This window comes from Pinus tabuliformis, chromosome 9, assembly GCF_031772625.1.
Source record: "Pinus tabuliformis cultivar Carrire ecotype Pingquan chromosome 9, CPIR1, whole genome shotgun sequence".
In the NCBI taxonomy this organism is placed as follows: Eukaryota; Viridiplantae; Streptophyta; class Pinopsida; order Pinales; family Pinaceae; genus Pinus; species Pinus tabuliformis.
In genome coordinates, this window is record NC_142307.1 from 29,538,390 (window position 1) to 30,115,105 (window position 576,716).

The 576,716-nt window shown below is 39.2% G+C and overlaps 1 protein-coding gene across 4 annotated transcripts; it reads right to left on the reverse strand.

Moving 5' to 3' along the window:
- Window positions 1-59,091: 59,091 nt before the first annotated feature.
- MSH3 (homolog of DNA mismatch repair protein MSH3) lies at window positions 59,092-473,451 on the reverse strand. Of its 4 annotated transcripts, none has more exons than XM_089445843.1 (12): window positions 472,088-473,448; window positions 399,787-399,963; window positions 265,801-265,965; window positions 218,650-218,748; window positions 218,152-218,430; window positions 217,692-217,958; window positions 217,477-217,608; window positions 144,723-144,983; window positions 144,502-144,573; window positions 144,235-144,384; window positions 60,072-60,617; window positions 59,092-59,986 (listed from the first exon to the last, which is right to left on the reverse strand). In XM_089445843.1, the coding sequence occupies exons 1-12, from the start codon at window positions 473,276-473,278 to the stop codon at window positions 59,609-59,611; spliced, it is 3,717 nt and encodes a 1,238-aa protein (XP_089301969.1). In that variant the 5' UTR covers window positions 473,279-473,448; the 3' UTR covers window positions 59,092-59,608. The 4 variants fall into 4 exon arrangements, 2 of the variants coding, with proteins under 2 accessions (XP_089301969.1, XP_089301970.1); XR_016263714.1 differs by lacking the exon at window positions 59,092-59,986 and adding an exon at window positions 61,368-61,492 and having other exon boundaries at window positions 60,428-60,595; window positions 472,088-473,451; XR_016263713.1 differs by lacking the exon at window positions 59,092-59,986 and adding an exon at window positions 61,368-61,492 and having other exon boundaries at window positions 60,428-60,617; window positions 472,088-473,451.
- Window positions 473,452-576,716: the final 103,265 nt, after the last annotated feature.

A 576,716-nucleotide genomic window follows, 5' to 3' on the forward strand; every position in this document is an offset into this window, starting at 1 on the left:
CCCATTCTTTCCTCTAGCTTCTAGATGCGTAGCTTGAACAGATACCTCATCTATACTAGTGGGATTAAACATGAGGATAGTGTGCCTCATGTAGTTTTGTATACCACCGATGTACTTCAACAGAGTCTCAGGTAAGTCTAATGAGATTACTAGAATCAAGCTCTCTTCCTAAATTCTTGGGTGTAACCTTGTACACTTTGCCCTTTTATTGTCGAAGAGTTTGCCAGCTCATCATGGCTTGTTGCATGTAGGCTAGTGGATAGAACTGCTTTTTGATTGCAGAAACAAATTCACTCCAGATAGAAAGAGTCTTATGATGTCTCTTCATGCCAGCTTGGGTCCTGCCTTCCCACCAAACCAAGGCAGTGCCTCCAAGGCGTAGGCTGGCCAACTGAATCTTTCTCTTGTCTGAATCGATACTATGCACTCTGCAATAAACATCAATTTGTCTGATCCAATTGTCCAGCTTTTCTGCATTCAACTTTCCATCATATATTGGTAAATCAAATTTAACATCTAGTTTAATCAAAGATGTCTTCTTTTTATGTTCAGGGCTATTAGGAGGTGTGAGAAAATTTTCTTTTTTCCCTTTGCCTTTTGAGTGGTCATGGAGGAGAGACTCTTCTTCTCCTTTATCTTGTTTGGAGCCTGATGAATCTTCATCTTTATGTTTTCTAAAGTCCTTATACATTTCCTCTACCATGGACCTTATGGTCAGGTAACTATCTATAAATTGAGGGTCTGGCCCCACAAAACCTTCCTTTGACATTGTCTTCTGAGGATAGACTCTTCCAATTTCAGGATTAGTTTTGACCAACTCTCCTTCTCCTAATTTGAGCTTTGATCTAGTTAGCATTCAACAGCTAAATCCAGCATAAGCTTGTCTAACCTTAACAACCTATAGCACTGATACCACTTGATCTGAAATCACCCCTAAGTGACCTCAGAAAATTAATGAAGGTTTTACAAAATCATGTGTTGGTGTGTGTGTCTATGTTATCTTGTGCAATGGATCAATAAGATTGCGAAATACACAGACACTTGAAACAGTAAGAGATCACAATAAGCAAAACATAAACACAACAAAATTTAATAAGGAGTTCACCCAATCCTCCTAGGCTACGTCTCCTGGTCCAGCTTTCAGTGGTGGCATTTTTATTATGTTTTTAAAGTAGAGTTTTGCAATAAGGAGCTCAATCTAAGTCTCACTTGACAGAGGATGATCAGTAGAATGGAATTTGGAATTCCCAATTCCTTAGAGTTCACAGAATCCCCTTACTGAATTTCGACCTCAATTGGTCTCTGTCTGCTCGATGCTGCCCTTACTCTAATGGTCAGCTGGGCTTCTCTATTCTCTGCAATTTTGCCTTTATTTCTGTGTCTCTCAGCCTTCGGCTTCTTCACTGCTTCTCTGCTTCACTATCTCTCTTTGTCTTGTCTCTGTCAGCTCGTGGCTTTAAAGCCAGTTCATTTCTTCGACTGTTCACTTCGTCTTCCTGACTCTCTGGATTGCCTTCCTCTGTCTGCTGGGACTCCTCTGCCCTGCATCATCGTTGTTGCGTAACGCTTCTGTCACACGGAATGAGTCGTTCTTGCAGACAAGACCGACCTCCCTAGTATCTAATGATATCTAGTGACAAGCAAGCCAATCAAATTCTATCTTTCTATAAATATGCAATTTATAAATAAAGGAAAACAAGTGTTTTAGGCCTACCTTGGGTCCAATGCAAGTTTGTGGAAGCCTCGCTCCTTTGATCCAAATGAGCTCCCTTGTAGTGAATTTGCAAACACAAACAAGCACACAAATTAAATAACACCTGAAAAGCCAATATAATAAAGCATACTTATCATGATGATCAAGGAATTCATGAAACAAATCACATAAGACAATTTGTTGAGAAAAATGAATCTGATTGTATTAATTCAAATCAAAGAAGAACTTTACAACCTGTGCCTTGATGCTGTACAAGCTCCTCCCAGGGTCCAACAAGAAGTCTCCTCTACTTTGACAAGTTTTACTCTCTTCCCAATGAAGCCAAAAGGTATGTGATCTCTCCTCTCAAGCTTAACTAGGAAGTCTCAATTCCACCAGCATTTACCCTAAAAAATGTTTAGCTTCTAACCCCTCTAGCAACCAGCCCAATGCCTTAATTTATAGTGCAATGGAGGGAAGTTACTAGGTCCACCTTCAAAGGGATAAAGCCCTCCTTCAAAGGGATAGCTCCTCTCATCAAGGGATTAGCTCCTTTACTTTTGGGATGCATGAACCACTTAGGAGCGAACCATCCACGTCAAAATTCCTTCTAGAATCATCTAGAATTAACCCAAAGTGACTTTCACAAGGGTCCGCACCCACTCCTTTAGAGACAGAGCGGGCAGGTCCGCAGGTAACATGAACAGGGGGTGCGGGACCGCAGGCAATAGTGAGAGAAAGTGCGAAACCAAAGTTTTATTGATTTTTAAGGTCTTTCTCTCATTTTCAAAGCTTGACATGAAGAGCTGAGGTTTGAGACTTGCTTAGGAGGACAGTATGAATGATGATAGGCCCATACTGACTGCAAATAGTCATGGTGACAATATTTTGTATAACAGATTGCCCCCTAAAGTGCGAAGTCTGTAGTAGATGAGTATTTCATTTATCATCTAGGAAGAGTGAAGTACTTTATCATTTCGAGGATCATCTTGTGGAGAGCCCGGTTGGAACCTGTAAAAACATTCAATGCAAAATATATATATGAGATCATATCATCGCTGAGGTAGGCATTCCCATACTTAGATCAAAACTAACTAGAAAACTAACTACTGCTCTGATATAGGAATGATCTTGTAATACATCACAAGTATAGACACATGTAGACACAGTATGGACGCATCCATCTGTTTATGAATAGTCCACAGTATAATGAATACAAAATTCCTCGCAGCCTGGATGGTGGAAACTAGATCCAGGGTCTTTATTTCTACTTCCAGAAACAGTACGATTCTATCCATGCGAATGAATGTGTCGAAGTCGAACATGGTAGAAACCACTTGATTACCAGTCAATGATGTAAACTGTTAACAAGTGTGAGAGAAACCACCCGTAATGTCAATGGCTCTCAAAGTACTCAGTACAATCCATGAGATGTGAATAGATGTGTTGATGTCGAACATGTCACGGAATCCTTTGATTGAAGGTCAATGATGCAACCTATCGTCGAAGGCAAGAAACCTGCCATTGAGGCATGCAGATCCCAAGGTACTAATGATTTCTAGATCATCTTTCTAGATAATGAGCTGAAGTCGATAGAAAGCGATCCGTCGTAGGCAAGCCCACAACACGAAATCATAGATCAAGTTTGAAGAAATTTAGTTGCAAGGACTAACTCAGGGATGGTCAAAATGGATGACAGATATTTTGCAGATGAATGGCTTAGTTGCACTGACCTCTTGAACACATAATGTCACAGCAGATGGTTTGATGACAATTGACCCAAAGTTAATACCCAGAAACCGACTGAAGACTTTCAATATGGTTTGATCAACTGTTAGGCCAAGGATTTCCCAACCCAGGTGAATAAAAGTGTCGTGTTCAAGAGTGGTTACAAAGTATGAAAAACATGCTCATTTCTCTCTCTTTTCCCCCACCATTTCTGGCAAGTACCTCTTTATTTTTGACAAGCTTGAGGAGGATAACATTTGCTTGATTATAAGCTCATCCTTCGGATGAGTCCAACTTAGTTTAAATTCGAACCCTAAGAAGGAGTGGTCCATTCCTGTTTGTAATTGAACAAGTCCTTTACTGTTAAATTTTAACGAGTCTAGTATAGGAGAAACTCGGTGTTTTTCAATTTTAGAGAGTCTGAAAAAACTTAAGAAGACTCCATGGTTGTCCTTTTTCGTAAATTTGTGTCTCCCAAGCCCGAAAAAGTATAAAATAATACTTGAGAGAACCACTTGATCATTACGACCAAGGAGTACTTTTCGTAATTAGTGCCTCTGATCTGAAAAAGTAAAAAAACAATCAATGACACGTCGTTTTATAACCAATATTGAATTTGAAACGACAAAAATCCGGTAATATTTTCATGTTTTTACGGTCAGAAAAGAGCTGTAAGTGGACCGTCTTTTTAGTTCCGTTTTAACGAGCTTAAAAAGAAAAACTCGGCAATCTTTTCATGTTTTAGGAGTCAGAAAAGAGCTTAAAGGTGACTCTAATGTTTTTCATCGAAAATGACTGATTTCGCCTGAAAAATCCGTTATCCTGAACAAAAACTCAAACATTACTCATACTTGTTTGAAATGGATAAAAATGCTTCAAAACTTACCTCTTTAAAGTGAAATATAAACAAATTAAAAACTCATTTATTCAAAAAACTTATAAAAAGGGCTTTTGTAAATTCATTTTTACTGTTTGAGTTATGGGTGAGAAACTAGAGCTTTTGGTCAGAAACTTCCCGTGAAGATTGCGGAAAATCCGTCCGTTGGAATCGAATGCCATCTCCTCCAGGTAATCTACATCATCCTACTCTTTAATTTCATCCGTTTCAATTTTTTTTTAGGCTTTAATTTCATTTTTTAAGGGATTCTTAGGTTAGAAACCCGCACGCGGGGGCCCGCAGGCACAACACAGGTAACCTGCGGACCCCGAATTTTTCGTAATGGGAAAAAAGTCAGGGGTTCGCACCTTCCGTGAAGGCAAGGTGTGGACCCATGCACTGTCTCTAATAGAGAGGGTGCGGTCCCCGCAGAAAGGGTTTTTAAACCTAAATTTCTCAAAATTCACCCAAAAACTTTGCTTTTAGACATTCTAATTCGCCTTTTTGTTGAATGTAGAGTATACATCATGCTTGATTGGCGAGAATGGGAGCATGAGGATGTAGATCTCGCCGCGATAAATCATCAACCTTCGATTGATGCATTGAAGGCATGTGGCTTATACAAATTCTGGGCCATACCTGGCATGAGGGCCTAGGTGGACTTTTTGCAGTGGCTGGTAGACAGGTGGAGCATACAGGACCAGTGCTTCTTCATTGGTGGTCACCAGCTCGAAATGGAGCCGGAAGACATTTACTTTTTTACTAGTTTGCCTAAGAGAAGTGAACACTTGACCCTATTCGGGACTAGGCCAGGTGGCCAGTCTGTCGATAGCCTCCGGCTAGAGTTCTGTAACAACCAGACTAGAGACAAAGGGATAGATATCAAAACCATATCCCTTCCTGAACTCAAGGTAATTGCGTTTACTGTTACCAGGCTCTGCGGGAGCGCAACACTACATGTAGCCACTGGATCCCAGATGCGGATGGCAGTAGACTGCTTTCGAGGCACCATCTTCAACTGGTGCGATGCTGTGTTGGCTAATATAAAAGGCCAACTGACTAGAGCAAAGAACGGACAACTGAAGACCTTTGGATATGGTGCTTTAGTTGTGAGCTTTGGTCTGGAGAGGGTTCCAATGTTGGTCCCACAACACCTCACTGTTGGAGCTGGACTTCCTCGAGAGCCCAAACTGATGCGATGGGTTGCAGTTATGGCCCGTCATCTTGAGGAGGGGACAGAGGTCATTCGATTCACTCCTGAGTATTTCCATTGGTTGGAGAACCAGGTTTTTGCTATTCAGGACTTTCCTTACGCTAGGGTAGATTTTCGTGGTGACCCAGACATGGCTCTTCCACCAGGAGAGCAATGGGATGACTCAGGTAAAATCATTTTCAACATTTTGTAAATTTTTTTTTTATTTTTTTTTTTTATTTTTTTTGATCTCATCCCAAAATTGATAGTAAAAGTTTCAAATGCAGATGTAGGTCCATGGAAACCAGCCGCTCTCCGGCCCTATGAGAGGAAACAACCAGCTGCAACGGTACCAGCCCCACAGGACGAATCAATAGAGACCTTGGCCGAATTGGAGAGCCATCTAGAGCGTTTGACAGGAGACATTCCAGAGACCGGCATAGATGACATTCCTCCTAGACTACAACGCTATGTGATTGGGGTCCCAAGATCTTTCAGGAGGTTCCTTTTTAAGGTGGCCCGTACAGTGGTTTCTTATCGAGATCATCACCAGTGATAGGATGATCCCCTGTTGTAGACACATATGACATTTTTGCTTTTTGTACTATCATTTTTTCCGATCATAAGGTGTTTTTCAACCTATGATCGAAGATGATGTATATTTGTCACACTCCTATGTTATACTATATCACTATTATAGGCTTATCTTGTAAAACATGTTATGGAATGTTTTTAGATTTACTTGTATGATTATTGCAAATGTCTATTTAACATTCAAGAAGAAATTGCATCTGCTAATGTATTTAAATATCTTGGAATATGTTGATATTCAATATAGTCAAATTCACGTTCCAAGAGATGAAATCTCAAAAATAATCTTAATAACACTGGATTTCTAATGGCATATACTCTATTAAGTTGTAATATAACGAGTTCAGAATCTAACCTCACTATCAAACTCCGAATCCCAAATGAAATAGATTCAGATAATAACTCAATCACTGCACTATACTATGCAATGTTGTTTATTGTTTGACCGAGGCTTACCCCATGCATAGATACCAACTTGTCAGAGGGCGAATAGACAACCCAAGCTGTAGAAGAAATGTTCTGTGTATTACGACAAGAACCATCAGCAAAACCAATGTATGTTTGGAGAGGCATCGACATCTGCAATATCAAGAGTAAAACCAAGATAAGCAGGAATAATGACGAAAAACACTCTCTAAGCTAAGCACACTTTTTAAACTAAAACACACCAGCTAGAAAGAAAACTAACCCTAACTAAAAATCTCCACACCCAGATTTTAAGCATAATGCCTCTTCAGGTAAAGACCATTTTTGGGTTTACCTAAAGAGACCCCGTCAAAGTCCACCAATTCATAGGCCCCTTTTGCTAGCTTTCGCTTAACAACATAAGGACCATGCCACATAGGGACGAATTTCCCAGCGCCTAATTTATCATTTGCTTGATCATACAATAAGACTAGGTCTCCTTCCGAAAAATTTCGAGGGGTAACATTTCGATCATACTGAGCTTTAATAAATTTGGCATGAGTTTCGATCGCTAATGCAGCATCACGTTGGTTCTCATCTAGCTGAGCCAAGTATAACAAATATTTTTCCTCTTCGGAAGTGGCTGGAAGTAATTCGATGGCCATTTGCAATGACGGGATTTCGCATTCAATGGGTAACACAACTTCCATACCATAAACTAGTTGGAAAGGAGTGAACGCGGTTGACGTTTTTACTGAGGTTCGATATGCCCAAAGCGCTGAAAATAGCATGTTATGCCAATTCGACCTATGAATCCCAATGATTCGTCGGATCATGATGACTAGAATTTTGTTGATGGCTTCAACCAGACCATTAGCCTGTGGATAATATGGAGTTGAACTGTCATGACGCAAGCCAAGTTGGTCTGTAAGTTCAGTCATCATAATGTTTCAAAAATGATGCCCATGATCAGTGATAATTGCTTGTGGAACACCGAACCTAGCAATTATATGATTGAACACGAAAATCGCAGCAGTTTTTCCATCTGCCTCAAATGTAGGCATCGCCTCGGCCCACTTGGTAAAATAATCTACCGCAAGGATGATATACACATGCACCCTAGCCGAGTGAGGGTTACATGTAATAAAATCGATACCCCATTTTGCAAACGGACCGACGGCAATTATAGGGTGGAGAGGAGCAGGTGGAGCGCACATCTTTCGATCAAAAATTTAGTAGTTGTGGCATTTTCGAACCGCGTTAATACAATATTTAAACAAAGATGGCCAGAAATAGCCAACGCGCAATATCTTTTGGGCTGTGGCAAACCCAGACATATGACCGCCACACGCTCCAGAGTGACAGTCATTCAAAACCATTTCAGCTTCCTCATGAGTTAAACAACGTCGAAAAACAGAGTTCGCCCCACGGCGATAAAAAGTATCTCCAATAATTTTGAATTGTTGGGACTGGAATCGTATTTTTCGACGTTCTGACCTTTGAAATTTCTAGCCGAAAGGATTGGGTCTGGAGATAAACTATGATATCCCCATACCATGGATCTAAAGTGCTGATTAGAAACAAGGATTCATCCGCAATGGGCTCCTCTGCCACAATTTCCGTGTCAGCACGCAGGAAGTAACACATTAACTCCGTAAAAACTAAAGATTTCTTCGACTTAGACTTTTCAAATTCCAAGTCGAACTCCTGCAGGATCACAATCCATTTGGAGTACTTGCCCCCTAGCAATTGTTTGGTCAAAATATAGATCATAGGGTTGCAATCGTAAATTACTGTAGTTTTACGTAGTAAAATGTAATGATGAAAACGTTGGACAACTCAAACAGCTGCTAATGCCAAGCTCAGTTGGATTTAAAGTTCGACTAAGATAATATATCACATGTTCAGTACCGAATTCATCTTCCTGAACTAACACCATTTCGATGGTGGAATGGGAGGCGGCGATATACAAGAAGTAGTCCTGGTTGTAGTTGGGAGGATGCAATAACGGTGCATGGGTCAACGCGTGTTTTAGTGCATCAAAAGATTTATTAGCTATCTCATCCCAAAAGAATGGAGTATTCTGTTTCAACAACCGGGTAAAACCTTTTGTGATCTCGGCGTAGTTAGGAATGAATCGACGTAAAAAGTTTTCTTTCCCTTGCAAACTTTGGAGTTGGTGAAGATTCGAAGGAGGAGGCAATTTGACAATAGCTTCAACCTTCGAGGGATCGACGCGAATGTCGGTTTTCGAAACAACAAACCCCAATAACCGACCCGTTTCTATACAGAAAACACACTTGTGTGGATTCAACCTAATTCGATAATGCCTACACCTCATAAAGATTGCTCGTAAATGGATGAGATGATCAGCTCGATGTAATGATTGAGCAGGTAAATCATCGAGATAGGGTTGCACAATGTGCTTGATGTCATGAAACGTGTAAGACATGGCTCTTTGAAAAGTTGCCCCGAAGTTCTTGAGCCCAAAAGGTAATTTGCAATAAGCAAATGTCCCCCATGGACAAATGAAAGCCGTTTTTGGTTGATTAGCAGGTAGAATATTGATTTGATTGTATCCGGAAAAACCATCCATGAAGGAGAATATTTCACTGCCGGCACAATCATCAATGATTTGATCGATATAGGGAGTTGGGTAATTGTCTTTTGGACAGGCTCGATTAATGTCCCTATAATCGATACATATTCTTATTGTCCCTTGCTTTTTTTTAACAGGAACAATATTCAATACCCAATCCATTAACGGAATCAGATAAATGAAACCTGCTTTGAGTAATTTTTCAACTTCTGCCTTAATAGCAGCAGCTTTTCGTGGGTGGATTTGACGCAAACGTTGCCGAACGGGTTTAGCATCCGAGTAAGTTTTGATTTCATGGACAACAATTGTTGGGCCAATTCCTGGCATTTCCTCATATGACCAGGCAAACACATCGCGGAATTCTTGAAATAGGGCCTTATAGGTTTGAATTTCATCTTCTGTTCAAGAGGCACCTATATGAATGTTTTCAACAATTCCAGGCTTAACCGAAATATCAATAGGAATAGTTCGAGAAATGTTTCCCAAATTTAACTCTGAATCAGGATTTTTCATTGGATTCTGAGGTTCCTTGACATATTCAGTCGTAAAAATAGATGAAAAATCATTTTCAAAACGATCAATCTCAGGTAAAAACGAAGATCTATGATGAAGATCTTCCCATGGTAAATCATTGACACATAGGATTTCACGAATTTGCTCATCAGTGTGAACAAGTTCGGAAAACGTTGTTGAATCCAAGTTTGATGTTGAAAGTGATTCCTCATGGACCACATTCATTAAGTCAATTTTGGTTGAAGATGGGTCGGAAAATGACTGCACGGCCTGATACGCAATTTCATATGGACTCAAAGGCATAACATCACCAAATGAGTCTATCTCAGATTCGGAAGGTACGATCCAAGGATCATCATAAACAATAGTGTCTGACGAAATCATATGAATGGTTGCAGTAGAAGATGATGCGTTGATAGGAGGAAAAGGAAAAGTTCCTAGTAAACCAGAATCTTTAACTAGTCCTACTCCAACATCCTTATACGGGATAGTTGTTTTGCCGACATGCTGAATACTTTCAGAAGAGGCTGGGTCGGATGAAAAGTAAGTCAGCTGGTCTATAGTTACGATATTTCCATTATGAGGGAACTTTATAAGCTGAAAGACCGATGAAACGACAGCTGTCATAGCATAAGACCAACTACGACCCAAGAGAAGGTTGTAATCTAGAGGGGCATCAACCACCTCCACATCTAGATTAACAATTTTGCCTTCAACCCCTATAGGTAAATCCTGTAGAATGCCAAAAGGATGAAACCCATGGCCATCAAAGGCCTTTAGAATCGTCGGGGATTGATTTAGTGTAGGAGAACCAAGTGATCTCCAACACTGTATCGACATAATACACGTTGAGGCTCCCTCATCAATCATAGTCCTATAACAAGGTCTGTTTTTTACTAACACTGGGATTTGGAAAGCCATTTGATGAGGTAAGTGTGGTGTACTATTTTCTAGATCAAAAATTATAAGGTTCGAGTCTTGAACGTCAACAGCTCCTATAGTCGACAATAGTAATTTACGCTGTGCTGTACATGATTGCAGCACTTCCAAATCCGACATTGCTGAAGGTGAAACAGCCAAATCTTCAACAATGTTATAGTTCTGAGCCGCTCTCGCATGTGGATTGAAAGATGACTTTCGAAGTATACCCTTGGTGGGCGGTTTGATTACTAAGTCTGGGTTAGGTTTCTCGATCTGTAGTGGATTGGAACCGGGAGTTGAAGTTGATGGGTTCGAATGAGATGATTCTGCTTCTTTACCATCAACAGGACTTTTACTTCCATAATCATGTGATCGAGTCACAATCCTAACATGGGACATCATCATTATGGGTTCTTCGGAGGCATTTGAGGAAGAACCTATCATCTTACTATCTTGACTTGGAAAAGGATCCTTCAAAACAGCAGGCGTTTGGGAACCTTTGACAATTTTCACAACCTCTGCACGATGAGGGCAGTCTCTTGTAAAATGATTTTCATCACAAATGAGACAAGGATAATGAGGTTTGCGTTTCTCATCAGTTGATTCCGCTTTTTCTGGTTTCTCTTTCGAATTTTTATCTGTTTTATTTTTCTTCTTCCCTTTCTTCTTACCGCCGGATTTTGATTTTGCCATAGAAGACTCTACAACATGAATATCGGCGGAAATTTCCGCGGAAGAATCTCTTGTCGAGGAATCTGGTAAAGTTATGATAGGAGAAGAATACTTAGAAGATTTCTTCTTACTTTTGGTATTAACCATACCAATCATACCATCAGCGGCATGAGACCCTGAAGGAGCTGCAGTGATTTGATTTTGTTTAGGAAGATCGGGGATTTTCTTGTGTAACGTACCTAACTGCGTATAAACTAAGTCAAGGTACTAAGCTTGAGCAATTACTTTCTCTTCAGTAACAACTCCGGCCTTAGCTACATCCTCAGTGATCTTTGGTAATAAAGATTTTACAAACCATTCAGCTAAGATCTGATCTGGAATAAAAACTTTCACTAAACGCTATTGACGTCTCCATTCATGAATGTGATCTGAAATGTAAGTGGACGTTGACTGCTTTAATGAAGTTAGTAATTCCTTGCCATTGTCATATCTGACTGGCAACTGAAAATGAGTTAAAAACGAAGTAGCTAACTGACTAAAGTTATAAAAAGTGGCTCGCGGTAACTCAATGTACCACTTGGCCGTAAGACCAATTAAAGTGCACTGGAAAAGCCTTAAATGGATTGAATCATCTGAAATGGAATTAGACACACACCGGAGGTGATAAGTCATCACATGGTTTGACAGGTCCTCTCCTGATTTTCCTTCAAACTTAGGAATATCACTAGGCAACTTATTCGGCATTGGCGGCCAAAACGGAAGATAGTTAATTGGATCATTTGTAAGGTGCGACAAGTCAGGCAAGTCCAAAGTTGCAATAAACGGTAACTGACGATTAGGGTCCCTGAAACCCTGGGTCATGCGACCAGCCCCAGGAGGAGGATATCCAGGATAACTAGGAATTGGAATTGCAGTTGGGATATTATATCCTCCCGGAAAACCAGGATTAACCGGACCGTACTAGGGTTGTTGAGGTTGTTGATATGTATACCCAGGTGTTATAGACATTTTTGGGCACTGGAACCCCAAGCATGAAATGTCCATAAACCAAGGGCTTCTAAGTCCCTAAAAGTGTTGTTCTAACCCCTAAAGGAACAAGGTAAACTGATTACAGCTTCTCCCAGAAGTTCTCCATGAAAAACTGCTCAAAACTGGTCAAAACAGGATCATTTCAGCTGCTCCATAGACAAAGTGCGTTGCATCTCACCTAATTACACTCTGTGGGTGCGTTGCATTTCAAAAAGCCCTTCTATGGGGTGCGATGGGCAAGAAGTGACAAATGGCAGTGTCAATCCGCGAGGTGGAGAGGCATGGAATCTTCTAGAAACTTCTCCTGTGACACTTGCCTCTCTGAATTCGACCAAGGATGAGTAAGAGATCATCAATCTCCAAGTGGAAGCAAGAACTATAAGAGGGAAGACACTAATCAAATCACAAGCTGACTCATCTCCCTTACAGATATCTATATATGGATCCCTCATCCCAAAGATCCAGAGGCTGGAATTTTGCATCTTGTAAGGAATTGCTGTTGGTTTCTTGAGACAACATCATAGTGTTAGGTGATCTAAGCTTTGTATGAGGTGAAGAAGGGCTTACTTGCTGAGAGGATGATGCTGGGTCAGAACAACTGGTTGTAACTCCCTTGGCTCTTTCTTGATTATCAATAGAAGCTATTCAAGTTTTCCTCCATACTCTTGTGTCATTTATGTTTTATGAATTTGTATGGTCAATTTACATCTGATCCTAGATTGTTTATGATTATAGATCCATGTTCTTGTATAGTGTTATGCTACTGTGATCCTACAGGTACTCTGTGAAGCTGGGTGTACAAGGGAGCAAGTAGCGAAAGACTATCAAGAGAGAGAGGAATCCAACTAGGAGATAAGCGCAAGACAGAGGTTGGTCTCCTTTGTTCTTCTCTCATCTATATTTCATAAAGGAAAAATGAAAGTAGCTTTACTTTGTTTGTTTCTAAGGTAGCTACCACACCTTAGTGGGATAAGCAGTTCTGTGTAGACACTTTTCCCTGTAACACCAGGGTACGGTTGATACTGATAGACTGGCTGCTGCACAGCAGGACCGAATTGGTACTGTCCCTGGTACGGTTGATAAGTAAATTGAGGTTGACTTGTGACAACCGTACTTGGACCAGGTTTTCCTACAGGCATTTGAACCGAAGTCTGAATTGTGGATCCAGACTGAGGTAAAGATGTCTGAGGAGTTGATACAAGAACAGTAGAAACCGAAGCTGTCGATACTCCAGAAGCAGGTGGGGTAGATTGAACAGATCTTGCAGCAGTTGTAGCAGTCGTTTGAGGCGGAGTACGAGGCGTACTAGGCCCATACTGAGAAACTACAGAAGGTGCAGAAGTTTGAATAGTAGACTGGACAGGTTGCTGGGGTGAACCAGAAACCAAGGGTTGTCCAGTTTGAGATGACAACTGTACATTCGGTTGCAAGACCTATTGAGATTGAGATGGATCCCACACTAAGTTCATTCCGGGGTACGGACCCATAACAGGTTGAGAATATTGAGGACCATAACCGGGTTGAGGGTGGGGTTGATAATTCAAAGGTACATTTCCAGCTCCTTGGACGAATGATTTGCTGGAAGGTGGTTGGAAACCTTGGGTTGGGTACTGACCTTGAGGTTGATAACCTTGAGGCACGTACTGATACTGGGGTTGACCTTGAGGTACATATTGATACTGGGTTTGACCTTGAGGTACATATTGATACTAGGGTTGACCTTGAGGTACATATTAAGTCTGTGGTTGACCTTGAGGAACGTACTGTCCCGTAGGTATGTACTGTCCTTGAGGTTGCCCCCCAGGCGGAAATTGTGTACCTTGAGGTTGCCCCCCAGGCGATAATTGAGGACTTTGAGGCTGCCCCCCAGGCGGTAACTGGCCACCTTGAGGTTGAGGATTAGGAATAGTACCTGACATCATAAGAATATCTTCTACACTCAATGTCTTAGTTCCATTATTTCCAGTTAATAACCCTTGTTCAATAGGTTGAGGAGATTCTCCCGAAAAAGTACCAGTAAGTGACTGAGACCCAGAGGGAATGGAAGGACCGTCATATAAAAAGGTTTCTAGAGATTGAGAAAACATGGACGATTGTCTTGACATTTTTAATGGAGGATAGTAACCCCTGGGTGTTGGGTGAAAAGGAATGCGAGGTGGTGAAAAACTTAGTCCTAGGTTTTCCAAAAAATTGGTCAATGAAAGATACCAAGCGTTTCTCCTAGGTGGACTGTAAAAAATTGATTCACGCTCCCTAAGTTCTATAACTGGTTGATTTTCAGGGATAGGGATACCTTCTTCTTCCGGAGTAGCAAGTTCTTCAATAGCTATAAGTCCAGAAGGATGATTTTGGGTAATTATTCTTTCTACCCTGGGTGAAACAGGACCACTAGAAGTTGGAGAGGCAAATCCTGATGTTGGTGTAGCAGCGAATTCAGTTTCAGGTTCAGATATATCAGGTTCCTCACCTAAATCACTAGTAGATGAAAAACTACCAGTAATTTCGGAAACAAAAACTGATTGTGGATTATAATCTGCTACTAGAGCTTGATAATCAGGATGTACCACTAAAGAAGATTCTCCTTCTTCAGGTGGCCCAACTCTACTGTCTCTAGGAGTTACAAGGGCTCGTAACCCTTCAGGCTGGCTCGGTGAAAACTCAGGAGGTTGGCCCCGAAGTCTACGGGACTTCCTCGGTAATTCAGCCACGATTAAATATTTTAACTACTTCACACGCAAACAAAGAAAAATCTCAATGAAAACCACCTAAAGCCTCTAAAGAACCAAACAATTTTGAATCACATGCCTAAAGAATCTAGGAGATCAAACCACACACAAACAGTAACTTTCCGTACTGAAAACACTAGTTGGTGATGAAATCCAACGTCGCAGAGTTCAATACAGAAATGGCGGTTGGAACAGTTACCCCAGCAACCTGCTTAATGAATAGACTGGCACAAGTTTCTCCACTAAACCGTCTCGAGTGAAGAAAACCCCCCAAAAAATCCAAGTGAGTCTAGCCAACGTCTGCTCCAGGTACAGTGGGATCTTCCCTCCACCGTCACCTTAGGAAAGAATCCTATAGAATATGGTCACTATGGTTACCAACAGAAAAAAATATACCTGGGGGAACAGTCTACGATCCGATACGCACGCAAGGGCAGAGTAACAAGCTCAATCCCCTTGAAGGCTCCTTGACATAATCCAAGTTTTACCAACAAGTGACCCCAGGCTCCTCGACAATGGTTAATCTGGGGTTTACCGTTTTTAATACGTGAATATCTTCTATCGTTCCCAATGAGGAAGGATTGATTCCCACACTGGTTCAGATATGATCTCGTGCTTCTCCTTTAAGAGGAGCTTTCCCAGAGCATAGATGTAACAATTGGATTTTATCTCCTACCGCAAGATACAACTACTTGTTCGTTTTATTATCCTGGAGAGTTAATTACTCCCTACTCCAAGATACTAGCCTAAGCTATGTTGGTGTAATAGAGCCCTAGAAATAAAAATATTACTAGATAGATTTTACTTTAAGCATTATTTTTATTGGTTTTTATTTAAGTCAAGAGATGCGGAGATGAAACTTATGGTGTGAAGACTCGACTCGAAATCACTGAAAAATGAACTTAAGATGATAAGCAATCTTTTCCCTTCAATGAATTTCTAGCTAGGAAAGAGTTGAGAATGCAAATGCTTGTAAAAACAAATATTTTCCTTAACAAACAAGTCAAAAGAAGAGCTTTTTGTCTTTTCCAATGCACTAAAAAACGAGACAACTAGTTATGCTCACAGAAATTTCCCTTTTCTTTCAAACACTCAAATACTACAAAAACAAACTTTTTCCAAAATAGATTTTTTATTTTTTATAAAACACTCAAAACTATGGAAAAATCTAATCTTGAGATCTATAAATTCTAATAACTATTTGAAGTAAAATCTTACAAGATTTCTTTTCAAGGATGTTTTGCTTAGCTATAAGCAAACTAAGGACTAATTTGCTCAGAATCACAAATCAGTAAAAAAACAACCAATTTTTGTTTTCTTTTCTAAAAATGAAATCCAAAACTTTTAACACAAGTCTTTCCGAAGTTTCACAAAGAGAAATACAAGATGGATTCCTCAACAAAGGAAGATTTTGCAAATGGTCAGACTCATAAGAAGGCCAGTAAAAACCAAGGTGATCTAAGGCTTCTAAGGCTTCTAAGCTCTGAGCTACTACAAGATCAAAATGAAAATCAATCTCGGCAACCAAAACTTCTAGGAATTTCACCTAAAATCCTAATACCAATGGAATTAACCTAAGAAAAGTTCCTGACAAGTCACATGCAGGTCTGGGCAGGGGATATAAACACCTAAACAAATCCTAAGCTGACTGAAAGAGAAAATCTTAAGTTTTTCAAAATTTTGACAGGGTCCGCAGGCCCGCAGTCCACACAGGTGCGGTACCGCTCTGTGTGTAAAGCAAAAGTGCGGACAGGTCCGCACTGTGTTACAAGCAGAGGGTGTGGTCCTCTCCCAAAAGTATGAAAAACAAAAAATAATCCAAGATCTACTAAATCTACCCAATTCCACACACAACAAGCCAAAAACAGAAACAAAAACACAGTTTCTCAAGTCAAAGTAAAGCAAATCAAACAATCAAGTCCCCGGCGGAGTCGCCATTTTGTCACATGGAATGAGTCTTTCTTGCGGACAAGACCGACCTCCCTAGTATCTAATGATATCTAGTGACAAGCAAGCCAATCAAATTCTATCTTTCTCTAAATATGCAATTTATAAACAAAGGCAAACAAGTGTTTTAGGCCTACCTTGGGTCCAATGCAATTTTGTGGAAGCCTCGCTCCTTTGATCCAAATGAGCTCCCTTGTAGCGAATTTGCAAACACAAACAAGCACACAAATTAAATAGCACCTGAAAGGCCAATATAATAAAGCATACTTATCATGATGATCAAGGAATTCATGAAACAAATCACATAAGACAATTTGTTGAGAAAAATGAATCTGATTGTATTAATTCAAATCAAAGAAGAACATTACAACCCGTGCCTTGATGCTGTACAAGCTCCTCCCAGGGTCCAACAAGAAGTCTCCTTTACTTTGACAAGTTTCACTCTCTTCCCAATGAAGCCAAAAGGTATGTGATCTCTCCTCTCAAGCTTAACTAGGAAGTCTCAATTCCACCAGCATTTACCCTCAAAAATGTTCAGCTTCTAACCCCTCTAGCAACCAGCCCAATGCCTTAATTTATAGTGCAATGGAGGGAAGTTAATAGGTCCACCTTCAAAGGGATAAAGCCCTCCTTTAAAGGGATAGCTCCTCTCATCAAGGGATTAGCTCCTTTACTTTTGGGATGCATGAACCACCTAGGAGCGAACCATCCACGTCAAAATTCCTTCTAGAATCATCTAGAATTAACCCAAAGTGACTTTCACAGGGGTCCGCACCCACTCCTTTAGAGACAGAGCAGGCAGGTCCGCAGGTAACATGAACAGGGGGTGCGGGACAGCAAGCAATAGTGAGAGAAAGTGCAGAACCAGAGTTTTATTGATTTTTAAGGTCTTTCTCTCATTTTCAAAGCTTGACATGAAGAGCTGAGGTTTGAGACTTGCTTAGGAGGACAGTATGAATGATGATAGACCCATACTGACTGCAAATAGTCATGGTGACAATATTTTGTATAACAACTTCGCAGAGAGGTGGCCACCTGTCCCCTTGCGAACTGAGTGTCAGTTCTTCCTGAACAGTCGTTTTTCCGTTATTTCCCAGATGCCTGCGAAATGAATCCTTCTGTCGACTCATCGGTCAAATCAGACTTCAAATATTTATGCGCCATAGCTTATTTCTCCCTCGGGTCTGGTCATCCATCAGGTTGAACCTCCGCCATTTGATCTGGAGCCCCCAGATCCTACGGTCTTCACTTATATCACGCGATTGAGTTGCTCGACCGTTAGTCCGCAATGTAAGCGGTTTTTCTCTCTCCCCATCGGACACACATCACTCTGTGTATGGAATTGCTGGGTCTTCGGCCAAATCCACTTACCGCCCGAAATGCCTCCGATATTCCGCCAATTTTGAGAGCGGGACCCGCTTTTCGGCTTTAGTGCTTTCCCATAGTTTTCTGGTTTCCCTTGTAACCGAGTGCTCGGGGCTTTTCCTTCTCGAGGGGTTTTTCCCAACGATACGTGATTAACACTTACAACCTCTGTTTCTGGGTTTGAGCTTCCCAACTTCCATTTTTGCGCCACGCACAGTCTCCGTGGGCCAACGGTTAGCGTGCTTTGACCGAAGGTCCTCGTTGCTCCGTGCTGGCTGCAAATTACCATTATTCAAAGGTTATTTCTGATAGCTATAAGATTTCTTGAAGTCTGTCATTCATTCTTAACAATCATGGAATTGTTTGAGGATCCAATTAGAATCATTGAAGCTTCCCTACAATTCATCACATCTATAAATACCACTGCCATGCATTCTGTCACATCTGATATCTCTTCTGTAGATTCATCTAGTTACCATATATAAGTGAGTGGTTCTGCTACAAGTGGGTTTCCATCAAGTACAAAACATGCATCGGAATGCCAACATGATTTGTTGTTGATCTGCTGGATTTATCTGCTCTCTTTGCTTAATTTGAATATGCTTCCCTCTGAAATTAGGATTTCTAATTTGGGGACCTCCCTGTGGTTCTCTTGCAGCAGTTTTGTCTCCCAGAGTCATTCTCTCCATCATATTCTCCATGGTCTTCACCAAAGTGTCAAACTTAGCATTTGATGATGTAGAAGTTCCCTCCTTGATAGTTACCCTCTTTTCAGTCTTCATCTTGGATTTACTGGCCAACAAGTTAGCTTCTACACTGACAACATTATTCTGCATGTCTTCCAAGGTAGTTGGGTTTCTCTCCCTTAGTTGGTAGGCCATCTCAGCATCAAATCCATCTGGATAGTGAAGTAGGGCTAATCCTAGGGGAGGATTTATGTCTGCAGGGATGGAATTGTAAACCTTATTGAATCTAGTTGAGAAATCTTGGACTGTTTCTCCCAGAGCTCTCTTCAAGTTTTCATACTTAACTAGTATTTGAAGAGGGTTCTTTTTTACTTCCAACCTGGCCAGAAAACTTCTTTCAAGCTGTTGGAAACTAGTAATACTTGCAGCTGGAAAACCTCTAAACCACTTCTTGACTTCTCTGGAAAAAATCTGAGCTAACAGTCACATTTTAACATCATCATGGTCAACCTCTTCTAGATCTATAAAATCACTCATCTTATCAAGATGTTGTTGTGCTATCAAATCCCCTGTACTATCAAACAAAGGCAACCGTTGGGCATAGTTTTGTGGCATATCATGTAGTTGGCCTTGTAAATCCAATGGGGCATAGCGAGAAGCCATGACTGTAGTCTGAGATGTAGTTGTACTAGTTATTGTACTTGATGATGAAGATGAAAGAGGTGGTGGAACTGTGATCTGTTGGGTTGTTGTGATGGGAGGAGTATAGAAAACAAATACAATTGGAGCAGAACAATATCGAGGGATCAAATGAAAGGTAAATGAAGGAGCAGAAGATGTTGGGACAATTTGCTGAAATATAGGTGATTTCTTAGCAGCCTCATGCAGATGATTAACAAAGTGTTCAAGCCTATAAAATTGTTGCAAAATGCCTCTATCAGAATTTGAAACACCAATTTTCTAAGATGGGATATATGATTTTATTTTAGACTCATCAATGATTGTCTCAAACACAAAAGATTCAAATTTGGATCTGAAAAGACTTCGATCAAATGGCAGGTTGTAATCAATGTCTTCAACTGTTACAATACTCTCAAGAAGGGTGTAAGATCTCTCTAGAGGGTTGTTACTTGCTTCACCTTCTTCAAACCTCCTTTTTCTAAGAAATTTCTCAGGGTCACTTACAACTTCAGGGGATTAGGATCTGGATGTGATCTTGTATGGATCTTTCTAGAAGCCATATTTTCCAGCAACCTAATAAAAAATAGGTCTAAACACAACTTTTTAGTGAAGATTCAGCTTGATTGATACCTAACTCATTGTCACCCACAACAGCTATAATTAAGCTTTCAAAACAAAAGTTTATCCAGGGAAAATTTTGCCGTTCGTTTCCCCGACAATGATGTCATTATGTTAGCTCTCTGTAATTTTCCCTAGGCTGAGGAGAGAAATTCCAGAGGTAACCAAAAAACCACTTGTAAGCTAGAATCTAGCCCTTCTAGGTTTAGATAGGGCTCTCTCTATAGAGAAGTTCAATTTCTCAAATATTAGGCTAGGTATAGTTCTTAGTAGGGTATGATTTTCAAAGATTTTATAGTAGGATAGAAGAAAAATCCATTGGGCATGGAGTCATGTCAAGTTGATTGTTTTTCCCAATGATAGGATGCAGTGAGAAGGATTCTTCTACAGGGGAAATGTAGGCAGTCTTGGTGGTGAAATAAGATCAATTATATGTAAGAGGGTGAGTATAAGAAAAGTGGAGACAACACATAGAGCATCAAAATTGTAGATGAATTCTAAATGTTGTTTCAAGAAGAAAACATGGAGTGTTTGGCAAACTATATCAAAGAATTATTAAAATGAATTCTAAGAAAATATTTATTTAAGCCAAACCTGAAGACATACATTCAAGATGTGGAAATAACATAATATAAAACTACAATATGAGAGAAGCACAACACCATCAAGAGCTGACACAGGAATCCCTGTAAATCACACCTTTGTATTCATTCACTGGAAAATATTCAGAGAAATACAATGCACAAAAGTATTTTCTTCTCAACCTATCCAACCATTTTATCCTTTACAATCATATCATAAATAGGAAAAAATGAGTCATTTTCCATGCCTAGGGGTCGAATTCCTCATTAAGATTTCAGTTTCTAACTTCTGCAATGAAAATAGAACTGACTGCTAAAGACTAGGGACTGCATAACTAAATATTTTCTAAGAATTTCTCATTAATTTTTCAGCCCCAAAATGATCTTGTGAGCTACTAACTACTTTATTACAACTACTACAAGCATAAAAACAAATTAGACCAAGTTAACTCACCCAAAAGAAACTCTGTCTGGATAATTCTCCAGAAATGCAAAGTGAGGAAACACTATGCTCCATGGTTATAATATCTATGGTTTACTTTTGAGCTGCTTGATGAGTCCAACACGTGTAAACTAGTATGAACATGGATATTTCCCCTTTAGCACACAATGCCTCAAAATTAGACAAATCCTTCTGGAGTAAAAAATGCAACGACAATTTCAAAAGTGCAGCACCATCCTTTTTTATGATTTCATAGACAAGGATGTTTCTGGGAAAACTACACGCGTTGATGATGATGCTGATAATGAAATAATCATGCCATATGATTCTTTCAAGCCTTCCTTCACCAACAATGCAAAATGTTCATATCCACACCAAAAACCCTAACCCTAAGGCTAGATATGGTACAAAAATTGTGAAAACTACTTCTTCCCAACATGAATTCATAATCATGACTAGATATGGTTGCGAGATGGAATGTGAGAAAAAATATTACCACTTGAAATGTCAAGCCCGTAACCAAGCATACTTGAGGCAAAGTCAAAAATCAAAACTATGTTATCTCCTCTTCAAACATTCAAATTTTTGCTGCGTCAGCCAATAGGTCCAATTTGCCTCTATCTTTCTCTTGAAACTCCTTTAACCGTTGTTTGGTGTCTCTTAGTTCTTTCCTCATAGATATATTATGGTTGCATACATTTTCATTTATCTTTGTAGTGGAATGGATCTGCACAACTGCTACATGTCAATTTGTCGCCATGACACTTGATCAATTTATGGATATTTTTAGCATCCATGAACATGTTGAAACCAACTCCCTTAGAAGTCAAACAACTCAAAATATGTTAAGTACATGAGAAATTTGGGTCAAATAGCCCTTACACCTTGTTAAGTTCCACCTGCGTCGATTTCTCTAGTGTTTCCCACGCATACACTAAAATTGACTCCGAGAACAACGTAGAGATGCGCTATGTCTATAACTTTAAACCCGTGTAGGTAAATTCTTGAAAGTAAAAATAAAAATTACATTCTAGAAACATAGTTGGTCAAATATTTCCCAACTAAAAGCTTCCAGGTAATGACTATTCGAACTATAACCCTCAGAAGATGCATATCCATCCATTTTCTCATGGTAACCTAATCCTTCATTAGAGGAGGTTCATCCTCTTCTTAGGGATCTGAAACTTCCCCCTCTTTGATCTATAAACAGACTAGAGGGTTGAGGGATGAAGGAGGTCAGAATTCAGAGAATACAAACTTATGCTGTTAGTTTGAGATTGGAGAGCTTGTCATCTGAGGAGGAGATTGAAGCCATTTGGAAGGGACCTCATGACATCAAGGCGAAGGTTGTAAGGCTCCTCTTATCTTTTGATTAATACAAATGAGCACTTTCTCCCATTAATTTTGTCTTTTGTGAATGATGAATAGTTTACAATTGTTTATTATGTTCGTTAAGGAAAATTTAATCCCTAATTTCCTTGATCATTAGGATAAGTTGTTTGAATTATTATATCACATGTGATTTTGATCCTTTTATGGTTTATGTTTGCAGGTCCTATCAAGAATTGAAGAGATGCATCAAGTCACAATAAGGGATCTTCATCAGGCATTTCATGAAACCTGTAAGAGGTCTATCCATTAGCTAGACTCATTATAATTCGAACAATTTCAACTTAGGGAAAGAGTCAATTCATTTGTCATGATTGTTTCTAGTTTCCGTTTAGGATCTAGGGAGATCACTTTTGTCTGCAAGAGGGATTGTCCAGTGTAACAAATTGGTGACCATACCAGGGAACGTATCTGTTCTCATCTTTTTCCTTAGCCTTTCTTTCTGATTTTTTTGATTTATCCAGACCCGAGTCTTCATAAATTAATGGCCTTTTAGATTTGATTGGTTGATTCTCGAATTTTTTATTTTTTCTTTAGGTTTTACACCTTGCATTGTTTTTGTTTGTACACAGAGCGCAACTCCGCGTTCCTTTTTCTATAGCAATTGAGCACATGCGCTCTGCTTTCTACTGGAAAACTGCACAGGCCTTGAAATGTTTTGAAATTTTCGTGCTAGCTTCAACCCAGACCTGAATTTGTCTTTCTGAAAGTGTCATTCTATTTGTTTGGACTGTGTGTTGTCTTTTCTGAACTCAATTGATTGCTTTGTTGATGATTTTTTGAAGATTAGGTCTTCTTGAAAGAATACCTTAGGGTTTTTCCTGGTTGATTTGTTGATTGATCAAAACAAGTTTGAATGTATTTTTGTAAGTGATATTCTTATTTTGTTCTGTCAAATATGCTGGTTAAACCTTAATATTGCTTGTTTGTAGTCAAAATCACTTTGAATTGGAAATTAGTGTTTCTGAAGAACTTGTGCTTTTGTGAAAGAATCGTGGTTATTTTTGCTTGATAAAAGAAGTTGCTACTTTCATCCTGGGAAAATTTTCGCGATTGCACTGTTATTGTCATTGAATCAAAGCATTCAAAGAAGAATATGTCTTTTCTCCAACCTTCTTGATTGATTTCTGTATGCTTGAAAGTTTTGAGTGATTAGAAGAAAAGAGTGTTTTAGTTTATTTTAATAATTAGGGAAATCTGGAAATTAGTTTCTTGACTGCGTTTTTCATTACAAAATAGTGAAATTGGTTGCTTTGAGAAAATTGGAAAAGTTGTGATTTTTTGCATTTTATTTCTCAAAATCAAAGAAAACTCTTTATTTTATCTAAATAGAATTTCATCGAAATTGAAAGTTGCTTTTGCATTTTAGAGTGCATTAAGGTTTCGAGTCGTGTCACAATATCATAAGTTTCACCTTCATCACCCATTAAGTAAAAGAACAGCGTAATAATACAACGTTAATTAAAATTCACCTAGAGTTTTCTATTTTTTAGGGCTCTTTTCACCTACAGTAGCTTAAATGTAGGGCTTTGGAATAGGGAGGGAAGTAAACTTTCCAACAAACAAACAATAGAATATTGAGTTAGGGAGAGAAAATCCAATTATTTTTGTTTTTCTCTGGGAAGCTCTTCTTAGACATGAGTTAAGCACGAGGTCGTGTCGAATCTGGTGAAGTGATCCGACCCACTTCATTGGCCTAGATACAATGCTTTACATGTATTACAACGGCACCGAAAGGTACTTGGGGTCACTTGAAAGTAAACCTACAATTGATCATGTGGAGGAGCCTTCAAGGGGATTGAGCTTGTTACTCTACCCTTGTGTGTACGTCTGATCTACGACTATCCCCCCAGGTAAAATTGTTGTATTTGGTAAACTTAGTGACTATAATCCTAGGGCTCTACCTAAGGTGACGACAGAGGGAAGGTCCTGTTGTACCTGGAACAGACGTTGGCTAGACTCACTTGGACTCTCTGGAGGGTAATATTTGCTCGAGATGGTTTATAGCAGAGTTACTTGCACCAGACCATTTCATTAAGCAGGTTGTCAGGGTAACTAGTTCCAAATACTCATTTTCTATGAAATGTTTCACCTTGATCTCTTCGATGTTGGATTTCATCACCAACAAGTAAATATTGATCTTTGTGAAGAGTGCGTTTGTATGGTTTCAACTCCTAGATTTTTTAGCACGTGTTACTTTCTGTGTTGTTTTTGTTTACTTTTTAGAGACTTTAGGTGTATTTTAAATATTGTGTGATTAATCAATTGAAAATTTTTCATTGTGGTGGAACTACCAAGACAATTACGTAGGATAATCGGGGATCCCCCTGAGTATACATCGAGTCAATTAGAAAAGATCAAAGTAGAAAAATCTAAATCACATGAAACTAGAACTGCAGCAAAAACTGAAACCTCTACTATTATAGATTCTGATGTAAGAGGAACTGAAGTTAATCAACCTATAACATCTACTATTTTAGGCCTTGAAGTAACAACAACTGAATTTGATCAAACTCAGAATTTAACATCACACTCAACAACAACTGATTTACAAATACTAAACTAGTTTAAACTGAATCATATATGGGAGAATCTTTCGATAGAAACCTCATTTACGAACCAAATATTGACGAACCTGAGTCTGATATTTTTGAGCCTGAAATTCATACACCTGCTACAACACATATTCCGGATCCTCCACTTTCACCATGTGTGAAACTTATCATTACTGATAGTCTCCCTCCTGGTCTCATTACCATTGAATAAATTGTTTTGGACGAAGAGGAAGAAGCTATAGCTTCTACCAATGAACCTATAGATATCTCAGAACTTTTGTTTCGATCTCTTCACCCTGACCCTTGGTATTTTACACCCTTGAACTTTTTAGGGCAAGGGATTGCACGTTACATGACTCCTTATTCTACTGTACCCGGTTTTGACTGGTCCATGATGATTCCTAGAAGTGTTGTGTCAAATACATCTATGTTTTCCACTTCTTCGAAGTCCACATTGTATGGTGGTTTTTTACCACCTGAATATCACTCTCTCGCATGAGCTTATTCAAGAGCGTCTTCCTCGAACTCATCTTTAAACATGTCAACTGGTGTAACTAACCCTACCCATGAAGGTTTGGCATCTGAGCATGTCATTAATATGATTTCTAGTAATGTTGGTAATCCACGAGCTAACTCAACAGGTTGTTATTATCTGCCTGGGGGACAACCATCATATCCTCCACCTGAAGGGCAGCCTTTTGGTGTACCTTACCCTACAGCTGGGGAGAAACCCCCCATCGGAAACTACTTTAATTATGTTCAAATGCCTCAAACTGGTTTTGGTCAGCTTTTTATGCCTCAACCCACTGTTGGAATGCCTTACCCTGGATTAAATACAATCTAGAATGCTTCTCAACAGTGAATTCCTATTGCTTCTTAGGTGCCTTTGTATAAAACTGGCCAACCTCTTGGACAACCTATGCAACAACTTCCTTTTCAAGGTATGTCTTCTCAAGTCCAACTAACTGTCCAGGCTAACCCATCGACACTTGCCCAACAATCGCTTCACTAGTCTGTCCCAAGTGCCCATCAAGTCGTAGGGAATTTCTGCCATGCCAACAGTTGTTCAGAACTTAGGTTCAGGATCGCCTCAAACTCCCATTCCAGGAGTATCATAGTTAACTGTGACACTTACATCACAGGTCACTATGCAACCCCTTGTTCAGTCTTTACCTCAGGCATCTGGTGTTCAATCCATTCCTACAATTCCTTTCGCACCTCAAATATCTGTTGTTCAGCCTAGCGTCCCATATATGCAAGTACCTTTTCAAGGGATACCTTTCCAAGGTTTACCCCAGAGTCAGTTTGTTCAAGGTACACCTTTTCAAACTCAATTTATCCAAGGTCAACCCTTGCAAAGTCGCCCCTTTCAAGGAAAATTTGTTCAAGGTCAAATGGGTCAGAGTCTCCCCTTCCAGAATCAACTGTACCCAGGTCATACGTCTCAACAACCTATTGCAATACGATATGGCTTATCTTGGATACCCAGGAGGTATGCAGATTCCAACTGCTCAGGCTATCCCAGGATATCCTGGATATCCTCCTCCCAGTACGAGACTCATCCCTCAAGGTTATCAATATCCATCACAGGACCCTAATCGCTAGTTTCCCTTCATTGCAACTTTGGATTTTCCTGACCTTTCTTGGTTAACTAATGACCCACTTCTTTATTTCCCCTATTGGTCGAACATTCCTACTAAGTTTCCCAATGATATTCCTAAATTCGAAGGTAAGTTGGGTGAAAATCCGTCCAACCATGTCATGACCTACCATCTTTGGTGCACGTCCAACTCATTAAGTGACAATTCTATTTGATTACGAATTTTTTATTGAACCTTGATTGGTTCAACAACCAAATGGTATGTAGAATTGCTGCACACTTCCGTCAACACATTTAACACCCTTGCTACAACCTTTTTGACCCATTTTTAGTTACCCATTCGGTATGACAATGGAGCTTAACTTTTGACTTATTTGAAGCAGTCAACGTCAACCCATATCTCAGATCAAATTCAGGAACGGAGGCGAAGACGTTGCCTAGTTAAATTTTACATTCTAGACCAGACTTTGGCCGAATGGTTCATAAAATATCTTTTACCAGTAATAACTGAAGATGTGGCCAAAGGGGGTGTTGTAACTGAAGAGCAGATAATTTCCTGCTCTCAATATCTCGATCTTGTTTATACTCAGTCTGGTACTTTGTATGAAAATATCCCAGATTTACCCTGATCTACTCCAAATAATCCACCTCTTCCAGGATCACATGCCGCAGATGGCATGATTGGTTCTATGAGCCAGAAATCTAATAACAAAAAGAAAAATTCTAAGAATGTTCAGGTTTCAGCTCTAGTTGATTCACTTGATAGAGATCCTTCTCCTGAAATTACTTCTGAAATCAACGCCGTAGATTCATCTACTGACAAGGGTAAGTCATCTAGAAATAGAAAAAGGGAAAAGGAAAAACTAAATAAGACAACCGCTCTAAGGATAAATCAACCAAGAATGAACAATCTGACGAAAAGAGGACACCTTGCTACCCTTGCTTGATTTGTGAGGAAGATCATTACACTAAGGAGTGCCCTCATCAGGCCGAAGTTTCCAAATTCGTCAAAATTTCACCCACACCTATTGTTTTGAAGGATCCTTTTCCTCCACAAGATAGTAAAATGGTCTCTCATGACCAATCCTCCTCATCCCCATCGGCATATATCATGATGATGTCTTCCAAAGTTATGGTAGCAACGAGATCCAAAGATTACACGTCAAAGAGTCCTGTTGAAAATGGAGATGACTCCAGTTCACTTGGTCAAACTTCCGCGTCTACTCCTCCTTCTTCTGAACCATTACATATTGAAAAACCAAATCTTGATATGATAATTCGTCCACCTCCTAAGGGTATGCTTCGTAAGTCAGCCTTTAATCCTCATGCGAGGGCTGCCCAAAATTATAACATCGTCAAAGATCTGGCTATGTCACCTTCGACCATGTCTGCCCTTGAAGTGTTGCAAACTTGTCCAGCACAAAGGAAGTTATTATTATCAGTCATAGGAGCTGTAGATCCTCAAGACTCACATTCGATTGTTTTCGATCTCGAAAATCACGTCTCGCATCTCCCACACCAACTGGCTTTTCAGATATCAGTTCATGTCAAAACTTGACGAGTTTTTCAAACAATGATTGACAAAGGAGCGTCAACATGTATTATGTCCATTGCATGTTTGAAAGCCTTGGGTTCTCCAACAATCAATCAATCTCCCACGACTTTGAAAGCCTTCGATGGAAGAGGTTTTCATCTGTATGGACTTTTAAATGATTTTCCAATCGAGTTAGAGGGAAAAATAGTTGCAATAGACATTGAGGTTGTTGATGCTCAACTTGACTATAACCTTTTTCTTGGTCGGAGCTAGACTTATGCCATGGCGGCAGTAGTCTCGTCATATTTTAGGATGATTATGTTTCTTCACAAAGGAAGAATTGTGAAAGTAGATCAATTGTCCTACTATACCTCTGACCCTAATTCTATCGGCAGTATCCCATTTGTTGGAAACTCTGATTTCTCCATATGAGGAAGTTGGTGTTGGTTTTCTCAAAGACCCATCTTTGATGGGAAATTTCGCGTTCCCTCCACCCATTCTTCTTCATAATGAAGCACAAATTAACATGATTACATCAAGTACTTTCGAAATGGGAGATCCATGGAAAGTACCGTCAGAATCAGAAATGATCTTATATGGCGATGAAATGCCTCATAGTCCTTTCGAGTTATCCTATGAGACCATTCAGCCTTTTTCCAACCCATCAACCTCTGATGATGATAAATGAATATGATCATTGATAAATATTCTCATTTGTCACACTTGGGACCAATCTCTACGCCTAATCATTTTAACAAAGATTTTTAACTGATGAAGGGATCATGGAATTTATGACCTTGGATGAAATGTCGTGGAACGATACTCATCATTGTTCAACTTTCTTACCATCCTTTGATAAAATTGAGAATAATTTCTCATCATTATTTTCATCCGAGACCCTTAGCGATCCTCAAAATCCAATATCCACCCTTTCTTCCAGTTATGAACATAATTTAGGGAACACATCGGCAACGGTACCTATTGATATCTCAGTGAAACCCGAAATAATTGAAAATATTAATATAGGAGCATCTTGTTCGTTAGAAGAGATTTCAACGTACAAAGCCCTATTTCAGGAATTCTGCGACATTTTTTCCCTATTTCAGGAATTCCGTGACATTTTTGCCTGGTCCTACGAAGAGATTCCAGGAATTGACCCTAGCATTGTTGTACATGAAATAAAAACTTATCTGGATGCTAATCCAATTCGACAACAATTACATCCAATACATCCACGCAAAGCCGCTGCTATTCAAACTGAGGTTAAGAAATTGCTGAAAGCATGATTCATTTACCCTATTCCTTTAACTGATTGGGTATCAAATATTGTGCTCGTTAATAAAAAGCAAGTAACTATTTGAGTCTGTGTTGATTACTGAGATATCAACAAATCTTGTCCTAAGGAAAATTAGCAAACTCCGTATATCGACCAAATTGTTGATGACTGTGCCGGGAATGAAATTTTTTCCTTCATGGATGGATTTTCTAGCTACAATCAGATAAACATACACCCTGCTGATCAGTATAAAACCGAATTTATATGCCCATGGGGAACTTTTTCTTATCGTAAACTCCCATTTGGCCTAAAAATTCTGGCGCAACTTTTCAATGAGCAATGTCTTATGCATTCCATGATATCAAGCATATTGTTCAGCCTTATTTATATGACCGACCGGCTCATTTCATGAAACGACAAGATCAACCAAGTCACTTAAAAGCAATTTTTATTAGGTGTAGGCATTACAATATTCGCTTGAATCTGGACAAATGTGTTTTTTGTGTGCAATTCGGTCGGCTTCTAGGTTTCATCATTTCAAGGGAAGGCGTTCGTGTCGATCCCCTCAAGGTAGAGGCAATTTTGAATTTTCCTGCTCCTTCTAACCTTACTCAACTCCAAAGTTTGCAAGGGAAGGAAAACTTTTTGCGTAGATTCATCCACAATTATGCTCAACTAACACAGGGTTTTACTGGACTATTGAAAAAGGGCATTCCATTTTTTGGGATGAGCTTGCTGATAAAGCTTTTGATGCATTAAATCATGCATTGACTAATGCACCTTTACTGCATCCACCTGATTATCATCGAGACTACTTTCTGTACTTAGCTGCATCTGATGCCACCATTGGCATGGTGTTAGTCCAAGAGGATGATTCTAGCAATGAACATGTGATTTACTATTTGAGTAGGAGTCTCACTAAAATTGAGATTAAATATGCACATGTGGAGAAGCTAGCCTTGGCAACTGTACAAGTTGTTCAACGATTCCATCACTATATACTTCTTCAAAAAACCACTGTTATTTCAGATTGCAACCCCATGATGTACATTCTCACGAAACAACTTCTAGGGGGAAATACTCGAAGTGGATAGTCATTCTACAAGAGTTTGATCTGGAATTTGAAAAATCCAAATCAAAGAAATCCTTGGTTTTCGTCGAACTATTGTGTGACTTCCCCCACACTGATATATAAATTGTAGCAAAAGATTCTTTTGCTGACGAATCTCTCTTTCTTATTAGTACATTAGATCCGTGGTATGGATACATCATTATATATCTCCAAACACAAAATTTTAGGCCCGAGTTATCCAAAACTGATCGTCAGTGAATCCGATACCAATCCCAACAATACAACATTATTGGTGACACTCTTTATCATCGTGGTGTCAATTATGTATTCCGATGTTGTTTAACTTTTCAAGAAGCCGAAAAAATTTAAATGACTGTCACTCTGGAGCATGTGGCAGTCACATGTCTGGGTATGATATTGCCCAAAAGATATTATGTGATGGCTATTTTTGGCCGTCAATGTTTAAAGACTGCATCACTACAGTCCGCAAATGCCATAATTTCCAAATTTATGATCGCAAAATGCGAGCACCTCCCGCTCCTCTTCACCCAATCGTAGTTGTTGGTCCTTTTTCCAAATGGGGCATCAACTTCATCACTTGTAACCCTCACTCGGCCGAGGGGCATGGATATATCATCCTTGCAGTCGATTACTTTACAAAATGGGCCGAGGTGATGCCTACATATAGAGATGACGATGAAACTACAACTATTTTCATTTTCAATCATGTGATTGCTCAGTTTGGCGTTCCACAAGCTATTGTTACAGACCACGGTAGTCATTTTCATAACTTTATGATGGTCAAACTATCCACACAACTCAGCCTCTGCCATGATAGCTCTACTTTGTATTATCCACAAGCTAATGGTCAGGTTGAAGCTTTCAATAAAAATTTAACCAATATGATTAAACAAATAGTTGGTATGCATAAAGGAAACTGACACTCTATGCTTTTTTCAGCATTGTGGGCTTACCATACTATTGTAAAAAACATCGATTGGTTTTACCCCTTTTCAACTTGTTTATGGTTTGGACGATGTATTACCTATTAAATGTGAAATTCCATCTCTTAAATTAGCTATCGAATTATTACCTGCTACCTCTGCAGACGAAGAATGCTTTGTACATTTATCCCATCTAGATGAAAATCGTTGTAATGCTGTATTGGTTAGCGAAGCTCACCAAAAATGTGTCAAAGCCCAATACGATCAAAACGTTAATCCTTGTACATATTCAGAAGGTGACCTAGTCTTGGTATATGATCAAGCTCATGACAAGCTAGGTGCAGGGAAATTTGAGCCCATGTGGAATGGCCCTTACATCATAAAACATATATTAGCTAAAGGTGCCTATGAGCTAGTTGATTATGATGGTGTTCCTTTGGGAAAGCCCAGAAATGGTCTTTACCTAAAGAAATATTTTGTATAAAATTTTGGTGAAGATTTGTACATTATTTACCATTTTAAAGTATGTGTGATAAATTAGTGTTTTCTACTCCTTCTCTTGCTTATCTCGTTTTTACACTCGATTTGCAGATGTCGATGTTTTCTCTGACTTACATTGGCTTTGCTGATGGCGCTAGTCGTAGTACTCAGAATTTATCTTCCGCAACCTAGGTTATCTATTCACCCAGTGATGAGCTAGTCTCTATTCACGGAATATGTCTCGATCAAACAATGAACAATATAGCAGAATATAGCGTAGTCATTGAGCTATTAACTTATGCCATTGAAATTGGTATTCGACGTTTGATCGTTAGGTTATATTCACAGCTCGTTGTATTACATTTAAATAGTGTGTATTCAGTAAGGAGTCCAACCATGTTAAGGGTGTTCTTACAAGTCCGTCTCTTGGAAAGGCAATTTGATTATATCAAATATCGACACATTCCAAGATATTTAAACACATTGAAAAATGAATTGGAGAATCATGTGTTAAATAGACATTTGAAACATTTATAAATTAAAAACAATATTCATTCATACATTGATCGAGATAAACATAGACAAAAGTAGTAGGTTTTTTCATTAAAATAGAGTTTGGGTGTGTCTACAAAATATGTCATCTGAGGACATAAGGCCCTGTGGCCTTTTATTTTCTGAATATGCTAACACCAAAAAGTCAAAAATGGTCCTAGAAACTAGAACAACTAAGCTAGATGATGCTCATGATAACACACGATAGCACAAGCAACTCGACACAGCAAACGTCTGAGGCCTTCGAACCCTAACTACGTGCCTCTAATAGGCATGTGGAATGTCATCGACTCCAGTCTCTGGGATGTTGGCAGTCAACCTCTCAAGGTTGTGCTCCAACTTTGTCAGGATGTCATCTACCTCTGGGTTCACTGCCGCAACTACCATAGGCTACTCGCCTCGTCTATTGTACCATCTCATCCCGACTGGTTAGGTTGGACCCACATCTACACATGCATTTAAGATAATTAGCCTCTGAAGACAAAAACACTTGAAAATTTGAAAAATTTGAAAAAATGTCAAAATGAGAAATTCTTACCTAGATCACCCCATTGAGCTCCAGCTGGAAGTGGGATATCAGGATCACCTCTGTAATCCATGCTGACATACAGAAATTCCTCGATCGAAACAATGTGTTGGCTTAGCCAGTCATATAACTCTGTCGTATACCTCACTACAAGCCCATCACTGCTATGGCGTGCCATCAGTGTAACCCACCTCACCAAGCGTGGATCCCTAGAACCCCCCTCATCTACCTGAATTTGTTGTGGCCAAAGAATAGGAACCCTCTCTAGGGCAAAAGCAACTAGAATGGCACCATAATCGAATTTTTTTAGTTTACCATTCCTGCACCTAGTCAACTGGCCCTTCATATTTATCACTACTGCCTCACACCAGTTGTATATCATGGACTCCTAGCATTCCACGACCATTTGCATTTGTGCCCGTGTGGCTAGATGAAGGGCAGCACTGCCACACAGTTTGTAAACAATGAAAACAATGGTCCTCAAGGGTAAAAGTTCGATGGACTGAATGTCAATCCGTCCAACTTTGGGTGGTGCATCCCTACAAAAACACCATAGCTATCCATCAATAGTATCTCCCCCTCCTCTCGATCAAAATAGTGAAAGATCGGCTCCCTGATGAGACAACCCAGTCATGAAATAGATGTCATCGGCATCAATGGTGAGGCGATGATCAACAATCACAAAACACTGTTCCTGGACATTCCAAGTCCTCACCAACCATGTCATCAGATCTACCTGGGCTTTCATCCCAGGGATTAGGCAGTATTTCAGGAGGCCACAAGTCCTGAGAGCTTGCAAAGTGGCCAGATCCGCCAAAGCAGCCAAATCATTGGCTTCATGCTCTCTTTCCCTCCACTCCATTTTTGGGCAATCAAATGACCTGACATGACCATTTTAAAGAAGTTAGAAGCATTTTTGAAACTCATTTCATGTTTTTTGGGCTTCAAATTTGTTTTAAAAACAACCCACGGCACCTGCGCGACCATCCTTTTATGGACAGGGCGCAGCTGCACGAAAATTTCCAACAGAATTTCGCGCAGGCCAAGAATTTCCGTATGGAAAATTTTATTGGCCTGCGCGAGCCCAATTAAACGAAACCCACGTAGGGTCGAGGGCACATTTTTGGACAAATATTTGTCCCAAAAAACCAAATGAAAGCTTAAAATGAAAAAATAAACAGATAGAAAGCTAAGTTATGGAGAGATCTTCTACCTGGAGGAAACGATGCGTGATTTCGTCCACCAATTGGCTCGGAATTAGTCCTGGAAGTTTCACGGTAAAAACCCCTCTCTCTGCTCTGAACTGGTGAAAATGCAAATGGTAAAAATAAATTACTTTTTCCCACTTTTATAAGTTTTTAGCTTAAAAAATATTATTTTTTATATTTTGAATATTTTTGAGAGGGAAAACACCTTTTGGAGTAGTTATGACAGGTTATTGAGTTTAAATGTGCATGATCATTTACAGAGTCAAGATAAATCATTTTTGACATTTTAGCAGACTTTTATCGCTTTTTATGCTCTTTAAAAATTACGAAAATCGAAAATCATGGAGTCTTATTTTAAGCCCTTTTTAGACTTTTTCAAAAAACAAAAATATTGCCGAGTACTTGCTTGTTTGAAATCGTAAGAGTAAATGAACAACTGTCCACTCAATATAAGTTTATCCCTTTTACGGACTGAGCCAGGACTATTTACGAAAAAGGTATACATTGATCAAACATGGTCAATAGATTTCTCTCTTGTATTATTTTATCCCTTTTAAGACTTGAGAGACTAAACTGACAAAAAAGAACCTAATGGAGTCTACTTATGTTTTTCTTCTGAGTCTCTAAAAAGGAAAAACGTCGAGCTTTATTTTCTCCGGGCTCGTTAAAATTTTATAGTTAAAGAGTTGAATGTGTTTTCTTTTTGTGTATTTTTCAAACTCCTAAAAGAAAACAACATCGAGTTACCCCTTTATTGGACTCGTAAAACATTAAACAATATAGGACTCGTTAAGCATGATGAGACCGAACCATTCCTTCTTAGGGTTCGTTAAAAATATTTTGATGGAATCATCCAAAGGATAAGCTTACAGTCCAAGCATATGTTATCCTCCTCAAGATTGTAAAAAATAAAGAGGTACTTGCTAGTAATGGTGGGTGGAAATTGGGGAAAGTATCCATTCTACATCATCAATTAAAAGGTAGCATGTCGCTCTTGAACACGACGCTCCGTCACATTCATGTCCAGGTTGGGAAATCCATTTGCCTTACAGTTAATCAAACCTCATTGAAAGTCTTCATGGTTTTGGGTATTATCATTAATTCAAATGTTGCCAAATCATTATAGTCCTGTTATGTGTTCAAGAGAAGTTCAACCTTGGTTCAAATGCTTTGAAAAATCTTTACCTTCATGTTGGGTGCAGGAATTACGCTTAAGCATACTCCTCAACACTTAATTGTCAACCCAGGGGTTTCGTAAACTTAGAGACGAAGCACAATCAATGCCAGAATTGGTATGAAATTTTCATATTATTAATCCTAATTCTTAAAGGAAATATTTGCAGAATCAGATAGAAAACAATCTTTAAAGGCAATTGACACCAAAGCAACTCTAGTGCTGGAATATAAAAGAACAATTTGCAAGTAAATCAAGTAAAGGAGCTTTCACACAACTGAAGCAATCTTAAATGCTGGAAGGAAATGCTATGTTTATCTTCAGATAGATGGCTAACAGTATGACAAGTGGGCCCTTGCAGAGATCTGTTTTCCTCTTGATCTTCCTTCTACACAAACAACCTGTTCTTGTACTATTGCAATGTGCTTGCACTAGTGCAGGTACAGTGCCTCTGTGTAAAAGTATATTTTACCTCCCTTACTGAAGATTTATGTCTTTGTGGAGGTGCTCTAAGCCTTAGGGCTTAGAGCACTCTGTTTCTGTGACAAGAGACCAGCGCTTGCACCGAGGCAGAGTTTCCTTCACCAAGTTTCTAATTTACTTTCGAAAAGATTGAAATACGCGCTGAAAAAGAATTGCAATTGCAAACGAAATTCCGAGATAAATTATCTATGGAAAAGAAATGCTTTAATTAATTAAATCTTGCAAAGGAAGTGAACTTGATGAAATGAAAGCAACTCGAAGTAATAAAAGCAGTAGTCTAAGTGATTTTACATGTATCATCTAACTTTGGCAATCCACTTAAAGTATTTATGTTCCTTGGTCGTAAAGAACAAAATGCAAGTATAACGATTCTATGATAAATTCATGCAATTGTTCTCAGATCCTTTAGAAATATACTTTTAATGCTGAAGACAATTACTGAAATTAGCAACCCATTTGCTTGCAAGAATAACTGAAATGATAATCAGGGAAAGAAATGCAATGTTTGCTGTAAAATAAATGGTTGAATCAAAGTGCAGGAAATCACATGCACTGGTACAGGAAAAGGGCTTCTTGCACAATCCAAGTGGAAGCAAATCGAGACAAGAACTGCAAGTAAATAAATGCGAGAAAGAAATTACAGAAAGGAAATAACTCAATTAACTCCCAAGCCATGGATCCGTTTCACACTTAACTCCAAAATAGATTTAAATCAGAACTTCAGAAATAAACATAAAACTGCTCACACCATACAACTACAAAGGGAAATATCCACACAGTCTTTCCGAATAACAAAAGCACAAGGGTAAACGAGCTGGGTTGGCTGGGCCCTAGCCAACCAGCTCGTTTCCCTTTTAAGAAATGAACAGATTCAACACTCAAGTATGCATCAAAGATAAATTAAACACAGTGCATGAATAACATGGCAGATTCCTTGTATTACTTGATCAACAAATGTACATAGTAGTGCAAGTCCAGCCCAACGCCGAGGGCGATACCAGATTACATAGAAAATGAAATTATATCTTAAGGATCGCTAACTAGTTCTACCTACAATCTATATTTTATACATCCTTTCAGCCTTAGCCATATTCCACTAATTACAGTCATTTTCTTATTCAGGCCTTTCGGCCAAATATACTAACAACTGAACATTACAAAATCAACTAACAGTTATAATAGAACGTGTAGTTCGCTGGCCATAAACCATCCTTGGAAAAAATCCCTGATTGTGTGCCACCGATATCCATCCTCAGTTAATAAACAACTGAACTTGAAGTCATGGATCAAACATGCACGTGGAAAGATCAGCTCACGGAAATCTCAGACCAATCATCGCGGTAGTGCAGGAATCTGCGTGCACTGATCATACTAACTCATAATTAATACTAAGTTCCTCAATTACTTCTAGGAAATTATCATAAGTTACAAGAGGTACTTAATAGGCATGAAATCTATGTGAAAATGATTAATAAAGCGCTTTAATAAGTCTTAATGTAAAATACAAAGCATATGTAGGAATAGGTAGTTATCTTGGACTAGTGCAGGAAGAGAGGTTTAAGTTGAGATAAAACAGAGGTTAATGTTTATAAAAATGGGGTAAAAATAGGTCAATTTGGGACACCAACACCTCATTCGCATTGTCCATCCTTGAGTCACTCATTGCAATTATTTTCAAAACCTGATATCATGTTTTGTGTCGTAAGCTTTACTACGACGAATCGCTTCCTATCGACTTCAGCTCATTATCTAGGAAGTTGATTTAGAAACCTTTAGTACCTTGAAGCCTGCATGCCTTAATGGCAAGTTTTTCGCTTTCGACGATAGGTTCTCATCATTGGCCTTCGATTGAACGATTCTATGAGTGTTCGACTTCAAATCACATATTCACACTTCATAGATTGTATTGGGAGTACCTTGAGAACCACTGTCATTATTGGTGGTTTCTGTTGTAGCTCTGATACCACTTGTTATGCTCTTAACCTGCAAAATGATACCCAAATACAAAATATGCGAAGAAAAGATACCCAGAAAACAGAATAGCAATGATTTTATTATCCAGAGAGTAATGTTCACTTGCCTCTTCGAGGGGGCAACCTCCAATAGAGCAGAGCTCAACTACAAAATAAGACACAATGCTCCTCGCAGGGAGTCTCTATCCTTTATATATGACTCATACATGTAATACCACAGGCCAATACCCTGGGTTTTATTAATACCATCTATCTAATACTACGGCCCATTTGCAACTAACTGTGGTCCCGTCATTAATTGCGGGTTAACCACTTACAAATATTAATATGGGTTTTATTGACTTTTGACTATGACGTGATCCCATGACATAAATAAGGGGGTTAGGGTGGGACCCTAACATGCCCTCCCCCTTAAGACGAGCCTTGTCCTCAAGGCTGAAGCTGCGGAAACTGCTGAAGAATAGTGGCTGGTTCCCAAGTTGCATCTTCCGGAGAGGTGTCTTTCCATTTGACGAGGACTTCCTTAATCATGCAGCCGCGCAGGTGCTTGTCTCGTGTGTCTAGAACCTGTTCGGGTTGAAGCCAGATTGACCCTTCTTCGTCCAATTCAGGTAGACTGGTTTGAACTCGGCAATTGTTCCCAATCACTTTCTTGAGGCACGATACATGGAAAACTGGATGGATTTTTGCGGTAGGTGGCAAAGCCAACTTGTAGGCCACTTCTCCAATGCGCTGAAGTACTTGGTATGGTCCGTAGAATTTTGGAGAGAGATTTTGACAACCCTTGTCTTTGAGTGATGTTTGCTTATATGGTTGTAGCCTCAAAAAGACCTGATCCCCTTCTTGAAATTGGCGCTCTGAGCGATGCTGGTCTACCTGTTGCTTCATGCGGTTCTGAGCTTGATGAAGATTCTCTCTAAGATGGGCGAGCGTGGTTGCGCGATGTTGTAGGAGTTGATCCACTGCTTGTACTTTGGAGCACCCCTTGAGATAAGAAGTAGGGGAAGGCAGAAGTTGACCGTATACTGCTTCATAGGGAGTCATTTTGGTGGTGGCATGATAGTTGGTGTTATACCACCATTCAGCCAGAGGTAACCACTGTACCCAAAGGTGTTGCTTTTCTGAAGTGAAACACCTAAGGTAGGTTTCTAGACATTTGTTGACTGCTTCGGTTTGACCATCTGTTTGCGGATGATATGAAGTACTGAGTTTGAGTTGAGTGCCTTGTATTATGAAGAGTTCCTGCCAAAAATTACTGGTGAAGATCAGGTCACGGTCGGACACAATAGAAGTGGGCATGCCATGCAATTTGAAGATCTGATCCATGAAAGATTGAGCACCCAAAGTTGGTGTAAACAGGTGGGGTAGGGTGCAGAAATGAGCATTCTTCGACAGTCGGTCCACCACCACCATGATGACTGACTTGTTCCCTGACTTTGGAAGACCTGTAATGAAATCCATAGAAACCTCCGTCCAAATTGATGCTGGAATGGGCAATGGTTGTAATGTGCCTGGTGTGTTGACGGTTTCCCCTTTGTGGCGTTGACAGACATCACATTCTGCTACGAAGGTGAGGATGTCCTTTTTCATGCCTGTCCAAAAAAATGATCTTCTGGTGCGAGCATACGTCTTCTGAAAGCCCGAATGTCCTGCAATGGGAGATGAGTGCAATTATGCCAAAATGCGACTTTTGAGGGTGGATGTTGGGGAGATTACGACTCTGTCCTTGTAGCAAAGAATATCATTCTGCCACGAGTAGCCCTTGGTGGAATTAGGATCTACCTGCAATTGAGAAATGAGTTGGGAGAGCCCGGGGTGTGACAACCATTCCCTGCGAGCCTCTTCAATCCAGTCTGGAATGGGGAGGGAAATTGCGAGCAGAGTACTTTCCTCCTCAAATTGGAGAGATAATGCATCTGCTACACTATTATCTTTCCCTTTCTTGTAAATGATCTCATAATCATATCCCAGCATTTTGGCTAACCATTTATTTTGTTGTGGGGAGGATAGGCGTTGCTCCAAAAAATATTTAAGACTGTGATGATCTGTGCAGATTTGGAAACGTCGCCCCAATAAGTAAGGTCGCCAGGTCTCGACTGCATGTAAGATGGCCATCATTTCCTTCTTGTAGGTAGATTGGCCCAGATTCCTCCCACTGAGTTGTTGGCTTGTGAAGGCCAACGGTCGCCCTTCCTGCATTAAGACCGCCCCAATACCTGTACCCGAAGCATCACATTCAATGACAAAGGATTTGGTGAAGTCGGGTAGTGCTAAGACTGGAGTGGAACACATGGCGTTTTTGAGAGCGGTAAATGCCTGTTGTGCTTCCTCGTTCCAAAAGAAGGAATTTTTCTTTAGGAGTTGAGTGAGGGGTTTCGCGATGCAGCCATAGTTGCGGACAAATTTACGATAATAGCCTGTGAGACCCAAAAATCCTCTCAAGCTCTTCAGGGACTTAGGTTGAGGCCATTCTTGCATTGCCTGGATCTTTTTGGGGTCCACCTTGACACCTTCACGCCCCACAATGTGGTCCAGATACTCAACTTCTTCCATGCCAAACACACACTTGGACATCTTGACAAATAATTGATGCTTGCGGAGCAGTTGCAAGAGTAGATCTACATGTTGAAGATGTGCAGCCCAAGTGCCACTATAGATGAGGATGTCATCGAAGAAGACAAGGACAAATTTTCTGAGATATGGTTTGAGAATGTGATTCATAAGGCTCTGAAAAGTAGAGGGGGCATTACAAAGACCAAATGGCATGACCAGGAACTCATAATGGCCTTCATGAGTTCTGAAAGCCGTCTTGGGAATGTCGACTTCCTTCATGCAAATTTGGTGGTAGCCTGAGCGAAGATCCAACTTAGTGAAGAATTGAGCCCCATTGAGTTCGTCCAGCAAATCGTCAACCACCGGGATGGGAAATTTATCTTTGACTGTCAACTTATTGAGGGCCCTGAAGTCGGGACACATCCGCCACTCCCCATCTTTTTTGAGCACCATGACCACTGGGGATGAATAAGGACTAATGCTGGGACGAATGACACCTGCTTCCAACAGTTCCTTGATGATTTTTTCTATTTCATTCTTTTGGGTGAACGGATATCTGTATGGCCGCACATTTGGGGGTTGGGCCCCTGGAACCAAGGTGATGCTATGATCATGTTCCCCTCGCGAGGGTGGAAGCTTATTAGGCTTGTCAAAGACCATCCGATGGTTATTTAAAATCTGTTGCATCTCATGATGAATTGGCAGAGACATGGTTTCTACTACCTGGATGGCATTAAATTGAGCTACTAATCCATGATGGCCCTTTTTTAACAATTTTTGCATCCTATGCGAGCTGATGATAGAGGGGGATCCCGCCTAGAGTCCATGGAGGGTATGTGTGGAGTTGTTCTGCTTAAAACTCATATATAACTCTTGGAAATCCATTGTGATTGGCCCAAGAGTGTGGAGCCATTCAACGCCGAGGACAATGTCGCAACCCCCCATGTGTATGGCAAACATGTGGGTTTTCAACTAATAATCCCCCATTTGAATTTTGACATTTTCACAGCGGCCTTCACATTTCATTGTGCCCCCATCCGCAATTTGGACTTGGAAGTTAGAAACTGCTCGTACAAAACAATGCGCTGCTTCTGCGATTTTTTGATGGATGAAATTATGGGTACTTCCACTATCAATCAAGACTACGACTGGCCGATGTTTAAGAAAACGCCGGATTTTGAGAGTTTGAGGGGAAGAAATCCCTGCCAACGCATGCAGCGAAATAACTGGTTCGTCAGAGACATTCTCCGTTGGGTTGTCTTCTTCTAGCGCCTCATGTTCCTCAAGTGATGGATCTTCCTCTGTTGAGCTGTAGTCAGTGGCATCTATTTGAAAAAATTTGGGCTCCTTGCATTTATGACCGGGGAAGTATTTTTCATCACAGTAGTAACATAGTCCTTGCTTCCTTCTTTCGGCCATTTCTGCAGGGGACACCTTTTGGACCTTAAGTGTTTGAGTCGTGTGGTGAGCTTGTGGGGGACGACCTTTAGCGGGGAAATTTGGGCGACTGTATTGGGCTGCTAATGCACGTTCCACCTTACGAGCTACCTGGCAAGCCTCCGTCCACGTGGGAGGGTGGTGAAGTAGAACTTGAGCTTTGATGGCTTCTTTAAGACCGCTGATAAAACATTCCGTGTAGAACTCATCTGTCAGACCCCTAGTGCGGAAATCTAAGGCTTCAAAAGCGGTAATATATTCATCCACTGTACCAGTCTGTCGGAGCTTAGTGAGACGACCCAAAAAAGAGTCTTCCTGTTCAAAGCGATCTCGAAGAGCTTTGGTAAATTGGGTCCAGGTCTTAAAAGGTCCATTGCAACGCTGATGCCATTTCCACCATTGCCACCTTTCATTGTCTAAGTACATGCTCCCCAACATAAGCTTATTCGCATCATCTGGGATATGATTCAATTTGAAATACTGCTCCATTTGTGCTAGCCATGCGGACGTGTGAGAACCGTCAAATTTATGCACATCCAACTTGGGAGGTCGTTGACTGGGTGGTGGATGGGTGTGCCAGACATGAGGAGAGTGGCTAGACTCACCCTCATTGTATTCATGGCCAATATACGCCTCCTCGTGGGCTGGTTCCTTGCCCTTCGGAAGGAATTGCTGTATCTGGAGACTTAGTCCGTGAATCTCATTTTCGATGGAGTTCATCGCAGTTTGGATGGAGGTCACATTGTCTTCAAGTTTTTCCATCCTTTCATTGGCCATCGCTTGAGCTCTAGTTTCTACCATACACCAACCTGATGAAAAATTGGGACCGCCTAAAATTTTTTTTACTAATAAATTGAATGGTACCACCTTGCTCAGCTCATCGTCCTGATTCTGATGGGCTAGATCACCAATAAGCACCCCGTTTTTTTTTTTTTTTGGAAAACTCCTAACGGAGTTTTACTACTCCTTGATCAATACTGCAGTCGCCAAATCCTCAAAATGTCAATGCTGCCAAAAGTCCTGCGAAAAGTATACCCCGGTATAGGAACCCTTCCAACAACTCCGATCTGGTGGGTCTGAGAGATCTGAATGGCGGAACAACTGTTGCGGCGGATCTGATGGATCTGCGGGATTGATGTCTGCTGCTGCTGCACCTCTTTGCACACGCGGATCGGGAATAGATGATGTGTGATACCCCGATAGAAAAGGAAACTATGGTCGTGAGGAGTGTCAGGTGCTACAGATCGCAATATACATAAGGGTCTGGCAGTAGTACTCGGCCCAATGTTTCAGGGCTCTAACTAAGGAGGATCGACCGTACCCTTAGCCGTACCACCCAACTTCCCTATCGTACGGGCGAGTAATCTCTTCGAGTGCTGTTCTCGGTGTACTGTAGCCACAAGACGGCCGACGGTTTATCTATGGCGAGGTTTCAAGGGAGCCTAGGGGGCTTCCGATATACCCAGAGGGTACGTGGAAGACAGTCCGTGCGCGGTTCTGTCTAATGCGCTACTACTCGAAGGGGTACCCACAGGGGTTACAAGGGAGTCCAACAGATGTGACCACCTCTTGTATTTCCTGCGTGCATGCCTCCCCAAATTCGCAGGTTTATGCACTTAACGACAGATCCCGTGGTTTAAAGACGCCGGAACACGTCTCTAGCCGAATTTTTTTTTTGCTAATAATTGGAGATCCCATCGGCCCTGGAAAGCGCTCTGATACCACTTGTTGTAGCTCTGATACCACTTGTTATGCTCTTAACCTGCAAAATGATACCCAAATATAGAATATGCAAAGAAAAGATACCCAGAACACAGAATAGCAATGATTTTATTATCCAGAGAGTAATGTTCACTTGCCTCTTCGAGGGGGCAACCTCCAATAGAGCAGAGCTCGACTACAAAATAAGACACAATGCTCCTCGCAGGGAGTCTCTATCCTTTATATATGACTCATACATGTAATACCACGGGCCAATACCGTGGGTTTTATTAATACCATCTATCTAATACTACGGCCCATTTGCAACTAACTGTGGTCCCGTCATTAATTGCGGGTTAACCACTTACAAATATTAATATGGGCTTTATTGACTTTTGACTATGACGTGATCCCATGACATAAATAAGGGGGTTAGGGTGGGACCCTAACAGTTTCTCTCGCACTTGTTAACGGTACACACCATTGACCGGTAATCAAGTGGTTTCTGCCATGTTTGACTTCCAGACATTCACTCGCATGGTTAGAATTGTACTGTGGATCGAGAGATGGAGATCAAGACCCTGGATCTAGTTTCATCAATCCAGGTTGCGAGGAGATTTTATATTCATGATTAGGTAGATAGATGGTTGTGTCCATGTTATGTCTACCATCTATATGATCTTAGTTTTTCCATGCTTATTCATTGAGTTCACTTTACTCTGAGTATGGGAATGCCTACCTCAAAGATGATATGTGATATATATTTTGCATTGTGTTCCCTTGAATGTTCTTTGCAGGTTTCCGACCATTGCCTCTAATATGATCCTTGGAATGATAAAGCGCTTCAATCTTTAAACTTATTTTTTAGAGTTCACACTTTAGGGGGCAATCTGTTACACGTCAATTTGTCGCCATGACACTTGATCAGTTTATGGATATTTTTACCATCTGTGAACATGTTCAAACCAACTCCCTTAGAAGTCAAACAACTCAAAATATGTTAAAGTACATGAGAAATTTGGGTCAAATAGCCCTTACACCTTGTTAAGTTCCACTTGCATCAATTTCTCTAGCGTTTCCCACGCATGGGATGAAATTGACTCTAAGAACAGTGCAAAGTTTCGCTCTGTCTGTAACTATAAACCTGCATAGGTGAATTCTAGAAAGTAAAAATAAAATTACATTCTAGAAACATAATTGGTCAAATATTTCCCAAGTAAAAGCTTCCCGGTGATGACTATTTGAACTATAACCCTCATAAGATGCATCTCCATCCCTTTTCTGATGCTAAACTAATCCTTCATTAAAGGAGTTTCATCCTCTTCTTGGGGATCTGAAACTTCCCCCTCTTTGATCTATAAAAGGACTCGATGGTTGAGGGATGAAGGGGGTCAAAATTCAGAGTATACAAACTTATGTTGTTAGTTTAAGATGGGAGAGCTTGTCATCTGAGGAGGAGATTGAAGGCATTTGGGAGGGACCTCACGACATCATGGCGATGGTTATAAGACTCCTCTTATCTTCTTATTAATACAAATGAGCACTTTCTCCCATTGATTTTGTCTTTTGTGAATGATGAATAGTTTACAATTGTTTATTATGTTCATTAAGGAAAATTCAATCCCTAATTTCCTTGATCATTAGGCTAAGTTGTTTGAATTATTATATCACATGTGCTTTTGATCCTTTTATGGTTTATGTTTGCAGGTCCTATCAAGCATTTAAGAGCTGCATCAAGTCACAATAAGGGATCTTCATCAGGCATTTCGTGAAACCGGTAAGAGGTCTATCCATTAACTAGACTGGTTATAATTCGAACAAGTTCAACTTAGGGAAAGAGTCTATTCATTTGTCATGATTTTTTCTAGTTTCCATTTAGGATCTAGGGAGATCGCTCTTGTCTACAAGAGGGATTGTCTAGTGTAACAACAACGGGTATTTAACATTGTCCATAGCTAGGTGATAGATGTCTAGAAGGTCACTCATTTGTTTCATGGCCATTTCATCATGTTGCTTGATCTTAGAAATTTCCCTATGAGCTTCCTTCAGTTGCCTTCTCAACCTATTAAAAGTGTGCTTCCCATCATCTACCTTTATCTCCTCCTCTTGCATCGTCTTCTCTTCTTAGATTTGTAGCTTCCTAGATGAGGTTCTGGTAATCCTAATCCTAGTTGTTGAAGTTTTTTTCCTTCTTAACATCTTCTTTGATTACTTTTTCTTTTCCCTTGGATTTGGCAACAACTGGTGTAGCTTTAACCATTGGCACATCTTCACTAGGTTGAGTTGTCCTTTCTAGAATAGCCTTCTTTAGTTGCCTATTTTCCTGCTGCAACTGTGAAATCATCAAATGGGCCTTCTTCAATTATTCTTGCAATTATTCAACCTCCTTGAATTTATCATCAACAACTTCATCTTCTGGTATGGTCTCCATGGTCTCAAATGTCTGCTCCAAGGGCATATTTTTTGCAGCAGACCTAGTGAGGGGTTTCTTAGGGACATCCACCACTTCTGGAGAAAACTGTAGCTTCTTGCATTTCTTCTTTCTTGTAGACTGCACTGTAGTTGAGGGCCTCTTCACTGAGCTTCCAGTTGGTGATTGAATGTCCTTTACCACTACTGAGGGTGTTTCCTTCTTGCTCAAGGGACTAGTTGGCACATCATCCACCAGCTTTGAAGAATCAACAAATGATTGCCATGATTGCTTTCTTTTATTCAGCTCCTCCAATACCAACAACTTAGTTAAGGAAAAGTGGAAAAGGCTTGGTTCCACTTGACTTTGTTTTCCCTGCACTTTGTCAACCATCTTACTGAGACTCCTAAATAGATAGAAAGGCAAATTCAAGGGACTCTTCCTAGTAAAATGCATCAAGAGTCTGAAATGGTATTGGTAAATCCTTCCAAACCTCCCCTCACATGTGAAATACCTCTGAATAGCTTGCAAAAGCTTGCTGTGATGTTCAAGTAGATACTCTTTAGGAACAATGGCCCCATACTCCTTGTCTCTATACTCAGGCTTCAAAAAATCTTTATAATGTGCAATATCAAGGGGCATACCCTTGAACCATTGTTCTCCCTGAAGGGGAATCTCTGTTGCAGCTGCTATTGTGGCCTTTGTAACTGGAAAGGTGAGTGATCCAAACTTGGCCTCCAACCCATCAAAGGTCATGGAAAACTCCTTAGTAAGTTGTGTATTATACCCTTGAATATTTTCACAAAACCTAATACATCCCACCTGCTCAAAAGCAACTCTGATAGCTGGGTTTGCATTGATGAATGTGAGGTCTTGTGGTTCAAATATGACAATAGCACCTCCCTTGTGCTTTCTTCCCTCTGGAGTTGACATGGTTTCTTGTTTGCAGCAGAGGATATTGCTTTAATGGAAACTTAATTTGTGTAACAAGTAATAGCAATAATGGAAAGAGACCCCAAATTTTATCTTTGATAGCAAACTGAGAAGGAAACCCTATGTATTAGAGATCAATCAACAAAAATAGTTGTTTGGAACCTCAAGACAATTATTACATTTTTAATTCTGGTGGCAAGAAAATTCAAAGGACATGCACATCGCCAGAAGCACATCGCATGTGGAGATATGCTTTCAAAAACTTTTAAAGCATAATCAGTGACTGTAGGAGCTTTAAATTGGGTTCAAATGCATGACACACCATGCATATGGAGGCTCCACAAAGGAAAAATGCAGACTTGGCAAAGAGAAAAACAAAAAACACGGAAATGATGAAAGCACAATGATTAGGAGAAAATACAATGGATGGAAAAAGCGCAGCGATTGCAAAAACACAATGATGGTGAAAATTAGGTGACTTGCAAGTTTCTATGCTATTGTCTTAGCTCATACATGTAATTGGGCAACCATACAAGACTAAGGAACTAAAAGGAACTTAAGTTTGCACCCAAGGGAGAGATTTAATTGTCGGATGGAGAGAAACACAACACTGGGTGGAAACGCAACGCCCTTGTCTCCTTTGCGCAGCAACCAAGCACGACCACCAACGAACTTGCAATGGGAATAATTGAGATCTGGTAAAACTTGTATGAAGACAATCATGCAGATAACCTCCAAAAGTGGTTGAGAGTGGATTTTGATGATGATAATTATGATTTGACATTTAAAGACCAAAGCGCAACACTAGGCTAAAGCACAACAACTGTCCTTTTGACCATTATACCCTTGTTGATGTCATGATCAATCATGATTTGATATCTAAACTGACTCAAAACACCTATTATTCTATGCCCATGATGACAACGCACGACAGTACAATATTTCTCATGATCACTTGATGTAATTTAACCTCTAGACCTAACTAACTTGACCCCTTGGGATAAAAGATCATCTTTGTAACTCTTGACAAACTTTGACATATTCACTGTCAGGCCAGGCAGTAACTCCATAAGGCAAAAATGGTTCGTGTGTATTATTCCACAAGGTAGGTCTTCATTATATACATGAGGGAGAGACTGTTCAGTTCATCTCCCTATGACTGTTCATATTTCTAATTTATTTATTTACATAAATTCACCCAATCACAAGGATTAGGTGTCAACATTCCCCTCCTTAATCTGAAGGGATGTTGGTGAGTCTAAGCATCATTATGAATCGTTCAAGCTTTTCTCTTCCAAGCGCTTTGGTGAAGATGTTTGCAATTTTCTCATTTGTGGAACAATGACAGAGATGGATTGTTTTGGCCTCAACATGATGTCGAATCATATGATATTTAGTATTGATGTGCTTCGTTTGATCATGGAATTTTGGGTTCTTGGCCAAATTTATTGTAGAGGTATTGTCAATCATGAGTGGAGTTGATTGTACTTGTTTTACCTGCAAATCTTCAAGAATTTTCCTGAGCCACACAATTTCTTTTGTTGCTTCAGCTACTTCCACGTATTTTGCTTCTATTCTGGAATCTGCTAGAACTGATTTTTTGCGTCATCTCTAGGAGACAGCTCCTGATCCAAGACTCATAGCATATCCTGAAGTTGATACCCCGGTTTCTTTGTCTCCATCGAAGTCTGAATCAGAGTAGCCAATCAAGCTAAAGTCGTCCACCTGTGTATACTTGATTCCAAAGTCTTGAGTTCCCTTCAAGTACCTTAGAACTCTTTTTGCAGCAAACCAATGTCCCTCACAAGGCTTTTGCATAAACCTGGAGAGGATTCCAACAACAAACAAAATGTCTGGTCTGGTAGTAGTTAGGTAGTTGAGACTTCCTACAAGCTGTCTATACTTTGTTGCATCCTCAAATTCTTTTTCTTCAATAGATGTGAGCTTTAAGTTTTGTTCTACTAGAGTAGTAAGAGGATTGCACTCTGTTATGCCAAACCTGTTCAACAGATCTCCAATGTATTTCTTTTGAGAAAGAAATATGGACTTTGGATGTTGGGTTACTTCAATGCCCAGATAGTAATGAACATAGCCCAAATCAGTGATTTCAAAACTTTTCCCCAATTCCTTCTTTATGGATGCAATGTAGCTTTCATTGTTCCCTATCATCAAAAGATCATCTACATATACCACAAGATATACAACTGTTTTGCCAACTTTATTGACAAATAAAGTTGCATCATCAAGATCAAAATGTTTGAAATTGAGTTTCAGAAGATGCTCAGTTAGTTTTTCATACCAGGCTCGCGGTGCTTGTTTGAGGCCATACAAGGACTTCACAAGTTTGCATACTTTATGTTCATGTCCTTTCACATCAAATCCTTCAAGCTGGGACATAAAAACATTCTCTTTTAGATCTCCATTCAAGAAAGCATTTTTTACATCCATTTGATGGACTTTCCAACCGTTCTGAGCTACTAGTGCAAAGAGTGTCCGAATGGTAGCCCATTTTGCTATGGGGGCAAAAGTCTCCTCATAATCGACCCCTTCCTTTTGTGCAAAACCTTTTGCCACAAGCCTAGCTTTGTGCTTGTCAAGTGAGCCATCAAATTTATACTTGTTCTTGTAGACCCACTTGCAGCCAATTGGTTTGGTTCCTAATGGAGGATCAACCAGCTTCCAAGTGTCGTTCTTTATGACGGCTTCATACTCCTTTTGCATCACTTCTTTCCATTCATCATGAGAAGCAGCTTCTTTGAAGGAAGTTGGTTCAAAATCTGTAGACAAGTTCAATTCACAATCATAAGAAACATCCATATCAACAGGTGAATTAGAGTCATCTACATCACCTCCATTTTGCTGGTTTGAATTTCTGGTTCTTGTCTTTCCAACTTCATCAGGATGTACACTTTCAAGTGTCTTTGTCAGCCACTTTGGGGGACTTTCCCAGATGGTCCAGGCTGCTCCGTTGATTTAGTTGGGACTGAATCAAGATTGAGTCTCCCAATTCTATCAATTACATCACTTAAAGCATCATCTGTTCTTGGAGTTTCATGTGGTGGAGAGTGTTCTTCAGAAGAAGATTCCACATGTTGATCTAGTATAGGAATCTCCCCTTCAAGATGTGGAATCTGATTATCAAATTTTTGAAATGATTTTGCTTTTGTGAATCTATCCAAGCGATCAAGTTGCTGCTCAACAACATTGTCAGTTTTGAATGATTCAAGAAAAAATGCATCTTTAAATAGAACAAACTTTTTATTTACTTCATCATAGAGACGATATGCTTTGGAGGTGTTTGAATATCCCAGAAGATACACTTACGACTTCTAGCACCAAGTTTGTTTCTATGTACCTTTAGTATCAAGGCATAACAGGTGGAACCAAAGACCTTGAGATGCTTTACCGAAGGAACATGTCCATACCACATTTCATATGGAGTCTTGTTTCTTATAGCATTAGATGGACATCTATTCTTTATATATGCAGCACATAGAACAACATCAGCCCAAAACATTATCTGTACACTTTTGAAGAAGAGCATGGATCGTACCATATTTAAGATTGTCCTATTCATTCTTTCAGCTACACCATTCTGTTAGGGATTATAAGGCACAGTGGTTTGAAATTTGATCCCATGTTAGCGAAGATAGTTTTCAAATTCATTTGATGTGTATTCTTTTCCATTATCAGTGCGAATAGACCCAATATGAGATTGTGCATCATTTTCAATCCATTTATGAAAATTCTTGAATGTTCGAAAAACATCAGATTTGTTCTTTAGTACATAAGCCCAACACATTATGGTGTAGTCATCAATAAATGTCATGATATATTTATTTCCATTTGCAGAAGGAACAGGCATTGGACCACATAAATCTGAATGAATGAGTTCAAGTTTTCTATGTGCTCTTGAATGTGAATCATGAAAACACTGTTTGCTATGCTTTCTTAGAATGCAAGCATCACATTGCTTAAGTTTCCTAGGAATTGTAGGCAAACCAGCAACACCATTTTTCTTCAATAAGCGGAGACTATCATAGTTCAAATGTCCAAATCTAGCATGCCATAATAAACTTGATGGAAGTGTACCTTCTTCATGATGAGAATTGTATGAGAAATGTTGTGCACGAGCAGAGGTTCCTTGCAGCTTGAGAAGCCTTTCTTCTTCTATTCCCCTCATGACCAGTGAGTGGTCAGATGCTTTTCTTACCTCAAGCTTGCCATCAAACATATGAATGCAATGACCTTGCTGGCGGATGTGGACCAAGGACATCAAACTTCTCTTGAGCTGTGGGAGATATAGAACATGATGCAGAAGAAAGTCTGGAAGACCAAGCAGTTTAAGCCTGATTGTGCCAAGCCCTAATGGCTTGATTTTTGATTGGTCTGCAAACTATACTGCTCCATCAACATTGTCAGTGAAATCTTCAAAAAAATCTTTTCTATGAGTCATGTGGCAGGTTGCTCCTAAATCAAGCAACCAATCATTTTTCCAAGAAGCAAGTGAAGCATTAAATAAATCTTCATTTACTCCAATGTTACATTGTGCCACAACATAGTGAGCGGATTCACGTGCTTTACCTTTGTCTGTATCATCAATTTTACCTTTCTGTTGGTTTCTTTTCTGTTCAATTTTGTTCCATGGTAGCTTGCATGTAGAGGCATCATGTGATCCATTTCTTTTGCAGCGTATGCAGTGCAAATCTGCCTTTTCCCCTTAAGAATCTATGCCCCCCCTGCCTCTGAAATATCTTCCTCTTCCTCTTCAACCACCTCTTCCTCTTGTAGAATCTTGAGCAGGATGCTTTTCTTTATGAGTAAGGCACACAACCTCTTCAGAAGATTCAGGGCCTGTCTTCTTTCCAAAAGCTTTCTCTCTTTCAACAAACTTTTTCACAAGAGAGTCAAAGGTTATATCTTTGAGATTTCCATTTGCTTGCAATGACTCAAGATAATTGGAGTAAGTAGGATAAAGTGCCTTGAGAAAAGCAATAAGAGGAATATCCAATTCAACCTTAGTGGATTTGATATCATGCATTATATAATTTACTTCAGATGCAAGAGTAAGAGGATCATTATTTTGCAGTTCAAGAGTGAAGAGTTTAATCATGAGTTGAACAACTTCAAGTGCAGAATGTGAGTCATAGAGTTCTTTCAGCTTTTGTAAGGCTTCAAAGGTAGTTGAATATGATGAAATATGGCAACTCACCTCTTCATTTACATATGTTGCGATTAATGCATAAGCTTTGTTGTTCTTGTTTTCCCAAATGACGAGCTCTTTGTCTGAGGTAGGTTGTATTGATTCATTGTCTCCGTCTCCGACACACGCTCCTTTCCACAACTCATTGAAAATGAGGGTGTGTTTTATCATCCGAGACCATTCAGGATAGTTCTCCTTGCCAGTGAGAACTATTCCCACCATGGATATGATTGAATGCATTCTGTAACAAACACTTCTGCTGCAAAATTTTACTCCTAATAGGAAAAAATATACATCTGATATGATGGGACAGAAAATTCAAATATCAATTTGCATTCATCTGCACAATGTTAAAGTATAGAATATGGCAGTATACTAAGTCCAAAAAATACCCTCAACAGCATAAAGCACTGCGTCCACTAAAAGGCCGAAGAACGTAGTCCAGACGTATTTGGACTCTCAATATCACAAGTTAACATATATGAACAAACGGCCTACCGCCTTTTCTTGCTGAATTTAGAATTACTAGGTTTGGATGGGATACCAATAAGTATATAAACCCCACAACGATTGTGAGGAAGGAAGCTTAAATATTTGTACGCCCACATTTCCTCATGAAGAATTTAGAATTGCCAACTTTAAACTCAGGCGCATTACTTAATACAGAACCAGAGTGAACAGAGTTAAAAAGTACGAAGTCTTCATGTGAACAAAAGAGAATTCTAATCTGTAGACAAGTTCAATACCATATAGACTATCAACGCACGTGATTCATATGGCATTCAATATGGGTATTCAGTATGCTATGTCAAACCAACACAGATACCATATAAAACTTGAACGCAAGAGAACACACCATATATGCACATACCAGTGCTCAAATTAACCATAGTAGATACGCCACCATACATGGTCGCAACACTCAAACCAACTGCAACGCACACCATATGACTCTCTGTAATCGACCATTCAATGCACCGCCATTAAAAAAAGGAACTTGGAACATTTACAACCATACACACAACTTGTAGGCCTTTCCACACAAAGCACTTAAACAATGCTCAACAAAGGTTCCAGCGTATGCAGGACTACCAATAATAATTATTTTGTAATTCTTTCAAGAATCGAAACCAACATAGCTTCATACACAAAGGACCAACGTTTGTGACAGTGGAATTTCGGCATGGTCTGTAGCTCCGGCCCTTCAAAAAATTTTAACGCACATGGACAGTATGGACAGCATGGACAACGCTAGACAGTGGGGCAGTATGGACAGTGCCTTTTTTTAATGAAACGTTTAAAGCAGCGTTTAGACCTGGCAGCGACAATGCTAAATACATGGAATATGGTAGACAGAAGGCACAGGCAGTGTCAGGCAGCAGCGTTCAGGTGACAGCGTGGAGCAGGCTACCAACATTTATGAACAGGCAATATTTTTTGAATGGAGAGCAAAGGAGCAGTGGAGCAGAATAGGGAGTTACAAAGGGTATAAAAGCTAAAAAAAGGAGCTGGCTCTGATACCATGTCAGGACAGGCAATAACTCCATAAGGAAAAAATGATTCGTGTGTATTATTCCACAAAGTAGGTCTTCATTATTTACATGAGGGAGAGACTGTTCAGTTCATCTCCCAATGACTGTTCATATTTCTAATTTATTTATTTACATAAATTCACCCAATCACAAGGATTAGGTGTCAACATTCACAATGGATAATAAAAATTTTATTCCCACCTAAGACCTAAAACTTGATCTTCCATAAGATCATAACCATAATTTATGCTTTTGACAAAAATTAAAAGACAAAATTCATTTTTTTCACTACTATGACAATAGGATACTAGCAAATCCAACTCTTCTTATCATAATATTTCAATTTGAGTATCCTTGTATTTTGTTGTGGAATTATGAATACCTCCATAGTTAAGAGAGCGTTGAAAAATGTAACTAGGTTCGGTCTTCATAATTATCTTTGTATTTGTATCAATGTATATTTATGAAAAAAAAAAAAAAAAAAAAAATCATTATTATTATTATTCTAGTCAAGCATGTTCTTCATGCTTCTAGGGTTTATTTGAGTCAAGAAGAAATTTTTTCATGTTTCAAAGTCCCATTTGGGCATTTGGTATCAAAAGAAAATTATTTTTTATTTAAAAGAGTCATTTTGACCCCCAAGACCAAGACGACCTTGCCATGGGAAGTCAGCTTAGAAGAGGTCCAATTTGACCACATGCATGGCTATAAAAGAAAGAGACTCCATCCTTATTTGCACACTCACTCACACAAGTTCGATATTTGAGCAAGGAAGAAAAGAAGTGCAAAGGCTAAGGAAGAGAGAAATCCAAGGAAGAAAGGAAACTTTGAATTTTTTATTTGTATTTTCCCACACGTGTGAGAGTTTTGGGCTTATTATGTGCACTGCAAGGCCGAAGTTGCAAGTCTGAACTGTAGATATGAAGTTGCAGGACCGAAATTCTGAGTTGGACCAAATTTGGTGAAGTTTGACCAGCGTTGACTTTGTGAACTTTAACTTGTTTGAGGAAGGCTCTGAAGGAGGGCTGACTTGGGGTTTTGTTATGAATAAAATTTATATAAAAATAATAAAAATAATGTAAATAATAATAATAATAATAAAATTAATAATTAACTAACTAATAGTTAGTATTGAAGAGACATGTTTTAAGGACATGTCCGTTAATGAAGGGCACCTGCCTAGGGTATATAAGTAGGCCCTCACCCTCATTGTAATCATCTCACTTATATTCAAATATTCAATATACAATTACTTGTCTTGTAATGGATGTCTTTGTCTTCAAAGTATTTTGAAGATTATTGCTACATATACGAACTTTGTTCATTACATTGGTATCAGATCCACATTCTGTGATCCCGACCATTGACAATTAAACCTATTATCAATGTTGTTGTCGTTTCTATTAAAGCGTTTCGCTACATATTTTGGGAGATTCTCCATTTATTATTAAGCCTTTAGCCATAAAAAAAAATTAACACACACATATAAAAAAAGAAAAATAAAAAGAGAAATATAAAGTGAAAAATAAAATATTAAAAAAAAAGACTAGAATGAAAAAAATAAAAAATAAAAAATAAAATAAATAAATTATATATATTAAAAAAAGATGTATATCATTCAATTTTAAAAAAAAAAACCATAACTTAAAAAATAATTACTATGTAGCCCCAACAGACTCCTGCGACTCCACCACAGACCTTTACCCCCATCGTTAAACCTGTGCGTCACAACCAACAAGTCGCCATTGCCTTCACTGCTGTCGTTGATCATTTGCGTTCTCCACCAGTTTCACAATCTGTTCCTCCTATTGACTCTGCATCCGCTGGTTTCACATTGCGTTTCTTCCGCTCGTTAGCCGCCATATTGCATGCAAGTCTTTTGCCAGACTCCAACTCCTACGTCCATCCTGCCATTCGTTGCTCCAACCATCGAGCTACTACCCATGACAAAGTCACCATTACTCAATGATCAACGTACTCCACCACCGTAGTTACTACCCATCACTGCAACCTTTCGACACTACTATTGCTTCCCCTATCGCCGTCCACGCTAACCAACTGCACTCCATAGCGACATCTACCGCTGCCATCCGTCGACAACCGCATCCCCGCCATCACTGCTAGTCCATCGACAACCTTGTCCCTGCACACCAGTTCTCCAGTCATTGTGTCAAGATCAACAATTACGTTCGCTTACTTGTGTTTGCTTCGGAGCCATCCACTGCCGCCAGCTTGTTCAACTGTGTCGTTGCTTCCATTCATAGACTTCTTGTATTGACAACCAGTTCTTGAGCCACCACAAATCCTTGTTCGCCTCATTGGCTACGGCTAGACATTGTCGGTCGCTAATTTTTCATGGTTTACTTCTCATACCTTCTTTATCACTATACCACACCTGTATCACCACGCTAATTACACGGATTAGTATAGTAGCATCTTTTCATACCCCGCATGTCACCCATCCAGACAGACGTATGCCTTCATTTGCCACTGTCACCGACACATACAGTCTATCCTTCAACATAATTGTCGCTAAGATTTTAGTAAAATGTATTGAAATATTTTGTTATATATATATATATATAAAGTTTCAAGTTCCAATTAAGGAAGTCATATAGTTTCATAAAGATTTCAGGGTCCAATTAAAGAAAGACATAAAAGTTTATTTCTTTTTAAAAGGTATTATATGACTAAAAGAGAAAAGGATTTAGATAAGTGTTAAAAACTGAAGAACTAAAATATTTAACGAATATTAAAGGGAAGAAGAAAAGGTAAAAAGTACTTTTTAAACCTAAAGTCGAGGAAAATGAAGTCTAATCTGGGAACTAAAGAAATATGATTTTTCTATAAAGGTATTTTAATCACATCACGGGTTAATTAAAGTAAAAGAGACCATCCAAACGAAAAAATTTATCATGGCTATTAGTACAAGAAACAATGAAAATTACATAGATATTAATCTGGCGAATCAAATGTTAATTTCAGATGTCAATGTAGATGAAACAACAGTTTTTTTTGGAAAAAAATATGAAATTAATGATTTACAAATAACAGTAGTTCAGTGCATATCTCAATTTTGTGTTGTAAAAATGTATGACATAGAGGTTGACATAATTCTTGGTCAACTTTGGTTTAGAGATTTGGGTGCATTCAAGTTAAACATAGAAATTGTTTTTTATGTTTTCTTATAAGGGAAAGATGATCACATTTGGAGACATAACAATGAAATCAAAATCGATAATGTCCTTATTAAAAGACTTTAAAGATGTTACGAAATTGATACCTCAAATGAATCAAAACTCAATATCGGAAAAGCAAAAAGAGCTTGTGGAGGCCATATCTAATAAAAACAAAGAAAATTCTCGTTTAAAACATCATATCTAGAAACTACTTACACAAATCAAAAAGTGTAAAATTAAGAAGCACAAGTTAAAACAAAAGAAAGAAAGTTTTGACAAAAAAATCAACAAAAGTCTGTCAGAGAAAGAAGCGGAAACATTACACTTAAAAGACATTAACAAAAAATTATTAGAACAAATCAAATGTTTAAAAGATAAGAAGCTTGAATTCCAAAATAAAGTTGACTCAGAAATGAGGAACTCTTACGCCTCAAAAATCATAATCAAAATCTACTCACTCAAATTAAAAAACTTAAAAATGATAAGAAATCATTGAACAACAAATAAGAAGAATTTATCATGAAATAAATGTTGAAGTCTTCAGTCCAAGTTGAAGAAAAATCATAATCAGAATCTACTCACTCAAATTAAGAAACTTAAAAATGATAAGAAATCATTGAACAACAAATAAGAAGAATTTATCATGAAAAAATGTTGAAGTCTTCACTCCAAGTTGAAGAAAAAGATATGAAGTCCGATCCAGTAAATATCACAACACAAGAAAATGAGAAACCAATAGAAGTTAAAACATATTCAGGTGTTGCAGTTCAAACAATGGAAATTCCAAGTGATGATTCAATAGTCAACTCAACAACAATAGTACCTAAAGTAAATTACGAAAATACCACACACAAGATAAGGGAAAGTCTAAACATAAGAATTAATTATCGACATCTGAATCACAAAGGCAGACAACTAAGCCAACCTACATATTTGAACCATTCAGAATGGAAACAACAGATTTATGTTCCAAGGAATACTAAAGTTTGTAAAACCCAGTCCTATGATAACAATTCGTTACAAAATTTCCAATTACCGAAAGATTAATTTAAGAAGATCAGATCCATTCTTAGTCCGACAATTTTATTTATCACTCAAAAGATCATAGCGTCTTGTATCAACGAATATGAAGGTATTCGAAAAAAGAAAAGAAATCAAGCCCTTCATCAGTGAGTTTTGATGACAGTTTTTTAAAGAGGAAGGAAATGTTATGAATAAAATTTATATAAAAATAAATAAAAATAATGTAAATAATAATAATCATAATTAATAATTAACTAACTAATAGTTAAATTAGTCCAGGACAAAGCATAGTAGGAAAGGAACCTTGTCATATAACATGAGACTACATCAACCTCTCCAGTGAACCAACACGCCACCGGCTTTGGTTTAAAATGCTTTCCTACATATTCCTAAGATAGGTAAATTGCAACAAGTCTTTCTTTCACTTGCAGCTTGATACTACATCAACGTCTCTAGTGAACCAATGCTCCACTGGCTTTGTTTTAAAATACTTGTCTACATATTGCTAAGATAGGTAAATTGGAGAAAGTATTTATTTCACTTACTTTCTTTTTCATTTTGGTAATCAGGCAGGGACACAAGTGCATGAAGTAGCTTTCTTTTCCATTTTGGTAACCAGACAGGGAGATAAGTCCATAAACTCACTTCATTCATCGATCTACACTGCTGTAGTCCCCAATATAGTAGATTGGGCAACTACAATCCTCGATCTCCCTATAGGCAACCGAGTAACTAAAAAATTCTGGATCATATATTCTTCACATGCAATCCCAAAACCCATAACTCAGATTTATTGTACTGCTTTTACAAAGTGACAAATGTGAACAAACTTTTTAGAAACTGCATCCATATGACATGTGAATATGAACATCTGATGGAAATGATTGTTTAATTGCCACCATTAAATAAGATCAAAAGTGCATTTGTTATTGGTTTGATTCAAAAACAGTACCCACTGAATATGAGATGATGAATTCAACAATTTTTATCTGATATGACATAATTGTCTATCTTTTCTTCATCGAGATTAGAATTCCTTTACTAACTTGCAGCACATTTCTACATTTGGATAGTTGACTAGACAACAGTTTAACAAATGGTCAATGATATTCATTGGCAATGGTCTAAATTATTTGCGTTGAAAAGCTCTTATCACAAAATCCTGTATCTTAACGAAGTATTTTTTGTTCTACTTTTGACCTTGTTGCACTTCATCAACTATCCTATATAAATAAATCACCTGACAGGTTCCACCGAATGCCTGGGATGAATATTACATTCATTAATGCAGGCTACGTTATTGGAAAGTGAACAAAATTACAGAAACACTTAGGTTGTAAATCACTTGAAATAACCAGATTTCTAGCTCTAGAGTCCTAAATTGGTCAGCACAATATCGGTATTCAATGCTGAAGAACATGGCTTTTGGCTGCCAGTTCCAGAAATATCTTTCAACTACTATACAAAATTCCTTCCATGCACCTATAACAGGATTTTTTTTAATTTGGCAGGATAGCTTGCATCCAGAGTTCGATACGGGGTTTAATTTCCAAGGATTGGGTGCATATTCAGGATGTGCAAGTGGCTTCAAAAATGCATAATTTACTACAAATTCCCTGATGTCAAGATTTGTACAGCATGTTCCTGTGCCTTTTTCACAGCACATAAACCATCAACAGGGCTAATCGCTTTCAAGGCAGACTGAACAGAACATAAGAGCTTTGATACGTGGAAACTATCGGGCATCTGCTGAGTTTCTGATATAACCATCTCTTCCTGTGCTGAGAAGAATCTTTCACCCAATTCTACAGATGCTTTATTTGAATTCCCTTCATTCAACAGCTTATCAATTTGAGACTGGTCTTCAGTTGTCCCCATATGTAAATAAGACCTTGCTCCTGATCCAGCTAGCACACGTGCACATACTTCTTTCTCAAACTTAGCAGCCATTATAGCAGCTTGCATGATACAGGAATCAGGTAGCTGCACAAAATGTTATGTTAACTAGTCATTCTGAGCAATTACATACCAGAAAGTTCTCAATAGGGTTTTGAGAAAGAATAAATACCTGTGCAAGGCGTGCAACATGAAGGCCAAAGCTTCTACTAGCAACCCCGGCAACAAGCTTATAAAGGAATGTAATACTTTGAGAAACCTCATTGACTGTGCTTTGATCCACATCAGGTTCTTTCACTAGAGCATTTTGGAATGTTGAATCATGCAAGATCTCACCAGCCAGTCTTGTGTCTGCTGAACACTCATCTGTCAAATATGAAACATAGTATGGATTCACTTCCCCTGGGAATTCATCTTTTAGCTCCACAATCTTTGGATAGTGAGTGACAAACAAAGTTAAACATCTTCTCTCTTTTAGAAGAAAATGTAGCGCTGCATATGCAATAGCAACACCATCATGGGTGCTAGTTCCTCGCCCCAATTCATCGATTATTACAAGTGAGCGAGGTGTAGATTTCTGCAGGATGGATGAGGTTTCACTTAACTCCTCAAAGAAAGTACTTGAACCGTGCTGGATACTATCAGATGCTCCCATTCTGGTAAAAACTGCATCAAAAGCATGTAGCTTGGCGAATTCTGCAGGTACAAATGAACCAACCTGCCAATTTAGTGCACACACAATCCATTATATATAGAATAGCCTCCATTCAAATAAAAATGGATTGACTGTAAATTCCACAACGTTTTTTCTTCAATCAAATGTCATCAATCAAGTCCACTCATGTCTTACTAGTGGGCTCCTCCACATCTATTTCTACTGCTTACTATTTTGCATCTATCAAACATATTTAGGATGGACATTAGTTACGTAAGTAGTGTTACCACCCCTTCTATCACATGATATTGAGACTTAACAAGTGCTTGAAGTTTTATTATAATGAACCACATACACATAAAATAAGAGAATACAATCTAAAGAACTGTATACCAGAGTACTTTTTCAAGTTTTTTCTCAAACAATAACAAACACAGTAACCAGATAGCAACTAAGTTGTCAGGATGAATAATGACTATGTCTCCCATGCCAACTTGAAAGCAGATGTACAAGGTTTTATCTTTAAGCCTCAAAGGTATTGCAACTCATGAAAAGAGACGCTTCAAATGGAGAAAAAAATGATTGTAACAACAAAAAATTCATATGGGCCCAGAGGGAAACTTGTACCCTAGAAATGATTAAAACAATGAATCAAGGAAATAAACTTACAAACCCATAATTCCCTGTCAAGAAAACAAAATATTATCCAGCATCTTGCATAATCATACATGGCAAATAGTATAAGCACAGTACAACTTAACATACTCATTCCTAGTATAACCACGAGCCTTCATTATTTTATAGCCAATATACCTAGTAGATCCTGAAATATTTCTGTCCAGCCCACTGAGTGTGTCCACCAATTGGGATTCCATCCTAGGCTATCATGTAACATTTTGCTCATTTCTAGGCTGGCATCTCTAATGGTTGGTTGTGATCTGTAACAGAAATATTACATATTAAATATTTTTAAGGAATCTATGCAAATCACGTTATGAATGAAGTACCTGTTGCAAATAACATAATAAATATTGCATTTTCAATATGTTCAATATTTAACATTTTGATTAACCAATTAGGTCTAGCAGAAATCCCTTCTATTTATGAACTTTGGGAAATGATCCAACAGTTAGACCTCATGCAAGTTCTCAGCTCAAGAGAAGATCATATCAGGCTTTACAGGTTCTAAAGCCTGATATGGTCACTGCTTTGTAGCACACCACAGAAGCATGCAGCCATTTTTTCCATGATATACTCTAAATGTCTGTCAGCCCTGCTCCCCACCAAAAGTGGGTAACCAATAGGAGAAAAAATTTATCCTCATTTGATAGCCAGCTGGCCAGCAGCCCTATGATGATCTTCAGATAGCTTGATGCCAGAGTTCTCCACCTACTGCTCTGCTCAGTGTTCTCTCCCATCTAGCAATCTTATTGAAGGAAGGTGGGTCATCTATCAGCAGGACTCTAACCATTCTAGCAATCATGTGCTTTCATTTAATGTTATGGGCATGGATGATTGATTTCTCTTTATTGTATCGTTGTTCCCACACTTCACCTGGGAAGTTAGTCTTTGACTCTAGCCCAATGGGACCTCCTATGAGGCCTTATTATTAAGGGCGGGCACTATTGGGGAGGCAGTGATTGATATAGAGTGTCTGGGGTAATCCAGATTCCATACCACTTTCCATCTAAGTTGCATGAAACAGGGAAACGGGTACGAGTTTCCGAAACAGGAAGTGATACGAAACGCGACCTCCCCAAATTTCGGAAACAGGGAAATGCAAATATATATATATATATATATATATATATATATATTGAAAATATTTAAATATATATATATGTGTGCAATCATAAAGCATAAATGATACATTATAATTTATTACACTTAAACATTAAGATTTAATTTACATCACATTTACTCATGAATGATCACATAATGAAAATAAAAATATCGGAATATCCAAAAGCAACCTTTATTATATATCCAAATCTCAAAATCAGCCTTTATTTATATTAATATATGAGGTTGCAAGTACAATAAAGACTATAAGGCTGCAAGAGAGATCCAAATCAGGATTTTCTGCATCCACATCCCATTCTTTAGAAGGACCACTGTTGTATTGGGAGTCTCCTCCTACATAGTTGAACGACCTTAGTGCTCTTGATTAAATACAAGTTTCATACCCTAGTACCCTACATGATCTTGATTATTGGGAGTTTCCCCTGCATAGAGGGCTTGGTTCTCTTGATTAAATACAAGTTCCATACCCTAGTACAGGATAAAATCCAATGGAAACATTGCAATCCCCCCAATCCTGAAATCCTGAAAAACAGATAAGTTTGCTGGATTTTGAGTGAGATCTAAAATTCTACTTTCTCCATATGAAATCCAATAAGGACGAAACCACTCTCAAACATCCTGAGTCATTTCATGGTAATGTTAAAAATTTAAGTAAAAGTGATATTCTCCTTTATTTTTCATTTTCATTCCTTTATTTTTCATTTTCATCCTTTATTTTTCATTTTCATCCTTTTACTTTAAGAATTTAACATTACCATGAACTGCATATGCCTCAAACTTCCTGTTGAACTGCATATCAACACTAGGGCAAAAGTTCACTTTTATAACTTTAGACACGCATCTAGAAACAACTAGAAGTCACTAACATACCCTAAAAATAAATTAAAAAAAAACACAAGTTAATGAGGAAACGTGGGTCGTACGGCCGTGAAACGCGTTTCCGGCCATACTAGCCACGTTTCCGTTTCGGGAAACATGGCAGTACGGCCAGAAACGAGTTTCACGGCCGTACCAAACGCGTTTCCGCATTTCGTACCAGTTTCCGTATGAAAACGGACCTCTGTACCACGTTTCCTGCAACATAGCTTTCCATCCTTCCTGATTGTCCATCTCCAATCTTAGGGTTGATTGTCATTCATCATTGGGATTGGCACCCTATATCCACATCCTTGAGTTAGGGCCCAGAAACTTAGCCCTAAAGGTTAATGCAACTGAAAGAACAATAAAAACATATAAATCCACAATAAAAAGAAAATGTGAAATGCAAAAACATGGCCAGGAGTTATTTAGCACATGGGAAAAAACCTAGCATGAGCTCTACCACCCTCATTGGCATCACCTAGTTCTTCAAGCATTCAATACTTCACCTAAAACAAAGTAACTCTTGAATGTCCCAACCCCGATGAGCGAGAAATTGCTACATCTTTAAAGGGTATTGGAAAAGCACCAAGCAAGCTTGGGATCCTAAAGTATGCACCAAAGAAAGATAAATCATTAAAGTGTTGGAATTTCTAAGTCTGACTGTTAGAAACCCTTCATGCACTTTACTGATTTATTCCTACCTACTTGTTCTGTTAGTTAACAAGTTATTTACCATGTAAATATTGGAAAGAAATGCAAGTACATGCTCAACACATTACAAATCATCAACTGAAGGAAATAGAAACAAGCACACAAGTGACACCGTTATTTTTGGACTAATGTCCCCGGAAAAACCCAATGCAGGAAAATCGATGCAACTATCTGAGGGTTTGATTGTTAAGCAGTTTCAAAATACAATCTGGGTGCCAAATTCGGCTCACCTAATGGAGAAAAATCTCGGCAGTATTACCTCTCTACTCGGAATCAGATATTTCGGTTGAAACCCCGGATAAACACTCCAGCAACGCCACAGCTCTAATCTGCCCCACGAAACCCCAACATCAGCCTCTAGGGACTGCGTCAGCCTCTCTCTGGCCCAGCGTTAGCCCAACGTCACTCTGGCTTGGCCTGCGTCAGCCTCTGGAGACACTGCGTCAGCCCTCTGGCCCTCTGTGTCACCCACGTTGGCCCTCTGAGGCACTGTGCAGCTCTTGGCTGCCTCTGCATGAGCCCTCGCTGCTTCTGCGTCCCTCTCTCTGGCTACTGCGCTGATCCTCCCGGTGCTATCTCTGCCTCTTTGCTTCTGTATTCACTGCCCCTCAGCTGCAACTCTGATCACTCTCTCAACTTTCTCAGCAAACCCAGCCCCAAAAAGTTGAAATCTTGATCTCTTGGTGTGTTCTCCAAGTGACCCTCAAGCCTCCTCTTATACTTTTCTCATTGACAAATCAATGGCCGAGATTAAGTCCCTAATCAACAGCTAAGATTAGATCTGGCTTGATCCATGACTTTTGGACCATTCTAACACAATTTTATATTAATTCACATTAATATTTTATTTTCCCTAAGTTTAGACTTAGGGACTCCATTAAAAATATTAATTATTTTAATATCTCCCAAACTGTTTAGAATCTGCCCAAACCCTTTCTGGGTATTGGAGATCTCATGTGCCTTAGCCTCTCCACCAATTTTCGTGGCTAGAGCACATCTGATGCTACCCCAAATCAACATAATGTGAAAGGCACACTGGAGGGGTGGAAAAAGTAGGCCAAGGAAAGGGGTAACTCATGCCACCACTGGTCTCATGGATATGGTTTCTTCCTTCAAGTCTTTCCTGTGAAATTTCCACGAACTGCAACAACTAGAAATTTATCTCCTAACTTATGTACTTTATTTTTCTTCAGTTAATTATTAACAACAAATATCGATAAACTCACACTGTAATTCTTCAAAAATAAAATACACTTAAGAAAATAAAATTATTGGAACTGAGAAAATAATGCACACACAATAATTTTGACACCATTATTTTTCAACAATTGTCCTTAGAAAACCCCCAAAGGGAAAACCAGTGCAGAAGATGAGGATTTTATTATTATTCAACAATTTGCAAAATTACAATTGCTTTCCTTTTAGGCAAAGCTCCGACAATTGATAATCTCCACTGACAAAAATAACTGGAGATTCACTGCCTCCCTCTGCAACTGAATTTGGACTCTTCCTGTTGAAGAATGTAACTAGTGTCGGTCTTTATAATTCTGTTTGAGTCATAATGTAATATATTTGTCAAAAGAAAGAAAAAAAAAATCTTATTGTAAAAGAAATTGACTTATTAAAGCATGGGTTTCATACTTGGGTCAATGAGTAATAGGTCAAAGCCTCCATTGTAGGCTTCTAGGGTTTATGTCAAGAGTCCTTGTCCATGTCATCATGTAATAGACCCTTCTTGGGCTTCGTTTACCAATAGAAAAAAATATTTTTATGTAAAATAAGTCATTTAGGCCGCCTCCACCAAGTCAGCCTCAACCTAGATAAGTCAACCTCATTGGAAGGCAGAATCCACTATATAAAGGTAGCAACTTGACCTCATTTGGAGCACATTCACAACAAGTTCGATTTGTAGTTGTTGGAGAAGAAAAGAGAGTGTGAAATTCTTGGAAGGAGCAAAAACCTAACGAAGGAGAAGAAACCCTAGCGAAGAAGTTTGGAGACCATTTTCTCTCCTTTGACTCACACATGCGAAATTCGAAAGTTGCTGGAAGGCTGAAGTTGCAAGGTTGTAGTGGGGCTAAAATTCTGACTTGAAGTTGGATTGAAGCAGTTTGACAAAAGTTGACTTTTGGTGTTTAGTTCATCATCTTGGAAGGTTGACTTGGTGGAGGAGGAAGGTCTTTTGGTCTGGTCTAAGGTCTTGGATTGTCTCAAGTTTGATTTGAATCTACTCGCACTGCTACATCGACCACCTTCTCTGTAGACTAAATCGATCTCCTTCTTGCCTCTAGAAACTGGAAATCATTGTGAAGAAAATTTCCTCCCAAATCTCTACTGAAACCCCTGCTTCCGGTGCCTCCCTAGCTTCAACTACACCCTTGTTGAATACTACAACTGGGTAAGTTGAACTGCTCAAATGATACTCGATGTCTTCTCCAAACCCTTCAACCTGCTCTTACAATCTCTCGTTGGACTCTCAACGACCACGCTCACATCTCAACCGATGGCTAAGATTATCTTAACTCCGTCAATTTACTTTTCCAGAAGTCTCTAGAGCAAAATCGACATCCCTCAAGTAATCTAATATAATGAACCACTTTTCCTAAGATAGACTTAGGAAATATTTACTTATTGGCTAATTAATCTAATTGAGGTGTTTCTAAGGCTTTTCTTGCAAAACCTTTTCTGAGTTTTGGAGATCTCGTGTTCCTTAGCCTCTTAGACACCATAAAGATTAGAACACATGTTCGCTGCTACCAAAAACTAACACTCCCTCTTAGCAATGAAGATGTTCTCCACTACTCCCATCTTATCCTTAAAGAAGACAAACTTTGCCTTGCCCAAGGCCTTTGTGTGTGTATCTACAACCTACTGATCTGTGGGAACATGATGTATCCAAACTGATCCACGTTGCTAATGTCTAACATCTGTGATACAATTGATTCCCAAAACTTAGCAATCCTCCGATAAATTTATTTCTTCACTTATGCTAGTTGATCTGACCTCCTGGAAGTTGCTCAACCCCTCTAAATCAATTTAGACTCCTTTGAGACCCTGAATCGACCTTTGCAGTTGCGTATCGACAATTCACTCCGCTCCTCTGGCAAACTCACATCCCTGGAAACAACCATAACCCCCACTAGAAAGTCAAACCATCAACCTGCGAACTCCTCCTCTGCAAATCGACCTGACTGGAAACTCCCTCCGCCTCAGTCAATTCACACTACTTAAGAGATTGCATTCTCCCCCAGCAAATAAGATGGATCTCCCTTTGCCACTGAGAAACTGGAAATATTTGTGAAGAGAATCCTTCGGCAATCACTGTCCACCATGCTATCATTGCAATACTCTGATCTCACATTATTCATGCCCTTGTGTTGCCTCTGTGCTATTGCTATCATTGCAAACCTATGTTTGACCTTACTCTGCTACTATGATACTTTGGCTCCCATAGCAAAGGTAATGGTCCACCAACTGAGGAATCCCATGCACAACAACTGGATCTAATCTACTGATCAAACCCTCCTTGGCTATGATCTAGATCTTCTTGCTTCTCCTTCCTCTAACCTTGCTCGTGTTAGAAAATCAGAAAGGTAAAAATATTTTCTTGTCTTGACAATTAATTGTGATATTCTAGTATTCTTATTAACTTCCTTTATGTTCTTCTTTTATCTTCTTTTCATCAAGCATTTATCAAATCAGAAGCAAAAATATCAATGACACCATATATAAGCACTCAACAAGGGCAAAACCCCTATGAAGGGGAAAACCGAGTCAAACTCTTCCTTTGGTAGATTCAAATCAAGATGAGGCAACCCAAGACCCTTTTGACCTAGACAAAAACCTCCTCCAATCACCAAGCCAACCCTTCCTTCAAGTAGACAAACTCTGCCAAAGTCACCAAGTGTTAACTCCTCAACTATTGCTTCAATCCAAAATTTTGGCCCCCCAACAACAAATTTCCTAAGTTACCAGGATTCGGATCCGATCCGCTAGTTTTTTGAAAATCCAAGATCCGGATACGGCAAGGATACGTCAAGTATAAAAAAAATATAATAATATTTTTTAAATTAAAGAAAAAAAAAAAACACTTTAAAGTTTAGAGTTCAAAAATCAAATAATCCCTGAAACCATCAAACACTTTTAGCACTGAAACCATTAAATATATTATAAATATGAAGACTGAAACACTGAAATGATGCATACTCCCTCAATAAAATTATGTATTGTTTAATTATTACATGTTTTAAAAATTTGGTTAGAATTAGATAAAATATTTTTTGGTTAAGAGGTATATTTTGGTTTAAAATGCTTTTCTAAATGTCTAAATAAGTTCAATCCCATAAAATGTATGAAACACTAGTGACAAATCAAATTAACAATTCCAACAGAATTTTATCAAAGTTTAAATAAATTTAAACAAAAAAAATCACCAAAATATATTGAAAAAATAAAACAATTAAACAATGAGACTATTACATAAAACTAAAACTGAGTAATTTAAATAAAAATTAAAAATTTCCAATAAAAACCCACATTTAACTATTTTCTAAGTAATCCATAAAGTAAGATATATCTACTAAGATATTTCAATTTTTGGGTATTTATCCCAAAAAATAATTAAAATAATTAATTTGATATATGTGTAAAAAAATATTTTATAAACATAATATATATTTTCATTGTAATCAAATATTTATAATTACTGTATTTTATATATAAACATAATGCTGTAATAATATTGTAAATTTATTTTTATCGTATTGACTATTGACATAAAGATTGTCTTATTACCTATTGGTTTACACCACATGTTAAGCTAACGGATTTGATTTTCTTTATATTTTGGGCAAGTCTTCGTGCATTCCAACAAAATTTCACTGTTTTATTATTTTTTTGAAAATTTGGTTTAAAATTGAAAACAACGCCATAGCAACCCGTCAAAATTCGTATCAATGGTTAAAAAAATCGATTAAATCAAAATTAAAATGGCTCATGGGAGGACTCGTAATTGTTTCTGCCAGCATGACGTATGGACCCGTAGCTGTTTCTGCCGGCATCTCGAATGATCAAGAGCACTGGGTTTTTTTGTGCAACAAGAAAACATGTCCAGCTACCATACAACTGCTACAGAATTTCGATTTAACTCCAAACACCCGTTTCAGGGCCCATAATTGTTTTTGCCGGCATGACGTATGCACCCGTAGTTGTTTCCGCCAGCATGACGAATGGTCGAGAAAGCATAGAGCACTGGATTTTTTCGTGCAACATGTCCAGCTACCATACAACCACTACAGAATTTCGATTTAACTCCAAACATCCATTTCAAGGCTTGTGATCCGTTTCAGTTGATAGGGATTCGTTTCCTAATTTCGCTGATCCGCCTGCATGCCGTATTTAGGTGGATCCGGATCCGGATACGGTAACTTAGCAAATTTCGGACCTACAGTAACTGCAGAAATTTCGACCCTTGCAACTTGCCTAGAAACCCTAAAAATCTCACACGTGAGAGAGAGAGAGAGAGATGCTCCAAACTTCGATTTTGCTTTCTTTTTGGATAAGGTCTTCTTCTTTTCTCTTTCCCTTGCAGATCGAACTTGTGTGGGTGCTCCTTCAAATGAGTCAAACTGTCTCTATTTATACTGCTTCCACATGGTCGAATTGCCTTCAACTAAGCCAACTTCTCCAGGACAGGGCTAACTTAGTGAGGGGTAAAGAATGTTTTTGACTCAAAATAAATTTCTTTACATGATACAAAAGCCCAAGAAGGGTCTAATAAATGTGACAACGACTTTTATGACTCAATACAAAACCTAGAATCCTTCAATGGAGGCTATGACCTAGAAAATAAATAAAAGAGCATGAAACCTATGCTTCCAACTGTTTTTTTTCTTTTACAATAAAAATTATTTTTCTTTCTTTTAACAAGTACATTACATTATGACTCAAATACAATTATGAATACTGACACTAGTTACATTTTTCAACAACCCAATCTAACATACTAGAGCATCATACTCCTCCTCCCCCTGGAGGTACTGCTACTATCAGTGCAAATTCATCCTCCAACCTAGCAGACAAATCCTCAATCTCTATTGAAGTAATTGTCTACTTGCCCTTTGTGTCCTTCTTCCTCTTAGAACACTGGCTGACATAGTGACCAAGTTCAACACAACTAAAACACTTGACCTTCAACATGTCCTTCTTCTTTTCTTCTTTCGAGTTCTGCCCCTGGCTGGGACCCTTCTCCGCTTTGCCTTTTCCTGCAAGAGCGACACTCTCTTGCTCCTCCTTCACTTTCGTTGCCTTGCCACTGTTGCTGGTAGTTCCCTCGACTAAGTTGAGCCTCAACTCCTCTTGAGTGAAATCACTCCATAGGCGCTCCCATCTTGAAAGTGTGTCACACCCAGAAACCACCTGGACGAATGTACACCACTACTTGGTAAACCCATTGTGTGCTATACGCACTAGCTCGTCATTTGTTGGCTTCTCTCCTACTACAACGAGTTAATCTTGACAAACTGAATCCTGGTGAGATAGGAAGTCACATCCTCACCTTTGTTCATCTTGCTCGTCCTTAGCTTCTCTTTGAGGATCATCTTCTCGTTCTCTAACGGATCATGGCACAACGTGATGATGGCATCCCACATCTCCTTTGCTATTCCCTTCTCAACAATATGCAGAACTATGTGATTCATGACTCCATCAAGGATCATTCTCTTGGCTTTGGTGTTATCCCTCCTATATTCATGAAACTGGATGGGATCTATCGACACAACTATAACTGCTATAGCAAACTCCTTCAGAATGTGCTCATCCAATAGAAACAACATCCTAGCCTTCCAAATACCAAAGTTGGAGGTGTATTCAACCTGTCTTGATCTCTCAATCCTGCTATGGCCATCTCTCGAAAATCTGCAAAGTCAAATAACTGGAGAAATTAATAAACTAGGTTTTGAAACCCTCATATGCTTTCTCTTCCAGGCCCTGTGTCGATCTGCTACTGCAAAAACCTTAAGTTGCAAACCCTTTGCACTATATATGTTCTGCAAAGTTCGATCTGCCTCCAGAAATCCTTTCCGATACCCTCATTGCCTGCTACTGCTCACTAAGACAACTTGCACTTCCTCTGGATCACCTCCCTAGACTGGAAATCAAACTATTGTCTTTGCTATACACACTGGTTGACTGGCCAATGCAGATCTAATCTTCAGTGCTTTAGATCTCCCTCTTATCTGTACCAATCTTGCTCTAGAGCTTCTCTGATCTAATTTGCTCTGATACTATGTCAAATTTGCACAAACTGCAACAATTGGAAATTTATCTCCTAACTTATGCAGTTTACTGTCTTCTATTCATTATTAACTACCTATGAAACCGGATTCGTTGTATTTTCCTCAAGTGTCCGAATCCTATGAATCAGACACGATTCGCCCTAATTCGAATCCTAAATTCGGGAAACATCGTATCCTAACGGGACACGCTCGAATCCAGGTCGTGTCCCGTTAGGACACAACGTGTCCCGAAAACCGGATTCAAATCCGGTGAAAAGGAACCCGCAAGCCTTTAAAAACAACGCATTCCTATTTTTCTTTACCAATTTCTCTCATTCCTTTTGCAAACAGTGAGCTGTGGGTTTGTTGTTAGAAGTTTGGAGCAAGGAGCCAAGGGCTTGGAGCATTTTCAAGGAGATTCAAGCACCAGGTAAGTGCATTTCATCTCTATTTTTTTGTATTTGTATTACAACAGTTTGTAGATACATTTCTTTTACAAATTTGTGCATGTCTTGTTTATTTTTTTTATAGTATTCATGGCTCAATCAAGGGCAGCAGGTAGGGGGAAAAAGAAGGGGAAGAATGTCCCCATTGGAGATGCCCCTCCTCCCCCAATATCATCAGAGTCTGCTGCAAGTAATGTTGAGGGAAGACTTCCTCCTAAAGTTAACATTGAGAAATATCCCTTGTGGAAATATGTCACAAGAGAGGATGGGCCAAGCACCAAGGGGAAGGGAGGAGGCAATGTGCATTGGAGATGCAACTTTTGCCACAATACTTTCACAAGTACATATTTTCGTGTGAAAGACCATTTGTTGGCTTTACCAGGTTGTGGAGTTGGAGCTTGTACAATTGTTCCTTTACAAAAGAGGAAAGAAACAGAAAAAGAGTTCACTGTTGGTATGGCAAATGTGGCTGCAAAATCAGGAAAAACCAAGAATGATGACCCCATTCCATTTTTGAGGAAAGGCACCACCAAATTTCCATTTGAGAGTTCTATTGGGGGACAAGCAGTAAAAAGAAAGGCAATTTCACTTGGTCCAATGGGCAAGATTTTTCAAAAAGAGAAAAGAGAAGAGCTTGATCTCACCGTTGCCTTCTTTTTCTATCAAAACTTCATATCCTTTAATGTTGCACGCTCACCTCTATTTATTGAGATGTGCTGAGCTCTAACTCACGGGTCTCCATCATGGTATGTGCCTCCTGGTTCAGAGAAGCTTAGAACCACATTGTTGACGAAGGCAAAAAAAGAGGTGCAAAAAATGCTTGAGCCTATTAAAGCATCATGGCCAACATCTGGGGTTAGCATTGTTTATGATGGATAGATAGATCGAGCACGACACCCACTCATCAACTTCATGGTGTCTTCCTTGAATGGTCCAGTTTTCTTGAAAGCAGTGGATACACTTGGAGAATACAAGGATGCACAATTTATGGGTAAGTTGTTTATTAAAGTTATTGAAGATGTAGGTGTTGATTCTTGTGTGCAAATCATTACAGATAATGCCACTGTTTGCAAGCTTGTTGGCATGATTGTGGAAGCTAAATATCCACAAGTGTTTTGGATACCTTGCATTGTCCATTCATTGAACTTAGCACTGAAATCCATTGCTTCTGATGTGCTTTGGATTGGTAACATTATTGAGGATGCACGACATATCCGTAACTTTGTGCAAAATCATACAAATGCCCTCACTATCTACAAGGAGTACAACAATCTATCATTGTTGAAGATTGCTAATACACGGTTTGCCTCTTCATTCATCATGTTGAAGAGGTTGAGGGACGTCAAGACTGCTCTTGGGGCCATGGTTATTTCTGAGTTTTGGTCTTTTTGGAGAAAGACAGATCAAGTAGCCTCTAAAAGAGTGAAGGAAACAATGCTAGATGATGTTTGGTGGGAGAGGGTAGATCTAATTATTCAGATCATGGACCCTATCATTTCTTTGCTTCGATTTGCAGATATAGAAAAACCCATCCTAGGAGAGTTTTATGGGGGATGGGATTCCATGATCGAGTCTATAAGGAGCATTATTCTACAGAGTGAGTGCCCCGAGTATGAGACATCACCAGAGGCCTTCTGTGGTACTATACAAGATATTCTTGTCAATAGATGGGACAAGAATTGCACACCTTTACATTGTTTGGCTCACTCATTGAACCCAAAATACTACAACCATGCATGGTTGAATGGTGGATGTTCCCGCAGATTCCCTCCTCACATGGATGGTGAAATCTCACAAGGGAGGAAAGATGCATTCAGGCGGGTTTTTCAGGATAGAGCATTGCTTGATGAGGTGGAGGATGCCTTTGCAGAGTTTTCCACTGGCACTCTTTGATTTGCAGGATATGATGTGATTAGAGAGAGGGGGACTAAGAAGCCTTATTCTTGGTGGGCAAATCATGGGGCAACAAGCCCTCCTCTTCAGCAGTTAGCCATGAGGCTCCTCTCTTAGGTGACTTCATCCTCTTGTTACGAGAGGAATTGGAGCATATATGGGAATTTGTATAGTGTGAAGAAGAGCAAGCTTGAGCAGTCCAGGGCAGAGACAATGGTCTATGTGCACACCAACCTTCGTCTTATTTACAAGCAGAGGGAAGAGTGGCTGAAAGGAAAGATAAAAATGTGGAATGTCTTTCCTGATGATATGGGTCTGGACAACAGTGTTGAGTTGGCATTGGCCAACATGGATCTCAATGATCCAGTGTTAGAGCCTATTAGATTTGATGACGGTGATATTGTAGAGGGGTCATCCTCCACACCAACAGATGCAGAGGCGAATATGGATACAGGGGAGGAGGAGGATGCAGTGGACAACAGTGGTGACCATGATGATGAGGACACTGATGCTGATTCTGATGATGACTATGAGGATTGATGACCCATGAGTCATGGGCTACCTACTGCCTTGAGGCTTGTATACCTGTAGTTGTTTTATATTTTCTATTTCTATTTGCCATTGGCATTGCACTACCCATGTAACACATTTTGATTTGACAACTTAATGAGAAATATAGCTGTCAGTGTCTTTATCTTACTATCTTGTCTTTCTCCTATTGGATCACTGATGAATTGAATATGTATTATGATTTATCATTTATGAATTTAGAATTTATGATTCATTGATTTATCATTTATGATTTATGTGACATGTGTTTGAATTTTGTATGTACTATGCATGCTATAATGTTACTAACTTACTTTGTAAATAGTAAAACTAACATCTAGATGAATATCTATCTATGTTTGAAATCAATGAATTTGTATCATTAATGAGAATTTGTGTAAGAAATATCTAATTATATATATAACGAATCCTACGTGTCCTGTTCCAGGGGGTCAACGTGTCTAAATACGACACTCGAATCCCCGTATCCTATGAATCCCGAATTCCCGTGTCAGGTTACTTAGTTAACTACAAATATCGATAAACTCACACTGCAATTCTTCACAAATGAAATACGTTGCCGAAAATAAAATTACTGGTACTGAGAAAATAATGCACACATAATAATTTTGACACCGTTATATTTAGATAATTGTTCGTGGAAAAACCCTGAAGGGAAAACTATTGTAGCACATGAGGGTTTTATTTTTATTCAACAATTTGAGAAATTACAACTACTTGCCTTTTTGGCAAAGTTTCGGCAATTGATACTCTCCACTAACAAAAATTATTGGAGACTCACTGCCTCCCTCTATAGCTAAATCCAAACTCTTCCAACCAATTCGCACTGCTTGGCTGGAATACACACTATTTCTCTCGAGAAATTCATACAGCCCCAGGGAAATCGCCCCTGCAAGTAAAACTGCCTCCAACAGCTACTAGACCCACTCACTCTGCCTCTGACAAATAGTTTCAGCAACTGGCAACTAAAACATGGACTATCCTGCAACTCGCACTGGATAAATTGGCCAACTCGCATTGCTACATCGACCTCCTCCTTTGCAGACTAAATCGATCTCCTTCCTGCCTCTGGAAACTGTAAATCACTATGGAAATTTTCTCTAGAAAATTGCCTCCCAAATCTTTGTTGAAACCCTTACTTCCAGGCCTCCTTAGCTTCAACTACGCCCCCTACTAAATACCGCAACTGGGTAAGTTGAACTGCTCAAATGATCCTTGGTCTTCTCCAAACCCTTCGACTTGCTCTTATAATCTCTCGTTGGACTCTCAACAGCCATAATCACATCTCAACCGATGGCTAAAGATCATCTTGACTCCATCAATTTACTTTTCCGGAAGTCTCTAGAGCAAAATCAACATCCCTCAATTAATATGATTAAATTAACCACTTTTCCTAAGTCAAACTTAAGGAATATTTAATAATTGGTTAATTAATCAAATTGAAGTGTTTCTAATGCTTTTCTCGTGAAACCTTTTTTTCGCTTTGGAGATCTCGTGTTCCTTAGCTTCTTAGACACCATAGAGACTAGAACACCTATCTGCTACTACCAACAACTAACATTTCCTACTCCATGGCCACCTTATCACACACACCTATGGAATGATGGGTCCACCTAGGACATGTCACTCCCCTTGGGGGATAGAAACACCTAATAAGGTTGTTGACCTAATCATACATAATATAAGTAAGGTAACTTGTTAACAGGTCTTGAGCTAGTAAAACATTGGAAGTTGAGTTTTCTGTGAAGTATTATTGTATACTTAGCATTGGATATGGTCCATTATGATGCTTTAATGGTTTTATGTCCATAATGATGCTGATCTAACTTGATCTTGAGAGGTTTTGCTCAAGCGGCATCACATGTAGTAGAGGTCTTGTTAACCACTAAAGTTGCACTTGAAGAGATGTCAGAGACTCCATGATTAAAGCACACTTCAGAGCATTTCAGCATCATCATATCATGTCAGAGTTTTGAAATTCATTTGCTTCTTCTCTTCAGTCTATTATACCAATTTTGCAGCCCTACTGGGGTATTGTAAAACTAATTCTAGTATGATGAAAAAGAGTCATGTAAAAGGCCTAGGAAGCTTAGGACTTTACTAACAAGTGAGTTCACTTTAATGAGCTTTTTTCCATAGCTCATTATTTGTGTTTTTCAACACTTATACTCAGTTAAGTTTTTCTCCCAAATATACCCCAAAGCTAGAGTGCAACTTGATGGTAGAGTCTTATGTGAGTCCTAGTGTCTAGAGTCAATGTATATTACCATACTAGATCATCACTAAAGTTTCACGGAATTTGGTTAAGTCCAAGTGTCAATTTTTAATTGTTAAAAATTCCCCACTAGATAGGAATTTTCTATGTAAATTTGATATATAAAGTAATAAGTGGTCTATAGAAAATTCCCCACTAGATAGGAATTTTCTATGTAAATTTGATATATAAAGTAATAAGTGGTCTATAGAAGTTGTAGGGGGTATGAGTACTCAAAATTAGACCTCTACACTTCAACTTTCTATTTAGACACACATCGAGCGTAAAAAAAAATGTGTATTTACGCCTCAAAACCCATTTTTTCCAATTTTTGGTAAAAACTGGCAAATAATTAGCTGAAAAATAAAATTAGAGGAAAACCAAAAAAATCTCTCAAGCGAAAAATGATAAAAAAATGAAGTGGACTTTCCCAAGAAATAAAGTCAAGTCAAAAAGTGATGGAATCTCCACAAATCAAGCAAGAAAATCACCATGGAAAAAGAGGTTAATGGTTGCCTCCCTTTCCTAGATATTCTTTTATCTCGGAATAAGGATGGCTTTCTCTCCCACTCTGTGTTCCGTAAGAAAATGCATACTGAGCAGTATCTTCATGCCGATTCCCATCATTTCCTTGCTCAAAAGTTGGGTGTTTTTAACACCCTCGCTACTCGTGCCCTTAGGATCTTCGATGGTGAGAGCTTTGATAAGGAGAGATCCCATCTCCTTAATGTCTTTGTGGAGAATGGATATAGTAGACGACTGGGTCAGAAGGCTTTCCAGAAAGCCTCAAAAAATGCATTAATTAAGAAAGAGCCAAAAGAGCGTCGTCCAGGTGTCCACCTTCCCTATGTTCAAGGAACCACAGACAAGATTGCTCGGATCCTTAAAAGGTATGATATTCCCTCAACCTTTAGGCCCCTCAAAACCATTCGCAATTCCCTCCGATCTGTGAAAGATCCCGTTAACCCTAAGGACATGAAGGGTGTCTACTTGATCCCTTGTTCTTGTGGGACCCCCTATATTGGGGAAACAGGTCGCTCCATCCATCAAAGGATCTGCGAACATGCAGCTGACCTAAGACATGGGAGATCCAAGTCTTCAGCGTTAGCTGAGCATGTGGAAAAGACCAAGCATCAGGTGTGTATTGAGGAGGCCAAGGTGGTTGCCAAAGTTGCTCAGTTCCACCATCGTAAATTGAGGGAAGCTATTGAGATTGAGAAGAGGCCGAGCAATCTCAATAGAGATGATGGTTGGAAAATCAGTAGATGCTGGATTCCGGCACTCTCTTCTTAGTCGATTTTTCTGCCCTTTTTTTTGTATTTTTTTATTAATTAATTAATCAATTAATTAATTTTTTATTTTTTATTTTTAGTAAACATCATAATATTATAATATATAATATTAGCAATATTTAATTTTATTAAATAAATAAATTACCTTTTTAAACTAGCCTTACATATTTTTTTTTAAATAAATTATTAATTACTTTTTTAAATTATATATATATTCGATTATTAATTAAAAAAAATAAATAAAATAATAATAATAATAATAATTAATTAATATCTTTCTCTACCTATGATATATATATATATATATATATTTATATATATATATTTTAATAATAATTAATTAAATTAAATAAATAAATAAATTGTCTTTTTAATCTAACCATTAAAATTATTTTACTTATTATCCTAAATTTTACCTTAATAACCTAATTATATAATATATATATATATAATTGTTAATAAATAACTTAAATAAATAAATAATTACATCTTTAACCTTAAAATTATTTTATTTTTATTTTAATTAATTTCCATAAAAATAAACTAACCATTAAATTATTATTGAATAAAAATACTCGTCAACCTAATATTATGGTTTTATATATATATATATATATATATATAATACCAATATTAATTATTAAATAATTTGAATAAATAAATAAATTTTCTTTTCAAACCAATCATTGAAATTATTAACCCTAACTTTTAATATTATATATATATATATATATATATATATATATTAATTTTTATAAATAAATTCCTTTTTAAAACCAACCTTTTTACCTAATTTAACTTATTTCCATAGAAAAATAATAATAAAAATAAAAATAATATTAAATTAATAAATAATAATTTGACCTGGCTCCTAAGGTCAAAATTAGCCGTTAGTCAATCTAGCCGTTGGAGACTCTGCTCAGACTATTTATCATGCTAAGTTGGATCTGTTTCTTCAACTTGTCCTGACGATGAACCACACCAGTTGGTTCGAAACGCGTCGACAAATGTTTGTCTACATGTGATTTACGCCGAAGTTATTCTTGCAAACATTAGATGGTCTAAGAGAAACGCTAATGTTCCAGCACATCAAATTTTTTAAAGGAGGTGGTCCAAGTTTGTTGGATTGAATGAAATTTTTTCAAGGACAAATATGGATTGAATCTCTGCTCCACCCAGCCACTCCTCCAAGGAAAATGGCTAGCCTTACTCAAATATTTGTGCAAGGGTAATCAAGGGTTTCGATTTTCTTGCTTGGATATAACTGTTTCCTCAAGGGACCAAGATATTTTCACTTGGAGAGGGATCCTATCCCATATTTTTTTATATAAATTGGGCCTTAAAGCTCCTCATTTTATCATTGAAAAATCGAGCTATTGGCTAGCGAAGTTGTAATATTATATCTAGAAAATTTACAGTGAAATACCAAAACATGCATTAGCTACAACATAAGCATAACCATGAAAATTCTGAAACAATGCATGCAAATACAAATTAGAACTCCATAGGGCAACAACAATAATCTTGAGCCATTTTATTAATAATCATGGAATCTCAGTACAAATGGAGATGGAAAGTGTGCACCTGGGCTTGCTATAGTAAGCAAGCAAATACCCTCGTGAGAATAGCAGAAACTCTCCACTCAAAATGGCTCCTCCAAGCTATGAGTTCAACCCAAAAAATAATGCAACTGCTGTTGTAGGTGAACTGAGCTTTTAGGGCCTGAAACCCCTCCAAAAATTTTGCAAAATCAGAAGCAAGCCCCTTGATGTCAGTCCAACAAAACCCAAAAATGTTATGGGCTAATTCTGACCTCCCAGAATCACCCAAATTTGGTGCTACGCCCTACTTCACTGGCTCTACGTCCCCCAAAATCCACTACTATTGATTTAGCCTCAAATGCCTCCTCAATTGGATGTAGGATTGCCCTGCAATTCTCCTCCGGAAGGTATGAGTGAAATTCCTCCACAAACCCAACACAAACAAGCTAAATCCTGCCCCACGAATTCTTCCCAGTAACACCCCTGCGCAGATCCCAAAATGGTGAATTTGGCTCTCATAGAAGCAACAAACTCCAACCCTGAAATTCTCCAAAAACTCTGGTCTACCCTCAACGAAATTTCTCCTAAATTTGTTGGCCAAAATTCCCCTTGAAGACCCCTAAACTCAATGGAACTAATTTTGTCACTGCATCTTGCTGGAAGTTCGAACTAGCTGAAATAATAACTGATAGGATCCACAAACTCCAACAATCTCTTCCCACAAAGCTCTGAAAATTCTCTCCTAGGGTGGCACTCTAAGTCCACCGAAAGAGAGTCAGGAATTTCCCCTTGGAAACCCCTGTGCTCAATGCACTAGTTGACTTGGCTAAACAGCGCAAGCAAACTCTCAATTTAGATGCACAAACAAAGAACCCCAAAAATGAGTTTGATTTTGCCTTTTGTAGTTGCTCTCCTCTCGCACCCTTGTGGTCCCCACCAATTCGAACCCCTTGTGCATTTTCCCTCCTAGGTCGAATGCCTCCTAAGGGTTCGATTTCTATTTTGAATGTGAAGCAACAAAACTTATGGCTTGTTGACTTTTAATGTAAAAATACACAAAAGGTATTTGTAATAATAATTTATTATATATAAAAATGTACAAGTGATCTTGAATGTTACAATGAGGACCCGCATATATACTAGGCAGGTGTGCTTTCACGATTGGGCATGTCTTTTAGACATGTCTTTTCACTTAACTTAATGATTGTTTTAACATAATCATTATTTTTATTTTTATTAGTTACATTATTTTTATTTTTTATTTGTTATGAATTATATTCATAACATTGCCTCCTCCTTCAAAAAGCTTTGTCCTTAAAGCTTAATTGATGACAATCTCTTCCTTGTTGCCTACTCTTTTGAGCATGTGTAAGCAGTACCATTGAGCTTAATCCATTTTCCTCTCGCCCCATATATATATATATATATATATATATATATAATGATTTATTTATTTATTTAAACATATAAATTTTTTAAATAATTAAATTAATTAAATTTGTTTGTATTATAATTATAATGGAGGGTAATTATAATCGTTTGATATTAAAATTATAATACAATTGGTGTATTAATGTTGTATGACGTAATTCTTCTTTGTCGACTCGATTACCATAGACTGAGCCACTAAAAGACACATTCGATGACCCTAACCAATATCTGTTGACCAAAATGACACACCCCTCGTCACACCCCGCCGGCAAAGAATTTACCGCAAAAGAATGTCAACAAGAGTGTTGTGCTGGTGTGGACATAGTCGTACTCAAGTTGCATCAATTGGACGAGAGTAAAAAAAAATGGTAGTCGAAATTAGACGGAACTATCGATTTGTCAGGTGAAGAGAGAGAGCACGAAAGGGGTGAGCAACTCGGACATGGAACAAGATCACAGTGGAAATTAAACAGTGGCACGATGGGTCGATTTGTAATAAAAGATACAAACAACGACCATAGATTCATATCTAAACTCATTGAATGAGAACTAGGAAACTCTTTCCTACATTCAACTGTGTTATTATTTTCTGGTGCATCCTCTTGTTCAAAATCTACAACAATTGTGCTCTCCGCTTTGAAATCTGCAGTGATTAGTGATGTGTTCTTATTGTGTTCAGATTCTTGCTTGCTCTCTTGCAGTGAATCCTCCTTAAATGCTACCATACTCATATCTAAACTCGGGGAATGAGAATTTTGAAATTTTTTCCTTCTTCCAACAATATTATTCGTTTCTGAGTCATCCTCTGTTTCAAAATCTACAACAATTGTTGACATACATCGGAGCACAACGTTGTAATTTTCCCAACGCTTCTTAAATTTTCTTAAAATGAACTGACCATGTTGTTTTCTTAAAGCTGGTAAAACGTCCAAATGTATGTATTCCTCAAAGGAACTCCTGTACATTTCATAGAGTTGTTGTTGGTAGTCATGAGGGGGTCTTTGACAACACATTTCGGAGATCGTTGAATAAACTTTCATGAAGTCCTCAGAAGAGAATTCAACGTCCAAGTCTTCTTCTACTCTGTTTCTCAAATTTCGAATCCCTTGTGGAGATTAAAGGTCATCCTTCCTCGAGCGTTATACTATTGCCTTGGCTATTGCTTTTGTTCTTCACTTCAGTATTATATTTTCTCTTACTCTTTGCCATGTTTCGCAGTGCTACGACCTTGTCTTTGTTATTGTTGATCTTATGAACTGCCACTAACCCCTCAAATGGATTTCTCTCATACTCTACTAATTCACTTTTGAAGTTTTCAGTGTGTTCATTGCCAACATTTATTTTCTTTCCCATAACAACACCAGCTTCCATAACTGAATGCTTATGTAAGAAAGCATTGCTCCACTTGGACTGCAAGTCACCTGAGTCAGTTTCCTTCTCTTGTAGCAAACCTTCTTTATGATTTTTATATGCTTTTGAACTATCATTTGATCGATTTTCCCTAAACTTCATGAATTCATTAAGAGAAACAATGGCAAGGAGTGTTATTTTATCATCCATTGATTCCATTTTGAAAACTTGAGTTGTACCTAACTTTGTTTCTATCACCTCTAAACTTTGATCGAAGAAAGAGTTTGAACTAATATAATTAGAGCAACCTGTAACAACATGCTTATCCATAATCCTCACTAAGCCAACAACTTGACTTAAGTTGGTAACTTCATTTACATCTTGCTTAACTTCAGATCCAAAGACTGGTTGACCTCCAGTAATTACAACTTCTAAAGGTGAATCATCTTTTTGAACATCTCCCTGGAATTCATTTTTGTTAGTCCTTTTAGCCATTGCTTTATCAGTATCTGGGTTAGGTATAACAAACTTCTCTGTCAACTCTTCATCTTTAGTAACTTTCAACCTTGACGATTGACAAGATGATAATTGCTCTGCAATAGTCTTTGCTTGATCAGAAATTTGAATGATTTGTTTCTTCACTTCTACGTCACTTTCTTCTTTCTCTATTTTTATTCTTTTGTGCAGATATTCTTCTGGGATGTCATGACATGGTGTTTTTGAGCAACATCCCATTTGAGTATCACTTGCTTCCTTTTCCAATTTAGGTTTCAGCATGAAATCCTTACTTTGCCTCAAAGCATTAGACGACTGTTCTCCATTATAATCTTCATCTGTTGCAAATTCCAAATTAACATCAACAGTTTCCACAGTGGGGAGTTCTGAATCCAAACATTGTTCAGTGATTCCCGCTTCAAGTTGACTTCTGGTATCTACATAAACTTCTTCTTTTGCTTCACCTTGTTTCGATTCTTCACTGTCACTATCATCTTCCTTATTATCGATTCCCTTTAGATGTGTTTTAACTTTTGCATATGATTTTTCCCATTGCTGAAGCTTTTCTTGAATTTTACTAAACTGCTCAATGAATTCAGGACATAAATGTAATGGCATATTGTGCAGCGAACAATGTTCAAAGACTCGCATGGTTATATTGTGCAGCAGATAACTTTCAAGGTCTTGCATGGCTCTGATACCACTAAAACAACAAAACTTATGGCTTTTTGACTTTTAATGTAAAAATACAAAAAAGGTATTTGTAATAATAATTTATTATATATAAAAATGTACAAGTGATGTTGAATGTTACAATGAGGACCCACATATATACTAGGCCGATGTCCTTTCACGATTGGGCATGTCTTTTAGACATGGCTTTTCACTTAACTTAATGACTATTTTAACATAATCAGTATTTTGTTTTTTATTATTGACATTATTTATATTTATTTTATTTGTTATGAATTATATTCATAACATAGTGTGGCCCCCACAACCCACCACTTTAACTTTTATCGATTGTTGGAAATACTGAGGGGCATGAATCAATGTTTCTTAGTAATTAGCACTTTTTAATCCTTTTCAGAGCATTAGTTATTTTTCAGTTATTATTAATTTTCTTCTTCAACAATTATAACAATAATCAACAATAGACAACACCATACAACAATGCAGGAAGTTAAAACAATAGACACAGAGATTTTTAGGTGGAAAACCCCTTTCGGTTCAAAAACCATTGAACGCTTCTCTATATTAGAATATATCTCTATATCTCTATTTAGTAATGCTCAGTCTTTTTAGATGTTTCTATTCTTATTCTTTTAGCAGTTTCTTAGATGAAACTGTTTGTTCGATATTCTACATAGAAACCTGATGTTTCTATTCTTGTAAATATCTTTGTATTATCATTGAGCTGTTTGCTCCATGTGAATTAATTCATTGAACATTCTTTTATGGTATCAGAGCAAGGTTAAGAGATTCTTCTTGAAACAGTAATTCTATCTGCATCGTAATCTCTTGAGTCCTTTCTAAGGTCGAGCCCTCTGTAAGCCAGGCAGCCTTCACTGAGTCTTAGCCTCGGCTTTGCTCGCTGTGATAAAAGCTTACAGTCGTCCATCTCGATACAGAAATGGATTCTTCCCTTGCATGATCTTTTTATTAAGAAAATAACTTTGGGGCGGTGACTGTTTTCATGGGAGCGGAATTTTTTTTGGCTGACCAGTTTTGCTTAGAATTGTGAATCCGGCTATCTTCGTCTTCGTCTGGCGGCTACTCGACCACAACGTGGAATTCCTCAGCAATCGTGATCCAGGTGTTTTCCCTCAAAACTCATTCTTGAAAGTCAGAGTCGTGGTTTGAAAATTCGATCTGCAGGCAAAATCGTGGTTTCAAAATCGTGTTTTTTATTTCAACTCTGTCAAAATCCCGTAGATGGAAATGCACCCTATTTTTTTTATCCGCTATGCTATGAGATAAGAGGAGGATATCACTACAGGCGTCTTGATATTTGAAACCCGTGGCTAATATATATTTTTTTTGAAACCCGTGGATATATTCTGCCGACCCGTGAATATATATTTGCAAACTGTGGTTCATTCCGTGGATACATTTGAAACCCGTGGTCATGATATTTCAATCCCGTGGATAGATATTTGAAACCCGTGGTTAATATATATTTCTTTTGAAACCCGTGGATATATTCTGCCGACCCGTGACATTTGAAACCTGTTATATATATATTTCAAAAATCCGTGGATACAAAATCTCGCAGGTGGTTAATATATACTGCAGACCCGTGGATACTTGAAAACCGTGGTTCATTCCTGAGACGTATATACCTGAGACGTGAGACGTATATACCTGAGACGTGACACGTATTTCAAACTCGTATATACCTGAGACGTGACGTGAAGCTCACGTGGGCCAATACATCTGTGGTGTTTGCCGGAAGCATAGATCGTATTTGTTTCAGATCTGCGTATTTGTTTTGTGGGCCAATATATCCGTGGTATTTACCAGCAGTGTAAACGTGAAACTGAGACAGCATATGTGGGTCCGTATTTCAAATTTTGTATTTGCTGTATGTATGGTTCTGATTGCCGGCAGTGGGTTACCAATCAGCGGAAATTTTTTCTTGTGATCCTGACAGTCTTCATTACAAACTCAGACCTGTGACATCTGTTTATTGCATCAGTATACTCTTATGGTAGACCGGCATTTTCTTGTGGCAAACTGTATTCTCAGAACTGTATTAGCAGTACTACTATTGTTTTAGACAGCTGAAAGTCCGTTCTTTAAATTTTCACCAGCATAAGCAGTCAGCTACATTGTTCTTGTGTGTCATACTTTTGTATTCTCTTTGTGAAAATGGCCACACTTACCAATCTGATGTTAGAAGGAAATCAACGGTTTAATGGCAGCAACTATAACATTTGGAAACAAAGACTGCTGACCATTTTTTAGTACAGGCGTCTTGATCAACTCATTTTGGGCAAAGAGCTTCGTCCAGGTACAGCCGGGACCGATCAAGATAAATTTGATGATCGCAATCGAGAGGCTGTTATGCTTCTCAAGCTCTCTGTAGCTGATGATCAGTTACCACAGATCCCTTCTGGCAAGACAGCTGCTGAAATCTGGGAACAGTTGAAAGAATTGCATGAGACATCTGATAAAAGCAGAGCTTTTTTTCTAAAAAATCAGTTGTTCTCCATCATGATGGATGAACATATGTCTTTACAGGAACATCTCAACAAAATTAAAGACATTCGAGATCAGCTCGACGCCATTGGTCGGACCATGGAGGAAGAAGATATGGTAGTCATTACCCTGAAGAGTCTACCAAAATCTTATGAACACTTCATTGAAACACTCAACATTACAACCACAAATGTTGATCTGAAGTTTTCAGATTTATGTACCAAACTTCTGCAGCAAGATAGGTGGAAACAGCAGTTTGGTAGTGGTACTTCATCAGTGCCCTTGGAAAATGCATTTGCTACAAAATATCAGTCCTCTCAGTCTTTTCAGCAGAGAGGATCATCTCAGTCTTTTGATCCTAACAGGAAGAAAAGTGTACAGTGTAATTACTGTCACAAGTTCGGTCACATGAAGAAAGACTGCAGGCAGAGGATTGCTGCTGAACAAAAGAAACAGGGAGGGTCACATCAGACAGCGAATGTTGCAGAACATTCCGAGCAGACAGATTCTGCCTTTTACGCCTTTATGGCTAAAAGGTCTTCAGAACATGTACCTTCCTCTGCATGGTACATTGATTCTGGTGCATCACGCCACTTCTCTCACAGGCGTGACTGGTTTATTGACTTTTCACCTTTCAGTGATTCAGTTGTATTTGGTGGAGGTGAAAAGTACACTGTTGCTGGCAGGGGTACAGTTCAAATTCAGTCTGGTGGACGCACGCTCATATTTCTAAATGTATACTATGTTCCTGGTATGGAGATTAATCTGCTCTCTGTCAGTCAGATTATGAGGAATTCTCCTCAGCTTGATGTTATGTTCAGTGCACACAAGTGCTCCATCATTGACAGGGAGACCAGTCTGACAGTTGCTACTGGCCTCGAGGACCATGGTCTATACAGGCTACTTGACACCGGTGACTTTCCAGAAGTGGCACTAGCAGCTCGTGTCTCTCCCATCAGTACTCTATGGCATCAGCGATATGGGCATCTCAATATGCAGTATCTCTCTCAGCTCTCTCGGGAGGGACTTGTGTCAGGATTACCTGATATTCAGACTCAGCAATTGGGGGTATGCAGCGCCTGTCAAGCGGGAAAGCAACATCGGTCATCATTCAAAAATGGAGAATCTTGGCGCATATCCCAGGTACTTCAGTTACTTCATGCTGATATTTGTGGTCCTATGAATACAGCTTCTATAACTGCTTGCAAATACTTTTTACTTATTGTAGATGACTTCAGTCGAAAGATGTGGGTGTATTTTTTAAAAAATAAATCTGATGCTCTTAGTACCTTTCAGAAGTTTAAAACTTTAGTTGAAAACGAATCTGGTTGTAATATCATGACCCTTAGGACCGACAATGGGGGGGAATTTTGTTCCTCAGCTTTTGCCAACTTCTGTGATATTCATGGCATCAAACGTCAATTCACCACACCTTACACTCCCCAGCAGAACAGTGTTGTCGAGCGTCGCAATCGCACGGTTGTTGAAATGGCTCGTTCCATGTTACAACACCGGAGTGTTCCAAACAAATTCTGGGCTGAAGCAGTATTTACTGCTGTTTACCTTCTTAACCGATCCCCTACTCAGGCTGTTAAAGGGAAGACTCCTGAAGAAGTGTGGTCTGGTCGTAAGCCTAAGATCAGTCATCTCAAAGTTTTTGGCTCAGTTGCATATGTTTGGATTCCATCTGCTAAACGATCTAAGTTGGATTCCAAAAGTCAGAAACTCATGATGACAGGATACAGTGATCATCACAAGGCTTATAGGCTGATAGATATAGCCACTGGTCGACTTAGCTTCAGTCGAGATGTAGTATTTGATGAAGACAGAGGATTCTTTCAGTCTTCTTCTTCTGAGCAGCGTTCTGAGGATCCGCCTCACAGTGTTCTTCTTCCAGTCAGTCCATCTGATGGGAGGGATGATGTAGCATCAAGATTTGATACTACTCTATCTGAGCTTCCTCCAGAAGCTAATCCCCCTCTTGCTATCCCTATTGCTCTTGAGCCTGCTTCTCTTCCTCCTGATATTGGTCCCTCTAATCCTGATATTGGTTCTTCTTCTCTTCGGCCAAAATGGTGGGCTAAAACCATAGGTGATCTCCGGGATGATGAGCTCCTTGAAGGTAGAACTTCTAGGCATAAGAACAGACAACAGTCTACAGTCAATTTTGCTCTTATGGCTAACCTTCACAGTACTTTTGAGCCTCAAACATATTCAGAAGCTAAGGGTATATCTGAGTGGGAACAGGCTATGGAAGCAGAATTTCAGAGTCTTCAGAAGAATCACACATGGGCTCTTTCTGATCTTCCCGCAGACAAAAAACCCATAGGCTGCAAATGGGTGTATAAAGTCAAATACAAAGTTGATGGAACCTTAGACAAGTATAAAGCTCGGCTTGTGGCTCGAGGATTTTCACAGCAGGAAGGCATCGACTATGAGGAGACTTTTGCTCCTACAGCCAAGATGAGTACTATCAGGCTTGTGCTTGCCCTAGCAGCTCAGTTCAATTGGAAAGTTCATCAGATGGATGTAAAAAGTGCTTTCCTAAATGGTGATCTCCAAGAAGAAGTCTACATGACGCAGCCTCCAGGATTCAAGGTTGCTGGTCAAGAACAGAAAGTGTGTCGGTTAGTTAAAGCCATCTATGGATTGAAACAAGCTCCTCGGGCTTGGTACATAAAAATTGATCAGTATCTGACAAATCAAGGTTTTCAGAGGAGTCCATCTGATGCAAACCTGTATATCAAGCATACTGATGATGATATCTTGTTTGTAGTTGTCTATGTGGATGATCTTATCATTACTGGCAGCTCTGCACATTTGATCCATGGGATCAAACAAGATCTATGCAGAACTTTTGAGATGACAGACTTGGGACTTCTTCATTACTGTCTGGGGGTTGAAGTATGGCAGACTGAAAATCAGATCTTTCTTTCTCAGTCCAAGTATGCCAAAAATCTTGTGGAAAGGTTCAGAATGCAGGATTGCAAACCGGCCACGACTCCTATGGAACCAGGGCTCAAACTTTCAGCACAGTCATCCTCTCCTCTTGTGGATGAAACTTTATTCAGGCAATTAGTGGGCAGTCTCATCTATCTTACTGCTACCAGACCTGACATCAGTTTTGCAGTAAGCTACATTTCTCGCTTTATGTCAGCTCCTAAAGCTGATCATTGGATAGCAGCAAAGCGGGTGCTACGATATGTGCGTGGTACTTCTGATTATGGCCTCTTATATACTCACAGCTCCACTTCTACTCTCAGTGGCTACACTGACTCTGACTGGGCCGGTTCGGTTGATGACCGTAAATCTACAGCTGGGTATGTGTTTAGTCTAGGATCTGGAGCTGTTACTTGGACTAGTAAGAAGCAACAAGTTGTGGCTCTCTCCTCAACAGAAGCAGAGTATCGGGGAGCAGTTAAGGCAGCCTGTGAGGCAGTTTGGCTTCGTCGTATGCTTGCAGATATGCATGTTTTTCAGACAGGGCCTACTTCTTTGTTTTGTGATAATCAGGGAGTGCTCAAACTTGCCAAGAATCCTGTCTTTCATGAACGAACAAAGCATGTGGAAACTCACTGCCACTACATTCGACAGTTGGTTGAAGACGGCTCAGTTCAGTTGCACTATGTTCCCACCACAGAGCAGCCCGCCGATATCTTTACCAAGCCTCTTGGTCCTGATAAATTTGTAAAATTTCGCGGGTCTATTGGTGTTGTAAATAGATTGAGCATTAAGGGAGGGTATTAGAATATATCTCTATATCTCTATTTAGTAATGCTCAGTCTTTTTAGATGTTTCTATTCTTATTCTTTTAGCAGTTTCTTAGATGAAACTGTTTGTTCGATATTCTACATAGAAACCTGATGTTTCTATTCTTGTAAATATCTTTGTATTATCATTGAGCTGTTTGCTCCATGTGAATTAATTCATTGAACATTCTTTTACTCTAATAATTGTCTTCTTCTCTCTTTAAAAGAAATATTAATTACATCAAGATTTCAGCTACAACTGAGGGATGTGTCAACCCCCTAATTCACAGGCCACAACCTATAGGACACTACTAAACCCTAATATCCTGCTGCAACAAGACGAATGCCCCAATGCCCCGTAGATCAGGCCACAACCTTATGAGTGCTTCAACACTTTGTTCACCAGCTGCTATCGGAAAGGATGCTTCAATGCCCTATTAGTTTATCAGCCACAATTGAATGGATGCCACAACGCCCTGTGCAAGACACAACTTGCCCTAGCACCACCATGCTGCCCTGAAGTGTTCTCGGGCCACAACTTGAAGGTGACTCTAATCACATGCCTTGCACCACCCTGCCACCCTGAGGAGCCAGAAGACCATGTTTCACAATTTTTAGACTGGATCCCCTGTACTCTGAATCATTGTAGAATAGTTGTAAGGAAAATGTTGAATAGATATCAAATCCTAGTAGTCGTTGATCACTGTGCCCACAAACTTGTTGCTGCACGATGCTACACATCAAGCTATCACTGTCACTGCACACTGGATATCACTGTCACTGCACAACTATCATTATTGTTACTACAAATCACTGTCACTGCAAATCATTGCATAAATGTCGGCTACCACTGAATGCCACTTCATGAATGAATAGTCATCAATGCTCAACCATTGTCATCATCAAGCTGCACACAATGTTGCAACCATCTGGCACTGTTATCAAATGATGGCATAACCCAAGGTGTCTCAGGTCATCCCGATGCCCTGCAATCAGTGTTCTCAAGTTTTGTCCATAGAGAGCTACCAACATATATGTCAACACACTATTTGACTGGTGAAGCCTTGCTATTCATCTTCACGTCAACAAATTGTACAACAAGATGATATTGTCCTTCAAGGACCTGCTACCCTATAAGATCACAATTATGTTACCAATACAGTACACCTTTTAGGTCATTATCATAAGGCATCTAGAAAGAAATGCCTAGGTTATCATTGTCATAAGCTTATGTCAAGTCAAGTCACTAAAGTCAAAGTGTCAACTTCACTATGTCATGCTCTAGGTATCAAGACAAGGTGTCATAATAGGCAATTGAGCAATTCAATTCACTGTTGAGGAATCCCTCACCCATTAACTAAAGTCACTATCAAGTTAGAGTACTATAGTTCTTCTAAGACTCGTTTATCACTATCATATAGTGTCACATGTCAAAAATCATCTGTTTGTCAAATTAAGGTCAATATATCAACTCGATTAGCATGTCTAGGTGTCAGTATGTCAAGTCATTACTACTGCTATCATATGTCAAGTCTATACCACTATCATATGTTAAATCACCACAGTCAAATATGTCAAGTTACAAGAGATCGTTGGCTTTAATTGAAAGACATCAATAGGTCGGCTTGATTGCCTTCAATAGTCACACAAACAAGTATATGTATTGAGGATACCCTGACCAGAAACACGTTGGAGACGATTTTAAGAGCCTAATCATTTTATTAATGTTAATTATTTTAATAATAACAATTGTTATAGTATCTTAAGCCTTAAGTGAGGAGACTATTTGACTTTATGGTGGAAATTTAGACCTTACATATGTCCTATGAGGTGAGACACTTGTGACAGACTTTCTTAAAGTGACGACTCCACAAAATATGACAAGGAATCCTCATGCTCAATTTTGGATGCCCACAATGAATGAAAAATGCCAAAAGTTGCATAACAAAGGTCAACAACAAAGAAACTGCTCAACAATGATTAATGACAATCTTTAAACAATGCACGGTCTTCATCAAGAGGAGAGTAAATCCTTCACTTGGTCTGTAATAAATTTGTATGCATTGGACTTGTAGCTTTAGGAAGACCGAAACACTCCACAAAATAGACTATACATTGTTCTTTGATCCAAACATTTCTTTAGATCATTTTGCAGCTTACCTTAATAAGGATCGAGACCATAGAAGATTTTTAACACAACCTTTGATCTCTGCTTGCAATCAGTCACCCCAACGAATCCCCCAAGGCCAAAAGAAAAATAACTAAATAAAAACAAAACCAAGGAATTAAATCACCTGTCAAAACAGGCCTGCGGCCTAGCCTTAGTGGAGAGCCAAGGGTCTGAACTATTTATTTATTTGTTGTAGTATGAGGCCCTAGAACAAGAATTGCTAGAAAAATCTTGAACTTGGAGGCTGAATAGAAGAAAAGGGTTGGATTATCTTTGTAACCGCGGGGATGAATAAGCCCAACCATATTCAAACAAGACACAAAAAACTCCTCAATAATATGACTTACCTTGGAGGCCGAGTGAATGAAGAGTATTAGAGTTTTTCTTATACCTCAGATGTCCTTAACAGGCTGAAAATCACAGAACTACTCTACTGAAATTTCAGAGCAAAGATGTGAGATCATGTGTTGAGATTTAATGTGTTATGGGAGTGCATTAGGTCCCCTTATATAGTGTTTGATTAGGCTTAGTAAGGGGCTTTTAAATTAGGCATTGGAGGTCTTTAGATTCTTTTTAAATATTTTAAAATGATAATAGTTTATTAATTTTCTTAGGCCCTAAGCAAAGGAAAACTGCCCTTATGGTGAAGAATTGGACTTTTTAAATAAGAAGTTTTTGTTATTTTAAAACACTAAGGGACACTCCCTAAATTAATACACTTCCTAAATTAATGTTATGTCAAAAATCAATAAGAAACCTTTAATGATTAATAAATAATGGTAACTAACCCTTAAGAGCCCTATTTAAAGTTTGAAATCAATGATTGGCTTAGTGCATATGGTCCTACCTAGATTGTGAAGTTAGTTATTGGTTTATTGCCTTTGGTTCTTCGAGTTATGTAACTTATACATGATGAGATTACGGTGATAAACAATGTCATATATTGACAATCATAGGAGGAGGTGTCATGTCACTGCCCCTTGGGGTTTTGGCCCAGAACCTGGGGTCGCCAACTTCAATTGTGAATATCTCTCAAACCATGAGGCCTCTTGGGGCATACCACATAACAACAGAAACATCTCTTCGAGGAGAATCTAATGACCTAGATCTCCAACACAAAACCAATGGTTTGACCCTTCAAAAACCCTTAACAAGGTCAGAGTACATCCTCAGTCCAGGGAACCCGAACCCTAGGACTTGGGTTTTCAACCATCCAACAATATAGCTGCCATCTTGATGTAATCCGACAATTATTAGGAAGTGTTCATTAACCATTTGACATCAGTGGCTGGTGTTTTTAGTCAAATTCAAACCCAGACAACTCCATGGGTTGACATCAATGACAACACCATCCAACATCGACTTCTCCTATGTTACCTTCTTTTCCCTTTTGCAAAAATTAATTCCAAGTATTGTAACCCATTCTCCTAAGTCTAGACACCAAAATATTTATTAGGAAGCAAAGCTGCAAAATTGGGAATTCTCCTTAGTCAAATTTAATTATTGGGGACATGACAGTCCTCCCCTCCCAAATGTTGCTTGTCCTCCCCATGTGGCATCCTCCTCGAGTAAATCTTTCCATCTCACAAGGTACTCCATTGTTGGAAATACTAAGAAGGGGTTGAATCAGTATTTCTTAGCAATTAGCACTTTTTAATATTTTTCAGAGCATTAGTTAATCTTCAATTATTATTATTGTTCTTCTTCAGATGATCATAAACAATAATCAATAGTAGACAACACCATACAACAATGCAGAAAGATAAAACAAAGGACACAGATTTTTAGGTGGAAAACCCCCTCCAAGTCAAAAACCAACGAATGCTTCTTTAGTAATTGTCTTCTCCCTATTAAAAGAAAATTGATTACATCAAGATTTCAGCTACAACTGAGGGAGGTGTCAACCTCCTAATTCACAGGCTACAACCTATAGGACGGTACTAGACCCTAATATCCTGTTGTAACCAGAAAGACACCCCAACGCCCTATAGATCACACTACAACCTGATGAGTGCACCAACACTCTGTTTACTAGCTGTTGTTGGAAAGGATGCTTCGCTGCCCTATTAGTTTATCAGCCACAACTGAATGCACATAACGCCCTGTGCAAGTCACAACTTGCCCTAGCACCACCCAGTCGCCCTGAAGTGTTCTCAGGCCACAACCTGAAGGTGACTCCAATCACCTACCTTGCACCACCCTGCCACCCTAACAAGCCAGAAGACCACGTTTCACAATTTTTAGACTGGATCCCCTGTACTCTAAATCAATGTAGAATAGTTGTAAGAAAGATGTAAAATAAATGTTGAATCCTGGTAGCCACAAATCACAGTCCCCACAAACTAATCACTACACAAAGCTCCACATTAAGCTGTCACTGTTCCACTGCACATCATTGTCACTGAACACTGCAAAACCACTGGCTACCACAGAATGTCATTGCTCATGAATGAATAGTCATCAATGCACAACCATTGCTATTATTAGGCTGCACACAATGCTGCGACTATTTGGCACTGGTATCAAATGATGGCACAAACCAAGGTGCCTCAGGCCATCCCTATGACTTGCAACCAATGCTCTCAAGATTTGTCCTCAGAGAGCTACCAGCATACGTGTAAACATTGGTGTTCAACTCGTCAAACCTTGCTATCCATCTTTACGTCAATATGCTTGTACAACTGGATGATAATGCCTTCAATACCTGCTGCCCTGCAAAGTTACAGTTGTGTCACTTGTACACTCTCTCTAGGTCATCATTACAAGACAAATCCCTAGGTCATCACTGTCATAGGTGTAAGTACCTCAATCTACAGGTCAAGTCAAAGTCAAGGTGTCAACTCAATAGTAATGCAACATTGTCATATAACGTCTTAGTCAAGTATAGTCAAAGACATTTGTCAACTAAATGCAAACTCACTGTTCCAAACCATGTGTCATAGTTGAGTCTTATTCAAAAGAATTAAGTCGGAGGTTAAGGTCTCAAGCAACAGTCAAAGTCAAGATGTGTCACATGCTGCAGATCACCTTATCACTGGATAATGTCAACTGTCATGTTGCCAGTCAAGTTCATTAGGTACTTGGCTGTTGCATTCAATATTCTAGTTCACATCAATGCATGCTGGCATAAGTTAATGGACCAATGCCAATAAAACTCTAACTGTACATTAGTCAAGGTCATTGTACAAAACTGTCAAGTAGATAGTCATGTCAAAATTATGTAATAGTTTCATTGATGTGTCAAGTCATGGTCTAGATAATATATCAACATCAATATGTCACTTGCTGTAGATTACCTTCTCACTGTATAAGAGATTATAATCTCACTATTGAGACAATCATAAGAATTGTTCACAACTACCTTGCTGTCCGTGTATTGCTGTCACTGCTAAAGTTAAGTCAAGGCAATTGCAATGCATTGTTGTCATATATAATGGTCACTATATTAAGCTAGCAGTTGTCTTCAAGTCAGAGTTTCTTATGTCAAGTTCAAGATGTATGTTGCTCTCATAACTTGTTAAAACAGTCAAGGTGTCAGGTCAATGATTTGGATCGGTTTCATTCCCATAATTACATCATTTTTCAATTCTGTAGCAGTCAAAGTCAAACTAGTTTGTCATGGCAAGGCATCAATTCATACATCCATATCTTAGGTCCAACAATCATATTTGCATAGCTCAATATCCTATACTGCAATATAGTCCAAAGGGGATGTTGCTTCATGCATTATAGTTGTCGCATTAACACAAAACCATGTCAAGGTACGGTACTACTAGCAATGACCCAAATACAAGGTCATTATGCTAATAGACCTATAAAGTGCTCAATAAAAGATTGTGTCTATACAGGCCTGTGGCCTTTCCCTACACCTGTACTCAACGAAAGACTCCAAAAAATCATCAAACAGTCAATGGAAACACATACCTTGAAAGCTGAGTAGAGGAGAGATACTTGGAGTCCAATCAGAAAATTAACCAAACTTTCGCTGCCCTAGATCCTTCGCTGTCCTATTACAGGGAGGCCGAAAATTTCTTCCTTTTAGATGCACAAAAATTTCAGAGATAAGAATGTTGAGATGTTATGTGATCTATGATGATTAAGGTCTACCTTTTTTATAGTGTTTTAGTGGGGCTTCTAATGTAGTCGTTGGAGGATACTTAGGCACAAAACATTAAACATTAGAGGGTTTTAAGATAGACGTTAGAGGGCTTTAGTTATTAAAAAATGATTTTGTAAGCCTTGTAACTTAATCGAGAGAGCCACTGCCATTAAAAAAAAAATAGATTAGACTTATAAATCAAGAAAGGGACACTCCTTGTGAGTGAAGGTAGTTTGATGCCATTTCTTAATATAATTGTTATTTTCAAATCTTAAGTTAAATGTCTAATAAATTTAATTTAATTTAGTAATTCTTAATAACTTGTTTATTAAACTCAAGTAATTGTACGCTAAGTTCTAACCCTCTTTAGTGTATTTTGTAGGTGACGCATGAGTGTATTAAGTCGATGATTGATTTATTGTCTTTGGTTTTTGAAGTCATGTAACTTATACGGGGTGAGATTACAATGATAAACAATGTCATATGTTGACAACCATAGGAGGAGGTGTCATGTCACTACCCCTTGGGGTTTTAAACTGGTGTCACTAACTTTGATTGTGAATATCTCTCAAACCAGGAGGCCTCTCGAGGCGTACCACATATCAACAAAAACATCTTTTCGAGGAGAATCTAATGACATAGATCTCCAACCCAAACTCAATGATTTGTCCTACCAAAAACCCTCGACAAAGTCGGGGCGCACCCCAGTCCAAGGAACCTAAACCCTAGGACTTGGGTTTTTAACCATCCAACAATATATCTGCCATCTTAATGTAATCCGACAGTTACTAAGAAGCGTTTATTATTTGACATCAATGATCGGTGTTTTTGGTCAAAGTCAAACCTAGTCAACTCCATGGGTTGACATCAATGACAACACCATCCAACACTCTGTGATAATTCTGCTCTTGAGCCTCCTTTCCCTCTCATGCAAGATGGCCTCCAGTCAAAACCAAATGCCCCTTAACATCCAGAGGTGTTAGCTCTGTCATGATTGTTACCTGTTGTCCCAAAGCCTTCTTTAGGAAAGAGACATGAAAGACGTTGTGCACTTTGCTTCCTGGTGGAAGCTCCAGCTGATACGCTACCTCACCTACCCTCCTGATCACCCTGTATGGCCCGTAGAAACGGGGCTTGAGCTTTTCTGCTCCCTTTTGCTTTAGTGTGAACTACTTATATGGCTGTAATCTCAAGAATACCAAGTCGCCCACCTCAAACTGTGTCTCTACTCTACCCCTGTCTGCATACAACTTTTGCTGGTTTTGGGCAGTCTGCAAATTATCCTTAAGAGCTCTAAGGATATCATGACTCTCTTGTATCCAATCCTTTGCCCCTAGGGCCCTGTTGTCTCCAAAGATCACAATAGCAAACTTTAGTGCATCATAACCATAAAGAGCATGAAAGGGCGTCATACATATGGACATATGGTACATGGTGTTGTAGTAGTACTCCCCAAGGTACAACCACTTCACCCATGCTCTTTGTTGCTCGGTCACATAGTTGCGCAGGTATCCCTCCAACCACTTGTCCACGATCTCTGTCTGGTCGTCTGCTTGAGGATGGTAACTCATACTGGGTGTAAGCTCAGTGTCCACTAGGCGAAACAACTCCCGCTAGAAAGCACTCATAAACTTGCTAACCCTATTGATGACGATAGTCTTAGGTAGCCCATGCTGCCTAAACACCTCCCTAAAGAATAACTCGACCACCTGAGAAGTTGAGAACTTGGCCGAGATGGCAAAGAAATGAGCAAACTTCGTCAGCCTGTCCACCACCACATGAATGCAATCTCGTCCCTGAACTATCGGCAGTCCTATGATAAAATCCACAATATGCTCTCCCACTTCCGCTGAAGAATAGGAAGAGGTTGTAGAAGTCCTGCTGGATGAGTGTTTTCTCCTTTGCTCCTCTGGCAAGCATCGCACTCTTGCACATGCCTCAAGATGTCCTCCTTGAGTCCCCTCCAAGTGAAGCGCTCTCTAATAGTCCTCTATGTCTTGAGGAAACCCTAGTGCTCTGCCAAAGGCGAATCATGTGCAGCTCGTAGGATCTTCTCCCTCAACTGCAACCCTGGCACTAAATAGTTCATGTCCTTGTAGTATATGACCTCATCCATCACCCTGTATCTGTCATCCCCATGAGTACCATACAAGATCTCGCATGCATGCTGATTCTTGGAGTACTCCACTAGCAACTGTGCCCTCCAGTCCTGTGTGATGTCCATCAGAGAGAGTGTCGCGGGCCTTCGGCAAAGTGCATTAGCCACTACATTCTGTTTGCCCTTGACATACTCGATCTCAAAGTCGTATGCCTAGATCTTTCTCACCCATTTTTGTTGCCTCTCCTGCAAGGTCTACTGCTCTAGGAAGAACCAAAGACTGTTGTGGTCAGTGTTCACCTTGAACCGGTTGCCCACTAGGCAATGCCTAAACTTAGCTAACGCATGCATTGTTGTTTTTCCACGACCTTGGTGTCTGGGATACAATCTTAAATCCCTGACGCTACCAAACCAAGAATCGCAACAAAGCTACTTTGCATAGCGGAATATAAACAACAATAAATCACACGTGCACAAAATATAGACAACTTTTTACAATTTTCAACCCAACTTCATTATATTAATCAACATATAATACAACAATCTGGGGCTCCCGTACCAGGGATAATGGGCCTCATACATCCACTAGTACAAGATACAAAATTGGGGCTTGGTGTCGGTCCATCAACAACCAATCTACCCTTAATAAGATACTCTGACCATCTAGTTGTCGCATTCTCTCTCAGCTCCTCTCAGTCGTACCCTATACCTGCCTGGTCCTTCAGCCCCTGATCTGCAGCACTGCCTCTATCAACGATCCAAGTCCATCTGGCCACTGAACCTCAACTATCAAATCTGCTCACTAGTTGTGCCTTAGTCCATCAAGGGCACAACACATCGAGACTCTTGTCGAGTTGTTCACAACTTCGTTTGTGAACAACTCTCAATCTACCCATTGTTTCTCCTCAGCTACTCAGGGACTTCAGCCCACTATAGTCTTCCTACGCTGCTCTAATGAAGACCATCATAGAGAATGGAGGGATGCCACTTGTCACTGCAAGATTTCCATCTCCCACAATGAGCATGTGTTAGGAGGACTGCCTATCTTTTGTTGTAGATGTCCTTCTCCACACAACAAGTGTAGGGCTACTCAAACTACTCTTGGTTGATCAAACCCTTGAGCTCAACTACTGCCACTCTAGCAACCACCTAAGTCCATGAAGATGATGCACACGAGGCTCCAACTTGAGTACTATCACATTGTCCTCCAGTAGACCATAAATGCCCAATCCACGTCCACACTTGGTCCACTCTCACGCTGCCCTCCAACAAACCACGAGTGACCAATCCTCGTTGTAGCATCTTCGCCTAGTTAGGGCATCCAACACCTACGAAACCATTCCTATTGGCTTCTAACAGACTCCATCAATCAGTCCTCCTCTAGGACACCATCAAGAGAACATCTGCAACATGTTGTTGTTGATCTCTTGTCAAGGGATGCAAGCACACTGTTGTCCTCCAAGATCTATGCTGCTTGTCCAACAAGTGTCCAATACACCAACCATCTAAACTGGTCCAAAACACGACCCAACACAAAGAAAAATTGGAGAAATAACATACCTTTCAACTGTTGTCCATGGACTGAAATGTAATCATTGGTTAGGGCATCCTTGCAGCTCACAACAACCTACCATATGTGATCAAAATCTCCACAAAATACCACGGCCTCGTTGAATCTACAAGCCTCTGCGACTCGATCTCTTGATAAGCACCTACAACACCCTGATTAGGCCTGTTTATCCCTCCAAACAACCACCATAGGTCTGTGGCTTAGTCTCCACAGGTCCGTGATCTCCTCGGCCTCTTATACTAAGAAAGACCACTCCAAAATATGCTCGGAACAACTCCCTTCTCTCCGGCCTACCTACAGATTGCCACGTTCTTCAAACAATCACAAGAGAGCCCTAAACGACTCCTCTCTTCTTCGTTGAAGATGCCTCTACTTGTGGCCCAAACAATGATGTATTTCTCCTAGAGCAACACCCTTACTCACTCCTTCCCTTGCCCATAATTGCTCTTCATGATCTCGACCTCCTACCTATAGGTTCTCGACTCCCAAACAGTCTAGGAGGCATAAACTATGTTTTCCTTCACCTTCGCTAGGCTCCTCTCTTCTGCGGCCAAAACAGAGCTATTCTCTTAGATGTGTTGCCCCATGGATGTGTAAAATAGCCTCACATCTGACCTATATTTATACATGTGTTATGCGCAACGTCTAACCCACTCTATGATCTCCAACAACTAGATCGACTTGTATTATGGTGCACAAACCCACACATAAACTTCAAAAATTCATATCTCTTCAACCACAACTCGAAATCGGATGATTTTTTATGTGTCGAATTTGTCTCGACGTGCACTATCATCCTCATCCATCACATGCTGAAATATCTCCATGGTTTTGTCTCCAATATCGATGGGTGCAAAACCCCAAGCTTGGGTTTCAAGCCCACAAGGCCAATTGTGGAGCTCCTTCCTCCAAACCTTCGATCCTCCAAGCTTGGAGTACCTCCCAAGCAATCAAAAATCAACACTCCCTCTTAGTGAGGGAGGTACTTCCAAGACTATGAAGTAACCATCATCACCTTCAACGACACTAGCCCATCTGGCATCCATCACTGCAGCATACCTTGTAGAATGAACCTGGTAATCTCGGTTGTGCCTCTACCTCATCACATCTGAACCTGAAGATCCCAAACCTCCATAGGGTTGCTCCCTTTGAGGCTAGACTCCCCTTGAGTCTACACGATCTCCACTAGCTCAGTCCTGCAAGCACTCATCCTCCTGGATCAAATACCACTCGCGCAAATCCCTCCAATCTCAGATATGCAACATCACGATCCGATGAATATTCTAGCATACCAACCTGTAGTCCAACACATGAAGCAATCTCAATCAACTGATCTCGTCCACGCCAAAGTAATCCTCAAGTTGTCCTAACCATCCAAGGAAAATCAACATAACTCCATGATCAACAATCTTCCCTACAACAAACTATTGTTCTCCAGGTTCTCCACCAATCCACCAAAACTTCCAGTCAATCTCGTTGTCAAGCCAGTCAAGACCACATCTCCATGTCTTCAATTAAACACTCTGCTCCATGATCTAGACACCCACAACTCCCTTGGAGTTGCTTCGTTGTGCACACTCTGATTCATTGTCCCTCAAAGTAGCTCAGATATGCTCTGATACCATGTTATTTTTCCACAACCTTGGTGTCTAGGATAGAATATTAAATCTTTGACGCTACCAAACCAAGAATCACAACGAAGCTACTTTGCACAGCGGAATATAAACAAGAGTAAATCACACATGCACAAAATATAGACAACTTTTACAATTTTCAACCAAACTTCGTTATATTAATCAACATATAATACAACAGTCTAGGGCTCGCGTACCAAGGATAATGGCTTTCATACATCCACTAGTACAAGATACAAAACTAGGGCTTGGTGTCAGTCCATCGAAAACCAATCTACCCTCAACAAGATACTCTGACCATCTGGTTGTTGCATGCTCTCTCAGCTCCTCTCGGTCGTACCCTATACTTGCCCGGTCCTTTGGCCCCAATCTGTAGCACTACCTCTATCAACAATCCAAGTCCATCTAGCCACTGAACCTCGACTATCAAATCTGCTCACTAGTTGTGCCTTAGTCCATCAAGGCACAACACATCAAGACTCCTGTCGATTTGTTCACAACTCTCAATCTTCCCACTGTTGCTCCTCAGTTACTCAGGGACTTCAACCCACTATAGTCTTCCAACGCTGCTCCAATGAAGACTAACATAGGGCACGGAGGGCTGCCACCTATCATTGCAAGATGTCCATCTCCCACAATGAACATGAGATAGGATGACTGCCCATCTTCTGCTGTAGATGTCCTTCTCCACATGACAGGTCTAGGGCTACTCAAACTGCTTCTGGTTGATCAAACCCTTGAGCTCAGTTACTTCCACTCGAGCAACCACCTAAGTCCATGAAGATGGTGCACACCGAGCTCCAACTTGGGGACTATCACACTGTCCTCCAGTAGACCATAAATGCCCAATCCACATCCACACTTGGTCTAGTCTCACACTGCCCCCCAACAGACCACGAGTTACCAATCCTCGTTGTAGCATCTGCTCCTAGTTAGGGCACCCAACACCTAGGAAACCCTTTCTTTTGGCTGCTAATAGACTCCATCAATTAGTCCTCTCCTAGGACGCCATCAAGAGAACATCTACAACACGCTGCTACTAATCTCTTGCCAAGGGATGCAAGCACACTATTGTAGTCTTCTCCAAAACTCCTACAACAGTCCTCCAAGTTTTGTGCTCCCTATCGAACAAGTGTCGAATACACCAACCATCCAAACTAGTCTAAAACTCGACCCAACACAAGGCAAAACTGGAGAAATAAAATACCTTTCAACTGTTGTCCATGGACTGAAATCTAGTCACTAGTTAGGGCATCCTTGCAGCCTACAACAACCTACCATCTCTGATCAAAACCTCCACAAAACACTGCGACCTCCTTGAATCTACAAGCCTCTGCCACTCGCTCTCTTGACAAGCACCTACAACACCCCGATTAGGCTTGTTTAACCCTCCAAAAAGCCACCACAGGTCTGCAGCCTAGTCTCCACAGGTCTGTGATCTCCTCGACCTGTTATACTAAGAAAGACCACTCCAAAATATGCCCAAACTAGCTCCCTTCTCTTTGGCCTCCCTGCAGATTGCCACGTTCTTCAAACAATCACAACAAAGCCCTAAACGGCTCCTCTCTTCTTCGTTGAAGATGCCTCTACCTGCGGCCCAAACAATGATGTATTTCTCCTAGAGCGAGACCCTTACTCACTCCTTTTCTTGCCCAAAATTGCTCTTCATGATCTCGGTTCTCGGCTCCCAAACAGTCTAGAAGGAAGCATAAGCTATCCCTTCCTTCACCTTCGCTAGGCTCCTCCCTTCTGCTGCCAAAACAAATCTATTCTCTTATCTGTGTTGCCCCATGGATGTGTAAAATAACCTCACATATGACCTATATTTATTATTATTATTATCCAATTTTAAGGTCGCGGCCAACCCATATAGGTGTATGAGACCCCCTTGTTTGTGGGACAAGAGACCCACCTCCGCACAGTGATTTGACTACTAAGTCTACGAAGGCATACATACTCTACCGCCCTCAGGTTTTGAACCTGTGACCTTTAAGGAGGAAACACATGCTCTTAACCATTAGACCCACTCAAGTTGTATTATGTGCAACTTCTAGCCCACACTTGGGCTCTCCAACAACAAGGCCGACTTGTATTATGGCGCACAAACCCACACGTAAAATTCAAAAATTCATATCTCTTCAACCACAACTCGTAATCGGATGATTTTTGATGTGTCGGATTCGTTTGGACGTGCACTATCATCCTCATCCATCACATGTTGAAATATCTCCATGGTTTTGTCCCCAACATCGATGGGTGGAAAACCCCAAGCTTGGGTTTCAAGCCGACAATGCCACTTGTGGAGCTCCTTCCTCCAAAACTTCGATCCTTTAGGCTTGGAGTACCTTCCAAGCTACCAAAAATTAACATGAATCATTGCCAACATCTCCTTATCATAAATAGAGTATAACCACTCATGCGGTAGCAGTTTCCTACTCTCGAATGCTATGGGGTGGCTTCCCTGCGTCAATACAACCCCAACCCCTTCATTAGAGGCATCACACTCCAGCACAAAAGGCCGTGTGAAGTCTAGCAAGGCCAAAACGGGGCAACTGCTCATCACCTTCTTGAAGCCTTCAAATGCCTGTTGTGCCACCTGTGTCCACTCAAAGGCCCCTTTCTTCATCAAGTTCGTGATGGGTGTTGCCAGTTGTGAGAACCCCTTCACGAACCTCCTGTAGTATGTGAAAATGCCTAAAATCCCTTCAACTTCGTCACATTCTTGGGCGTAGGCCAATCCAGGATGGCCCTGATCTTCTCCTGGTGTACCTTCACTCTATCCTCCCCGATCACATGCCCAAGTTACAACATCTCAATCAGTCCAAATTCACATTTGGCCATCTTCGCATACAAATGTTGCTCCTCTAGTATGTGCAACACCTACTCCAGATGTTGGAGGCGTTCCTCCCAAGTCCGGCTATATATCAGAATGTCATCGAAGAAGACAAGGACATATCGTCACAACTACTTGCGGAACACATGGTTAGCCCAAACGACATCACCAAAAGCTCAAACTGTCCATAATGTCAGCGGAAAGCAATCTTGGGAATATCTTGCTCCCTCACTGGGATTTGGTGATATCCCAAGCACAAGTCTATCTTAGAGAAGTATTTAGCTCCTTTAAGCTCATCCATCAACTCATCAATGCGCAGGATGGGGTACTTGTTCTTCAGCGTCTTCTTTTTGAGGGCCCTGTCGTCTATACACATGCGGAGGGTCTCGTCCTTCTTCTTCACCAGCACCACTGAAGAAGTGAAGGGACTCGAGCTAGGTTTGATGTGCCCCAACCTCAACAGCTCCTATATCGCCCTCTCAATCTCATCCGATATGCCTTGGGATGCCTGTAGGGAGTGGTAATGACTACATGTACTCCCTCCTCCAGCTCAATGGTGTGCTCGAACCCTCTGTCCGGTGGTCTACCTAGTGGAATCTCTCCAAACATTGCCTGGTGCCTCTCTAGGAGTATCAGGATGTTTGGATGTGTTTGTTACTCCTTCCTCTTTGACTCTGAAATCCTCATCTCGACTGCCCAAGCAATGTCCCCGTGTCTCAAGTTTGACTCCATCTTATGAGCTAACATTGTCTAGGGTGATATGAGTGCATACCTCTCAAAACCACTAACTTCCCATCCAGGCCAGTGAACTCCATCTCCAACTTCCTCCAGATTGTGGTGACTCATCCCAAGGAATACAACCACCGAATCCCCTTCACTACATTGGTGTCCGGAATGCCCACCACGAAGAAATGATTTGTCATCGAGTAGTTCCCCATAGTCACGGCCCTGCTAGGAAAGTACCTCGTGCACTGCATAGTCCTATCACTAGGCACCAAAACTGAGAACCCCTCAAAAGTCTCTATATGAATGCCTCGCCTCTCCACCAACTGTGCATCAATGAAATTGTGGGTAGCCCCACTATCCACCAACACTGACACTCTCTTCCCCTGTACAGTGCCACGAATCCTCAAGGTCAAATACTTCAGAACTCCCCAAAATGAAGCAATAACCCCTCCTGTGGGTAAAAACACCCCTCCAGTAGGCGGGGGTTGTGGGTCACCTCTACTCGACACTTCAGGTCCACTAACTCCCGTGTCTGGTGTTAGTTTTTGTAGCATCGAATGTGTTCTAGCAACGAAATTTGGTGAAGAGGCTATAATGCATGAGATCTCCAAAACCCAAAAATCGTTTTTGGAAATTCCACCTAGAGATGACTCAACTAGATTATTAACCTATTATAATGCATGAGATCTCCAAAACCCAGAAATCATTTTTGGAAATTCCACCTAGAGATGACTTAACTAGATTGTTAACCTATTTTTTAATGTTTCCTAAGTTTAAACTTAGGAAAACTGGTTAATTAATCACAATTAATTAAGTCAAGGTGAAAATAGTCTAGAAACCCACATGGATCGACTTCAAGATGATCCTAGCCCTTGATTAAGTTTTAATCTTGGTCGTTGGTGCTCCAACAGAGAATTGTAAGAAGTCTATGGGCACTTCGAGAATACACTTGAGAAGTTCAACTTCCTTGGCAGATCGATTTCCAGAGAGCAGCAATTGTTGTTGGAGAACCAGAGCTCAAAGCAGAGACAGTGGGGGGGAAGGACAGTGATCTGGAGGAAGTTTTCCAGACCCGGAGAGGCTGCAGCAAGAGGCTAAGTTATTCCCAGTGGGGCAATGTAGAGGACTGCACAATTGCTTCAGAAGAGCAACTCGATTTAGCTAGGGGAAAAATCGTTTTCAATTCTAGAAGTTGGGTAGAGGTTCTAGAGTGTCAGAGAAACGATTTCTTCAGGAGAGATAGGTAGAACGACTTCATCAGAGGCAGTTTCGAGCTAGACATCATAGAGCCTGCGCAAGCACTGCGTAGAGGCCAGCGTAAAGGGTTCCAGGAGGACGAGTTTCTTAAGGAAAGTTGTGTCGAGGTTGCTTACGGAAGAAGGGTAATTCCCTTAGATAATTTTGGCCAAATTTCTTTGCTGTTTGGATTTCTATTTGGGCATCCATAGGTTGTACTCAAAATTTCACTGTTGCATAATAATAAAACCCTCAGTTGATTCACCGATTTTCTCAAGTTGGGATTTTCTGGTGACATTTGTCCAAAAATAACGGTGACATATTTTTATGTGTGCTAGATTTTCTTAGATTCCAACGTTATTTTTCTTTTGAAATATTTGTTTGTGAAAATCACAGTGTGAATTATTTGGTATTTGTCGTAGCAACCTACAAATAAATTGTTAAATAAATTAACAATTAGGAAAACAATTTCCAGTTGCTGTGATAGATTGAAAATTTTCACATGGTATCAAAGAGTGAGTGATCAGCCGGGAAGTTTAGAAGCGGAGAAGAGAATTTTGTTGTTCAATGGGAACAGCAGGCCGGAATTCCCAGAGGTTGCGCAGTTCATTTACAGGCAGGCCGAATTGTTGGGCAGAGATTCGATTTTCAGTTGTAGGTTGGCGGAAAAGTCGAGTTGCCCAAGATAGTGATTTCAACAGTCAAAGGGAGCAGCAACAGCTCAGTTTTTCGCTAAGCAAATTCTTGGTTGGACGCAGAGGGTTTTGCAGCAGCAAAATCAGCGTTGGGTGGACGAAAACGTCCAAGATCATCTTGCAGTTGTTGGGGCTATGCCTCAACCAATAGAGCTAGTGCGGTTGGCACTGAACAATGTCTCAAAGGATTGGCAGGTCTTCGTCCAAAGCATACTGGGCTGAAACGAGCTACCAGAATGGGACAGGATGTGGTCCAACTTGCAGCAAGAGGAGTTGAGGCGAGTTCTTCTAAAGAGCTCCAACAGTGGTAGCACTGAAAGTGGATCGGAGAGTGTGAAGGAGGAGGAGAATGTGGCCCTCGTCCTAGTAAGGGGCAGGGGGAGCAAAAGAAGAAGAAGGACCTGTCAAAGGTCAAGTGCTTCAGGTGTGGTGAGTTTGGTCACTACAGCACGCAATGTCCTCTCAGGGAGATAGACAAGTAGGAGAAGCAGGATCAACAGGTAGCATCCACAAAAATATATAAGCTTTCCTCTAGGCTAGAGGAAGAGTTTGCTATGTTCGCAAATATACCTCCAGGAGTGAGGTGGGGTGATTTGGTGTTGTATCCCTAGAGAGCTACAAAGATTGGGCAGGGTCCTTGAAAAGTCCACCTCCTGGATCATTACCTGGCTACGGGGGCCCACAGTATTCGGTAGCAGGATGGATCAGTGGCAGTTGATGCAGTTAATACCAAAGTTATAGTTGCAGACTAGTAGCAGTGAGATGTTGAGGAGCACAGTGCAGTGTTGACAACAGAGCAGGTGGCTTAGTGCAAAGGCTAGTAGAAGTCAGGACACAGGGGACAGATGCATCATACGGAACATAGGTGATTCAGTGTTTTGGATGCTTCTCAATTGAAATTGTTGCAGTTGCAGCAACAACAGATGAGAGGGAGTTACAGTGCAAATGTAGTGTTGGCAACAGTAAGGCAGTGTCAGCAACAACATAGATGCAGCATCAGAGTTGTGCAATGGTTGGTGGGGAGTACAGCCAGACATCAGCAATGTGACAAAGGATGATACAGAGATAGTGTTGTAGTAGGGTGTGCTGCACTGGAACACAGTGCTCACTAAGCGGGAGTGTTAGTTTTTGTAGCATCGGATGCATTCTAGCCACGAAATTTGGTGGAGAAGCTAGAATGCATGAGATCTCAAAAACCTAGAAATTGTTTCTGGAACTTCCACCAAGATGACTTAATCAGATTATTAACCTATTTTTGAATGTTTCCTAAGTTGAAACTTAGGAAAATTGGTTAATTAATCAAAATTAATTAAGTCAAGGTGAGAATAGTCTAGAAACTCACACAGATCGACTTCAAGATGATCCTAACACTTGATTAAGTATTAATCTTGGTCATTGGTGCTCCAACAAAAGATTATAAGAAGAAGTCGATGGGCACTTGGAGAATACAATTGAGGCACTCTAGAAGTTTGATTTCCTTGGCAGATCAATTTCCAGAGAGCAACAACAATTGTCGGAGAGCCAAAGATCGAAGCAGAGACAGTGAGCAGTAGGGAAAGTGTTGATTTGGGGTAGCATCGGATGTGCTCTAGCCACGAAATTTGGTGGGGAGGTTGGGGCACATGAGATCTCCAATACCCAGAAAGTGTTTGGGCAGATTCTAAACAAATAAGGAGATATTAAAATAATTAATATTTTTTATGGAGTGCCTAAGTCTAAACTTAGGGAAAATAATATATTAATGTGTATTAATATGAATCTATGTTAGAATGGTCCAGAAGACATGGATCAAGCCAGATCTAATCTTAGCCGTTGATTAGGGATTTAATCTCGACCGTTGAGATGTCAACAAGAAAGGAGGCTTGAGGGTCACTTGGAGAGTATACCAGAGTGATCAGTGATTCTATTCTCTAGAGCGGAGTTTGCTAAGAGAGACAGAATCAATGATCGGGAGAGCAGCTGAGGGGCATTGAGTATAGAGAAATAGAGAAGGCAAAAATTGTGCCGAGAGAGCAGCGCAACAGCCAAGGAGAGTGACGCAAAGCCAGTAAGGGCTCACGTAGAGGCAGCCAAGTGTTGCACAGAGCACCAGAGAGGCTAGCGTGTCTGATGCAGAGGCCCAGAAAGCTGACGCAGGGACTCTTGAGGCTGACGCAGGCCAAGAAACGCTGACGCAGGGCCAGCGTGAGACAGAGAGAAGCTAACGGAGTCCAGATTGGGCAGACGCTAGGGTTGCAGAGCAGTTTTGTGCTGAGGAGCTGCCGAAAGGATTTTATGGGGTTTCAGCCAAGAAATTTCTCTCAAACTGTGAGGTATAGCTGCTAAGGAAATTCTCTATTGGGTAGGCTAGTTACGACACCCAGATTGTACTCTGATATTGCTTAATAAGAAAACCCTTAGATCGTTGCACCAGTTTTCCCACATTGGGTTTTTCCAGGGACATTGGTCCAAAAATAATGGTGTCATGTGGTGTGTTTGTTCTTGTTTCTTTTAGTTCTTGATATGTAATATGTTGAGCATGCACTGGTGTTTATTTTCAGTATTTACTTTGTAAATAACTTGTTAAAGAAAAATAACAAGTAGGTAGGAATAAATCAGAAAAAGTGCATGAAGGGTTTCTAAACTAAGTAAATTTAGAAACTTCAATAGAAAGTGATCCAGAGTAAGTTTTCCAGATCCGGAGAGGCTGCAGCAAGAGGTCGACTTATTCCCAATGGGGCAGCGCAGAGGACTGCGTAGTTGCTTCAGAAGAGCAACTCAATTTAGTTGGAGAAAAATTCGTTTTCAGTTCCAAAGGCTAGGCAAAGGTTCTAGAATGCCAGAGAAGTGATTTCCACAGCAGAGAAAGGCAGGACAACTTCATCAAAGGTAGTCCCTGGCGAGACATCATAGGGCCTACGTAAGAACTGCGCAGAGGCCAGCTTAAGGGTTCCAGGAGGACGAGTTTCTAAAGGAAAGTTGTGTCGAGGTTGCTTGCCGAAGAAGGGTAATTCCCTTAGATAATTTTGGCCAGATTATTTTGCTATTTGGATTGCCAACTGGGCATCCATAAATTGTACTCAAAATTTCACTGCTACATAATAATAAAACCCTCAGTTGCTGCACCAGTTTTCCCAAGTTGGGTTTTTCTGTGGACATTTGTTCAAAAATAACGATGTCATATTTTTATCTGTGCTAGATTTTCTCCAATTCCAACGTTATTTTTCTTTCGCAGTATTTGTTTGTGAAAATCACAATATGAATTATTTGGTACTTATCGTAGAAAACTGCAAATAAATTGTTAAATAAATTAAAAATTAGGAAATTAATTTCTAGTTGTTGTGAAAGCTTGAATATTTTCACATCTGGATCTTGCTCTATTTCCTCATCAGCCCCATTGTCAGAAAAAAACCTTGATGTAATGGGCCTTGACCTTGCCACACCGATGCCCTGGAGTCAAAATTTCAATGGCTCTTGACATGTAAAACATAACTTCGTCCTCCTAAGATCTCTCCTAGTCTCATCATCCAGTTGTGGTCTCCTTGTCCACTCCTTCTGTTGGGGCCTGGTGTCTTTCCCATTCTGCGGGAAAGTGGGTTTAATGGGCACAAGTGCTCTTGACTTCAGAGTTGCCTCTAGCATGTCCGGGCTCTGCTGATGGCATCCTACAATGAAACTAGCCGATATGCACGCACCCATCCCCTCAGTGGCTCATCTAACCCCTCTATGAATAGCATGATCAACCGTGCCTCCGATATGGCAGAGACCATCATTGCAAGCCTCTGAAACTCAGCTATAAAGGCCTCTATGTTGCCAATCTGCTTCAAGTTCGCCAACTCCCTGAAGTGTAGTTCTGGATCCTTTCGGTCAAATCTCTCCACCGGTCAGCTAGTGAACTCAGTGTAAGAAGTGATGGAAGCATGCCCAAGCATGATCAACCCGTGGTACCACAACTCTTGTGCATCCCCCTCCATATGGAGTGTGGCAAATCTGATGGCGTCTGCCTCCCTTATTAGGTTCAGGGTTAAATATGTGTCTAGATTCTCAACCCAAGCCCTCGCTAAACTCCTAGATGACATATCAGAGCTAGGTAAGGTCACCTTCCTAGCCACTCTCTAGTTGTCCCAATTTTGATTTTGTTGCCATCCCCGGGGTGAAGGCAAAATTCCTTTATATTTCTCCTTCAGATGGCAATAATCTCCAAAGGAGAGAGTCCTCCTGATCCTGGGGTCCAAGGTCTCATACTCGTTAATCCCATCAGTGAATGAGCTAATCAGCTCTGTGAAAGCATCAACCCCTCTCTCATGAACTTGCTCCTTTTTTAAGCGTGACACAGTGGGCCTGGGTGTTTGGCCATACGTGTGGGTGGTGCGAGGATGTGCTTGGCTACCCTCTCCTGTGCATGAGCCCCCTTCGCCATCATTGTTTCCTCCCCCTCCACCTTAAGGTCCTCCCAACATGTTCTGCAATTGCAACGCCATCATTTGCCTCATCATCTCCATCATCTGTTCGTTCGTTCTGGCCAATTCCTCAGTAATGGGTCATGCCCACCATGCCTAGGCTAATCATCACCATTGTACCCCATGTAGTCCCAGGCGTTCTCAAACTCTGTATCTGAGAGGTGCTCTATCTCACCCTCTCTACCACGGCCTCTTCCTCTATCTCTGCCTCTAGGACGGTAAACTTCTCCCCCAAATGATCCAGTCATGACATGCTCTTGAGCCCACAGCTAGGCAAGAACATGCTCTGATACCACTATAATATTCTATCTAGAAAATTTACATTGAAATAACAAAACATGCACTAGCTACAACATAAGCATAAGCATGAAAATTCCGAAAACAATGCATGCAGAGACAAATTAGAACTCCATAACGGTAGCAACAATAATCTTGAGCCATTTTATTAATAATCATGGAATCTTAGTACAAATGGAGATAGAAAATGTGCACCTGGGCTTGCTACAGTAAGCAAGCAAAAACCCAGGAGAGAATATCTAAAACTCTCCACTCAAAATGGCTCCTCCAAGCTATGCGTTCAACCCAAAAATTTCTACAACTGTTGTTGTAAGTGAACTGAGGTTTGAGGGCCTGAAACTCCTCCAAAATTTTTTCAGAATTAGGAGTAGGCTCCTTGATGCTAGCCCAACAAAACCTAGAAATGTTTTGGGCTAATTCCGACCTCCCAGAATTACACAAATTTGGTGCTACGCCCTCCTTGACTGGTTCTGCGTCCCCCACAATCCACTAGTGCTGATTTAGCCTCAAATCCCTCCTCAATTGGCTGTAGGATTTCCCTGCAATTCTCTTTGGAAGATATGAGTGAAATTCCTCCACAAACCCAACACAAACAAGCTAAATCCTGCCCCACGAATTCTACTCAGTAATGCCCCTGCGCATGCCCTAAAATGGTGAATTTGGCTCTCACAGAAGTAACAACCTCCAACCCTGAAATTCTCCACAAACTCTGGTCCACCCTCAAGGAAATTTATCCTAAATTCGTTGGCCGGAATTCCCCTTGAAGACCCCTCAACTCAGTGGAATGAATTTTGTCACTACGTCCTCCTAGAAGTTCGAACTTGCTGAAGCAATAACTGATAGGACCCACGAACTCCAACAATCTCTTCCCACAAAGATCTGAAAATTCTCTCCTAGGGTGGCACTCTAAGTCCACCGAAAGAGAGTCGGGCATTTCCCCTTGGAAAACCTCTGTGCTCAATGCACCAGTTGACTCGGCTAAACAGCGCAAGCAAACTCTCAAGTTAGATGCACAGACAAAGAACCCAAAAAATGAGTTTGCTTTTGCCTTTTGTAGCTGCTCTCCTCTCTCACCCTTGTGGTCCCCACCAATTCAAACCCCTTGCTTGGTTTCCCTCCTTCTGGGTTGAATTCCTCCTAAGGATTCGATTTCCATTTTCAGTGTCGCCTCCACAACTCACCACTTCAATTTTTATTCACTTCTCCTAAGTTTCCTTCTTTTCCCTTTTGCAAAAATTAATCCCAAGTCTTCTAACCCATTCTCCTAAAAGTCCAAACGCTAAAATATTGATTAGGAAATAAAACTGCAGAATTGGGAATTCTCCTTAGTCAAATTTGATTATTGGGGACATGACAGAAGGTCTACAAGACTTTGTATTGGAATTTTTTTTATCTAATAAAGAAAAACTCTAGGGCACATGCTTTGTGGTGTTATTCTTCCTCTTTTGTGGTAACATTTTTCTGTGCTTAATGCTCTAACATGAATTGATCTATAATTTGTAAGTTTCATATGCCATTTTTGGATTCATTTATACAAGGTATCTTGTGTAATTTTATGGGTAGGAGGACCACCCTAGATCTAGAAGCACTAGTGGGTTTTTGGTTGAACCCCTAGTCTTCTTTTTCATTGTGTAGTCCAATCCCTTGTGGATCTAACAAAATATTTTGATGTGTGTAAAGATATGTAATTTTCTGAAACAAATCTTGAGTGTTTGGGGAAGCTTTTGGTTGAACCAACCAACTCTCAAGCAAGTAGAAGTGGAAGAACCCACATTGACTTTCTCTCAAGGGCTTATCAAATTATTTCTTTTGAAGAGGGAGTTTCTCTGCCATAGCTTGGAAATACTATTGATTTTAACTTCAAATCTATTTATTCTATGTGCTTTTACTAGTTCGATCTAGCTATTTAGAGCTTAATTAAAGGGTTTTCCCTTTCTATCTTTCCCAAGAGCGGAGGTGTCGTCATACTGTTGTGGTTAGCCCTTGTATTTTTATGTATATATTTTCATTATCTTCTGATCTATATTTTTATGCTTCAGATCTGAGTGTCTCTCTCTTTACTTGTGCAGATCTGCCTCTCTGAAGGCTTGAAGAGGCTTTTAAAATTGATTTTGAAAAGATCTTCAAGGAGGCTTGATAAATTAAAAAGATTGTGTTTTTTGAGCCTTCTTCTCTTGTAGCCGCAAGCAAAAAGAGAGCCTCACCCTCTCTTATGCGCATAATTTCCTCTTGAAGCTTAGGCATTAATGTTTCTTGAGTGAAATTCATTTGAAAGAAAAAGGAGTTCCTCCTTGAGGGAATTTTCATTCTCTCAAGGGCTTATCAAATTATTTCTTTTGAAGAGGGAGTTTCTCTGCCATAGCTTGGAAATACTATTGATTTTGACTTCAAATCTATTTATTCTATGTGCTTTTACTAGTTCGATCTAGCAATTTAGACCTTATTTAAAGGGTTTTTCCTTTCTCTCTTTCCCAAGAGCGGAGGTGTCCTCATACTCTGGTTAGCCCTTGTATTTTTATGTATATATTCTCATTATCTTTTGATGTATATATTTATGCTTCAGATCTGAGTGTCTCTATCTTTACTTGCGCAGATCTTCCTCTTTGAAGGCTTGAAGAGGCTTTTAAAATTGATTTTGAAAAGATCTTCAAGGAGGCTTGATAAATTAAAAAGATTGCATTTTTTGAGCCTTCCTCTCTTGTAGCCGCAAGCAAAAAGAGAGCCTCACCCTCTCTTATGCGCATAATTTCCTCTTGAAGCTTAGGCGTTAATGTTTCTTGAGCGAAATTCATTTGAAAGAAAAATGAGTTCTGCCTTGAGGGAATTTTCATTGTAATCTTGTAAATAAATCCTTGTAAATAATTTTCTCATTTTTGGGGAGAGGGTATTTTGGCTCCTTGAAGCTCCATCTTGTAAACCCTCCTCTAGATCTAAAAAACCCTCACTTCTCTATAAGAGTGTTTCACTTGTAATTATAATAAAAGAAATCTTGTTCTTGAGGGAGCTTTGGGGTTTTCCCCTTGGTATCCCATCTCCTCATTTGGAAGAAGGATCTCTTGGATGGTGATGACTAACTTGTTCACTTTGCATTTGTTAAATTAGCTTATTTTTCTTGCTCATTGTGAAAATTTCTAAACATAAATCCTACTGCAGTAATTAATATTATTTCTTCTACTTATTATCTCATAAATAAGTTATCCACAGTATTCTTACGGCAAATATCGAAATATATTCTACTGCAGTCTTCACAATTAAAACATTGTAGAAAGTAAATGTAAGGAAAAATACTGGCACAAATACAATCACAATGACAGTTATTTTGGGACAATCGTCCCCGGAAAAAACCCAATGTGGGAAAATTGTTCAACAGATGAGGGTTTTATTATTCTTCAACAAATTCTCATGTACAAATTACAGCCAACAAAATAGGAGTGAGAAATTTTGCAAACACTTTTTGACCAAGTTCCACCCGAGGTAAAGCACTTCTTCTTCCCCGGAATCCTTCTAATCCTCTCTGCGTCAAACTTCTCTCCCTGGCTCAGTGTCAACCTGCCCACGCAGGCTCTGCATCAAACTGCCTCTGCGTTGCCTCTTTCTGCATCACCCTGTTCCTGCTCTGCATCTTGCTGCCTTGCACTCTCTGAATATGTTGATGCCCTCTCTCTCTTTCTCACCTGCAACTCTTCCTCTGATTCGATTTTCTCTTACCGAACTTCGACCAGTGAGAAAATCAGTCTTACTTGGGTAACTGAGTATCTACCTCTGGTGTATTCTCCAAGTGCCCATCAAGTCTCTTCTTATAATCCTCTCGTTGATCAATCAACAACCCAGATTAGATTCTAATCAACAAATAGGATCATTTGACTTGATCTCTACCTTCTCCTAGAAGTTCCACCCACAGGTTAGATTAATACCCATTAATTATTTTAATTTCCTAAGTTTAGACTCAGGGTCCCATTAAAAATAATTAATTATTTTAGTAAAACTGTTTTCGGGTGAAATTTCAAAAAACGATTTCTGGGTATTGGAGAATGTATGTGTCTAAGTCTTCCTGCAAATTTTGAGGCCTAAAGCACATCCAATGCTACCCTAAATCAACACTCCCTCTTAGCGAGGAATTTGCTCTAGCAATATACTGCTACTGCATACTGCTCTGACTCTGAAGCATCGTCCTCTGTGTTGCTGATGTATAACATGTTGTCCACCAACTAATGCGTTCCTACTGCAATTGTACTGTTGCCATTGACACTGCCACTGCCAATGCTACATTTGTACTACAACTCCCTTTGAATGTCTGCATCTATGTTGTTGCTGCCACTGCCACTGCCAACTGTCCCTGCACTGCAAACTGTTGCTGGCATGCTGCTACTGAAACAAATTTTCAACCATACCCATCCGCTCTCTGAACCGAGTGAACTTAGCTCTTCCGAGAGCCTTTGTGAGTATATCGGCCACCTACAATCCTGTGGGGACATACTGTAGCCGTATTGGCCCACGCTGAACACAATCTCTGATAAAGTGACAACGGATATCTATATGTTTCGACCAATCATGAAATATTGGATTCTCAGAGAGTTTGATACATCTCTGATTATCGTAGTAAACCTTGGTCGCTTCCATCCTTTTTCTGAATAAGCTCACAAGCAATTTTCTGAGCCATATGGCTTCGCACGTAGCTCTGTTGGCTGTCATATATTCTGCTTTTGTTGAGCTCAGTGCTACCAATTTCTGCTTCCTGCTGCACCAAGATATCATCCCTGATCCAAAACTGAAGCAGTACCCTCAGGTACTTTTCTGGTCTACTGAGTAACCTGCCCAATCTGCATTAATGAACCCATTCAAACTGATGTCCTCCCCTCGGGAGTACTTCAACCCATATTTCACTGTTCCATGTACATACCTAAGAATGTGCCTTCTTGTTGCCCAATGCACTCTTTTTGGTTCCACCATGAACTGACTAAGAGTGTTGACAGCAAAACAAATGTCTAGCCTAGTGTTGACTAGATACATAAGCGATCCAATGAGCTACCTGTACGAGGTGGGATCTACTTCCTTGTCTTCTGATGCATCTATTTTCTTCCAGTTGGTGATCATGGGAGTAGCCATGGGTCGACAATCCTGCATTCTAAATCTCTTCAGAATTTCTGTAGCGTACCTTCCTTGTCCAAGGAAGATCTCCCCATTCTTCTGCCAAACTTCCAACCCTAGAAAATAATGCATCAATCCCAAGTCCTTCATGTCGAATTCAGCTTCAAGATTCTTCTTGCAATCCTAGATGAGCCTGGATGACCCAATTAGGAATAGGTCATCTACATACAATACCATAATAAGTGGTTCATTCTCTACTAACAAATAGTAGAGATTGGGATCAGCATCAGGCTTGACAAATCCCAACCGCTGCAAGTAACTATCAATCTGACCATACCATGGTCTGGGTGCCTGCTTGAGCCCGTACAGGGCTTTCTTTAACCTGCAAACATGAGTTTTCTTCTCATGAGTTTCGAAGCCTTCGGGCTATTCTATATACACCTCCTCTTCTATCACTCCATTCAAGAATGTTGTCTTGACATCCATCTGGTGAATCTCTCATCCAATTTGAGCTGCTAGGGATATAATAGATCTGATAGAGGTGTATCGAGCAATTGGGGCAAAGATCTCTTCATAGTCTATTCCTTTTTTCTGAGCATACCCCTTCGCCACGAACCCTGCCTTGTACTTCTCTATATTGTTGTCTGTAGCATACTTGAACTTGTAGATCCATCGTGATCCTACCACTGATTTGTCTTCTAGTCTAGGTACTACTTCCGAGACATCATTCGTCATGATGGAGTTGTATTCTTCCACCATGGCATCCATCTATGCTTGGTGTTGAACAGCTTCCTGAAAGCTAGAGGGTTCTTCAAACTAAGCTACCAATTCCTGGTATCTATCTGGTTGTCTACGCTGCCTCTTCTCGGCTCTAGGAGCTCCAACAAACTCGTTTGCATCCCTCAGTGTTTGTCGTACTTCTCTGTTGGTTCTACCACTGGTGGTGGGAGGCTCAACCAACTCTCTCTCCTGATCCTTCCGTTGTTGAGAATCATTTGCATTTCATCCTTCTGAGGAGATATTGGTGCTGGTCACTGTACTCGATTTAGGTGTATGTCTTCCTGCCTGTCCTCCTTGCTGCCCCTGTTGCTTTTGGACTAACGAAACATCTTTGACTGATCTTTTGCAGGCATCTTACGAGATTTCCCGAAAGCTCTGTCCTCCATGAAATTTGCATCCCGTCTTACTACAATCTTCTGACTGCCAGTAATGTAGATTCTATATGCCTTTGACGTCTCGTTGTATCCTACGAGATACCCCTTTTCTATAGTCTAATCCAATTTACCAAGCTTCTCGTTTGGAATGTGACAATAAGCCACGCTTTTGAATATCCTGAGACGAATGACTTCCGGCGTCTTCCCTATGAAAACTCCTTTGGGTGTTCTCTTTCCCAATGCTCTATGAGGAGTTCTATTCTAGATATATACTGCTGTGTTGCAAGCTTTTGCCCATGGATACCTAGGTAGATCCTGATCATACAACATAGCTTTGGCTGCCCAAACAATAGTTTTGTTTTTCCATTCTGCTACTCCGTTCTATTTTTAAGAAATAGATTCAGGTTTTTCTGGAATGATCATCGATAAAGGTGACGAAGTATTCGCAACCACTAGAAGCCTTTGTGGACATAGGACCGCAAATATCTGAGTGTATTAATCCTAATACACATTTTGCTCTATTGTTACTTATGGCAAAAGTTGTTTTAGCATACTTCCCTAGCACACATCCTTTGCATAAGTCATCATGTTCACTACTAAGGACTAGTATCCCTGTAACAGTCTCTCTGAGTATCCTCAGTGCTCCATGGTGTAAGTGTCCCATTCGCCTGCGCCATAATTCATTTCACTCCTTCTCACCATTACAATTGCTGCCTATCAATGCCATTGGTGATTTGAGCTGCAACCTATACAACTTGTTGCTTCGAACCCCAATTTTCTTTTTCTTCTTCCATCTTGGATGCTTGACATATACTTTCTTTCCCATGAATTATACATCATATCCCTTGTCCTGTAACTAGGACACTGAAATCAAGTTCATTCCTAATCTTGGCACATGCAGAACATTGGTGGCTAGAATGTTGGTCACTGCTTTCATCTGAAATTCTATGGTGCCTCTCCCTACTAGAGTACATTTCGTTATGCTTCCCATAGTTATTTGGAAGTCCATTTGTTCTTCTTGATAGCTCGAGAAATGTTCTCGTACTCTAGTCATATGAGCTGAAGCCCCGCTATCAATGTACCAAACATCCGCTGACGCTGAATTTGCTAGGCATGCGAATTCTTCATCTAATCTGGTAGATAAATCTGAGACACTTTGAGTATCCATTTTCTACCAATTTCTGACGTTAACCTGTCCCAACAACTACTGCAGGAAAAATTGAGTACCACCTAAGACAACCTTCCTTGTTGAATCTTTTGTTGCGTTGTTCCTTCTACCACTGACAAATTTCGATTGGAAAGACTTACCTCTCTGTCGACTCACTCAGAGAGAATTTTCCCACGAAATCCAATCTCCTTGGCTTGAACTGCGCAATCCTTTGGGAGATTCGAATTTCTACCCCTGCAGGGATTTCGAATTCCCTTCTCCTTTCAAAGCTGGGTCCTCCAGTTTCTTTCTTCTGCTTCCCTTTAGCTCTAATACCATGTGAAAATTTCTAAACAGAAATCCTACTGTAGTAATTAATATTATTTCTTCTACTTGTTAACTCAGAAATGAGTTATCCACAATATTCTTACAGCAAATATCGAAATATATTCTACTGCAGTCTTCACAATTAAAACATTGCAGAAAGTAAATGTAAGGAAAAATACTGTCACAAATATAATTACAATGACACAATTATTTTTGGACAACTGTCCTCGAAAAAAACCCAATGTGGGAAAACCGATGCAGCAAATGAGGGTTTTATTATTCTTCAACAAATTCTCATATACAAATTATAGCCAGCAAAATAGGAATCAGAAATTTTGCAAACACTTCTTGACCAAGTTCTACCCCAGGTGAAGCTTCTTCCTCGGAATCCTTTTGATCCTCTCTGTGTTAAACTGCTCTCCCTGGCTCAGCGTTAAGCTGCCCACGCAAGCTCTGCATCACACTGCCTCTGTGCTGCCTCTTTTTGCATCACCATGTTGCTGCTCTGTGTCTTGTTGCCTTGCACTATCTAAATATGCAGATGCCCTCTCTCTCTTTCTCACCTGCAACTCTCCCTCTGATTCGATTTTCTCTTGCCGAACTTACTCGGGTAACTGAGTATATGCCTCTAGTGTATTATGCAATCGCCCATCAAGTCTCGTCTTATAATCCTCTCGTTGATCAATCAACGGCCCAGATTAGATTCTAATCAATGGTTAGGATCATTTGACTTGATCTCTTCTTTGTTCTAAAAGTTCCACCAACAATTTAGATTAATACCCATTAATTATTTTAATTTCCTAAGTTTAGACTTAGGGTCCCATTAAAAATAATTAATCATTTTAATAAAACTGTTTCCAGGTGGAATTTCCCAAAACAATTTTTGGGTGTTGGAGAATGTATGTGTCTAAGCCTTCCTGCAAATTTTGAGGCCTAGAGCACATCCAATGCTACCCTAAATCAACACTCATTGCATCATCTAATTTCTAGATCTAATTTTGTGTTCATTCTACAAGTAGTCTTAATCACTCATCATTCACTTGGACTAACTCGCTTTTGTTTCATTAGCTACTTGATTCATTTTCCATTTTTCATTGAAGTAGTTTCATTAGCTTCTTGATCTAATTCGCATTTTCTTCATTGATCAATGACAAACTCTAAATGCAGTTCATTAATTAATTAATTTGATCACTTAAAATGAAATGATATTTTTGTTGTTGACATATCTATAACATTTGACACTTGGAACATTTATTTAATTTGTCAAAATCTAGCTCTCATTTAGAGCACTTGTATTAATCTAGTGTCTAATTTGCATTTTAAATTCTCTGAAATTTACCTAAAGTTCCCTAACTATCATTCAATCTCCCTAAATTTGAGTTTGGAGCAAAGGTTAAAACACATGACCTCGCAGTTCTCTTGTGTCGCTAGGCCCCTTGTAGGAACGAAGGCATGCGGATTGTCTTGAAGTCCTAGGTGGATATCATTAATGAAGCCATTTGATTCCTCATCCTAGTCTTCTTGCAACCACCTCAATTGTTACTAAGTTGAAGGAATTGGGGCATAGTCACACCTTAGAATATGCATTTAATTAAAATTTACCAAGACCACATCACACAGTCACATATAACCTTGTTTCATCTTGCACATAATTGGTTATTGTATGGTTTAGATTATGAGCTTATCATTTACTTGCAAGCATCTCACTTAATACTCTTGTAATTTGTCTATTTCAATTACTTGCTCATTTTGAGTTTCCCTTGATTTCATTATATCATACTTGAGCATTTCATTTTCAAGTACAAGTCTCTTTTACTTGCAAATGTTATTTCAATCTTGTCACTCATATTTCAAATTTGTATATAATCTATTGTGGTTTTGATTCACTAACCCTTGTTTTGCAACTTTCCATTTTGCAACTTGGTGTAATTTGAAAAGATCATTTCTCGTTGCAAGTATCGTGATTTCTTTTTGAGCATATATTTCTTACAAGTAAATTTGGCACTGATCTAATCATAACTTGTCTTGCAGGATATCTTGCCAAATATAATTGATTTATCTATTTTGTTGATTTTATATGCTCATAAAGATTTATACTTGCTAACCAATTTCTTTACTTTTCAAGTTATATTCCAAGTCTACCTAATTAATTCACTAATTATCTCCTAGACCATGTTACCTTTAACAAGTTTTCCTTAGGGACCACGCACTTCACTTAACTAGGAGGGAGTCTAAATGGAGAGAGTTGGGATCAGGTGGCAACCCCTTCTCTGAACGTTGCCACAAAGCACACACCTAGTGGGGTTGAGGATTTTTCCCACATTTTTGGGTGTGCAAGTTTGTGGACAACGGGTCCCTTGAGTGATAGCTTGAATTCTCTCCAACAACTTCTAGGGAGTACTTTGCTCCATTCTGGGAGCATATACGACCTTGTGGCCCGAATGTTTCCCCTCCAGAGATGATTGTTCGGCCTTGAGCAACTTCTACATGATTCTATGCCTCTTGATGTGCCTCCAGATACTAAAACATTGAGCTTGAGAGCTTGGGCATTGGACTATTTGATGATGTGCCTAAATGGACTCAAGATGCCCCCAAGCTAGCCTTGACCCTATTTGATAAACAACGCCTTGTTTCGAAGCCTAGATGAGGATGGTTATCACTAAGATGAATTGGAATGGCTAGCACATTATTTCTTGAAGCTAACTTGCATCAATTTTGCCACGTCACTCCTACTTGCCTTGGAAGGGCAACATAAGTCTCTTTTTGGATGTGGTCATGGTGGAGATGGTGCCTATTGGAGATGTACACATGCAGTTTGAAGATTTCTTGGAGTGAGGATCACTCTTGGACCATTGCCTCACTTGATGCATTATTGACCATTCTTGGAGGATGATGTCATGGTGGAGATTATTTATTCCCACATTTGTGGGTTATTTTTGGCATATCATTATGTTTTAGAGTTATCTCAAGGTCGGCTTGTGACCTTTGACCTAGTTGAACACCCAAGTAAACTTGTTTTAGGACCTTTCCTTATAAAATTAGTGAAATGAGACTTGGTTACCCTCATATAAATAGAGGGGAGTCTCACTCATTTATCATAACCTTTCGTCACACTTCTCTCTCTTCTAATTAGCTGCAATGTAATTTTATGGATCAAAATGTGTCTTCAGGAGGAATTTCGCATGAGGAAACTTCTTTGGGATTGATTAAAGAGATTCTTGAGGAATATTGTAAGTTTAATGTTGATCTTCTTCTATTTTTGCATGCTATAATATGTGAATTAGGGTTTCTATGTGTGCCATGTCAAAATTGCAATATTTTTCTTGAAATCTTGATTCTTCATGCTATGTGAAATTGTTTTCCTTGAATCCTTCAACAAAACGTTGATATATGCATCGCATGAACTTAAAATCTCCCATGTAAGGAAGTCGCTAGGGTTTCTAAGTAAAGACTTTCACTCTCTCACCCTCTTCATCAAAGCCATCTTTATAGGCATTGCCCTCAAAGACTCCACTACCTAATTAGATCAAGCCACTAGTCTAGCAGGTGTTGATCAACCCCTTCTTTGAACATATTTTCTCTCTTTTCTCTCTAATTTCTATGTATCTAGGGTTAGGGTTAGGACTTTTCTTGAATTTTTTTAATAGCAATTTATTTGGATGTGTTAATTCCCTAATGGAGATTGTATTTAACTTGAAAAAGACAAAAAATAGTATTAATTGCATCTTAAAACCCTATAATTAGGGATGACGTTGTCTTCTTTATTGTTGTTTTATGCATGTTTCAGCGATAAAAACCCACTTGCCTACCATAAAACTTGCTCACCTAATTGATAGCCTTAATCCTTTATTGTTTTATGCTTAAAGCAATATTTCTTCTAGTTGTTATATGACATTACATGTCATATCATTGAATATTTCTAAAACCCCAACTTATGATACCATGCTAATCTATCTCAGAGGTCTTAAGAAAGTGTGCTTGGACTTTGGTAAAGCCTACCTTAGCATTTTAGTCTCTACTAGTACCTTTCCCAAATCATTTGACCTTCTATCACACCAAATCCTCTTATTGAATATGCTTAGGTGATCTTTATAGGTAAGCCCAGTTGAGAAATCTAAGGCATCAAGAAAAGGTGATTTCCCTATTAAGATAACTACTTGTGAATGATTTTTACTTCAATCGATTAGGATCTTCCTTTAGTTCAATTATTATAGTGTTCTTCTTCATCAAACAACTACCAAAGCATAAACAATGAAGAGACAAGAGACACAAAAAGTAGGCCATTAGCCAAGGCCAAAACCTCTCCCTCTTGAGAGGAAAACCCAAACGAATTCTTCTTCTTATAGAGACTTCAATTCATGAACACCAAGACCATGAATCTTGACCTATTTGCCTCTCCAAGACCAAGTCCCGAAGCTTCCTTGACAAGCTCCTTCGAGTTAACGATAGTCAACCTTCTTATTTCTTCCTCCTTCTCAGCTACCTTTCAAAATTTCAACCCCTTGATTTAGGGCTGCAACTTTCGCCCTAATTCAAAAGCCCTAGTTGCATTTTCTTGGAAAGTGTCACCTTCTAGATAATGTCCTTGATTCCTTCACTTAGGATAGAGTCTCCTTCTAGCTTAACTTGGCTTCTCTTTTGACTTGTCCTTCTCCAAATTCAGTTACCCAAGAGGACTGCAATTCTTCTCGGCTTCTTCTGCAGCAAATGATCCCTCTCTTCTTCGCACGTGTGATATCAAAGTGGCCCTAAACAGATCCAAAATCGATGCTAAAGACTTCACTCTTCCTTTTTCTCTCTTCGTGATGGGTCTCCTTCCCAAGTGATCTTCGCACTTCTTGTTGCAAACTTGTTCTTGACCAAATTGATTGTCTCCAAATGAGAGTCGAGTTGCCTATTTATAGTGATTTTCCCATGTACATAAGTCGACTTGACAAAGATGTATGCCGACATGCCCTTAGGTGAGGTTCCATTACTCCTTGAAGCCAACTTGTCGGAGGTGCTTTTGATTGGTCGTGGAGGGCCTCTTTGACTCTTTTATTGACTCATACAAATATGTAACATGCCCAAGAAGGGTCCTTCATACATGGCATTGACTCAATTTGACTTTAAGACCAATCCTAAGGGCTCACAATGGGAGCCTTACCTAAAAATAAAATTCCTTGCTCATGAAACCCATGAAACAAACATTACAATAATAATTTTATTTTTCTTCTTTGCATCAATTACATAAAATCATAATTACACATGTCAATATGAAGACCAAACCTAGTTACACTTTTCAACACTCCCTCTTAACTACGGAGGTATTCATAATGGTTCTTGGTCATTCTCAATCTAAAGAATTATCATAAGAAAAGTTGGCTTGGTAACCCATCTGTATAGCATCATATCAACCAGCGTTGTCACATAGCAAGGCCTTGGCTAACAACTCTATCTCTCCACAAGATCTGAGCTCAATGCTGGCGAGACAAATGATGTATAGACACCCTCATCATTGTCTCTCTTGGAACATACCCCACCCGGGTTCTCAGGGTGTGTTCCACTAGGACTATTCTTATCTTGGATTCCCAGTCCTCAAAGAACATCGGTCCTCTATGACTACTCTTATCTTGGATGCCCTAACTCATCCTCAAAGAGTATCGAATGTGTTGGAAATACTGAGAGGGGGGGTGAATCAATATTTCTTTTACAATTGTTATTTTACCACTTTTAAGATCACTTATAACCAGAACACAAAATGAACAATATAGAATAAATGATTTTATTAATCAGAAATATGGAGGACTTCAATACTCTTCTTTACAATAAATCAGGTACAATAATGCTTAAGGCTCCAACCGTAGATGAAGACACTGATCTCCAATCTACCAGGCTCCAACCTGTACTTCGCCAAACACTGACTTGGACTTCATGAGGCTCCAACCCTATCTTTCACAAGGCTCCAACCTTGTCTCTATGAGGGACCAACCTCTGGGGCTCCAACCCTCTCACTGGTACAAGCTCTAACTTGATCTTCTTGAGGACTCCGATCCTCTAGGGCTCCAACCCTATGCTTCAATTCTTTAGGATAAGTTCAATGGTTCTTCAAGGCTTCCTCAATGCCTTCTGCAACAATCCCTGACAATATCTTTACCTTCAACAATGCCCTCAATCGATATCCAAAGCACTTAGCTCATCAATGACAACTTTATCTTCTTAGAAGGTGTCTCCACAACTCTTCATGTTACCCAAACAAAATTCTTCAAGGTCACATTATGAGGGCTTCATCATGATCTCCAAGAATCTTCAATAAGTTACTCAAGGTCTACACCAAACAATTCTTCAAGTGCTTCACAATGTTTTCAACCAAGGAGGTCTGCAATGGTTCTCCAAAGAATGGCTCCAAGTTCCCCATTGTTCAAGCCACAAGTTTGTCTATCCCTCCCAAATTTCTACTGTCCAAAACTCCAAATACTTCAATGTTCAAAGCTCCAAATGATGTCAATGGGCTGCTACAAAAATGTCATCAGACAGCTCTAAAAGATGATTATGGAACTACCTCAAAATATGTTACTGGGCTGGTTCAAGAGGTCTTCTTCAATAGGCCAAAGGTCTGATTGTTAACCCACAAATCTGATCTTCAAAGTCTAAGTCTTTTATGCCACAGTTCCGAGATAGAAATGCTAACAACATTTCTATCAAGTCCAAGCCTTATACTAGTCTTTGCTACAGGTCTGAGCCTTCAAAGGCTAACCCCTCCACAAGTTCAGATCCGAGCCTTCTTTCCTCAATTCCGAAATATCACAGGTCTGAGATATAGCACTGAGGCTCCACAGGTGATTGTAGCTCCGAGTTAACACAGTTCTGAGCTCCTATAGGTCACTGATCACAGTTCCAAGCCCTCTACTAGTTACTGAACACAAGTCCGAGGTATTGTAGCCACAGGTCCGAAGTTAGATATAAATTTGAGCCTTCACACAAGTCCGAGCCACCACAGATGTACACTTCCAATTCTCCACAGGTTAACAAACTTCAAGTTCGAGCCTCTTGTATTAGTAACTATCCATTGTTCCAAGCCTCTTCACAGGTATGTCTGAATCACTGAACCACCTCTGCAATACTTGCACAGGTCTGAGCCAAATCAGATGATTGTTCTTTACTGGTTCAAGCTTCAACGAGCCTCCAATAGGTCTGTCTGATCCTAAAACTGAGCTTTCGAGCCTCTGCAATGGTAGCTGTCTGAATCTACAGAGTCGAGCTCTTGCAAGTCCGAGCTCTCCAACAAATCCGAGCCTTCACAAGATGACTATCACAGGTCGAAATTTGTAGTTTGTAATACGTATGTTCAGGTTCTGAAAAGGAGGTCTGAGCTTCCACAGATAAGCTTCAAGTGTGTGAACTGCTCCTCTGCCTATTTTTTGCCTCTATGCTTCTTATCTGAGATTCTTCACCGAGTTGATGATCAGAATGACGAATTCCAACTTATATTTATACATGTTTTAGTCTTATAATGAAGAGACGTGCCTGTTGGGTGAAGAAGCCGACATGAGAGCCGACATGAGGATGAAGAAGTCGACCTGCATTAAATATTTATAGTTCTTTCTTTTGACTAGTAATTGACCTTTTTAATTATATATGCCCAATCTTACGTGGTCTTGTGTATAGAGGCCTTCCATAATTGTTCCTTAAATGCTCATCATTTGCAAGGTTAGCTAGGCATTATATATCATGAAGGTTAGCTAGGAATGATGAAGGTTAGCATCATTCATGTGTGAAGGCTTCATATGCATTTAGTATTTTTCATGCATGTGGCATATGCATTTAGTATATTTCATGCATGTGGCATATGTATCTAAAGTTTCATATATGCATTTAGGGTATCTTTAAAATCTTTTCCATTTATAGGTCATCATGTAGTCAAATATCTAGGGTATGGGCATTAGGGTTTCATCATGCATGTAGTGTGCATGAGGTCATGCTCCAAAAATCTAGTGAATCACTTTTAGGACTTCTTGTAGGCTATTCCAATGACTAGAGTTTGACATAAATGCACAACATCTAAGATTAGGGTTTCATCAAGGTTTAGCATTTTAGGGTTTACATCATCTATTAGGGTTTCCATTATCTTCAACTATATTAATTGCCCTAGGGTTGACTTCATTAATGGCTTGACATCATATTGACTTAAGTGATTCTAGGGTTAGGGTATCATGGACATATGCACATAGGAATTTCTTCTAGGATTTTCCAACCTTCTAGGGTTTCATGAAGAATTAGGGTTTTAGGCTCGACTTAGGGTATTATTAGGTTTTATCCATAATGCCATCAATGACAAATTTGACCAACAGGATGCCAGATGTTTACCCAATCCTCCATTCTATCTTCCCAAGTGAAGACAAGAATGATGTGTCTATCTCTCCCTCAACTTAGGGAGGACATACCCATTCCACTAAAGGAATGTACCCAAGCTCCCTCTTAACTAGGGACTTGACCAAGCTCCTTCTTGACCAGGGACTTGACCAAGCTCCCTCTTTAGGTGGATATCATGGGACAACCAGCTACTCGTAGAACTCCTTTCTTTGATGTCATGAATTTCTCCTTTGTTATATAGTCTACATCTTTTCGGGACTTCTTTGTAGGGCACGGACCATCCATCACTTTCATCCATGAGTCAGTCATGTCGTTATTCCTTCCATCAGAAAGTGATCCAACAATTCATATATGGCCTTCCTTCATGCCATGCTGCCTTCTTCATGCCATGTTTCCTTAAGGATCTTTCATCCTACTACATGGACATCAATGGTGGAAGTTATCCATAAATATTTCCTTGGAAGCCCTGGATAAGCCCATCCAGATATCATTCAGAAATAAGGAAGGAACATTAAATCAAAATTATCTTTGTGATGGTCTTTCATAATGACATCTTTCGGCTTGCATCAGCAACTTGCATAGATATTGAAACATCTCCAAAAGATATACTATCAAGGGTCTCTTTTATTTTCCAAACTTCATCAAAGTCTTCATATCTTTCATGGAGATATCATAGTCAAACCTTTCAGTCCTTGGATGTTGATTTCCTTCTCCATAGTTGCATATTTCATGATCTCTTCCTTTCTTTCTTTCTTCACACATTTCCTTTCAAGAACTTCCGATCATAGTTCCTCCAATTAATGTCAACCACCTCATATTTCATATGAGGACATATTATGTTGATTTCATCTAGTCAATGTGTGACCCATGCCTTCCTGCATCTTTTCAATGGAGGAGATCCTTTCCTTTTGATCATGCTCTCGAAGTAGAGCATTTATCCATGTTATCCACAACCATATGACATGACTCCAAATTATCAAATAAAAGCATACATACCTCATTCTTCTTTTAGGTCATCTTCCTTCAGCAGCTTCCTTGATTGAAAACTTCAATCCCTTGACCTGCTTATTGACATCATATCATTCTTTCATGAATTCCTCCAAGTTGAAATTCTTGATGAAACACTTGCTCCCTTTTGTTTGGTGAATCTTCTGATGAAGATTCCAATAGAGGATCCTAAGTATCCTCATTCAGTAGATGTTTCTTCTTAACTGATGTATGATGAGCTTTGTACCAGATGACTTCCCTTTTCTTTTTCCCATAAGTGCTTCGAATGAGGTTACCAAGAGCTATATTCTTTCATAGACCTACTTCAACTATCATTCATGCTTCCCTATGATGATGTCACGAGCTCTTGCTTCTAATGCTTCTTATGATGCCATTTCCTAACATGATGCATCCTATCATGCTTCTAATGGTTCCTAATAGTTATACTTTACAACAAAAACTTGAAAATAGAACTTGAAAAGAGCTAGGTGAGGAAGACTATCTCAATCATAATAGAGATCTTTCAGTTCCTCTTTCTCGGATTTCTTCTTTTCAACTTCCTCCACTTCTTCGATGATATGCGCTTCTTCTTTTCCTCTTTTTTTATTATCAGAACATGAAATTCCACCGTATGAATGGCTCCAAAATTGGAGGACCTATCGAAGACTCACCAGTGCAACTCTTAACCAAATTTCATCGATTTTGGATGGCTGCAATCAAATTCGTATGATGCCCTAGGGAGCCTACTAGGGTTTAGGCTTTATTTAGAAGAAAAGAAGAAAGGACAAGATCATGTTGATCACCAAAGGAATTTGAGAATCAGTGCCTTGTCTTTTGGGGTTAAGAGAGTCATGATACACCAAGATTTTGAATTTTGATATGCTAAGGAGCACTAGATGACTTTTGCTAGCTTTCCCAAGTGCAGCAACTAGGTCATAGGGATTTACACTTCAATTTGCAAGATAGATGAAGTTTCAAGGTTTGTTAAGCTCTTAGGCCACCTCTAGGAACATTCACTCTCCCTCCCAATGAGTAACACATGCAATATATCGATTATTCAAGACTAATAAAAACTTTGCATCATTTAGGGCATGTACAAGAACAATGACAAACATTCCATGTGTTAGCCAAGCAATAAGACAAATAGCATTAAAGTTCACTTACAAGAGAGACAAGAGTATATCCATTCATCATGCTCGCAAAAATAGAAGCTCCAAAGACAATAGCGAAAATCCAAACATCATAGTGCATCAAGATACTCCAATTTCATCCAAGAAGAGCAAGTGCGAAAATCTTTTAGAGATACTACTCCAATTTCATCCAAGAAGAGCAAGTGCGAAAATCTTTTAGAGATACTAATGAAATGATCATCACATCAATATATATCTTCATCTAAGGGGTTCGATTTGCCTAATTAGGCCTTGTTACCCACCATTATGTGGGTGACATCCCTAGGAGAAATTTTTTTCTCCAAGATTGTCCTCAATCGGCAGTCATCAGCCCCTTGCAGCCACCAGCTAACTCATTGTGCCATTTCTCCGTCATCTAAGCCAGCCATGTGGTCCCTCGCCCATCTGCCATGATCATATGTTTTAAGGTGGGCTTCCTGAACCTAAAGGTATACCTTGTCATTTGGTAATTGAGTATTGTAGTTTGCTTATCATGGACACTTCTGGGCATGGATTAATGGGGGGATTCGGCGGAAAAAATGGGTTAGGTTTGTGCCCTTGTCCCCTAGACCCCTTTTGGATATTAACCTTGCATTCTAGTCTCATGGGATCTCTTTTACTGACCATTTGCGTCTAGGGATGGTATTTCATGGAAAACCCTGATTTTGGTGGCGTGGTCCTGCTCCCTTATCCGCTTATATTACCCTCTTTCCACTCATTATTACCCCATTCATCATTTCTCCCACTTGGGTCCACATTCCTCCACTAGGTCCACATAGGGTCAGCTTGCCCCTTCCCCTTGCCCACACCTTGGGTCATGACCTGGAATGAAGTCCAGAGGTTGATGCAGCTAAAAAGAAAGATAAAAGCATATTTGACCACATTCAACAGGAAAATGTACCACAAAATGCAAAAGATGGTCGAGACAAACACATTTAGCACATGGGCAAAACCCAATACATGAGCTCTACCCCATCATCATGGCCATCACCCTGGTTCCTACAAGTTCTATGAACCTCCTTCATCATATAGGAACCCATAATTGTCCCAACCCCTGGTGGGCATTGAACCGCCCTACCTTTAAACGAGGTATGCACTGCTATATCTTATACATCTTATATATCTTATACAGCATGCTCTTACCCTTTGAGCCCCAAGCAGTTAATCAAAGAAAATCATAAAAATACAAAAGGCATATAAAGAACGGTGGAAAAATCAAGGCCAAGGCACCTCATGTACCACGATTGCTCCCTCCTATACATTATAAAGCCAAGTGTGGGCTTCCCTCTTATTAGCTACCCTTGTACCCCAGCATGTGACCCAGGGTTGCCCCTTCTCATCCCCTACTGCATTCACCTATTTGTCACATGCCACCACCTTTTGAAGGATGTCCCTTGAATATATTATCCCTTTTAGAAGTAGAAATCACCTAATAGGATTCTTGGTTAACCCCATTTGGAGTTTAGGAGACACATCTCGAAGCCCATTATGGAAGGGAAGGCCATTATATAGTCCCCACTTGTGGTCCATGATTGGTAATCTCATTTACTCAATTTTTCTAATGACTTGTTGTACTGGAAGGCTAGGGGATGCATTGGATCTTATGCAAATGGTCTCTATTTTAGGTTTAGTCTCCCTATACGAAACCCTAATCCAGGGCTTCATTGGCACATGTAGGGTGTGCGTTGAGAGACATGGGCCTCCAGAGCAGCAAACAACACTCCATAGATTCCCACAGCCATTCAAAGATTGCTTGTGGTTCACTTATTGGATGACGAAGGTGCACCTAGCCCCAGATTTGCACCATACACTTGGCAGATGATCCAAGACTTGCACGATGATGTGGCATCACCTACACCATCATCCTAGCCCTTGCAGACGATCTACAGGCATCTTCAATTTGTTTGGAGATCCATGAGGACACTTGTGTGCCCCCACAAGTCATTTGGGGCACCACAGGTTATTACAAGGGGCCAAGCCCTTGTCCACTGCTTTTGAGGGTCCTATTCTTCATTATGCTACCCATGGACCTCGTTAGGCCTCTTAGAGGACCCTACGACATGCAAAGATTATTATTTGACCTCTTGAGAGGCTTACTCTTTCATTTATGAGCTAGTTTGGTGGGCTTGTCACCAAAAGTTGAATTATTAGAAAATTATTTTATTTTTGGGACTTATGTACGCTAAGGAGGCTAATTCGAACTTCTAATTTGTGTATAAATACAAGTGAAATGAGTTCATTCGCTCATGATCACTTTGGATTGGATCTTTTCTCTCTCTTGAGAATTTCGCACTTTTTCTAGAGGATGAATTGGAGCTTTATGGATGAATTTTGATGTGTGGATATTGGTTTATCTTGTCTTGGAGCTTCTCTTTTGTCAATAGTGGATGGTCAGATATATTCTGTTACATGTAAGTACATGCTTTTAATGTTATTCTAGTTCTACTTTGTCATATACATTGGACTGAGATTTTCACTGTTTTTAGGGCTAATTGTTGCATGCATTTACTGCTTTAAATTGTGGAATTTTGTCTCTATTATAGCATCTCTTAATGTATGGGCCATGTAATGTGAACGAAATCTCCTAGGGGCAATTCTGACAATGAATTGACCTTGAGAAGTGTTAAAATTGGCAGCTAGGGCCAAACTCCATGTGGGTCATCTTATTAATGGAAGCTGATATTTTTCTTGGATCCCTCTCATTGAAAGGTGTAGGATTGATCTAAAGATCATCTGATTCCGATAAGTATTCATGGAGATATGAACTTATTTGTGTTATGGGACAATTCGTCAAGGTCGGCCAGCAACCAAATAAACCCCTCATGTGTTCAACGTTTTAGTATAAATAGAGATGCCTTGAAAGTCATTTCGACACACACTTTGGATCTCTTCCTCTGTACTTTATTAGAATAATTCTATCTAGTGTTTAATGCTCATTCTGATTAGCTGTTGCTATTTCTATCTTTTTAGCAGTTTCTTAGATGAAACTGGATTTTTCTATTACTGTAAATTCCGAATAGAAACTTGATGTTTCTATTCTGTAAATATCTCTGTATCATTATTTGAGCTTCATTTTGCTCATCAATTAATTATTCAATTTTGGAAATCCATATGCGTATTTCGCACTGTTTTATGGTATCAGAGCCAAGTGTTGCTCTCTGGAAGTCTGAAATCTGTATTTTTTTTTGGGCGCAGCATTATCTGACAGCGTTAACAGACTTTGGTGTTGGAATCGATCTAGTCTTTGCATGTCGTTTTCTCGAGGATTTTTTTTTTTGCAGATTCTTTCCTATTGATCGAGCATTTTTTTTTCCCGTCCTCACGCGATTTGCAACTCAATCGAACAGTTTTACTCGAGGCTTCTGGAGGATCAGTTTTTTTTTTTGAGAAAAGGCGAGTATCTACTATTGACAAGCAGCACTGTAATCTACGTTGAATCCCGCTGATATAGTTTTGCGGCTATACGAGTGCCGAACTCGCGTGGCGTTTAAATCTGACTGAATAGACACGCAAAGGTAGAAGTTTGGTCGATTTTCAGTGGTCCTCGTCTCGTCGGGCAAAGTCATTTGCAGTTTGCATCATTTGGTTCGCCTGGACTCTGAAGATTTCCCGACGTCATCAACCAACGACCTGTGTGGAGCCCGCTTTTGACTGTTCATCGCTGAAGGATCTGCCAGTTTCCGGATTGACTTTTGGACGATTGCTCTGCCGACGCACGGGGAAAGATTTTTTTTTACGGAGGATAGATTCATTACAGCACACGCTCTCCTCATGCTGTAACTCTGCAATTTTTTTAAACACGCTCTCCTCCCAGCACACGCAACCTTCTGGTGAACCCGACGTGAAACGACGACGCATCCTTCTCAGTGCTCAGCGTCCAGCAGTCGACTATCGTGGCAGCATTCTCAAGAGATCCTGGTGGGCCATGTATTTTTGGGGGACAGTCCTGGTATGGTATATATAACTTGTTTTTTGCATAGCAAAGTCGTTGTGGAGACCATGAATTGCTGGTAAATTGGCTGTATCAATTCATCAGTACATATATTTTCTTTTAATTCTTCAAAAAACACAGATTTTTTTTCTGGTTCTGGGCATACAAATATTCTCCAAGTTTCATCCTGCCTAAGTCTCTCAGAGCGATTTCTGCATTAAAATTTTAGCAGATCTGTATTCATGCCGGATTTCTTCGGTGTTTTGTGTCTTGGGAAACGTGCAAATGGCTACGCTAACCAATCTGATGCTCGAAGGTAGTCAACGCTTTAATGGAACCAACTATAACATTTGGAAACAAAGAATGTTGACCATTTTTGAATATAGGCGTCTTGACCAGCTTATTTTGACCAAAGAAATCCGTCCTGGTACTGCTGGTACCGATCAAGATAAGTTTGATGATCGAAATCGAGAGGCGGTTATGCTTCTCAAACTCTCTGTCACTGATGATCAGTTACCGCAGATTCCTTCAGGCAAAACCGCTGCTGAAATTTGGCAACATCTGAAGGAATTGCACGAGACATCCGACAAGAGCAGAGCATTCTTTCTCAAAAATCAGTTGTTCTCCATCATGATGGACGAACATATGTCTTTACAGGAACATCTTAACAGGATTAAAGACATTCGAGATCAGCTCGAAGCCATTGGTCGGACCATGGAGGAAGAAGATATGGTAGTCATAACTCTGAAAAGTCTACCGAAATCTTATGAACACTTCATAGAAACACTCAATATTACCACCACAAATGTTGACCTGAAGTTTCCAGATTTATGCACCAAACTCCTGCAGCAGGATCGTTGTAAACAACAGTTTGGTAGTGGTGCTTCATCAGTGTCCTCGGAAAATGCTTTTGCTGCCAAATATCAGTCCTCTCAGTCCTTTCAGCAGAAAGGTTCTTCTCAGCCTTTTGATCCTGCTAGGAAGAAGAGTGTGCAGTGTAATTATTGTCACAAGTTCGGGCACATGAAGAAAGATTGCCGACAAAGGATTGCTTCTGAACAGAAGAAACAGGGAGGGCCCCATCAGACAGCGAATGTTGCAGAACATTCCGAGCAGACAGAATCTGCCTTTTACGCCTTTATGGCTAAAAGGTCGTAAGATCATGTCCCGTCTTCTGCCTGGTACATTGATTCTGGTGCATCACGCCATTTCTCTCACAAGTGTGACTGGTTTATTGACTTCTCACCTTTCAATGATTCTGTGGTATTTGGCGGAGGTGAAAAGTACACAGTGGTTGGCAGAGGTACAGTTCAAATCCAGTCTAGTGGGCGCACACTCATCTTCCTGAATGTGTACTATGTTCCTCGTATGGAAATTAATATGTTGTCTGTCAGCCAAATTATGAGGAACTCTCCTCAGCTTGATGTAGTGTTCAGTACACACAAGTGCTCTATTATCGACAAGGAGACTAGTCGTACGGTCGCTGTTGGCCTAGAGGATCATGGTCTATATAGACTTCTTGACACTGGTGATTCTCCAGAAGTGGCTCTAGCAGCTCGTGTTTCTCCCATCAGCGCTCTGTGGCATCAGCGATATGGGCATCTAAATATGCAGTATCTCTCTCAGCTCTCTCGGGAGGGACTTCTGTCAGGCTTACCTGATATTCAAACTCAGCAGTTGGGAGTATGCAGTGCCTGTCAAGCTAGCAAGCAACATCGGTCTCCATTCAAGGATGGAGAATCTTGGCTCGCATCTAAGGTACTCCAGTTACTTCATGCTGATATTTGTGGTCCTATGAATACATCTTCTATCACTGCTTGCAAATATTTTTTGCTTATTGTAGATGATTTCAGTAGAAAGATGTGGGTGTATTTTCTAAAATATAAATCTGATGCATTTAGTACCTTTCAGAAGTTTAAAATTTTAGTTGAAAAAGAGTCTGGCTGTAATATCATGACTCTTAGGACAGACAATGGGGGGGGAATTTTGTTCTTCTGCTTTTTCCAACTTTTGTGATACTCATGGCATCAAACGCCAATTAACTACACCCTACACTCCTCAGCAAAACAGTGTTGTCGAACGCCGCAACCGCACGGTTGTTGAAATGGCTCGTTCCATGTTACAACACAGAAGTGTTCCCAACAAATTCAGGGTTGAAGCTATTTATCTTCTTAACCAATCACCCACTCAGGCTGTTAAGGGGAAGACTCCCGAAGAGGTTTGGTCTGGACGTAAGCCTAAGATCAGTCACCTCAAAGTATTTGGCTCAGTTGAATATGTTTGGATTCCAGCTGCTAAGCGCTCTAAGTTGGATTCCAAAAGCCAGAAACTCATGATGACAGGATACAGTGATCATCACAAGGTCTATAGGCTGATAGATATAGCCACTGGTCGTCTTAGCTTCAGTCGGGATGTAGTATTTGATGAAGACAAAGGATTCTTTCAGTCTTCTCCTTCTGAGCAGTGTTCTGAGGATCAGCCTCACAGCGTTCTTCTTCCGGTAGGTCCACCTGATGGGAGGGATGATGCAGCATCAGTGTTTGATAATACACTACCTGAGCTTCCTCCGGAAAGTAACCCTCCTCTTGCTGCCCCTATTGTTCTTGAGCCTTCTCCACCTCCTCCTAATATTGGTTCCTCAACTCTTCGGCCTAAATGGTGGGCTAAAACCATTGGTGATATCCGGGATGATGAGCTCCTTGAAGGTAGAACTTCTAGACATAAGAGCAAACAACAATCTACAATAAATTTTGCTCTTATGGCTAACCTGCATAGTATTTTTGAGCCTCAAACCTATTCAGAGGTTAAGGGTACATCTGAGTGGGAACAGGCTATGGAAGCTGAATTCCAGAGTCTTCAGAAGAATCACACGTGGACCCTTTCTGATCTTCCTGCAGACAAAAAGCCCATCAGCTGCAAATGGGTGTATAAAGTGAAATACAAAGCTGACGGAACCCTAGACAAGTATAAAGCTCGTCTTGTGGCTCGAGGGTTCTCACAGAAGGAAGGCATCGACTATGAGGAGACTTTTGCTCCTATAGCCAAAATGAGTACCATACGACTTGTCCTTGCCCCAGCAGCTCAGTTCAATTGGAAAGTTCATCAGATGGATGTAAAGAGTGCTTTCCTAAATGGTGACTTACAGGAAGAAGTCTACATGACGCAGCCTCCAGGATTCAAGGTTGCCGGTCAAGAACAAAAAGTGTGTAGATTAGCTAAAGCACTCTATGGATTGAAACAAGCTCCTCGAGCTTGGTACATGAAAATTGATCAGTATTTGATAGATCGTGGCTTTCAGCAGAGCCCATCTGATGCAAACCTGTATATCAAGCATACTGGTGATGATATTTTGTTTGTAGTTGTCTATGTGGATGACCTTATCATTACTGGCAGCTCTGCACATTTGATCCATGGGATCAAACAAGACTTATGCAGCACCTTTGATATGACAGACTTGGGACTTCTTCATTACTGTCTGGGGGTTGAAGTCTGGCAGACTGAGAACAAAATCTCTCTCTCAGTCCAAGTATGCCAAAAATCTTGTGGACAGGTTCAGAATACAGGATTGCAAGCCGGCCACGACTCCTATGGAACCAAGGCTCAAACTTTCAGCTCACTCATCTTCCCCCCTTGTGGATGAAACTTTATTCAGGCAATTAGTGGGCAGCGTCATCTACCTTACTGCCACTAGACCTGACATCAGTTTTGCAGTGAGCTACATTTCCCGCTTCATGTCAGCTCCTAAGGCTGATCATTGGATAGCAGCGAAACGAGTGCTACGATATGTGCATGGCACTCCTGATTATGGACTCCTATACACGAAGTTCCGATCCTATACTCAGTGGTTACATAGATTCTGACTGGGCCGGTTTGGCTGATGACCGTAAATCTACAGCTGGATATGTGTTTAGTCTAGGATCCGGTGCTGTCACTTGGACTAGTAAGAAGCAGCAGGCAGTGGCTCTCTCCTCAACAGAAGCAGAGTATCGGGGAGCAGTTAAGGCATCCTGTGAGGCAGTTTGGCTTCGACGTATGCTTGCGGATATGCAGGTTCCCCAGACAGGTCCTACTCCCTTGTTTTGTGATAATCAGGGAGTGCTCAAACTTACCAAGAATCCAGTCTTTCATGAACGAACAAAGCATGTGGAAACCCATTGCCACTACATTCGCAAGCTTGTTGAAGATGGATCTGTTCAGTTGCGATATGTTTCCACAATGGAGCAGCCTGCAGACATCTTCACCAAGCCTCTTGGTCCTGATAAGTTTTTAAAATTCAGAGGGTCTATTGGTGTTGTAAATAGATTGAGCATTAAGGGAGGGTATTAGAATAATGCTATCTAGTGTTTAATGCTCATTCTAATTAGCTGTTGCTATTTCTATCTTTTTAGCAGTTTCTTAGATGAAACTGGATGTTTCTATTACTGTAAATTTCGAATAGAAACTTGATGTTTCTATTCTGTAAATATCTCTGTATCATTATTTGAGCTTCATTTTACTCATCAATTAATTATTCAATTTTGGAAATCCATATGCGTGTTTCGCATTGTTTTATACTTGTCTTTGGGTTTTAGTGGGAGGAGAGATCCTAAGGAATTACACTGCCCTAATGGAGAAGCCCTAAATCAACCTCTATGCAGTCCTAGGAGGAGACACCTCTACGCATTCAAGAAGGGTTCTATATGTTGTCTTAATGGAGATGAAATGCCCTAGCCGCAATCCAATCTAGGAGCTCAAGTTGTTGTCCAAGCATGCCCTAATCAGTTGTCAAGGAAGGGCTAATGCTGCCCTATACTCAGTCCTAATGGGAAGTTCAATACTGCCCTAGCCGCAATCAATACTGCCCTGGCCGCAATCCTAAAGAGGGTGGTTTAAGTCGCAGTCCAAGAGAGGAGAAACATGCCCTATACGTTGCCCTAACCTGCTCCTATACGCAGCCCTAGACCGCCCTAACTCGTTGTCTAAAAGAATACCCTAACAACAGTCTACAAAGGCACTTAGCCACAGCAAGAAGGGAGTTGTTTAGAGGATCATCTATACGCAACAAGGTAAGACCTTAACACTATTTTTGGAAGGGCTTAGGACAACCCTTAAACGCAGCAACTAGGAGACTTAGCCGTAGTCTATACATAGCCAAACGCAATCCAAAGATGATCACTGGATGCCCTAGCCACAGCAAGAAGAGACAGCAAGGTAACGTCACTTCAGGACAGCATGGAGAGCTTAGTTCAGAGGACAAGTTGTTGTGGAAGTGCGGATTAGTTTGAGGGTTGTTTGAGGGTGCAAACAGGTCCTGAACAGGGTTGTCCCAAGGAACAAGGAGTTGTGTGTAGGGCTGTTAAGACCAAGCCAAAATCAAGATAGTTTGGACTGCAATCAAGGGGTTTTGAAGTGAGTTGTAGATGACAACTATACTGTGATAAGCAGCAGGCCTTATCACCTCAAACAAGAGACAACACGGATAGGCTTGGGGCAGATCTGTGCACAGTATATACAGTAGCATAATGATGTGATAAGTGGCAACATGATGAAGGCATATGGTGTTGTATGGTGCAGCCATGGGACAACAATGAAGCTTGATGGAGCAAGCAAACGGGACAGCAGTATGGCAACCATGGAATGGCCATATCACTAACAGTGGGAAAACAGTACGGTACATGGGACAGCAGTGGCAGCATGAGGTCCAGCAATGTGATGATGAGTGCAGCATGGTGCAGCACGGTGAGGTGCAACATGATGACAAGATGCAACACTATGATAGGTGAAGGAGTCACCTTGGAGAATCAGTTGAAGCAGCATGTCTTCAACTTATCTCATGTAGAGATGATCTATTCTCTTATCTTGAAATTCTAAGCGTTGACTTCTGTTGTAAATGTACTCTCTCTCTCTCTCTCTCTCTCTCTCTCTCTCTCTCTCTTGAACTATTGAAGACATATAAGAAGAATTGATCAAGGGTTTCCCCATATTGAGGTTTGTCCCTGGCTAGCGCCACATCTTGTGTCCTCTTGTCTTGGCTTGTCTTCTGTGATTTATGTTTATGTTCTATCTGCAGTTTACTTTAACGCTGATGTGATTGCTAATATGGAAAAGATATTGAGCTAACTGTGAAAATTGAAATAAATTGCTCTAAGCATAGATACCTAAAATTAACAATAAGCCATCTCCTTTGTACATCAAAGTATAAAAGTTGCAAGATTGCTTCTCTTTGACCTAGAAGGCTAGCGAATTAGTCTGGAGGCCTCCTTGAGCAAGAACCAAAGGTCCTCACTCATATTCATCATAGACTTCATTCTCCCAAGACTAAGTCACTAATCTACCAAGAGGTGGTCACCTAAAATCATATATTTTCACCTTTTCCCAGGTCTAGCCAAGTTGGGTCACCTAGAGCATCACTTTCCCGGCAAACTACCCATCCAAAAAGTTTGATCTCTTAGGGTATCTTGCGTCGGTGTTTCCTCAAGACCTCCTCCAAATTTGTGGCCATTCTGACCGTGGAGTTGTGAGAAAAGCCAAGCCCTAGCTTCGGGATCAAAATTTGCCCTAGCATCCCCAAAGGCTAGTACGTTATTGGATCAATTCAAAACTTTAAGTAGATATTCTTTCTTTGACCCATTTCCATACCTTGTCCAGGTTAGAGATAATCATTGGTTGCCATACTCTTCTCCCCTACCCTAGATTGGGTCCACTTGGTCCCATGTGGTCTCGTTCCGTTGAAAAGACAATTCTTCAAGAACCATGTGGGATACCAATTTCAATAAGGATTTTAGGGATTGGGAAATTCCTTCATTAGTCATATCCCATAAACCTAACCCTCAAATCATCCCTTCCTTTCCCTAGAAGATATTGTACCTTGCTTAGAAAGCAAGTAAGCTCTATCTTTCTAACTACTCAGGGAAAGGGATTATTTGGGTCACACCACATCCTTTCATTGACTTATCCTTCATCGGTGACTCAATAATATAACGGGGCTCCTCCCATCGGTGAAAGTCTGTAAATAGAAGGGAGCCTTAGCTGAGGTGACAATGGGCTAAGTCTCCATTTGTTGCCCTTGGCCTAGCATTTGCCCTTTAGGGATCCCCCTTAGGTCCCCTTCTAGTTTGAACAGTAACAGGCCTAATGATGCCCCAACTAATAAAATAATGTGCAAAAATAACATTACTTGGTGACAAGCCCACAAAGATAGCTCCATAATACAAAAATGAGTCTCTCAAGAGGGAAAAATGATAGATACAATAGGTCGAAGGGCCATTCAAGAGGCCTAGTGGAGTCCAATATGTGCCAAAATGAATGGATGGGCTCTAAACATAGTGATAAAGGGGTTGGCCCTCTTGATATCCAAGCAAATGACTTGTGGTGCCTCCAAGTGGCTGTGGGGACACAAAATATCCTCATGGGTTTCCAAATGGACCAAACATGCCTATATCCCATCTGTAAGGACTAGAATAATGATGCAAGTCCTCCCTTTGTCTCCCATGGTGAGACACATCCTCAACTAGGCCCTAGATCAGCTGCCAAGTGTGTGGTGCAAGAGAGTAGCCGACTGGGTAAGGTGGTCCAAGTGCATCATCATCATCAAATAAATGGGACACGAGCAAGCAATGAGTAGAGTTGAAGGATCCCCCACTGTGGCAATTTGCTCTCTGCTATGGTGGAGGCCCATAGATCTCAACGCTCACCCTACAAATGCCAATATGACCCTCTGGAGGACCTAAACCCCATATAGGGAGACCAAACCCATGATGAAGACCCACATGCAATCCTGTATAAGATCCAACGCGTCCCCTCACCTTCCAATACAACAAAGCATTAGTGCAATCGAATAAATAAGCTTACAAATCATGGAACCAAGTGGACACTTCATAGTGGCATGCCCTTCCATAATGGGCTTTAGAACGTATAAGTGTCTCCAAGTCCAAGAAGAAGGTTAGCCAAGGACCCTATTAGGTGGATTATGTCTTTAAGGGGGTGACATGTCCATGGTACATCCATCAAATGGTAGGTGGCATGTGATATAATGATGGAACGAAGTGGGGCATCAAGGGAAGACTCCAAGCCACATGCCACAGTACAAGGGTAGCTATAATGAGGGAAGCCCATTCTTGGGTGTATGAATGTAGAAGGGAGCAATCATGGTACACGAGTTACTCCAACCTTTGTTTTTCCACCCTTCTTCATATGCCTTTTGCCTTGTATTGATTTTTCTTTTGTGACTGCTCGGGGCTCTAGGGGATGAGAGCATGAAGTGCATGATATAGCAATGAATACCCCTTTAGGTTTGGGCAGTTCATTTCCCACCTGGGGTTGGGACAATCATGGATTCCTTAGTGATGTAGGGGGCTCATATAGGGGCCACAAGAACCAGGGTGATGGCCATAATGATAAGGGGTATAGCTCATGTTGGCTTTTTCCCACGCACTAAATCTGTATGTCTCGGACATCTTTTGCATTTTATGGTGCTTTTCCTATTGATAGTGGCCAAATTATGCTTTTAGCTTTCTTTCAGTTGCATCAACCTTCGGGGCATCGTTCCAAGCCCGACCCAAAGTGTGGACAAGGGGAGGGGAGGCTAACTCCTTGTGGACCCAATGGACAAATGTGGACCCGAATGGGAAATATGGTGAAAGGGGTGATAACAAGTGGAAGGGAGTGATGTATATGGTGTCGAGAAGCGGGACCACGTAACCAAAATCAAGATTTCCCATGTAGTGCCACCTGTAAAGCTAGTAGCCACTAAAGGACATCCCACGAGACTAAGATACAAGGTTAACCATCAAATTGGACAAAGGAGACAAGAGTACAAACCAAACCCATTGCTTCAGCTGAATAACCCCACTAATCCATGTCCAAGAGTGTCCATGATAAGTAAGCAAAGATACCCAACTACATAATGAAAAGCCATATCTTCGGGGTTGGAAGGTCCACCTTCAAACATACGATCATAACAGATGGACAAGGAATCATAATGGTTGGCTCAGGTGGTGGAGATGGTGGCACATCGAGCTATCTAATGGCCGCAACGGGGTTGTTGGCTCTCGGTTGAGGACCATCTAGTAGAAAAAATTCTCTTATGGGCGTCACCCACGGGTAGTGGGTAACAGGGCCGACTTGAGTTTAGGTAGGCCTACTTGAAGAGAAACCAAGAACATGATTCTCTAACTTATCAATTCAATATCTCTTCAACAAGGAATTAGGAGGCAAGTAAATACTCATTGGAAAGGGCTAGAAGTCTTCTACAAGCCTATGTGCTTTTTATCTCCATTAACACACCCTTTGACATCAATAACAAATTCTTTCTTCAACAGGTTTAAGTCCCAATGCCTTAATGACATGGTCTATGTCTACTACAATCTCTAATTATGGGTGAAGCAATATCAGATTACACCAAACATGGAAGCCATCTCATTGGATGGCACTGACACCATTGTTGCATGGAAGGTTGAGGCCCAGAGGCCTAGCAAAGAATCAACCCCTGATTGGTTAAATGAGGAGGCAATGGAGGAGGTAGCAGCTGCAGAGGTGAGAGAGAAAGAGGAGGATGAGGAGGTAGCAGAGGAACAAGAGAAGAAGCGGGAGGAGGCACTAGAGGAAGGAGAAGCTATAGGGGAGAGAGAGGTAGCGGAGGCAGATGAGATGGAATAGGAGGAAGAGGAGGTGACACCACCCAGCATGGTCACTAGTAGAGGATGTCAAAGTGTACCTCCTATTTCTTCTTCTAGAGGATATCAAAGTTGAATGCCAGCCCCAAGGCCTTCTTCCTCTAGAGGAAAATCCATTACCTTTGTCAGTAAAAGGGGCTAAGGAAATCACTACTTAATAGTTTATGTATCTAATTTTATGTAGATAACTCCTGACGATGAAATAAAGTTCTTAAATTTTTTGTCGATATTTTGAGGTTGAGTCAAGACTCAGGATTAGGACATGATTCATTGATGTGCGATGTAGCACTAGACATTTTATACAACTTCTATATTAGTTGTCTTTTCATATTTATGAGGCAATGCATTAAGTTGATGTTGTGGATGCAATAGATACTAAAAATTTGAAAAAAAAATGTATTTTTTAATTGTGTTGATATTTGTCAAATTTCTATGACTTTTTGTTTTCTAAACCCTCCCCAATTTTATCCCAATTCTGATTTTAGAAACATTGGTATGCAGGTGTATGTGCAAACATTGTTATAATACTTAATCACATAGGGAATCCTCATGGTCCAACATGTCATAAAAGTAGAAATTTTGCTCATGCGCTCAGAAACAACGGATTGATTATGATGTCGCAGAAAATTTATTTAGTTATATATACACCTAAATCTACAACCTTTCGGACATAAACAAATATAAAAAGAAAAAAAAACACCTTGTTCAGTTTAGTTTGGTAGTTGATTACATTGTAAGTTAACCAGCCTAGATCCATCTTAACTCCAGATCTACCAAGTGCCAAGAGGGATCAAATCTCTTTTCACTCTAAAAGAGGTTTGCATCTCAAGGGATTTGATCCCTTTCAGCACTTGGTAGATCCGAAGTTAAGATGGATCTAGGCTGGTTTAATTATTAGTTATAATTATTAGTTTTATGTTTTATGTTTTTTATTTTATTTTATTTTTTTATGTAATTTGACCGAGTCAAAATGTTTTATTGATAATTACAATTGCTATTTTTTTAATTTAATTTATTTTATTTTTACTTCATTGTAATTTGAATAAGTCAAAATGTTAAGCAGGATATTACATTACAACATCTCTACCATACTGGGCTGGAGAGCGCCTCAGTGCAATCACAACAACCATATCTATCCCAACCCATCATGTGCAATGCAAAATTCATGCTTCCTGTTAAAAGGACATAAATTTAAACAATATACCTGGGCCATAATTACAATCAAAGCTACTTGACGTATATAGCAACTTTTACCACCCATGTTTGGTCCAGTTATAACTTGACAGCGCTCACCACTGCCATGCAAAAAGGTATCATTTGGTACAAAGCTCCCCTGTAGAGTTGACTCTAAAACCTGTGAAAGGATTAACTCTCTATCAGGCCAGTAAGACTTATCTCCTCTGAATCAGTGATCATAATGTAATATTTCCCCTCCTGCTACATTAACGAAGCATATGAAAGGAGAACATACGGGATGTCGACCAGCTTGAATAGACAATTGAGGTGCCTCACTCTCATCCACAAATACTGGTTGTACATAGCCCTACAAACAGTGGAAAGTTTGAGAGTTAAATAGTGAGTACAATTTTCTGTAACACAAATGCAGTATGGGGCAGAGTACAACTTCAAGAATATTTAGTGTCTCCTTAGTTAATCATCTAGGTTGATGACATAAACCACGTAAGCAGCTACCTGTTTACGTGATAGGATAGCAAGCGAATGAAGACAGTCTAGTGCAGCCAAAGCTTGCACAGCAGCTCGAAAATCTGTATAGTGAACAGCAAACTCTGCAAGAAAAGCATCCCAGGCCTTCATACATGCAACAGTCAATTCCTCTTTAGCAATAGCTAGCTTATCTAGAGCTGCTAGAACTTCTGGAGGATGATATCGAATTGTTTTTTTGGTGGTGTTGACTTTCATCCAATTTGACGGTACTCTTGTAGCAGATGGCACCTGCAAAAATTACTTTATATTAAACTCATCTTGACAAAGCATGCTAGCAAGAACTCACATTATATAATACAGAACCCACTCAAACATGAAAGCAGGTAAGCTAAATTGGTTAGACGAAATGCTGCACAGGATCACTACAGATTCGAATCCAAAATGTGGCTTCACACAGATACCGGCTCCTCTATTATGCCATATGACCTACCTTGTAAATAGATAGATTCATCATACTAATACATGATATGTAAGTCAGACCTGCAGCATGTATGTGTAGTAGTGGATAATTTGTGAATTAATTGCACTACCAAACAAAATGAAAAATCACCAAATATTATGTCCATGATATGTCAGTTCTTTTTAGTATCAGTATGACCGACAACCTTTTTTGTTTTAAATGTCTTATATTTCCAAAAACTTTTTTGCAAACAGAAACAAAACGTGGAAGAACATATACAAAGGGCATCATAACCTCTTCTGTACTGTAAAGCAGAATAAAATCAGAATGAACTGTGGGATACTTATATACATAAATAATAATAAGCCACAGATAATAGAATACTAGTGAATATATAATAAAATAAAGATAAGTAATAGATATATCATAAAAAGACACACAGCCCCCCTCCAAGTCATCGTTATATACAAAGCCATATTCATTCATTCATTTACATCATTTATTTATACAATATTGGTTATAGCCTATTATAAATTATTCTATAAAGTAAGTCCAGCACAATTCATATCAGAGCCAGCCATCAACTCTCAACTCTCTCAGTCACCACCATACAGCCACACCAGACACTAACGTACAGCCAGAACAACTGCCATATGCCATACTAGCCACCAATCAACTTCTGCCATACATTGATGCTGCCAGCATACACCCACGCCACCGCCATACCAAACGATTATACCGTATACGTCTCTGAATACAGTGTCTTCCACCCATACAATTCTGCGGATCATCCATACAGTTCTTCTAAATTTTCCATGCAATCATAGCTGTGCAATTCCACAAGTGTGTGCCAATAATTATTAAAGAAAAATCACATGGACTTGAGAAGGAAAAATGTGGCAGCCAAAGAAAGAATTACAGAGCCAAAGAGAACATATAATGTTGATTTCTGATAGCATCGGATGTGCTCTAATCCTCAACATTTGCAGGGAGGCTAGAACACATATATTCCAAAATACCCAGAAATCATTTTGGGAAATTCCACCCGGAGACGGTTTTATTAAAATAATTAATTATTTTTAATAGATGCCTAAGTCTAAACTTTGGAAATTAAAATAATTAAAAGGTACTAATTAAACTGGGAGTGAAACTTCTAGAAGAAGACGAGGATCAAGCCAAAATGATATGAGCCATTGATTAGAATATAATTTGGGCAAGAGGATTATAAGAAGAGGCTTGATGGGAATTTGGAAAATACATCGAGTGAGAGATCAGAGATTGATTTTCTCAAGAGAGCAACGCAGCAGTTGCCAGAGAGGTCATCGAGGAGATTTCCCGTAGTGAGGGGCAGAGATAGTTTTCCGGTTGGAGAGTTTCCTAATCCGGGGATACATTGCAGAGGAGGCAGAGAGAGATCCAGAAGAGGCAGCACAGAGCCATGATGGGCAGCGTAGAGCCACGCTGAGGCAGCGCAGAGCCACGCTGAGGCAGCGCAGAACCTGAGAGGAGATTCGAAATTTGTTGGAGAGTTGTGTTTTAGAGCCAGAAGCCGAGGTGTGAGACCGGAAGGGCAGAAGAGCCGAAGTTCTAGAGGCAAATCGACCAGCAAGAAGGGTGACGCAGAGCCTAGTAGCTATGACATTGGACTGCGTAGGCTGACGTAGAGGCAGCGCAGAGGCAGTGTGGGGCTTGCCATCCAGAGCCTGGATCAGTATCGAATTTCCAGTGGTAGTGTGAGGTATTTTTCACTAATTATCTGCCAATTAGATTCTTTGTATCAGATAGCCAGTAAAGCATCCAAAGATTGTATTCAGAAACTATTGCATAATAATACAAACCCTCAGTTGTTGCACCGGTTTTCCCGCATTGGGTTTTTCCAGGGACATTTGTCCAAAAACAACGGTGTCACTTCTGTGTGTTATTTCTTCTTGCTCAGTTCTTGTTTCCGCATATTATTTATGTTGTGAAGGTTGCAGCTGTATTTATTTCAATGTTTACTGTATAAATACTGCAAATAACTTGTAAGAGAATTAGCAAGTAGGAGAAATAACATCAGATTGCTGCAGTAGGGATTTGGGTCATCAGATTCTCACATGGTATCAAAGCACAGGTGAAGCAAGAGAGCAGACCAAAAGAAGCCTAGTGTTGAAGAGGAGGGAGATCGAACTTCTGTGTAGGCAACAAATCGAATCCCCAGATGGATTGCGCAATCCAAGCCAGGAGGGCAAGATTCTCGAGGAAAATATCTCTCTGAGTGAGTTGACAGAGAGGTAAGATTTTTGATTCGTGATTTGTCAATAGCAGAGGGAGCAACGCAGCAGCAGATCCAGCGCTGAGCAATCTTCAGGTGAGACGCAGTTTTCTATAACAGTTGCTGGGTCACAAAAACGTCAAAAGAAGGAAGAAGACACCTTTTGAGGGAATTTCTTCCTCAGTAAATTCCGAGCCAAGGAATTATATTTCTTAGTTGCCGAGTAGCACTAGCGAGGAGCAGATCTAATAACTCAAGCAGGGAGTGCGTAAGCCAACCTAGCCTCTGCGTAGAGAGAGGGAGAAGTTCGACTTTTTGTTGGTAGAGATCGCATCTAATGGGCTAAGAGATCAAGATCAATTGGATGGAGCATCCAACTATGTGATCTGGAAGGCTAGGATCTCCTGCATTCTAGATGAGCATGATCTCAAAACCTATGCCGATAATGTGGTAGTTGAATCTGTCGATGTAGATCCACTCAAGAAGTACAAGGCTGAGATGGCAAAGGCCAAGCAGTTGATCCTCGACGGAGTGAGGGATCACGTTGTATGTCACATTATTGGTAAAAGGACGGCCAAAGAGATGTGGGATGCCTTGGCTGCGTGGTATCAAGGATCTTCCGAGCAACGAAAGATGTACTTGGAGGAGAAAATGAGATTTGCGACCATGCAGAAGAGGGAACGCATGGATCTATTCCTATCGAAGCTTCAGGAAGTCCGAGATCAGTTGGCAACTGTAGGCTCATCACCTCGGCCTACAAAGATGGTGAGGTTGGTCCTGAATTCAGCCTTAGAAGAATGGCAAGTATTTGTCCAGAGTATCCTGGGTAGAGAGAAACTGTCAGATTGGGAAGGGATGTGGGCCACTCTTCAACAGGAAGAGATGAGGCGAGACTTAGTCAAGTGCAACCTTGATGGCAGTAGCAGCAGTGGAACAAAGCCCAAGGAGGAGTAGGAGAATGTAGCCCTTGCATAAAAGGGGCAGCAGGAGCAACGGAGGCGGAAGAAGGACGTTTCAAAGATCAAATGTTTCAGGTGTGGTGAATTTGGTCACTACGCTACACAGTGTCCTCTCAAGAAGGACAAGGATGAGAAACATATAAAATCTCTAAACTTTTGTCTGGACAGACATAACAAGCAGCAGGGAGAATTAAGGAAAATATTGACCAACCATGGAACAGAACATAAAAATACCTTAGAGCGCTTAGACAACACAATACAAAATATAATTACAAAAAGACAATGAGGGAAGAATGATGGAGAGAAATTAAAAAGTGGCAATACTACCATGTTTAGAACAATAATGGAAAGACTAGACAAAATCTCACCTTCACCTTTACCAATTTCAAGTGAAGAAAGACAATGGCAATCTCTCAGGAAATACAGCTAAGTCAGGATTTCAAGATAAAGATTACCACAACATAAAAAAATGTTGAGAAATCAAAACATAAATCATTATAGAGATTTCTCTTTACTTGATAACAGCTTGTGATGTCTTTTTACTTATTAGCTTTGTTTCTTATTATTATATGTGTGAATCATCAAACAACTATCAAAACAAGAAGAATAAGAACACAGAATATAGGCTGCAAGCTAGGGCCAAAACCTCTCCACTTGAGAGGAAAACCCGCAAATCCCTTCTCTTCCTTATAGATACTTCAATTGACGAATTCCAAGACCTTAAGACTAACTTAAGAAACGTCCAAGACCAAGACCAACCTCTCCGAATGATGTGCTAACGTTGATCCTGTCAAACCCAGTGAAATCTCTTCTAGTAGCACTTCTTCGACCTCCAGCTGCAGAAATTTCAGGCCCCCCCAGCAATTGCTGCTACCACATGTGTGGGCTTCGATCTACCTTCTGAGCCCTCCTTTGACCTTAAATTGACTTTCCCTCACATGAAGATTACCCTTGGTAACCTTCACTTGACCTACTTGTCTCCTTTTCTCCAAGATCGAACTTGAAGATAGAAACCCTAGGTCTCGTTGTAGAAACCCTAGTTCTCCTTAGCACGTGTGAGAGAGAGATAACCCAAACAAAGATCTTCTTCGTCCATTCCTTCTTCATTGCCTTCTTCTTGCATCTTCTTAACTAGAACGAGAGATAAGTGAATGTGTCTCAAGGAGGACGAGTTCCCTCCTATATATATGCTCTTTTATTGAGAAAGCTAGGGCATTAGCATTAGGTGATTTCTCTTACATTAGCAACTGCTTGTGAATGTTTTTTACTTCATTAGGTTAGAATCTTCTTCGTCTTAGATTATTAGTGTTCTTCTTCATCAAACAGTAACCAATGCATGAACATAAATAGACAAGAGACGCGGAATGTAGGCTATGAGCCAAGGCAAAAACCTCTCACTCTTTGAGAGGAAAACCCGCACGAATTCTTCTTATAGAGATTCCAAATGATGAAGACCAAGACCAAGACCCTTGACCTATTAGCCACTCCAAGACCAAGACACAAGTCCTCTTGACAATCACTCTTCTTGACTCCTCTTCCACTTCGTCCTTTAAGCATCGAGATGCTGTCATCACTAAGATCTTATCACTGTCTTAACACTGAGATCTCCTTCATGTAATAGCACTGAAACAGTGTTTTGAACTCTGTTATGGTACCGAATTCTTCTCTTCTCTGAGATCTGAACGAGTCACTGCATTTGTGATTTGAATTCCTGAAGTAGACAAAACTCGTTTTCACCGAATTATAAAAGCAGTTTTTTCACCAAACTGTAGACTTGTCACTGTGAAATACAAGAGTAGACTTCTCACCGAACTGTGTTACTCTGTCTAGGGCACCGAAATAGTCATTCGAATTTCAGACTTCTCACTGGCACTGTCCACAGAGAAACATCCAAATTTGTCTTCTGCCACTATTCACCAAAATCAGAGAGGCATCAAAGTTTATCTCTGTCCCATCCACCCGAAATCTCAAAGAGAGATACATCCGTACTTCATTCTGCTGCTACCCATATGAGACCACAGAGAGATCTACGAAATTCTCACTGTCCTAATGTGAGGACCCTTCACACCTATTTATAGTTGTTGGTTTATATAAATAAGCCAACATATCATTTCGAATAGGTGTGTCTCCATAGGGTGAGCCGACATGAGTTCTTTCATTCATTTGGATGTCGACTTGAAGAGGAGGATTGTGCTTGTCTTTGGAGGGCTTCTAGACACTTTAATAAACTCATATACATTTGACACATGCTCAAGAAGAGTTCTTCATACATGACATTAATTATTTTGACTTTAATGACAAAACCTAAGGCTCTCAATGGGAGCCATCTAAATAAAATCCCTTGCTCATGGAACCCATGAAGCAAGTCTTACAATAATTTCTCTTCTTTTCATCATTTACAAAGATCATAATTACATGTCATTATGAAGACCAAACCTAGTTACACTTTTCAACACTCCCTCTTAAATAGAGAGGTGTTCATAATGGTACTTGGTCATTCTCAATCTAAAGAATTTCTCATAAGAAGAATTGGATTGGTAACCTACTAACCCATCTGTCTAGCATCATATCAACCAGCATTTTCACATAGCAAGGCCTTGACTAACAACTCTATCCACAAGATCAGAGCACAATGTTGGTGAGACCAATGATTCATAAACACCATAATCATTGCCTCTCAAGGTACATACGCCACTCGGGTGTTCACAGAGTATGACCTACTTTGGACTATTCTTATCTTGGATAGCCAGTCCTCAAAGAATATTGGTCCACGACTACTCTTATCTTGGATGCCCTATCTCATCCTCAAAGAGTATCGAATGTCAGGTCATTACCCAATCCTCCATTCTGTCTTCCCAGGTGAAGACCAGAATGATGTGTCTATCTCTCCCTCTCAATTAGGGAGGACATATCAATTCCTATAATGGACTATACTCATTCCTACGGAAGGAATGTACCTAAGCTCCCTCTTGGCTTAGGAACTTCCAAGTTTCTTCCAAGTAAGAAACTTGTTTTCAGACTCCCTCTTAATTAAGGACCTATCGCAACTCCCCAACCGGCTGCTTGAAGAGCTCCTTCCTTTGATGTCATGAATTTTTTTGTCAAGGAGTCTTCATATTTTGTGGCTTTTTCATAGGGCACAAAGCATCCATCACTTTCATCCATGGGTCAGTCATGTCATTATTCCTTTCATCAAAAAGTGATCCATTAGTCTTCATCTGGCCTTGCTTCATGTCATGTTTCCTTCTTCATGCCATATTTTCCAGAAGGATCTTACATCCTTCTATATCATCTTCTTGGAAGTCATCCACAGTTCTTCCCTTTCGCAGTCCTACATAAGCCCATCCAAATATTTGTTCAAAAATAAGAAATGAATACTTAAATCAAAATTACCTTTGTGATAGTCTTTCATCATGGCATCTTCCAGTTTGCATCAGCAACTTACATACATGTTGACATATCTCCCAAAGATATCCATTGTCAAGGGTCTCCATCTTTTTCAGACTTCCATCAGAGTCTTCATATCTTTCCGGGAGATTTCTTAGTCAAATCTTCTTGGTCTTTCGGATGTTGATTGCCTTTACCATGGTTGCATATCTCACAATCTCTTCCTTCCTTTCTTCACACATTTCATTCCCAGGAGCTTCCATTCAGAGTTCCTCAATTGTAGTCAACCACCTCATACTCCATATGAGGACATATTATGTTGATTTCATCTAGTGTGACCCATGCCTTCTGGCAGCCTTTCATAGGAAGAGATTTATTTTTCTTTGGTCATGCTTCTCAAGATCGAGCAATGACCCATGTTACCTGCAACCATACAACATGACTTTCTAATATTGAATACAAGCATACATACCTCATTTACCTTTAGGTCATCTAGGCTACTTCTAGCAGCTTCCTTGATTGAAAGGAACTTCAACCCCTCTGCTTCATCTCTTATGCCATCATACCATCATCCCACGAATTCCACAAGTTGGAGTTCCTAATGAAACACTTGCTTCCACTCTAGATTGGTGAACCTTCCGATGAAGATTCCATCAATGAGTCTTGAGGATCTTGCATATCCTTATCCAGTAGATGTTACCTTTTGATGTATGATGAGCCTTGTCCTGGATGACTTCTTCCTTTCCTTTAGTTTCCAATGAGGTTCTCAAGAGCTATATCCTTCATAGTTGACTATCAGACATCCTTCATGTTTCCTATGGTGATGTCATGAGCTCTTACTTCTAATGCTTTTCCTCTTCCTTGGACTTCCTTCTTTCAGCTTTCTCCACTTCTTCGGTGAAATGGACTTCTTTTCTATCTTCCTTGTTATTGCCCTACTTGAGCTTAGGACAATCTTTCCTGTAATGCTCATAGCATTGAATCTTAGCTATGTTCTTATTTTCCTTTTGACAAATGTCTAAATACTTTTTGCCCTCAACCTGTCTTCTTCTATCTTGCATAGAAACCACAAGTTATTGAATGGGATAGCCTTCTTATCCTCATAGACATTTGTTACCTTGTTCTTCAATTACTACAATTAGAACAATGATGATTATCTCCTTATCATCTCTCCCAGGTCTTGCAGTTGAGATCTTATGAAGATATCCCTTCAACCTTTGATGCCTTCAATTTTGTGTAGATCAGATCTAAGTGATATGACCTTTCTTTATTGCATCTTCAGAGAATAGTTCTACTATTTTATCATATATCTCTTTGATGTCTCCAATCCTGCTATATAGGGATGAGGGGAACTTGACTAATTTCATAAGAATCCCTTGAGTCCTTTGATCACTTTGATGGTAGTTGATGAAGATGTATTAGTGCTTCTTTTAGATGATCTTCTTCCAAATGAAATCCCTTCTTCAATATAAGGAGATTTCCCCTTTTATGATGACAGCACTTTTGATCTAGCTCTCCTTGGTTGATGTTGATTTGATGAGGATCTCTTGATGCTTCCTCGGATGATCTTCTTCAAGGATAAGGAGGGGATCCTCACTACAATGATAGGGAACTTGCCTTATAGCTTTTGAAGATGATGATAATGCCTTCTCGCCTTCAAGATACTTCGACTTCTTTGGTATTGAATGAGTGTAGATCAGAAATGTTTCTAGGGTTTCAACTTTCTCCAAGATGACGTGATCTTTGTCCTTGAAGTCCTTCTTTTGGATGTCTACACATTGGGCTACCTTGCTTTCTAGATCTCTTCAACTTAATGAGGGTCTTTGTGGTCTTTTGATGATTACTATAGGATCCAATACTTATGCTATTGTAGACTTCTAGTTGCCTTGATTTGTAGATCTATTCGCCTTTAGTAGAAATAAGGCTTTGGCCTTCATTATTTGATTCATGGTCCCAAGACTTCTTTTGAAGTAAACTTTCTTCTTTGATCTAGGGTTTGACTCTTCAATGTAGATCTTTCAACTTTCGCTTTGATATCCTTCGACTTGCTTTGATGCCATTCTTGAGATTCAATCCTTAAGTGTCCCTCGATGAGATGCCCTTTCTTGACTTTGACACCTTAGCTCTGATACCATGTTGAGAAACCTTGGGCATTAGCATTAGGTGATTTTTCTTACATTAGTGACTGCTTGTAAATGCTTTTTACTTCATTAGGTTAGAATCTTCTTTGTCTTAGATTATTAGTGTTCTTCTTCATCAAACAGTAACTAATGCATGAACATAAATAGACAAGAGACACAGAATGTAGGCTATGAGCCAAGGCCAAAACTTCTCACTCTTTGAGAGGAAAACCCACACAAATTCTTCTTATAGAGATTCCAAATGGCGAATACCAAGACCAAGACCCTTGACCTATTAGCCACTCCAAGACCAAGACACAAGTCCTCTTGACAATCACTCTTCTTGACTCCTCTTCCACTTCATCCTTTTAGCATCGAGATGTTGTCATCACTGAGATCTTATCATTGTTTTAACATTGAGATCTCCTTCAGGTAATAGCACTAAAACAATTGTCCAAACTCTATTATGGTACCAAATTCTTCTCTTCTCTGAGATCTGAACAAGTCACTGCATTTGTGATCCAAATTCCTGAAGTAGACCAAACTCCTTTTCACCGAATTACAAAAGCAGACTTTTCACCGAACTATAGACTTGTCACTGTGAAATACAGGAGTAGAATTCTCACCGAACTGTGTTACTCTGTCTAGGGCACCAAAACAGTGATCCATATTTCAGACTTCTCATGGCCACTGTCCACAGAGAAACATCCGAATTTGTCTTCTGCCACTGTTCACTGAAACCAGAGAGGCATCTGAATGTATCTTTGTTCCATCCACCCGGAATCTCAAAGAGACATACATCCGAACTTCATTCTGCTGCTACCCATTCAAGACCACAAAGAGATCTTCAAAATTCTCATTGTCCTAATGCAAGGACCTTTCACACCTATTTATTGTTGTTGGTTCATATAAATAAGCCGACATATCATTTCGAACAGGTATGTCTCCATAGGGTGAGCTGACATGAGTTCTTTCATTCATTGGATGTCGACTTGAAGAGGAGGACTACGCTTGTCTTTGGAGGGCTTCTAGACACTTTAATAAATTCATAATACATATACATTTGACACGTGCTCAAAAGGAGCTCTTCATACATGACATTAATTCTTTTGACTTTAATGACAAAACCTAAGGCTTTCAATGGGAGCCATCTAAATAAAATCCCTTGCTCATGAAACCCATGAAGCAAGTCTTACAATAATAATTTTATTCTCTTATTTTCATCATTTACAGATATCATAATTACATGTCATTATGAAGACCGAACCTAGTTACACTTTTCAACATCTTCAAGGTGGACGTGGATCTTCCTTTTAGGCCAACTTGCCAGCTTCCAGGCTGACTTAGTCTTGGATGGTATCTAGACACTTTTTAAGACAAATAATTTTCTTTACAAGTTATAACATGCCCGATTGGGGTCTTCAACTTATGGCAATGACTCTTTTGACTACTTGACCTAGGACAAACCCTAGAAGCACTCAATGGGTGCTTGACCTATAAATTAAAAGACCTTGAGCATGAAACCCATGCTCCAAAAATAATAATAATAATTTTTTCCTTCATTTTACACTACCTTTCATCTATATGGAGACCAAACCTAGTTATACATTTTTCAATAAAAAAGAGCTACCAAAACATGTTGGAAAATACCATAAAGGAGCTATCATCTAGGTCAACAAAATGGAGGGCCAATTACTAAACAAAACAAAAATGTGGTTCAGACATCTGCTACTTTGTATGGTCTCTATGGCCTGTTACTGCAAAATCTAGCAACTCGGTGCAGAGCGTCTAGATTGAAAGCAACAATGGGATTAGTTACCATAGGCACCTTAGCAACTACTCCCGTGCTATTATGTGATTGGATACAATCACAAGGGAGGCTTCCCCAGAAGATCCTAATTGTGTTCCACTTTGTTGTTGGCGCAAATGTTTCTTCATAGTCAATCCCTTCTTTTTTAGCAAAGCCTCTAGCCACTAGTATTGCTTTGTACTTATCCATGTCATTTGTTTTATACTTGATTTGGTAAACCTATTTGCATCAGATGGGTTTCACATTTGTTGGAAAATCAATAAGTTTCCATGTTCCATTTGAAATTAATGAATCGTATTCATCCACCATGGTTTGTTGCATTCTTTATGCTTCATTTCTTCTACAAAAGTTATTGGTTCACTGGAATTGTTACCACAAAATCTAACACCCTAGTCCTAGGTTCCCCGACGACAATAGGATCCACCACCATTGTCACCTTAGAAGCAAAATCCCCTGTTGTTTTGTGCACGGATGTTATCCCCACATGGGAGACTTCCCTAACAAGATTTAGAGGTTACATGACAAAAGGGATCTAAGCCAAATAGGAGCTTGCAAATTTTACTACCTGTTACCCACCACTAGTGGGTGACTCCATAGGGGAAAAAACTCCTAGATTTCTCTTCAGTCAGTAACCAACAGCGCCTGACATCCACCAATGTAGCCAATTTGTGCCAGTTGATCTATGCTCCCTAAACCATTCATATGTCCCCTCACCGATCTGTCGAGAGTGTATGTTTGGAGGTGGGCCATCTAATCCTAAAAGTATGTCTTTAATTGTGAAATCATGTGCTTATGCTTGTTTTTCTTTGGGCACACTTGGGTATGGATTATTGGGTGACATGGAAGGAGAAAGAGTTTTGACTATAGACTTGTTCCCTCACTTTAAATGGGAGGGGGCGTAATCTTCAATCCTAGTCTCGTGGGATCTCCCCTACTGGCTTATAGCTTCAGGATGTGCACTTCTTGGGAAACCATGATTTTGGTAATGCGGTCCCATTTTCCCATTCCATATTTTTCACTCCCCTCCGCACATTACATGCCCTATTTCATCATATTGCCCCTTTGGGTCCACATGACCACTTGGTCCACAAGGCTCTAGTACTCCCCATCTCCTTGTCCACATGTCTAGGTCGGCCCTAGAACGATGTCCCAGAGGTTGATGCAGCTAAAAAAAAAGATAAAAGCATATCATGGCCACATACAAAAGGAAATAATACCATAAAATGCAAAATATGGTTGGGACAATAAAAATAACACATGGGCAAAAGACAAACATGAGCTCTACCCCTTATCATTATGGCCATCACCTTGGTTCCTAAGGCCCCTATGAGAGCTCCCTGCATCATTAAGGATGCCATGCATGTCCCAACCCCTGGTAGGGCAATGAACTACCCCACCATAAGGGGGTAATCACTGCTTATATCATACACAACATGCTCTCATCCGTTGGAGCCCCAAGCAATAAAAGAAAAAGAAAAATAAATAAAAGGCGAAAGGAAATGAAGAAGGGTGGAAAAAAAAGGTCGGGGTAACTCATGTACTACGATTGCTCCTTCCTACATTCATACACCCAAATATGTGGGCAGCCCTCATCATTATTACCCTTTAACCCATGGCATTTGGCATGGTTGACCACTCTTTGTCAACTACCCTACAGCAGCATACATTTTTTCAAAGCATTCCATCATGTTCGAGCAATCAAGTAGCCAGGGATCATCATTATTCTTCAGCATTTTTGTCAAAGTTGTAAATCGAAATTCTACAAACCTATGTGGCCATTGTAAAAATGATTCTAGTATGTTTATAAAGCTATGTAAAACACCTAGGTAAGCTTTAAATTTTCAGCAAAGAGTTTCACTCTAAGGAGTTTTTTACCTTCTGCTAGTTATTAGTGTTTTATAAACCCTTATAATTCAAAGAGTTTTTCTCCCAAATATACCCCAAAGCTAAAGTGGGGCTCGATGGTGAAGTCTTAGGTGAGTACTAGTGTATAGAGTAGATGTAAATTATCATACTAGAACATGTTTAAATTCATGCAGAATTTGGTTAAGTCTAAGTGTCTAATTATTAAAATTTCCCAAAGGTCAGGATTTTTAATAATTATTTTCATGTAAATTGTAAAATGTAATGTTCATAGAAGTTGTGGGGGTAGAGTACTCATAATTAAAACCTCTACACCTCAACTCTCTATTTAAACAAGTTTTTGAGGGTTGAAATCATGTCTATCCCCTCAAATTATTTTTATTTTCTTTTTCCCGGAAAAAATTAGCCGGAAAAATGGTCAAAAAAATAAAATGAGATAAAATAAAAAATTTCTCCAAGTGGAAAAACGGATTTTTGGAGAAAGTTGACTTTCCCGAGGAAGATTAAATTTGAGGGACTCATTTCTAAGGCCGAAAAATCCCACAAAAATTCCCTTGGACCAAAAAAAATAATTTCTCAATGAAAATCGATTTTATGGTCTAGGTAGTTAAATTAAATGAGGGAATTTTGAAGAAAGAAAATGGAAAATATTTTTGAGACCCTCTACCAAAGGAAAATTTTGATTTTTTGAGAAAAATTAAACTTTTGGACCATCGGGGTGTTGAAGAATGTAACTAGTGTGAGTCTTCATAATTGTATTTGAGTCATAATGAAATATATTTGTTAAAAGAAAGAAAAAGAAATTTTATTATTAAAGAAATTGACTTATTAAAGCATGGGTTTCATGATTGGGTCAATTGCTTTAAGGTCAAGGCCTCCATTGAAGGCTTCTAGGGTTCATGTCAAGTATCCTTGTCGATGTCATAATGTAAAAGGCCCTTCTTAGTCTTTATTTGTAAAAAAACAAATTTATTTTATTGTAAAATAGGTCAATTAGGCCCAGTGTTGTTAAAATCGCGATATTATCGTATAACCGCAATAATTTCAATGAAAAGAGAAAATCGCGCTTCGTAATCAGAATTTTTTCTTTTTGCCCAATTTTTTTTCGAAAAAATCGTGGGGAAAAAAATTATTATATATATATATATATATATATATTGCCTGAGGAGGAGGAGGTGACCCAAGCTACCCCTGTCACAAGTAGAGAACGTGGTCTACCTCCTGTAGCTCCTAGTTTTTCAGCTTCTAGAGCACAGCAGACTCCATAGTCTACTGCGGCCTGCCAACTCCACCGACATCTACATCTAGAGGGGCAAAGGAAATCAGTAGTATTAGACTTTAGTTATTTGGTTCATTTCATTGTATATGACATCATGACTCATGATATGAGATACATTATTATATTTTTTGTTGATATTTTGAGGTTAAGTTGGGACTCACTATTCAGGACATGATTCACTATTAGCACTAGAAATGATATTAAACATCTTATATATTAGTTCTTTTATAATATTTATGTGTCAATGTATTTATTTTATGTTGTAGATGGTTTAGATATTAAAAAAATTGAAAAAAAACTGAATATTTTTGTACCAAACGATTTTTTCCCAATTATTACCGGTTTTTTCCAGATTATTACGATTTTTTCCGATTTTTTCCTCGCACCGATATTATCCCAATAATGATTAGTGCAACATTGATTAGGCCTCCTCCACCAAGTTGGCCTCAAACTAGACAAGCCGGCCTAAACAGAGGGGCAAAAACTCTTGTATAAAGACAGTAACTCAACCTCATTTGTCACTCACACTCACAAGTTCGATCTGCAACTTTTGGGGCCAGAAAAAGTGTGAATTTCTAAGGAAGAATAGGAAAGGGCTAGCGAAGAAGGACCTTTCCAAGCAAGAGAAGTCGATTTTTTCTCTCTCCTTTCCCACACGTGTGAAATTTTCGAGAATTATAGGAGGCCAAAATTCTACAATAGCTTGGGAGGCCGAAATTTTGAAGCTGGGATCGAAATTTTGTAGCTGGGAAGTCAAAGTTCCAGATTGTTGTTGGGCTTAAGCTATTAGATAAGAAGAGACTACTAAATCATCTTGGAAGGTTGACTTGGTGGAGGAGGAAGATTTTTTGGTCTAAGGTCTTGGTCTATCTCATTTTGAATCTACTGAAGGAAGAGTTCTTTGACTGGGTTTTCCCCTATATAAGGGTTTTAGCCCTAGCTGAGTGCCTACATCTAGTGTCCATGATCTTCATGTTTTTGTTTTGATAATTGCTTGATGAGAAGAAGATAAAGGAAGAACACAAATAAGTTAATAGGAACATAATAATATAGCAAGTAGTTATCAATATAAGAAAAAATTTCTACCTTTCCAATTTTCTGACATGGTATCAGGCCTAGGGTGAAAGAAGGAAGAAAACGCAGCTTGAAGATCTCCTGAAAGGAGAAAAAGGAGTTTCAAGGTTAGGTCACAAGGAGTCGAATAAGGAGTTTCAAGGTTAGGTCACAATGAGTCAAATAAGGAGTTTCAATTTTAGGTCACAAGGAGTAGAAGACATCAATATGACAAACTCAATGAAGACAGAAAACAAACTAGAAGGAGCCTCCAACTATAGGGCATGGAAAAAGAGGATAGATCTTATCCTCGAAAAGCACAAGGTATTGAATATTGTTCAAGGGAAGATTAAGAAACCAATAGATGAAGCAAAGAGAGAACAATTTAGAGAATGCGAAATTGTAACCACAAACCTAATAGTGGATGGGGTAAAGGGCCACTTAATTCCATACATTTCCAACATAGATTCCGCTCAAGAAATGTATGAGGCTCTCTCCAAATTATTCACAATCAAGAACATTGGTCAAATAGCAAGCCTCAAGAATGAACTAAGAATTGTTAAGATGACAAATGATGATACTATTTCATCATATTTTATAAGGATATCTAGAATCGGAGATGAACTCCAAGCAATAAATGAAGTTGTACCAGAAAAAGAGCTCATAATTACTGCGCTTCTAGGACTACTGAAAACATGGAGTGCTTTTGCATCAAGAATCAACAGTTAGAAGGATACACCAACATTTGAGCAAATGTGGAATGCATGCAGTCAAGAAGAAGCTCAAATATCATTAGTAAACAACAAGAAGGAAGATGAAGAAGAAAAAACCTCTAATGCCTATTTTGCTCATCACATGAAGGGAACCTTCATGAAGTTCAAGGACCAAAGAAGAAAGTTGACCTATCAAAGATTGAATGCTATAATTGCCATAAGATGGGTCATTTAAAAGCCATTGTCCTGAGAATTCAAGGAATAAGAAGAGAGATAAGGATCAAGCAAATATTGCCAATGAAGCACCACCGAAGAAGAATAACACTAAGGAATCGGAAGTCAAGGACTTATACTACTAAGTCCTATCCTACATATCCTTCTTAGTCTTGTATTGTTTTCCTTTATGTTTTGATTTCTAGGGTTTGTAGGACTAACATGTCTTGTTCAAACATTTTTTGAATTATTTTGATAGGTTGTAGGTATCCCTCAAAAGGATTGGGTTAAGAGGGAGCCTCTACCATTTCACCAAAACGATAAGTATTTTGTTCTTTGTTTCATCTTTTCATGTTTGGTTTCCGCCTCATGTTAAAACTTGTTCATATTGTATGCTAATAACCTTTTTTCTATATTTTCCTTGGTTAGGAAAGACTGCAGAATACACAAAGGTTATGGAGGAGACCTCAAAGGATAAACTTGAAGCATGGAAGAAGTACTGTTCCAAAGAAAAGCTCTTCAAGAATTGATGTCCTACAAGGTTTGTTAAGGAAAAACTCAAAGGTATGCCTTAGACTATAAGATTTGTTATAAAGTTCTCTTCATATAAAAGGTATGATCATTCTTCTTTTGAAATTTGCTTAACATTACTAACATTGTTATGTCTAGGGTTTTGAAATACAAAGATTCTTATTAGGGTGATCAATCATTAGATTGAATCTAGCCTCATGATATTATTTGATCATTCTTGTGTAACCCTAGCCTCTTGTTGCTAAGAGTATGTCAATATTGATTAAGAAACCCCGGTCTACAGAGGGTTGTTGATGAAATCTTGAATTCCTATTCTTTTGATATTTACGGTTTTGATATTATAGAAACCCTAGCCCTTTAGGGTTTGTTTTTATTGTCTAAATTATATATTGAAACCCTAAATCTTTAGGGTTTGATAAATTTGGGTTTATGAGCAAAACCCATGTAATGACTATAGTAAGATCCTAGGAATAAAGCCCTAGGTGTATGTTCATATGTTCGATCAAAACCCTAGCCCGGCGAAAATTTTGGTATATATAACTTTGATGTATCAATGTGTGTCCTAGGTTTACCTAGTACATATGAATATTGATATAAAATGCTAGTATCTGAAATCCTATATATATATATATATATATATATGCGTTGATGCTCGTGTTTTAGTTTATGAATTCTAGGGTGAAAGCTTAAGTCCATCTTAGTCCCACCCGAATAGAACACTGGTCACCTGGGTGCAGGTGATATAGACAAACGCCAAATCCTGATATAATTTCCTCTAATTCTGGTGGAGTTCCTTCTGCTTCCTACACTGGAGTATCAGTCATCTATTTCTAGACAGACTATTCATAGAAACTCTCCTTTTTTTTCAACATCACAACTCTTTTCCCTTTAATCACCCCAACCCTTGTTATCAGGGACAAATTATACCATAGGGCTTTTTTCCTCTATCGAAACTATAATTCCATAGGAATTATAAATTACACTATCGGAAGGGATTTTGAATGGATTTAACACTATTGTGTGTAAAATACACTATCGGCGCTTTTAACACTACCATAGTGCATTTACCCGTGGAAATACGCTATCGTAAGATCCTAGGAATAAAGCCCTAGGTGTATGTTCATATGTTCGATCAAAACCCTAGCCCGGCGAAAATTTTGGTACATATAACTTTGATGTATCAATGTTTGTGTCCTAGGTTTACCTAGTACATATGAATATTGATATAAAATGCTAGTATGTGAAATCCTAGATATATATATATATATATATATATATATATATATATATATATGCGTTGATGCTCGTGTTTTAGTTTATGAATTCTAGGGTGAAAGCTTAAGTCCATCTTAGTCCCACCCGAATAGAACACTGGTCACCTGGGTGCAGGTGATATAGACAAACGCCAAATCCTGATATAATTTCCTCTAATTCTGGTGGAGTTCCTTCTACTTCCTACACTAGAGTATCAGTCATCTATTTCTAGACAGACTATTCATAGAAACTCTCCTTTTTTTTCAACATCACAACTCTTTTCCCTTTAATCACCCCAACCCTTGTTATCAGGGACAAATTATACCATAGGGCTTTTTTCCTCTATCGAAACTATAATTCCATAGGAATTATAAATTACACTATCGGAAGGTATTTTGAATGGATTTAACACTATTGTGTGTAAAATACACTATCGGCGCTTTTAACACTACCATAGTGCATTTACCCGTGGAAATACACTATCGGCGGTTATAAACGGTCATAGTGCTATTTCCCAAGAATTACACTATCAGCGGGTTTTACAAAGGGAAATACTAATACCCAGAGATACACTATCAGCGCAAGTTTTCAAAGAAATGTGCTATACGCAAATAACACTATCGGCGGGGTTAACTATCGGCCCTTCCAATGCTCCTTTCCCTGATGCGATAACACGTAGTGTTATCAGAAATCGCAATCGGCGATTCCAAAGCCTCCTTGCCAAACTCTTTCCGCCTGGGTCTTGCGATCCGATAAGCCACGGACCCAATATATTATAGAACCACCCTTATAAGGTTTCGGATCCAGAAGTCGGACTTCGGCACTTTTAAAGGGTTAGTTCCTCCCCACTATAGTTCTGCGATGCGATATTGGTTCGGACCCGATATGGGTATGAGCCAAATATAATAAGATTTCAGGTCCGGAACTCCATTCCAGCTAAGTCTTTTCACGGTTTTCCTGTGTAAAACAGAGTTTTGCCTGCGGAACTCTATAATGCAAATAAAGAAGCTAGGGCTCGCCGATACAAAGGAAACACAGTCCAAAGGCTTCAACCAAAGAGTTAATTGGAAAATAAGGTCAAATCACCGATATTAAGACTCAGAAGAAAAGCAACGAAGTCAAATACATATACAAATACCAGTTAACAGGTAACCACAATTCTGATGCACAGAAGGCTTTCAGAGGTAACCACGCCTCCGGGATCGACCAATACACAGAGAAAAACACCCCTCCTCCTTTGGAAAATACGCGATAAAGGCATGCGGTCAAAATCCCATTACAACAGTATTCAAATTACACTTATATTGGTTTGTGTTAACAACCAGGTCCTAAAACAAAGCTTAATTTAATACAATTACCAGTTCTACAAGACATGCTCCTTGAGAACCTCCACTTATGCCAACTAATCCTATCTGTTCAGCGAGGTATTCTCCTCGAGAACCTCCACTATGGCTTAACTATTAACCATTTATTACAACATGATTTATTCCTAGATTCTATCCCTATGCTAACTAGAAAAACATGGAAATTCATGGCTAAAGGATCCCACTCCTTTGCTTGTAGATTTTTTTGTATTTTTCGAATAAATTTGAAGATTTTCCCTCCAAGTCTCATGCTCCTACATCAAATACCCTGGTCATGTATCTAGTCCGCGGCACTGATTTTGCTAGAACTCTTCGTACTTCATTCTGAGATCTTCCATGTACCTTTATATATATGTAATTATGAATACCTCCCTAATTAAGAGGTAGTGTTGAAGAATGTAACTAGTGTCGGTCTTCATAATTGTATTTAAGTCATAATGAAATAAATTTGTCAAAAGAAAGAAAAAAGAAATTTTATTATTAAATAAATTGACTTATTAAAGCATGGGTTTCATGCTTGGGTCAATTGCTTTTAGGTCAAAGCCTCTATTGAAAGATTCTAGGGTTTATGTCAAGTGTCCTTGTCCATGTCATACTGTAAAAGAACCTTCTTGGTCTCTATTTGTCAAAGAAGAAATTTATTTTATTGTAAAATAGGTCAATTAGCCCTCCTCCACCCAGTCAGCCTCAAACTGGACAAGTCAGCCTAAACAAAGGGGCAGAAACTCTAATATAAAGGCAGCAACTCGACCTCATTTGTCACTCACACTCACAAGTTCGATATGCAACTTCTGGGACCAGAAAAAGTGTGAATTTCTACGGAAGAAGAGGAAAGTGCTGGCGAAGAAGAAGGAGGACCTTTCCAAGCAAGAGAAGTCGGGTTTTCTCTCTCCTCTCCCATACGTGGGAAGTTTTGGAGTACTATAGGAGGCCGAAATTCTACAATAGCTGGGGAGGTTGAAATTTTGAAGCTGGGGTTGAAATTTAGTAGCTAGGAAGTTGAAGTTCTAGATTGTTGTTGGGCTTAAGTTTTTGGATAAGAAGAGACTACTAAATCATCTTAGAAGGTTGACCTGGTGGGGGAGGAAGGTCTGTTGGTCTAAGGTCTTAGTCTATCTCATTTTGAATCTACTGAAGGAAGAGTTCTTTCACTAGTTTTTCCCCTATATACGGGTTTTAGCCCTGGCTGAGTGCCTACATCTGGTGACCATGATCTTCATGTTTTTGCTTTGATAATTGCTTGATGAGAAGAAGATAATGGAAGAACACAAAGAAGTTAGTAAGAACATAATGATATCACAAGTAATTATCAATATAAGAAAAAAAATTCTTCCTTTCCGATTTTCTAACAGGTGGTTAATTGAAGGAGGACTTTTCAAGGAGAAAAATTTGAAAAAAAATATTTTTTGGACTAGGATCAAAGCCTTCAACAACAAATTCGAATTTCTTCTTCCAAATCAAGGGACAGGATCAAATTTTGGCATGGATCAAGCATCAACTAGCTATTATTCTCAGGGATTAAGTCAAATTTGTGCACTTCCTTGGACCTAGTTGTTTTCCACTTGGAGGGGGCCATAGATCTCTCATTTTTCATAAATTGGGCCTAAGGCTCCTCATTGAAAACATCTTTGTATGGTGTAATTGGCTCTGGAAGCTTCGCAATTTTCTCTAATTAATGAAAATCAAAAGTCTTTGGGAGCAAAATTTTGGTGTATTTCTTAAGTCTCATGCTATAATCTTTCTGATCCTGTGCTAATGCTCTATTGAATTAAATTTCTGAATTATTATTTCACTTGCCAGTGGTTGGATTTTCTATTTGCACAGGTACCTTGCATTAGAATTTGGGTTTATAATAACATTTTGAGATAATCAGTCAAGCAGATATGTCTAGATCTTTGATTTTCATTATGCGATATAAACTCGTTGTGGACAAATGATTTCATCTTAAGTGTGTAGAAAAAATTTTGTTGATCAGATCTTGAGTACTTGGGGAATCTTTAGCTAAACCACCCAACTACTTGAGGTGTGAAGGCTAAAGAACCCATAGTAGGACTTCTCGAGGGCTTATCATCAGATCACATTGAAGGGAGTTCCTTGCCTTTTATTCTACCAAGATCATCTATTTATATAAAAAAATCCCATCTATTCTCAAGTACTTTCATTGATCTATCTGCTAATTTTAGAGCTATATTTTCTTATCTATGGTCAGAGGTGTCCTCATACCCATAGATTAGACTTATAAATTATTTATAAATCATTATAAATTTTGTAAATATTTTTCACCCTTACATATATTTTCTATTTGTATATATTTTGCGTAGTTTTCTTATTTTCTTGGCAGATCTAAATAAGGGCATCGATCCCGGGTGGATCTATTGAATATATTTGTTTGCGGGCTTGATCCCGCTAGGGGTTTGAAGAGATCAATTTCCTCAAGATGTATTCAACCTTCAGGCCTAGACTGCTAGGACTTGGAAGGCTTGCGAAGAGACTTTTGAAGGTCCTCTAGGGTTTTAAGGGTTTATCCTTTTCAAAATCAGATTTTTTTCAAAGGGTTTGGCCTCATTTAAATTTTGAGAAGTTTACTTAGGGTTTTGTTGCGGTTTTGGCTTTAGATTTCACCCTTCTAGGCTAGTCACTAGCCTTGGAGACTTTCTTTTGGCATCTGCAAGGGTTTTGGCCTTCTCCTGAACTTAAATTCGAATTTTTAACAAGGGTTTTGATCTTAAAATTTTGTAAATTATTTTTTAAGTTATTTCTAACTTCTTTCCATTGAAAATCTTCTTGGCTCTTGGTTATGCAGAGAATAGTAATTTTTTGTCGCTCAAGTTTTGGTTGTAAACATTGTTTTGGCTAGCTGCTAGCCTTATCATCCTTTTCCAGCCTAAACGCTGCCTTTTGGAGCTTGTTTAGCTTAGTCGCAGACCTCCTAGGGTTTATACGTTTTGACTATGATTTTTAAGGACAAACCTTAGTGTTTTGCAGGCCTATATTCACATTTTCAAGGGATTTTATCACTAATCTTTGTCTTGTGACTAGCCCCTTTGAAATTGATTGTTGGAGACCACCTTTGGAGGCTTGTCGCAAGGTTTTTAAGGCTTCTCTTGGCCTAGCCACAAGGCCTTCAAGATTTGTTCCTTGCCTATATGATTTGAGGACTAACACTTGTTTCTTGCAAGGACTTTATTCCATTTTTGAAGGGATTTTTATTCATCTTTGCGGCTAGAGCCTTGCCCTCTGAGGGTTCACATTAACAAATAACTTTTGGAAGTAATCCATAGGCATTGAGGACTTTCTTCCTGCTAGCTATAACCTTTCAAGGAGGCTAAATACCTTTCAAATCTAAAGTCTAGTTATTTGTGAGGGTTTTCATTAATTTTGAAGTGTTTAAGACTTGAAATCACATATAATTTATCATATAAAATTTATAAAATTTTCAAGTCATTCTCCTCTGATCGAGAGCATTCATTATCACTATTGTAAGGTGTCATTTTTGGAGGCTAATCTTGTATTTTACAAGCTAATCTTCTTAAGGTTTCTAACTTGTGTGTTTGCAGTATAAGGTGATATTAGCCCTAGCAACTTTCAGATCACAGGGTCGAGAGCTCTTTAACTGTTGTTCATCTTTGGGAAGCAATGATCTTGAGGGGTTCAAATCCATTTCGATAAGAAATGTTTTTAATCGGATTGTAAAAGGAGCAACCTTGCAAGCTTGAGAAAGAGTTGTTACTGAATTCTATCATCATTATATTTGTCCTTGAGTTCGTAAATCCCTTCCTTCTTGTCTTGAAGGGTTTCTTTCTCTTGTAATCACAATAATAAAAACTAATCCTTTCTCTTTTGGGAGCTTGGGACTTAGATCCCTTGGCATCCTATATCTCCTTATTTAAAAGGGAGAACAATGGTCCGTGTCCCATTGTTGCCACTTGATCTAGTAGTGGTCCCTTTGGAAACCCTCCTAGGACTCCTACTAAATTGAGCGATAACAGGTCTCTAAGTGATAAAATCTCTATATTTACTCCAACGTTGAGCACATTGAAGATGGTGCTAGCCCCCATGCCTCAAGGCATGAGACAAACCTCATCTAGGCCTTGGATCAACTGCCACACCATATATATATATATATGGTCCAGTTTGCCCGTAGTCGGCTTACCATATATATATATATATATATATAAGCTGACTCCGGGCAAACTGGTCCAAGAGCATCATCCCATGAATATAAGGCGAAGTGGAGAAGTTGTGGGTGTTGAAGGTGCCCATAGCTATGAATGATGCTCTACATTTGTCCCAAGTCCCATGGCTCTAAATGCATCACTTGTGGGTGTCAATATGTTCCTCTAGAATACCTAGACCCCAGTTACATAGCCCAAACCTATAGATGGAACCACCTTCCAATTACACACAATATCCAGTGTTGCAACTTCATCATCAAGTACATTAATCATTAGTTCATGTAAGTGAACCAAGCTTGAAAGAAATGGGCATAATAAAACTTTATATGTGGCTTCTCTTCTAAAATTGGAGCCTTAGTCATGTAATGGTGTTACCTCCCTATGTAGGAGTGGCTAATAAACGACCCTATTAGGTGTTCCTGACCACCAAAGGGAAGTGACATGTCCTCAAGTTCAACCCTCAATCGATAGCTTCCATGTGAATAATGATGGAACGGAGGGGGAAAAATCTCCATGGCCAAGTGCCACGGTCAAAGGAACAAGCTATGATGGAATACCTCATCATGGGTGTATAGATGTGAGGAGGGAACAATCATGGATGTATGAGTTACCTCAACCTTTGTCTTTCCACCCTTCTATATTGCCATTTATATTTTCTTTTTTTTCCTTGTATCACTGCTCATAGCTCAAGGAATTAGAGCTTGCTTTTGTATGATGTATAGCAATTATTACCCCCTTTAGGATGGGGTAGTTCAACACCCATCAAGGGTCGGGACATGCAAGGGTTCCTTGTCTTCTATGAGATAGGGCGACATTGGCCCAAGAACCGGGTGATGGCCATATGATAGAGGTAGAGCTCAAGCTAAGATTTTCCCCAAGTGCTAATTTATTACGTCCTAGGCATCTTTTGCATTTTGATTTTCTTATGGCCATCATATGGTTTTTTCCCCTTTTTAGCTGCATCAACCTCCCAGGGCGCATTTCAAAGCCCTACCCAAGGTATGAGGATGTGTGGAGGCCAAATCCCAATGAACCAATGGTCAGTTGACCCGAAGAAGGGAGGTAGAATGGGGGCTCATAATTTAAGATTGAAAGTGGCAAGTATGGAATAGGGATAGATGGTGCAAGTTATCTCAAGCATGGCTTCCCACGTAGTGCCCCTTCCTAAAGCCATGGGCCATTAGGGGCGGTCATGTTGGAAAATCAAGAGACTTAGGGTTTATATAGATTTTCCTTAACTTGATAATTACTTGTGATGTGTGTTGGCCTTTTATTACTTTATTAGATCTTGATCATCAAGCAATTACCAAAACAATGAAGCTCACAACAAGGAAAAGTACATAAGATATAGGCTCCAAGCCAGGGCAAAACCCCTCGAGGGGAAAACCCAGAAATGTGTTTCTCTTCTTATAGAATTTTCTTTACACAAGAGATTTCCAAGACGCAAAGACCAAAGCCTAAAGTTCTCCCAAGGACCAAGTCAGCCCCTCTGCAAAGTTTTCTTCAAGGCAACTTCCAAACCTCGATCTACTGCAACTTCATCCCAGAATTTCAGCCTTATAACTTCTCCTCAAAATTTTGGCCCTGCAACTTCGACGTACTACAACCGCAGTTTCACAAAAACCCTAACTTTGCATGTGCGAATAGAGATAGAGAGAGATTTAGCCCATGAAACTTTGATTCTTCCTTCCTTTCCTCGTCCTTCTAGCTCTTCCTCTCCTTCGCTATTGCAAATCAAACTTGTCTTAGATGTGTCACAAATGAGGTTGAGCTCCTTGTATTTATAGCCTCCTTGAGGAGTCGAATAACACTCCCTTTTGGCCAACTTGTCCTTAACTTGGGGCCGACTTGGTCTCGAAGAAATACATGGCTTTTTCTTGATAAAATAAATATTTTCCTTTGTTACAATCAGTCCAAATGGGACTATAATACATGACATATTTTCTTCTTTATCCTAGAAAGACCTAGAAGCACGAAGAACATGCTTTGACCTAGACCTGAGTATGAAACCCATGCTCCAAAAATAAAACATAATTTATTTTTCTTTCTTTTTCTTTCTTTATAAAGAATACACAATGTCATGATTACAAAATAGGTCATCATGAAGACCGAAGCTAGTTACAATTTCTAATAGGTCCCACTGTACTAGGATAGAAAACTAACCCACCATTTACGGTGAGGGAACCAGACTAAGACTAAGACCCTTCTTCATTCAAAGTCACCCCATAATCCATGTCAAAATGCCCAAATACAAACAATCATAAGCAACTGATTACATGATGAATAAAGTACATTTTGATGAGAAGCCCAGCTTCCAACATGTGCTCTTGACAAATGGGCGAGGAAGCATATGACTGATATAGATGACAGAGATATGAATGGCACATCGCATTGGCTACAAAGTGGCTCTTAGGGATTGTCGGTTGTCGATCAGAAGATATGAATAGGATGAAAGCTTCTCCTAGGGTCACCCACTTTTGGTGGGTAACAAGTTTAATGAAGATTATAAAAAAGGCCTAGCGAAGAGGTGAAGACACATAGAACTCAAGTGAGCGAGCCATCATGGAGAGAGAACGATTTTCTCTAGTGTGGGTGGCTCGGTGGGCTGGAGTGCAGAGAAGGAGAAGGAGAAGTGTGAGTAAATTGAGGGTGAACGAAAAGGTTGAGTGGAGGAGATTGCAAGGTCGAGTTGTTGGAGGGAGACAAATTTGATCTGGAGGAAGCAGAATTATTGGAGGGTCGAATTTCCCTAACGCGCAACAATGGCACACAAGGAGGGCACAGAGTGATTTTGTTGGCTGATTATTTGGGTCAATTTCTCCAAGACAATTTCTTCCGAAGGGTGATTTCCTAGAGGTTGAATTCCTTGGGCCAAATTCATTATGTGGGAACTGTTCAAAAATGTAATTAGTATTGGTCTTCATAATTGTATTTGAGTCATGATGTAATGTATTTGTCAAAAGAAAGAAAAAGAAAAATTATTTGTAGAGGAAAAATTATTTATTAGCATGGGTTTCATTCCTTATTTATTTTATTTCTAGGTCAAAAGCACTTATTGAGTGCTTCTAGGGTTTATGTCATGAGTCATAGCCCTTGTCATTATGTAATAGACCCTTCTTGGGCTTTGTGTGTCAAGAAAGAAAATTATTTTGATGTAAATTGGTCATATAAAACCTCATCCACCAAGTCGGCCTGCCCTTCTTCAAGTCGGCCTCAAAAGGGTTGATTTTTTAGTAGCTTGGGACGTACTCCAAGCCCTAGGGTTTGGGGTTTGGAGGGTGGAGCACCACAAGAGTCACTTGTGGGCTTGGAACCCAAGATTGGGATTTTGCACCCATCGTTGTTTGGGCCAAAACCATGGAGCATTTTGGACATGTGATGGGATGAGATGATAGAGGGTAGAAAGGAGAATCCAACGCTTCGAGAATCGTCGAATTTCGTGTTGTCCTTAGTGAGATATGAATTTTTGAATGAAATTGTGGGTTAATGTGGCACCAAATGGAGGTCGGCTTAACAATTTCAAGTGCCACAAGTTGTGTTTTAACACGACATAGAATTGTATATATATGCGTGACATTGGAGGTCATTTCATATCCATCCAAAGGGCATCAAATATCATCATACATCTCTGAAATAAGGTCGAGCTCAAGAAGAGGACAGAACGTGGGAATAAAGGATTGTTTTGGACATAAATTGCATCCACAACAAGGTTGAGGTGCTACAGCAAGACAGTCGCAAGTCTGGAGGTAATTTATGGGTTGTTTGTGTGAGAATGTTGATTGCAGGTCCGAATTGAGAGCTGAAGAGAGTCGCTTGGAGAGAGGGTGTTCTAGCTTGTTTGAAGGATGGTTTTGTGTGGCTATTACCTCTGTTCATGAGGCCGCAGAAGACTAGAGTAGGCCGCAGGACCGATTGTCCCTAGAACAGGGATTTGTGAGGGCAATAAGGGCTGAAAAGAAGTCTTAAGGAGCAGCATAATAGAGGAGGAAGCTCAGGAAACAAAGCCACAATAGTTAGGGAGATTTTGGTGGAGAAAAAAGGAGTTGTAGAAGTAACCTATCAGCCCTAACCAGAACCAAAAATCTACTATAGTCCATCAGACCTAAGAACAAGGTATGTATTAGTGAATTTTCAGTTGATTTGATGCAAGGGATGGTGTCCTAGCGTGGACAGGATTTGTAGATGCCTGTGGGAGCCATTTGGAGGACTTATCATGATGGTTGAAAGTCCCTCCTAGGAGGAGACCTTGCAGTGATTGGATTGGGTGCCATTGGACTGGTGGGGGGCAAGGTGTTGGCTACCCAAAGTAGCCATTGACAAGCCATAATAAAGTGACGTTGACAGTTGAAGCTTCGGTGAAGATTGGAACCTAATGTGCAGCACTTTGATAGACAAAAGTGACTGCTAGATTGGCGGATTGGAGCTCAGGTATTGGCAGGCCTAGAAGAGCAGATTGGATCAGCCCTTGTTCATTGGAGCAGAAATGACTTGCAGTAGTGATAGGTGGTAGCCCTCCTGGAGTCTCTATCTGTTGTTTCTTGATGGACTAAGGGGAAACTAGAGAGCAGAACGGAAGCAAAGGACCGGCAGGATGAGATACGACATAGATGCTGAGATTGTAGCGAGATTTTCATTGTATCTTGTATTCCATAGACTGTTGTATTATTCAAATTGGTTTAATGTAATGAAGATTGGGTTGTACATATTTGTACAATATTTTGTAAAAAGTTGTTTATACTTGTGCATGTGTGATTTACTGCTTTATATTTTCCGTTGTGCAAAGTAGTTCTGTTGAGATTCAAAGATCGTGGAAATTCAACATGGTATTAGAGCATGTCTAAGCTACTTTGAGAGACAGTGAATCAGAGTGTGCACAAGCGAAGTACAACTTAAGAGGGAGTAGGTCACATTGTCGATGAAGAGCTCACTACAATGTCGAAGATGCAGACTGGTCTCTAGTATGAGCACAGGTTCGACGGGTTGTCCAACTATAGTCCATTGAAGGAAAGGATCAAGTTGGTCTTCCAAGTCAACAAGATATGGGAGTTCGTCAAAAAAGCTATCAAGAAGCCAACTAACCCAAAGGAGTTGGAAGTGTACGAGAATTTGGATACGAGGGCAAGATTGATCATCCTTGATGGTGTGAAGGATCCCCTAATACCTCATTTGTCCAGGAAGAACACTGCATATGAGATGTGGATTGCTCTTCAGAATTTGTTCCAGAATAAAAAGGAGAATTGTTGTAAAATGTAACTAGGTTTGGTCTTCATAATGACACGTAATTATGATCTTTGTAAATGATGAAAAAAAGAGAATAAAATTATTTGTAATGCCTTGCTTCATGGGTTTCATGAGGCAGAGTTTTTATCTAGTTGGCTCCAATTGAGAGCCTTAGGATTTATCATTAGAGTCAAAGAGTCGATGTCATGTATGAAGAGCCCTCTTAGGCATGTTTTAATCGTATATAAGTCTATATAGCCCTCCAACGACAAGCACGTAGTCCTCTCTTCATGTCGGCGTCAAGATAAGGTAATGAACTCATGTCGTCTCACCCTATGAAGACACACCTATTCGATTTTAAAGGTCAGCTTAATATGACGGACAAACCACTATAAATAGGTATGTGGGCTCTTCGCATTTACACAGTCAGAATTCGGACATTTATCTCTGAAATTTTCAAATGGGTAAAACAGAGAAAGGCTCGGATCTCTAATACAGTGAAGACAGTTCGGATGAGGCAGCAAAGGGACAACAAAGAGTAATGAAGGGCCATTTTCATCTAGGAATGCACAGTTCGGATCGCTCTGAAGCTCAGTTCACAGTGGCAACAAGACAAACTCAGATATGGTCATAGTTAAGAAGTTCGAATGAATTTCTAAAGGGAGATGAAGGGACAACGAGATGCTACATTACAGTGAAGAGTCTCACTGTCTAAGTATCACAGAAAGTGCCAAAAAGCAATATTAGTGACATAACAGTTTGTTGGTGATACTATTGTGATGAGGGTTCATCTCAGTGGTATGGGCTCGGTAAAGGAAACAGTGATGTCAAGGCAGTGATGAAGATCTCAGTATCAAGGCAATGATGAAGATCTCGGTGGAAGAGGAGTCAAGAAGAGGATTAACTAGAGAATGTGTGTCTTGGTCTTGGAGTGGCTAATAGGTCAAGGGTCTTGGTCTTGGTCTTGGTATTCGTCAACTGAAATCTCTATAAGAAGAATTTGTTCAGGTTTTCCTCTCAAAGAGTGAAAGGTTTTGGCCCTGGCTGATAGCCTACATTCTGTGTCTCTTGTCTATTTATGTTCATGCATTGGTTATTGTTTGATGAAGAAGAACGCTAATTAAATAAGAAGAAGAAGTTCCTAATCTAAAGAAGTAAAAAGCATTCACAAGAAGTCATTAATAGAAGAGAAATCACCTAACTAATGATGCCCTAGAATTCACAACATGGTATCAAAGCGAAGGTGACAATCAAGGAAGGGCATCTAATCAAAGAGACACTCAAGGATCGAGTTTCTAGGAAGCCATCAAAGAAAAGCGAAGGATCTACATTAAAGAATCAAACCCTTGATTAGAGGAAGTCTCCTTCAAAAGAAGTCTTGGGATCATCAAATAATCGAGGCCAATGCCTTATTTCTACTCAAAATCTACAAATCAAGGCAACTAGAAGTCTACACCAGCAAGAGTGTTGGATCCTATAATCTTTAGCAAAAGACCACAAAGACCCTCATCAAGATGAAGAGATCTACAAAGCAAGGTAGCCCAAAGTATAGAGAAGCATTTCTAGGACTAAGATCACATCATCTTGGAGATCCTAGAAGCATTTATGATCTGCATTCATTCACTACCAAAGAAGTCGAAGTATCTTGAAGGCGAGAAGGCATTATCATCTTCAAAAGCTATAAGGCAAGCTCCCTATCATTGCAGCAAGGATCCCCTCCTTATCCTTGAAGAAGATCATCCAAGGAAGCATCAAAAATCCTCATCAATCACCATCAACAAAGGAAGCTAGATCTAAAGGCAATCTAGATAAAACGAGCAATCTCCTTTATTGAAGAAGGGTTTTTCATTTGGAAGAAGATCATCCAAAAGGGGCATTAATACATCTTCTTCAACCACCATCAAACTGATCAAGTTGAAGATTTCATCTTCACTTCTCAAGTAACTATCCTTCATTCTATAATCAAATTTGGTAAAATGACTTCGTTTTGCAAGGAGATCTATAAGCTGGTTGGGTCATCGAAATTCCTTGCATGGAAAATGTTGAAGAAAGTGTAACTAGGTTCACTCTTCATAAATGTAATTTTGATCTTTGTACTTGTAAAAGAAAAGAAATATTATTTGTGTACATTATAGAAATGAGTTTCTTGCTCATTGCATAGGTATAGCACATGTCAAAGTGCTATAGGGTAGTCAAAGAGTCAAAATAAATATTGAAGACCCTTAACGGCATACTACACCATGTATATTTATGTATTAGAGTCCAAGAAATACCTCCAAGCAAAGTCCCAAGCCTCCTCCATATGTCGGCATCATAAAGGGAAGCAATTCGAATTATAGAGATCAAGTTGGCCTCAAGTTATCAAGTCAGCCTAATAGGAGGAGCTGACTCCTATATAAAGGGCAATTCGACCTCTTCAATACGAAGAAATTCATCTCTGAAATCAGCAAAGAAGGAGGACGAATAAAGGGTTCAAGAAGGACGAAGAAAGGTGTCTCTATTGCAATGAAGGAGGAGGAATTGAAGACCAAGTTTTCAAGGCTTGTCTTAAGGCCTATTACAGTCACACGTGCGAAGGAAGGGAGGCTCTCACTGTCATAACAGCCCTCCTATTGCAGTCATACAAAGAGAATTGGTTGGGCTAGGAAAGAGTGCCTATTAGGCCTCTTACTCAAGCGAAGAAGGAGACAACTCAAGCAAAGTAAAGAGGAGTCAAACACCATTTTGGGAAGAAATCCTCTCGCACGTGCGAATAATTAGGGCCACACTGTTGCCACATCAGATCTGCAACTATATCAAAAGAAAGAGCTCAATTGGATAAAGGATAAGGTCCTCTTCCTAAGTGAGAAAGTCTACAATGCAACAAAGAGAAATATCTCTTCCAAGGCAAGCATAACTAGGGCTGCTATCAGTTGCACGAAGAAGAACATAGTGAGAGGACGAAGTGTTGGAAGGAGGACAAAGTGCTGCAAAAGGAAGTGATCTCGCAACAAAGGAAAAAGGCTTCACTTCTGCTTGGAGGATCTTCTTGTCAAGGGTCTAGGGTTTGGCATTTGTCAACTAAAGCTTCAATAAGAGAAATTTTAAGAAGGGTTTTCCTCTCTAGGAGAGAGAGGTATGCCCTAACTAAGAGCCAACATCTTGTGTTCTTGTCTCTTGTGTTTTGGTAACTGTTTGATGAAGTAAGGGAACATACAATAATAATAAGAAGAAGAAGATCGTGATAATAAGAAAAATAAAAGTACTTCACAAATTGTTATCATCGTCAAAAAAATCTCACTATAACATAGATGCCCTAGATTCTTCAACATGGTATTAGAGCTAAGGTGACACATCAAGGAAGGGCATCTCAAGAACACATTCAAAAGTGAAGCATCAGATCTACATGCTAGGGTTTCAAATCCATCAAGATAAGGAGGTCTGTCATCTCCTCTTCTAGATCCATCAAGAAGAGCTACAAAGAAAGAAGAAGAGCCTTTCATATAAAGGCACCTACAAGAAGATCCATTCAAAGAAGAGTTTACATCAAGATTCATCATCTGCAAAAGGGAAAAGCACTTCAAATCAAGCCTCATCATTGAAGATCTTTAGATTCACACACTAAGAAGTCTTCACCACCAAGTAGATCTCTCTCGAAGCATCTTGAAAAAAAACTCTAAGAATCAAGAAGACAAATCATCAAATCTTCAAGAAGCAGCAAGATCTCTTTATCATCAACACTTTCAAGTAAGTATCTTTATGTCCTCTTCTGATCATATCAAAATGTCTTTTTGCAAGGAAATCAACAAATTGGTTGGGACTGCTAATTTCCTTGCATGGAAAAAGAGGATTGATCTACTTCTCAAAGAGAATGAACTTCTGGACTATGTCAAAGGAAATGTCATTGTTCCTGCTAAAGAACAAACTCAAGCCCTTGCAAAGCACAGTAAGGATGAAACAAAGGCTCAAAGGGTTCTGATAGAATCCATCAAGGACTCTCTCATTCCTTATGTTTCCAAACTTGAAACATTGAAGGAAATTTGTGATAAATTGGTGGAGTTATTCTCAGTTATCATAGCTGGAGAAGTGATATCATTACGGAATGAATTGTATAAGATGAAGATATCCAAGGAAGAGGGAATAGCTCCCTACTTTATGAAGATCTTTGAGATGAGAGATCAACTACAAGAACTAGGAGAAGTTATGTCAGACAAATAAATGACATCTATGGTACTCAATGCACTACCTGAGGAATGGGGCAACTTCACATCAAGCATATATGCCAAGAAGGAAGCAACCTTGTTGAATGAACTTTGGTCTCTACGCAAAAATGAGGAGACTAGACTCAAAGCCAAGGATGATGTAGGATCAAAAGAACAAGCATTTGCTGCCCTGGCCAAGAGAAAAGGGAAATTTGGCAAGTTTGGTCCACAAAGAAGAGGAAAAGGGGATATGTCCAAAGTCCAATGCTTTGACTGTCAAGAGTATGGCCACTATAAGAGGGATTGTCCCAAATTCAAGAAGGACAACAATAAGAGGAAGCGAGAAGAAACCAATATTGCCGAAGAAGTGAAAGAAGAAGAGAAGAAGCAGAAAAAGGAGGACCCTCCATATCTCTACTATGATTAAAAAGGACTTCTTCACATAAGTCTTCTTTAAAGGTTTTGGGTATCATAGGAACATGTAAAAGTAGGATAGAATACATGGTTTATGAAAAATGGCATCTTCGGGAATACAGGAGCATTATGTAGAAATAGCTCAGATAAAGATATTCATGTAGGAAGGATGTAGCTATTAAACGACCTCATTAATGTAGAAAGGAATGATCATGATCAAATCTTAGAAGGCCACTATTATTAACAACAAAGAGCATTTGCAGGATGAGGACTACTAGGATCCTCCGGTGGAATCTTCAATAGAAGGTTCATGACTTTCAGGAAAAGCAGATGTCTCGATAGGAATTCCACTTATGGGATTCAAGAAAGGATGATATGCAGGCAAGGAAATATGTAGCAAAACAAAGAGAATTGAGGCAATCTCAATCCTGGAAGCTGTCAAAGGAAGCTGAGATGATCAAGGAAAGAACTAAGATGAGGTATGTATGCATCTTTGTTTTCAGTTTAAAAGACATGTCATCATATGTATTAATGAGCATGGGGAATAGCTCTAAAAGGCATGGTCAAGAATAAGGAAGATCTCTTTCATTAATAATATGCTCGAAGGCATGATTCACACACCAATAAAGGTCAACATGAGAAATGTCCTCATAAGGAGTATGAGGTGGCTGACTAAGCAACCTATGAAGAAGCATATGGGAAAAGAGATCAAAGATGAAAGGACACCATGGTCACTAGGAATCATCATCCGACAGATTTGTTGAAGGCATCTCCCGAAAGAAGGCACAAGAACTCTGACAAAGGAAGAAAAAGATCAAAGGACCCTTGACACTTGGAAAGACCTTGGAGATGTAAAAATGTAGGATGTTGATAATTCAAGCCAACAAGATGTCATGATGGAAAGCCATCTCATAAGGTACTATTTGATTTAATTTTTGAATTCTTGAGTAATATCTGGATGAAGTCATGCAAGGCTACTAGAACAAGAATTGTAAGTGCAAGTACAACTAGCATTCATGTGGTGGATGAAAATTTTGGAAAGAAGCATGATAAGAAAGAAGTAGCTATATGACGAAAGTTCCAAACATGTATCAAGAAGACCACTTTCTATGAAAAAAGGATGGCATGACAAAAGGAAAGTGATCGATGGCTGATGTCCTACAAGGAAGAAGCTCAACTGAATTTCAAGACATCAAGGAAAGAAAGTGATCAAGCAACTGAAGGACCCACGAAGAAGAAGTTATTGATGAAAAGGAGAATCCCTAGTTAAAAGGGAGCTCTAACAAGTTCCTAATTAAGAGGGAGCTTGGGCAAGTTCCTGGTGAGAGGGAACTTGGGTACATTCCTTTACAGAAATGGGTATATCTTCCCTAGTTAAGAGGAAGAGATAGACACAACATTCTTGTCTTCACTTGGGAAGAAAGAATGGAAGGATTGGGTAATCATCTGGCATTCGATACTATTTGAGGATGTGTAGGGCATCCAAGATAAGTGTAGGCAAGAGGACTGATATTCTTTGAGGGTTGGGAACCCAAGATAAGAATAGTCCTAGAAGTTCATACTCAGTGAACACCCGAGTGGGTATGTACTTTGAGAGACAATTATGAAGGTGTCTATAGTCATTGGTCTCGCCAACATTGTGCTCTGATCCTGAGAGATAGAGCTACTAGTCAAGGCCTTGTTGTGGAAACAGTGTTGGTTACTATGATGCTATAACACATGGATTGCCAATCCGATTTCTCTTATATGAATTCTTCAGATTGAAAATGGCCAAACACCTTGTAATAATTTATGAATACCTCCCTACTTAAGAGGGAGCGTTGAAGAGAGTGTAACTAGGTTCGGTCTTCATAAATGTAATTTGATCTTTGTACTTGTAAAAGAAAAGAGATATTATTTTTGTAAATTATAGAAATGAGTTTCTTGCTCATTGCATAGGTCTAGCACATGTCAAAGTGTTATAGGGTAGTCAAAGAGTCAAAATAAATATTGAAGACCCTTAAGGGCATGCTACACCATGTATATTTGTGTATTAGAGTCCAAGAAATACCTCCAAGCAAAGTCCCAAGCCTCCTCCATATGTTGGCATCATAAAGGGAAGCAACTCAAATTATAGAGATCAAGTCAGCCTCAATGCAGCCTAATAGGAGGGGCAGACTCCTATATAAAGGGCCATTCAACCTCTCCAATACGAAGAAATTCATCTCTGAAATCAGCGGAGAAGGAGTACAAGTAAAGGGTTCAAGAAGGATGAAGAAAGGTGTCTCTATTGCAGTGAAGAAGGAGAAATCGAAGACCGAGTTTTCAAGGCTTGTCTTAAGGCCTATTCCAGTCACACGTGTGAAAGAAGGGAGGCTCTCTTTGCTATCATAACAGCCCTCCTATTGTAGTCATACAAAGAGAATTGGTTGGGCTAGGAAAGAGTGCCTATTAGGCCTCTTACTCAAGCGAAGAAGGAGACTACTCAAGCGAAGGAAAGAGAAGGAGTCGAGCACCATTTCGTGAAGAAATCCTCTCACACGTGCAAAGAATTAGGGCCACACTACTGCCACATCAGATCTGTAACTATATCAAAAGAAAGAGCTCAATTGGATAAAGTATAAGGTTCTCTTCCTAAGTGAGAAAGTCTACAAAGGAACAAAGAAAAATAGCTCTTCTAAGGCAAGCATAACCAGGGTTGCTATCAATTGCAGGAAGAAGAACATAGTGAGAGGATAAAATGTCGAAAGAAGGAGGACAAAGTGCTGCAAAAGGAAGTGATCTCGCATCAAAGGAAAAAGGCTTTAAATGTGCTTGGAGGATCTTCTTGTCAAGGGTCTAGGGTTTAGCATTTGTCAATTGAAGCTTCAACAAGAGAAATTTAAAGAAGGGTTTTCCTCTCTAGGATAGAGAGGTTTTGCCTTGACTGAGAGCCAACATCTTTTGTTCTTGTCTCTTGTGTTTTGGTAACTGTTTGATGAAGTAAGAGAACATACAATAATAATAAGAAGAAGAAGATCGTGATAATAAGAAAAATAAAAGTACTTCACAAATTGTTATCATCGTCGAAAGAATCTCACTATAACATAGATGTCATAGATTCTTCAACAAAAAACGAGGATAGGCATAGTCCTCGAAGAAAATGAAGTCATTGAACATATCAATAGAAAGGTCTCCTCTAAATATATGGAAAGGGATCAAAGGGCTCAAGGGATTCTTATGAAATCAGTCAAAGATCCCCATACCTATATAGCACGAGTGGAGACATCAAAGAGATATATATGATAAGTTGGTAGAACTATTCTCTGAAGATGAGATGAAGAAGGTCACATCACTTAGATCTTATCTACACAAATTGAAGGTATTAAAGGATAAAGGGTTATCTTCAAAAGATCTCAATTGCAAGATCTAGGAGAGATAATCCTCATTGTTCTAAATGCACTAACTAATGAACAAGGTAACAAATGTGTATGAGGATAAGAAGGCTATCCCATTCAACAACTTGTGGGTTCTATGCAAGATAGAAGACGACAGAGTGGGGACAAAAAGAATTCAGACATTTTCTGAAAGGAAAGAAGAACATAGCTAAGAATCAACGATGTTCATGACAGATTGTCCTAAGCTTAAGAAGGACAATAAAGAAGAAGTCCATTTCACCGAAGAAGTGGAGGAAGCTGAAAGAAGGAAGTCCAAGGAAGAGGAAAAGCATTAGAAGTAAGATCTTGTGACATCACCATAGGAAACATGTAAGATGTCTGATAGTCAACTATGAAGGATATCGCTCTTGGGAACCTCATTGGAAACTGAAGGAAAGGAAGAAGTCATCTAGGACAAGGCTCATCATACATCAAAGGGTAACATCTACTGGATAGGGATATGCAAGATCCTCAAGATTCTCTAATGGAATCCTCATCGGAGGGTTCACCGATCTAGAGATAAAGCAAGTGTTTCATTAGGAACTCCAACTTGTGGAATTCATGGAATGATGGTATGATGACATAAGAGGGGAAGTAGATCAAGGGGTTGAAGCTCTTTTCAATAAACGAAGCAACTAAAAGAAGTCTAGATGGCAAAAAGGTAAATGAGGTATGTATGCTTGTATTCAATATTATAAAGTCATGTTGTATGGTTGCAGGTAACATGGATCACTGCTCGATCTTGAGAAGCATGATCAAAGGAAAGCAATTTCCTTCTATGGAAGGTTGTCGAAAGGCATGGGTCACACTAGATGAAATCAACATAATATGTCATATTTAGTATGAGATGGTTGACTACAATTGAGGAACTCTGATTAGAAGATCCTGGAAATAAAATGAAATGTGTGAAGAAAGGAAGGAAGAGATCGTGAGATAATGCAACCATGGTAAAAGCAACCAACATCTGGAAGACCAAGAAGATTTGACTAGGAAATCTCCCGAAAAGAGATGAAGACTCTGATGGAAGGCCGAAAGAGATAAAGACCCTCGACAATGGATATCTTTAGGAGATGTGTCAACATGTATGCAGGATGTTGATGCACACTAGAAGATGTCATGATGAAGGACCATCACAAAGGTAATTTTGATTTAAGTGTTCATTTCTTATTTTTGAACAAATATCTAGATGGGCTCATGCAGAACTGTTAGAGGGAAGAACTGTGGATGACTTCCAAGAGGACCATATAGAAGGATGTAAGATCCTTCCGGAAAATATGGCATGAAGAAGGCAACATGACATGAAGCAAGACCAGATGAAGACTAATGGATCACTTTCTGATGAAAGGAATAATGACATGACTGACCCATGGATGAAAGTGATGGATGGTTTGTGCCCTATGAAGAAGCCACAAAAGATGAAGACTCCTTGACAAAGAAATTCATGACATCGAAGGAAGGAGTTCTTCAAGCAATTGGTTGAGGAGTTGTTGTAGGTCCCTAATTAAGAGGGAGCCTGAAAACAAGTTTCTTACTTGGAAGAAACTTGGAAATTCCTAAGCCAAGAGGGAGCTTAGGTACATTCCTTTCGTAGGAATGAGTACATTCCATTATTGGAATTGATATGTCCTCCCTAATTGAGAGGGAGAGATAGACACATCATTCTGGTCTTCACCTGGGAAGACAGAATGGAGGATTGGGTAATCATCTGGCATCCGATACTCTTTGAGGATGAGATAGGGCATCCAAGATAAGAGTAGTCATGGACTGATATTCTTTGAGGATTGGCTATCCAAGATAAGAATAGTCCAAAGTAGGTCATAGTTTGTGAACACCCAGATGGAGTATGTACCTTGAGAGAAAATGATTATGGTCTCTATGAATCATTGGTCTAGCCAGCATTGTGCTCTAATCATGTGGATACAGTTGTTAGTCAAGGCCTTGCTACGTAACAATGTTGGTTGATGTGAAGCTAGACAAATGGCTTACCAATCCGATTCTTCTTATGAGAAATTCTTCAAATTGAGAATGACCAAGTACCATTATGAATACCTCCCTAGTTAAGAGGGAGTGTTGTAAAATGTAACTAGGTTCGGTCTTCATAATGACATGTAATTATGATCTTTGTAAATGATGAAAAGAAGAAAATAAAATTATTTTTGTAATGCCTTGCTTCATGGGTTTCATGAGCAAGAGTTTTTATCTAGTTGGCTCCCATTGAGAGCCTTAGGATTTATCATTAGAGTCAAAGAGTCAATGTCATGTATGAAGAGCCCTTCTTGGGCATGTGTCAATTGTATATAAGTCTATATAGCCCTCCAACGACAAGCACACAATCCTCTCTTCATGTGGGCTTCAAGATAAGGTAACAAACTCATGTCGGCTCACCCTGTGAAGACACACATATTCGATTTTATCAGTCGACTTAATATGACGGACAAACCACTATAAATAGGCATGTGGGCTCTTCACATTTGCCCAGTCAGAATTTAGACATATATCTCCGAAATTTTTGGATGGGTAAAACAGATAAAGGCTCGGATCTCTAATACATTGAAGACAGTTCGGATGAGGCAGCAAAGGGACAGCAAGGAGTAATGAAGGGCCAGCGAAATTTATCTAGGAATGTACAGTTCGGATATCTCTGAAGGAAGATGAAGGGACAGTTAAGAAGTTCGAATGAATTTCTGAAGGAAGATGAAGGGACAACGAGATGCTACCTTACAATGAAGAATCTCACTGTCTAGGTATCACATCAAGGGCAAAAAAGCAGTATTGGTGACATAACAGTTTGTTGGAACCACAGTTCGTTGGTGATACTATTGTGATGAGGGATCATCTCAGTGATATGGGCTTGGTAAAGGAAACAGTGATGTCAAGGCAGTGATGAAGACCTCGGTATCAAGACAATGATGAAGATCTCGATGGAAGAGGAGTCAATAAGAAGATTAATTAGAGAACGTGTGTCTTGGTCTTGGAGTGGCTAATAGGTCAAGGGTCCCGGTCTTGGTATTAGTCAATTTGAATCTCTATAAGAAGAATTTGTGTGGGTTTTCCTCTCAAAGAGTGAGAGGTTTTGGCCTTGGCTGATAGCCTAAACTTTGTGTCTCTTGTCTATTTATGTTCATGCATTGGTCATTGTTTGATGAAGAAGAACACTAATTAACTAAGACGAAGAAGATTCTAATCTAAAGAACTAAAAAGCATTCACAAGCAGTCACTAATAGAAGAGAAATCACCTAACTAATGATGCCCTAGATTTCTCAACAAGAATTGGGTACTAGTATCGGAGGATAAGTTGAAGTCCACCAAGATGATACAGGGTGAAGGAGTGACTTCCTATCTGACGAGATTGTCTCAGGTCAAAGATGAGCTTGCTATTGTCGGTGTGACTATTTTAGATTACGATATGGTGAGGATTTCTTTGAAAGGGTTCATCGAGGAATGGAAACCCTTCATCAAGGGGATCATTGCCAGAGAGAAGTTGCCAGACTAGAATATGTTGTGGGACGACTTCATTCCGGAAGAATTGCGAGACAAGGATCTTCATCCGAAGAAGAGCGCTTCTGATGATGACATGGCACTTGCAGCACGAATGAAGGGTAAGCAGAAGAAGGACTTGAGTAAAGTCAAGTGTTTCAACTGTGGTGAGATGGGTCATTTTTTTCGAGATGTGCAATGAAGAAGAAAAGAGAAGACGAAAAGAAGAAAGGGAAACAGGTCGTCAGTGTTGCTACTTCTGCTAAAATAGATACTCTCACTAGGAGATTGGAGGAGTAGGACTTTGCTATGATCTCTCATTTCTCGCAAGGTACTATCGATGAGGATGGATAGTACATGGGTAGTGGTGTGACGAAACATATGACAGGGTCACAAGAGGTTTTCGAGACTCTAGCTGAATGGGACTCAAAGTTGCACATGGTGTTGGGTGACAAGAGTCAGAAGGAGATCTAAGGATCAGAAGTTGTGCCATTTAGAATGGAGACAGGACGAGTGATGCGGGTCCAGGATGAACTGTTTGTATCAAGACTTAGATATAGAGTGATATTTGTCTCGATGATCGAGAAGAAGGGGTTTGATGTCTTGTTCCAGGATGGGAAGGCAAGACCCAAACCTAGAGGCTCTAGCTCCGACGGTATTGAGCTTGGAGTTAGAGAGCATGGTCTATACAGGCTGACAGGCAAGCCTATGGATCATGCGAAGAAGAAGCAGGTGGAGCAGGTGCAGGTGTAGGCTTCAGAGGGGTAGGTTCCCGAGAAGAAGGTCCAGGTTCCAAAAGCTCAAAGGGAGTCGAGTTCTAGCATGAGCTTGTAGATTCAGAGGGACACTTTGCAGCCCAAGAAGAGCATGTGGTCAATGGGGAGCAAGGGTGCTTCCACAACTACCAAGAAGGAATCATGGAGAGATTGGAAAGTGATCAAGGAGAAGAAGAAGAATCAGGATGCTTCCAGTAACAGTGACACTTCCGAGAGGTGTAGTTCATGCTACAGGGATTGTTGCAGTGGTGAGCACCAAGATTTGGGCGAGTATTGCAAGTAGTGATGATGATGATGACCAGGAAGTACCTCCATCACTAAGAGAAAGTCTTTATTTTTTAGTAGGTTGGGAGGTACTCCAAGCCCTATGGTTCGAGGTTTGGAGGGTGGAGAACCACAACAGTCACTTGTGGGCTTGGAACCCAAGGTTGGGGTTTTTCACCCATTGTTGTTTGGGCCAAAACCATGGAGCATTTTGGACATGTGATGGGATGAGATGATAGAGGGCGGAAAGGAGAATCCAACGCTTCAAGAATCGTCAAATTCTGAGTTGTCCTTAGTGAGATATGAATTTTTGAATGAAATTGTGGGTTAATGTGGCACCAAATGGAGGTCAACTTGACTATTTGAAGTGCCACAAGTTGTGTTTTAACATCACATAGAATTGTATATATATGAGTGACGTTCGAGGTCACTTCATATCCATCCAAAGGGCATCAAATATCATCATACATCTCTGAAATAAGGTTGAGCTCAAGAAGAGGACAGAATGTGGGAATAAAGGATTGTTTTGGAGATAAATTGTATCCACAACAACGTTGAGGTGCTACAACAAGACAGCCACAAGTCTGGAGGTAATTTATGGGTTGTTTGTGTGAGATTAAGTGTTAATTGCAGGTCCGAATTGAGAGTTGAAGAAAGTCGCTTGGAGAGAGGGTGTTTTGGCATGTTTAAAGGATGGTTTTGTGTGGGTGTTACCTCTGTTCATGAGGTTGCAGAAGACTGGAGTAGGCCGCAGGCCCTACTGTCCTTAGAACAGGGATCCGCGAGGGGATTAAGCGCTGAAAAGAAGTCTCAAGGAGCAGAGTAATAGAGGAGGAAGATCAGGAAACAAAGCCGCAGCAGTTAGGGAGATTTTGGTGGAGAAAGAGGAGTTGGAGCAGTAAATTATCATCCCTAACCAGAACCAAAATCTACTGCAATCAAACAGACCTAAGAACAAGGTATGTATTGGTAAAGTTTTGGTTGATTTGATGCAAGGGAGAAGGAAGGAGGCACTAGAGCCTATCCCCCCTTAGTGACAACTTCCTGAACTCCAACCATAAATCGAAGTTTAGTGAACTTCGCCTCTGTGAGAGCCTTTGTAAAGATGTCTGCAACTTGATCATCTGTTGAACAATATTGTACTTCAAGAACATGGCCGTGAATGAGCTTTCTGATGAAGTGCGTGTGCATTTCAATGTGTTTGCTGCACTGATGTTGGACTGGATCTTTGCATAGCTGAATGGCACTTTGATTATCACACCAAAGTGTAGTCGGATGCTGCTGCTGAAAGCCAAACTCTGACAGGATCTGACGAAGCCACAAGGCTTCCTTACTAGCTTCTACGGCACCACGATACTCTGCTTCTGCTGAAGAAAGAGAAATGGCACCTTGTTTCTAGCAAGCCCATGTAATAGGTCCTCAACCAAGAGTGAACACATAACCTGCAGTAGACTTCTGATCATCAAGGTCACCAGCCCAATCGGAATCAGTGAAACCAACCAATCGAGGAGCTGCTTCGACACTGTAATGAATCCCAAACTGAACTGTACCTCGAACATAACGAAGTATTATTTTAGCTGCTTTCCAATGACTTTCATGTGGGTTTTGCATAAACCAAGCAACAAGGCCAACGGCAAAGGAAAGGTCAGGACGAGTATGGGTTAGATACAAAAGTTTTCCTACAAGTTGACGGTATAAGGTAGCATCAACTTCAGGAGAAGTACAAGTGACTGAAAGTTTGACTCCAGACTGAAAGGGAGAAGGGGCTGGCTTACAGTCTTACATGTGAAAATGGCATAGAATATCACAGGCATACTTGGACTGAGAAATGGAAATACCTTCCTTGGATTGCAAGACTTGAAGACCGAGAAAATAATGTAAGTGTCCTAAGTCTGTCATTTCAAACTTCCTTTTAAGACTAGACTTCACATGGTTTATAAGGTTGGAATCACTACCAGTCAGGATAAGATCATCAACATAAAGAACAAGAATGATAAGAGACTTGCCCACTTTCTTGGTGTAGACAGTATTGTCAGAATGACACCTAGAAAAGCCATTTTCTAAAAGAAAGTTATCCATTTTGGCATACCAAGCGCGAGGAGCTTGCTTGAGACCATAAAAGGATTTCTTAAGCCAACATACAAGGTTGGAGTCTGTTTGTATAAAGCCAATAGGTTGTTCCATATAGATTTCTTCATGCAAGTCCACATGCAAGAAGGCGGATTTAACATCCATCTGATGGACTTCCCATTTGAAAGAAGCAGCAAGGGAAGGAACAAGGCGGATAGAGTTCATTTTGGCAACAGGGGAGAAGGTTTCAGTGTAGTCAATGCCTTCAACTTGTGAAAAACCCTTAGCAACAAGACGAGCTTTATGTTTATCAACTTTCCCATCTCGTCCATACTTGGTTCTGTAAACCCATTTGCATCTAACAAGTTTTCGTCCCTTTGGTAGAGGAACAAGATCCCATGTATCATTTGCCAATAATGAATGATATTCTTCATTCATAGCTGCTTCCCAATCTGGATGGCCTGAAGCTTCTGCAAAGGTGTCAGGATCATAATTCACTGAAGCTTGAGCCAGTAAAGAAGAGGCTCTCTCGAACTGAGAACGTGTACGTCGCTGATCTGTAGGATCACCGGCAAGATCACCTGCTGCATCCCGAGTAGCACGGACCCATTTTGGAAGCTGAGGAGCTGAAGGAGGATCCTGAGAAGGTGGGGGAGGATTTTCATCCTCGCTTTCATCATCTGAAGAAGAAATATTTTCAAAAGTAGAAGAGATAGGGAGAGGTGGCACATCCGCCGGACTAGGCTCGCAGGCCGATATATTTTCAGCAAACTCTACATCTCTTCTAATGATAACATTTTTGGACTTAAGTGGAATAAGTTTATATCCTTTGACATCTTCAGAATATCCAACAAAAATACATTTTTCACTCTTAGGATCTAAAGCTTTATGTTTCTCATCTAGAATATGGGCCCTTGCTTCACTTCCAAAAACAAGAAAGTGACTTACATCTGGTTTAATTGAGCTCCATGCTTCTTCTGGAGTGATATTCTTTAAAACCTTAGTAGGAGTGCGATTTATTATGTAATTTGTACAGTTAATTGCTTCTGCCCAATAATTAAGACTAAGTCCTTTAGATTGAAGCATACAATTAGCCATTTCCTTTAAGGTGCGATTCTTCCTTTCAGCTACACCATTTTGTTGTGGAGTATATGGAACAGTATGTATCCATTCTCAGTGCAAAAGTTGATGAATGTGTTTTTAACATATTCTCCGCCATTATCAAATCTTAGCTTAAGAATTTGATGTCCAGATTGTTTTTCAACAAAGGCCTTAAAGGCCAAGAACATGTTAAATACTTCACTCTTGAGTTTTAAGAAGTATACCCAAGTGCGTCTGGAGAAATCATCAATGAAAGTTAAGAAATACTTGTAGCCAGAGAATGAAGCAACTAGAAGTGGACCACATAAATCACTATGCACGAGCTGTAAAGGGGCTGAGGCGTGCCAAGAGGCACGTTTTTCAAAACTGTCCCGATGATGTTTTCCAAGTACACATCCGGAACAAACACCATCTCTGCAAGATACCATTGGAAGACCTGTCACCATATTTTCTTTAGATAGATTCTGAAGAGAGCGATAGTTTAAGTGACCAAATCGCTCATGCCAAAGTTGCTCACTTCATCATTATGAGCAACAAATACTGAGGGAAGATTTGATGACCCAAAGTTGTGAAACTTATACAACCTTGTAGAATCATCAGCAATGCAGTAGCTAAAATCTGTCTAGGATCTCTTAGGTCCTTAATTACAACATCGTGAGGTGAAAATTCAACGATTTTACCTTCACCTGAATGGGTTATCTGATATACAGATAGAAGGTTGCAGGATAAGGTTGGAACACATAAAACATCATTAAACTGACCATTGTCTAGATGAACAGTTCTAGTCCCTACAACACTGAGAGATCTATCATCACCAACATATATATTTTTGGTGTTACAATCATTTAAAGAAGAAAACATGGCTTTGTTTTTGGCCATGTGATAAGAAGCTCCAGAATCAATGAGCCACTCATGAGAATGAGAAGAAGAAGATACATTTAGTGCATAGCCAGACCGAGATGCTTGACAACCACATGCAGAAAGTGCCATTCCTGAAGATGAAGTTGAAGTTGAAGAGTGCTCCAAATGGATGTTATGCTTCTTCATTGCTGCTTCCAAGGCTTCCATCTTCTTAAAGCATTTGGATTCTAAGTGGCCATCTCGATTACAAAAGTTGCAATGTCTATCAGTCTTCTTCCCTTTGTTTTTATTTGTCTTATCATTTTGTTGAAATGATTTTTCATTTTGAAGCTGAAATTGCTTAGGACCCTTGTTTGGTTTAGGACCATTCTTTTTAGGATACAACTTCTTAGGATTCTTTGGATTTGGTTGCTGCTGGGCGGCTAACGCTTTCTTGGAAGAGTTTCCAAGATGAAGAAGACCAACGTGTAAGAGTTTTTCTTGTTCTCTTATTAAAGAATCACAAAAGGAATCAAAGGAAGGGGACTTGTAGGTTTGTCCTTGAGAAATGAAGGCTTCTCTTGTAGAATGGAAGGTGGAAACAAACACAGGAAAAGGCGGGTCCCAACTTAGTAAGAATGGAGTAGATAAGGCTACTATCTTCTTTCTTAACCTTAACACCTTCCAAAAGAAGTCTAAGGGTCTTGAACTTGGACAAAAAATCTTCAATGCAAGAAAAATTATTGGGGTCCAATGTAAGCAATTCATTTTCAAGTTGATGGGCTTTAAGTTCATTTTTAATTCCAAAGACTTTAGTAATCTGTTTCATTGCTTCATCAGGAGTATCAAGTTCTGCAATATGGAATCTAAGATCTGGAGAAATAGACATCCCTATCAACCCACGTGCTTGGTCTTGCCCATTTTCCCATTTAGCTGCCTTGTCTTCATCTTTCGGTTTGGTCTCTTGGCCTATGGCTATTCTGTAAAGACCTTTACTTCTAAGTAAATCCACAATGTAGGACCACCATTGGAAGTAGTTGGTGCTGTCAAGAATAACTTGGCATGGACTTTCCATTTAGAAAAAAAAACTAAGGCTATATATGCAGAAAGTAAGTGTTGCAATGGAAAGATCTCGAAAAATTAGGCTGTTTCAAAAAAAACGGTTCTGAAAACGGCTTCCAGATGAAGAAGTTATGGCTTTTTGAAGAAAATTTGATGAAGTCGCCGACGAAGTGCGAGAATGTGCGGAAATGAAAAATCCGCCCCCACAAAATGGAGACTTGAACCCAAGACCTCTACTCTCATAAATTAGCTTTGCACCAAGTGAGCTATACAAAAAGTTTGAGAGAGAGAGAGGGGGGGTTTGATGCTTTGGGTTGCGTGCTTGCATTGAGAAAGCTCTTTTTCCCTACAAAACAAAAAACACAAAACCCAACACGAACATACAAAAAAAAAACGAACCTTGCGGCTCGAAGTTAGCTTTAGCCGGAAACTAGATATTTTCAAAAACGAACCTTACGGCTCGAAGTTAGCTTTAGCCGGAAACTAAATATTTTTCTCAATGTTTCTAATTTTCCGAGATCACACTAAGGCGCAGTGGAAAAGAGCATACGCATGAGAAAAATCCTTCCTTTCTGTTTCTGATTTGCCCAGATCGCACAGAGTCGCAGGGCAAAGAGCATACGCAGAAATGAAAGGTATAGATCCGGTAATAATAAAAAAAGCTAAATAAACGCCAAAACCGAAATAAACAGAGAGAAAATAACTGTAAACTGCAAATAAACACTGTATACCTCCAGATCTTAAAAATGACGCAGCTAGGGCTACCGGAAACCTTTTCGCGTGAAACGAAAGGGGTTCCTCACTGGAACAGATGCTCCCAACACAATAGAGCAGTCCTCTCGGCCCGAAAGCAGTCAGAAACAGTAGATCTAGGAAACGGCAGTCGGATGCAGTTCTACCGGCTTCAGATTTGGATCACCAACGGACACGGCCCTCAAATAGCTCTGGCACCATGTAGGAATTTACAGGGTAAGTTCCTCAGACAGAACATCAAAGGACACCGCTCACAAACAGATCACAGATCAATACACCAGTATTTTGACGTGGTTAAAACCCTCAAAGAGGGAAACAGTCCACGGCCTGAGCCAACGCGGCCACTTCAGGCAATTTATTAATAAAAGAATTAAAATTTACATAAGCTTCTCTCATAGACGGATTACCCTACAAATAACCCTCCATGCTCTTTAAATAGAAATCATGGACCAATCGAGTATTAAGCCACGGATCAAGTGTCGGTAATACCGAGGAGAGAATGAACCGTCGGATCACTACATATTGTGACCGTCGGATTGTAAGTTACAAAATGTACATAGTAAAGAAACACACTTTACCTAACTCTATACTAGACCAAGTTGTACTTAACTATTTCCTATGTGTCGGAATATCCTAACAAACAGAATTTGTAGAAGCTTGTGGGATCCATTTGGAGACGTGTCTTGATGGTTGAAAGTCCCTCCTAGGAGCAGATCTTGCAGTTATTGGATTGGGTACCATTGGACTGGTGGAGGGCAGCGTGTTGGCTACCCAAAGTGGCCCTTGACAAGCCATCATAAAGTTACATTGATAGTTGAAGGCTGGGGAAAGATAGGAGCCTAATGTGTAGCACTTTGATGGAAAAAAGTGACTGCTAGATTGGCGGATTGGAGCTCAAGTATTGGCCAGCCTAGACGAGCAGATTGGATCAGCCTGTGTTCACTGGAGCAGAAGTGACTTGCAGCAGTAATAGGTGGCAGCCCTCTTGGAGTCTCTATGTGTTGTTTCTTGATGGACTAAGGAGCAGCTACAGAGAAGAACGGAAGCGAAGGACCGGCAGGACGAGATACGACATAGATGCTGAGATTGTAGCGAGATTGTCATTGTATCTTGTATTCCATAGACTGTTGTATTATTCAAATTGGTTTAATATAACGAAGATTGGGTTGTACATATTTGTACAATATTTTGTAAAAAGTTGTCTATACTTGTGCATGTGTGATTTATTGCTTTATATTTTCCATTGTGCAAAGTAGTTATGTTGAGATTCTTGGTTTGGTAGCGTCAGAGATTCTAAGATTCTAACCTAGACCCAAGATCGTGAAAATTCAACGAGAAGAAGCTTTGAACCACTATAAATAAGCAACTACTCAACCTCATTTGCTATTCTATTTAAGCAAGTTCAATCTGCAACTTGAAGAGGAGAAAAAGGTGTGAAAAAAGGCAAGAGAAGAAGAAGAAGCCCTAAAGCAAAGAAGGAGGAACACTAGCGAAGGAAGAAGACCACTTTTCTTTTGTTTATGCTTCACATGTGCAAATTCCAGAGCTATTGTAAGGGACCGAAGTTGCAGGACTGCAGTAGGGCCGAAAATTCTTGATGCAGTTTGACTAGAGTTGACTTTTGGAGTTTGGCTAATCATCTTGGTAGGTTGACATGGTGGATTGGAGGTCTTTGTCTTGGTCAAACGGTCTTGGTTGTTTCATTTGATTTGGTTCTTAAGGAAGAGGAGAATTTTTGGGTTTTCCCCTAGAAGAGGGGTTTTTCCCTGGCTGAGAGCCTACATCCTGTGTTCTCGATCTTCATATTTATGTTTTGGTAGTTACTTGATGATAAGAAGATAAAATAAGATATAAAAGAACTAAAAGAAGATAACTAGTTATCACAAGTAATTATTAAAATAAGAAGATGTTTCTGCCTTTATGATTTTACAATAGGAACCGAGTTACAGGTTTTGCATATTGTTTTTCTCCTTGTATCTCTGTGGTCGAAAACTCATATTTTCCAGATTAATAGATGACAAAGATTCAGTGTTTATTTGGGTAAATAAATAATTGTTGGAGATAAAATAAATTACCATGACAACATAAATTTGTCTGGTATTCGAGAATCGAAATTAACAGTTGTCAATACATAATCATCTTCCTCATTTTCTGCATATTGAGCTGAAGTTGAAGCATTAGACTTAAAATGTTGTTTGAAAGTTTGTTTGTGCTTGTGCAAATTCTCATTTCGAGTTCTACACTCTTCTGCCACATGCCCAATGCAAAGACAACTTTTGCATTTAAGTTGAGAAATGTCTTGACCTTTTTGGGAATTATCTAGAGATATCTTCAAGTATGGTTGATTTTGGTCATTTCTTCCTCTTCATTGGCTTCTTGCATGTCCACAGCCAAAGTCTTCGTTTTTTCCTCTTGCTCTATAATTTTCATTATATGAACCTCTTCCTCTTCTACTTTCATTATAAGTACCTCTTCCTCTTGTATTCACATTGTATGAGCCTCTTTCTCTAGTATTTACTATTTTCATTGTATAAACCTCTTCTTCTTGAGTTTCTCCTTTCCTTGAGTTGGTAAAGAGAAGATCTTCCCCTCAGTTCTTCTTTTTACGATATGTCTTATCATATTTGACTAACAAATCACCAAGGGAACCAAAAGTTTGATTCTCCAATTTATCAGCAATTTGTAATGTTTCCAAAAAAGGTTTATATAGGAAGGTGGCAAAACCATGCATCAAAATGGAGGTCATAAAACTGTCTTCCACGTCTTTAAACCCAAATTTTAGTAAATTCTTGTTGTATATTTTTCAAACGAGAGCTGTACTCCAGAACATCTCCCCCTTCATCCACATTTTGATTAAGCAACTTATTATGAAGCTCAACCAGATTTTCTTGGGATTGAGTATCAAACATCTTTTTAAAAGTTTGCCATGCATGCCAGGTATCAGATACATCTTCAATATGTATATGCATCTCATCAATGACAAAAGATCTCAACAGTGCAAGTGTATTTTCATCTCTTACTTCCCATTTTGCTAGTTCTTTAGCATCAATAAGTTTAATTGGATCTTTGTCTCCATTACAAATATCTTTCCATAAAGCATTAAAAACTAATATATTCTGTGAAATGGTATTTCGATATGTGACAATGGAGACAGAAGCCTCCTTAAATAACAAATTACAAATGATGTTTCTATAAGTGAATAGAAACAATCGTGAACTAAACCAAACCAAGAAACAAGGAAAGTTTTTACATAACGATGTTTCTATAAGAGAAGCAATCATTAACTGAACTAAACTAAGAAACAGGGAAAGTTTCTACATAACAATGTTTCTATAAGAGAAATAATCATAAACTGAACTAAACTAAGAAACAGGGAAAGTTTCTAGAATACATAAATGACCATTGAATATGCCAATAATCACATTAATATTCAGCATGTAACAACTCCAAGTCTTGTAGTTCCTGGGTCATTCCAATTTTTCTGATTCTGCAAATAAATTTACTAGTTTTAACATGATGAATTATTTATCAAATTCCGATCAAGAAATTCCACAAGAGACGCTGCACACATGGCGAATGAGTGCTATAAGGATTTGGCCTTGACCCTCTAATAACCTCAAATAAAATGTGTTGATAGAGTATTTCATTCGACTCTTATCAACGCTTTTAATTACAATTTAATTTCATCAAACTTCCAAACTTTGATCCAATAATCTTCAATAAATAATAAGCCTGCCCCTCTCTGAACTAAACAAAAAAGTTCATACTTCAATTACAAAGAACCATTAAGCCCCACTTAAACTATAGAAAGCTTTAATCATTAAAACATTACATCCACCCTTACAACTCTAATTTCATATAAATAGCATTAAACACCACTCTTCACATAAAAAAACATATCCTCAACTTTACATAAACCCTTATAGTCAAAGAAAAAAACTTTAGGATTATGAAGTTATCAAGTGCAGCAAAAGAAACTGTCTTTTCTCTCTGCAAATAAAGCTGGCAATCCGTGATCTAAATAATAATGCTTGGCACGCCCCAAAGCAAAGCCAAGACAATTCGACAAAACATGGCCAAGCAGCACAGAAAAACACTGGGTCAACAGGAACCGTGGGTCAAACAGCACACGAAGTGCAAGGAGTTTGTTTAAGAGATATATGGCATGACACCTAAGTGACCAGTAAGCATACTTGTCCTTGAGAAGGGCCTCAGCATTCACAAAGCCAATGAATCCATCTGATGCTTTGATGCATGTGCAGATTACAGGTCAATGAAGAGTTGACGTTAATTACAGGACAAAAGTCACATGCAGGTTTACAGGTCTGGGTTCTAGCTTTTGCATAATAATAAGGTTGATACATTATAAAGTTAACCGATTTTAAATAATAAAGTTAAAATATATAATAATAAATATAAATAATAAAGTAACATATTTTAAATTTTACGTATTTCAAAAATGGGGTCAATGTTATTATAAATTTATAAATTAAAAAATCTTATATAATATATATTATAAATTCACTTATATGCATAAAAAAATTAAAGTTCATTAATATAATATAACCCCTGGTTCCTAGAAGTTTCATGCCACACACACACACGTGTGTGTGTTGCATGAAACTTCTAGGAACCTAGTGTTTTGGTTTTCCTTCTAAATTGTCATCTATGGATCTTATTCGCTTCTTTCTAGCAAGATGTACATATATGACGTTTCAGTTGACACTTCCATTTTTGGGAGGTGACATTTCCAAAACGTACCCATTTCGAAAACTCTGAAAAGTTTCTCAATAATCATCTCTGATTATCCACAATAGTTTCTGCAAAAAGGTGGCTTAAACAGGACATTGCACAGTCGGAAAAATAGGCTAAACATGATGAGAGTGTATATACCAACCCCTGACACCTGTGTGAAAAGTGAGATAGGTTTTTGTATTCTGGAATCTTATGAACCAAAACCTCTTCCAGTTTCCAAATATTCATCTTTGTTTAGTCACACTATCCTTTGCAAAAAGGTGACTAAAACAGGAAATTTCTAGAAAACATTCCTTCAAAGATGCATTTGCATCTCCCAATCCATAATAGTTGTTACAAAACTGAGAGAGGTTTTTGTACATGAGGATGTTATAAACAAAAACCTCTTTCATTTTTTGAAAATTCGTTCTCAGAGGTTTGTAAACCATGTTTGAATTTACTTTATTACATCATTTTAATCATGTTTAAATGCATGATTAACTAAATCAACTAGCTAATGAAACTTAAATTTACATTTTGAGGGCGCATTTACTCTTGCAGACCCATTTATTATTTCTAGACTACTAAAACCTATTATATTAGCAAGTTTAAATTATCAAAACTAATCATGTTACAACATCAGTGACCGTACCCAAGCCCATAATTGCGCCTGCAGCATTACCTATCTATTATGTATCCATACCAAACCCATAGCCCTTGCCCGTAGCCAAATTTGACCCTCAAATGTTGTTGCACCTATTTTCTTAGATTGGACTTCTGTACCATGGTCATGTTGATCAGTGGTAGTCATTGATGGCAACACAAGTACTCCCCCTGCAATCATGACACCTCTTCCTACTGCCTTCTCTCCCCCTTTTTCATCAATGGCAAAGGGTAACTCCCCCTGACAAACTGTCATCCTACGGAACTATACACATCGCCACTCCCCCTTTCTACATAGTTAGATAAGAGAAAGATTCTAATGAGAACTTGAGAGAATCCCAAGCTTTTGGCGAAGATACTCAAAATGCTTCACGAGGTAATGGTTTGGTAAAGATGTCAACAATTTGTTCCTTTGTGCCAACATATTCAAGCTTAATAATGTTTTCGGCGACCTGTGTTGATTTGGGATAGCATCGGATGTGCTCTAGCCATGAAAATTGGTGGAGAGGCTAAAGCACATGAGATCTCCAAGACCCAGAAATGGTTTGGACAGATTCTAACCAGTTTTGGAGATATTAAAACAATTAATATTTTTAATGGAGTTCCTAAGTCTAAACTTAGGAAAAATATATTAATATACAACTGGGTTAAAAGGTTCCAAAAGTCATGGATCAAGCCATATCTAATCTTAGCCGTTGATTAGAGATTTAATCTCGGTCATTGAAGGACCAACGAGAAAAGTATAAGAAGAGGCTTGAGGGTCACTTGGAGAATACACCAGAGTGATCAGTGATTCTTTTTGCTAGAGTGGGGTTGCTAAGCAAAAGTGAATTAGTGATCAGCAGCGAGGGGCAGTGAGTACTGGATAAAGAGGCAGAGACAGTACTGAGAGACTAGTGCAAAAGCAGAGAGAGCAAGAGCAGCAGCCACTTCAGGCCACGCAGAGCCTAGCAGAGGCCAGACGGAATATGTCATCCACGCAGAGGCCAGAAGAGTGACGCAGAGGGTCCCAGAGGCTGCGCAATGCCTCAGAGGGCTGACGCAGAGGGTCCAGGGGCTGACGCAGGTCAGCAAGAGGCTAACGTAGAGGCCAGAAGGGCCAGCGCTGAGCTTCAGAGTCACCGGAGAGGGTTTCGTGGGACAGGTTTTCTGAATACCTGTTTCCGAATATAGAGGTATTGTTGTCGTGTATTTTTCTCTGTCGGGTGAGCCCATTAGGCAATCCCTGTTTCCAAATATAGAGGTATTGTTGTCGTGTATTTTTCTCTGTTGGGTGAGCCGATTAGGCACCCAGTTGTACTCCAGGAAATACTGCATAATAATAAACCCTCAGAATAGTTGCACCGGTTTTTCCGGGGACATTTGTCCAAAAATAACAGTGTCACTTATGTGTTTGTTTTCTTTCAACTGATGATTTGTAGATGTTGTGACTGTATTGTGTTTATTTCGGTATTTAAATGTTTTAAATAACTTGTTCAGAATTTACAAGTAGAAGAAATAAACCAACAGAATATAGATTAATTTTCTAACAGATAGACTTAGAAAATTCAACAACTTGCTCTCTAATGAAATGATATTTAATCGAAATGTGCTTTGTTTTGGAATGCATCATAGGATTCTTGGAGATACTGATGGTGTTGGTGTTATCGCAAAAGATGGGAATAGGCTCATCGAACTTGACTTGAAGATCTTGCAAAGTTTGCTTCATCCAAAGAACTTAAGTACAATAGGCTGTTGCCACGACATATTATGCTTCTGCTATGGATAACGAAATTGAAGACTGCTTTTTACTTAACCATGAAACAAGACAACCACCTAGATAGAATGTTGCTCCACTGGTACTCTTACGATCATCAACACTTCCTGCCCAATCTGCATCTGTATAAGCTTGGATGACCAGATCATTTCCTTTGGGATACCAAAGACCATATTCCGCTATGCCCTTAAGATACTTGAAGAATTCTTTTGACGGCAATAATACAAGATTCTTTTGGTGCTTCTTGGAATCTTGCTACTTGTCCAACTGCCTACATCACATCAGGCCCAGAGACTGTCACATATAAGAGACTACCAATCATGGATCTATACAACCTTTGGTCCACATCCTTTGACAAATTTTCTAAGCTTAACTTGCAACATGTTACCATGGGGGTAAGGACTAGCTTGCAATCTTCCATCCGGAATTTCTTGAGCATTTCTTTGATGTACTTGGTTTGATATATGAATATTCCTTTATCCAGTTAAGAAATCTAAAGCCCTAAAAAGTATTTCAATTCGCCAATCATAGACATTTCAAACTCACTTTGCATTTTTGTGGCAAAGTCTTTACTTAATTTGTCATCATTACTTCCAAAGATTATATCATCCACATATACTTCGATAATTGTTAGGTTATCTCGATCCACTTTCATATAAAGATTGTTGTCAGCTCTTCCTTTCCCGAATCCCTGTTGATGTAGATATCCGTCAAGACGAGCATACCAAGCCCTAGGAGCTTGCTTGAGACCATACAAAGCCTTCTTTAATCTGCAGACGTAGTCTTCTTTATCAGAGAGCAGAAAACCTTCGGGTTGTTCAATGTAAACTTCTTCCTCCAATTCACCATTTAGAAAAGCTAACATAACAATTTGGTAGACCTTGATTTTTCTCGAGCAAGCATAAGTGAGAAACATCCTGATAGCTTCCATTCTGGCAACAGGAGAAAATGTTTCTTCAAAATAGATTCCTTCTACCTGTGCATATCCTTTGCAAACTAATCTTGCCTTGTTCCTGGTAACATGTAATCCTTCCACTGTTTTGCTCCCCTTAACTTGTAATGAAACTTCCATCTTGTTCAAACTACCTTCTTGTCAATCGTAGACTTGTGTCATATACTGCTGCATAGACTCCTCCTCTACAAAGATTAAGGAGTCAACAAGCCAGATTGTTCAAAATAGTGAGTCACCTAATGAGCCTTCTTGACTTGAGTCATTATCTAAAGCAACTGCTAATTCCTCACAATCTGTTACGAATCGTGAAAGCATAATTGTTGGGACCTTAATGCCTTCTTGCTTTTCTTGCTCATCTTGTACTTGTTCATCTTGTACTTGTTTTCCTTTCCAAACCTTCTTATTCTCGTCGTCAAGCTTTTCATTCATGGTTGATTCTATCTTGTACCCGCAGCTACGAGCTATGTGTCCATAGTTATGACATTTGTAACATTCGACATTATCCATAGAAGATTTTGTTTGGTGTCTATCTCGTGATCCTGCAAATTTCCTTCTAGGGTTTTGTCGATAATATTTGTACCTGTCTGGAACTTCACAATCCCTAGCCATATGTCCAAAATTGTTACATTTGTAACATTCGACATCATCTCTCAAATGATCAAATTTGTTGATATTATGCTGAGTTCTGGAATATCCATTTCTGAAGGATCTCCTGGAATTATATTCATTCCAAACATACATGCGACATTCTGCAACTCTATGTCCAAACCTTCCACATGAATAACAATGACCATAAAAGATAGGTTGGTACCTGGGAGGAAATCTTCTTCGAGGAATTGTCTTCCAAGGTTCTTCCTGCAAGTCTTGATCTCTTGATCTAGCTAGGGGATCTACCCCTTTTGCATATCCATCTTCTTTAGTTGTCATAGAAGGACTTGACTCATTTTTGGATTTTTCTTTGTAACCAAGACCAGTCTTGTCACTGTATGATCGTTGGTTGCTGATGAGTTCATCCAAAGCCTTTGAACTGTTGGCGTAGTCTTGAAGAGTTTTTCCACTTTTTACTTCCTTTTGCAGAGAAACTATTTCAGCTTCCAATGCTTCTCTCTCCTTGTTTCTTTCCTTTACTTCTTTCCTGAGTGATTCTTCAATTCGTTTGTATTCTTCAACCTTGATTTTAAGATTGAGGACCTGTTCCCTTTCTGTCTTCAATTCGTCTTCAAGAGTGTTAACATGCTTCTTTTCAGCCTTGAGCTCCTTGATAACCCTGATTACTTTGTTTTGAAATTCGACTCCATTCATTTCTTCTTCTTGGTCTCCTTCTTCGTCAGGTGCCTCTTTCTTATTGTGATTGGCCATAAACAATACTCTTTCATTGAATTCTTCTTCATTATCACTGTCTTCTTTGGATGAGGAGCTATCTTCTTTGGAGAAGAAACTTTTTTTAAACCATTTCTTCTTGCCTTGTTTGTTGAACTTCCTACGACTTTTCTTTCCTTTGATCACAAACTCATTTTTGTAAGGACATTTGGCTGCAAAATGCCCAACTTCACCACAATCAAAACATATTAATGGAAGTTTACCTTTGAATTTTCCACTGTTCCACGGGGACGCGTCCCCCAGGGTCGAGTGCGCACACCCCTCGCACCCCATGCACTCGAGACGAGGGGGGGCGCCTGGGGAAACGTTTCCCCACATCCCCCTTTTGGGGAGATGCAAGGGGGGATGTTTCCCCAGTGTAAAATGGGCTATGTGTCCCCCTTAAATTTGCTTGTAAACAATGATTTATGACAGGGGAAACCTAGTATTTGATCATATTGCCCTACTAATGCTAGCAATTCATAGTAAAAGTGACATTCTCCTTTATCTTTCACTTTCATCCTTTTACTTAAATTTTTAACATTACCATGAAATGACTCAGGATGTTTGAGAGTGGTTCCGACCTCATTAGATTTCATATGGAGAAAGTAGAATTTTAGATCTCACTCAAAATCCAGCAGACTTAACAGTTTTTCAGGAATTCATGATTTGATGGATTGTAATGTTTCCATTGCATTTTGTCATGTACAAGGGTATGGAATTAGTATTTAATCAAGAGCACCAAGCCCTCTATGTACTTTAGAGTGACTTTTAGACTCATCACTCCACTGTTTTTGAGTTTTAATTATATCAATTTACTATTCCAGTCTTTAGATTTCAGTATCTATTATATTATAGTCTATTTTGTAAAATTTTCTGTTTCCCACCTCGGTTTTCAGTTTCACCTTATTTCTCCCATATAGTTAAATGCCCATTCCCATAGCCATACATTTAACAGACTGAAAAAATAAATATTGCTGAAAACACAAATTCTGGAAATTTTTCAGAGTGCTGGAAATTGCAGAAATAAAAAAATCAGCAATTAAAACAGCCATAAAAACACATTTAAACTCAGTGATTTTTGGTCAACTTGACCCTGGAAAAACCCCCTACAACTCTTGGGGAAAACCAGTTTGAGAGCTCTTCTTTATTTCTGGAAAATGCTTTTTACAGAGAAAATATTTTCAGCAAAAAATCAGCAAAACAGAAATTTTTCCAGCAAGCAAAACTTATCTGTTTTCAGCCCAAACGACAATCTGAAAACTGCTGGAAGAGCTGTACGGACCGTACGGATGTACGGACTGTACGGACGTACGGATGTACGGACCGTACGGACTGTACGGACTGTACGGACGGCCGTACGGACTTGTACGGACAGCCCTCGGGAAAAGTGCAGAAAATCGCCTCCTCGATATTCGTGCTGAAAAATAATTTTTTTCACTGTTTTGCTCACTAAATCTGCCTTTTTCTGCTTGTTCTTTATGCTGTTCAGATTTGCTGAAATGCTGCCTTGGTGTGTGTGCCAAACTGCTGCCTCTTTCTCCTCCTTGTCCAGAAATCTCCCTTGCTCTCTTGCTCTCCTTCTCCCAATCTGCTCATGAAAGAATGAATGATCTCTTTCTCCTTTTCCTCCCTTAACCCAACCCTAAATGACTTTTGGGTGATCCCTAAATCCAATGGCTGAAATAGATTTAGATCAATGGCTGAGATTAAATGCTCATTTAAATCTCACTTTCTATTTTTTAATTCACCCCACTTTAATAAAGACCCACTTAGTCATTTATTTCCAAAGTCACTTTTCCTTTCTAATTTTTCATTGACTTTATAAAGTCACTTTAAAATTAGACTTAGTAACTTTATCACTTAAAGTCACTTTCAAATTAGATTTAACTTTATAAAAATTATAAAGTTACTTTAGGAGAAAAATTAAATTCTTTTGGACACTTTTCCCTAGGCCAAAGATCAAAGCCTTAGGGAACCACCTGTCCTCCGGTACCAAATTTCAACACTCCCTCTTACCGAGGAAGGTGTTCCTCACCACACCCATCTTGTCTCTGAAGTAGACATGCTTGCCCCGTGGTAAGGCTTTGGTAAGAATATCTGCAACCTGCTCATCAGTGGAAATATACTCAAGCTTTACAGCTCCCTTCTGAACATGGTCTCTGATGAAATGATATCTGATCCCGATATGCTTTGACCTATCATGAAATACTGGATTCTCCGTGAGTTTAATGCAACTCTGATTATCACAGTAAATCACTGAAGGTCTCAACGGCTGACCAAATAAGCCAAACAACATCTTGCGAAGCCAGATGGCCTCACAACTAGCTAGACTGGCTGCCATATACTCTGCTTCCGCTGAACTCAGTGCTACTGACTGCTGCTTCCGGCTGAACCATGACACTACTGCTGAACCCAACCCAAAACAACACCCTGAAGTGCTCTTCCTATCAGAAGCACAACCTGCCCAATCAGAATCAGTGTATCCTGCCAATCTCACTCCATCTCCCTGCCTGTAGTCCAGACCATAATCCACTGTCCCCTGCAAGTACCGCAAAATGTGTTTTGCAGCCACCCAGTGAACCTTCCTAGGTTCACACATAAACTGACTCATCGTGTTGACTGCAAAACAGATATCTGGTCTGGTGTTGACCAAATACATCAAGGAACCAATCAGCTGCCTGTACAATGTGGGATCCACCAACTCGGAATCCGAAGCATGAAGCTTCTTCCAGTTGGTGATCATCGGTGTCGACATGGGTCTACAATCCTCCATGTGGAATCTGCTAAGGATGTCCACAATATACTTCCCCTGCCCCAGGAAGAAATGCCCCTCCTCCTGCCACACCTCCAAACCCAAAAAGTAATGCATCAAGCCGATGTCCTTCATCTCAAACTCCGCTGCAAGATCTCTCTTGCAGTGCTCTATGAGTCTCTCTGCACCTGTAATGATCAAGTCATCCACATACAGCACCAGAATGAGAGGCTCCTCACCAATCACAATAAAGTAAAGGTTCGGATCTGCCTCACTCTTTGTGAAACCCATCCCCTGCAAGTATGCATCTATCCTGGAGTACCAAGCTCTGGGAGCTTGCTTCAGGCCATAAAGGGCCTTCTTCAATCTGCACACATGGGACTCCTTCCCATGCACCTCAAAGCCCTGTGGCTGCTCAATGTACACCTCCTCCTGTATGAAGCCATTGAGAAATGCGGTCTTCACATCCATCTGGTGGATCTTCCAACCCATCTCTGCTGCTATCGATATAATGGAGCGGATCGAAGTATATCGAGCCACGGGAGCGAAGGTCTCCTCATAATCAACTCCCTCTACCTGGGAGAACCCTCTAGCCACAAACCTTGCTTTGAATTTCTCAATGCTGCCATCTGCAGCATGCTTTACCTTGTAAAGCCATCTGGAAGTAACCACGGATTTGCCCTCAGGCCTCGGCACCACCTCCCAAACATCATTCTTCATGATAGAAGAATACTCCTCCTGCATGGCCTCTCTCCAGACCTGCTGGCTAGCTGCCTCCTCATAGCTAGAAGGCTCAGAGTCAAGGATGCTGGTAACCATCGCCATATAGCTACAAAATCTCTCAGGTGGTCTACTCTCTCTGACCGGCCTCTTCGGCTCAGCAACAGATGTGGCATCTCTCAAGGTGTCCTGAAGCCACTTGGGCTTCCTCTTCCCTGAGCATGCTTCTCCCATAGGAGAATGAAACTCCTCCTCCTCATCCCCATCAGTAGCCTGAACTCCTGACTGTCTGTCTGCTGTCCTCCTGCCTGCACCTGAACCTGTAGAAGCTGAGGTACCGTGTGAACTGTCCATCAGTGGACTCCCTAGTGAACTGCTTTGTGAACTGCTCTGCATGCTGCCCGGAGCACCACCCCTCTGGCTCGGCGAGCCACTGCTCACTGATGGACCTGACATCCTCATAGATGTACCTCCGGATCCTCCTGATCCCTGCCCACTGGATCCCTGCGACTGACTCAACTGCTGCTGAGGGTCTGGCTGATCCAGATACTCTAACTCCCGTGACCTCCTAAAGGCCCTGTCCTCCTCGAACTTCACATCCCGTCTGACAACAACTTTCCTCTGTGCAGGAATGTAAATCCGAAAGGCCTTTGAGGTCTCACTGTAGCCCACAAAGATACCCTTCTCTGCGGTGGGCTCTAGTTTGGTCCTCTCCTCCTTGGGTATATAGGAGTATGTAATGCATCCAAGGATATGAAGATGACCAAGATCAGGCTTCTTCCCAAAGAAAGCCTCCTCCGGAGTCATGTGCCCCAAGGCACGATGCGGACTCCTGTTCTGCAAGTAAACAGCTGTGTTGCAGGCCTCTGCCCACAAGAACAATGGCAACCCCTGATCATATAACATGGCTTTGGCAGCCCCTATGATGGATCTGTTCTTCCTCTCCGCAACCCCGTTCTGCTGGGGGTTGTAAGGAACAGTGAACTCCCTCCTAATGCCTGCCTCTGCACAATAGTCAACAAACTCTCCAAGGGTGTACTCTCCTCCATTGTCCGACCTCAGGGACTTGATCTTTCGACCTGTCTGAGTCTCCACAAGAGCTCTGAACTCCTGAAACCGCTTGAAGACCTCACTCTTGGTCTTCAAGAAATAAATCCAGGTCCTCCTGGAGTGATCATCAATGAATAAGACATAGTACTCATATCCACTCAAGGAAACATGAGACATCCGACCGCTCACATCGGAATGAATCAAATCAAGTATCCCCGTCGCTCTGCTGTCACTGCTGGGAAAAGGGGATTTGGCAAACTTGCCCATCGCACAACCTCTGCAAGTATCATGGTGATCAGTACTGAAATCTGGCACACCTGTAGTGATCTCCCGCAATGTCCTCAAGGCTCCATGAGACATGTGCCCCATCCTGCGGTGCCAAATCTCACATAGCTCAGAACTGCTAGCTCTGCTGTCGGTACTACAGCTCAATGCCAAAGGGGGCTGGAATGCAAACTTGTACACCTTTGCATGGCGTACACCTATCACTCTAGCTGAATCAGCTGGAGAGCCCCTGGGATACATCAACACCTGTCCTTCCCTGAACAGTACCTCATATCCTCTGTCCTCCAACGCTGAGACGGATATGAGGTTCTTCCTCATCCCTGGCACATAAAGAACCTCTGACACCTTCAAGGGAGGTTTGGACTCCCTCTGAAATGTCACTGTCCCCACCCCGACTGCTCTAACAACTCTGTCATCACCGAGTACTACCTCAATATCAGTGCCACTCTCTGAAAGCTCTGAGAAGTACTCCCGGACTCCTGTCATGTGACGTGAAGCCCCACTGTCCACATACCAGATACCTGTAGATGCTCCGCTAATCGAGGGAAAAGCATGCTCCCTCTGAACCTGTGTGGCAGGTGATCCTGCACTAGAGGACTCACATGTAGTGAACGCAAACTCCCGGTCAAAACGACCTGCAAAGTCCTCAATCTCAGCTGACGCTGCCACATCCTGGGTCTTCCCCTTCTTCTTCTTCTTCTCCGGACACACAACTGCATAGTGTCCCATCTTCTGACAATTCCAACACTTCACTTTGGAATAGTCCTTTTGTGAGTTACCCTGTTTACCTTTACCTTTGCCTTTGCCTCCACCACCGCTTGTGGAAGCCTGCTTCTTCCCTTTGCCTTTCTTGCCTCCTGCCACCAGTGCTACGTCCTCATCCTGCTCAACTGGCTTGGCTGCCCCAAGCTGTCCTTTCCTGATCTCTGTCTGTATACAATCATCCCAAAACCTCTCCCATGTGGGAAGGGTCTCACGTGCACAAACCCCATCAGCAAAGTTCAACCATGAACGGGGGAGGCCATTCACTGCAATACGCACCAACTCAGTGGATGGAATGGCCTCTCCAATCGCTGCCAACTCATCTCTCACATTGGTAATCTTTGTGAGATATCCAGCTGCACTATCATTCCCCATCTTAATGTTCTTCAGCTTCTCCTTCAGGACCATCTTCCGGTTCTCATTGGTACTCTGGTAGAGATTGGACAATGCTGTCCACATCTCATGGGCATTGCTCTTTCCTCTCACATGAGGAATGCAATGGTCTTTGATTCCGTCTAGAATCAGCCTCTTACCCTTGTTGTTCTTTCTATTATAAGCTGCCAACTGAGTAACATCAGTAGGCACAACAACAGGGTGCTGTGCTGTATGCACCATGATATCCCAGACTTCTGCCTCCTCAAAGATACTCTGCATTCTCTCCTTCCAAACGCTGTAATTTGTATGCCCATCCAACCTATCCTCCACCCTCAATCCCAATGACATCTTGCTGTCCTAAAACTGAAAAATAGCACTGCTGTTGTAAAGATAAAACTGCTGTTTATGAAAAATCAGCTTGCTGGAATTTTCTGAGTGAAAAATCAGCAGCTGTATTTTTTTTCCTTTTGCTGTCCCAAACTGCCCTTCAGCACTCAAGCTCTGATACCATGTAAAATTTTCTGTTTCCCACCTCGGTTTTCAGTTTCACCTTATTTCTCCCATATAGTTAAATGCCCATTCCCATAGCCATACATTTAACAGACTGAAAAAATAAATATTGCTGAAAACACAAATTCTGGAAATTTTTCAGAGTGCTGGAAATTGCAGAAATAAAAAAATCAGCAATTAAAACAGCCATAAAAACACATTTAAACTCAGTGATTTTTGGTCAACTTGACCCTGGAAAAACCCCCTACAACTCTTGGGGAAAACCAGTTTGAGAGCTCTTCTTTATTTCTGGAAAATGCTTTTTACAGAGAAAATATTTTCAGCAAAAAATCAGCAAAACAGAAATTTTTCCAGCAAGCAAAACTTATCTGTTTTCAGCCCAAACGACAATCTGAAAACTGCTGGAAGAGCTGTACGGACCGTACGGATGTACGGACTGTACGGACGTACGGATGTACGGACCGTACGGACTGTACGGACTGTACGGACGGCCGTACGGACTTGTACGGACAGCCCTCGGGAAAAGTGCAGAAAATCGCCTCCTCGATATTCGTGCTGAAAAATAATTTTTTTCACTGTTTTGCTCACTAAATCTGCCTTTTTCTGCTTGTTCTTTATGCTGTTCAGATTTGCTGAAATGCTGCCTTGGTGTGTGTGCCAAACTGCTGCCTCTTTCTCCTCCTTGTCCAGAAATCTCCCTTGCTCTCTTGCTCTCCTTCTCCCAATCTGCTCATGAAAGAATGAATGATCTCTTTCTCCTTTTCCTCCCTTAACCCAACCCTAAATGACTTTTGGGTGATCCCTAAATCCAATGGCTGAAATAGATTTAGATCAATGGCTGAGATTAAATGCTCATTTAAATCTCACTTTCTATTTTTTAATTCACCCCACTTTAATAAAGACCCACTTAGTCATTTATTTCCAAAGTCACTTTTCCTTTCTAATTTTTCATTGACTTTATAAAGTCACTTTAAAATTAGACTTAGTAACTTTATCACTTAAAGTCACTTTCAAATTAGATTTAACTTTATAAAAATTATAAAGTTACTTTAGGAGAAAAATTAAATTCTTTTGGACACTTTTCCCTAGGCCAAAGATCAAAGCCTTAGGGAACCACCTGTCCTCCGGTACCAAATTTCAACATATTTTTCTTAGTACTAATTAGATTCTAGAATGATGAATGATGAATTTTAATTTTAAATCAATTTAGAATCTAGAATGATGAATGATGAATGATGAATTTAACTTTTAAAATCAATGTAGATTCTACAATGAAGAATAATGAATGATGAATATGGATCATAGTATTCCATTATTGAATCTCGTGATCTATGGATGAATCATGTATGTATTAGTAAGGACGATGAGTATGGATCAATGTATTTCATTACTTAATTCAATTATGTATGTATCATTGTATTTATGCTTTCATTATTGAATATGCATTTGAAATATATATATATATATATAGATATATATTAAAAAAAAAATTATATACCCCGACGTCCCCCCGTCCCCCCTAAATTTCCCTAAAATTTGAGGGTATTTCCACACGTCCCCCTTGTGCGTCTCCCTGCACCCGCGTTTCCCCCTCCTGAAGTCTTGGTGGAACATTGGACCTGTTCTCATTTTCCGTGTGAAGTAGGCAAAAAATTCTTCTTCATCTTCTTTCGGAGTCTGCTTTTCCTTACTATTCTTCTTGGATGCGGCAAATGTTATTTCTAAGTGAGATGTGTCATCCTCTTCTTCAATCCTCATTTCATATGCTGTAAGAATTCCATGCAATTCATCTATGTTGAGATTGGTCAGATTTGATCTATCTTCCAAGATAGATACCTTAGGGTTAAATATTGCTATAAGATTCTGAGGATCTTTCGGACAACAATTTTCGTTTCAACAGGTTCTCCCAAACATTCCAATGTATTTGTTGTTTCATCAACACGCTGAAAGTACGTAGCAATATCTTCATCTTCCCTCATTTTGAGTTGCTCAAATTTTACCATGAAAATTTGAAGCTTTGCTTCTTTCACCTTTGAGTCACCTGCATATATATTTTCAAGCTTTCCCCATACCTCTTTAGCAGTTTTGCAACTCAATACCTTAAGATAAACAAATTCGATAAGCCCCTGATAATAAGATCTTTAGCCTTTGCATCATATACCATATACACATCAACAGTCAAGGGTAAGTCTCCTACAGCAAGGTATGTATGATTAGTGTTTACATTTGAATTTTGAGTATCATCTCTGGCATATGCTTTTGTAGGACAACGTAAGTATATACGGTGTCTCGATTATATCTCTATGTCTCTATATGTCACAATTAGTTTCTCAGATGTCTTATTCTTGATACTACACATTTTATGCTACATATTCTTGATGCTACACCAAGTTTGCTAAATCTATATGATGTTGTGAGTTCATGTTATTTGTCTTGTCATAGTTGATAGAATGGTCTCTGTTGTTGTACTTAGAACTTGTTCCATCAAAAGTCTAGGGTTTGTCATCAGTTTTTATTGTATATATCTTTAGGTCAGTTTTGGATATAGTCTTGCATAGAGTCCAGGCCTATATCAAGAGTATGAGACTTTGTCTACTGCTGCAACAAGTCAACAAAAAAAGTGACAAGCACACTTCAGGTACGCATTGTAATTTTAATTTGGATTTATTTATTATTATGCACTTACATGTGTTTTCCAGGCAGAGGTAAGTTGAAGGGTATTTTGTTTTGTTTTGGGATTGGTTTCCCTGGGCAAATTTTGCATGTAGGTAGAAGAAGATTCAAGTACAACTTCAAGCAAGAATTCAAGCGTAGATAAGATAAGATAAGATAATTTTATTAATGTCCAACAAATGACCATAATAGGTCAACGGGACTGTCGGTTACAAATGATTACATTATGCAAGTCGGTGGACCAAACGGTCCCCTTTAACATTTCCTTTTAAAAGCAAGAAATACATCTAAAAGTAAATGAAGAGTCAAGAAGCTCACGACTTTGGAACAAAGTGCTACGATGAAGTAGCGAAGGAGAAGAGGAAGAAGAAGAGGGCGGGGAGGGGCCCTGTCTAACCCCTACTCTTAACATCCAAGGTCGAGAGAAGAAAACTGAGAGAAGCTCGTCAAAGACTGTTGTCTTGTGGGCATACTGGGCTATCGTTGATGTCTCCTAGAAGTTCTGAAACGCCTCACAGGGGTGGAACTGATCCTGGAGCGCTAGTGCAGTCTGGTGGGTCGGCCCCCCCGGGACCGCACTGATCTGGTTTCAGTGTCTGTGGGTCGGTCTATGATTCTTTTGGTGCCTCGCACTGAGGGTAGTGCTCTAAAGAAGTCCGTGATCTTTTGTGTGGTGTTCGGTCTGGCTGGTGGCTGAAGAAAGTGGGCCCGAAATCTAAAGGCCTCCTGGAGATAAAGTGTTAGGCATCTCTGTTCAACATATCTGAGGAAGCTGGACAGGATCTGAGAAGACCTGAAGAGACAATGCAAATGGCCCTGGATCTCGTAGTATGCAGGGCATCCGAAGATGAAATGTGTCTCTGTCTCTATCTCCTGTAAGTGACAAAGCTGGCAGATCCTATCTGCTCTATCAGTGTGGTGGTCTGTTTCCACCCAGAGTCTGTGAGATCTGACTCTGAGCTCCCCGAGGGGGATTCTAAGGGCATGCATCCAATGTTGGAACGTGTATTGGGGTCTGATGATGAGCCCATCCTTGATCTCCAAGCAATGTTCCGCGTAAAAGGCCATTTTAGGGCGCAACCCATTGGGAGGGTTGGTCCATGTAATTTGAATGTAACGTTTGTAAATATGTTCCTTAATGATTTTATTCAGCTCTTGCTGATTGGGAAGGAGGTGGCCTGGAGCATTCAGAGAGTATTGAAAAGGAGGGAGACGCTCAATCTGGATTCCTGAGGCCTCCAGAATCTCTGTCACACCGGTGTACCAACATTTGGATCGACCTGTCTGTATACGGGCGATGTTCTCCGAGGAGCAATATGCTAAATATGGGTATCTGTCACGACCCTCCCTCACTTCTGCCAGGCCACGAAGTCTGTGCAGGAGTGACACTAGCCTGAACATCACCTCTAGGCGGAAAGGTTGAGCCCCGAACTCGGCTAGAAGGATGTGCTGGGGAACTGTCTGCTTGCACCTAATAAACCGGCGTAGAAGGAGAGTCTGGACACGTTCCACTGAAGCCCAATCTGATTCTAGGAGAGAGGGACCCCAAATCTCTGAGCCATAAAGCACTGTGGGCCGAATCAAAGTATCCATGATGCACATTTTGGACGAGATGTCCTGGAAATGGTGCCGGAAACACTGTCTCTCCAGAAGGACTAGGGAGCCATACCCTTTGCTGATCTGAGGCTGAAGGGCTGGCCGCAGGCTGAATCGAGGTCCTGAAAACTGAACTCCCAAATATGTGTAGGCGCTGACAATCTCGATCTCTTCTCCTTTAAATAGGAAATGGAAATCAGAGGTTTTCTTGACTCCATTGAAGATAATCACTTTGGTTTTGCCCAAGTTTACAGTGAGATGCCTCCGGTCACAAAAGGCTGCGAGCGCATCCAGCTGTCTCTGAAGGCCTTCATGGGAGGAGGTAATGAGGACAATATCGTCTGCGAAGAGAAGGATGGTAATTAGGACCCGGTTAAGAAGACATCCATCTGTATCCTGAGTATGCTCCCGAAGAAAGGACTCAAGTTCATCGATATAGATCCCGAACAGAGTAGGAGAAAGGGGCATCCTTGCTTGACTCCAATGGTGCTTCGGATAAAATCCGACATTCCTCCGACTCTGTGGAGACGACCAAGGATGGCCTCATATAGGCGCATGATAGCATTTAGGAGAGTAGAGGAAATGCCAATCTCGCTTAGCCTTTGAAAAAGATCTTTCCTCGGGACTGAGTCAAAAGCTTTCCGAAAGTCTACCAAACAGCAGTACACTTTAGAAGATCGATGCCTGGCCTCCTCGATTACCGCACCGAGAGTAAGGATGTGGTCGATCGTCTGGTGGCCTGGGCAGAATCCTGCTTGGCCCTTGGCCCTGAGTTGTCTCTGCTCAAGGAAGTGGGAGAGTTTCCTGTGGAGTGCTATGGCATATAACTTGGAGAATGTGTGCCCAACCATGATTGTCCTGTAGTTGTTGGGGTCGGGAGTGGGCCCTGACTTGTGGATCAGGTAGATAATGTGGTGTGACCAACTGTCCGGAAATCCATCTCGAACCACCTGGTTGAAAAGGTCCACCAGATATCCTACTAGGGGGCGAAGTCCATGCTTGAAGAACTCTGCCTGGAAACCTTCTTCGTCTGTTTCCCTGCTGCTATTCATTGTCCATATTGCTTCTCTGATATCTTTGTCCGAGAAAAGATGGTAGGAGGTGGGGGGGGAAGTAACTTGAATCAGAGGCTGCCCAGGGATGTCATACAGCTAAGAGGTGTGAGAGAACATTGAGGCAGGATCAAGGTTGATAGGGGTAGGTGAGCGTCGGGAAAGGATGGTTCCCCAGAAATCTTTAGGTGAGCGAAGGAGGAGAGTAGAAAGAACTTATCTCCTATGGGCAATGAAAAGGTGCTTCTTGCGGCGAAGGAGACGACGATAAGCAGAACAGAGGTCTGGGTATGCTGGCAAAGAGTTCCGGAAGGCGTGACGGAGGTCTTGATGCAAAGACTTGCAATCTTGGTCATACCAGTTGTTCATAGGGCATTTTCCCGGTTTGCGGGAGGTGGTCGCTGAGCGAGTGGAGAAGGAGAAGGATTGGGGCGCAGCTTTCCAGATAGCATAAGAGAGACACTGATATTTGTCCTTGGCGGAGCTGAGAGAGGTGAATTGGGACATCGATGGGAGTGTATGTCTAAGGATAGAGGAGAAGAGATCAGGGTCACCCTCTTCAAATCGGAAGGTGGTTCTGGGGGGGCTTCGAGGAAGAGTAGGGGGTGGATTCGGGAAATCAAACTGCAGTGAGAGTGAGAGGAGTGCGTGGTCCGCGAGAGGGATGGGGGTGATCGAGAAATTTTTGATGTAAGGGAAGAGATTTGGATTTGCAATAGCGTAGTCGACCACACTTGCCCCGCCTCCAAAAGGTCTGCAGGTAAAGAAGTGCGAGGAAGGGAAACAAGGTAGGCCATTCAAAATTATCAGCTCATGAGATTCTCCCAACTGTAACAGATATCTCCCGTAGATTGTGGTGGGTCCCACGTGATCCTCAGAGGTCTGATGCATGCCAATCGTGGTCGGGTCAATCCCCCGAGTGCAAAATATATCTTTTGTCCTGTTGTGTATAGGGATCTGGAGATCTTTGGTCCGGGCGTTGAAGTCCCCCATGAGAATGACGTCCCCTATTGTCGAAAACCTGGTGATGTCAGAGTACAGGTCTGTAAAAGGGTCTCCATCTGAGCTATTGTGAATAGCGTAGGAGGATGAGATAGGTGGGAAGTAACAGACTGCAACATAAATGTCTCTCGGTGGTGATGTTCTGGCTCTGATCTGGATCCACAGGAATCTGGCATGCTCATCTGCCGCAGCTACTGAAACTCTGCTCCTGAGGCTATCACGGACAAGGCAAGCAACACCCCCTGATCCTTTGACACCTCCTGAACTCCGTGTCTCCTGTCTGCTAACTGCGGTCCACTGGTATCCTGTAATGTCAGGGAGAGGACGGACTGGGCTCGCATGAGTCTCGGTAACTAGGAGCATGTCTGCTGAGCTAAGGGCTTCATAAAGTAGGCCTGGTGAAACAGAAGGAGCCATTGCCATTCCAGCAGTTAACTGAGAGATCCGTGCCCCGTCTCCTCTCCGCTCGGGCCCGTCATTTGGAGTTACCTGAGCAGGATACCCATCCTGGGGGAAGGTGTCCCGAATAACTGCCCGAAGATTTCTAATCACTGCCCATTTCCCTGCCTGTCTTGCCGTTGCAACCTGCATCCTAGCTTGTTTCAGTTCAACTACTTGAGTTCTTATGAGGTCTTCATCCAAGAACACTTTATTCTTGAGAGAAAATAGCTTTCGCTTGGCACGGAGTACCCGAAGTCTATCCGAGGATTCACGGAATCTGAGGAAGAGGGTAGAGTCCTGCCCGATCCAGGCTTTGTCCAAATTTATGTCTGGTATGTCAAGAGTGTCGCATAGAAATCCGTTCCCCAGTTCCATGGGGTCTGCAAAGGGGGGAGGTGTAGGGAGTCCTCTTACTTTAAGATTTAATTCTTTTGCTCTTCGAGTTCTTTCCTCCACTAGTTTTTCCTGTACTACTTCCTCCACTTCTATGAGCGGAGGGGCCTTATCCTTTCCTTTGACCACCTGTGCCCATGTGCTGATATGCGAATCCGTTTCCCTTTTAAGGGACATTTGTTGGGACCTGATTTCCTCCTGTTTACTTTTAAAATCTCTGATCTCTGCCTGTAAGGCCTCGTCGGAGTTCTTTCCTGCACATTGTTCTCAGTATTCCTGCAGTGTTTTTCTGATAAATGCATTGTCTTCCTCTACCGACAGAACTCTGTTTGATAAGGTGATGATTTCAGCGCGCAGTTCACGATTTTCTGTCTGTAGGTGTTCCATTTTCCTCCTTAGGAGTTTAATTTGGGATGTCCAGAAAGTAAAATCTGTTTCTAATGCAATATCGGTGAGGCTGTATACGTTCTCATCTTTATTGTGGCACTGCTATAAATACTTTAGCAGACCTCTGTTGTTGAAATCTGGCATTTCAACTTCCCCGGGGTCCTTTTTGTGTTGCTGCTCTATCATGGTGGCAACCTGCACTTTACAATGGCACCCCACTGCACCCAGTACAAAATCGAAATCACCAAAATTTGTCAAAAACCGGGACAGTGGACAGGCTGCGGGCTGTTAACGAGACTATGGAGCAACGGGACAGAGGTCCGTGGCTGCAGGAGGGCTGCGGGAGGCTTACCGGAAAGAAACAAGCTGCAGGAGTCAGCAGACGGGTGAGCAGGGAGGGTTACGGGAGTTACGAGAGATGGGTTATGGATGGGACGAGACGGAAGAGGCAGACGGCTGCAGGTAGAGCAGAGGCGGCTGCGGGGAGAGCCGAGACGGGACGGGGAAGGGTTACGGGACGAGGAAGGGTTACGGGGCGGCGGGTAGAGCAGAAGCGACTGCGAGAGAGCCGAGACGGGACGGGGAAGGGTTACGGGACGGGGGAGAGTGCGGGCGACTGCGGGTAGAGCAGAGGCGGCTGCGGGGAGAGCCGAGACGGGACGAGGAAGGGTTGCGGGACGGCGGGTAGAGCAGAGGCGGCTGCGGGGAGAGCCGAGACAGGACGGGGAAAGGTTACGGGACGGGGGAAGGGTTGCGGAGCTTTGTGAGTTTTACCTCACACAATCACTGAGAAAAAGTTCCAGTTGTTCCGACTGCTGGATGAGGTGCCCCTAGCAGGCACTGCGTTATCTCTGGGTTGCCTCTACGTTGTCCGAGCGTCAACCCTTTCAAGCACTACGTCACACAATTGGGGAATCGATCAGTACCCAAGAGTCAATGCTCTCAGCCTCCCGGGCTCACACCCCGGCTTTCGGCTACTAAAACTGACCCTCTGCTCTAACTTTCAACTTTCTCTCTCTCCCTTTGCACTGCTTCTAAATGGCCCTTCTAGCCCTGCGTCAACTTCTGAAGGCTTCTGGATCACTTTTTTCCTCTCTCTACTGACGTATCTCCAGCGGAAAATCTCTCTCTTCGAAAGCTGCTATCCCTGCCCCTCACTTGCAAGAGATTTCCTCAATCGATTTTTCCTCCTAAGAACTTCTCACTTTAGAAAATCGATTTTTTCTATCTCTCTGTAGAAGTATCAAATCAAAGGAAGCATTGCAGTGGGACATCCTTTGAAGACATGGCAGCCATCTGTATATTGTGAAGAAGTGTCAAGGCCAAGAGTCATCATTGTAAAGTTGTAAAAGAGTCATTTGTAAAAGTGTCATCATTGGAAGAGTCATTATTGTAAAAGAGTCGATCTACCTAGAGTCGAAAAGGCATTGTTGGGAGGTATAGGAGTCATTGTTGGGATGATGTCATGGTTGAGTTGTAGGTCATAGAGTGATTGGGTATTTGGTCAAGTACACGAAAATCATTGTACATCTTATTGTATCGTGGATTGTTGTCCCTGGTTTGGGAATCCACAGTCTTGTCTTATTTCAGTAATTATAGGGTGGCAGGGAGGTGCTAGGCAAGTGCATGAAGTCGCCTACAAGTTGGGGTCTGTGAACACTTCAGGGTGGTAGGGTGGTGCTAGGGCGAGTTGTGGCTCGCTAGGGTGTTGGGGCATCCATTCAGTTGATTACTGAAGAAACCAAGGCGTTGGGGCGTCCTTCTAGTGGGAGCTGGAGAAGAATGTTTTTCTGGAATTCTAGGAAGTTGTTGCTTTCATTTCAGTTGGCGCTGAAGATTAAAAAATTTATTAGAAAAGCGTTCAGTGGTTTTTGACCCGAAGGAGGTTTTCCACCTAAAATTCTTGTGTCTATTGTGTTCTTTTATTTACTGTTATTACTGCATAAACATTAATAAGAATTGAAAATTAACTAATGCACTGAAAATATTTTAAAGTGCTAATTGCTAAGGAAGATTGATTCACCCTCCCCCCCTCCCCCAGTATTTCCAACAGGTCATCCTGGGCATCATTGCAGCCAATCACAGTCACACAGCCTCCCTGCTCTTCACCTGTCACTGCCGTACCTTCATTTGTGTCTCCCAACACTTTCTCCTAATTCCTTATTTTTGATGTGGCAGTTGCATTCTTCAATGGTTTATTGCATTAATTTTTCCACTTTGACTTTTCAAATCAATCGAATCTTATGTCAAATTTGTTGAAATTTCCAACTATCACAATTTTTAAAAATCCTACATACAACAAAATATTTCATAACATTAACTCATGCTTACTTCTATTAAGTGAGTAATACCAGAGACACTCAGGTACTCTAGGTTTGGCAACTTCAGCTGCTTTTGATAGGCAGGAAGAAGAGAGTCTAATTTCTGCACAGCTGCCTGAACTGCTCCACGGCACTTATCAACCTGTAAAAATAAACTATTATGAATTAGATTTGATTGCAAAAACATAAGCCAAAAGACCAACAATTTGATGAACACGTTTATACCTCAGGAAACCGGTCAGCACAAATAAACAGATTATGTTTATCTCCCTGGGCTGCTGCATCCTTGTTTAGAGCTGACAAAAGTCTGGTGGCTTGCTCACTAACAACAGAGGATGAGGCTGCTGCAATTAATCGTCTCAATAAATGTGATCGAACTCTTTGTTGATGTCTTTGGTAGGGATCATGTGACACAATTTGATCCTCGTCAACACAATCAAGCTGCTGAAGTTGTTTGGCAGCAATGATGAGGGAATGAATAACAGTAACAAACTGAAACAACAAGCCAGTTTTTGTTATTCAGGTTTGCAGCTTTCACTCTATACTGATTTCTGGAGGTCCAAATGAAACCTTATATGGACAATTCCAATGTTCCCCACATCACTCTTGTAACTACATATTTCAATTGCAATATAAAATTCCAAATACCTATATGCCATCTAAGAAAAACTTGACACCACAATACCTCAGCCGTTGTAGCTGTTCGATGAAAAATTCGCGTAATTCCACGCTCAACATCAGCCATCTTCCCTATGAAAGTCAAAACAGAAGCAAGTAATCCTTGGGATCCACCTTCCACTATCCAACCACGACTAGCTGCCCCAGCAGAGCCACCCCCTTTACCACTTCCAGGAAATGTACCTTCAAGTCGTAGCCCATCTGAACTGCCTAGAGATTCTGCAATTTCAGAAACGGCCTCAAGACGAGCTGCAATCATGTTTCTATCACACAGTGGGTGAGTTACCTGCCATCCATAAAGCATTTGTTTTGAGAACAAAGAAGACATACAAGGAGAGTGACATGATAAGACCAGAAATATGGAAACTACATCGAATCTGAAAAGATGGTAGAGATGATAGTTCAGAGCTAAGAGAGAAAATTAAAAAAATATTGATAAACACCCCTTTAACTTGTTACAACCCAAAAATCACTAGCTGCTTCACCCCAATTAATCCAATCATACCCAGTATTTAAGTAATCTTGCACCAAAAGAAGTATGTGTGTGGTCCATCAGCCATAGTAATGATCCATTTCCAGAGGCATCGACATTATTTCTCAGTACCTACCATCATAACAAAATCATATTTCAGGAGCATTAGGAAAATAGATGAAATGGATCTGGAGAAAGCAATACAAATAAAGCATACTTAATATAGCTGTTACAAGATTGAGTTGCCATAAATAAGTGATATAGGACGTACTGGAATCCATGTCAGAAAGTTCAGCTTTACCACATTATTTCTGATGGTTATTATCGTTATATCATGGTCAGATGATGTGTATTGACATCTTGGTTAGCATCATCATATCTTGTATTGAAGCTTTCATCTAGTACAAGTGGTGGTGGAGAGGTGTTTGAGGGTCTTTCGTACCATTGCTCGCACATTTGATTGACCCATAGAACATTGATGAAGAGGAACACCCATCAATTAAGGGTTTCCCTAAGTATTATTGATTAATTATTACTCCTAGATGTGGTGATTTAATTATTGGCATATTCACTATGATTTATGCTTATTATCATGGAGTATTTCTCTCTTGCACATATGTACCGGTGCAGCGACAGACAGGGATTGCAGGTCGGCTTGAAACGTCCACCGTCGTTCAGGTTTCTCAACCTAGGATTGAAACTTCCAACGCCATTCAGCTTTCTCAACCTAGGATTAAAACTTCCAACGCCATAGAGAACCAGTTGCCAGTGTGAATGATGGGGGTCTGTGGCTATTACCCTTTCTATTCGTGCCACCATCTCTGGACTCTGCATTTGTCTCATAAATTCCTCAAAAAATGAAGATTTCTCTAACTTTCCCTGAGCGAGGTGTATATCTTTGGTTATTTTCTGAACTTTCGCATCAAATTCTGTTTGAACTCGTGCGGCTATTCTTGGGTGCTGAATGTGTTCATTAAACACTCTATAATGTTGGAAACACTTTTCGTAAGGGAGCTGTAATATTTTAATAATGTTCCGAACTTTTAATATATCCATAATCTCTTGAACTTTTAATATATCGATAATATCTTAAGATTTTCCAGTGATTTCTGCTTCAGAAGCACTCACTGTGATAACTTTTAATTTATCGATAAGCTCATGAACTTTTCCATTGATTTTTGTATTAGAGACCCTCTCCATGATTACCAATCCAAACTTCTTAGCATGTGAGAATGAAAAACTGTGTACTTCCAAAACCTTTTCAAAATTTGATAGAGAACTCTTAAGATCTCTGAAGTGTAAAAACTTCTGGATAACAGAAATATATATATAGAAATACTTTATTAATAAAATGAATAGACAGATGATGTCTTTTTACAATGGGGTTTCCTGGCTTAAATACTACCACGGGCACCCTTTGGGGAAAGGGCATGATCTTATGATCGTGCTCTTTCGTCTAATTAATCCTAAAACTAAATAATAAATCTAAAATTAACGACTAACTAATTTTTTACATAACATTGCCTTCCTCTCGAAAGAATGCTTTGTCCTCAAAGCATAAGTAACGACGGATGTTGTTGAAGGATGGTTCATTCTCCCAGAAAGCGTCTTCTTCGGGTAAGTCCTTCCACTTAATCAGATATTCTAAGATGATCAAGGTCGCACACTTTAAAAGGTCTTGGATTAATCTCTCAAGCTTCGTTTTTTGGTGATGTGGATATCGGTATGGCTTGATGTTAACAGGGTCTGGTCTTGCCTTGACTTCTATTGTATGCTCAATTTTCCTATTAGGCGGCATCTTCATAGGTAGGTCTTGAAATACTTTTTCATGCTTCCGAATCAGATCTTGTATCTCTGGTGATTCTTCTCTGGTCATATTTGCAGATAACATTTCTAACTGGTGACATTGTACTGCATAAGCAGGTGCTCTTCTTCGACTCAGCTTCATCATCTGAGATGATGATACAACTTGATTTTCGGGTGCTTGGAATCCATGTAGTTTGTACTTCTGACCTCCCCATTTGAATTTTATAAATTGTACTTGATGGTTGGCGGCATAAGTACCTAAAGTTCGTAACCATTGGATACCTAAGACTACATCTACTCCTCCTAACGGTACTGTGAAGAATGGAGACTCTAGATTGAAGTCTTGAATTTGCAAATTGACCTTATGGCATTTCCCTACCTTTTCAATCTTCTTACCATTAGCTACCATCACTTTCATGTTTGGTAAGGGAAATGAAAAGATATTGAGTTTCTTGGTCACAGTCGTATCTAGAAAATTGTGTGTGCTTCCAGAGTCGATGAGAACCACTACGTTGTTCTTCTTTATGTGTCCTTTTAACTTCAAGGTCTGAGGTTGTGAGATACCTGTCATGGCTGATAATGACACTTGCGGAGTACTTCCGTCATCTAATTCTGGTGAGAAATCTGGGGCGTCTTCTATGTTTTCTATGTCATAATCTTCACTGTTTGAGTCATTGGTTGCTTCACAATTATATAGGTTCTTTGGTTCTTTTCCTTTAGCACATCTATGTTTGGGATCCCACTTCTCACCACAGCGTTTACATTTACCCTCTTTTATCCTTTGCATTTCCACATTAGATTTTTCATCTTCACGACGATGTGGTGGAACATATCTTGTATTATTTGAGTCCACATACTCGGGTATCCTTCGTCTTGCATAAGCTTTTTCCGCTGTTGACCAAAATATTGGTTCGGATTTCTTTTCGGCTGTTTTTGCTTTTCGTCTTTCTTCTTCTATAGATGTAATATCATGCATCTCAAGTTCTGCTTGTAAATGGGTTTTGAGTCCCGAGATGTATGACTGAATTAGACGAGATTCTGATAACCCAGGTACTCGTGTTACTAAGGTCTCCCATTCTTGAGTGTATTCATCGACACTTCCTTTTTGTCGTAGTTTGATGAGTTTTGAAAAGAACTCTTCTTCCTTTACACCTTGGAATCTTTTGAAGAATGCATCTTTAAATTTCCTCCAGCTAATGACATGTGTTGTCTTTTTCCACCACATATACCAGTTATATGCTTCTCCCTCCATTTTCATGGATGCATGTCTGAGCTTTTCGTCATCGTCAGTGATGTCATATATCTCAAAGTATTCTTCTGCTTTATTTATCCATGCAACATTGTTTTTTTCGTTTCCATTGAATTTAGGCATCTCGACTTTTGCCCGTCGCTGGTATGTTGCCACTGGTTGAGCGAAAAAAGGATGTTGATTGGTAAAGTTATCCCAGAGTTGCTTGTTTGTAAAGGCTGTGTTACTTGCTTCTTGGTGGGGTGTCGCTGATTTTTTTGGGGATTCAACTTTGTCATGAGAGTCTGTGGACTTAGTTGAATCTGACGAGATGTGTTCTTGATTCTCTTCACCTTCTTTTAATAGCTCTTCGGGTGTACAATTCGACTTTTTACACAGACTTTTCAGCATTGTTAAGACTTCTCTGAAGTTTACTTCGGTTTGAACATGTTGACTTTCCATCTTTATCTCTATTCGATTTGTCGTATCTTCGAGATTTTTGATTTTGTCCGCTTGCTCCCCCAGCTTGCTCTCGACTTCATTTAATCTTTTACTGACCTCGTCGTGGTTGTTATTTATCTTATGCTCTGCATCCAACAACCTTTTTTGGAAATCCGCCATTGTCATTGTCGACATTGAGCGGGTTTGCGGGGGCGTGTATTTATTTGCCAGCTAAAATGTTTTTCCCTTCTTTTCTTTTTTTTTTTTTTTTTTTTTAAATTAACTAAAATAAGTTTTATACATATAACTTTTAATAATTAAATTAACTTATATATATATATATATATATATATATATATATATATATATATATATATATATATATATATATATATATAATTTTTTAATTAATTAAATTAACTTTATATATATATATATATATATAAAACTTATAACTAAATTAAAATTAAAGTTATATGTTATAAAATTTATAATATATATTATATAACTTATATATTTATATTATATAATATAATGAAGTGTAAAAACTTCTGGATAACAGAAATATATATATAGAAATACTTTATTAATAAAATGAATAGACAGATGATGTCTTTTACAATGGGGTTTCCTGGCTTAAATACTGCCACGGGCACCCTTTGGGGAAAGGGCATGATCTTATGATCGTGCTCTTTCGTCTAATTAATCCTAAAACTAAATAATAAATCTAAAATTAACGACTAACTAATTTTTTACATAACAATCTCCCAACCTCATTTGAATTTCTGTGGCTGAAGACTGACTACAAACTGATGACATCACCGATTCTGTTCTCTCAATAAGAACAGATTTATCTTCTGATTCCATGACAAAGGAATTCATTTGCTTCCCAAGTGAATAGTCCTTATTAGCCAAATATAAGTTTTCAGGAATATGTGGGAAATACTCTTCCTCACATGATGAATAGAATGAATCATTTTGCAATTTTTGGTTCCTCCACTGAGAATCATCATTTTCGTTGGTAGAGGTATCACAGAATGATACTGAATTGCAATTTGGATTGGATATGTCCTTGAGACACTCCATTGGTCCATCAATACAATTAATGTCTTTGCTCTTATTGTCTAAAATCTCTGATGATGTTACTGACCGTGAACTTGCCAGAGCATCATCTTCCTGCTTTCCCGGTGAGGACCTATCTTCTGAATGACCTTCAATGTCACCATCTGAGCCATCAGTAGGAGAAGAGGTGTTGTTTAACATGGGAAAAGCTTCCTCACTCTCACTATCAATGTCAGATTCTTTGTTTACCTCCAACTCAACAATTTTGATATCTTCCCCTTCACCATAATTGGCATTGATTCCTCCACTTTTACTATGTGAATTCATATTTTTCTCTCCATTATCAGAATTAGCCATTTTCACTTCACTTTTATCATCAGAATCAGAATCAGTAATCATCACATCTTCAAAAACCTGTTTTTTCTCAAGAGCCACCGATGGCAGATTTTCATTGACATCTTCTTCCAACCAGGATAAATCTAATATCCTTTCATTGCCAATATCTACAACAGCCTGCTCTTGCTCCGGGGTCATGGATGATAGTTTTTCATTGACAACATCTTCTTCATTGTTATGATATTGTACATCTCCTTGTTTCTCAAGATAATCCTCATCTTGATTTATATCAGCTTCATCAGAATCATCATTTTGATCATTTTCTGCAACATCTTCATCTTCAACATTATAATAATCTAATGCTTCATCTTCTTTTCCTGCTTCACCTTGTTTCGTCTCTTCACTGTCACTATCATCTCCCTTACTATCGATTTCCTTTCGACATGCTTTAACTTCTACACATGATTTTTCTAATCGCGGAAATACTTTTTGAATTTTATTAAACTTGTTAAAATTGGCAACTAGGGCCAAACTTCATGTGGGTCACCTTATTCATGGCTAATTATATTTTTCTTAGATTCCTCACATCGAGAGGTGTAGGATTGATCTAAAGATCATCCGATTCCGATAAGTATTTATGGAGATATGAATTTATTTAGATTATGGACTAATTGTCAAAGTCGGCCAGCAACTTATGTAGGCTCAGAAGCCCAACAGACGCATCTATTCATCATCATCATTTTGCATATAAATACAAGGAGCATTCTCCTCATTTGCACACTTCACTTCTCATCACACATCTCTCTCTCCTGCGCAGAAAAAGAGTCTTTTCTCTCTCCTACCAGAAAGATCTCTCTCTCACACGTGGGAAGGAAGGACACAGTTTTCTAGGGTTTACACGGTGCAGATTGAAACTTTGACTAGCGTTGACCAGCATTCTCTCTCTCTGACTGTGCAGTAAGTGAAGCTGACCCTCCTTGGAAGGCCGCATTTTTTGGTGAAGGAATCAAGGTGATTCGACCGCCGGTTTGATAGATATTGACTGCCCTAGTTTAGGGCTGATGCTGTTGATATAAATCAGACTTTTGTACTATTTCTCTCTGCTGAATTATTGAAGATAAAAGAAGATTTGATCAAAGGGTTTCCCCATATTGGGGTTTGTCCCTGGCTAGCCGCCACATCCTGTGTCTCTTGTCTTGGCTTGTTTTCTGTTGATCGTTTAAATGTTCTATCTGCACTTTACTTAATGTACATGTGATTGCTAATCTGTGGATAATAAAAAGAAAGATAAGTAAACTGCTCTAAGCATAGAACATACCATAATTTAACATGGTATCAAAGTTGAGGTGAAGACAAAGCCCAAGCATGAGCAAGAGCAATCACCAAAGAGAAGGTTGGCAAGACTATCTAAAAAGAACTATGGGGTCTTCAACACTCTTCCCCGCCGAAGACAAGCCCCATGAGAAGTCTGACTATCACAGATGGAAGATGTCTCTCGATCTGACATTAGAAGATCAGGAAGTGTTGGACCATGTGAGAGGCAATATTGTTGAGCCTCCATTAAATGCATCCTCTGCTACCAGGAATAAATGGAAATCCGGAGAAGTCAAAGCAAAGAAGATCATCCGAGACTCTATCGACAAGCGCTTGGTGGCCTATTTTTTTGAGCTGAACACCTCCAAGGAAATCTACGATAGACTGGTGAGTTTATTTAAAGTTAATGATGCAAATCAAGTTCTGTTTCTCAGAAATAAGCTGAAGGAAATTAAGAAGGGCAAAGATGAAAATATGCAAGCATATTTCTTGAGAATCACTAAGATCAAGAACGATCTCCTATCTATTGGAGAAGTAATTCCTAACAGGGAAATGGCACTCACAACTCTTGGAGGACTACCATCTAAATGGTATATATTTAGGACTACTCTCCTCAACAATAATGTAATTCCTGGATTTGAGGAATTAATGGCAAGATGCGTTCAAGAAGAAGCAAGGATGGAAGAACAGGAAATACCCACACTTAAAGGTCATCCCGCTGCCTTTTCTTCTCATGCTAAAAGAAGAAACAATTCCGAGGCTAAATCCAAAGGAAAGGCCGGACCATAGGGTGGAAGGAAAGGATGATGCTACCATTGCAATAAACCAGGTCATTATGCAAGGGAGTGTCCTGATAAAAGGAACTCACACAGGGATGATGATCAAAATCCCTCTTATGGCAATCAAAGAAATGGCAGGTCAAATGGCCGAGGTAAAAGGAGCGCTGGAAATCAAGGAAGAGGACAACCATTCAAGAAGGCAAGAAATTCCAAGTATGAATCTAACATTGTTGACAATAAGCAGGATGAATATTATATACCAGTCGCTCTATCTACCTCTGCTCCTCCGGACTCGCTGGGAAATTGGCTTATTGATAGTGGTGCCTCAAGGCACTTCACTGGTTACAAAGAAGTTCTCCATAATCTAATAGAGAAAGAAACCAACCTGGAAATTGTCCTTGGAGATAATATGAAATATCCTGTGAAAGGTGTAGGCAATGTCTCTCTTAAATTGAATCAAGGTAATACAATCCACCTACAAGATGTATTATATGTACCTAATCTCAAAAAGAACCTGGTGTCCATTTCGGCAATGGAAGACAAAGGCTACAAGGTGGCTTTTAGCGATGGCAAGGTACGTGTATGAAAAAACAATATTAAAGATGCCTTCACTCTTGGGTTTCAAGTTGATTCATTATATCAAGTCGGAGGAAGTCCGCTAGGTGTCATGTCTTGTGACACATCTCTTCAGTCCGAACTATGGCATCGGAGGTTTGCTCACCTTCACTATAAAGCTCTACCTGATGTAAGAAAAATGGTCACCGGGATGCCCGAGTTCAGATTAGAGCAAGAAGATGTATGTCCTAGATGTGCCGAAGGAAAGCTAAAAAGGGGACCATTCCCCTCAAGCCAAAGCAAGACCTCCGATATATTGCAGTTAGTTCACTCAGACATATCTGGTATGATGCCTGTGAACTCCTTGGGAGGATATTCATATTACCTCACTTTTATAGATGACTATTCTCGCAAGACTTGGATATACTTCTTGAAAAAGAAGGATGAAGTGTTCTCCTGGTTTCGACACTTCAAAGCCTTGATCGAGAATCAAACCGAAAAGAAGATCAAGATCTTAAGGACTGATAATGGGACTGAATATGAATCTAATGAGTTTCATGACTTTTGTAAAGAGGCTGGCATTAAGAGGGAGACTACTACACCATACACTCCTGAACAGAATGGTGTGGCGGAAAGGAAGAACCATACGATTGTGGAAGTTGTCCGTGCTATGCTCCATGATCAAAGACTTCTGAAGTTTCTATGGGCCAAAGCTGCAAACACCGCCGTATATGTACAAAACCGATGCCCCCATCAAGCATTGGGTTCCAAAACTCCTGAAGAAATGTTCACCGGTAAGAAACCTGATGTATCTCATTTTAGAATTTTTGGAAGCCCTGTATATTTTCATGTGCCGAAAGAGAAAAGGAATAAATTGGGTGCATCTGGAAAGAAAGGAATCTTCGTGGGCTATAGTGAAAATACTAAGGGCTATAGAATCTATGTAGCCAGTCAAAGGGAAGTCGTGATTAGTCATGATGTCACCTTTGACGAAGATATGGCTCTCAGCAAGGTGAACAATCTTCCTACAGTGAGGAGATCCCAAAAAGCCGACACCAAGGAACCGAAAGAAAAAGATGATGAAACAATACCCAATGTGGAAGAACCCATGGATCCTATTGATCCTCCTCCACCTGAGCCTTCCTCTTCTAGGAAGAGGTCTTCATGGCTTAGGGGGACACTTAATGATGCTGAAGGACACACTGCACCCTGAGGAACCTTTTGTGAAAGTAAGAAACCTAACAGGTATCAGGGATACCTGACCATCATGAGCACGATCATTCAAAATGAGTCTTCATCTTTCTCAAATTTTGTCAAGATCAAGTATGGAAGGATGCTATGACTGAAGAATATGAGTCTATTATGAAGAATGATGTCTGGGAAGTGGTTCCCAGACCCCTGGACAAGACAATTGTCACTTCTAAATGGATTTACAAGATAAAGCATGCAACTGATGGAAGTACAGAAAAGTATAAGGCTCGTTTTGTCGCTCGTGGCTTCTCCTAGAAGGAATGTATAGACTATGACGAGATATTTGCACCTATTGCCAGATATACCACCATCCGCTCGATCATAGCCCTCGCGGCTTCTTCACAAGGATGGGAACTACATTAGATGGATGTTAAGACCGCATCTTTGCTTGGTTCGATCAAAGAAGAGGTCTACGTGGAGCAACCCAAAGGATTTGAGATTTATGATCAAAAATCTCATGTGTGTAGGTTGAAGAAGGCCCTCTATGGGCTGAAGCAAACACCCCAAGCATGGTATGAGAGGATCGATAGCTACTTGATGAAGTTGAATTCACTAGGAGTGAAGTCAATCCCAACCTTTACTTTAAGGTTGAAGATGACAAACCTCTCATATTGGTGTTGTATGTAGACCAGTGTTGCACACATCGCGATCGGGATTTAATCGGCGCCGGGAAAAAAGCGGAAAAAATCGTTAAAATCGGGAAAAACTCGGAAAAAAGCGGGAAAAAATCGTTTGGCACAAAAATATTCATTTTTTTTCAATTTTTTTAATATCTAAACCATCTACAACATAAAATAAATACATTGACACATAAATATGATAAAAAAACTAATATATAAGATGTTTAATATCATTTCTAGCGCTAAAATCACACATAACATTGAATCATGTCCTGAATAGTAAGTCCCAACTCAGCCTCAAAATATCAACAAAAAATATGATAATGTATCTCATCATGTCATAATGTCATATACAATAAAATGAAAGTCTAATCCTATTGATTTCCTCTGCCCCTCTTGCGAGAAAATGCCACAGCTTTCCCTTTCCCTCTAGATGTAGATGCTGGTGCCCGTGCAGGTGGAAATGGCAGTGGAGTCTGATGTGATCTAGACGTTGAAGAACTAGAAGTAGGAGCTATAGGAGGTAGACCACGTCCTCTACTGGTGGCAGGGGTAGCCCGGGCAGGTGGTGTCACCTGGAAACATTACAATCTCCCAATCCTGAAATCCTGAAAAACTGATAAGTCTGCTGGATTTTAATTGAAATCTAAAATTCTACTTTCTCCATATGAAATCCAATGAGGCTGGAACCACTCTCAAACATCCTGAGTCATTTCATGGTAATGTTAAAAATTTAAGTAAAAGGATGAAAATGAAGATTAAGGAGAATGTCACTTTTACTTTAAGAATTTAACATTACCATGAATAGCATATCCATACTAGGGCCTAGACTTGATCATTAAGCTACCCCACTCAAAAATTATTTGTTTCTTTCAAAAAACATTGCATGAAAAAACCCAAAAAAAGTTATAAAACTATGCTGTCCTGAGCCCCCACGATTTTTTCGTTAAAAATCGCGCTTTTTTCGAAAAAATCGCGATTTTTTGAAAAAAGCGCGATTTTTTCAGTAAAAATCGGCAAAAAAAAAGTAGGCGATTTTTTCGTATAAAAATCGCGATTTGATCGGCAAGATGAAAAAATCGCGATTTTCCGATAAAATCGCGATTTTATCGCGATTTTAACAACACTGATGTAGACGACCTCTTTCTAATAGGTGCAGACCCTCTCATTCACAAATGTAAGAGGGAGTTGGCTTCTGAATTTGAAATGAAGGACCCAGGACTGATGCACTATTTCATAGGACTTGAAGTTTGGCAGAAGCCAGGGGAAATTTTCCTATCTCAAGGAAAATATGTGGTGAAGATATTGGAAAGATTCGGTATGGTAGACTGCAAGCCTGTAACTACCCCGATGGAGCTTGACTTCAAAATGTTAAGCGGTAGTGCTGCTGAACCTGTTTTACGAAATGCCACCAAGTATCGTCAACTCATCGGAGCATTAATGTTCTTAGTGAAATCCCGTCCAGATATATGCTTTGCAGTCAACACGTTGAGTCAACATATGGTTGAACCTCACCACATACATTGGATTGGTGCCAAAAATCTATTGAGATATCTTCGTGGCAGAATTACTTATGGGTTAAGATACACTGTCGGAGATGTGAGACTACTTGGATATACTGATGTTGATTGGGCAGGCAGTGTGGTGGACCATAAGAGCACTTCCAGGTGTTGTTTCTCCTTGGGATCTGCTTCGATATCCTGGATGAGCAGGAAGCAGAAGTCGGTGGCTTTGAGCACCACCGAGGCAGAGTATATTGCTGCTAGCATGGCCTCCTATGAGGCAGTCTGGTTGCGAAAGCTCTTCAATGAGCTATTTGGATTTACATTGGATACCACCGTGATTCTATGTGACAACCAGAGCAAGATCCGTTTATCAGAAAATCTCGTATTTCATGATCGCTCCAAGCATATCGATATCAGGTACCACTATATTCGAGACATGGTGCAACGAGGAGCAATAAGGCTCCAACATATCGGTACAGATGAACAGGTCGTCGACATTCCGACAAAGCCCCTAGGAAAGGTCAAATTCCTAACTTTCCGAGAACGACTTGGTGTCATTCAGAGAACCTCTAATAAGGGTCAAGTATGATGTACTGAGCTCTGGGAGCTCAGGGGGCACGAGGTACTTCTTGGAGCGACATGACCACAGGGTGACACACCATCCCCTGTTGGTGCACTTTGTACAGGGTAAAAGGTTCAACCTTCCGCTGTGACACCCCGTGGCGACTATGGAACAGGATGATTAGTTCTCCTATGGGCCGGGATGATTCATTTTCCGTGGCGACTATGGGCCAGGATGATTCGTTCTCCATGGCGACTATGGAACAGGTTGATTCGTTCTCCTGTGGGCCTGGATGATGTGTTCTCCATGGCGATTGTGGAACAATATGATTCGTTCTCTTGTGGGCCAGGATGATTAGCTCTCCGTGGCATCCATTGGACAGGATGATTCGCTCTCCTGTGGACAGGATGATTAGTTCTCCTGTCGAGACATCCTACCTATGCAGTCTGGGACTCATGGAAAGTACCTCTCATCTCATCAATGAGCAGGGAAATGAGGATAGGGACCATAGTAGTACCGATGGATGCATCGTTGTATCTACCATACTCCCTATGCTAGGATGACCTTCATTGATCTGGGATCAATGATACTGGTCTGGGACCAGTGAGAGTGGTACACACTCTGACACTGACTTTGGGTCAGTGGAGGTTGGTATGATACATCCTCGATCATTTCTTTTTCTTCATAATTCGAGCAAGGCAGAGCAGAACCGAGCAGAGCAGAGCAAGAAGGGTCAAGCCATACCGAACAGTGAATTTGATCGATGGACAGCAATGACAGTCTAACAGATTGCAGATGAAATTCTCCCTAGTTGAGAGGGAGTGTTAAAATTGCCAACTAGGGCCAAACTTTATGTGGGTCACCTTATTCATGGCTGAATATATTTTTCTTGGATTCCTCTCATCGAGAGGTGTAGGATTGATCTAAAGATCATCCGATTCCGATAAGTATTTATGGAGATATGAATTTATTTAGATTATGGACTAATTGTCACAGTCGGCCAGCAACTTATGTAAGCTCAGAAGCCCAAATAACGCATCTATTCATCATCAACGTTTTGCATATAAATACAAGGAGCATTCTCCTCATTTGCATACTTCACTTCTCATCACACATCTCTCTCTCTCTTGTGCAGAAAAAGAGTCTCTTCTCTCTCCTGCGCAGAAAGGTCTCTCTCGCACACATGGGAAGGAAGGACGCAGTTTTCTAGGGTTTACAAGCTGCAAATTGAAACTTTGCCCAACGTTGACCAGCATTCTCTCTCTCTCTGACTACGCAGTAGGTGAAGCTGACTCTCCTTGGAAGGCCGCATTTTTTGGTGAAGTAATCAAGGTGATCCGACCGCCGGTTTGACAGATATTCAATGCCCTAGTTTAGGGTTGATGTTGCTAATGCTGCTGATATAAATCAGACTTTGTACTATTTCTCTTTGCTGAATTATTGAAGATAAAAGAAGATTTGATCAAAGGGTTTCCCCATATTGGGGTTTGTCCCTGGCTAGCCACCACATCCTGTGTCTCTTGTCTTGGCTTGTTTTCTATTGATCGTTTAAATGTTCTATTTGCACTTTACTTAATGTACATGTGATTGCTAATCTGTGGATAATAAAAAGAAAGATAAGTACACTGCTCCAAGCATAGAACATACCATAATTTAACAAAACTGCTCAGCACAATCAGGACATGAACGTAATGGCACATTGTGCAGCGAACAACATTCAAAGACCCGCATGATTATATTGTGTGACATGGCTCTAATAACACCAAAGCATAAAAAACTGATAGCTTATAGGCTTGAACGTAAAAATACACGAAAGGTGTTGTAATAATAATTATTATATATAAAATTTAACAAGTGATGAATGTTACAATGAGGACCCGCATATATATACTTAAGCAGGTGTCCTTTCGTGACTGGGCATGTCTTTTAGACATACCTTTTCACTTAACTTAATGACTATTTAACATAATCAATATTTGATTATTTAATATTTACATTTATTTTATTTATTTACTTGTTATGAATTATATTTATAACATATAGAAACCGCCATTTTGCTACAAACCTCTGTATAGTCATTCAACTTATATAAAATTAATTGTTCGTTCAATTATCCCATCAGAATAAAAAAAATTGGGCGTATTAGTTCATTGTGTCACACCCATTGTACCGTTGTGTCTCACGCAAGTTCCACATTTTATTTTGAAAGGGCATCAAAAAAATTAGAAGATTAAGAAAAATTTAAAAGTATTAACATAAAAGCATTTTATTTTATATCTATCAATTAATTAAAAAGGGTTAATTTATGAGAGAATAAAAGGGTAATTTGGAGAAAGTAAAAGGTTATTTAAAAATAACTTTTATTAAAAAAATCATTAGAAGGTGCAAGTACTTAGATGGTGCAAGATAAAAATATCATTTTATTAAAAATATATGTAAAGGAGTTTTGAAGCACGAAAAGAAAAAGTTAATAAAGTTTTGAAATACAAAGTCTAATTAAACTTGAAATATACCTAAAAACAAGTTTAAGTTAACCAAAAAAAACAAAAAATTTATAAATTATGGACGGATGTAAAATGGAGTCTAGTTCGGAAATAAATGTTGGAAGATTCCCAAAAACTAAATATAAGTATGCCTCAGTGCTATTTAGAATTAAAGGTCTATTGCAGGAAAATCTGTTACTATCACTATTTCGCCAACTCAAAATAAAAATTATATAAAACCCAAAACCACAAATCGATTAGTGATCCCCGAGTCAAATATAATCGAAAAATTAGAATGTTATAACAACAAAACATATGACATAACCAATTTACAATTAAACATTAGAGATTATATATTCATATCATGATACTCAGTTCAAACCCTATGGAGCAACCAAGGTGACATTATTTTAGGTTCACCCTGGATGGAAACCCTAGGTTCCTTCATCCTGAATACGAAAAAGAAGTTTTTGACATTTTCATACAAAAAGGGAAAAATAGCACTACAAGGTGTTACATTAAAGTCGAATTTAGTGACACTAGAAAACATACAAGATATTTCAAAAGTAATTTTTCAAGAAGGTAAGAAAGTACTACAAAATATGCAAAGAGAAGTTGATAAGATCACTACTGATTGAAAAGAAGAAGTTTCTTGGCTTAAACACCATAGTGAAAAATTATTAACACAAATCAAGAAGCTTAAAAAGGACAAGAAGTCATTAAAAGACAAGTTAGAACATTATATTCAAGAGGAAGTATCGAAGTCATCAGTGGTAACAACTCTAGTTGAAGATAAAGGAACAAATACTGAACCAGTCAATACCACAACTCAAGAAGAGGATAAGTCGGGTGAAGGAAAAATACACTCACATGTTGCAATTCAGATGATGAAAATACCAAACAAAGATTTTGTAACCAACTCGACGACATCAAAATCTGAAGTGAATCAGAATCTTGCCACACACATGATAAAGGAAGGACAAACCAAAAGAACTCCTTATCTACATTTGAATCACAGGAATAGACATCTCAATCAATTTATGAAGCCATATCGCTAATAATATAAACAACAAATTTATGGTCAGAAAGACACTGAAGTGTGCACAGCTCAATCTAGTGATAACAACTCATCACAAATTTCCAGTAATCGAAAGATTCCACAAAAAATTAATTTAGTATGGTCAAATCCTTCCTCTGTGCAACAATTTTATATATCACTCCAAGGATCATATCAACTTGTATTAACAAAGATGATAGTTTCGAGATGAGAAGACATTTGAAATAGAAAAGAGATCAATCCTTTCATCAGTAAGCTTTGAGGACAGCTTTTTGAGGAGGAGGCAATGTTATGAATATAATTTATGTAAAAGTAATAAATATAGATAATAAATAATAATCATAATAATATTTAATTAAAAAATAATTAGTTAAACAAAGAAGCATGTCTAAAGAAACATGACCGTCCATGAAAGGATACTTACCTGACCATATATACAGGACCCTCACTCTCAATTGTATCATCATTCACATTCATGTACTTTAATATATATTCTTCTATCCTCAATGGAGATCTACATATTCCAAGTCTTCTGGAGTATTTAACTTGAAGAACGAACTTTATTTGTTCCAACCTCATGTCACATCACTTTGGAACATCACATCAAGCATATTTCTTCTCTTGGATTGGTTCGAATACTTCTAAAATTGCAGGTTCTTTTCACACGTGCAAAGAGGAGAGAAAGTTGTTTCTGTTGGCCGAAATTTATCTTCTGTTTTGGGACTTCCACTAGCATTGAACAGCCTTCGATTGGGTTTGACTTTGGTTCGTTTTGTTAAAAAATCAGAAAGGCAGAAAGATTTTCTTATGTTGATAATTTCTTGTGATATTCTTATGTTCTTATTAACTTTCTTATGTTCTTCTTTTATCTTTGTTTCATCAAGCAATTATCAAAAGCAAATCATGAAGATCAGGGACACCAAATGTAGGCAGACAGCGAAGGCTAAAACCCCTATATAGGGGAAAACCCAGTCAAGAACTCTTCCTTCAGTAATTCAGATTGAGATGGACCAAGACCCTAGACCAACAGACTTTCCTCCTCCACCAAGTCAGCCTTCCAAGATGATATAGTAGTCTCTTCTTATCCAGCAGCTCCAACCCAGCAATAATGGAGAAATTTGGCTTCCCAGTTGCAGAATTTCGACCCCAGTAGCAAAATTTCAGCCTCCTTGCAGAATTTCGGCCCCCTTCCAGCAGCTGCACAACTTCACACGTGTGAGAAAGAGAGAAAATTGTGAATTCTTATGCTTGTGAGAGACCTCCTTCTCCTTTGTTATTCTTCTTCCTCTTCTTCCTTGAAATTCACACTTTTTCTGGCCTTAGAAGTTGCAGATTGAACTTGTTGAGTGAGTAACAAATGAGGTCGAGTTGTTGCCTTTATATAATGATTCTACTGCCCAGTTTTAGGCCAAATTGTCTAGTTTTGAGGCCGACTTGGTGGAGGCGGCCTAGAAGACTAATTTTAATATAAGATATATTTCTTTCTTGACAAATAATTCTCAAGAAGGGTTCTTTACATTATGATATGGACAAGGAAACTTGACATGAACCCTAGAAGCCTGCAATGGAGGCTTTGACCTAAAAATAATTGACCCAAGCATGAAAGCCATGTTTTAATAAATCAATTTTAATAATAATAAATTTCATTTTCTTTCTTTTGAAAAATACATTATATTGAGACTTGAATACATTTATGAAGTGATGGCATTATTGTCATTGATGGCAAAGGAGTAGCCACAAAGCAAAGAAACAGTAAGGCAAGGAGCCGCAAAGACGCAGTATAAAGGATGTTGCAAAGGAGCAGCAACAATGTGTGTACATAAATTTGAGTTGGAGATTGATTGATATATGATTGATTGTTGTGTTTGATAGCTTGAGCACATTTAATAAGGCATATTAGTGTTGAGGAGGTACAAGGAAAGGCATTGATACTTTCTAATGTGTGAGGCTAATGTGTATTTTCATATGGCATTGGGGACATGTTATGTGTAAGGCTGATTTGAAGACTAGTTTGGTTGAGTTGAATTGTTGTGATGCAAAGCAAAGGCAAAGGCAAGACTCCATGACAACAAAGGCAAAACTCCCTGATAGCAAAGGCAAATTTCTATGACGGCAAAACAAGACAAGACTCAAGGAGGTTGAGGCAATGACATGAAGAAAAGATAAATTTGCTCATATAGATGGCTTTGGAGAGTGAATGTTGCATACATATGCTTGCATTATTCTCATATGTTGTGTGCATATTCTTTACATTGCAGAATGCTTGCATGTGTTGTGGTGGTATATGTTAGTTTTTGGTAGCATCAGATTGCTCTAGCCATGAAAATTGGTGAAAAGGCTAAGGCACATGAGTTGTAAAGAACCCAGAAACCATTTGGTGAAATTCTACCCAGATTGTATTTTATTAAAATAATTAATATTTTTAATGGGATTCCTAAGTCTAAACTTATGAAAATTAAAATATTAATGCGTATAAATCAAAATATGCGTGAGAATGTTCTAGAAAGCAAATAAAGTCAAGTTTTTAATCTTTTGCATTGATTAGAGAATTAATCTCGATCGTTGAAGTCTCAACGAGAAAAGTATGAGAAGGAGGCTTGGGATTCATTTAGAGACACACCAAGAGTTGGTCAGTCAATTTGATATTCCTAGGGCAGGGTTGGCTAAGGAATTCAAACAAGTGATCAAGTAGTGAGGATCAGAGGCAGTACTGGAAGGAAGTGATTTCCAGTTCCAGTGAATATATTTCAGAGAAGACAGTGAAGGATCAGAGAGGCAGTGTAGTGCCAAGGAGGGACAGCGCAACAACTGGAGGAGGTTGACGTAGAACTGCTGGGAGATAGCAGAGATCAGTGTCAGGAATCATTGTGGGTGATTGACAGATGAAATCTCGATTTCTCAGCAACAGATGCAGCAGCAGCAAGGGTGACGCAGTCAAAGGGAGTCTCCACGCAGAAGCCACGCAGTGATTGCATACGCTCATGTAGAGATTGCGCAGTGGGTCATCCAAGTGCTGGTGCTAGTGCAAAATCTCCAGATTCAGTGTAAGAAAATTCTCACTATTTTTCTATCAGTTATCTTCTCTGAGTGGATTGCCATTTCTCTAGGGCATCCAAATTGTATTCAGAAATTTACTACCAATAATAGAAACCCTCAGATCTGCTGCACTGGTTTTCCCGCATTGGGTTTTTCCAGGGACTATTGTCCAAAAACAAGTGTGTCAATGTGATTGTTCATGTGCTAGTGTTTCTCTTGCTTTTCTTGGTTCATAATTTGTGAAGTCTGCAGCTGAATTTATTTTGATTATTGTTGAAGCATTGGTAAATAACTTATTATTGTAAATAAGTAGGAGAAATAAATCAATCACTGCAGCATAATATTTTCACATGGTATCAGAGCAAAGATCAAGTAAGATGGCAAAAATTTCTGCAATATAGGGTGGTCCAAAAGATTCATGCAGTCCCTTGCAGAAATTATCAGCTAAGAAAAATAGCATGGAGAATAGTAGGGATCATAATATTTCTGAATTAGCTTCTAGGCTGGAAGAGGAATTTGCTTGCTTATCGAGTTCTACATCAGCCGAGGATTGTTACATTGATAGCGGAGCTTCAACTCATATGACTAGAGAACGAATATATTTCTCGAGCTATCAGGAGGAACAGATGAACTTCCAAATCACAATGGGTAACAGAATGAAATGCATCCTTGTAGGAAAGGGAATCGTTACATTCCAGACAGTAGTAGGAGACAGTCTTCGGGCCACTAATGCACTGCATGTGCCAGGTATGGGAATGAATTTGATTTCAATGTCTCAATTATAAGATAAAGGATATGATGTATACTTCATTAGTAACAGAGTATATGTCAAACATCCTAAGTGAAAAAAGAGGGCCCAAATTGGAACTCGAAGCAATAGGTTATATAAGTTGTAGCTCGAGTCTCTTATGGCACTGATAAGCAATAATGTCAGTGGAGAGAAAGACTTGAATGAACTGTGGCATAGAAGGATGGGACACTTACATCATGGGGCATTAAGATCTCTCAAGGAAACTGTTACGGGAGTTCTAGAGCTTACTACCAAGCATGATGATACATGCAGAGGCTGCGTACTAGGCAAGTACGCCAAAGTAGCTTATTCCAGAAGCAACAATAGAGCTCAGAGTGTATTGGGTTTAATACACTCAGACATTTGTGGTCCAATGTCTACAAGAGCTATTAGTGGTGTTGAGTATTTTGTCACCTTCATAGATGACCATTCCAGGAAAACTTGGATTTATTTCTTAAAAACCAAGGATGAGGTCTTTGATCGGTTTAAGGAGTTTAAGGCTCTAGTGGAAAACCTGACAGGAAGGAAGATCAAAATATTGCGCTCAGATAATGGTGGAGAATACACGGATAAAAACTTCACAGATTTTTGCGCAAGAGAAGGGATCAGAAGAGAATGGACAACACCTTATAATCCAGAACATAATGGAGTCGCAGAAAGGAAGAACAGAATTATTGTTGGAGCGGCAAAGGCAATGTTATATGATCAGAATCTACCCAAGTTTTTATGAGCAGAAGCATGCAGCACAACTGTATATATTCAGAACAGGACTGATCCAGGTGGATGTTGGTGGCCACCCACCTATCCCATTTGGACCCCCACAACTGTCTCTTTCAGTTTTTCACTTTCCGTAATTGTAGCACAATTTACTATTTTTAGCAGTTTTTCGAGTCCTGAACTTTCGGAGCCATTTTGAGGCCCTAAACAACATTTTTTGGGAAATCTGGGAGCAACATGGGTCCATAGACCGATGTTGCTCTTCCCAAAGTTATAGTTCTCGGATAGATCTTTCTAACGTGCTATTGTACGCGTCGAACGGAGATCGAGTGCCAAAGTTACGACCCCAGGAAATTTATGTACCAATTTACCCAAAAGGGGCCCACAATTTGGCGTTTCATCTTCTAGGGTTAGGTTTTGCGATGTTAAGGGTTTTTCATTGTTTCTCAACAATAAATAGGCCTTTGAGCCTCATTGTAACACAGTTCAAAAGCATGTAGCCACCACATCTCTTCTCAGAGATAAGCTACCATCGCCCTAGCTGGTTTATTTCCATTTCTGTTTGTAAGCATATTTCAGTATTTTACAGTAATGAAATGAAGTATTATTTCCGCTGCATATCTATCTTTATGGTTATCTCTGTATTTTATTGTGTTCCTGTTTAAATCCGGATCAGTGGTATCAGAGCGGTCTGCTTTTTCTCTGTTTTTCTTTGCATGTCCCCAATGAGGTCGGGATATAAGGAGTTAGGGCTTGAACTGGTCGAACCTTTGCAAGACCAGCCTCACAAATCCCGACAGCCTCCCATGGCAGATGAAAAGAAAGACGAGGGGGTAGGATATCCTATCAAAATCTTGCTCGAAGAAGCCCTCGAGCGACAAAGGAACGCAATGATGGACAACTTTGCGTAGATTCTTCAGCGGCTACCCAGAGGCAACGCATCAGCTTCCAACAGTGACTCTGGAAATGCCACACCGTTTAAGGTACAAGTTAATTTTGAAATACCATATTTGAGGGTCAGATAGACGTAGATGCCATAGATAAATGGTTAAATCTGCTAGATGGGTATTTTTCTGTTCATGATTTTTCCAATTGGGAAAAGATTATTTTCGCTCTTCTCAAAGCAGCCCCCCACGTCAAGGACTGGTGTGAAACCTACTCCGAGCAGAAGAATGAAAGTACGGGCTCACTATTTTCAATCGCACCCACTTGGGATTCATTCCGGGATGCCGTCAAGGAGCAGTACTACCCTGTCAAAAGCTATGAGGACAAATACATCAAATGGACCACGTTGCAGCAAGGAAGGGACCAAGATGTGCCGGAGTTCACAAACATTTTTCATACCCTTCACACACAGTTGGGTATCAAGGACTTTGAGTTGCATTTGGTACTCAAATACTGCGGCTGCCTACACAGATACATCCAGGAAGAGATGGAGTTCCTGAACATCTCACTCGGCACGGCATACTGATACGCTGTCAAAATCGAGCAAAAGTTCAAACAGAAGAAGAGAGACTTTGGATCTGCAAATCCAAAGACCAAAGGACAAAGCCGAGGCGAGGTAACCCAAGACAACCCGTCGAAGCCGCAAGAAAAGATCAACACCACGAAGTCGAAGAAGGACACAGGAAAGTGGTGTGAGTTCCACAAGAGTCCCACTCATAACACAAGTGAGTGTCGGACCAAGCAGTCGCTGGTGGCCGAGTTGAAGGCTTCAGAATCAGATGCATGTTCTGACCCTGAGTTAGAACCCGACAAGGGGAATGGCAAAGGGAAGTAGATAATTGATGTGAAGCCCAGCATCACTGTTGCCACCACCAAGATCCAGAAGAATGAGCCCGAAGATCCAGAGGAAGGGGAGTGTCTTTTCCACTCACAAATGTGGGTGAAGGGTTCGTCGCTACAATTCATTGTTGATAGTGGGAGCCAGAAGAACCTCATTTCAGCAGAGGTCGTGAAGCGGTTGGGCCTACCGACTGCACCACACCCGCAGTCGTACAGTATCGGGTGGCTTCATGAAGGACGAGATCTCAAAGTTCGCCAGCAGTGTCGCCTTCCTTACAGCATCAAACCCTTCACAGACGAGGTATTGTGTGATGTTACACCGCTGGATGTTTGTGATGTATTATTAGGCCAACCATACTTGTGGAGGCGACATGTTGTGTATGAGTCAAGGCCTCGCGCAGTTATTATTTCTTTGGGTAATTCCTTATATAGGATACCGGAGGTAGCCCCACCTATCGCCACCTCTTTGATCGCTACTAAGAAAGGCAGCAAGCTCATCTCACAAACTAGGAAATTTATTTTTTGTCTGGTTTGCTCCCAAAGTAAGGGGAAGATCATCACCACATCCATGACCCCCGTGAAGGGTTCCTCCACGCAGCAGCAGCAGCAGAGGGATACGGTCATGAAAGACCACAGGAACATCTTCTCCTCACCCACAGGGGTACCACACAAGTTTCAGGTGGGCAACAAAGTCTGGTTACATATGCAAAAAGAACGACTTACAAGAGCCCAGCAGAAGCTCAGACCACGCCGACATGGTCCTCACACCATTACCAATGTTGTGGGAAATAATGAATTGAAGCATAGCATTCCCCCATTCCTTCGCTTGCACCGAGTGTTCAATGTGGACCGTCGTTGACCATGCTTCCCACCATTACTGGACACATCAAAGATTGCAAAACAGCTCACCAGGGACCAAGTTCAGCAGATGGAGGAACTCAACGCAATGGGGACCATTGCTTCCTAAGGGGGGAGGAATGATCCAAGTGGATGTTGGTGGCCACCCACCTATCCCATTTGGACCCCCACAACTGTCTCTTTCAGTTTTTCAGTTTCCGTAATTGTAGCACAATTTACTATTTTTAGCAGTTTTTCGAGTCCTGAACTTCTGAAGCCATTTTGAAGCCCTAAACGACATTTTTTGGGAAATCTGGGAGCAACATGGGTCCATGGACCGATGTTGCTCTTCCCAAAGCTATATTTCTCGGATAGATCTTTCTAACGAGCTATTGTACGCATCAAACGGAGATCGGGTACCAAAGTTACGACCCCAGGAAATTAATGTAACAATTTACCCAAACGAGGCCCACAATATGGCGTTTCATCTTCTAGGGTTAGGTTTTGGGATGTTAAGGGTTTTTCATTGTTTCTCAACAATAAATAGGCCTTTGAGCCTCATTGTAACACAGTTCAGAGGCATGTAGCCGCCACATCTCTTCTCAGAGATAAGCACCCATCGCCCTAGCTGGTTTATTTCCATTTCTGTTTGTAAGCATATTTCAGTATTTTACAGTAATTAAATGAAGTATTATTTCCGTTGCATATCTGTCTTATGGTTATCTCTGTATTTTATTGCGTTCCTATTTAAATCCAGATCAAGGACCCCTCACAGGGCTTTGGGAAAGAAGACGTCGGAGGGTGTTTACACAGAAAAGAAGCCAGAAGTGAGTCACCTCGGGATTTTTGGAAGTGTGGCTTATTGTCATATTCCAGATGAGAAGGGGAGCAAGTTAGAACAGACTGCCTAAGTTGGATATCTCATGGGTTACAGCGAGACTTCAAAGGCATACTGAATCTACATTCTAAGCAGTAGGGAGATTGTACTAAGGCGGGATGCAAAGTTCATGGAAGATACAGCTTTCAAGAAATCTTCAGAGATGCCTTTTGAAGAACAAGTTGAGGATGCTCATCTGCTCCAGCAACAAGGAGCAAATCTAGCAGGATGACAGGTATCTGGTTCGAGCACCGTAACCAGTACTAGCATCTCCTCAAGAGAAGAGGAGCCAGGAGTGTCACAGGTGCAAATATCTCATCGTAATCTACAACTTCCTTTTGAGAGAAGCCTCGAGCAACAAAGAGAGCCTTGAACTTTTCTACACTTCCATCAGCTCCATGCTCGATTTTGTAGAGCCACTTAGAAGTGACAAACGATTTGTCCTGGGGTCCAGGGACCACATCCCAGACATCATTCTTCATAATTGACTCGTATTCTTCATTCAAAGCATCCTTCCATACTTGTTTCTTCACAGCTTCTTCGAATGATGAAGGCTCATTTTGAATGATAGTGCTCATGGCGGTCAAATATCCTTAGTACCTGTTCGGCTTCTTGCTTTCACGGAAAGTTCCCCTTGGTGCAATGTGCCTCTCAGCATCTTCGAGAGTCTCCCTAAGCCATGAGGGTCTCCTCTTGGCGGAGGAAGGCTCATGAGGGAGTGGATCAATAGGATCCATAGGTTCATCAACATCAGGCATCGTTTCATCCTCTTTTTCACACTGATTTCTTCTGTTAGCTTCTTTGTCCTTCCTTAGGATAGGAAGGTTGTTGATCTTCCTGAGGGCCATATCTTCGTCGAAGGTGACATCATGACTTATCTCAACTTCCTTTTGACTAGCCACATAAATTCTATATCCCTTATAATTTTCACAAAGATTCCTTTCTTCCCAGAGGCACCCAATTTGCTTCTTTTCTCTTTCGGCACATGAAAATATATGGGGCTTCCAAAAATTCTAAAATGAGAGACATCGGGTTTCTTACCAGTGAACATTTCTTCGGGAGTCTTGGAATCCAATGCTTGATGAGGGCATCGGTTTTGAACATACATAACGGTATTTGCAGCTTCACCCCATAGAAACTTTGGAAGGCCTTGATCATGAAGCATGGCACAGACAACTTCAACAATAGAGTGATTCTTCCTTTCAACCACACCATTCTGCTCGAGAGTGTATGTCACTGTAGTCTCCCTCTTAATGCCAGCTTCTCTGCAATAATCTTGGAATGCATTGGATTCATACTCGGTCCCATTATCAGTCCTCAATATCTTGATTTTCTTCCCAAATTGGTTTTAGATCAAGGCTTTGAAATGTCCAAACCAGGTGAACACGTCATCCTTCTTCTTCAAGAAGTAGATCCAAGTCTTGTGAGAATCAATGTGGAAAAAGTCGAAGTCGGAATTAAATCGGCAAGGGTCCAAAAGTTGAAAAACTCGTTAAAGTCTGGAGTTTTTTGAAAAAGTCTGTAAAATTAAAAAAACACAAAAATATTCATTTATTTTTATTTTTTTTAGCATCTTGAGTATCCACAACATCAAATAAATGCATTTCCACATAAACATGTAAAGAAAGCTAATATATAATATGTATATGAAGTCTAGTGTTACATCACATATCAAAATAGCGAATCAACTCCTGAATCTTGAGTCTTGTATGAGTCTCAACTCTCAGGATGGCAGGTTTTTTCGATCGACTCCCGATAAAATCGGGATTAATTCGATTAAATCTCGATTTTTCGGCAGCGAAAAAGTCTGTAAAAAGTCAGTCGATTTAATCATTTTGCTGAAAAAATTGGATTTTTGGGATTTAATCCCAACTTTTTGCCGACTTTTTCCACACTGGTGAGAATAATCATCCACAAAGGTGAGATAGTATAAGTATCCTCCCAAGGAGTTTATGGGCATTATACCAGATATGTCGGAGTGGATAAATTGCAATATGTTTGTGGTCTTGCTATTACTTGAGGGGAATGGTCCCCTTGTAAGTTTTCCTTAAGCACATCCCGGACATACACCTTCATGCTCTACTTTGAACTCGGGCATACCTGTTACCATCTGTCTCACATCTGGTGGGGCCTTATAATGAAGATGGGCGAACCTTCAGTGCCATAGTTCAGATTGTAGAAATGTGTTGCAAGACATGGCTCCCAATGGACTTCCTCCAACTTGATACAAATTGTCAACCCTGAATCCAAGAGTAAAAGCATCCTTGAAATTTTTTTTCCAAACACATACCTTTCCATCGATAAAAACCACCTTGAATCCTTTATCTTCCATTGCTGAAATGGACACCAGATTCTTCTTGAGATCGGGTACAGATAGTACTTCTTGCAAATGAATAGTGTTACCTTGATTCAATTGAAGGGTAACATACCCTACTCCCTTCACGAGATAGGTGGCATCGTCTCCGAGGATGATCTCCAAGTTTGTCTCCTTTTCTATCAGATTAGAGAGGGCTTCCTTGTATCCGATGAAGTGCCTTGAGGCACCACTATCAATCTGACAATTTCCCAAAGTGTCTGGAGGAGAGGCAATGGAGAGGGCCGATATAAGATAGTACTCTTTTTGCTTATTGTTAACAGCATTGGATTCATCATACCTAGAGTTTCTTGATTTCTTGGAGGGTCAACCATTTCCTTGATGTCCTGCATTCCTTTCCTTTTCCATTGGACCTGCCATTCCTTTGATCGTTGTTGTTGAAGTTGCTCCTGGAGTTGTTATGTAGTCATCATCTCGAGGAGTATCCCTTTTATTAGGATACTCCCTTGCATAGTGACCAAACTTATTGCAAAAAAAGCACCTGCCCTTCCTTCCTCCCTTAAATCCAAGCTTTCCATGGAAATGAACTTTAGACCCTGCATTATTCCTCCTTTTGGCATGAGCGGAGAATGCAGTGGGGTTGCTTGTATTAGAAGGCATTTCTTGCTCCACCATTCTTGTTTCTTCTTGAATGCATCTCAACATCAATTCTTCAAACCCTGGAATTCAATCATTGTTGAGTATAGTGGTTCTAAATACATAACACTCAGGTGGGAGCCCTCCAAGGGTGGTGAGAGTAAGTTCCCTATCAGGGATGACTTCTCCAATCGAGAGTAGATCATTCTCGATCTCAGTAATCCTCAAGAAATAGGATTGAACGTCCTCGTCTTTGCCCTTCTTAATATCCTTCAACTTATTCTTGACAAAGAGAATTTGATTAGCATTACTAACCTTGAACATGTTGACTAGCCTATTGTATATCTCCTTGGAGGTTTTCAATTCGGAGATAGAGGCCACCAAATGCTTGTCAATGGAATCCCTGATAATCTTCTTCGTTTTTACTTCAGCCATATTGTACTTAGTCTTCGCAGCAGCCGATGCATTTGAAGGAGGCTCGGGGATTTTACCCTACACATAATCCATCACTTCCTTCTCTTCCTAGGTTAAATCAAGAGACATCTTCCATCATGATAGTCAGATTTATCATGGAGCTTGTCTTCAGCCAGCAAGTAGGATGAGGAACCCATTGAGTCTTTTGTGCTTGTCCAACTATCTTTGGTAATTTACTAATTGCTCTTTCACTCTTGCTTGGGCTTTTTCTTCACCTCACCTCTAATACCATGTTAATTTTAGGCAACAATGGTATGTTCTATGCTTTAGAGCAATTTTACTTCAATTTCTTTATGAGCCCAATATCAATTTCAGTTTAGCAATCACATAAACATGTAAGTAAAATTATGACAGAACATAAACATAAACAGTAGAAGACAAGCCAAGACAAGAGGACACAAGATGTGGCACCAGCCAGGGACAAACCCCAATGTAGGGAAACCCTTGATCAAATCTTCTTTAAGTCTTCAATAGTTCAGCAGAGAGAGATACTACAATTTACAAATTCTAATAATTTATGATAGCAGCAAAAGAGCCCTAACCAAAAAAGTCAACGCCGGTAAACAGGGCAGACTTCTTCCTCAATGCAGCTCGGTCAAACCCAATCAACTTCAGACTCCAACAGCAAGTCTAATCAGCCCAAAATAGTCCGAAAAAGTCTAGTCAAAACTGGTCAACAAAAGTCAACCCTGCGGCCAGCCCTAGTACACTCAACACTGGTCAAACATGAGGTCAGATTGCCTCAGTTCTTGTGCCCAGATCTGTGGCCTGCAAAGATAGAATTCCTCCACCAAAAATCGCACCAAAACAGGTCAACGATTGGTCAACGCAGCCAAAAAACAGCGTATGAAATTTTCGGTCAAATCTAGTTAGCGCTGAAACAGAAAAACCCTTCCTTCCCTTCGCATGTGTGGAGAGCAGCGTCTCATTTTTGTACCCAATCAAAGTAGGAGAGAGAAGATGAGTGAGTGAAGTGTGTCCAAATGAGGATGACGCATCATGTATTTATAGGCTACGTTGAGGATGAATAGACGTTACTATTGGGCTTCTGAGCCTACAGGAGTTTGCAGGCCGACCTTGACAACTTGTCCATAATCAAAATAAATTCATAACTTCATTTGTACATGTCAGGATCGGATGATCTTTAGATCAATCCTACACCTCTCTGAGAGGAATCTAATAAAAATATCAATTGTCATAAATAAGATGACCCATGTGGAGTTTGGCCCTAGTTTCCAATTTTAACAAATCAGGTTGCAGATATTGTTGGTACCATCCCATGACCTCCTTTTTCCTCCTAAAACATATCATTTGCCTATTCCTTTTCATCATATATCTCTTAGAATCCTTGAAAATTGATTAGTTAATAGTTCTATAGTTATTAAAATGCATTGAAATTGATTTAGTAGTTTTATGTTAAAGAATTAGAAGTTTTTGGTAAAATGGTTACAGGAAGTTCCAACATCCTGTAATTAGCTCATTGTTTGACATGTGGCACAACAGCTGGGCTAGAGCGAAAGGCATGGATGAAAAGTAGAATGTCCAAGCATGGACGAATACCTATCCTACAGCAGAATCGACCCTCCTACATGCGCGGTCAACACAGGTCAAAGCATGGCACACTGGCGACAAAGGCAGCAACAGCAGAGCATTCTAATTTGATTTAGTTTTTGTTCTTTTTGAAATCAATTTAGGATGGAAACATTTTAAAAATCTCGATGTAGTAAAAGCGGCAACAGCCATATCATGTATGTACATTCGTGTTTTTGAAATGTGTTGTAAAAAGACATATGTAAATACAGTTCGGTGTAATGAGCGATGGGGGAATCGTTGTATCATTTTGAAACAGAGTTTTTGAACTTAATATTAAGAATTCAGTTACAGTCACGACCCTTGTCTTGTGCGTTGATTTGATAACCGGTTGAATACAGTCCAGTATACCTCTGGAACGCGGACGGGCCCTGCGTTAAACTGGTATATTGTCCTTTTCGTTTTATTCGCACTTAGGGTATTACATGGTTTGCACAGTAGTTAAGATTGGTTTCCGATTTCAATAGTTAGGATTGGTTATTGACTTTAATCGAATGCATATAGTTTGTGTTTGTGATAATGCTTGAATAGCCCATCGCTGAGATCGTGAATCGTGTCCTGTAAGGGATTCGATCCCTGTGTTGTTTCTTAAAGCAATGTCATGAACTTTGTTTTCATTTCAAAATCTGTTTATGATCTCTGTATATTTTTATCTTGCATAAATATTAGTGAATGTTGGGTGTTTGCTGAACAAGGGTTTTATGTATAATGTCTCTGTAAGGAGATTGAAATCTCGGTTTGCAGTGATACACAGTGTTTAATTTTAGTGTTTAATTTGGTGAATGAATTTAATGACAGTGTTGTAATCAGGTATATTAGCAGAGTGACCTGAGTGTTTGGATGATAGGTAACATACCCCAATCTTCCGTAAAGAAGTTCTGTGACCTACATCATAACCACTTAGCTAATAATCCTTTATGTCTATATACTTTAGACACATGCCTCTAAGCTTACGCATCCTGGTCGATAATAAATATGGTCTAGTCTAGTACCCTAGATAGAACACTACATTTTGGCGCCGTTGCCGGGGAGGCGTACTTAAAGGATTCAAACAAAAAGAAAAAAATTTCAATACACAAAAATAAACAAAAACACAGTTAGAAATCATGTTCATTTATGCCTAGATTTAGAGACAGTCAAGGTAGATTTGTAAAAACCCCCCACCATCTAAAAACTAACCCATCATCATCAGGAGCAGACTCTCTAGGGAATACAACACCAGCTGAGGAAGTTATCCAAGCATTGGAAGAAAAACAAAAGTCAGGACAGAGACTTACTCTTATTGAAAGGCAAACTTTATTTACACATAAATCGCAGAAGAAGCACTTTCCTAGACCTTCCACACAAGGAGGAAGTAGTACAGTGACCGAACAATCTTTCTTTAATCTCCTTTTTCAAACAAGTGACACTGACACAGAAAGACCTATTAGAATGGCTGAAGAAGGATCTGGATCAGTACCACGCCAAGGAGATGAAGAGGAGTCAACTTTTAAGTTTCCTATACATGAACCACAGGAAGATGATGAGATCAAAATGAAAAACATACTCCCATCCGTGCTACCAAACTTCTATGGTATGGCTTCGGAGTATCCAGACTCATTCTTGTTCGAGTTTGACATTGTATGTCGAACATATGGCTATACAGATGATGCTCATAGGCTTAGACTATTCCCAGCGACATTAAAGGCATCAGCCTTAAGATGGTTCATGAGGCTTGGTGAGCATGCTATAGTTGATTGGGATGGCATGAGGAGAATATTTCTTAGGAAATATCAACCTTATTGCAGATCCAAAGATTCTAAAGATGATATCTTTAGAATGAGCCAGCAAGAGGATGAAACCTTAGAGGAATATTTAGAACGGTTTGTCTATAACTTACAGAAATCTAAACACCGAACTATGCCTCTTGATCTGATCCGCACAATATTCTTGAAAGGTATCCGAGAGGAATACATGGATGACCTCAACTTGATGGGCAAAGGTGACATTTCTGCCTTACCCTTTGAAGAAATCGCTGAGTTGTGCGAAAAGTATTCAAGGAATAAAGCTAAAATGGGAAAGAGAACCCTGTCATCCAAAGTCACAAAATCTGCCTCTGCAAGCGTCACAAGGGCTGAAATAGGGAATCTTTTAGAAGAGTTTAAAACAGATCTGTTAAGCACTCTAGGGAACCAAATTGACACTTTAAAAGCCAAGAAGAAACAAGAAGATGAAGATCACATAATGGCTATCTTCTGCCCAAAATGCCGGAAGAAACATGCATTAAAAGACTGCCCTCTAGAAAACATCCAAGTTTGTGCTTTCTGTACTGAACATCATGATATGTTTAACTGTCCTAAAGTTAAGGTTTTGCAGAACTATAATATGGCAGCCAATGCAGAGATGGAAAACGTGTATTACATGGGTGCAAAGAGACCATGGCAGCCAAGGCCAGCACCTCAAGGTATGTTTCCAAGTCAAAATTTGCAATTTCCTATGAATGATCAAATGTATGTACAAAACTCATGGAATGTACCCATGCCATGGCAGCACCAAAACCAATCACAACACCAATGGAGACCGTCTCAACAGTACTCCCAATCTTATCATACATACCCTCAATCATACCCACCATACTCACAACCATATCAGCAATACCAACAGCCGTATTCATCACATTCTCAACCATATCAGCAGTATCCTCAGCAAGTTGCTTATCAGCCCCAACCTCCTCAACAAGCACTGCCTGCTCCTCCACCAATAAATCCACCACAACTGCAATTTCCAGCTAACTCACAACCTCCCAGACCCACTCAAATTCCTGCTCAAACTGTCCCAAATCCAAATAATAGAGCAGAGAGGCCAGCTTACAATGTAGAAGAGGGAACCTCATATTCCACACTGCCTTTGCAAAATATTAACTTGAGGTCTGGTAGGATACTCCACAAAGATTCTCCAATAACAGATAAGCAAGGAGAAAACACAGAAAATGAAAATGAAATGACAAATCAAAGAACACCAAACAATGATACCAAAGATAAACAGATGCAACCACTACATCCACCTTTTCCAGACCGATTGGTCCAAATAAAACCTCCACTGTCTATACCACAGTTTGATGTCTTAGATGAACTCAAGAATGTCTACATAAAAATTCCACTGCTGCAAGCTATAAAAGACATTCCTATCTATATACCAAAGCCATCAAAGACATGTGCCTCAAGAAGCCTGCTAGAAAAAAGATTGATCCTCAAACCATTCATGTTTTAGGAAATTTAGCAGGCCTTATGACCAATACCATCTCCATGGAAAAGTATGTTGATCCTGGCATCCCCAGAGTGACCACCATCATTAACAACATACGGATTCCAAACACTTTGATAGATCTCGGGGCCGCAATCAATGTCATGACTCTTGAAACCATGAGAACACTCCAGCTCATAAATTTGCAACATACAACGATTGTTCTAGAACTAGCTGATAGGTCTAAAGTGATTCCTGAGGGGATCTTGGAGGACATCATTGTCTCATTGGACTCTTGGGAGTATCCAGTGGATTTCTTAGTCCTTCAACCCAAATCCAATTTAGGAGGACACCCTATCATCCTTGGTAGACCATGGTTAGCAACTGCTGATGCATTTATAGGATGTCGATCGGGCAACATGATCATTTCAAGGGGGACCGAAAGAAACCAACTCACCCTTTATCCATCGTCACAATCACCAGCAGTAACCCACAATTTGTGGCTTGATGATAAATTTAATGATAAAGAAGAAGTACAATCTGTTTTTAACATTGACCAAATCTATGATTTCCAAGAACAAGACAATAATGATTTGGTAGAATTATTCCTTTCTCAACCTGATATGTCCGAAAATTTGAGAAATGAACAATATCATGCTGCAGATGTACTTCTGGCCCAAAACTTTCAGGAAACATGCACCATCCAATCTTTGCAAACCACGTTCCACGACATTTTTCCAGTTCAATCCATCACCAACACACAGAGTCAGATCATAGAGATTAGTCCAGGGAAAACTCTGAACATAGGCAATCACCTAGACTCATCTCAGCAAGAGAAATTGATTAGACTCTTGAGAAAATACCAAAAAGCCTTTGCTTGGGACTACACCGATATGCATGGGATTCACCCCGACACATGCACTCACCATATCTATACAGATAGCACCATTAAACCAGTGAGGCAACCACAGAGAAGAATGAACCCCATGCTCCAAGATATTGTCAGAGAGGAATTGCAAAAGCTTTTGAGAGTTAATTTTATATATCCTATTTCTGACAGTCAGTGGGTATCCCCATTGGTTATAGTGCCCAAGAAAAATGGTAAGTGGCACATTTGTGTTGATTACAGACAGCTGAATAAAGCAACGCTCAAAGATTATTTCCCGCTACCATTTATTGACCAAGTGTTAGACACCCTAGCTGGCAAATCATCATTTTCTTTTCTTGATGGTTTCAGTGGCTACAACCAGATCAGGATCGCCTCAGAAGACCAGGACAAAACCACATTCACCTGTCCTTGGGGCACTTATGCTTACAATGTTTTGCCATTTGGACTTTGCAACGCTCCCGCTACATTTCAGAGAGTTGTGCTAGCTATTTTCGCTGATTTAATTCATGATTGTGTTGAAGTTTACATGGATGATTTTTCAGCATATGGCAATTCATTTTTACACGCATTAGACAACCTTGAGAGAGTTTTGAAAAGATGTATTGAAGCTAACCTGTCCCTCAGCAACGAAAAGTGCTTTATGATGTTAAACGAAGGGATAGTGTTAGGCCACTATATTTCTTTTCAAGGCATCAAGGTTGACCCAGCAAAGATCCAGATCATTGCTGATTTGCCAATTCCACAGAATCAGAGAGAGGTAAGAAGTTTCCTTGGGTATGCAAGCTACTACAAAAGATTCATTGAACATTTTAGTAAAATAGCTTTACCTTTGTTTAAACTTCTAACCAAAGATGTACTTTTCAACTGGAATGAGAACTGTCAACAAGCATTTGAACAACTCAAAAAGAAGCTATCAACCGCACCAGTCTTGAGAGGGCCTAATTGGAGCCTACCATTTCATATCTTCACGGATGCATCTGACACTGCAGTGGGTGCATCCTTAGGCCAAAAAGAGGAATCTTGTACTTATGCCATTTATTTCATTAGCAAAAATCTAACACCTGCAGAGTTAAACTACACAGTTACATAAAAGGAAACACTTGCCATCATTTATGCTGTGAATAAATTCCGACATTATATAACTGGTTATGAGGTCTTTGTACATACTGATCATTCTGCCATTCGACATTTAATGAATAAACCAATAACTAGTGGCAGAATTACCAGATGGTTATTATTGTTACAGGAATTTAACATCACAGTGTTAGATAGACCAGGCAAAGAGAACCAGGTGGCAGATTTTCTTTCTAGACTACAAAATCCAGGTGAGGTTGTTCCAGTTGAAGATTCTTTTCCAGATGAAAACTTATTTGCAATTTCCATAGTAACTCCTTGGTATGCTGATTTGGCCAATTATTTGTCTACAGGAAGGACACCTCCACACTTTACTGCAAAGGAAAGGAAGAGACTAGTCAAACAAAGTGCTAGATATTCATGGCTTAATGGCGATTTATTTTACACTGGTTATGATATGATCATTAGAAGATGTGTAAGAAATGATGAGGTAATTGATATTTTAAAATCTTGCCATGATGAACCGTGTGGTGGGCATTTTGCAGCTAAGCGGACAGCATTCAAAGTTCTTACTCTTGGATACTACTGGCCATCCATTTTCAAGGATGCCAAGAAGTATGTAAAGAGTTGTGACAGCTGCCAAAGAATGGGCAGGCCCACAACTACCGATGAGATGCCCCTTCAGCCCCAAGTTCACTTAGAGCCATTTGACAAATGGGCTATAGACTTTATAGGACCCATTAACCCAACCTCCAATGGTAAGAAGTACATCTTAGTATGTACTGATTACATCACAAAGTGGGCTGAAGCAAAAGCACTGGTTAGAGCCACCGAACACACAGTAGTAAATTTCCTTTTTGAAGAGATTTTTGTGAGGTATGGAGTGCCAAGGGAAATTGTGACTGATCAAGGTACTCAATTCACCTCAAAGCTAGTGAAGGACATCACAGACAAATACCAAATCAAGCATAGGAAAAATACCCCTTACCATCCACAGGCCAATGGGCAGGTGGAATCCACAAACAAAACTTTGGAAGGGATCATTACTAAAACTGTGGCAATGAACAGGAAGAATTGGGAAGAGAAGCTCAAAGATGCACTCTGGGCTTACAGAATTACGTGGAAAGATACTACCGGATTTACACCATATCAATTGGTGTACGGCAAAGAGGTAATGCTTCCTATTGAGTTTCAAATACATACTTTTAAACTCGCTGCAGATTTGCAAATTGACTTGGACCAAGCACAAAAAGAAAGAATTCAGCAGTTGAACCAGCTGGATGAAATGAGGCAGCAAGCAGAGGAGACCACAATCCTCATGCAAAAACAAAGGAAGCAGTGGCATGATGCACATATTAAGAAGAAGCAGTTCAAGGAAGGTGATTGGGCTTTACTTTTTGACTCAAAATTCAGAGATCATAAAGCCAAGTTCACCACCCATTGGATGGGCCCATATGAAATTATTCAGGCTTACGACAATGGTTCAGTCAAGCTCAAAACTATTGATGGGGAAGGTCACTCCTTTACTGTCAATGGTCATCGCCTGAAACTATACACCAAGCCCATCAGCAAGCAAGATTTTCTCCATACAGTATCTCAGCAAAGAGAGGTGGAGGTATTGCAGCCCACAGCTGCAGTATCACTGCCTTAGTTCATTTCCTTTCAATTTCAGAGTCAAAAAGAAATAAAAAAAATATATATATATATAAAACAAAAACTAAAAAAAATATATATATATAAAAAAATATATATATATATATATATATATAAAAAAAAAAAATAATGGGTTAGATGTGAAAACCAGCCTCTGGCACACTCTAACCCCGAATTCCTACTTGAAAACCAATCCGTTGGCGGGTATGAATTCTCTTTCTTTTGTTCACTGTTTGATTTATCAACTGAATCATGACTTGAGGACAAGTCAAAATTTTAGTCGGGGAGAGAGGCATCAGCATTTTGTTCTTTTATCTCTCCATTGTAAATTCTTAAAGATTTCTTATCCTATCTTTTCACTGTAAATTTCCAAAGCAGCTTGTTCCAGCATTCCAGACTTCAATAAATAAGTTGTTTTGTCATTGTTTTATCTCAGAGGGACCTAGTTATAAACATTATGCAGGGGGACCTGTTCTGTCCAGACGACTATGCTACCAACACCAGCAGTAATGGGACCTGTTTAAGACACCTAGAAGGGACCTGTTAAAGAGATTGACACCCTGGGCTACTTCAACAGAGTTTCATCAAGTTTCTACAAGGATTTGGGCACCAAGATTCCATCAAATGCCCAAGCTCAATGAACCTGTATACATATAAGAAGCTGCATGAACATCTTCAAATTTTCCTCAAGGGACCTGCTGCATTTAATCTTTCACAAGGGACCTGTTGCATTCAATCTTTCTCAGGAGACCTGTTACAACAAGCAAAAGAACAGTCAAAAAGGGACTAGTCCTACTCAGCATGTCAATACAACAACAACCAACAAAAGAGTAATATGTTTCTTATTCTTAACATTTAATTTCTTAGATTAATTTTTAATGTAAATTTGATGATTGTGACTGTTATGATCGATTTCAAGGACACCTACATTTTCCATCATCCCTTATCCCACCGATTCTTATCATTTTTCATACTTCAACCCATTCATACCTCTAAACCCATTACCAACACATCAACCTTGTCATGCTAAATGCATCCTACAGCCATACCAACATCTTCCATTTGACTGAATGCCAACCGAAATAGGACACGTGGTGGATTGTGTTTTTTAAATAAAAGGGAAAGAAACAAATGTAAAGCGGCCTATTCATTGTATTCCACACGGCCAAATCATGACTCCACCACCCGACGTAGCTAAATGATTTAAAGGACTCCCCGAAATCATAACCAGTATTGCATATACGCTCCCAGCACTCTTATGGTGACATCGATACAAGCGTACAGCACTCCTCTGTTCTAAAAAAAATGAATACGCTGTGAAGTAAGTACAGCTGGGTATCCCACCATCATTTTCGGTTATCTTATGTTGGCATTTGATTTCCCGTGACTTCCACAGTAAGAATCGGAAGCAATGAGCGCCGAAGGAAATATTATCATATGGTTTTGACAAGAACCAGAAGCAGTGAGCGCCAAAAGAAATATTACCATTTGGGTTCGACTTACACAGTGAGGATTGGAAGCAGTGAGCGTCGAAAGAGGAAAATATAACCACTCTGTTTTGACCCCCACCACAGTCATAAGACAGTCGACCGACCGAGCATCATACTGAAGATTAAGTGAGCGACACACCAGGTAACAAATTGAAATTTCTTTGTTAAAATTGCAAGACATAAACAGAGAAGGGTTAGAGCACGACCCTCTGCCACTATGACTAATAGGGTCGAGCCGAGTGTGTTCGACAGTTCTCAATATCATGAGGATTGCATTGCAATTATTAGAGAGATACAGTGGTTACCATTTTTAGAAAAATTTCATGGAAGTAATGAAGAGGTTACCAAACAATTTGCTTTCACCTTCAATGGAGAAAAAGCCCTGATAGGTAACTTCGCATTCAGGGTTTCAGAGGATACTATAGCTCAGTCAATAGGGATTAGTCCAGAAGGGGAGAAGTACTTTGAAACAAAGCAATTTAAAGAGAAATCGTGGACACAGTTTATGTCTAGATCCAGAGTCTCATCAGTTAACTGGAAGAAAGGTGTTCCAAGAAGTTGGTTGATGCATCCCTGGGATGAGATGGTCTATATCCTTCAAAAATTCATAACCAGCGAAGGCCGTTACAGTATTGTCTATCTATACCATATTAAGTCATTGCTGCACTTGAAAAGACAATGTGTTATCAGTCTACCATATTTTCTATTACAAAGCTTAACCAAGATGTCCAAGACCATCCAGAAGCAGAAGGGAAATGAAGACAAGAGCCTATATCACTTTGGCTTAATTAAAATTCTTATTGAGCATGAATTGCAGAGAAGAGGGAAACCGTGGAAAGAATTCCTAGCTGCTAATCAAATTAGAGATGAGGAAGACAAAGAAGAAGTGCAGGAGGACTCAGGGTTCATGAAGGATATTGATGAAGAAATCCCAGTATCCAAAGCCAGCAAGGCACCTCTACCTGTGGGCAGCATAAGGACTAGGAACATGAGAAAGGAAGATGCTAAGAGGGCAGAACAAGATAAAATTTTCACCACTTACTCACGAAGAACAAGGAGGACACCAAAAGCCCAGTTACAAGAAGACCAGCTTGAATCCAATGCACCTGCACAAATGGATGTTGAGAGTGGTGACCACTCACCACCAGGGCCAGGAGTTGATATAGAGGTAGAAAGCAATAACAGGCAGGAAAAATGTTCACCACCTCCCATTAAGAGACAGAAGAAATTGGAAAAACAAATTGAAGAATTAAAGGAAGAGCTCATGGAGGCTAATATGCTAGAAAAAGTTATCAAGAGAGAAAATGAAATGCTCCGAGCGCAGAGTAAAGAAACTCAAAAGAAGAATGAAAAGTTAAGGGAGAGAATCAGTGAACTGGAGGCTGAGCAAACGGAGATTTCTAACTGGGCCACTAAGTGGTACAATCAGAAGAAGACCCTCAAAGAAAAATACAAAAGACTGAAGCAGGAGCTCAAGGGTCAGAAAGATACCCAAGTGAAAAAGAATGTGGACACATTACTAAAGGCAGCAGAGATCCAGGCAGGGACAGAGTTCAAGGGAAGCACTTCGGGGTTAGCATGAGGACATGCTAATTCCTTAAGTCGGGGAGAGATGTTGGTACCATCCCATGACCTCCTTTTTCCTCCTAAAACATATCATTTGCCTATTCCTTTTCATCATATATCTCTTAGAATCCTTGAAAATTGATTAGTTAATAGTTCTATAGTTATTAAAATGCATTGAAATTGATTTAGGAGTTTTATGTTAAAGAATTAGAAGTTTTTGGTAAAATGGTTACAGGAAGTTCCACCATCCTGTAATTAGCTCATTGTTTGACATGTGGCACAACAGCTGGGCTAGAGCGAAAGGCATGGATGAAAAGTAGAATGTCCAAGCATGGACGAATACCTATCCTACAGCAGAATCGACCCTCCTACATGCGCGGTCAACACAAGTCAAAGCATGGCACACTGGCGACAAAGGCAGCAACAGCAGAGCATTCTAATTTGATTTAGTTTTTGTTCTTTTTGAAATCAGTTTAGGATGGAAACATTTTAAAAATCTCGATGTAGTAAAAGAGGCAACAGCCATATCATGTATGTACATTCGTGTTTTTGAAATGTGTTGTAAAAAGACATATGTAAATACAGTTCGGTGTAATGAGCGATGGGGGAATCGTTGTATCATTTTGAAACAGAGTTTTTGAACTTAATATTAAGAATTCAGTTACAGTCACGACCCTTGTCTTGTGCGTTGATTTGATAACCGGTTGAATACAGTCCAGTATACCTCTGGAACGCGGACGGGCCCTGCGTTAAACTGGTATACTGTCCTTTTCGTTTTATTAGCACTTAGGGTATTACATGGTTTGCACAGTAGTTAAGATTGGTTTCCGATTTCAATAGTTAGGATTGGTTATTGACTTTAATCGAATGCATATAGTTTGTGTTTGTGATAATGCTTGAATAGCCCATCGCTGAGATCGTGAATCGTGTCCTGTAAGGGATTCGATCCCTGTGTTGTCTTTTAAAGCAATGTCATGAACTTTGTTTTCATTTCAAAATCTGTTTATGATCTCTGTATATTTTTATCTTGCATAAATATTAGTGAATGCTGGGTGTTTGCTGAACAAGGGTTTTATGTATAATGTCTCTGTAAGGAGATTGAAATCTCGGTTTGCAGTGATACACAGTGTTTAATTTTAGTGTTTAATTTGGTGAATGAATTTAATGACAGTATTGTAATCAGGTATATTAGCAAAGTGACCTGAGTGTTTGGATGATAGGTAACATACCCCAATCTTCCGTAAAGAAGTTCTGTGACCTACATCATAACCACTTAGCTAATAATCCTTTATGTCTATATACTTTAGACGCATGCCTCTAAGCTTACGCATCCTGGTCGATAATAAATATGGTCTAGTCTAGTACCCTAGATAGAACACTACAGATATACTCACCAAGACTCTAAGAAGGACAAAGTTTGTTCAATTTCAAGAACAGATGGGTATGTTGGAAAATCCCTTTCAAGAGCGTGATGCAGCGTTTGAGAGGGAGTTGTAGTACAGATGCAGCAATGGCAGTGGCAGCATCATGGGCAGCAACACAGTAGTAGCAGAAGCACAGTGTTGGTGGTAGCAACAGTGCAGAAAAGAGATGCTTCAGAAAGAGAGCAACATGCAGTTGGGCATTGTTGCTAGAGCACATTCTTCGCTAAGAGGGAGTGTTAGTTTTTGGTAGCATCAGATATGCTCTAGCCATGCAAATTGATGGAGAGGCTAAAGATGAGTTCTAAAGAAGCCAAAAACCGTTTGGTGAAATTCCACTCGGATTGTATTTTATTAAAATAATTAATATTTTTAATGGGGTTCCTAAGTTTAAACTTGCAAAAATTAAAATATTAATGGGTATTAATCAAAATATGGGTGGGAATGTTCTCGAAAGCAAATCAAGTTAAGTTTTTAATCTTAGCCATTGATTAGAGACTTAATCTCGGTCGTTGAAGTCTCAACGAGAAAAGTATAAGGAGGCTTGGGGTTCATTTAGAGACACAGAGAGTTGATCAGTGAATTCGATATTCCTACAACAAGTTTGGCTAAGGAATTCAAACACGTGATCATGCAGTGAGGATCAGAGGCAGTACTGGAAGGAAGTGATTTCCAGTTTCAATGAATATATTTCAGAGAAGATAGTAAAGGATCAGAGAGGCAGCGCAGTGCCAAGGAGCGACAGCGCAGCAGCTGGAGGAGGTTGACGCAAGAACTATTGGGAGATAGCAGAGATTAGTGCAAGGAATCACTGTGGGTGATTGACAGATAAAATCTCGATTTCTCAACAACAGATGCAGCAACAGCAAGGGTGACACAGTAAGAGGGAATCTCCACGAAGAAGCCACGCAGTGACTGCGTAGGCTCACGCAGAGACTACGTAGGCTCACGTAGAGACTGCGCAGTGGGTCATCTAGGAGCTTGGGCCAGTGCAAAATCTTCAAATTCAGTGTGAGAAAATTCTCACTATTTTTCTATCAGTTATCTTCTCTGAGTCGATTTCCATTTCTCTAGGGCATCCAGATTGTATTCAAAAATTTACTGCCAATAATAGAAACCCTCAAATCTGTTGCACCGGTTTTTTTGCATTGGGTTTTTCCAGGGACTATTGTCCAAAAACAAGTGTGTCAATGTGATTGTTTATGTGCTTGTGTTTCTCTTGCTTTTCTCAGTTCATAATTAGTGAAGCCCGCAACGAATTTATTTTGATATTTACTGAAGCATTGGTAAATAACTTATTATTGTAAATAAGTAGGAAAAATAAATCAATCATTGCAACATAATATTTTCACAGTATAATGTTGTTTTTGGCACAATTTTGATCTTGTTGCACCTAATCATTATAGATGGTTGAAATAATATGTGTTGGAGCACTTATTTATTTTATAATATTCAAAATATGAAAAGTTTGGAAACGAATGAGTGGAAGGCAAAGAATCAAGTTTGTTCACTTCATATTCTTATGTGGAATACAAACAGCCAGCAAATTATCTTTATAAAATATGTCGTTTTTGGAAGCAAATGTGATTTTTTGAGAGTGGGAGAATGTGTAAGAGCTGATTGAAGTATTATGCATTAGTTACCTAGCACATATGAAGCTTATGTGAAGTAGATTTGAAGGGAAGAAGAGGCTGAAATGAAGATGGAGATATGCATAATTTATGACCAGGTAAACCAGCACATTGTTGTTTTTTGTTTGCATATTGTAGTGTCCTTTCAAGTAGTGGCTTGATAAACATCAATTTGGAGCCAGTTGAGGTTGGAGCCTCCTGTGGGTTGTAGCCTACAGAAAACATATGGGAGTTAGAGCTTCCTTGCATGTTGCAGTTTACAGAAAATTGAGGTAGTAGCGTCCTGTAAGTTGGAGCCTACAGAAAATAAGATGTAATAAGGAGTAGGAGCTTGCCTTTGCATCACAAGAATAATAAAATTGTGGTTTTCTCTCTTTATGGATTTCCACATATATCTGGTATCAATATGTGTTGTTATTATGTGTTAATGCAATGTTTTGGTTTGCTTATTACTTGTTATTCACATATTCAATCTGATAGTCATTATTTGTTAAGTTGTTCATGTAATGTTTCAATTAATGAGATTAATGATAAGAGTTTTAATGTCCATGAATATGCTAAACTGATTCACCCCTCCTCTCAGTTTAGTCAAGTTTTCATCAATTGGTATCAGAGCAGGTTCCTTCTATATAAGCCTAACAGCTTGAAGGTAGGTCTGGTTGAGTCATGGACTATCAAAGTGTACCTACGTTGAGTGCAACAAAATTTCATGAATGGAAAGATAAGGTTAAAACTAAACTAAAATCTTATGGACTTGGTGTATGGAAGCTTGCATGTGATGGTTACTGCAAGGACTCTCCCTCTTTGCAAGAACAACAGTGGAATGTAAAGCAAAATGTGTTATATATAACAATCTTCATAATAAGGATCTTGATACAATAATTGATTTTAACTTCTGCAAAAGAAATCTGGGATAGATTGTATTTCATGCATGAAGAGGCTAGCAACAACAATGTAGAGAAAGATAAAGGAGAAAAAACTCTGTCGAAAGAAAAGTGTTCAGTTGAATGTACCTGACTCTCATGAAGAAAAGACAGATGAAAATCAAGCTAGGCTTGACTTACCATTGGCTAGTATAGAAAGATTTCAAAATGAAAACAAAGATCTGAAGAAGCCGATGCAACTATGTGATGAGAGAGAGCATGAGTACAAGGAGGAAATTGTCAGCCTAAAGACACAACTTGAAAAATCAAGGAGACTAGAAGAGGTGATGAGCAATAAATTCAAGGAGAGAGACTTACAGTGTAAAAGATTAGAAGTTGAGGTTGATTTAGCTAGAAGGAAGTTAGAAGAAAAGAATAGGTTGTGTAAGCAGCTAGAAGAGGACCTTGCCTCCATGAAGAACTCAGAAAAGGCAGACATTAAAGATGATGATGAAGCTTTCCTAAAAGGACCTGTAGGAGAAGGGACAAGCACCATGATTAATAAAGAAGAAAACAAAAACAAGCAGCAATATCAAAAGCAAATGAATGAGATGAAGAAAGGGTTCACTGCAAGAAGATCATTCTCTCCTGAAAAATGAGTTGAACAAATTTGAAAGATCTCAAAGGAGATTCTTTGCTCCTGGGAAAAATATCAAGTGTTTTTCTTGTCATGAACGAGGACATGTTGCAGCAGAATGTAAGACCAAGAAAATCAAGTTTAATCAGCAAAAGATGCAGCAAATGAGAAGACCCCCTCAAGCAAGCAAACAGAAAAGACAGTCATTCACCAGGTACACAAATAATTTCTATCGCTGTTGCTATTTGTGAAATGAATTTGGACATAAAGTTGTTGAATGCAAAATATATATAAAGAAGAGCATGAACTCAAGAAAATACATACATTATTGTTTATTATTATCTTAATGGACCATTTTATTTAAATAATGAATATGATATACACTAAATAAAGTAGTTATAACTTACTAAGGACCGTGGAATTATAATCACAAAACTATCTAGGTAACTATTTTTAAAAAAAATAATTGATTAATTTTTTAAATTATATTTAAATATAGATTATTTAATATATTTAATTTATTATTGACCATTATAGTTAAGATATTAATATTATAGTTTGAATTTTCTTAATATAATAATAATAATATATCTAATTTTTAATTAACAAATGAATTCCTTTATTTAACTTTTTTGAGAAATATTAATTAACTATTCTAGTGGTTTGACCAGGGTCATTAGGTCAAAAAGTAGCCGTTAGCATTATAGCTGTTGGAGTCTCTGCACACACTATTTAATCAAGCTAATCCAGATCGGTTCTTCAACTTGTCCTGACGATGAACCACACTGGTTGGTTCGAAACGCGTCGACAATAAAATGAGCCAAGATTATGTCGATCAATCTCTGGATCATCATCATCAGAGTCAGACAGGGAGCCCCATGGCTCCTCATCATCATCATCATCTCCAACTGCAACTGTAGAAGTGGTACCACTAGCAGGCTGTGCAACTGCAGCAGATGCAAGCTGAGATAGAGTAGATATGCGGTTGCGCTTCTGTCGTGGCTGAGCAGAGGAAGCACCTACAACTGGAGTCCTTGCTGGCTGTGAGACTGAGGCTGGTGGATTGGGATCTGCATTCAACTGAACAGGCTGAAGTTGAACAACATGTTCAAGTTCAACTGATGTCTCCATATCTAAATCTAAATCAAGATCCTCATCAGGATCAAACTCTGCTGGACGACTCTCCACTACCCAATCTGATGTTGGATCAATGTCTTCCAACACAATGGGATCTGAATCAGGTCTTTTGTTCAGCAAATGGTTTCGTCTGAGCCGAAGGTTGTATTGGACATAAACTAGATCATTTAACCGTTTTTGATCCAAACGGTTTCTCTTCTTTGTGTGAATCCTCTCAAAGACAAACCAATTGCGCTCACACCCAGATGCACTGCAAGTTTGACTCAAAATACGAATTGCAAAAACCTTTGCAATGCAGGACAATGGCCACCAAAGGCCTCCCACCATTGTGCTGCAAAACACATAGGAGTGTAATGAGTTAGTTCAACAAAATTACAAATTATATCTAACTTTCAAATTATAAACGATTTAACAAACTTTAAAAAAAAAAAGTAAAACTATTAAGAATTTGAAAATTGAAATTTTTGTTTACCTGGCTCATCTGCTTCTCTTGCAATCTTTGCTAGGTTCTTCCCAAAGGTACCTGAAGCATTGCTGAAGATTGTGGCCTGTCGGTGTATCTCCAGCTGATCAGACTCCAATGGGATCATGTGATCAATGCAATCAATCAGTCCATCTCTGACCACCTCCCCCCAAAGCTCCTGACTCCTTAGCTTTATAATGATACCGTGGGTTCCAAAAATACCCAACTGCATGTAGGGCGATGGAGTTGATTGTTCCATCTTTCATCAATGTTGCCCAAATGGGCCCATACTTTGCCACTCTATCCTTGTATACCGTCTTTATTTGCTCCTTTGCTTGATCCATAGCCTCATAAATGAAGCCCATAGCCAACCTTTCTCCATCCACCAACCACAACACCTTAACTAGTGGCTCAGCAAGCTTCACAATCTTTGCTGCCTTTCTCCAAAAAGTTTCTTCATAGACTTTCCTTTTCAATTCTTTGCCTTCCGGTTTGTTAGACCAATTGCTTTGATTCCATTCATCACTTGAAAACATCTTTTGCAAGTTTCTATGTTGGGAAAGCATAGATTGCAATGTCAAAAAATGTGTAGCAAATCTAGTGATGGCAGGCTTAATAATATCCTTGCCCCAGTGTGTTTCCTCATGAGGCTCAAAATCAATGTATGATTGTAGATAAATTTTGTTATGCTTTTGGCATGATCTATAGTGTTTTTGACCCAATCTAATTTTCCAATATCCTCAAGCATGAGGTCTATGCAATGTGCAACGCATGGGGTCCAAAAGATGGTCTTGTGTTTTTCCTCTAACAATTTACCAGCAAGAACATAGTTAGAGGCATTATCTGTGATGAGTTGAACAACATTAGCCACCCCCACCTCCTCAACAACCTGATCCAATAGCTGAAACAACAAGTGGCCATCTTTTACCTTATCAGATGCATCAACTGATTTTAAAAACATGGTTTCCTGTGGGCAGAAGACAAGAAAGTTTATGATGGTACGGTTTCTTTGATCAGTCCATCCATCTGACGTGATGGTACACCCTGTTCTTGCCCATGAGTCCTTGAACTCTTGCAAATACTCATTAATGGATTGAATTTCTTTTTGCAAACGAAACCCCCTTAGCTCATGCATAGTAGGGCCTTTGAAGCCTTTTCCAGCAGCATGTATGGCATCAAACATAGGCTTATAATATGGTGAATGAGTAGCATTAAAGGGGATATCAGCATCATACCACCATCTAGCTATGTACTCACAAGCAGTCTCCCTCAATTCTTTCTTCCAATGGTCATCTAAAGTGGGCTACATTTGAGTTTTACTAACTTCAGGACCATGTGCATCTGATGGAGAAGAGGGAGTGAAATAACTTTTGATAGTCACATCACCCTTTTTCATTCTACCCTTTCCCTTATATTGAATAGAACCAAAAGAGGGAGGAACATATCGGAAAGGGTTGGATGTATCAGTTTGAGGGATAGAGGAAGAACCCTCAAAATCATAATGGGGGTTGGCAGCCATCATTTTTTGTATCTCCCTCTTTCTCCCAATTTCAGCCCGTATGTCTCTTTCCTAGCCTTATCTTCTTTAAATTTCTCAAAGCTGGCCAACAAATTCTTCCTAATCTCCCCAATTTCTGGTGAGGTACATGGGGTAATTTGGCCTCTAATCCCTGCCAAGTGTTGTTTCAGCCTATTAATGCCCCCAGGACCTTCCTTAATTTTCCTATGGCAAAATTTGCATTGCATTTGACTATCAACCATTTCAACATATGCCCAAGCAGGATCTCTTGCTCTAGGTGCCATTTTTTGACTAGGAAATGAAAGCAAACAATCTGAAAATGAAAAAAAAAAAAAACCTTGATTCAATGTTCATTTATTTGACAAAAAACACTCTCTAAGCTTTCTAGATATGCACCTAAAATTTACTAAGCAAAAACGGATTTATAGAAGTGAAAAAAAATACCTCCAGGCACAAACTGCCTCCTCAAGCTTGCTCCAAGAATCAGCTCCTCAATGCTGCTACAAATGGCTGCCCAAGAAGCTCCTCACTCCAGCTACAATGCTCCTCCAAGACTCCTCACTGCTGCTCCAAAACAAGCTCAAGAACTGCTCACTAACTCTCAAAGAAGACTCTCACTCAAATGCATAAGATTGTTGTGAGAGAATGAGAGCACTTGGGTGTGTTAAATAGGGTTTGGGAGAGGGAAATGGACCCCAAAAGTCATTTAGCAAATTCATATAACTGCTTGGAGTCCAAACCAACCAAAAAACACTTTAAAAATCCATTAAAAATTTATTAAATCGCAGTTTGACGTGTGCCTGGGCGTTTTTTTGTGACTCGGCCGAGTCATAACGGAAACGGCCGAGTTGGCCGAGTCAGCCATGACTCGGCCAGTCGAACCGTTCCAAGGGCCGGGTCACAGCAGAGGGTAATGGCTCGGATCAACCCAGCCGTTTCGGTATCGAAACGGCCGTTTCTTAAAACAATGGCTACAACCATTGTTTTGTTAAGGCTAACTCTTCATGTTACCTTGAACCTCCACTTCTTAGCCTTAGCAATCCTAGCTTAGGAAAAACCCCTTGTGCCGGAGGAGAGCAATCCTAAAGTGAGGGGACGAGCTGCTGTGATGACAGTGGGCTGCTTTCTTGAGTTCCTCTGGAATGCACTTTCAGATTTAGGACTTTACCACTTTGGGATGCAATAAACTATTTTGGAATTTATATTTAATAAGTTGTTTCCAACGTAAGTTACATTCAGCAACTTAACCAAATCCATACAGTATTAACAACAGGTGTATTACATTAGGAGCCAATACATATTACAGAGTATATTTTGTAACTCACATTTAGTATCTCACTAGATAACTACTGCACTTCTGAACTATTTGCATATATGCATTGACCAATTTGGTCAGTTATAGACTTAAAAAAAACCTTCTTCCCACTCAGTAGACTTTTCTATGAAATTCTATCATTATACCTCAAATGAAAGCTACAACTATTCCAATGATGACTGTAGCTTGTACTTGAAAATGGTTACAACATACAACAAAAAAAGATGTACGAGTTATTAAAAAAGTTACCTCTAATTGCTGCAATGTGTTAGCAGAAAGGGCCATTTCATATTTGCTTGAAAGCGGATGAAATGTAGCACTCAGACTCAATATTCTTTCTAATTTGAACTGCTTGAGATACCGTAAAGCTAGGGCCATTGCTTGAACAACTAAATCAGGCATTGCCATTGTAGCCTGCATGCAAATATGACATTCATTAGTAAGCAGCAAATTAAAAAAATATTGTAAATCCATGGGAAGATGAATGCCAATCCTGTGCACTTTGACATTTTAAGAGTCCATTTTGAGAATCCAGACACATAAGAATGTGAATCATTTCATTCAAACTTCAAGCATTAATAAATAGGCGCATGTGACACTGACTCCTCAAAACAAATTCAAAAAATTGAGTTCATATATATTTAATAACAATAGTTTCTAAATTGACCACATAACAACTTATATAACCTCTGATCCAATAACCCAAACATTATTTAACCAACTTCTAATGCAGCTGTCACGTAAGATTTGGTCAAAGTGAACCTGCTAGAAGTCAGAAATCAAAGTCAACAGAGAATAAAAGTAAAAACATGAACCAACCGCACACCCACCCAACCAAACACCATATAGAACTTATGAAGCCATACCCCTAACATTATTTAACTAAATTATGATGGATATATTAGAGTAAGACTTCATCAAATTGATCATATGAAGCAGACACAAGATTGAAATATATATATATGTGTGTGTGTGTGTGTATGTGTATATGATCGATGGTGTTTTACAATGAAGGGATCAGCTTTCAATATAGCTCGAGGCACATCTTCTAAATAGTCATGACCAGAGGCATGACTTATTATAATTAATTATTAATTATTTTATTTTAATTATTATTTATTTACAACATTGCCTTCCTCTCGAGAAAGTGCTTTGTCCTCAGAGCATAGGTAACGAGGGATGTTGTTGATGAAAATCTTTTGTCTCCCAAGAGACTTCTTCTTCTGGTAGGTTCTTCCACTTAATAAAATATTCTTTAATTACTCGTGATCGTAATTTCTTTTCTCTGGTGGTAATTATTCCTTCTGGTACTAAAACAATTTTTCCTTCATCATCTAATGTGGGGAGTGTCATTTGTGTTGCTTGGTGCATAACTAGTACCTTCCTAAGGCAAGATACATGGAAAACATAATGAATACGGCTTTTATTAGGAAGGATCAAGTTGTATGCTACTTGTTTGATATATTTGTTAATCTGATATGTTCCATAGAACTTTGGTGCCAAATTGTTTTTTCCTTGTTGCTTTAGGGATCACTGTTTGTAAGGTTCAATCTGTTGAAATATGTAGCTAGGTTCAGTCTTCATAAAATGTATTTGTCAAAAGAATTTTTATTATTGTTACCATGACTTATTAAAGCATGGGTTTCATGCTTGAGTCATCATTTTATTAGTCAAAGTCCCCATTGTGGACTCCTAGGATTAATAAAGAGTCATTAGAGACATTGTATATTTTATGAGACCCTTCTTGGGCTTTCGAACGATGTAAAAATAATTATTTTTGAGTCAAAGATGAATTATGTAGCCTCCACACCAAGTCGGTGTCAAGAAGATCAAGTCGACCTCAAGGAAGGAAATTCGACCTCATTGGAAGGCCATATATACAAGGCAATTCAAATTCATTTGGAGTATAGCACTCTCTCACACATAGTTCGATATCTGAAGATCGACGCTGGGAAAAGTGCGAAGGTGAAGAAGGAGGCTAAAAGGAGTGCGAGTTTGGTCAAGAAGGAAGGGAAGGACAAAATTGAAGTTTTGGTATCTCTCACCCTCTCTCGTGTGAGTTCATTTAGGAGATCGAAGTCTCCTTGTCAAAGCCGAAGTTGTTGTTGATGCTGGAAGCTGCCAAGTCAAAGTTGCTGGGGTCGAAGTGTTGCTTCTACTAGGTCGAAGGTTGGATCAAAGAAGGAAAGGTTGGCTTGGTGTGGAGTAGGTTGAAGAGTCTCAAGAAAAATTATCGAAGGAAGAGATTTTGATTGGGTTTTCCCCTAGATAGGGGTTTTGCCTTGGCAGAGTGCCTACATCTTGTGTCTTGTGTTTTTGTGATCTTCATGCACATATAATTTGGTAATTGCTTGATGAAAGATAACATAACAAATAAGTAAAAGAAGCCAACATAATTCACATATAATTATCGAGAAAGAAAAATCTAACCCTAATTCTACTACCATTGATTTATCAACACAAGCTTAACAAATATCCATTCTCCAACCTCAAATTCCTTTTATGTTTTGTGTTGGTCGACTTGTTTCTCCATACGATTTCTTGCAATATTTAAATTTCTCTCTAGTGTCTAAAAGACTTTTTGGGTTTCTTCTAATTGATCTTTTATTACAGGAATTTTTGTTTTGTTTATAGTGAATTCCCTCCATTTAAAGGACTCATAACCATAAAGAGCTTGAAATGGAGTCATTTTGGTTGAAGTGTGATAAGTAGAGTTATACCACCATTCCGCAAGGTGTAACTATTGAAACCACTTATTATGTTAGTTTGTTACATAACAATGAAGGTAAGCCTCCAAATATTTATTGGCAATTTACGTTTGACAATCTAGTTACCCACCACAATGGATGACCCCATAGGAGAAAATGTTCTCCTAAACTTGTCTTCAACCGATAGCCAACAGCCCCTGACAATTGACAGTGTGAATATATGTATTTTTATTAAAGGATAATTCACATAGTCATTTAATTATCAACCAGGGTTTGTTAACTTGCGAGGACTCAGTGCTATATACATTAGTGCCAAAATTCCTACCAAGAGGTATGCCCATCCATAAAACCTACAAGTGGTGGCAATCACAGTTAAGACAAGTCAAACTATTATGATTATCCTGGTCATAAGTTTACCCAATTACTAGAGTGAAAATCTTATAAACAAGATCAATGATTCATGAGGTTTTCCTATCAAAATCTGATTTTGTAGCAATTCTACAATTTCGCAACAATGACTGTTGATTTCACAATAGTGACTGTTGATTTCGCAGCGACTGTGCAACCACTTTCTAAAAACACACTCAAGGCAAAAACAAGGCCCACAAAAGTACTAAAATGGAAATCAAACCAACTATACTTAATAAACACACCATTAAATCTACTCGATCGATCACAAATCTATTGAACATTAACCAAATTAAAGATTGCAAGAAAGAGACATGTATATAAACGAATAATTGGAAAGGAAATGTGCGCGGAGCCTTACCTCGAGCAGGTCCAAACTCGAGGCCTAGACTGCGCCCAAAGCTCAATTAAACATGAGAATTCAATAGAAGAAAATATGCATCCACGAGCAGATATATTATCAAAATTATAACGTAGTTTCAACAACAGTAGTCACTATCCATCAAAGTTCACACATGTTTATAAGTACGGGGGAAATTTCTACCCCAACAACTAACAAACACTATCCAAACAACTCACTCAGGTTTCTAAAATCATACCAGATATAAGTTACATATGATTGGCATAGAGAGCTATTAATTCTAGGTATGTTCTATGCTGAGATCAAATTTACTTCAATTTTCCATATTAGCTCAATATCAATTCCAAATTAGCAATCACATTTAGCATGATAGTAAAACGCGGATAGAACATAAACATAAATCGCAGAAAACAAACCAAGACAAGAGGACACAAGATGTGGCGCCAATCAGGGACAAACCCCAATGTGGGGAAACCCTTGATCAATTCTTCTTATATCCTTCAACAGTTCAGCAGAGAGCGAGATAGTACAGATACATCAGAGGTCAACATTTTGACTTATCAAAATAAGAGCAGAGATCTTCTCTATGAATATAACCCAAGAGGTGGTTGATCTGAACTCAAGTGAAGGCATATAGCGTCAATTGATTCTCCAAGGTGATTCCATCACCATGTTGCACCTATCACTGTGTTGCACCTAATCATCATGCTGCACCCGACACTGTGTTGCACCCAATCACTATGTTGCATCCTTCATGCTGCACTGTTGTACCCTTCATTGCACTATGCATACTACAATACATCATCATCATGCTACTACAAGACATTCTTGCTGCTACACTACTCACATCACACTGCTCCACCCATCATCATCAAGCTACTGCAATGCATCATGTTGTTGCTATACATCCATGCCCATCATCACCATGTTGTACCATTGTGTTGCACCATACTGCATCCATTGTGTTGCACCATACTACACCATGCTGCCCTAATCCATTATGCTGCAACTTGTCATGCATCCATCATCACTGTCATGGAACAGCGTTAGCTGCTTGCTATGGCTTGCAGCCTAGCAAAGCAGCTAGTTGTAACTTGTAGAATCTTTGCTCCATCCATGACTACATTAGTCACCTAGATCCTATACCCAAGACTATAGCTTGTCTTCACTTGCTCCCACAGGCTGCATAAACTTTTGTCAACCTTCCACCTAGCACTGCAATTTAAGGTCTGGTTAGGGCAAGATGACAGTCATCTTCAACCCACTCAAATATGCACAAACTGTCCTTAATTAGGCCACGTTGTCATCTACAACAATGTGGCATCATGACAGCAATTAAGGATATTGCAATGAGGTTTCTATGAGCTGCTAATAGACAGCGGTTAAGGTCATCTAGTATGTAGGGATCTCTTAGCAGATTAAGGCAGCGTAAGAAGGACCTTGAGACAGCGGATGAGATCCCTCCATGGACTGCGGTTAGGGCTTGTCAAGGCCCCCTCTTTACAGCGAATACAAGCCTTCTTTTGTTGCCTATGAAACCTTCATTGATTACATTCTAGGTGACAAGAACAGCAACATTAGACCTGCATTTAGGTCACTCCCTTGCTGCGTTATGAAACCTTCTTCCCTGACTATGTTAGCCTTCATGACTGTGTATTAGTTAGGGCATCCTTTAGGCCAACGGTTAGGGCTTCTTCATAGGGCAGCATTAGGGCTTCTTTGTGGCTGAGATAAGGGTTGTCCTCCATGACAACGTTAAGCTTCTTTATGGCAACGTTGAGCCTTCTCTATGGCAATGTTTAAGCTTCTCCATGACAGCGTAGAGCTAGGGCATCTTCTTCTTAGGGCAAAGTATACTCTTAGGATCTCTCCTACCACCAAAACCCAAAGATAAGTGGAGAGGAAGAGATCACAAGAGGTGTGTCCAAAATTACTTGCAAGGCACCTCTATTTATACTAAAATGTGGAGGACAAGTGGGGGCAATTTGGTTGTTGGCCGACCTTGAAGAATTGTCCCATAATACAAATAAATTCATATCTCCATGAATACACGTCGGAATCAGATGATCTTTAGATCAATCCTATACCTCTCGATGAGAGGAATCTAAGAAAAATATCAGTTGCCATGAATAAGTAGATCCACATGGAGTTTGGCCCTAGTTGCAATTTTAACAAGAGCCTTGGTGACACATCAACTAATGTGTGCCAAGGCATCAAGTTGTTCAGTGCATTAACACTCACGACACAAAACGCTTTCCTCGGTTCGAACAGAATTTATAGGAATCACAAACTTTTTCAGGTGGCTACGAGCAGCAACTAAAAGAGATGCTCATATTAATGCATAACAAGGATGCCAACAACCTGAAAAGATGTTTGTTGGTCGCTCTGTGTTGATAGGCGGTTGTCATCGATGTCAACCCACACAGCACCAAGAGATGCCCCACTTCCGTTGACTAATATGTTATGTCAACTCATTGTTTCCCGCATCCATACCACTCCAGATGGATTCTCCTAGTCGAGATGTTTCCGGTGGCATGTGGCACGCCACGTAGTTCTTCACAGTTTGAGAGATATTCAAGTTTGAAGTTGAAGAACTCAATTAGTGGGCTAAAACCCCAAGGGGTGGTGGTATGGCACACATTCATTGTTGGTTGGTCATTTAAACATCAAGCATAAAGGTTATTTATTATGTCTAGTGGAGAAATCATCTTAAGGTAAGGTATTAAACTATTTTCCACCCATAAGAAGTGTCCTTCACCATTTAAAAAGGAAGAAAACCGCATTCATCTACCACAAGGCTAGCAGCTTTCCTTACTTAAACTAAAACGCATGCATAATTTGAATTTTAAGCTCCTGAATTCCTCCAACGTTTACTTCATGGAGCCCCTCCTAAGCCCTCACTTCATGGAGCCCCTCCTAAGCCCTCCATCGTTCATCCCATGAAGCCCCTCCTAGGTCTATAAAAGAAGACCTATTATTCCCCTCAATGTAAGCTCTTCTCATGAAATAACATTAGCAAATTTTCTGAAATTCCAGCCCACTGAACGAGATAACGCAGATATCCATTGAGGGTTAGGGTTTGGTTAAAATAAATTGTTTGGTTTTGGTGGTTCATTAGGGTGTTTTCCTTTTACAGGTTCAAGTGGATAATCATCTTAAGTATACTCTCTTCTCTGTTGCCTAACATTGTTGACCAAATCATGAGGGAACCGAAGCTCTAAAACCCGGTGATTAGGGCATCAAGTATAGATCCATTTAGTAGGACAGAGCTTGGGTTGAAGTCCTTAATGCAATCTCTGCGGTGGTGATTGAGCCATCTAGTCCAAGACAGCACAGGGAAAAAGCATTGTGAAGGAGCTAGAACAATTCCAGCGCTTTTTTTTTAACTTTTGTCTTTCCAGCGTGGTAGGGTAGTGTTAGGACAAGTTGGTGCTTGCTAGGGTGTTGGAGCATCGTTTCAGCTAATTGCTGATAAAACCCAGGGTGTTGGGACGTCCTTCCAGTGGGTGTTGGAGAAGAATTCTTTTCTAGAGTTCTAGGGAGTTGTAGCTTTCTTTTCAGTTGGAGCTAAAGATTTAAAGAACTTATTAGAAAAGCATTCGGTGGTTTTTGACCCAAAGGGGGTTTTCCACCTAAAAATATTTGTGTTCATGTCTACTATTTATTTATGGTTTTTGAATACTGCTGAAGATTAACTAATGCTCTAAAAAGATTAATAAGTTACTAATTGCTAAGAAATATTGATTCACCCCCTTTCCAACACCATTCTTCTAGCACTTTGTCTGTCCATACATGTCAATAATCCAAATGACATATGCCTGTGGAACGATATCTGCAATCTTGAACAACAACAGTTAGTGCCTTCAATTTATTCCATATATATATATATATATATATATATATATATATATATATATATATATATATATATATCAAGTACTCTTTAACTAATTTCTAGCCTTTTCATAACGTAAAATATAAAACTAATGAGACATGCGTTATACCTTAATAGCTCATGGTAACCATGGGATCAAGGACATTTGGAAAGGAAAAGGTAAGAAAAGGAAAAAATGATTTTGCAGCAAAAAGAGTTAATTTTGTAGCAAAAATGATTCATTTTGCAGCTCAACACACCCCCTGTTGAACCTTATGCATGTCCTCATGCATCATCACCCTCTCCTTCAAGCACTCCTACATGCACACTGCTCCAAGAATAGGTCGGATGGCCAAATTCCCCCAAATAATAGTAACCATGGCATCATTCTAATTCTTTCCAGTGTCTTTGCTCTTCTAACTCATCCCAATTGACAAGATCCTGGTAGTGCTTTGTAGGGCACAAGAGGATGGGAAAATGGAATCTCAACCCTATCCAGCAAGCTCCATATTTCATCAAGGAATGACAATAAAACTCAACCATGTTTAGTGCCAAACAGAGGTATGGATAACCAATTGGAGACCTTTGTTGAAGGTATTTCGAGAGTCCTTGCCATAAATCTTGAGCAATCAATAAAACTTTACAAGTCTCAACTCTAGCTACTTCCCTGTATTCAGTGACAACAAACCTTTGGTTATGTACAATGGTTGTTGCATCCCTTGGCTCCATCCTTAGTTGATTAAGACCATCACAAATTGGCCCTGTTAGAGGGTACTCCTCTCTAACTACAAGGTTCGAAGCTTCCTCTACTGCTGCATAGAAACTTTGGGACTTCTTCCATTGTAATAAATTGTTGATATAAGAAATTAAAGCTTGGAGATGAATATCCCCTACAAATGGGTTCGGATTCCACCTTGAATTGTCTAGTAAAATAAAATTAAATAGATACACTTCACACCAATGTGGAAAAAGTCGAAGTCGGGATTAAATCGGCAAGGGTCCAAAAGTTGAAAAAGTCGTTAAAGTCGGGAGTTTTTCGAAAAAGTCGGCAAAAAGTCGGCAAAATTAAAAAAATACAAAAATATTCATTTTTTAAAAAATCCGGACTTTTTCAATAAAATCCCGATTTTTTCAATAAAATCCCGATTTTTTCAATAAAATCCCGATTTTTTCAAACAAAAAATCAATCATTAAAAAAATACCACGATTTTTTGGAAAAAGTCCCGATTTAATCCCGACTTTTTCGATTTAATCCCGACTTTTTCGACTGGGAAAAAATCGGCAAAAAATCGGCCGATTTAATCGGCCAGCCAAAAAAATCGAAAAATCGGGATTTAATCCCGATTTTTTCCCGACTTTTTCCACACTGCTTCACACAACAAGTTTTGATCAGAATTATCAACATATACATACATATCCAAGAAATCTTGAGGTTGTCAAATCTAATAAGGTTGCCCTGTTGTGACCTGTTCCAACTGAAAAATGATCCAATGCTCATGTAAATAGATGGAATAGACCCGTGAAGGAATATGGGTAGTAAGCCCTTGCATAGTTAATTCAACTGCGGTTATCTTAAGGTCTTCTTCCTTCAAGGCTTTTTCTTTCCACTTCTTGATTTCAGTACTCCACTTGGCTTCTTATCCTAAGTACATAGTGAACCATCTTTTCTTTATTTTCTCAATTACATGTTGGTGAGCTTCTCTATAAATTATCCCCAAATCAAAGAGTTCATCATTTTGCCAATTTGGAAGGTCATGCTTGAGTTACAAGAATATGTATATGTTGGTTAAGAATGATGGCATATTGAATAAGGATGTGAAAAGTTTAAAATCATTAAAAATAGCTACCAGTATAGAAGACCATGTAAAAATCAACAATAGGCATGTGCAGAAGTACTTTCTTGTAGTATTCTAGAGTAATTTTCCAATAACGTTTCTGCAACTCTCTTCTTCAGATAATAATCTTATTATATCCTTTTACTGGAATGGTGCAATTATGTGATAATAAAGAGGAAAAAGACCAAATAATTTAAAAGTGCAATAATCCAATAAATAATATAATTCATGCCATACATTGTTATGGATGGTAGACCCTGTTACCACTCAAACTAGCAGGGGACCTAAAGGGGTTCCTAAGAAGGCAATTGCTAGGTTAAGGGTAATTGTGGAGGCTTAGCCCACTATCACCACAGCTAAGTCTCCCTGCTTTTTAAGGACTTTCACCGATGGGAGGAGTCCCAATAGTGTAGGGATTCACTTGTAAAGTTTATGTCAATGGATAGGTGAAAAGTGACCCCAAAAACCCTTTCCCAAGAATGGAGTGAGGAATGGAGCTTTCTTGCTCTTTAAGCAAGGGACTTGGTCCACCAGGGATAAGGGGTGAGGATTGGAGGGTTGAGAGAGAAAGCATAGGCTTATGAACAAGTTTCTCAATCCCTATAATCCTTGGGAAACTTGGATTCCCAAATGGTCCTTGACAAATAGTCTTTATTGAGAAGTGGGACCACACGGGGCCAAGTGGACCCAGCCCAGGTTCAGGGATGGAATGTAGCAACCAATGATGTTCCTATCCTGGACAAGGTGAGGGGAAAGGACCAAACAAGAATACTTTCTTCAAAAGGTTGAATTGATCCTATTGAGGTCTAGCCTTGGGGATGCCTAGGCACAATTCGATCCTAGAGCTAGGGCTTGAGATTCCCGAAGATTCCACTGTTAGAATTGCCTCAAATTTGGAGGAGAGGGAGGGGACCCACCAGCGCAGTAGCCTATAGGAGATCGAATTTTTTCCTTGGGTCAATTCCCAGGAAATTGATGCCCTAGGTGACCTAATGGGGCTAGACTTGGGGAAAAAGGGGGAAATGGTTAAAAGAGGGTTGAAATGATCACCCTTTTTGAGGGATCAGTGCCTAGTTCACTTGGGGATATGGAGTCAAGGATAATGATGAGTAAGAACTTGGTTTCTTGATCAAGGAGGCCCAGAAAGTCAACTTCGTCCAATGTTGAGAGAAAGAAAAGAAAAGTGACCTTCAAGCATTTATACTTCAAAGCAAATGATGCAAGCTTCTCGAGATAAATAAATCTCTAAGACATTCCATTCATATAACATTGACCCATACATTAAATTAGCTAAAACATGCTCAATTCCACATTTCGACAATGCAGCAACTAGCCCTAATTTTAGCAATATGCAGCAACAAGAATAATAGCATCAAAATTTACTTACAATGTTATAGAGTATATCCAACCAGCATTTCATTTGCTCAATAAAGCTCCAAGACAAGAGAAATAGCCCAAATCCATACATCAAAATTCATCCATCTCCAAAAATATCCACCAAGGAAAAAGTGCGAAAATTCCCTATGATTAGACAGATCGCAAGTCAAGTAATGATACAAATGAATGTATCTAACATCAATATATAGCCTCCTAATGAGTTTGAATTAGCCTATGGGCCCCTAAAGATAAAATAATGTGCAAATAATAACTCCTAATGGTGACAATCCCACCATACTAGCTCATAATGTAAACGCAAGCCTCACAAGGGGCCAAATAATGATATGTGCATGTCATAAGGCCCTCTAAAGGCTCAATAACATCCTAAAGTGCCATATTGAGGAATAAATTTTTCGGAATATGATGGGCAAGGGGGTAGCCCCTTCTTCTCCAAGTAGTAGACCAGTGGTGCTCTCAGTGGATCTGAGGGCACATCAATGACCCCATGGGTCTCCATATTGATCGGAGATGCCTGTAGATCCTCTGCAATGTTCCAAGTTGTGGAATGAATGCTGCCATGACATCATACAAGTGATGAGGCATCTGCTAGGAGTGTGGGGCTCCTGTGGGGGCCTATTGGGCATGGTGTACCAATCATGTCACCATCGCCCAAAAGTGGATTGCTAGTAGTCTTTGAACATCCATGAAGGTCCGTGGAGTGGTGTCCGCTGCTGTGGAGGTCCATGGCTCTCTATGCACACCCTACATGTGCCAATGTGGACCTTTGGGGGTCAGGATCCCATATAGGGAAGCCAAACCTAAATGGAAACCACCTGCAATCCTGCATAAGATCCGATGCATCACCTAGGCTTCCAATACAATCAGTCACTAGAATAATCAGGTAAAAGAGCATACAACCCATGGATAACAAAGTGGGTGCTTCATAGTGGCATGCCCTTCCATAGTGGGCTTTGGCCTGTGCTAGTGTTTCCAAGCTCCAAAGGGGGTTAGTCAAGTACCTTATTAGGTGGTTTCACCCGTAGAGGGGATAGTATGTCCAAGGTACACCCTTCTAATGAGGGTGTCAAGTGACAAATAAGTGAGATGGAATAGGGAATGAGAGGGGCAGCCTTGGGCCAAATAGTGGGGCATAGGGGTAGCTAAATAAGGGGAAGCCCATACATGGGTATATAATGTATAAGAGGGAGCAATCGTGATACATGAGGTGCCTAGGCCTTGATTTTTCCACCCTTCTTTATATGCCTTTTGCCTTTTATGAATTTTCTTTAATTAATTGCTCGGGGCTCGGAGGAGAAGAGCATGATGTGTATAATTTAGCAATGATTACCACATTTGAGATAGGGCAGTTCATTGCCCTCCAAGGGTTGGGACAATCATGGGTTCCTGAATGATAGAGGAGGTTCATCTAGGGCCTATGGAACCAGGGTGATGGCCAATGCTTGGGGTAAAGCTCATGTAATGGCTTTTTCCCACGTGCTAATTATTTTTGTCCTGGCCATCTTTTCTGTTTTGCGGTACAATTTCTTGTTAAATGTGGCCAATTATGCTTTTCACTTTTTCTTTTAATTGCTTCAACCTTCGGGGCATCATTCTATGCCTGACCCAAGGTGGGGGCAAGGGGATGCGGAGGCTAGCCCTATGTGGACCCAGAATCGGAATGTGGACCCAGGTGGGAGAAAAGATGAATGGGGGTATAGTGAGTGGAAAGGGAGTAATATGTGCGGGTAAAGAAGTGAAACCACGCATCCAAAGTCGAGGTCTCCCAAGTAGTACCGCCCTAGAACCGAATGGTCAATAAAGGAGATCCCATGGGACTAAGATCCAAGGGTAATAACAAAAAGAGATCAAGGGGACAAGAGCACAAACTAAGCCTACTCTTTTCGCCAAATCCCCCCACCAATCCATACCCAGAAGTATCCATGATAAGTAAACCCAATACTCAATTACCAAATGAAAAGACATACCTTTAGATTAGGGAGGCCCACCTTCAAACATACGATCAATACAAGTGGGTGATGAACCACAAGGCTAGCTCAAGTGGCAGAGAAATGGCACAACGAGCTAGTAGGAGGCATCAAGGGGTTGTTGGTTGCCGGCTGAGGCTCATCATGGAGAAAAATTCCTCCTAGGGATATCACCGACAAAGTGGTGGGTAACAAACCCCACACAAAACAATGTGACGTTCCTTCACTAATATGCCATACTGAGTTGGGAATACCATATTAATCAAAGATAAATACGTTCAATACACGAACCCAAACAAAACTTTAATCGCACTTGACTCTTATCTCCTAAATACTTAGGCTTTGCTCGACAGTTGTATCATAGAATATTTTGGATTTGTTCGACACGCTGACTTAACACTGGAATGGATCCCCATTGGACGCGTCGCTTTCTAGACTTCGACTTGGTACAACATGAGAGCAAAGGGTATCAAGTTATCAACATCTCGTTAATTCGTTGTAATCTTCACACCACGAATATGTTGCTTGTGACTTCCTTTATGAGGGTCGAACACCAAGGAATTCTTTTCGGCATGTGTAATACTCTTTGCTCCCAATGCGTCTAACATGGAACTTGCACAACCAATTTGCATGCCACATAGGACTCCTCCACGCTTTAGAGCTGGTTGGAGCCACCAGATTCACACCGCCCTCATTCCAAAATCTAGGTCTCTCGGAAAAATTGTAATGGACAGACAAAGTTGTTATCGAACGAGGGGACAGACGGAGTTGTTACCAAACGAGGGTTTGATCTTGTAAGATTGCAGAGGACTAAATTTCTTCCTATAGAGAGATCTTGTCATGGACTCCTCAATTCGTTATCGCTTCCAGATTTCTCTCACAAATCAGTGCCAAGATAGAAAAAGGAATCTCGTTGTTTCTCAAACAGATACCTGTGTCAAAGAAGTTTGTTGTCACAGAGAGTATGAACTTCGCTACTTCCTTCCTGAGAGATTTAAACAGAATTTCGCTATCCTTATGGAAATCTCAAGTAACTGTGCTTCACAACTGGTCACATGTATCCAACGAAATGCCTTAACCCAAAAGGGATTTGCTAGCCTTCAACAGAAATCTTTCGCCTTAACCCAAAAGGGATTTGCTAGCCTTCAACAGAAATCTTTCGCCCATAAAAAACCAAAGATCAATACCCAACCGAATTCGTTGCCTAGCCAAAGAAAACCTTGCTCCCAACAAATAAACAATGAGAGGATGCCAACTAGGGTGGAATCTTTCACCACCAAAATTCACAGAAGGAAAAGGGGATCTTAAACCCTTATAGCCTCAAGATCAAAGAAAACAGAGGTAATTGATATAAACCAATGATGCTCCCAAAATGAATTTAATCCTCCTTTCTTTATAGATTTTTCTAGAGGGGTTTCATCTTCTTTCTAGAGGGGTTTCATCTTCTTAAATGATTGAGTAAACCTTACTCAAAACCCATGTTTTTGGTTTTCTTTACGCCCAGTTGCCCCAAAACTTGACCAACAATGGATATTTTGTCGTTTTTTCCCCTTTATGGAGGACTATAGCCTACGGGGATGGATAGGCTGATAAGTCCCATCGGCAATTAATTTCCCGGGAACATTACACTTCTTGAGCTACAAACATCAACAAGTAAACCCCATAACATGTCATTGATCATTTGCACCTATTGATTAAAGGGTTGAGCTATGGATTGTTCCTCCCCTTAGGGTTGGAAGCACCTAATAGAACCTAGTGATAAGCCTCCCATGCCTAAGTAAGGTAACTTGTTTACAATTCATAAGCCAAAAAGACATTTTAAGAGGATGGTTGCGTAAAACGATTTAATGTTTTTTTCATTAAATATGGCCCACTATTATACCCTTATGGTTTGTGCACCTATGATTTTGATTTCACTTGATTCTATGAGTATGTGATCTTTTCCCCTAGGGACAAATGTCATCCCTTAGGGGATTGTATGATGCTTCTATAGTGCTTTAGAGAGGATGTCTATCCTGACTTGATTACTCCGCTGGGCACTTCGACCTAAGATGTTGACCGCTTATTGAGGAGTGTTGACCTTGGGAAGCCTTCAACATAGTTGATGCCACTCTTCTCTCCCTCCAGGACATGAAATGTTGCACTTTTGAACCAACACATTTTCTTCAAAGACGTACCCCAGAGCTCAACCCTAGGGTGGCCTTGCACCTACTTGATGGATGTTACCTTGTCTTTGAGGGGAGTTGATGATGATGGTGATGATGATGATGACTTGACACCCATCTAGAAGGGATGGTTACATTGCTCAGCATGACGTCATCATGCTCTAGCTTCATGATGCCTCCTTCATGTCACTCTGATTGATGACGTGTTTGATGTTGATTTCTTGTTGAGGAAGCTTTGCTTGATGATTGAACATCTTTTAATGAGTTATGACTTTTGTGATGAGATGCACCCATTTGGGTCATCCATGACACATTTTGATGAGAGACACATCTTTTGGAGAATGGCATCACCCTTGGAGGCATTTTAGGTCACACATGTGGGCTAAAAGAGACTTCTTTTTATGTTTTATAATTGAGTTAGTTATCATTGGGGGTTAGCTTGTGACCTATCCAACTTGTAATTAAATTTCACATTATTTTTAGGGATTTTAGTTTAATTTCGGATAAAATTGACTTGGTTTCCCTCATATATGTAGAGGGAAGTCAATTTATCCTTAGATCATTGAGACACACATTGAAACTAATGTACATTGGTTAGCTTCTTCTCTCTTGGTTGCTATGGAACATCAAATGAATAAATTTGTCTTAGGGGGGATATTGTGACTAGGGTTCTTTCTCTTGGATAATGAATGGTGATTCTATGATGATTTTGTGCTAATTTATTGTGAGTATCTTCTTCCATCTTGTACTTGTTGAAGAATTGGGGTTTCTAATAAAATTTTCACTAGTGTTGTTGAATGTCTTATGGCTCTAACATCCTGACAATAAATTCATATCTCCATAAATACTTGTTGGAATTGGATGATCTTTAGATCAATCCTATACCTCTCGACAAGAGGAATCTAGGAATAGTATTAATTGCCATAAATGAGGTGACCCACATGGAGTTTGGCCCTAGTTGCCAATTTTAACACTCCCTTTCAACTAGGAAGAACTCCATCTGCAATTCGTCTGACCGTCGCTACTAACCCAACCATCAAATGCACTGCCCTGCACTGTTTGGCCCTGCTCTGCTCGAATTATGAAGAAGAAGAAATGATCAAGGATGTATCATACCATCCTCCACTGACCCGAAGTTAGTCTCAGAGTGTGTCATACCACTCTCACTGATCCCAGATCAATATCATTGATCCCAGATCAATGGAGGTCATCCTAGCATAGGGAGTACAGTAGATACAACGATGCGCCCATTGATAGTACTACTAATGGTCCCTAACTTCATTTCCCTACTCATTGATCAGATGAGAGGTACTTCCCATGAGTCCCAGACTGCATGGGTAGGATGCCTTGACAGGAGAACTAATCATCCTGTTCCACAGTCGCCACAGAGAACTAATCATCCTAGCCCACAAGAGAACTATTCATCTTGTTCCATAGTTGCCATGGGAAAACTAATCATCCTGGCCTAGAGGAGAACTAATCATCCTGTCCTACAATCGCCACGGGGTGTCACAAGGGAAGGTTGAACCTTTCACCCTGTACATAGTGCACCACCAGGGGATGGTGAGTTGCCCTATGGTCGCATGTCGCTCCAAGAAGTACGTCGCGCCCCCCCGGAGCTCCCAGAGCTCAACATATGCATCATACATGACCCTCACAAGAGGGTCTCTCAACGACACCAAGTTGTTTTCGGAAAGTAAGGAATTTGACCTTTCCTAGGGGCTTCGTCAAAACATCGGTGACCTATTCATCTGTACTGATATGTTGGAGCCTTATTGCTCCCCGCTGTACCATATCGCGGATATAGTGGTCCAAGATATCGATGTGCTTGGAGCGATCATGAAATACGAGATTCTTTGATAAACGAATCCCACTCTGGTTGTCACATAGGATCACGGTAGTATCCAATGTGAATCCAAACAGCTCACTGAAGAGCTTCCGCAACCAGACCGCCTCACAAGAGGCCATACTAGCAGCAATGTATTCTGCCTCGACGGTGCTCAAAGCCACCGACTTCTGCTTCCTGCTCATCCAGGATATCAAGGCAGATCCCAAAGAGAAACAGCACCCAAAAGTGCTCTTTCGGTCCACCACACTGTCTGCCCAATCAGCATCGGTATATCCATGTAGTCTCACATCTCTCGCAATGTATCTCAACCCATGAGTGATTGTGCCACGAAGATAACTCAACAGATTCTTGGCACCAATCCAATGTGAGTGGTGAGGCTCAACCATATGTTGACTCAACGTGTTGACTACAAAACATATGTCCGGACGAGAGTTCACCAAGAACATCAATGCTCTGATGAGTCGACGATACTCGATAGCATTTCATAAAACGGGTTCAGCAGCATTACCGCTTAACTTCTTGAAGTCAAGCTCCATCGGGGTAGTCACGGGCTTACAGTCCACCACACTGAATCTCTCCAATATCTTCACCACATATTTTCCTTGAGATAGGAAAATCTCCCCTGGCTTTTTCCAAACTTCTAGTACTAGGAAATAGTGCATCAGTCCTAGGTCCTTCATCTCAAATTCAGAAGCCAACTCCCTCTTACATTTGTGAATGAGAGGGTCTGCACCTGTTAGAAAGAGGTCTTCAATGTACAGCACCAGTATGAGAGGATTGTCATCTTCAACCTTAAAGTAAAGGTTAGGGTCGGCTTCACTCCTAGTGAATCCCAGCTTCATCAAGTGGCTATCGATCCTCTCATACCACGCTCGGGGTGCTTGCTTCAGCCCATAGAGGGCCTTCTTCAACCTGCACACATGAGATTCTCGATCATGAATCTCAAATCCTTCATGTTGCTCCACATAGACCTCCTCTTTGATCGAACCATGCAAGAACGCAGTCTTAACATCCATCTGATGTAGGTTCCATCCTTGCGAAGCAGCAAGAGCTATGATCGAGCGGATGGTGGTATATCGGGCAACATGTGCAAATATCTCGTCATAGTCTATACCTTCCTTCTGAGAGAAGCCATGAGCGACAAAACGAGCCTTATACTTTTCCGCACTTCCATCAACTGCATGCTTAATCTTGTAAAGCCATTTCGAAGTGACAACTGCTTTGTCCTAAGGTCTGGCGACCACATCCTAGACATCGTTTTTCATGATGGACTCATATTCCTCAGTCATAGCATCCTTCCATACTTGATGCTTGACAGCGTTTGCAAATGACGAAGGCTCATTTTGGATGATCGTGCTCATGATGGTCAAGTATCCCTGATACCTGGTCGGCTTCTTACTTTCCCAAAAGGTTCCCCTGGGTGCAACATGCCCTTCAGCATCATCAAGTGTCCCCCTAAGCCATGAAGGCCTCTTCCTAGAAGAGGAAGGCTCTTGCGAAGGGGGATCAATAGGATCCATAGGTTCTTCCACATCGGGCATTGTCTCATCTTCCTTTTCCTTTGGTTCCCTGGTGTCAGCTTCTTTAGATCCCCTTTGAGTAGGAAGATTGTCAACTTTGCTAAGAGCCATATCTTCGTCAAAGGTGACATCATGGCTAATCTCAATTTCCCTTTGACCAGCCACATAGATTCTATAGCCCTTAGTGTTTTTGCTATAGCCCACGAAGATTCCTTTCTTTCCAAATGCACCCAATTTATTCCTCTTCTCCTTTGGCACATGAAAATATACCAGACTTCCAAAAATTCTAAAATGAGATACGTCAGGTTTCTTACCAGTGAACATCTCTTCGGGAGTCTTGGAACCCAATGCTTTATGAGGGCATCGGTTTTGCACATATACGACGATATTCGCAGCTTTGGCCCATAGAAACTACGGAAGCTTTGATCGTGAAGCATAGCACGGACAGCTTCCACAATTGTACGATTCTTCCTTTTCGCCACACCATTCTGCTAAGGAGTATATGGCGTTGTGGTCTCCCTCTTAATGCCAGCCTCTTTGCAAAAGTCATGGAACTCATTGGATTCATACTCAGTCCCATTATCAGTCCTTAAGATCTTGATCTTCTTTTCGGTTTGATTCTCGATCAAGGCTTTGAAGTGACGAAACCAAGTGAACACTTCATCCTTCTTTTTCAAGAAGTATATCCAAGTCTTGCGAGACTAATCATCTGTAAAAATGAGCTAATATAAATATCCTCCCAAAGAGTTCACAAGCATCATACCAAATATGTCTGAGTGAACCAACTGCAATATATCGGAGGTCTTGCTTTGGCTTGAGGGGAATAGTCCCCTTTTGAGCTTTCTTTCGGCACATCTAGGACATACACCTTCTTGCTCTACTCGGAACTCGAGCATCCCTATCACCATTTGTCTTGCATTGGGTAGAGCAGTGCTTTACGAAACGGCCGAGTTGAAACCGAAACGGCCGTTTCGGACCGTTTCATTTGCCAAAACAGTGACCCGGCCCATGACCCGCCTCGGCTGACCGAGTCAGCTATGACTCGGCCGAGTCATCCAATGACTCGGCCGAGTCATAGCTGACTCGGTCAACCCGGCCGGGTCCGTATTGACTCGGCCGAGTCATAGAAAGGACGGCTGGGCAGCGATTTTAATAAAAAAAATTCATTTTTTTGCTGATATTTTGTAAAGTTAAGTTGGGTTTGTGGATTTCAAATATTGATTGGGCTGGAAACTGATTAAGGAGGTGTTATTGGACAGCTGGTGATCAAGGTCTCATTTGATGCTTCAAACACGCATCCAATTTGGTGCAATCCTATACCAATCTGAGTTTTATGGAAAATTACTGGGGTTACTCATTACACAATATACTACATGGAAAACTCAATCAAATGTTGCTGTAAATGGGAATTCTTGTTCGTAACTTCAAATACTATACAAATTACTATTTCATGCATAGAACAAGTCTCTTCCTAGCACCCAGCATATATAGATTTCTCAGGGTATTTGACAGCATATTGGGCTTGCAATTATGGTCTTGAAATTAACCCTCAAACAGCATTAAGGGAAAGGGCTGTTACAAACATCAGAGAATATTCAAATGCAAGTGATACAATTCCTTCTTTTTCTTTTTCTTTTAAAAAAATATGGCCCTAACACCTCTGTCTAACAGTAACAGCCTTATACCAGAACAAATGTATGGTAATGCCATTCCTCAAATGATCCTAGACATAAGACAAAACATACCAATTAAAGACACTCTGTTTTTAATGGAAGTTCCCTCGGAATGTTTTTTTAATGTATCATGACTGTTCATCCCATTGCTGCAAAATCTAGCAGGCCTAGTGCAGAGCCTCACTAGACAAATCCAGACCTCAGGGCAACAAGAGATTGGCTGCCACTGTCACCTTGGCAGCCTATCTCCAATTGTTTAGTACTCTTGAGTCTTAATCATGTATGGAAGCCTTTCCCGTACTCTTGAGTCTTTGATCATGTATGACAGAGTCACAGACTACAGTTGACTATGTATTTACTATTGCCATTGGGTACCATTTTGATATAATGGATTGGTTCATGAGCCTACTTTGATCATATGTTGTCTTCCATGTATATTATAATGTTGTGTGTTTGGAAACTTGAATGAAAATCTTTAAAATTATGTTTAAAATATTTAAAATTATGTTTTTTTATAAAAAAAATAAATATTTAATGTATTTTTTACAACGACCGAGTCATTGAAATCGAGCCGGCCGAGTCATTGCCGAGTCGGAGTCGATCCTCGGCCGAGTCCGAGTCCGAGTCCGAGTTGTAAAACATTGGGGTAGAGCATTATAATGAAGGTGAGCAAACCTCCGATGCCATAGTTCGGACTAAAGTGATGTGTCACAAGACATGACACCCAGCAGAGTTCCTTCGACATGATATAATGAATCAACTCGAAACCCAAGAGTGAAGGCTTCCTTAAAATTCTTTTTCCATACACGTACCTTGCCATCGATGAAGATTACCTTGTAGCCTTTGTCCTCCATTATCGAAACGGACACCAGGTTCTTTTTGAAATCAGGTACATATAGGACTTCTTGCAAATGAATTGTATTACCCTGACTCCATTGAAGAGTGACATTCCCTATGCCTTTCACGGTGTATTTTGCGTTGTCCCCAAGAACAATTTCCAGGTTGGTCTCCTTTTCTATCAGATTGGAGAGAGCTTCTTTGTAACCAGTGAAGTGCCTTGAGGCACCACTACCAATAAGCCAATTTCCCAGCGAGTCCAGGGGAGTAGTAGTAGAGAGAGTCGCTCGTAGACAATATTCATCTTGCTTATTGTTAACAACATTAGATTCATACCTGGAGTTTCTTGCCTTCTTGAAGGGTTGTCCTCTTCCTTGATTTCCAGCATTTCTTTTACCTCTGCCATTGGACCTGCCATTCCTTTGATTGCCTTGAGAGTGATTTTGGTCATCGTCATGGTGTGAGTCCCTTTATCAGGGCACTCCCTCGCATAGTGGCCCATTTTGTTGCAATTGTAACAACGACCTTTTCTTCCACCCTTTGGTCCAGCCTTTCCTTGGATTTAGCCCCATAATTGTTTCTTCTTTTAACATGAGAAGAAAAGGTAGAGGGATGGCCTTTAAGTGCAGGCATTTCTTGCTCTTCCATCCTTGTCTCTTCTTGAATACATCTAGCCATCAATTCCTCAAAACCTGGGATGACATTATTGTTGAGAAGAGTGGTCCTGAATATATACCATTCAGGTGACAATCCTCCAAGAGTTGTGATAGTCATTTCCCTGTCAGGAACTACTTCCCCAATAGATAGGAGATCATTCTTGATCTCGGTGATCCTTAAGAAATATGCTTGCATACTCCAATCTTTTCCCTTCTTAATTTCCTTCAGCTTACTTCTAAGGAACAGAACTTGATTTGCATCATTAACTTTAAATAAACTCACCAATCTATCGTAAATTTCCTTGGAGGTTGTCAGCTCGGAAACATAGGCCACCAGGTGCTTGTCGATAGAGTCTCGGATGATCTTCCTTGCTTTGACTTCTCCCTTGGACCACTTGCTTTTGGCAACAGCGGATGCATTTGATGGAGGCGCAACAACATTGCCTCTTACATGGTCCAACACTTCCTGATCTTCTAAAGTCAGATCGAGAGACATCTTCCATCCGTGATAGTCAAACTTCTCACAGAGCTTATCTTTAGCGGGGAAGAGTGTTGAGGACCCCATGAAGTTTTTAGGATAGCCTTGCCAACCTTCTTTTCGGTGATTGCTCTTGCTCTTGCTCTTGCTTTGGCTTTGTCTTCACCTCAGCTCTGATACCATGTTAAATTATGGTATGTTCTATGCTTAGAGCAATTTACTTCTTTTCTTCTTATTAGCCACAAATTAGCAATCACATATACATTAAGTAAAGTGCAGATAGAACATTAAACAATCAACAGAAAACAAGCCAAGACAAGAGACACAAGATGTGGCGGCTAACCAGGGACAAACCCTAATGCGGGGAAACCCTTTGATCAAATCTTCTTTTATCTCCAATAGTTCAACAGAGAAAAATAGTACAAAATCATAATTCTGTAATTTTTTATCAGCAGCAGCAAACCCTAGATCAGCAAAGTCAAACTTGGTCAAACGAGTTGAAATTGACCTCCAATATGCTTGGTCAATTTCCGGTGAACTAGCCCTCGAACAACCTGAAGAAACAACCCTTGAACAGCCCCAAAAACACAGTCAAATTGTTCTTGACTGAAGTCAACCTGCTGCCCAAAACTAGGGCAGTCAACGCTAGTCAAACCTGTTGACGGATTGACTCGATTTTTCTGCCAAAATCTGCAGCCTGTCTATTGAAGTTTCTAATTTTCCTTAGTTTAGAAACCCTTCATGCAATTTTTCTTATTTATTCCTACCTACTTGTTATTTTTCCTTTCACAAGTTATTTACGAAGTATATACTGAAAATAAACACCAGTCCATGCTCAACATATTACAAATCAACAACTAAAAGAAACAAGAGCAAACACACCACATGACACCATTATTTTTGGACCAATGTCCCCGGAAAAACCCAATGCGGGAAAACTGGTGCAGCTGTCTGAGGGTTTTCCTATTAAGCAATATCAGAGTACAATCTAGGTGTCGAAACTGGTCTACCCAACAAAGAATATCCTTAGCAGCTATACCTCACAGTTTGAGAGAAATCTCCTGGCTGAAACCCAAATTCATATTAATACTCATTGATATTTTATTTTCCCTAAGTTTAAACTTGGGGACTCCATTAAAATATTAATTATTTTAATATCTCCTGATCTGTTTAGAATCTGCCCAAACCCTTTCTGGGTATTGGAGATCTCATGTGCCCCAACCTCTCCACCAAATTTCGTGGCTAGAGCACATCCGATGCTACCCCACATCAACATTGTCTAGGAGAGGCAGCCACACCAAAACCACACCCTTGATGAGTCAACGCTTGGTCAACATAGGTCAAAGAGACCTTCAGTAATTCTGCGTCCTCCTTTCAGCGTCCTCCTTGCCTTAATGGGTCCTCCTTCCCACGTGTGAGTTGCTCCTTGTATAACCCAAAGCTAAGGAGAGAGAGAAGAATGAGTAAGATGAGATGATGAGAAAATGAATCAACCTCTCTTGTATTTATATGATTCACTGAGCATGTGTGCCACACATTTAACCGCTGGCTGACCTTGACAATTTGTCAAGTAAATACAAATAAATTCATATCTCCATAAATACTTGTCGGAATCAGATGATCTTTCAATCAATCCTACACCTCTCAACAAGAGGAATCTAGGAAAAATATCAGTTGCCATAAATGAGGTGACCCACATGGAGTTTGGCCCTAGTTTCCAATTTTAACACCATCTCTCGAGAGCATATGTTAGAAGGTGGGCAATCCAACCCAAAATGTATGTTCTTCATTGTGCAATCGAGTGCTTATTTTTGTTTTTTTCCCCTAGGCATCTTGTGCATGGATTATTGGGTGACTTGGAAGAATGATGGGTTTTGATCGTATTTTTTTTTCCCTGACCTTAAATGGAGGGTTACCTCAACCCTAATCACATGGGATCTCTACCCTATTGAGCTATGGTTTCAGGAAGGGCACTTACTTGGGAAACCCCAATTGTTCCACATTTTTCACTCCCCTCCGCACATTATAAGCCCTATTTCATCATTTTACCTTCTTCAGGGCCACATGAACACTTGGTCCACAAAGCACTAGCACACCCCCTCCCCTTGTCTGCATATTTGGGTCGGGCTTGGAAATGTTGCCCCAAAGGTTGATGCAGCTAAAAAAAAAGTTAAAAGCATATCATGGCCACAAGAAAGAACAAAAAAAAGTATATATATAGGATACAAAAGATGGTTGGGACATTATTATAGCACGTGGGCAAAACCCAAGCATGAGCTCCACCGCCCATTATGGCCATCACCCTAGTTCTTAGGACCCTATGAGTGCCCCTACATCATTAAGGAACCCATGCACGTCCCAACCCTTGGTGGGCGATGAACTACCCCACCTTAAGGGGGTAATAACTGCTTACATCATACACAACATGCTCTCATTTCCTGGAGCCCCAAGCAGTAATACAAAGAAAAATCAAGAAAAGGAAAAAGGCAAATAAAGAGGGGTGGAAAAACAAAGGTCAAGGTAACTCATGTATCCACAATTGCTCCCTCCTACATCTATACACCCAATATGTAGACATCCCTCATCATTGCCACCCTTGAACCCATGGCATTTGGCCTTGAGACCCCCATGTCCCCATCCATTCATCATCATTCACATGACACCTATCAAATGAAGGATGTACCAAGGAACTGTCCTTCCCCTTAGGGGTTGGGAACACCTAATAGGGTTGTTTATTAGCCACTCCTACCTAGGGAGGTAACACTATTACGAGCTTGATGCCCCAATTTTGGAAGGGAAACCCACTATGAAGTCCTAATGCGCCCTCGATAAACAAGCTTGGTTCACTTAGATGCACTAATGAATTATTTCACCTGATGGTGATGATGCAGCATTGCACATTATATGTAATTGGCAGGTGGTCTCATCATGGGTTGGACAACTTAAGTGGGGCCCATGTCCACCAGAGGATGATATTGACACCCCCAAGGGAAGTGTTGAGAGCCATGGGACTCCCATCATGCGCAGGGCATCATTTCATGCCATGGGCAACCTTCAGCAATTTGCTCATTGCCCTACTTTATTCACAAGATGATGCACTTGGACTAGTGTGTCGCAGCTGACTTCGCAATGATCACATGGTTTGGCAATTGATCCAAGGCCCAAAGGAGGTTTGTCTCAAACCTTGAAACATGGGAGGGCAAGCACCATCGTTAGAGCCCTCAATATTGGAGCATTATAGTCTATTCTATCATCGAGAGACCCATGAGACCAGTTTATGTGCCCCAAATTCACTTTGGGGCCCCACATGATGACTTCCATGGAGACTAAGGGGGCATCCCCTTGTTCATGATTTATGGAGCCCTCTCACACATTTTGGCACCAAGAGGACTCAACATGGCCCTCCAACGGCCCTACATTAGCATGATGTCATCAATTCGACTAGCATTTGGATGGTTATTTCATAATTTGTAAAAGCTACTTGGTCGGCTTGTGACCAAGGCATGTATATTGCTTAATTTTATGATGTTAAAGGGATTTTAAGTTAATAATGTTGGGAATCACGATTGTCGTTAGACCAAAGCCCACAGGTGTTATTCAACAATCACATTGTGAGAGATAAGGATGCAGGAGAGGCGGTTAGTCCATGTCACAAAACACACGGGGAGCGTTGGTTTATCCAATGTCCAACAATCCCCAACCCAACGAGAGTTGGGTGTGTATCGAACTCGTGACCTACGCTCTTATACCACTTGTTGGGAATCACAATTGTTGTTAGACCAAAACCCACAGGTGTTAGTCAACGATCGCATCGCCAGAGATAAGGATCCATGATAGGCAGTTAGTTCATGTCACGAAACACATAGGAAGCGTTGGTTTATCCAATGTCCAACAAATAATTCGACCTAATAGGTCTCATATAAATAGAATTCAACTTCATTTTTCTTGGATCATCATCACACTTGGGAATTACAGCTTTTTGGCTAATTCGCACTTTTTCTTTGATTGGTTATTAGATGATCTTTGATGCATTTCGATATTTGGAGCTGAAATTTGATCTTCTTTGGAGTTATCTCTTGATTTGTGGATGGATATATCATATTGTCATCTTGTAAGTGCCTTTTATTGAAGTTTTGTTCTTGAAAAATGTCTATGTGTGGATTTGTTGCAACTACGTTAATGCTACATTGTGCCCTAATTGTTGAAGATTTATTTTGAAAGGCTATTTGGTTGGAAATTGCATATGTTACTCATAGCATGACATGTGATGAATGTTCCTAGTGGATAAAATATTGTTTTTCTCCATTAAACTATTGGAAATTGTAACTAGGTTTGGTCTTCATAATGACCTATTTGTAATCATGACATTGTATACTTTGCATAAAGAAAGAAAAAGAAAGAAAATATTTTTTTTTTTTTTATGTAAAGCATGGGTTTCATGCTCAAGTCTAGCTCAAAAGCATGTTCTTCGTGCTTCTAGGTATTTCTAGGACAAAGAAGAAATTATGTCATGTATTATAGTCCCATTTGGACTCATTGTAACAAATAAAAATATTTATTTTGTCAACAAAAAGCCATTTATTTCTCCAAGACCAAGTCGGCCCTAGTCAAGGACAAGTCAGCCTAAGGGAGGGTTATTTAACCCCTCAAGAAGGCTATAAATACAAGGAGCTCGACCTCATTTGGCTCACTCACTCATCACAAGTTCGATTTGCAGTAACGAAGGAGAAGAAGAGCTAGAAGGACAAAGAAAGAAAGGAAGAATCGAAGTTTCTTGGGACAGTCTCTCTCTCTCTATTAACACATGCAAAGTTAGGATTTCGGTGTCGTTGCAGTTGCAGGAGGCCGAAATTGCAGGGCTGAAATTCTAAGGAGCAGTTGGAGGGCCAAAATTTTGGAGCAAAGTTGCATTAGATCGAAGTTTGGAAGCTGCCTTGATGAAGCTCTTGTTGGGGCTGACTTGGTGCTTGGGAGGATTTTTGGGCTTTGGTCTTTGGGTCTTGAAAGTCTTATTGAAAGAAGAGAAGCATTGCTTTCTGGTTTTCCCCTAGATCTAAAAAAGTAATAGAAGGCCAACGCACATCAAAAGTAATTATCAAGTCAAGGAAAATCTCTATAATCTCTAAGTCTCCCGATTTTCCAACAAAAACTCCATAAATCTTGAGTGGGTAATTGTTGAGGGTTGGAAGCTAGGGCATCAACTCTTAACCTCTTTAAGGATGATTTTGGAAAATCTAGAGCATCTAGGACTCCATAGCCCAAGGGATAAGACAATGATCCAAGCCACTTGGTGAAGAAACATTTTCTTCTCCATAATTTCTCTTTCTAAAATTCTAGTCCCCTCTTCTTGGACAGCTAGGGTAAGGCATAGAGCGAATTGCATTAGAAGACGAATTTGTGGATTCTAAGAGCACATGCATCAAGCTTAGGGTCTTGTCTACAAAACCTCAAAGTTTGGTAAGCGCCCCTTGAGTTTTCATCAATAAAAATGCTTGCCCTAGGTGTGCCTTAGAAAAGAAACCCTAGCTTGCATTCCTTTGACTTGGGGACTTTTTTTAGGGTTGTATGAGCATAGTACTCATTGAAGTAAATCTTAAGAAGCCCTTTCTTGTCCTTGCCTTGATCTCGGGAGCAACTCTAACCACAATAACTCATGAAACACTAGATCTTGTGCAAGATCTTTTTAGGTCTCTTAAAGAGAGCAAAAGGCCTTTTAGAAGTGTCAAAGCATTATATAGAGATTCCTTTAAGAAACTTTACCTTATCAACTAGTACCATAAACCCTAGAATATCAAACAAAGGTGATTATCTATCTACCGCAACTCCTCCCATTAGTGAAAGTCCGTAAAAACCAAGCGCCATTAGCTTGTGAAAATTTCAATACTGAAATCCTATTGTAGCAACTGGAAATTATCCTTCTAATTGTTAATTTAATTTAACAATTTATTTTCCCACACAAACAATGAATAATTCACTACTGCAAACTTCACACATAAACTGCGGAGGAAAATAAAGTTGGAAACTGAGAAAGTACTAACACACGCACATAAAAATTAACACAGTTATTTTTTGACAAAAGTCCCCAGAAAAACCCAACTTGGGAAAACTGGTGCAGCAGTTGAGGGTTTTAATATTATGCAGCATTGAAATTCTTAGTACAATCTATGGATGCCCAACTGGAAATCCAACAAACAAGAAAATGTAGCCAAAATTATCTAAGGGAATTTCCCTTCCTCCACAAGCAATCCCAACACAACTCTACCTCAAAAAATTCGTTCTCCTGGGCCCCCTACGTCAACTTTTGTGTAGTGCTTGCGCAAATCCTTGGACGTCTAGCCCGAAACTGCCTTTGATGAAGTGGCTCTACCTATCTTTGTTGAGGAAACTGATTCTCCGGCCCTCTAGAAGACTCTCCCGGCCTCTGGAAGTTGAATCGAATTTTCCTCCAGCCAAATTGAATTGCTTTTCTGAAGCAACTACGCGGTCCTCTACGTTGTCTCACTAGGAATAACTCGGCCTCTTGCTACTGCCTCTTTGGATCTGGAAAACTTCCTCCGAACCACTATCTCTACCCCTCACTGAATCTACTTTCTCACTGAAGCTCAAACTCTCCGGAAACTAACTGCTGCTACTCTGGAAAATCGAATTCTCCAAGTGTCTCTGGTGTATTCTCCAAATGCCCATCGACTTCTTCTTATAATCCTCTACTGGAGCACCAACGACCAAGATTAAAACTTAATCAAGGGATAGGATCATCTTGAAGTCGATCTGTATGAGTTTCTAGACTATTCTCACCTTGACTTAATTAATTCTAATTAATTAACCAATTTTCCTAAGTTTAGACTTAGGAAACATTAAAAAATAGGATAATAATCTAATTAAGTCATCTCCAGGTGGAATTTCAATAAACAATTTCTGGGTTTTGGAGATCTCATGCATTCTTGCCTCTCCACCAAATTTCGTGGCTAGAACACATACGATGCTACAAAAAACTAACGCTCCCTCTAAGTGAGGATTATGTTCTAGTGCCGCACACCGTGCCACAACACTTTGTCTCTGTATCATCTCCTGTCACATTGTTGATGTCTAGCTATTGCTGCCTACCAACCACTATGTAACCCTTATGCTACATTTGTGCTGCTGCTAACACTTGCATACTGCTGCCGACACTCCAACTCTCTCTCATTTGTTGTTGTTGCAACTGCAACTACAACAACTGAGAAGCATCTAAAATACTAAATCAATTGTGGTCAGTGTGATGCATCTGACTCCCGAGTCTTGACTGCTACTAGCATTTGCACTATCTCCGAAGAATTTGCGTTGTTTCCAACTCTGCGCTAAGCCATGTGCTCTGTTGTCAACACTCTTCTTCGCTCCTCAGCATCTAACTGCTACTAGTCTGCAACTGTCACTTTGGTACTGACTGCATCAATTGCCAATGATCCATCATTCTACTTAATACTATGGGCCCTCATAGCCAAGTAATGATCCATGAGGTGGACTCCTCAATGACCCTACCCAACCTCTGTTGCTCTCTAGGGCTACAACACCAAATAACCCCATCTCACTCCTGGGGGTATAGCTGCAAACATAGATAAATTTGATCTACTCATACTGCGAGAATGAGTCTGATCTCCTCAAATCCTAAAGCGCTAGCTTCCATATGGTTGCTCCCTCTAAAGCTACACTCCCTCTGAGTCTCGATCTCCCTACATGAAATCTCTTTGCTCCCTTTTAGCAACTTGCATTGTCCTCCTGCAATGGAAACTAGACTACGTGGTTCTGCGTTGGGAATCTTCTGGCTCGAAATACACCTGCATCCTGCGACTGGGCAATTCACGCTGCGTATGCCACTGCATCTAGCTCTACAACTATCTCATGTGTACTGACTACAACTAGATCTATAGCTATCATCTAAATGATTGACAGCGTCTACTGACACTAAGTCTGCTACTATGATACTATGGGCTCCTGTAGCAAAGGTGATGGTCCAGCTGCTCCATAATTGATTTCACTATCTCCTTGTTGCAACTGCTGGACCCTACCCAATATGGCACAATGGAGTCTTATACTCCTCCTCCTCCTGGATCTAGTGCCCCACTTTCTCCTCTCAAGCCTAGCCCCTGGCTAGGACGCTTCCTTTATTTGCAACTCGCACTTCCTCTGGCAACTGTAAGTCAATCTATTGCCCAGATCTACATTCTGGTTAACTCGCATGGCCTCCTCTGGCAATCTCGTACGGCCATCCCTACAAAGCTACAAAATCTAGAAACTCAAAACTGGAGAAATAAACCTCGAAAATCTCCCTCTGTCCCTCTGCTCGACTGTTGAATCTGCTACTCGCACTCCCTTCTGGAGTGAGAAAATCTGCTCACAGCGACTGCCAATCTGCAATTGGAAAAATCAAACTTCTAAAACTCGAAGTTCCCTAAAAGAAATCTTCCCTCTGTTGTGTGTGATTTTCTCTTCCACCCGACATTGATTTTGCAATTGCAAAACCTTCTACGTCCAACCAAGGAATCTGCTCAACGAAAATTTTAGTTGATGCTGCTCCCTCTGACTGTCGGAATCACTATTCAGAGCAACTCAACTTTTGTGCCAATCTGCAACTGAAAATCAAATTTTTGCCCCGGTAATTCAGCCTACCTATCAATGAACTGCATGGCCTCTAGGAATTTCAGCTTATTCCCATTGAACAACGAAATTCCCTTCTCCACTTTTGAGCTTCTCGACTGATCACTCACGCTCTAATACCAAATGAAAATTTCATCTATCACAGCGATTGGAAATTATTTTCCTAATTGTTAATTTATTGAACAATTTATCTACTACGACAAATATCAAATAATTCACACTGTGATTTGTGAAATTCCTAATCCTCAAGGAACCTCAACTGCGGCAAATCTGAATCTACTTCTCCCACTTGACTTTAATACATTATCAAGTTATTCTCTGAATGCTTAAGCAAATTACTTCTGCAGCCTACACTACTTTAATATTTGATTACATGAAACAGAAAACTGAGCAAAGAACAATATACATAGGACACACTTATTTTTGGACAAAATAGTCCCCGGAAAAACCCAATGCGGGAAAACCAGTGCAGCAACTCTGAGGGTTTTCTATTATGCAGGAGAAAATTCTGAATACAAATCTAGGATGCTCAACTAGCAATCCTTTACAGAGAAAACACTGGACAAAAGACTAGTGAAATGATCTCACCCTGTCACTTGAGAATCAGTGACTGATCCTTCAGCGCTAGAGACTTTGTGTCACCTTCTGATGGCCTATGCGTCAAACTACGTCAATATGGGCAGCTTTTGTGTCACCCCTCCTAGGTATTACGCTACCTCTCTGCTCTGGATCCTCTGCTGACTAAGAAATCGATTTTCTTGCCTCCAGTCTCACAACCTGGCTTCCTACAATTGAACCTCGAATTTCCTCTGTAGAAACTCAACTTCCCCTCACTCACTACGCTGCCTCTACGTCAGCACTGCATAGGCCAGCGTCAGCCCTCCTCTGGACGTCTTTCTGTCCTCTCTCTGCCTTGTATTCTCCGGAAATTCCTTCTCCCGGATTCTCACTACCCCTCTGTTGCAAGATCTCCCTAATTGATTTTCCTCCTGAGAACTTCTCACCTCAAAAAATCGATTTCCTCAATCTCTCTGTGTGTCTCTAAATGAACCCCAAGCCTCCTCCTTATATTTTTCTCGTTGAGACTTCAACGGCCGAGATTAAGTCTCTAATCAATGGTCGAGATTAAAACTTGACTTGATCCGCCTTATAGATCATTCTCTCCCATATTTTGATTAGTACCCATTAATATTTTAATTTTCCTAAGTTTAGACTTAGGAACCCCATTAAAAATATTAATTATTTTAATAAAATACAATCCGAGTGGAATTTCACCAAACGGTTCTTGGGTTCTTTAGAACTCATGTGCCTTAGCCTCTCCACCAATTTTCAAAGCTAGAGCACTTCCGATGTTACCCTACTTCCTCTTTCTTGGACTTTTTCTTTTCAGTTTCCTCCACTTCCTCAGTGATATGGGCTTCTTCTCTTCCTCTTTTGTTATTGTCCTTCTTGATCTAAGGACAATCTCTTTTGTAATGCCCATATTCTTGACATCCATAGCATTAAATCTTAGCCATGTTCTTCTTTTCTTGAGAACCAGAGTTTCCAAATTTTCCCTTTCTTCATGTCATTGTAGCATAAGCTTGATTTTGCTCACCTGATCAGATTTGGCCTTTAGTCTAGATTCTTCAATCTTGCATAAAGACCATAGATCCTGGAATGGAGTAGCTTCTTTCTTCCCATAAATATTTGAAGTAAAGTTACCCCACTCCTCCGGTAATGCATTTAGTACAACTGTAGTCATTTCTCTATCAAACATGACTTCTCCCAAATCTTGAAGTTGATCCCTGATTTCATATATCCTCATAAAGTATGAGGCTATTCCTTCTTCCTTCGACATATTTAGCTTGTAGAGTTCTTGCCTTAATGAGATGACTTCTACAGCAGTGCTTATGGAATACAACTCTACTAGTTTTCCATAGATTTCTTTTGAAATTTCAAGTTTTGATACATATGGAATGAGGGGATCCTTGATGTATTCTATGAGAATCCTTTGAGCCCTAACTTCCCCTTTCATATACTCTGCAAGTGCTTGAGCATCTTCCTTCGTTGGTTTAGTGATAGATCCTTTGACATGTTCCATAACCTCATTTTCAATAAGATTCAGATCTGTCCTTTTCTTCCATGCAAGATAGTTTGAAGCCCAAACCAATTTGTTGCTTTCCTTGCAAAAAGATATTTTGGCAGATTTAGATGTGGACATAAATATACTTACTTGATAGGATGCTCCTTCTCCTTGTTGCTTCCCTGATGTTGATGATGATTTAGAGAATAGAAAACTTCTCCTTGATGAAGATATTTTTCTCCAAGGATGATCCTTGATACCACAGAGAGGGAGATTTCTTTAGATTCTTTGATGGTGATGTCTTTTATGATGATGATCAATGATGACTTCTTGATGATGTTTTCAATGGTAAGAACCTTGCTTCAACCTTGATGGAAATGTTCTTGGTCTTGCTTTTCTAGGAAGGAACTTGATGTATAACTCCTTCAAATTGAGTAGGGTCTTTGAGGTCTCTTGAGATGACTTGAGGAATCCAAGGCTTCTTTCTAGTGTAGACTTCTTCTTGATAGATCTTGACTTCTAGATTTGCTTTGATGACTTCCTTGATGAGATTCTTCTTGCTTGAGTCAACAATAGTCAAACCTATGCTTCTTCCTCCTTCTTGGTTACCCTTCAGAATTTAGCTTCCTTTTCTCTGCGTCAAACTTGCTCCCTATTTCGACCTCCTTGGAAACCCTAGATGCAGCACATGTGAGAGATATATGGTGATTCAACCCCTTAATCTCCTTCGCTTGGACTGAATGGCTTTCTTCTCCAACTCGGCTTGATGAATTGACTTAACTACTTCTTGATTCGACTTCTAGTATAACAAGAAAAACTTTGGCACTTTTCTGTAGCAGTGACAGTCGTTTTCTTTGCACGTGTGAGTAGAGATCAACCCTAAAATAGACCTAAACAATTCTCGCTCTTCCTTCCTTCCTTTTGCTGGCTATGAGTCTCCTTTCTAAGTGTTTCTCGCACTCCTAATTGCAGACTTGCTTGACCGAAAATCTCTACCTCAAATGAAAGTCAAGTTGCCCTATTTATAGTGGTTTGCTCATCAAATAGGCCGACTTGAGTGAGGGTGAGCCAACATGTCCTTTGGTGAAGATTATTTATTCCATCTTGTAGCCGACTTGAAGGAGATACTTTTGCTTGGCCATGGAGGACCTTCTTATCCTTTTAATGACTCGTACAAAAATGTAACATGCCCAAGAAGGGTCCTTCATACATTACATTGACTCAATTTGACTTTTATGACTTGATGACAAAAACTAAAGGTTCACAATGGGAACCTTAACTAAAATAAAATTCCTTGATCATGAAACCCATGATTGAAGTACTTAAAAAATAATTTCATTTTCTTCTTTACATCAATTACATAAAATCACAATTACACATGTCATTATGAAGACCGAACCTAGTTACACTTTTCAACAATTTCTTTCCTTGTTTACTCATTGAATTCCCCTATTTTTTGTTATTTTTTCTTAGGGCTATATTGTTCTTTGCTTTAGATAATTGCATTTATAAACTTTTCAACATTTACACGTTGCATTCACCCCATTATAACATATCATTATAACTGTTGAGAAATCTTAGGGCATCATGAATTAGGTGATTTATCTTGATTAGTAACTGCTTGTGAGTGCCTTTTACAACTTTAGATTAGGATCTTCTTCTAAATAGATTATTAGTGTTCTTCTTCATCAAACAGCTACCAATGCATGAACATAAATAGATAAGAGACACAGAATGTATGCTATAAGCCAGGGCCAAAACCTCTCACTCTTTGAGAGGAAAACCTGCACAAATTCTTCTTATAGAGATTCCAATTGACGAATACCAAGACCAAGACCCTTGACCTATTTTCCACTCTGAGACCAAGACACAAGAATCAACCTTCTTCTTGACTCCTCTTCCACTTCAACCTTCTTAGTAACGAGACATTGCCACCACCAAGATCTTATCACTGGCTTGAAATTGAGATCCCCTTTACTGTGAGATCTCCTTTACTGTGATACCTCCTCACTGTCATATTACCGAGACCTTGTGATGGCACCGAGTCCTTGATAACAATGATTCCTTTATCGAATCTTTATCACTAAGATGGTACTAAAACACAATAGCATCATGAACGAACTATGATTGCAATGAATTGTTATGGCACCAAGACTGTATTTCTGAACTTGTTATGACACCGAAACAGAGAGACACTTCACAGTGAGATAGCATCGAGCCTATCTCTCCCATCCTGTACCATTGACCAAGCTCCTTCACCAAAACAGTCTCTACACTCCTATCCGAAGTTACCTCTGTAATTGTCATCTGAAATTCCAAAGAGATCTCCCAACATCTTCACTGTGACTAGCCCAAAAAGATCATCGTTGTCCCTTCCTCATCTATCTGAATTCCTTCTTTGACATCCGCACTGTGATCCGAATTTTCAAAGAGATCCGAGTTTGATGACTGTCTCTGTGGAATAGGTTGAGGTCCCTATATAGTAGTTTGTTCGTCATAAATAAATCGACATGACCTTTTGAAGGGATGTGTCTCCATATTAGGTGAGCCGACATGAGTTTCTACTCCATCCTAAGGCCGACTTGAAGAGGAGAACTTTGTGCTTGTCTTGGAGAGCTACTAGACCATTCTATTGACTTATATAAATTTCTAACATGCCCAAGAAGGGTTCCTCATACATGACATTGACACTTTTGACAAATCCTAAAGGCTCACAATGGGAGCCATCTCAAATAAAATTCCTTGCTCATGAAACCCATGACGCAAGCATAATAACTTCTTTTCATCATTTACAAAAATCACAATTACATGTCATCATGAAGACTGAACCTAGTTACACTTTTCAACAATCCCTCTTACCTAGGGCAGTATTCATAATGGTACTTGGTCATTCTCAATCTGAAAAATTTCTCATAAGAAGAATCGGATTGGTAACCCATCTGTATAACATCATATCAACCAGCATTGTCACATAGCAAGGCCTTGACTAATAGCTCTATCTCTCCATAAGATCTGAGCTCAATGTTGGCGAGACCAATGATTTAAAGACACCCTTATCATTATCTCTCCTGGAACATATCTCGCCTGGGTTCTCAGGGTGCGTTCCATCAAGACTATTCTTATCTTGGATTCCCAATCCTCAAAGAATATCGGTCCTCTATGACTACTCTTATCTTGGATGCCCTATCTCATCCTCAAAGAGCATCGGATGCCAGATGTTTACCCAATCCTCCTTTCTTTCTTCCCAGTGAAGACAAGAATGATGTGTCTATCTCTCCCTCCTAAATAGGGAGGACATATCAATTCCAATAAAGGAATGTACCTAAGCTCCCTCTTGGCATAGGAATTTCCAAGTATCTTCCAAGTAAAAAACCTTGTTTCCAAACTCCCTCTTAATTAGGGACCTACAGTAGCTCCTCAGGTGGAGATGAAAAGACAACCAGCTGCTTGAAGAGCTCCTTCCTTCGATGTCATGAATTTCTTCTATGTTATGCAGTCTTCAGCTTTTGGGACTTCTTCATAGGGCACAAAGCATCCATCACTTTCATCCATGAGTCAGTCATGTCATCATTCCTTTCATCAGAAAGCAATCCATCAGTCTACATCTGGCCTTGCTCCATGTTATGTTTCATTATCCATGTTATCTTCTTCGAAAGGATCTTACATCCTTCTACATGAACCTCTTGGAAGACATCCATAGTTTTTCCCTTGGCAGTCCTGCATAAGCCCATCCAGATATTTGTTCAAAAATAAGAAATGAACACTTAAATCAAAATCACTTTTGTGATGGTCTTTCATCATGACATCTTCCTGTAGGCATCAGCATCCTACATACATGATGACACATCTCCCAAAGATATATATATATATATATATTGTCAAGGGTCTCCTCCTTTTTCCGACTCCATCAGAGTCTTTAATTCTTCCATGGAGATATCCTAGTCAAATCTTCTTGGTCTCGAATGTTGAATGCCTTCTTCCATGGTTGCATAGTCTATGATATCTTCCTTTCTTTCTTCACACATGACATTCCTAGGAACTTCCACTCAGAGTTCTTCCAATTACAATCAATCACCTCCTATTCCATATGAGGACATGTTATGTTGATTTCATCTAGTATGACCCATGCCTTCGTGCATCCTTTCATAGGAGGAGATTCCTTTCCTTTGATCATGTTTCTCAAGATAGAGTAGTGATCCATGTTACCTGCAACCATATGTCACGACTTTATACTACGAATTACAAGCATACATACCTCATTCACCTTTAGGTCATCTATGTTAGGATATTCCGACACATAGGATATAGTTAAGTTCAACTTGGTCTAGTATAGAGTTAGGTTAGAGTTAGGTAAAGTGTGTTTCTTTACCGTTGTACATTTTGTAACTTACAATCCGACGGTCACGATATGTAGTGATCCGACGGTTCACTCTCACCTCGGTATTACCGACACTTGATCCGTGGCTTGACACCCGATTGGTCCATGAGTTCTATTTAAAGCGCATGGAGGGTCATTGTTCGGGTAATCCGTGCATGAGAGAAGCTTATGTAAATTTTCATTCTTTGATTAATAAATTGCCTGTAGTACCCACGTTGGGACAGGCCGTGGACTGTTTCCCTCCTTGCACTCTGAGGGTTTTAACCACGTCAAAAATACTGGTGTATTGATTTAAGATCTGGTTGTGAGCGGTGTCCTTTTGGTGTTCTTTCTGAGGAACTTACCCTGTAAATTCCTACATGGTATCAGAGCTATTTGAGGGCCGCGTCCGTTGGTGATCCAAATCTGAAGCCGGTAGAACTGCATGCGGCTGTCGTTTCCTAGATCTGCTGTTTCTGACTGCTTTCGGGCCAAGAGGACTGCTCTGTTGCGTTTGGAGCATCTGTTCCAGTGAGGAACCCCTTTCGTTTCACGCGAAAAGGTTTCCGGTAGCCCTAGCTGCGTCATTTTTCAGATCGGGAAGTATACAGTGTTTTTGCAGTTTACTGTTATTTTCTCTCTGCTTATTTCGGTTTCGGTTTATTTAGCCTTTTTTTTAACCGAATCTATACCTTTCATTTCTGCGTATGCTCTTTGCCCTGCGACTCTGTGCGATCTGGGCAAATCAGAAACAGAAAGGAAGGATTTTTCTCATGCGCATGCTCTTTTCCCTGCACCTTAGTGTGATCTCGGAAAATCAGAAACATTGAGAAAAATATTTAGTTTTTCGGCTAAAGCTAACTTTGAGATTTTTTTTTTTAAATTTCTAGTTTTTTGGCTAAAGCTAACTTCGAGCCGCAAGGTTCGTTTTTCTTTGCATATTCGTGTTGGGTTTTGTGTTTTGTGTTTTGTAGGGAAAAAGAGCTTTCTCAAGGCAAGCACGCAAACCAAGGCCCCCCCCTCTCTCCCTCTCTCTCTCTCTCTCTCTCTCTCAAATTTTTTGTATAGATCAATTGGTTCAAAGCTATTTTAAGAGAGTAGAGGTCTTGGGTTCAAGTCTCCATTTTGTGGGGGCGGATTTTTTCATTCCCGCACATTCGTGCACTTTGCTGGCAACTTCAACAATTTTTTTTTCAAAAAGCCATAACTTCTTCATCCGGAAGCCTTTTTCAGAGACGTTTTTTTTAAAACCGCCTATTTTTTCGAGATCTATCCATTGGAACACTTACTTTCAGCATCTTCAGCTTCAGTTTTTTTTTAAATGGAAAGTCCATGCCAAGTCATTCTTGACAACACTAACTACTTCCAATGGGTAACCTACATGGAAGATTTACTTAGAAGTAAAGGTCTCTTCAGAATAGCCACAGACCAAGAGAAGAAACCAAAAGATGAAGACAAGGTTGCAAAATGGGAAAATGGACAAGATCAAGCACGTGGTTTGATAGGGATGTCTATTTCTCCTGATCTTAGATTCCACATTGCAGACCTTGAGACTCCTCATGAAGCATTAGAAAAACTCGCTAAAGTTTTTGGGATTAAAAATGAAATTAGAGCCCATCAACTTGAAAATGAGCTTCTTACTTTGGATCCTAATAATTTTTCTTGCATTGAAGATTTCTTGTCCAAATTCAAGACCCTTAGATATCTCTTGGAAGGTGTTAAAGTTAAGAAAGAAGATGGTAACCTTATTTATTCCATCCTTACTAAGTTGGGACCCGCCTACTCTGTATTTGTTTCCACTTTCCATTCTACAAGGGAAGCTTTCATTTGTCAAGGAAAAGACTACAAGGCCCCTTCCTTTGACTCCTTTTGTGATTCCTTAATAAGAGAACAAGAAAAACTCTTACACCTTGGTCTTCTTAATCTTGGAAACTCTTCCACGAAAGCGTTAGCCGCCCAGCAGCAACCAAATTCAAACAATCCTAAGAAGTCATATCCTCAAAAGAATGGTCCTAAACCATCTCAGCCTCAAAATGAAAGATCATTTCAGCAAAATGATAAGACCAATAAAAACAAATGGAAGAAGACTGATAGACATTGTAACTTTTGTAATCGAGATGGCCACTTAGAATCTAAATGCTTTAAGAAGATGGAAGCCTTGGAAGCCGCAATGAAGAAACATAACATCCATGTGGAGCCTACTTCAACTTCAACTTCCGGAATGGCACTTTCTGCATGTCATTGTCAATCATCTCAGTCTGGTTATGCATTAAATGTATCTTCTTCTTCTTCTCATTCTCATGAGTGGCTCATTGATTCTGGAGCCTCTTGTCACATGGCCAAAAACCAAGCCATGTTTTCTTCTTTAAATGATTGTAACACCAAAAATATATATGTTGGTGATGATAGATCTCTTAATGTTGTAGGGACTGGAACTGTTCATCTAGACAATGGTCAGTTTAATGATGTATTATGTGTTCCAACCTTATCCTACAACCTTCTATCTGTCTATCAGATAACTCATTCAGGTGAAGGTAAAATTGTTGAATTTTCACCTCATGATGTTGTAATCAAGGATCTAAAAGATCCTAAACAGATTCTAGCTACTGGTCTTGCTGATGATTCCAAAAGGTTGTATAAGTTTCACAACTTTGGGTCATCAAATCTTCCCTCAGTATTTATTGCTCATAATGATGAAGTGAGCAAACTTTGGCATGAGCGATTTGGTCACTTAAACTATCGCTCCCTTCAGCATCTATGTAAAGAAAATATGGTGACAGGTCTTCCTATGGTATCTTGCAGAGATGGTGTTTGTTCCGGATGTGTACTCGGAAAACATCATTGGGACAGTTTTGACAAACGTGCCTCTTGGCACGCCTCAGCCCCTTTACAGCTTGTGCACAGTGATTTATGTGGTCCTCTTCCTGTTGCTTCATTCTCTGGCTGCAAGTACTTCTTAACTTTCATTGATGATTTCTCCAGACGCACTTGGGTATACTTCCTAAAACTCAAGAGCGAAGTATTTAACACCTTTTTGGCCTTCAAAGCCTTTGTTGAAAAACAATCTGGACATCAAATTCTTAAGCTAAGAACTGATAATGGTGGAGAATATGTTAAAAACACATTCATCAACTTTTGCACCGAAAATGGAATTCAAATGCAACATACTGTTCCATACACTCCACAACAAAATGGTGTAGCTGAAAGGAAAAATCGCACCTTAAAGGAAATGGCTAATTGTATGCTGCAATCTAAAGGACTCAGTCTTAGTTTTTGGGCCGAAGCAATTAATTGTGCAAATTATATAATCAATCGCACTCCTACTAAGGTTCTAGAGAATATCACTCCAGAAGAAGCTTGGAGTTCCATTAAACCAGATGTAAGTCACTTTCGTGTGTTTGGAAGTGAAGCATGGGCCCATATTCCAGATGAAAAGCATAAAGCTTTAGAACCTAAGAGTGAGAAATGTACTTTTGTTGGATATTCTGAAGATGTAAAAGGATATAGACTTATTCCATTTAAGTCCAAAAATGTTATCATTAGAAGAGATGTAAAGTTTGATGAAAATAAATCGGCCTGCGAGCCTAGTCCGGCGGATGTGCCACCTCTTCCTATCTCTTCTATCTTTGAAAACATTTCTTCTTCAGATGATGAAAGCGAGGATGATAATCCTCCCCCACCTTCTCAGGATCCTCAACTTCCACGATGGGTCCGTGCCACTCGGGATGCAGCAGGTGATCTTGCCGGTGATCCTACAGATCAGCGACGTACACGTTCTCAGTTTGAAAGAGCCTCTTCTTTACTGGCTCAAGCTCCTGTAAATCATGATCCTGACACTTTTGCAGAAGCTTCAGGCCATCCACATTGGGAAGCAGCTATGAATGAAGAATATCATTCATTGATGACAAATGATACATGGGATCTTGTTCCTCTGCCAAAGGGACGCAAACTTGTTAGATGTAAATGGGTTTACAGAACCAAGTATGGACCAGATGGGAAAGTTGATAAACATAAAGCTCGTCTCGTTGCTAAGGGCTTTTCACAGGTTGAAGGCATTGACAACACTGAAACCTTCTCCCCTGTTGCCAAAATGAACTCTATCCGCCTTGTTCTTTCCCTTGCTGCCTCTTTAAAATGGGAAGTCCATCAGATGGATGTTAAATCTGCCTTCTTACATGGGGACTTGCAGGAAGAAATCTATATGGAACAACCCATTGGCTTCATACAAACAGACTCCAGCCTTGTTTGTCGACTTAAGAAATCCCTTTATGGCCTCAAGCAAGCTCCTCGGGCTTGGTATGCCAAAATGGATAGCTTTCTTTTAGAATCTGGCTTTTCTAGGTGTCATTCTGACAATACTGTCTACACCAAGAAAGTGGGCAACTCTCTTATCATCCTTGTCCTTTATGTTGATGATCTTATTCTTACTGGTAGTGATCCCAACCTTATAAACCATGTGAAGTCCAGCCTTAAAAAGAAATTTGAAATGACAGACTTAGGACACTTACACTATTTTCTCGGTCTTCAAGTCTTGCAATCCCAGGAGGGTATTTTCCTTTCCCAGTCCAAGTATGCTTGTGATATTCTTCGTCATTTTCACATGGAAGACTGTAAGCCAGCCCCTTCTCCCTTTCAGTCTGGAATCAAACTTTCAGTCTCTTGTACTTCTCCTAAAGTTGATGCTACCTTATACCGTCAACTTGTCGGAAAACTCTTGTATTTAACCCATACTCGTCCTGATCTTTCCTTTGTTGTTGGCCTTGTTGCTCGTTTTATGCAAAACCCCTGTGAAAGTCATTGGAAAGCAGCTAAAAGAATACTTCGTTATGTTCGAGGTACAGTACAGTTTGGGATTCATTACAGTGCCAAAGCAGCTCCTCTATTAGTTGGTTTCACTGATTCTGATTGGGCTGGTGACCCTGATGATCGGAAGTCTACTGCCGGCTATGTCTTCACTCTTGGTTCAGGACCTATTACATGGGCTTGTAAGAAACAGGCTGCCATTTCTCTTTCGTCAGCAGAAGCAGAGTATCGTGGTGCCGTGGAAGCTAGTAAGGAAGCCTTGTGGCTTCGTCAGATCCTATCAGAGTTTGGCTTTGAGCAGCAGCATCCAACCACACTTTGGTGTGATAATCAAAGTGCCATTCAGCTTTGCAAAGATCCAGTCCAGCATCAGCGCAGCAAACACATTGAACTACACATGCACTTCATCAGAAAGCTCATTCATGACCATGTTCTTGAAGTGCAATATTGTCCAACAGATGATCAGGTTGCAGACATCTTCACAAAGGCTCTCACAGAGGCGAAGTTCACTAAACTTCGATATATGCTTGGAGTTCAGGAAGTTGTCACTAAGGGGGGATAGGCTCTAGTGCCTCCTTCCTTCTCCTATTGTGTCATATTTGTAAATCCTTCAATCCTATCCCAAGTTGTTCTTAAGGGGGGATGTTAGGATATTCCGACACATAGGATATAGTTAAGTTCAACTTGGTCTAGTATAGAGTTAGGTTAGAGTTAGGTAAAGTGTGTTTCTTTACCGTTGTACATTTTGTAACTTACAATCCGACAGTCACGATATGTAGTGATTCGACGGTTCACTCTCACCTCGGTATTACCAACACTTGATCCGTGGCTTGACACCCGATTGGTCCATGAGTTCTATTTAAAGCGCATGGAGGGTCATTGTTCGAGTAATCCGTGCATGAGAGAAGCTTATGTAAATTTTCATTCTTTGATTAATAAATTGCCTGTAGTACCCGCGTTGGGACAGGCCGTGGACTGTTTCCCTCCTTGCACTTTGAGGGTTTTAACCACGTCAAAAATACTGGTGTATTGATTTGAGATCTGGTTGTGAGCGGTGTCCTTTTGGTGTTCTTTCTGAGGAACTTACCCTGTAAATTCCTACAATCTAGGCTTCTTTCAGCAACTTCCTTGATTGAAAAGAGCTTCAACCCCTTGATCTGCTTCATCTCTTATGTCATCATAACATCATCCCATGAATTCCACAAGTTGGAGTTCCTGATGAAACACTTGCTTCCTCTCTAGATCGGTGAACCTTCTTATGAGGATTCCATCAGAGAATCTTGAGGATCTTGCATATCCTTATCCAACAGATGTTTCCTTTTGACTGATGTATGATGAGACTTGTCCTAGATGACTTCTTCCTTTCCTTAAGCTTCCAATGAGGTTCCCAAGAGCTATATCCTTCATATTTGAATACCATATATTTTTGTTCCAGACATCCTTCATGTTTCCTATGGTGATGTCACGAGCTCTTACTTCTAATGCTTTTCCTCTTCCTTGGACTTCCTTCTTTTCAGCTTCCTCCACTTCTTCGATGAAATGGGTTTCTTCTCTATCTTTCTTATTATTGCCCTTCTTGAGCTTAGGACAATCTTTCTTGTAATGCTCATAGCATTGAATCTTAGCTATGTTCTTCTTTCCTTTCTGAGAACCAAATTTTCCAAACTTCCCCTTCCTTCCAGCAAATGTTTGAACACCTTTTGCCCTTAACCTGTCTTCTTCTATCTTGCAAAGAAACCACAAGTTCTTGAATAGAATAGCTCACTTATCCTCATAGGCATTGGTTACCTTGTTCACCAGTTAGTGCATTTAGAACAGAGGAGATTATTTCCTTATCTGAAGTCATCTCTCCCAGATTTTGTGGTTGAGATCTTATGAAGATAACCCTTCATCCTATGATACCTTCAATTTGTGTAGATCAAATCTAAGTGATATGACCTTTCTTATCGCATCTTCAGAGAATAGTTCTACCAGCTTATCATGTATCTCTTTTGATGTCTCCAATCTTGCTATATAGGGAATGAGGGGACCTTTGACTGATTTCATAAGAATACCTTTCCATGTATTCAGATAATGCTTGGCCTTCGGATGGTTTGAAGACTTTTCCACTGATATGATCCAGGGTTGAAGGGGAGCCCCCCCCCCTCACAATCCCGCTCCCAATTCGCGCTTCGGGCAGGAGCGACTCAGGAGCGGGTCGGGACTGCGCTCCTGGCAAAAAAAAAACGCTTCATGGTTTCTCGAGAGCGTTCAATGTTTTTTGCAAAATAATTGTGCAGTAATATTCCAAATGCAACTTTTTTTCAAAGAAACAAATAAGTTTTGAGTGGGGCAGCGTAATGATCAAGCCTATGGCCCTAGTATTGATATGCAATTCTGAATACTACCAACGTGCCCCTTGATGCTCCCTAGATGCTTCCTAGATTCTCCCTAATGGTAATGTTAAATTCTTAAAGTAAAAGTGACATTCTCCTTAATCTTAATTTTCATCCTTTTACTTAAATTTTTAACATTACCATGAAATGACTCAGGATGTTTGAGAGTGGTTCTGACCTCATTGGATTTCATATGGAGAAGGTAGAATTTTAGATTTCATTAAAAATCTCGCAGACGTATCAGTTTTTCAGGATTGCAGGATTGGGGGGGTTGCAATGTTTCCATTGGATTTTGTCATGTATTAGGGTATGGAACTCGTATTTAATCAAGAGCACCAATCCCTCTATGTACCTTGATGTTAGTGACATTGGTCGTCGAACTCCTCTATCATGACCCTCCTAAAAATGTACACATCACTCAAACAAAATCTTGACTTGACATGCTATGCTTTTTCTATCTTATGTTAATGCTTAGAGGGTGATTTTAATGACAAAGATCCCTATACAGATCCAAAGGTAATGACAAAGATGCCTCTGGATATTAATGCTTAGAGGGTGATATTAATGACAAAGATCTTGATTTTCCAACAAGACTAAAAAATTAGACATTTCTTGTGGCGGCAAGAGACCCAAGCATTAGCAATAGATAATATATTTACTTGTCTTTTCTAGTTTCTAGTAGTTTTTATAACTATTGACTCTTTCATATTTATTATGATACTTTTTGTAAACAATATATGACAATTTAAGTTTGAAGTTTGAAGTTGGAAATTATAACTCATTAGTAACGAATTATGAATATGATGCTTCGTGAAATTTGAAAGTTGTTTCATTTCATTTCATTTTATAACATTTAATTTCATGTTAGACATTATTTGTTGTAATGCTTACACTTAGCTTACAAGTACAACTTTGGTGATCAATGATGATAAATGTTATATATTGAATTTTGAAAGCTTGAAACTTTAAGATTGATGAATCATGAGACTCGATATGTTATATGTTACTATGTTACTAACTTGTGGACGTGGGTGATGAAAATTATAACTTCTAGATGATTGTTGTTATATGGTTCAATCTACGTTTTTTATGTTTTTTATATCTAATTCATCATTCTACATTCTTTTGTTGACATATATGCATCAAAATATAAAAAATATATAGTATATAAAAAACACTCCCGGAATCGCTCCCACACCGGGAGCTTCTGAAAATGTCGCTTCTGCTCCCAAGTAACCTTGATATGATCAATGACTTCATTTTTCTTCGAGGACTATGTCTATCCTCCTTTTCCATGCAAGGAAGTTCGATGACCCAACTAGCTTATAGATCTCCTTGCAAAACGAAGTCATTTTACTAGATTAGATTATAGAATAAATGATACTTATTTGACAAGTGAAGATGAAATCTTCAACTTGATCCCTTTGTTGATGGTGATTGATGAGGATGTCTTGATGCTTCCTCGAACCATCTTCTTTAAGGATAAGGGAGGGGTCCTTGCTTCAATGAGAGGGAACTTGCCTTATAGCTTTTTGAAGATGATGATAATGCCTTTAGCCTTCTTTGCCTCCAAGATACTTCGACTTCTTCAATGGTGAAAGAGTGCAAGTCAGAAATGCTTCTAGGGTTTCAACTTTCTTCAAGATGATGTGATCTTTGTCCTTGAAGTGCTTCTCTTGGATGTCTATACTTTGGGCTACCTTGCTTTGTAGATATCTTCAACTTGATGAGGGTCTTTGTGGTCTTTTAATGATGACTAGAGGATCAAAAAGTTTTGTTGGTGTAGATTGCTTCTTCGATCTAGGGTTTGATACTTCGACGTAGATCTCGACTTTACTTTGACATCTTTCGACTTGCTTTGATGCCATTCTTGAAACTCGATCCTTGAGTGTCTCTTTGATTAGATGCCCTTCCTTGACTTAGTCACCTTAGCTCTGAAACCATGTTGAGAAATCTAGGGCATCATGAATTCGGTGATTTCTCTTGATTAGTAATTGCTTGTGAGTGCCTTTTACAACTTTAGATTAGGATCTTCTTCTATATATATTATTAGTGTTCTTCTTCATCAAACAACTACCAATGCATGAACATAAATAGACAAGAGACACAGAATGTAAGCTATCAGCCAAGGCCAAAAACTCTCACTCTTTGAGAGGAAAACCTGCACAAATTCTTTTACAGAGATTCCAATTGACGAATACCAAGACCAAGACCAAGACCTATGTGCCACTCCGAGACCAAGACACAAGTTCTCTTGACAATCAAACTTCTTCTTGACTCCTCTTCCACTTCGACCTTCTTAGTATCGAGACATTGTCACCACTAAGATCTTATGACTGTCTTGACACCGAGATTTCCTTTACTGTGAGATATCCTCGGTATCATATTACCGAGGTCTTGTGATGGCACCGAGTCCTTGATAACATTGATTCCTTCACCGAGCCTTTATCACTGAGATGGTACTGAAACACAATAGCATCATCAACGAACTGTGATTGCAACGAACTGTTATGGCACCAAGACTGTATTTCTGAACTTGTTATGACATCGAGACAGAGAGACACTTCACTGTGAGATAGCACCGAGCTTATCTTTGCCATCCTGTACCCTTGACCGAGCTCCTTCACTGAAACAGTCTCTGCACTCCTATCTGAAGTTACCTCTGTAATTTTCATCCGAAATTTCAGAGAGATCTCTGAACTTCTTCACTGTGACTAGCCCAAAAAGATCCTCACTATCCCTTCCTCATCTATCCGAATTCCTTCTTTTGACATCCGAACTGTGATTCGAATTTTCAAAGAGATCTGAGCTTGATGACTCTGTGGAATAGGTCGAGGTCCCTATATATAGTAGTTTGTCCATCATAAGTACGTCGACATGACCTTTTGAAGGGATGTGTCTCCATATTAGGTAAGCCAACATGAGTTCTACTTCATCTTGAGGCCAACATGAAGAGGAGAACTTTGTGCTTGTATTGGAGGGCTACTAAACCATTCTATTGACTTATATAAATTTGTAACATGCCCAAGAAGGATTCCTCATACATGGGATTGACACTTTTGACAAATCCTAAAGGCTCACAATGGGAGCAATCTAAAAATAAAATTTCTTGCTCATGAAACCCATGAAGCAAGCATAATAATAATTTTATTTTTCTTCTTTTCATCATTTACAAAAATCACAATTACATGTCATTATGAAGACCGAACCTAGTTACACTTTTCAACAATAACAACAATAGCAATTATGTAGAAAGAACAATACCATCAACAGTGCAGCAGAACAGAAAGGAACAACAAAAGAAAATCACAAACAAATAGAGACACAATGATTTGGTTAGAGACCAGGGCAAAACCCCACGAGGGGGAAAACGCGGAATTCAATTCTTCTTCTTCTATTAAAGATTCATCAATTGTTCAATTGAGATATAAAGTACATCCATAGTAAGATACATTGTCACATTAAGGGCCACCTTGGGCAATGCGAACTGGGCCACCCTGGGCCATGTGCACTGGGCCACGTTGGGCCATGCAAACCATACATCACCGAACCATACTGGGCCATGGGGCCATGGGCCATACCGTCGAGCCATACTGTGCGGGCCATCAAAGCGACGAGTCATGCGATCCATACATTACCAAACCATACTGGGCCATGAGGGCCATGGGCCATGTTGACCATGAACATGTCAACAGTTCCAAAAAGCAGAATATATAAGGGTGAATGAATTTTTTTTAAGTCATTGTCATCATTCTAATCCAAAATTCTACAGTTTTTATTGTAAACATGGTTCTAGTATAACTATGAAGCCATGTAAAAACACCTAGGTAAGCCTTTGATTCTTAACAAAGGGTTTCACTCTAGGGAGTTTTTTAACCTCCCTAATTATTTATGTTTCTAAACACGAATAATTAGCAGAGTTTTTCTCCCAAGCATCCCCCAAAGCTAGAGTGGAATCCTTTGGGAAGGTCTTAGGTGAGTCCTAGTGTTATAGAGTCTATGTATTTTTATCATACTAGATCATGTGTCTTGTGTCGCAAAATTTGGTTGAGTCTAAGAGGTCATGTCTATTGTAAATTTCCCCTTCTATGGGTGATTATTGTAATATCTTGATGTAAAAGTGTTGTCTAGGAATATTTTTGGTGAATGGTTACTCATAGTTAGACACCATTGCCAAAATATTTTTTAGACCCACTTAGAGGGTGGAAAATATGTGTAATCCCCTCTTGAGTCTTTTATTTAATTTTCTGGCAAAAATAAAAATTAGTCAGAAACTGTCAAAAAATAAAATGAGAGAAAAAAAAATTCTCTCCAAGTGGAAAAAATCATCAAAAAAATTTGAGGACCTTTTTCAAAAGGAAAAATCAAGTCAAAATTAAAAGGCCTCATTTCCAAGGCAAAATGTCCCAGTTCAAAATTTGTTGGACCAGAAAGACTATTTTTCCAACAAATCGAATTTCTTGGACCAAGTGGTTGATTAAATTGCACAAGTTATGACAATTCTATTTTTTGAAGATTCTCCAAGGGACCAAAAGCACCAAGAAATTCAATTTTGGCCCATCCAACTCATTTTTCAAGGGGATCAAATTTTTTGGAGATTTGTGCAGCAATTATCAATGGATAAAATTAATTTGGCAAGGATCAAGTCAAACTAGTCGTTTTTCCACTTGGAGAGGATCTAGAGCTCTCATTTTTCTATATAAGGAAGCCTAAGGCTCCTCATTTGTAAGCATGAAAGGTTTGGGTCTTGTAACGAAAAATCTGAAGCAAGCTATGAGTCAAGCTATTGGATGTAATTTTATTTTGCAGTAATAAAATCAAAGACTTTGGGGGTATATTTTTGTTCCTTTTCGGCTTCTTGTGGTAATGTTGTTCTAAATTGTACTCTAATGTTCTACTGAATATAATTTCTAAATTATTATTTCATTTGCCAGCAATTGGATTATCTATTGGAACAGTGTTGGGAATCATGATTGTCGTTAAACCAAAACTCACAGGTCTTAGTCAATGATCGCATCGCCAGAGATAAAGATCCACGAGAGGCGGTTAGCATGTCACGAAACACATGAGGAGCATTGGTTTATCCATTGTGCAACAATCTCCCCCCGAAGGCGTGTCAGGTGTGTATCAAACTCGTGACCTACGCTCTAATACCACTTGTTGGGAATCACGATTGTCATTAAACCAAAAACCCGCAAGTGTTAGTCAACAATCGCATCGCCAGAGATAAGGATCCACGAGAGGTGATTAGTCCATGTCACTAAACACGCAAGGAGCATTGGTTTATCCAATGTCCAACACATAGGTACCTTGCATTAGGTATTGGGTTTAGAAAAGCATTCTACCTCACTCGATCTAGTAGGTATCTCTATATTTTGAGGGTTTTAATGTGTATCTGGCCCCTTATGATCTAATAACTTCATTTCAAGTGTGTAGAGATTATTTGATATTCAAATCTTGGGCGTGAGGGGAAGTCTTCAGTTGGACCAACCAACTCCCAAGACAAGAGGTTTAAAATCCCATCGTGTTAAATTTTCCAAGGCTTATCTAACGATCTGTATGCAGTAACTTGGCCATGGCATTATTTTAAAAATTTATCTTCCTCAAATTATTCTCAAAATTAAATTAAGCAATAAAGTTAGATCTGCTTATCTAGAGCTTGTAATTTTTTTTATTTGTGAATATTTGTAAATTATTTTACTAACCCGTGTAAATTATTTTCTAGTGTATATAGCTAGTGGGGTTTTAATCTTTCATTTGAATTTTTCTATAAATTTTTGGAAGAAGGTTAGTCTTTTGTCATTTTGCAGGTATTCAATCACAAGATCAAAGGCTGATCTGATTTTCGTTGAGGAAGTAAGCCCTAACCTAGCCCTACGGCTAGGGTTTGGGCACTGAGTCACCCTTCAAAGAAGCCATCTAGTCAAGGGAAGGAGGTCGAGTGCATTTAAAGGCTTGATCTAGCCCTACAAGGGCTAGATCCATCAATTTGAAGCCCTAATCCATCAACGTTGAAGCATATTTGGCAGTCGCTAGCCCTTTTAGGGCTTTTTCTCTTGCAATTCAGTGGTTTCACATAAGGGTTTCACATTTAATTTTTATTTGCAATTTTTTGTGGCTATAAGTTGGATATTCTTGGCATAAATTTGCTTGCTCTCAATGCAGATTCACTATAAATTCATTGGAGGCCATTTCAAGTTAGACGGAAAGGAAATAAGGGCTTGTAGCCCTAGCCACAGGTCCAAGTAGCCTCTAGAGCCAAGGCCGTAGGCCTAGAGGGCTTCAAAACCCTAGTCGCAACCCTCTTTGAATCAATGTTGTGAACATCGGCATCGAGATAAAATCAGCAATGGTCCGGAAAACCAAAAAATCGTAAAAATCGGGAAAATATCGGTAAAAATTGGCAAACATCGACAAAATCAAGATACCATCAAAATATCAGTAAAAATCGGCAAACATCAGCTAGGCCAAAAAATCGTGATTTCAAGATAAAATCGGGATGTTATCGAGATGTTCGCAACATTGCGTTGAATCACAAAACCCTAGCGCAGATCTTGGAGGTGGCTCATAACCCTAACGCAAGGCATTGGAGGCCTAGACAACTCATTTGCAATTGGATTTTGGCACTAATACTTTGTTTGCAGGCCTAATTGTTGCTCTTGCCAAGGTTTGGCATTGTTTTCCATTGAGAAGTTGGTAAGTATAAGGTCTGATCCATTATAATTTTGGGACTAACCCTTTGTTGCAGGTTGATATATCACTTGGGAAGGGTTTTAAGTTTTGTTTTGGGGCTTGGTGATATCGTTCTCCATCAATATTAACCATTTAGGCCTAGCCGCAAGGCTATAAGCCTTTTTTCCCTTGGGCGCTGCCAAATTAAAAGGCAAGTTACTGTGTTTGTAGCCTAGGGTTAACATACTTGTGGTTGCAGGTGGAACGTGGAGGTTTGGGCACCTTGTTTGTGGCTCAAACTTTGTATTTTGTGTGCTCTTCCTAGCACATCATCTCTTGAGACCAGGCCGCAGCCCTTGAGGGCTTTGTTGCTCTCATCCTTGGCTCATCTATTGACTGTCTCATATCAGATCTGAAGTTGAACCAATTGCAGACCCTAATCACTCAAGTTGACACCAAATCTAAGCCTAAAAACACTCTAATTTAACTCGTGATAATTGCAAGATCAATCCAACATCAACTATAAGTGTTTGGCTATCATTTTGTGCATATTTGGGTGACTTGATTTGACTGTTAGAGGATTGACATTGTTATTGCAGAGGTCTGATATAATTTGCAGATTCCTGATCTCTTCTACAGTGGCATTACATTGACATTTTTGCCTTGCATCTAAGCACTAGAATTGGTCACTGAACTTTGGCATTATTCCTTGCATCTTGTGAATGATTTTGTGACTGATCTCATCACTAAGTGGACTGATATATACTGCAGTGAGCTCATCTTTGTTGACAGTAGTTTACTTGGAGGTCTGGTGCATTTCTTATTGGGCAGCTATAAGGACATTGGCATTTCTCTTGATTTGTATCTTGTGCGTTGTCAAGTATACCCTTGTTTGGACCACTAACCCTTTCTCTCTCTCATTGCATCTCATTGTACATGGTTAGACTCTAGTTGCATCTCATTTTCATAAGTGTTTCTCTCTTGCAAATTGCATTGCATACATGAATCTTTTTTGTTGCATTTCATTTACTAATCTCACTGTTAGCAATCTCATCTTATTGCCTGCGGTTGCACTCTTGCAATGTTGTAGTTTTCTCTTGTTCTAATTTGGTAATCTAATAATTAAAAGATAACTCCTAATAAGCACACATAAGTAATCAAGAGACATTGCTATAATTTTTTCACTGGATAACATTAAGGTGCTTCTCTAATTGGTTCTTCTAACCTTAATTGATAAAGTGATATTTGACACACTGGTTATAAGTGACCTTATCTTGTTGTCATTGGGGCATTTTTTTCATTGTTATCTCATTAAAGCAAATCTTAACTTGGTCAGTGTTTGCATTCTCATCCTAGATTAGAAGTGCATAATAAAAATTTACCTCTGTTAAAATTGGCAACTAGGGCCAAAACTTCATGTGGGTCATCTTATTCATGGCTGATAATATTTTTATTAGATTCCTCTCGTCGAGAGGTGTAGGATTGATATAAAGATCATCCGATTCCAATTAGTATTCATGGAGAAATGAATTTATTTTGATTATGGAATTATTATCAAGCCGGCCTACAATTCATGTAGGCTCAGAAGCCCAACAGTCGCATCTATTCAAACACCAACGTTGTGTATAAATATAGGAGGATTTTTCCTCATTTGGACTCACTCATCTCATCACATCTCTCTCTCTCTACTGCACAGAAAAGAGTCTCCTCTCTACTGCGCAGAAAAGGGTCTCTCCCTCACACAGTTTGAAGCCGGAAGCTGCCGAAACTGAAGCTACAACTGCAGAAGCAAAGTTTGACCTGCGTGGACTAGAATATCTCTTCATCTAAACTGTGTTGTAGGTCCATCTAAACCTCCTCTCAAAGCCGCAACATTTGGTGGTGGAATCAAGTCAATTCGACGGACGGTTTGCAAGATATCGACTGCCCTAGTTTGAAGGAAGCTGCTGAAACTGAAGCTGCAACTGCAGAAGTAAAGTTTGACCTGCGTGGAGTAGAATATCTCCTCATCTGAACTGCGTTGTAGGTCCATTTCAACCTCCTCTGGAAGCTGCAACTTTTGGTGGTGGAATCAAGTCAATCCGATGGACGGTTTGCAAGATATCGACTGCCCTAGTTTGAAGGAAGCTGCTGAAACTGAAGCTGCAACTGCAGAAGTAAATTTTGACCTGCGTGGACTAGAAGATCTCCTCATCTGAACTGCGTTGTAGGTTCATCTCAACCTCCTCTGGAAGCCGCAACTTTTGGTGGTGGAATCATGTTGATCCAACGGTCAGTTTGTGAGATATCGTCTGCCCTAATTTGATGATGAAGCCGCTAATGTTGATGTTGCTGATTTAGGGTTTGCTACTGCTGATATAAATCAGATTTATTGTACTATTTCTCTCTACTGAATTATTGAAGATAAAAGAAGATTTGATCAAAGGGTTTCCCCACACATTGTGGGGTTTGTCCCTAGCTAGCCGCCACATCTTGTGTCTCTTGTCTTGGCTTGTTTTCTGTCGATCGTTTAATGTTCTATCTGCACTTTACTTTATGTACATGTGATTGCTAATTTGAAATAACAATAAAAGAAGTAAATTGTTATAAGCATAGAACATACCATAACTTAACAACCTCCAAGCATAAGTTTGGTTGATAGAAACTTGGGACCACCTTCTATCCCAATTTGCGACGCTTGACCCTTGCATTGAGGTTAACACAAGTGACCTTGCAGTTCTCTTGCAAGCAATTCCTTGTAGGAACAGACGCATCTGGATCGTTAGAACTACAGAGTAGGTATAGTTAATGAGGCCAAAGCCTCCTTCCCATGGACTTCTTTTAACAACCCTATGTGCGACTTGCTTCAAAACAATTGAAGAGAAGGCTCTCACCAAGATTAGGCATCTAACAAAAAATAACCAAGATCTTGCATTTCACATTAGATTAGATCTTGCATTTCATCTAGTATAGATTTTGCATATCATCCTTGCAGCACTTGTCTCTCCGGTAATTTGGTGTATCAATCATTGATTGTGCAAGTATTTCTTATCAATGATTTCAGACATCTGTGATCCATATTATTATTTTAAATGTCTTTCAGATAAATCACATCATTAGTTTTTGGTCAACGTTTCGAAGCATCTAATGTGGTTCATCCTCGGGACAAAGATGAAAAAATGGATCTATCATTAGGTATAAATAGCAGCGATGCATCATGTTCTGGAAATGAACGTTAGAAAATAGGATGAATATTTATTAAGTTCAAAATAAAAGTTAGGATAGAAATGGTCAAGATATTATATAATAATAAAAAGTTAGTTACATAACAAATTACAAAAAATAACTAACTAAATAATATAAAATCAAAATCTTAATAAAAAATTAACATTAAACTAATAAAATAACAAAATAAAATTATTGGGAAATAAAAATAAGAATAAAATTAGAAAAAGGAAACCGGAAAAAAACTAAAAAAGTATTATATTAATAGGAGAAAAATCGAGAATAAAAATAGAAACAAAGATTCGAGAAAAATAACCAAGGTTACTTGGGAGCGGGAGCGAAAACGCCGAGCGGGAGCAGGAGCAGGAGCGACATTTTCCGAAGCTCCCGGTTTGGGAGCAATTTTTTATATAATATATATATTTTGTATATTTTGTATATTTTGATGCATATATGTCAACAAAAGCATGTAGAATGATGAATTAGATATAAAAAACATAGATTGAACCATATATGTAAGAACAATCATCTAGAAGTTATAATCTTCAACAACCACGTCCACAAGTTAGTAACATACAACATATTGAGTCTCGTGATTCATCAATCTTAAAGTTTCAAGCTTTCAAAATTCAATATATCACCAAAGTTGTACTTGTAAGTTAAGTGTAACCATTACAACAAAGAATATCTAACATGAAATGAAACAACTTTCAACTTTCACGGAGCATCATATTCATAATTCATTACCAATGAGTTATAATTGCCAACTTCAAACTTCAAACTTAAATTGCCATAATCATATATTGTTTACAAAAAATATCATAATAAATATGAAAGAGTCAACAGTTATTAAAACTACAAGAAACTAGAAAATTCAAAAGACAAGTAAATCTATTATCTAGATTCTACAGCTTCCTCTTGCTGCCACGAGAAATGTCTAATTTCTGAGCAGGTCGTGGTCGCCTTCTAGGAGTCTCCTCCTGCACAGTCCCACGACCAGAACCAGAAGCCACAATGCCACGGACTAGATTCCTGACCAGGGCAATCTATCCATTGGTCTCTCAACAATTTAGGTACCGCAATGCCACGGACTAGATTCCTGACCAGGGCAATTATCCAGGTGGGACTAAGATGAACTCAATCTTTTAGCCTCTCTGGGTACCATCAGGCTTACTTGCTAACCATCAACCCAGAAATCTAGGTGCATGTCAAAGCTCAATGACCAACGCCACCTTTCCAACTTCGGGACCTAGACATCAACACAAAGTGCCAGCCAGATGTCCTCCTAGACAATGCTTCACTCACAAAGCCTCAACACTCCTTGATCTAGCATATCAAGGACAACAAATCTCTCCCGATCAAACTAATCGATAACCAACATGCAATCAAAACCTTCGAGATATTTACTATTGATTTTTGGGTAGCATCGAATGTGCTCTAGCTCCGAAATTTTGTGGAGGGGCTAGAACACATGAGATCTCCAAGACCCAGCAATCGTTTGGAGAAATTCCACCTGGATTGTATTTTATTAAAATAATTAATATTTTTTATGAGGTTCCTAAGTCTGAACTTAGGAAAATTAGAATATTAATGGGTATTAATGAAAATATGGGTGAGAAGTTTCTAAAAGACGAGGATCAAGTCAAATTTAATCTTAGTCGTTGATTAGAGACTTAATTTCGGTTGTTGATTTCTCAACAGGAAAAGTATAAATGGAGGCTTGGGGTCAGTTGGAGAAAACACACAGAGAGATTGAGGAAATTGATTTTCTAAGGTGAGAAGTTCTCAGGAGGGAAATCAATTGGGGAGATCTTGCAGCTAAGGGGCAGCGATAGTTCGAGAATACAGACAAAGAGGCAAAGAGAAGCTTGTCGAGGTAGCGGAGTAGCCAGGAGAGTTGACGTTGGACCAGTCTGGGCCCACGCAGCCTTGACGCAGAGCACCGGAACTGCCGGAACAACCAGGGAAAGCTGACGCAGTGGGCAGAAGAGCTGACGCAGAGCCTCAGAGAGCTCCATGCAAGCCCACGCAGTTACTGTGAAGGGGCAGCACAGTTGTAGCCGGGGCCAGCTAGTTTTGTTGTCGGATTAGCCGGAATCTGTCAAGTGAAGTGAGGTAAAACTCACTCAGGTTTTCCGCCATTGTATTTCTCTGTCACTGGTTTGTCGGGAGGGCAACCAGCATTTGTATTCAGAACTTCTGCTTAATAATAAAAAACCCTCAGAGCTGTTGCACCGGTTTTCCCGCATTGGGTTTTTCCGAGGACGTTTAGTCCAAAAATAAGTGTCCTTTATGTGATGGTCTCATTTATTTTTCAGTACTTGATTTGTATATTGGTGTAGGCTACAATGTATTTACATTAATATTTTCCAAATATTTCTGAAAATAACTTGTTAAATGAAAAACACAAGTAGGTAATGCAAATCAGTTTACTGCAGTAGGATTTCTAACTTGTTCGATTCAGAAATTTTCACATGGTATCAGAGCAATTGCAGATCAAGGAGGACTGAAGCCATCAACGAAAGGACAGAGGAAATTTGTGTTGAAGACAGTTGTCCCAAGAGACAGTGCAATTTCTGGCTGAGAGAGCAGAGGAAGGGTGACGCAGTCACCAAGGGAGGCTCACACAGAGCCTGCGTCAGCCTGATTGGGTGACGTTGTTGCTGCAGAGGGCAGCGCAGTGATTGTTGGGCCAGCGCAGAGATTATTGAGTCTTGTTTTTCCAGTTGTTGTGGCTAGAGGTGCAGCGCAGATTTCATCTGGACTTCTTGGTGAGGAGCTGATTCTGTTGGTGCAAAACAGTACCTAGTGGGGAAGAAACAAAGTAGAGGGACTCAGTTCCTCAAAAGATTTCTTGCCAAGAAATCTAGATCCAGTGTTGAGCAGTAAAGAGAGATCAGAGAGGAGTGGTTCGACGGTGGTTGGCAAAAGGATTTCCATGAAGGAAATCGAAATTCAGAGGGAACTTGTTCCTTAGAGGATTTCTAGTGCCAAAGAAATCCAGATCCGAGTTTTGTTGGGGCAGCAGCGAAAGAGGGAGAAGAGAACTAGTTCGACATTCATTTGAGCAGAGATGGTAGTTAACGGACTGAGGGATCATGACAGGTTGGATGGAGCATCCAACTTCGTCATCTGGAAGGCCATAATCTTGGCAGTTTTGGATAAAAATCGCATCAAGGATTATGCCTTGAAGACGGTTGTTGTTCCAGTTGATGTTGATCCTCTCCAAAAGTATGACAAGGCTCAGGCTAAAGCGAAGTGCATGACCTTGGACGGGGTCAAGGATCATGTGATCCCACATATTGTTGAGGAGGACACAACAAGGGAAATGTGGGAGGCCTTAACCACTTTGTACGAGAGAACTTTCGTTCAGCGGAAGATGTTGCTTAAGAGTCAGCTAAGATAGTTTCAAATGCAGAAGGGAGAAGAAATCGACCCCTTCCTTCTCAGGTTGCAGACGATCCGTGACCAACTAACTTCTGTAGGGGCTACACCAAATCCTGAATTTATGGTCAGGACTGCCCTAAATGCAATCACTGAAGACTAGGAAACCTTTGTCCAAAGCATATTGGGCAGGGCTTCTCTTCCCAGTTGGGAGGAGATGTGGGAGGAGATGGTTAAGAAAAATCTTTCTTAACCATGTGGTAAGTTTTTAAAAATTGTGAGTGCCCTCCCAACGGAGAGGTGTGCAATTGTAGAAGAATCTTTTATTTGAGTTGGGAATTCTTATAGAGGTATAAGTGATCTTTCTACCAAACGAATCATTTTTCCAGCTAAATGTGTCAGATGTACTGGGATCTTGCTACAACTTTTGAATGAGTGCCCACACTTCGTCGTCATTTTTCCATTCATTCCTTGCTTCGTTTATCCAATTTGGTTGGATAATAGAAATGGCACAAAGCAATGCTTTCACATCCTCATCCTTTCTTGAGAGTGCATCTGCAACAACATTTTGCTTCCCTTTTTTGTAGATGATTTCAAAGTCATAACCCAACATCTTTGTGACCCATTTTTGTTGCTCTTCTGAAGATAATCTTTGCTCTAAAAAATATTTAAGACTATCATGATCTGTTTTTACCTTGAAGTGTCTTCCCATTAGGTAAGGTCGTCATTTCTTAAGTGCGTGTAGTATTGCCAACATTTCCTTCTCATAAATAACTTTGTGTAAATACTTTCCTTTGATTGGACGACTTTCAAAAGCAATGGGTCTTCCTTCTTGCATTAAAATAGCACCAATTCCATTTCCTAAAGCATCAAATTCCACAATAAAGGTCTTGTGATGTCTGGCATAACTAATACCAGTGCTTGACACATTGCCTCTTTAAGATGTTCAAACGCCATCGTTGTTCAGGGAGTCCAGGAAAATGCATCTTTTTTCAGTAATGTTGTTAGAGGTGTTGCTATTCTCACATAATTCTTAACAAACTTGCGATAATACCATGTCAACTTGAGAAATCCTCGCAGATCCCAAATTTCCATTCCTTAATGGCTTTAATTTTGCTAGGATCTACCTTAACACCTTCATGAGATACAATATGACCCAAGTATTCCACCTCATGTACTCCAAAGAAACATTTGGAGGCTTTTGCATATAATTGCTTCTCCTCCAGTAGTTTGAGCACCCTGTCAACATGTTGAACATGATCCTTCCAAGACTTGATGTAGATTAGTATATCATCAAAAAATACTAACACAAATTTTCTAAGGGTGGGTTTGAAAATGGAATTCATCAAACCTTGAATTGTAGAAGGCGCATTAGTAAGGCCAAAAGGCATGACCAAGAATTCATAATTACCCTCATGAGTTCTCAACGTTGTTTTCGGAATGTCTTCAATCTTCATTCTGATTTGATGATATCCTGAACAAAGATCTCCAATAATTCATCAATGACAGGAATAGAAAATTTATCTTTAATAGTGAGCATGTTGAGCTCCATATAATCCAAACACATGCGCCATGATCCATCCTTCTTGTGCACCAATACTACTGGAACAGAGAAAGAACTTTGACTAGGTTGAATTATACCTGCCTCTAGCGTTTCTGCAACCATACGTTCAATTTCACTCTTTTGGGCATAGGAATATCTGTAAGCCTAGATGTTTGGAGGAACACTTCCTGGAATCAAATGAATAGCATGGTCGTGATCACGAATAGGTGGGAGGCCTTTGGGAGTCTCAAATACCTTGGAATGATTGTCTAAGACTTTTTGGAGATCTGGAGAAATAGATGATTTCGATGTGGGAACCTCTAGTAAACATAATTGTGCAAATTATGCCCCGTTGTTCTTTCTTTAGAAGCTTTGTCATGTCATTAGAGTTGATTATCTTTCCCGATTTCCTTGCGATACCCCTTAATTCAACTTCCTTTCCTTCCCAAAAAAAATTCAAGAAAAGTTCTTGAAAATTAAAAGTTATTGTACCCAAAAATTGTAGTCATTGGACTCCTAGTACAACATCAGCACCAGCCATTGGAATGGAAAGCATTGGACTATTCAATACATATTCTCCCATGGATGACTTGATATTATTGCACTTTCCAAAACAATTTATGGTTCCTCCATTTGCAACCATCACTTGACACTCTGGTGCTAGATATAGGAAGCAATTCAATTTCTTGGCTATTTTACAATGAATAAAATTATGGGTACTACCCGAATCAATCAACACTATTACTTTTTTTTCTTGATATGTCCTTCGATCTTGAGAGTTTGGGGAGTGGTAATTCTTGCCAATGCATTACAAGATATTAACGGATTCATTTCTTCTTTTTCTAGGGTTAGTTCCTTGTCTATATCCTCTTTGTTTAGTGTTTCTTGTTCCTTTTCTTCCTCCTCTTCACAATCTATGTAAAATAATTTCTTCTCAGCACACTTAGGACCTTTAGTGTATTTGTGTTAGGATATTCCGACACATAGGATATAGTTAAGTTCAACTTGGTCTAGTATAGAGTTAGGTTAGAGTTAGGTAAAGTGTGTTTCTTTACCGTTGTACATTTTGTAACTTACAATCCGACGGTCATGATATGTAGTGATCCGACAGTTCACTCTCACCTCGGTATTACCGACACTTGATCCGTGGCTTGACACCCGATTGGTCCATGAGTTCTATTTAAAGCGCATGGAGGGTCATTGTTCGGGTAATCCATGCATGAGAGAAGCTTATGTAAATTTTCATTCTTTGATTAATAAATTGCCTGTAGTACCCACGTTGGGACAGGCCGTGGACTGTTTCCCTCCTTGCACTCTGAGGGTTTTAACCACGTCAAAAACACTGGTGTATTGATTTGAGATCTGGTTGTGAGCGGTGTCCTTTTGGTATTCTTTCTGTGGAACTTACCCTGTAAATTCCTACATGGTATCAGAGCTATTTGAGGGCCGCGTCCGTTGGTGATCCAAATCTGAAGCCGGTAGAACTGCATGCGGCTGTCGTTTCCTAGATCTGCTGTTTCTGACTGCTTTTGGGCCGAGAGGACTGCTCTGTTGCGTTCGGAGCATCTGTTCCAGTGAGGAACCCCTTTCGTTTCACGCGAAAAGGTTTCCGGTAGCCCTAGCTGCGTCATTTTTCAGATCGGGAGGTATACAGTGTTTTTTTTTGCAGTTTACTGTTATTTTCTCTCTGCTTATTTCGGTTTCGGTTTATTTAGCCTTTTTTTTTAACCGGATCTATACCTTTCATTTCTGCGTATGCTCTTTGCCCTGCGACTCTGTGCGATCTGGGCAAATCAGAAACAGAAAGGAAGGATTTTTCTCATGCGTATGCTCTTTTCCCTGCACCTAAGTGTGATCTCGGAAAATCAGAAACATTGAGAAAAATATTTAGTTTTTCGGCTAAAGCTAACTTTGAGATTTTTTTTTTTAAATTTCTAGTTTTTTGGCTAAAGCTAACTTCGAGCCGCAAGGTTCGTTTTTCTTTGCATATTCGTGTTGGGTTTTGCGTTTGTGTTTTGTAGGGAAAAAGAGGTTTCTCAAGGCAAGCACGCAAACCAAGGCCCCCCCCTCTCTCTCTCTCTCTCTCTCTCTCAAATTTTTTGTATAGATCAATTGGTTCAAAGCTATTTTAAAAGAGTAGAGGTCTTGGGTTCAAGTCTCCATTTTGTGGGGGCGGATTTTTTCATTCCCGCACATTCGCGCACTTTGCCGGCAACTTCAACAATTATTTTTCAAAAAGCCATAACTTCTTCATCCGGAAGCCTTTTTCAGAGCCGTTTTTTTTAAACCGCCTATTTTTTCGAGATCTATCCATTGGAACACTTACTTTCAGCATCTTCAGCTTCAGTTTTTTTTTAAAAATGTAAAGCCCATGCCAAGTCATTCTTGACAGCACTAACTACTTCCAATGGGTAGCCTACATCGAAGATTTACTTAGAAGTAAAGGTCTCTTCAGAATAGCCACAGACCAAGAGAAGAAACCAAAAGATGAATACAAGGCGGCAAAATGAGAAAATAGACAAGATCAAGCACGTGGTTTGATAGGGATGTCTATTTCTCCTGATCTTAGATTCCACATTGCAGAACTTGAGACTCCTCATGAAGCATTAGAAAAACTTGCTAAAGTTTTTGGGATTAAAAATGAAATTAGAGCCCATCAACTTGAAAATGAGCTTCTTACTTTGGATCCTAATAATTTTTCTTGCATTGAAGATTTCTTGTCCAAATTCAAGAACCTTAGATATCTCCTGGAAGGTGTTAAAGTTAAGAAAGACGATGGTAACTTTATTTATTCCATCCTTACTAAGTTGGGACCAGCCTACTCTGTATTTGTTTCCACTTTCCATTCTACAAGAGAAGCTTTCATTTGTCAAGGACAAGACTACAAGGCCCCTTCCTTTGACTCCTTTTGTGATTCCTTAATAAGAGAACAAGAAAAACTCTTACACCTTGGTCTTCTTAATCTTGGCAACTCTTCCACGAAAGCGTTAGCCGCCCAGCAGCAACCAAATTCCAAGAATCCTAAGAAGTCATATCCTCAAAAGAATGGTCCTAAACCATCTCAGCCTCAAAATGAAAGATCATTTCAGCAAAATGATAAGACCAATAAAAACAAATCGAAGAAGACTGATAGACATTGTAACTTTTGTAATCGAGATGGCCACTTAGAATCTAAATGCTTTAAGAAGATGGAAGCCTTGGAAGCCGCAATGAAGAAACATAACATCCATGTGGAGCCTACTTCAACTTCAACTTCCGGAATGGCACTTTCTGCATGTCATCGTCAATCATCTCAGTCTGGTTATGCATTAAATGTATCTTCTTCTTCTTCTCATTCTCATGAGTGGCTCATTGATTCTGGAGCCTCTTGTCACATGGCCAAAAACCAAGCCATGTTTTCTTCTTTAAATGATTGTAACACCAAAAATATATATATTGGTGATGATAGATCTCTTAATGTTGTAGGGACTGGAACTGTTCATCTAGACAATGGTCAGTTTAATGATGCATTATGTGTTCCAACCTTATCCTGCAACCTTCTATCTGTCTATCAGATAACTCATTCAGGTGAAGGTAAAATTGTTGAATTTTCACCTCATGATGTTGTAATCAAGGATCTAAAAGATCCTAAACAGATTCTAGCTACTGGTCTTGCTGATGATTCCAAAAGGTTGTATAAGTTTCACAACTTTGGGTCATCAAATCTTCCCTCAGTATTTGTTGCTCATAATGATGAAGTGAGCAAACTTTGGCATGAGCGATTTGGTCACTTAAACTATCGCTCCCTTCAGCATCTATGTAAAGAAAATATGGTGACAGGTCTTCCTATGGTATCTTGCAGAGATGGTGTTTGTTCCGGATGTGTACTCGGAAAACATCATCGGGACAGTTTTGACAAACGTGCCTCTTGGCATGCCTCAGCCCCTTTACAGCTTGTGCACAGTGATTTATGTGGTCCTCTTCCTGTTGCTTCATTCTCTGGCTGCAAGTACTTCTTAACTTTCATTGATGATTTCTCCAGACGCACTTGGGTATACTTCTTAAAACTCAAGAGCGAAGTATTTAACACCTTTTTGGCCTTCAAAGCCTTTGTTGAAAAACAATCTGGACATCAAATTCTTAAGCTAAGAACTGATAATGGTGGAGAATATGTTAAAAACACATTCATCAACTTTTGCACTGAAAATGGAATTCAAATGCAACATACTGTTCCATACACTCCACAACAAAATGGTGTAGCTGAAAGGAAAAATCGCACCTTAAAGGAAATGGCTAATTGTATGCTGCAATCTAAAGGACTCAGTCTTAGTTTTTGGGCCGAAGCAATTAATTGTGCAAATTATATAATCAATCGCACTCCTACTAAGGTTCTAGAGAATATCACTCCAGAAGAAGCTTGGAGTTCCATTAAACCAGATGTAAGTCACTTTCGTGTGTTTGGAAGTGAAGCATGGGCCCATATTCCAGATGAAAAGCATAAAGCTTTAGAACCTAAGAGTGAGAAATGTACTTTTGTTGGATATTCTGAAGATGTAAAAGGTTATAGACTTATTCCATTTAAGTCTAAAAATGTTATCATTAGAAGAGATGTAAAGTTTGATGAAAATAAATCGGCCTGCGAGCCTAGTCCGGCGGATGTGCCACCTCTTCCTATCTCTTCTATCTTTGAAAGCATTTCTTCTTCAGATGATGAAAGCGAGGATGATAATCCTCCCCCACCTTCTCAGGATCCTCAACTTCCAAGATGGGTCCGTGCCACTCGGGATGCAGCAGGTGATCTTGCCGGTGATCCTACAGATCAGCGACGTACACGTTCTCAGTTTGAAAGAGCCTCTTCTTTACTGGCTCAAGCTCCAGTAAATCATGATCCTGACACTTTTGCAGAAGCTTCAGGCCATCCACATTGGGAAGCAGCTATGAATGAAGAATATCATTCATTGATGACAAATGATACATGGGATCTTGTTCCTCTACCAAAGGGACGCAAACTTGTTAGATGTAAATGGGTTTACAGAACCAAGTATGGACCAGATGGGAAAGTTGATAAACATAAAGCTCGTCTCGTTGCTAAGGGCTTTTCACAGGTTGAAGGCATTGACTACACTGAAACCTTTTCCCCTGTTGCCAAAATGAACTCCATCCGCCTTGTTCTTTCCCTTGCTGCCTCTTTAAAATGGGAAGTCCATCAGATGGATGTTAAATCTGCCTTCTTGCATGGGGACTTGCAGGAAGAAATCTATATGGAACAACCCACTGGCTTCATACAAACAGACTCCAGCCTTGTTTGTCGACTTAAGAAATCCCTTTATGGCCTCAAGCAAGCTCCTCGGGCTTGGTATGCCAAAATGGATAGCTTTCTTTTAGAATCTGGCTTTTCTAGGTGTCATTCTGACAATACTGTCTACACCAAGAAAGTGAGCAACTCTCTTATCATCCTTGTTCTTTATGTTGATGATCTTATTCTTACTGGTAGTGATCCCAACCTTATAAACCATGTGAAGTCCAGCCTTAAAAAGAAATTTGAAATGACAGACTTAGGACATTTACACTATTTTCTTGGTCTTCAAGTCTTGCAATCCCAAGAGGGTATTTTCCTTTCCCAGTCCAAGTATGCTTGTGATATTCTTCGTCATTTTCACATGGAAGACTGTAAGCCAGCCCCTTCTCCCTTTCAGTCTGGAGTCAAACTTTCAGTCTCTTGTACTTCTCCTGAAGTTGATGCTACCTTATACCGTCAACTTGTCGGAAAACTCCTGTATTTAACCCATACTCGTCCTGATCTTTCCTTTGTTGTTGGCCTTGTTGCTCGTTTTATGCAAAACCCCCGTGAAAGTCATTGGAAAGCAGCGAAAAGAATACTTCGTTATGTTCGAGGTACAGTACAGTTTGGGATTCATTACAGTGCCAAAGCAGCTCCTCTGTTAGTTGGTTTCACTGATTCTGATTGGGCTGGTGACCCTGATGATCGGAAGTCTACTGCCGGTTATGTCTTCACTCTTGGTTCAGGACCTATTACATGGGCTTGTAAGAAACAGGCTGCCATTTCTCTTTCATCAGCAGAAGCAGAGTATTGTGGTGTCGTGGAAGCTAGTAAGGAAGCCTTGTGGCTTCGTCAGATCCTATCAGAGTTTGGCTTTGAGCAGCAGCATTCAACCACACTTTGGTGTGATAATCAAAGTGCCATTCAGCTATGCAAAGATCCAGTCCAGCATCAGCGCAGCAAACACATTGAACTACACATGCACTTCATCAGAAAGCTCATTCATGATCATGTTCTTGAAGTGCAATATTGTCCAACAGATGATCAGGTTGCAGACATCTTCACAAAGGCTCTCACAGAGGCGAAGTTCACTAAACTTCGATATATGCTTGGAGTTCAGGAAGTTGTCACTAAGGGGGGATAGGCTCTAGTGCCTCCTTCCTTCTCCTATTGTGTCATATTTGTAAATCCTTCAATCCTATCCCAAGTTGTTCTTAAGGGGGGATGTTAGGATATTCCGACACATAGGATATAGTTAAGTTCAACTTGGTCTAGTATAGAGTTAGGTTAGAGTTAGGTAAAGTGTGTTTCTTTACCGTTGTACATTTTGTAACTTACAATCCGACGATCACGATATGTAGTGATCCGACGGTTCACTCTCACCTCGGTATTACCGACACTTGATCCGTGGCTTGACACCCGATTGGTCCATGAGTTCTATTTAAAGCGCATGGAGGGTCATTGTTCGGGTAATCCGTGCATGAGAGAAGCTTATGTAAATTTTCATTCTTTGATTAATAAATTGCCTGTAGTACCCACGTTGGGACAGGCCGTGGACTGTTTCCCTCCTTGCACTCTGAGGGTTTTAACCACGTCAAAAATACTGGTGTATTGATTTGAGATCTGGTTGTGAGCGGTGTCCTTTTGGTATTCTTTCTGTGGAACTTACCCTGTAAATTCCTACAATTTGTTATCACAACTATAACAAAGCCCTCTTGCTCTTTTTTCTTCCAATTGTTGTGGTGTCAACCTTGTAGGTTGTGGAAGGCTAGGGGCAGCAACACTTCCATCTTTATAGTTGTGAGTAGTAGGCTTCCTTGTTACCATAATTTTGCTTTCTATTTTTCTTGCCAACCTGAATGTCTTTTCCAATGAATCAAGTTCCAAAGACGAACCTCATGTTAGATGTTATCCTTTAAAGTCCCTATGAATACATCAATCCTATGCTCCTCTGGAATATCATTTACCCTTATATTCAATTTTTGGAAGTCCTCAATGTGTTCCACCATTGAACCCTTTTGTTTGAGATTTATCAATTGCCTAAAGAAGGTGTTTCTCTTTGTATCCTCATAATGTGCTAACATTTCCTCTTTAAAAATTGACCAAGTGACAATTTTTTTACGAGAGCAAAGCCATCGATACCATACAGATTGATTGGGTTCCAAATGTAAAGTTGCAATGCGCACCTTTTGTGTGTTTTGCACATTATGGAGATTGAAATATTGCTCCATCTGTAGTATCCATGTTACGGGATCCTTGTCATCAAACTTCCTCTTATCAATCTTTGGAACATGGTGGGTCTTCAATCCAATGTTAGAGTCTATGAAATCATGACTAACATTTCTTTTGTTCTCATCATGAGTTTCATCTAATACCTTTTCGCCATTAGGAAGCATTTCTTGTAGCAACCTTGTCAAACCTTCCTTGAAACCTTCCATGTCTGCTTTTAAACCATTCTTAAAATCTTCCATATTATCTTTCATGTCATCCATATTAGCTTTCATGTCATTCTTCAATCCTTCCATGTATGATTTTAAGCTATTCTTCAAACCATCCATCTTAGCTTCCATTTCATTTTTGGTTACTCTTTGTGAGAGTGAAAATTGTTGCACTTGGTCTCGTAATTTTGATATATCATGTTGCATTTCTTCTTCTTCTTCATGCGTCATAGTAAAACTTTCGGGTTGCTTACTAGGTGTTTCCATTTTCTTTCTTCGGGGCATCAATTAATGATTATTATGCTTCACTATGCCCTTTGAATCACTTCAAATTATTTTTTCAAACAAAACTTATGCAAATTTTAAAAAAATATACACATTTTTTTTCTCTTTGTAGGAGCTCGATATTGAATCTGTTGTATCTTTGTAATTGCAGATCTTCAAGGTCTGAAATTTCGTCTTATGGTAGCCCTTTGAGTCATCTTTCCAACCCCACAAATTTGATCGAGATTGGATTCTCCAAAAAAGAGTTATGCCCAATCTCCCACAATGACCTGATTATAGACTAGTTCAGTAGAGCAAACTTGTATGAAATGCCACATGCCATTGTTTCGACCTTCGGACTTGAAAATGATACCCAACAAACTACAGTCCGTCATCGTTTTGTCGCTTTTTACGAAATTTGAATCCAATGCTCAGAGAGAAAGTTATAACAATTTTCCCAAGATCACCTGTTTGAGATGGAATTTGGAAGCCTGCGAAAACCCTAACTTCCTTGGATCATATCTCCAAAAATATAGCGAGACAAGATCTGAAATTTGGACACGATGTTCATCAAGATTTCTTCTCAAACGGGTTTTTTCAGCTTCTGAAGACTTCGTAGAAAAAAAATTATAGCGAAAATTCCACGAGGACCTATTGGAAGCATTCGAACCCTAGAATCCAAAGCTCTGATACCAAATGTTATGCAACCAGCTCACAAAATAGAAGAAGAGATAGATCAACGACTTCAAAATTAACCTCTTCGAGGGGGCAACCGCCTTTACATTACATAAATGAACAATTCTTGGATGATTCAAATGACAAAACCTCATTTCTATATAGAGAAGTCTAAGGGGTCACAATATAATCAGAGCCGACATAACAATAATAATGTAAGGGCACAACAATAACAATAGTGGACTTCTATGGGGCACAATAATAACAATATGGGGACAACATGGGCACAACAATAACAATAAGGGCTACAATGACAATAATAATGGGGGAATATACTAGTATTATAGGGACCTAACAGCGAGCCATCAAAGCGACGAGCCATGGGATCCATACAACACCAAACCATACTGGCTATACCACCGTCCACTGTGTGCGGGCAATCAAAGCGGCGTGCCATGCAATCCATACATTTGGGCATAAATATACTGTGTCGAGACTTACATATATAAACTGTGTTGAAAATTGTGCCAAGGAAACCATATATAAACTATTGTAAATTGATACTAAAGGACGCAAAGATGTATTGAAGCTTAAAGCAGAGACATAAAATATGATGCAGTGTCGAGACTCAACACAAAATAGAGACCATCCATCGTGCAGACCATACATCATGGACAGATCTGAGACCATATATAATTGCATGCCATACCATACATTGCAGTGTTGAAAATTCAAACATACCGTAGATCACAGAGCCTTGACTTACGTATATATATTGTGTCGAGACTATATGAAACAAAGCAAAGTCGAGACTATATGAGACAAAGTCGAAACCAATGTGAATCGAATCCATTTGCCATACATAACACAGTGAACGCAAAGATGTGAGGGCAATGTCAATTTGTAGAGATGTGATTCTATGTCATTGTAGTGCGAGATCATTGTCGAGACGAGACCAAAAATTACAGTGTCAAGACATTGCAGGGTGAGATTATATTATAGCGATATGCTACAACAGTGAAATTGTAACAAGGACGAAACCATATGCTAAACAGAGAGAGAGATCAGCGATGCGAGAGTCCTGAGGTAATGCGAGAGAGAGAGAGACATCCTGAGGCAAAGTATCCGAAAATCTCAGAGCTATCCAAACTTTCCAATTTGGAGAACAATACAATAGGGTATTTATAGTGATTTCCGGGAGTGAAAAGTCGTGACTCTTGGGAGAGCTGACTTGACCATTTGAGGCTGACTTAGATAAGAATTTGAATTTCGAGTGAATAATTTCCCTCCAATAATTGAAGTCGACATAAATTTTGATCCCAAAAAAATGACTGTAATTAAAGTTTCTTTATTCGAACCAATGTAGGAGGGGAGAGGCATTTGGGAATTTCTCCATAGCTGCCAATTTCAACACTCCCTCTCAACTAGGGAGGAATTTCAACTTCATCTCGGATGTATATGTCACAATGCATAAGAAGGCAGATGGCTTCATCATCACATTTGGTCTCGTCTCACAGAAAAGAAGAATGCACAATCAAAGGTAGGGGAGATCAATCATCAACCCTACTAATCTCCAGGTCAAATCTCATGACCTCCATCTCAGATATATCAACAAAACATCCATCTCATTACATTTCGTCTCAATTCCCTTTGATCACCAATTGAACAATCTCGATCCAACAGAAGAAGAAGAATCATCATAGGAGAGCATCCTACTTCCACTCTATATCGAATAATCAATTTGCTCATCTGAAATAGAATCATCATCGTCATCAAGTCATATCTTGTCTTAGCTCATTCCTGCCCATCTCCAGCTGTAGAACAATCTCGAATCTAAAGAGAAAGAATCTGACATCATAGGGGAGCTCAAGCTACTACCCTCTATCCAATGACAATGGGCGAGATCCAAATACTAAGAAAGGATCACATCCATCATGTTGTTAGATCAACATGCGAGACCAAACTTGCCTTAGAAAGTAATGATCACATCCATCCTATTATCCAATGACAATGGGTGAGATCCATCTACCAACAAGGATCACATCCATCTTGTTCTTTAGTCAAGAGGCGAGACCAAACTTGCCATATAGGGTAGTGATCACAACCATCCCAATGTTTGTCGATATTCCCAAATGGACCCTCACGAGTTAAGTGGTAGAAAACCTGCATCCTTTATAATTGAGCAAGATACCACTTGCCATGCAACAATCACACAATCTCAAGTCATCTCAACCCATTGGTCAGAGGGGGAGGCAATGCCAACAACCCTGCTTGTGGGTAGGATGCATACTGGGGTCTAGTTTGTCTAATCATGATAGGGGGAGATACCGACTTGTCATAAATGACAAAAATCACACACACCCTATGGTGACAATAGCCGAGATACTACTTACTGCAAAGGGTAAGGATCACAACCATCCTATTGTCCAAAGATCCCTCAACCCTAGGAACCCTAAATGCTCCATTCCCTCCTCGAGAGTTCAACCAAGGGGGAAGAGCTATGCTCAATGTTCTAAATCAACCGGGACCCTTACCCAGGAGGGTCATGTCCATCAATCCAAGCTGCTCTCTGAAGATCAAAAAATATGATGAAGGATCATTGTTCTCTTCATATCAAAATGCTCATATCCGACACCAGCTCAAACAACTCACTGAAGAGTTCAACCACACTGCCTTATGCAGTGGTTTCGAGCAGTTGTCCCCGATTTTCCTGTTCATGTAGGACATCAAATCAGATATTATGTTGGAGCAATTGCTTGACATAAAGAAAAGAATATCATATTCATCCTCTCTCCCTCTAAAGCAAGGAGGCAGCAACCACAAGCCTAAGCTTGACTCATACAGCAGCATTCTCTCAATCCATGAAGATGTCTCTGTCTCAACTATGTATGTCCAAACTTTATCTAATACAAATATCCATCTGGCTGCTTGCTCATTACGGGATCCACCAAAACTAGCAACAATAATCCATCAATGCAATCTAGCATGTTACGTTTCTGACAATACACTGCCTATAACAAGGAAGTCCTCTACTACATTTCTACACGAGACGAGGATGTTGAAATTGCTTGGATAAACCAGTCTTGTTATCAATGAACTATTAGCATATAAAATTAATTAACAACAACATCAAATGATCATCTATTCAGGTCCTAGAGACTTGTTTCATCCTAGGGTAGCCACAATTTTACAATCATTACGCAAATGATAATAGATGTTGGCATCTCATCAAGGGTCTCTCCCTTTGAATGGGAAGCTTCTTCAATCTTCATCAATGTTACTGTCATGCATCAAGGTCATTCTTTTTTTCGGGGCACAACCATTTTGATCATACAAGACTATCATATATCAGATCACAGAGTCAAATTATATCAGGTTCTTACACACACATATATATATATTATATCATAGTCATGACAAGTCATCATCATTTGTTTCACTACATGTCATCAAACATTTATCAAGGGTTGAAGGTCACAACATCACTTCTCTATCACATTATACAAACATTTTCATCAGAGTCCATCTAGTCAGCGAATCTAATTTTGACACATGATCAAATTTTAATATGTTGTTAAGTCATCATAGGAATTACAGCGATCATAGCCTTGTCAAGATCGACTAGGAGATAGTCACTTACAACCACACTATTGCTACTAAGGTTACCATACTCATCACAAGCACTAACAACAGTATCAAGTTATCGTATATCAATGTCAAGACCAAATATCAAGGAGATTTAAACTATAAAATGCATTAGTATGGAAATCAAACTCACTCATATATGAATGTGACTGGAATGCATCTCTCTAGTGAGACTTCACTGAAGGTGATGTTCTTGACATTCCTCGGGGCTTAACTTGCCATCTCAATATTGCAGCTAAATCGCAACATAACATTGTAACAAACATACCTTGTAATATTCAGATACCTTAGTAACTTGTAACACTCAGTTAGCATGTATACTTTGTCATCTCGCATATGCCAAGAATACTTTTGCATCAGGTTCCTTTTCCTGTTCTAGCTTCCTCTTTCCTACACCAACACTAGCTCTCTTTCCCTACACCAATTTTCTCCCTGCACTATTTAATATCCAGAAGATCCTCAAGAAGGATCTGCTTATCACATATTCATCAGGAAGTTAGAAATACTCTAATATTCATGCAGGAAAGATAAGCAATAATCTAAACAATAAATCTAAATAAGAGCAGTGTCATAAAGAAATAACATAAGTTTAGAAGGTACTTTTAGCGAGAGGTGATCAGCTCCCACTTGAGCCAACCTTCAAGAGTCATTATTGTCCATCATCCATATGTCAATATTTTCAATCATCTTCATTAGCAGCCAGGCCCAACTAAGACTAGCCCATCTAGGGTTACACTGAATCTATCGGGGGTGCTGAAATAACTTCTTACTAACCATGCTAGGGTTTCAAGAGTTGTAGAACTCACGCGTTTATCATATTCAGGCCCTTCTTCCAAGCATGCTTTAGGGTTTCTTGCTCATGTTATGCATCGAGGGTTTTCTCCCAAATCCTAATCACATGTAATCCATCAAACTCTAATTTACTTTGTTGGAACAAGGTTGCTTTGGGTTTCCTTCAAACCCTAGCATTCTTTTAGGTTTCCACCATCTTCACTTGCTTCCATCAACGGTGTCTTCACAGGGTGATTTCAATGACTTTTCTTCAGCCCAGCTCTAAAACCATGTTAATTTTTCTTAGGGCCATATTGTTCTTTGCTTTAGATAATTGCATTTACAAACTTTTCAACATTTACAAGTTGTATTCACCCCATTATATTATATCATCATAACAACAATAGCAATTATGTAGAAAGAACGATACCATCAACAGTGCAACAGAACAGAAAGGAACAACAGAAGAAAAGCACACACAAATAGAGACAACATGATTTTATCAAAGACTAAGGAAAAACCCCACAAGGGGGAAAACCTAGGATTCAATTCTTCTTCTATTAGAGATTCATCAATTGTTCACCTGAGATACAAAGTACATCCATAGTAAAATATATCATCACATCAGGGGCCACCCTGGGCCATACCAACCACTGTCATCGGGCAGGCAACCCTGGGCCATGCTAACCGAGCCACCCTGGGCCATACGAACCATGCCACCCTGGGCCATGCTAACCGAGCCACCTTGGGCCATACGAACCAGGCCACCCTAGTCCATGTGAACCATACATCACCAAACCATACTAGGTCATGAGGACCATGTGCCATACCACCGAGCCATATTGTGCGAGCCATGATAGCAACGGACCATGTGATCCATACATCACTGAACCATACTGGGCCATGTGGGCCATACCACCATCCATTATGCACAAGCGATCAAAGCGGCAGACCATGCAATCCATACATCACTAAACCAAACTAGGTCATGCGAGCCATGGATCATACCACTTAGCCATACTGTGCGGGCCATCATAGCAATGGGCCATGCGATCCATAAATCATCGAACCATATTAGGCCATGCAAGCCATGGGCCATACACCGTCACGAGCCATCAAAGCGATGGGCCATGCGATCCATACATCTGCGCATAAATAAATTGTGTCGAGACATATATATAAATTGTGCCAAGGAAACCATATATAAACTACTGTAAATTGATAACAAAGGACGCAAAGATGTATTGAAGCTTAACACAGAGACAAAATATGATGCAGTGTCGAGACTCAATGCAAAACAGAGACCATCCATCATGCAGACCATACATCATGGACAGGTCTGAGACCATCTATAATTGCATGCCATACCATACATCGCAGTGTTGAAACTTCAAACATAGAATACATCGCAAAGCCTTGACCTATGTATATATACTGTGTTGAGATTATATGAAACAGAACAGAGTCGAGACTATATGAGACAAAGTCAAGACCAATATCAATCGAATCCATTTGCCATACATAACAGTGATCGCAAAGATGCAAGGGCAATGTCAATTTGCAAAGATGCGATTATATGTCATTATAGTGCGAGATCATTGTCGAGATGAGATCAAACATTACAATGTCGAGACATTGCAGAGACAATATCATATTACAGAGATATGACATAACAGTGAGATTGTACCAAGAACAAAACCATATGCTAAACAGAGAGAGAGAAACCAGCCATGCACGAGTCCTGAGGTAATGCGAGAGAGAGAGACATCCTAAGGCAGAGCTATCCGAACTTTCCAATTTGGCGAACAATACAATATGGTATTTATAGTGATTTCTGAGAGTGAAAAGTTGTGACATTTGGGAGAGCCGACTTGACCATTTGAGGCTGACTTAGACAAGAATTTGAATTCTGAGAGAAATAATTTCCCTCCAATAATTGAAGCTGACATAAATGAGAATATTAATTCCTTTTGATCCCAAAAAAATGAATTTACTTAAAGTTTCCGTATTCAAACCAATGTAGGTGAGGAGAGGCATTTGGGAACTTCTCCCTGGTTGCCAATTTCAACATTTTTCACTTCTTTATCATAGCTTTTGGGGTTGTTTTTGTTGAAAAGTGTAGCTAGGTTCGGTCCTCATAATGACATGTGTAAATATCATTTTATGTAATTGATGTAAAGAAGAAAATAAAATTATTTTTGTAATGCTTGAATCATGGGTTTCATGATCAAGGAATTTTATTTTACTTAAGGTTCCCATTGTGAGCCTTTACGTTTGTCATCAAGTCATAAAAGTCTATTGAGTCAATGTCATGTATGGACGACCCTTCTTGGGCATGTTACATATTTGTATGAGTCATTAAAAGAATAAAAAGGCCCTCCAAGACCAAGCTAAAGCATCTCCTTCAAGTCGGCAAGAAGGAATAATGAAACCTCTCCAAAGGACATGTTAGCCTAGATCTATGTCAAGTCGGCTTATATACATGGAAAAATCACTATATATATGCAACTCGACTCTCATTTGGTAGCAAGCAATTTGGTCAAGAACAAGTTTGCAACAAGAAGTACAAAGATCACTTGGGAAGGGGCCTCATCACTAGTGAAGAGAGAAAAAGGAAGAGCAAAGCCTTTAGCATCAATTTTGGATCTGTTTAGAGCCACTTTTATATCACACGTGTGAAGAAGAGAGGGATCATTTGCTGCAGAAGAAGCCGAGAAGAATTGCAATTCTCTTGGGTAACCGAATTTGGAGAAGGACGGGTCAAGAGAGAAGCCAAGTTAAGCTAGAAGGAGACTCTATCCTAAGTGAAGGAATCAAGGACATCATCTAGAAGGTGACACTTTCCAAGAAGTTGCAACTAGGGTTTCTAAATTAGGGTCGAAGATTGCAGACCTAAATCAAGGGGCCAAAATTCTGAAGGAGGAAGAAATAAGAAGGTTGACTATCGTTGACTCAAAGGAACTCGTCAAAGAAGCTTTGAGACTTGGTCTTGGAGAGGAAAATAGGTCAAGGGTCTTGGTCTTGGTATTCGTCAATTGAAATCGCTATAAGAAGAAGAATTCGTTTAGGTTTTCCTCTCAAGTGGGAGAGGTTTTTGCCCTGGTTGATAGCCTACATTGTGTGTCTCTTGTCTATTTAGTGTTTATGCTTTGGTAGTTGTTTAATGAAGAAGAACACTATAATAATCTAACTAAAGAAAACATCATAGTCTATTGAAGTAAAAAGCATTCACAAGCAATTATCATTAATAGAGAAATCACCTAATATTGATACCCTAGATTTCTCAACAGTTTTCTTGTTGTTATAAATGTTTGCATGTTGTAATTTTGATGATTAAAACCATAGTTTATAACAGCAAAGTATAATTTCTAGATTGCATGTGTTTGGGAACCTACTTGAACCTCTTTAGATCTTACTAATCCCTCAAGATTAAGCCATAGGGTCCTTTGAACTCACCACCTTGGAATTATACCTTAATTCACGGAAAACCCTAATCATTGAATATCTATCCTTGGGTGAATCTTGTGGTAGAACCCTTAGGGTGTAAATAGCCTAAGACCATTTGGGTTATTTAATCCCTAAGAACTATTGGGAAGACTCCCTTGTGGACATTGGATCTGACAACCGAATAGCAAGGGAGTAGTTGTTAAGGTTACAGTGGTTACTAATCCCATTGTTGCTCTCAATCTAGATTACTTAATGAGGCTTTGTGTTGAGGTGCTAGATTGTTGAAACAATTACTTATTCCAAAACTTATTTCTTTGTTGCAATATTAGTTAAGCAATTGTAGATAGAACATAAACCAAATGCACAATTGAAGACAGCCAAGAACAAGATAAGACAGAATTTAGGTCCAATAACTAGGGCAAAACCCACAAGGGGAAAGCACAACTAGATTCTTCTTCTATTAGATATCAATTGTTTAGCAGAGATACAAAGTACAATGAGAGATCAAGGAAATGAGTAAGTTCACCCAAATCTGAACAAGTTGTAGCATAAAGATCACTAATAACAACAATTGATGCAAACATTGAATCAACTTTCAAGTTTTTCTCTTACTCTCCAAGTCTCCCTCTCACAATCTCCTTCAAGTCTTTCCAACTCTCTCTCTCAAGTTCGAATCCTTCTTTCACAATGCACAAGTAGTGATAGTGAGTTGATTGTTAGTTTTTGTAACATCAAATGTGTTCTAGCCTTGAAATTTTGTGGAGACGCTAGAATGCATGAGATCTCCAAAACCCAGAAACCGTTTCTAGAAATTCTGCCTAAAAATGACTTCATTAGAATATTAGTCGGTTTTTTAAATATTTCCGAAGTCTAAACATAGGGAATATGACTAATTAATCAAAATTAATTAAGTCAAGGTGTGAATTTTCTAGAAATTCACACGTATCGACTTTAAGTTAATCCTAGCCATAGATTAAGATCTAATCTTGGGCACTTGGGAAACACACCTCAGAAGTTCGATTTCATGAGCAAATTGATTTCCAGAGTAGCAGCAATCAATTGCCGAAGAGAGAGCCAGTGAGATTGAAGCAGTGATTGAGGAGTAGAGACAGTGAGCCAGAAGAAATATTTTCCAGATACGGGAGGCAGCAGCAAGGGAGTCGAATTATCCCAAAGAGGCAACGTTGAGAGACTATGCAGTGCTTCAATCAGGCAGATCGATTTAGTGAGGAGTAAATTCGTTCTCAGTTCCAGAGGCCGAGAAAGAGACCCAAAGGGCCGGAAATACGATTTTCTTAGCTTCCAGAGGCAGCACAACTTCATCTGAGCACAGTCCAGAGCAAGTTGTCCAGCCAGCTACGTGTTGGAAAATCCATAAAGATGGCAGTTAAATGATTTTCCTTTTAATGACACTAACTTGTGATGTTTTTATTATTAGTATTAGATCTCTTAATTATCTTTTCTTATCATCAAGATTAATGCCAAGCAACAAAAGAAGACAACACAAGATATAAGCACGCTGCCAGGGAAAAACCCCCCTTGAGGGGAAAACCCAGTCACAAATTCTTCCTTCAGTAGATTCAAAAGATAAGACGACCATGACCCTTACAATCTAGACTCGAGACTACCTCCATCAAGCCATCCTTCCTTCAATGTGTTTGCATTCCAAAATTCATGTCAGTGTGATAGCATTGAATCTTTATCACTGTGATGCACCAAGACCTCATAATAATACCGAGATCTCATCATTGTAATTACACCGAGATCTAATCACTGAGACCTCATTATTGTAGTTATACCATGACCCTTTCTCTATGGAGATATAGAGACCTTCTAAATGTGATAACATGAAATTGTAGTAACGAAACTGTGAGACCTCCAATCCCTCCTCGTTGTGGTAGCTTTGGGGTAACATCAAGTCTAAAGTAGCACCGAACTAAGAAAGCAACGAGTCTAAAATAAACACCGAATTGTTCTCATTGAAAACCTCTCTGTAATGTGAGCTCTGTTATAGCACCGAAATTTCTTCTCTAAAATCCGAACTTTCTAAGTTGATGTAATGCGAAGAACTCAACTTGATATATATAGTGGTTCGCCATCTTGAAAATGAGTCAACATGTGAATATGAAGAGGTGTGTCGCTGTAATTAGGCCGACATGATATTCACTTGATAATTATTTCTTCGAGGCCGACTTAAGGAGGTTGTGTTGGAGACTTTAATGAAGAGGTCAAGTTGATGACTTTGTTGAAGAGAATGACTTGATGGAGGAGCCTCTGACCGAACAATCAATGACTTTGACAACAAAATAAAGCCTACAATGGAGGCTTGACCTATAGCTGACCCAAGCATGAAACCCATGCTTTAATAAGTCATATCGTTTTAATAATAAAATTCTTTTCACTTTCTTTTAACAAATATATTACATTTTGACTTCAAGTACAATAATGAAGACCAAACCTAGTTACCTTTTCCAACACTCCCTCTTAACTAGGGAGGTATTCATTTTTACATACAATCAAAGAGGTACATGGAAGATCTCAAACCACATCATTTATGAAGAAGTTTAGGCACCGCAATGCCATGGACTAGATTCCTGACCAGGGCAATCTATCCATTGGTCTCTTAACAATTTAGGCACCGCAATGCCACGGACTAGATTCCTGACCAGGGCAATCTATCCATTGGTCTCTCAACAATTTAGGCACCGCAATGCCACGGACTAGATTCCTGACCAGGGCAATCTATCCGGGTGGGACTAAGATGGACTCAATCTTTTAGCCTCTCTAGGTACCATCAGGCTTACTTGCTAACCATCAACCCAGAAATCCAGGTGCATGTCAGAGTTCAATGACCAACGCCACCTTTCCAACTTCGGGACCTAGACATCAACACAAAATGCCAGCCAGATGTCCTCCTAGACAATGCTTCACTCACAAAGCCTCAACACTCTTTGATCTAGCATATCAAGGACAACAAATCTCTCCCGATCAAACTAATCGGTAACCAACATGCAATCAAAACCTTCGAGATATTTACTATTGATTTTTGGGTAGCATCGAATGTGCTCTAGCTCCGAAATTTTGTGGAGGGGCTAGAACACATGAGATCTCCAAGACCCAGCAATCGTTTGGAGAAATTCCACCTGGATTGTATTTTATTAAAATAATTAATATTTTTTATGAGGTTCCTAAGTCTGAACTTAGGAAAATTAGAATATTAATGGGTATTAATGAAAATATGGGTGAGAAGTTTCTAAAAGACGAGGATCAAGTCAAATTTAATCTTAGTCGTTGATTAGAGACTTAATTTCGGTTGTTGATTTCTCAACAGGAAAAGTATAAATGGAGGCTTGGGGTCAGTTGGAGAAAACACACAGAGAGATTGAGGAAATTGATTTTCTAAGGTGAGAAGTTCTCAGGAGGGAAATCAATTGGGGAGATCTTGCAGCTAAGGGGCAGCGATAGTTCGAGAATACAAACAAAGAGGCAAAGAGAAGCTTGTCGAGGCAGCGGAGTAGCCAGGAGAGTTGACGTTGGACCAGTCTGGGCCCACGCAGCCTTGACGCAGAGCACCGGAACTGCCGGAACAACCAGTGAAAGCTGACGCAGTGGGCAGAAGAGTTGACGCAGAGCCTCAGAGAGCTCCATGCAAGCCCAGGCAGTTACTGCGAAGGGGCAGCACAGTTGTAGCCGGAGCCAGCTAGTTTTGTTGCCGGATTAGACGGAATCTGTCGAGTGAAGTGAGGTAAAACTCACTCAGGTTTTCCGCCATTGTATTTTTCTGTCACTAGTTTGTCGGGAGGGAAACCAGCATTTGTATTCAGAACTTCTGCTTAATAATAGAAAACCCTCAGAGCTGTTGCACCGGTTTTCCCGCATTGGGTTTTTCCGAGGACGTTTAGTCCAAAAATAAGTGTCCTTTATGTGATTGTCTCATTTATTTTTCAGTGCTTGATTTGTATATTGGTGTAGGCTACAATGTATTTACATTAATATTTTCCAAATATTTCTGAAAATAACTTGCTAAATGAAAAACACGAGTAGGTAATGCAAATCAGTTTACTGCAGTAGGATTTCTAACTTGTTCAATTCAGAAATTTTCATATGGTATCAGAGCAATTGCAAATCAAGGAGGACTGAATCCATCAACGAAAGGACAGAGGAAATTTGTGTTGAAGACAGTTGTCCCAAGAGACAGTGCAATTTCTGGCTGAGAGAGCAGAGGAAGGGTGACGCAGTCACGAAGGGAGGCTCACACAAAGCCTGCGTCAGCCTGATTGGGTGACGTTGTTGCTGCAGAGGGCAGCGCAGTGATTGTTGGGCCAGCGCAGAGACTATTGAGTCTCGTTTTTCCAGTTGTTGTGGCTAGAGGTGCAGCGCAGATTTCATCTGGACTTCTTGGTGAGGAGCTGATTCTGTTGGTGCAGAACAGTACCTAGTGGGGAAGAAACAAAGTAGAGGGACTCAGTTCCTCAAAAGATTTCTTGCCAAGAAATCTAGATCTAGTGTTGAGCAGTAAAGAGAGATCAGAGAGGAGTGGTTCGACAGTGGTTGGCAAAAGGATTTCCATGAAGGAAATCGAAATTCAGAGGGAACTTGTTCCTTAGAGGATTTCTATTGCCAAAGAAATCCAGATCCGAGCTTTGTTGGGGCAGCAGCGAAAGAGGGAGAAGAGAACCAGTTCGACATTCATTTGAGCAGAGATGGTAGTTAACGGACTGAGGGATCATGACAGGTTGGATGGAGCATCCAACTTCGTCATCTGGAAGGCCAGAATCTTGGCAGTTTTGGATAAAAATCGCATCAAGGATTATGCCTTGAAGACGGTTGTTGTTCCAGTTGATGTTGATCCTCTCCAAAAGTATGACAAGGCTCAGGCTAAAGCGAAGTGCATGACCTTGGACGGGGTCAAAGATCATGTGATCCCACATATTGTTGAGGAGGGCACAACAAGGGAAATGTGGGATGCCTTAACCACTTTGTACGAGAGAACTTTCGTTCAACGGAAGATGTTGCTTAAGAGTCAGCTAAGACAGTTTCAAATGCAGAAGGGAGAAGAAATCGATCCCTTCCTTCTCAGGTTGCAGACGATCCGTGACCAACTAACTTCTGTAGGGGCTACACCAAATCCTGAATTTATGGTCAGGACTGCCCTAAATGCAGTCACTGAAGACTAGGAAACCTTTGTCCAAAGCATATTGGGCAGGGCTTCTCTTCCCAGTTGGGAGGAGATGTGGGCAGCTCTTCGAAAGGAGGAGATCAGACGATTGACCAAAGCGGGAAGCAGCGGAAGAGGGATCAGAGTCAAGAAGGAGGAAGAGGAGGATGCAGCTCTCATATCAGCGGCACAGCAAGGGCAGCCGAAGAGGAAGAAAAAGGACATATCCAAAGTTAGATGCTTCAGATGTGGAGAAATGGGTCATTTCTCCACACGGTGCCCTCGAAATAAGGGCAAGGAAGAGAAGTCTAACTCAAAGGTTGCTCCAACGAAAGCTAACAAAGAGGACGATGATGAGGATTGAGCCATGAGTGCTCATGCACCTCTAGAGAAGACTTGGGGCGATATTGAGTTGTAGTCGGGACGACTACATGAAGGGGACAGGATCCTTGAGGTGCCCAAACTCTTGGATCACATACAGCTACAAGAACCCTTAATGACAATCGCAGAATGACGGGAGTTAGTTGGTGCGAGGGATGATGGAGCAACAATGGCAGAGCTAGAGTGTTAGAGTTTGAAGCAGCGCAGTGGAGTGTTGCAGCAGTGCGGGAAGCACAGAGCAGATACAACAGCAGCGCAGTAGTATCAGCATCACGGGGTATCTAGACTGACCAACATGTCAGCGTTTGGGTGACTTTTCAGTTGCTTACTTCTCAGCAACTAAGTTGCAGTGCAGCAGTTAGCAGTGGCAGTGCTATGGGCAGCATAATGTAGCAGATTGAGAGGGAGCTGCAGTACATATGTAGCAGTGACAGTGGCAGTGTCATGGGTAGCAGTACATTGCAGCAACGCAGTGGATGAGGGGCAGCTGCCCGAGCATCAGTAGTGCAGAGGACCGATGTTGTGATCATATGATACTTCCGCTGGGAAGTATTGCTAGAGAACATTCCTCACTAAGAGGGAGTGTTGATTTTTGGGTAGCATCGAATGTGCTCTAGCTCCAAAATTTTGTGGAGGGGCTAGAACACATGAGGTCTCCAAGACCCCGAAATCGTTTGGAGAAATTCCACCCAAATTGTATTTTATTAAAATAATTGATATTTTTAATGAGGTTCCTAAGTCTAAACTTAGGAAAATTAGAATATTAATGGGTATTAATGAAAATATGTGTGAGAAGCTTCTAAGAGACAAGGATCAAGTCTAATTTAACCTTAGTCGTTGATTAGAGACTTAATCTCAGTCGTTGATTTCTCAACAGGAAAAGTATAAATGGAGGCTTGGGGTCAGTTGGAGAAGACACACAGAGAGATTGAGGAAATCGATTTTCTGACGTGAGAAGTTCTCATGAGGGAAATCAATTGGAGAGATCTTGCAGCTGAGGAGCAGTGATAGTTCAGGAATACAGACAGAGAAGCGAAGAGAAGCTTGTGGAGGCAACGCAGTAGCTAGAAGAGTTGACACTGGGCCAGTCTGGGCCCACGTAGCCTTGACGCGGAGCCAGAAGGGCCAACGTAGAGGGAGAGCGCTTCCTTCCACGCAAAGTGTCGGAACTGCCAGAAATTGTCGGAACAACCGAGGAAAGTTGACGCAGTGGGCAGAAGAGCCAACGCAGAGCCTCAAAGAGCTCCACACAAGCCCACGCAGTGACTGTGAAGGGGCAGTGCAGTTGTGACCGGAGCCAGCCAGTTTTGCTGCCGAATTAGCCAAAATCTGCCAAGTGAAGTGAGGTAAAACTCACTCAGGTTTTCCGCCATTGTATTTCTCTGTCATTGGTTTGTAGGGAGGGCAACCAGCATTTGTATTAGAACTTTTGCTTAATAATAGAAAACCCTCGGAGCTGCTACACCGGTTTTCCTGCATTGGGTTTTTTCGGGGACGTTTAGTCCAAAAATAAGTGTGTCCATTGTGTGATTGTCTCATTTATTTTTCAGTACTTGATCTGTATATTGGTGTAGGCTGCAGTGTATTTGCATTAATATTTTCCTAATATTTCTGTAACTTGTTAAATGAAGAACACAAGTAGGTAATGCAATCAGTTTACTGCAACAGGATTTATGACTTATTCGATTCAGAAATTTTCACATTTACCTATACAAACACAACCCCAATCAATAATATACTTTTACATGTACATAATCAAATACAAACCTTCAGGGTCTTCCACACAACTTGATGTTGCTTATCAACTTTTCACAGTAGGACTATCAACCGAATCTTTGACAGAAGATTCCTCAATCATACACTTTCCTTTCCTACTTCATATGAAGCAACATATTCTTCAATCGGATCCTGCTTTCCTTCTTTCAGCAGCACCTCAAAATGCATTCTCCAATTTCGTTCTCTCTCTCATGGCCTTCACTAAAACTTACGGTTGTTAGTCCTGATCTAGTGCATGACACATGAAGTAGAGAATCATATTATCACTCCCTCTTAAAAATAGAGGATCTAATTATTCTTGTACAAGGAATATTCTCAACCATCCTCTTATCCTAGGGAGATTTCATCTAGGTTCCCACTTAACCTAGGGAGATTTCATCCAAACTCCCTCTTAACTTAGGGAGTTCTACTTCTTTATGACATCACGGAATCTTTCATGGCTTCCATCCTTCTTATCAGAGTCATTCATATATCATGCTTATCATGCTTATCACATCAACTTTACTTACGATCATCTCCACCAACTTGAAGATGATGTACCTACACAACTTAGATAGCAAGTACAACCAAAATTATAGAAGCATGAAGTTAGCCATATCAAAACTTATAATAGCGGAAGCACTAGCATAATCAACAAGAGATGATATTTCAACTTCTTGCTCAGGTTTAGTTACAAACCTTAACTCACCTTCTTAGCTCATCAATCAAACTCATTATATCTAGGGTTTCAACGACAAATTCCTTCATATAGCAAACCCTAGAATCAAATCGATGAATCTAACAACTTCCAGAATTCATATGTTAGACTCGTCACTAAGACTTCATACATATCCTAGATTTTATAAATGAGCTTCAACAATCAAAACCAATCACAGCTTAATCAACATCATGACTAGCATCTACTAGAGTTTGATGTAAACCCTAGATTTCCATTTACAAATTCTCAGCAATCACTATATAAATTCATAGATTCCAGATTGTCGTACATACCAGAGAATTTAACTACTACTAGGGTTTAGCTGCAAACCCCTAGATTTACTAAACATCATCATCCTAGAACATCAAACCTTGACTAGGGCTTGTTTCCAAACCCTAGGATTCAGGACTATTAACACTTAAGTCAACACATATATCTAGGAATTCATCAATATATCATAAGCACATCATATGTCAGGCAATGTTAGACATATACTGACCTAAAACAGGCTAGGGTTTCAACCAAATGAATACATACCTAGGGTTTCATTCCTAGGACTCTAAGGGTTTTGCTTATAGACCCAACCAAACCCTAAATATCTAGGGTTTCATAACATAGCAAAGCAAACCCTACTATTCCAAAATTTCAAAGGTTCGGGATCTCAGACAAATATCATTCAACCGAAATCCCAAACATGACATCATCAACAAAAACTTCAAATAGCATTTCACAATGACCCTAAGTAGGCTAGGGTTGCACACATTGTCAACATAGGTTAGGGTTTTCCAAAGAACCAATCCAGGGTTCTTTAAAGTTAATTAAGAATATGAGGGGGTAGGTTTATCAAGTGATGAATTACCCAAAGCAAGAATCATTATGATTCAATATAGCTAGACATAATGATGTTAGTAACATATTATCAAATGAATAAATATTTATTATAAGGAAATCAATGTTTTGTAGTTTAAGGCATACCTTTTTTCCTTAACAAACCTTATAGGAACTCCTGTGTCATGATATTTTGTACCTGGAATCCTTTATCAAATTTTTCTTCCATTCTAATTTTACTTGACATCCTAGATTGTTTTATAAATCCTAGAAGATAAGCATTAAGATCCTAATATGAGATTTTAGTATGTTATCTAGGGAGTACAATCTTTGCCCTAGACTGGCTATAAATAAGAATAATAAGAAACTTATGAATATACGTACCTTGTGTTTTACGTACCTTTGAGTTGATAGCGTATTAGACTTGTTGAAAGTGTATCTTGTGGAGTACTTACCATTGTGGTAGCATCGAACTCTTTTTCTATTAGAAGCATCAAAACTATGTTATTGTAATAACACCGACACCTTCTTATCAAAGCCTACTTGCTGTTGGGAGCACCGATCATAGCACCGAAGTCATCTCTTCACCGAAAATATTAAGACTTTTTCCATCACTGTAAATGCTAGGACCGTATCATCAAAAAAATGTTAGGACTGTATCATCACTGAAAATGCTAGGACTTTATTCTGGAAAAGATCTGAACTGTGGAAGCTTAGAGATTATCTTAACACCCTGTCTGAGCTCAACGAAACATTTGTTTTATTAGAACTCGATATCTCTGTTATTCTTCTTTATAAGATCATATTACTTTGGAAGCACAGAATATCTGGAAGCATCAAACTGTAGTAACATTGAACTTATCATCACTGTAAATATATCCTTAACATTGACTCTCATTGTTGTGGTACCAAAACAATGTTATAGTTGTAATACTGAACATGAGATAATCTTCGCTTCATTTTCTGAGATATCTGAACTTCCTTTTAGAGATATACCGAGCCTTCTTTTAGAGATGTCCAAACATATTCTTCTGAGATAGATGCAAGCTTTTGTGTTGATACATATTGGAACCCTGCAATGTCATTGTAACTGTCTTCAAATTCCCTTTGACTTTGACCATAGCTCTAATACCATGTTGGAAAATCCATAGAGATGGCAGTTAAACGATTTTCCTTTTAATGACATTAACTTGTGATGTTTTTATTATTAGTATTAAATCTCTTAATTATATTTTTTTATCATCAAGATTAATGCCAAGCAACAAAGAAGAGAACATAAGATATAGGCATGCTGCCAGGGCAAAACCCCCCTCGAGGGAAAAACCCAGTCACAAATTGTTAAAATTGGCAACTAGGGCCAAATTCCACCTTAAGACAACTCATATGATGGAGATAACGATTGCATTGGATTCCTCTTTTCGAGAGGTCCAATTTTGATATAAAGATCATCTCATTCTAACAAGCAGAAATAGCATTTTGAATTTACTCCCTCTCATGCACAAATTTTCAAGGTTGGCCTTAGTCAAATGTAGGCTCATTAGCCCAACAGATATGTCTTCTCACCCTCACCGAAGTGTTTAAATAGGAGTGACCTCTCTCCTCGTTTAGATATCACTCATCTCATCACATCTCCCTCTCTCCTCTCTTAATTGGTTCGTACAGCTTGGAGGCAACCTCCCCTACTTTGCACATGTGAAAGGAGGACGAATTTAAGAACTGTTTTGGAGGCCGAAAATTTCAGGGAACCGAACAGCGTTGACTTGGGTGATTTTGACCAGCGTTGACTTTGTTCTTGTCGGCATAATTTTGATTTTTGAAGGCCACATTGATTGGCACTATTTTCGAGATTGGGATAGGTTGACCAAGTTGACTTCAGTGTTCACTTCATATTTGACTACATAACTTACAGTAGGGTTTTCTCTCTCCTTTGACTGGTTTGACCGATCTATTTTGGGCTGACTTTGACCCTCTTGGAAGACTGAATTTATTTGTTGTTGACCGAGTTGCTTGGAGGACATTTTGGAGTTGCTTTGACCAGCATTGCCTTTCTAGTTAAGGTTGCAATTGACTGTTGTTGACCACTGATTTTACAACACTGTTTTGGGCAAGTTATTTTGATATTTGTACTCTCTCTCTGTTGAACTATTGAAAAATAATAAGAAGATTTGATCAAAGGGTTTCCCCACATTGGGGATTTTCCCTAGCATCCACCACATCTTGAGTCCTCTTGTCTTGGCTTGTCTTCTGCCATGTTTTTATGTTCTATCTGCATTTACTGTCAATGTGTTTAAATTAATGTGATTGCTATTGGATATAATTGGAAATTTTCGTTAGGCTGATAAGGAACATTAAAGTAAATTCTGTTAAAGCATAGAACATACCATTGTTATCTCAAGTGAAGACAAAGCCCAAACAAGGGTGAGGAAAAGCAATCACCAAGGGAAGTTGTTGGACAAGGACTTGGAACTAGTCCCAATGATGACTACATCTTTCTTCAAATTCGAGGACAAGCTTGAGGACAAATCCGAATATCGTGCATGGAAGATGACTCTAGATTTGACATTGGAAGAAAATGATGCCATGGACTATGTCAAAGGAAGAATAGTCAAGCCTCCTTCAAATGCATCCACAGCTGCACAAACAAAGTACAAGCAAGGTGAGGTTAAAGCTAAGAAAATTATTGTTGATTATATTCACAAACCTTTGGTTGTCTATATTTCTGATTTGGAAACATCTAAGGAGATGTACGACAAGCTGGTTGGGATGTTCAAAGTAAATAATGCAAATCAAGTTCTCTTTCTCAAGAACAAGTTGAAAGACATCAAGATGGATACTGGAGAATCCATCCAATCCTACTTCAAGAAGATTACCTTGATCAATAATGATCACCTATCTATTGGAGAAGTCATTGGTGCAAGGGAGCTCACTCTTATTGCACTTGGAGGCCTTACAAGAGAATGGGATGTGTTCAACACTACCATCCTCAACAATGACAAGATTATGGGACTTGATGAATTATTGGCTAGATGCACTCAAGAAGAAATAAGGATGATGGAAAGAGACAATCCCTCAAATGGAAACAATCCTACCGCCTTCTTCGCTCACTCTAAGAGGAGGAACAATGTTGGTCCAAGGAATCAAGGACAAGGGTTTAAGCCGGGATTCAAAGAAGGAAGAAAAGGAAGATGCTTCAATTGCAACAGGTTTGGCCACTTCGTTAGAGAGTGTCCTCACAAAAATGATACTCCAAGAGATGATGACAACAATAACAACAACTTCAAGGGTAATGGCGATCAAAGGAACAATAGGTTCAATAACAAAGGAAAGAGGAATCCTCCCGCTGCTTTAAATGGAAATGGTCGTCCTCCCAAGAAGTCGAGAAACTCTAGGTACGAAGAAGTTAATGTTGTAAAGCAAAAGGAATTTTATCTTATTTCTGCCCTCACCATTGCCTCTCCTCCGGATACATTAGATCATTGGTTTATTGATAGTGGTGCCTCAAGGCACTTCACTGGGTAAAAAAAGGCTCTCTCTAACTTGATTGAAAAGAAGACGAATGGAGATTATACTTGGGGATAATGCCACTTATCCCGTGAAAGGAATTGGGACTGTTACTCTCCACTTAAATCAAGGTCAAACTCTTCATTTACAATAATTATTATATGTACCTAATCTGAAAAAGAACTTGGTCTCTATTTCTGCGATGGAAGATGTTGACACCTAATCTTCATGATTGGGGGAATTTGTAAATAAATAAATTAGGAATGTGAACAGTCATCGGGAGATGAACTGAACAATCACTCCTATTGTATATAACAATAACCTACCTATGGAATAATAGACGAATTAGTTTTACTGCCTTTGGAGAGTTATTGCCTGGACTGACATGGTATCAGAGCCAGTTCTAAAAATAGTTGTAACTCCCCTCATTTTTGCTACTGTGGACTGTACGCTGGCCTGAGCTCTGTCCTCAAACACCTCTGTCGCTCTGTCCACTAACCGTTGCTCTGCCTCTGTCCTGAAATAATTTGGAAGCTGCCTGAGCTATGCTCTGCTCCATATTCCATTGCCTACCCAGATATGCGTTGGTGCCTCTATGCATAACCTGTCCGAGCTCATTTCGCTCTCTGCGCTTCTGTGACTGTTGCCACTGTTCCATAATTTTTTTAAAAACGCTGTCTGTATGTATTTTTTTTAAAACATTATCTCATATGTTTAAAGCGTTGTCTGTCTGTCTGCAAATCGGTCATTTCCGCCTTCCAGTTCTCCAATTCGGTGCTCAAAATATTGAGACAAGCCGTGAGCTTGCACAGTGTATTGATCGAATTCCGTCTGACAGGGAATCAGAAACAACTCCTCATTTTTTTTCCTGCCATTATTCTATGTCCCTCTGCCATAATTCAAATCCCTTGGAGTTGATTGCGAACATTGGTTGGGAGCATCTCTGTGCATTGAGTCTTTGCCACTCTGAATGAGGATTTTAAATTGAGAAGAGCGTGATTGTGGAAGATTGTCATTTCCAATACTCCTCTGCTATCCATTCCCTGTATGAAGGCCATGGAATATTGCCGACAAAAACAGTGGTGAATCGTGATTTATGTGACGAGTTACAGCTGCTTGAAGATTTGAAGCGAATGAGGAAGAAGGCGATGGTATCGTATGGTATCTCACTGCTTTGTGCTATGGTATCATATGGTATATCATTTCGATCAGCATCTAACTGTAAATATATCTCTGTATTAAAGTTTTTGGGTGCATATTCATGATATGCGCCACCTATGGTTTCATTCGAACAAAGCCCACTCCCCAAACATTCTGTTGTCTTACCATTGGATTGAACAGTCTAAGTTGGCGCAGCGGATATAGATTCAAATGAAGTTTTGAATGGTGCTGTTTTAAAATGCGCAGTATTAAATTATTGCTCAGTTCAGTTTCGTGTTCAGTTTGGTGCGTTTAGCTTGAATGATATTAACGCCTTTTTTTAGTATTGTGAACTGTGGAGTGAACGCTATTTGAATAGTTCAGCACCGTGCGGTTGAAACAGTATTTAAATTGCGGCTTTATTAAGTAATATACACCGCCTATGAACTGCATTTGAATAGGTCCAGCGAGTGGTCTATGGTATATATATTGAATGGTTTTCATTTGTGCGTGGAGCTCTTGCTTAAAAAAAAATAAAAGGGGAGGTGATATGGAAATATTATATGAGGATATTTTATAAATTTTGGAGACATTTGAAGAAAACATAGTGCATAAAGAATTTGAAATCTTTTTGCCCTTTTGAGTACAATTTCATTGTATATCAGCAGAAGTTTTTTTTTTACAAAATGCATTCAATCATCTCTATGGTAGGAATAGTTCTCCCTGGCAAGGAGAACTATCCTGAATGGTCCTGGATGATAAAACACACCCTCATCTTCAATGAGTTGTGGAAAGGAGTGTGTGTCGAAGAAGGAGACAATGACCCAGTGCAGCCTACATCAGACAAAGAGCTCGTCATTTGGGAAAACAAGAACAGCAAAGCCTATGCATTAATCGCAACATCTGTAAATGAAGAGGTGAGTCGCCATATTTCATCATATTCAGCTGCCTTTGAAGCTTTACAAAAGCTGAAAGAACTCTATGACTCACATTCTGCACTTGAAGTTGTTCAGCTCATGATTAAACTCTTCACTCTTGAACTGAAAAATAATGATCCTCTTGCTCTTGCATCTGAAGTAAAGTCTATAATGCATGATATCAAATCCATTAAGGTTGAGCTGGATATCCCTCTTATTGCTTTTCTCAAGGCACTCTATCCTACCTACTCTAATTATCTTGAGTCTTTACAAGCAAATGGAAATCTTAAAGATATAACCTTTGACTCTCTTGTGAAAAAGTTTGTTGAAAGAGAGAAACCCTTTGGAAAGAAGACAGCCCCTGAATCTTCTGAAGAGACTATGTGCCTTGCTCATAAAGAAAAGCATCCTGCTCAAGATTCTACAAGAGGAAGAGGTGGACGAAGAGGAAGAGGAAGATACTTCAGAGGCAGGGGGGCAGACATTCTCAAGGAGAAAAGGCAGACTTACACTGCATTCGCTGCAAAAGAAATGGATCACATGATGCCTCTACATGCAAGCTACCATGGGACAAAATTGAGCAGAAAAGAAACCAACAGAAAGGTAAAACTGATGATACAGACAAAGGTAAAGCACTTGAATCCGCTCACTATATTAAGGCACAATGTAACATTGGAGTAAATGAAGATTTGTTTAATACTTCACTTGCTTCTTCGAAAAATGATTGGTTGCTTGATTCAGGAGCAACCTGTCATATGACTCATAGAAAAGATTTTTTTGAAGATTTCACTGACAATGTTGATGGAGCAGTATACTTTGCAGATCAGTCAAAAATCAAGCCATCAGGGCTTGGCACAATCAGGCTTAAACTGCCTGGTCTTTCAAACTTTCTTCTGGATCATGTTCTATATCTCCCACAGCTCAAGAGAAACTTGTTGTCCTTAGTCCACATCCGCCAGCAAGGTCACTCCATTCATATGTTTGATGGCAAGCTTGAGGTAAGAAAAGCATCTGACCACTCACTTGTCATGAGGAGAATAGAAGAAGAAAGGCTTCTCAAACTACAAGGAACCTCTGCTCATGCACAACATTTCTCATATATTTCTCATCATGAAGAAGGTACACTTCCATCAAGTTTATTATGGCATGCTAGATTTGGACATTTAAACTATGACAGTCTCCGCTTATTGAAGAAAAATGGTGTTGCTGGTTTGCCTACAATTCCTAGGAAACATAAGCAATGTGATGCTTGCATTCTAGGAAAGCATAGCAAACAGTCTTTTCATGATTCACATTCAAGAGCACATAGGAAGCTTGAACTCATTCATTCAGATTTATGTGGTCCAATGCCTGTTTCTTCTGCAAATGGAAATAAATATATCATGACATTTATTGATGATTACACCAGAATGTGTTGGGTTTATTTATTGAAGAACAAATCTGATGCCTTTCAAACATTCAAGAATTTTCATAAATGGATTGAAAATGATGCACAATCTCATATTGGGTCTATTTGCACTGATAATGGAAAAGAATATACATCAAATGAATTTGAAAACTATCTTCGCCAACATGGGATCAAACATCAAACAACTGTGCCTTATAATCCCCAACAGAATGGTGTAGCTGAAAGAATGAATAGAACAATCTTGAATATGGTACGATCCATGCTTTTCTTCAAAAATGTAAAGATAATGTTTTGGGTTGATGCTATTCTATGTGCTGCATATATAAAGAATAGATGTCCATCTAATGCTATAAGAAACAAGACTCCTTATGAATTGTGGTATGGACATGTTCCTTCGGTAAAACATCTCAGGATCTTTGGTTCCACCTGTTATGCTTTGATACCAAAGGTACATAGAAACAAACTCGGTGCTAGAAGCCGTAAGTGTATCTTCCTTGGGTATTCAAACACCTCTAAAGCATACCGCCTCTATGATGAAGTAAATAAAAAGTTTGTTGTATCTAGAGATGTAATTTTTCTTGAATCATCCAAATCTGACAATGTTGTTGAGCGGCAACTTAATCGCTTGGATAGATTCGCAAAAACGAAATCATTTCAAGAATTTGATAATCAGATTCCACATCTTGAAGGGGGGATTCCTATACTAGATCAACATGTCGAATCTTTTTCTGAAAAACAATCTCCTCTGCATGAAACTCCAACAACGGATGATGCTTTAAGTGATGTAATTGATAGAATTGGGAGACTCAATCTTGATTCAGTCCCAACTCAATCAACACAGCAGCCTGGACCATCTCAGAAAGGTCCCCCAAAGTGGCTGACAAAGACACTTGAAAGTGTTCATCCTGATGAAATTGGAAAAACAGGAACCAGAAATTCAAACCGACAAAATGGAGGTGATGTAGATGACTCTAATTCACCTGTTGATATGGATGTTATTTATGATTGTGAATTGAACTTGTCTACAAATTTTGAACCAACTTCCTTCAAAGAAGCTGCTTCTCATGATGAATGGAAAGAAGCGATGCAAAAGGAGTATGATGCCCTCATAAAGAATGGCACTTGGAAGCTGGTTGATCCTCCATTTGGAACCAAACCAATTGGCTGCAAGTGGGTCTACAAGAACAAGTACAAAGCTGATGGCTCACTTGACAAGCACAAAGCTAGGCTTGTGGCAAAAGATTTTGCACAGAAGGAAGGGGTCGATTATGAGGAAACTTTTGCCCCCACAGCAAAATGGGCCACCATCCGGACACTCTTTGCACTAGCAGCGCAAAACGGTTGGAAAGTCCAGCAAATGGATGTAAAAACTGCATTCTTGAATGGAGATCTAAAAGAGAATGTTTTTATGTCCCAGCCTGAAGGATTTGCTGTGAAAGGACATGAGCATAAAGTATGCAAACTTGTGACGTCCTTGCATGGCCTCAAACAAGCACCGCGAGCCTGGTACGAAAAACTAATTGAGCATCTTCTGAAACTCAACTTCAATCATTTTGATCTTGATGATGCAACTTTATTTGTCAAGAAAGTTGGCAAAACAGTTGTGTATCTTGTGGTATATGTAGATGATCTTTTAATGACAGGGAACAATGAAAGCTACATTGCATCCATAAAGAAGGAATTGGGGAAAAGTTTTGAAATGACTGATTTGGGCTATGTTCATTACTATCTTGGCATTGAAGTAACCCAACATCCAAAATCCATATTTCTTTCTCAAAAGAAATACATTGGAGATTTGTTAGCTAGATTTGGCATGACAGAGTGCAATCCTCTTTCTACTCCAATGGAACAAAACTTAAAGCTCACATTTATTGAAGGAAAGGAATTTGAGGATGCAACAAAGTATAGACAGCTTGTAGGAAGTCTCATCTACCTCACTACTACCAGACCAGACATTTCATTTACTGTTGGAATCCTCTCCAGGTTCATGCAAAAGCCTTGTGAGGGACATTGGTCTGCTGCAAAAAGGGTTCTAAGGTACTTGAAGGGAACTCAAGACCTTGGAATCAAGTATACACAGGTGGACGACTTCAGCTTGATTGGATATTCTGATTCAGACTTCGATGGAGACAAAGAAACTGGGGTATCTACTTCAGGATATGCTATGAGTCTTGGATCAGGAGTTGTCTCCTGGAGATCACGCAAACAATCAGTTCCAGCAAATTCCACAACAGAAGCAGAATACGTGGCAGCAGCTGAAGCAACAAAAGAAATTGTGTGGCTCAGGAAAATTCTTGAAGATTTGCAGGTAAAACAAGTACAATCAACTCCACTCATGATTGATAACACCTCTGCAATAAAGTTGGCCAAGAACCCAAAGTTCCATGATCGAACAAAGCATATCAATACTAAATATCATCTAATTCGACATCATGTTGAGGCCAAAACAATCCATCTCTGTCATTGTTCCACAAATGAGCAAATTGCAGACATCTTCACCAAAGCACTTGGAAAGGAAGAGCTTGAACGATTCAGAATGATGCTTGGACTACATCCCTTCAGATTAGGGGGGGGAATGTTGACACCTAATCTTCATGATTGGGGGAATTTGTAAATAAATAAATTAAGAATGTGAACAGTCATCGGGAGATGAACTGAACAATCACTCCTATTGTATATAACAATAACCTACCTATGGAATAATAGACGAATCAGTTTTACTGCCTTTGGAGAGTTACTGCCTGGACTGACAGAAGATAAGGGTTTCAAGGTGTCATTCCTTGATGGGAAGGTTCGTGTTTGGAAAAAGAACCCAAGAGATGCATTCACTCTTGGATTCAGGGTTGAAGGTCTCTATCAGGTTGGAGGAAGTTTGTTTGGAGCAATGACTTGTGATATTGCTCTTCAATCCGGATTATGGCACCAGAGATTTGCTCACATTCATTTCAAAGCCTTGCCTGATGTAAGGAAGATGGTCACAGGTATGCCCGAATTCAACTTAAATCATGAAGGTGTTTGTCGAGGATGTGAAATTGGAAAACATACAAGGGAACCATTCCGCTCGAGTGAAACTCAAATCACAGATATTCTTCAATTAGTTCATTCTGATCTATCAGGTATGTTGCCTATGACATCTTTGGTGGATATTTGTACTATGTTATTTTTCTGGATGACTTCTCTCGCAAAACATGAATCTATTTCTTAAAGAAGAAGGACAAAGTATTCAAATGGCTTCGCTCTTTCAAAGCCTTGGTTGAGAATCAAACAGGGAAGAAGATCCAAATATTGAGGACCGATAATGGGACCGAATATGAGTCAAATGAATTCAAAAACTATTATAGATAAGTTGGCATTAAGAGAGAGACCACTACTGCATATACTCCAGAACAAAATGGTGTTGCCGAAAGGAAGAATCGTACTATCATAGAAGCCACACATGCCATGCTTCATGATCAAGGTCTTCTGAAATTCTTATGGGGAGAAGCTGCCAACATCGATGTGTATGTCCAAAACAGATGCCCGCATCAAGCTTTGGACTTCAAGACACCCGAAGAAGTATTCACCGGTAAGAAACCTAATGTTTCTCATTTTCGAATTTTTGGTTGTCCCGTATATTTTCATGTGCCGAAAGAGAAAAAAAACAAAATAGATGCGTCTGGGAAGAAAGGAACTTTTGTCGGCTACAGTGAAACTTCGAAGGCATATAGAATCTATGTGTCTGGTCAAAGGGAAGTGGAATTAAGTCATGATGTCACTTTCGACGAAGATACTGCTCTTAGAAAGATCTGAAAACTTCCTATCCCTAGGAAGGACAATGATGATGCTGATGCAGAAAAGCAGGGTGAACCTTCGTTTGATGAACCGATGCCCGATGTTGAAGGTCTGACGATCCCATTGATCCACCTCCTGGTGAGCCCACTACTTCAAGAAAAATACCTTTGTGGCTCAAAAATACTCTTGAAGATGTTGAAAAACATATTGCACCAAGGGGGACATTTCGTGAAAGCAAGAAGCCAAATAGGTACCAAGGGTACCTAGCTTTCATGAGTACCATTATACAATCTGAGCCTTGCACATTAGAAGAAGTCGTGAAACACCAAGTTTGGAAGGATGTGATGAACAAGAAGTATAAGTTGATCATGAAAAATGATGTATGGGATGTGGTTCCTAGACCCAAGGATAAGTCTGTGGCCACTTCAAAATGGCTCTACAAGATCAAACATGGAGCTGATGGGAGTGTTGTGAAGTTCAAGGCTAGATTTGTTGCTCGTGGCTTCTCTCAAAAGAAAGGAGTAGACTATGCTGAGATATTTGCACCGATTGCCCGATATACCACCATCCGTTCGATCATAGCCCTTGCTAGGCATAGCCCTTGCTGCCTCACAAGGATGGAGTCTACACCAAATGGATGTCAAAACTGCCTTCTTGCATGGTTCACTTAAAGAGGAAGTCTATGTGGAACAACCCGAGGGGTTCGAAGTTCAAGATCATGAGACACGTGTATGCAAGTTGAAGAAAGCCCTCTATGGGTTGAAGCATGCCCTGAGGGCTTGGTATGAGAGGATTGATAGCTATCTTATGAAGTTGGGATTTACAAAGAGCGATGTTGACCCAAACCTATACTTCAAGGTTGAAAAGGACAAGCTTGTCATTCTAGTCCTTTATGTGGATGATCTCTTTCTGACAGGTGATGACCCTCTCACTCATCAATGCAAGAGGGAGTTGGCTTCCGAATTCGAGATGAAGGACCTAGGACTAATGCATTACTTCCTAGGGCTAGAGGTCTGGCAAACGCTAGGTGAGATTTTCCTTTCTCAAGCAAAATACAATGTGAAGCTACTTGAGGGATGTAGAATGGTGGATTGCAAGTCCGCGACTACTCTGATGGAACTCAACTTTAAGAAGCTATGTGTAATTGCTATTGTGCCCGGATTAGCGAACCCTACCGAGTATCGTCAACTTGTGGGGGCCTAATGTTCTTGGTCAACTCTCGTCCTGACATATGCTTCGATGTGAACACGTTGAGTCAATTTATGGTCGAGCCTCATCACATTCACTAAGAATCTCTTGAGATCATTGTTTTAAGACTCGGCCGAATCGACTCCAAAACGATCGAGTCAATCCGGGTCAAAGGGTGGCCAGGTCGAAATGGGCAGTGAATCAAACTGACCGGCTGAGTTGGATACCGACTCGGCCGGCTTGATCCCTACCGAGTATCGTCAAATTGTGCGGGCCTAATGTTCTTGGTCAACTCTCGTCCTGACATATGCTTCGATGTGAACACGTTGAGTCAATTTATGGTCGAGCCTCATCACATTCACTAAGAATCTCTTGAGATCATTGTTTTAAGACCTGGCCGAATCGACTCCAAAACGATCGAGTCAATCTGGGTCAAAGGGTGGCCAGGTCGAAACAGGCAGTGAATCGGACCGACTGGCTGAGTTGTATACCGACTCGGCCCGCTCGATAAGAGCGGCCAGTCAACGGATTTTAGCGAACTTTTTTTTTAAATTGGTTTTTTGGGACCCCAAAGCCCACTCTAATGTGCCTTTGGGTTCTTTGGGGTCCATTTCCCTCTCCTAAACCCTATAAAACCCACCCAACCCCTCTCATTTCCTCACAGCCATCTCATTGCATTTGAGTGAGAGTTTGTGAGGAGTTGTGGAGTTTGTTTTTGGAGCAGCAGTGAGGAGTCTTGGGCAAGCATTGTAGCAGGAGTGAGAAGCTTCTTGGGCAGCAATTGGAGCAGCATTGAGGAGTTGGTTTGTTGGAGCAACTTTGAGGAGGCAGTTTGTGCCTAGAGGTATTTTTTTCACTTCTAAAAATCTGTTTTTGCCTCTTATTTTTTGTGCAAATCTAGAAATTGAAAAGAGTGTTTTTTGTGAAAGAAATGAACATTGAAGCAATGCTAATTTTTTTGTTTTCATTTTCAAATTTTTTCCTTTGATTTCTAGGTGAAAAAAAGGCACCTAGAGTGAAAGATGTGCTTGGGCATATGTTGAAATGGTTGATAGTCAAATGCATTGCTAATTTTGCCATAGAAAAATTAATGATGGTCCTGAGGGCATTAATAGGTTGAAACAACACTTGGCAGGGATTAAAGGCCAAATCACTCCATGTGAATCACCAGAAATTGGGGAGATTAGGAAGGATTTGTTAAATAACTTTGAGAAGTTTAAAGAAGAAAAGGCTAGGCAAAAAGAATTAGAGGCTGAAATTGGGAGGAAGAGGAATATATAAAAAATGATAGCTAGCAACCCCCATTTTGATTTTGAGGGTTCTTCTTCTATCCCTTATACTGATGCATCCAACCCCTTCCGATATGTTCCTCCTTCTTTGGAGTCTATTCAAGAGAAAAAAGGGTAAGGGTAAAATGAAAAAGAAGGTTGAGATGAATATCAAAAGTTATTTCACTGTCACACCCTCCTCTCCATCAGATGCACATGGTCTTGAAGCTAGTAGAACTTTGCAGCCCACTTTAGATGACTATTGGAAGAAAGAATTGAAGGAGACTGCTTGTGGTTACATATGTAGATGGTGGTATGATGCTGCTATCCCCTTCAATGCTTCTCGTTCACCATATTATGAGCCTATGTTTGATGCCATACATGCTGCTAGAAAAGGCTTCAAAGGCCCTACTATGCATGAGATAAGGGGGTATCGTTTGCAGAAAGAAATTGCCTCCATTAATGAGTATTTGAAATATTTCAAGGACTCATGGGCAAGAACAGGATGTACCATCATGTCAGATGGATGGACTAATCAAAGGAACCATACCATCATAAACTTTCTTATCTTCTGCCCACAGGGAACCATGTTTCTAAAATTAGTCGATGCATCTGATATGGTGAAAGATGGACAATTGTTGTTTCAGCTATTGGACGAGGTTGTTGAGGAGGTGGGGGTGGCTAATGTTGTTCAAGTCATCACAGATAATGCCTCTAACTATGTTCTTGCTGGTAAATTGTTAGAGGAAAAACACAAAACCATATTTTGGACCCCATGTGCTACACATTGCATAGACCTCATGCTTGAGGATATTGGCAAATTAGATTGGGTCAAAAACACTGTAGATCATGCCAAAAGCATGACAAAATCTATCTACAATCATTCATGGATTTTGGGCCTTGTGAGGAGACACACAGGGGGCAGGGATATTATTAGGCCTGCCATCATTAAATTTGCTACTCATTTTTTGACATTGCAATCTATGCTTTCACAACATAGAAACTCGCAAAAGATATTTTCCAATGATGAATGGAATCACAGCCAATGGTCTCACAAACAAGAAGGCAAATAATTGAAAAAGAAAGTAAATGAAGAAATATTTTGGAGAAAGGCAGCAGAGATTGTGAAGGTTGCTGAGCCACTGGTTAAGGTATCGCGGTTGGTGGATGGGGAAAGATTGGCTATGGGCTTCATTTATGAGGCTATGGATCAAGCAAAGGAGCAAATAAAGAGGGTATACAAGGATAAAAAGTATGGGCCCATTTGGGCAATCATTGATGAAAGATGGAACAATCAACTCCATCGCCCTATACATGCAGTTGGGTATTTTTTGAACCCACGATATCATTATAAAGCTCTGGCAGTAGGAGCTTTGAGTGGGGAGGTTAGAGATGGATTGATTGACTGCATTGATCACATGATTCCATTGGAGTGTGATCAGCTGAAGATACACCGACAAGTCACAACCTTCAACAAAGCCACAGGAACTTTTGGGAAGAACCTAGAAAAGATTGCAAGGGAAGCAGATGACCCAGGTAAACAAAAATTTCAATTTTCAAATTCTTAAAACTTATTTTGTTAAATCGTTTATAATTTGAAAGTTGGATATAATTTGTAATTTTGTTGAGCTAACTCATTACACCTCTATGTTTTTTGCAGCACACTGGTGGCAGGGTTTTGGTAGCCATTGTCCTCAATCGCAGAAGTTTGCAATTCGTATTTTGAGTCAAACTTGCAGTGCCACTAGGTGTGAGCACAATTGGTCTGTCTTTGAGAGGATTCACACGAAGAAGAGAAACTGTTTCTATCAAAAACGGTTAAATAATCTAGTCTATGTCCAATACAACCTCCGGCTCAGAAGCAACCAATTGTTGAACAAAAGACCTGATTTAGATCCCATTGTGTTGGAAGATATTGATCCAAAATCAGATTGGGTAGTGGAGAGCCATCCAGCAGAGTTTGATTCTGATGAGGATCTTGATTTTGATTTACAGACGGAGGCATCACTTGAACATAATGTTCACTTGAATGCAGATCCACTTGTACCAGCCTCAGGGCCAGCCCCAAGTCCTCCAGTTCAGGTGCTTCCTCTGCTCAACCACGACGGAAGCGCATATCTCGTTTATCTCAGCAGCCAGTAGTTGCACAGCCTGCTAGTGCTACCACTTCTAAAGTTGCATCTGGAGATGATGATGAGGAGGAGCCATGGGCTTCTCTGTCTGACTCTGATTCAAAGGTTGCTCTAGCAATAGCGAGTAGTACTGGTCATAGTTTACTTTTGTTGTAGAGGCCATTTCTAGCCTCCTTGGTTATGTGTTTTTGTTTTGATCTCTATATCATCATCATGTATGTATTGCACAGTGCACTGAGTGCCATTTTGATATAATGGATATATTCATGAGGCCTACTTTGATCATATGTTGTCTTCTATCTATATAGTATATTCTAAAGCTTTGTGTTTGGAAACATGAATGAAAATCTTTAAACTTATGTTTTCAAATAAAAAATAAAAAATAAAAATTATAGATATATATATATATATATATATATATGTATGTATTTAATGTATTTTTTACAATGACCGAGTCATTGAAATCGAACCGGTCGAATCGATACCGAGTCGGAGTCGGAGTCGGAGTTGGAGTCGGAGTTTTAAAACATTTCTTGAGATATCTCCGGGGCACAATCCACTATAGAGTGAGATACACTGTCAAAAACTTGAGGCTACATGGATATTCAGATGCCGACTAGGCAGGCAATGTGGTGGATCGTAAGAGCATGTCTAGGTGTTGCTTCTCTTTGGGGTCTTCTTCTATATCTTGGATGAGCAGGAAGCAGAAATCGATTGCACTAAGCACCACCGAGGCCGAATACATTGCTACGAGTATGGCTTATCGTGAAGTTGTTTGGTTGAGAAAGCTCTTCAATTAGCTATTTGAGCACGTGCTGGATACCACCGTGATCTTCTGCAACAACCAAAGTGGGATTCACCTATCAGAGAATCCCGTGTTCGACGACCACTCCAAGCACATTGATATCAGGTACCACTTTATCCGGGATATGGTACAACGAGGAGCATTAAGGCTCCAACACATTAGAACAGATGAGCAGGTCGCAGACATTCTCACGAAGCCTTTGGGTAAGGTCAAATTCTTAACCTTCCGAGAGCGACTTGGAGTAGTGGAACGACCCTCCTATGAGGGTCCTGTATGAGTTGGACATTCAGCTCTGGGAGCTCCTGGGGGATTGGGGTACTTCTTAGAGTTATAAGCGACCATAAGGTGAGTGGTTCACCTTCCCCTAGTGGTGCACTAGATACAGGGTGAGTGGTTCACCTTCCCCTACCCGGACACATGCATGTAGGGTGAGTGGTTCACCTTCCCCTATGATTGACATATGCATATGATGAGTGGTTCACCTTCTCCTATGGCATATGAGCAGGATGAGTGGTTCACCTTCTCCTACCGATGCCCCAACACACATCCTACCCATGGAATCTGGGACTCATGGGAAGTACCTCTCATCTGGCCAATGAGTTGGGAAAAGATGGTTAGGGACCATAGCACTACCGATGGACGCATTGTGTACTGTCGTACTCCCTATGACTAGGATGCATGGTGTTCAACAACTTGATCTAGGATTAAGGACTGACTTTTGGCAGTTTAGAGTAGTATGATCTTATGACTAACTCTCGATCACTTCTTCTTCATTATTACTTCATGGTTCAGCAAAGCAGAGCAGGGCAGTGATGATAGGGATGGGACAGGAGGACAGGTTGGCATGATGATGACAAATGGATTGGCAGATGGAATTCTCCCTAGTTGAGAGGGAGTGTTAAAATTGAAAACTAGGGCCAAATTCTACCTTAGGACAGCTCATATGATGGAGATGATTATTGCATTGGATTCCTATTTTCGAGAGGTCCAATTTTGATATAAAGATCATCTCATTCTGACAAGCAGAAATGGAATTTGAATTTATTCTCTCTCATGCACAAATTGTCAAGGTCGGCCTCAGTCAAATGTAGGCTCATTAGCCCAACAGATGTGTCTCCTCACCCTCAACGAAGTGTATAAATAAGAGTGACCTCTCTCCTCATTTAGATATCACTCATCTCATCTCATCACATCTCTCTCTCTCCTCTCTTGATTGGTTCATACAACTTGGAGGCAGCCTTCCCTACTTCGCACGTGTCAAAGGAAGACAAATTTAAGCACTGTTTTGGAGGCAGAAAATTTTAAGAAATAGGACAGCGTTGACCGCCGTTGACTTGGGTGATTTTGACTAGCATTGACTTCGTTTTTGTGGGCAGAATTTCGATTTTTGAAGGCCGCATTGATTGGCACTATTTTCGAGGTGATTGGGACAGGTTGACTTCAGCGTTGACTTCAGATATGACTGCAAAATTTACAGCAGGGTTTTCTCTCTCCTTTGACTAGTTTGATTGATCTATTTTAGGCTAACTTTGACCCTCTTGGAAAGCTGAATTTATCTAATGTGGACTGAGCTGCTTAGAGGACATTTTGGAGTTGCTTTGACCAGCGTTGACTTTCTGGTTAAGGTTGCAGTTGACTGTTGTTGACTGTTGATTTCATAGGACTATTTTGGGCAAGTTAATTTCATATTTGTACTCTCTCTCTGTTGAACTATTGAAGAATAATAAGAAGATTTGATCAAAGGGTTTCCCCACATTGGGATTTTTCCCTAGCATCCGCCACATCTTGTGCTAAGTTACCGGATCCGGCACAGGCAGGAGGAGTATTGCCGGATCCACGGATCTGAACCGGATCCGGATACGGATACTCCAAAAATACGGTTAAAATACATATTTTTTAAATAAACGGTTTTTGGAAACGGACAACCTTTACAGGATACGAATCCCGCTGGTGGCTGCCGGAAGCGGTGATAGGGTAGCCGAAAAAGTTAGAAAAGGCAAATATTTTTTAGGTTTCGCTTTAGGTTTAGATATTGTGGTCCCCGTATATATTATAACATTTCCTTTGTCGGGACTCTGCTTTGCTTTGTCCGCTTTTAGCCTTTTCTTTTGTCGCCATTCAGCGGTCGGCCCCTCCTGCACACAGTGATTTGTTCCGGGCTCACCGTCGGCCCCTCCTGCACAGGATTTTTTGTTGCGGGCTTACCGCCGGCTCCACTGCACGCAACACTGTTCACGCCTCTAGTCAGGCCGCTGGTTCCCTTGCACGCAGCACGCACACCTTGTTGGGCCCCCTGCACGCAGTACGCAGTGTTATTCACGCCCGCACACAGTGTTATTCACGGCAGCACTATTCACGCCCGCAAAAAAATTAAAAACGCCAAGGGTTTAACTGTTCACAAGGTAATTAAATTTTTAACATTCATTTATTGTTTTTTTTCTCGTTAAAACTATGCTACGCTATTATTTACATTAAAACAGAAAAACGGTTACAGCCATGAAGTCATGTGCCAGAGGCCATGGATGGCACTCTGGACTTACAGCGCTCAAAAAACCACCCGTTTAGGGTCCATACCACTCGATTGACTACCCACGCAGGGGCCTTGACATGAAAACTTTTCATTCACACAGGGGCAGCAACCTTGAGACCAAACACCCATGCAGGGGCGCTACCACAGAAATTGAAAGCCCACACAGGGGCGCTACCATAGACATTGAATGCCCACGCAGGGGCTATAAACCTTAGAACATCAGTGAGGGCAGAAGTGGACAAGTAAAAGAAAATTTTCATCAAACTCCCTCGCAGGGGCGTGGAGACACACTGAGCAGTAGAATTCACATACAAAACAGAGACATTCAGAACATACCAGCTGCCGTAGACAAAAACAGAGCATCGAAGACAAGGAGGAGAGTGAGTGAGCGGTCGATTAATCGTCCGGCTCCTCGTCCGGCTCCTCCTCATATATCCAGCGCAATCCTTCCGGGGGGGGCCCCAATCTGCCTTAGCTTTCTTTGACGGGGGCGTTGGCTGAGACGCTGGAGGGTCAGTGTCTGGTCTCGGGCAGTCCTTCGGCAATCCTTCAGCAGCTCTGGAGCTCTCGGCCTGATGCGGCTGTGGGCGGGGCTGCTCCCCGACCTCCTCCACCGGTTCTTCCAGAAAAAGAACAGATACATGAGCATTGATGCGCGAATTGGCCTGGGGGCTGTTGATGGAAAAAACCGCAGTTCCAAACGCTGGGAGAGGATTGGAACCCGCTTCAGAGTTGCCAGCATCCATGAATTGGCGCGATTGCAAGGGGTTGGCTTCCTCAACTCGGTGACATAAACAGCGGCAGCAGCGAGAAGAGACATTATCCACAGATGGGCGCGAAGTTCCGCCTCTTCCTGAGCCTCTACGGCTGATGAGGCATTGTCTGAGCTTGACCATGGTGGTCTTAGATGCCAGATAGCGAAACGGAGCAGGGTGAACAGACACACACCCGTCGCCCACACTAGCAGGCTTGCTCCCAAATCCAATTGCAACAGGGGCGCCTTGAGCCAGACCTCCGGAAATTGACACCCGAAATCCCAATTCCCTCCACTGTAAATGATCCACAGCAAAACATTCCTTATCTGCATTGTATTTATGCCTCTCTGCCATGTCTCGGCCCTCTCCCTCCATAACTGCACACAGCAACCAAGACTATGCTCCGGACCAGGCATTAATTTGTCGTCCCTTCCCTCCTCAGCACCCACGCTTGCAGACCCCGACGGCTGCTCGCAGTGAATGCTCACCTTAATCCTCGTACCGCCCATGGTGACCAGGTGGCGGTCCCATATCCTCTCCCGTGGCACCCGCATCCGGGGAACATTCATTTATTGTTATCAGTTATATAGCGTAGTGTTATGTTAACATATGCACATATTAATATTTAATATATGTTATATATAATATAACAGTGATATTCATATATTTTTTATATATATATATATGTTATATAATATATGTTATATAATAATAACAGTTATATTAATATATTTATATATTAATATTTAATATATCATAATATATGTTATATAACAGTTATATTCATATATTTATATATTTATATATATATGTTATATAATTAATAATAATTATAATAACAGTTATATTAATATATTTATATATTAATATTTAATATATGATTTTTTCAGAACGAAAAAGCACATTTAAATATTTAATATATGTTATGTTAACAGTTATATTAATATATTAATATTTAATATATGTTATGTTAACAATTATATTCATATATTCCGTAATGTCTAGTTTTACTGTATTCGATATTTAATATTTAGTATTTAGTATTACTGTATTTAGCATTTAGTATTTAGTTTTTATTGTATTTAGTATTTACTATTTAGTTTTACAGTTTACGAGTCATAGACTACAGTAAAATTTAAATTTTAAATACTGATTTAAATTTTTTAACTGTCTAGTGGTAATTTTAAATTACTAATTTAACTCTATTCAATGTCTCAAGCCATCATTCAATGTCCTAACTCCTAAGCCATCATGCTATTTATTTTTTTAAAATGTATTTAAAATTTAAATTTAATTTTTTTTAATGTATTTACAATTTAATTTTTAATTGTTTATTGATAATATATTATAATTTGACTTTTAAATGCAGTTGCAAGTAACCAATAGAGTCTATACCATTATCATAATGGAATTATCACAAGATTCACAACATGAGCATAGTGAAGGGGAAATCATCAAAACAGACCCAAAATCTCCTCTATGGCAGTATGTGGAGATTATTGGAAAAAATCCCGGAGGTGGTTCATTTAAATGGAAGTGCAATGAATGCCAAGATATAAAAAATGGCTCATATACTAGAGTGAAGGCCCATCTCACCAGTCAAACTAACACAGGGGTGCAAGTATGCACCGGGCAAAAAGATGCAAATGGCAAACCTGGCCAAGGTTTGAGTCCTGGAAAAATGAAATTCTATACATCTTTGCAAGAAGCTGCTGATAGGAAACTTGCTACGGGAAAACACCCTGTGCAAAGTTCTACAACTAGGCCTCCATTGCCATCTAGACCTGCTGCTACATCTAATAAAAGGGCCACTCTAGGCCCTCTTGAAGCGTGTTTCAATAATCAAGGTAGAGACATAGCTGATGAACATGTAGCTCGTTGCATCTATGCAAATGGGCTAGCATTCAATTTGGTGTGTTCCCCTTACTGGCAACAAATGATTAAGGCAGTTAATGAAACGCCAAAAGGGTACAAAAGCCCTGGATATGAAAAGGTCCGCACTACCTTGTTGGCATCAGAAAGACAATCTGTGGATAGACAGCTACAGGCAATCCGGGATACATGGGTAGAAATAGGGGTGTCCATCATTTCTGATGGATGGAGAGACCAAAGAAACCGCCCATTAATTAATGTTGTAGTAGTATGCCCCCAAGAGGCAATGTTTTTAAAGGTTGTTGATTGCAGTGGAATAGAGAAAGATGCATCTTTCATATCCACAATTCTTATTAATGCAATAGAAAGTGTGGGGCCACATAATATTGTCCAAGTCATTACGGACAACGCACAGGTTTGTAAAGCTGCAGGTTTGATTGTGGAGGGTCGATATGATCACATCTTTTGGACTCCATGTGCAGTCCATTCATTGAACCTTATGCTTGCCAAGATTGGTGAGATTGAATGGAATAATGAAATATATGTAGCATCAAAAGAAATCCAAATGTTCATAACAAATCATTCAATGTCCCAAGCCACTTATAGGGGTTTTGCAAAGTTGGAGCTACTAAAGGTAATTTTTTTAATCAATACTATTTGTATTAGAAATTCTTATTTTTAATTACAAATTTATATATGGTTACTCATTTGAGATTTGGCCTTTTGAAACTTGTAGGTTGTTGAAACTCGTTTTGCCTCCCACACTCTTGTCATAAAGAGACTTGTGGAGGTGAGACAAGAACTACAAGCAATGGTCATTGACCCTATTTGGGAATCATGGAGGACTTCCACTTCTGATAGGGGGCAAAAAATCAAGTCCATCATTCTTGATGATGCATGGTGGGACAAGGTTCAATATCTTCTACGGTTCACTGAACCAATCTTGACCTTGATCAGGGCATTTGATACAAATACACCTCGCTTGGGGGAAGTTTATGAAAACATTGATAGTATGTTGGAGAGGATAAGGGAAATTATCAGGGCAAGTGAAAATGACCCTCATGAAACATTCTATTATTTAGTGAAGGACATAGTTACAGAAAGGTGGAACAAAATGACCACGCCATTACACCTTCTGGCATATGCATTGCACCCTACATACTATCATTCTAAAATTTTGTCTTTACCTGGTAGAACAGCACTAAACAAAGATTCTGAAGTGGTACAAGGATACAAGACAGCCTTGAAGAAAATTTATAGAGATATGGGAGTTGCAATGGAAGTCCGCCAAGAATTTGGAGGGTTTGTACAGTCTACTGGTAGCTTTTCAGATCTAGTCGCTATGGATGATCGAGGACATCTTGATCCTATTACTTGGTGGGGCTTCCATGGTGGGGATAGCATTCATCTCTCTACTCTAGCCACTAGGTTGTTATCACAGGTTGCTAGTTCCTCATCAGCTGAGAGGAATTGGAGTACATATGGCTTCATCCATTCAGTGAAGCGAAATAGCTTGGGAGCGGCAAAGGCTGAGGACCTTGTTTATGTTCATTCCAACCTTCGTCTTCTATCACATGTTGAACCAGAGTATAAAAAAGGTCCGAGCAGGATGTGGGATGTGGAGCTTGAGATCTCTAACTTGAACTTGCACTGAATGCCATGACTCACCTCAACCTACTTGAGGATATTGTTCCACCACTAGTCCAACCTACTGATGCAACTTCCTACATTCCAGGACCCCCATCATCTATTCATGATGTAGAGTTGCAATATGCAGAAGATATAGATCCAATTGAGGATATGTAAATGTATTTACTATTATCATTCATGATATTATGAATCATGATCCTTTTTGTTACTTTGTATGAGGGACGATGCACCATTTCAATGTTTTAATCTTCATAATTATGATTTTATCATTCAATGTTCTAAAAATGTTTGAGGGTTTCATGGAGTATTTGATTTTTTAGCTTTAAGGTGTTTTTTTAATTTTAAATATATATATATATATAGATATTGTACGTGACGTATCCTTGCCGTATCCAGATCTTAGATTTTCAAAAAACTAGCGGATCCGGATCCGTATCCGTATCCATATCCGAATCCTGGTAACTTAGATCTTGTGTCCTCTTGTCTTGGCTTGTCCTTTGCACATCTTTTTATGTTCTATCTGCATTTACTGCCAATGTGTTTAAATTAATGTGATTGCTATTGGATATAATTGGAAATTGTAATTGGGTTGATAAGGAACATTGAAGTAAATTGTGCTAAAGCATAGAACATACCACTGTTATCTAAAATTTACACAAATTCTTCCTTCAATAGATTCAAAAGATGAGAAGTCCATGACCCTTACAATCTAAACTCGAGACTACCTCCATCAAGTCATCCTTCTTTCACTGTGTTTGCATTCAAAAAATTCATGTCACTATGATAGCATTGTATCTTTGTCACTGTGATGCACCGAAACCTCATAATAGTACCAAGATCTCATCATTGTAATAACACTAAGATCTAATCACTGAGACCTCATTACTGTAGTTATACCATGAACCTTTCCCTGTGGAGGTATAGAGACCTTCTCACTATAATAACATGAAACTGTAGTAACGAAATTGTGAGACCTCCAATCCCTCCTCGTTGTGGTAGCTTTGGGGTAATATCAAGTCTAAAGCAGCACCGAACTAAGAGAGCAACGAGTCTGAGATAAAGACCGAACTATGATCACTGAAAACCTCTCTATAATGCGAACTTTGTTATAGCACCGAAATTTCTTATCTAAAATCCGAACTTTCTGAGTTGATGTAATGCGAAGAACTCGGCTTGATATATATAGTGGTTTGCCATCTTGAAAATGAGCCAACATGTGAATATGAAGAGGTGTGTCGCTGTAATTAGGCCGACATGATATTCACTTGATAATTATTCCTTTAAGGCCAACTTGAAGAGGTTGTCTTGGAGACTTTGATGAAGAGGTCAAGTTGATGACTTTGTTGAAGAAAATGACTTGATGGAGGAGTCTCTAACCAAACAATAAATGACTTTGACAACAACCTAAAGCCTACAATGGAGGCTTGATGTATAATTGACCCAAGCATGAAACCCATGCTTTAATAAGTCAATTCAATTTAATAATAAAATTATTTTCACTTTCTTTTCACAAATATATTACATTTTGACTTCAAGTACAATAATGAAGACCGAGCCTAGTTACATTTTCCAACACTACGCAGAGCAGCGCAAACGCTGAGTAGTGTCCCGGGAGGCTGAATTTTGATATGAAGAGTCCATCTAGAGATTGCCTGTGGGAGAAGGGTAATTCCCTTCAGTATTTTACTCAAATTTTCTTGATGTTTGGATTGTCAGTTGGGTATCCATAGATGTACTCAGAATTTCTCACCGTTGCATAATAAAATAAAACCCTCACTGCTGCACCGATTTTCCCAAGTTGGGTTTTTCCGAGGAATTTTGTCCATGTTGACACCTAATCAGAGGGATTGGTGTAAAGCTGTAATTATTGTAAATAAATAATAGAGAAGATAGAGAGTCATCAGGAAACAAACCAAACAGTCACTCCCTCTAGTACATAATAATGAACAACCTGAATGAATAATATGAGTTTTGATTTGAGGAGTTACCTCCTGGTCTGACATGGTATCAGAGCAGGCGCCATTTTTTCGCTTCCTTTTTAATTTGTAACTCCTATTATGTTTTGCCTTTGTTTTGCATCTTTTGCACACTGACATCTCTGTCAAAACCCTACGAAATCTCATTCATTGTTGTTGCGTCGAATGGTGCATTGAAGCCGAAGGAGAGCTTTCGTTCATTTATCGTTAATTACATTCGTCGAAGGTGCTGTAATGACTTGAATTTCCTCCTGCTCTGAGTATGGTATATATACCCTTTCGCATTGAAAAACCATATATCCTTTTTCGTATTCACATATATCCTTTTCTGTGTTCCCTTGAGCCAGATCTCAAGTATTATAAACCCATATATATAAATATCGTCGGGTCTGCTTTTTTGCCCAAATCAATACCGCTGCATGTTTGTGATGCGATCATACCCTTCATTAAACCCGCTCGGACACAGTTCTCGAGGTTTCACTTTATCTGGCTCATTCTCCACCGTTGATCTCAACCTCCAGATCCGACGACTGACATTGATTTCGGAGGGGACCACTTGCATGGCGGTTACCCGCCCGAAAAGTGCCTTTTAATCTCCACCGTTGATCATAACCTCCAAATCTGACGGTTTACAGCAATTTCGGGTGCATTAGATGCATGAGAGTTACCCGCCCAAAATGAGCGGTTTTTCTCTCTCCTCTAGTCGCTACGTGTCCATCGCTTAGTGGAATCGAGCGCTCCCCTCTCAATACCACTTACCATTTTTTATCCATCCGAAATCCCGCTTGTAACCCGAAATCCGCCTTTAGCCGTGGTTATTGCCCCAACCTGTTTTTGCTTGCGATAACCATTGATCACTTACCATCGACGGCCCTCCTCCGTTCATCTCCTCCGCTCATCTCCGCTGTTCATCTCTTAACACCGTTCATCTCTCCGTCGTTCATCTCTTAAACATCAAACTCTTGTATACGAGTGAAAGAAGGTGATACCAGGTTGAACGTTGTTGGTATAACGTTGTTGGTATAACGATATGCATTCAATCATATCTATTGTGGGAATAGTTCTCACTGGCAAGGAGAATTATCCCAAATGGTCGCAGGAAATCCAACACACTCTCATTTTTAATGAGCTATGGAAAGGAGTGTGTATTGGAGAAGGAGACGAAGCGCCAGTCCAGCCTACCTCAAACAAGGAGCTCACCATTTGGGAAAATAAGAACAGCAAAGCCTATGCATTGATTGCAGCATCAATAAGTGAAGAGGTGAGTCGACATATTTCGCCATTTTCAAATGCATTCGAAGCCTTACAAAAGTTGAAGGAACTCTATGACTCACACTCTGCACTTGAAGTTGTTCAACTCATGATTAAACTCTTCACCCTTGAATTACAAAATAATGATCCTCTTGCTCTTGCATCCGAAGTAAAATCTATAATGCATGATATCAAAGTCACTAAGGTTGAATTGGATATTCCTCTGATCGCTTTTCTCAAGGCACTTTATCCTACTTACTCCAATTATCTTGAGTCATTGCAAGCAAATGGAAATCTCAAAGATATTACCTTTGACTCCCTTGTGAAAAAATTTGTTGAAAGAGAGAAAGCTTTTGGAAAGAAGACAGCCCCTGAATCTTCTGAAGAGGTTGTGTGCCTTGCTCATAAAGAAAAGAATCTTGCCCAAGATTCTTCTAGAGGAAGAGGTGGTTGAAGAGGAAGAGGAAGAAATTTCAGAGGCAAGGGGGGCAGACACTCTCAAGGAGAAAAGTCAGATTTGCACTGCATACGCTGCAAAAGAAATGGATCACATGATGCCTCCACATGCAAATTACATTGGGACAAAATTGAGCAGCAAAGAAACCAACCCAAAGGTAAAACTAATGACACAGATAAAGGTAAAGCACCTGAATCCGCTCATTATGTTGTGGCACAATGTGATATTGGAGTAAATGACGACTTATTTAATGCTTCACTTGCTTCTTCGAAAAATGAGTGGTTGCTTGATTCAGGAGCAACTTGCCACATGACTCATAGAAAAGATTTTTTTGAAGAATTTACTGACAATGTTGATGGAGCAGTATACTTTACAGACCAATCAAAACTCAAGCCATCAAGGCTTGGCACAATCAGCCTTAAATTGCCTGGTCTTCCAAACTTTCTTCTACATCATGTTCTATATCTCCCACAGCTGAGGAGAAACTTGTTGTCCTTGGTCCACATCCGCCAGCAAGGTCATTCCATTCATATGTTTGATGGCAAGCTTGAAGTGAGAAAAGCATCTGACCACTCACTTGTCATGACAAAGATAGAAGAAGAAAGGCTTCTCAAGCTGCAGGGTAACTCTGCTTGTGCACAACATTTCTCATACAATTCTCATTATGAAGAAGGTACACTTCCATCAAGTTTATTATGGCATGCTAGATTTGGACATTTGAACTATGACAGCCTCCGCTTGTTGAAGAAAAATGGTGTTACTGGTTTGCCTACAATTCCTAGGAAGCTTAAGCAAGGTGATGCTTGCATTTTAGGAAAGCATAGCAAACAGTGCTTTCATGATTCACACTCCAGAGCACACAGAAAACTTGAACACATTCATTCAGATTTATGTGGTCCAATTCCTGTTCCTTCTGCAAATGGAAATAAATATATAATGACATTTATTGATGACTACACCAGAATGTGTTGGGTTTATTTATTGAAGAACAAATCTGATGCTTTTCAAACATTCAAGAGCTTTCATACATGGATTGAAAATGATGCACAATCTCATATTAGCTCTATTCGCACTGATAATGGAAAAGAATACACTCCAAATGAATTTGAAAACTATCTTCGCCAACATGGGATCAAACATCAAACAACTGTGCCTTATAATCCCCAACAGAATGGTGTAGCTGAAAGAATGAATAGGACAATCTTAAATATGGTACGCTACATGTTGTTCTTCAAAAACGTAAAAATGATGGTTTGGGCTGATGCAGTTCTATGTGCTGTATATATAAAGAATAGATGTCCATCTAATGCTATCAGAAACAAGACTCCTTATGAAATGTGGTATGGGCACATTCCTTCGGTAAAGCATCTCAAGGTCTTTGGTTCCACCTGTTATGCCTTGATACCAAAGGTACATAGAAACAATCTTGGTGCAAGAAGTCGTAAGTGTATCTTCCTAGGGTATTCAAACACCTCCAAAGCATACCGTCTCTATGATGAAGTCAACAAAAAGTTTGTTGTATCTAGAGATGTAATCTTTCTTGAATCATCCAAAACTAACAATGTTGTTGAAAGGCAACTTGATCGCTTGGATAGATTCACAAATGCAAAATCTTTTCAAGAATTTGATAATCAGATTCCACATCTTGAAGGGGGGATTCCTATACTAGATCAATCTGTGGAATCTTCTTCTGAAACATTCTCTCCCCTCTATGAAACTCCAACAACGGATGATAATTTGAGTGATGTGATTGACAGAATTGGGAGACTCAATCTTGATTTAGTCCCAAGTCAATCAACGAAGCAGCCTGGACCATCTGAGAAAAGTCCCCCAAAGTGGCTGGCAAAGACACTTGAAAGTGTTCATCCTGATGAGGTTGGAAAGACAGGAACTAGAAATTCAAACCGGACAAATGGAGGTAATGTAGATGACTCTGATTCACCTGTTGATATGGATGTTTATTATGATTGTGAATTCAATTTGTCTACAAATTTTGAATTAACTTCCTTCAAAGAAGCTGCTTCTCATGATGAATGGAGAGAAGCAATGCAAAATGAGTATAATGCCCTGATAAAGAATGGCACTTGGAAGCTGGTTGATCCTCCATTGGGAACTAAACCAATTGGCTGCAAGTGGGTGTACAAGAAAGTATAAATTTGATGGCTCACTTGACAAGCACAAAGTCAGGCTTGTGGCAAAAGGTTTTGCACGGAAGGAAGAGGTCGATTATGAGGAAACTTTTGCCCCACAACAAAATAGGCTACCATCCGGACACTCTTTGCCCTAGCAGCACAGAACGGTTGGAAAGTCCATCAAATGGATGTAGAAACTGCTTTCTTGAATGGAGATCTAAAAGAAAATGTTTTTATGTCCCAGCCTGAAGGATTTGTTGTGAAAGGACATGAACATAAAGTATGCAAACTTGTGAAATCCTTGTATGGCCTCAAACAAGCACCACGAGCCTGGTATGAAAAACTGACTGAGCATCTTCTGAAACTCAATTTCAAACATTATGATCTTGATGATGCAACTTTGTTTGTCAAGAAAATTGGCAAAACAGTTGTATATCTTGTGGTATATGTAGATGATCTTTTGATGACAAGGAACAATGAAAGCTACATTGCATCCATAAAGAAGGAATTGAAGAAAGGTTTTGAAATGACTGATTTGGGCTATGTTCATTACTATCTTGGTATTGAAGTAACTCAACATCTGAAGTCCATATTCCTTTCTCAAAAGAAGTACATTGGAGATCTATTGAACAGGTTTGGCATGACTGAATGCAATCCTCTGACTACTCCAATGGAACAAAACTTAAAGCTCACATCCATTGAAGAAAAAGAATTTGAGGATGCAACAAAGTATAGACAGCTTGTAGGAAGTCTCAACTACCTAACTACTACCAGACCAGACATTTCGTTCGCTATTGGAATCCTCTCCAGATTTATGCAAAAGCCTTGTGAGGGACATTGGTCTGTTGCAAAAAGAGTTCTAAAATACTTGAAGGGAACTCAAGACTTTGGAATCAAGTATACGCAGGTGGGCGACTTCAGCTTGATTGGATACTCTGATTCAAACTTCGATGGAGACAAAGAAACTGGGGTATCTACTTCAGGTTATGCTATGAGTCTTGGATCAGGAGCTGTCTCCTGGAGATCACGCAAACAATCAGTTCCAACAGATTCCACAACAGAGGCAGAATATGTGGCAGCAGCTGAGGCAACAAAAGAAATTGTGTGGCTCAGGAAAATTCTTGAAGATTTACAGGTAAAATAAGTACAATCAACTCCACTCATGATTGACAATACCTCTGCAATAAAGTTGGCCAAGAACCCAAAGTTCCATGATCGGACAAAGCACATCAATACTAAATATCATCTGATTCGACATCATGTTGAGGCCAAAACAATCCATCTCCGCCATTGTTCCACTAATGAGCAAATTGCAAACATCTTCACCAAAGCACTTGAAAGAGAAAAGCTTGAAAGATTCAGAACAATGCGTGGACTCACCAACATCCTTTCAGATTAAGGGGGGGGAGTGTTGACACCTAATCGGAGGGATTGGGTGTACAGCTGTAATTATTGTAAATAAATAATAGAGAAGATAGAGAGTCATCGAGGGATGAACCGAACAGTCACTCCATCTTGTATACAATAATGAACAACCTGAATGAATAATATGAGTTTTGATTTGAGGAGTTACCTCCTGGTCTAACAGTCCAAAAATAACTATGTAAATTTATGCATGTGTGCTAGCATTCTTTCCAACATTTATTCTTCCGCAGTTTTGTTAGTGTAGGTTGCATTGTGATTTATTCAATGTTTGTCGTAGCAAACAGTAAATAAATTGTTAAGTTAAAATAACAATTAGGAGAATAGTTTCCAGTTGTTGCAATAGGATTCGGGTTTTCGAATTTTCACATGGTATCAGAGCGCAGATGATCAGTCAGAGAGCCTAATAGCAAAGGAAGAGGGAGTTTCGTTGTTCAATGAGGGCAGCAAATCGAAACCTCAGAGGCAGTGCAGTCACCTTGGCCATGAGGCCGAATTTCTTAACCAAATTCAATTTTTTTTCTGTAGAAAAATAAATTCAATCTCTCCAGATCGGGGATTCCATAGGCAGAGGGAGCAGCCCAATATTTTCACAAAGCAAATCTTTAGCTGGACAAAGTAGTTTTGCAGCAGTTTGCTAGAGAAAAACTAGCGTCGAGTGGAAGAAGAGCATGCACTCTGGGAAAATTTTCCTCAGGGAACTTCTAGTCTCAAGAAGTTCGATTTCCCTTACAGACCAGCAGTCGTTGTGTGTAGAGTTTATCACTCCAGAAGGGTGTGCGAATAGCTGGGTAGCAGCGGAGCAGAAGGGAAGAGAAGATTTTTGACATTGTTTGAGATAGCCATTGTTGGGCTTCGAGAGCAGGACAAGTTGGATGGTGCTTCCAACTATGTCATCTGAAAGGCAAGCATTTCCTTCCTTCTAGATGAATATGGCCTGAAGGCATTTATAGATGCAGTGGTAGCTATCCCCACGGATGCAGATCAGCGGAAGGAGTATAGAAAGGAGATGGCAAGGGGTAAGAGGTTGATGCTTGGTGGTGTTCGAGATCACATTGTTTCACACATTTCTAGCAAAGGCACTGCTAGAGAGATGTGAGAGACTCTCTCCACGTTGTACCAAGACACTTCTAAATAGTGGGATGTACTTAGAGGAGAAGTTGAGATGCACCAGGATGCAGAAGGGGGAAGGCATAGACCCCTTCCTCACCAAGATTCAGGAGATTCGAGACCATCTTCAAGCTATTGGGGCAGCACCTCAACCCACGGAGCTAGTGTGATTGGCACTCAACAGTGTCTCAGAGGAGTGGCATGTATTTGTCCAAAGTATCTTGGGCAGAGAAACCTTGCCAAGGTGGGACAGGATGTGGGCCGATTTGCAGCAGGAGGAGTTGGACAAGCTCTAGGAAAGAGCTCCATCAGTGGCAGTAGCAGTGGATTGAAGCAGGTGAAGGAGGAGGAGAATGTGGCCCTCGCATCTAAGGGTCCCATTCAGGGACAGGGGGTGCAGAGGAAGAAGAAAAAGGACCTGTCGGAGGTCAAGTGCTTCAGATGTGGTGACCTCAGTCACTACAGTACCCAGTGTCCTCTCAGGAAGAAGGACAAAGAGGAGAAGCAGGACTAGCAAGGAAGCATCAGCAAAGATTGATAGGCTTTCCTCTAGGCTGCAGGAATACTTCACCATGTTTGCTGACATACCCCCAAGAGTCAACTGGGGTGACTTGGTGTTGTAGCCCTAGAGTGCTACAAATGGGCAAGATTCTTGAAGAGGTCAACCTCTTGAATCAATACCTTGCTACGAGAGCCCACGATATTCAATAGCAGGATGGATCTGTGGCATTAATGCAGTCAGATGCCAGAGTGACAGATGCAGAGTCTAGTAGCAGTCAGATGTTGGGAAGCGCAGTGCAGAGTTGGTAGAAGTGGAAGTGGCACAGTGTAGAGTCAGCAGAAACGCAGATGCTTCAGTGACAGCGCAGATACTAGCAACCGTAAGAGACTCGGGAGACAGAGGCATCATACTAATCACAGTTGATTCAGTATTTAGGATGATTTTCAGTTACATATGCTGCAATAGCAACAACAACAAATGGGAGGGAGTTGCAGTGTTGGCAGCATTTCAGCAGGGTCAGCAACAACACAGATGCATCTTATATCAAAGTTGCCCAGCGGTTTGTAGGCAGCAATGCCAGACATCAGCAACGTGACAAGAGATGATGCAGAGATAGGGAGTTGTCGTAGGATGTGCAATAGAACACTAGAACACATTCCTCGCTAAGAGGGAGTGCTAGTTTTTGTAGCATCGAATGTGTTTTAGCCTTGAAATGTTGTCGAGAGGCTAGAATGCATGAGATCTCTGTTGACCACTACGTGTCAACGACCCATAGCAGTACACTCCCTTCTTTTCGCAAAAGGGATAGTGCCTAATCGATGTGTTTGTGCCGTCCATCCATCATTATCAGCTTGATCATCATCTTAATGTAAACCCAGTCTGCATTTGTATAATGTAAATAATCTCAGCAAATCCGTGTCGTGTATGTAATCACCTAGAAAAACCTACTTTTCTGGTGATGATCTACATTCCGAGAGGTTTTTTGTCTCACCGATCCATTCTCAGATGGTCGGCAGAGTTTTCCTTCAACCATACCCCAAAGACGGAATGGATTTTGTCACTAGGATCTTAGGGGAGTCCTAGTGTTCTAGATCGAGTCTATGTAAAAGTGATTTGAAAATAATCTTAACTATTTGGTTAGGTTATTTTATTACAATTGCTTGATCTACTAGATTATATTTGTGTCGCAAAACTGGATAGTCTGTGAGGGTCTTTTGCAAATGGGTTTTCCCCCTTGAGATGTGAAAAATGTAAAAATCATGATGTAAAGTGTCTTCAGGATTAGAAAAATTATTTATCCCCTCATAGGTTAATTAATTAAATTTTCTGACCAAAATTAATTAAAATCCTAAGCCAGAAATTTGATTAATTCTAGGTCTTAAGTAAATTTAAATTTTCCAAAGGCAAAATTCGTTGGTCCTTAAAAAATTCAAGTTTAAGAGGTCCAGGGACTAAGGTAAATTAATTATTTTGCTAAATTTTAAGCCTTTGGTCCCTGGAGTTAAGTCAAAGTCAAAATTTTGAGGGAACTAATTCAAAATTTTAATTTTTGAATTAATTAAAATGCATTTGATTGAAAAATTCGAATCTCCTCAATAATTTAAAATTTCGATGGATGAGATTAAAAAAAAATTAATCCTCATCAACGGTCGAGATTGCTTTAACGAGGATCACTCGAACTAGTCGTTGGAGGATTTATCTTTAAATAGGAGATCATTTGTCTGTCAATTCATCCAATTTCTGGATCGTGTACTAAGCGAAAAACTCTCTTGTAATCTTTTTATGAGCAATAAAGAAAGACTTTGGGGTTAAATTTCTGCTGGTATTACTCTTCATGGAAATACTGTAAGTGTCATTTTCATGCATAGATTTCTTTTTAGCCATTGATGATAGCTTTCTGAAGAGCGATTTGAGTACAGGTATCTTGCTCAGTCGCTGAGATTTGAATGATAATTTAAGTTTTGAATATAATAGCAGGTATCTCTATTGATCTGAATTTTATTATCATTTTCTCACTCTATGTTGATGGTTAAATTGAGCTTTGCAGGAAATCCTTGATTGTTAGATCATCGAGCGTTCAGGGAAGTTCTCAGCTGAACCAGCCAACTCCCAATCCGTGTTTTCTGATGAGCCCAGCTTGATTTGATCTCGGGCTTATCATAAGAAAAAAAAATTATGGGTGATGCATGAAGGGTTTTGAGCTTAGTAGCTCCTTTAAAATTTGAAAATTTTAATTTTTTATGTGCTAAATCGATAGATCTGACTGTTGAGAGCCTCAGATTATCAGATCTGGGAGTGGAGTTGGACTCACACTCCATAAATCTGATAGATCTGCCATTCATGTACATAAATCTGTAATTATTTTCAGTTTTATGACTTAGGTTTTCTGGGTTTTATTTTTCTGGGTTTCTGTATATATCGTTTGGGTGTTTTATTATTATCTTGCAGCTACAGCTCTGAAGGAGAAATCTGTGCAGAGTCCAAATCTAGGCCCTGGAGGGTAAGATCTAGATCTCTAGGGTCCATCAGCATCATTTTGGCAGGGATCATATCCAGATTTTGCAATCCAAGGGTTTAAATTTATTTATTTTCAAATCTGGAAATTTCATGAGGGTTTCATTAAGAAATCTGAAGCAGAAGGATTTAAAATTTTAAATTAAGATTGCTGGAATTTTTTTTAGAGGTTCTGGTGATTTAAATAAGTTCTGGGCCACCATTTTGCAGATCGATTTGTTGCCTAGTCTCAGGGTTTATTGTGCAATTTCGAAATCTTTTACAAAGCCCTAGCCTTGTAGCTCTCTCCAGATCCTCGAACCCTTCTGTTGCAGCATTCCCGAAATCATTTTTAGCGTGGCCTTTTCCTGCAAAAAAGCGTGTTTTTTTTAAACCCTGGCAGACTGTTGTCTTATAATCAAACTCTGTTGTCGCTCCTCCCTTTGCATACCCTTTCTCAAGCCTGCAAAAAAGAGGCCCATTGCCTTTTCTTCTTTCTGCCTCGTCCATCTCTCCCATCGCAGCTCCATTTTATTATTTTGGCCGCAGCCTTTCCTCAGACCCGTCGTTCCTCACTCAAATTGCACATTAGTTTCTACCTCCTAGCCCACTGCCTATCGCTCCCTCATCCTTCAGCATTCTCCCTCGCTATTCTTTCAGTCTTATTTGCTGCTAACGTCGTCCATCAATCCGCAGCCAATCGTTGGTTTAAGTCGCACACCCGCATCCATTTCCGTCAGCTCTCTCAGTGTGCCTGCAAACCTGTCTTCTTAACCCTTGTCAGACCTTCTTCCGCCTTCGTGAGTCCCTCCCTTCCTCTTCCACGCTGCCTCAGCTCCTGTACACTTTTCTCAACTTGCTCTGCCTACCCACGGATGTCCTCACGGCTACCCTCTACGTATTCACCTGCAAACCCTCACAGCCTTCCTTGCCATCGAGTTCCCTTCTGCCGTCAGAACCTGCAAATACAACACAAACTCAAAATTTTTCGACTTTTATTTTATTTTATTTTAGTTTTAGGTTAGAAAATAGTTAAGGTGTATATATTTTTAATTTCATTAAATTTTAACTTACATTAGATTTCATTAAGACTTAGGTTAGGTTTCATTAAAAATAATAAATTTCAATTTAGTTTTTTGTTCCATTTTTTTTATTTTTTATTTATGATTTCAATTTTATATTAATAAATCTAAAAATCCTAAAAAATTAAAACATTTAAAAACCCTAAAAAAATTTACAATTCTCAAAATTAAAAAATTTTAAACGATTAAAAAATCTAAAAAGATTTGGTGACTGAGGAGTTTAAAATAAAAATTAAGGGGTTTTCACTTAGACATTAAAATTTTTAATGTGGGCTATGGCCCATTAAAAATTTCGATTTTTTAACCCGTTGATTTGTTTTACTTCTTTAGTTATCGCCTAAGGAATAATTGAGATTTGAATTTGAAGTTCCTTAGTGTTATTAAATGCATATTTTTCTATGGTCAAGGTGCAATAAACATTTTAAATCATATTTGGCTATTGAAGAAAGTTAATTGAATATAGATCTGGACAATTAATGAAAAAAAATTAAATCTAGAATCTCTTGCATGTTAAATTTTTGGGCATTTACATTACTTGTTCATGATCGTCGCTTTGCCACATCTAAAAGTCTTCTCTAGATAACTTGTTTTACTTAATCTATGGTTAATTCAAATTAAAGGCACTTGTCTATAATTGTTTCTATCTTGTGGTCATGTCTTGGTTACATTAGCATTTAATCTCTTCATCTAAGTTAATCGAGATTCATTTACTTTCGGCAAAGTTGTCCATCATTAAAATCTTCTAGAGTCTGTTTTTCATAGGTTATTTCATCCATTTACCTAGGGACTACCCCCCTTGACTTGTCTAGAAGAGAGTCTAAACGGAGTAAGGATTTAAGAGTAACATCCCTTACTCTGAGCGTTGTCGCGGTGCCTAGACACTTTGTGCGACAACAATCTCCAAAACCCAGAAATAGTTTCTGGAAATTCCGCCTAGAAATGACTTAATTAGATTATTAGTCAATTTTTAAATATTTCCTAAGTCCAAACTTAGGGAATATGACTAATTAATCATAATTAATTAAGTCAAGGTGTGAAAGTTCTAGAAACTCACACGGATCGACTTCAAGTTAATCCTAGCCATAGATTAAGATCTAATCTTGGTCGTTGAAATCTCAACAGAGGATTATAAGAAGAAGTCGATGGGCACTTGGAGAACACACCTCAGCAGTTTGATTTCATGAGCAGATCAATTTCCAGAGTAGCAGCAATCAGTTGTCGAAGAAAGAGCCAGTGAGATCGAAGCAGTGATTGAGGGGCAGGTACAGTGAGCCAGAGGAAAAATTTTCTAGATTCGAGGAGGCAACAGCGAGTGAGTCGAATTATCCCAGAGAGGCAGCGCTGAGAGACTGCGCAGTGCTTCAACCAGGCAGATCGATATAGTAAGGAGAAAAATTTGTTCTCAATTCCATAGGCCGAGAAGGAGTCCAAGAGGGCCGAAGAGACGATTTTCGTAGCTTCCAAAGGCAGAACTACATCTAAGCCCAGTCTAGAGCAAGTCATCCAACTAGTTACGCAGAGTAGCACAGAGGCTAAAGCGGTGCTCCAAGAGGCCGAGTTTTGATAGGGAAAGTCTAGCCAGAGATTTCCTGTGGGAGAAGGGTAATTCCCTTCAATATTTTACTCAGATTTTCTTGCTATTTGGATTGCCAGTTGGGCATCCATAGATGTACTCAGAATTTCTCACTGCTGCATAATAAAATAAAACCCTCATTGTTGCATTGGTTTTCCCAAGTTGGGTTTTTCCGGGGACTTTTGTCCAAAAATAACTATGTAAATTAATGTGATGTGCGCTAGCCTTTCTTCCAACGTTTATTCTTCCGCAGTTTTATTTGTGTAGGTTGCAGTGTGATTTATTTAGTATTTGTTGTAGCAAACAGTAAATAAATTGTTAAGTTAAAATAACAATTAAGAGAATAGTTTCCAATTCCTGCAACAAGATTCGGGTTTTTGAATTTTCACAATGGTACGAGATATATATATAGGAGGAGCAACAAATTTTGGTCATAAAGGGGCAATATGCATGCTTGAAGGAGTTACATATGCCATTTAGGGAGGTACGCATGCCTTTGTAACTCATGCCATTAAGGAGGTATGCATGACTTTGTAACTCATGCCATTAAGGTGTAAGAGGAATCTTTTATGACATTTTTTTATTGTGAGTAAGAAGAATATGCCATGTCTTAATGAGTGCGTAAGATATATATATATAGGAGCAACAAATTTTTGTCATAAAGAAGGGGCAATATGCATGCCTTAAAAAGTTACATATGCCATTTAGGGAGGTACGCATGCCTTTGTAACTCATGCCATTAAGGAGGTATGCATGCCTTTGTAACTCATGCCATTAAGGTGTAAGAGGAATCTTTTATGACATGTTTTTATTGTGAGTAAGAAGAATATGCCATGTCTTAATGAGTGCATAAGGGAGAGGGTAATGTATACATTAATGAAAGCGTAAGAGAATCTTTTATGGCAAGACTTTAATGAAAGTGAAACATATCCATTAAGAGAGAAGAAGTTACAATGTGCTAAGTGACACATAGAGGTACGAAGTGATTAAGTGATGAAGGTAAAAGTGACTTGAAATTCCTTTAAATAATAATAATGTCATAGTATCATAAGGATAATAATAAAGGTAATGATAATATTGATGATTAAGTCAAAAATTGAACTATTAAGATTGATTAATGATAAGTTAAGTGATTTTCCAACATCTATACTTGATTACCAATGATGCAAGGTGATTTACTATCCTTGGAAAGTCATGTTTGAGACGCTAGATATGACTTTCTAATTTTAGAAAGTCACCCCAAAATTATCAGAAATGAAATTTTATTTAAGGAAATTCATCCCTGAGCTGCCAATTTTCAACATAGATTTTGCAATAACATGCCATAGAGACCATACAAGGTTGTGGAGATCTGAACCACATTTTTGTTTTTTTTAGTAGTTGTCGACGATTCATCTTGCATTTTTTGAGTTGTTTTTGTCTGCGTAACAGCTTGAACAGGCATTTTTGCCCAAAATTATGATCTGGGTTTGTCTCAAAATCTTCATTCGCAGCTTCCTTCAGCTGTTTTAGTTTTATGAAGGGTATCCCTAATGAAACTGAATATTTTTTTGTTGCAATATATAGAGACCATCTCAACTCTAACCGAAGATGCTTAAGTCTTCAGTGTGCCAAAACACAATCAAGGTATCTCACTGATTCTAAATCTGTAGCCTACCTTATTTGAAGCCCATGTTCACTCATTTTTTTGGCACAATTTTAAAGCAGATTTCTTTCAATATTACATGTTGATCTGGGTTATTTATTGTTGTTTATCACTGTTATAATAATCAATTTTAAGGTTACTTGTTTTTCCTTCTTATGGGAATATTTTCCATAAGGAAAAAAATTAAAGAAATCCTCTACTTTCACAAGGCCCCTCACACTTACTGTGTCAGGCTTAAACATTCCACAATCTTTTTAGCTGCCGTATTGCAGAATCCCTTTTTATTTATCTCCACAGATGAGCTTCGTGGTGAGGTTCCTTGCGACTTTTTCAGTCCCCAGGGTTCCTTTTACGCTAGATCTTTTCTATTTTGTTGGATGTAATTTCAATTCTCATTGACCTACTGTTGTCATTCGGGACATTAATATATTCTTTCTTTTTTTCTTGCTAATTCCTAATGAAATTACTGTTTTGAAGCTATTGATGCCATTAAGCAAAATACCATTGCTCAACTTCATGAACAACTTGTTGAGAAGGACAGGTTTATCCTAAATCTACATGTCCTCAATAACAACATTGTTCAGGAAGTAAGAAATGTATTACCAGTGAGTTTGAGTATTGCCTTAACAAATTACAAAACCCTGCCTCTTTCTGTTATGAGAAATACAATAATTTTTGTTGAGATGACAAACAAGAGGGGGTCGAAAAAAACTACTAATGGCCAATAAAGGAGCTTAACGTAAGGGATCATGCAAAGAAAGGGCAATGTCGAAAGTTTACATTTAGCAATGATTGGAGACAAGGCAGATACTGTGAGAAGAAATGAAAGACAGTCTTCACAAAGTGTGAGGGCAATCATGCAATTTGTAAATATAGCATTCAAGTTATAGGATTGCGGAAGTGGGTTAGAATTCATCTCTACTGATGATATGATTCCTCATCGAGATTTGGAAGTAATATTGATTTACAGAGATCAGGCATTTCTGGCCTCCATTTCTTCAGCATAATTGGGAAACTATCAATTTGTGACTTGGTGTGTGTCATGTGGCAACAGATAAAAAATTAGAGATCTCCAGCATAGCAGACAGAGGAATGAAATTATTGAAAAGAGGGAAGAGAGAAACAAACATTACAGGGAGGAGCCACTTATCCCAAGTTCCAACTGTGAGGAGAAAGAGAGGACGACACACAGTAAGGAGGAATGATGCTGCCACTGCTGCATCTTGAACCAGAAAAGACGTGACAAGTCAAAGGTCTAATGGCAGGAAGTAGCACAAATTTCAAGGCAACCTGCCCAAGCACAAATGAATCCTTCAGAAGTGCCAACCCATCTCGTGTAGTTCCATCAGCGAAAAACAACTCAGAATAAGTGAGGCAGTGAAACTGACAGCCCCTAGATAAGGACGTCTGGAGGTACCTCATATAAAACAAGATAAATATTGTGGAGTTACTGGCAAGATCAAACACCATCTGATCACCACTACTAAATGTAGAAATTTTGAATAATATAACACTTATTCACAGAGATTATCCTGATTATACACTATTTGCGGAATGCATGCATAATACATAACCTCCTCTACTATTGATCATCAATTTGCAGTATTCAGAAACAATCGCATGCGCACATTGAAGCATCAATCACACATATCAACACAGTATATCACGGGGAAAGCATACAGCTGAAAACCCCCAACTATCTGTATATTATATTGATTGAGAACATGTAACAATACATACTACAATACTTCTCACAAGTACTCAGTACTATCTCCACCTGTTACACACAAACTAGATCAGATCTGAATCAATCACAGGTTCAAATCTCCTCCGCTGCTTGCCTGCCTCCACTGCGCAATCCTGCATGAGAATGAATGAGAATGGGTGAAGCAAACTCATATTTCCCTTGGTTGAACCACGCAATCCTCATTGGCAATACTCAATCCACTGATTGTGCAAATCTCATGCACAACTATAGTCACAACTAACAGCTGTCTTGCCCTTTCACTCACCTCTAACACCTGTCTCCACTGAACTGTCCATGCACTGAGTTAACTGATGTATTCTTTAGTTGCTTTATGAGTTAATAATTAGTGAATTAATTAATAATTAATTACATCACTCATCATTAATGTATTCTGTAGTTAGACTAAATACAACTAGTTCAACCAAGTCAAACTGAACACAACTCCATCAACTCCTCAATCAACTCCACCAAACTCAATCACTTGAGTTCTAACTGAAGTCCATCATGCAATAGCTCAATTGACCCATAAGAAAAGCGTATTTCCTTCTGACAGCTGCATGTGCCACATTCGTAGCTCGAACTGAAGTGCTCCAAGAGGATAAGATAATGTTTATAGTCCAAATATTATTAAGAGCTAATAATATTCGACTGTTCTATTTTTAGCCTGCAGTCTAAAAATAGACTCCGCCCATATGTCTAAAAATAAAAGTCCATCTATTTTTACCAACATGACCAATCATCCACAAATAACATCCTGCAACTCATAGACCATGATCCATATGTCTAAAAATAGACTTTGCGCCAAAAATAGCCTGCGGACCCACTTAGTGAAGGCGACTTCTTTTCACTAAGCTCCATCATCTTGTTGCATTCTCAACACTAAAAAGGCCCGACTTCAGTCTCCCAACTCTGTTTGCTCTTTGGTTTTAGGCTCTTGCATGGTGGGAAACCAAAAAGGCAAACTTTCAAATTTTGTTTAGATGCAAACTTTGCAATGCTCATTGATAAGCATAGAAGGTTTTGTTGCGCCCATTTTTTCAACATTCTAAGGAAGCAAGATCCAGAAGCTTGAATTTTTTTCAAAGTTCAGAATCATCAGCCAGCAGTCTGTCATGTCATTGTAAATCCATTCTACAAATTTACAATGTAAATGATGCTAGTGTGACCATTTAATAATGTAATAATCTAGGTAAGTCTATGATTTTGGCAATGAATTTCATCCTAGGAGGTTTTTCGTCTCACTAATTTATGTGTGTTTCTAAACAAGGATAATCGGAAAAGTTTTTCCCATCAATTTTACCCCAAAGGTAGGGTGGTATTTATCGTCGAAGTCTTAGGTGAGTCCTAGTGTTCTTAGTTGAGTCTTTTGTAAAAGTGATTTGAAAATAGTTTAAGCTATTTGGCTAAATTATTTCGTTATAGATCACTTGATCTACTAGATCATATTGAGTCGTAAAATTGAGTAAATAATATGAAAGTCTATAACAAATGTGTATTCCCCCTTTGAAGGTTGAATTTGTAAATATCTTATATAAAAATATTTTAGTCCATGGTCCCTCGCAATCAGACAACATGGCTAAAGTATTTGAGAGTGGAAAAATAATTAATCCCCTCGCGTCAATTAATTAAATTTTCTAGCAAAAATAAAATTAAATACTAAACCAAAAAATTAATTAATTTAGAGTCAAAAAATAAAAATTTAAAAAATTAATTTCTCCAAGCGGAAAATGACCAAAAAATTCATGCGTCATGAAGACATCAATTTTCGGAGATCCCCCACCAAGGCAAAAATCGATTTTTTTTTAAATTAGGCCCTTGGACCTTCGTGGTTAAGTCAAAGTCAAATTTTTGAGGAAATTAATCCAAAATAATTATTTTTGGATTAATAAAAAATAGTTTTAATAAGAAATTTGAAAATTCCTTTTAAATAAGTATTTTCAACGGCAAAAAATAAAAGTTGATCAAGTATTTATCGATGATCGAGATTATTTTGACAGGGATCAAACCAACTCGCTGTTATTTTCCACATGGAGGAATTTCTAAGTTGATCAAGTATTTATCAATGATCGAGATTACTTTGACGGAAATCAAACCAACTAGCTGTTATTTTCCACTTGGAGGAATTTCTCTATAAATAGAAGGCTATTGAGCTTCTATGGATCATTTGGATTTTTGGTCAGATGTAATTTTGTAAACAATGGTGTGAAGTCACTGTTCTGTTGGGAACGTTTGAATCTAATAATAAATGACTTTGGTGTATAGTTCATGGTGTCTTTGTCTCATTGATCTATGGTATGTGTTGGGTATGTGCTTTCCTATATTGTGTTTCAACATTATATGAATTGTTATTTCATTTGTAGATGATAGGAACATTCTATGCGTAAGTTTTGGGCTTATCTTAGCCTTTAGGTGATCCAATTCATTGTATGATCTAACGATTTTTTTAAGAAATATATAGAGTTTGCAGGTTCCCCGACCCTTGGGCTCCAAGTTCACAGACTATCCACACAGGCTGACCTTATTTGGACTTCAGATATTTTATGTGATTTTCTTACTTCGCTAAAGATGTGGTTAATATCTATCTTTCAGAATACATCTAGACATCGTCAAAATTTACAAAAAATTATTCCTCAAAAATCTTTCAAGCATTGTATATTTGTATATTTTGTAAATTAATTTTATAAATAAATTTTTTAATCTTTGTATATAAAATTTTCTAATCTTTGTTTTGCCATTGGGGTTTGGGGTTTTAAATATTTGTATATATTGGGGTCTTGGGTATCGTGCCCACGATAAAATACCCCAAGAAAACCAACCAAAATGTCCAAGTGCTAAAGGTGCAGATAGAAAAGATGATCGGATTAGTGAGAGGACAAAGGATAAAGTGATGAAGAGATCGCAACGGTGCCAGAGATGTGGTGCCAATGGTATAAGGAGAAAATGAAGATGCAAGAATGTCGTGAAAGCCAAGGATCAAAAATCTCTCCCCAACAACGGTGCCAAAAATGTTGTGGAGTTGTCGACTCAAATGAAAAGATGGGAAGATGAGACAATATTCTTGGGGTATTGTATTGTGGGCATTTTTATCTCTCGTTAACACTTGAAACTTGGCACATTTTCTTGTGGTTAAGATTGTATCTCATTGATAAGTACATGTTGATATATCTCAAGATCAAATCATAACTAAGTACTTGAAGAACACTTAAACAATCTTACCTTAAGGCTCACTCATTCACCTTGAATATCATTCTAAGCTAGTCTTGCATCTAATAACCTACCTCCAAGCATAAGCTTGGTTGATAGACAACTGGACCGCCTTTCTCAATTTAGCTTGAGAGACTTAACACCTCTTTAATGGTTAACATGGTGACCTTGCAGTCATCAGAGCCAAAGTGTCTGTAGCGCTAGAGGCATAAGGTGGTTAGAACACAGGGGGAGGTATCGTTAATCAAGTCTCTGCTTGCTTCCTGTTGTCTTCTATCCCGCAACCTACTCTAGAAACTAGCTCCAAGATAGTTAAGAGGAAGGTTACACTTAGAATAGGCATCTAACTTAAAATCAAACAAGATTTTGCATTTCACCTAGTTTGTAGGATTTGCACTTCATCTAGGATAGTCTAGCATCCAAGCAGTGATTGCTCATCCGATTACTTGGCATCTAATTGGTAATAAGCAAGTTGACTCCATAAGACACTAGTCTCACATTTAAATCTAATATGATCTTTAAGTCTTGTTAAAATAAACCAAGTAGCTAGGCCATTCAATCATGTCTCCCGAACCTGTTGGCTTGTTGATTTGAGATAGCATCGGATGTGCTCTAGGCATGAAAATTGGTGGAGAGGTTAAAGCACATGAGATCTCCAACACCCAGCAATGGTTTCGGCAGATTCTACCCAGTTAAGGAGATATTAAAATAATTAATATTTTTAATGGAACTCCTAAGTATAACTTAGGAAAAATAAAATATTAATGGGTATTAATATAAAATTGGGTTAGAAGGTTCCAAATGACATGGATCAAGCCAAATCTACTCTTAGTTGTTGATTAGAGATGTAATCTTGGTCATTGAAGGACCAACAGGAAAAGTATAAGAAAAGGCTTGAGGGTCAGTTGGAAAACACATTGAGGGAGACCAGTTAGTTCGATTTTTGTAGCGGGGTTTGCTAAGAAATTTGAACTAGTGGTCTGGATTGCAGCAAAAGGTAGCGGGTGCGGAACAGAGAGGCAAGAACAGCAGCAGAAGATTAGCACAGAGATTAGAGAGGCAGATGCAGAGGCAACAGGATTGCGCAGTCACTGGAAGGCCTGTGTGGATGACGCAGAGAGGCCCAGTGCTGACGCAGAGAGGCAGGGGCTGACGCAGAGGATCTCGGAGCTGCGCAGATTCCAGCAAGTTTGACGCTGAGTCTGGGGGAGGGTGCTCGAGAATTTATCTCTGTTGGGTAAGCCAGTTTGGCACCCAGTTGTACTCAAGAATAACTTATCAATAAAATTCTCCTCTATTGCACCAATTTTCCTGCATTGGGTTTTTCCGGGGACAATTGTCCGAAAATATCTGTGTTGATGTGTTTGATTCTTGTGCATGTATTTGTTTCTGTATTTGTTTCTGCAGCAGAATTTATTTTAATGCTTACTGAAGGGTGTTCGTAAATAACTTATTGGAAAATAAGTGGGTAAAATAAATCAATTGTTGCAGTAACAGAATTTTCACATGGTATCGAAGCCAAGTAATCAGAGACAGGAAGGGAAAACCAATTATGGGTCGAGACCATGATGTAGAGGCATCTATGTCAGGAGACTCACATAGATTTTCAGAAAATTGCACAAGAGAGTAATTTCGATTTCTCTATGTTGGCTTCCAGATTGGAAGAAGAAGTTGCTTGTGTGACAAGCTCTGCATCATCAGAGGTATGGTATATAGATAGTGGAGCCTCTTGGCATATGACAGCAATCCGGGAATGTTTCTCAGATTATCATGAGGAAAGGATGAATTTTCCGATCACAATGGGGAATAAGGCAAAGTGTACTCCAGTAAGGAAGGGTACCATAGTTTTTCAAATAGAAACGGGAGAGCGGTTCCATGCTACCAACGTACTGAATGTACCAGGACTGGGGATGAACTTACTTTCAGGACTGGGGAGAAAGTATACGTCAAACACTCGAGCTGGAAAAGGAAAGTACAGATCAAGATCAGAACTAACAAGTTGTACAGATTACAACTAGAATCACCAATGGCACTGATAGGCAGTCATGGAGACAAGGATTTGAACGAACTATGGCACAGAAGAATGTGACATTTGCACCATGGGGCTCTAAGAATTCTCAAGAAAACTGTAACAGGAGTTCCGCATCTTAGTACAGAACAAGATGATGTGTAGGGAGGATGTGCTCTAGGAAAGTATGCCAAAGCGGCATTTCCTGGAAGTAAAAACAGGGCCAAGAGTGTACTAGGATTGATACAATCAGATATCTACGGACCTATGTCCACTAAAGCTCTTAGTGGTGTCGAGTACTTCGTCACCTTCATTGATGACCACTCAAGGAAAACTTGAATTTATTTTCTAAAAACCAAGGACAAGGTTTTCTGTCGATTCAAAGAGTTCAAGGCTTTGGTGGAGAACCTGACAGGGAAGAAAATAAAAGTTTTGCGCTCAAATAATGGTGGAGAGTTTGTCGATAAGGACTTCACTGATTTTTGCGCTAAGGAGGGCATCAGAAGAGAGTGGACAGCTCCTTACAATCTGGCGCAGAATGGAGTAGCAGAAAGAAAGAACAGGACTATCGTGGAAGCAGTTAGGGCCATGATGTATGGTCAGGATATGCCAAAATTCCTGTGGGCAGAAGCGTGCAACACGGCAGTCTATTTTCATAATAGAACTCCTCATCACGAATTGGCCAAGATTACCCCAGAGAAAGTCTTCACGGGGAAGACACCTGAAGTCAGTCATTTCAGAATATTTGGGAACTTAGCATATTGCCACATACCCAAGGAAAAGTGGAAGAAGCTGGATCAAACTGCAGAGAAAGGATATCTAGTGGGATATAGCGAGAACACTAAGGCATACAGAATCTATCTTCCAAGGAGCAGGAAGGTAGTAGTTCAACGAGATGTGAAGTTCATGGAGGATAGGGCCTTCAAAAAATCTCGAGAAATGCCTTTCGAGGAGCAATCAAAAGATGAGCCGTTGGTCAAACCACTTCAACCAACAAAAGTAAAGAATTCTTCCTCGGATCAGGAAGAATCACAGGAGGAGGAGGAGCTAACAGAAGCACCTACTACCAGAGGAAGAACGAGCAGGGAACTTCGTCAGATTTTGCGAGATGCAGAGGATTTCATCACTGCACCAAGAAACAATAAAATGGAGCGAAAACAACCAAATAGATATCAACCATTAGTAGCTCGAGATGGGGAGCCTGCCAGTTTTCAGGAGGCTACTCAAATCAGGTTCGGTTGGATGTGATGGTAGAGAAATACAATTCCATAATGGTGAATGATGTCTGGGAGGTAGTGCGGAGGCATCAAGACAGATCGGTGGTAGGTTCGAGATGGATCTACAAGATTAAATACGCTGCAGACAGCAGTGTAAAAAAATACAAAGCCAGGTTTGTGGCTAAAGAGTATGCTCAGAAGGAAGGAATTGACTACAAAGAGACCTTCACCCCAGTAGCCAGGTATACATCTATTAGAACTGTGATATCTCTTGCAGCACAGATGGGATGGGAGATTCATCAGATGGATGTTAAAACGACATTCCTGAACGGGGTGATAGAAGAGGAAGTATACATTGAACAACGAAAAGGCTTTGAGACACATGAGAAGAAGTCTCATGTATGCAGATTGAAGAAAGCCCTGTATGGGCTGAAACGGACACCTAGAGCATAGTATGGTCCAATTGATGGCTACTTGCAGAAGATGGGATTTGTCAAGAGTGACGCAGATCCAAATCTCCACTATCTAGTTGTAGAGAATGGGCCTATAATCCTAGTATTATATGTGGATGATCTCTTCTTGACAAGATCATCCAGGCTCATCGAAGACTGCAAGAAGAATCTAGCCATAGAATTTGACATGAAGGATTTGGGACAGATGCATTATTTCTTGGAGTTGGAAGTTTGGCAGCAAAAAGGAGAGATCTTCCTTGGACAAAGGAGATATGCTACAGAAATTGTGAAGAGATTCAGGATGTAGGATTGTAGACCCATGGGTACTCCAATGATCACCAATTGGAAGAAAATTGATGCATCAGAAGACAAGGATGTTGATCCCACCTTATATAGGCAGCTCATAGGGTCCCTGATGTATCTAGTCAATACCAGGCTATACATTTGCTACGCTATCAACACCCTCACTCAGTTCATGGTGGAACCGAAGAGGGTGCACTGGGCAGCAGCCAAACATGTTCTCAGATATATGCAAGGAACAGTCGATTATGGACTCTTGTACACCAAGAGTAAGGATATCAGATTGAGTTGATTTACTGATGCGAATTGAGCTGGAAGTTCAGTGGATCAGAAAAGTACCTCTAGGTATTGTTTCAACATTGGAACGGGAATGACCTCCTGGTGCAGTAGAAAACAGAAATCCGTAGCTCTGAGCTCAGCTGAGGCGGAATATATGGCTGCAAGCACAGCTTCGTGTGAGGCCATATGGCTTAGAAAACTGCTTGTGAACCTATTCAGAAGAAAGATGGAGGCGACCAGGATCATGTGTGATAATCAGAGTTGCATCAAGCTCTCTAAGAATCCAATATTTCACGATCGGTCAAAGCATATTGATATTCAGTGTCACTTTGTCAGAGACTGTGTCCAACGAGGAGCTGTACAGTTGAGCTACACTCCTACAGGAGAACAGGTGGCAGATATCCTTACCAAAGCCCTTGGAAAAACAAAGTTTGATTATTTCAGGGAGAAGATGGCGATGATAAAGAATCCATTTCAGTAGCAAAAATGGGTATGATGTTGCAGTGCAATAGCAGTCAGCAGTAGCACGATGCAGCATGATGAGAAGAGGTTGCAGTGTTGATGCAGTGTTGGGAAGAAGGACCAGCAGCAGCACAGATGCAGAGGGAGTTGTAGTGCAGATGCAGTGTTAGGAGAAAGGACCAACAGCAGCACGGATGCAGAAAGAGTTGTCGTACAGATGCAGCAGTGGTAGTGACAGAGCCATGGGCAGCAGTGCAGAGGATGTTGGGCGGGGAGGCCTAGCATCAGCACAGGTACCGGTGTCGTTTAATCAAAGTGATGCTCAGTGTGGAGTATTACCCGCTAAGAGGGAGTGTTGATTTGAGGTAGCATCAAATGTGCTCCAGCCATGAAAATTGGTGGAGAGGCTAAAGCGCATGAGATCTCCAAGACCCAAAAATGATTTGGGCAAATTCTACCTAGTTAAGGAGATATTAAAATAGTTAATATTTTTAATGGAATTCCTAAGTCTAACTTAGGAAAAATAAAATATTAATGGATATTAATATAAAACTGGGTTAGAAGGTTCCAAATGACATGGGTCAAGCCAAATCTAATCTTAGCTGTTGATTAGAAATGTAATCTCAGTCGTTGAAGGACCAACAGGAAAAGTATAAAAAGAGGCTTGAGAGTCAGTTGGAGAACACACTAAGGGAGACCAATCAGTTCGATTTCTGGAGCAAGGTTTGCTAAGAAATTCGAACTAGTGATCTGGATTGCAGCAAGAGGTAGCGAGTACGGAACAGAGAGGCAGGAACGGCACCAGAAGATCAGCACAGAGATTAGAGAGACAGACGCAGAGCCTCTCAAGCAGATGCAAAGGCAACAGGACTGCGCAGTCACTGGAGGGCCTACGTGGGTGACGCAGAGAGGCCCAGTGCTGACGCAAAGAGGCAGCGGGTGACGCAGATGGTCTCGGAACTGCACAGAGACTAGCAAGTCTGACGCTGAGTCTGGGGGAAGGTGCTGGAGAATTTATCTCTGTTGGGTAAAAGCCGGTTTGGCACCCAGTTGTACTCAAGAATAGTTGATTAATAAAATCCTCCTCTGTTGCGCCAGTTTTCCCGCATTAGGTTTTTTCGAGGACAATTGTCCGAAAATATCTATGTTGATGTGCTTGATTCTTGTGCATGTATTTGTTTCTGTATTATGGTGTGATATCTGCAGCAAAATTTATTTTAATGTTTAGTGAAGGGTGTTCATAATTATTAATTAACTTATTGGAAAATAAGTAGGTAAAATAAATCAGTTGTTGTATTAACAGAATTTTCACATGGTTGCCAACAAGTTTTTCATCCTTACATTTCATAGGGACTACCCCCCATAGCCTGTTGTTGGGAGACAGCGAGAACAGAGAGGTCGGGGATCAGAGTGACAGCCCCCAACCTGAGCCGTTGTCGCACTGTACCTGTACAATCTTAGTGACAACAGCTTCTACACTTTAAAAGTAGCCTGAAATGTGGACACACTGTTAGAAATTAGTTTAGCTATTTGGCATCCCATATTTCCTAGTAAACATAGCTAGCCAAGTGTTTTAATGGGAAAAGGAAACACGAATCAGTTTATGTGAAGGACCAATTTTGGATGGCTTTGGCTAAGTTTGTCCTTGAGCTCAAAAGAAAATTTGATGGCCAGTTTTTCAAAAATCTTTCGAGGGCAGAAATTATTTCTCCCCAGTTTGCACCATGGTTTTCAGATTTTCTTTATAGTGATGCAATTTTCTTGATCACCAAAAAAAAATTGTTGACAAAGATGTTAAAATTTGGTCCTGATTTTAATTTCATGTAATACATAAATGAAATTTAAACCCTTCTCACAAAAATATCAATTTAAACTTTGTATACCTCAATTCCTTGATCCACTTTCTCATCATTCTGATGATCAAGTTTCTGCATTGATTCTTCATTTCTGCTTTCATAGAATGCCATAACTTCAGCAAGTGCTCCCCCATGTTTGAAACAGTCACGTGAAGCATGTTCCACACGAACATTTGACACAGGTCCAGCAAATTCCAGAAGCAGCTGAGCAACAGCGATTTCACACTACATGAGATCTCTCTCACAACAATATAAAAAATATTTTTCTAAACTTTAATAAAATGTAAGTTTGACTTCACAAAAACAATAAACAGAAACTAGAGGTAGCCGTAAATCCATACCATGAATAGCTTAAGGTAAAGTGGAAATTGTAGTACCAAGGGACCATACAGATGAGCATCAGATCATGGGAATATGCAGACAAGCATATATGGCTTTACAAGACACGGATAATTACAATTGAACCAGGAAAACAAGAATAGAGGGTTACATCATATAGCATCAACCTAACAGTGACATTTTAAATTTCTTCGACTGCTTTAACAAAATTACTGGGAAAAAATGCCTTTAACTGCCTTTTGGATTGGCTTGAGCTTCTTGAAAAAAACACTTTAACATCGATGTCAGAATAATATAGCAATACGGTTAATTCAGTCAAATTGACCAAAGGATATTGTAAGATGCTTAACTCAGTCAAACTGACTAAAGTATATAGTAATACGCTTTAATTCAGTCAAATTGAACAGAGGACAATGAGATCTAGAAAATGGTTAACGATTACACATAAAGTGAAGTTGAAACAGACCAAAATTTGAAGTACTTGTTGCGCCAAGACGCGCTTTACAACCCAGTATAGGGGAGATGTTGTCATGCAACAACATTACATTAAGAAAATAAATACAAATCAATACAGAGATAACCTATATAAACTTTGTATAATATATTAAATTTGGTCGTAGATACAAATGTAAGTCACTTGACACAAGGACACAGGACATAGAGGACACAAAAATACAAGTATCTGACACGTGACACGGCAACCCCCCAGAACATGACACAGAGGACACGTTATATATTACATATTAAAAAATATAAAAAGATAGTGAATTACACAAAAAAATATGAAATATATAAAACATTTACATGATGATGATGCAAATTCAATCACATCAATAATCCATATAACTAAAATAGCAATGAGTGCAAATGCAATCCATCTTTGAACCAAAAATACATCAATAAAGAGGCCCTAAATGGCCTTTATAGTCCAAAAAAACAAATAACTAGTACTATATATCATCAAAATCATTGTCTATATTGGGATCCTCATCATTAATATCACCCTCTAAGCATTAAAATAAGATAGAAAAAATTTAACATGTCAAATCAAGATTCTGTTTGAGTGATGGGTGCATTTTTACTAGGGTCATGACTCATGACAGAGGAGTTCAAGAATCAATGCCACCAACATTGAGGTACATATAGGGCTTCATCCTCTTAATTAAATGCTAGTTCCATACCCTCATACATGACAAACTCCAATGGAGACGTTGTAGCCCCCCCAATCTTGAATTCCTGAAAATTGTTAAGTCTATAGGATTTTGAGTGGGATATAAGATTCTACTTTCTCCATATGAAATTCAATGAGGATGAAACCACTCTCAAACATCCAGAGTCAATTAATGGTAATGTTAAAAATTTAAGTAGAAGGATGAAAATGAAAGATAAAGGAGAATGGCATTAGTAGGGCCTAGACAAATCCACTTCCCAACACTTGGAAACCCTTCTAACATTGCTTAATTGCCCTTAGCTGCACTTCAAAGCCTTTGAGAGCTCCAAAACTGTGACTAAATTGCGCGAGAATGAGGCAATAAATTGATTTCAGGATGTTTTTCTTCACATGACACACATCCAAATTTCTAGGCACCAATAAGGCTCATGTTTGACACTAGTCAAACTCGTGTCTTGTAAATAGGACATAAGTCAAACTCGTGTCGAACATGTGTCATGTCTAACACGAAGGATTCGTGACACAAAAGGGGCACGACATGTCAAGTGACTTAAATGCAAACCTATACATTCCTCTGCCAACATATTCAGTGCTCGAGAGTATAAGGGATGTTACTGATCCAGAGACTGCAAAACTCGCTGAAGTCTGCTTAAGATCGACGGTGTTCACCTTCCAAGGAACATTTTATGAACAGACATCTGGTGTAGCAATGGGATCACCCCTCTCGCCAATCGTGGCCAACTTATACATGGAATATTTTGAGAAGAAGGCCTTGGAATCTTATCCTTTAAAGCCAGCTTGGTGGAAGCGTTTTGTCGATGACACCAATATAAAATGGACCCATGGTAAAGCAGAACTCGAAAAATTTTTCATTCATCTTAACTCCATCTCCCCTGATATAAAATTCACAATGGAGCTTGAAGAAAACATGAGCATCCCTTTCTTGGACATTCTTATCATCAGAAAAGAGGATGGCTCTTTGGGCCATAAGGTTTTCAGGAAGACAACCCACACAGAAAGTTACCTCCATGCGGACTCCCACCATCACCCAGCCCAAAAGCTTGGCGTTCTGAACACTCTTGCCATTAGAGCCCTTCGAATTTCTGACTCAGAGCATATAAGCGAAGAGAAGAGGCATTTGGTTTTAACTTTTAAAAATATAGGCTACAAAGATCATGAGATTAAAAAAGCCATAGAGAAAGCTGAAAAGAGGTTGTCATCTCCCAAGCCTAATGATCAGGATCAACCTCAATGTGGTAAGGTTTTTCTTCCTTATATCCATGGGGTTACAGATAAAATGGCTAAAATCCTAAGAAAGAAAAACATTATAACCCAATTCTCAGCTCCTGGTACTATCAGACAAAGTTTGAAATCTGTTAAGGATGATATTGACAAGCAGCAGCTTAAAGGAGTCTATAAAATAGACTGTTCTTGTGGAAAAAGTTACATAGGTGAAACTGGTCGCTCCCTCCAGACAAGACTCAAGGAACATGGCGCTGACATCAGGAATGGAAGATCTCGTACCTCAGCCTTGGCAGAACACTCCTCGAAGACTAAGCACCACATCTGCTTGGAAGGCGCATCAATTATCGCAAGAGAAGAGCAGCATCAGAGACGGAAAATCAGAGAAGCCCTCGAAATTTTGAAGCACCCTTGTAATCTGAACAGAGACAACGGTTTGGAGATTAGCGGAAGCTGGCTTCCCCTGATCAGTGAAATCAAAAAGCGTCAACCCTTCCCCAGGTAAGCCTTCAAGCAGGTTAGTTTTTTCCCTTCCTTTTCTATTATTATTGGCCAGTACTTTTTATTTATTTCATTATTAAAATTATTATCATTAGAATTCTTTAATATATTAATCCCTTCATAATGATTAATTAATATATCAATTATTATATTAATTAATTATAAATATTAATTATTTATAATTATTAATATAATCTGGTTCATATATTAATTTAATTTATATATAGAAATTAATATAGATATTAATATAGTTTAGGTATCAATATAGATAGTATTATAGTTTAGTTTTTAATATTAATATAAGTATTAAATTATATAGATATTAATATATATATTATGTTATATAGTTATTAACATAGTTTAGATATTAATATAGATATTAATATAGTTTAGATATTAATATAGATATTAAATATAGATATTAAGTTATATAGATATTAATTTAGTTTAGATATTAATATTAATATAGATATTAAGTTATATAGATATTAATATTAATATAGATATTAAGTTATATAGATATTAATATCTATATTAATAAAATTGAAAATTAAATTTAAGAATAAAAATAAAATTATTCAAGCCGACCTGTGTTGTTCCTTAAAATTGTTTCCCTCATGAATATTTATTTCTTCCATTCTGCTCTTCTTTTATCATCATTCTCATAACCCTGATGATGGATCCCATTTGGGATTTGAAACGTTGGTGTAAAAATACGCTTACTGTGGATTCTCCGGTTGAAGATTCAAAAAGTATCATCCATCTTTTCCTGCACATCTAAGCTCAAAAGCAATCATGTTATGAAACAGAAGAATTACAATAGCCCTAGACTACAATATAAGGAGAAGTTCATCCAAACACCATCTTTACTCAAAATAACAAGAGGAGAAAATACCAATGTGGAAAAAGTCGAAGTCGGGATTAAATCGACAAGGGTCCAAAAATTGAAAAACTCGTTAAAGTTGGGAGTTTTTTGAAAAAGTTGGCAAAAAGTCAGCAAAATGAAAAAAAAAACACAAAATTATTCATTTATTTTTATTTTTTTAACATCTAGAATATCCACAATCCATTAGGGCTTGTAGTTTGCAACATCAGATCTGCAATCTAACCAATGAGAAATAGACAAGAACAAACATATAGCTTACTTGTTGAAGTAGCCCATCTAGATCAACCCTTTCTGCATTTTTTGTCCTTGACACCTAGCAGGTCCTTTGCCTCATTTGCCATCAATTGCTCACTGAGTATTTGCTGCTCCAAAATACACAATATACTCAGCCCTAACCAAATCTACTTCTCAAGTGGATTTGACCACCAAATACCTGTACAATCAGCATCAAAGTATATCATCAACTCACAATGATTTGGCCCTTCCAAGACACTAAATACTAATTGTCCAAAACCCTTATTGTTCAGCCTCCTCACAGCAAATTTGCCTCGTCAAATTCACTGTATAACAACTCTAACAGTAGTGGCAACTCATAGTAATTTAGATTATCAAATCACTATATGATAGCCCTTAAACACCACTGTCATATCCCACATTCAGCAGAGATGGCCGACTTTTTTCGATCGACTCCCGATAAAATCGAGCATATAACGAATAAATCGCGATTTTTTTGTTTCTGAAAAAGTCTGCAAAAAATCGGAGGATTAAATAGTTTTATTGAAAAAATCGCAATTTTAGGATTTAATCCTGATATTTTGCAGACTTTTTCCACACTGGAAAATACTAAATAGTGATATAGACAAAGGTGATATTGATCATAGTTTTCAAACTCAATCAACTCAGTCAAGTCAACATCTGCCTATATTGACTCGGCCTATGAATCGACTCAGGTGACTGGTTTGGTACTAAACCAGCCAAGTCAATGCTTAACTTGGTAGGTTTGGTACATGTTGCTACAAAATCTAGCAAACCTAGTGGAAAGGCTAATGTATGCTTGGAAATTACTAAGAGGGGGGCTTGAATTAGTAATTTTAATTTCCAATTTTTGCTCAACTTAAATTTTCTTCTTATGCAGCTAATGACTTATGTATGTGTTCAATTATTAATGGTTTCCTTTTGCAATTACCAGAGAAAGAAACATTTGCAGATATACTTATTCAAAATTCGGGAGCATTCACACATCATTCAACAAACAACACATGAAGACATCAGATATAAGTGGAAACCCATAAGGGAGAAAACCACGAATTTTTAGCTGAAAGTGATGTCAAGGCAAGCTCATACTTCCCAATTACGTCAAATTTTGTAGGCTCCAACCTACAAGAGGTTGCTACCTCAAGGAAGCTCCATCTCCCACAAAGTTTTCTATAGGATACAACCCACATGAAGCTCCTACCTCAACAGGCTACAACCTGTTCTTTATCAAGTTACAGCTTGGAAGGAGACTGCAATCTCCCAATCACAAAAGAAATTCAAGTATTTTGGTTGCCTGATATCAATTTCTACCCTCAATCTGCTGCTCATCTTCTCTGCTTTTCTTCTTCAGTTATGTTCCTCTTCTGCTACTTTTCTCTTCTTCTCCTAACTAGTATGATGCTCATGAACCCTCTCATACAAACTGCTTAACACCAAAAGTCATTTTCTCATTCAATAATGTATATTTTATAAGCATAGCTTATTGACTATTTGTATTCTATGCAAGAATACGAAATGAGGAGTTATCTCTTGCTCTTCTAAAGTTGTTCACAGTCTGTCTCTTCATTTTCAAATCTGAAAATCAGAAATTTGTAATATAAAATAGAGCTGAAATAATATAGCTTTGCAATGATGATTGCAACAGACAAATCGTTGAAAAAGTTTCAGATTTGTATTGGCTACATTTTTCTGTACAATGAATGTTGGAAATACTGAGAAGGGGGTGAATCAGTGTTTCTTTTCAATTGTTATTTTTTACCAGTTAGATCACTTATAATTAGAACACAAAAAGAACAATGATAGAATAAATAATTTTATTAATCAGAAATAACGAGGACTCCAATCCTCTTCTTTACAATAAATCAAGTACAATAATGTGTAGGGCTCCAACCCTAGATGAAGACACCAATCTTCAATCTCCCAGGCTCCAACCTATAGTTTGCCAAGCACCGACTTGGACTTCCCAAGGCTCCAACCTTGTCACTTTGAGGCACCAACCTCTAGGGTTTCAACCCTATCTTCCAAGGCACCAACCTTGTCTCTATGAGGCTCCAACCTCTAAGGCTCCAACCCTCAGCTTTAATTCGTCAAGATAGGTTTAATGATTCTTCATAACTCCCAATATCTTCTTCAATGATCCCTGTCAATCTCTTCAGCAATGTCTTCTCCAAATCACTTCATCATTGATAACCTTGTCTTCTTAGAAGGTGTCACCACTGCTTTTCATGTCACCCAAACTAAATCTCCAAGGTCACCTCATGATGACTTCAGCAAAGTGTCTTCAAAATCAGCACAGGCTTCTCAACAAGATGTCTTCACAAACTGTTGCTACGGAACTCTTCAAAATACCACCATAAGTCTTCAAGGAATGCAGGTTCCCACAAGTCCTTCCTCCACAGATCAAGCTTACTATGTGATTGTTTCAATTATTCCGAGCCTTCCATAAATTCGAACCTTCTCATACTAAGTCGAGGTCATATCCTCAGCAGGTCTGTCCACAATGTCGAGGTTTGTTCACAATGTCGAGGTGACTAAAATAGTGATCACAGGTCACAGATCTGTCCTTAATACAGGTCTGAGTTATGTGATGTGGGCAGCTTGAAACACAAGTCCGAGCCTAAAAAGTTGAGCCTCCGAGCCTTATCTTGTCACCTGTCTTAATATCTTTGGTATGACTGCCTGTATGTGATGGTGTCTGAGCCACAGGATTCTGTACCAAGAATAGAAGGTCTAAGCCACAGGATTTTCATACAGGTTTGAGCTACTGAATGAATGCACCAGGTCTGAGTTTGATCAAACCACTGTCTTTTAGATCTTCCATAGGGATTGCAGATAGGTAATGCAGTTTATCTTTTCCTTAAGCCCAAACAAGAATTTTAGAACAGCTTCCTTTTCGTTTTTAAGCTCCCTCTCCTTGGTGCTACAGCGTTCACGAGTTGTGAACTATCTTGACTGCTCTGTATATACTTTTCCAAAATTCGATCATGGAGAAATGAAGTTCGATCTCTTATTTATATGTATCCGACTTAGAAATTCAAATGAGGGGATGTGACCTATGGAGGGAGGCCGACTTGAGAGACAAAGCATAGGTCAGCTAGACTTCAAAATATATATTTCTCAACTTAAAAGGCAGACATGGATGGGTATTGGAGGCTTGGGTATCGGAACCTTTAACATGACACAATCTTCAAAACTTGCGATATAGGAAAGTTCTGATGCAGCGGACGCGATATTATATTAAAAAACATTATGATAAAGCCAATCGGGTCCACAGCCGTATCGGCAATCGGAGATTAGGTCTTATCGAAGGTGCCATTTCAAAAATTTCGATAAAGGGCAGATGTGATTTGATAATTAAATCGTTATTAAATCAGGTCAGGTCCGCATATCAGAAGTCGAAGCAAATCGAAGGTTATTGCATATCGAAGATCAGAGGTCCATATCGCATATCAGAGATCAGAGGTCCATATCGCATATCGAATATTGGAGGTTCATATGGCATATCGGAGATCGGAGGTCCATCTCACATATCTGAGATCGGAGGTTTTGGCCACACACAATAAAAAACGTCAAGATGATGTTTCTTCGATAGGGTTTTATTATAGCGTTGTGTTATATTATATGCGTTGGAACTTTGGTTAAAATGGTTTCCAAAGTTTATTACTCCGACAATGGATTATTATTCAAAGGCCCGATTTAACTTTGGCTTAATATAAAAAGATTAAAGTCACACGATAATATATGTCATCATATGGTCCTCCATCTCATCATATGGTCTCCAACCATATCATCATATGTCATCATCAAGTGTAGTCATTCATGTATGTCATCTTCTTGATATGGCATCTTCATAGAACTTTCATCACTAAGGCATTATGATCAATGGCAACATCACAGATCACAAGAATTTGCCATCACAAACAATGCCATATTGACATAAATGACAACCTTGACTAACAATGAAAGCATACATTTTCAGTTTATGTCTCAATATATCATGCGCCATTTCTTATTTTAATTGTAAGCCATATTTCAAGATAACCAATCAACATATTTCCCCCGAATTCGGGTGCTCGCGAGACTATTAGCATGACTCCCTAGGCACCCTGTCAACGACCACCACCTCGCACGTCTCCATCACCAAATGGCAGTCATGGTTTTTAATCCTCCTTGCTGGCATCTACAGTCCCTATACCAGACTCCCCTACTCACACGCTCCTGCAATAAATCGACAAATTTCATGGACATTCTCTCCTCCAAGCATCATTCTCACTCGGTTATTCCCTCTAGTGTTCCCTCCATCCCATCCGGCTCCAGCTCTGCAACCGTGCCCTGCTGCCACCCAATGATGAATCATGACAGAGGTAGATGTCATGGGTGTCTCCCCACCACCTTTAACGAAGCCACCATTGCAACAGTGTTTAATTATGGATTCCCAAAGTAAATCAGAAGAGAGGTTCTTGCCATGGAGGAGGCAGAGACTCGCAGAGGTCATCCGACGCCCTAGGCTCTCCGGAACCTCCTCACCCGCCGACTTAAGGAGAGAGCCCAGGAGAGGCTGAAAGCCTTTGGCTGGATAGTTGAGCTCTCAACCCACCAGAGCCATTCCTTCTCCTCACTCAAATGCTTGGCCAAAGACCTTCGTATCGAATTTCCGCCAAACATCCCTTCTCCTCTTCACCTACTCCCTCTCTGTCGCACTCCCCTCCTGGTATCTCCTCATCTCTGCCTACCACCACCTCCCTCCCACGCTCTTGTGGCCCACCCCCTCCCTCCCACCCTCCTGTGGCCCACCCCCTCCCTCCCACGCTCCCATCCCCTTGATCGCCAACGCCCCTCCCTCCTCCACTCCTCGCCCTAGTCCCTTCGGTTGTTACATCCTGGAGGAGCTCCCGACAGATTCTGGCAACATGCAAGCCCAAGGTATTACACAGGTTAAGTGTGGCTCCAGCATGGTGACCATGTAGTTCCAATGTAGCAAAATTTAGCACTCCAACCTCAAGACGATTTTCAGCTTGGTTCTCTCAGTCTGGTTTGGCTCAATGACAAGCGCTCAATGACAAGCTCACAACAGTGTTCATTTTGGTTTGGTTGGTGAATATGTGGCACAGAGCATCGAGGCTCGTTGATGGTTTTTGGCACCTCACTAGTTTTGGTCATTAATGCAAATCAATGAAATGCTAGATCTTAGGCTCATGTTTTTTTATAATTGTTAGTTTGAATGTAAGACTTCCGAGCTTTGGTTTCTCCTTCTTGGGGCAGAGCCTTTCAGTTCTCATCTCTGGTTTCCTCACACAAAGGCAGAGAATGCACTCATGGTTGTAAACTATGTAAATTTTTGCTTGTTAATATAATGTAAATATGTTTGCTTACAAAAATAAAAACCAATCAACATGTATAATGATCAGCATAGTTAGTAATGATCAGCCTTTGCACTTTACATCACTTATCAACTTTTGCATTCCAAGCAATCTTGCAACAATGGCATTCAACATAAATTAGTCTTAACACAATCAACACCAATCAATGATACGAAGCTTCCTTAACATGATTATTTGACATCAATGTCAACATTGCCAACATTCCCCCCCTTTGGCATTGATGGCAACACAATGATTTCTTCTACCGCCATACCTCTGCATCTACCTCCATACCTCTGTTGACCTCCCCCTTTGACATCAATGGAAAGGGGTTTTGAAATGCCTATTGCCAAACATTCTACTTCAGATTAAAAATTTCTCCTTTGTATGCTCGTGAACGCAGTCATACATATGTGAGAATATATGTGCAAGTGATAATATATGTGTCAATGCCAACGCACTGTATACCTGTTGTCACACAGAATGTCTAGGCACCGCGACAATGGCTCAGATTAGGGGTTGTCACCCTAATCCCCAATCTCTCTGTTTAAGTTGTCTCCCAATAGCAGACTAAGGGGGGTAGACCCTACGGAAATGGAATGAAGGAGAACTAGTTGGGAACCAACCAGTTCGGGAGACACAGTTAAGCGACCAAGTACTTGTTTTAGATTTAGCAAGACTTCTAGGATTCGATTAGATTTAGACGATTGGTACTAGTTCCTTATGGAGTCAACTATCTTGTTAAAAAGTTTAGGACCAAGTAATTGATGAGCAACTGTTGCTTGGATGAATAACTATCTTATATGAAATGCAAATCCTAAAACTAATGTGAGATGCAGGAATCTTGGTTAATTTTTGTTAAATGTCTATCTAAATTTTAACCCTTCGATCCTTTCTATATTGAGCTTGATTTCGTAGTAAGTAGCAGAGAGAAGATAAGGTGAAGCACACTAAGGTGTGGTTAACTATACCTCTCCTGAAAATCTAGCATACCCAGTGCCTCCGGCACTGCAAAGAATTGTGGCTCTGACGACTACAAGGTCATCGTTTTAAATACTATTAAAACCAGGTTTCTCAAGCAAATATGGATGGGTACCTATCTTTCTATCAACAAAGCTTATGCTTGCAGGTAAATTTTAATTATGCAAGGCTAACTTAATATGCAAATGCAAGGTGGAATTAGAAGATGAGTGATTAATGAAGCGAGATTGCTTAATAATTTCAAGTACTTAATGTTGATTAGTATTTGATTATGACAACAAGTACTTATTAATGAGATCACAATCTTCACCACAAGAAAATATGCCGAGGTACCAAGTGCCAAGTAGATCCCCACAATATGCAATTATTCAATGATTATTAATGCAAAATTATCAACGCTCTTCCTTTAGTTAGAGGCTTTCAAAATACTTCATGCCAATAGTATTCAATTAGATTAAAGTAATTAGAAGCTCAAATGCCAAAGTAGATTTATCGATTTGCCAAATGATATGAAAGCACTTTGTTTATTAAGTTTTCAATGCCAATCTGAAAGAGAAGCAGTGTGACTTAGATGAATTGACAAGATGCTAAATCAATATGCCCAAAGAGACTTAGATGCTACCAATACTCAAGCTTATGTGCTTTAAAGAGTGATTAACTCACCACGACAAATATGTTAGTGTTCTTGAAACAGTTGGAAACCAATGTTGAGCATATGCAACCATGAAACAAATAATAGTTATAGTATGGAGCAATGAAAGCGCTTGTATTACTTGTATTCAATGCTAATGATAGCAATGAGCTAAATGTGAAAACAATATTAGATTTTGTTACGATATTCCGACACATAGGAAATAGTTAAGTATAACTTGGTCTAGCGTAGAGTTAGGTAAAGTGTGTTTCTTTACTATGTACTTTTGTAACTTACAATCCGACTGTCATGCTCTGTTCTAAACATGAAGTGATCCGACGGTTCATTCTCTCCTCAGTATTATCAACACTTGATCTGTGGCTTAGCACCCGATTGGTCCATGATCTCTATTTAAAGAGCATGGAGGGTCATTTGTAGGGTAACCGTTCATGTTAGAAGCTTATGTAAATTTTCATTCTTTTATTAATAAATTGCCTGAAGTGGCCGCGTTGGCTCAGGCCGTGGACTGTTTCCCTCTTTGAGGGTTTTAACCATGTCAAGAACACTGGTGTATTGATCTGTGATCTGTTTGTGAGCGGTGTCCTTTGGTGTTCTTTCTGAGGAACTTGCCCTGTAAATTCCTACATGGTATCAAAGCTATTTGAGGGCCGCATCCATTGGTGATCCAAATCTGAAGCCGGTACAACTGCATCTGACTATCGTTTCCTAGATCTATTGTTTCTGACTGCTTTCGGGCCAAGAGGAATACTCTATTGTATTAGGAGCATTTGTTCCAGTGAGGAACCCCTTTCGTTTCACACGAAAAGGTTTCTGGTAGCCTTAGCTACGTCATTTTTAAAATCTAGAAGTATACAGTCTTTTTTATTACCGAATCTATACCTTTCATTTCTGCGTATGCTCTTTGCCCCGCGGCTCTGTGCGATCTGGGCAAATCAGAAACAAAAAGGAAGGGTTTTTCTCATGCGTATGCCCTTTTCCGTCGCGCCTCAGTGTGGTCTCGGAAAATCAAAAACATTGAGGAAAATATTTAGTTTCCAGCTAAAGCTAACTTCAAGCCGTAAGGTTTTTTTTTGTATTTCCATGTTGGGTTTTGTGGTTTTTGTTTTGTAGGCAAAAAAAAAAAACTTTTTCAAGTAAGCACGCACCCCAAAGCTTCAGTGACTATTTAAAAAAAAAAACCCTTCCTCTTTTCCAAAAATTACTAACCTTTTAAACTAGCTCACTTGGTCAAAAGTTACTTTATGAGAATAGAGGTCTTGAGTTCAAGTCTTTCTTTTTGTTGAGTTACTTTTTCAAAAACCACATGTAACTTATGTTTTAAAGTTACTTTATGTAAAAGTGTTCTCACCCATTATAAAAAGTAAGTCACTTATAATTTTAAAGTCTCTTTATCTTTTATTTAAGTTACAATTTAGTGGTTAGCTCATAAAGTACCATTGTAAAAGTGACTTTCACTTATTTATAAAAGTGAGTCACATAAAATCTTTTTTTTTAAGTGAGCTAATTAGATTAAGTTTGGAGGGGGGGGGATTTTTTTTAAATATAATATTATCATTCATTTTAGCACATTCACACACTTCGTCAGCATCTTCAACAACTTTTCTTCAAAAATCCATAACTTCTTCATCCGGAAGTCGTTTTCAGAGCTGTTTTTTTTTTAATCAGCCTAATTTTTCGAGATCTTTCCATTAGAACACTTAGTTTCAGCATCTACAGCTTCAGTTTCTGTTAAAATGGAAAGTCCATGCTAAATTATTCTTGACAGCACCAACTACTTCCAATGGTGGTCCTATATTATGGATTTACTTAGAAGTAAAGGTCTTTACAGAATAGCCTCAGGCCAAGAAACCAAACGTCAAGATGAAGATAAGACAGCCAAATGGGAAAATAGGCAAGATCAAGCATGCGGTTTGATAGGGATGTCTATTTCTCCAGACCTTAGATTCCATATCGTAGAACTTGATACCCCTAATGAAGCAATGAAACAACTCACTAAAGTTTTTGGAATTAAAAATTAAATTAGAGTCCATCAACTTGAAAAAGAGTTGCTTACGTTGGACCCCAATAATTTTTCTTCCATTGAAGATTTTTTTCCAAGTTCAAAACCCTTAGACTTCTCTTAGAAGGTGTTAACGTTAAGAAAAAAAATGGTAGCCTTATCTATTCCATTCTTACTAAGTTGGGACCAGCCTACTTTGTGTTTGTTTCCACCTTCCATTCTACTAGAAAAGCATTTATTTCTCAAGGACAAGACTACAAGTCCCCCTCTTTTGATGCCTTCTGTGATTCCTTAATAAGAGAACAAGAAAAACTCTTACATCTTGGTCTTCTTAATCTTGTAAACTCTTCTAAGAAAGCCTTAGCCGCCCAGCAACAACCAAATTCAAAGAATCCTAAGAAGCAGTATCCTAAAAAAAATGGTCCTAAACCAAACAAGGGTCCTAAGCAATTTCAGTCTCAAAATGAAAAATCATTTCAACAAAATGATAAGGCAAATAAAAACAAAGGGAAGAAGACTGATAGACATTGCCACTTTTCTAATCGAGATGGCCACTTAGAATCCAAATGCTTTAAGAAGATGGAAGCCTTGGAAGCAGCAATGAAGAAACATAACATCCATTTGGCGCACTCTTCAACTTCAACTTCATCTTTGGGAATTGCACTTTTTGCATGTGGTTGTCAAGCATCTCGGTCTGGTTATGCACTAAATGTATCTTCTTCTTCTCATTCTCATGAGTGGCTCATTGATTTTGGAGCTTCTTATCACATGGCCAAAAACAAAGCCATCTTTTCTTCTTTAAATGATTGTAACACCAAAAATATATATGTTGGTAATGATTAATCTCTTAGTGTTGTAGGGACTAGAACTGTTCATCTAGACAATGGTCAATTTAACGATGTATTATGTGTTCCAACTTTATCCTGCAACCTTCTATCTGTATATCAAATAACTCATTCAGGTGAAGGTAAAATCGTTGAATTTTCACCTCACGATGTTGTAATTAAGGACCTAAGAGATCCTTGACAGATTTTAGCTACTAGCATTGTTGATGATTCTACAAGGTTGTATAAGTTTAACAGCTTTGGGTCATCAAATCTTCCCTCGGTATTTGTTGCTCATAATGATGAAGTGAGCAAACTTTGGCATGAGCGATTTGGTCACTTAAACTATCGCTCCCTTCAAAATCTATGTAAAGAAAATACGGTGACAGGTCTTCCAATGGTATCTTGTAGAGATGGTGTTTGTTCTAGATGTGTACTCGGAAAACATCATCGGGATAGTTTTAAAAAACGTGCCTCTTGGCACGCCTCAGCCCCTTTACAGCGTGTGCATAATGATTTATGTGGTCCACTTGCAGTTGTTTCATTCTCTGGCTACAAGTATTTCTTAACTTTCATTGATGATTTCTCCAGACACACTTGGGTATACTTCTTAAAACTCAAGAGTGAAGTATTTAACATGTTCTTGGCCTTTAAGGCCTTTGTTGAAAAACAATCTGGACATCAAATTCTTAAGCTAGGATCTAATAATGGCGGAGAATATGTTAACAACAAATTCATCAACTTTTGCACTTTGAATGGAATTCAAATGCAACATATTGTTCCATATACTCCACAACAAATTGGTGTAGCTGAAAGGAAGAATCGCACATTAAAGGAAATGGCTAATTGTATGCTTCAATCTAAACAACTAAGTCTTAATTTTTGGGCAAAAGCAATTAACTGTGCAAATTACATAGTAAATCGCACTCTTACTAAGGTTTTAAAGAATATCACTCCAGAAGAAGCATGGAGCTCAATTAAACCAGATGTAAGTCACTTTCGTGTTTTTGGAAGTGAAACATGGGCCCATATTCCAGATGAAAAACATAAAGCTTTAGAACCTAAGAGTGAAAAATGTATTTTTGTTGGATATTCTGAAGATGTCAAAGGATATAGACTTATTCCACATAAGTCCAAAAACGTTATCATTAGAAGAGATGTAAAATTTGTTGAAAATATATTGGCCTACGAGCCTAGTTCGGTTGATGTGCCACCTCTCTCTATCCCTTCTACTTCTGAAAATATTTCTTCTTCAGATGATGACAGCGAGGATGACAATCCTCCCCCACCTTCTCAGGATCCTCCTTCAGCTCCTCAGCTTCCAAAATGGGTCCGTGCTACTCGGGATGCAGCAGGTGCTCTTGCCGGTGATCCTACAGATCAGCGACGTACATGTTCTCAGTTCGATAGAGCCTCTTCTTTACTGGCTCAAGCTTCAGCGAATTATGATCCTGACACCTTTGCAGAAGCTTCAAGCCATCCAGATTGGGACGCAGCTATGAATGAAGAATATCGTTCATTATTGGCAAATGATACATGGGATCTTGTTCCCCTTCCAAATGGACGAAAACTTGTTAGATGCAAATGGGTTTACAAAACCAAGTATGGACCAGATGGAAAAGTTGATAAACATAAAGCTTGTCTTGTTACTAAGGGTTTTTCACAAGTTGAAGGCATTGACTATACTGAGACCTTCTCCCCTCTTGCCAAAATGAACTCTATCCGCATTGTTCTTTCCCTTGCTGCCTCTTTCAAATGGGAAGTCCATCAGATGGATGTTAAATTTGCCTTCTTGCATGGGGACTTGCATGAAGAAATCTATATGGAACAACCTATTGGCTTTATATAAACAGACTCCAACCTTGTATGTCGGCTTAAGAAATCCCTTTATGGTCTCAAGCAAACCCCTCAGGCTTGGTATGCCAAAATGGATAGCTTTCTTTTAGAAACTGGCTTTTCTAGGTGTCATCCTGACAACACTGTCTACACCAAAAAAGTGGGCAAGTCTCTTATCATTCTTGTTCTTTATGTTGATGATCTTATCCTTACTGGTAGTGATCCCAACCTTATAAACCATGTGAAGTCCAGCCTTAAAAAGAAGTTTGAAATGACAGACTTAGGACACATTATTTTCTTGGTCTTCAAGTCTTGCAATCCAAGGAAGGTATTTCCATTTCCCAGTCCAAGTATGCCTGTGATCTTCTACGCCATTTTCACATGGAAGACTGTAAGCCAGCCCCTTCTCCCTTTCAGTCTAGAGCCAAACTTTCAGTCACTTGTACTTCCCTTGAAGTTGATGCTACCTTATACCGTCAACCCGTCAACTTGTAGGAAAACTTTTGTATCTAACCCATACTCGTCCTGACCTTTCCTTGGTTGTTGGCCTTATTGCTCGGTTTATGCAAAACCCACATGAAAGTCATTGGAAAGCAGCTAAAAAAATACTTCGTTATGTTCGAGGTACAATTCAGTTTGGGATTCATTACAGTGCAGAAGCATCTCCTCTATTGGTTGGTTTCACTGATTCCGATTGGGCTAGTAACCGTGATGATCGGAAGTCTACTACAAGGTATGTGTTCACTCTTGGTTCAAGACCTATTACATGGGCTTGCAAGAAACAAAGTGCCATTTCTCTTTCTTTAGTAGAAGCAAAGTATCGTGGTGTCGTAGAAGCTAGTAAGGAAGCCCTATGGCTTCGTCAGATCCTGTCAGAGTTTGGCTTTCAGCAACAGCATCCGACTACACTTTGGTGTGATAATCAAAGTGCCATTCAACTATGCAAAGATCCAGTCCAACATTAGCGCAGCAAACACATTGAACTTCACATGCACTTGATTAGAAAGCTCATTCATGACCATGTTCTTGAAGTGCAATATTGTTCAACAGATGATCAAGTTGAAGACATCTTTACAAAGGCTCTCACCGAGGCGAAGTTTACTAAACTTTGATTTATGGTTGGAGTTCAGGAAGTTGTCACTAAGGGGGGATAGGCTCTAATGCCTCCTTCCTTCTCCTATTGTGTCATATTTGTACATCCTTCAATCCTATCCCAAGTTGTTCTTAAGGGGGATGTTAGGATATTCCGACACATAGGAAATAGTTAAGTATAACTTGGTCTAGTGTAGAGTTAGGTAAAATGTGTTTCTTTACTATGTACTTTTGTACCTTATAATCCGATAGTCATGATATGTTCTAGACCTGAAGTGATCTGACGGTTCATTCTCTCCTCAGTATTACCGGCGCTTGATCCGTGGCTTAACACCCGATTGGTCCATGATCTCTATTTTAATCAGAGTTTATAAGAGCAGCAAGTAAACTTATGACAGCAAAAGATAATGCCTACTGCAATTTAGATATATAAGCCCTCTGAAAATTCTTATGACAGTCAAAAATTTGTGATAAGATTAATTAATTAAATGTACAAGTGAAATATGAGCTTAATGTCACTGTTTTAGATGTGATTAGCTTTATTAATTAGGCAGTGAATGGATAAGGGTTAAGAAACGAAACCTGAGACCCAAGGCCTAGAAGTCTTTGCCAGAATCTTCAGTGATGAACAACCCAAATATCTCTGCAAAATCTAAGCATGTATCACTCAAAAAAATCAAATTCTCTCCCCACAGTGATCAAGATTTCGTTCAAGTCTAGACATCAAGGAAGAAAGGCAAAAAATGGGCCTGCCTTCAGCCTTGGAGGAGGCAAATCTGAAGAAAAAAGGCAGCATTAGGCCTCTAGGGCCTTAAAAACAATTTGTCCAACGCTTCACAAAATTTTCAAACCCCAATCTTCTTCCTTTAAATGGACAAAATTCGATTTTTGGCCCTGCAAACAATATTTGGGACAAGATCTTGCCCTCCAGGGCCTAGATCTGTCTCAAAACCCCCTGATCTCCTTGAAAAATCTCAGATCTGAAGATTTCCTTGGTTGATTTCTCAGATCTATTCCTGCAAACAATCTTTGAGCCCAGATCTTGCCCTCCAGGTCTAGACCTGGCTCAGATCTAAAGATTTCCTTGGTTGATTTCTCAGATCTATTCGTACACAAATAGAAAACAAAATACCCAAAACCCAATATGTACAAAATATAAAAAATACCAAAAAACCCCCAAGTGTTAGAATTCAACATTATGTTACAAAACTTCAAATCTATACAAGTAAAGAACATATCTATACAAATAATTTACAGATCTATCGGATCTGAGGAATATGAGTCCAACTCCGCTCCCAGATCTGACAATCTAAAGCTTTTTCTAGCGAGATCTATCAATTTTTCCACAAAATATTTAAAGTATTTTGATTTTTTAGAGAGGTACTAGCCCAAAAAATTTATGCATAAAAATTTAATCTTTAGATAAATCTTGAAGTTAGTATGAGGTAAGCTCTTCAGAAAATGTATGCTGAGAGTTAGCTGGTCCAATCGAGGACTATCACCAAATGCTCAATGAAAACCTTAGAGATCTTCTACAAACACTAGATCAACCATCAAACCAAGTAGAGAAATAGGATAACAATAAAATTCTGAAGAAATAGAGATCCCTGCTAATTCAATCAAAATGAAAAATGTTACCCTAGATCCAACAAACTGAATAAGATACCTATATTCAGATTATTCTAAGAGAGCTATTGAGAAATTAAAACGATGTTACCATAGATTCATGAAGAGGAACACCACCGCACATTGAAACCCCAAAGACTTTTGCATTAATTCCAAAAAATATACAAGAGAGTTTGAGAGCTTAGTATACCATTCAAAGATCGGATGAAAAATAGACTAACATCGACCTCTAATTTATAGATAAATTGTCCAACGGCTAGTTTGCTTTATCTCCGTCAAAGTAATCTCGACCATTGAAAAAGATTTTATTATCTTTTAATCTCGTCTGTCGAAACTATTTTTTTTTTATGAATTTCGAATTTTTCATTTAATTCATTTTTAATTAACTCAAAAATATTAATTACCTCAAAATTTTGACTTTAACTTAACTACCAAGGTCCAAGATTTCTTAAAATGTTCAATATTCCCTTGACACAGGGCCTTTAAAAATTTATTTTTTTAGGACCCACGAATTTTACCTTTGGAAAATTTAAATTTACCTAGGACATACAATTAATTAAATTTCTGGCTTAGAATTTTTAATTTAATTTGGCCAGAAAGTTTAATTAATTGACATATGAGGGGATTAATTATTTTTCCAACCCTCTAATACTTAGCCATGGTGTCTAATTATGAGGGACCATGCATTAAATATTTTTTACATCAATATTTTACATTTTAATACATGGAGGGGGAACCCTGTTCATTATAGACCCTTAAAAAGTTACCCATTTCTGCGACACAAAATATAATCCAGTAGACCAAGTGACTTGTAATAAAATAATCTAACCAATTAGCTAGGATTATTCCCAAATCATTTTTACACAGACTCTATCTAAAACACTAAGACTCGCCTAAGATCTTAGCGACAAGGGAAAAACTCTACTGATCATTTGTGTCTAGAGACACAAATGAATCAGCGAGACAAAAAACCTCATAGAATGGAGATCGTCACCAAAACCATAGGTTTACCTAGGTTGTTTCATAAAGACGCGATCATACTGAAATTATTTACATTTTACATATGCAAAATGGGCTGACATATTCAAAAAATGTCGGCTGATGATGAAGTCTGAATGGCACGAACACTCGAACATGATGGATCCCTTTTGCGAAAAAAGGGGTGTACTACAATGGACTTGTTGACACAGAGTGGTCAACAATACCAATGTGAGAATGTGTGAAAACGAAAATCATTATCCAACGCATTGTGAGAATGCAAAGCATTATCCAAGGCAAACCATGATGCTAACGTTGCCTCCATAAATATGTGAACGTTGCCTCATACATTAGATATGTCATCATCGCGTCACAAGAATAAACACTATCGTTGTCTCATACATTAAATATGTTATTGTTGCTTCATTCATCAAAAGGAATAATGTTGCCTCACAAGAACACTGCCTCCTCCTTATGCTATGCTGCCTCAGAAGGATAAACATTATCGTTGCCTCATATATTAAATATGCTATCGTTGTTTCATTCGTTAAAATGGAATAACGTTGTATCTTATGCTATCGTTGTATCTTATGCTATCGTCATTTCATTCATTAAAAAGGAATAACGTTGTTTCTTATGTTATCGTTGTATCCAAAGAATAAACCATGTCTGCGTTGTATCTAAACCAAGGCTGCCTCATATAAATTATTTTAATGTTGCTGCTCCATATACACTATTGCATTGCATTAACTACTCCAGGTTCCAAAATATCAATTGTCCAACATAACGGCTATTTCTAAAGCCATTGCTTGTACAATATATATTTAATAAGTGCAGTTGCCAGATCTAATGAGAATGCCAGTGTTCTGTTGGAATAAACTAGCGTTTCATTAAGACCAACATTTGATGCCATAGCCAGCATTCATAACAGTGTTCATAGCGTTCTATTGTTCCATTGAAACCAGTGTTCCAAAGAATTCATAGCGTTGTGCAACATTCATATTGTTATAGCAGTGCTCTTAGCATATGGCATTATCATATTCATACCATTGAGCTGCATTAGTTCCAACGATTGTCTTCCATATTGCAGTGTTTGTCGACCATATTGCCTATGTCCATGTTGAAATTGTTTTGTGCATGTTGCAATCGCTTCTTGGCTTTGAGCAAAGAAGTTTGAAATTAGGGCATAAAACCCTAAATTTAACTCTTCAAATCAAATCAACTCATCAAATAATCTATCAACTTATATTATTAAACACTGCTTCATTGAAATATTAATGCTTGTTGCAAATACCTCAATGTTAAAGTAACCATGTCTTGTGACCTAAGTCACTTGACACGGGGATTCGGGACACGTAGGATTCGAGATTCGTGGTGTTGGATTCGGACACGCTGACCCCCCGGAATAGGACACGTTAGGACACGTTATATATTATTTTATTAAATATATATATATATATATATAAAATATACATATATAATAAAAATTAGATATTATCATATTTCTTACACAAATTTTAATTAATGATACAAATTTATTGATTTCAAACATAGATCTTCATCTATAGCTATTAGCATGCATAGTACATACAAAATTCAAATAAATGTCAGTGGTACTGGTCACATAAATGATAAATCTATTAAAAATTTAAATCATGATTCATAATTCATAACTGAAAGACAACTTACAACTACAACTACAAGATAGTAAGATAAACACACTAACAACTGTAGTTTTCTCATTAAGTCATCAAATCAAAATGTGTTAGATAGGTAGTGTTGGTGCAATGCCAATGGCAAATAGAAATAGAAAATATAAAACAACTACAGGTATACAAGCCTAAAGGCATCAATCAGCATCAGAATCAGCATCACTGTCCCCATCATCATGGTCCCCACTGCTCTCCTCTACATCCTCCTACTCCGTTGTATCCATAGTCGCCTCTGCATCTGCTGGTATGGAGGTTGACCCCTCTAAGTCATCAAATCTAACAGGCTTTAACACTGGATCATTGAGATCCATGTTGGCCAATGCCAACTCAACAGTGGTGTCCAGACCCATATCATCAGGAATAGTGTTACTTGGGAGCGGGAGCAAAAGCGGGGAGCGGGAGCGAAAACGGGAGCGGGAGCGACATATTCAGAAGCTCTTGGTTTGGTGCTCTTGATTAAATACAAGTTCCATACCCTAATACATGACAAAATTCAATGGAAACATTGCAATCCCCCAATCCTAAAATCCTGAAAAACTGATAAGTCTGCTGGATTTTGAATGAAATCTAAAATTCTACTTTCTCCATATGAAATCCAATGAGGCCGGAACCACTCTCAAACATCCTGAGTCATTTCATGGTAATGTTAAAAATTTAAGTAAAAGGATGAAAATGAAGATTAAGGAGAATGTCACTTTTACTTTAAGAATTTAACATTACCATGAATAGCATATCAATACTAGGGCCTAGACTTGATCATGAAGCTACCAAAATGCTTTACTCCTTGCTCCAATAGCACAAATCACTTGTCAAATGACAATTTTAATGAGCAAACACGCCCTTTTCATTCCCCCGCTGAGCTTAGCGAGTCCTGGAAACCGGACACGTGTCCTAAAATCACGACACGCTTTTGAAAATCGCGACACGCCCTCGGACACGACGTGTCCTGTGATTTGGACACGAATCCGGACCGAATCGTGTCGGATTCGCCGGATTCGGGATTGGCAGGGGGTTTAGGACGAATCCGGTGACTTAGCTTGTGACTTTAATTTGAAAGCATGCAATATTGTAGTTATGTAGTTTTCATTGTTCAATGCACTGCAAATATGAATGCACTCACGCCATATAGTGAAAGCCATAGTATATTCAAGGCCATAGTATGGCAATAATAATTGTCACAGCCTGGATTTTAAAAAAAAAACTTAATTTCAATGTAACGTTGCACATTAATCAAAATTACATTGTCCAATATATTCCCCCCTGAACGCAACTGTCATATTCCTTCATATGCCAATAGGATTTGCATTGGTGCTTCAGAGAAATGCCAGTAATATTAATATCAAATAATGGTGAGCAATATAATGCCAAAAATATTGCAAGCAAAGCATAGGATATAATGCCAATCAATGAATATACTGATAATATTCATTATCTAGGTCACTGTCATCTGCCTCTCTGTCTCCTACCATCTTTGCTCCTATCAAATTTGCATAGAAAAAGAATTATACTTTTGTTACCATCTGTGTTACCTTCTACCTCTGCATTTGTTTGTTCTGTCACTATCACCCCATACCTGGCACTCATAGTCTGCATTCCATCCCTGTGAATCCTTTTGTAAATTATATATGCACATTCTTCTTGTTCTTTAGTTCTCTTTAGCTCATAGAATTTTTTATTTTTTTGTTTCTCCATTGCGTTCGAATGCATGTGGATGCTTTATTCTATTGTTCTGCTTGTGTAAATTCAAATCTGTTGTTTCATTCATCTAGGGTGTGGATTCTCTCCCCTCTTTTTTCCTCTAATTTTTATTTTTATTTTTCCTGCAAGTAGTGTTCTTTCAATGATATGCGCTAGTATTTTCTGAAAGCATTGCTTATTCCCTTTAAGACAAAGATTATTTCTTTCAAAGTGTTGCATGTTTGATTTTAGTGCAGCATTTTCTTCATATGGTTGTAGCTATGTGACTGATGAGCCTCATTTTCTACAACATGTAGTCTCTTCTGTGAAATATATATAGATATATATATATATATATATATATATAGATCTGCAAATGAAATATCTCTGCAATAGAACATTGCTTTGAATTTTTGTGCGAATTCATGGGCTGTCATTTGCATTTCATGTTCGGAAAGATTTTTTAACATAACCCCATATCAAGAATAGACCTTTTCGAGTTTGAATGTTTTGTTTTAGAACAGTGATGAGATCCTGATGAATTGATTCTACGCTTAAATTCTTATGGAACTATGGATCTTCATCTGATCAACAAAACAAAAAATTCATTCTATTCAACTATGTTGTTGAAGTGCTTCAAGGCATTTCTTCTTTTGATGATAAATACACTTTAACTCTTCTTGCATTCAAAAACATAGCATTAATAGCATCCAAATCTGTGTGTTCATAATAACAACGTTGAAGGATTTAGAAGGATCCTAGCGATGCATTGAAATGCAGCAATGTAACTTCGTCACATGCTAGCCTTCTGATAGCAGAACCATTTTCATAAATTTCTTCATTAGCAATCTTTTGCAATCATAGAAGATATTTGCATGAAATGACTCTTTACACCAATACCGTGATGGATTAGTTGTTGGACTAGATATCTTTAAATAGAATTTGAAAATAATTTGGTTCAGATGTCAATCTCATGATGCTTCATGACGAAATTTTCTGGAAACTGGACACAAAAATGTATAGGATTTGCTCCTCTGGCTTGATGGCAGCACCTTTGCTTTTGCTTTCATATATATATTTGAAGAGATCCCAGTTTTGCTTTCTTCATAGGTCAAATGTCAGTTGAATACATGGGTTATCATAATATACTTTGATGCATCCCATATACATATTGAGATTCATCAAAGCTTGAAGAATTTTGAGAAAATTATAATGATGCAAACATACATTGAACTAGACTCATCTTCAACATGTTTTCACTAGATGTGCAATTGTTTGACTGGACTATGTACATTTTTACATGCTTATTTGCATTCTTATATACAGGATATATACATATGTACATTTTTTTTGCATAAAATTTTGTATTAAAGAATGAACCTTTGAATGATGAACCTGATTCATGTTGCCTATTCATCAAGAACATGGCTTGATGTTACAGTTGTAGTATAATCCTTTGTTCTTGCTGCTTCTTGACTGCTTCAAAATCTTGACACAGTCATATGCTTCCTGCTCCTTTGTAGTCCCCCCCCTAGATAGTACATTCATTTTCATATCCTCTTCATTCTTTTCAGCTTTTCTTTTCAAATCAAACTAGTGAGAGGAGCTTGTAGGGACTATCCCTAATTTTCCCCTCAGAAAGTGTCTTAGTAAATGTATCTGTTATCTGTTCTTTTGTGGGTATGTATTCCATCTTCACTGTTCGCTCAGCCACTTGTTCTCTGAGGAAGTTGTACTTTATGGGGATATGTTTTGTCTTTGAGTGAACCATGGGATTTTTCGAAATACTTATTGCACTTGTATTGTCGCACTTAATAGATATAGGTTCTCTGAAATTTACCTTCATGTATTGTAGAGTTTGTTTCATCCACAACACCTGTATGCAACAAGCAACAACTGCTATGTATTTGGCTTCTGTTGTAGATAGAGATACTGATGATTGTTTCTTTCTTAACCATACAACCAGAGAGTCTCCTAGAAAGAATGCACCACCACTTATACTTTTCCTATCATCCACACAATCGGCCCAGTCTGCATCTGTGTATGATGTCAATGTAAAGTTCTTACCTTTTGGGTACCATAGTCCATAGTCTGTAGTCCCTTTCAAGTATCTGAATATCCTCTTTGTTGCTAATAGATGATTATGTTTAGGTGTTGATTGATATCTTGCCACTAATCCAACTGCCAACATTATATCTGGTCTAGAAGTTGTTAGGTATAGCAAACTCCCTATCATAGATTTGTAAAGCTTTTGATCAACATCAGGTGATTCATCATCTGCACATAACTTGCATCCAATTGCCATGGGGGTTGAGACAGGTTTACAGTCTTCCATTTGGAACTTTTTCAACATATCTTTTAGGTATTTCTCTTGAGAAATGAATATGCCTCCTGACTTTTGTAGGATTTGCAGCCCTAGGTAAAAGGTAAGTTCTCCAATCATTGACATCTTGAATTCAGACTTCATCTCTTCAGCAAACCATTTTACTAGATGATCTTTATTGCTGCCAAACATAATATCATCCACATATACAACCACAATTAGTAATTCATCTCCATCAGTCTTTATGTATAGATTACTATCAGCTCCTCTCTTGAAGCCCTATTTTTGAAGGTACTTGTCCAACCTAGAGTACCATGCCCATGGTGCTTGTTTAAGTCCATACAATGCCTTCTTTAGCCTACAAACATAGTTAGGGTTATCTGATAATAAAAATCCTTCAGGTTGTTCCATATAGAACTCTTCCTCAAGTTCTCCATTCAAGAAAGCAGATTTCACATCCATTTGGTATACTTTGAAATCATTATAACAAGCAAAGGCCAAAAACATCCTGATTGCTTCCAATCTTGCCACTGGTGCAAAAGTTTCTTCATATTCAAGACCTTCTACTTGTGAGTAACCCTTGCCCACTAGTCTAGCTTTTTTCTAGATATTTGTCCCTGTTCATTCATCTTGTTTTTGAATACCCATTTTGTGCCAATGACATTCTTTCCAGTTGGTCTTGGTGTCAATTCCCAAGTCTTGTTCTTTTCAATTTGATCTAACTCCTCGTTCATAGCATCTATCCATTTTTTGTCTTTACTTGCTTCATCAAAGTTCTTTGGTTCAATCTATGACAACATAGCAATATGAGCTTGGTCTGATTTCTCTGCAAGTTGCCTCCTTGTTTGCACTCCTTCACTTTTATCTCCAATAATTTGACTTTCAGGGTGATTCTTTTGTGTATGTCTTGAGGGACCTTTTGAATGAGTCTTTGTCTTTTATGATTCTTCATCCTGTACTTCATTTTCTTCACTGTCATGATGATGATGTGGAGGATTGATAAAACTTGTGCCCTTGTTCTTATCAGGTAGCTCTTCATCAAACTCTACATCTATGCATTCCATAATCTTATGTAGTCTTTTAATATAGCACCTGTATCCCTTACTTTTTGATGAATATCCCAAAAATATTTCCTCATCTGATCGAGCATCAAACTTTCTTAACTTCTCATCATGATTTTTGATATAGCATTTACTTCCGAATGCTTTAAAATATTTGATTGAAGCTAGCTTACCGTGCCACAATTCATATGGTGCCTTGTCACGGTTTGGTCGAAGATGTGCCTTGTTGAGAATATGAATTGTTGTGTGTATTGCTTTTACCCAATAGATATGAGGAATGTTTTTCTCTTGCATCATGGCTTTGGACATTTGTTGAACGGATCTATTTTGTCTCTCTGCAACTCCATTCTGTTGTGGTGTGTCTACAATAGTATATTTTTTATGCCAAGTTCATCACATAAGTCTGCAAACTCATCTGAAGTAAATTCACCTCCCCTATCTGACCTTATGCACTTTATCTTGCACCATGTTTGATTTTCTACTAATGCTTTGAATATTTTGAACTTCTCAAATGCTTCTGATTTATTTCTAAGGAATGCTACCCATGTCAATCTAGAATAGTCATCAATTATCAACATGAAATATTTTTCTCCTCCTGGTGCTTCTGTTCTGGAAGGACCACATAAGTCCATATGTACTAAATGCAAAGGCTTACTACTTGACAACTTGTCCTTGACTTTGAAGGAAGTTCTATTTTGCTTGCCGACATGACTTGCAAGTAGTGTTTTGAGGTTTCTTTATCTTTGGTAGATCTTTGATTGCTCTCTTCTTACTAAGCCTGATGATGTGATCAAAATTGAGATGCCCCAATCTCCTATGCCATATAGTCAAGATTCATCTTGTTTGTTGATGTAGCACTCTTCATTATCTTCCTTCAAAATGTATACATTATTCTCTGTTCGAACTCCTTTAGCCAAAATCTTCCCAGTAGTTGTTGACCTAATTTCACAGTCTTGAGCTCTGAAGAGAACATCACAACCTCTATCACACATTTGACTTACACTTAGCAAATTATGTTTCAGAACATCTACAAACAGTAAATCCAGAGCCTTTCATCTTCCATTATTCAGACTAACTCTGCCCTTTCCTCTAATTTAACTCTACCATTTCCTCTAATTCTTCTTGCTTCATCATTTCCAAATGTGACATTTCCAGTTTTATTTTCATCTAGGGATACGAACTTGCTTTTATCTCCTGTCATATGTCTAGAGCAACCACTATCCACGTACCATTTACTGTTTTGATCTTCAGCATATAGACCTAGACCACACTTATCAGCTTTCTTCTCTTCCTTCTTTCTGCACTATATGCGTTCATCTGTTCTGGTATTGTTCTGAGATGGTTAGCTATTGTTTTTATGCTGACATTCATATGATTTATGCCCAAATTTATGATAGTAGAAAAGCTCAGTGATATCAAAGGGAGGTGCAAATGGGTTTCTGTCTAGATTCATGTTTGTTTTGATGTTTGTAAATCTATTGTTAGCCTCACTTCTCTTAGAACTCCTCAAATCATTTCTTCTAACATAAGTTTTGCAATTTATGGCTTTATGTCCAAACTTTTAACAACAATAACAATACCCATAGAAAAAGCTTTTGTACCTAGTAGTGGATGATATTTGTGGATATAACCATTTTGACATTTGATAATCTTGTCTCATGAAGAAGTATCGTCTCTAATATTTTGTTGTTTGATTGTCCATTCCTTTTGTCTGCTACACTTTGTTGGTAGTGCTTCTTTGTTGCTGCTCATTTGAGGTAGAAGTGTTGCTCAAAATTTTGTTCTCAGATTGAAGTCAATTGTCATTGTCTCCCTTGACAACTTTTACAAAAGTAATTGTCTTTTTGTCCTTTGTCTTAATTTCACTGGATTCTCCTTCATAGCCTAACCCAGCCTTCATGAGTGGAGATCTTTAAGCATTTAATATCACATTCAGTTTTTCAAATCCTTTTATATGTTGAATATTCATGTTCAAATCAGTTTGTGCCTTTTCTAGCCTTTTCTTCAGGGTTACCACCTCTTCTTCCAATCTTTCACACTCTTGACTTTTCTCCTTTATTTGATGGGAGCAGAATGTCTTCCACCTTCTTTGCTTCTTCAAGTTCAACCTTCAACTTGATAATTTCTTAACCCTTCTTATATGAATATTTCAATTTGAGAATACCCTATTGAGTCATTATGAATACCTCCCTAGTTAAGAGGGAGTGTTGAAAAATGTAACTAGTGTCGATCTTCATAATGTAACAAAATGTAATTTTTATCATCAATTATATTTATTATTATTATTTTATTTCTAGTCAAAGCATGTTTGTCATGCTTATAGGGTCATTTGAGCGAAAAAGAATATTATATGAGTCAAAAGAGATTCATTCGAGTCAAGTCCCATTTGGACTTTTCATAAGAAAAGAATAGAAATTTATATTTTGAGTCAATGAGTCAATGAGTCAAAATGTCAACCCAAAGACCAAGTCAGCCTTAAGGGCAGCCATTCAACCCTCCTGGATAGCTATAAATACAAGTCAAATCAACCACTTGGAGAGCCATTCATCACTCATCATCATCACATTGATTTTTGTGCCAAGATAAGAAGAAAGACTAGCTAAGTCAAAAGACAGAGAAGAAAAGTAAAAGGAGAGAGAATTCGAGTTTCTAACTTGTTTTTGTTCACACGTGCGAAGGTACTAGGGCAAATTTGCGAAAAATTATAGGTCCGAACTTCAGATCTGAACTACAGGTCTGAAATTTCTGATTTGACCAGATTTGAGAAGGTTTGACCAGTGGTGAGTTCCGTTGACTTTGACTTGGCTAGAGGAGACTTGGAGGAGGATTGACTTGGATCTTTGTGGCAATCTTGGTCTTGGATATCTCACTTTGATCTTATTCTATAAGAAGAGGATTTTTGGGTTTTCCTTCTTGTGGGGTTTTCCCTTGGCTTGGAGCCTAAATTATGGTATTCCGTCTCTTTGTGATCTTTATGTTTTGGTAATTGCTTGATGAAGAGAACATAATATTTAATAAGAAGCCAACAAACATTCACAAGCAATTATCAAGTTAAGAGAAATCAGCATTATCTACTTGCATTTGGTTTTTCAACATGGGTCTGGTCACTTCCTGTACCATCGTCTAAACAGTTTTTAACTTTTTTTATTATTACTGCCTTTTTTCCAGGGCTTGCATCAAGCTCTTCATAGTGAGCACCATTAGATTCAATCAAAGAGTATAGGGACATGTAGTAAGTGACAGCCTCACATTTGAGATAGCCCATATGCTGCCTAAATTCTTAATCAACACCTCTTGCAAATGAAGTGGAAGAGCATGGGTCATAGTTTAAATGCAAAGTCGCACCCTTGAGTCCCCTTAAAGGCTTAGCCTTGGCGATGTGGCCCTCTAACAATCCTATAATTGTTAATCATATTTGCTAGTCATATTGCTAACGTCCAACCACTCAAGGATATTGGAAAATAGTCATTCATTTTGGACAGTAAAATTCACTTTGGGGTACAATTTAAAATTCAAGTTAGAGCTCTTAGTGTTTGGCTTTTATAAATTTTTAGCAGAGATTTTGTTTATCCATTTCTCATCCCAATAGCTCAAAACTTTGTTCAAAGATGCATTCTCTAATTTCCGTCATTGGCATAGTGTTGACTGGTAAGCAGCACTGCCGAAAGTGGTCCAGAAAGATGAGGCACGCCTCCACTTTTAATTATTTAAGAAAAGGTGTATGTGAAGGAGAGGAGGGCAATGCACCTACCAAACCCACATCAGATAAGGAACTAGCCATTTGAGAGAACAAGGACAGCAAAGCCTATGCCTTGATTGTTGCTTCTATAAGTGAAGAGGCGAGTCATCATATAGTTTCAATTACAAATTCTTATGGTGCATTGAAGAAGTTGAAAGATTTATATGACTCACACTCAAAATTGGAGATTGTTTAATTGATGGTCAAACTCTTCAACCTTGAGTTGAAAGACGATGACCCCCTAGCCCTAGCCTCTGAAATTAGAGCCATCATGCATGATGTAGATGCCACTAGAATTAAGATGGGCATTCCTCTTACAGCTTGTCAAGGCCCTCTACCCTACATACTCTAATTATCTTGAATTTCTGCAAGCTAGTGAGCAACTCAAGTTCATTACTATTAACACCTTGGTGGAGAAGTTTGCAAAGCGAGAGAAAGGTTTCAAGAGATAGCAACTCAGTCCCCTAAAGAAGCAATGTGCCTTGCTCATAAAGGAAAGAATCAGTCACATGATTCTCCTAAAGGAAGTGCTAGAAGAATAGACGTGGAAGAAAGAATTGCAAAGACAAGGGGGTAAGCACCATCAAGGAGAAAGACCTAATCTTCACTGCATTCCTTGCAGCAGAGATGGACATGATGCATCAACATGCAAAATCCCCTAGGAGAGAATCAAAGACAGTTGAAACCAGAAAGATGACAACAGTAAAACACTAGATCCAACTCATTAGAGAACTTTTGAGGTCTAAAATGGGCCTCCTAAGAAAAATGTACAACCAAAACAAACTTTATAAGAACCAATAGGATTCAAGATGATAATGTCAACCACGGGGGATTATTCACCATTTTTGAGGTAAAAAAGTAAAAAGATTAAAAAATAATAAAACTACTTTTTCAACTTGTATTTTAAACTTATCTCCCTAAGGTTTTACTCAAATTTCGAGCAAGAGTACTCGTTGGATGCAAAATTTAATTTTTCATCCAAAGAGTACCCATGTTGCATACTTTCGATGGACCCTACTACACAAAAAATGAGAAATACATTTTTCGTGTAGCATGGTCCATCGAAAGTATGCAACATGGGTACTCCTTGAATGACAAATCAAATTATATCCAACGAGTATTCCCGCTCGAAATTTGAGTAAACCCATAAGGAGATAAGTTGAAAAAGTAGTTTTTTTCTTTTTTCCCTCTAAAATTTGATGATGTAATCTAATCTTATTTTATTATTTCCACTATTATTTTATAATTTCATTAGGAGGCCCATTTTAGACCTCAAAATTCCCCTAATGAAAGGTAATATCTCTGAATCTGCTCATTATATTGTTTCTCATACCAATATTAGAGTAACTAAAGATCTGTTTCACACTTCATTTGCTTCTTGGAGAGATGCACAGTTGCTCGATATAGGTGAAACATGCCACATGAACTTATGAAGGGAGTTCTTTGAAGACTTCAGCGACAACGTAGATGGAAAAGTGTATTTTGTCGACAAATCAAGTCTCAAGCCCTTGGGACTTGGCACCATCAGAAGTTATTACTACCTAGAATTCCTGATTTTTTTCTATATATGATGCTCTACCTTCCAGGGCTATAGAGAAATTTGTTGTCCTTTGTTGACATTCACCAGCAAGGCCACTCTTTTCATATTTGTGATGGCAAAGTAGAAATGATAAAAGCATCTAACAACATGGTTGTCATGACTAGAGTGAAGGATGAAAGATTGTTGAAGTTGAAAGGAACATCTGCTAATAAATAGAATTAAGTATAGATCTCTCATCATGATGAAGGTCCATTGCCATCTAAGCCTTTTATGGCATGCTAGATTTGGACATGTTGATGATGACAAGCTTTGTTTATTGAAAAACAATAATGTTTCTGGTTTGCCTACTATTCCTAAGAAACTGAAGCAATGTGATACTTGCGTCCTTGGAAAGCATAGCAAACAACCATTTCATGATTCTACTTCTAGAGCTTGTAGAAAACTTCCACTAGTTCATTTTGATTTGCGTGGCCCTATGCCTATTCCTTTTGCGAAGGGTAATAAATATATGACGACTTTTATTGATGATTACACCAGGATGTGTTGGGTATACTTGTTGAAAATAAAATCACAAGCTTTTGAAACTTTCAGAAATTTTCATGTATGGATTGAAAAAGAAGCACAATCACATATTGGTTGTATTTGTATTGATGGTGAAAAAGAATATCCTTCTAATGAATTTGAAAACTATCTTTATCAAAATTTGGTTCAACATCAAATCATTGTTCCATACAATCGTGAATAAAATGGTGTAGATGAAAGAATGAATAAGACTATTTTGAATATGGTTCGCTCCATGATGTTTTTCAAAAATGTAAAGTTGATGTTTTGCGCTGATGCAAATCTATGTGCAGTATATGTGAAAAACAAATGTCCATCTCACACTCTCAAAAATAAGGCTCCTTATGAAATAAGGTATGGCCACATTCCTTTTGTAAGGCATCTCAAGGTCTTTGGTTCCACCTACCACGCCTTGATTCCTAAATAACAAAGAAGCAAGCTTGATACAAGGAGTCAGAAGTGCATTTTCTTGGGGTATTCAGATACCACCAAGTCATATCATCTTTACGGTGAGGTAAACGAGAAGTTTATTCCTTCTAAAGACATGATTTTTCTTGAATCTTTCAAGACTGACAACACTGTTGAGTGGTAGCTTGAACATTTGGATAGATTCAATCATGCAAAAGCATATTATGAATTTGATAATGAGATTCCACATCTTGAAGAGGGGATCGCTATCTTGGATCAATCTATGGAATCTCGTTTGAAGCATTGTCTCCCCCTCATGAAGTCTCAACTACTTCTTCCAATAAGGAAGCCCTACCCTTTGACTGATGTGATTGAGAGGATTGAAAGGCTAAATCTTGATGCAAACCCACCTGAATCAATGAAGAAACCTAGACCATCACAGAAAGGTCCCCCAAAATGGCTCACCAAAACACTTAAAAGTGTTCATCTTGATGAGATCGAAAAGACAAGAACCAGAGGTTCCAGAAACAAGATGTAGGTGATGTAAATAATTCTAGTTCAGTTGATGTAGATGATATGGATATTTCATATGATTGTGAATTTAATTTACCTACTAACTTTGAACTAACTTCCTTTAAAGAAGTTGCTTCTCATGATGAATGGAAAGAAGCAACGTTGAGGGAGTATGTTGCTCTTATAAAGTATGGAACATGGAAGTTGGTGGACCCTCCATTATGAACCAAACCAACTGGCTGCAAGTGGGTCTACAAGAAAAAGTAAAGATCATATGGTTTAATTGACAAACACAAAGCAAGGCTCGTGGCAAAAGAATTTGCACAAAGAGAAGTTAATTGTGAAGAGATTTTTTCCCCCACAGCAAAATGGGCCACCATTCAAACTCTCTTTGCCTTTGCAGCTCATAATGGATGGGAAGTTCATCAAATGGATGTGAAGACTGCTTTCTTGAACAGTGACTTGAAAGAGAATGTCTCCATGGCTCCACCAGAAGGTTTTGTTGTGAAGGAAAAGAACAGAAAGTATGTAAAGTTATCAAATCCTTATATGACCTAAAACAAGCATTGCTAACATATTATGAAAAGTTAACTAAGCATCTTCTGAAATTGAATTTCAAACACTTTAATCTTGATGATGCAACGCAGTTTGTCAAGGAAGTTAGAAAAACTATTGTATATCTTGTCGTTTATGTAGATGATCTATTGATAACGAGGAACAATGAAAACTATTTTGCATCCATAAAGAAAGAGTTAAAAAGGGCTTTGTGACGACGAATTTGGGACACCTTAGTAACTACTTGTTGGAAAAATGGTAGCCATGGTCGGTATTTTCATCATGTGAAGAAATGGAAAATTTATATTTATATTTTGCCTCCTAAATTGCTCATGTTGGCCTCTTTTTTGTTCAATTCAACTAGGCCCCTAAGAGACACCCATTCAACCCCCTTTGAAGTCTATATAAAGGAAACCACCTCTCCTCATTTGGCACATCGATCTATCTCATGATGAGCTATGTTCCAACGAAGAAAGGAAGGAAAATGGGGGGCAGAACATCTCAGGAGACTTGGCACTTGTTTCTAGTCAACTATTATGTTTTTGGTTTTCTAGATGTATTGATGAATTGAACTCTCTCTCTCATAAGACTTTTTCTAGGTTTTCCCTTTGTGGTTTTTGCCCTGGCCTCAAGCCTAATTTTTGTGTCTCTTGTCTCATTGTCTCATGGATATTTCATTGCTCTTTCATGTTTATTGGTTGAGATTTTCTTCTATATAACTACTTAACAATATTGGATATGTAATTGATGTTAATTGATCATTAGAACTAGTTATCATGCGGAAGAAAAATTATTCTAGCTTATGCCCTAGAAATTTCAACATGGTATCAAAACTAGGTTGAAAAGTAGTTGAAGTCCATGATTATATCTCTTGTTTCTGGCTGAATTTTTGTGACCAAGAAACTTTTGCAAGAAGGCCAAAGGTCTGAACCCGTGTTTATCAGTTGTGATAGAAATTCGAGTATCCTCTAAGGTATGCAAGCGTGTATGTGATACTATTTTTTGTTCATGCGAGTGTGCTTTTGTCCTCATATGGTATGCATGGTATGCGAGTTACCTAAAGCACCTAACTCTCTGAACTCTTGTGGACCCGAGGCCATTACACTGAGGTATGACCGAAAATCGATCCAAGTTTCCTGTAGCATATCATCTCATGATCAATGAAAATTTGTTACTCATTTTAAACAAAAGTCTAGGCTCATTATTTCTATTTCATATGGCATCACTTATGCATCATTTCTATGTGGCATTCAAGCGATCTGATCTGAGGGATGAGAGTTTTTCTATGGTATTTTTGTATGTGGAAATTTGTGAGCTTTATGTCAACCCTTATGCAAGCTATATGGCTCCTTCAATGCGAGCCTTTCTGTGGCATTATTCCTTGTAATTGTGAAAGTTTCCTGTGGCATTTCACAGGAGTTTTGTGGATTTATACCTGCGAGTTTTGTGGCTCTATATGTGTGAACTCTGTGAAATCTCTTATGCAAAACCTAAGGCATCGTATCTCTCTTATCTGAGCTACCTAAGACATTGATTCTCTGTGAAAATCATGTGGTCCTGAGGCACCTTACCACTATGAATGATGCATGATTATGTTCTTGACAAAGTTTTTCGATTGATCCTACCAATTCGAACTCCTTGAGATAAGTATGGTGACAAATCCTCTATGATTTGTCTGAGTTTCCTCTATGATTTATGGTGACAAATCCAAAGTTTGAACATATCACATGGCCACTAGAATTTGAGCTTGAGGGATCATGTATTAAAGCGCTGTGAAATTACCAGCAAAGATGAGAAAGTAGTTCGCACTTATCTAAGGTTAAAAGGATCGAATTTGAGGCATACGAAGTCTAATTTGTTGAGGTATGCGAGGGCTAATTGTTTAGTTAGATTGAAGGTGTTCCTAAGGCATGTGAAATATATTCTTAAGGTATATCGAGAGGCAGATATGAGGCTCCATTAAGTGCAAATTTGTGACTCCAGATAGCCCTATGAACAATACAAAGTCTGAGAGACTCTTATCTCTATCTGTGAAGGATTTAAATATGTTGAAGGAGACACCTCTATACATAAAAGGACGGCGTAGACTAAAAAGCCCTGACTTAAGTGATATGAAACCAACCCTCATAAGTCCTAGGATTCAAGACTGTGTTACCTAAAAAATCTATTATATATATTTTTGAAAGTCATGCTCCTCTTATTCTGAAATCTCTTGATTGAACCAGGGTTGGGAACTTTTTTTGGTAAGTCTGCTAAGTTTAAAAACGACACCTGTCTAGAAGACCAATGTCTCTCTTGATAAGTGTTAGCATGAATATTTCACCTAAATGATGAAATCTATTGCAAAAGCAACTCAGCTGATATATTGCCATTGTGATAAGAGAGTTTCTTGAGCTGAAGCAAGTAGCATTAAACGTTGGAAATAATTGCAGGGATGTTAAGGTTACACCATCTACTGAGCAAGGCTAACATATCATGATCTCAAAGTCTAATCGAAGATGGAATCTTGATGAGTTTGTTGAATCTAGGGTTTAGAAGGGTTTGAAAATGCTAGCAAGGGTTTGAACAAGAAAGCCTAAGGTTTGTGAAACCCTAGGATTGTCGATGTTGAAAATAATGAAGTTGGAAAAGAATGCAAGGTATGAATTTTTGCTCTCAATGTTTTTTTATCAAAGCCAAGATTATTGTTGACGAAAATGAAAGTAAAGGTGTATCTCCATCAAGGTTGAGTAAGAAGACTCACATGTTATGTAAGAAAAGATTGTCATGATCCTTAGACAATATTCATTCTTTATGATATATATGAATATCACATTTGTAATAGAACGTCGTTTCTAGAGGTTGATCATCCCCTTGAACTATGATGATTTCCTCTCTAATATAATCAATATAGTAGCCATGCTCAGTATTTTCATCATGTGAAGAAACGGAAAATTTGAATTTAAATTTTGCCTTCTAAATTGCTCATGTCAGCCTCTTTTTTGTTCAAGTCGGTAGGCCCCTAAGAGGCACCCATTCGACCCCCTTTGAAGTTTATATAAAGGAGACCACCTCTCCTAGTTTGGCACATCAATCTATCTCACGATGAGCTCTATTCCAGTGAAGAAAGGAAGGAAGGAGGTGGTCGAAAATATCAGGAGACTTGGCACTTATTTCTGGCCAACTATTATGTTTTTGGTTTTCTAGATGTATTGATGAATTAAACTCTCTCTCATAAGGAAAGACGTTTTATAGGTTTCCCCCTTGTGGGTTTTTCCATGGCCTCAAGCCTAATTTCTGTGTCTCTTGTCTCATTGTCTCATGGTTATTTTATTGCTCTTTCATGTTTATTGGTTGAGTTTTTCTTCTGTATAACTACTTAATGATACTGGATATGTAATTGATGCTTACTAATCATTAGAAGTAGTTATCGTGCTGAAGAAAATTTGTTTTAGCTTGTGCCCTAGAAATTTCAACACTACTTAGGCATTGAAGTGACCCAACATCAAAAGTATATATTTCACTATGAAAAGAAGTACATTAGAGAATTGTTGAGAAGATTTGGCATGGTTGAATACAACCCTCTATGTACTCTGATGGAACAAAACATGAAGCTCACATCAAAAGAAGGGAACGAATTTGAGGATGCAACCAAGTATAGACAACTTGTGGGAAGTCTTATCTACCACACTACTACTAGACAAGATATTTCATTTATTGTTGGAATTTTTTCTCAATTTATGCAATATCCCAGTGAAGGACATTGATCTACTACAAAAAGAGTTTTGAGGTTCTTGAAAGGAACTCAAGGCTTTGGACTAAAATATTCACGATAGATTACTTCAGTTTGATTCGATATTCAGTATTAGACTTTGATGGAGACAAAGAAAATGGGGTGTCAACTTCAGACAATCTCACAAGTCTTATTAGATCAACAATTGTCTCCCGAAGGTCATAACAAACAATCAGTTTCCATGGATTCCACAAAAAAGGTAGAATATGTGGCAACTGCAAAAACAACAAAGGCGATTGTGTGACTAGGGAAAATATTTAACGATTGGTAAGAGAAACAAGTGAATTATACTCCTTTTCTCGTTCGCAATACTTTTGCAATCAAGTTCGCCAAGAATCCCAAATTCCATGATTGAACCAAACACATCAACCCAAGGTATCATTTGATTCAATATCATGAAGAGACCAAGACTATTCATTTAAGACATTGTTCTACTAATGAGCAAATTGCAAACATCTTCACCAAAGCACTCAAAAAATAAAGTTTGAAAAATTCAAAATGATACTTAGGCTCACAAACACCCCTTCGGCTTAAGGGGGGATTGTTGGACACATAATCCTATAGGGTTGTTTGAGTGTAAATAATTTGTAGATAAATTGTAAAGAGTTGACATATGATCGAAAATGGATGGGGAGAGTTACACCGACCTTGGAAGATGGAACCAAAGGTCACTTCCAACGTTATATACCAATCCACAAGAATGCAAAATCATCAAGTTTGGGAATTACTTCAAATGCGTTCATTTTTTCAAGTGCAAAAGATACAAGCACAATATTTCTGAAATATTGATAATTACTTCTAATGATATAGATTTTCTTTTAACAATTCCAATTTATCAATAAACAATTATACTTCAAAAATTCAATCATAAAACCATAAGGACAGTAGAGACCACAATGCACAAAGAGAACACAAGATTTACCCTGCGAAAACCCACTTAAGGGAAAACCCCAACAACCTTTTTCTTAGAGAAATTCTTCAGTTCAACAAGAGATACATCTAATGTTGCTAGTCAACTATGAGGTCAAACTAACCTACAAAGCTTATGGTTAAACCTGGTCCATGTTGAAGAATCTAGGGCAAAGTAGTGTAGTGTGATTCTTCTTTACTTGAAAACAATTTGTGGAGTCTTTTTATTTTTCTTGTTAGCTTATTCTTCTTCTTCTTATTATTAGTGCATATGTGAGTACTTCATCAAACTGCTACCAAAACATAAAAGCAAGAACACAAGATGTTGCCTCTCTGCTAGGGACAAAAGCTCTCTTCTCTTGAGAGGAAAACCCTTTAGTGAATTTCTCTTATTGAAGCTTCTATTGATCAATGCCAAACCATAGACCCCTGACAAACAAACCCTCCAAGCACAAGTCAAGTCTTCACTCCTTTTTGCACCATATACCCCGACACTTCTTCCGGCACTTCGTCCTCCTTCTTTCGGCACTTAGTTCTACTACTCCTTAGTACGCTCTCTTATACTAGTTCTAGAAGAGACACTAATCTTTGATCCTTAGTGAGATCTTTCACCAAGAGTATACCTTCTTTCTCTTGACCCAATCGAGCTTCTTCTTGATGTATAGTGCAGGCTTGATATAGTGGTACTGTAGCCCTACCTTCTCGCATGTGTGGGAGGTTTCCTTTAATCTTTTAGTTCCTTTTTCCTTCACTAGAGAGACCCTCTTCTTCGCTTGAGTATGAGGCCTAACAGGCCTAAGTCACTAGCCCAAACAAAGAAGAATATATAATTATGGTCTCACTGTTGTTATAGCCGCATAATGTCCTTCATTTCCTCGCACGTGTGACTGTATATACCCTAGAAAACAGTGCCAAAATCTTTGTTGTTCTTCCTCCTTTACTTCGCTGCCCTAGTAGACCCTTTACCTCGGCTTCCTTCGTTCTTCTTGTCCTCTTTTTCTTACGGATTTCAAAGCTAAATTGGTGCATTGTATTTGGAGTGGACAGCCTCTATAAATAGAGGATTGTCCCTCCATTTAGGCCGACTAGTCACCTTGTTTGTAGGCCGACTTTGAGGTCTGTTTTGGAGGCTGATTTGTTGAGTAGACTTCGGATAGTTTCCATGGAGCTTTTGATGATGCCATTGTATAGGAGTAGACTTGACTTTGCTTGGGGGTTATCCCTTTGACTTAAATATATGTTTTTACATGGTGTAACATGCCCTTAAGGCCTTCAATATTTTCTTTTGACTATTTGACTCACCTATAGCACTTTGACATGTGCTAGACCTATTTCAATGAGCAAGAAACTCATTGACATATATTATAGAAATAATATTCCTTTTCTTGAATAAGTACAAATATCAAAAGTACATTTATGAAGACCGAACCTAGTTACACTTCCTTCAACACTCCCTCTTAACTAGGGAGGTATTCATACAACATTACAAGGTGTTTGGCTATTATCAATCTTGAAGAATTCACATAAGAGAAACAGGATTAGCAATTCATCTGTTATAGCATCATATCCATCTGCATTGTCATAGTGCAAGGCCTTAACTAACAGCTCCATCTCTTTACGAGACCATGAGCTACAATGCTAGCGAGACCAATGATTTATAGACACCTTCATCATTGTCTCTCAAGGTACATACCCACCCGGGTGTTCTCCGAGTATGACCTTCTAGGACTATTCTTATCTTAGGTTCCCAGCCCTCAAAGAATATCGGTCCTCTTGCCTACTCTTATCTTCGATGCCCTACACATCCTCAAAGAGTATCGAATGCTGGATGATTACCCAATCCTCCCATTCTTTCTTCCCAAGTGAAGACAAGAATGTTGTGTCTATCTCGTGTCTACATTTCCATTCATGGCCTTCCTCTAGACTTCCAGCTATTAGTCCTGGTCTAGTGCGAGACCCATGAAATGGAAAACACAATTGTCACTCCTTTGTAATCAGGGGTGATCAGAAACTCCCTCTTGATCACCTGTCAAAGCTCCCTCTTAACTGGGGACTCTTTCCTTCATCAGCAGCTTCTTCTTCATGGGTCCTTCAATTGCTTGATCTCCTTCCTTTCTTGATATCATGAAGTCTTTGTTCGAGCTTCTTCTAGGTAGGGCACCATCCATTGATCACTTTCCTCCCTGGTTTGTCATGTCATTGCTTCCTTCGAGGAAAGTGGCTTTCATATCATACATCAGGGTTTCTTGTCATCTTGGCTACTCCTTTGCCATCTTGTCCATGCTTCGGAATATTCTTCTCATGGATGCTTCATTATACTTGCTTGTTTACATGCTTTGACCTAGTAGCCCATTATGACTTCATCCTGATATTGCTTCAACATTGCTTTTTCATTATTTTGATGGCTTCTTCATCACGACATCTTCGTAGAGTAGAATCAGTTATCTGCACCCTTTATATCTCCAAGGCCTTCATAGGTGTCAAGGGTCCTTTCTTCCTTTATCAGAGTTGTCTTGCCTTCTTTTGGGATATATCTTCAAAGTATCTTGTTAGATAGTGATTCTCGGTGATCATGGTGTTCTTCCACATGCTTGATCTCTTTCTTCATTTGCTTCTTATCTAATGCTTCTTACGAGAGCATTCCTTCATTGCTTGCTTCCTGGACTTGTCAGCATTTCTTCTTGACTGTGTATACCCTAGAAAACAGTCCCAAAATCTTCGTTGTTCTTCCTCCTTTACTTCGCTACCCTAGTAGACCCTTTACCTCGGCTTCCTTCGTTCTTCTTGTCCTCTTTTTCTTGCGGATTTCAAAGCTAAATTGGTGCGTTGTATTTGGAGTGCACATCCTCTATAAATAGCGGATTGTCCCTCCATTTAGGCCGACTAGTCACCTTGTTTGTAAGCCGACTTTGAGGGTTGTTTTGCACGCTGATTTGTTGAGCAGAGTTCGGATCGTTTCCATGGAGCTTTTGATGATGCCATTGTATAGGAGTAGACTTGACTTTGCTTGGAGGTTATCCCTTTGACTTAAATATATATTTATACATTGCATAACATGCCCTTATGGCCTTCAACATTTTCTTTTGACTATTTGACTCACCTATAGCACTTTGACATGTGCTAGACCTATTTCAATGAGCAAGAAACTCATTGACATATATTATAAAAATAATATTTCTTTTCTTGAGTAAGTACAAATATCAAAAGTACATTTATGAATACCGAACCTAGTTACACTTCCTTCAACACTCCCTCTTAACTAGGGAGGTATTCATACAACATTACAAGGTGTTTGGCTATTATCAATCTTGAAGAATTCACATAAGAGAAATCGGATTAGCAATCCATCTATTATAGCATCATATCCATCAGCATTGTCATAGTGCAAGGCCTTGACTAACAACTCCATCTCTTTACGAGACCATGAGCTACAATGCTGGCGAGACCAATGATTTATAGACACCTTCATCATTGTCTCTCAAGGTACATACCCACCCGGGTGTTCTCCGAGTATGACCTTCTAGGACTATTCTTATCTTGGGTTCCCAGCCCTCAAAGAATATCGGTCCTCTTGCCTACTCTTGTCTTAGATGCCCTACATATCCTCAAAGAGTATCGAATGCCAGATGATTACCCAATCCTCCCATTCTTTCTTCCCAAGTGAAGACAAGAATGTTGTGTCTATCTTGTGTCTACATTTCCATTCATAGCCTTCATCTAGACTTACAGCTGTTAGTCCTAGTCCAGTGCATGACCCATGAAATGGAAAACACAATTGTCACTCCTTCGTAATCAGGGGTGATCCAAAACTCCCTCTTGATCAGGGACTTGTCAGAGCTCCCTCTTAATTGGGGACTCTTTCCTTCATCAGCAGCTTCTTCTTCGTGGGTCCTTCAGCTGCTTGATCTCCTTCCTTTCTTGATGTCATGAAGTCTTTGTTCGAACTTCTTCTAGGTAGGCCACCATCCATCGATCACTTTCCTCCCTGGTTTGTCATGTCATTGCTTCCTTTGAGGAAAGTAGCTTTCATGTCATAAATCAGGTTTTCTTGTCATCTTGGCTACTCCTTTGTCATCTTGTCCATGCTTCGGAATATTCTTGTCATGGATGCTTCGTTGTACTTGCTTGTTTACATGCTTTGACCTAGTAGCCCATTATGACTTCATCCTGATATTGCTTCAACATTGCTTTTTCATTTGCTAGATGACTTCTTCATCACGACATCTTTGTAGAGTAGAATCAGTTATCTGCACCCTTTATATCTCCAAGGCCTTCATAGGTGTCAAGGGTCCTTTCTTCCTTTATCAGAGTTGTCTTGCCTTCTTTCGGGAGATATCTTCAAAGTATCTTGTCAGATAGTGATTCTCAGTGATCATGGTGTTCTTCCACATGCTTGATCTCTTTCTTCATTTGCTTCTTATCAGATAGATAGGTCAACTATCTAATGCTTCTTGCGAGAGTATTCCTTCATTGCTTGCTTCCTGGACTTGTCAGCATTTCTTCGTGTTTCTTAGCAATCTTATACTCCTTACGTGAGCATATTCTTTTGTTGACCTTCATCGCATTGTGGTACATGCCTTCGAGCATGTTCTTGGTGAAAAGAGATTCTTTCATGCTTGACCATGTTATAGAACTATCCCATGACTGAATAATATACAAACGATAACATGGCTAAACTTTAATGCATACATACCTCATCTTGATTCTCCTTTGATCATCTAGGCTTCATTTCGTTGTCCTTGGTATGGCCCTTCTTGGTTCATCTTAGCTTGCCTGCATATCATCCTTTTCTTGAATCCCATGAATGGGATTCCTAATGAGACATTTGCTTTGGTCCATGAACCTTCTTTTGAAGATCCCATCATAAGATCTTAAAGATCCTTGCCTTGCAAATGTTTCCTTTCTTTTGATGATGGAGGTCTTCTAAGATTCTTAATCATGATCAATTTTTCTTTCATCGTGGATGAGGTCTTATACTAGGTATGCTTCTTGTACATGAATATCTTGAGCTATATCTTCCATGCTCCTATATTCTAGAAGTCATTTCTACCCATGCATTTTATTCTCATGAAATGCTACATCTTCATGAGTATCTAGAACTCTATGTATATCATGCTTCTAGATTCTAGAGGATGTTTCTAGCCATGCAATTTTAATTTATTCCTACATGCTCCTATCCTACTCAAAACTTTGAAAGAAGTCTAGAAGTAAAGAGTTTGACCTAGTGATGCAGGAGCATTTAGACCTAGTCAGCAATGTGATGGAATGATCACATGTTGTCACTAATAAAGGGTTGGAAGATAAGCGATTAGTTAATTTTATTTATTTAAATGTGTGAGAGGGTTTATTTATTGTCAAATATGAGAAAAGGGCATACTGGCTGATTGATCCTCCCTGTGTGGAGATCAGGCCAAGCAGTTATATTTATTTGTTTTTGAATAGGAAATGAGGGATTTGAAAACTTAATTTAGCATTTGTTTTAGAAAAGAGTGGTTGACGAGATTCTTTAGGAGAGAGAGAGAGATTTCTAGATCTAAACCTAAATTGGTTCATGAATCCACTTTTGTATAAACGTAGTCTTTTTGGTATAATTCAAGAGGTTACCTGGGTTGGATTCAAATGGAAAGATAGGATGGATGAGCGAAGGGAGAACTAAAACAGTCAAGTGTGATTGTTTCTTCTGTAAATATTATAATACCAAATAGTGTGAATTTGTGTATATTATGTGTGTAAATCTGTATCTGTATGTCTTTTAATAACCCTATGGTGTATTGACTGCGAACCTGAGAAATACTGTGAACTCTGTGTTGAAAAGCATGAATGTATGATGGAATTTTCCTTTACGGGATTAGTAGTTAATTGTTTAATAAACCCTGTGTTTAGGCATGTAGAAATCGGGATTCCTTATTGAATGAACAGAGGGATCAGTCGGGAGCGAGTGCAATTGGGTTTTACAATAGCCAAAAGAAGATAGAGAATATCTTCTGTAGCGGAGAACGTAGGCTTTTTTCTTTCAAATTCCTAAAGGATGATAAAGTAACAGTGAAGGCGAACGGATGGTGAGGATTAGATCGCATTGTTGGAAATGGAGGATGGACGGCTCAGATTTAAGCACAGACCACATGTTTTATCGTTTAATCCCTCGTAAGTCAACGGTTGCAAGAGTGTTGTGATCGATGATCGAAGGAGATCTACGGTCATCGCACAACAAAGGAGCGCGGGCGTTAATCGGTGGAAGGCGGTTTCCATAAACAGTAAGCGGAATATCGAGCGGCACTAAAGTGGTAAGTGGTATTTAGGGCTAGTCACCCGATACCATTCATCAATCGACACGTACCAACAGAGGAGAAAGAGAAAACCGCTTTATCGGGCGGTTAACCATCTCGCAAGTTATCCACCCGATATCAATATCAACCGTCAGATCAATCGGCGTTGATTGAACGGTTGAGATCAAGCGAACTATTTAGTCAGATCGGGTGAAGTGTAAACCGTTGGATCAGAAAAGGATCAACGGTGGAGATTTAACGCTGCGGAAAGGGTTTGAAATACACGGACCCAAAAGTTTATAAATGCGGGTGTATTTTTATTTTAGGTCCGGTCTTATGCATCGAAGTGGGGTCGTGTCCGTTGGTCGGGTTTCCCGTATATTTCTTTGTATTTTGATTTTTTGTATGGTTGCATTGTTTGTTGAACGACCGTTGATTGGTTCGGGTTTTTAATGTAAATACACATATAAGCGCTTCCGATGCAAATGTGGGCCTTAGCTCATAAGTCCACATGGGATTTATGAAGGGATGTTAGTCAGCTGGCATCATTTTGGTATCAGAGCTAGCTCAACGCTCTGTAAAGAATGGTTTGGAAATTGAATTGTAATCTCATCATATGTATAATTGCACTGAAGTGAACCGATACAGATGGGCATCAGACAACAAAGGACACTGAGATCAGAATGGGGAAACAATGAATTTTTTGATGAAGGTCTGGTAAGAATGTTTATTTTGATGATTTTCCATAGATTTGTTTTGAATGACTGAGGAACAACAAGGGATTGAAAGTTCCAGGAGAAGGTGCTTTCCTTTCAGGAAAATGAAAATTCCATGTAAGTTGATTGAATGATTGGTTTGATTTAAAAGGTAAATTGAAGTGAAAGGTTTTGAAATTAAAGTTAAATAGAAGAGTGGTTTGCTATGGCACTGAAGTCATTTAAATGATTTGAAGAATTTTGTGAAAACTGAGGATGATTGAGGATTGCTTTAAGTATTGTTGAAAGCAATGATACTGATAGATGAAGGAACAATTAGACTGAAGGTTGGATTCAATAGATCTGAAAAGAGAGCCATTACAAGGAATGAATTTTGGAATTTGTAGAAGCAAGACAGGATTTCCTTTCAAACAGGTTATCAGAAGGAATTGATAGTGTTTGCTATGAATTGGTAAATATAATTGAAATTCAGATCTAATCTTAATTGATCTTGAAAGTTGAAGAGTCCATTATGAAAAGTAAAATGGGAAATAGTTGTTGGTTGTATGGAGTCTTTTGAATGGAAAGTCTAAATGAAATAGCGAACAGATAAATCATTTGGCAAAAGATTTAACTAATGGTATGGGAATTAGTTTTAAGACATATTTGGAGGAAAAATTGCAGGTTTAAAAAGTTACTTTGATGTATCTTGAGGTAATATTGTGCAGGTCAATAGAAGCAGTGGAATTGCTGAAAGGTAGAATGAGTTGTACCAGTATCATAGCATATGAGCTATGTTAAAGAAGATAGAGCAAGAAGAACTCTCAGATGAGTAAAGGTGACAGTACCCAAGAGTAAATGAAATTACTGAATGAAAGAGGGAAGTGAGCAATTGAAGATGCAGACCCTGGAGTAAGGAGTGTTCAAGAGGAGATGAGAAAACTTGCAACTGTGGTTGAGTAGAAGTTGTTGAGGCAGCTCCACAATTGTGATTGTGCGTAGAGTTGTCTTAAAGATAACAATTCCAGCAAGAGGAGTGCTGGGTAGAATTGTTAGTTAGTGAAAGGTTCAAGGAAAGAACCAATAGGTGCCAAAAGGCTAAACTCAGGAAAGTTTGGTGAGGCATGAAGGAGACTTGTTATCAATGAAAAAGGCTAGTTGCAGCTCACTAGTGAACAAGGAAAGTTCACCAGAGGAAGAAATGGAATTGACTATTGATAGTCATGACAGGGGTACAGAGGAAAGTCAGAAGCAGAGGAAAAAGAGTGCTAAAGCAGTTGGACTCAAAGGAATGAGTAAAGAAGAAAGAAACATAGAGTTGGCTGAGATGAAGATAGAACTCAGTCATTTGAAGAAGCTGGTATTGAAAGGAATTAGAGAAAAATGGAAACAAGGATTTTATGTGGGAAAAAGAGTTAAATGGCCTGTTAGAGAATTGTTTGCTGAGAAATTAATACTCCGAACAGTTGAGGATGAAGGAGTAGAATACATCTGTGAACCAGAGAAAGGATCTCTCCTTGGGGAAGGAGACAGTGATGACAGTGATGAAGAACTGATCTATGCAGATCAGAATGAGAGAAATGTGTTGGTAGCATCCTCACAGACAAGAGAATCTCATATTTTTGGGACTAATTATTTTTGTGAATGTAAAATTGTAGGTATGCAGCCTAATGAATCTGAACCTGTGTATGAAAAGGTGAAAGAGGTAGAGGCAAGAAAAACACAAAAGGAGGTGCATAAAGACTTTCAAGACATCAATTGGTGGAGGAAATTAAAAGGTATGGCTGAATGGTTGTGTCTTTTCTTAGTAAAAGCATGTTGGATCATATTTGAAGGAATTTTAGCATGGATAGAAGATCAATGGGAAATGGAAAAGGAAAGGAAACAAATGCATTACAGGTTTGTGAAGTGAAGAGAAGAAAAGCTGACACAAAGAACACAGCTGAAGAAGTTAAGTCAAGGAAATCTTGGAAAGATCAAAATCTTATCATAGAAGAGGAGGAGACATTGTTATCTTATTCGGATAAACTGAGTGTTGGAAGAAATTGTGTAGAACAGGAAGGTATTCTACAAACCTATGATGAAGTTGCTAAGCATAGTCAAGAAGCAGTGGTCCCAGAAGTTTTCTTTAATGAGGAAGAAATCAGAGATGTTGAGGAAGAATTTCTTAATAACTTAGTGAACTATCAGAATAGTTCAGAGAAGCATGAGGATCTGATCATTGAGGTTTCAAATGAAGAGCCTTGTAATTTTGAAACTGACATGTTGTGTACGTTTTCAAGTTTGATAGGTGATGAATAGCAATTGGACAATGTGCTTATGCATGTTGATGAAAAAGTGAGATTACTAAAAGAAATGGCTGAAACAGAAAGATATTTTGAGCATGTATTTAATAATTTTGAGAATGATGGTATTGACAGGGAAATTGTCATGATTAAAGAAGCTGAAGATAAGAAAATGAAAGTTTGTGATGATAACCAGAATGAAATATCTTCAGTAGAGAATCAAAATGAAAATATTATAGAAATTGTTAAGGAATATATAATAATGTTGACAGATGCAGAAGTTCAGGAATTCTGTGATTTTAAAGTGGATTATTTTTATGAATCTGTAAACCATGAAGAAGCTTTAGAAAACCAAAATTTTGTTTCTGTTGTAGGAGAAGATAAAACAACATCATTTTGTTGCAATGGTATAAGTATAGAAGATGAAAGGATACTTCACAATGATATGCTCCAAGAAATCCTAGCTATTGAATTGTTGAATGATAGTCTTGTGTTAGAACAAGGAACACTATATAATACAGAGGAAAGTATTGAAATGAAAATTGATGACAATTTCATAACTTTTGCAGAAGGACAGTATAAAGATTTGATGGCAGAATTACCTATGGAAAGTGAAAACCATAGTTATTTTGAATCTGACAATTGTGATGGAAATTCTGTTTTATACAGGAAGGAGAAGTCATATGAAAATGACATGCTTATTGAATATGAAGGAATTTGTATTTTTCTAGGAAGGTTATTAGATGAACCTAATAACATAGAGGAAAGGATTATCTTTAATGATAATGGAAGGGAAGTTGTAGAATACAAACAACAGTTTGTAAATGACAGAGGTGAAGAAGAATTGGACAGAAATTTTATAATTTATATGGTAAAGGAGAATGTACAGCAGACAGATGCCAGTGGAGTTCAATTGAGAACAAATTGTAAAGAAGTTGAGAAATTGTGGAAGATGATGACAGTTAAAAAAAGGGACAGCAAGAAAGAGAAATTAACAAAAGGAATTTGTATCAGTAAGGAAAGAGGACAGCAGCAAAATAAGATTTGAAATCCTGGAAGAACAGAAGTGACAATGGTAGAAGAATTGAATCAGCAACATGATGAAAGTGATGACCAGTTACAAAGTAAAGTTTGGGATACTAGATGATTAGCAGAAGAAACACATGACCAAAAGGTCATGAAAACTTTCAACTTTGAGAGTCTGATGCAAGAGCATTTAGACCTAGTCAGCAATGTGATGGAATGATCACATGTTGTGACTAACAAGGGGTTGGAAGATAAGAGATTAGTTAATTTTATTTATTTAAATGTGTGAGAGTGTTTATTTATTGTCAAATATGAGAAAAGGGCATAGTGGTTGATTGATCCTCCTTGTGTGGAGATCAGGCCAAGCAGTTAGATTTATTTGGTTTTGAATAGGATATGAGGGATTTGAAAGCTTAATTTAGCATTTGTTTTAGAAAAGAGTGGAGTTGAAGAGATTCCTTAGGAGAGAGTGAGAGATTTCTGGATCTAAACCAAAATTGGTTCATGAATCCACTTTTGTATAAATATAGTCTTTTTGGTATAATTCAGGAGGTTACCTAGGTTAGATTCAAATGGATAGATAGGATGGATGAGCGAAGGAAGAACTGAAACAGTCAAGTGTGACTATTTCTTTTGTAAATATTATAATACCAAATAGTGTGAATTTGTGTATATTATGTGTGTAAATTTGTATCTGTATGTGTTTTAATAACCCTATGGTGTATTGACTGAGAACCTGAGAAATATTGTGAATTCTGTGTTGAAAAGCATGAATGTATGATGGAATTTTCCTTTACGGGATTAGTAGTTAATTGTTTAATAAAACTTGTGTTTAGGCATGTAGAAATCGGGATTCCTTATTGAATGAACGGAGGGATCAATCGTGAGCGAGTGCAATTGGGTTTTACAGTAGCCAGAAGAAAATTGAGAATATCTTCTGTAGTGGAGAACGTAGGCTTTTTTCTTTCAAATTCCTAAAGGATGATAAAGAAATAGTGAAGGTGAACGGATGGTGAGGATTAGATCGCATTGTTGGAAACGGAGGATGGAAGGCTCAGATTTAAGCACAGACCACATGTTTTATCGTTTAATACCTCGTAAGTCAACGGTTGCAAGAGTGTTGTGATCGATGATCGAAGGAGATCTACGGTCATCGCACGACAAAGGAGAGCGGGCAGTAATCGGTGGAAGGCGGTTTCCCTAAACAATAAGCGGAATATCGGGCGGCACTAACGTGGTAAGTGGTATTTAGGGTTGGTCACCCGATACCATTCATCAATCGACACATAGCAACGGAGGAGAAAGAGAAAACCGCTTTATCGGGCAGTTAACCATCTCACAAGTTATCCACCCGATATCAATATCAACCGTCAGATCAATTGGGGTTGATTGAACGTTTGAGATCAAGCGAACTGTTTGGTCAGATCGGGTGAAGTGTAAACCGTTGGATCAAAAAAGGATCAACGGTGGAGATTTAATTGTTGCGGAAAGGGTTTGAAATACACGGACCCGAAAGTTTATAAATGCGGGTGTATTTCTATTTAAGGTCTAATCTTATGCGTCGAAGTGGGACCAGCGTTCGTTGGTCGGGTTTCCCGTATATTTCATTGTATTCTGAGTTTTTGTATGGTTGCGTTGTTTGTTGAACGACCGTTGATTGGTTCGGGTTTTTAATGTAAATACACACATAAATGCTTCCGATGCAAATGTGGGCCTTAGCTCATAGGTCCACATGGGATTTATGAAGGGATGTTAGTCAGTTGGCATCACCTAGTCATAGAAGAGATCTGGAGGATCTTCCCTCTTTTGCTTCTTTCCTTCTTCTTTCATCTCTTGAGTTATATGAGCTTCTTCCCTCTTCCTTTTGTTGTTGTTGTCCTTCTTAAGCTTAGGACAATTCCTTTTGTAGTGTCCATATTCTTGGCATCCAAAACATTGGATTTTGGACATGTTTTTGTTGTTTGTTCTTCATGGACCAAACTTGCCAAATTTACCCTTTCTCTTGGCCATGGTAGCAAATGCTTGGTCCTTTGATTCCACATTTTCCTTTGCCTTAAGTCTAGTTTCCTCTGTTCTGCATAGAGACCACATTGCACTGAGAATGGTTGCTTCCTTCTTGGCATATATGCTTGACGTGAAGCTGCCCCAATTCTCAAGTAGAGCATTGAGTACTACAATTGTCATCTCTCTATCAGACATGACTTCCCCAAGCTCTTGAAGTTGATCTCTCATTTCAGAGATTTTCATGAAGTAGGGACCTATTCCTTCCTCTATTATCTTCATCTTGTATAATTCATTCCTTAAGGATATTACTTCTCCGATTGTAGATACCGAGAATAGCTCTACTAGCTTATCATAAATTCCTTTCGATGTCTCAAACTTGGAGACATAAGGAATGAGAGAGTCTTTGATTGATTCTATCAGAATCATTTGAGCTCTTGTCACATCCTTATTGTACTTAGCTATGACTTGAGTTTGTTCCTTAGAAAGGATATTGACATTCCCTTTGACATGCTCTAGGAGTTCATTCTCCTTGAGTAGTAGATCAGTCCTCTTCTTCCATGCAAGAAAGTTATTGGTACCTACCAATTTATTGCTTTCCTTGCAAAAAGACATTGATATATATTGAGAAGGGGACATGTACTTAATAGATTTTGAGATGTAATGGATTTGCTTCCTCCTTGAAGGCTTGATGGCTTGTCTTCCCTGGATCTTGATGTTCTTCAAGTTGCCTTCTCCAAGTGGACTTGCTTGATGATGAGATGTGCTTGAAGACTTGTAGCTTAATGTAGGTCCTGCTTCAATCTATTCTTCTTTGTAGGTGCCTTTATGTAAGGCTCTTCTTCTAGCTTTATAGACCTCCTTGATGAATGATGGATTGTAGACCCTTCTTGTTCTTGAAGTGATTGCGACTTCTAGGCTTGATGCTTCTCCTTGATGATGTTCTTGAATTGCCCTTTGCTTGATGTGTCAAGCTCGCTCTAATTCCATGTTGAAGAATCTAGGGCAAAGTAGTGTAGTGTGATTCTTCATTACTTGATAACAATTTGTGGACTAATTTTATTTTTCTTGTTAGCTTATTCTTATTCTTCTTCTTCTTAGTGCATATGTGTGCACTTCATCAAACTGCTACCAAAACATAAAAACAAGAACACGAGATGTTGCCTCTCTGCCAGGGCCAAAACCTCTCTTCGCTTGAGAGGAAAACCCTTTAGTGAATTTCTCTTATTGAAGCTTCTATTGATCAATGCCAAACCCTAGACCTTTGACAAAGAGATCCTCCAAGCACAAGTCAAGTCTTCACTCCTTTTTGCACCATATACCCCGGCACTTCTTCCATCACTTCGTCCTCCATCTTTCGGCACTTCATTCTACTACTCCTTAGTATGCTCTCTTATACTAGTCCTAGAAGAGACACTAATCTTTGATCCTTAGTGAGATCTTTCACCAAGAGTATACCTTCTTTCTCTTGACCCAATCGAGCTTCTTCTTGATGTATAGTGCAGGCTTGATATAGTGGTACTGCAGCCCTACCTTCTCGCACGTGTGGGAGGTTTCCTTTAAGCTTTTAGCTCCTTTTTCCTTCGCTAGAGAGACCCTCTTCTTCGCTTGAGTATGGGGCCTAATAGGCCTAAGTCACTAGCCCAAACAAAGAAGAATATATAATTGTGATCTCACTGTTGTTATAGCCGCAGACTATCCTTCATTTCCTCGCACGTGTGACTGTGTATACCCTAGAAAACAGTCCCTCAATCTTCGTTGTTCTTCCTCCTTTACTTCGTTGCCCTTACCTCGGCTTCCTTCGTTCTTCTTGTCCTCTTTTTCTTGCAGGTTTCAGAGCTAAATTGGTGCGTTGTATTTGGAGTGGACAGCCTCTATAAATAGAGGATTGTCCCTCCATTTAGGCCGACTAGTCACCTTGTTTGTAGGTCGACTTTGAGGGCTGTTTTGGAGGTTGATTTGTTGAGCAGACTTCGGATAGTTTCCATGGTGGTGTAGCATGCTTGAAGGAGCTTTTGATGATGCCATTGTATAGGAGTAGACTTGACTTTGCTTGGAGGTTATCCCTTTGACTTAAATATATATTTATACATGGTGTAACATGCCCTTAAGGCCTTCAATATTTTCTTTTGACTATTTGACTCACCTATAGCACTTTGACATCTGCTAGACCTATTTCAATGAGCAAGAAACTCATTGACATATATTATAAAATAAAATTTCTTTTCTTGAATAAGTATAAATATCAACAGTACATTTATGAAGACCGAACCTAGTTGCACTTCCCCCTTTACTTGACAATTTCTTGTGATTAGTTATTACTTCTTCTTCTTCTTTGTTATTACATTTTCATCATCAAGGCAATTTCCAAAACTTCAAAGACAACAAGAGAACACAAGAAATCGGCACTCAGCCAGGGAAAAACCCCTATTAAAGTGGAAAACCCAGTCAAACTCTTTCACTAGTAGATTCAAATCAGATTGAGACACTCCAAGACCTTAGACCAAGACAAAAACCTCTTTTATTCAACCAAGTCAGCCCTTGATAAGATCATTGAGAATATCAATATTTTTGGTTCCTCCTTTATGCAACTTCTCCAATTCATCCTTCATCTTCGGCCTCTACAGCTAGCTACATATTCACACGTGTGGCTATTAATATAACGAATTTGGTTCAAACTTCTTCTTTTATCCTTTCTCCATATGTCTCTCCCTTTTTCTTCATTTTCACATCCTTTCTCTAGATTCTTCAATCGCAGATAGATTTTTTATGAGTTCACTCCGCAATAGGTCGAATGCAAGAGTGTATATATAGTCTTCTTAAGCTGGTCGTATCCCTTCATGAAGTTGACTTGATCTCTCCTTGGGGCTGACTTGGTGGAGAAGGCTAGAATGACATTTATGGCTTAATAATAAAAAAATATTTGACACAATGAGCCCAAAAAGGATCTTATATATCATGAAATTGACTATTAACACAATGAGCCCAAAAAGGGTCTTATATATCATGAAATTGACTATTGACACAAGACACAAACCCTGGAGCACACAATGGGTGCTTTTGACCTATTGATTAGTGACCCAACCATGAAACCCATGCTTTAATATGTCAGTCTTCTTTTATTATAAAATTTATTTTTCTTTCTTTTTGACAAATACATTACATCATGACTAAAATACAATTATGAAAATTGACACTAGTTACATTCTTCAACACCTTTGCAGAGGAGGTTGAATGCCTTATTAACTAAGAAACCGGATTCGTCCAAAACCCTTGACGAATCGCGAATCGGTCGAATCCGACACGATTCTCTGCGGATTCGTGTCAAGATTTCAGGGCACGTCGTGTCCTCTTGTGACACGTCGTGTCCAGTAACGTGCTACGAATTTCCAATCGTGTCCCCTCGTATTTGTAAATTGAAAACGCGCAGGAGACAAAGGAATAATATCTCGTTACAAATTCACAACACGGAGAAAAAACAAAGGACGAAGGAAAATGGACGATTGAGCAGAATGAAGAATTCTTCCGTCCTTAACCTTTTCAAAATTTGATACACGACCGAAGTCAAAAAGATTTTGAAATATTTTCAAAATCCAATCGTATCCAATTACAGATCTTCTTTGGCAGACTAATTGTTGAGGAAAAAGCCTCAGGCAGGTAACTCTACTTTATTCCATTTATAGATAAAATTTATGGAACGCAGGCCGAAGTCCGCTGAAGTCGGTTTATATTTTCGTTTCTTGGAATGGAAGCAAATAAAATATGTCAGCGAGTCGTCAATAAATCAAAACGCGGCGAATCACTTTTAAGACAAAAATTATTTCTGACGATAGAGAGCTGGCGTCAGCGGCCCTTCGGCCAAGTCGTCGAATATTACAAGGGTTGTATCCTGTGGGAATTCAACGTCTCAAAAGTAAGGGTACATAAATCCAAATAGAATGGTTAAAGAAAGCTATAAGTTTTTGTCATGTATTTCTGATACAACATTGCCATGGTAGTGTTGAAAAAAAAAACCATCCATTAAACCGCTATTGATTTGATGACTTAATGAGAAAACTACAGTTGTCAGTGTGTTTATCATTTATGTTTATGTGACTAGTACCACTGACATTTATTTGAATTTTGTATATACTATGCATGCTAATAGCTATAGATGAAGAATCAAGATCTATGTTTGAACTTTGAAATCAATAAATTTGTATTGTTAATTAAAATTTGTGTAAGAAATATGCTAATATCTAATTTTTAATATATATATATCTATATATATATATATATATATATATATATTTATTTTTTAATAAAATAAGATATAACGTGTCCTGTTCCGGGGGGTCAGCGTGTCCCGAATCCCCGTGTCAGGTGACTTAGCTTATTAAGTGTTCTGCCTTAGCGAATGGGTGTGTCTCTTCACTAGGGCTAACTTGACTTGAGGGAGGGCCGACTTGGCTATTTTGGAGTCAAAGATTCAAATTTCAAATTTTGAAATTTCTCTTTTAAATCTGACATTTTGAACATATCTTACAATAATTCTTTCAAGAACTAAATAATCAAAATGACATGAAGAACATGTCTTACAAATTCTTTCTACATCACAAGGGCTAAAATATAAATCATGAAGACCGACCATAGCTACAAAAATTCAACACTCTGTCTTTTTTAGGGAGGTATTCACAATGACTAGACAGATATTCTTCATGTGAACAAATTTCTCTAAGAAAAGATTATAACAATACATCGATCAATCATCAATTACCATAATTATGGCCAAATAAATTTTGCACATGGTAGGATAATAGCATCAACAAACTAGCATAATTCTAGCCAAATAACTTCGACACAATGTAGATCAACAACATCAATATGCTACCATAATTTTGGTTGATACCTCCAACACATGGTGTATCCTCACCATAATTTTGGTCGGTACCTCGACACATGGTGTATCCTCACCATACTTCTAGTCAATACTCCTAACACATGGTACATCATTAGCATCAATTAGTCACCATAATTCTGGTCTATCTGACACATGGTATACAGACCAATCTTGGTTCACCATCATTCCCGTGAATACTTGACACATGGTGAATCTTCAAAGGCCACACTTTATCACAGTAATTTTGGGTCTGATGCTAAATGATTTTGATGTTGAAAGGCCACACTCAAAGTGAGTAATTTTGGGCCTCCGGGACCATTCTTCCTAATTATGGTCAACAACTTGACACATGAAAGAATGTTTGTCCTCTGCTGGACCATTCTCCCTAATTTTAGTCATATATTATGACACACGAAGAATGCCAGACCATGATGCTATCTCATCAACACTCCCTCTCAATGAGAGAGATGTTCTCAACAAGTCGAAGCTTGTCTCCGAAGTATACAAACTTTGCATCAAACAAAGGCTTTGTAAGAATATCATAAATTTGCTCATCAGTATAGACATAATGGAGCTTCACTACTCCCTTCTGCACAATGTCGCGAATAAAGTGGCACTCGAACTCGAAGTGCTTCTACCTATCATGGAAAATTGGACTCTCCGTCAGCTTCAGGCAACTCTGATTATCACAATATATCACGGTCGCTTCTAGCACATGATCAAACAGTCATGTGAGTAACTTCTGACGCCACATTGCTTCACAACTTGCCCAGCTAGCTACAATGTATTTTGCCTCGACAGTACTGAATGCGACAAATGTCTGCTTCCTACTCATCCACAAAATCATAGCGGAGCCCAAAGTAAAGCAACCTCCAAATGAATTTTTTTGTCTTCAACACTCCTTGCCCAATCTAAATATGTATAGCCCCGTAGTTGTATATCGTCATTTCAGACATATCTCAAACCAAAGTCAACTGTACCACGCAAGTACCTCAATATGTGCTTTGCTACAATCCAATGATCATGTCTTAGTTCTAGCTAGAACTGGCTCAGCATGTTCACTGCAAAGCAAATGTCCAGCCTCGTATTAACCAAATACATCAATGAGCCAATCAACTTCAAGTATATGGATGGATATACCAAATCAGAGTCAAAATCTCTTAGCTTTCTCAGATTTGTAACCATGGGAGTTAACATCGACTTGCAATCCATCATTCCAAACTTCTGCAAGATCTTGATAACAAACTTTCCTTGACCAAGCAAGATTTCACCAGGCCTCTACCATACTTCTAGCCCCAAATAGTAATGCATCAAACCAAGATCCTTCATATCGAAATCAGAAGCCAGCTCCCTCTTACTTCGAATAATTAGATGTTCCACACATGTCAAAAATAAGTCATCAACATTCAATAATAGAATTATAGATTCTTCAATGGTTTTGTTCTTTCTTTCAGCAACTCCATTTTGTTGTGGATTGTAAGGGACTATTAGCTCCCTCTTAATCCCATCTTCTTTACAAAAGGCAACGAGCTCCTTAAAAATATATTCTCCTCCATTATCAGATCTCAAGATCGTGATCTTATTTCCCTTAAAGTTTTCTATTTCAGCTTTGAATTTTTGGAACTTGTTAAAGACTTCATCTTCTGTCTTCATGAAGTAGATCCACGTCTTGCGAGAGAAATTATCAATGAATGTAAGTAATACAAAGAACCTCCAAGGGACTTCACCGACATTGGACAACATACATCAAAATGGAATAGGTCCAAAACTTCCTTGGATCAAAAGGCTTCTTTACGTTCTTCCCAAGTGCACATCCTTTACAAACTCCTTCATGTTCTTCCTGCAAATCTGGAACACCTAAAACCATCTGCTTTAAGGCAAGCAAAGCTTTATAGTGGAGATGAGCACATCTTCTATGCCAAAGTTCACATGGATTAATATCATTATGTACAAGTGCTTGAGTAGATTGTTTCAAGAGTCTATACAACCTTCCTTCACGAACTCCGATTACTCTAGTGGAATCTATGCTAGAGTCTTTGGGCCAAACAAGAGCTTTGCCATCATCAAATGCTACTTTATCTCCCTTATCTTCCAAGCAAAAGATAGAAACCAAATTCTTCTTCAAACCTAATACATACAATATGTTGCTAAGATGAACATCATCACCCAATTCTAGCTCACTACATAACTATTATTGTCTCCAAACTCCGCCTTTTGTGATAATCTTCTTTCCACTGAATTTGTGAGCTTCTCTCAATCTCCCATCATGTGCCTTGATGCACCACTATCAACTAGCCACAAATCTTCAATATCTGCAACAGAACCAGTAAGAGCAAAGAAGTAGGAAAATTCTTTATTAGTTGGATCTTCATTCTTGGGCTTCTTTGGAAGTTCTTCAATATCTACCATGGTAGCATGTCGCTCTCCTTTTCTCTTTCTATCATTCGATCTTTCAGGACAATCACTTCTATAATGACCATATTTATGACAATGATGGCATTGAACTTTTAACATGTCTCTCTTCCCTTGAGGAGTAGGTCTTCTTCCTTCAGGTCTTCTTCCTTCATTTCTTCTTTGGAAACCAAACTTCTTTCTTCCTCCACCCTTCTTGAAACGTGTTGCATATGCTTGAGAATCGTCGTGGTCTTTGAATCTTTCCTTTTGATATGAGCCTTGATTCTTCTTGAGTAGAATTTGTCCATAGCTCTTCAAACTTTGGAACTTCCTTTCTAACACATATCCCTGTTGTAAATGAGTCTCATGAATCCGGTAGACCATTAAGGGCTGTAATCACTAATTCCTTCTTAGAAATGACTTCATCAATTACCTGAAGTTGATCTCTTAGTTGAGATATCCTCATGAAATATGAGTCTATTGTACCATTCCTTGTCATTCGAACATCATGAAGTTCATTCTTCAAACTCATAGCTTGAACAATATTGTTGATAGTGAACAAACCAGTTAGGGCATCATACACCTGCTTTGAAAATTGAAGACTTGAAACATAAGGAATCAAGTGATCTTTTATAGAGTCCACAATGATGCTCATAGTTGTGATATCATCCTTCTCAAACTTTGCTTTCTCTTCATATTTTTCTGGTTCAGTGACCTTACCTTTCACAATGCCCAAGAGACCTCCTTTTGCAAGAAGAAGATCAATCCTTGTTTTCCAAGCCCTAAAGTTTGAAGCTCCTTCTAATTCATTCTTAAAATTCATGGAGGAACCCGTGATCACAAATAAGCAAGTAGATTGCAGATATAGGTCTTCTTCAAGAGTGATTTCTTACCAAAAACTTCTTCGAGAGTGATCTCTATGTCCTTTTCGTCACCAAAGCTCTAATACCATGTTGATTTTTTCAAGTACAATAAATAGAAGCACAATATTTCTGAAATACTGATAATTACTTCTAATGATATAGATTTTCTTTTAACAATTCAAGTTTATCATTAAGCAATTATGCTTCAAAAATTCAACTATAAAACCATAAGGACAGTAGAGATCACAATGCACAAAGACAACACAAGATTTACCCTGGGAAAACCCCAGCAACTTTTTTCTTAGAGAAATTCTTCATTTCAACAAGAGATACATCTAATGCTGCTACTCAGCTATGAGGTCAAACTGACCTACATGTCTTGCAATAATTCTTTCAAGGACTAAATAATCAAAATGACATGAAGAACATGTCTTACAAATTTTTTATATATTACAAGGGCTAAAATATAAATTATGAAGACTGACCATAGCTACAAAAATTCAACAGCATGGCCTAATATATAGGAATCAAAGTGATAAGATAAACCCCCATTAATGTTGAACTGATGTCCATTGTATAAACTTTAGGAAGATGGGCAGTGAGCTGAGCATATGCAGAGTAGCAGTACCTCAAAGGAGGGACGCAATATAAAATGCAAGTTCATCTTACCAAGTCATAGATCACACTAAAAATGTAAGCATTGAGACTAGTGATCGTGGATATTTGTTCAGGGAGTTTTGATATTCGAAATCTGGAGTCCAGACATCCATCGTCTTCATTTCCAACTCTTTTCAGAAGAAAATTTAGTTTTAAAATATTTTCAAATCCTGAACCCATGCTTCAAAAATTCCATGTGCATGTAGTTCAGATGTCAATTGTCTCTAATTCCAACTGGTATGTGCACAATCCAAATGTCAATCGTCTCTAATTCCAGCTGTGACATACACATAGATTTAGTTTTAAAATATTTTGAATACCTGAGCCATGCATAAAACAATTCCCATGTTCATGCAATCTATATGCCCATAATCATCTCTGATACTGACTGTTATGTACATCCAGTCCAGCCATTAATCATCTCTGATTCAAACAGTTATGCACACAAATTTAGTTTTGAAATATTTTCAAATCCTGAACCCATGCTTCAAAAATTCCATGTGCATGTAGTTCAGATGTCAATTGTCTCTAATTCCAACTGGTATGTGCACAACCCAAATGTCAATCCTCTCTAATTCCAGCTGTGACATGCACATAGATTTAGTTTTAAAATATTTTGAATACCTGAGCCATGCATAAAACAATTCCCATGTTCATGCAATCTATATGCCCATAATCATCTCTGATACTGACTGTTATGTACATCCAATCCAGCCATTAATCATCTCTGATTCAAACAGTTATGCACACAAATTTAGTTTTGAAATATTTTCAAGGCCTGACCATGCTTCAAAAAAATTCCATGTACATACAATCCAAACATCAGTCATCTCTAATTCTGGAATCTGAAAATTCTATGCAAGCAAATCTACTTTTGAAATAGTTCCAACCCCTCTATGCACATATAAATGGGTACTTTTGTTTGAAATTTTGGCACAACGGTAATACCAATTTGTTAAAATTGGCAACTAGGGCCAAACTCCATGTGGGTCATCTTATTTATGGCAGCTGATATTTTTCTTGGATCCCTCTCATCGAGAGGTGTAGGATTGATCTAAAGATCATCCAATTCCGATAAGTATTTATGAAGATATGAATTTATTTTGATTATGGACAAATTGTCAAGTCGGCCAGCAACTTATGTAGGCTCAGAAGCCCAACAGTCATGTTTATTCAACCTCTACGTTTTAATATAAATAGAAGCAGACTTGAAGTCATTTGTCACACACACTCTTCATGTGATCTCCTCCTCTCCACGTCTTTGGGTTTTGGTGGAGGAGAAACACTAAGAGTATACGCTGGCCTAAGTAAAGACGATGCCCTAGCCGCAGTAAGGATGATGCCCTAGCCACAGTAATGAGGGTTCTATATGCAACTAGAGGAAACTTCTAGCCGTAGCATTTAAAGGTGCCCTTGACCGCAGTCAATGATGATCTGATGCAGCAAGGGGAGGCACTTATACGCAGTCTAGAAGAGACTTAATTCCACAGAGAAAGGAGGTTCTAAATGCAGCTATAAGATGCCCTTAGTCACAGTTAAAAGGAGGCTCAATACACAGTCCATGAAGGTCCTTAATTACGCAGTAATTAGATTCTCATACGCTGTTTAAGGAGAGCTACAATCCACTGTCCTAGAAGGATCCTATACTCAGTCCTAGAGGAGAGTAAGACGCAGTCATCTAAAGGTCACTAATCCGCTGTAAAGAAGAAGATAACTGCAGTTGAAGGAGAGCCCTATCAACAGTAAATCTAGCTGCAATGGTGGGGAAATCTGACCGCATTCAAAGGAGGCCTAAACGCAGCAAAGAGAGGCCAGATCCATAGCCCAGAGGAGCTCCTATCTGCTGTCCGAAAGAAGCTTTGATCCACAGTCTATAGAGAGTCAGAGACCTGGCCACAGCAAAATAAAGACCTGTAATCTACAGCAAGAAGGAGCCTAGACAACGTGGGATTTGACTGTGCTTAATAAGGCTGATCTAAGGTCTGGTGCAGCCTCAAAGAGAAGGTCAATCAAGTCTGTCTAAAATGATCTCTCTGGATAAGATTGGAAGACACACTGCTGTTCAAAGGCAGTGATATTTGGGTGCTGTGTGTAAACCTATCTTGCTGCTGAGCTAGGCCGCAGGCCATAGCCAGCAGCATAGAACTTTAAGGGCTGAACTAATCAGTGGCAGTGCTGGAACCTCTCTTGGTCTTTGAGTTGTTGATTGTTTCAAGGACTAACATGATGTAGGTGACATCAATGATGTTGAGAACAGCTCAGTGATATTTGGGTACAGCACCGAGATGATGAAGTACAACATGATAGTGAGGTGCAGCATGATGATGATTTGCAGCCAGTGTTGTGAAAATCGCAATAAAATCGCGATTTTTTCCCCCTGCCGATAAAATCGCAATAATTAAACGAAAAAATCGCCAGATTTTTTTTGCCGATTTTTATTGAAAAAATCGCGATTTTATGAAGAAATCGCGATAAAAAACGAAAAAATCGCGATAAAAAACTTAAAAAATCGCCGGGGGTTGCGGCAGCATAGTTTTATAACGTTTTTTTGGGTTTTTTCATGCAATTTTTTTTAAAGAAACAAATAATTTTTGAGTGGGGCAGCTTAATGATCAAGTCTATGCCCTAGTATGGATATGCTATTCATGGTAATGTTAAATTCTTAAAGTATCATTTTACTTAAACTTTTAACATTACCATGAAATGACTCAGGATGTTTGAGAGTGGTTCCAGCCTCATTGGATTTCATATGGAAAAAGTAGAATTTTAGATTTCATTTAAAATCCAGCAGACTTATCAGTTTTTCAGGATTTCAAGATTGGGAGATTGTAATGTTTCCAGGTGACACCACCTGCCCGGGCTACCACTGCCACCAGTAGAGGACGTGGTCTACCTCCTATAGCTCCTACTTCTAGTTCTTCAGATTCTAGAGCACATCAGACTCCACTGCCATCTCCACTAGCACAGGCACCAGCGTCTACATCTAGAGGGAAAGGGAAAGTTGTGGCATTTTCTCGCAAGAGGGGCAGAGGAAATCAATAGGATTAGACTTTCATTTTATTGTATATGACATTATGACATAATGAGATACATTATCATATTTTTTGTTGATATTTTGAGGCTGAGTTGGGACTCAGGAGTCAGGACTTACTATTCAGGACATGATTCAATGTTACGTGTGATTTTAGCGCTAGAAATGATATTAAACATCTTATATATTAGTTTTTTTATCATATTTATGTGTCCATGTATTTATTTTATGTTGTAGATGGTTTAGATATTAAAAAAATTGAAATAAATGAATATTTTTGTACCAAACGATTTTTTCCCGATAATTCTGATTTTTTCTAATTTGTTCCCCACGCCGATTTAATCCCGATCACAATTTTCACAACATTGGTTGCAGCATGGTGATGGGAGCAGCTCAGTGACTAGGTGCAGCACAATGACGAGATGCAACACTATGATAGGTGAAGCAGTCACCATGGAGAATCAGTTGAAGCAGCATGTCTTCAACTGATCTCATGTAGATATAGAAAGTCAAAGTGTTGACTTCTGTTGTAAATGTACTATCTCTTTCTCTCTCTATCTGCTGAACTACTGAAGAACATAAAAGAAGAATTGATCAAGGGTTTCCCCACATTGGGGTTTGTCCCTGGCTAGCACCACATCGTGTGTCCTCTTGTCTTGGTTTGTCTTCTGCAATTTACGTTTATGTTCTATCTACAGTTTACTTTAATGCTGATGTGATTGCTAATCTAGAAAAGATATTGAGCTAACTGTGAAAATTGAAATAAATTGCTCTAAGCATAGAACATCCCTAAAATTAACATGGTATCAGAGCTGAGGTGAAGACAATGCCCAAGCAAGAGTGAAAGAGCAATCACCGACGATAGTTGGGAAAGGACAAAAGGATCAATGGATTCCTCATCCCTCTTCAAATTCACCAAGGGTGAAGTCGAAGCAGGGAATATTATCAGAATGGCACAGCGGAATATGGCCTACCTAAAGATCACTTCATTGGAAGACTGGATCTCAGGGTGGAAAGAAAGGCAGATAACTAGTTCGGCCCAATGTTTTAATACTCCGACTCCAACACCGACTCGGTCGAGGGTCGACTCCGACTCGATATCGACTCGGCTGGCTCGATTTCAATGACTCGGTTGTTGTAAAAAATACATTAAATATTTATTTTTTTATGAAAAAACATAATTTTAAAGATTTTCATTCATGTTTCCAAACACACAACATTAGAATATAGATGGAAGACAACATATGATCAAAGTAGGCTCATGAATATATCCATTATATCAAAATGGCACCCAGTGCACTATCCAATACATACATGATCAAAACAAAAACACATAACCAAGGAGGCTAGAAATGGCCTCTACAACAAAAGTAAACTGTGACCAGTACTACTGGCTAGTAGCTACTGCCAGAGGAGCCAAGATCATGTGGATCAATCTCTGGATCATCATCAGAGTCAGACAACAGGTATATAAAAGTTCAAATGGGACCTAAATTTGTTCTACTGTAAGAGTTTCTAATATATTCTGTTTCATTGGTTTCCATGGTGGCCAGGAAATATATTTCTATTCTAAGATTCAAAAGATCCTTACTGTGTATATGCATCCAAGTACAATCAACTAAGCTTTAGCCTTTTCCAAAAAACTGCTCTACAGAACCATTACAAACCGCTAAGAAACTTTGGTGAAGAGGCTTCTGTCCATTTTAATCATCATAGCTTCTACTGCTAGCAACCCAGAACAGATCTCTCTTAGGCTAAACAATTAATAAAAAAAAAATTAAAAATCGTTGTTTTTTTATGTGTCGAGCCATTGTACATAACCTGGCCGGGTTAATACGAGCCGGCCGAGTTAATACCGAACTAGCCGAGTTGTTAGAAAACTCGGCCGACTCGGTATTAACCCGGCCGACCGAACCGAATACTTGGCCAAGTCAAATTTTTGAGGCCTAGCTCAGACCAACTCAGCCGAGTCGGTTCTGAGCCGATCGTTTTTTAAAACTCTGGTTCGGCCATTATGCGAAGAAGTGTCCGAATGGAAGGGACACATCACTTGATGATGATAACAACAAGGACATCTTCAATGATCAAAGGAATGACAGGTAATGCAGGTCATCAAGGAAATGGCCGACTCTTCATAGAAAGCAAGGAACCCCAGGTATGAAGAATCAAATGTTGTTTCTAATAAGATAAAGAAGCGTTATCTTATATTGGCCCTCTCCTTCAAATTCTTTGGGAATCTGGCTTATAGATTGTAGTGCTTCAAGGCACTCCATCAGATAGATGGGTGCAATGTTACTTGGGAGCGGGAGCGGAAGCGGGGAGCGGGAGCGGAAGCGGGAGCGGGAGCGACCATTTTCAGAAGCTCCCGGTTTGGGAGCGAATCCCGGAGCGATTTTTTAAAAATATATATACTTTTTATATTTTTTAATTTTTGATACATATATGTCAACAAAAACATGTAGAATGATGAATTAGATATAAAAAACATAAAAAAACATAGATTGAACCATATAACAACAATCATCTAGAAGTTATAATCTTCATCAACCACGTCCGCAAGTTAGTAACATAGTAACATACAACATATTGAGTCTCATGATTCATCAATCTTAAAGTTTCAAGCTTTCAAAATTCAATATATAACATTTATCATCATTGATCACCAAAGTTGTACTTGTAAGCTAAGTGTAACCATTACAACAAATAATATCTAACATGAAATGAAATGTTATAAAATGAAACGAAATGAAACAACTTTCAACTTTCATGAAGCATCATATTCATAATTCATTACTAATGAGTTATAATTGCCAACTTCAAACTTAAATTGTCATATATTGTTTAAAAAAATATCATAATAAATATGAAAGAGTCAATAGTTATAAAAGCTACTAGAAACTAGAGAAGAGAAGTAAATCTATTATCTATTTCTTATGCTTGGGCCTCTTGCCACTACGAGAAATGTCTAATTTTTTAGTCTTGTTGCAAAATCAGGATCTTTGTCATTAATATCACCCTCCAAGCATTAATATCCAGAGGTATCTTTGTCATTACCTTTGTATCTGTATAGGGATCTTTGTCATTAATATCACCCTCTAAGCATTAACATAAGATAGAAAAAGCATAGCATGTCAAGTCAAGATTTTGTTTGAGTGATGCGTACATTTTTAGAAGGGTCATGATAGAGGAGTTCGACAACCAATGTCACTAACATCAAGGTACATAGAGGGATTGGTACTCTTGATTAAATATGAGTTCCATACCCTAATACATGACAAAATTCAATGGAAACATTGCAATCCCCCAATCCTGAAATCCTGAAAAACTGATAAGTCTGCTGGATTTTGAATGAAATCTAAAATTCTACTTTCTGCATATGAAATCCAATGAGGACGAAACCACTCTCAAACATCCTGAGTCATTTCATGGTAATGTTAAAAATTTAAGTAAAAGGATGAAAATGAAAATTAAAGAAAATGTCACTTTTACTTTAAGAATTTAACATTACCATGAATAGCATATCAATACTAGGGCCTAGACTTGATCATTAAGTTGCCCCACTCAAAAACTATTTGTTTCTTTCAAAAAAAATTGCATTTCGAACATTACTACAAAAAAAAAATGCAAAAAAGGCAAAACGCTCCCGAAAAGGCAGGGAGCGAATTTTTTTTTAGGGAGCGCGCTCCCGACCCGCTCCCGCCCGGAGCGCGGATCGGGAGCGGGAGCGGGGGGGGGGGCGCTCCCCCGCAACACTAGATGGGTGCACTCCCTTATTTGGTAGAGATGGAAACAATCGTGGGATTATACTTGGAGCCGATGCCACCTATCCCGAAAAGGGTGTACGAAATGTTAACTCTCAATTAAATGAGGGTAACTCGATTCATTTACAGAATCTCTTTTATGTACCTGATCGCAAGAAGAACCTGGTGTCCATTTCAGCAATGGAAATTAAAGGTTACGAGGTGGCACTCATCAATGGAAAGGTACGTGTTTGAAAATAGAATTTTCAAAGATGTTTTTGAGTTCAGGGTTGTATCAAGTTGCAGGAAGTCCAATGGGGACCATGTCCATTGACACATAGCATCGGAGGTCTGTGAGTCAAATTGTGACAGGGATGCCTGAATTCAAAAAGAGCATGAAATTACATGTCTAAGATGTACCGAAGGAAAATCTTACAAGGGGACCATTCCCCTCATGTAGCAGGTCCACAGGTTTGGAACAACCCGAGGGGTTTGAGATTGATGATCAGGAATCTCACGTATGCAGGTGGAAGAAAGCCCTCTATGGCTTGAAGCAAAACACCCCGGGCGTAGTATGAGAGGATTGAAAGCTATCTGATGAAGCTGAGATTCACTAGGAGTGAAACTAATCCAAACCATTACCCGAAGGTTGTGGATGATAGACCTCTCATACCGGCATCTTATGAGGACGACCTATTTCTGACAGGTGCAGACCCTCTCATTTGCAGAAGAAAGAGGGAGTTGGATTCCGAATGTGGAATGATAAACTACAAGCCTGTGACTACCTCGAGGATCTTAACTTTCAAAAGTTATATAGTAGTGATGTCAGACTAGATTTGGGAAATGCCTCTGAGTTTCATAAACTCATTCGTGTTGATGTTCTTGGTGAACTTCCGTCCGGACATATGTTTTGCAGTTAGCATGGTGAGCTCATATTTGGTTGAGCCTCACTGGATTGGTGCCAAGAATCTTCTGAGATATCTTCGGGGCACAATCTCTCATGGATTGAGATACACTGCCAGAAATATGAAACTGCATGATTATTCGAATGCTGAGTGGGCAGGCAGTGTGGAGGATCACTAGAGCACTTCTCAGTGCTGGTTCTCTTTGGATTCTGCTTCGATATCATGGATGAGCAGGAAGCAGAAATCGGTTGCTATAAGCACCACCGAGACCGAATACACAGCTACGAGTATGATCTCGTGTGAAGCTGCATGGTTGCAGAAGCTCTTAAGTGAGCTGTTTATACACATGATGAATACAACTGTGATTCTCTGTAACAACCAGAGGTGGGATTCGATTATTGAGGAATCTCGTATTCGATAATTGCTCCAGCAGATAGACATCAGATACTGCGTTATTTGGGATATGGTAAGTCGATGAGCGGGGAGGCTCCATCACATTGACACTGATGTACAGATTGCAGACAATTTTTTGTCAAAGCCCCGGGGAAAGGTCAAATCTGTAACTTTCCCGAACGACTTGGAGTCGTTGAGAGACCTTCTTATAAGGGTCTTGCATGTTGCATGCATTGAGCTTTGGGAGCTCTGGGGGACTTGGGGTACTTACTAAAGCAACATACGACCATAGGGCGACTCACCCTCCCCTGGTGGTGCGCTATGGAACAAGATGATTCGTTCTCCTGTGGGCCAGGATGATTCGTTCTCCGTGGCGACTGTGGAACAGGATGATTCGTTCTCCTGTGGGCCAAGATGATTCGTTCTCCGTGGCGACTGTGGAACAGGATGATTCGTTCTCCTGTGGGCCAGGATGATTCGTTCTCTGTGGCATCCACTGACAGGATGATTCGTTCTCCTGTGGATAGGATGATTCGTTCTCTTGTCGAGGCATCCTACCCATGCAGTCTGGGACTCATGGGAAGTACCTCTCATCTAATCAATGAGCAGGGAAATGAGGATAGGGACCATAGTAGTTCTATCGATGGACGCATCGTTGTATCTACTGTACTCCCTATGCTAGGATGACCTCCATTGATCTGGGATCAATGAAACTGATATGGGATCAGTATGAGTGGTTTGAGACACTCTCTTGAGATATTGATCCAGGATCAATGAAACTGATCTAGGATCAGCATGAGTGGTTTGAGACACTCTCTTGTGATATTGATCTAGGATCAATGAAACTAATCTGGGATCAGTATGAGTGGTTTGAGACACTCTCTTGTGATATTGATCTGGGATCAATAAAACTGACTTCGGGTCAATAAGAGTGATGTGACACACTCTCTTCAGATGAAACTGATTTCGGGTCAGTAGAGAATGGTATGAGACATTCTCGATCAATTCTTCTTCTTCATGGTTCAGCAGATTAGAGCAGAGCAGAGCAGTGCAGGGCACTAATGGCAGAGATAGTACAGTTGGACATATGGATCAGCGGACGGAGTTCTCCCTAGTTGAGAGGGAGTGTTAAAATTGGCAACTAGGGCCAAACTCCATGTAGGTCATCTTATTTATCACAGCTAATATTTTTCTTGGATCCCTCTCATCGAGAGGTGTAGGATTGATGTAAAGATCATCCAATTCCGATAAGTATTTATGAAGATATGAATTTATTTTGATTATGGACAAATTGTCAAGTCGGCCAGCAACTTATGTAGGCTCAGAAGCCCAACAGTCATGTCTATTCAACCTCTACGTTTTAGTATAAATAGAAGAGGACTTGAAGTCATTTGTCACACACACTCTTCATGTGATCTCCTCCTCTCCATGTCTTTGGGTTTTGGTGGAGGAGAGACACTAAGAGTATACGCTGGCCTAAGTAAAGATGATGCCCTAGCCGCAGTAAGGATGATGCCCTAGCCGCAGTAAAGATGATGCCCTAGCCGCAGTAATGAGAGTTCTATATGCAACTAAAGGAAACTCCTAGACGTAGCATTTAAAGTTGCCCTTGACCACAGTCAATGATGATCTGATGCAGCAAGGGGAGGCACTTATATGCAGTCTAGAAGAGACTTAATTCCACAGAGAAAGGAGGTTCTAAATGCAGCTATAAGATGCCCTTCGTCACAGTTAAAAGGAGGCTCAATACACAGTCCATGAAGGTCCTTAATTACGCAGTAATTAGATTCTCATACGCTGTTTAAGGAGAGCTACAATCCACTGTCCTAGAAGGCTCCTATACTCAGTCCTAGAGGAGAGTAAGACGCAGTCATCTAAAGGTCACTAATCCACTGTAAAGAAGAAGATAACTACAGTTGAAGGAGAGCCCTATCAACAGTAAATCTAGCTGCAATGGTGGGGAAATCTGACTGCATTCAAAGGAGGCCTAAACGCAGCAAAGAGAGGCCAGATCCATAGCCCAGAGGAGCTCCTATCTGTTGTCCGAAAGAAGCTTTGATCCACAGTCTATAGAGACCTAGCCACAGCAAAATAAAGACCTGTAATCTACAGCAAGAAGGAGCATAGACAACGTGGGATTTGACTGTGCTTAATAAGGCTGATCTAAGGTCTGGTGCAGCCTCAAAGAGAAGGTCAAAGGCAGTGATATTTGGGTGCTGTGTGTAAACCTATCTTGCTGCTGAGCTAGGCCGCAGGCCATAGCCAGCAGCATAGAACTTTGAGGGCTGAACTAATCAGTGGCAGTGTTGGAACCTCTCTTGGTCTTTGAGTTGTTGATTGTTTCAAGGACTAACATGATGTAGGTGACATCAATGATGTTGAGAACAGCTCAGTGATATTTGGGTGCAGCACCGAGACGATGAAGTACAACATGATAGTGAGGTGCAGCATGATGATGAGTTGCAGCATGGTGATGGGAGCAGCTCAGTGACTAGGTGCAGCACAGTGACGAGATGCAACACTATGATAGGTGAAGCAGTCACCTTGGAGAATCAGTTGAAGTAGCATGTCTTCAACTGATCTCATGTAGATATAGAAAGTCAAAGTGTTGATTCTGTTGTAAATGTACTATCTCTATCTCTCTCTACTTGTTGAACTACTGAAGAACATAAAAGAAGAACTGATAGGTGAAGCAGTCACCATGGAGAATCAATGGAAGCAGCATGTCTTCAACTGATCTCATGTAGATATAGAAAGTCAAAGTGTTGACTTCTGTTGAAAATGTACTATCTCTATCTCTCTCTATCTGCTGAACTATTGAAGAACATAAAAGAAGAATTGATCAAGGGTTTCCCCACATTGGGGTTTGTCCCTGGCTAGCGCCACATCTTGTGTCCTCTTGTCTTGGCTTGTCTTCTGCAATTTATGTTTATGTTCTATCTGCAGTTTACTTTAATGCTGATGTGATTGCTAATCTGGAAAAGATATTGAGCTAACTGTGAAAATTGAAATAAATTGCTCTAAGCATAGAACATCACTAAAATTAACACAATTCACCATCTCTGTCTAGTTCCCACGTCACTATCTCTTTTCTTTCAAACTATAAGCAATGTGTTTCAGACATCTCTTGGCAATCAGAACACTCGAGAATTTTCTTTCATGTTTTCCCAAATCAAACATTTTGCCCATCACATGCATTGCAAATCTTCCGGCTTCCATATGTTGATTGAATTTATAACAGCATAGATTCAACTTAACTCCATATTTATCATGCATCAAGAGAAATCAAATCCTTCGAGGTGCAATACTTTCCTCAAGTTTTGCATTTAAAAAAAAAAATTGCACCTCAAAGAATGGGTACTTATGTTTGAAATTTTGGCACAACGGTAATACCAATTCACCATCTCTGTCTAGTTCCCATGTCACTATCTCTTTTCTTTCAAACTATAAGCAATGTGTTTCAGACATCTCTTGCCAATCAGAACACTCAAGAATTGTCTTTCATGTTTTCCCAAATCAAACATTGGGCACGCATCACATGCATTGCAAATCTTCCGGCTTCCATATGTTAATTAAATTTATAACAGCATAGATTCAACTTAACTCCATATTTATCATGCATCAAGAGAAATCAAATCCTTCGAGGTGCAATACTTTCCTCAAGTTTTTCATTTTAAAAAAGTTTTTCACCTCAAAGAATTTGATCCGGAGTTAAGATGGATCTACGCTGGTTAACAATATTTTTATCAATCAAAAATACCAGCTTACATATGTTAGACAGAAAGGAGAAAAGCAGCTAGCAAGGAAAATATATGCATCAAACCACCACCACATGGTTATGAACATATCTTTAATGCCAAGACGTATCTGAAATCATATAAGCATTCAACAACTAAAATATTTCAACATTCCAAAAAATACATTAGTTTCCAAATTTAGAATTGCATTTACATAAAATTATAAAACCCTAGAGGCTTTCCAAAATATGAACTCCATCAAACGTTGGAAACTTTTCAGGATGGGAAGCGATGTCAGATTACATGAATATATGATCAGAAACCCCTCGCTTTCCTTTCTTCTTTTCTATATGATAACAGAAACGGCACCAAAAAAACATTTTTCATCATGGACTTGACAAACCAACAAACTACACCAGAAACTTAAGCTGCACAACATGTAAGCAAAACCTCACCAGCATTTTAAACCTGCTCATATGAAGAATCAGAACCACTGCCATTGGGGCCGTGGTTCAGTAATGAATCTAGTGGTAAGTCAATCCATTCACCAAAGTTCAACTCCCCTGGAAACACAAATAAGTGGTTGAGGTTAAGTGCAGGCTCTGGGTGATTTCTTGTTTTTTCAAAACAAGAGTATTCACCGTTGCAGCATCTTAACCGAAGGAAAGTGTTGGAGATAAATAACCTGCCCCTTGAAGGCACACCCTGACAATGAGTGGTTTTGACAGAAGTGTATCCACCATCGTAGCATCTTAGCCAAAGGAAAGTGCTTCTGATTAATGGTCTGCTCTTTGAGGCCAATCTCAACCTGACAATGGGCTGCTTGTGGTGCGTAATATATTTGGCCCAACTAGAATGCTTCTGGCGTTTAAAGGAAGCTCTTTCCACCCAAAAACTAAAAAAAATAACAAACAAACAGTGCTGATAGTACAAGTGTCCTTTACCTTTTCTGTGAGAGACGATAGTGGCACGCCTAGAAGCAGCTCTGCCGGAGATACATTCATAAGACACGATTCAAGTTCCGCCCTCGTAACAGTATCCTTGAACTGTCCATACATAACATCACCAGTGGAAGTTTCCACTGCAATTACTCCTATCATGGTATCATAATTCCCACTATTTGCAGTAGAGTCCTCGTCCTGGGACAACTTATTTCTCGATTTCTTCGGGCTTTTACTGATCAATGGCTGCTCCACAACACACATAAGATAGTTGTTAAGCCTACAATTGTCATCCACCTCACCTCCCCCCAAAGCCTCTGCTGCCTCCAATGTAGCCCTTGTATACAACGCCGAAAGGCTCCGTGTAAAAGGCCCGGCTTTATTCGCGCCATGAGCCTTCAAGGCCGCGGTTTCCGTCTGCCTAACAACACCGACCTTATAACCTGCCTCAACAAGCCGCCTGACATGAACATGTAATCTAAAAGTCGGTATGCTTGCAGTCAAAAAATTATGATCATAATGTGCAAATATCCCTAAAATCCTTGCAGCATTCTCTGCATCCTGCCCAAAAAACCTGTACCTATAGCCCACCTCAATCATGAGCAAAACATCCTTATACTTGGCCTTCAGTTCTACTACCTGTTCCTCCAAGGGGGTGTATTTCTCTTTGCCAGATGGAGGTCTCCCATAGGTGGACTCCTGCAATTCGCCACTCTTGTCAGTTTTAGCTAGGAGTTTGTCTACAAACTTTTTGTGCAGGGATTGATCAAATGCAGGGAACCCAATTGCATTACTGGACACCGCGACATTCTTCTTCACCCCGCCATCAATTCTCCCCATTTTCCCATGACTTTCCTTCGTTCCCTCCTCATTTCCTTCCATTTTTTCATCAATTCTTCTCGTTTCCCCGTTGTTTCCTTCCAATCTTTCTTCAGGCCTTTCCAGTTTTCCATCGAGGATTGCCCTCCTTTTATGAAGTGGATGTTTGGAATTCTCTGATAGGTTTTTTTCATCAGCGTTGAGTTCCTCGTGCGTTCTCTTCTTGTAGGTCGAAGAGCTTGTGTGAGATAATGTAAAATTGGCTGCAATACTGGGAGAAGAGGAAGACCGTGGAGCTACCTTAATTGGCGTTTTGCTGGAGGGAGAGTCTTTCTTTGGAGCGAAAAACCTTGAAATGACCTGTTGCTTCCCCATGGAATGAAGCTAGTGCTAACACTTCACTCCTGTATTCGTAATTGGGTTCTATCTGCATAAAGATCCTTTCTTTTTTCTTTGCCGTCGTGCTTACACTCGCAGTCCGCCTCGCGCTGCCCCTTGTTCAATCATGTGCATATTTCCGTACCTTATTTTCCACCGTTTTGAGAGGGAATTGTTCAATGGTAAAACCGTGTTGAGTCTATCAAATTATGTGTTTTACAAGTTTTAAATAGAGCATCCTTCCTATAGGTAAGGTTTTAGCTTTGAATGATATTGGGAATTTTGATCTTATTTGGTACTCAGGAAAGAAAGAAAGAAAGAAATTATTTTAACGTTCACGAGGCTAAAGATAGCTTATGGGACAGATTGCTTCATGATGAAGATGAAAGATAAATAATAAAAGAGTTGGTTTTAGGAAATCGTCCGTAATAGCAAGGCATATTACAGATATATTAGACACTCTTATTCGACACTCTTATTCGAATTGGGTATCACTATATATTTTAGCAATTCACATTTGTTAGACACCCAGACAAGTTTAGAAAGAAACTTGGCAAGAGAAGACAAAAAAAAGGGTTAATGCAAATGACCTCATAAGCCTAGTATTGATTAGCTTATAGATGATTGGGGCGTACTTGGTTGAGCACAAGTCCATAGGCATACTTAGTTGGGCACATTGGTTAAGCAAACTTGGACAACTTGTTGGGTGCATTTCTTAGGCACACTGGGATGTGGGTGCGCTTTTGGAAGAGAAGTTATGTGGCATGCGTAATGTAACAACATTGGATGAGAATGTCAACGAATAGGTCATGTGGGCACAATTGAGTTGGACAAGGGAGCACTTAGGTTCACCTTGGAGTTAAAAAGGCTTGCAAGTGAAAGAGAGGCCCTGTTTAAAAAAGAGATTACCTCAAAAGTGCCAATGCATAATTGAATAAGTCATCCATAATGAGTGTAGAGTGATATGCAATTTGCTCTAAGTTCACGAGGTGGCATAGTAGGGAAAACTACACTCATTGAGTGAAACAAAAAATCAAACAAAAAAGACCTAGAAATCCATAATACCATAAATATGAAGAAATATAGCCCAAAACACATAATTATCACATGAAATGAGAAAAACAACAAGGTATTTTATTATTCAGATGCAGATTTAATGTTCACTTGCCTCTTCAAGGGAGCAACCTCCAACAGAACATAGCTCAATTACAATAAGACTTGATGATCTTTCCCTTACTAACTAAGATGATTTATAGCTAAATGACATCCAAAACCCTAACTACTGGTGGTCCCTTGCATAACACGGGTTAACCACTTTATTTATTACTTATGGCCTGTTTACAACTAACTGTGATCCCTTTTCTCTAATGTGGGTCAACCACTTACAATTATTAATGCGGGCTTTATTGACTCTCTAACTAACTATGACTCTGACTCGGCCAATTGGGCTTATTACATAAATAAAGGGGTTATTATTGGACCCTAACATGCCCTCCCCCATCAAAAGTAGCCTTGTCCTCAAGGTTGAAGCTGCGGAAACTACTGAAAAATAGTGGTTGGTTCCCAGGTCACATCTTTTGGAGAGGTTTATTTCTACTCGGTGAGGACTTCCTTGATCGTGCAGTCGTGGAGATGTCTTTCACGAGTATCGAAGGCATGTTCTGGTCAGAGCCAAAGTGAGCCTACCTCATCCAATTCGAGTAGACTTGTTTGAACTCTGCGATTGTTCCCCACCACTTTCTTGAGGCATGATACATGGAAGACCAAATGGATTTTTGAAGTAGGTGACAAGGCTAGTTTATAGGCGACTGCTCCTATGCGCTGAAGTATATGATAAAGCCCATAGAATTTTGGTGCTAGTTTCTAACAACCCTTTTCTTTGAGATATGTTTGCTTATATGGTTGGAGTCGCAGGAATACCTAATCCCTTTCTTGAAATAAGCACTCGGAACGATGTTGGTTAGCCTGATGCTTCATTTGGTTCTGAGTTTGATGTAGATTATGTTTGAGATGAGCGATCATGGCGGCACAATTCTGTAGGAGTTGATCAACTACTTGTACTTTAGAACACCCAGGGATATAAGAAACAGGTCAATGTGGGAGTTGTCCATACACTACCTCATATGTCATCTTGATGGCTTCGTTTTAGTTAGTATTATACCACCATTCAGCTAAAGGTAGCCATTGTACTCATTGATGTTGTTTGTTTGAAGTGGAGCACCTAAAATAGGTCTCCAAACATTTGTTGACTGCTTTTGTTTGACCGTCGGTTTGGGGATGATAAGCAGTACTTAGTTGGAGTTGCATGCCCTGTATCTTGAAAAGTTCCTGCCAAAATTTGCTGGTGAAAGTGGGGTCGCAATCAGGGACAATGGAAGTCAACATGCCATGTAGTTTGAAGATCTAGTCCAAGAAAACTTGAGCCACCAAAGTGGGGGTAAATGGGTGTGGTGGAGCACAAAAATGAGCATATTTAGAAAGTTTGTCCACATCCACCATGATGACTGATTTGTTGCCTGACTTTGGGAGACCACTGATGAAACCCATGGAAACATTCATCCAGACATAAGTAAGGAGTGGCAATTGTTGTAAGGTTCTCTGTAACTTGACTATTTCCCCTTTCTTGCGTTGGCACACATCACATTCAGCTACAAAAGTAAGAATGTTGTTTTTCATGTCAGTCCAAAAGAAAGAATGACGTGTGCGAGCATAAGTCTTATGAAAGCCTGAATGTCCTATAATTGGAGATGAGTAAAGCTCGTCCAAGATGTGGGTTTTGAGGGTGGAGACCGAGGATATAACTACTCGATCCTTGTAGTGAAGAATCTCATCCTTCCAAGAGTATTATGTTGAGGAATCAGGATCTTCTCTTAAGTTATTAATGAGTTGGGAAAGAAAGGGGTGGGAGAACCATTCCTTGCAGACCTCTTCAATCCAATCTAGTATGGGTAGAGAGATTGATAAAAGGGTGCTCTCGTCCTCAAATTGGCGTGATAGAGCATCAACCACTAGATTGTCACGCCCTTTCTTGTAAATCATCTCATAATCATATCACAGCATTTTGGCAAGCCATTTATTTTGTTGTGGTGACGATAGATGTTGCTCTAGAAAAATATTTTAGGTTGTGATGGTTCGTGCAAATTTGGAAACGTCGCCCCAACAAGTATGGCCGCTAGTTGTCTGTTGCATGTAAGATGGTCATCATTTCTTTCTCATAAGTAGATTGACCCAGATGTTTGCCACTGAGTTGTTGATTGGTGAAAGCCAATGGTCTACCATCCTGCATTAATACAACACCAATACCTGTACCTCAAGCATCGAATTCAATCACAAAAGATTTGGTGAAGTCAGGTAGGGCCAATATGGGAGTGGAGCACATGGCCAGTTTGAGAGGCAAGAAGGCCTGCTGAGCTACATCAATCCAGAGAAATGAATTTTTCTTGAGAAGATTAGTGAGGGGCCTAGAAATGCGACCATAATTGCGGACAAATTTGTGATAGTAGCCAATGGGACCCAAGAATCCCCTCAAACTTTTCAAGGTTTTTGGTTGGGGCCAATCTTGCATTGCCTGAATCTTTTTCGGATCAACCCTCACTCCTTCACAACCCACAATGTGTCCCAAATACTCAACTTCTTCCACGCCAAAAGAGCACTTGGATAATTTGACAAATAATTTGTGGTCTCAGAGCAGTTGCAATATCTGGTCTACGTGTTAAAGATGTTTGTCCCAGGTTATGTTGTAGATGAGAATGTCATCGAAGAATACCATGACAAATTTTTAGAGATATGGTTTCAGAAGGTGGTTCATCAGGATTTTAAAAGTAGATGGAGCATTACAGAGACCAAATGGCATGACCAGGAATTCATAATGGCCTTCATGAGTTCGGAAGGCGGTCTTGGGAATGTCTACTTCCTTCATGTGTATTTGGTGATAGCCCGAGCAAAGGTCTAGCTTGGTAAATAATTTAGCACCATGTAGTTCATCAAGCAAATCATCAACAACCGGAATACAAAATTTGTCCTTGATAGTGAGCTTGTTAAGGGCCCAAAATTCTGAACACATGCGCACTGGAGATGAATAAGGGTTGATGTTGAGACGGATAACACCGACTTCGAGGAGTTCCTTGATGATTTTTTCAATTTCATTCTTTTGGGCAAAAGGATATCGATATGGGCAAACATTAAGCGACTTGGCACCTGGGACCAAAGGGATGTTATGATCATGTTCACCCCTAAAGGATGGAAGCTCTTTAGGTTTGTCAAAGACCCGCTGGCGGCGATCTAATACCTGTTGCATCTTAGGGTGAATATGAGGAGTAGTGGATTCAATGGCCTGGATGGTATTAAATTGGTCGACTACTCCATGATGACCCTTTTTTAAAATATTATCCATTCGATGCGAGTTGATGATAGTAGGAGCACTTGCCTGGAGTCCCCTTAATGTATGAATGTGGTCATCTTGCTTAAATCTCATATATAACTCCTGGAAATCAATTGTGATAGGACCCATGTGTTAAGCCATTCAACATCCAGGACAATGTCGCAGCCACCCATTTCAATAGCAAACATGTGGGTCTTTAGGTGGCAGTCTCCCATCTGAAGCTTAATATTTTCACAGGCCTTCACATTTCATGGTCCCCCATCAATGATAAGGACTTGGAAATTAGACACCGCCCGTACAAAGCAATGAACAACTTATGCTACTCTCTTATGGATAAAGTTATGAGTGTTGCCACTATCAATAAAGACCACTACTAGTCGATGTTTAATAAAGCCTCAGATTTTGAGAGTCTGAGGCGAAGAAAAGCCAGCTAAGGCATGTAGTGATATAATCGACTCATCGAGCATAGCTATGAGATCATTGTCAATTTGGGTTTCCCCGCCTTCTTCCTCAGGTACCTTAAGGAGTGGAGCTTCATCTACTAAGGTGTTATTAGTAGCATCAATTTGAAAGAATTTTGGTTCCTTGCATTTATGTCCAGGGGAGTACTTGTCATCACAGTAGTATCACAGTACTTGTTTCCTTCTTTTGGCCATCTCCATTGGTGACACCTTTTGAACCTTAAGTGTTTGGGTGGGGCCCTAAACCTAGGTGGGACGTGCCTTGGCGACGAAATTTGGACGATTGGATCGGGCATTTAAGGCGATTTCCACATCTAAGGCCTTGCAGCATGTGTCCAACCAAGTCACTGGATGGTGTGTATGGACATGGGTTTGGATGACTTCTTTTAGGCCACTGATGAAACATTCTAAGTAGAAGTCATCTCTTAGACTGTCAGTTCTGATGGCCAATTACTCAAAGGCTGCAATGTAGTCCTTTACTGTACCTATTTGCCAGAGCTTAGTGAGACGACTCAAAAAATTAGATTCCCAGTCAAAGCCATCACATATGGCTTTTGAGAACATGTTCCAAGTTGTTCTCCCAGGATAACATTTTTTATGCCACTACCACCTCTGTCATCTCTCTTGTTCCAAGTAAAGGGCTCCCACATGTAGTTTAGTTCCATCTTCACAAATATCATCAAGGGAGAAATGTTGTTCCATTTGTGCTACCCATACTGTAGGGTTAGAGCCATCAAATTTGTACATGTCCAATTTGGGTGTCCGTTGGTTGGAAGGGTGGTGATTTCCATGGAAGTGAATGTGATGGTTGGATTCTCCTCCTATGTGTGCATCAACACTAGGCTCCTGCCTGTGAGACTTTGTTATAAGGTCTGCTAGTTGTGAGGTATGTTTGGTAATATTGTCCTCGAATGCATCAAACCTTTTCTCAAGGTGGTCAACCCTCTCGACTGTCTTTTCCGCAGCCATAACTTGAGATCTGGTACCTAGCATACACCAACCCTGATTAATTATTTTTTTTAACTTACTTAAGAGTAGTCTGCTTAGAAATAGGACAAGCTCGGGAGTCTAATGGCGTGGGTCACTTGAAGCCGCGTAAAAAAAAAAAAAAAAGGGACCGCCGAAAAATTGGGGGCTTACAAGTGAATGGTACCACAACGACCAGTTTGTTGTCCTGAATCTTATGGGCTAAGTCTCTTGCAAGTGTCTCGGGATGGTCTCAATCTCTCTTTTTTTATACTCTGAAAGGAGTTTTTCTCCCCACTGATCAATACTGCAGTGCTCGAATTCCAAACAGCTTGATACTACCCAATGTCCTGCGAAAATCAAACCTGGACTATAGTAATAGAAACCCCAAGGTCTTGGTACTGCTGAATGTTCTGCGACAATCTGATCTGGACTATGGTAGCCAAAACCCTCAGTGCACTAAGAGTCTGATCTGCACTATGAAAACCCCAACTACCGAATCTGATTTGCATGGTGACGACAAAACCCTAACTGCTAGATCTGATCGGAAGATAAAGTAGAGGGTGATCTTCAAATAGCGAAGGGAACGATGGTCACAAGGAGTATCAAGTGCTACAGATCGCAATATATGTAGGGGTCCAGCAATAGTACTTGACCCAATCTTTCAGGGCACTAACTAAGGAGGATCGACCGTACCCTTAGTCATACTACCCGACTACCCTATTGTACATGCGAGTAATCTCCTCGAGTGTTGTTCTCAGTGTAATGTAGCAACAAGATGACTGATGGATTATCTAAGGTTAGGTTTCAGGTGATCTTAGGGGGCTTCTAATATACCCAGGAGTACGTGGAAGTGCAGTCTGTGCGTAGTTTTTGTCTAATGCGCTACTACTCGAAGGGGTACCCACATGGGTTACAAGGGAGTCCAACAAGCGTGACCACCTCTTGTAGTTCCTACATGCATGCCTCCCCAAATTCGCAAGTGTATGCGCTCAATGATGAATCCCGTGGTTTAAAGACATCGGAACACGTCTCTAGCCATATATATATATATATATATATATATATATATATATATATATATATATATATATATTCCTGCGAAAATTGGAGGTACAACTAGCCCTAGAAAGTGCTTTGATACCACTTGTTATACTCTTGACCCACGAGAAATCCATAATACCATAAATATGAAGAAATATAGCCCAAAACACTTAATTATCACATGAAATGAGAAAAACAACAAGGTATTTTATTATTCAAAAACAGATTCAATGTTCACTTGCCTCTTCGAGGGGGCAACCTCCAACAGAGCAGAGCTCAATTACAATAAGACTTGATGATATTTCCCTTACTAACTAAGACTATTTATAGCTAAATGACATCCAAAACCCTAACTACTAGTGGTCCCTTGCATAACACGGGTTAACCACTTTATTTACTAACTATGGCCCTTTTACAATTAACTGTGGTCCCTTTTCTCTAATGCGGGTCAACCACTTACAATTATTAATGCGGCTTTTATTGAATCTCTAACTAACTATGACTCTGAATCAACCCATTGGGCTTATTACATAATTAAAGGGGTTAAGTTTGGACCCTAACATAGGCCTTCAATTGCTTAAAGGGTTGGATTGACAATTCTTATAGGCAATTGTTCCTTATGTAACTATAGTTTGTAAATGAGTCGTACGCAGATGATCATGCTCTTTTATTGTACATTGTAAAAAATTTCATCTAAATAGAACTAAGGCACTTGCCTTGGGTGGTGCCCATACATGTGTGTTGTGGACTCTTCATGTTGTTGAATGGCATTGACCCTTGCAATGCATTGTGTTGGCTAACTACTGAAATATTGACTAAGTGTAAAGAATTATTGGGATGTTTTAAAGACCACAGTTGGACATGTGCCTATTGTTGAATGAACATGGTTGAGTAGGACTTAATTGCATTTAACAAATTATGGCTTAAGGTGAAGTTCTGGAAAAACCTTAAGTGAAGAGTCGTAGTCAGTTGTAGTAATTGCAAACTAGCCAAACCTTCGTAGCTTAGGCAAGGCAACCTCACATGGCATGTGCATGGCCTCGAGGGCCAAAACAAGCATAGGAGAAACTCATGTTTACAAAGAAAATTTTGAGCAGATTATAGATTTGAGGTATCGTGTGTCTAATGTTTGTGGTGGTTGGGTGGTGGCAACCCTTAACATTTATTTTGTGTTTAATGATGAATTTCTATGCATATGTTTACAAAGTTGTAATGATGAGATCATGGAACACTTAGTCTCATGTCATTGTCACAATTGTAGCATGAAAAAGTAAAAATGATATAATTGAAGCAAGGGATAAGTTATGTTGTTACAAACATAGAGCGAAGGAGGAAGGTTTAGCAATTTAACACCACTAAAAAATCTCTAGGAGGGAGAATTGACCCAACACATTTCATGAAATGTGCTCATGAAATCACAAGGTGCAAGTTTATGTGCTTTTAACTCTAAGGATTCCTTGTGGAGAATGAAATTGCAGGGAGGACATCAATTTCATCAAAGAGACATGATGATCCAAAATGGATCTTGTATAAAAACCTCTAAGTCTAAAGTCTTCATTTGATTAAACAACGCAAATGAAAGAATGGTGGAAAAACCCAAAATCCAAAGGGAAGCGGAGAAGCGCAGCATGAATGCCCCAGAGCCGTTGGATCCACGGGATCAACGAATGAGATTAAATCGCATCGGAGGAAGCCAGCGACGTATCAACCTCAGCCTCAAGCGATTTGCGATTAGCGATGACATATGAACCATGGATCGAGCGCGCAGATCAACGGTGGGGATAAATGATCAATATCGCATCGCAATAAACTAAAGGGAGGACTTAACATAGGCGAAAGGATTTTAGCAGACTGGAAGGAGTTATGAATTAAACAGCGAAGGATTTGAGTTCCATGGTAAACGGTAATTCAGGCAGGCTACAGGCGGTAAGTGGTATTGGAAGGGCTTCACGCAATTCCATACACTGGCCGACACATAGCATGGCGCAGGAGAGAGAAAACCACTCATTTCGAGCAGGTTTTCCTTGTGCAAGTGGGCCACTTGAAATGGTCGTCAGCCATTGGATTAGCAATCACGGATCAGACGATGAAGAAGGCATGAGCTAGTTGGATGATCGGGTTGGATGCGAACCACTGAAGGCAAATCAAAGGTGTGGAATACAAAGGGATCATGACCTGTAGCCAATGCGACTTGCGATTGCGATCAAGGTAGACCCGAGAGGATTATAGGGCAGACTTTATATCGTTTGAAGTCCAGCTTTGGCGTTTTGGTCGGATTTTCCACTGTTTCAGTGTATTTCCGTGTATTCCCTAAGTAAACGGAAAAGTGTGTTCTCAAGGATTTTCACTCGCGCCTGGTTCTTCCGTTTGTAAATAGGTGGCCTCAATGCCTTAAGTGCTTTTGCAATGATTGTTTAAATGCTCGGCAGGGAGATGAAGGGACGGCGCCAGGAGCCAGAGAGCCCAAGAAGGGGATTGAACCGACAACGCCAATAGGCTTAAAATCCATTCGATGGCAGCATAGAGGGAGAGGTCAGAGACCAAGGGGAGACAGAGAGTCAGAGAAAACACACAGCTACGAACAATTGATCAGAGGCACTAAGAGGGAGAGTCTGTGCACTCTTTAGACTCGAGGTTTTCGAGTGAAATCCTATGTAATATCACTGTTTGTTGTGTTATGGCTTTGATTGAGCTCACACCTGTAAACTCTGTTCTTGAAGACATAATAGAGAGGTTGACACTGAAAGCTGGGCTAGGAGATGTAGCCAGGAAGTCTGGTGAACTCCTTGATTATTTGTTGCGTTGATGTGTTGAATTGTTATGTTTTCCAATTGTTAAATGTCTGTATTATTCGCAAACTTTCCAATCCATTGCACTAAATAATATAGGCATTCCTACACATGAGTCCATAATACCTTTTCTTCTTGATTTAGTATCCATTGCGGATCAAGTGGTATCAGAGCATTTGGTTTTGGTTTTCTTAAGGTTAGACAAGCTTGTGCTGGATTTTGAATGCTAACTAGATTAAAGCTCAGACTAGGAGAAGGAGAACTTGTTGAGGCTAATCCAGAGATTGGAAGAGTCTATTCTCAGAGGAGAATGACACAAGAAGCTCCATTGGGATCAGAATCTCAATTTATAGAAAGTTTTAAAACACTCCAAGCCATGGTGGAAGAGATGTATTTGGAGTTTAAGGAGGGTTGAGGTGAAAGCACTGCAACACCCAAACCAAACAAAGGAGCAGAGGAACCTTTTCTAGTTGCCCCTCTAGAAGGCAAATGAAAAGGAGGAATGACTCCTCCATCATCTCCTCCACCATCTCCTCCATCATCATCTTCTAGCTTTTCTAAGAAGAAGAAGAAAACTTCCTTAATCAAATTAGATGTGAAGTTTTATTTGTCAATTTATGATGGAGAACTCAATGCAGAAAAGCTAGATAATTGGACAAGACAAATTGATGTATATTGCAGGCTATAGAACGTTGATTCAGAAAGGAAGAAGATTTAGTTGGCGAGCCTTTGACTTGGAGGAACTGTACTAGTATGGTGGGAAGGCAAGACACAAGTTGATCTGCAAAAACATGGTAAAATCATTTCTACCTGGAATGAATTTGTTTCTGCTATCAAAAAGCAATTCTATCCTTTAGCTTACATGCAGCAGGTAATGATGAGTTGGCAAACTCTTTGTCAGTTGAAGGGTCAAAGTGTACAAAGTTATACTCAGGAATTCAGAAAGAGAGCTTTAACTCTAGGTATATCATTAGATTCACCTGAGACTTTATTGAAGTATATAGGTGGTCTGCATAGCTCTTTAAAGCATACTATTATCGTGTTTAATCCCATTCGTTTAGATGATGTATCAGTTCAAGCCACACATCTAGAAGCTAGAGGTAAGAATGTAAACCCAGAGGTTGGGGGATCATCTAAATATTTTGTAAGCAAGAGCAAGGAAAAGAAGAAACTGAAATGGAAGGAGAGGAAAGCAAACACTGTAAAGAAGGATAAACCTTCATGCACTCATTGCAAGAAAGAAGGACACGATGAGGCACACTGCTGGTTTTTGCATCCAAAACTGAAACCTAAGAAGTTTGGTGGAAAGGAGAAAAAGAATGTTGTTGCTATTCAACAGGACTTGGGATCAGATTCAGGCGATGAAACAACAGTTACAGCCACATGTATTAAAGGTAAAGATTCTGAAGCATCCACAAGTAATTCTACACAATATGTTGATAATGAAAATAATGAGAGGGAAAGAAATGAGCTTTTTCGTATTAGAGTAATTTCCAAGCATAATAAGATTGATACTTTATTTGATAGTGGATCACAAGTAAATTTGATTTCTAAAACAATTGTAAAGAAGTTGGGATTACAAACAAAACCTCATGAGAAGCCATATCCATTAGGTTGGGTGTGTGATAAAACAAAGCTACAAGTAACGAGACAATGTAAACTTAGGTTTGCTATTGGATCAACATTTGTAGATGAGGTTGAGTTATATATAGTTCCAATGGATATATGTGGTATTGTTTTGGGAAGTCCATTCTTGTATGATAGAAAAGCTATTTTCTATAGAGCTGAGAATAAGTATCAACTCACTAAAGATGGAATAGAATATATTGTAAGAGCTCATAAACTCAAAGGTAATTATTCTCTCATAAACTCAGGATAGATGAAAAGAATTGTGAATTCAAGTAAGCAATTTTTACTAATGGTTGTAAAGGCAAAGGATCCTAAAAAATCCAATGCATTTGAAGGCTATGATTCTAGACAGAAAGCTAATTTAGTTAAAGTTGTTTTAGAGTATGATGTTCTATTTCAAGAACCAAAAGATCTGCCACCCAAGCAGGAAATAGTACATGATATTTATTTGCAGCAAGATGCTCCATTACCTAACATTGGAATGTACAGGTTGTCAGCTTTAGAGAATGCAGAGATAAAGAAGCAGGTACAGGAGTTGCTCGATAAAGGGTTTATACGACCAAGCACATCACCATGTGGATCTCCAATCGTGCTAGTGAGAAAGAAAGATGGTTCGTGGAGAATGTGTATTGATTATAGAGCACTAAATAAAATAACGATCAAGAATCGTTATCCTCTTCCTCGTATTGATGATTTATTAGATCAATTAAAAGAAGCATTTTACTTTTCTAAGTTAGACTTGCAAAGTGGTTATCAACAGGTCAGAGTTGCAGAACAATATGCATGGAAGACTGCTTTCAAGACAAAGCAAGGACTGTATGAATGGTTGGTTATGCCTTTTGGCTTAACTAATGATCCTACTACATTTATGAGAATCATGAATGATGTACTTAGACCATTTATTGATGAATTGAAGATAGATCCCTCTAAGGCTGAAGTCATTGTGAATTGGCCTAAACCCAAATCTGCTATAGAGGTTAGGAGTTTCCTAGGGGCAACACAATACTGGAGAAAGTTTATTGCTAACTTTTCTTTGATTGCAGATCCATTACATGCTTTAACAAGATTGAAACAGGTGTTTAAGTGGGGAGGCAAACAACAGAAAGCCTTCGACACCTTAAAAGAGAAAATCAGTACAACACCGGTACTAGCACTGCCAAATCTTCAACATCCATTTGAGATTGAGACAGATGCCAATGACTATGACATGGGAGCAGTGTTGATGCAACACGGAAAACCCATATGTTATCATTCTGAGACATTTACTTCTGCAGTAGTTAATTATCCCACATATGATAAAGAATTATATACATTAGTACAAAGTGTGAAAAAGTGGAAACATTACATAATGGGTAAAGAAACAATCATACATACAGATCATCAACCACTCCAATATTTGCACTCACAAACTAAATTGCAGCAATCAAGACATTATATGTGGATGGGTTTTCTACTACAATTTCATCTTGTCATCAGATATAAGAAGGGCATACACAATAAGGTTGTAGACATGTTATCAAGAGCAATCGTAAATGCATCTACTATACTTAAGCATAACTTAGTAATGCATGAAAGTTACATTGAACAATACGCTCAAGATGTAGATTTTAAAGATGTATATGCAACTTTAAGTCATGGCAAGCAAGTAGAAGAATTGAATTACTATGTAAAGGACCAACTCTTATATCATTTGGGAAAGTTATACATTCCACAAACTGAAAGAGTTAACATAATTCGAGAAGCACATACTTCTCTCATATCAGGTCATTTTGGTGTAAGTAAAACAGATGCACAATTGCAAAGGTTTTGTTATTGGCCAAGAATGCATGAGACATTTTCTAGATATATCAAAGGGTGTACTATGTGTGCTACAAGCAAGCCCAAAAATAGGAAATTAAGCTTGTACACTCCACTTCCAATTCCTTCTCGTCCTTGGGAAAGTGTTTCCATGGATTTCATTAGGGGATTGCCAAAATCTAGGAAAGGTCATGATTATTTGTATGTTGTTGTGGATAGGTTCAGTAAAATGTGTATTTTGATACCATGTAACAAGCAGGTTACAACTGAACAAACAACAAAGTTGTTCTTTCAGAATGTATGGGTTCATTTTGGGTTACCCACTTCTATTGTATCTGATCGAGATTCTCGATTTGTTGGGAAGTTTTGGTCAAATCTATGGGAGTTGATGGACACCAGGTTGAAGAAGATCACATCATTTCATCCACAAACAGATGGTCAGACAGAAGTGGTCAACAGGACAGTGATCCAGTTGCTCAGAGGCTATTGCAGCAAGCATCCCAAGCTTTGGGATGAGCATTTGTGTTATGTGCAACATGCTTACAACTGTGCCAAGCACTCTTCTACTCAGAGATCTCCTTTTGAGACTTGTTTTGGTTTTATACCAAAGTCTCCCGTAGATTTTGTCTTTGGTAGAGACATAGTAGTTGATGGACATAATGATGTGGACAAAGCAACCAAGTTCATTGAACAAATCCAGGAAATTCACCAGGCAGTACAGGAACAGCTGGAAAAAAGTCAAGCCAAGTACAAGGTAAGACATGACAAGCATCGAGTTGAGCATAGTTTTCAAGTTGGTGATCAAGTCTGGCTGTACATCAGCAAAGACAGAATGCAGGGTGAAGGTAAGAAGCTAAAACCAATAAGGTATGGACCTTTCAAGATACTTGATAAAATTGGTGAAAATGCTTTTCACCTTGATTTGCTAGCTTATATGCAGATCTATTCAGTCGTTAATGCAAAAAACTTGAGATTGTATGAACCTTCATTGATTGAAGATCCTGAAGAGCAAAGTCAGTTGCCTTCTATTGGGGATTTGTTGCCTAAGTATCTCAATGAGTTACAGGAGGACACAATTCTGGACAGGAAGGTAAGAACTACGCGTCAAGGGGATGTTGAGTACCTGAGAGTGGGACTCAAAGGTTCAAATCCAAGCAAAGCACGATGGATAGAAGTTAGATAGGTGAAGGAGCAGTATCCTCACTTGCTCGAATGCTAAAAACCAACTTTTGGTGGTCCAAAAGCTTTTCAGTGGGAAGGCGTGATCCAAAATGGATCTTGTATAAAAACCTCTAAGTCTAAAGTCTTCATTTGATTAAACAGCACAAACGAAAGAATGGCGGAAAAACCAAAATCCAAAGGGAAGCGAAGAAGCGCAGCATGAATGCCCCAGAGCCATTGGATCCATAGGATCAACGGATGAGATTAAATCACATCGGAGGAAGGTAGCAATGTATCAACCTCAACCTCAAGCGATTTACGATTAGTGATGACATATGAACCATGGATTAAGAGCGCAGATCAACAATGGGGATAAATGATCAATATCGCATCGCAATAAACTAAAGGGAGGACTTAACACAGGCGGAAGGCTTTCAACGGACCCAAAGGAGTTATGAATTAAACAACGAAGGATTTGACTTCCATCGTAAACGGTAATTCAGGCAGGCTACAGGCGGTAAGTGGTATTGGAAGGGCTTCACTCAATTCCATACATTGGCCGACACGTAGCATGGCGCAGGAGAGAGAAAACCACTCATTTTGGGCAGTTTTTCCTCGTGCAAGTGGGCCGCCCGAAATGGTCGTCAGTCGTTGGATTAGCGATCTCGGATCAGACGGTGAAGAAGGCACGAGCTGATTGGATGATCGAGTTGGATGTGAACCATCGGATTGAAGGCAGATCAACAGTGTGGAATACAAAGGGATTATGACCCATAGCCAATGCGACTTGCGATTGCGATCAAGGCGGACCCGAGAGGATTATAGGGCAGACTTTATATCGTTTGAAGTCTGGCTTTGGTGTTTCGGTCGGATTTTCCACTGTTTCAGTGTATTTCCGTGTATTCCCTTAGTAAACGGAAAAGTGTGTTCTCACGGATTTTCATCCAGGCCCGGTCCTTCCGTTTGTAAACCAGTGGCCTCAATGCCTTAAGCGTTTTTGCAATGATTGTTTAAATGCTCAGCAGGGAGTTGAAGGGACAGCGCCGGGAGCCAGAGAGCCCAAGAAGGGGATTGAACCGACAATGCCGATAGGCTTAAAAGCCATTCAATGGAAACACAGAGGGAGAGGTCAAAGACCGAGGGGAGATAGAGAGTCAAAGAAAACACACAACTACGAACAATTGATCATAGGTACTAAGAGGGAGAGTCTGTGCACTCTTTAGACTCGAGGTTTTCGAGTGAAATCCCTATGTAATATCATTGTTTGTGGTGTTATGGCTCTGATTGAGCTCACACCTGTAAACTCTGTTCTTGAAGACATAATAGAGAGGTCGACACTGAAAGCTGGGCCAAGAGACGTAGCAAGGAAGTCTGGTGAACTCCTTGATTATTTGTTGTGTTGATGTGTTGAATTGTTATGCTTTCCAATTGTTAAATGTTTGTATTATTCACAATCTTTTCGATCCATTGCACTAAATAATATAGGCATTCCTGCACATGAGTCCGTAATACCTTTTCTTCTTGATTTGGTATCCATTATGAATCACATGATAAGCAAAGTCATCATGGTGTAACCACTAATTATTGGAATTTATGAGCATACAATTATTTTTATTATCAAGGTTAAATCCTCATGTTTGAGCATGGTGTGTATTTGTATGACCAAGAGTATAGCATGAAGCAACAATATAAATAGTGAGAGATATGTTACAATAGGAATAGTGACATTTTGTTAAATGTAGAGTGAGATTTCTATCCCAAGTCACATTTTATTGAAAATTGTTGTTATAAGGATCTTAATATGGATGGACAAAGTTATCATGTGCCTTAAATTTGTAATTTTGCCAAGTGGAGGTATTGCAATGTAAAGTTGTCATGGTAACATATCACATTTGTATACAGTTCTTGGAAGGTAAATAAATATATCACACTCTGTACATATTCATAGTTATTTTCTAATGACATTTGAAAAAGTTTCACATAAGAGGAGAATGTGACAACAATGACCCAGATTAATACTAAAAAAAATCATGGAAATGTTGTCACAGTGTCTCCCACTTGCTCTATTTGATGCGATGAACATCAAATTGGAGTTATTTTAGCACATACATGTTCAAGTCGAAGTTGTTATTCTTTTCGAAGGTCTTCATGACTCCAAAAAAGGAGGCCCAAGTCACAGGACTGCAAAATGGAACAAGCTATGCAATAAAGGAAAAACCAAAGGTCATGTATAAAGTTGGCATTGGTTGAATGTCAAGGTAATGCATAACTCCCATACTTCTTGTAAGATTTTATATAAGTATTATTTTCCATTGTTAAATTTTAACTTAATCTACTTGAAATATAGCAAAATTATATTTGTGCTCAAACTTAATTTAATTGTAAATGTACATGGATCTTGTAATACATCAAGCTGGCTATGTTATTTCTTGTTTGTAAACTTTTTTTTCTTACAAGCCAACATTATTTCATAATCCAGGCATTGTTGTTACATGCTAATGTATTTCTTTGTTGTATTGCCAGTTATTCAATTTTAAATGTGATTGTCACTAATTATGTCGAAATAATTTCTTCTTATACTACTAAATTGTTAATTTCAAACGTGAATGTATATTACCATATGCTATCTTTTTTTATTTTCTTGTATTGTTGAGTCATAAATTCTAAATGTGAATGCATGTAGAAATACATTGGCGTTATTTTAACACTTGGATCTAATTCCTTACTTTATGCCCTTGAGCAATGGCACTCTTATGACTATTATATTATTTAAACACAAGGAGTTAGTTGAAATCAACTTGTTTTAAGGTGTCTTTAGGTAGAAGTATGTTTTTTTAGTGTGTTTCCTTAGAATGCACATGCAGTAATGTAATCCAACAGTCATGATATGTTCTAGACATAAAGTGATTTGATGACTCATATTCTCCTCAATATTGATGACTATGTTGATTTGATGCTTAGCACCTCATTGGTCCATGATCTCCATTTGAAGAGCATGTAGGGTCATTTGTTAAAGATTACCTATGAGAAACTCTTATGTACAACTTTTTCCTTACATTAATGTATTACATCATGTGGCTACCTTAGTTGGGGCTATGGACTATTTCTATCTTTGATGGTTTTAACCACGTAAATACATTAGTGCTATGATCTTTGATCATCTTTGATCAGGTTGTTGTTGAGAATTGTAGCTTGGGAGGTACTCCAAGCCCTAGGGTTCGGGGTTTGGAGGAATGGGCACCACAAAATTGGTTTGTGGGCTTAGAACCTAAGGTGGGGGGTTTGTACCCAAAGGTGTGGGGTCAAAACCATGAGGATATTTGGATGTTTGACCCTTGGAGATGGAAGAGGACCCTTAGAGGAGTGAGGGGCAACTTCAAGCACCAATATCAAAGGTCTACAAAGAAAGATATGAATTTTCGTTTATATGTGTGGGCTAAAATGACACAAAAAGAAAGTTAGCCTTGTGTCAGAGGTGCCCTTTCAAGGGTTGTTCGTTGCACCCACAAGAAGGTATAAATATAAGGGAGTGTAGGCCTCAAACAAGCATCCAAGAGAAACAAAACATATCAACACATAATCTGAACCTAGCCACAAAGCTTAGGAGCCAAACAAAGGAGGAAAGGAGCATAGTTTTGTGTCTTTCTATGATTGTTTGGAGGGCCAAGTACAAGAGAAAGCATGTTGAGGCTTCAAGGGACAAATCTAGGTTGATTTGAGTTTGTTTTTGTGTGGTAGATTTCTATGTTTGGTGGGCTGTAGGGTTTTCGTAGCATTGCAGGGAGGTTGAGCCCTGTTTGGGCAGTTATAAGAGGGTTGTGACCCCTATCTTGGAGAGCATAAGGTCCAGACTTCTGAAGGAGAGAAGGTTACAATTGTTGGAGGGTTGTTTGGATCATTTGAGAGGGCTAAACAGTAGTTGTTAGAATCCCTAACTAGATATCCAAAGCTTCAACAATGTACACTAGTCTAGGAGCAAGAAGAAAAGGTATGTGTTGATGTGTATGAGCTTTTTTGTTGCTAGAAGATAGAAGGTCCAGGTTGGACATATTTGTATTGCATCTTGAGGTTGTTGGAGGGAAAAAAGTAGGTGCTTAAAGTATCCCTAGATTAGTTGCCCAGAAGGACATTGACATTTGTAAGGAGGGTGAAGATTGGAGGCTCTAGTGTTGACACCTTGAAGGAAAGAGGACAAATAAGAGAGTCAGCCCAAGTTCATTGTTGGACAAGGACATCTTGCAGTGATATGTGACATCCCTTTGACCTAAAATTTGTCTTCATTGGCACAACACAAGAAGACATTAGAGGAAAGAAGTCCCAAAGGAGTTAAGGAGCAGCAGTGAGTAGTTGAGAGTTGTTTACCAATGGAGTTGTAAATAACTTAACAGGAGTTTCTATGTGTTGATGCATTGAAGGGCTATCTGTAACACCCTCCTCCCACATCTACCCAAGCAACTGGCCAGCCAGGGTAAACATGCGACAAGAGGCCACTATGATAAGATTCAACCTCCTTAGTGACTTTAAGGAAATGGAATCAATGGAACATCACATACAGTCATCCAACTTCATCCAAATAACCTTCAGGAGACAAGTCAGCCACTCAGACTTCCTATCCCTGGGTCCCACTGCTATTTGAGAGACTTAAGGGCAGTCTAACGCTCCCTAGACACTGCCCAGTCGAGTTAGTTTCAGGACTAACACTCCCCAGACACTGCCCAGGTGCTTTATACCGCTTCCCAGACACTGCCTAGGCGAGTTAGTGTCAGCACTAATGCTAGCATTCCGGGATTTGAGCCACCTTTTTTGGCCCAGAGCTTGGGTCACTGCCCATGATGGAATGATCACTTTGAATTAGTAAGTATGCAAGGAAACAATGATGCAAAAGCAATAATATGAACAAGATCATCACCAGACCCCTACTAGCCATGAGAGACATTTCATCAAACATTTCATCAACATGTAACCTACCATTGTAAATAACAGAATTAAGTGTAGGGATCTCATACTTATCTGAGAATTGCTATGAACCATTGTTCCCTCATGCCATTTTTCTGCATTATCCTCCATTATCTCATAAACACATTATCCATTCATATATAAGTAAAAACATGCTGAGAGCCATACATAGTTGCTGTCATGAAATGTGCATATAACCAACATAATAGGAACAAAAATACAATAAACATATTAGCCATCAAATCCATAAATACATCAGTACCTTTACACATGAAAATCAAGGGAATGGATTTCTCATTAATGAATGAAATGAACCAACCGGAGATGGGACTACCACGTTCCACCCGACCATAGAATGGCTGAGCCAAATCTCTCTTCAGCCATTCACCCTTGTGCCATATTCCAAGCATGAATGTGGGATCTCATAGAACACATCAATCAAAACTCATCCAGGGCTTCCAGAGGCCATCCACCTCAACCCATCAAACAGTGATTCCACCTCACGGTTGGAAATCACCAAAACCATCATCAAATTGGTCTCCATCCAAGCCTTCCAGGGCTTCCAGAGTGTTTTTCCAACCAAGGCTTCCAAAACTAGTAACTCAACCCACAACTTATACGGGCTTCCAGAGCATTTGTCCAACCAAGGCTTCCAGAACTAGTAACTCAACCCACAACTTATACAGGGCTTCCAGAGTGTTTGTCCAACCAAGGCTTTTACAGCATTTGTCCAACCAGGGATTCCAGGACTAGTAACTCAACCCAAGCTGTTATAGGGCTTCCAGAGCGTTTGTTCAACTAGGGCTTCCAGGACTAGTAACTCAACCCAAGCTGTTACAGGGCTTCCAGAGCGTTTGTTCAACCAGGGCTTCCAGGACTAGTAACTCAACCCAAGCTATGGAAACATGAGAACCAACCAAAACAAAGCAATGAAAGTAAACCCACAATCACCATGGCTATCTAGGAAATGGCAAGGCTAGGCAATCCACTGTCAATCCCGACCATCCTCCATGCCAATGATAGATCATAACCAAGAAACCACATGCATGTGCCATGCATGCCAAAACTAGTGAAGAAATCATACATGCAACTCGGTACCTGCAAGAAAATATGATGTAGCTGCTGATGTCGATGCCTTCTTGCGCTTTCCTACTCTTCCTTTGCCTTCTTGCTCCAAGAATCCAAGTATGCCACACCCTCCAAGAGTGCTCCAAGAAAACTCTAAGTAACCAAGAGTATGAGAGAGAGAGAGAATAATGAGAGAGCTCCAAAACTGAACTGATCAAGCCTTGCCCACTGATCCTCAGAAGCCTTTTTATTAATGAGGCCTCTATTTTCTTCATTTTCCATTATTTTCCTTCAATTTCCTCCTCACATGCAACTTGTGACCTTTCACCTTCTTTTTCTCCCAATTTCCATTATTTTCATAAAGAAATGTGCCAAAAATGCCTTTTTGCCTCTTTAATGCCTTAGCCAATTTCCTTATCCATAAACAACCAAATGAACACCCACTAGGATGTCTTTCCCAACATTTAGCTTGGAATACGTGTCCCATCATCCGTGGTATTTATATATTTTTACATGGAATTTTCACCAGGGCTGTTACACTAATGATTAGCTAGAGAGCAGTTGGAGAAGCCAAGTTCAGTGGCCTAAAGGAACAAGACCATTGATAGAGGTAGGAGTTGTAGATTGGGAGCAGATGGACCAACAATTGTGTTCAGGATACGACAAGAGGAGCTATGATTGTCAACTACATTAGCTAGATCGTCAAAGTATCTTGTTCTTCTATTCTTGTATCGGTAGATGTATGAGGGCCATTATCCCTGATACAGGAGCCCTAAGTAGTTGTATTGTCAATTTTTGGGTTATTGAAAATTGTAAAAAGTTGTTTATATTCGTGCACGTGTGGATTTACTATTGTTTATATTCCAATGTGCAAAGTAGATTGTTGTGATACTTGGATTGGTAGCATCAATGATTATAAGATTCTAACCTAGATTCCAATATTGTGGAAAAACAAAAGTTATGTGAGTAGTCACTTAAGGTGTTTATCCTAGGTGGAAATACTCTATTTTGTTGAACATGACATCAAAGCTCATTTGAAGACCCACTCTTATTGTTGATCGAGATCTTTAATCTATGTCACTGCATGCATCAAAAGATTTATCGATTTTGTTATTCCATGCTTTTTTGAATTGAGTAGATTGTTCCAAAGTGTTGCTTCCAATTGGAAACACTTTTTCTTTCATTGAAAAAAGGTTTTTGTCTACCTGGGATATTGCATTTTTTTATAAATTCAAAGGTATAAGTTTAATTATGTCCTTATGTTTGTTATGTTATTTAAGCACTAGGAGTTAGTTGAAATCAACTTGGTTTAAGGTTTCTTTAGATAAAATTGGGTTATTTTAGTGTGTTTCTTTAGAATGCATTTGTAGTCATCTAATCCAATGGTCATGATATGTTCTAGACCTAAAGTGATCTAACAACTCATATTCTCCTCGAAATTAATGACTATGTTCATTTGATGCTTAGCACCTTATTGTTTTGTGATCTTTGTTTAAAGAACACAGAGGGTCATTTGCTAAATATTATCTATGAGAAACTCTTGTGTGCAACTTTTTATTTTCCATTAATGTATTGCAACAAATGGACGCCTTAGTTGGGACCATGGACTATTTCTCTCTTTAAGGGTTTTAACCATGTAAAAACATTAGCGTTATGATCTTTGATCGCTTTATGTGAGTAGCTTCTTAAGGTGTTCATCATACACGGAAATACTCTGTTTCGTCAAAGATGACACCAAAGCTCATTTGAAGACCCACTCTTATTATTGATTGAGATCTTGAACCTGTGTCACCACATGCATTAAAATATTTGATTGTTTTTGTTATTCCCATGTTTTTTTGGATTGATTACACTGTTCCAAAGTGTTTCTTTTGATTCGAAACACTTTTCCTTTCATAAAAAAAGGTTCTTGTTTTCCTAATATATGGCAATTTTTGCTAAATTCAGGGTTATAATGCTTGATTATGTGCTTATGGTTGTTATATTATTTAAAGACTAAGAGATAGTTGAAATCAACTTGGTTTAAGTTATCTTTAGGTAAAAGTGTGTTTCTTTAGTGTGTTTATTTAGAATTCATTTGTAGTCATGTAACCCAACGATCATGATATATTCTAAATATAAAGTGATCTGACAACTCATATTCTACTCGATATTGATGACTATGTTGATTTCATGCTTAGCACTTGATTGGACCATAATCTCTAGTTAAAGATCATGGACGGTCATTTGCTAAAGATTAACTATGAGAAACTTTGATGTGCAACTTTTTCTTTTCCATTAATGTATTGCATCAAGTGGCCGCCTTAACTAGGGATGTGGAATATTTCTCTCTTTGAGGCTTTTAACCATGTAAAAACATTAGTGTTGTGATACTTGATTAGGTTGTGTGAATATCCATTAAGGTGTTCATCTTGTGTGGAAATAATCTATTTTGTCGAACATGAGATCAAATTTCATTTGAAGGCTCACTCTTATTGTTGATGGAGATCTTGAACCTTTGTTACCACATGCATTAAAAGGTTTATTGGTTATGTTATTCCCATGCTTTTTTGGACTAATTAAATTGTTCCAAAGTGTTTTTTGCACTGATTTTAATTGTTCTATTAATCCCATGCTTTTTTGCAGTGGATCTATTAAGCACTAAAAGGGATGAAATCTCTCAAGGTGCAAACCTCTTATTTGAGTGAAAAACTTGAGGAAAGATTTGCACCTCAAGAGATCTAATCCTTCTTAGTGCTTAATAGATATAGAGTTAAGATGGATCTAGGTTGGTTATGAGTGTGTGTGTGTGTGTGTGTGTATGTACCATTGACAAAACCATTGGATGTCAAAAATTGGAGCCCAAAAATTGGCAATGGTAAATTGACTCTATGACCTCAAAATTTTTAGCCTTTTTGTTGTTGTTATGGTTCACAGAAACCAAAGATCAATGGTCGCTACATCCATGAAAACTATTTGGGTAGATCCACCCAAAGGGATCACTTCATGTTGGCTCATTAGCAAAGCCTAACCTTAGGAGCGTCAAGGAGAATTGACCCTGTGACCTCCCATTAGTAAGGTGCTTTAACGATAAGAACCCAACTAATTGAACTCACCCTTGAGGTTAACTCTATGACCTCAATGTCACCTAAACTACTATAACATTATTTATAAGCATTAGTTTGTTATAATTATTTATTTGTTATTATTATTATTTTTCAAGGAAAGAAATCAACCTCCCTCACAACGCGAGGACTATAGTGAGGTTGCTAGTACCAGGCTAGCCCACAAGTATAGTCACCTAAGAGTTCACAAGGCATAAAGCCAATATAATAATATTCATAGGCATGAAGGCATTAAACCAAAGTTCATCATGTCACCAGCGGAGATTTGAACCTTGGGGGGGGGGGGGGGAGATAACAACCATTCTGCCCAACCACCTGAGGCAACACCAATTAACATTGTTAAATTTATTTTATTTTATATCATTTGAATTTTGTTTTATTTTATTTTATGTTTATTTGACAGAGTCAAAATGTTTACATAACACAACATAACCTAACAGGACATTACAACATCTCTTCTATATTGGATTTGAGAGCACTTCTTGATGCAAATAATAACAAATGTGATGAAGGGGGATGTTATTTGTTTGCTTTTAAAAAGGTTTAATGTGACCACACGTTGAAAAAAAGTGAAATTGGCCCCAAAATATTTTTTGAAAGTTAACAACAATGGGGTTTTACATGGAAAATGTAAAATTTCACATTGTTTCCTAAGTTTGAGCTTGCATAAAGCACAAAGAAAAGAGTATAGGTAGAAAATAAAGCACTTCTCACTTTGTCTATGATTTTTCAAAAATTGTATAAAGTACACAACAAATAACATACAAAAATGGGAAAGAGTAACAAAATAAGGATATAAATAGTAAAAATGATATATATGTATATTTAGAGAGAGAGAGAGAGAGAGAGAGAGAAATTAGTTTGTAGATTTGCAATTTCTCATGAAGTTCTAATCAAAATCACAAGACATAAATCTACACCACTGCTCTGCGGACATTATTTCACAATTTAGAACATAAAACATTATTTCACAATTTAGAACAAAAATTTCAGACATGTAGGAATAAATAACACACATGCAACAAGTATTTTTATCTAGGGAAAGCAATCTGCTAAAAACCCCAATGCCTTTTGCATTAATTGAATGAATTAGATATGTTTTACAATTGCTTTGCTCAATTGAGTTCACTCTGCAAGTGCACATCCTATCTGTCTGCTCACTGAAGGCCTCTGACCCATACTTAGTCAAATTTCCCCTCGGCTTGAGCTCATATTTCCTTGCATTTTTCCTTAAGGAATTAGTCCTTATTATTTAGGAAATTCCCTCAAATTGAATTGCGCAAATCCTTTAGGTTGATTATTTGATTCCATGCAACACATGTACACTCAAGACTAGTCTACAACCGATGTTACATTGCCTTGGAATCTCCACCTCAAATGGGTAACTCAAATTATGTGCATGCACTAGCTATTTTGGGTTGATTGATCAATTAACTGGATGATCATTGAGTTTTACTGAAGTCCCACTGTTTAATTGACCTTCCACTAGTTCCTCCAAAAGTTGGAACTTGTTTAATTGAAGACAACCTGAGATAATTGAACTTGATTACTACAAATTAGCAATCACACATGAAGAACTAAACTATGACTCCTCCAACTCTAATTTACTGAGTAAACTAGGTGACACAATCCATGTCATACAAGTTAATGTCATCCAAGTTGTCTGCTGATGTGGAAATTTGAATTTTCTCAATTTAATCAAGCCAAAAACAAATTGAAAATTTCTTGTTACATTTTTCAACACTCCCTCTCAACAAGAAATGGATTATCAACCACCACTATTCTGCACCTGTGGAACTCGAACTTCCCTCTTGACAAGGCCATTGTCAAAATATCACCATCTTATTCCTCTATCAGAATGTATTGTAACAACATTATCCACCTCTGCACACAACCCCGTAAATGATGATACTGGATATTTATACGATTGGATCGATCGTGAAAAACATGATTTTTGGAGAGCTTGATGCAACTCTGATTATCCCGATAGATCACAATTGGATCCATCACCTCACTAAACAATCCAACAAGTATCTTTGCCATCCAAATTGTCTCATATGTTGCTTGACTGGCAACCATGTATTATGCTTCTGTCGAGCTGAGTGCCACAGATCTTTGCTTCCTGTTGTACTAAGAAACCGTTGTGGACCCAACACTGAAAATTCCACTTGATGTACTCTTTCGGTATGATGGAATCCCCACCCAATCTACATTGTTGAAGCTACACAGCTTCACTCCCTCTGTTCGTCTGTACCATAGTCCAAACTGGGTAGTGCCTCTGAGGTATCATAGAACATGCTTAATTGCCTTCCAAAATAATTTGGTTGGTCTAATCATAGCTTGGCTCAACTGGTTGACTACTTAGCACACATTTGGTCATGTGTTCACAAGATACATTAGTGAACCCACCAACTACCATTAAATAGTAGCATCCACTTCCTCACCTGAAGTGGCATCCTCTTTCCTCCAGTTGGTCGCTAGAATTGACTCCATGGGTTTGCGATTGTCCAAGCAGAATCTCTGAATTATCTCGTTGGCATACTTTCCCCGAGAGACAAACATTTCCCCATCAATTTACCATACTTCTAATCTGAGGAAGTAGTGCATGAGATCCATGTCATTCATTTCAGACTCTCTTGCAAGGTACTCCTTGCAAGATCTGATCAGCTGCTCATAACTAGTTAAAGTCAAGTCATCAACCTATAAGACAATAATAAAAAATTTACCTTCTACCAAACTATGATAGAGGTTTTCATGCGCTTCACTTTTGGTGAAGTCCAAACTGGTGAGATAGCTATCGATCCTAGTGTATCAAGCACATGTGATTGCTTGAGACCATACAACACTTGCTTGAATCTGCACACATGAGACTCCCGATAAAAAGTCTCAAAGCCTTCTAGTTGCTTGATATACACCTCCTACTCAATAACTCAATTAAGGAATGTTGTTTTCGCATCCATTTGGTGGATCGTCCACCCCATCTCTACAGCCAAAGCAAGAATTGATCTAAGGGACGAGTACCTCGCTATAGGAGAAAAGGTCTCCTCATAGTCAATCCCCTCAACTTGAGAGTACCACTTGGCCACAAATCTGGCCTTGTACTTATCTACACTTCCATCTTCTGCGTGCTTCAACTTGAAGATCCATCTCAAACCAACAACTGATTTATCTGTTGGCCTTGGGACCACTTCGTAAACATTGTTCTGTACAATGGATTCATATTCCTCCACCATTACATCAACCTACATAGGTTTCTCTACTGCTTCCTCGAAAGAAGATGGCTCAGTCTCTACAAGCTTAGTAATTAGATCCATGTAGCCAGTGTACCGATTTGGTGATCTTCTCTCTCTGCGTTGATTTGAAGGAGCACCCACATTCTCCCTCGCATCCTGCACAAGTCTCTCATCTTCCCTTGTCCTTTTCCTACCTTCTCTGGATGGTTCTGCTCGAGTGGTTATCTCCACTCTCTGCTCCTCAATTTGTGGCTAGTCCACAACTTCTCGAGGTTCCTCCTTTGGAACTAAAATCTCCTCTTCTGGTGGGATCTGAGCTCCCTCTCAAGAGAGCATCACATGGCTTTGTCTTCATCAAATTTTACATCCCTTCGCACAACTGTCATTTTGGGGGATGGAAAGTGCACACGGTAGTTGTGGAGAGTTTATGTGTAACCCATAGATACTCCCAATTTTGTTTTTGACTCTAGTTTCTTCCTTGATTCTTTAGAGACATGCTAGTAAACAAAGGCTCCAAAAATCCTAGAGTGCAACACATCCAACTTTCTCCCTGAGAAAGCCTCATCTAGTGTAATAATGCCAAGAATCTAATGAGGACTTCGGTTCTACAAATAGACTACTTAGTTGCATTCCTTAGCCCACAAATTCATAGGTAGGCCTTGATCATGCAACATCTCCCTCACTACTCCCACAATGTTATGGTTCTTCCTCTCAACCACCCCATTCTGTTGTGGGTTGTGGGGTGTTGTCAACTCTCGTCGAATGCCTTCTTTTGCATAGAAATTTATAAATTCATTCGATACGTACTCACCTCTATTATTGCTCCTGAGAGCCTTCACCTTCTTACCCGTTTCTTTCTCAACCAGTGCCTTGAATTCTATGAACTTGGAGAATGTCTCATCTTTCTTCTGCATGAAGAAGATCCAACACTTCCATGAGAAGTCATTAATAAAAATGAAAAAATATTTATGTCTGGTAGTAGAGGCTGTTGAGAAAGGTCCACAGACATCAGAGTCGATGCTTTCAAGGACTTCATGTGTTTTGTTGTCCCAATCATGGATTGTGGCTTTTGTGTACTTCCCCAAATTACATCCTTTGCATACATCTTGTTGCTCAAGTGCTCCTTTTGGGGAGGCTTGTGGTTATCTGCTGCATGATCTTCAAAGCACCATGATGCAAATGGCTAAGCCTTCTATGCCAAATTTCACCAACATCACAACTTTTGACCTTCTTTGCCTTTGTGCTCAATGCAACACAATCCTCCACATCTAGCTTGTACAGGTTCTTCACATGAACCTCAATATGCTTCACCTGTCCCGTGGCTATGTGTCTCAGGAATGCCTTTCCTTTGTTGAAGATCACATCATAACCATGGTCTTCCAAAACTGCAATAGAGACGAGATTTTTCTTTAGGCCCAGAACGAAAATGACATCCTCAAGCCTGAGAGTGGAACTTGACTCCCTCTAAAAGGTGACTATACCAATCTCGGTCATGCTATACCTTCCATCGTCCTCCATCTTGATGTGCATCTGCAAATATTCCTCTTCCAGGTGACTGAAAAAAATCTCTATTGCCCTTCATGTGGAATGATGCACCTGAATCCAAGTATCGCACACTCCCCATCACTATGTTGGCCATGCATGCAATAATAAAAAAGTGAAGTTCAAACTTTGAAGCCAAAGATTTAACCGTTGCTCCTCCTGAGGTCTTATTGTGTGGACACTTCGTGGCATAGTGCTTAAATTCATGACAATGGAAGCATTTAATTTTTGACAGATCTTTCTTCTTGCCCCCTTGACTGGACTCTGATTTGGATTTGGATTTATTCCCTTTTCCCTTCTTTACCTTTCCAACCAATGCAAAGTTTTCTTCATCCTCGCCCTTGGATGAAGTCCCATTTGTAATATTCAACCTTATTTCCTCCTGTACCAAGTTATACCATAAGTGCTCCAAACTCAGTAGTTTCTCCCTCCCATTCACTGAATCTTGATAGCTATGCCAACACTTTGGAAGGCCAAGAAGGACATTAACAATGACCCTACCAAATTCATCATGAAACTATGTAAACTTGTTCAAATACTACAGAATTGTGTTATTCTTCAGCATCTTGATACTTCAAAGTTTATCCTTGAATTCCAACTTCTTGTAGTTACTACTATTCTCAAACAATTTTGTTAGTATTTTCCACACAACGAATGAAGTTCCTTTTCTGTGGAGATTCAAGACAATATGATCTCATTCTCCCTCCAAGATGATTCTCCTCGCGTTGGCTACATCTTTCTTTCAATGAGCAAGGTTCTGGGCATCAGATGCTTGAGGTTTTGCCACATATGTCTGTATTCTAGCAACCCATTGTCATCCAATACTTCCTCCATGCGATCCTTCAATGCAACAAAATCATAGGTGCCTTCCAAGGCATACTCTAGCCTTAGTCCATTGAAGGCCATCTTCTCAGCTTTGAAGAAATTCCTACAACATTGATCTTCAAATTCGAACCTCTGAGAAACTACTTCGAATTTCCTGCTCTGATGTGAATCCAGCTCCGATACCATGTAGAAATTAGGTTGTATATTTACAACTACTCATGAAGTTTTAATCTAAATCACAAGACACATATCTACACTATTGCTTTGCGAACATTATTTCACAATTTAGAACAAAAATTTTAGACATGCAAGAAGAAATAACACACATGCAACAAGTATTTTTATCTGGGGAAAGCAATATGCTAAAAACCCTAATGCCTCTTGCATTAATCAAATGAAATAGAGATGTATTACAATTGATTTTCTCAACTGAGATCACCCTACAAGTGCACAACCTATCTCTCTGCTCACTGAAGGCCTCTGACCTAGACTTAGTCAAATTTTCCCTTGGCTTGAGCTCCTATTTCCTTGCGTTGTTCCTTAAGGAACTAGCCCTTATTATTTAGGAAATTTCCAATTGAATTGCTAAATTCCTCTAGGATGATCATCTGATTGCATGCAACACCTGTACACTCAAGACTAGTTTACAACTGATGTTACATTGCCTTGGAATCTCCACCTCAACTGGGTAACTCGAATTCTCTGCATGCACTAGCTATTTTTGGTTGATTGATCAGTTAACTGGATGATCACTGAGTTTGACTGAAGTTCCACTGCTTAACTGACCTTCCACTATTTCTTCCAAAAGTTGGAACTAGTTTAACTAAAAACAACCTGAGATAGTTGACCTTGATTTCTACAAATTAGCAATCACACATGTAGAATTGAACTCTGACTCCTCCAACCCGAATTTACTCAGTGAATAGGGTGACACAAAGCCATGTCACACAAGTTAACATCATCTAAGTTGTCTACTGATGTGGAAATTCGAATTTTGTCAATTTAATCAAGGCAAAATCAAATTGAGAATTTCTTGCTGCATTTTTTAACGCCATATATATATATATATATATATATATATATATATATATATATAAAGAGAGAGAGAGAGAGAGAGTATAGTGGGGCCTACAACTTGTCCTCCTCTCTATAGATTAGGTTACTTTTGAGGGATTAAAACTTGGATCTCTTAGTTTACATGATTTCATATCACTTCAATCACTAATTGAGTGATTCCCCAGGGATAGTAAAAACAAAAATATTAACTTAGAGGAAAAAATAAAAGGGAATAATAAAACTTTATATCTCTGAACTTAGCAAAAATTATCATATCTTTTCCAAACATAAACCTTTTTTAATAAAACGAAAAGTATTTCCAATTGAAATAAGAGGCTATTGTTGATTATTCGAGTATCGATGATAAAAGAAGTAGTGTTTTTCTTAAAGCTATTAAAGTTTTCAAGGACCTCTAGGGGCGACAAATAATTATAGACTTTATGATGATCCCTAAAGGTTTACTAAAAGAAGAGTTGGATATTGTCAAGACATTGATGGGTTCTGGATTGGATGACTTCAAAGATTTTCATGAAGTTGAAATTAAGAGAGGGTTAGTCACATTTGTCAACAAAAATGAGGGTCAATCAACTACAATTGAACATGTATCAGTGGATGCTCGAGACATTGAAGATGAAATTTTCGATTTATGTGTCAAAGACAAGATAATGGTTCCTCTAATGAGAGAGTACATCGAAGAATGGTTTAAGAATCACTGCAAGAAATCATTAATCCTTAATAACTATCAAACAATTGGATTAAAAACCATCCTTTTTATCCATATAAACAAACATTTCTCCAACATCAGTGACATGGATGCCCTTCCACATCATTTTGTGATTATTCTAATCCTTTAAATCAATTCCCATCCTTCCTTCTAGTCTTTAGTCATCTATATTTCTTGATTGTTCTAAACGTCATTTAAGCCAATCTGTGACTACAATTTTTTCTTTCTTCTACGTAGATTTAATATTTGTTGGCCCACAAGAGCCCAATTACAATCCCTATGGGATGAATGCATTTAATTTTGCAATTTTAAGTATTATGATTTTGAAGAGTTCTTTAGGCACTTGGATTTTCCAAAAAAAGTGAATTTGTAAAACTATTTTTTGACTCTTGCATAGAGCTCCCTTTCGAGAAATCACTCATTTGTGATTTTGAGACCCGTTTTAAAGAAATATGAATCCCATGGATGTTTTCATGTTCCCTTTAGAATTATATAAATGAAATTATTCTATAGCTCTCTAAATGTTTGGACCATTATGCCTTTATATTTTTTCTATTGTCTTTCTTCAATGATGTTTACTTCACAATGATGAATGGGATGGGCATGATAAATTAAAATTCGTATATTTACTTTTTTCAAGTGTTATTTTTACTACACTTGGTCCACTCATTGATGCATGGTATGAGCGTTATACTATTTCTTAGAATAGATTAAAAAAATTGAGTGTACATTGAAAGAGGATTACCCCCTCTTTAAAAGCATAGGGGGACCTTTATCCATAAGCTAGGAGGTTGACTTTATTCTTGACGGGAAAAAGATCAACATTTTTGGCAACCATATTAGGGACTCGAATAATCCAATATTCATTTCCTAGTAAATGATTTGTCCATGCCTAGTTCAACCTCATATTTTCATTGGATTGAATGAGCATAGAAGTATTGCATGGTCTTGTCTTATAAACAACCAAAACAAGAGAAGAGTTGGAAATATCTAGGAATGTTCTAGCTCATCAAGAAGAACCAACACCTAAAGATCTATATAAGTGACTGCGATAGGAATAAAGGTTAGTATGGAGGAATCTAAGAGCTTTTAATACCCTATAACAAGAATATGAAGTATGAAAATCATAGAGGAGGTTGATACTTCCTTGAACAAAGGAGTGTTTCTTTTATCTCCCCCTAATGATGATGATATGGAAGAAAGAAGAGAGGAAATTAGAGAATGACCAAAATGAAAAAATCATAGGAGAAGACTCAGAGTAAGCCCACTCACCTTGCAAGGGGAACACCACCCCCTTCCTACATTGTTAATTGGTAGTTTACTTGTATTTAATGGGGATGGTGTCATGGATCCCGATAAATACATGGACCATTTTTTGGCGATTTGTGATAATCATGGGATTTTGCATAAAGATATGATTTGCTTACTCAGTTAACACAAATCCATCTTCAAAGAGATGAAAATATTAGGGACATTAACTTTGGGTTTTCAAACCTCCATAATTAATGCCCCAAGAATCTCATCCAAACGAGCTTGTGATTTTTTGAAGTTATATGAATTCCATGCTTCTAATGTTAAATATGTTATAAAATATGTCTGTCTAGATACTCTAAATGGAGCTATGAGAAAAGCCTAGGAAATGGAAGAAGATATGTTATAAAGCAATTTTGACATTGAAATTATTTTATGAAAGGCCTAGAGAAAGATGTCTTCCATTAAGATTTCAGAAGTAAAAGGGTCGCTTCTTGTTCAGAATGCCCAAGAAATTATGGTTGGGAGAGGCATTTATCTTTCCTCCAAATCTAAGAAATATTTCGGTACTTGAAGAAGTGTCTACTTCAAAGGTTGGTTCTAAGTGTTATGGTTGTTAGAGTAAACTTGAATCGGTCAAGTTACTAGTGGTTTTGGGCTCTAGGTATACAAACACCCATGGTTTTTCCCATGGTATTTATGTATGATGTAGCCTATTTAGAGTCAAAAAACTCCTTGATTATTTGTCGTGTTGGCTAGCGAGATAAAACAACGGTTTATTTAGACACCAACATCTCTTGGTGCTTTGTGATCCTAGCATCTGTTATCAAAGCTAAAGTGGTAAATATTAAAGCTTGGTGAATATCAAAGTGGTTTAGATTTTCTAGTATAGCTATTTGGAGCGTGAAAAAAAATGCAAACACTACTTGGATTTGGCGCATGCAAATGAGATTTAAAGGCCAGGTCAAAGTATGAATAGAGCAAGGTACAAAAGTTGAGAGAATGGTCGTAAGGATGAGAAAAGAATGGACATGGAGTCAAGAGTGTTGAAGTTTAATTAAGGACCAAATGTGTAATGAGTGAACACCCCAAAGGTTTTGGTCCAAGGCATAAGACCTAATATTTAGGAAGACATGTTGTATGGGAGCACACATAGTTGTAAGGCCTTCAGAGCTTGCTCAGGCATACATGCAATGCAAGTGGTGCATGGAGTTATCAAGCTGTGGGATGGACCACTTGGAGAGGTACTAGGGTGGTAGGTGTATTGGTATCCTAGCTTGAGTGGTGAATGTGAAATCTCATGGTTGATGAATGGGACTAGGTAAATATCTTAGAGTCAAGTTTAAGGGGGGAGGGGGGGTTAAGTAAACTTAACTTGGTCAAGTTACTGGGGGTTTCAGGCTTTAGGTGTACAAGCACCCATGGTTTTTCCCATGGTATTTATTTATGATGTAGCATATTTATAGGCCAAAAACTCCAGGATTATTTGTCTTCCTAGCCAGTGAGATCAAATAATGGTGTCTTTAGACACCACCATCTCTCGGTGCTTTGTGATCCTAACACTGAGATTGGCCAATTAAATCAAACCGATGAAACATATGTAGAATGAGATACCTAGATAGACAAGTCGATGTATATAAGCCACACCAACAACTAAATGTTAGATCATCTAATTGTAGTCTCAAGAATCAAAACGTTGGCAATATACCACCAAGGGGACCTAGAACCCCAATATATCAAAATCTTAGTGCCCTTACAATAGAACATCAAGAATTTGAAGAAGTAAACCCTCAGGCACTTGAATATGTTAATAAAGAGTGTACCTATATTATTGAATCAATGGAAATGGGAGATAATCCGATATTCTCTTTTGAGGAAGAATGGGAATAGGAAGATGAAGAATTTGTAGAACAATAAACATAGTTCAGATTATAGCACAATTGAGCAAAGTAAAATGTAAAGCTCTGATGGGTCATCCTATTAAAGATCAAGGAGAAACGAACATGCCTCAATACAAGACTTTGCTATCTCAAGAAAAAACTCAGGGTGCCATGAGAATGACTTACAATATAATGGATGATTTGCATAAAATCTAAATTACCTTGCCCTTTTAAGGATTTGTCAAGATTCCTCCACAAAGGGAAACTCTTATTGAAGCTCTAAACAATAAATAATCCTCTAGTACAAGAATAGAAGTTGTTATTAATCCTACACGAGAAAATCCTCTAATCCAAACCAAGTTGTGTGGCAAGGTCCCTACTTTCTATATATCGGTTGAGACTCCAAAATTCGTGTTGCATAATTGTTTGAAAGATAGCGGTGTTACCAATAACATTATGCCACTTCATATCATGAACTCAATAGGATTGAACTACATTGGGCACTTTGAAATAGATGGAAGCATGTGTGCAATAGAATCAAGAAAAGTATTTGCTTATGTAGGTTTTAACCTTGCAGAGAGATTACCCGCAAACAAATTCTTAAAAAAAACAGAAAATATACAATGGCGAGAAACACAAAACAAATACATAGAGATTTCCCCAGGATCCCAAAACCGAGACTACCAGATTGGTTTTTCATTATGTCCCTTTCAATGTTACAATACATATATATACATGTTGAAGCATTCATAAACCCCACTCTATTAACCCTGGATTAGAACATAATTGTAGTTCCCTTGACCGGATCTACAAAATACCATGGGCAGAAAACCATCATTCCCAAAACCATGTGAAAAACCCATGCACAAAACCATAGGTAGGTCCGCCCACCTATTATAGGGTCCAAAAAAAAAAATTCATAGGGTGTTGCCCCAGACCCTGTGTAGGGGGGCTGCTACCCCTTGAAACCCCCCGACAGGGGGGCTGTGCCTGATGCAACGAATAGGGGGGGCTATCACCCCCTGCGCATGCAACTAATCATGGAAAGAATATAACACACACCCAACAACCTATGGAGACATTAAGGATTTTTGTGCAACGATTCAGTCAAACCCTCATATAACAACAATATCAAAATTGCAGTGGTTGATTTACCTGTTGCATATCTATTAGTTTTAGGGAGGGAATGGAGCTTCCCTCTTGGGGGATATTTGATGAACGATGGAAGTTGCATGATGCTCCCAAAAAGGACATCTTATTAACAAGAATACCCCAAGAATTCAACAATCTTGTATTCTTTTTAAAGAAGCAAATTAATGTTATGGTTGATCCTATTAACACAGGTTTGGGCAATTATGCCACTCTCAATAATGTAAATATTGTATAGAATAGTCATCAAAATTATTTTCCAAATAATTGAAAGTTGTCTTTTTATAGTGTTGCATCACACACTAGATTAGGAGCAAGAGTGATTATGGAAGGACCACAAGGTGAACGTTTTCCATGTTCCTTTTCTTTGCAATTAATTTCCACAAACAATGAAACATAATTAAAAGAAATAACTCAAGGTCTACTATTAGCCCATCAAAAGGGAATTAGAAATATTTTAGTTATGGGAGACTCTGATTTAATTATCAATTAGGTCAACAAAAAGTATAATACCAAAAAGCATAGGTTGAAAGTTTATGTAAGAAGAGTTTGGGATTCAGTTGAAAATTTTGTGTCATTTGAAATATCATTTATCTCAAGGGATCTAAAACATAAAGCTAATTCTTTAGTCGTTGTTACCTCACTTTTGACCTTAACTTAGCTCTTGATTCCTTATGAGTCAAGATTTTGTTTCGCCTGTATTTTCTTGATAATTAAGAGTATTGATAGGTTTTCAACAATGAAGAACATATTCTTTAATTTCTTGTCGATGATCATGATCAAGAGAATAAGGGAAATCCTATCAATAGTAAAAAAACGATATTACTTGAATCACTCTTCAACTGAAATGATAAAACACAAATATCTCAGATTACTAATGAATTATCTATTAAAGGGGTTTCAGAGACCAAAAAGATAAATATCGAAACTCGAGAAAATCCTATATGGTTAATAAGGAACAATAGTAATATAATTAAGGTTTTACTAATTAATATTAGTTATTAATATCAATAGTTAAATATTTATTGGTGATAATAATAAGGATAAATATAATATTAATATTAATAAATAATTAATAAAATCAATTTTGAATCAATTCTAATCACAAAAGCTTTAATTTTGAAACCTTCTTGGATTCTCAAGCTGACGGAAATAATATCATCCATGAGTTCATGCTACATTATGTAGGTTCCATATGATATTTCTTTTCTAGATATTTCAATATTTGTCTAACCCTATATAGATTTTTCTTGGTTTTTTGCTCGTGTAATGTGGTAAGAAACTACCTCAAACGTCACTAAGCCACTCCTTTATGCATTGTATTATTTTTCAAAAGATACGTCTTTTTTGATTGGGTGGATCTCATTTCTAGTGAAATATCTGTCGATCTAGTGAATCTATCTAAGACTCATAGATTTTTTCATGAAGCCTACTTAGCAAGAACCCTAGTCTCATGTCACACCATCCATGACCCACCTCACAAAAGTAATTTGAATATAGACATAAAAGTAGTATAGTTCTGGTACCTAATATTATGGAAACATAAGCCCCCTTTCCATTTTTTTCAAATTCCAAGCTCCTTTGGCAAAGAAGTTAACCATATGGTGATTGGGCAAGAGCCCAACAAAATCTCAACCAAAGCACATAATTTCCCTTGGCGAAAGGGAATGCATGAGGAAAGGGAAGAAAATGCCCTGGTTCTAATATATGGATTCTAGGAGAAACCCCAACTTCTGCCAAAATCTGTGTTAGACATATGCTTTGTTTCCCCAATATGTAGGCAATATCATCCACGATTAATATTGCTCAAAAGAAAGAAAAAGAAAAAATTAATTTCCTTACCCTTTGCTATGGGAGAAGTAATTGTGAGAAACATGTGGCTGAATTTTTTGACTCCTTAAATCCTTTAAATTTAACGGAGGCTAAGGCCATTCTAGGATTTAACCCAGAAGATATATTTTCAAAACACTGAGCTATATTCAGATATGACAATCTGCTTATAACAAATATTGAGGAAAGTGGAGAAAGTCACCTTGGCCCATCAAATGAAAAATAAATAATTATCCTTGTCGATGAATTTGTTATAGAAACCAACACTAATTTGGGAGGATAGAACATAAAAAGAGGCAGGAAGCTTATAAATGCCCCATCGACTTCTACACCTTAGGCTCACCTGAGTTCCTCTTTTCGAGTCATAGGAGGAAAGATACTAATGTGATTGGGAGAATGAGTAATTATAGGCCCTTAGGTGGAGGAGATGAAGAGGAGCCACCTCCCCATGTGATCCTAGAAATGTCACACACTGTCGTCTCATCAAAGAGAAAGAATTCTAAGGAGGCTCAACTTGCGAAGGAGCTCATCGACATGGAATTTGAAAACACCATGCTACAAGACTGGTTTGCAACTCATATAGCTAAAAACCCAAAGAATGATTGAAGAAATTGTAGAGGATTCATTCACCTTTGATGGCCACTCACTAACCATGCATGATGCATGATATGATAGAACCAATAAAAAACTATGGGTGGAAAAGGTAAAGATTCAAAATAGATGGGTTGCTAGTCTCTTAAGGATAGAAGTTGACATTTGTTAAGTAGTAGCTACTCGAATCCTAAAGCCTCACCAAACTATTTGTGAAGCCCGTACACACTTCGTTACATGACAAGAAGAAAAAAAAACCATATTAAAGAAAATAATAAATGATCTTGAAGAAGCTCTTAATCTGACTCCTCTATTCATGATCCCTTTGGCCATCCAAAGATATAAGGAAATGGTAACTACACTCGACACACGTTATCGAGTACGGAAAGTGGCACACATTTTAATTGGAATTTGGTCTTATATTGTATATTCAACAAAATAATGGAAATTATTGAAGAAATATGAGAAGTCGCCTTACACTTGAGAAATTTATCACAAAGAATTCTCTCATTCATTGAGTATCTAAATAAAGATCCTAAAAATGATTGACAATTTGTTGATAGCGAATTGTCTACTTTTGTACATAAAGTCAACTAATTCAGCAAATTTCAGAGAACACAACAAATTCTCTTAAGGCCTAAGAGAATGAAACAAATAAAAAATAGTTGGTTTACCACGATCAAAATGTTGGAAGAAGTTATAACTGATTTTTTGAGTACCAATGGTCAAAGAAGTAGTGCTTGCTTAAGGCCATTATGGTTATCAAGGACCTCCAATTTCCACGAATGATAAGAGACTCTATGTCGATCCCCAAATTATACTAAAAAGAAGAGTTAGAGATTATCAAGACATTGATGGGTTTGGAATTTGATAGTTTAACAAATTTCCCCGAAGCTGAAATTAAGAAATGGTTAGTTACCTTTGTCAACAACAATGAAGTTCAATCAACCATAATAAAACAACTATGAGTGGATGCTCGAGACATTGAGGATTAAATTTCAAATCTACGTGTCAAATACGATATAACAATTCCATCCAATGAAAGAGGACATCAAACAATGGTTGGAGAAATCATTGCAACAAATTGTTACTCCACAATAACGATTAAAGAGTTCATTTAAAAACCATCCTTTTCATCCGTATAAACAAACATTTCTTCAACATCAATGACATAGAGGTCCTTCCACATAATTTTGTGAGTATTCTAATCCTTTGGAAAAACTCCCCTCCTTCTTCCCAGTCTTTGGTCATCTAACTTCTTGATGTTATATACATCATTTGAGTTAATCCCTGATTGTAGTTATTTCTTTTTTCTAGGTACCTGTTGTGGCCAGCAACAACCCCCCCTTTTTTCATTTAGTATCAGATCATGATACTGAATGAATGGGGACCCTTAGATAAATTTTTTAAGAAAAGCTAGACTTTCTTTTAGTTACAAATCATAATTTAGAAAAGGCACCTTAGATATTTTTCTATGGAAGACGATAGGTCTTTCAAAGTCGCATATACAAAAAGATGGGAAACATCTCCGTTATTCTTCTAAAAATCAAAATACGCGCCACCCTCATGATTAATAACTACATCGCATCGCACCACACTGATGTCCATAACGAAAAGCCAAGAACTTCGCCGACCTGCGATATTGCGATCGCTAGATCGCATATCGCATAAACAAGCCAGACGAGATTTGGCAAGCACTAGGTTTTGCGATCTGCGATATTGCGATCGTGCGACATGCGAGGGTACGTCAGCAAATCATAAAATCACCTTAGTACGAATCCTCCGGGCGCGCCTTTCAAAGGAAAAGCCACTTACCATTACCTGACCTGAAATCATGCGCTTTTAATATTAGTAAGTAAATTGGTTGTCAGTCATTAAGAGGATTAAAGACGCGTGCCTTGTTGGATATTTGCTTCACGTAAGGTGGCGTAATTGATTTATCTCTTGCATTTAAAACTCTCCCATCACCTTTCTGATCGGACATTCCATTTCACTTGTAATCTGCAGGAACAAAGTGCAAAGACGACTTAGAAAGAAACACAAAGTAAAAATGGGAAAGAAGAACAAGGCTCAGAGCTCCGAAGCAAGAGAGAAGACCAAGGAGATGCCACCCCTGGTGGAATTGCGAAGCGAATATGATCAGAACGACAAGAGAGTGACAGAGTATCTGACTTGGCAAGATGATGAGAAGGGAAAAAGAGCAGGAGCACCTAGAATTAATGAAAGTCATAAAGAAATGCTTTTTAATAAATGGGACGAGCAGATCACGCAGGCAGAGCAAGCAGCAGAGGCAGCAGCGACACAGGCAAGTATTCTTGTCGACTGTGTAAATGAAAATTTACACAGGGCCAATTTGATTTCAGAAACCACCCCGGGTTACCTACCAAACAAGTTGCAACTGGAGACAGAATGGAGGCAAAAGGCACAGGCAAAAGGGAAAGCTATCCAAGCACTGGCTGGAATGAATTGGGAAAGTTACTGGATGTACCTGGTTAAACCACATAGCCAATGGATGACGGTAAAGTGTATCATGAACGCAGCCGAGAAGGTAGCGCCAGCTCTTATAGATGCCGTTTTCGCAGCCCAGCTCAGAACGGAAATTAGCCAGCCGACTCTTCTCAAGCCTATGTTAGAAACATGCAACTTCAAAGACCAAGTCCACAAGTAGTTTTATTTAGAATGTTGTTTCTTTTTGTTTTAGTTATATTAGAAAAAGGACGGTCGTTTGAAAACCGAATCTTTAATTTTGTAATAATACTATTATTAGGATTAGGACATAGTATTTTAATCCTTCTCATTGCATTGGAGAAGGGTCCAAAAATTTGTCAAAACCTTGTCCTCAGAACATGCGCTTCTGCACCTCAGAGGGGGTTTTGATGAATGGAAGGATCGGATTTATTGATATTTGCATCTTAATGTCTGCTACTGATGTTGCATTTCTGTACTCTTAGTAGGTGTTAGAAGTAAATAGAAGTAAATCATTATTGCTTGAAGTTTGTGAGTAAAAATCAGTCATAAATGGTACTTTTATCTCTTGATGAATTTCTGCTTGTTTACTTAGAGTGATATACAACTGATGTTATTTATGTGTTAATGTATAAATGTGTGGTTACCATTTGGCACTTTTGTACAATGGAGTCATTTGTTCATGCTTGACATATGAATGATTTATCATGCGATATGCAGTCCACAACTGTCCTGTTTAACTACTTATGCATAATGGTTTATCTTAAATGGTTTATATTCTTATAGTAGCTGAATAATCTTCATTACCAGTTATTATATGAAATCTTTTTAGATCGCGTGATGGAAAAGACATACCCCAGGTTAGCGTAGATTGCATATGTTGTTTTCATTAGATTTCAGCAGCTTATAGTCAAATCATGAGTTATATTTAAATTAGTTCTCAAAATTTCTCAAACAAACAGCATAATCAAACCCTACACACACACACACCCCTTAGATCGGGAAGCTGGTCCCGTTATCCCCAGTCGGACCCGCTACACCAAATGGGTAAGGAGCCGCCAACCAGGTTCCCGACCGGGTGGGTATCCCCCTTGTTGTTGACCCGATTTCAGGGCCCTCAACATATTTGGCGCTAGAAGGAGGGCTGAGCATAATACCTGTTGGAATGTTTTTGAATTATAAATCTTGAAACAAGATGACTACTCATGAAGTTCCTATTTGGAGTTGCATCTATGTTCATACCTCTTCCAACATTCCACCGAACGTGGTAAGGCTATTGTCTCAGGTAAAGTTCAATGGTAAGAAAAACTCTTCTGCATTCAATCACGCCCTTCAGTTCATACAAAAAGTTTCAAATTTTGATACTCAGAAGATTGATGAAGGCGTTTTGTGCAGGATTTTTACTCTTACCTTCACAGCAGAAGCTACAAAATGGTGCAGAACCCTCCCAGTTGCATCAATTCACAGCTGGGACCATTTCGTTAAGATGTTCATCTTGGAATTTGATTGTTATGATTACGACCAGGTATATGATGAAATTGATTATCTTAGAGAACAAGATGAACCCGTAAGGGATTTCAATATGCGGTTTCATCTTAAATGCCTACAATATAATCTCGAGAATGAGCTCACAGACGAAGAATCTTCAGATTACGATGAGTATTTCCTACCTCCTGTGTCTGACCAATCAGAAATTAATTCTACCTTTGTTAGCTTTTCTTCTAATATGAATGATCATTCCAAGTTAAATACACAAAGCATCCATAATGAAGAAAACCTACAAAGCCTGGGAGTCATGCATGCTCTACTACCAGAAAAAAGAGATGAAGATGCTAAAAGCAAAATTACCTTGGAAACAGAAGATGACTCTGACAATATCATTGCAAGTCAACAAATGCAGATGCCAAGGTTAGATCAATCAAATATTTCTCTTTCAAAAAGTATCAGCGCAAAAAGGTATGATCTAAAGCCCGACATTTGTGATAGATCTAATGAACAAAGTTTCTTTTATGATGTTTTTAAATGTATTGTTCCAGATTTACATTTTTCTCTTTATCCTGATGTTTTTAGCGATGACAACCTTTCCCCTCTTAATATTCAAGATGTCTCAAAAACTACAGAGGGTTATTTAGATGACTCATCATTGGGTTTTCAAGTTAAAGAGATTGCATTAACACAACTTTCGATCAAGGATAAAAAGGAATTGCCTAAACTCCCTTGTCATAAAACATACAATGAAAAGGAGGAACCTAGGGAAATCTGTAGAGTCTTTTGTGATAATTACTTTGACGATGATAATGTTGTTGAGTTTTCTCAGATAACTCAATTAGGGTCAGAGGACAGAGGACATCTTAAAACAGAACTCATGTCAGTCCACCCTCATCTCGAAGTAGAAGATCACTTAAATGATTTTACTATCCCAGGTAATACCTCGATCTATGATTCGTATCATGAGGAAAGCTCCATCCCAGTTTGTAATCACGACCTAGCTCCCTATTCACAAAGCCTGGCCAGTTTTTGTGAAAAGCAAGATGTTACAAGTAAAGCCCAGTCGTGCTGTAACACTATTTGTATAAATTCCCAACCATTCCTTTTTCACTCAAACTCATTATGTACAAAATCGGATTTCTTTTCAAATCTTCAAACTTTGGATAGATTATGTTTTAGCGACTCACATATGAGAATTTTCTTCTCAAACAAAATCACAAAAAATTCGAAACTAACAGATAAAAGGTTACAAGTCATCAAAATCAAAAAATCTTGTCCACAATTTGACTTGCTGTCTTTCCTATTGCGACATCATCAATTCACAACTGAGATTCATTCTGATTTTTATGATCCAATAGGTACCCAGTTGGAAACAACTTTGCATAAGAAAAGAAAATCAGCCAGAATTCCAATTGAAGTTCTGTGTTTTTATTTCTTAGCCAACAGGTACGATCCAAGAAAAATTCGATCCTTTTTATTAATGCTTGGAAGATCAATTCGGCTAGGGATAAAAATGAATAGATGGTTCCATTGGAAATATCATTTCACATAGTTATTTCCTGTATATGGTTAGAGTAGGAGTAGGAGTAGTTTAGTTAGGTTTTTGTTTTTAATAACTGATAGGCAAAGCTATACATATTTTCTTCATAACCTCAGAAAATAATTGCCTATCATTCCTTTTTAATTTCCTCCATAATAAATGTTTGTTCTGGTTCAATGACATTTGACATTTACTGAAGATACCTTGTCTCTGTTTAAAATTTGGAACTTCTGCTACTATCAACAACGAATCTTTTAAGAAAATTTGATCTTTATTATCATTAGAACTTCAACCCATATATGATGATAGTTTCAAACTCCAAAATTTTAAAGAAAGCTATCTCAGTGTAGGATTTGTTTTAGGTCAGCACAATGAAAGGTATCAATCTTAAGATAAGTATTCTCTGTCAAAACAGCCTTTATCGCCCTATCATTGTCGTCCAGAACTTTCTTAAGGAAAAATAATGACTTCCTCCCTGTTAAAAGGAAATTACAACATTCAGAGAAACAACCCAAGAAAAACACTATATCTCAAAGAATAAGAGGTCTCATCACGAGCCGGCTTATCATGATCACAGATATTATAACTTGCTGACTTTGCCAATACTGTCTATCAAAACAGGGCAACGACTTAAGATTGTTGAAATCAAAAGACAAGAGGTCTCATCACGAGCCGGCTTGTTCAGCAAAAGTGTAAATCAAGTGAATGACTATGTCATAATTTGGCCACCAAACCAAGACATTGTTCTTTAGAGAATTAAAAAAGGAAAAGTGTGTAAAAAGGATTTTTTCTCTGGAATGTTGCGAGTAACCTCAAGCAGGATAAAGGATCATTGCTGGTTAAAAGGTAACCCTGTCGAGGCTATGGACGCCTGCTGGCAGCAGAGGCTCTACCTGCGACTAAGGAGCAGACTAAAGGACTGATAAACAGAGAAGACTTTATTTTATGTTTTACAAAGACCAAGTAACAGCTGATTTAGATGCAAAGATGAACTGGGTTTACAAATAATTGAAACGGAAAGAGTTTGAAACGAAACATCATAGGCAGTTTGAAGTCTCATTTGTCTTATCTTTTTACAATAAAGTTCAAAATTTTTAAATTTTTCAGAAGTTTTTAAAAGCGTCAATAGAAATAACAGAGATAACTGGTTCTCCCAAGTGAATCGCCAATTGTTGTGGCCAGCAACAACCCCCCCCCTTTTTTCATTTAGTATCAGATCATGATACCGAATGAATGGGGACCCTTAGATAAATTTTTTAAGAAAAGCTAGACTTTCTTTTAGTTACAAATCATAATTTAGAAAAGGCACCTTAGATATTTTTCTATGGAAGACGATAGGTCTTTCAAAGTCGCATATACAAAAAGATGGGAAACATCTCCGTTACTCTTCTAAAAATCAAAATACGCGCCACCCTCATGATTAATAACTACATCGCATCGCACCATACTGATGTCCATAACGAAAAGCCAAGAACTTCGCCGACCTGCGATATTGCGATCGCTAGATCGCATATCGCATAAACAAGCCAGACGAGATTTGGCAAGCACTAGGTTTTGCGATATGCGATATTGCGATCGTGCGACATGCGAGGGTACGTCAGCAAATCATAAAATCACCTTAGTACGAATCCTCCGGGCGCGCCTTTCAAAGGAAAAGCCACTTACCATTACCTGACCTGAAATCATGAGCTTTTAATATTAGTAAGTAAATTGGTTGTCAGTCATTAAGAGGATTAAAGACGCGTGCCTTGTTGGATATTTGCTTCACGTAAGGTGGCGTAATTGATTTATCTCTTGCATTTAAAACTCTCCGATCACCTTTCTGATCGGACATTCCATTTCACTTGTAATCTGCAGGAACAAAGTGTAAAGACGACTCAGAAAGAAACACAAAGTAAAAATGGGAAAGAAGAACAAGGCTCAGAGCTCCGAAGCAAGAGAGAAGACCAAGGAGATGCCACCCCTGGTGGAATTGCGAAGCGAATATGATCAGAACGACAAGAGAGTGATAGAGTATCTGACTTGGCAAGATGATGAGAAGGGAAAAAGAGCAGGAGCACCTAGAATTAATGAAAGTCATAAAGAAATGCTTTTTAATAAATGGGACGAGCAGATCACGCAGGCAGAGCAAGCAGCAGAGGCAGCATCGATACAGGCAAGTATTCTTATCGACTGTGTAAATGAAAATTTACACAGGGCCAATTTGATTTCAGAAACCACCCCGGGTTACCTACCAAACAAGTTGCAACTGGAGACAGAATGGAGGCAAAAGGCACAGGCAAAAGGGAAAGCTATCCAAGCACTGGCTGGAATGAATTGGGAAAGTTACTGGATGTACCTGGTTAAACCACATAGCCAATGGATGACGGTAAAGTGTATCATGAACGCAGCTGAGAAGGTAGCGCCAGCTCTTATAGATGCCGTTTTCGCAGCCCAGCTCAGAACGGAAATTAGCCAGCCGACTCTTCTCAAGCCTATGTTAGAAACATGCAACTTCAAAGACCAAGTCCACAAGTAGTTTTATTTAGAATGTTGTTTCTTTTTGTTTTAGTTATATTAGAAAAAGGACGGTCGTTTGAAAACCGAATCTTTAATTTTGTAATAATACTATTATTAGGATTAGGACATAGTATTTTAATCCTTCTCATTGCATTGGAGAAGGGTCCAGAAATTTGTCAAAAACTTGTCCTCAGAACATGCACTTCTGCACCTCAGAGGGGGTTTTGATGAATGGAAGGATCGGATTTATTGATATTTGCATCTTAATGTCTGCTACTGATGTTGCATTTCTGTACTCTTAGTAGGTGTTAGAAGTAAATAGAAGTAAATCATTATTGCTTGAAGTTTGTGAGTAAAAATCAGTCATAAATGGTGCTTTTATCTCTTGATGAATTTCTGCTTATTTACTTAGAGTGATATACAACTGATGTTATTTATGTGTTAATGTATAAATGTGTGGTTACCATTTGGCACTTTTGTACAATGGAGTCATTTGTTCATGCTTGACATATGAATGATTTATCATGCGATATGCAGTCCACAACTATCCTGTTTAACTACTTATGCCGAATGGTTTATCTTAAATGGTTTATATTCTTATAGTAGCTGAATAATCTTCATTACCAGTTATTATATGAAATCTTTTTAGATCGCGTGATGGAAAAGACATACCCTGGGTTAGCGTAGATTGCATATGTTGTTTTCATTAGATTTCAGCAGCTTATAGTCAAATCACGAGTTATATTTAAATTAGTTCTCAAAAGTTCTCAAACAAACAGCATAATCAAACCCTACACACACACACACCCCTTAGATCGGGAAGCTGGTCCCGTTATCCCCAGTCGGACCCGCTACACCAAACGGGTAAGGAGCCGCCAACCAGGTTCCCGACCGGGTGGGTATCCCCCTTGTTGTTGACCCGATTTCAGGGCCCTCAACAGTACCTTTAATATTTATTGATCCACAAGATCCCTATCCCTGTCCCTATGGGATAAATGAATTTACTTTCACGATTTTAAGTATCAAGATTTTTAAGAGTGCTTTAGGCACTTTACTTTTCCATAAAAAATGAATTTGTAACACTATTTTTTTACTCTTGTAGAGTAATCCCCTTAGGAAATAACTTCATTGGTAATTCCGAGGCTTTTTTTTAAAGCAGTATGTATATTTTCCTATGTCGTTTATGAATTAGTTGAATGGAATTATTCTATAGCTCCCTAAATCTCTAGAACGCTATGCCTTTATATTCGTCTATTGTCTTGCTTCAATGATGCTTACTTCACAATGATGGTTGGAATGGACATGATAAATTAAAATTTGTATATTTACTTTTGTTGAGTGTTGTTTTGACCACACTTGGTCCACTTATAGGTGCATGATATGAGTGTTATAAAATCCAAGTGTGCAATGAAAGATGAGTGCCACCTCTTTAAAAATGTAGGGGAACCTGTATCCAGGCCCTTGGAGGTTGACTTCTTTCTTGATAGGAAAAATATCAACAATTTTCTTGGTTTGAGAGGGTGATTCAATGCTCAATCTTGTAAAATACCCATATAGGGTATCAACTAAAGAGGATTCCTAACATCCTATTTACTTAGGATGAACCAACATATGCTAGAGGTAATATTATCCTTATGTTTTGATCGAATTAGTTTGCATTTTTTTTGTATTATACATGTAATTTATTATAACGTTTTGTTTTAGTTACCTGATTATTATTGTTTACTATTTTGTAGATATAGGATGAGGATATGAAAGAGGTTGTCAAATAGCCTCCAACACATAGTCCTACCATGCAACACAGGTTCGATCATAGGGTCAAGAGTCAATTGATAGATCACATATGCGAGATTTGTTTGTAGAATTTCCTACAAATTCTCTACAAATCTACCTCTAAGATCTATGTAGAAAATCTGGCTGTAGATTAACTCGATAATGCAATATACCAAAGCAAAATACTTTAATCTACTTCTACTATCAAACTTGCGGAATCTTAAAGATCGAGTTGAATTAGAGTTGAACACATATAACCATAAGAAGAAGAATCAATGCACATGAAACACAGAAAATACTCAGGGGAAAGCCTCAGCTAAAAACCCCACTATCTGTATTATTATACAAAGTGGAAATACATTAGAATTATACAAAGTTTTAGCTCTCACAGCTAGCCAGCTCTCAATACAATCCTCCTGGATGCTCACAGGCAATCAAAGCTTCTCACAAGCCTTCTCCTCTACCCTCCAAGCTCCTATTTCCTTGCGCAGTTCTTCTGGGATGATCTCCTTCACCCAGTGGAAAAATGCTCTCACGCACTGCTCTAACACACTGTCAGAACTACGCAATTCTCAAGGAACCTTTTCTTGACTGCATGCATGAGTTTCCTTTATAGGAAAACACATGCAATTGATAGTACACTGTCCTTGACATTTAATCTCAACTGGGTCTTTCTCAGAGTAGACATGCATGAGTTTCTGATGAGGGAATCTTCAGTTATCTGGAGTACACTAGTTGAGTGCATGCATGCATCCACTGACTGATAACTCACAATTAGTTCCTCAAACAGTTTGGAACTAATTTAACTGGACTTAACTCAGTAAACTGAGTTAACTAATTACAACTCAAATATAACTCAATCTTATCTCCTTAATTAAGGGATAATCTCCTTAATTTCATGGATAACTCTTGCATGACTTCAAAAAGACTTCTAACTTGAATTTCTCCAACTACTTAATCCATAATGAATTAATTAATTAATTCCAAGCAACTGGTGAGACTAAATTCGAATTTAATTCACAATTTTAATTCAATGACAAATTAAAATTGGTATATTCCAGATTCTATTTTTATCATTTCTTGTTGCTATTTTCAACACTCCCTTTCAACAAGGAAGGAATTCAACTCGATCCCAATCCTGAACCTTTGGAACGTTCTGCATGCAACACTTCTCTCTAGTGTTGTTGCTCCAACAATCCCCATAAACAAAAAAACATCCAACTTGAATCAGAATGATGCCTCTGTCATCAAAGTCTTTGACTACTATTGCCTCTGTCGACTGAAAACTCTGCACTTTTGCTGACTCAGCCTTTCAACACTGTTGCCAATCCTTCTCTGCACTCTTCAGTATCTGATTACTCTAGCCTTTGTCACTTTGATCTCTGACTGCAACAATCCCACTGATTCCTCCCGCTACTATGTACTTTGGGCTCCCATAGCAAGGTATGATCCATGAGATAAAACTTCTCAATGGACCCTGCCCAATTTCAGCCTTCTTGGGACTATCACTCAACATCGCCCCACCTCACACTTGGAGGTATGGCTGCATGTGATCCCTCTGCCCACTTCTCCAATTGTGGCTCCTCCACAACTGTCTGAGACTTCTTCTGGGACTGCATGTTGAGAGGTAATTTACTCTCCCTCTCAACCACCAAGTCTCTGACATTTGCCTTGCTCCTCAAGGCGTTTCATGCATCTTGAACCTCAAGAGCATACAGGTTCTTAACTCGTGAACCGATCAATTTCACCTGTCTCATGGTGATGTGTCTAAGGAAAACCTTTCCTTTACTAAAGACAACATTGTAGCCTTTGTCCTCCAACATCGTGATCGATACCAAGTTCTTCTTCAGTCCAGGAATATACTTCACATCTGTTAGGGTGATAGGAGGTCCATGCTCCCTCTAAAAAGCAACTGTGCCCACTCCTGAAACACTAAACCTTTCGTCTTCACCCATCTCTATGCACATCTTGAGGTCTTTCTCCTCCAAGGTACTGGATAAACTTTTATTGCCGGTCATGTGGAATGAGGCTCCATTGTCAAGATACCAAACACAACCCATCATCGATGACACCATGCGTGCGATGAGGGTAAAGTCCATTTTGAACTGAGAGGCTAATGCCTCACCTTCCGAGGATCCCTTCTTGGAGTTCTTCAATGGGCAATTAGTCGCATAATGTGTCATCTTGTTTTTTTTTTTTTGTAAGTATGATATGAATTTGATTTGCACTTGCAACCTCGAACCTCAAACTTCGAAGTCTCTTCTCCGTATATTGTTCACAGCTTCGATAAAGTGGGCTCTAATACCATGTAGAATTTCCTGCAGATTCTCTACAAATCTACCTTTGAGATCCATGTAGAAAATATGACTGTAGATTAACTTGATAACGCAATATACCAAAGCAAAATACTATAATCTACTTCTACTATCAAACTTGCGGAAGGTTAAAGATCGAGCTGAATCAAAGCTGAACACATATAACCATAAGAAGAAGAATCAATGCACATGAAACATAGAAAATACTTAGGGGAAAGCCTCAGCTAAAAACCCCACTATTTGTATTATTATACAAGGTGGAAATTCATTAGAATTATACAAAGCCTTAGATCTTACGTCTAGCCAGCTCTCGGTACAATCCTCCTGGATTCTCACAGGAAATCAATGTTGGCATTATGATGCATGTGTTGTACTTGATGGCAAACAACTCATAGAAGATCAACTCACTTATATATATCTAGATGAATCTACGGAAGAGATATCAGATGACAATTCTCAGTATGACAAGTCCAAAGGGGGAGATTGTTGGCATTATGAGACAAGTGTTGTCCTTGATGGCAAATCACACAAATGATAAATTATAGTGCAGCAAATTTATTTGATAAATTATAGTGCAACAAAGTTTCCTTCATGTAGAGAAAAGTTCACGCACTTTTATGCAGAAAAAAGTTTATTCCATGTAGAGAAAAGTTCACGCACTTTTATGCAGAGAAAAGTTTATTCCATGTAGAGAAAAGTTCACGCACTTTTATGCAGAGAAAAGTTTATTCCATGTAGAGAAAAGTTCACGCACTTTTATGCAGAGAAAAGTTTATTTCATGTAGAGAAAAGTTCACGCACTTTTATGCAGAGAAAAGTTTATTTCATGTAGAGAAAAATTCACGCACTTTTATGCAGAGAAGAGTTTATTTCATGTAGAGAAAATTTCACGCACTTTCATGGTTGGTTCATGGTATTAGTCCGACAGTTTTTGATCCTATGGTTTTGGTCCGTGGTATTGCATCCAAAAGTGTTGATCTCACGCACTTTCATGGTTGGTTCATGGTATTATTCCGACAGTTTTTGATCCTATGGTTTTGGTCCGTGGTATTGCATCCAAAAGTGTTGATCCCAAGTATTGGGTCCGTGGTATTGTGTTATTATGGTTTTGGACCATGGTATTGTGAAAGGCCCAAGACTATAAAAGAGGAAGGAAATCATTTAGCAAAGTATCATCTGAATTATTGAATATCTGATAAAGTGTTAGATCTGGAATAATGTGATTGGGTTATGGTGCAGATCTGGATCTGAGCTAAAGAGGGATCTCACCGGTTGATGGAAAACAAGATCTAAGGATAGATCGGGATCAAATGGTTTGAAATGAACTATCTCTATATATTTGATTATGCTTATTCTAGATCTGTATACTGACGCTTGTAATGATCTGAACTGGGTATAACTTAAGTTTGAAATCGCTGCAAGTCATGTTTGAATATTTATAGATCTGTACGCGGGTTGGCTTTGGTGTAAGCACATATGTATGCAGGTTTGGTTCATTGTAGTAGCGTATACAATTTGAGCTATGATATTTGAAGTCACAGGTGGTTCTGGTTGTTGATGGGTTCTGATGACAGTTTAAAGGTGTCAGTATTCTGCATATCCTGTTTGGTTGATTGTGTTTAGCTTCAATATTGATTGATGAGAACTAATATTGGATCAGGATCATAATGACTCATATTTATGTGATCTGATGGACTAGATCTGGGTGCTAACACATATATTATCCTTGTATATGTATTGATCTGGTGTTTGGGTGATTCAGAAGATTGATTGATTATGTGCTTCAATGATATTAATGGGTCCAGTATGAAAATTGGATGAAACGTGGCCTTTCAGATTATGTGTTGTGCTTCAGGAGTATCCAGTATGAAAATGTATGAAACGTGGTACCTGGAGGAGAGAAGATTGTAGGCCGGCACCTACGTACTAGTATCTTAGCTAGTACAAGAGCTAAGGGGGTGGCAGCTCCCTTCCAGTAGCAGTTGAAATCTTTGGAGCATTGTAGCAGGTAGCAGCCTGCGTACTAGTAAATGGATCGGCTAGTACAAGAACTATGGGGGTTGTAGCTCTCTGCAGGTAGAAGCCTGCGTACTGGTATAAGACTGCACCAGTACAGAAATATTGTAAAAGGATTTTCTTATTAAGAAGAAGATTGAGATGACTTGTAGCAAGTGGTTTTCTCCTACATTGGGTTTCCACCTTATATCATGGTGTTCATGTGTGTGGCTTATGTGTGATGATTTGTTCTATTTTACTGCACCTGTTTACTGTTAATATGGTTGATAATGTTCTAATGCACTCATTAAGGATCAACTAACTGAATCATAAGAAGTTGTGGAAGTAGCATATATGAATCTGAATATGGAAATGAAAAAGTTTTATTGATGTGATAATACTGATTCACCCCCCCCCTCTCAGTATTATTTCCAACAATCAAAGCTTCTCACAAGCCTTCTCCTCTGCCCTCCAAGCTCCTATTTCCTTGTGCAGTTCCTCTGGGATGATCTCCTTCACCTAGTGGAACACTGCTCTCACACACTGCTCTAACACATTGTCAGAACTGCACAATTCTCAAGGAACCTTTTCTTGACTGCATGCATGAGTTTCCTTTATAGGAAAACACATGCAACTGATAGTACATTGTCCTTGACATTTAATCTCAATTGGGTCGTTCTCAGAGTAGACATGCATGAGTTTCTGATGAGGGAATCTTCAATTATCTGGAGTACACTGGTTGAGTGCATGCATGCATCAACTGACTGATAACTCACAATTAGTTCCTCAAACAGTTTGGAACTAATTTAACTGGACTTAACTTAGTAAACTAAGTTAACTAATTACAACTCAAATATAACTCAATCTTATCTCCTTAATTAAGGGATAATCTCCTTAATTTAATGGATAACTCTTGCATGACTTCAGAAAGACTTCTAACTTGAATTTCTCCAACTAATTAATCCATAATGAATTAATTGATTAATTCCAAGCAACTGGTGAGACTAAATTCGAATTTAATTCACAATTTTAATTCAAGGAAAAATTAAAATTGGAATATTCTAGATTCTATTTTTATCATTTCGTGTTGCTATTTTCAACATTGTTCGCTAAGAAGGGAGTGGCACTTGCACATGCTAGATATATTTTACTTATTTTGGATTTGATAAAGATATGTCACAAACTTTCTCACGACTTGATGATATTGATGCATAATTTTTTTGTTACCCTGAATCTCATCTAGAGGTGCTGATCTCTTTTCCTGTTAGGTACTAGAGTCACCCTCCTAGGAATTATTAAGATTCTCTCCATGTTTTTATAGAGGTGGTACTCCTCTCTTCAATTCAGATATTCAATATAGTTTTGCGAAAAATAAGATCTATATTTCATTATATCTACACATGTGGTTAGACCGGGTGGGGGAAGAATAGGTAACAAATAAATTATAGTTGAAAAATGATAACCTTACAAAAATAGACTAAAAAAAGAAAGAAAACTTTATTCATTCCATCACATCCATTTGTTGTAGCTGCTACAACCTTCCTCCGCAATTTTGCCTATGCTTTGATTTTGGAGCCTACCCTCTATTCATAATAACTTATCTCTCATGATCATCAAGTGTTCCTCTTGTTATTTACCATCAATATCACTTTTCTTTGCATTGCAACTTCTAAACACAAGCCAAATTTTGCCTTGACCTTGCACCAATTGTCAGTATTCCTTCTAGGAATTATGCAATCCCCTGCTACTGGAGACTGCACAACCCCTTGAGGACTTGAACTTCATAATCCCTTGAAGTTCAGAATTGCGCAACCTTGGGAGACTGGTAGTCAACGAGCATGTGAATGGCGTAATCACTTATTGAGAGTCAAGATTGCACAACTCACTAAGTCAGTGGATTGCACAATCCCTTGTCCTTGGGGAATTACGCAATCCCTTATGCTAATGACACTACAGAGTTCCTTGGAGCAAGAAAGTACACATCCATAGTTTATAGGGAGTGTGTAATCACCTATGTACAAGTGGCATAAAGTTTCTATTTTCGATCTAAGGACAAGTGTCACTTTCTCCTTGATTTTAGGCATGCGTGTCATAAAACCTAACCAAACCCCATGGGAGGTAGATATATATAATATATTCTTGTAAAGCTCATTTACACACTTGATAATGGAGCTCTAGTCTTCCCCACGAGATCAAGGAGCTTTGGAATAAGTTTGCAACACTTTTCTGGGTAAGTTTCTCATGCGTCGCTTTTTGCTGCTTTTTTTACCGCTTTTGTTAGTTTTGTCTCTGTGAGTGTTAATTTTCCCATTTATTTTCATGGTAGATAGAGTTTATATTATTATTAGCCTATACAAGTGTGTTTCAGTCCGTCATTCAATTTTTATAAGTGTTGAATCTCATTCTTGCTTTTTCCTACTAGCAGTTGTCGCTGTTGGGTGTTTTTGTGCATGCATTTTTTTCCTTTTCTCATAATCTTTTCTAGCCCATGATGTTGATTGATCTAACTCACCCTAAGGATGATCTACACTTTTTCTTTCCCCAACATCAGATATCAAAGTTTCTCTGTCTCTCTGTCTCTGTCTCTGTCTATCTGTCTATCTGTTTGTTTGTCTCTCTCTTCTCTCTCCCCCATGAATAACTACACAATCTTTCAGCAGTTGTTGCCTTCCCAACTGCGTATTTCTCAACCTATAGCGTCAAGCTCAAATCTTGGCCTCTGAGACCACATAGTGCACAATCATTAGCTTTCGAAACTATGCATTGCGCAAATCCAACCCTCAGCTCCCAACCTTGGCCTCTTAGACTGCTCATTGTGTAGTCCCTTCTCTCTCTTACCCAGTTGTGCATTTCACACTCTCAAGCCTCAAGCTTCCTCCCTATCTACTGAGACTGTGTAGTGCCCAACAATTGCATAATACTCCTCCTTAATCAATGTGTTGCTACTTTAAGTTTTATTGATGAACTGGTTTGCTTAAGCTAACTTGTTTTTCCATAAGTGCATCTTTTGGTTACATGTACTATGGGTTTTGAGCTCATCTTGTTTTCATCAGTAGCCATCATCATGTCTCCTAAGAGATCAACCTCAAAAGAAGCGAAAAAGAGTAGTAGCAATGAAGTGGTTGAGAGTCCTCTAGTTACTGTTCCTATTCTATTTGATACTCATCTCTTCATTGAAAAGGACTTTGACATCACATGGCATATGGTCAAAGATGCATTCATAGCTACAAAATTCAAGGCATATCTGGAGGACAGACAAGTGTACATTAACATACATTGATAAGGTTTTCACAGAGTTGCTTGCAGGTTCTCAGTTCTACCTTGGGAAGACGTCATCAAATGGATTATGTAGTTCTTGGATACTAAGAGCATGACCCATAGTAGTGTTGGTGGGCAACAACTTGATTCCTATTTAGCCCATGATACTCTCTTGATGTATCACTTCCTAAGATAGAGGGATATATTGATTCACATGTCTATGCAGTCACTGGTTATTTAAAAACCAAGGACATTATCAATACATGGGTAAAGAGACAACTAAGTTTTGCTCGATACCCAGTAATACTTACAAAACTAGATATCTCAGAAAGGTGTTTCAATACCTGATTGTGTTATGCTGCCAAATATATGGACATAAGAATACTAAATCCTTCCCTGAAGGATGGATTGACATGTTGCATCAGATTGTTACGAAGGGGAAGATATTTAACTAGTTTGATCTTTTGGCTCAACAACTTAGGATTAATGTAAATAATGCAAAGAATCCACCTAAGGGAAAGCAAGCTAAATTCTACATGTTTGGATACCTATTGGATGGTATATGTGCTCAAAATGATTTTCTTGGCATGGATTAGAAATGGACACCCAAGGAACCTCCTGTTCACATTCATTGCAAACTGCTTTCAAAGTGCAGTTATAGAGGAGTCATTAAGAAGTTGGCTGATCACTTCTTCAAAGTCTTGTACTAGATGATCTTTGAAGAGGAACCCCCTTGCATGTCTCATGAAGCAATGGACTCAGTATCAAAAGTTGCCGATTGGTTTGCCTCACCAAATGGCACTTACCTCAGGGTGTTTGGATCCCAGAAACCATCGCATTTGTTACTGAGGTATGCCACAGATAAGTTGGTCATGCAGGAGGTTGCATATCTTCTTGTCACAATCTTATCAACAATATTACATAGGAAAAAGAAGGTACCCTGGCTCGATTTTCCTTTGTAGGTGGGATCCTACGAATCAAGAACTTGAACGTTGCAAAAGTTGAGGTCAAAGAATTAAAGAACTTCAGGTTTGGCATGATAGATAATCATCGGTATCATCCTAGAGGTATTTGCAAGCAACACTGTGCCAAGTTACATTTTAAATGGCCGCGTGGAATCTAAACTAGACTATAGGAGGAGAAGATCAAGAATTTCTATAATGCTTTTAGGCCCCACACGCTAGGTAGTCAGACATGCCCTTCCCATATGGCTCCAGACCAGGATACTACTCCGAAATCAAGGAAACTAGAAAAGCGCAACCCAATGAGCATTAAATGTAAAAGGAAGGTTTCTCACAACCTACCAGAGGAGCAAATTCATAAGTTCAAAGCGGATCTACCTATTCTAAAAGTGGCTATGGCAACAAAGAGAAAGAGGAAGCAACAACGAGAAGATAAAAAGAGGCAGGAAGATGAGAGAGTGAAAAAGGAGGAACATGAAAATAGATAACAAGAAGAAAGGCATATCCAAGAAGAATTAAGAGGGAAGGATGAAGAAGAAGCAATGTTGGAGAAGGCATAAGAAGAAATATAGAATCATCTATAGGAATAAGGGAATAAACAACAACAGGATCAAGAGCTTTCTTAAGAGATTGAATAGCTAATAGTGGTCCAAGACATGGAGGTAGAACAAGGGAAAAAAACAAGATGTTGATCTTATGCCCAGTACAGGATATACCATCACTCAGTCTCCACCTCTTCCTACAGATGGGCAAGATCCAGGTGGTGAAGAAGAAATTGCTCCTTTAGATGATAACCCGATCATGGATATTTGCAACCTGACTTTCAATGAGTTTCAAAGAAGAATTATGCAAGCAAGAAAGAATCATTTCCCCAATGAACTTACACATCCTGCTTTCATTAATACAAAAAAGGTCATTGTCATGGATAGCAAGAGAAACCCTCAAATCATTGTCGCAACTAATTTGGATTTTGCAAGAGCTTCAAAGGCAAATATAGATGATCTAATGAAAGAAAAAAACAAATGGAAAAGGATTTAGAAGTTGCGAGACAACAAATAGAACAACTCCAAGCATAAAATCAGAAGTTGCCTTCCGCACATGTATACTTGAAGCAACTTCAAGCGACTATATATGGTGAAATTCAAGCATTGGAAGACACTATGATGAATCTTTATGAGGAGATGGTCATTGTGCATAAAGAAATTTTCACCTTGCATGATATGCAGAAGAAATCATAGGAGAATGCAAAATCTCTAAAGGTCATTCATGCAACCATCATCGTAATTCATGAATGGCGAATGAAGTACAGAGGTGCACCACCAAAATTAGCAAGGAAAATAAGGAAATAAGATGAGTTGGAGAAAGTTGAAGCCATAATGCTTATATAGAGTAATAAACAACTCAACACTTTCATAGTCGACATCTTAGCTTCATATGCATAGTTGTACAATGGTGTGGATTCCCTGCTGAAATCTCATAAGATCCCTTCAGTTGGGTCATTGACAAATTCAAAGGGTAGAGACGCAGTCAGGCAAGAAGTTTCAGAATACTTGGACTAGCTGAAGTAGATTGTGTAGGAATTTACAGGGTAAGTTCCTTTGATAGAACACCAAAGGAGACGCTGATAAACAGATCACAGATCAGCACACCAATATTCTTGATGTGGTTAAAACCCTCAAAGAGGGAAACAGTCCACGACCTGAGCCTGTTATCACCCCAATAAACTCTCCTAGGTTGTATCTCAGAGATGCTCGGGAACATTACAAACTCAACAAAATGTTGGAAATGGATGAATGGAAGGAATGATGCATATTCAAGCCAGATAACCACTTCTACTATGCTTAACTCCAGACATGGGTGAACACCCCCAGACTACAAGGCTTTAGACCACCAATTACTCACAGTTTGAGGATTAAATGAACATGGAGAATGCTGACCACACTAGCAGATGCACAAGACCATGTGATGGCTGGCTGTAACCAGTAAAGAGGTCTGCAAATCTATTTCCTAATGCACAGACAAGATGACAACTCTCTGGCACTAAGTAAACAGAAACCAGCATAGCACATTCAATGATACATACTAGATTCTAACACAGAGGTGGGATGACAACCTCTCTAATGCTAAACAAATACAACAGGCACAGCCTAGAACAGAGTAGAAATGAAAAGTGAGAAATTAACAACAAAAGAAGCTTGTATTAGCTGAAAATGAAGACCAGGCGCTGCAAGTATCACAGTAGTTACAGTCTCCAGAAGTTGAACTTTACATCAAAACTACAACCATCAACCTTCATTACATCTTGTTTTTCGGTATATATAGAGGTTGATTACAAAAATACTCTGCTATCCTATGCGTGGAGGGGTCATAATTGACCACCAACCACATTAACTCTCTGATAGAGTCTCTGCTACAAACTGCATGCTTTACTGAACAAAATTGGCCTTTTGAGATACTCTGCTGTCCTTCTCGAGCAGGTGGAGTGTTAACTGAAAGAAGCTCCATAACTAATAAATGCTTTAGCTGCTCGAGGCTAGTCCTTTTTCGCTCGGCCAATCCGCTTCTTGAATGCAGTGGTTGAGGATCTGCGATAAACGGTACCGAGAACTGATTAAGCTCGTCCTTTGGGTGCACAGAGCAGTCAAGGAGCATGGACTTCATTGCGGGTGGACATACTGATTGGAGGAACAAGGCTGACCTTCGGATTGCGCAGATGGACAGTGGATACAGCGTGACAGGGGCTATCGAGACGGTAGGGTGGAAGACGATCGCAGGCCGTTGGATGAAACAGATGAATGACGGCGATTTGGTTTGCAGAAGTCAATAGGGAATATGAGGGTGGAATTAATGAGGGCCGTTGGATCTCATGCGGTAATATCCAACGGTGATTGGGAGCCGAAGATGCGTGGGGGTTTAACGGCCGGGGAACAGTGGTTTGAGCAGTGGGCGGTATTCCCCGCACCACTTATGGGAGGGAAGCGGTAAACATACACGGCCGCGTGATCCCATTCATCGGTCGACACGTGGCCGATGGGACATGCGGAAAATTGCTTTCCCCGCGTGTTAACGAGCGTGCAATTTAAGGGAGTGGGAGGCACGAATGCCGTCTGATCGCGGCGGGGGTTGATCGGGCGGCACGGAGTTAAATGCACGTGTTTATGACTGATGTGATGTGAAAGCACTGGATTGGCGGATAATGCATGTTTTGGAGGTGCACTTTTATATGACAGTCTAAACTCGGCGCTCGGGAGTTAAACAAAAATGGGTTTATGCCAACTTTTGGAGTAAAACAGGGATAACGGGGGTTATGGGAGTGTAGGAAAAATGAAGGAGGAGGAAGAAACGGACTGCTGCGGGCTCCCTGCTTGCTGAAAACACATGGCCATGCTAGTATTTTTGTCCTCCAAACACGCAAGTACATAGCAGAGCTAACATTGGCTCCTTCTGGGGATGAGATCCTCCCTGTGAGGTCTCAAGAACTTGTAGATCAATGCCTTATCAGTGAAAACCAATTAACAAAATTTCCTATTGTTCCATTGGGCATGGAGTCTGACTGATCCTATACTAAAACTGATAAAACAAAATATTTACAACCTTTAAGGCCAAAGACCTTAAATCACATAAATTTTCAGAAAACGCTCATTAACTGGGCCATCAAAAATTGCCTCTCCTCCCGTACTTTTTAGTATGAAGGTGTTGTTCCCTTGAATTTGAGAAATGATAAAAGGGCTCGTCCAGAAAACATCAAACTTCCCATGATTGCCTTTCTTTTCCTTTAATGCATCCCATTTCAGTACCAAGTCTCCAATTTGAAAATTATCTACTTTTGTCCCTTTGTCAAAAGCTTCCTTGATCTTCTTCTGATGTGCTGCAGCCTTTTCAACCAGCTATTCTCTGATTTGATGTACCTCTGCCAAATCAATGATCCTTTTTGCCATGTCTTCTCCCTCACTATGTTCTTCTTGCAGGAAATTTGCCACAAGGAGAGTTAACTAAATTGGAAACACAACCTCAGTGCCATATACCAGCCTGAATGGAGAATTCCCTGTGGATTTTTTAAGGGTCACTCTGTCAGCCTAGAGTGCATACTTGAGCTTAGAATCCCAATTCTTTTTGTTGTCCTCCAACAACTTTTTGATTATCCTTATCAGAATTTTGTTAGAGGATTCTGCTAGACCATTGCCTTGAGGGTAATATGAGGTGGAATGAACCAACTTGATACCCATTGAATCACAAATTTCCACCAATTCTTGTGCCCTGAAGGCTGCTGCATTATTTGTGACTAATTTATGTGGACAACCAAACCTGGTAAAGATATTTTCAATTAAAAACTTCATGACCACATTATGATCAGCGTTCTTGGTAGGGATTGCTTCAATCCACTTAGTGAAATAATTAGTGGCTACTAATATCCATCTGTGCTGGCCACTAGAATGTGGATTGATCTCTCCAATGAAATCCAAGCCCCACTACTGAAAAGGTCCTTTTGCATGTATTGGTTTTAAGGGCAGGGACTTCAACTGCTGCTTTCCTTCAAATCTTTGGCACCTGTCACAAGATTTAACAAATGAAAATACATTAGAAAATAAGGTAGGGCAATAGTACCCAGCTCTGAGGATCTTATGGGCAGTGGTTTTCCAATAATGGTGTCCTCCACACATGCTGGAATGAAACTGCTGCATAACCTCCATGGATTTCTCTTTGTCCAGACACCTCAAAATCACTCCAGATGGATCCCTACAATAGAGCATATTTTCATTAATGCAATATTTAGCTGCCCTGAGCTTAGTAGTTCTACCTTGACTTGTGCTTGAGCCTGGAGGGATTTCTAGCTTCAGCAGGAATTTAACTATTGCAGAATACCAATCACAAGAAGCTCGATTCTCTTCCACTGACTACTTTCTCTCTGGTTCAACTGCTTGCTCTTCTTCTGCCTGACCAGTTTCTGCAATTGTGCCCATGAAATGTATGTCCAATGTTCTGCAATTCTCTTCAGCTAACAACCTGGCAAGACCTTGACCTCTGACAAGTTTGGTAGACTTCAGTTCTATATTAAATTCAATTAACTTTGCAATCCATTTAGCCCTTCTTCCATCAACATCAGGTTGTGTTAAGACATCTTTTATTGCAGCAGAGGGTACATATGCAATTATCTTGGAATGCAAAATATAAACTCGGAAAGCTTTCAAAGATTTGATAAGAGCATATGCTTGTTTTTCAATAATATCATACCTCAGCTCAACATCCCTTAAGGTTTTGCTGAATAATGCCACTGGATGCTCTGAGCCTTCTTCATCTACTTGCAATAAAACTGCTGTAATGGTGTCTTCAGAGGCAAATGAGAATACATGGAACTCCTTGCTGTAATCTGGACTGCTTAGAATGGGAGTTTCCATAATGGCTTTTTTAATAGTTTCAAATGATTTTCTTGCTGCATCAGTCCATCTGACCTCTGACCCTTTCTTCAACATGGAGGTAACATGCTTCACCAGTTCTGCAAAATTTGGTATAAACCTCCTCACAAAATTTATCTTGCCCAAAAAGGACTGGATGTCTTTCTTTGATCTCGGGACAGACAAAGTCTGTATCGCTCTTACTCTTTCTGGGTCAATTCGGACACCTGAAGCAGAAACAATATGTCCTAACAACTTGCCTTCTTCTAAAGAAAATTGTGATTTTTTAGGATTGACTGAAATCCCAAACCTTCTGCACTTCAAAAACACTTTCTTTAAATGCTACAAATGGTCATGATGGCTGCTGGAGTATACTGTTATGTCATCAAGGTAGATAAGGACAAACTTATCCTTCTCTTCCACAAATGTTATATCCATATCTCTCTAAAAGGTTGCCCCAACATTCATTAACCCAAAAGGCATCTTGGCATACATAAAAGTGCCCCAAGGAGTGGTGAATGCAATCTTCTCTTGGTCATCTGGATGTACAAAAATCTGATTAAACCCTGAAAATCCATCCAAGAAAGACATTACTTTGGCTCCTGAGACTTTCTGCAACAAATGCTCTATCTTGGGTAGAGGGTAGTTGTCTTTCTTAGAGCATTTGTTTAAGTTTCTGAAATCAACACAGAGTCTGATTTCTCCAATTTTCTTCCTCACCACAACCAAATTGGCTACCCATTTTGAGTATCTGAGAGGGACTATGATCTTGGCAACCAACAACTTTTTAATTTATTTTTCAATCAAAGGAAGGAGCAAAGGATTTATTGGTTTCAGCTTCTGTTTAAAAGGTATGATATCTTTCTCCAGAGGGATTTTATGCTGAATAATCTTTTTATCATAGGTTTTTAGGTCACTATACTCCCAGGCAAAGACATCAGCAAATTGCTTCGTTAAATTGCAATATTCGGAACTTTGGTCAGCAGACATATGAGTAGAAAGATTTATGTATCTAGGATGTCCTGGACTCCCTATGTCATGCTTATAGACTGCAGATTGATCTTCTTTTTGGGCAGCCTTGTAAGGCACATCATTCTGGTCAAACAGTGTTTCTAAAGGAATTAAACCCTTAGGAATATGATTGTTGGGAAGCTAGACAATGCTATCTTTGCCAATTTTATTTCTAAGCTGGGATTTGGGGTTTCTTCCAAGGCTTCATTTTCTTGGTCAATTTGCATTTCGGAAAATTCATCAATGACTTGCAGAAACCTATTTATCTCATCATCATCATTAAAACCTTTCCAATGCTGGACATTGTTAGGCAAGGATGGTCTGTATTTCATTTTCACTTAATAAACTAGTCTGGGAGCCATGGGAGGGATAAACAGACTAGCAAACACAGCAAGGGAATCAACAAGCTGATTTTTGGCTTTAGGGATATATGAAATACATAAATAATCAAAGGAATTTTTTAGTCTCCATACCTCATCTCTGTATGCTTTCAGCCTTCGGTGTTTTGCCTGAAATGTATTATTTACTTGCTGAATGATCAAATCAGCATCTCCAAACACCTTTATGTTCCTGATTCCTCTGTCTTTTGCTGCGTTTAGGCCCATTAGTAGAGCCTCATACTCTGCTATATTGTTAGTGACCTGGAAAACCAGCTTAAAAGACAGCTGGGTGCTTTCTTGTTCTGGAGATATCAACACCACCCATGCTCCTGCAGTTTCCCTGGAACATGCTCCATCAAATAACATCTCCCAAACATGACTTCCTTGCTCTTCCTTGGCCTGAACCAATGGTTTCTTGAGCTGCAATGATTCCTTCTGAGATTATTCTATTTGGAGAATACATGCTCCAAAATCCATGTCCACAGCATATATGGGATGATTAGTAGGATTCTTCTCATCACTGATGATGTATGCCAACTGCGCTTCTCTGTACAATCTCCTGCTTTCCCCTTAAAAAACAGGGATAGTGGCATAAGATAGATCATTCTGTAATGTCCCACCTAGCCTCTTAATCCATCCTCTGGACAGCAGCATGCCAAACTTAGGAGGGACATTTGCTACCACAATATCCATCATCATACTATTCATGGGCAGCTGAGTTAAGGTAGTGGCCAAGTCTTTGATTAATCCTAGGCATTTCACTTTCCTTGAATCAAAAGAGAATAAGTCATGATATGGTCTAGTGATGTCAAGGCCTAACTCTTCCATGATAGCTTTAGGCATCAAATTGTGGCTGGCCCCTGTATCTAGCAGGCAATTGTGGAGGATTTTGTCATGAATGGTCAAGGAGACATAAAATGATGGAGAATTATTATTAGCAGGTTCAATCATGGGGCTAAGCACAATAGCAGGCTTATCATCTTGCAAATTGACATAGTCAGTGGAGGTTTGTGTGGTTTCCAGCTCAAGAACTTCAAGGATATGTTTTCTAAACACTTCACTCTTTACCAACTCTACCAGAGGCACATATATTTTTAATTTCTGGACTTCTGACTCTAAGCTGAAAGAGGAAGGTAACTTATCAGAACCTCTTACCTCTTGAACTAGAGCTTTGAGGATGACTGGATCAGTTGCTGGTCTTCTCTGTCTAATATTCTGTGACTCTGTCTGGACAACAGCTCTTTGGGCAGGGTTCTCCTTGACATTTTTTCATATGAACTCAGATTATATCTCCGCTGCTCCTCAGTTTGTAGAACAACTTCTCTGTCCCACTCCTGACTGTCTTGTTCCTGCAGCAATGATTCTTCATATGCAGCCAATGTAAAAAATGCAGCGCTGCCTTTATCTTCCATGCAGTTAATTTCATCCTCATCTTCAAATTGTTCCTCCTCCATGACTACGTTCTGGAAAGTAGTTTTAACCTTTTGTTCTTCATTTGTTTCCTTTCCCCTCTAAATGATTTGCAACTGTTCATTTGCTCTTCTGAAAGGATTTGGATTTCTTGGAGCAAATGTGTTCTGTTGCCCTGTCTTTCCTGAATTCTGCTCAACCTTCAGCTTAGATATCTCTGCAGCCAATGACTCTATCATTCTAGTCATTTTGTCTAATTTAGGCTCTGAAGATGAGGCAGAGGAAGAAGAAGCCTCACCTCTCTGCCTTCTTCTGTCAGCATGACTCTTTAGCTTTTCTGCAGCCATAATATTTGATTCCACCTCTAGTGCTGCATCCTGCATATTAGCTAGAGTGGCACATCTCCTTTCTCTCAACAATAGGCAGAAATCAGAGTCAAAAGCATTGGCATAAGTGAGTTTGGCAGAGGTGGGGTTAGGCTTTACCTTAGTTGGTATCTTACTATACATACGATTGAATCTTTTATTAAAATCAGGCAATGATTCCCCATTTTCCCTCTTTAGGTTTCCAAACTCAGTATGGTAGTAGAGCAAATCTTTTCTATCTCCCAATTACTTCAAAAATGCATCATCTAATGCTTCAATATCTGTTATGGACCTAAGGGGTAATTCTCTGAACCACTTTCTTGCTTCTCCATCAAGACTCTGGACAAAAACTCTTATCCACACATCATCTTCACTAATATCAAGGTTATCTGCATAACTATAAAAATATTCAAGATTTTCTTCAGCTATTACTCCCTCTGTACCAGTGAATTTGGGCATATATTTCTGATATTCTCCTGCAGGCATAGCATTCAAAGGAACAGGCAAGACCAGAGGTCCATACTTAGCAGCAATAATTCTTTCCATTTTCGTAGGTGCTTGCTGACTTTCCATGATTGGGATATGTGGAGGGACACTGGTAGATTGAGTAGTATGAAACAATGAAATGGATGACAAAGACAAAGGGATGTTATGGATTGTATGGGAAGCTTTCTTTGGACTGAGATTCAAATGGGAGCTAACTAAACGAGGAGTTGTATGAATCTCTGAAGGAAGTTTCTCACTAGCAACACTAGGATCAATATCTTCAAATTGTATATTCTCAACTACAACCTTACCTTTCAGAGATGCATAAGTTTTCTTAGGCTTACCTGATCCTGATGCTCCTTTCTGTGATGTTTTCTTCAACTTGACAATCTTCTCAGGGTCAGGCATTGGGATAGTTGGTGATTTCTGAGGATTTCTTTGAGTGTGTCCCACAAACTGAGCCAGGACTAAACTGTGGAGTCGCTAAAGGTTGGTCTTCCTCCAGTGGAATCGCCAGATAGATGATTACAACCAGAAATGTGCCCAGACCTTGTCTATCATCAAAATCTGGAACTGTTTCGTCTCCCAGGGAAGCTGACCTTCAATCTCCTCTCCCTGGCAATGACGCCAATTAGTGTTATCACCCCAAGAAATTCTCCTAGGTTGTATCTCAGAGATTCTCGGGAACATTACAAACTCAACAAAATGTTGGAAATGGATGAATGGAAGGAATGATGCATATTCAAGCCAGATAACCACTTCTACTATGCTTAACTCCAGACATGGGTGAACACCCCCAGACTACAAGGCTTTAGACCACCAATTACTCACAGTTTGAGGATTAAATGCACATGGAGAATGCTGACCACACCAGTAGATGCACAAGACCATGTGATGGTTGGTTGCAACCAGTAAAATGTATTTCCTAAAGCACAGACAAGATGAAAGCTCTCTGGCACTAAGTAAACATAAACCTGCATAGCACATTCAATGATACATACTAGATTCTAACACAGAGGTGGGATGACAGCCCCTCTAATGCTAAACAAATACATAATAGGCACAACCTAGAACAGAGTAGAAATGGAAAGTGAGCAATTAATAGCAAAAGAAGCTTGTATTAGCTGAAAATGAAGATCAAACGCTGCAAGTATCACAGTAGTTACAGTCTCCAAAAGTTGAACTTTACATCAAAACTACAACCATCAACCTTCATTACATCTTGTTTTTGGGTATATATAGAGGTTGATTACAAAAATACTCTCCTATCCTATGCGTGGAGAGGTCATAATTGACCACCAACCACATTAACTCTCTGATAGAGTCTCTGCTACAAACTGCATGCTTTACTGAACAAAATTGGCCTTTTGAGATACTCTACTATCCTTCTCGAGCAGGTGGAGTGTTAACTGAAAGAAGCTCCATAACTGATAAATGCTTTAGCTGCTCGAGGCTAGTGCTTTTTTGCTCGGCCACTCTGCTTCTTGAAAGCAGTGGTTGAGGATTTGCCATAAACGGTACCAGGAATTGATTAAGCTCGTCCTTTGGGTGCAGAGAGCAGTTAAGGAGCGTGGACTTCATGGCGGGTGGACATACTAATTGGAGGAACAGGGCTGACCGTCAGATTGCGCAGATGGACGGTGGATATAGCGCGACAGGGGATATTGAGAAGGTAGGGTGGAAGACGATCGCAGGCCCTTGGATGAAACAGATGAACGAAAACGATTTGGTTTGCAAAAGTCAACAGGGGATATGAGGGCGGAATGAATGAGGGCCGTTAGATCTCATGCGGTAATATTCAACGGTGATCGGGAGCTGAAGATGCGCGGGGGTTTAACGGTCGGGGAACAGTGGTTTGAGCGGTGGGCGGTATTCCCCGCACCACTTATGGGAGGGAAGCGGTAAACGTACACGACCGCGCGATCCCATTCATCGGTTGATGCATGGCCGATGGGACAGGTGGAAAACCGCTTTCCCCGCGGGTTAATGAGCGCGCTGTTTACGGGAGCGGGAGGCGCTAATGCCATTCGATCGCGGCGGGGGTTGATCATGTGGTGCGGAGTTAAATGCATGTGTTTATGACTGATGTGACGTGAAAGCACCAGATTGGTGGATAGCGCTTGTTTTGGAGGTGCGCGGTTATATGACAGTTTAAACTCGGCACCCGGGAGTTAAACAAAAATGGGTTTATGCCAAATTTTGGAGTAAAATAGGGATAACGGGGGTTATGGGAGTGTAGGAAAAATGAAGGAGGAGGAAGAAACAGACTACTGCGGGCTCCCTACTTGCTGAAAACACACGACCATGCTAGTATTTTGGTCCTCCAAACACGCAAGTACATAGCAGAGCTAATACTGTTTTCTTCTGGGGATGAGATCCTCCCTGTGAGGTCTCAAGAACTTGCAGATCAATGCCTTACCAGTGAAAACCAATTAACAAAATTTCCTATTGTTCCATTGTGCATGGAGTCTGACTGATCAACTTGGGATAGGATTGAAGGATGTACAAAGATGACACAATAGGAGAAGGAAGGAAGTATTAGAGGCTATCCCCCCTTAGTGACAACTTCCTGAAATCCAACCATAAATTGAAGTTTAGTAAACTTCACCATTGTGAGAGCCTTTGTAAAGATGTTTGCAACTTGATCTATTAGGCCCCTATACTACTAGTGTAACCCCTTATTGTTATTAGTACAACCCCCTTATTATATTGTTGTTCCCATGTAGTCCCCATATTGTTATTATTGTGCCCCATAGAAGCTCACTATTGTTATTATTGTGGCTTTACATTATTATTGTTATGTTGGCTCTGATTATATTATGGCCCCTTAGACTCCTATATATAGAAAGGAGGTCTTGTCATTTGTATCAACCAAGAATTGTTCATTTGTGTAATGTAAAGGAGGTTGCCCCCTCGAAGAGGCTGAATGGTAAGGCATTCATCTATCTTTTCTATCCTTTTGTGAGCTAGTTTCATAACATTTGGTATCAGAGCTTTGGATTCTAGGGTTTCGCTGCTCCAAATAGGTCATCATGGAATTTTTTTATATAAATTATTTTTTGCAATGTTTCAGAAGCGAAAAAAAACCCATTTGAGGTGAAATTGCGCTGAACCTCAGGTCCGAATTTTAGCTCTTTTCATGCTATATTTGCGGAGATATGATCTGAGTAAGTTGGTCTTTTTGCAGACTCCTGAATTACATTCCAAACAGGTGACCTTGGGAAAATAGTCATAACTTGTGTTTTGAGCATAAGATTGAAATTTAGTAAGAAGTTACAAAAAGATGATGGACAGTAGTTTCCTGTGTATATTTTTCAAATCCTAAGGTCAAAACAGTGACACGTGGCACTTCATACAAGTTCGCTCTTCTGAAAAGGTATATAATCAGGTCATCTTGGGAGATTGTGCATAACTCTTTCTTGGAGAATCTAAATTTGATCAGACTGGTGGCATTCGAAAGAGGACACAGAGGGCTACTGCAGGTCGCAATTTCAGAACTTAAAGATTCGAAAGTACAGAGTTACATTCGTTTCAAGATTGAGCTCCTAAAATCAAGAAAAGGCGAGATGGGGAAGTTTGATGGCAAGGATCCGGTAAATTGGATACTATAGATGGAGAAATATTTTGATCTACATGGTGTACCACTATTACAAAAGGTATGTATTGCATCTTCATATTTAGAACAAGATTAATTTTTATGGTATAAAGGGCTTTGTTCTCGTAAACAACTTGTTATGTGGTCAATTTTCACGGAGGAAATTATAGCGCATTATGAGAATACAAAGAGCAACACCACAACAATTGGAAGAAAAAAGAGAAAAAGGGCTTTGTTACAAAGTAGAAAGCAAAATTATGGCAACAAGGAATTCTACCCCTCACAACTATAAAGATGGAAGTATTGTTTCTCCTAGCCTTCCACAACCTACAAGGGTTACACCACAACAATTGGAAGAAAAAAGAGAAAAAGGACTTTGTTATAATTGTGATAGCAAATCCACTAAAGGTCATAAGTGTGCCGAGAATAAATTATTTTACATAGAGTATGAAGAGGAGGAAGAAAAGGATCAAGAAACATCAAAAGAAGAGGATATATGCCAGGACCCAACCCCAAAGAAACAAGAAATGAATCCGACCATATCTTCTAAAGCATTGGCAAGAATTACCACTCCTCAAACTCTCAAGATAGAAGGACATATCAAGAAGAAAAAGGTTCAAGAAGTGAAAGATCACATCAAGAAAGAAGAAATGAATCCAACCATATCTTGTAATGCATTGGCCGGAATTACCACTCCTTAAACTATCCAGATAGAACGACATATCAAGGAAAAAAATGTTCAAGAAGTGAAAGATCACATTGAGCATCAAGAAATGAATCCGGCCATATCTTGTAAAGCATTGGAAGAAATTACCACTCCTCAAACTCTCAAGATAGAAGGACATATCAAGAATAAAAAGGTTCAAGAAGTGAAAGATCACATCAAGCATCAACAACAAGTTCTCCAACTTTTAAAGGATAATGCCACTTTGGTGCAAAATCGAATGAAACAACAGGTAGATCAATATCGTAGTGAAAAATGTTTTTATGTAGGTGATTGGATATTTTTATTGCTACATCTCAAGCAAGCCATTTATGAGAAGGAAATGTTGGCAATACTACATGCACTTAAGAAATGGCGACCTTACCGAATGGGAAGACACTTCAAGGTAAAAATGGATCATGATAGTCTTAAATACTTTTTAGAACAACTATTATCTTTAGAAGAATAGAAAAAATGGGTCACAAATATGTTGGGTTATGACTTTGACATCATCTATAGAAAAGGGAAGCAAAATTTTGTTGCAGATGCACTCTCAAGAAAGGATGAGGATGTGGAAGCAAGGGATGAATGGAAGAAGGACGAAGAAGTATGGCCACTCATTCAAAAGTTACAGAAGATCCCAATTCAAACAATATTGCCAGAACTTGAAGAGGAGGAAAAATCATATTGGAACCTGGAACAGTCACAGAAGAAAGAACCCAACAAATACGAAATTGATCAATTTCAGAGTATCTCATCAAGTGGAAGAAATTACCCGCTGAAGATTCCACATGGGAGGACAAGAATTTTATACAGAAGCATCAAGAAATACTCAAGCGTTGAGGACAACACTTTTTGAAGGATAGGGGCATGTTAGGCCCCTATGCTACTAGTGTAACCCCTTATTGTTATTAGTACAACCCCCTTATTATATTGTTGTTCCCATGTAGTCCCCATATTGTTATTATTGTGCCCCATAGAAGCTCACTATTGTTATTATTGTGGCTTTACATTATTATTGTTATGTTGGCTCTGATTATATTATGGCCCCTTAGACTCCTATATATAGAAAGGAGGTCTTGTCATTTGTATCATCCAAGAATCGTTCATTTGTGTAATGTAAAGGAGGTTTCCCCCTCGAAGAGGCTGAATTGTAAGGTGTTCATCTATCTTTTCTATCTTTTTGTGAGCTGGTTTCATAACATGATCATCGGTTTAACAATATTGCACTTCAAGAACATGGTCATGAATGAACTTTCTGATGAATTGCATGTGTAGTTCAATGTGTTTTTTGCGCTGATGTTGGACTTGATATTTGCATGGTTGAATGTCACTTTGATTATCACAACAAAGTGTAGTCAGATGTTACTGCTGAAAACCAAACTCTGACAAGATCTGACGTAGCCACAGGGATTCCTTACTAGCTTCAACGACGCCATGATACTCTACTTCTGCTAAAGAAAGGGAAATGATACTTTGTCTCTTGCAAGCCCATGTAATAGGTCCAGAACCAAGAGTGAAGACATAACTCGCAGTAGACTTTCGATCATCAGGGTCACCAGCCCAATCAGAATAGGTGAAACCAACCAATAGAGGAGATGCTTCTGCACTGTAATGAATCCAAAATTGAATTGTACCTTGAACATATCGAAGTATCCTTTTAGTTGCTTTCCAATTACTTTCATGTGGGTTTTTCATAAATCGAGAAACAAGGCTAACAACAAAGGAAAGGTCAGGACATGTATGGGTCAGATACAAAAGTTTTCCAACAAGCTGACAATATAAGGTAGCATCGACTTCAAGCGAAGTATCAGTGTTTGAAAGTTTGGCTCCAGACTGAAAGGGAGAAGGGGTTGGCTTACAGTCTTCTATGTGAAAGTGGCGTAGAAGATCACAGGCATACTTGGACTGGGAAAGGGAAATACCTTCTTTGGATTGCAAGACTTGAAGGCCAAGAAAATAATGCAAGTGCCCTAAGTCTGTCATTTCAAACTTCTTTTTAAGGTTGGAGTTCACATGGTTTATAAGGTTTGGATCACTACCAGTAAGGATAAGATTTTCAACATAAAGAACAAGAATGATAAGAGATTTACCCACTTTCTTGGTGTAGACAATATTATTAAAATGACACCTAGAAAAGCCAGTGTCTGAAAGAAAGCTAGCCATTTTGGCATACGAAGCTCGAGTGGCTTGCTTGAGGCCATAAAGGGATTTCTTAAGCCGACATACAAAGTTGGAGTCTATTTGTATAAATCCAAGAGGTTGTTCCATATAGATTTCTTCATGCAAGAAGGCAGATTTAATATCCATCTGATGGACTTCCCATTTGAAAGAGGCAGCAAGGGAAAGAAAAAAAGAGTTCATTTTGGAAACAAGGGAGAAGGTTTCTATATAGTCAATGCCTTCAACTTGTGAAAAACCCTTAGCAACAAGATGAGCTTTATGTTTATCAACTTTTCCGTCTGGTCCAAACTTGGTTCTGTAAACCCATTTGCATCTAACAAGTTTTCGTCCCTTTGGAAGAGGAACAAGGTCCCATGTATCATTTTCCAATAGTGAATGATATTATTCATTCATAGCTGCGTCCCAATATGGATGGCCTGAATCTTCCGCAAAGGTGTCAGGATCATAATTCGTTGAAGCTTTAGCCAATGAAGAAGAGGCTCTATTGAACTAAGAACGTGTGTGAAGTTGATATGTAGGATCACTTGCAAGAGCACCTACTGAATCCCGAGTAGCGCGAACCCATTTTGGAAGCTAAGGAGCTGAAGGAGGATCCGGAGAAGGTGGGGGAGGATTGTCATCCTCGTTGTCATCATCAGAAGAAGGAATATTTTCAAAATTAGAAGGGATAGAGAGAGGTGGCACATCCACCAAACTATGCTCGTAGGCCGATATATTTTCAACAAACTTTACATCTCTTCTGATGATAACATATTTGGATTTAGGTTGAAGAAGTCTATATCCTTTGAAATCTTCAAAATATCCAACAAAAATAATTTTTTCACTCTTAGGTTCTAAGGCTTTATGTTTCTCATATAGAATATGGGCCCATGCTTCACTTCCAAAAACATGAAAGTGACTTACATCGGGTTTAATTGAGCTCCGTGCTTCTTCGAGAGTGATATTCTTTAAAACCTTAGTAGGAGTGTGATTTACTATGTAATTTGCCCAATTAATTGCTTCTGCCCAAAAATTAAGACTAAGTCCTTTAGATTGAAGCATACAATTAGCCATTTCCTTTAAAGTGTGATTCTTCCTATCATCTACACCATTTTGCTGTGGACTATATGGAACAATATGTTGCAATTGAATTCCATGTTCAGTGCAAAAGTTGATGAATTTTTTGTTAACATATTCTTCGCCATTATTAGATCTTAGCTTAAGAATTTGATGTCCAGATTGTTTCTCAACAAAGGTCTTAAAGGCCAAGAACATGTTAAAGACTTCACTCTTGAGTTTTAAGAAGTATACCCAAGTGCATATGGAGAAATCATCAATGAAAGTTAAGAAATACTTGTAGCCAAAGAATGAAACAACTTGAAGTGGACCACATAAATCACCATGCACAAGTTGTAAAGGGGTTGAGGCGTGCCAAGTGTTAGTGTCGGTATCTTCATCCCTCCATCAATGATCAAATTTCTCTTTTTGCATGCATCTTAGGTGTCTCATCCGATTAGCTGCATTCCATTAGGTCATGGATCAATTGATGGTAGTGGTTCTTTGTCAATTTCTCTCATGCCATTCATCTGCTGGCCTATTTTCACATACACAAATCATTTGCTGTCATTTTTATTTCATTCCATTTGCAAAAGTCATTTTAGGGTTTTTAGGTCTCATTAGGTCTAGGGTTTGCCACCATGGTCTTCAAAAACTCAAAAAGAGGTCAGCAGGCACATGAGGATGTCTAATAAGTTCATAAAATCACAAATTTCATTGATAATTTGATTCATAAAGGGTTTTTACCTCAAAACTCTGTTTTGAGGTGAAAACAAAGTTTTTCTATTTTCATGTACAAATTTTATGTACTTTTAATGTTTTCATATGTAATAAAGCTTCAGCTACAGCCCTTGGTCACCTTGACAACTCCAGCACTCCAGCTACTACAAAAGAAATAAAAACATCCAAGCATCATGTTCATCAAATGACAAAAAGAGCCAAACTGCAAAAAATAGGGTTTTTAAAGCAAAGTGAAAAGGAACTTTAGAAAAATGGGTTTCTAAATGAAAAATTAAAAGCCAAGGTGGATATAAAGTTATCTTTGGTATTTGAAAACTTCATTTGTGCAAGTGAGAGAGAGAAAGAGGTAAAATCGCACTTTGAGGAGAAATAAGGGAAATTGCAGCAAAATTCAAGTTTTTTTGCCGGCGCGACGCACCTGCCTGGCGCTACGCACTGGGCGAAGGTTTTACAAAGGATTTTAAACGTGCGCTACGCACCTGGACGTTGGTGCAACGCATCTGTTGACTAAGCTCCAAAACTTATTCCATCGATTTCAAAACCCTCGAAATTTACAAATAACACTTCAACAAGTAAGTACATCCTCCCATTTGCGCTAGCAAGAGATTTTGTCATCCATGATGGTGATTTGAATATTGAAAAATCAAACCCTAGTTGCTCTCAAAATTGTCTTGCAAAACTGTCTAGTGTTTTTGTTGTTTTTACATCCCTTGTGACTATTTTCCTACATCCCATCCCCCTGCACTAAATTTCCCTAATTCCCTTCCCCTTTCCCTCTCCCATTGACACTCACCTTACCCCCTATCACCAAACCTTAAGCCCTATACATAATTCCCACTATTCCCCAAACCCTAATTCTCATTTCCTAAAACGTATACATTCCCTAAAACCCTACTGCCATCATTAAAACCCTCATTCACAGTTCTATTATCAGTCAATCCTCTCAATTCCCAAAAAGAAAATAGCAGTCACCCTATACTTGAGAAAATCTCTTCATACTCATCATTCTTCACTCCACATTTGCAAGTATGGAAATAGATTCAACATATGCGAGGGATGATGAAACTGTGAGTGATTCTTCCCAAGAGGCTCATGCACCAAGAAAACCACATAAGGGAGGAAAACATATCCGGGAGGAGCCCACCACTCTCACATAGTTACTAGCTTGCCCTCTTGTAGTAACATGTTTTAAACATCAGTCTCGCTACCAGTTTTGTGAGATGGTGGAGAGGGTGAAATATCACTATGAGCTTGCAAGGTTATTTGTTCTTCATCTTCACAATGGCCAGGTAAACCTAGCTGGTGTCTCCTTCACTTTGACACCTGAAACTATTGCAACAGCAACAGACATTCCTGATGTTGGAGAACAGTGGAATAAGGGACAACATGTGAGTAGAGAGCATTATGAGCGTTACATCAAGGCTAGTTATCAAAGTCAAATCAGTAGGGTCTTTCCTTTCAGATACCTACAAGACACTTATGCTCCACTCATGAAACTCATTATCAAATATTTCACCTATGAAGGGAGGTTTTCTCGCTTGTACACTTACCATGTTATATTGTTGATACACTTCACTAGAGTGAGGATGATGAACCTCCCCTATTTCATATGCAGAAATATTGAGAAGATGACTACATTTGTGAAAAGAAAACCTCTTCCTTAGCAATTCAGTAGCATTTATCATTTTTCATTGATCAAAATTGTTGTTTTGCATCAGCTGAGCTTACTGAATATTTCATGGGATACCTTCATTTCACATGAGGTTTTCAAAAGCCCTTAGGTGACCCCATCAGTGTTTCAAGAGCAAGGAGGGCCTTCAAATTAGCCAGAGGTTCATGAGACTTAAACTACAGGTGTGCCAGTATTTGTCACTTATGAAAAAGGCACAAGAAGACTATTTGTAGCTGCCAAACAAGTATTATCTCCACCTGGGATGGAAGGGGTCTCGTTTTCTTCTCCAGACCACAGGCAAATGCTATCTTCACCTGGGGTGAAAGGGGATTTGCCTTCTTCTTCAGCAGTATAGGTACAGGATAAAGGAAAACAACCTTTGCATGAAGAAGGGCCTTCTGAAGGTCAAGAAGGAGATTTTGTTTTGATTCAGGAAGAGGACATTGACTTGGGATCCCAAAGCTTAAGACTCAAGGAGGTCATCAAAGAGAAAGAAGCTGACATCCATGCCTTATCACTTGACCTTGAGAGGGGTAAGTGGATTATCAACTTCCTTGAGCAAGAAAACAAGCAGCTTACCGAAAAACAAGAACTCCTGGAGCTAGAGATCATCAAAGAAAACCGACAAAAGTCCAAGAGGGCAAAGGGCAAGTTGACATCCATTGAACAAAAGGACAATGACGAGGAATATTTGTTGGAGAAGGTGAATATGCACTTGGAGAAGCTGCTTGAGAAAGCCAACAAGGAGAAAAATATGTTGCGCCACATGGCTTATCACTATTTGGCCCGGAACAAAATTTGTAAAACAAGGATAAGAAGCCTAAAAGCCAAATTATAAAGAACTTTGAGGAGCAAGAAAGAGCAAGATAAGCTCAAGATCTTGGCTGAAGATTCATTGGCCTAGCATAGCACCTAACACAGATCACTCATGCCAAATTTCAAGAACTTTGGTGAACTTTTTGGCATTTTTGAAATTTTCAGGCAAAAAACAGGTTTTTCCGGCAGGTGGCGCTACGCTTTTGATGGGGACCTCCATTTGAAGAAAACTTTGCATTTTTGGATTCATCATGAAAAGTTATGCATGCTCAGAAATTGCTAGGAAATTTTGACAAGTTTTGGACCTCCAAAAGGGACAAAAACACCCAAAAAATGCCATCTCTGCCACTTTTTGCCCACATAGGAAGCAATCTTGGAAGATTGCACTTTTGGAGGGGCAAATGGACTCCAAATCAAAAAATTCAAGTTGTTCCAGAAAGTAGATTCACCAGAATTTCCAACAAGCTATCCCGCACCTGATTTGGACTTCTGGAAGCCTTCCAAAAGTAGCTTGGAAAAAGCGTTACGCACAAAAAAAATGGCGCTATGCACAGGATGAAAAAGTGCCAATTTTGTCTGTTTGCTCAGAATTTCGCCTAGTTTTCTTCCTGTTTGAATTTTTCTCTCTTATGGTCAAATTCATGATGTGATATGATGTAAATTCATGTACTATGATCCAAAAATGATAAAAATTGACTCATGGAGGTAGATACATCAGTTGTAGGTGGTTTTGAGTTGAATGAATCAATTTCCTAAGTTTTAGAGGCAAGCTGTTCCACTGCCTATTTTTGTGTTCCTAGTTTAGATATGGTTGAAACCACTCCTTTTCTCATGGATTCGACCCTTGATGGATAGCACAGGTGGTTTGGAGGTATATATCATGTGTTTTTCAGTAATTTGTAAGGGTTGGACTCCTGTGGATGCTTTGAGCACTATTGTACATCATTTCTGCAGTTTGGCAAGGAAATAGACCAGGGTTTGTAGTGTTTTGTGGGATTCTTGTGTCAAGGTGAATTAGTATTGTTTTTTCCTCTGTGATTCATGTTTTCATATGTTTATGTGTGCCATTATCTCTGTCTTTCTGCATAACTAAATGAATCAAGTGTAAAGGTGGAATTCATTGATGTTTCAGTGCTCTGCCTTAGAGTTTATTTAGCTTTACATGTTTTCTACTGTTTGAAGAGGACTCATGACACTTCCATGCCCTATCCAACTCCTCACCAGTCTTAAAACTCTCCATTTCACCTAATTCAAAGTACTAAAGCACTTGCCTACCTCGCCCCACAGAAACCTCTGCAAAACTGAGTTCATTCCCTGGACCCAAAATTGCCTTCCTCGTTTGATCCAACAAACAACCATAAAACCCAATCAAATTCCTCTGAGCATATACCTAGCCTAAAATTAGTCTTTATATTAGTCATCTCAAGCTTTACTTGCCATATATTCTTGAGATTGACAAGGAGAGAGCCCTCTCCCGACCTGGTAGGGCTAGCTACCAAGTTAACCATGGTTTGATGTTACCCTAAACCTGCCTTTCTCAGCCTGAGGTAGATTTAGGATATAACATATTGGCGACCGTACTGGGGAACGTAGTTTCATGTTCCTCAACAAAATATATCAAGCTTAGATCTAATTGTTGATGGTGAACAACGATTAGACACCAGAAGGCTGAAGTCATTCACCTGGCGACTCCAGTGTCGAAGAATCCCAAGGTTCAGATTTTTTATGGCAACTCCACTCTGCAAGAACCAGTAGCCTGAAGAATTTCTTGGTGAATTAATTGTTATCAAAATGGTTTCACTAGATCGAAGGTATGCTCCCATGAGCCGAGATCACATTCCAGGTTTCCCAAATAAAATTCCTAAGGTAAATTGGCAAAGGAATTTGCCTATGTTTAAAGATGATGATAGGAATGATGCTGCTTTACATCTGGTTAGATTTCACATTCATATTCGCAAGTTGAAGGTTGATTTTTCTGAAGATTGCTTGATGAAGATATTCATGGCCACTCTGGAAGGTGAAGCCCGATCTTGGTATGAAAGTTTGCTGCCTGCTACTATTTACTGTTTGAAGGATTTTCATGCCATGTTCTTTGAAAGGCATAAAGAATCTTATCCATCATTAAATTTAGTTTAGAACTGTTGCAAACATGTTTATAGTTTTATTGAAAACCTTGAGAAAGTTTATGAAGATGATGACTTCATGGATGATGAGATCATGGAAGCCTTATATGAAAATCCATTTAAGCAGAATAAAGAGAGCTTAGAGGATACTTGTCAAGATGCTTTGGAAAATTTGCAGTAGGTTCAAGATCTTAGTACAATGGAAAATGATGGAAGACAAGGTCTTATTTCAGATCTGTCCATAACAAAGGACAATATGCAGGGAAATTAGATTTCAATTTCAGATTGTGATAAAGCCAAGTTAGCCATTTCAGATCTAGATTCAGATCGTGATGATCAAGAGTACCTTGTTCTGAATCCCATGAAGGAAAGCTCTGCTGTTGAGATAATATGGAATGAAGAAGATAGAGTTATTGATCTGAGTGTTCTCATTTCATTAGAACAAAGCCTTCATGAGGAGGTAATCTAGTCATTTTATGAAAAACAAGATGAGATATTTGTTCAAGTAAGTGAAAAATATTCTTTCGATAACTCAGTGGTAAATGATAATTTGATTGCCATGTCATATGAAGATGATCAACAATGTTTTCAAATTTCAGAAGATCAGGGAAATGAAGACTATCATTCAGGTTTTTCATGTTTTGAAATGTTATTTCAAGAAGACAATCATTGTTTGAGCAAACCAAAACAAAAAGTATTATCTCCTCTGTCTGAAGATGAGATAGATCAACTTTTGAAAGGTCATGTTACAACCTAAGCTAATGCAGGTTTGCAGTGTGCACATGTTCAAGAAGGTGTTGGTGAAAATTCTTCCTCTTTTGAAAATGATGACAATCTTGAAATTAGATTTATAGATCAACGAAAAGATAATATTTTCTTTCATGAAGATGATAAGACTGTCATGTTTGATAATCTTGAAGATTGTTTTCTGTAGAATGACCTAGACCATGAAATTAAGGAATATGAACTTGAGAGAGACAATATGCCAGAATTTCTCATGCTCGAGGAATTTACAGCTAACACAGATGGCAGAAGCTTATACCTCTCTATGCCTTCCTATCACTTAGCAACCAGTTGTTCTTTCAGATCAGAATGAAGGGAGTACTTGTATTTTTGCTGCTAAATCTCAAGACAAGCTAGTGCTTCAAGACTTTCAAGATCCTTTCGGCATTCTTTTGCAAGCACCATAGAAGATGAATGTTGCCTGGTTTGTTAGCATAAGCCTTGGTTTCAATTGTTATTGTGAGTTGCATACATGTACATCATTCTACTTGCTCGGCGAAAGTGAGAGCAGAATTTCAGTATGTAGCCATCTACTAGATTGGTTACATTGGAAGGCCCATTTCACATAATTGTACATATTTCATCAGTAGGTAGGTGGTTGTCATCATGATTTGAAGCCCTCAAATCTCGATGGTCTGCTGCCATTAAAAATCTTTGTAAGTATTTGTTTCATTTAAGTAAGTCTTGATTTTTTGTTTTTTTTTTTTGTTTTAGTCAGTTTAGTTTTGAGTCATTTTGAGTCATAGTGTCAGTTTTAGTTTTTGAAATATCTTGACTCCATTGCCCAATGGAAGAAGGCACTGATCTTCTTTCCAAAGATCTATGGTTCTTGGCACCTCCAAGGATCTACCATCCCCATTGGAGCCAATGTTAGTGTCGGTATCTTCATCCCTCCATCAGTGATCAAATTTCTCTTTTTGCATGCATCTTAGGTGTCTCATCTGATCAATTTTCCTCATGCCATTCATCTGCTGGCCTATTTTCACATACAAAGATCATTTGCTGTCATTTTTATTTCATTCCATTTGCAAAAGTCATTTTAGGGTTTTTAGGTCTCATTAGGTCTAGGGTTTGCCATCATGGTCTTCAAAAACTCAAAAAGAGGTCAGTAGGCACATGAGGATGTCTAATAAGTTCATAAAATCACAAATTTCACTGATAATTTGCTTCATAAAGGGTTTTTACCTCAAAACTCCGTTTTGAGGTGAAAACAGAGTTTTTCTGTTTTTATGTACAAATTTTATGTAATTTTAATGTTTTCATATGTAATAAAGCTTCAGCTACAACCCTTGGTCACCTTGCCAACTCCAACACTCCAGCTACTGCAAAAGAAACAAAAACATCCGAGCATCATGTTAATCAAATGACAAAAAGAGCCAAACTGTAGAAAACAAGGTTTTTAAAGCAAAGTGAAAGGGAACTTTAGAAAAATGGGTTTCTAAATGAAAAATTAAAAGCCAAGGTGGATATAAAGTTATCTTTGGTATTTGAAAACTTCATTTGTGCAAGTGACAGAAAGCAAGAGGTAAAATCACACTTTGAGGAGAAATAAGGGAAATTGCAGCAAAATTCAAGTTTTTTGCCGGCACGACGCACCTGGGCACTGGTGCGATGCACCTGCCTGGCGCTACGCACCGGGTGAAGGTTTTACAAAGGATTTTGAACGGGCGTGACGCACAGAAAGTGCGCTACGCACCTGGGTGTTGGCGCGGTGCATCTATTGACTAAGCTCCAAAACTTACTCCATCGATTTCAAAAGCCTCCAAATTTACAAATAATACTTCAACAAGTAAGTACATCCTCCCATTTTCCCCAGCAAGAGATTTTGTCATCCATGATGGTGATTTGAATATTGAAAAATCAAACCCTATTTGCTCTCAAAATTGTCTTGCAAAATTGTCTATGGTTTTTGCTGTTTTTACATCCCTTGTGACTATTTTCCTACATGCCATCCCCCTGCACTAAATTTCCCTAATTCCCTTCCCCTTTCCCTCTCCCATTGACACTCTCCTTACCCCCTATCACCAAACCTTAAGCCCTATACATAATTCCCACTATTCCCCAAACCCTAATTCTCATTTCCTAAAACCTATACATTCTCTAAAACCCTACTGCCATCATTAAAACCCTCATTCACAGTTCTATTATCAGTCAATCCTCTCAATCCACAAAAAGAAAACAACAGTCACCCTATACTTGAGAAAATCTCTTCATACTCATCATTCTTTATTCCACATTTGCAAGTACGAAAACGGATTCAGCATATGAGAGGGATGATGAAACTGTGAGTGATTCTTCCCAAGAGGCTCATGCACCAAGAAAACCACATAAGGGAGGAAAACATATTCGGGAGGAGCCCACCACTCTCACAGAGTTACTAGCTTGCCCTCTTGCAGTAACATGTTTTAAACATCAGTCTCGCTACCAGTTTTGTGAGATGGTGGAGAGGGTGAAATATCACTATGAGCTTGCAAGGTTATTTGTTCTTCATCTTCACAATGACCAGGTAAACCTAGCTGGTGTCTCCTTCACTTTGACACCTGAAACTATTGCAACAGCAACAGACATTCCTGATGTTGGATAACAGTGGAATAAGGGACAACATGTGAGCAGAGAGCATTATGAGCGTTATATCAAGGCTAGTTATCAAAGTCAAATCAGTAGGGTCTTTCCTTTCAGATACCTACAAGACACTTATGCTCCACTCATGAAACTCATTATCAAATATTTCACCTGTGAAGGGAGGTTTTCTCGCTTGTACACTTACCATGTTATATTGTTGATACACTTCACTAGAGTGAGGATGATGAACCTCCCCTATTTCATATGCAGAAATATTGAGAAGATGACTACATTTGTGCAAAGGAAACCTCTTCCTTAGCAATTCAGTAACATTTATCATTTTTCATTGATCAAAATTGTTGTTTTGCATCAGCTGAGCTTATTGAATATTTCATGGGATACCTTCATGTCACATGAGGTTTTCAGAAGCCCTCAGGTGACCCCATCAGTGTTTCAAGAGTAAGGAGGGCCTTCAAATCAGCCAGAGGTTCATGAGACTCAAACTACAAGTGTGCCAGTATTTGTCACTTATGAAAAAGGCACAAGAAGACTATTTGTAGCCGCCAAACGAGTATTTTCTCCACCTGGGGTGGAAGGGGTCTCGTTTTCTTCTCCATACGACAGGAAAATGCTATCTTCACCTGGGGTGAAAGGGGATTTGCCTTCTTCCTCAACAGTACAGGTACATGATAAAGGAAAACAACCTTTGCATGATGAAGGGCCTTCTGAAGGTCAAGAGAGAGATTTTGTTTTGATTCAGGAAGAGGACATTGATTTGTGATCCCAAAGCTCAAGACTCAAGGAGGTCATCAAAGAGAAAGAAGCTGACATCCATGCCTTATCACTTGACCTTGAGAGGGGTAAGTGGATTATCAACTTCCTTGAGCAAGAAAACAAGCAGCTTACCGAAAAACAAGAACTCCTGGAGCTGCAGATCATCAAAGAAAACCGGAAAAAGTCCAAGAGGGAAAAGGGCAAGTTGTCATCCATTGAACAAAAGGACAATGACCAGGAATATTTGTTGGAGAAGGTGAATATGCACTTGGAGAAGCTGCTTGAGAAAGCCAACAAGGAGAAAAATATGTTGCGCCACATGGCTTATCACTATTTGGCCCGGAACAAAATTTGTAAAACAAGGATAAGAAGCCTAAAAGCCAAATTAAGGAGAACTTTGAGGAGCAAGAAAGAGAAAGATAAGCTCAAGATCTTGGTTGAAGCTTCATTGGCCCAACATAGCACCTAACACAGATCACTCATGCCAAATTTCAAGAAATTTGGTGAACTTTTTGGTATTTTTGAATTTTTCAGGCAAAAGAAGGTTTTTCCGGCAGGTGCGTATCGCCACCAGCGCTACACTTTTGATGGGACCTCCATTTGAAGAAAACTTTTAATTTTTGGATTGATCATGAAAAGTTATGCATGCTCAGAAATTGCTAGAAAATTTTGACAAGTTTTGGACCTCCGAAAGGGCCAAAAACACCCAAAAAATGCCCTCTCTGCCACTTTTTGGCCACACAGGAAGTAGTCTTGGGAGATTTCACTTTTGGAGTGGAAAATGGACTCCAAATCAAAAAATTCAAGTTGTTCCAGAAAGTAGACTCACCAGGCTTTCCAAAAAGCTATCCTGCACCTGATTTGGACTTCGGGAAGCCTTCCAAAAGTAGCTTGGAAAAAGCGTTACGCATAGAAAAAATGGCGCTACGCACAAGATGAAAAAGTGCCAATTTTGCCTGTTTGCTCAGAATTTCGCCTAGTTTTCTTCTAGTTTGACTTTTTCTCTCTTATGGTCAAATTCATGATGTGATATGATGTAAATTCATGTAGTATGATCTAAAAATGATAAAAATTGACTCATGGAGGTAGATACATCAGTTGTAGGTGGTTTTGAGTTGAATGAATCAGTTTCCTAAGTTTTAGAGGCAAGTTGTTCCACTACCTATTTTTGTGTTCCTAGTTTAGATATGGTTGAAACCACTCCTCTTCTCATGGATTCGACCCCTGATGGATAGCATAGGTGGTTTGGAGGTCTATATCATGTGTTTTTTCAGTCATTTGTAAGGGTTGGACTCTTGTGGATGCTTTGAGCACTATTGTACATCATTTCTGCAGTTTGGCAAGGAAATAGACCAGGGTTTGCAACATTTTGTGGGATTCTTGTGTCAAGGTGATTTTGTATTGTTTTTTCTTCTGTGATTCATGTTATATTATGTTTATGTGTGCCATTATCTCTCTCTTTCTACATATCTAAATGAATCAAGTGTAATGGTGGAATTCATTGATGTTTCAGTGCTCTGCCTTAGGGTTTATTTAGCTTTACATGTTTTCTACTGTTTGAAGAGGACTCATACCACTTCCATGCCCTCTCCAACTCCTCACCAGTCTTAAAACTCTCCATTTCACCTAATTCAAAGTACTAAAGCACTTGCCTACCTCGCCCCACACAAACCTCTGCAAAACTGAGTTCATTCCCCGGACCCAAAACTGCCTTCCTCATCTGATCCAGCAAACAACCATAAAACTCAATCAAATTTCTCTAAGCATATACCTAGCCTAAAATTAGTCTTTATATTAGTCATCTCAAGCTTTACTTTTCATATTTTCCTGAGATTGACAAGGAGAGAGCTCTCTCCCGACCTGGTAGGGCTAGCTACCAGGTTAAGCGTGGTTTGATGTTACCCTAAACCTACCTTTCTCAGCCTGAGGTAGATTTAGGCCATAACACCAAGAGGCACATTTTTCAAAACTATCCGATGATGTTTTCTAAGTACACATCTAGAACAAATACCATCTCTGCAAGATACCATAGGAAGACCAGTCACCATATTTTCTTTACATAGATTTTGAAGGGAGTGATAGTTTAAGTGACCAAATCTATTATGCCAAAGTTTGCTCACTTCATCATTATGAGCAACAAATACCAAGGAAATAGTTGATGACCCAAAGTTGTTAACCTTATACAACCTTGTAGAATCATCAACAATGCTAGTAGCTAAGATCTGTCTAGGATCTCTTAGGTCCTTAATTACAACATCATGAGGTGAAAATTCAAGGGTTTTACCTTCACCTGAATGAGTTATCTGATATACAAATAGAAGGTTGCAGGATAAGGCAGGAACACATAATACATCATTAAATTGACCATTGTTTATATGAATAGTTCCAGTCCGTACAACACTAAGAGATATATCATCACCAACATATATATTTTTGGTGTTACAATCATTTTAAGAAGAAAACATGGCTTTGCTTTTGGCCATGTGATAAGAAGCTTCATAATCAATGAGCCACTCATGAGAATGAGAAGAAGAAGATACATTTAGTGCATAACTAGACCAAGATGCTTGATAACCATATGCAGCAAGTGTTATTCCTAAAGATGAAGTTGAAGTTGAAGAGTGCTCGAAATGGATGTTATGCTTCTTCATTGCTCCTTCCAAGGATTCCATCTTCTTAAAGCATTTGGATTTTAAGTGGCCATCACGATTACAAAAGTTGCAATGTCTATCAGTCTTCTTCCCTTTTCTTTTAGTTTCCTTATCATTTGTTGAGTTGATTTTTCATTTTGAGACTAAAATTGCTTAGGACCATTCTTTTTAGGATGTTGTTTCTTAGGATTATTTGAATTTGGTTGCTGCTGGGCTGCTAAGGCTTTATTAGAAGAGTTTCTAGTATTAAGAAGACCAAGATGTAATAGTTTTTCTTGTTCTCTTATTAAAGAATCATAAAAGACATCAAAAAAGGGGGAATTGTAGGCTTGTCCTTGAGAAATAAAGGCTTCTTTAGTAGAATGGAAGGTGGAAACAAACATAGTGTAGGCTGGTTCTTACTTAGTAAGAATGGAATAGATAAGGCTACCATCTTCTTTCCTAACCTTAACACCTTCCAAGAGAAGTATAAGGGTCTTGAACTTGGACAAAAAACCTTCAATGGAAGAAAAATTACTGGGGTCCAACGTAAGTAACTCATTTTTGAGTTGATGGGCTCTAATTTCATTTTTAATTCCAAAAATATATTGCGCTGTTTCATTGCTTCATCGGGGGTATCAATTTCTGCAATATGGAATCTAAGGTATGGAGAAATAGACATCCCTATCGATCCATGTGCTTGATATTGCTTATTTTCCCAACTGGCTTGCTTATCTTCATCTTTAGGTTTAGACTCTTGGCCTGAGGCTATTCTATAAAGACCTTTAGTTCTAAGTAAATCCACAATATAGGATAGCCATTGGAAGTAGTTGGTGCTATCAAGAATAACTAGGCATTGACTTTCCACTTTAAAAGAAATTGAAGCTATAGATGCTAAAACTAAGTGTTTCAATGAAAATATCTCGAAAAATTAGGTCGATTAAAAAAAAAGGCTCTGAAAACGGCTTCGAGTTAAAGAAGTTATGGATTTTTGAAGAAAACTTGTTGAAGATGCCGACGAATCACATGAATGTTGGAAAGTGAATGATAATGTTATAAAAAAAATCACCCCATTTCCAAACTTAATCTAATTAGCTCACTTTAAAAAAAATTTACTTTATGTGACTGACTTTTTATAATGGGTGAGAACACTTTTACATAAAGTAACTTTAAAACATAAGTTACATTTACATTTTGAAAAAGTAACTCAACAAAAAGAAAGACTTGAATCCAAGACCTCTATTCTCATAAAGTAACTTTGGACCAAGTGAGCTAGTTTAAAAGGTTAGTAATTTTTTGAAAAAGAGGAAGGTGGTTTTGTTTGTATGTTTGTTTGTTTTTGCTCACTGAAGCTTTGTAGTGCGTGCTTACTTGAAAAACCCCTCTTTGCTTACAAAAAAAAAACCACACAAACCAAAACAAACACGCAAAAGTAATCCAAGCATTACAACTTAAAGTTAGATTTTGTCGGAAACTATATAGTTTCCTCAATGTTTTTGGTTTTTCAAGATCACATTAAGGCGTGACGGAAAAGAGCATACGCATGAGAAAAATCCTTCTTCTTTCTTCTTTTCTTTTTTTTGGTTTGCCCAAATCACACAGAGTCGCGGGACAAAGAGCATACACAAATATGAAGGGGATAGATCTGGTAATAAATAAAATTATAGAGGACTATAAACTGAAATAAATAGAGAGATCAATAACTAAAACTGCAAATAAAGGCTGCATGCCTCTAGATCTTAAAAATGACGTAGCTAGGGCTACTGGAAACCTTTTCGCATGAAACGAAAGGGGTTCCTCACTGGAGCAGATGCTCCTAACACAAAGAGTAGTCCTCTTGGCCTGAAAGCGGTCAAAAATAGTAGATCTAGGAAACGACAGTCGGATGTAGTTGTACCGACAGATGCGGCCCTCAAATAGCTCTGATACCATGTAGGAATTTACAGGGTAAGTTCCTTAGATAGAACACCAAAGGAACAAGGCTTTCAACAAACCAATCTACAAGATCTCTTTCCAAGACTTGAACAAGACAACTTCTAGTTTTTTTTAAGAATATCTTATTTTAAAAAGTATCATATTTCTTGCAAATGAATCTCTCCCTAGGATGGTTGCCAAAAATGTCGATTTTGTTTTCTTGTTAGGGATTAGTGTCAACCTCCTAGAGAATTGTTAAGATTTCTTATACATTTTTATGGAAGTGGTACTCATTTTTATCACTGAGATCTTTAATATACTTATGCAAACAATAAAATAAAACTTTCATTATATCATACTTGTGAGTGGAAAAGGGGGTGGAATTGAACACGTAACAAATAAATCATAGCTCAAAAATAATAACCTCACAAACAACAACAAAATAATTGCATCACATCCATCCTTTTAAATAATGAGAGAAACAATTTTTTTTTCCAATACTATTGGATTGAAAAAATACTTGAGGAATATCCAATTTAACCTAGCTCCCTCGAGCTACTGCGCTGCGCATGCCCGTAGCTGAGCAGTTGCGTGCCCTCCCAGGCAGCCATGACCAACGACAGGGGCTCGGAGCTCCCCCCTCCTAAAGTCTTCGATTTCCAGAAGATGGTGGCTGCATGCGGCAAACGACCCCCTTCAGCAAAACAACAAAAATTTGTAAAAAAGAAGGACTGCATCCCCATGGTGGCCCTCCCTGTGGAAGAAAATTTCCGCCCAACACTGGATCTTGCTGATTGAAGCCTCATAGGGCAGTTTACTGGCCTCTGGCCCTCGCCCAAATCAGTTGAAGACTGGATCAAGAGAAACTGGTCCCCGTTGATCAAGGAAGGTATCAAATCTTATTTTGTAGGCAAGGGCTTCTTCATGTTCATGTTTGAATCTGCCGAGGACCGGAACCTCATCTTCAAGAACGGGCCCTATTTCATGGGGCCGCAAGGCTTATATCTAAACAAATGGTCTCCAAACTTTGATCTGACCCAGGATGTTCCCACTGCGGTCCCAGTATGGGTGCGACTTCCCCACCTTCCCCTGCACTACTGGAATCAGAAATCTCTCCAGATCATTGGCAACTCCCTTGGTAAATACATTGATTAGGCTGCTAGGAAAGACCAGTACTCCTGTGCCCGAATATGCGTGGAAGTAGATCTGGAAGAAGGACTACCAGAAGCAATAAAATTCACAGTCGCTGGATGGTGTCACATTCAAGAGCTGGACTACGAGCAGATTCCTTTTAAATGTAGACACTGCCATGGCTATGGACACTTTGCGCGATACTGTAAGAAAAAAGCTAAAGAACAGAGTGATAAATTGAAGGGAGAATAGTGGACCTCAGTCCAGAAAAATGGACATGCAAAAGCAGCTGGGAAAGGACCCAACAAGGGGAACAACTCAGAAGAAAATGGAAATGAAAAATGGAACCCCCAGGCCCTGGATGAGAACCCAAATCCAAAAGGAAGCTCTTCACCAGATCCTCCAGAAGCAGATCTAATTACTCTGGCTCAAATTGAAGATCCTTAAGCTAACAAAGATGGAGGCGGAGCTGCCTTGCGTGGTGCCTCTCAGGGTAGCCCCTCCATCCCCTCATATGCAGATATAAAAAAGAAAAAAGTGGTAGAACCCTCTGACTCCTTGGGAAGAAAATTTAAAGCATGTTAAGTAGACAGTAGATGTTTTTAAAAGAGAAAAAATTTATGTTAAACTGTCAAAATGCGAATTTGGTAAAACATCTTTGAATTATTTGGGTCATATAGTAGGGGGTTGTGAATTGAAGATAGATCCCTCTAAGGTGGCAGTCATTGTAAATTGGCCTAAACCTAAATTTGCTATAGAAGTCAGAAGCTTCTTAGGAGCAACACAATATTAGAGAAAGTTCATTTCTAACTTTTCCTTAATTGCAACTCCCTTACATTCTTTAACAGGATTGAACAAGGTGTTTTAGTGGGGAGGCAAACAGTAGAAAGCCTTCGACACCTTGAAAGAAAAGATTAGTACAGCACCAGTACTAGCACTGCCTAATCTTCAAAGACCATTTGAGATCCAAATGGATGCTAGTGACTATGCCATGGGAGCAGTGTTGATACAACACGGTAAACCCATATGTTATCATTCTAAGACATTTGATTCTGCAGTAGTTAACTATCCAACATATGATAAAGAATTGTATGCATTAGTACAGAGTGTGAAAAAGTGGAAACATTACTTAATGGGCAAAGAGACAGTCATACATACTAATCATCAACCACTTCAATATCTACACTCCCAAACTAAGTTGCAGCAATCAAGACACTATAGGTGGATGGGTTTTCTACAACAGTTTCATTAGTCATTAGATATAAAAAGGGCATACACAATAAAGTTGCAAATATGTTATCTAGATCTATTATAAATGCATCCACTATACTTGAGCATAATTCAGTACTGCATGAGAGCTACATTGAACAATATGATCAAGATATATATTTTAAAGATGTATATGCAACTTTAAGTAAGGGAAAACGAGTAGAAGAATTGGATTATCACATTAAGGACCAACTCTTGTATCATTGTGGGAAGCTATGCATTCCACACACTGAAAGAGTAAAGATAATTCGGGAAGCACACACTTCTCTAATATCAGGTCACTTTGGTGTAAGTAAAACAGTTACACAGCAGCAAAGATTTTGTTATTGGCCAAAAATTAATGAGACAGTTTCTAGATATGTAAGAGGGTGTACTATGTGTGCTAAAAGCAAGCCCAACAATAGAAAACTAGGCTTGTACACTCCACTACTAGTTCCTTCTCATCCTTGGGAAAGTGTTTCCATTGACTTTGTTGGAGGACTGCCTAAATCTAGGAAAGGTCATGACTATTTATATGTTGTTGTGGATAGGTTTAGCAAAATGTGTATTTTGATACCTTGTAATAAATAGGTTACAGCTGAACAAACTGCAAAGTTGTCCTTTCAGCATGTATGGGTTCATTTTGGATTACCCACTTCCATTGTATTTGATCGAGACACCTGATTTGTTGGGAAGTTTTGGTCGAGTCTGTGGGAACTGATGGACACCAAACTGAAGAAAAGCACATCCTTTCATCCATAGACAGATGGCCAGACAGAAGTAGTCAACAGGACAGTGATACAGTTGCTCAGAGGCTATTGCAGCAAGCATCCCAAACTTTGGGATGAACATTTGTGTTATGTGTAGCATGCTTACAACCGAGCAGAACATTCTTCTACAGAAAGATCTCCTTTTGAGACCTGATTTGGTTTCACACCAAGTTCTCCCTTGTATTTTGTCTTTGGTAAAGACATAGCAGTTGATGGACACAGTGATGTGGACAAGGCAAACAAGTTCATTGAACAAATCCAAGAGATTCATCAAGCAGTATAGGAACAAATGGAAAAGAGCCAAGCCAAATACAAGGTAAGGCATGACAAGCATCGGGTGGAGCATAGTTTCCAAGTTGGTGATCAAGTCTAGCTGTATATCAGCAAAGATAGAATGCAAGGTGAAGGTAAAATGCTAAAGCCAATAAGGTATGGACCTTTCAAGATACTTGAGAAAATTGGTGAGAATGCTTTTGACCTTGATTTACTAGCTTAGATGCACATCTACTCAGTCGTTAATGCAGACAACTTGAGACTATTTGAACCTTCGTTAATTGAAGATCCCGAAGAGTAGAGTCAATTGCCTTCTATTGATGATATGTTACCTGAATATCTCAATGAATTGCAGGAAGACACAATTCTGGACAGGAAGGTGAGGATGACATGCAGGGGAGATGTTGAGTACCTCGGGATTGGACTCAAGGGTTCAAAGCCAAGCAGTGTAAAATGGATAGAGATTGGACAAGTGAGACAGATATACCCTCACTTAGTCGATGCTTGAAAACCAACTTTTGGTGGTCCAAAAGCTTTTTCAATGGGAAGGCCGTGATCCGAATTGGATCCTTAAACATTTCCATGACTGTTTCAAATTATGTCAGGCTTCAAAATCTTATGAATAATGAGCTTATCAGAAATGACCTCTGGACAATGGCAATTTGTGGCCAACACGGAACAACGAGGACCCTCGGTCAAAGTGCGTTGACCGTTGGCCCATGGAGACCGCGCATGGACACAAATTGGCAATCAGAAGCCCAGATCCAGAAACAGAGGCAGTTTCTGATACGCGATTATTCGTAGGGCAAAACTCTCAGTGAAGGAAATCCCCGAGTGCTCGGTCATGAGGGAAACAAGAAACTGTGTAGAAATCATCAGAAGGTGGGTCCCGTGCCAAAAATTGGCAAGATATCACGTGCACTTCAAGCGGTAAGAGGGTTTGGCCGAGTTCAGCGCGATGCCACAAACCGGGTGATGTGTGTCCAGCGAATGAGAGAGAAAACCGCTTACATCGCGTGAGTAATGGTCAAGCAACTTACCCATGCGATATAGACAGAGATCGAAGGATCTGGAGGCTCCAGATCAACGGTGGAGAATTAACTCGATGGATGACCAGATTCGACGGGGAAATAGACTGAGGCACATAAAAATTTGAGGTCTGGCATGACCGATGAGCTCGCAGAAGAATCAGTTTCATGAGCAAATCTTGGACTAACAGAAATAATGATCGTTTAAAGAAAACTGACACTCAGTTCGTAAGGCGACAAGTGGCCACCTCTCTGTGCAGCGTTACACAACAATGATGATGCGAAGTAGGGAATTCCAGTGGACCGAGGCAGGCAATCCAGAGAGCCGGGAAGAGGAAACAAACAGTCAGAGAGCAGATTGGCTTTAAGCCACAAACAAACAAAGAGTAGAGGGAACAAAAGTAGAGAAAAAGAAATGAATTGCAGAGAACAGGGAAGCCGAGCTGACTTGCAGAGCAAAGGCGGCATCGAGCAGAGAGAACATAGAGAGTCTGAGAGCCTGTGAACTCTAGAGAAGGCTTGAGAGGTTCAAGCAACTCCTCTGTGTAGACCTGTCAAGTATCAAGTACCAAATTGGACTCATACCATAGAGACCAGTCAAGGTCGAGATTCAGTAAGGGGAGTCTGTGTACTCTAGAGACTTGGAGGATCCAAGCACAATCCTACTGATCATTCTATGTTAAGTGAGACTCAAATTGAGCTCCTTATTGTAAAATCTCCGCTTTAAGACACAATAGAAAAGGCCACCATTGAAGGCTGGACCAGGAGACGTAGCCCAAGAGGATTGGGTGAACTCCTAATTAAATTTGTTGTGTTTTTTGTATTTGCTTACTGTGTTTCTCTTACTGTTCCAAGTGCCTGTGTATTTCGCAATCTTATCGAACCGTTGCTTAAAATAACATAGGCACACCCCAGCACATGGGTCTGTAATACCTTCATTAATTAATTGAGATCATTCACGAGTGATTTTCAGATCAGAGAGTAAGGATGTAAGGGTGGCAGTAATGAAAATTCAGCAATTAAGAGTTGAAGGCAATCAACAGACAGAGGATATACTGGACAAAGAAATTGAGTTGGTAAGAAGGTTAATGATGAAAGTGTCTTAGAAGAAGACAACATCAAGAAAGAAAATAAGCAACAATAAGAGGAAGAAAACAACAGACTATGAAAGCATGGCAAGTGGAGCATTGCAACATAAGGTATGGAGACCTGGAGAACAACAGCAGACAACAGCAACAATAGAACAGCTGACAAGAAAAGACAGATTACAAAATAAAGTCTGGGATCCAGGAGGAATCAATTATCCAGACTTATGACCAGGAGGTCATAAATTTTCTTACCTAGGGAGTCTGATGCAGGAGCATCCTGCTAAAAAAAAACATTACATTTTAGTAAGCATAGGGTCTTGTGATTCAAGGGACTTGATTCCCTAAAGAGTGATTAATTATTTATTTTCCTATGTTTTTATGAGGGTTGTATAATAGTGAGGATATTGTAATGAAATCTTCTCGTTAAGAGATATTTCAAGAATAGTGTGTGAGTTAGAGGAACTAGGAGTTAGTTTCATGATTTTAGGGATTAGATTAAGATATTTAGGATTCAGGGGAAATTATTCAGGATTTGAACCAAAATTGGTTAATAGAATCCTTTTGTGTATAATTTGTTAGCCTCGAAGGCTTAAAAGAGAGAGTTAGTGAGAGAGTTAGCAGACAGGAGGGTTGGATTGTGAGCCTAGGGGCATTAAAATGAAAAAGGGCCACTGATACAAACCATGTAAAGGCAAATCAGGCCAAAGCTAGATTGTAAAACAGGTTTTTATGTGTATCTGTACATTTGTTTAATAGATGAGGAAATTGAACTCATTGTGACTGTGTGTGTCATTCCTTTTATGTGCTGAGTGATCCGTAATTGTGAATTTATGGTTTTTGTGCGATAAACCATGATGAATGAATTCAAGTTGAATTTTTGAAAGTCTTTATGAGTGACAAACGACTTACCGTCTGGGTAGAATCTGTGTGATTCCAGTTTGGATTTAATAGATGTGTGTACAGGTCAAGTAAAAAAATAAATTACGAAATCTGAAAGAAGGGGATTAATACAAAGAGTATTATGTATTACAGTTAGAAGTGGTGTTAAAGAAACAATGGATGTGAGAGTTTTGACATATAAATGAATGTGTGTGCAAAAGTGATAATGGCAGAGAATCGATTGAGAGTTTATTGGGTTTGGTTTAGGAAGTAATGTGAACTTGATTATGTAAGAAGGGTTATTCGAGATCGGTGTGATTCCGTTGGAAGGAGTTTGAAAACTACTAGCGGAGTGGATTCAAAGATCCGTATGCACTAGTTGCAAGGCAGAGTAAAGAAATCAGAGAAGTCTCGGTGCACTATTTCTAAGAGAAGAAAGGAGTTGGCAGATTTGAACTTGGTAACAAGTCAATCTAGAGGTGAGAAGGAAATTTAGTGGAAGCGCCAAGTTTGGTGGAAGAGTAGAACCACGATGAAGTGAAATTGTGATTAAGTGGATTTCAGAGTAAGCAGAATCTTGAGCAGTGGAATGGTGAGTTGGTGATGGAACTGGGTGATCAGTAACTGCGGAGGTTAGGAGTGTATGGATGTTTTGATCGTGGCTGAAGGCCCGCACTAAATCCTAGCCATCGATCTCATTTTCAAACGCTTACGTCATAGTCAACTGCGGGGCTAAGCTGTTTGGTAACCCGTGTGCTAGTTGAAGAACCACAGGCCATAGATTTGATGACCTCGTATATCCAACGGGTATCGAGTCATAAAGTGATCAGACATTAATCTCATAACAGACCCGAACATTTATAGATTAAGGATTTAAAATCATTATCGGCTCCGTAAGGGCAGTTAAACATCATGCAAGTGGTCCGTATGATGTCATTACTGACCATTGGATCAAGTGTGTCTTGATCAAACGGTGGAGGATCGCCGGTTAGGTTGGTTGATCGGGTGTAACATCAACCATTAGATTGGGTAAAAGATCAATAACGGAGATTGAAGTCGATAAAGCTTGGGAAAGAGCGGACCCGAGAAGTTTATGGAGACGAGTTTATTTTATTTGGGGTCTTGTCTTGTCTGTTCAGAGTGGGACTAGCATTCATTATCGGATTATGTGTTAGTCATTGTTTGGTGATTGGTCGAGTTTTCGTTAAAACCCACCAATGTAAATGCTTATGATTTGTCTAGGTGGGCCATAACCCATAGGTTCACGTAAGGTTATTATGAAAATCAGGAAAATTGCCTTTAGGCAGTTTTTCCTGCGTCAATATTTACATGACCATTGCACCAGCAAAATATAACAATAATTATGCATGACTTTTTCAAGTGCACACAAGTGTGCTTTCCTCTATGTGAGACCAATACAATGATATGAATCAAATACATGGAATCCATGAGCAACAAGGATATCAATAATGAAATTTTTGCAGATAATCATCAGCAACCACCATGATCCATATAAGCACCTGCAATATAATCATCTGATAATAGCATCATAAATTATATAATAATAGAAACATAAACATCCTCATCATCAAGAAGATAGGGAAATTTAGCATTAGTATCTATCATCAATATCTTGTGGCCAAATATTCAATGTATTCAAGAAGCACTACGCAATACCAGTAGTAAAACAAGAATATACAATAAAGGTTTGTCGGCAACTCATCCCCTTGACCTCATGCCATCAAGGTTAGCACATTCTCTCCAAATATAGAAAGAGCCACAATCAGTAAAACATATCAATCCGTTAGGTCCCTATACTACTAGTCTAACCCCTTATTGTTATTAGTGCAACCTCCTTATTATATTGTTGTGCCCATTTAGTCCCCATATTGTTACTATTGCGCCCCATAGAAGCCCACTATTGTTATTGTTGTGCCCTTACATTATTATTGTTATGGCGGCTCTGATTATATTATGACCCCTTCGACTCCTATATATAGAAAGGAGGTATTTTCATTTGTATCATCAAAGAATTGTTCATTTGTGTAATGTAAAAGAGGTTTCCCCCTTGAAGAGGTTGATTTATAATGCATTGATCTATCTTTTCTATCTTTTGTGAGCTAGTTTCATAACATTTGGTATCAGAGCTTTGGATTCTAGGGTTTCGATGCTCCACAGAAGTCTTCGTGGAATCGCTATAACTTTTTTTTATGTGATGTTTCAGAAGATAAAACAAAAAACCCATTTGAGACAAAATCATTCTACCTCGGGTCCAAATTTTAGATTTTGTCTCGCTATATTTTCGGAGATATGATCTGATAAGGTTCGGGTTTTTGCAAGCTCCATAATTCCATATCAAATCGGTCATCATAGAATTTTCGCTATAACTTTCTTTCTACGAATTTTTAGATTCTACAATTAAAACCCATTTGATCCGAAATCTTGGTGAAGCTTGGGCATGAATTTCAATTTTTTCTTCGCTATATTTTCGGAGATACAGTTCAAGACATTTATGGTTTCTACAAGCCCCCGAATTACATCCCAAATAGGTGACATTGGGAAAATCATCATAACTCTCTCTCGGAGCGTCTGATTCAAATTTCGTAAAAAGTGACAAAAAGAGGACGGACTGAAATTTGTTGAGTATCAGTTTCCGAACCTAAGGTCAAAACAGTGACACATGGCACAACGTACAAGTTCGCTCTACTGAATAAGTCTATAATTAGGTCATCGCAAGAGATTGGTCATAATTCTTTCTTCGGGAATCCAATTGCGATCAGACTTGCGGGGTTAGAGAGAGGACTTAGAGGGATATCACAAGCTGATATTTTAGAACTTAAACATCTAAAATTACAGAGTTATAGTCGTTTCAAGATAGAGCTCCTAAAATCAAGAAAAAGTGATATGAGGAAGTTTGATGGCAAAAATCCGGTAAATTGGATACTACAGATGAAGCAATATTTTGATCTACATGAGGTGAAAATGTTACAAAAGGTACGTATTGCATATTTATATTTAGAACCAAATCAATTTTCATGGTATAAAGGGATTTGTTCTCGTAAATCACTTGTCACGTGGTCAATTTTCACAGAGGAAATGATAGCACAGTATGAGGATACAAAGAGCAACACCTTCTTTAGCCAATTGATAAATCTCAAACAAAAGGGTTCAATGGCAGAGCACATTAAGGAATTTCAAAAATTGAATATAAGGGTAAATGATATTCCAGAGAAGCATGGGATTGATGTCTTCATAGGGACTTTAAAAGATAACATCCAACATGAGGTTCGCCTTTCAGAACCTGTTATGAAACCAGCTCAATAAAAGATAGAAAAGATAGATCAACGCCTTAGAATTCAGCCTCTTCAAGGGGGCAACCTCCTTTACATTACATAAATGAACAATTCTTCAATGATACAAATGAAAAGACCTCCTTTCTATATATAGGAGTCTAAGGGGTCATAACATAACCAGAGCCGACATAACAATAATAATGTAAGGGCACAATAATAACAATAGTGGGCTTCTATGGGTCACATTAGTAACAATATGGGCACTACATGGGTACATCAATATAATAAGTGGGTTGTACTAATAACAATAAGGGGTTACACTAGTAGAATAGGGGCCTAACAGAACCTGATTCATTGGAGAAGGCATACAGGTTGGCAAGAAAAGTGGAAAGAAAAATTATGGCAACAAGGAAGTATACCCCTCACAACTATAACGATGGAAGTGGTGTTTCTCCTAGCCTTCCACAACCCACAAGGTTGACACGACAACAATTGGAATAAAAAAGAGCAAAAGGCCTATGTTACAATTGTGATAGCAAATACATTAAAGGTCATAAGTGTGTTGAGAAGAAATTATTTTACATAGATTGTGAAGAGGAGGAAGAAAAGGATCAAGAAACATCAAAAGAAGAGGATATACATCGGGAACCAACCCTAGAGAAAGAACAAATGAATCTGACTATATCTTGTACTGCATTAGCAGGAGTTACCACTCCTCAAACTCTCAAGATAGAAGGACATATCAAGAACAAGAAGGTTCAAGCAATGAAATATAGGGAAGAAAAGGATCAAGAAACATCAAAAGAAAAGGATACTCACCAGTAACCAACCTGAGAGAAAGAATAAATGAATCCGACCATATCTTGTAATGCATTGGCCGGAATTACCACTCCTCAAACTATAAACATAGAAGGATATATCAAGAAGAAAAAGGTAATAGTATTGATTGATTCGGGTAGTACCCATAATTTTATTCATTGTAAGATAGACAAGGAATTGAATTGCTTCCTATATCCAGCACCAAAGTCTCAAGTGACGGTTGCAAGTGGAGGAACCATAAATTGGTCTGGAAAGTGCCATAATATCAAGCTATCCATGGGATAATATGTATTGAATAGCCCAATTCTTTCCATTCCAATGGGTGGTGTTGATGTTGTACTAGGAGTCCAATGGCTACAATCCTTGGGTACAATAACTTTTAATTTTCAAGAACTTTTCATGAAAAAAATTCAGAAGTAAAGGAAGTTGAATTAAGGGGTATCGCACAGAAACCGGGAAAGGTAATCAGCTCTAACAGAATGACAAAGATTCTAAAGAAAGAACAATGAGGCGTAATTTCACAATTATGTTCACTAGAGGTTCCCACATCGAAATCATATATTTATTCAGATCTCCAAAAGGTCTTGGACAATCATTCCAAGGTATTTGAGACTCCCAAAGGCCTCCCACCTATTCATGATCATGATTATTCTATTCATTTGATTCCAAGAAGTGTTCCTCCAAACATCAGACCTTACCTAATGGGAAGACACTTAAAGGTAAAAACAGATCATGATAGTCTTAAATACTTTTTAGAACAAATATTATCTTCAGAAGAACAACAAAAAAGGGTCACAAAGATTTTGGGTTATGACTTTGAAATCATCTACAAAAAGGGGAGAAAAATGTTGTTGCAAATGCACTCTCAAGAAAGGATGAGGATGTGGAAGCATTTTTTTGTGCCATTTCTATTATCCAACTAGATTGGATAAACGAATCAAAGGATGAACGGAACAATGACAAAGAAGTGTGCACACTCATTCAAAATTTGTAGAATATCCCAGTTCAAACAATATTGCCAGAATTTGACGAAGAAAAAATCATATTGCAACCCGAAGCAGTGACAGAAATAAGAAATCGACAACTACGAAATTGATCAATTTCAGATTATCTCATCAAGTGGAAGAACTTACCTGCTAAAGATTCCATGTTAGGTCCCTATAATACTAGTGTAACCCCTTATTGTTATTAGTGTAGACCCCTTATTATATTTTTGTGCCCATGTAGTCCCCATATTGTTACTATTGTGCCCCATAGAAGCCCACTATTTTTATTGTTGTGCCCTTACATTATTATTGCTACGTCGGCTCTGATTATATTATGACCCCTTAGACTCCTCTATATAAAAAGGAGGTATTGTCATTTGTACCATCCAAGAATTATTCATTTGTGTAATGTAAAGGAGGTTGCCCCCTCGAAGAGGCTTATTTCTAAGGCGTTGATTTATCTTTTCTATCTTTTTGTGAGTTGGTTCATAACACAAACTCTTGGATCAAAACACCATAGGAAACATATACAACAACATACTCTCTCTATGCATCAACAACATATGTGAAAGAAAAAGGGACCTCCAACATCACAAGCCATTAAGTAGCATATCAACCATCACACGTATCTTCCTCATCAAGTGCATTAATATTTATACAACAATAAAAATAATAAGGTATTTTCCATAACTACACCACATGCAACCTAAGCATCATTGATAAAACATATATATATATATATATATATATATATATATATTTCCTAGTAGTGAGTAATGAAATAAGACTAATAACAATAGTAATAATCATGAACTCATCATAGACAACATCACCCAATAAGGAGTGCTCAAGAAACCATAATTCCAAAAATGATCTATTGGATACATAGAGGATGCTCCCCCTGAACCTATGCCAACTCTTCATCACCACTCCTTCTCGTACAACAAAGAGACACATCAACAACTCATCACTCCTTATGAAGCAATACTCTTTCATACATTCCTAAGTAGCATAAGAACATCATCAACAAACTATAGCAAACTAATGTCATAAAAAGAATGCCAATAATGAATTGATTGAAGCATATTAGGAGCTCCCCCTGAATTTATGTCACTTATTTATCACCACAAAGAAGCATATATGACTATAATTTAAGAACCATGTACATATATGATTGTTCTTCATAAGATACCCGTACAGAATAAAATGTTGATTTTTGTATGTCCAAGATCCCCCTGAATATGTCATATATTTTCCCGATCACAATCACTTCATCGTATGCACAATCAGTAACATAAACATCCCCAAAAGAATAACAATTAAATCATCATCAAGGTACACATGCGTAGCTCGCCCTGATATCATACACCATTAATCCTATGGAACCAGTAGGCATTCCATTTTTCCATGAGGTTATGTACCTCACAGTAACTTTTGTAGTCCATGTTAGAAGTATCTATTAAGTACAATAGACTACAGTAGGGGCTATCTTCCTTACGTCTCTGACTGTTTCACCTTATTCCTCAAAATCTTCTTGCATTTTTTTATCATGTGTTCAGAGTTGTGATGTTTAAACTATCTCGTGTAGCCAGAAGCTTGTGTGCTTCCATTCCATCTACTTGTCCCGCAATTGGTGGATTTATGCCTAAATGAGTTACATGTGAAACAATATCCATAAAACAATCTCTTATGCTTGGGGACTAATGTTGATGGACTTGATTCAATTTTCTTTTAAGGATTCTTGTATTGGTCATTGTTATTATCTTGTGGATCTGAAACCTTATGGTTGTATTCAATGTATGTCTTAATTAGAGGATAATTTTTTCATTAATAATATTCTCTAGTGATTCATATGCCTTTACCCATTTGTTAGTTTTCTCATAATATTCCCTTAGAGTCATAATTAATTATTCTAACCTTTTACAATGTCTTTCCTTTTCTTGAATTTGTTTTGCTAAGACTCCTATTCTTCTATTGGTTGCATATAATTGAGACTTTAGGAAGTTCAATTATTTGACAATACTACTTTCTCTTGTTTCGAGTTCTTTGTTTTGCATTTTTTAGTATCAATTTCTTTCAATGCTTTCATTAAATAATCATCTTCACAACTATATGATTCACTAGTTAATTCATCTTCAAGAGCCATAAGTATTTTGTATCTAGTGTTAGAATATGAATATGTATCTTCCTGATCATCAAATGTGTTGTGATTGTCTTTATTAGAATAAAAACTTTTCTTCGCAAAGAATTTCTTTTGGGAGTTTTTCTTGTAAACAACCTTCCCTTTTTATTTCTTATCATGATTTTCTTTATATGGAGGACATTTGGATGCATAGTGATCTACTCTTCCACAAGAAAAACTTTTAAAGGGAAGTTTACCTTTGAATTTTTTAGTTCCCACTTGCAACTTCTTCACCAAATTCTCTTCTTTCTCATTTGAAATGTGGCTTGTGTCTTTAGGCTCTTCCTTTTATTTACCGTTTATGTGGCTTTAAAGGAAGCTTCTCTAATTTTTTATGTATTCCATTTTCTCATATTGTAAGATATAAATATCCCATGAAGTTGTTCAAGAGTAATAATTTTTAAATATTGCATTTCTTCAAAGGTAAAGACCTTAGCATCAAAATTTGGGGTTAGTGATCTCAAAATATTTTCAATAGCAGAATCCTCAACCTTATCATCGAGACCCCTCATTATGTTAACAATGTCATCTACTCTAAGGAAAAATTTTGCAATGCTCTCATCATCATGCATTCTAAGAGACTCATATTGGATTCTATAAGACTAAATTTTGGCACTTTTTACTGTAGTGTCACCTTCATAGCTACGGAAAATCTTATCCCATATTGCTTTAGTAGTGTTCAGTTGCATGACTTTCACAAACTCAGATTCTGCTAATCCTCACAAGATAGAATTTGTTGCCTTTGTATTATTCTCATACTGGTTCTTTCTTGCATTATCTATGGGAATGGAGGTTGGGTATTGATATCCACCTTCAACATCTCCTCATACATCGACTCCTAATGTCTAAAGATATGCTCTCATTCTAACCTTCCAAAACATAAAGTTAGTATCATTGAACAAAGGTGGCTTGGTGGATAAAAGTCCATCTTGGCCACTGATCTCGCTAGATCTCCCTTCAAGTGATTAATCTCCTTCTGGGGGACTTGCTATAATACCAATTATTAGGAAAAATACCAAGAGGGGGGATCAATCATTATTTTTATTTCACTTAGTCTTCAATTTCAAATTCTAAGAAGTGTATGCTACTATTATTCAGACAACTTGTGTGTGTATGCGCCTTTATGTTATTTTTCCATGATACTGGAGTCTAGGTTAAAATATTACAATCACTAATGCTACCAATCCAAGTATCATAACAAACTACTTTGCACAATAGGAAAAAAAATAGAAGTAAATCAACACATGCACAATATAGACAAATTTTTACAATTTTAACTGCCCAACTTTATTATATTAACAAACTGATAATATAGTTCTATCTAGGGATCTGTACCAGGGATAATGCAACTGATACATGACTATAACTGGGACTTGGTGTCAACAACTACGAAAACCAAACTACCTGAACAAGATAAATGGACCATCTGGTTGATGTAGCGTGCTCTCTCAACTCTTCTTAGTAATATCCTGAACACACATGCTCAGTCCTTCAGCTCTGATCTGCAACAACACAACTATGCCTCTATCAATGAACCAGCTCCATTAAGTCACTAAACATGGTTCCAACTTCTCTCTAGTTGATCATTAGTCCTTCAATGCATCAACACATCGAGACTCATATCGAGTTATTCAAAACTCTATTTGTGAATAACTCTTAACAACCCATTGTTGCTCCTTAACTCCTTTAAGACTTCTTTCCCAATAGTTCCTCCTTAGTCCTTCAAGTAAACAACTCTTAGGGACTTTCTTCCCACTAGTGCCTTCTTGTGTTATCAGATCAAAACACACTTAGGGCACAGAGGGCTGCCACCTAACACTGTCAAATGTCCTTCTTCAACAATGAACTTGGGTTGATGTGATCTTCTCCCTTGACCTCCTTTCTTCATCCTTCAAGAATTAGTTCTGAGCTAACTCAATTCTTCCTCTTCTAAAAGTCATCATGTTCCTTCAAAAAGTTGTAATTTGGGCTTGGAGTAAGTCATTACATCCCTCCTAACACCTATTCTTTTGGTTTCTCCACCTGTTGTCCTAAATTGGACCACTACATCCACTAGAAAAACAACATCAAAAAGAGGCCAACATACCTTGTTTTCTGAAATTATTCTTATTGCTCTTAGCATCATGTTATGTGAAAATTTGAGCTCTAGTTAGGGCACAACAACAGCCCTAAACTCTTCTCCAAAATGATGGTTCCATTTTCAAACCAACCTGCCTAACTCAATTTTCCTTCTATCCCTTCCAACACGCATGTTTATTCTTTGGATCCTCCACAAAACACCCTACGGGTCTGCGGTTCTGAACATTAAGGACTTTGGACCTTATTCCTAGAGAGACCACACTTTGTTCTCCTTAACACCTGCACTATGCATCTTGTGACTACCACATGGAGTTTAGGCCTTTACTAGGCCTCTCAACCCTCTAATCAAGGGTAAAATTACCTCTGCAATACACAAAATCCATTTGGCCTAGAACAAAAGAAAAAAACACTACTAACTGTGCATGGAACCAACCTAACTTACCTCTAAAATATGTGGCTTTCTCTCCAAGGAAACTCATATCAAACAATCCAAGAAGATGCTCCAAAACTCGTCCTTTCTTGCCTTCACTAGGATGCCTCAAACCTGCGCTATCTCAGAGATATATCTAGATATGTCTTCAACTTTGGATATCCAGAAACGACCTCCACTTCACCTTATATGCAGAAATGACCTCCTTGGGTGCCAACAAATTTCACTTGGGGCACATTTTAACCCAAGTCGACCTCTCTTTTTATTTCATAAACCCGCTAGCACATAAATAAGTTAATATCTCTCTTTGTAGAACTCTAATATCGATGATTTTCCTGGCCCCTAGTTCCTTTGAGGGTCCTATATCATATCCATAAATAAAATCAATAAATATCTTGATGGTTTTGGCCCCACACCTTTGGGTAAAAAACCTTACGCTTGGGTCCTAAGCCCACATACCATTTTTTTGAAGCCCATTCCTACAAAACCCTCTAGCCTAGGGTTTGGAGTACCTCCCAAGGTACAAATCTCAACACTCCCTCTTAGTGAAGGAGGTACTTCAACCACTAAGAACTATCCATCATCATCATTATTGATGAACTAGCCCATCTAATGTCCACCACTGTAGCATACTCTATAGAATGAACCACGCTATCTCGGTAGTTCTTGAACTTGAAGACCTCAACACTTCCATAGGTTTTCTCCCTTCGAATCTAGACTCCCTCTGAATCTACACTATTTCCACTTGCTCAACTTGTTACTGGTCTCATGTCCTACAAGGTCAATTCAAGTTGCAGTCAAACATGGGCCATCACTATACCGCAACCTAGTCCTGCAAACACTCATCCTCCCAGATCAAATAAAATTTGTGCAAATCCCTCCCATCTCATAATTGCAACATCACAATCCAATGAAGAAA

Excerpts from the sequence above, each read along its gene's own strand:
- MSH3 (XM_089445843.1), bottom strand. The coding sequence starts at position 473,278 with ATGGGGAAGCAACAGGTCATTTCAAGGTTTTTCGCTCCAAAGAAAGAC. Across the intron at positions 265,966-399,786 it reads AAGTGGATCAAGGAATTGAG|GCTACAATGGCAATGCCTGA; the intron begins GTATACAAAGTT and ends ATTTGCATGCAG. Across the intron at positions 60,618-144,234 it reads TGATTGTAATTATGGCCCAG|GTTGGTTCATTTGTACCTGC; the intron begins GTATATTGTTTA and ends CTAAATTGGCAG.